Raw genomic sequence first — 570,308 nt, 5'->3', positions numbered from 1 at the left:
ATTAATTTCTATACCGGGGGTCTTTTTGACACATTCAAGAATAGTGTAACGTAGTTGTGGTATAGTGTGTCCCGCCGTGTCCCAATGTACTGCCAACGGAGACGTGGTGTTTTTGTTCCTAATACGGATTTTGTGCTCTATAATGCGTGTCTTGATTTTTCTGCTTGTTCTGCCTACATACACAAGGCCACAAGGGCATTTAATTGCATATATTACTTGTTCTGTATTGCAATTGGATGTGTGATTTAATTTAAATTTTTTGCCCGTTTGTGGGTGTGTGAAGATATCACCTTGAATTGCGTTGCTGCATTGACCGCAGTTATGACATTTCATCATTCAAGTAACAAGTAAGTGTCTGTGTCAGATATGTGTGTTTCTACATTCCTGTTGTAGAATATTGTATCCAATACCACTAAGGCTCCGCCTTTGTCAGCTGGTTGAAACGTGATCGATTTATCTCTTTGTAAGGACTTTAAGATTTTGCGTTCTTTGTCCGTTAAATTTGAATTCGCAGGTTTGGAATATTTGATCATCTCTAGATCTTTCTTGACCAATAGTTCGAAGGTGTCCAATGATTTGTGGATTGGGGGCCATAAACTTACTTTTGGGGCGAAATTTCCGAATTTCTTTGTTTTGTTCTTCTGGGTTAGGCAATGTTGAGAAAAACCACTTAAGGCGTAGTTTACGCATGAATTTGAATAAAGCTGTTTCTGTTTCCAATATGTTCGAGGAGTAAGTTGGAACAAAGGATATACCTTTGTTTAGTACTCTCAATTCAGCTTGATTGAGTGTTTTATGTGATATATTCATCACTATTGATTCGGTTTTTTGGGGTTTCTCTGTGGTCTGCCTGTCTCTGGAACCTTTTTTGTTACTTTTTCCCCTTCTGGTACGGGTTCTGATTGTGGTACTGTTTTGTCTGGAGGTCCCTTGGTCAGTGGACCTGCCTCTAAAAAAGGAGTTTGCTTGTTAGCTGTAGATGTTTCTCCTTCTGTTGTTGCCATACTCTGTGCTGTTACTGGAGTGGGTTTAGGGCGCTGTATGGTTAGATCCTGATCCGGTACTAGACTTTCTTCAGAGGAGTTGGTGTTGGGTTTTTTGAAGAAGCGTTTTTGGGCATAGGTTTCCGCCCAGGAGTAGACCTCGTCTAATTTATAGTCTATGGTGTCCCTGCAGAACTTTCTGATCTTCCGTTCATGAACCTCTTTTGCATGTTTATCCAGATTGTTGTTGATGTTTTCTAATACTTTGTCCCAATCTTCAGTTTCCATTTTCTAAGATATCTCATCTTTTAGTTTATTGATGTCATTCGTCAAATCAGTGAGTATAGTGGAAATCTCTTCAATAATAAGTAATATCAAGTCGAGCGAGCATTTATTTAGTATCGCGTACACACGTGACATAAAATCTTTGTTGAATTTAAAGAGCATGGGTTTTAAAGCAATGCGCATGCCTCGTGGGATTCTTTTCACTTTGTGATGCTCAATCAGAGTTGTGGCGTGGAGGCGCTGGTTTATTTCCTTCTTCAATAAATATTCCAACTCTCGTAATTGTTGTGAAGTATTTCCTGTGGATGCGCTGAAGTCGCGAACTTCTTTGATCAGTGAATATATTGATTCCGCTTCGTCCGAAGTGTATGCTTTTGTGGTGGCCTGGTTAGTGGTAAGATCAGCTATGTCTTTCCAAGACATTTTTATATTGTGTGGGTGCAATCCTGCTAGTGTGGGGGTCGGGTATGAAAACACAAATGGGTTGTGCAGGTGCACTCCTTAATAATGGAATGTTTATTTATCTGGGTTCCTGACAATGTGTAGGGTTTTTTGGGGGTTTGTAAGGAAGTTGCGTGCTATTCCCTGTGTTGGAAAACGACCCGAGTTTCCATGTTATAACTGCAAGAAGAGCTGTGGGAAAACCCACAGGTAAGGGAATGCACTGCTTGAGGACAAAATGTCTCACAACAAGTTTATCATAAGTCAACTGAAACAGTAATAAGGAATGCTCTAGGTGCCAAAGTTCATTTGAAATTATCAGATTTAGTTGCTGTTACACACAACAAATTTTATCAAATGCGTCATAGACATGAATTACAAAACATTTCTTATAAATGAAAACATAACAGTCTCTTGATAAGGTCTCTCAATAAACTCAAACATATAAGCAAAAAACATGTAACTCCATGTAGATGTTATTCTTTTTAAAAATCCCAATGCATTTTGGGTTTATTAAGAAAACCCTTTGTCAGGGGATCAGTTGCATGTGCATGTCGATCTTCAAAAGTAGAAGTGTATCCACAGTAATCTAGAACACAACAATATGCAGTGAATATACTGCTGTATTTTTAGGATTTGCACCCAAAGTTGTGGTGTTTAAATAAATAAAAAGGTGGTGGAAAAGAGTAGAAAGGTTGTTCAACCTTAAAGTGCCAAACAAGACCCTGAATTCTAATGCAAAAGCACGTAGTAGAAGATGTATAGAAATAAGTCCTAGATGTCCCAAGAGGTCTAAAGGAGCAGAGTTAGTGATAGGAAAATAAGCTTGCCTGAGCACTCTATGACTCGCTGTCTGTGACAAGAGAAAACTGCCAACTCTGGGATGGGTCATGAAGATAATCTGTCAAAGATAAACTGACCCTAGTGAGAAACATATTTTCAAAAAGTGGGATCGGGTAACATGAAAGGAAACGACTGTCAAAGACTGCTTACCAAATAGCCTTCAGGAGTTCAAGTCCGTCAATACTCGGGGCGAGAACTTCACGAGAGGTCAAAGAACGGAGTTCTAAGGTCTCCTCGTCCGTCGATGCTCAGGTGAGGAGTTTAGAAGGAATCTAAAACCGAAGCGCAACGTTAGTAAACTGTGCGCATGGGGATACAAAACAAAGGGTTTGGCATTGAAAAAGTATATAAACCTACCCGTAGTGTAGGAAGTAGAGAAGTTGGTGCACGCCAGTGTTTTCCCAAGCCGAGAGCGCATCGTCTGGATGTGCTATCCCAGAATGCTACGTGAATTTAAAGGGGACTAGCCCTGCAATACTCGGAACGGGAACATGACCGAGGAATAAGCCCAAAGGTTACAAACGATGAGGAAAACGTACTCGACTGCGAACGTAACTGACTGCGAACGTACTCGACTGCGATGTAGTGTTAGGAATGGCTGGGGGTGTCATGTGGTAAAAAGGAAACCACGCGTTAACATGAAGAAATACACAGACTGACAAAAATGTGTGTGATTAGAAAAATATAAAGCTGAGGAGGTAAAAGAGCAGAATATTATAATCGGAAGTGTGACTGAAATAATAACAAGGAAAGTGTATAAAAAGAGGTTAAATGGAGAGGAAAAGGAAAGAAAAAAGGGAAAGAATGTCCTTCAAGTGGTATACACTGAAAACTGGAAAAGGAGTGCAAATCCTGTACAGTTGGTGGAAGCTACTAGAATTACATACTGAATTCTTTACAAAAAACATAACATTTCATAATGGTCGTTAAGCCCATTCGGGGCCAACGTGCATAATGTTTTTATCCAGTGGGTCTCTCTGCGGGCTAGTGCAGTATTAATTTCTATACTGGGGGTCTTTTTGACACATTCAAGAATAGTGTAACGTAGTTGTGGTATAGTGTGTCCCGCCATGTCCCAATGTACTGCCAACAGAGACGTGGTGTTTTTGTTCCTATTACAGCTTTTGTGCTCTATAATGCGTGTCTTGATTTTCCTGCTTGTTCTGCCTACATACACAAGGCCACAAGGGCATTTAATTGCATATATTACTTGTTCTGTATTGCAATTGGATGTGTGATTTAATTTTAATTTTTTGCCCGTTTGTGGGTGTGTGAAGATATCATCTTGAATTGCGTTGCTGCATTGACCACAGTTATGACATTTCATCATTCCCTTGAAGCCTCCTATGGGTTTTTCTTCCTGAGGTTTTAGCATTTCCCGGAGATTTTTTGATCTTTGGTGGGCAAATAATGGTGGTTCCAAAAAGATGTTTTGGAAGTCTGGTTCATTTTCAATGATCTCCCATCGTTTTCTGATTATTGTTTTTATGAGAGAAGCCTGTGTAGAGTTTTTTAATACAAATACTTCTTTACGTGATGATGTTCTTACAGAGGCTTGTAATAAGTCCCGCCTTAGTTTTTTATCAACTTGTTCTTCTGCTTGGTTAAGTATCCTCAGTGGGTATCCTCTCGCTTGATATTTGCGTTTTTGATCTTGAATGTTGATTTTGCATAGTTGTGCATCCGAAGTAATCCTTTTGATGCGCATGAACTGGGAGATTGGTGGTGTTTTCTTAGTGAAAGCGGGTGAGCGCTTGTGAAATGCAATGCACTGTTCACATCTGTCGGTTTGGTATATACTGATGTGCTTAGGCCTTTTTCAGTCTTGCAAATTTCTATGTCTAGAAAATTTATTTTGTCTTCCTGAATATTGTAGGTGAATTGAATCCTCGGGTTGTGTGAATTCAAAGTCTTGATTGAGTCTTCAAGTAGATTTCTATGGCCATTCCATATAACAAGAATATCATCAATGTAGCGGAAAATTGACACTGCATTGTTTTGCCAGGTGGGGTTGGTGAGCATGTGCTGGTGTTCAAAATGAGCCATGAAGGTGTAAGCATAAGAAGGGGCTCCGGGAAAGCCCATGGATGTTCCCGTCTTCTGTAAATAAAATTGATTTTGCCAGAGAAAGTAACTGTGATATAGCGAAAAGTGTAGTAATTCCAGAAGAAAAATGGCTAATTCAGATGATATGGTGGAAGCCAGCAATCTCCACTCCACTGCCTCTAGACCTTCATTGTGTGCTATAGATGTATAAAGAGCCACGACATCTATTGTGCACAATAGAGTGTCGCGGTTCACCAGATGGTCAATTGCCTCCAATTTTAAGAGACAGTCTGTTGTATCTCGTATGTAAGTTTCCCAGGTTTGTACCAGTGGCTGTAAATAGTGGTCCACAAAATATCCAATTGCTTCGTGTATTGAGTTGCATCCGGCTACTATGGGTCTGAAAGGAGGTCTTAAATGATCCTTATGCATCTTGGGAAGCATGTAAATGTGTGGAACTTTAGGTGTTTGGTTCACCTAACAAAACACCAGAACAAAACAAAGAAATTCGGAAATTTCGCCCCAAAAGTAAGTTTATGGCTCCAATCACCCACAAATCATTGGACACCTTCGAACTATTGGTCAAGAAAGATCTAGAGATGATCAAATATTCCAAACCTGCGAATTCAAATTTAACGGACAAAGAACGCAAAATCTTAAGGTCCTTACAAAGAGATAAATCGATCACGTTTCAACCAGCTGACAAAGGCAGAGCCTTAGTGGTATTGGATACAATATTCTACAACAGGAATGTAGAAACACCGATATCTGACACAGACACCTACTTGTTACTTGAGAAAGATCCAACAGAGGAACTGATTATCCTGTTGACTTCCTTAGTCACAAAAGCCACAGATGACGGCATCATTGACACACAAACAGGAAAATTCCTGGTGAACCAAACACCTAAAGTTCCACACATTTACATGCTTCCCAAGATGCATAAGGATCATTTAAGACCTCCTTTCAGACCCATAGTAGCCGGATGCAACTCAATACACGAAGCAATTGGATATTTTGTGGACCACTATTTACAGCCACTGGTACAAACTTGGAAAACTTACATACGAGATACAACAGACTGTCTCTTAAAATTGGAGGCAATTTACCATCTGGTGAACCGCGACACTCTATTGTGCACAATAGATGTCGTGGCTCTTTATACATCTATAGCACACTATGAAGGTCTAGAGGCAGTGGAGTGGAGATTGCTGGCTTCCACCATATCATCTGAATTAGCCATTTTTCTTCTGGAATTACTACACTTTTCGCTATATCACAGTTACTTTCTCTGGCAAAATCAATTTTATTTACAGAAGACGGGAACATCCATGGGCTTTCCCGGAGCCCCTTCGTATGCTACCACCTTCATGGCTCATTTTGAACACCAGCACATGCTCACCAACCCCACCTGGCAAAACAATGCAGTGTCAATTTTCCGCTACATTGATGATATTCTTGTTATATGAATGGCCATAGAAATCTACTTGAAGACTCAATCAAGACTTTGAATTCACACAACCCGAGGATTCAATTCACCTAAAATATTCAGGGAGACAAAATAAATTTTCTAGACATAGAAATTTGCAAGACTGAAAAAGGCCTGAGCACATCAGTATATACCAAACCGACAGATGTGAACAGTGCATTGCATTTCACAAGCGCTCACCCGCTTTCACTAAGAAAACACCTACGAATCTCCCAGTTCATGCGCATCAAAAGGATTACTTCGGATGCACAACTATGCAAAATCAACATTCAAGATCAAAAACGCAAATATCAAGCGAGAGGATACCCACTGAGGATACTTAACCAAGCAGAAGAACAAGTTGACAAAAAACTAAGGAGGGACTTATTACAAGCCTCCGTAAGAACATCATCACGTAAAGAAGTATTTGTATTAAAAAACTCTACACAGGCTCCTCTCATAAAAACAATAATCAGAAAACGATGGGAGATCATTGAAAATGAACCAGACTTCCAAAACATCTTTTTGGAACCACCATTATTTGCCCACCAAATTTCAAAAAATCTCCGGGAAATGCTAAAACCTCAGGAAGAAAATCCCACAGGAGGCTTCAAGGGAATGATGAAATGTCATAACTGCGGTCAATGCAGCAACGCAATTCAAGGTGATATCTTCACACACCCACAAACGGGCAAAAAATTAAAATTAAATCACACATCCAATTGCAATACAGAACAAGTAATATATGCAATTAAATGCCCTTGTGGCCTTGTGTATGTAGGCAGAACAAGAAGAAAAATCAAGACACGCATTATAGAGCACAAAAGCCGTATTAGGAACAAAAACACCACGTCTCCGTTGGCAGTACATTGGGACACGGCGGGACACACTATACCACAACTACGTTACACTATTCTTGAATGTGTCAAAAAGACCCCCGGTATAGAAATTAATACTGCACTAGCCCGCAGAGAGACCCACTGGATAAAAACATTATGCACGTTGGCCCCGAATGGACTTAACGACCATTATGAAATGTTATGTTTTTTGTAATGAATTCAGTATGTAATTCTAGTAGCTTCCACCAACTGTACAGGATTTGCACTCCTTTTCCAGTTTTCAGTGTATACCACTTGAAGGACATTCTTTCCCTTTTTTCTTTCCTTTTCCTCTCCATTTAACCTCTTTTTATACACTTTCCTTGTTATTATTTCAGTCACACTTCCGATTATAATATTCTGCTCTTTTACTTCCTCAGCTTTATATTTTTCTAATCACACACATTTTTGTCAGTCTGTGTATTTCTTCATGTTAACGCGTGGTTTAATTTTTACCACATGACACCCCCAGCCATTCCTAACACTACATCGCAGTCGAGTACGTTTTCCTCATCGTTTGTAACCTTTGGGCTTATTTCTCCCGGCCCTCGGTCATGTTCCCGTTCCGAGTATTGCAGGGCTAGTCCCCTTTAAATTCACGAAGCATTCTGGGATAGCACATCCAGACGATGCGCTCTCGGCTTGGGAAAACACTGGCGTGCACCAACTTCTCTACTTCCTACACTATGGGTAGGTTTATATACTTTTTCAATGCCAAACCCTTTGTTTTGTATCCCCACGCGCACAGTTTACTAACGTTGCGCTTCGGTTTTAGATTCCTTCTAAACTCCTCGCCCCGAGCATCGACGGACGAGGAGACCTTAGAACTCCGTTCTTTGACCTCTCGTGAAGTTCTCGCCCCGAGTATTGACGGACGAGAACTCCTGAAGGCTATTTGGTAAGCAGTCTTTGACAGTCGTTTCCTTTCATGTTACCCGATCCCACTTTTTGAAAATATGTTTCTCACTAGGGTCAGTTTATCTTTGACAGATTATCTTCATGACCCATCCCTGAGTTGGCAGTTTTCTCTTGTCACAGACAGCGAGTCATAGAGTGCTCAGGCAAGCTTATTTTCCTATCACTAACTCTGCTCCTTTAGACCTCTTGGGACATCTAGGACTTATTTCTATACATCTTCTACTACGTGCTTTTGCATTAGAATTCAGGGTCTTGTTTGGCACTTTAAGGTTGAACAACCTTTCTACTCTTTTCCACCTCCTTTTTATTTATTTAAACACCACAACTTTGGGTGCAAATCCTAAAAATACAGCAGTATATTCACTGCATATTGTTGTGTTCTAGATTACTGTGGATACACTTCTACTTTTGAAGATCGACATGCACACGCAACTGATCCCCTGACGAAGGGTTTTCTTAATAAACCCGAAATGCATTGGGATTTTTAAAAAGAATAACATCTACATGGAGTTACATGTTTTTTGCTTATATGTTTGAGTTTATTGAGAGACATTATCTAGAGACTGTTATGTTATCCAGTATTTGGGTGTCTTTCATAGATTCACATGCGTGAATCATTCCCCGTTGTCGAGACGGGAGCCTCCGGTATATAAAAAAGTAATGTCCTAAGACATACATATAAAAGAATAGGCCTAAGGGTCTCACCTTAGTGTCCTATCTAGGTCCTTATGTAGGAAGGACCAAGCAGAGTAGGCCCAAGGGTCCCACCTTGGTAGCCTATCTGCGTCCTTTTGTAAAAAAGACCAAAGTAAAGGGAAACAACCAATCAGCTACTACCTCCCTCCAGAACCTTCCTGTCAGGAGCCTCAGTCTCTCAGATTTTCTACCGCACGTTGTGCTAGGGAGTCTCCACCTGAGTTCTCCTCAGGAAACTTACTTTTTCATCAAAATTCGATATTTTTCTCAACTTCCTTGCTATGGCTGATAGTCAGAAGAAAGGACTCTTTCGAGCCTGTGTTTCATGTGGTAAAAAAAGGCTTCACGTGGAGGATAAACATGAGACCTGTTTATACTGCCTCTACCCCCACCACCAGGCTAAGGACTGCAAAATATGTCATACTTTCTCCCATAAAACTCAGAAGGACCGGGAAGGACGTCTTCTGATATGGCTGAACAGACTTAAAAACAAACCAGAGAGTGACTTGGTTTCTGAAGGTGAGAGCATGTCTGGCGCCTCGCAGTTCTCCTTGAAGAGGCCTAGGGTTTCCTCTCCTGGCCCCTCAGACACCCCTCCTAAGAAGGCCAGAAAGTCTTCAGAGGGCAAGCCACCTGTGTCTGGCAAGGACCTTCCTGTCACCAGGAAGCAGTTGCTGATTACGACGACGACGACAACGTCGATGGCCTCCTCAGCGCTGAAAACCGTCTCTACGTCGACGACAACAGTGTCGACGACGACGGCCTCGTCGGCGTCTTCCTCGTCGACGAAAACGACACCTTCATCGTCGACGGGTAGACCTCTGTCATCTACTGTTCCCTCGACGACTAGGACTACGTCGTCGACGACGCGGCCGACGACGAAGACATCGACGACGACACCGTCGACAAAAGCCACAACGTCGACGAAGCCTCCCTCGTCGACGAGGAGCACGACGGCAACGAAGCCGTCGACGACGGAAAAGTTGTCGGCGGCGAGAACAACGTCGACGAGGGCATCGACGACGGATATACCGTCGACGAAGAGTAAAATTCCGCCGACGACGGAAAGCTCTTTGGTGGTTCCGTTGACACAGGAGTCGACGGCAACTAGTACCTGGAAGGAGTCTGAGCTGCTCTCACATGCTATGGATGCCCAGACGTCCCATGTCACGATCAGGATTACTAAAAAGCCAATCACACCGGACATGACATCTCCTAGTAAGGTGCAACAACTCACACCATCCTGCTTCTTACAAGACCAGGAACTGGATGAGGAACCGTTTACCCAGGCCACTAGTCCTTCAGAACTGGTGCTCAAGTGCCAGAGTACAGATGAGGAGCAAGATGTTGAGGAACCTGTGGATCAAGCTGTCCATACTCAGGTACACACACAAGTGACACCAATGGTGTGCCTGCCAGCATCCTTAGTTTCGGACCTACGATTCCTCATCCAAGACTATAAAGAGCGGTTTCCAGAAAAAACCACTCCTGCTGCTCCTCCAGCTCCGCAGGTACCTGCACCTGTTCCACGACATAAGCCCCCTCCGCTGGTAATTCCTAGAACTCAGGATCCAGCACAAGACACCATCTCGTCCGATGACGATGAGAGGGACCATGAAGAAGGGGAAGTCCGCGATGATGACACAGACCCTGACGCAGACCAGGACGCAGACCAGGACTACGTCACTCACTCTCCGGCCTCTCCAGAGCCACAGTCTTCGGAGTCTCCACCCGCAGACATTGGCGGCTTCCATAACCTCATTGAAAGGGCAGCCAAAAGGTTCTATATGGCCATGGAAACACAGGAAACTGAATGTTCCTCTATGATTTTAAGGAACCTGCGAAGAAAACAACAAGATCGATCCCGATTATTGACTACCTACTGAAACAGGGCAAACAACTCATGCAGACGCCAGCTTCTCTGCAAGTAATAGTGCCCAGGCTTGACAAAAAATACAAAGCTACATCTTCGGCACCAGCGTGCCTCACGGGCCACCCCAAGGCAGACTCCGTGGTTACTCAAGCAGCGCAGAAGAATTCGCGAAACCCTGCGTCTCCCTTATCAACACCACCAGATAAAGAAGGCAGGAAGCTGGATGCCATTGGAAAACGCTTTTCCACCACGTCTGCGACGACGGTGAAGATCGCAAATTCTATTGCACTCCTGGGCCGCTACAATCGTCAACTCTGGGCGGACATCGCGCCCTACCTCGCTAACCTTCCAGAGGATCTGAAAGAGGAGGCACACTCGCTACTCCTAGAGGGCCAAACATCGGCTTCTGAATTGATTGACTGTGCCATCGACGTAGCCATGACTGGCTTCAGACAGCTGGCGGGCGCCGCTGTTCTAAGACGTCAAGGTTGGCTTAAGGCCACCTCCTTCCGACAGGAGGTTCAAACTAAAATAATTGATATGCCGTATGATGGCGAACATCTTTTCGGCGAAAAGATCGATGAAGCCCTCACCACAATCAAAAAGGACACGGATACAGCCAGAGCTCTGGGAACTCTACAATCTAGAAATCAGTCCAGAGGGAGAGGACAATCTACGTACAGAGGTTCCTACCAAAATAGGTCCTCCTATTCGTACTCCCAGGGCAAGACACAGTTCCAACAGCGTCAAAACCAGTCGGGACGTCAAACTTCCTACAACAAATCGTCCTACAGAGGTAAAAGTCAGAAGAGACCCGCAGGCAATCGCCAATGACTCTTTCCATTGGCCAGCCCTTTCACCATCACATTCTTTACGACTTGGAGGAAAACTCTCCTTCTTCCTGCAGAATTGGCGACAAATAACGACGGACCGGTGGGTTTTACAACTTCTCCAATTCGGTCACTCACTGGAATTTCTTTCAAATCCCCCAACGACACCACCAGCCAAGCGCCCTCACAGACACCTACGGCTGCTTCAACAGGAAATAGCTTCCATGATTCAAAAGGGCGCAATAGAAAAAGTTCCACACGCCCAAAAGGGGGAAGGATTCTACTCCCACTTCTTCCTAATCCACAAAAAAGGCAAGAAATGGAGACCGATCCTCGACCTGAGAGCGCTCAATGTGTTCCTAAAGAAACAGTCGTTCCGTATGGTCACACTACAAGAGATCCTGGGACTCCTGGAAGAAGGCGACTACATGACGTCACTAGATCTTCAGGACGCCTACTATCACATCCCTATCCTCAAAGGACACAGGAAGTACCTCAGGTTCGCAGTAGCAGGAATCCACTACCAATTCCGTGTTCTCCCGTTCGGCCTCAAATGTGCCCCACGGATATTTACAAAATGCCTCTCTCCTGTCGCAGCCTTCCTTCGTCAACAGGGACACCAGGTTCCAGGTTTTCCCATACCTGGACGACTGGCTGGTAAAGGCCCCGACGGCAACAGCCGCAGCCGCGTCTTCCAGCGCCTGTCTGCATCTTTTCCGCCAACTAGGCATGACCCTCAACAGAGAAAAGTCATCATTGAAACCAAGCAAAGTCATCACTTTCCTTGGGGCGACCCTGGACACGGAACGCGCAAGAGCCTTCCCATCGCAGGAGAGAAAATCGAAACTTATCTCCTTAGCCAAGTTAGTGGCATCCAGAAAGACTCTGACTGTCCGTATCTTCAAGTCGCTCCTCGGCATGATGTCTTCATGCATCCTGCTCATTCCTCACTGCCGCCTAAAAATGCGCCCCCTTCAGGAAGAACTGACAAGACAGTGGACACAAGCTGCGGGATCATTCGAAGACAGCATACGAGTCACTCAACCTATAGTCAACCATTTACAATGGTGGAGGTCAACCAAACACCTGTCGCAGGGACTGCCGTTCCTACTTCCGACGCAACCACATGTAGTCACGACGGACGCATCCCTAGAGGGCTGGGGGGCGGGCCTGCAAGAACTACAGATCAACGGCAAATGGACGCCGCAGGAATCCAAACTCCATATCAACATCCTGGAGCTAAGGGCAGTCTTTCTGGCGCTCCAATCTTTCCTCCCACGCATCCGAAACTCCCCAGTGCTCGTCAGGACAGACAACACCACGACGATGCACTACCTGAACAAACAGGGAGGGACGCGTTCACTCTCACTCTCTCAAGAATCTCAGAGAGTCTGGAATTGGCTCCTCCAGCACGGAATAACACTCAAAGCCGAATACGTTCCGGGCAAAGACAACGTCCTAGCGGACGCCCTGAGCAGGGAACAGTCCCTTTCCCACGAATGGGAGCTGGATGCGGAGGCGCTAAACTACATCTTTGCGGAGTGGGGAACCCCGCAGATAGACCTCTTTGCCACCAGGGGGAACGCCAAATGCCCAAGCTTCGCAAGCAGGCTTCCCCAACCAGGAACACTAGGGAATGCATTTTCCATAGCTTGGCGGAACGTGTTTGCTTACGCCTTTCCGCCATTTCCACTGATACCCAGGGTCATCAGGAAGATGAAGTCGGAGCCCTGCACCCTGATCCTCATCGCCCCATCCTGGCCGAGGCAGCATTGGTACACGGAACTTCATCGCCTGTCTATCCAACCACCTCTTCGCCTACACAGTCATCCGACCCTGCTTACAATGTCCCGAGGACAGGTTCTCCACCCGAACCTGGGCCCTCTGAAGTTATCAGCCTGGCTCCTGAATACCGCGAATTCAGCCACCTGAACATTCCGCAGGAGTGTAGAGATGTCCTCGCTAAAGCTAGAGCTGACAGCACTAAAAAGACCTATTCTCTTAAATGGAAGCGCTTCTGTGTCTGGTGTGCGACAGAAAACCTACACCCTTTCCATGTCACCCCACAGCAACTGCTACCATATCTACTGCATCTGGCGCAGTCAGGACTTGCACATGCGTCCATCAAGGTACACCTAGCTGCAATATCCAGGTTCACAAGAACTTCTAAGGGTCCTTCCCTGTGGGCGGACAGGCTTATCAAACAATTCCTGAAAGGCCTATTCAGGTCCTTTCCAAGGCCAAAGCCTATCCCACCGTCATGGCACCTCAACGTGGTCCTTCACCAACTGATGAAGCATCCCTTCGAGCCTATCCACAAAATGGATATCAAATTCCTTTCGTGGTAAGACGGCCCTCCTCCTGGACCTAACCTCAGCCAGAAGGGTTGGTGAATTACAAGCCCTCTCCATCCAAGACCCTTTCTTACAATTCAGAGAGGACAGAGTCATCCTGCGTACTAACCCACGATTCATACCCAAAGTCCCATCGGACTTCCATCTTAATGAGCCAGTGATTCTCAAATCGTTCTTTCCAAACCCAACTACTTCGGCTGAAAGAACGCTGCATTCATTAGATCTGAAGAGATGCCTCAAATTCTACATCGACAGAACAAGACAATTTAGAAAATCATCCCAACTCTTTGTCGCATTCAGCAGATCAAGGAAGAGTATGCCTCTGACGAAGTAAAGTATATCAAGGTGGATCTCTTCAGCGATAACTTTCTGCCATGACAAGGCTGGGCGGCCTTTGGACTCGCGGGCCAGAGCCCATTCCACGCGAGCCATGTCCACGTCTGCGGCACTGTTTGCTGGAGTGCCACTCCTGGACATCTGTAGAGCGGCGACCTGGAAGTCCCCGCATACCTTCACCAGGCACTACTGCTTGGATGCTGAGCTGACGAAAGATGCAGCAGTGGGCAGAGCAGTGCTTCGCCACCTGTTCCAGTGAGGTGAGCCTTCTTGCTTCCCACCATCCTTGACTGGTATGCACATCTCTTTATTACTAGATACTACATGACATTATATGTTGTTGATTTACAGTCGCAGATATGTTCTATCTGCAGACTTATATATGCTGTACCAACACAGAATGTGCATATTGTATTGCTTGCTACTCTGATTCAGGCATGTGAATCTATGAAAGACACCCAAATACTGGATAAGAAATGCGTTACTTACCTGTAACTGCAGTTATCCAGTATTAGTGTCTTTCATAGATTCACATGCACCCTCCCGCCTCCCCTGGAAGGACTCACCTATCTCTCGAACAAGTTTACGCCTAACTAGCTTGGTGCGTACGAAAATCTGAGAGACTGAGGCTCCTGACAGGGAGGTTCTGGAGGGAGGTAGTAGCTGATTGGTTGTTTCTCTTTACTTTGGTCCTTTTTACAAAATGACGCAGATAGGCTACCAAGGTGGGACCCTTGGGCCTACTCTGTTTGGTCATTCCTACATAAGGACCTAGATAGGACACTAAGGTGAGACCCTTAGGCCATTTCTTTTATATGTATGTCTTAGGACATTACTTTTTTATATACCGGAGGCTCCCGTCTCGACGACGGGGAATGATTCAGGCATGTGAATCTATGAAAGACACTAATACTGGATAACTGCAGTTACAGGTAAGTAACGCATTTCTTTTCATTTATAAGAAATGTTTTGTAATTCATGTCTATGACGCATTTGATAAAATTTGTTGTGTGTAACAGCAACTAAATCTGATAATTTCAAATTAACTTTCGCGCCTAGAGCATTCCTTATTACTGTTTCAGTTGACTTATGATAAACTTGTTGTGAGACATTTTGTCCTCAAGCAGTGCATTCCCTTACCTGTGGGTTTTCTCACAGCTCTTCTTGCAGTTATAACATGGAAACTCGGGTCGTTTTCCAACACAGGGAATAGCACGCAACTTACTTACAAACCCCAAAAAAACCCTACACATTCTCAGGAACCCAGATAAATAAACATTCCATTATTAAGGTGTGCACCTGCACAACCCATTTGTGTGAAATTTTCTAGGAGCCACTTTGGACACAACACTGGCCAAGGCATTCATGTTCAAATAGCGTCAACTGAAGATTCTCCGCTTGGGGTCTCTTATTCATGCAAAACAGTCCGTTTCAGTCCGGATCTTAAAGTCATTTCTGGGGATGGCATCATCATGCATTTCGCTGATCCCAAACTGCAGGCTACAGACTAGCCCCATTCAAGAGGAATTGGACGGACAGTGGCGTCAGGTCACCGGTTCCTTCAACGACCTCGTCAGTGTAACCGCTCACATGAGGGCGGCTCTCAAGTGGTGGGTGCAGCCATCCAACCTTGCAGCAAGGACTTCTTTCCTTTCCACTACTCCAGAACTTACTCTGGCAACGGATGCCTCCTTAGAAGGATGGGGTGCACACCTTCAAGGGCTGTCTATAAAAGGCAAGTGGACTCTGCTTCAGCGCTCTTGGCACATCACCAGACTGGAGTTGATGGCCATCTTTCTGGTACTCAAGTCGTTCCATCCTCTGATCCAGGGGGAATCGGTGCTTATTCAAACGGACAATACAACCAGTATGCACTATGTCAACAAGCAGGGCGGAACCAAATCTCCACTCTTGTCTCGGCTGGCTCAGTCGATCTGGGATTGGGCACTCCGTCACCAGGTTACCCTGACCGCAGTTCATCTACCAGGCATCTCCAACATCCTAGCGGATTCCCTAAGCAGTTCTACGTCGTCGACCCACGAGTGGGAGTTACATCAACCAACTCTCGACTTAGTCTTTCGACGGTGGGCTCATCCGTCCTTGGATCTCTTTGCAACCCCGGAGAATCAGAAATGCCCATCTTACGCAAGTTGGCATCCCCACCACAGGTCATGCGGGAATGCCCTTTTGATGAACTGGTGCGGTCTATTCGCCTACGCTTTTCCTCCGATCCTGCTGGTGCCTCGCGTGTTGTGGAAGATGCGGAGACAGCCTTGCCACATTCTCCTGATCGCCCCCAGATGGCCCCGACAGGCGTGGTTCTCGGAGCTGCTTCTTCTATCCCAGTGCGAGCCCATCCTCCTTCATCCTCGAGCGGATCTCCTCACAATGGTTAAGGGTCAGATTTGCCATCTGGACCCCTCCTCTCTGAAATTATCTGCCTGTAACCTGAGCACCTTGAATTTGCCCATTTGAATATTTCGCCAGACTGCAGAGACATTCTCACTCAGGCCAGAGCTCCGTCTACAGTTAAAACCTACAAGCTCAAGTGGAAGAAATTCTGTCATTGGTGCGCAGATGCTAATATCCATCCTATTCATTCCACTCCGGCTCAGCTGCTCCCGTTCTTTTTGCAACTGGCTCAATCAGGGCTTTCCCCTTCCACTTTGAGAGTTTTCTTGGCAGCAATTTCTCGTTTCCGTCAGGATGGCTCCTCCTCACTCTGTTCTTCCAGAGTCATCCGCCAATTTTTCAAAGGACTGTTCCGGAAGTTCCCACCTATTTGGCGTCCTCCTCCTACCTGGCACCTCAATATCATATTGGCTCAACTAATGAAGGCACCATTCGAGCCTATCCACAAGGCGGACTTAAAGTTTCTAACATGGAAGGTGGCCCTTCTCCTTGCTCCGACCTCATCACGCCGCATGAGTGATATTCACACCTTCACCATCAAGCCTCCTTTTCTCCAATTCAAATCGGACTGTGTAGTGCTTCGCACCAATCCAACATTTTTGCCTAAGGTGCCCACGGATTTCCATATTAATGAACCTTTTTTCTTGAAAAACTTCTTTGCCGATCCTCAATCTCCGGCAGAGTAACGCTTACATTCCTTGTACATTAAAAGATGCCTTAAATTTTACATCAACAGGACGGCCCCCTTTCGCAGGCCCGATCAACTGTTCCTTGCCTATGAATGCATGCGCAAGGGAGTCCTGTTACCAAGCCAACTATTGCACGTTGGATTTCTTCAGCCATTGCTTTCTGCCATCAGAAAGCCGGCAAGCCTCTTCAGTGAGGGCTCATTCCACCAGGGCGATGTCATCCTCTACTGCCCTGTTTGCCGGTGTGCTGCTTCATCAGATCTGCAGAGCAGCCACGTGGTCCAGCAGGCACACTTTCACAAAACGCTACTGCCTGGATGCCATCAACGAAGCAGATCAGCAGTGGGTCAGGCAGTGCTTCGCAATCTTTTTAACTAAGGTGAGCCTCTGTCTTCCCTCCTCCATTATGGTTTTATATGATTACTGTTATTACTTGTATGACTATATTATTGTCTTATTGAGTTTTCTTCCATGCTTTTACATGGCTATTCAAGCCTTAGCGGCTACTACTGCTCACTATTCTATTCAAGCATGTGAATCTATGAAAGACACCCTAATACTGGAGAAGAACAAGTGTTACTTACCTGTAAACAGGTGGTTCTCCAGTATTGGTGTCTTTCATAGATTCACATGCGACCCATCCACCTCCCCTCAGAGGCTCTCTCTTCTCCTCTTAGACTCTTTTGTCACTTTTGTGCTACGAAAATCTGAGGGACTGAGCTCTGAGGAAATGTTCTGGTGGGGTGCTGGCGCCTGATTGGCTGTAGTTTGGACTAACATAATGACAGGAATATGTTACAAGTGTTTTTTTCTCTCTACCATGTATTCCTATGTAGGAATTATGTCTGGGTATTTACTACCTTTTCGAGTGTGTATTTTATGTGTTATGTTTTTACATACATTTGTTATTAGTATTTTATTGCTATTTTATTTACTGTGGGACTCCCACTTCGACGACGGGGAATATTCAAGCATGTGAATCTATGAAAGACACCAATACTGGAGAACCACCTGTTTACAGGTAAGTAACACTTGTTCTTCTACATGTCCTACTTTTAAATATGATGCATGCTGCCTTGTGGGCTACAAAGCCTGCATAGGGGTGACTTATTAATATTTGAAAGGGAGGTTTTTACCTGTCAAATGGCTTATTCTGACGATTCAAACCACTGTCTTATACTGCTAGAGTTAGATTACTGTGGCAGGCCTGTAACCATGTTTGCACTGTCACCGTTGTGGATGGCACAATAGGTACTGTAGCCCATTAGTGGAATTTAACTTTCAGGTCCTGGGTGCAATTTTTATCATATACTATGGACTTATAGGGAAGTTAAATATGGCAACTAGGACTTTACTACTTGTTAATTGGGATAAAGAGTACAGAGGTCTAAAGCCTGCAAAAAATATAGGGTCCAACAAAAAGAGAAAAATCCGGGGTGACCACACAGAAAAGACAAATTTCCTATAAAATGTATGTAATATCTGTTGTCTCTCCTTTCAGTTTTAATTGATTATAACTCAAGTCGGAGATCCTTAAACTGTCTTGAGTATCTTCTGCATACAAAAAGAAAGTATGACCAAATGGCTGAAGTAAGTTACCCAAAGAAAGGACATATTCATTGAAAAATAGATAGAGAGTAGATTCTTAAGGTGCTCCCTACGTAAGACCCAATTCTGTAGTTATGAGTGAGGAATGACCAACATTTTGGTTTTGGTTGTCTAGGATGTCCTAAAACTAGACTAGTGCTGTGCCATGTACATAAGACAATTTAGACAAAAGGATCTGATGACTTTTTACTGTATCAAACACTGCCAACAGGTCCAACAGGAAAATGGCAGCTGGTCTGGCCATATGAGCGGTACGTCTTCAGTTCAAATACAGCTAATGCCACAGTTTTCAGTGCTGCATCCAGCACAAAAATCCGCTTTAATAGTATGTAATATATTATTAGTCTGAACACAACTCAGAAGCTGGGTGTAAACAGCTTTTTCGAGGTTTGACAAATACGGAATTTGCACGATAGGATGGTAAACATGGATTTCTTCAATATAAGGGCAACAATTGGAGACTTCCATTCAGCTGTTATGAAGCCAATATTCAAGTAAGAGTTACTAATAATCATCACAGCACAACCTTTACCTAAAAAACATTCTTAAGAATATGGGTGAGAAGAATGTCTACATAGAGGAGGGACAGCGTGACACTAGATGGACAAACTTTTCTTTTGTTGAGCACTGGAAAGACAACAATACAGCAACCACTTAAGATGCACTACAGGGGTTCTCCTCTATAAAGAAATAGCTGATTCGCTGGTGTTTAATGATTTGGATGACATCATTCTTTATAGTAAAATAATGTGCAGGTTGTTCACATATTGCACGTGGTCTTGGTGCTCAGAGTGCCAGTGAGTCTCAATAATTTAATTCTTTAACAGCAGAAATCGTAGCAGATTTGCTAGTAGCTTTGAATATTTTCTGAGTGTAGTAAGTGTCGCTGCAGCTCTTAATGGCATGCTTATAAATTTGGCTATACTAGAGCCAATAGATTTTAAGATCGTGATCATAGAAATCATCACCACTACTAGTATGACCTGCAGTTATTCGAAGTTCAGTAGCAGCAAGGTTGATGATGTCTTTGTTTCTTCTTCCGAACCTGAACAAAAGGAGCTGCTGAATTTAAGATTTCAGTAATGGTGTGATTATAGTGGGACAGGAGCAAGGTTGCTTTCTCCAAATTAGAGAGGTAGTGGCAGACATTAGTGTATCCAATGGTACCTAGTGTCAGTTTCACCATTGGCAAACAAAACTTGCAAGCAAGTAATGTCTAGATTTTGGCCTATAGTGTTGGAAAGTACACTTTTATCTAAGGTCTGACTGAAAACTGTAAACAGCTCTAGGTACAATGAGGTTTGTAGATCAAAATGCACATTAAAGCTGCCAGCCAGAAGAGTGGGAGAATTCTCATCTATGATACTGAAAAGAACATTTCAAAGTAATTTAAATGAAGCGTTTAGAGTCAAAGGTGGGCAGTAGATGAGCAAGATATTTCACGTCTTGGCTTGGGAGAGCATCAGATTGAGTAGACTCAATAGAGTGACCACAAAGTGGATTGTTAAGAAGCAATGCTAAGCCTCTGCCCATTTCTTGGTACGACTGGACATGAAACATATAATTGTCAGAGAGTAAGTCACATGGAATTGGGGCACAGTTGTCTTTCAACCAGGTCTCACTGAGAAATACAATGTCAGTACTGTATTCAAGGATGGTGTCCCAAATACAAACACAGTTTACAACTGAACATACATTGATTAGCAAGCCCTTAGTAGGTGTATCTACGCAGATACTGGAGGTTAAGGGACAGAATATGTTTTCAACTGAATTTAAAAGTAAAGTCAGGAGCAAATTATTATATTTTAAAATACTACTATTGAGGGGAGCGGCTTCAAGCAAGCGGTCCACATAGAAGTGTTTAAACAGGACGTGGTTGCATGGTGACTGGGCCACAGGAGGCACGGAGGAACGGTCCACGACGACTAACGGATTGACCTAGTGAGCGAAAAGAGACAGTGGGTTGAGAGATCTGGGTCTGCGGTGGTGAGGGGGGGCCCCCGGCGGCGGAACTGTTTATGTGCGCCTGAGACAGGTGCGGATGGCCTGGAATATATACTGGGGTTAGACCAGACAGACTGGATTGGCGGAGGCCTGACCGTACTTGTTGTCTGGTGGACTGTTGGCGTGGCCGAAGTGGTAGTAGGCTCAGAGTTGTCCGAGTGAAGAATTACGATGGCGACTAAACCGGAGGGTGAGAAACAGCAGCCCAGGTCGACTAAGGGGTTATATTCAAGCTAACAAGTTGGACCGGTATACGCAGCACAGGGGCTCGCCTCCTGGATCTGGGAGAATACAGGACGGGAGTGGAGAGTCTGTGTGCCCTACACCGGAACCCACACTGCTAGATGTGATGGCCGCCATAGATGGGGTTAAGACTTCTCTCGGTCAGAAGATGGAGTCACTGGACCACAAGTTGGACACTGTGACCATAGAGGTCAACCTAATCCGCGCAGATCTCACCAAAACAAGTGAGAAAGTGAAGTTGTTAAGATATCAAAACTGCGAGCCTGACCGATGACGTATCATAGCTGCAGCAGGAGGTTCAGAATCTTAAAGCCTCTAGTGACTTAGCAAGCCGCAAACTGGATGAATACGAATGAGGGGCCCGAATGAACAATTTGCGCATAATTTGCATTCTGGAGAAAGCCGAGGGTTTAACCCCTGACCTTTTTGTGGAAGACATTATCCTCAATCATCTGAAGCAGAAAGGGTTGGGTATTTACTTCACGATAGAACGGGCGCACAGAGTCCCGGGAGGAAGACTGAGGTCAGGGGCCCTACCTCGTCCAACGATTGCAAGGGTGCTCAATTTTAGAGACAGAGACGCTATCCTGCAGACCTCCAGATCGGGGGCCCCCTGAAATATGAGAATTCCACCCTCACCTTTATTCCGGACTTTACTCAGACAGTCCAGAGGCAGCGACAAAGTTTCCTCAGCGTTATGAGACGGCTCGAAGACAGAGGCTTGAAATATGCCATGATGTTCCCGGCCACGTTACGAGTTGTGGTTGAGGGGAAGGTATGCTTCTTTGACAATCCTAAAATAGCTTCAGACTGGTTGGAGAGACTTCCCCCCCGGGGGAGCCCCGGGGACAGAGCAGCAAGGATGGAAATGGCTCACAGGAACAGGAATGATGAGTACTGCCGTAGCTTGTGATGTGTGGGTTGTGGGTAGGGGGTCCACGTACGAGACATTTCTATGGGTATGCCTTTTGAGATTGTGAGTTATATTAGGCGCAAGATACATCCTGTGGGCGGGGGCGGGGATGCGGGGTTCTGACATCCTCCTCATATCTACTTTTAGATAGTCGATTAGTTAGAATATGGGGCGACAGGCACACTGCAAGTTGGCGGTATGCGTAAGCCGCGAGCAGGGGTGCAGGGTGGGGGGAGGAGGGACGGGTAAGTTGTTGCACAGTTGTTTTCTTTTTCCTCTTTTTGTATTTGTTTCCTTTTTACGTCAGGTGAGCATGTCGCAGCTGGTTGCCAGAGGTGCGGGTCGAATGTCACAAACTAGTCAGGGATCGGGGATAAGGGTGCTTAGTTGGAACATTAATGGCCTAGGAGACAAGATTAAGAGGGGGATGGTGAATCAGCTTATTAGACGACACTCCTCGGATGTCTTACTATTGCAGGAGACACACCTTATCTGTAATAGATGCATGGCCCTTCATAAAGGGGGATATAAATTGGTGGCTCACGCTGGGTTTACATTGGGGTCCAGGGGGGTCGGTATTCTGACAAAGAATTCCTTCCCGTTGGCGATTCAGGCTACAAGGTCGGACCAAATAGGCAGATATGTCGGTGTCTCGGGGATGTTGGGGGGGGGGGGGGGGGGGGGGGGGAACAGTTACCTTTTTGTCAATTTATGTGCCACCTGGCCTTCAGTCGGACACTTTCAAAGACTTGAATGCCGTGTTCCTGTCATTGCCCTTGGGCCTCCTAGTGCTGGGAGGGGATTTCAATGCTGTACTGGATGGGGGAATAGATAGGTATCCGGCGCGAACGCACAAACCATCGCAGAGGTGGCTCCCTGATTTCCTTGAAACGTTGGGACTGGTTGATAGTTGGCGAGTACGTAATCCAACACAGAGGCACTTTACTCATGTGTCCACTGAACATAATAGTATGCCTAGGCTAGATTACATATTGATAACGGCGGCTATGGCCGCCACAATTAGGGAGGCACGATACCTAGGTAGGGGCATCTCAGATCATTCCCCAATGTGGTTACAGGTTGAGTGCGGACAACCAGCGGTTGTTAGGGTTGCTCAAATTAGCGCGTGGCATTTGAAGGATCCTGCTACAAAAAAGGAAATACTTTGGGTTTCGGAACACTATTTTCAGGAGAATGTAGGTACTGTCGATTCAGCGCAGTCATTGTGGGAGGCGTATAAAGTTGTGTTGAGGGGGGAGGTCCACTCCTTGGTGGCGGCCAAGAAGAAGACAAGTCAGGCGTAGATGTTCAGGGTAGAGTCTGATGTGATAAAGTTAGAGGAACGGGTGACTGAATCGGCTGCTCAGGGGGACCTTCTCCTACTGAAGTTAAAGCAGGATGAATACAAGGGCCTCGCCAGGAAGAGAGCGACTATCCAGAACGATGCAATACAGAGTCGAATATATGAACACGGGGATAAGGCCGGTAAGTTGATTGCTTGGTTGGAGCGTGGGGAGTGGGCATCTAGGCTGGTGCCAGAGTTGGAGCGGTCAGGATCCGACAGAATCACAGAACCGCATGCAGTGGCAGATAGATTTTCTGAGTATTTCAAAGCGGTGTACACTACGGTTGGCAGTTATACGGAGGCAGAGAATGGCGAATTGATCAAGGATATTTGCATGCCAAGTCTATCGGCAGATCATAGGGAATATTTGGACTCTGCTTTTAATGACGATGAAGTTGCGCAGGCGATTAGAGGTATAAAGTCCGGGAAGGCAACGGGTCCTAACCGGATACCAATAGAATTGTACAAATTGAATGCCCATAAGATCGCTCCGCATATCCGGGCTATGTTCCTGGAAAGTAAGGAAACGGGTCGGCTTCATTAAGACCAGCGGGTGGCAAATAATGTGGTCATTCACAAAGCTGGTAAGCCTAAGACGTCACCTTCCTCGTGTAGGCCTATCTTGCTCCTCAATGCCGAGCCTAAGATCTTGGCGAAATTGCTTGCCACCAGACTGGTCAAAGTCGTTTTGACCTTGATACACCCCGATCAATCCGGCTTCATGCCGTGTCGGAGCACAGCCCTGAATCTGCGGAGGTTACACAGGATTCTGGGCAGTTCCCAAAAGATACTGGAACCAGCAGTACTGGTCTCCTTGGATGCCACTATGGCATTTGACAGAGTTGAGTGGGCCTACTTGTTTGCGGTTTTGGTTAAGTTGGGTTTTGGTCCGGAGTATATCAGCTGGTTTCGATTGTTATATGCTACTCCCTTGGCCAGAGTATTTGTAAATAATTGCAAGTTGGCTGACTTTACCCTGGGGAGGGGCACGAGACAGGGATGCCCACTGTCTCCACTTCTTTTTGCTCTGGCACTGGAGTCTTTGGTGGCATGGGTCAGATGTGACCGGTCTATACGTGGCTTACGGTGGAAGCCAGAGTGGGAGGATAACATTTTGCTCAATGCGGATGATATCCTGCTGTACCTCACCAACCCTAAGGCGTCCTTGATTCATTTTCTGGATGTTCTCGCCATATTTGGTAGATACTCCGGATTTGCCATAAATTGGTCTAAATCAGTATTGTTCGTTATATTGGGAAAACCGCCGGAGATCCCGCAGTCATGCCCTATAAAGATTGAGCCGATGGGATTCAAATATTTAGGGATATACATAACCCTTGACCCGAAGTTGAGGTACGCTAACAATCTGAGACCTCCCTTGAGTCGGTTCAAGAATGATGTGGAGCGCTGGAAAGCTCTCCCGCTATTGTTGCTTGGGAGGGTGGAATTATTCAAGATGATGGCTTTGCCGAGATTCTTATACGTACTCCAAAACACAATGGACCCGGTGCCGATATCCTATTTTAAAGAGATTGAGACACTTCAACGGCAGCTCCTCTGGGAATGTAGACCCCGGATAGCTTTTGTTAAATTAACCCACCCGTGGTATGATGGAGGCATCGGGCTCCCGGATTTGAAGAAGTATTATCGGGCCGCACACCTCACGGTGGTGAACCATATTGTCTATGGTCCCCCTGGGGACCCAGGCTATGCTTTGGACCGTGGGCAGGCACCGGGTGGGGACATCATCAGAGCTTTGTATGCCAGACCCGGGAGGTTCTCGCTGGCGGGCCTGACAGCACACGCCGTGCAGGTTTGGCTACCAGAAGCTTGGGTTGGGAGGGCAGGTTGACGTTGGCCACCCCCCTGTTCTGTTCTGAGAAGCTCGGGAGCTTGTGGAAATCTAAAGGATTTGACAAGTGGGACCTATTGGGATTAGCCAGATTAAGGATGTGTAGGGAGGGGATGGAGTGCATACATTCGACTATCTCAAACAACAATACAGTTTGAATGATAATGAACATTTTCGGTATCGACAGATTAGACATGCGCTTCTCGCCCACATACCTGAAGACACATTGCTACCGAAGGCTTCTCCTCTCAAAGACCGAGTGTTGGATGGCCACATCCCAGAAAAGACCACCTCCCTAATATATAGAAAGCATGTTAATAATATGGAAGACCCGCTGGGACGTATTAGAACATTGTGGGTGGCAGATGGTTTGGAATTGGACGATGAAGACTTGGTGGAGGCAGTTTTCTTCCCTAAAGTGGTTGCAGTTCAGATGCGGCTCAGATTAGTGCAGTTTAAGATCTTACACAGGGCATACATCACTGGGCCTCTATTAGTACACATGGGAAGGGCGGCGAGTGGAGAATGTAGAAGAGGTTGTGGAGAACTTGGCACTTTCATGCATATTCTCTGGCACTGTGTGGAAGTGCAGAAATTCTGGATAAAGATACATGATGAGATGAAAGAAGTATTGGGGGAGGAGATAAGGCCGGAAGCCGGAGATGTACATTGAATGTGTGGGAGCCCACAGATTTGAACGTGTGTCTGAAACAATGGGTGACGTTGGCATGTATGGTGGCGAAACGAAATATTGTTCAGTTGTGGGGAGCTAGCCAGCCACCCCGACCTACCAAGTGGGTGGAAGATTTAGACTGGTGTATGTTCAGGGAGAGGGCAGTATATGTGGCTAGGGGCTGCCCGAAGAGATGGGGGAAGATTTGGGGGGCATGGAATAGCTATCGGGGTGAGATATGTACACCCCCGGTGTCGCAAGCGGAAGCAGAAGTGCAGGAATCCCTGTGATCCCAAATTTTATATATAGCGCTATGTGATTCTGTACAAAAGACAAAATGACCCTCGCGCAGATGACAGCTGTGATTTCACCTAATGTTATTGTTTTCTTTTGATTATTTTTCAACAAAAAGAAAGGAAAAAAATTACTACTGTTGAGAGGATTTACAATATAATTCGGTGAAAAAAGGTTCAGGAGGATTGTAATAGAAAACTGGAAGACAGGAAGCAAGGGGAACAAGGGATTCCCAGTGGACGGTAGATGATGGACAACATGGGTGAAGACAAGCTCTCCTAGAAGAAGAAAGATTGAAAAGGGAATCTGCATAAAAGAAAATAAGTGTAGTACACATATTTGGCTCTCTGTCTTTATCTGTTATTGTGTGAATAAGGACAGGACAGCGGGGTCCGCGCAGTCAACCCAGAAGATTCAACACAATGGAAAGGTCAGCCAAACAGAAAGGGAAGATCCCCTTTTTTAAAAAATTTCTGCCAGGACATATTCATGCACCATAGGGACCATTTCTTTCTCGCGGTGACCCACGACTGGTTCTAGTTTCACTGGGAAGGCTTCAAGGTGGCAGGTGGAACCCTTGAGGCCCCTGGAGCGGTTTCTTTTTGTTTACATCGCTGAGGGAGATTGCCTCCATGTCCTTCTGCCGCAACCACCTCGCCCTTCTGGGAGCTGCTGGGGACAGAGCCTCCTGCTCTGGGTGCACTGTCTACTAAGATGTACTTTGCCAAGACTGCATTACAATGTGAGGCTGAAAAGTCCACACAGTGTGCCAGGGGTCTGCTGTGATGTCAGTTATCCACCTGATCTATCTTGAAACACAAACTAACAAGTCTAATGTGCACAAGTTGAAGGGCTGAGGAAAATCATGTGGTGCATTGAAGGAGATGGCTGATGTGTGTTTTCTGCGGTCTCACGGGGAGGGGGGGGGGGGGGGGGGGGGTACCACCGGCACATTTTGCCCACTCTGTCAGATAAGTGGAGCATGAGTGTGTGTGATGCATCCAAAAGATGATGACCTATGCCAAAGCAGGGCAAAGCTAGAATCAGCTAGCTTGGGGAGAGGATGTGGCTTAACGGCTAGAGTAATTGACCTCGAAGCTGAGGAACCAGTTTCGAATCTCTGCAGGGACGCTCAACATTCTGTGATTCTGGGTAAATCAGTCATTATCTCCTTGTCCCTAACAACAAATGAACGTGTCCGACTGTAAGACAATTGGTGCTCAAAAGCGCTCTGATACCTTCGGCCTAGTTTGCCTATTTAAAACTTTAAAAAGAAAAGAAAGCTTTGAAAATGGATGGTACTGGAGCGTCAGTCCATACAAGGTTGTTACCAGAGCGTACAGCCGCAAGAGTTAAGTCACTGTGGTGCACAAATAAACCTGGAGAGAGGACAATGGAGGAACTTTCATATCAGACTCAAGTCACCACTAACCTGCAGGTCCATATGTTGGTGTGGGAACGATATGTAACTACCAGTCCTTATCCCCTTTGAGAGTGCTTAACATGTTTAAGACTCGCTAGATGCTGACAGAAGAAGAATAGGCATTTGTGTCTAAAATTTGAACTCAAGAGAGGGCACACATTGGGCCACAGATAAAACTGGACAGGAACTACCTACAAAGGTACATATATATATTAAAGAGAAGGGGAAACAGGAGGTCTATATGGAAGACTATCAGACCTCTGGAAACAAAATGTAGCGCTAACTCCCCAAGCACTATTTAAATGAAGTGCTTAAAAACAGGTGGTTTCGAGGTCTATTACTGAAGTATTTTAAAGACAAAAATACATTAGATTTCTATTCAACTGTTGATGTATTTTTATGTGTAGTTTGTTCCTTCTCCATGCATTCTTTTTTTTTGTTTGAAATCTGTTTTATTTTCAAAAACAAGAAAGGAGCAATGGGCCATGTGTACACAGCGTTAAGCCTACAACCCATTCAGGGCCGGCCGCGTTATTTGCGATCATCTCTCAGAAAAGAAACAAAAAAACTGTGAGAGGCCGATTTAGACACAGCATGTTGCCTAAAACCCTTGCTGGGCCGGTCGCGTGGTCAAGGATGGGTAGTGATAACCACTTATTGTAAGGGTCCCTGAGGCCTGTCTACCAAAAATACACAGCGATAAGCCTACAACCCACGTAGGGCCGGCCGCATCACTTGCAAATGTTTCTCAAGGTAGGCACAGGCCACAGAGAGTCTATGACGAAAGGGATATCGTCAACCAGTCGTGGTACGCCAACTGCTCGTACTGATAGCTGTGTCCATAATGGCAGGTTGCAGTACATTCCAGGACCCATTAAAAGAAGGATAATAACATTATAAACACAAAGTGGATAGTAAGAGACAGGCAGAAGCAAAGCAGGGACAGATGGGGAAAAGAAGAGTGGGAGACAGAAGCAGCTACCGGGATGGCGAGTGAACAGACCACAGGGAACATTCAACAATGGCCAACCGGAGACACTGTGTAGGCCGCAGCGTGCACGCTGAGGGATGGGAGTTATAATCAATATGGGCATGGCAGAAGCCTGTTAGAGTTTGGCGGAAGCAGGGCATCCTCAAGGAGGCGCATAGCTCTAAGCTTGACAAGCAGGTATCTTGCATGTTCTATTTTACAGAGGTATTGGACCAAGGGACGCCACACAGCATTAAAGCGAGTTTCTTGCTGTTGCAGACGAGCAGTGAAAAGTTCCATAGTTACAACGAGCCACAGTCACACAAACCAAGCAGCGATCGGAGGGGCCTCTGGCCTTTTCCAATAGAGTGCAATGAGTTGCTTGGCAGCCCCGAGCATGTTTAGAGCTATGGCCCAATCGCTGTTCGTGAGCGCTTTCAAAGTGGCAGGTTTGATGCCCAAGAGGATCGTGGTTGTGGATTCAGGCAGAGGGAACCCCAACACCCCCCTGATGTGACTAAGGACTTCCTTCCAGAGCAGGGTCAGGTGCAGACAGGCCCACCAGATGTGAATGAAGTCGCCAGATGCTTTGGAACATCTCGAACACAAGGGGGACGCTGCAGGGAACATACGGTGCAACCGGGCCGGCGTGTGATACCATTGCGTCATAATTTTATACGCATTTTCTCTCTGTGGGATGCTGCAATAGACCCTAGGAATGTCGCGCCAAAGACGGTTCCACTGCCCTGGTGCGATTTCCGTTCCCGACGCCAGGTGCCATTGCTGTTGGTACGGGTGAAGCGTCTGCGGATGCTGAAGGATCTGGTATGTCCGTGATTTGAGTCCCTTTGGGTCATTGAATGAGCGGACCAGCCGCAAATGGGGTGTAAGGCCGGGTAGCCGCTTGCCACATAGTGGGCGATGATACCCAATGCCGCAACTGTGCATATTGCAGACTCGCTTCTGGCGGGAGACGAAATTCATCTCTGCACTGGGCGAACGTCTTCAGGCATCCCCCCTCAAACATGTCTCCAATGACTCTGCACCCTCCCCGTAACCATTTGGCAAATGTTTGTGTGTGATAGGCCGGTGGGAAGAGCGGATTGTCTGCTATATGGGTATGAGGTGAGGGGAATGTCGTCAGTCCCTTATGTACAGCTAGTTTGTCCCATATATCCAGGACCGTTTTTGTGGGTACCGCCATATAGGCACTGCGGGAGTGCGCCGTCCTATGGAACCATGTAAGGTCCCAGATAGTGCGTCCCATTACCATCCAGTCCATATGGAACCACACCTTTTCGCTTTCGATGGTTGTCCATTCGAGACCATGCGAAGGTGTGAAGCCCAGTAATAGTCTAGGAGGTTAGGGCATGCCAGACCCCCTCTATCCTGGGGCATCATGAGGATCTTGTGAGAGAACCATGGTCGACGGCTACCCCAGATGAACTTGGTGATCCCCTTCTGGAGGGCCAGTATCTGTTGTTGTGGAATGGGGTGGGTAGACATTGGAACAAGTACAGAATTTTTGGGAGGATAGACATTTTGACAGCGTTAAGTCTGCCAAGCCAGGGGATAGTCAGAGGCTTCCATCTCCTCATGTCCTCCTGAACAGCTGACTTGCATTCACGCCAATTCACCTGAGACCACGTATCCAGGGAGGGGGTCAGCTTCAAGCCCAAATAACGAATATGGTCTGAGGTCCACCGATATGGAGCCAACGCTTCTAATGCTGGAATCTCCTCCTGCGGGATTGTGAGGTTTAGAGCCCAAGACTTGGCATGGTTAATTTTGAGGCTGGACGCCCTTTCAAAAGTTTGCAGAAGAGCATGGAGCGCCGGGAGGGAGGTGTGTGGGCCCTCCAAAGTGAGGAGAAGATCATCCGCAAATAGTGCCGTTTTGTTCTGGCGCCCTCCTAAGTTTAGACCGTTGATGTCCTCATTTTGCCTAATCATCTCTGCCAGGGGCTCCACTACCAGGGCAAATAGCAGAGGCGATAGAGGGCAGCCCTGCCGAGTGCCCATATGTATGTAGAAGGGGTCTGAGAGCCGCACGTTAACCCGGACCCGCACTTGAGGGGAGAGATAAGGCGCCATAATCCTTGCAATCATGTTGCGCCCCAGACCAACCCTGTGTAGGACCGAGCACAGAAAGCCCCACTCCACCCGGTCAAAGGCCTTCTCCGTGTCGAGTGAGAGAAGACAGGCCATGTATGTTCCAATGATGGGCTTTCCCCACCAAATGAGCATTTCTTCGCACGTTATCTACCCCCTGTCTGTTGCCGATGAAGCCAACCTGATCTGGCTCCACCAGTCCCGGCATGTGGGGTTCCAGGCGTTTGGCTAATATTTTGGTATATAGTTTGAGATCCGTGTTCAATAATGCTATAGGACGATAAGAGGCACAGAGGGTAGGATCCTTCCCCGGCTTCGGGATAAGAGCTATTTCCGCCATGCCCAAAGAAGGCGACGGCCCTTCCGTATCCGAGAAGGAATTATAAAGACGCAACAAGGGCTTGAGCTGTGAGACGAACATACAATAAAAGGCTACTGGCAGGCCATCTGGGCCTGGCGTCTTACCAAGGGGTAGGTCTTTCAGTGCTGTAGTCAGTTCCTCCGGCAGAAGAGGGCCCTCCAGCTGCGCAGCGTAATGCGGATGGATTGGGGTCCAAGGGCAGTGGTCCAGTACCTCATCGATATGGGCTTGAGAGGGTGCGTCCGCCGTGTAAAGGGCAGTGTAATAATCCCTATTAACATTGCACTTCGCCCGTTCCGCAGTGACCCGCTCTCCGTCGGGTACCTGGATGTTTGCAATGTGGGCCTTCGCCGATCGGGCCCGCAAACGCCAAGCTAGCAACCGTCCCACTTTGTCCCCCCCCCCCCTCAAAGTACCGCTGCTTCAAAGCCAGCAAAGAACATTCAGCTTTTTTAGTTCGTGGACAGCGGAGCTGGCCCCTAAGGTTCGCAAGTTTCCGCCGAATTGTGAGGGAGGAGTGTTCCTGATCCTGCACCTCTAACTTCTTTATATCCGCGGAGAGACTATCCTCTAGTTTGCGGGCTTCCCGAGAACGAGCAATCGCCAGAGACGTGATGTGGCCTTGGATCGTCGCCTTAAAGGTGTCCCACACCACGGGAAATGGGGTCTCGGGAAGGTCGTTGCTCGCGAAATAAGAGTCTATGGCGGTCTGTATTGACTACTCATCCTCCGGATCCCACAGAATATACGGCGGTAGGCGCCACTGCGCCTGACGTGCAGGGCCAGAGGCCTGGTCCTGCAGGAGAAACTCAACATGCGCGTGGTCGGAGATCGAAATGTCTGACATAGCCGCAGTTAGCAGATCCCCTATGAGGGCGTGCAAGATGAATAAATGGTTGATGCGTGAGTACGAGCGGTGCACATGCGAATAGTACGAATAATCGCGCACCTCGGGGGAATGATACCGCCAAGTATCTATAAGGCCGAGTTCCATTATCGGTGTCCGAAGCGCGGATGACATGGCACCTGATCCATTCGAGGAGGCGTCACTACGGTCCAACGCAGGGTCCCACACCAAGTTAAAATCCCCCCCTACAATCAAGGAGGCGTCGCCCTGTGACACCTGTTCCCTAAATTGCGCCCGGAGATAGGAGTCCTGCATCTGGTTTGGTGCATAATAAACATTACACAGTGTGAGCGGGTGTCTGCCCACCACCACCCTCGCCCTGATGAAACGCCCATCCACACTACGGAAGGTCTTTAGGGCCCCCTGCCTGATGCCCCTTTTGCAGAAAATAGCCACACCCGCCGTTTTGGTGTCTGCAGCTGCCCAGAATTGAAGGGGGTATTTAGGATGTGCCATGCGCAGGGTATCACCTTTAAGCAAATGGGTTTCCTGAAGTTAATGATGTCAGGGCAGTGCAGCAGAATGTAGTGCCACATTTGCCGCCATTATTGGGGGAGTTGAGTCCCTTAACATTGAGGGAAAGGATGTTTAAAGGGTCAGGGAAAACTATTACCACTATAGGTCACCGGTTAGCGCGCTGAACCTCCCACAGAACCATAACCAAACCCGGAGAAAGGGGAGGAAGGGGGGACCTCCCTATGCACCAATGCCCACTGCAGCCTCCCAAACTTCCACCCACCCCACCCCGAAAGCAGAGAGAAGGTAAAGTATGAGAGCAGAAAAACAGTAGAAAAGAAGGGAAGAGAAAAGAAAAAAAGCAAGCAACATCGGCCAACCGGGCCACTGCGTACTGTTCCTGAACAACCAATATTGGCCAACCGGGCCACAGTGTCCTGTTCCTGTCATGGGCCAGCCTACACCCTCGGTTTTGGAAAGCCCAGAGATGTCACTCTCTCAGGAACGGATAGGGGGGGTGTTTGTTGCCCTCAAGGTCAACCAGGTGGGGAGGCTCCGGCCCCCGCTACATTGCAGGGCAGGAGCTGGGGTGGCGCCCAGCGCGCGTCAATGAGCAATGAGCCATACCTCCCAAAGTCCACTTTAGGTTTCGATACAGGCTCTGCAGCTTCCTATCAAGGAGTGGGGGTGTCCGAGCGCACTTCAGAGTGATCCCCTTCCAAGGATTTGATGTGATCGATAATGTCTTGCTTAGCCTGTGAAGCTGTTTGGGCATCAGGGGCGGAGAGCGTCTGTGTGGGACGGGTGGGGCTGGCAGAGCGTGAGGTTGGAAGTCGGAGTAGCTGTGCCGCTTCGTGGTAGGATCTTACCACTCTTCGTTTTGACTCCCAGGCGAAGATAAGGGCGAAGGGGTGACCCCATTGATAGGAGATGTCCAGGCTCCGTAGCTTATCTGTCACAGGCTTGAAAGCACGGCGGCGCTGTAGGGTGTTAGGCGCGAGGTCCTGGAGGATCTGTATCTTATGCCCGTCGTATGTGAGATCCAGCTTGGCCCTCGCCGCCCGGAGAATAGCTTCTTTTTCTGTGAAGAAGTGGACTCTGGTTAAAATGTCTGGGAGGAGGCCTGGCCGACCCGCGGGCCCGGAGACACGGTGAGCTCGGTCCAAAGCTGGCGGGGAGGCGTCATCATCCCCCCAACCCTTGTAAAGCAACTGTGCCACATACGTCATGATGTCGCTCCCTTCGGCCCCAAGAGGAACCCCCCGGATGCAAAGGTTGTTCCAGCGGCTGCGGTTTTCCAAGTCTTCTTGCTTCACTTGCAACTCAATGTGCTGTTCTTCCAGGGTGGCCAGACGCTGCCACAGTTGCTCTTGATCTTCCGTGCGGGCGTCCACTGTCTTTTCCAGGCTGTCCACTCTCTCGCCCAGGTCTGTGACCTCTTTCCGGAGTTCTCGAACGCAAGAGTGTACTTAAGTACGCAAAGAGCCAATTTCGGTTTTCAATTCGGACAAGAAGGATGCCATGAAGGCCTGTGTCACCGGGGGTGGGTGTCCCCCAGCCTGCGGGGTCGCCCCGAGGAGGCAAATGACCCCGTTTTACCCCACAGCTCCGTCACTGTGGTATCCTTGGCTTCCTTGCCTCTGTTGGTGCTCGTCATTGTTGCGATGCAGGCAGCCTCCAGAACGCCACAGTCGACAGGCAGTTACGATCTGTGCGGTAGCCTGTAAGTCCGTCCAATCTCCCAACAGCCTTCCCATCACCTCCTCCGTACTTCTTCCTGGAAAAGAAAGCAGCCCCCGGAGCGGCGGACGCCCAGCCTCCTGTGGTAGCCTGTGTAGTCCAGCCTCAGTGTGGGTGTCACCAACCTCCCAAAGCGTCATGGTCCGCACTGGTCGAGGGAGCCTCAGGAGGTCACCCGACAAGGATCTATGCCAGCTGTCCCTCGGAGGCGGCCAGGCAGCAGGGTTAGGTCTGCGGTCGAAGATCAGCTTCCTAGGATGGCACTCCAAACTCGCTGCATGACTCCGTACAGCGTTCAGTGTGCCGTGGTGGATTCCCCACCCCGCTTTTAAAGGGGCCTACGGTCCGTGGCCCCGCTCCAGAGCTAGGCGGCGAATGTAGCGCAGTGTAGTTGTCCCCCCGCAGATCACGAACAGATAATGATACCAAGGTCCCAGGGGCACTCACCGGGTAGCAGTCCCAGCAGGGCCCCCCAAAAGAACATCAGCTGCAGATCCGCCTGCCGTCAGGGGCCCCTCGATGTCCCAGCACCTGCTTCACTACTGCATTAGCCCCGGGCTGCAGCAGAGGCAAAGCTTATAGGGCCCAAAGCGTGGCAAGGAGCAGTGGTTAAAGATGGGGGCACAGATGGGCTGAGCAGCCACCAGAGGACCTGCCCCTCAGGCTTACCCTACTCTATAGCCCCCGGGCCCACCGCGGCATTCTAGGGGGACGAGTTCCCCCACACAGTCCCTCCACCCCGGGCAGTTCCGCAAGTTCCAATAGGTCCCAAGCCAATGGCGTCAGTCTCACGGGGGTGCAGTGATGTTCAGGGCAGGCAGGCTGTCCGCTCTCCAGGGACCCCACCAGGCCCCCGGCGTCCCCTGGGTGCCATCTGCCTCACCCCACGCCGCCCACCAGCAAAGGTAACCACGTCCCTCCAAGATAGCGCGCTGCCCCCGCGTTGTCTACTCACGCTTCTGCACCTAAGAAGGTGGCGCCACCCCTGCATCGGGCTCTCGATGTCCTGCAAGCACTAATGGGGCCCTCTCCACCGGCAGTTACTTCCGTGCCCCCAGATGCGAGCAGAGCAGATGGGCGCCCTGCCAGGCCGTTAGGAACAGGCCGCGTCACCTTACACTTGCGGCTGGCCCCGGCGCGCTGATCAGAAGATGGCGCCGGGAATGCAGTGCCCAATCCAGACACCTGCACTGCCTCCGTCGGAGCCGATGTTCCCACTGCTCCGCCGTCTGCTCCGATATTGCGGGGGGGCACGTCAGCAATGCGACGGTTGGTCGGGGCCCTGGAGTGCTCAGACGCTGCCTCAGTCGCTCCCCCGAGAGTCTCCCATCCAGGCACTGGAAAATGGCGGCCCATTGGTGGCGGTTTTGTCCCTCTGCGCCTCCCAACAACAAGTCCCGGCTCTGCAAGGGTGGCACTCACCAGTCACCTCCCCTCCGCTGGCGTCTACCGATTCCGGGGTGACCTCTCCCCAAGCGAAAGAGTCAGCCTGAGGGGCCTTGGGCCTGTAGTCACCGCCGATGTTGTCCACAAAATGGCGCCCCTAGACTCCTTATCGGGACCGCCCGCCACTCAGCCACTCCAGCAGGTAGTTGCGGGCTTCTTTTTCCCATGGTATATACCCCCGCCGAGTTGCTGCCCACTCGGGGCCAATGCACGTCCCGAGGTCACCGACCGGAGCCGACAGCGCCCCTACCCCTCACCGGGAGGTCTGCTCTCTGGGCGCCATGTAATGGCGGACGCCCCGTCTGCAGGCCGCTGTGTTGTGCTGCACTCTCTGCTGCCATCACCACTGCAAGAGGGCTCCCCGGCGCTGCAAAACAAGCCCCTTGGCAGCCGGTCACCGGACACCCCCAGGAACAGCATCAGCAGGTCCCCCAGCTCCGCTAAAATAGCTTTAGTTTGCAGCGGCCGGCTGGAGCTCCACCAGCGTGCGTCCTACTGCATTGCCAGTTAGACCACTACCCCCATGCATTCTTTTTTAACACAAATGGTCAACACGTTTCGTTATATGAATACAGAAAAAGGTCTGGTAAGGGCCTTTTTGTTATTTGATCTAAATTGGTTCAGTAGTTTTTAAGTTGTAAGGGAAAAAACATAGTGATATATTGGACCGCGGTATACCATGGTCATTGCTTTGACTAAACTCAATATTATTTCTTAATCAAAGCCCTTGCAAGACAAAAAGGCAGTCAGCTTTTTTAGACCACACTTTCTATTAGTTCTGTGTTTTACGTAACATATAGCTTAGTACTGTTTATGTAATGCATAGAAAGAAATTAGGCAGTTTAGGAAAGTTTGTAAAGGTAGGAAAAAGTATTTCTATGGATCTATATATATATATTTTTTTGTTTAACGTTTACGGAGAACTGCTGTACTTTTGCAAAATTACATAGGAAGTACAGCGGTACTTTAGCTAATGTAAAAAAAAATTATATACGAGAAAAGAGGCTCCACAACATACCAGTCCACTGCACTCTACAATACATCACTCTAGGACATGCCTCTCCACTCTACGGCACTCCACTTCCAAGTCTCAACTCCATTCTATTCCACACCACGCCACGCCTCTCTTTCACACATCATTCCCTTCTCTAACACACCACTTCTCTCTAGGACACTCTACTCTATGCCATGCCACTCCAATCTACGCCCCTCCACTCTAAGACACTGTACGACACGTCAGTCCACTCTACTCTACGACACACCACTCCACTATACTCTATGACATACCACTCCACAACACTCTACTCCACTCTTTGCTCTGCAGCTTTATGCCACTCCACTTCACTGTACACACTCCAGTCAAAGAGGCTGTACAACACGCCACTCTGAGACACACCACTCTACGCCCCTTCACTCTATTCCACTGTATGACACTCCACTCCTCTCTATGACATGCCACTCCATGAGACACAATTCACTTTAAACCACTCCACTCCCCTCCCCTCCACAACATTCTGTGACATGCCACTCAGTGACAAGCCACTTCACTCTATTGTACGACATGCCCGTCCACTCAACGCCATTCTACAACTCTGTACAACACGCCACTCTACAAGACTTCCCTCCAATCTAAGCAACTCTATGACAAACTCTACAACATGCCATCCTGTCTACCCCCCTCCACTCTACGATACACCACTCCACAGCACTGTAATCCACTCTAGGCCACTCCACTCTACAACACTTTATGCCCTTCCACTTTACATCACTCTACAACACTGTATGACACGCCACTTCATTCCACTGTACTACAAGTCACTTCACTCTATAGCACTCCACGCCACAGCACGCCACTCTATTACATGCAACTCCCCTCTACCACACATCACTCCACCCCACTCTATACCACAACGGCATGCAAATCCACTCTATGCTACTCCCCTTTACCCCACGTCACTCCACACCACTCTATGCAACTCCACTCTACAACACTCTACTCGACTGTAGGACATTCTACTCCACTCTATTTGACTCTGCAAATCTCTACTCTACTGTTTGAAATTCTAGTGAACTCCCTTTAAAGTACTCAAAGCTGCTTTACTTCAATCTACTGCATGACACATTACTCCACTGTACTCCACTCAATGCCACTCAACTGTACCCCACTATATGACACTCCACTGTACAACACTTCACTCTACGACACTCTATTCCACTATACACCACTCCCCTCTATTGGACTGGAACTACCTACAAAGGTATATATATAATATATAAAGGTATATATATAATATATATATGAGAAGGGGAGGCAGGAGCTCTATATGGACGATTATCAGACCTCTAGAAACAGAATAAAGTGCTTAACTCCCCAAGTACTATTTAAATAAAGTGCTTAAAAACAGAGGTTTTGAGGTCCATTACAAAAGTATTTCAGAGACAAAAATACATGTAATATCCATTTAACTGCTGATGTATTTTTATATTTAGTTTATTCCTTCTCCATACATTCTTTTTAACACAAAGGGTCAACATGTTTCGTGATGTGAAATGTGGCGGAATATAGATTATGGTGTGGAAATGGCCCTTTTTGTTATTTGATCTAAATTGGTTCAGTAGTTTTTAAGTTATAAGGGAAAAACATAGTGATATATTGGGCTGCGGTATACCATGGTCATTGCAATGACGAAACACAATATTATTTCGTAATCAAAGCCCTTGCAAGATAAAAAGGCAGTCAGCTTGTTTAGACCACGCTTTCTATTAGTTCTGTGTTTTACGTAACATATTGCTTAGTACTGTTTGTGTAATGCATAGAAAGAAATGAGGCAGTTTAGGAAAGTCTTTAGAGGTAGGGAAAAGTATTTTTATGGATCTATATATTTTTTAAAACTGTTATGAAGAACTGCTGTACTTCTGCCAAATTACCTAGGAAGTACTGCAGTACTTTTGCAAATGTAAAAAAATGTAAATATGAGAAAAGACGCTCAACAACATACCAGTCCACTCCATTCTACAATACCTCACTCTATGACATGCCTCTCCACTCTACGGCACTCCACTTTACAACTCTCAACTCCATTCCACTCCACACCATGCCACTCTACAACACATCATTCCCTTCTCTAACATACCTCTTCTCTCCAGGACACTCTATTCCCCAGCACTTTAAGACACAGTATACGTGTCACTCCACTCTACTCCACGACATGCCACTCCACAACATTCAACTCCATTCTTTGCTCCTCCGCTTATGCCACTCCACTGTATGCCCTCCAGTCAAGGATGCTGTACGACACGCCACTCTGGGACACACAACTCCACCCTATGCCCCATCACTCCATTTCACTGTACGACACTCGACTTGACTCTGACACGTCACTCCACTCCGCAACACTCTGTGACATGCCACCTCTCTACTGCATGATACGTCCCGCCACTCTACAACTGTGTACAACACGCCACTCCACAAGACTCCAATCCAATCTAAGCCACTCTACCACACACCACTCCTCTCTTTGACACACAACTCCACTTTACGACATACCACTCTACTCTGCAACATGCCACTCCAGTCTACCCACTCCACTCTATAACACAACACTCCACTCCACAGCACTGTACACACACCACTCTATACCACTCCACTCTACGACACACCACACCACTCCACTCTACAACACCTAATGCCCTTCCACTCTAGATCACTCTACGACACTGTACAACACATCACTTCACTCTAAAGCACTCCACTTTACAACATGCAGCTCCACTCTACACCATTCTTCGCACCATCACTCTAAGACACTCTACGACATGCCACACTACTCTACTGTACAGCATGCCACTCCCCTCTACCACACATAACATCACTTCACAACACTCTACTCCACTCCATACGACTCCCCTCTACCACACACCACTTTACTCAACTCCACTCTACAACACTCTAATCCACTCTATACAACTGTACGACATTCTACTCCACTCTATGTGACTCTGCAAGTCTCTCCTCTACAGTATAAAATTCTAGGGAACTCCCTCTACAACACTCTAAGCCGCTTTACTTTAATCTACATGACACATTACTCCAATGTTCTCCACTCTACGCCACTTCACAACACTCTACTCCACTCTATGCCACTCCACTGTACCCCAATCTATGACACTCCACTCTACAATACTTCACTCTATGACACTCAATTCCACTATATGCCACTCCATGCTATGGCACTCCATGCCACTCCACTCTACCACATTCTATGACAGACTGTGCCACTCCACTTTACAACACTCTACAATACTCCACTGTGCGATATTTCACTCTATGATACTCTCCTCTACTGTACTCTAAGACACTCCACTCTATGCCACTCCATTCTGTCACACTCCACAACACTTTACGCAACACCACTCCACTGTATGAAATGCCACTCCACACTATGACATGACATGCCATCCACTCTACGCCACACTACGCCCTCCACTCTAAAACCCCGTATGACAAGCACCTAAATGAGACACCACTCCACTCTACAACATTCCTCTCTGTGCCACTATGCTCTATCCCATGACACTCTACTCAATTCCACTGCACTATACAACTCTCTACTGCATGTTTTCCCACTGTATGACACTGTACTTGATGACACTCCTCTTGACAACATTTCACTGGACGCACCCTCCTCGACAACATTCCACTGAATGACACACCACTGTACGAGACTCCACTGTATGAAACTCCACTCTACAACATCAACGCCACTTCAAATACAATAAGACAACAAGTGATTCAAGCCCCGATCATTTCACCTCTTGACTATGGGAACGGCCTTTACTTAGGCATGCTCAAGTACCTGATGAGTAGGCTTCAGCTGGTCCAGGATGCAGCGGCCCCAAATATTTTCGGGCTCCCCTGTGATGCTCACGTGTCAAGACTTTTTAGGAGTCTTCATTGGCTGTCAGTGAGGAAAAGGATTGTCTTTAAGACACTGCTTTTGACTCATAAAGCCTTATACAGAATGGGCCCTAGCTATTTAAAACACAGGATTTTGTTCTATGCCCCATAGAGAAATCTCTGCTCTGTGAATCTTTACCTGACCAGTATCTCACGTTTCAAAAAGGGCTAGGTCAGGGGGAAAAGCCCTCTCCTTTTTGGGCCCATCCCTTTGGAACAAACTGCCTCCGACCCTTAGAAGCATCCATTCAATGCCTGTGTTTCAGAAGAAGCTGAAAACATGTCTTTTTTCCATCCCATAACTCCTTCTTGCCCCTGCTGACACTTTTCGGCAACCAGCGCCAGGACACTCTTTGTAGTAGCAGTTGCGCTTTATAAATACCCCTACATAGAAATGGATATCACTGTAGTAGTCTATTATTAACTTGCCATTTACTATGAATCCACCAAAAGGCACAAGTTTAACTTACCTTACACTTACCATTTATCTCTATATTAATTACAGTGTTGTATTTCTGATACATGAAAAAATACAGTTAATATTGCTACAAGTGTCTCTTTATTCTGATCGAATGACAGTCTGATGATTGTAGTCCCAGCGTGAAGTGCATTCATAGAGTGCGTACGTGTCCGGTTGTTTTCTGGAAATCCAAAACCGATTCGGCAAATTTTAATGTTTAAATCACGTTTTTATGCTCAATATTTTAAATATATATATATATATATATATATATATATATATATATATATATATATATATATATATATATATTTTTTTTTTTTTTTTTTTCGAAAACAAAGGCAAAGACGCGGCACTCTTCTTCACACGGTGAAGAAGAGTGCCGCGTCTTTGCCTTTGTTTTCGAAATTACAAAGGAGACACGCTCCCGGTCTCCACACGCGGGCACCAACTAATGCAGTTCCCTCTGCTACGGGAACATTTGTGATGAGTAAGCCAATACAGAGGTGAACCCGGCATCCAAGGATAAAAGCACGAAGCGGAGAATATCGAGTGGATTTTTGTGGATTAAAAGCCAGCAAACCGGAACATCAACAACACACGGACACCCTGGTCGAGCGCCGACGTGCTCTGTCGGAGGACGCGAACACAGTCGGGAGTCTCCCGGGTGAGTAAACGTGAGTTGAATGTGAAGAAAGAAAGAAACATATGGATGCCGAGTGGGGTTTGAAAGTTTGAAAAGACTGACAAAGTTGCAAACGAGTGACAAGTAGAACGAATACAGTCACAGAACCCGTCTTTACACGCAAAGGTCTCGCAAAACGGGAAATAAAATCCCGAATCCCAAAGACTATTGAACCCAGTGTTTCAAACAGATCCTACCACAAATATACTTAACAGTATAATCACACAGAAGTACAAACAAAGTCAACAAGCCCTTGCAAAAACAAAACATTACCAGAATGGAAGAGAGAACAACGCGAAGGATAGCTAAAGCGGAAACCATGTTCCAACGCAGTGACAATTCCAACGTGGCAGGTGCTGAGGGAGGTGCAGAAAAAACACCACAACAGAGTAGCACAACTATTAAACAGCTATTCATAAAATTGGAAAAATTAATGAGAAAAGAAATATCGAGGGGATGGGAGATCCTGACTCTTGAAAAATACGTAGAGTGCAACATGGTACCCAGAGGTCTTCGGATATTCACTCTCCCTAACCACCCAGGCACAAAGCCCGAGATGTTGGAGGAATGGGGCAATAACAACATGGACTGTTCAAAAAGGATGATGCTGATAATTATAAAATATGCCAAAAAAGAAGTTGAAGAGCTAATGCTCAAGATAACTGATACTGAAAAAGAAATAACAGCATTAAAAGAGGAGAATGCCATAACAAAGAAATTGAGAACTGAGATGAACAAGAACTTGGATAAGCACGATGACGAGGTTCAAAAAAGAAAGGAACGCAAATTTCATCGTGATGAGGATGACTATAAGTTTGGCACAATTTAAACTTTTGCACGAAAGTTCGACTCTGCAAAAAAACAATGGGATGAAACAAAGAAGGGAACTACCCAACTAACCAGTGGATCGGAGTCAGAATTGAGTGATGGAGAACAAAGAGCAACAGGAATACGTAGGTTTTCTTTTTTAGAGGAACTAGAACTGTTGTACCACCAGCAACAAACGCCCCAATACAATCCAAGTGGACGCGGACGAGGATTCCAGCGACAAAGAGCAAGAGGAAGGGGTGCTTACTTCTCAGGAAGACAAAACACAAAACCAGAAGAAGCCAAAAACACAGGAAACAGATACAATCTGAGATCCAGGCAAGTGAGAAGTTAAGTCGGAAGATTAAACAGTCACCGAATTTAGTAATTAATTTATCCAGATACAACCTCTCAAAAGAAGAAATAAACCTACTAAACAAGGGCTTATCCTTCTGTCCCGAAACCCATCATGATGAAGTTGATACTAAAATTGACATATATAAATATGTGAGGAAACTTAAATTGAGGAAGTTTTTCAGCAAAATACCAAAAGCAAAAGAAACAATATCTGACCAATCTGCAGAAACCACAAATGCAAATCCAGAACAAACAATAATCAATAATGACTACAACATTGAGGATGTTCCCCATCTTCGAATTGCATATGAACTGGCAAACGAAGAAACTGGATCCCAAATACCTGAAACTCAAATACTAGAGGAGATGGAAATAGTGACAGACAAACATATAAAAACTCCCTATAAAGCGAAATCGAAATTTTATCCAGTTCTCCATCCAGGCAACAAAATTGATTTGTTCTATGACCTTGTAATAGGAGACATAGAAAAAATGACAAATAACCATCCTCGAAAAAAGGAAAACCTGTCCAAAAAAGAAAGAGCAGCAATACAAACTCTGAAAAACAACGCCACAATCGAAATCAAACCGGCGGACAAGGGGGGAAACATCATCATAATGGAGAAACAACACTATATAGAAGAAGCCCTCAGACAGTTGACGGAGAAGAAAAATTATGAGCCCTTAAAAACCAATCCAATCCCGGAATTTATAACAGAATTGGAGAAAAAGCTCGATATATGGAAACAAAAAGGCCTTCTAACGGATGATGAAAAGAAATACCTAATGGTGGAAAATCCAATCACACCCACAATGTACTTTTTACCCAAAGTGCATAAGACACTCAATAAACCCCCAGGAAGACCTATAATATCCAGCTGTGGTAGTTTGAATGAGAATGTTGCAAACTATGTGGATTATTTTATTGCTCCCTTGGTTCCTACCCTAACATCGTACATCAAAGACTCGGGAGATTTCCTCAAAACTCTCATGAACATAGACTGGCATCCATCCTACTCGTTGGTAACGATAGATGTGGTGTCGCTCTACACCTCCATCAGCCATGAGATTGGAATTAGAGCCATAGAATTTTTTCTGAAACAGAGGCCCATAACAGAACGAGAACATTCAAAAATGCTAACTGAGATGATCAGGATGTGTTTGTATAACAATGTCTTTTTATTCAATCAAAAAATGTACCAACAAAGGTGTGGAACGGCCATGGGAGTTTCCTTCTCTCCAAGCTATGCGAACCTCATGATGGGGTGGTGGGAGAGGAGCATAGCTTGGAGAGAAGAAAACGACCAACATATGGCTAAAGTAGCACTTTGGGTGCGGTTCATAGATGACCTGTTTTTACTGTGGAAAGGGAGTACATCTGAATTTGAAACCTTTTTTGACATCCTCAATACAAACGATGTCGGATTGAAATTCACTTACAACATCAGTCCAAAAGAAATTGAATTTCTGGATATTAAAGTATTCATACATGACAACAAAATTGAGACAACCACCCACAGAAAAAAGACCGCAACAAACAGCATCTTGCATGGTTTGAGTTTCCATCCCCAAAAACTGGTCAAAAGCATACCTTACGGTGAATTTCTCCGTATGAGAAGAAACGGTACAACAGAACAAGAAATGGAGAAAAATTTCAATGACAAAAGAAATCGATTTCTTGAAAGAGGTTATAAACACAGAGACATAACCATAGGGGAAGACAAAGCCAAAACAAAAACAAGATTGGAAACATTAAACCAGGACAAAACATCCACTGATTCGGAAAATAATGCACAGCCAACAACAAGCAATCAAACAAAAGAAAATGAGGAAAGACCAAGAATGATTGCAACTTACAACAGAGAAAGTTACAAAATTCAAAAAATTCTTGCAAGATATTGGCATGTCTTAATGAAAGACGCAGACATTGGCAGTGACATTGGAACTGGCCCTCTAGTTACATATCGGAGAGCGCCAAATCTCTCAGACCATTTGGTACATAGCCATTTCTCGCAGACAAAACAAAAAGATTGGCTCCAAAAAAGGAACAATGGCTTCACGAAATGCAAGACGTGCAAAGCATGTAAAATAGGACAAAACACAACTGTCCTATCAGACCCGTCGGGAAAAGACTTCATAATCAAAACAAAAATAACATGTGAATCTTCTTTTGTGGTTTACATGCTCAGATGCCAATGTGGAAAAGAGTACATAGGAAGTACCAAATGCCCCCTAAAGAAAAGAATCTTAGAACACATCCGGGCGATACAAAACAACGACAACACCTACGCCATGGCTAAACACCTGAAAACACACACTGGCAAAACGTGGAAAGACATCAAGTTTTTGGTATTAGCATCTATCCCCACCCAAGAGAGAGGAGGTGATAGACTCTTGAAACTGAGGCGATTGGAGTCGAAACTTATAATTAAGTTCAAAACAAAACAGCCGAGAGGATTAAATGCCGACGAGGAAATGCATGTACACCTATAAAGACTTGAATTTCAGACTTTGACATAATCTTTCTGTGTGATGTAACAGTAAACTAGGCCTTAACGTTTAAATTACTGGGTTACAGTGTGGGACATAGGGCACTCAGCCCGTCTAACGAACTATAACGAAAACGTTATATGCTGAAAAGTCCATGACAATAATGCTTATTGCCAAAGCACCATAAGGACTATAATTTGAATATTTGCACATACATTTTTTCAGGAAATTTATGTTAAAATGTTAAAATGTTTCTTAAATAGAAATGTTACCCACACAGTAACCTTTTTCAAATGCACTTTGTTTTTGAAAAAAACACACGTTTGATGATAAAACTACAAGGCCCATAATCCCTCATTTTGTATTAACAAATTAAAAAGTATAAATTGTGGAAAGAGAAAAGGGACTCTTGTAGAACACTGCCATGGAGTTTTTGCTAGAGACCTGAAATAAATCTACCGTGTGAAGAAGAGTGCCGCGTCTTTGCCTTTGTTTTCGAAATTACAAAGGAGACACGCTCCCGGTCTCCACACGCGGGCACCAACTAATGCAGTTCCCTCTGCTACGGGAACATTTGTGATGAATATATATATATATATATATATATAATTTTCTGTACTGTTGCTTTGCCCTATATGGGCTGGTTAATATATATGTTCTTGCTACATTACAGGAACAACAATCGTTCCAATATGGCTACCAAATTACGCTCTGCTGATTATATTTTTCCTGATAACAACCAGGGCCGGCTCTTATCAGTAAGGCTGAGCCAAATACAATGTAACAACAAGCATTAGGAATGCATTAGGGCTCGGGTTTGTTTTAAGTTAGAGATAATGGCATTGTAAATGGCAATGTGTTTTAGGCACTCTGCACTACCACTCTGCACTACCAATCTGCACTCTGCACTCTAAATCTGCACTCTGCACTCTCAATCTGCACTCTGCACTCTCAATCTGCACTCTGCACTCTCAATCTGCACTCTGCACTCTCAATCTGCGCTCTGCACTACCACTCTGCGCTCTGCACTACCAATCTGCACTCTGCACTACCACTCTGCACTCTCACTCTGCACTCTGCACTACCACTCTGCACTACCACTCTGCACTCTGCACTACCACTCTGCACTACCACTCTGCACTACCACTCTGCACTCTGCACTACCACTCTGCACTACCAATCTGCACTCTGCACTACCACTCTGCACTCTGCACTACCACTCTGCACTACCACTCTGCACTCTGCACTACCAATCTGCACTCTGCACTCTCAATCTGCACTCTCCACTCTCAATCTGCACTCTGCACTCTCAATCTGCACTCTGCACTACCACTCTGCGCTCTGCACTACCAATCTGCACTCTGCACTACCACTCTGCACTCTCCACTACCACTCTGCACTACCACTCTGCACTCTGCACTACCAATCTGCACTCTGCACTACCAATCTGCACTCTGCACTCTCAATCTGCACTCTGCACTACCAATCTGCACTCTGCACTCTCAATCTGCACTCTGCACTACCACTCGCACTCTCAAACTGCACTCTGCACTCTCGCTCTGCACTACCACTCTGCGATCTGCACTACCACTCTGCGCTCTGCACTACCACTCTGCGCTCTGCACTACCACTCTGCGCTCTGCACTACCACTCTGCACTCTGCACTACCACTCTGCACTACCACTCTGCACTACCACTCTGCACTACCAATCTGCACTCTGCACTACCAATCTGCACTCTGCACTCTCAATCTGCACTCTGCACTACCACTCGCACTCTCAATCTGCACTCTGCACTACCACTCGCACTCTCAATCTGCACTCTCAATCTGCACTCCCACTCTGCACTACCAATCTGCACTCTGCACTACCAATCTGCACTCTGCACTACCAATCTGCACTCTGCACTACCACTCGCACTCTCAATCTGCACTCTGCACTACCACTCTGCACTCTGCACTACCACTCTGCACTACCACTTTCCACTCTACACTACCAATCTGCACTCTGCACTACCAATCTGCACTCTGCACTACCAATCTGCACTCTGCACTCAATCTGCACTCTGCACTACCACTCTTCACTACCACTCTGCACTCTGCACTACCACTCTGCACTCTCAATCTGCACTCTGCACTCTCAATCTGCACTACCACTCTGCACTACCACTCTGCACTCTGCACTACCACTCTGCACTCTGCACTACCACTCTGCACTACCACTCTGCACTCTGCACTACCACTCTGCACTCTGCACTACCACTCTGCACTACCACTCTGCACTACCACTCTGCACTCTGCACTACCACTCTGCACTCTGCACTCTCAATCTGCACTCTGCACTCTCACTCTGCTCTCTCACTCTGCACTACCACTCTGCACTCTGCACTACCACTCTGCACTACCACTCTGCACTACCACTCTGCACTCTGCACTACCACTCTGCACTCTCAATCTGCACTACCACTCTGCACTCTCAATCTGCACTACCACTCTGCACTACCACTCTGCACTAGCACTCTGCACCCTGCACTAGCACTCTGCACTACCACTCTGCACTCTGCACTACCACTCTGCACTACCACTCTGCACTACCACTCTGCACTCTGCACTACCACTCTGCACTACCACTCTGCACTCTGCACTACCACTCTGCACTCTGCACTACCACTCTGCACTACCAATCTGCACTCTCAATCTGCACTACCACTCTGCACTACCACTCTGCACTCTGCACTACCACTCTGCACTACCACTCTGCGCTCTGCACTACCACTCTGCACTCTGCACTCTCAATCTGCACTCTGCACTCTCAATCTGCACTCTGCACTACCACTCTGCACTACCAATCTGCACTACCACTCTGCACTCTGCACTAGCACTCTGCACTACCACTCTGCACTACCACTCTGCACGCTGCACTACCACTCTGCACTCTCACTCTGCACTACCACTCTGCACTCTGCACTACCACTCTGCACTACCACTCTGCACTACCAATTTGCACTACCAATCTGAACTCTGCACTCTCAATCTGCACTCTGCGCTACCACTCTGCACTACCACTCTGCACTACCACTCTGCACTCTCAATCTGCACTCTGCACTACCACTCTGCACTATCACTCTGCACTACCACTCTGCACTCTGCACTACCACTCTGCACTACCACTCTGCACTTTGCACTACCACTCCGCACTACCACTCTGCACTCTGCACTACCAATCTGCACTCTGCACTACCACTCTGCACTACCACTCTGCACTACCAATCTGCACTCTGCACTACCAAACTGCATTCTGCACTCACACTTTGCACTACCACTCTGCACTCTGCACTACCACTCGCACTCTCACTCTGCACTACCACTCTGCACTCTGCACTACCACTCTGCACTACCACTCACACACTCACTCTGCACTACCACTCTGCACTACCACTCTGCACTAGCACTCTGCACTACCACTCTGCACTCTGCACTACCAATCTGCACTCTGCACTACCAATCGGCACTCTGCACTCTCAATCTGCACTCTGCACTCTCAATCTGCACTCTGCACTACCACTCTGCACTACCAATCTGCACTCTGCACTACCACTCTGCACTCTGCACTACCTCTCTGCACTCTGCACTACCACTCTGCACTCTGCACTACCACTCTGCACTCTCCACTACCACTCTGCACTCCCACTCTGCACTACCACTCTGCACTCTGCACTACCACTCTGCACTACCACTCTGCACTCTGCACTACCACTCTGCACTCTGCACTACCAATCTGCACTCTGCACTCTCAATCTGCTCTCTGCACTACCACTCTGCGCTACCACTCTGCACTACCACTCTGCACTCTGCACTACCACTCTGCACTACCACTCTGCACTCTTCACTACTACTCTGCACTACCACTCTGCACTCTGCACTACCACTCTGCACTCTGCACTACCAATCTGCACTCTGCACTACCAATCTGCACTCAGCACTCTCAATCTGCACTACCACTCGCACTCTCAATCCGCACTACCACTCTGCACTACCACTCTGCACTCTGCACTACCACTCTGCACTACCGCTCTGCACTACCACTCTGCACTCTGCACTACCACTCTGCACTCTGCACTACCAATCTGCACTCGCCACCAGACACAGCGGACTCGTGGAAAATTAATGAAGTGACCTAGAGGGTGAGGATGGGATACTCCGCTACCATCGAGTTCGTAGAAGAACAAGATTACATACGAAAAACAAGCAGCACAGAAAGCAATCACTTTCGCGATCGCAATTGTTTAAACAAGCAGCACAGAAAGTGATCACTTTCGCGATCGCAATTGTTTAAAAAAACCAGATCTGATGCATGTGATTCTCTACATTGCTGGCCGGCTGTTCATGCGCGCACACAGAGCTGAAGTGAAAAAAAACACAGCAGTGCACACGCTCCCAGCACCATCTGCCTTCAATTACCGGCACCTCGGACAGCTGGTAATTGAGGATTTATGTATTCTTCTGCGCGTGTCCGAACACTATATGCAGGAAGAGGACATTGACAAATTCCTAAGGCCTATGGCGTGCTCCCTTACTTAAACACAGCCTTGCCTGGACCAATTACCATGCACATGGCAAAATACCACACGCAAAAAACGCGCGCTTTCTGGAATGTATCCTACAGAAGTCTGGAAGCCCCAATAGAGAACTCCTCCCACTGTTGACGCAGTGGCGGAGGCCTCGCTCTAAAAAGGAATGCCAATACTGATACTTGATTTCAACAAAACAAATTGCAAAAATGTAAAGACCACAGTTCAATACATCTGAATGCTACTCAATAGCAATTTATTTTAGAAAAGTTGTTTTGAACAATTTTTGAATTAATACTGGGGTTCAAAAGACAACATCATATATCAAAAAACAATCAAAAAAAGGACACTGGAGTGGGATAAAAAACCTCATACAAACTATCATTCATAATATTCAGGCGTCTCACATTCATACCGCTCACATACAACCAATCAAAACATGTACTCGGCACCTACTGGACAAAGATTTTTTGAAACAAACCAGTGGGAAGAGTACTAAGTCTGCTGTGTTACTAGTAGTTTTTTACATATAATTCACAGCAATACACCTCAATACAAATTTTTGTGATAATAAAGTTCAAAATTTAGTCAATAAAGTTCGAGTGTAAAGCAAAAAAAGTCAAGATGCACAAAATCCAATAGACACTAAGACATAAACAGCAGGCCTTTGGTCTAAATGCCTAAATGCCTTCTGTGAATACCGAAAGTCTTAAAATTAGGATTTTTCTCAATTTAGTAGTAGTAAAGTTAGGAGTCCTAACTTTACTACTACTAAATTGAGAAAAATCCTAATTTTAAGACTTTTGGTATTCACAGAAGGTATTTAGGAGTCCTAAAGTTAGTAGTCCTAACTTTACTACTACTAAATTGAGAAAAATCCTAATTTTAAGACTTTTGGTATTCACAGAAGGTATTTAGGAGTCCTAAAGTTAGTAGTCCTAACTTTACTACTACTAAATTGAGAAAAATCATAATTTTAGGACTTTCGGTATTCACAGAAGACATTTAGGAGTCCTAAAGTTAGGAGTCCTAACTTTACTACTACTAAATTGAAAAAAATCCTAATTTTAAGACTTTCGGTATTCACAGAAGGCATTTAGGAGTCCTTAAGTTAGGAGTCCTAACTTCTGTGAATACCAAAATGAGTAAGTTCATTCTGTGAATACCAAAAGTAGTAAGTGCAATCTGTGAATACCAAAACAGTAGTAAGTTTAGGATTGAGTCTAAAGTTCATTCTGTGAATCGGGCCCACCGAGTCGATACAAGTATTATGTAACTCTCCCTAAATGTCACTAACCTGAGGTCTTGGAAGATAGTGATTGGAGAGGTCAAACAATTCCAAGGATGCATGGTAAGCCTCTGAGGTGATGCTACAGACTGAACTCAACTTACCTAACAGTCACATCTCCTTCCACCAAACTCCCCAACATCACTGAAGGACTCCTAATTGCACACATCCCCCACAAACACAGACTCATATTGGGAGGAAAGGTGTTCTCTTACATCCCTCCTAAAGCATGGAACTGTCTCCCGCTCAACATTAGAGCCCCTCTTCTCTCCTTGAAATCCACAAGAAGCTGAAGATCTGGCCTTTCAATTAATCAACCCACCATAGACAGGGCTAGGCACATACATCTGCTCGGCGCCAGGATACCCTTGCAGGTGATACTGCGCTTTATGAATATATATAAAATTGACATGCAGGTTTCCACTATCCCAGAGTACCTTTTGCTATTGAGAAACGCAGATACTCAACTATTCAAAGGTTTGCACCTGTGCTGAGAAGTGCTGGTATACCCCCTTTCAAATTAAATAAGTGCAGGTATTCAGTACCAGACAGTAGCTGCCCTTTTAAAGCATGCACGAGATCAACTTTAATCTCCAGATTGAGAGTCAGAGGAACAGCTTCTGTGAACAGTGAGTGTTTGGTTTCTTCTTCATTCGTGTATGCATCTTTGTTCATCGCCGGTCAGCTTTCGGTTCCCAAGAGCTTTCTTGATATACTTATTTTGCAGCATATGCAAAAAACATTGTAATTTCTCACCTACTTTCTGACCGACTTTCAGATATAGCTATTGTTCATTACATGGGTGAGTTGCCCCCTTTGCCCCTCTAACGTTAACACATTAAGAGCCAACCCCCTGGAGGAGGACCGCTCTTATGTAGTTTAAGGTATTCAAAATGAATATAAGATTCAGTGGGTTCGCAACCACCAACTAAATCAACACATGTTAAAGGAAGAGGCACTGCTAGAGCTATGTGTACCAATGTCGTTTCTAAGCCGTGCATCTCTGATGTCTATATTTCATTAACAAAGGAAGATACGTCACTCTATCTCGCTTGTCCCTTCTCAGGATGATTCGTTTAAAATGTGTATCTTACTATGAGAAATGTTGTGTTGATTAGGGGAGAACGTCCTTTACTATGCTATATGGTCCCACACTTTCAGGTTGATTAACATATTACCTTAGCCTTTCAATATGCAATATGACTCTAATAAAGTATTTTGTCCTTTACAGCTATTAGCTGTCGACATTTGTAGAGGTGGAGGAGCATTTACTCTTAAGAAGGCTATATCAAAGACCCCCCCCCCCCTCCAGTGTGCTTACCACTCAGTTCTATTTGTTTTATTACATGCAAAGGAAAGGTAATCGCTCCTGTTTTCAATACTAGCATTTTGGCAACACTTTCATTTTTCAATACTGAGGAGCTATTCCCTCTTTTCATACGCTGTATAAAAATCATTTCTTATTTCAGATTTTCCTGGAAACATGATAAGTATAATCTTGGGCCTCTATGACGTTAACCTAAAGGAACTTTGTAAGAGGTTTAACCCATATCCCTAACCTGCAACATCTACAGGTGTGGAAGATGCTTCCCAGTGATCAAGCCTTTCAACTCTGATTTTTACAGTGGGCATTAATTTCCAGACCTCTGCCAGGTATTTTGATTCCAATTGCAACTTGGCAGCTGATCCAACTCCAGTGCTAGGCACCTGGATTCTGACATATCTCCATTCGGATTGGTTCTGTTGCTTTAAAGCTCCTTCCAGTCTGTCAGGAGCTTAAGCCAGGATGCTCTCCACCACCCCCAAACTTGGCAGAGAAAAAATGGGTTGTTGGTGCTCAATTGACTCCCTTGGTTCTTTATCCGGATGCATCTGTCTCTTTGCTTTGCTTGAGTAAGGGGGGGAATGTTAATGGTTCCCAGCGGAGGCAGACCTTTTTCTTGCGCTCTGCATTAATTTCAGATTTCCCAGTGCAACTTTGTAGATCTCTCTCAGACTAAACAATACATGCACTGTCTGTTGTGAGATGTATTGTTAGCTTTCATTGGGCTCAGAACACACTAATGCTTACCAATGGTTGACGTCATTGTCACTCTCATTTGCTTGCTTATTATTCGTTATCATGTGTGGGCTTTGCTTTCTCTTGTTGTGTTTGTTCCCCCCCTTGAGCATGTACACATTCCTGTGCCCTTACTCTGCTCGTCTTTTCAGCTGCTACTTTTCTTGTTTGTTTAAGCCTCTCACAAGAGTGCATGTGTTTTCCAGATAACTCCTTAGTGTGCTCCCCTTCCCTTCTCTGCACTGCTATTACCCCTGTGGTTCTCCGTCGGCCCCTTGGGATGAGTTCGCTTTTGTGTGCTCCGTTCTCCTGTGTTGCTTTCTCATGTGTGCTTCTCACTCCTCCCAGCTTCACATTGCTCTTTTTCGCTCATTTGTTTTTCTCTCCTGCCCACACTGGATCCACAAGTAAAAAGAAAACCACAGCACAATAGTTTGTAGGTGTACATAAAGTGGGACGAGCCAACAAATTAACAGGGCGAGCAGAGCCACGGGGATGGCTTGGCTCTTAGAGCCTTGGATGAGCCAAGCCCTATAAATGTTTGTTGTGTAAATCATATTACTACTGTCATGTAAAATATGATGTCTTTTCAGAGTTCATAAAAGTGCATTTCTTTAACATGTGGAAGATTTGACATTGATACGCCACATTATTGCACTGTACTGAGAAGTAGTTATTAAAAGTGATAGTTTTTAAACAGGAACTTGAAACCATTCCTGTCCCCACCACCATACTGGCGACAGTGCCGTTGGTGAATTAAACGGCAAGACAGCTGTCACGTTAACTTTGTATGTGGCCTAGACTGTTATAGTCCATTAAGTCAAACACATTAGGTTTTTGTACAGCTTGTATTCTGAACTCGCATTTTTGAAGGCGCCTTCATATGCAATAGTGCAGAAAAAGGAGTATCGGTAAAATAAAATATTTATCTAAGAGCACACAATTTGGTGAAGGGGAAGTAGCAATTCATCCAGGTTTTCTGGTTTCACTTTGTACAAATCAGTCACTAAATGGGTATCTATTTCTAGCTCCTTTTTAATCTCAAATGTTAATGCTTTGTTTTTAGTTCTTTGTGTATGAGAGTACAGAGAGGACAGCTGGCAGAAGCCATATGAAAATTCAGCTAGTTATGGCCTCGAGATTTAAACAGGACCTTTAGCTAAGCCAGGATCCGATTTTCAGTCCCTCGCTCACACGAGTGGTGCATGCGCCTACAAAATGACACAATCGTTTTTTTCTTCATATTCACTGCACAGCATTGGGGATAATGTACTACTGCATGGCTAAAAGGTATCGGCCAGGCAAAGAGGTACAAAGGCGAGGCATATTGGCTTTACCAATGCTTCTTAATGATTTGTCACAATTTTTTTAGGCATGCTACAATAGGCAGATTGTTATATTCACAAAAATATATAGCATTCTCGTCAGTGTGCCCTAGTAAATTAAGGACTTATATCATAGTACTGATAAAAATTGTTATCACTGCATGTCTCTTAGAACATGGTCATTTGACTGTGATGGTTAGGGTTGAGAGGGCTCATAGGAATAGCAGTTACTTGGCTTACTGCATGGTCACATCTCGCAGGAGAGAAACACTTCATGTGTGTTTTATTTACTCATACCTCTTTTAGATTAGGCTCACAGCACTGTACCATTGTAGATCAATGTTGTTTCTCTACAAAACCACATATTAGGCCTAGGTGTACTAAGATCTTGCATCGGGGTTGCGCCACTTTTGTGGCGCAGCACTGACGCAAAATCTATCTTGGGACTTGCTAAGCTACTCAAATCAAGAGTTGAGTGGGATTTTATCCTGAAAGTAGAGGAAGCCTGTGCCTAGAGCCACATTGCTTTGCCTTGGGTGGGGGAGGCATTACATGAGTGCAGTATGGGTGTTTCAGTGCATTCACTTATGTATTTTGATGCAAATGGAGTAGTTTCTGTCCTGTAACTCCAGTTCTGTAGTAGGGGTATCTCTGTTATAGTCATAATCTAGTGAATAGTCCCGCCCATGTGCGTGGACCCCGGCAATCAAAAATAATCTCTTAAATTGTCAAAATAATGCAGAAACTGCAAAGACACTTAAGAGAAAATTTAAAGACAAATAATGCAGCCTATATCCACAGGCTACACTGTCCAGTACTTCAACTAGAAATTCCACCAAAATTCACCACACACAGTACAGCCTGCTAGTTTCTACCATAAAGAAACCTGCCTCCCCCAGTCAAAGACTCAGGAATGATAGAGAGGAAGGCAGGGACAGACAAGCCCCATAGGCTGCCATTATGTGGCTTAAATAGGATACTGTGCCTTTAAGAGAACTTTCCAGAACTTCTCCCAGTATCCCAGAATGCATAGCAGGTCCCTCTTACTTCAGTTCTTTTTGAAGGCGAAGCACGCCAGACCTGTCGCATTCTTGTATGATGAAAAAATCTCCACCGGGGAGGAGGGCGGGCGCTTATGACTATAACAGAGATACCCCTACTACAGAACTGGAGTTACAGGACAGAAACTACTCCTTCTGTAGTAGGGGATCTCTGTGTATAGTCATAATCTAGTGAATAGAATGGCAAGCCCATCCCCACACCAAAGCGGCGGTGGAGAATAAATACATAACGCCACTACTGTGCGAACAAATTCCGCAGCGAAGCCTGGCCAACCTGAGCGTCTGCCCTGGCGTCAGTGTCCAGGCAGTAATGCTTAGCAAAGGTATGAACCGACTTCCAAGTGGCTGCCTTGCAGATTTCAGCAATCGGCACGTTACGGAGCAGAGCCGTCGTGGCAGCTTTGCCCCTGGTGGAATGAGCCTTAGGCTTACCTCCTAAGGTCTTATTAGCCTTCTTGTAACACAATTGTATGCAGGACACAATCCACCTAGAGATGGACTGCTTCGAGGTCGCAAGACCCGTCCTGACCGACCCATAATTGATAAACAACTGGTCAGACCTACGAATATCCTTGGTTTTATCCAGATAAAATTTCAACACCCTCCTAACATCCAGGGAATGGAGAGACCTCTCCGCTGGGGATGAAGGGTTCTGAAAAATCGTAGGCAAAGTTATAGTCTGGTTGACATGAAAATCAGAAATAACCTTGGGAAGAAATTTAGGGTGAGTACGCATAACAACCTTAGCAGCATGAAATACAGTATAAGGTTCATTACAACACAACGCCTGAATTTCACTCACCCTGCGGGCCGATGTAATGGCCACGAGGAACGCCGCCTTCCAGGACAGGTGCTGCAACGAAGCCTTATGAATAGGTTCAAAAGGCTCCTTCATCAATCTGGACAGCACCACATTCAATTCCCATGAAGGCGAGGGAAGCCTGACAGGGGGGAATACTTTCTTCAAGCCTTCCAGAAAGTCTTTGATCACAGGGATCTGGAAAAAGGAAGTCTGTGAAGGGCATTTCCTGTAGGCAGTCAATGCAGCAAGATGAACCTTAATGGAATGGACATTAAGGCCAGACTGCGCCAAATGTAAAAGGTAAGGAAGGATGACATCTTCCTTGCAGGTCGTAGGATCATGGTTCTTAGACTGGCACCAGATACAAAACCTCTTCCACTTGTAAGCATATGAAGTCCGAGTGGAAGGTCTCTTAGACTCCTTCAGTATGTCCATGCAATCATCGGGCAGATTCAGATGGCCATATTGCACTATCTCAGGAGCCATGCCGCCAAACTCAAAGACGAGAGGTTGGGGTGTAACATCCGTCCCCCGAACTTCGTGAGAAGGTCCGGCCTGCACGGCAACCGAATGTGAGGAAGGAGAGACCGGTGAAGTAGGTCCGTGAACCACCACTGCCTGGGCCACTCCGGGGCGATGAGTATCATCCGAGCTCTGGACCGGGCCAGCTTGATGAGCACCGCCGGAATCAGGGGAATGGGAGGAAAGGCGTACAGAAAGTTGTTCGTCCAGTTGATCCATAACGCATTCCCCAGAGTCCCTTGTTGGAAGTATCTGGAGGCGAAGTCTCTGCACTTGCTGTTTTCGGCGGTGGCGAACAAATCTACGTCTGGAGTTCCCCAACTTGCGAAGACTTCTCCTAGTACTTCGTCGTTTATGACCCATTCGTGGTTTTCCTGCAGCTGTCTGCTCAGTGCGTCTGCCTGAACATTCTGCACACCTGGTAGATGGGTGGCCGTTATCGTCAGTCCTCTGGCCAGGAGCCAGTGCCAGATCGTCTGCGCCTCCTGCGACAGGGTGCGCGATCTCGAGCCCCCCTGCTTGTTGAGGTAATACATCGTGGTGGTATTGTCCGTCTGTACAAGCAGAGAGTTGGTCTGGAAGGACGGAAGAAAGGCCTTCAGCGCCAAGTGAACAGCCCTGAGTTCCAGGAAATTGATGTGATATGTGGTCTCCATCGGTGACCACGTGCCCTGAATCTGTAGAGTCCCGGAGTGCGCTCCCCATCCCAGAAGAGACGCATCCGTCACGACAGTCTGCGTGGGAATGTCCTTGTGAAAGGGAACCCCTCTGAGGAGATTCTCCGCCGAACACCACCACTTCAGAGACTGAAGAGCATGCAGCGACAGTCGAATCTTGTCGTCCCAAGATCCTTTCCTCTGATCCCACTGGTCCTCCAAGCACTCCTGCAACGGTCTCATATGCAGCCGTGCGTGTGGCGTCAGGAAGATACAAGAGGCCATCGATCCCAGTAGAGAAGACACCGTCCTCACTGTTGTAGATGGAGTCGTCATAAGAGCCTGAGCCTTCCGAAGGAGTGATAATCGTCGCTCTTCCGAAGGAGACACGCTTGCTGACAGCGTATTGATGGAGGCTCCCAAGTACTGTATGCATTGGACCGGAGTCGGGACAGACTTGGCCATGTTGATGTGCAGCCCCAGCTTGTTCAGGAGAACGCACGTCTTCTGGAAGTGCGCTCGCGCTTCCGAGAAGGAGGATGCCTTGATCAACCAATCGTCCAGGTAAGGGTAGACGAACACCTTGTTCTTCCTCAGGTGTGCTGCTACCACCGCCATGCACTTTGAGAATGTTCTCGGCGCAGACTTCAGTCCGAATGGGAGTACTGTGTATTGATAATGATTGGTGCAGACTTGGATCCGCAGGAACTTCCTGTGTTTGTGTGCAATGGGCACATGGAAGTAAGCATCCTGTAGGTCTATAGCGCAAAGCCAGTCTCCCTGTTGCAACTGAGGATAAATCTGATGCAACGACAGCATGCGGAACTTTTCTCTGCGAATCCATTTGTTTGCCTGTCGCAAATCCAGAATGGGCCTGAACTCGTTCTTGTCCTTCTTGCGAACCAGAAAGAACCGGGAGTACAGACCTCTTCCTCTCTGAGACAGAGGTACATCTTCTATCGCCCTTTTCCTTAACAGGACATCCGCTTCCGCCTGAAGCTCGCGCAGCTGAAACTGCGAGCCGACCGGGGGAATAGCCGGAGGAGGGCTGGTGAACCGAAGACTGTATCCATTGCAAACAATATTCAGCACCCACTTGTCCTGAGTAATTTTTCTCCACTCTGCCAGAAAAAGTTGTATGCTTCCCCCTACCGGAGTGGGTAACGGATCCGGGGGAAGTAAGTTCCTAGGGCCTAGACCCCGCCTGGCCCTTGGGCGCTGGAGCCGACTGCTGGCCTCCCCTGCCCTTCTGCCGCTTCTGGAACGGCTTACGGAACGGCTGCTGCTGTTGTGAGTGCCCCGAAGCCTGTCCTCGTCACGGCCTTGTCCGCCGAACCGCCGTTGGAAGGGGCGGTACTGCTTCTTGGTCTCTTTGGGCTTCTCCAGGCCCACAGCCGTCAGCGTTTCTGCCTCCGCCTTCATGCGGGCCATTTCATCATCCGCATGCTTCCCGAAGAGGGTCTCACCGGAGAACGGTAGATTGGCCACCCTCTGCTGTGCGTCCGGTTTCAGGGACGTAAGCCGGAGCCAAGCGTGGCGCCGCTGGTTGATCCCGTGGCAAAATCCGTGAGCCGCCAACAGGGAAGAGTCCGCAGCCGCGCTGATTATCTGGTTGGCCACCAGCATCCCCTCACTCAGGACTTCCATGAAGTCTTCACGCTGCTCCCGGGGCAAATGCTCCGCAAAGCGCTCAAGGGAGTCCCAGAGGGCGCGGTCGTAGCGTCCCAACAAAGCCGTGGCACTTGCCGCCTTCATGGAGGTAGCGGAAGTTCCACAGACTTTCCTCCCCGCCGAATCCATCCACCGAGAATCCTTGTCCGGGGGGACCGTGGAGGTCGGAGTGGTGGCATGCTGCTTCCGGGCCGCCGTGACGATGACGGAGTCAGGCGGGGGCTCAGCTCTCAAAAAGGCCGGATCCGAGTCGGGAGCCCGGTACTTCTTTAGTAATCTCGACGGAGCCGCCCTCGTCACCGCCGGGGTGAGAAACAGAGCCATAGCCGGTTCTTCCAGGCCCGGCACCAGGGGCACGAGAGGACGAGACAGATGCTTCTGATGTAGAGTCTCGAAAATGACCAATGTCTTTGGCGTAGGCACTGTCAGGGATATGCCTAGCTTCGCCGCGCCCCTCAACAGGACGTCCTGAAAGGCAACCAGGTCATCTATCGGGGACACTCTGGTGTCCGGTGACCCCGATAGGGTAGGTGAATAATCCCTGGTACCAGAGGACCTCGTGTGTGAGCGCGATTCGCGCCTCCTATGGCGGTGCCGCGATCGCGTGGATGATCTGTGCCGCGATCTCTCCTTCCGCCCAGAGCGAGAGCGTGACCTGCCAGCTCGTGGGCGCTCCTTTGGTTTACGAGGGGGGGTCTTCCGTGGTTCATCACGGGGTTTCTTCGGTTCCTCCCGGGGTTTTGGTTTCGGAGTCCCCTTAGGAGGAACAGGCATGGACGGCAGGGAAGTGGACCTCGGCGGAGGAACCTTCGGCTGCGGTGTGGGCCCATGCGGAGGGATCGGAGGTGGAGAGGGATCTCCCGAAGGCAGCGGTGGTTTGGGTGGAGGGTCCTCCTTAGGCACGGGGGGAGGAGTAGGAGTCCTGGGCCGAGACGGAGTGTACACTTCCTCGTACACCGAGCCCGGTGATCCCTTAGGCGAGGGGTGCGGAGAGCCATCCCCATCAGCAGGCGACCTCTTCCTCTTGCGACCTCCACTGGACGCAGCGTGACTCCTGGGACTAGAGTCCCTTTTCCGCCGTTTTGGAGTGGGTGACCTACTCCTCGACGCTGACCGCTGTCTGCTGGACACAGAACGACGCTTCTCCGGCGTCGAATGACGTCTCCTGGACTCCGGCGTCGAACGCCGTCTCCTCGGCGTCGACCCTCTTCTCCTCGGCGTCGAACGCCGACTCCTCGACGTCGACCTCCTCTTTCGCGACCTCTCCCGTCGTCCTCTCGACGTCGGGCGGCCCGCCCTCGACGACGAGCGCCGCCGTCTTGATGATCCCGACGTCGAGGAGCCCCTCGACGTCGATCGGCGGTGTCGCCTCGACGGCGATCGACGGTGTCGCCTCGACGACGACCGACGGTGTCGCCTCGACGGCGAGCGTCGGCGCCGCTTCGACGGCGAGCGTCGATACACGTCACTGTGCCTTCGTCGACGGTAGGAAGATCTCGACGTCGACGATGACGTCGACGGCGGCTTCGACGTCGGCTTCTCCTTCGCCGTCGAGCCATCCCGCCGTCTCGACCCGGAGCCCCGGGGAGAAGGGGAGCACGCCGTCGTCATCCCTCTCGACGCCGTCGTCGATGCCATCGACGTCGACGGAGAATGGGACCGATTGCTGGACTTTCCGTCCCCCGGGGAGCCCCCCGGGGGCCTCAGCAGAGGCAGAGGGAACCTTCCCAGGCTGCCTAGACCCACCTGCAGCCCGCAGACGCCTATCCTCCAGGCCACCCAGCCTGATCTTCAATCTGTCCCTCAAGGTCCGAGCAGAAAGCTGCTGGCAGATTACACACTCCTCAGGGACATGATCTTCCGGAAGGCACACGATGCAGACCTCATGGGGATCACTCTTGGCCTTCTTCCTCTCACATGCTGGGCACTTCACAAAAAGGCCAGGCATTTTGGAGCCCCAAAACACCTAAAAACAGCACAAAAGGGAGAGGAGAGCACCAAGAAATAAACTGTAACACTTTTAAAATTCAAAAGTGCAAAAACAAATCCAATAAACCCTTGAGAAAGGGAGAGCTCAATGCCAGGGTCCTGTAAGCAGGAGCCGGAAAAAAGAACTGAAGTAAGAGGGACCTGCTATGCATTCTGGGATACTGGGAGAAGTTCTGGAAAGTTCTCTTAAAGGCACAGTATCCTATTTAAGCCACATAATGGTAGCCTATGGGGCTTGTCTGTCCCTGCCTTCCTCTCTATCATTCCTGAGTCTTTGACTGGGGGAGGCAGGTTTCTCTATGGTAGAAACTAGCAGGCTGTACTGTGTGTGGTGAATTTTGGTGGAATTTCTAGTTGAAGTACTGGACAGTGTAGCCTGTGGATATAGGCTGCATTATTTGTCTTTAAATTCTCTCTTAAGTGTCTTTGCAGTTTCTGCATTATTTTGACAACTTAAGAGATTATTTTTGATTGCCGGGGTCCACGCACATGGGCGGGACTATTCACTAGATTATGACTATACACAGAGATCCCCTACTACAGAACCATATTTACTAAAGTCAGTGTTAGACTTGGCATCTTTTCGCGTGTTTCCCCAGTCTTTTTGATTTCTGACCTCCTGGTTTTGACTCTGTTTTTGCTGGATTAGTGTCTCTGCACACGTTCTCACGGTTGTTCAGTATTAAAGTGCAATTGCTCCTACTATACATTATGTTATGGATGGGTGTTTCCCTTATGAATTTTTGATTTACTGGTAAGCCCCTAGTAAAGTGCACTGAGTGCAGCACTGATTGTGCCACCCACAAGAGTAGCCTTGTAAAAGTATCTCAGACCTGCCACTGCACTTTCAGCACGCAGTTTGAACTGCCAAGTCGACCTGGCAAGTGCACACACTTGCCATGCCCTTACCTTCCGTTTTATTACCTATAGGGCATCCCTAAGGTAGGCCCAAGGAACCCCTATGGGCAGGGGGCAGTGTATTTGAAAGGTAGGACATGTACTGGTGTGTATGCCATGTCATGATAGTGAAATTCAGTATATTTCGTTTTTCGCTGTTGAAAGGCTATCTGTCCCATAGGATAGAATGGGGAATACTTGGTAACATTTTATGAGTATATCTTGCCACTGGGACAAGATGAAGAAATGGAGTTTAGTATGCCGGAACTCACAATGTAGAAATGCATCTTTTAGTAAAGATAATTTTTATGTTCAGTGTTTGAAAATATCACTTTTAGAAAGTAGGTATTTTGCAGCTTAGCCATCCTGTGTGCCTCTGCTGGGTTCTGGATTGACTGTCCGGCATTGGAGTGACACGGGCTGGGCGTGTGCATTATCTTTAGACAGCCACGGGGGGGCTCAAGGTGTGTCCTGCCTTTCCTGGATGAGTCAGGGCTGGGCTGAATAGACCTGGGCTACATTTAGAGTAGTGGGAGGAGATTTACTTGTACCAGAATGGGCCTGGTCTGCCTTGGACCATGCTGTCTCCACCGCCTGCCAGGAAGCTGGGACAGAGAGGACAGGTCTGGTTTGGACCGAGCAGAGACGCTCTCTGCCACAAGAGAACAAAGGGAAATGTGGTATAAATATTGGGGCCCAGACCCCATGATTTTAGAACTCTCTGGGGCCAAGAAGAAGAGAAGCTGGGAAGAGGAACTACCACTTTGCTGTGTACTTTGAAGTGTTGGCCTGCAGTGGCTGCTTCTGTCTTGGGCAGTGAAAGGACTGGACTGAACTTTCCGCAACTTCTTTGTGTCAGTTTCTTCAAGGGCTTGAGACAGAGCTTGCCCCCTGTTCAAGAAGTCTCAGGAACAGCAAAGACTTCCATTTCATCTGCTGTCAGCACAGGGAACTGTATGTTTTGTGCTTCAACAGAGTAAAAAGCAACCAGACGTCGTGAACGATGCTGCTATTGGCACCGTGTCCTGAGGGCACTGCCGCACTTCGCAATGCAACCCTGGTCTCACCGACGACAGCTTTTGAAGCCGCCACCGAGCCGCTACTTGAACCGTGACCTGTGGGCACCGCATTTAGCATCGCCTCTTGACGCCGCCCTCCTCTCGCTCCACTTCGACATCAAAGCCATTGTTTGCACCATGGTTCAAGGGCCCGCTCGTAAGTTACACAACGCACCGTCCTCATCTCGCAATGCAGCCTTGGCCTACCGACGCCATCGACTCCAGTTCGTTAGCTGACGACAGCGCTTCAGCAACGACGATGCCGCTGCTTGCACCGCGACCTGCCAGCACTGTGACGAGCACTGCATCACTTTGCACCGCGACCCTGATCTCATTGCCGCCGCTGGACTACTGTCACTGAGCCGCTGCCTGCACTGCGACCTGAGGCCACCGAACGTCGCACCGCAGCCCTGATGCCTGCCGGTGCACCCGGCATCAACCACTGTGAATTTGATCTGCTAAGCGTGCAAATTTCAGGGCCCAATGACTCCTGCACCAACCTTCAGAACTGATGCCTGCAGACACCAGCTCTTTAGAGCTCAATGAGAAGGTGCCGACTCCCCGTATTTCAAAAAGATACTGTTTTGCGGGTCTTCCCAAAACCGTAGCTGGCCTGCGATGCCGCAGTCAGCCATAACTGTTTGGATTTGTTGTTCACGCCACCATTATAGCCCCGGATGAAACTATCTACTTCAAGGAACTGTAATATAAGTCTAATTTTGCTTATTGATATTTCTAAGAACTATATGGTGGATTTTTATCGTTTTTGGTCTTGTTTGCACAGATAAAAAATGTGGTTATTTTTCTCAAATTGGTGTGGTGCCTTTTTGTAGTGTTTTTACTGTATTACTGTTGGTTATGTGAAAATGCTATAAACAATACCTCTGATATAAGCCTGACTGCTCGTGCCAAGCTACCAAAGGGGTGAGAAGGGGTTATTTTAGTAGTGTATCCCCTTATCCTGACTAGGAAGAAGGGTCCCTACTTGGACAGGGTAACAACCTGCAAACTAAAGACCCCGTTTCTAACAGTCAGGAAACAAGGGTTTGCACCAAAATGGTGCGCCTACTTGAGACTGGCATAACAAGGAGAAGGAAAATGCTACTTACCCAGTTTGCATCAGTTCTTTGCATGTAGAGCTGTAGATTCACATGCTGTGCATAGCCTGCCACCTAGTATTGGGTCCAGATGTTTGCACTTTGTTTTAGTTCGAAGAAGCCTTTTCCAGTCACGGGGTAGGTGACTCCTCCTTTCGGTGATAGTGTGTATGGGCATCGACTCCATTGTTAGATTGTTTGCCACAGAGAGTGATAATGGAGTTAGTAAGAGTATTAAGAGATATCCATGTATTTGTATCTAAGTAAGTTGTAAATGCAACAGGTATAGGTACCCGAGGAGGCGGGTGGGCGCATGTGACTCTACAGCTCTACATGCCAAGAACAGATGCATACTGGGTAAGTAGCATTTTCCTTTCAAAACATGTGAGCTGTAGATCACATGCTGTGCATAGACAATAAAGCAGTTATCTCCCAAAGCGGTGGTTAACTTGTAGCTGTTGCAGTTGTCTGAAATAGTGTACGTAACAAGGCTTGGCCCACATTAGCTTGCTGTCTTGCTAACACATCTACACAATAGTGTTTTGTGAATGTATGATGTGTAGACCATGTTGCAGCTTTGCAGATATCATCTATGGGTATATTTCCTAAGAATGCCATAGAAGCCCCTAGTTTGCATGTGGAGTGCGCTCTAAGGGGAATTGTTAGTGTTCTTTTTGCTTTTGCATAGCATATTTGAATGCACTTCACTATCCACCTTGTAATGCCAGATTTTGATAAAGGATTGCCTTCAGTGGTGGGGCACAAACGACAAATAGTTGTTTTGTCTTGCGGAAAGGTTTCACCCTTGCTATATAGTAAATAATTTCTCTTTTCACATCTTAAGTGTGTAAAGCATGTTCTGCCACAGAATCTGGTTGAGGGAAGAACATAGGCAACTCAACAGATTGGTTGATATAAAAGGCAGAAATTACCTTTGGTAGAAATTTAGGGTTGGTCCGAAGAACCACTTTGTTTTGGTGTATCTGTAAGAATGGTTCTTCTATGGTTAGTGCCTGAAGCTCACCCACTCTCCTCAGAGATGTGATAGCTATGAGGAAAGCAACCTTTCAAGTGAGAAAGTGTATTTCACATCTATGCAAAGGCTCAAAGGGTGGACCCATTAGCCTGGTGAGGACAATGTTGAGATTCCACACTGGAGCAGGTGGAAGTCTTGGAGGAATGATTCTTTTAAATCCCTCCATAAATGCTTTAATGACAGGCACTCCTAAAAGAGACAAATGTCTGTTCTGTAGATATGCAGCTATTTCAGCAAGATGTAAGTGTATGGAAGAGTACGCTAAATTGGAAAAAATGCAGATGTAGTATGTAGCAAATTATGTTTTGAACTAGAGCATCCAGTGGATCTATTTGATTGTTATGCAGTATATCACAAATCACTTCAACTTTGCTGCATTGCATGCTCTTGTGGTAGGACGTCTAGCCTCTTTGATAATGTTCATGCAGTCTGGCGGAAGATTAAGGTAGCCAAACTCTACGTTTTCAGATCGCAAGGTTGAGATGGCTGGGATCTGGATGTCTTATATCTCCATGGATCTAAGTGAGAAGATTGGGAGTGAGGTGTAGTTTTTGATGAGGAGTTACTGAGAGCCCCAACAGTGTTGTGAACCAGGGTTGTCGAGCCCATGTGGGAGCAATAGGATTAATGTCAGGGACGCCTGTCTGAGCTGCTGAACCACTGATGGAATGAATGGGAGAGGCGGAAAAGCTTAGGCAAATATCCCTGACCAATTCAGCTATAGTGCATTGCCCTTGGACAATGGGTGTGAATGTCTGGATGCGAAGCTGTGGCATTTTGCATTTAGGTTTGTGGCGAACAGATCTTTGTCCGGAAAAAACCCACATTTGGAAGAATGGGAGGAGAACTTGAGGGTGGCGTTCCCATTTGTTGAGCTGTTCTCTTTGACGACTGAGCAGATCTGTAATCTGATTGTTTACTCCTGGAAGGTGTTCTGCAAGGAGAAACGTTTTGTGATGTATGGCCCTCCTCCAGATGGTCTGTGCTAATTGTGACAGCTGGAGAGTGTGTGCCCCCCTCTGGTTTTGTATGTAGTACATTACTGTCATGTTGTCTGTACGGATCAGGACAGCTTTGCCTACTAGATGAACTTGAAATGCTTTGAGCGCTAGAAAAATCACTAGTAGCTCTGGATGATTTATGTGAAGCTGCATTTGCTGAAGTCTCCACTGCAGGCTCCACATGCACTGAATTGTATGCGTCTGGAGATGAGCTCCCCAACCAGTGAGTGATGTGTCTGTTGTTAGCACTATCTGTGGAACCGGGCGATGAAGGGACGCCCTTTTGAAAGGTTTTGAGTATTCCACCACTGCAGAGAGCGATGGGTGCGGCCATCCACCAACACTAGATCGGATAACAGACCCTGAGCCTGGTTCCACTGACGTGCTAAGCACTCTTGAAGGGGACGCATGTGAAGTCTTGCCTAATCATCCCTAGTAACTGCATGAAAACTCTAGCTGTTGAGGCTGAAACTGGCAGAGTAGAGTGTGCATGTTGCGGATTCTGGCCAGATTGGGGTAGGCCAAAACTTGTTGTGTATCTTTTTTTTTTTTTGGGGGTATATCTCCCCAGATTTGCATTTGATGCTTTTCTCACTAAATACAACGTTTTCTGAATATAATTAACTTTTTCCGTGTATTCTTTTCCCTTCCTTTGTCTTTCTGATTCACTCTAGTTAATTTTTAGTGTGATATCCTGTGGATACAATAGAGTTTGATACACTTGTACGACTCCTAACTGAGGCCCACCGTTCTTTGAATCAAATCCCTTGTAGCTTATCTTGACTTTAAATATCCAGTGCCCAAGCCAACAAGGGTTTATTGGGTTTCTCCTGCCTATATCACGTGTATCTATTGTGGCTCCTAGATACGCCTGTGTGTTGGATGGCTGTAGACGAGACTTGGACAGGTTTACTCTGAATCCAAGATCGCGGAGCAACTGCACTGTTTTGTGAGTGTGACAGTGATAGCTGTTTTACTTACCTTCGGTAACTGTGTATCTGGTAGAGACGATTCTAGCTGCAGATTCCTTAACATAGAATTATCCCCAGGCGTGAGACTGGGCCCGGAAAACTTTTTGCCACAGCATCTCCGAGCGCAGGGGGGTGGTACCAAGTGACTCCACCCTGATGCCGTCTGTGGACGTGACGTTAGCGAGGTCACAGAAGCCCCACCCTAGCGCACCAACGTAAGTTTTCTTCGGAGAACTTTTCCGCGCCACAATGCGGAGCCATCACAACCGAAACCGTGAGAATATGGGAACAATGTGCGAAAAAATCAGGGAAAATTAAATGGAAGAAACAAAGGTGAGGAACAGCACCATTTGGAAAAGTGCCAGGCACTGTGGTCCTGAAAGTCCTAGAAGGGAAAGAGCAGAGCACCGCTCTGAGAAGCAACCTAGCAAAGCGAAAGCGATATCCTCCCTGGAGGCAGAAAAAACATGTGAAAAATGTCATAGCAGACGAGAGAAGTCTGCAACCACAATCCATAACAATGAAGGGCAACAAGTCCGGAACAGATGAGTAACGACAATTTACCCCAAGACAACACCTTCAAATGGGGTTGTATCCCCTGTAAAGAGCTAGGGGCTGAGGCACAGCCAAGAGACCCCAACTCAGAGCACTGCAGAGGAGTCGAAACCCCAAGCAATGAAAAAGGGAGAAGATTATGAGGAGGCCCCACCCTGCAATAACCAGGGTGGAAGGATGCAGAAGTACACATGAACCTATCACCCCATACCAGAACGAAGCATCCCGCCAGGGAGAAAGTGAAAAAGGGCACTCCCAGAAGACGAAACCACCCGTAGGGAGGCGAGTGCAGAAGACCAAGCTGAAGGCCCTCGCAGAACGGGGAGGAAGGGCGGGCCGTGAAGGAATCTGCGGCTAGAATCGTCTCTACCAGATACACCGTTACCGAAGGTAAGTAACTTGTAGAGACTACGAGCCGCAGATTCCGTAACGTAGAATAGATGCCCTAGCCATACCCAAAGGGGAGGAGGGCTGCAAGAGAAAACCCACCAGCTTGGAAGAACACAGGGCCCGAACAGGGGATGTGTCATTAGGACAGGAAGGACGCCCAGTCCCCTCCAAGTAGAAGTAAACAAGGAAAAGGAAAAGCCAGGATACCACAAGCCTACCCGAGGAGCAAAGGGCATCCGCCAGAAAACCCGGAGGGACAGACGGCACCAAGAAAGTACCATAGGAAGAAAAGAACCACCCGCAGAATCCAGGAGAAGAGGTGGAAACGGCGGCAGAGCCAGCCTTAGGTGAACACCCCCGGCGAAGGGGCGGTGGGGTGGGCAGCTGAATGGGCAGCAGCCCTTAGGCAGGGGAGAAGGCAGAAACGGCCCAACGCCTGAGAAGCGCATTACAAGCCACACACAGCACACAAACGGGCCAAACGAAACACTGGGCCCAGATAGAAAGGTGGGATAAATGCCTCTCATAAGACACCTGAAGACCGACAAGCCAAGCTTATGGAGGGGAGGAGGACGGAGCCTCGCATGGATTCGTTGAATAGCGGAGTCCGCGTTAGTGTTAAATTCAATTCAATTCAAATGATCTTTATTTCGGTAAATTTTTTACCATAAAAGACGTTTAAAACATACATTTTTAAACTGTTGTTATATAAAAGTTGTTCAGTATAAAATCAGACACTAGCACAGTCCCATGTTACACTACCATGTCTTAGGTACAATAGGGTCAGTTGCCGGCCCTAAGGCATTTCCTTCTGAGACTCCAGATAGCACCCAAGTATTTGGCCACCGCAAACACAATATAATCAGTCAGATTGGTTTTCAGGACTCTGAGGGCAGCCAAACACTTCACAAATCCCAGATTTCTGCATAGAGGGACTATCCATTGTTTGCGAATCTCTCGGTAAGCAGGGCAAAAAAAAGAAAATATGGAGTTCAGATTCGTCGGAGGTTCTACATGTTGGACAGATACTGGTTGCGTCTTTGCTCCACTTACTTGTAAGTGATCTAATAGGGAGGGACCCATGTCTCCACTGCAGGTATAATTTCCTAAGCAAGGGAGGATGGACTTTGTCTAAGGTTGGTTCAAAGTTATAAGTGTCCTTGAAGGATGTAAAGGAATCTGTCAATGAACCAGGTTTTAATTGGTTAAAAAGTGCCAGTAATTTGCTGTCGTGGTATGCCTTGGCTAATTCCTTTTTGGGAATGAGTTGGCAGGTAGCCAAGGGATCAGACCACATTTTAGAAAGTCCCAAACGCTCCAGTTTGATAAATTTGAGCCATTTGATTTGTCCAGCATCTGGCATAGCAAGCACCTCCTGTAGTCCCAGTCTATAGCTGGCCAGTTCTGGGGTTGCCCACAGTCTACGCCAGTAAGCCAGCGGGCGGAAAGCCAATTCGTCGTCTAGCGGACGCAGCCCCAGGTCCAACCTAAGGGGGACTAGGAGCGTACTAGGAGGGAGTCCTACAAGCCTTCGGATGAATTTATTCTCCTCTTTCAGGAGGTCTGATGTGCCTACGTGACCCCAAAGTTCAGACCCATACATGGCAGCCCCCCTTGCCTGTGTTTTGTAAATCTGCATCGGGGGACCAATGGGCCTGATTGAAGATTTGTTGTTCGCCAAAAGGTTCAGGGTACCCCCCGAATATTGGTTCAGTTTGAGGAGAGCTTTCTCCAGGTGCGTGTTCCAGGATAATTTGTCGTTTAACATAACTCCCAAATATTCAAAGGTTCCAGGATAATTTGTCGTTTAACATAACTCCCAAATATTCAAAGGTTTTCACCCTCTCAAGCCTGTTTTGTCAAATTCTGGGGGTGAAGTGGAATTTTGGTGGGGGATTGAAGACCATGAATTTAGTCTTTAGAGTGTTGATTTCTAAACCATGGCCCTCACAAAAGTCCGCAAAGCCATCAAGGATACGCTGGATGCCCATTGCGGATTTTGATAGCAGCAGGGTGTCATCGGCGAACATAATGGCCGGCACCCTTTCAGCAGCCAATTTTGGAGCGTCAGAGTTGGTGACTCCCTCCAGATGAGAGATAACCCCGTTGACATAGAGGCAAAACAGGGTCGGTGCAAGCACACAACCCTGTCTTACCCCCCGGCCAACGGGGAACCTCTTGGACATTGCCCCCATCCTGCCACATCTCACCTGTGCAAAATTGGCGCTGTGGAGGCGAACTATCATTTTCAACAAACCCCCAGGAACGCCCAATTTGGCCAGCACCTCCCACAACTTGGTCCGGGGGACCAGGTCAAACGCCGCCCTCAGGTCCACGAATACAGTGTAGAGGCTGCCACCCTCCAGCTGCACCGTTTTCCAAAAAATGAGGACAAGCCGAAAGACCTGGTCTATGGTCGAGACCTTCTCCCTGAATCCTGCTTGGAGGGGACTCAGGATATTACATTCCCTTGTCCACTCCAGCAGGCGGTTTAGCAGCAGCTTGGCAAAGAGTTTTTGTGACACGTCAATCAGGCTTATTGGCCTGTAGTTAGCCGGTAGCAGAGGTGATCCCTTCTTAAAGATTGGGACTATCTCTGCCCCCGGCCATGTCGGAGGGATTGGCATGCCATTCAGGATTGAGTTGAACAACACCTGAGATAAGGAGCCCAGATCTTGGGTTCATGTTTGTAGAGGTCGCCTGGCAGCCTGTTAAGACCCGGCGCCTTTCCAGCAGCCAGGGCCGTGATTGCCATGGTGACCTCCTCCACGCTGAAACCGTCTATAGGGGCTACGCCTTCAGTGGGTAAGTGCAATGCATCTTCGGGTGAGGTCATCGAAGGGTCGCTACTATATGTTTTGTATAGATTTTTAAAATGTTCCTCCCAGACGAAGGGTGCTATGTTGGCCTCTACTGCTACGAGTGATTCAGCTGAGCCATGCTTAACGATTTGTCAGAAGGTCCGGGCATCTTGAGATGCAAGAGCAGCTGTCATTTTGGTCCAGTTTCCCTCATCCCAATCTCCTTTGGCAGCACGGAGGACTGATTTATAGGCTAATCTTTTTTCCTTGATTTTACTTGGAATATCTCGTGCTTTAAGTGATTCCAGTAATGCGGCTTTCGCTATCCTACAAGAAGCGTTGAACCAGGTGACTCTTTTCTGCTTGGGCTTCCTTAGCCTGGCCACCGGGTTCAGCACTTCTGCGAGGTTGGTGCATAGCTCAGAGTGAATGGTGCCGAGCTCATTCAGTTGTGCAGACTTACAAAGGGAAGGATTCGTTACCTCGGAGTTTCCTCGGGTAGGGGATTCTAAATCATTAGCTGGTTGATGGGTGCAACGCTCAACCTTTTCTAAGGCGGGGACAACTAGCGCATACTATCTTTCGATGTTAGTCGGGTTTTCCAGCAATTTTGCCCATTTTATTCTGCGTCTATTGCAGGAAAGTGCTACATCCACCTGATGTGCGGGATTTTCATCTACCGTGACTGTGTGTGACCCCTGTACCTCGAATCTTAATGAGAGTGGGTTATGGTCACTGTCGGATCTGGGATTTACTCTAAAATCCTTGACTGTGTCCCAGTCCCTGGCTGAGACCATGATGTAGTCAATGCGTGACTCATAACCAGGTCTGTTAAAAGTATGTTTTGGCGGGATATCCCCTTTTGTTCGGCCATTGCAGGCCCTCAGCGAATGACTGAGCGTGAAGGACGTTGTTTGAGTGGCAAGTGGGGTCCAGGCCTTTACCAGTGGGTCGGTCAAAGTGGGGATGTTCCAGAGTTCGTCCTCTTCACTGGATATGCCTGCCAGGTGGTCCGGGAGAGGTTCAAACTGATGGTTAAAATCACCACCTACGATTATTGGGGAACAGAGAGTGATCGAGTCAAGGAACAGAGCTAGATCCTCGACTGTTCCCGAGGTGGCTGCTACCCCCACCGGTCTTGAGTATATGTTGATCTGTGTTACTTTTCCTCCACATGGCCATTCCAGAGATACACACTGGAAATCCAGTGAGTTGGTTTCCAAGTGTGTAGCCCTGCAGCCCAAGTGGGAACCAACCCAGATCAGAAGGCCCCCTGATGGTCGGCCCTTTCCACCCCATTTTGCCTGAGTCTCAAAGGTGGCGTAACCTGGACGGGGGTGTTTTTCCCTGGCCCACGTCTCTTGAAATAGGCATATATTGTACCCTTCGATAAGTTCCCCCCATTCGAGTGAATCTATTTTATTAGCTAACCCGGCGACATTCCAGGAGAGTATGGAAATTACTCCTGGAGCCTCCGATGTGTCAATGGTAGCTAGTGGCAGAGAACATTCACCTGGGGTAGATACGCCTTGTTGGATAGGGGGGGGGGGTATGTCTGATGGCACTAACTTTAATTTTGGGCAGGCCAGAATAGAAGGGCTATCCTTGTCACTCGCCTCTAATTCGTGGGTTTTATTTATAGTTGACTTTGGTGTTGTGACGTTATGCCTACCTACCCCTTCGGTATGGTTATAATCCTCCAACTGATTTTGTGGTGGGGGAGAGACCTGTCGGCCCAAATGTAGTTTTAGTGTAGTGGGAGCTGGTCGTCCCATAGGGTGTAGCGGGCGACTTATTAAGGCGGGTGCTGAGGCTGCGATAGTGGGCTTATGTGGGCGTCAGTCCACTTCCTCAAGGCACCCGTATCTGTTAGAAGTCGGTACCCCGTTCCAACCACCATGTGTGTCCGACCAGTGGTTAGGTAACCCTCCCCAGCCGCCCTTCCTCTCCGGGATCCGTCTCCAGTTCCCTCCCAAGTTCGAATAAGAATGGGGTGGATAAAAGTAAGTGAGGGGTCTGGATGCTATTGGTGAGTTTATGCTGTTGTAATTCCAGGAGTGTATGGCGTGTGCAGTATTAGGGTCCTCAAAGGAGACGATCACACAGTCGCCACTGATGGACTTGTGTGTGGTGCCTACCCATGGAACCCTACGCACCATAAGGATTTTACTCCTTAGGTGGTTGGGTATTGGCCTATTGACATTGAGCCAGTGAATTACTTTGTTCTTTAATGAGCCAAAGTCTTCCTGCTGGTTATTAGTCAATTCCGTGACCCCTGTCAGCACTACTACATAGGGTCTTACCTCAGGTGGAAGGTCAACATAGCCCCTATGGCGAGCATTGTTGGTGTTAACTCTCTGGGTTATAGGGTAGTTATAATTATAACCAGTGTGCCTCGGGTTGGACTGATCGATCATGGGTGGTGCAAGTTGGCCTACCGTGAACGATGGAGTTGGTGGTAAGTTATCAGCGACCGATTGGTTGGTGGCCATCGTTGCCCTATTAGTGGAGACGTGTGTGTTGGCCTTATGCCGGGGTTTTGGGATCGGTTTAGCCTTTGGGGGTGAGGTTCTTGGCGTTCTGAACCTGTGTTTAAAATATCATGATTCTGTTATGAATTTGGTATCAGTGAACCGCAAATGATGAATGCGTTATTCATGAGTATTTTCGTCATGTTACACCAATGGATTCACTGTGCATTTGAAGGTTTTGCATTGAACACTTGGGTTTCATCTTGTAAATAGCAGCCATGTTATTTCGTTGCCCTTACAGTAGGCTCTCTCCCATGGCAGAGTAAGCATTTAAAGGACATAACCTTAGCATGGGTTTGTGCTGACTTCTACATGACCTGACGACAGCTGACCCTGTTGCTTGAGGCTAACCTCCCAAGCCAGTTCCTTGTTCAGCAGCTGGCGCAATAAAGTTCAAAGAGCAGGACATGTCCGACCTTTTATAGCACCATTCCCACGGCTTCTATCTCCGTCCCATCTGCTGCTGCCTTTCCTTTACAACATGCTCATCGATCTGGGTTGAAGGGTTTTATGGTGGGTTTGTCCGGCCTGATGGAACAGGAAACCAAGCCTGTGTGCAATCCTTTTTTAGCCTGGACTTATCTTGAAAGTGATGCTTTGTATGCACGTCCTGGGAATTTCTAACATAATGCACTTCAAAGCAGGAATGTGTGCTTAAGGCGAAATATTCTGTATAAAAGGCCTGTGCGAAGGCCATGCAGGCAGACTCTCTCATCCAGTTGCTTTAAGAGTGGCTGGGCGACGGAGCCTCACAATTAATGATAATAAAGATGTCTTTTCATATTTCAGATTCTGTGTTGATTTCTTTGCCACTCTTGAATGGACTACTTATTGGTAAGACCCCTGAGAAGGAGTATTGTAAATATTTGGTTCTTCAGTTGGCGCCCAACTCGGGGGCTCATCATGGAAGTGAAAACCTGGAGGAGAGATTTTTCAGAGAAAAGAACTATGCTGGGGAAGGCAAGACAGGAATCTACTAAAAGAGGTACTCTGTGCACGGAGGTTCTGGGGGATTCTCTGTCTTTGCGGCCTGGCATATTTTTGATTTTTCTGACTTAAAACTCTCCAAAAGATGTCACTCCTGACTGAGCAACCCTTTTTGGCGCAAGTTTTTTTAAAGAGACTGTTAGTGCAGTTAGAAATTGGCAGTTAGAATTTGGACATCTATTTCTTTGGTACAGCTGTGATAAGTATATGTGGGTCGCTCCCATAGTCCTTAGTTGTTGACGCTTTGCTAGTGTTTTTGTCGGTGACACTTTGCTAGCGTTTTTGTTGTTGCATGGTTCCATTGCATTTGTGGTTCTTAGTACTTGATTCTTTGTTGTATTATTTGACGCCTGCAGACGCCAAAAACCGAGGGTATTTGTTCTTTGCAGGGACTTGGTAAATCCCGTAACCCTTGAAGTTTGATGCTGGATTAGTGAGCTATAAGATGCCTGATCTTAGCGAATTTGAAGCTTTGTATTGGCCAACTTTGTATACGTTTGAATTAACCGGTTTATCTAAATAGGTTAGATTTACAAACATATTTCTTCCTTGGTGATTTTGTATCTGCAGGGAATTAAAATATGTAATAATACATAATAAGGATGCTTTACTCTGTATAATTTTATGAATGGATATGCAGAACGATTTTTGGTGTTCTGCCAGCTGCAGCTAGTAAATTGAGTGTATTTTTGGTTTTTACACTGTTGAGCAGTGTTTCTTGTAAATATGACTTACAGCTACGTATAGTCCGGACTGTCCTGTTTTCGTCCTGAGTGTTGATTTGTGGGTTTAAATGTGTGTTTGAATGCGTGGTTAAAATGTGTGTTTACATGTCTATTTTGTTTGTGAGTTTTGTTGTACATTGCGACGACGCGATTTACAAGAAATGGTTGGAGAGCGCTGTATTGTGTGTCCTAAATGTTTTCAACACTTTCTGTTTATGTCTGAAATGTGCTCAATGTGTGTGGTTCACATTTAATGGATTTAAATAAGGCCCCAGCCAAAAACGAAGTGACATGTTTTTGCAGAAATAAATGCATTTACAGCGTTTTCACTTAAATGCACTGTATTAAATGTTCACAGGCAAAACGTTTTTAGTTGTAGTATATTTGATAGGAATGTTTTTTCAGCCAGCAATTTTTTGTAGTTCAAAACGGGTGGATTTTTGCATGGCGGCCCTTTTACATGACAGAGGCCCTGAAAAGTGACGCAGAATTTGACGCTTTTTAAATTAGGCATATGCGCTCAGGTTTGTGAGTAGATGCATCTAAATAATAGACAAGGGATGTAGCGGACTCTTATATGTAAAAACAATCACAAAGAGAAATAATTGGGTTTTATTAGAAGACAAAAATTATTAATTATGGAAAAATAATTCATAAAAATTAGTGCTACCAAAATCGTTTTCTAATATTCATAAAGCTTGACACTCATGCTATGACCTCTTAGCATTAAAATGTGATTTGCGTTATGTTGCATCACTAAAATGACGAGAATCCATGTGTATAAATTCGCTTGCCATAGGCGCAGGCAAGCCCATTTTTATAACATATAAATTATTATTTTCAGATACCTGACTCTTGGATTATGTAATAGACTTTCTAGTAATCCATATTCTGCAAGAAAATTGTAAAATATTCATTTTGTAATGCCCAAAATCAGAAAGTCGATTTTGAGTAAAATCACTGTTTAAACTGCATTTTTGCTTTCCTTAAAGTGTCTCAGCCTTAAGCAAATGCATGCATTTAGGTTTTGACATAAGGTTGTGCTTTCTTGTGATTCAGTGGGTTAATATGCCAGTACACAGGCTTGTTTTAATATCAGGATTGGAGGTTCTACTTTCAAGCTAGGCCTACGGACAGTTTGCTTATTTAACACTGATGAAGTGTGTGCCATAGGATTGCAAAAGTAAATTACTCTAAAAAACTGGTCTGTGTGTCTTTAGCTTTTGAGACAAATTGACAGTAAATGTAGTCTAATAATATGGGAATAGTGATCATTTTAGCGCTTAAAAAGGGAAATTTTTTTTTTTTAAATAGCTTGGATTATTGTTGATTAGATCCAGCCTACTGGCTTTGTCAGCTCCACTGTGGCAGAAGCTGGGGGCTGGGAGAATTTGCAACAGCTGGCTCAGCGCGCTCGCTGAGAAGTTCTCTTTTAAATGTTTCCCCATAAATTATGGAGAAGGCCCCTCATGTGTTGCCATTTACAGCCTTTTAATTAGGCCTTTGTTTCCAAGGAATGCAGAATGACCTCTCTGCACGGGCTGCTAAAAGTGAGGTTTCTGGTTTCACGTGGTAACATGAAGGACCTTGATTTAAACAGGGAAATGAAAAGAGGTTTCTTTAAACATCATGATTAAATGCTACATTGTGTTTCCAGATTAAGGGAAATAATGTTTGCTAGCTGCGTTTATTTTACAGAAAACGAAATGATGCATCCAGTGTTGGATAAAAATAACATGCAGCCTTTTTCACACAATTTTGAAGGTTATAGGTTACAGGCCTACGTTCAATACGGATTTGCTCATTAACAGTCCTGCTAAGATCTTCCAGAGTTAAAGGAAGAGTGATTCCCTGCAGACCTGTGATCAACATTAAGCTCACACCCCATCAGTGACCGCTCTAAGATGAACAGATGTCCTGGCTTTACAACAAGAAAGTCACGAACGATCATCAGCGCGACATCGGTGATTCCTCCAAGGCAAGGCATTTGATTTGCGAAAGGCGTTGCAGAAGAAAGGAGGAGCTGATTCGTTTATTTGTTGTTTGGGCTCTGTACCTGTTATGTGCTGGAAACCTCTGTCAGTGTACATTCCCTTGAGCCATTGGCCCGAGTTTTGGCCACATTCACACCTCTTTTGCTTTGCACCAGTGGAAAGGCAGTGCACCCAAGGATCCACGTTTGGAAAAAGGCACTACATTCTGGTGCCCAGGAGAGAGCAGCTTGAAAGTGCTTGGATCTGCACGAGATGCTTTGTGCCCTTGATCAATAAACAGCACATCATTTGTAGTGTCTGCCACCAAGAAGAGACACTGGTGCATTGTTTTGAAACATTGAAACTTTCGAGTGAGCTGTGAGTGTTTTCCCCGGACGGCACTCCAACTAAACAGTATTGTCTCCTCATGAAAGGCCTGACTTGAAGAGGCCCAACGCGAAGAAAAAACTGGAAGCGGATCTGATGGACTTTGGGTATTTTCTGTGAGCTTATATAGACTTGAAGTTTGGAAAATAATTTTTGCTGCTTTGCTGGCATTGTTTTAAAGTATTTCTGTTTAGTAAAAGCAGAATAAATTCCACTCTCTGTGGAAAAGTATCCCTTTTTCATCTGAGAGCATTGATTCGGAACACCATTGTTTCACTTAAACATATAATGAATTACTGAAATGCGTAGGAAGCAATATAAAACGTTATTAGAAAATTCTATGATTTGCTGTCTGCTTAGGACTGTGCAAGTATTACGCATTTGATCTTTTGTTGTTCTTTTTCCCTTGCTGAATTGTATTATGGTTTTTTGTTAAATTTTTGATTGGTTACCATTTGCCAGTTGCAGGGTCACGTAGGAGTACAAATGGTTCAGTTTGTGACCTGAGTAGTGGCAGTAGGCCTGCAGGACCTGCAGTGTCCCTATGACCTGCTAATAATCACAGCTGATGTACTCTACCAAGATTGCGTGAGCGACATTAGAAAATGGAGATTGTATTGAGGAATGACGATTTAATACTTTTATGTATTTTATTGGCTACTATATTTTGGTATGTTTTCCCCTACACTATTGACGTCTGCACCAACTTCCCAACATACTCTTTCTTTTTCTTCACATGAGTTTCACATTTTACCTGAACATGAACTGGTTAGGTCAGAGTTTACTGATAATTTCCTTTTGTACAGTATTTACATCAACACCAGCTAGTGATGAAATATAGACATGGTCTCAGAATTAGCATGAGTATTGGTTATTGCCTATGTAAGGGCAAAAGGATGCTCTGAGGTTCTTGGCGTTCTGAACCTGTGTTTAAAATATCATGATTCTGTTATGAATTTGGTATCAGTGAACCGCAAATGATGAATGCGTTATTCATGAGTATTTTCGTCATGTTACACCAATGGATTCACTGTGCATTTGAAGGTTTTGCATTGAACACTTGGGTTTCATCTTGTAAATAGCAGCCATGTTATTTCGTTGCCCTTACAGTAGGCTCTCTCCCATGGCAGAGTAAGCATTTAAAGGACATAACCTTAGCATGGGTTTGTGCTGACTTCTACATGACCTGACGACAGCTGACCCTGTTGCTTGAGGCTAACCTCCCAAGCCAGTTCCTTGTTCAGCAGCTGGCGCAATAAAGTTCAAAGAGCAGGACATGTCCGACCTTTTATAGCACCATTCCCACGGCTTCTATCTCCGTCCCATCTGCTGCTGCCTTTCCTTTACAACATGCTCATCGATCTGGGTTGAAGGGTTTTATGGTGGGTTTGTCCGGCCTGATGGAACAGGAAACCAAGCCTGTGTGCAATCCTTTTTTAGCCTGGACTTATCTTGAAAGTGATGCTTTGTATGCACGTCCTGGGAATTTCTAACATAATGCACTTCAAAGCAGGAATGTGTGCTTAAGGCGAAATATTCTGTATAAAAGGCCTGTGCGAAGGCCATGCAGGCAGACTCTCTCATCCAGTTGCTTTAAGAGTGGCTGGGCGACGGAGCCTCACAATTAATGATAATAAAGATGTCTTTTCATATTTCAGATTCTGTGTTGATTTCTTTGCCACTCTTGAATGGACTACTTATTGGTAAGACCCCTGAGAAGGAGTATTGTAAATATTTGGTTCTTCAGGGGTAGCAGTGGTAGTAACAGCTGCGGTTGTAGTAGCAGCAGGAAGTGAGATGGCATTAGTAGTTCCCGAGGGCTTGACCTTCGGGGCAGCCAACGGGATAGCAGCAACTGGAATTATAGCATCAGGTAATGCTGTAGTGGTAGAGGTTCCCTGCGGACAAGTTGGTTTTTTGTTCTGCATACTAATGGTTGCTAAATTCAGGATGCTTTTTTCTGTTTCCAGGAGCTGGGTTTCAATATGTGAAAGTCTCACTTCAAGGGGGGTAAGCAGTTTTTTAAGTGTTTCCCACACAATTGTTAAAAACTCGACATCCTTCCCTTTTATGGTACAAAGTGGGACCCCGGTAGTGTCACTTTCTATTATAAGGTTATTTTTTACGTGTGTGACTACCGGTTGTAGGGGGGTGACTTCCGGTCTCATTTCAGGGGAATGTGTAGGAGTCGCTGGGAGGGGATCAAGGAGTGCCTGGAATGGTGCCTTAGTAAATAACTGGGCCTTCGCTAGCTTGGCTTTTTTCCTTGTGTATGCCGAGGTATTTTTGCGCTTCCTTTTATTATGTGGACCTTTTTGTGGAGTAGGAAGGTTCCCTCCCCCTGATGGCATAGATTTACGGATTTGCGCCGTTGGCAACGGGCCCTCCTCAGCCTCCTTCTCCTGCCCAACAGTTTCACCCAGTGACGATTTTGAGGAATTGAAGGGTGTTAATGGAGACCCCCCTGGGATGTAGGTGTAATAGCTGTTTGTGGCTGATGAATATCTACGTGTGTAACAATCAGGGTAGGGGCAGGTCCTAATGGGCGATCAGGTGTTTTAGCCCAAGCAATGGGCCCTAGGGAGGATTTTTTGGCTGCAGCTAACTTCTGTGACAGTCTTCTTGCTGCGTCTAGTTCAATAGACACTCTATGCTGCATTTTGGCGATCTCCGTGTCAATAGCTGTGTGGGTCCTGGTAATAAAGTCATCTAAAGTGCCGTTTTTCAGTTTGGTCTTAGCCGCCCTGTCTCTGAACTCACGGGTTGACATGGTGCTTAGACAGGGTAGTCAGCAAAGTGGTGCCAATGTAGGGGAGCGGAAGGACCAAATGATATGGCCCAGTCCAGTCTCTACCAGCCTCAAACGGCCTCAAACGGCCTCAAACGGCCAGGTCTTTGCCCGGTCTTCGCCCCGAGCTGCGTCCCGAGCTGCGGGAGTTCAGAGCTAAGATATTGGGGTCGTGATGGGTGGGGGGCGGGCCAGCAGGGAGAGCGGACCGGAAGGTGGGTGTCGGTCTCGCAGGGACTCCTGAATGTTGGAGTCCCCGCACACTCGCAGCCCCGCTGATGCCTCTCACCCGGTACCCCCTTGCTCGTCACTCCGCTGGAAATGCCCTTGAGCCCACACGACGATGCGGCACCCGCGGAGCGGGTGCCGTGAGGAGTGGGCGGGATTAGTGACGGGAACGCCGCTGCACTTCTGTGTCGGCTGAGAAAGCCTCCGTTGGAACAAACAGGTAGCCCACAAGGGAAAGGTGAAGAGTGCTTTTAAGATCCTCAGTTGGGCGGGGGGCGGGCCAGCAGGGAGAGCGGACCGGAAGGTGGGCGTCGGTCTCGCAGGGACTCCTGGATGTTGGAGTCCCCGCACACTCGCAGCCCCGCTGATGCCTCTCACCCGGTACCGCCTTGCTCGTCACTCCGCTGGAAATGCCCTTGAGCCCACACGACGATGCGGCACCCGTGGAGCGGGTGCGGCGAGGAGTGGGCGGGATTAGTGACGGGAACGCCGCTGCACTTCTGTGTCTGCTGAGAAAGCCTCCGTTGGAACAAACAGGTAGCCCACAAGGGAAAGGTGAAGAGCGCTTTTAAGATCCTCCGTTGGGCGGGGGGCAGGCCAGCAGGGAGAGCGGACCGGAAGGTGGGCGTCGGTCTCGCAGGGACTCCTGGATGTTGGAGTCCCCGCACACTCGCAGCCCCGCTGATGCCTCTCACCCGGTACCGCCTTGCTCGTCACTCTGCTGGAAATGCCCTTGAGCCCACACGACGATGCGGCACCCGCGGAGCGGGTGCGGTGAGGAGTGGGCGGGATTAGTGACGGGAACGCCGCTGCACTTCTGTGTCTGCTGAGAAAGCCTCCGTTGGAACAAACAGGTAGCCCACAAGGGAAAGGTGAAGAGCGCTTTTAAGATCCTCTGTTGGGCGGGGGCGGGCCAGCAGGGAGAGCGGACCGGAAGGTGGGCGTCGGTCTCGCAGGGACTCCTGGATGTTGGAGTCCCCGCACACTCGCAGCCCCGCTGATGCCTCTCACTCGGTACCGCCTTGCTCGTCACTCCGCTGGAAATGCCCTTGAGCCCACACGACGATGCGGCACCCGCGGAGCGGGTGCGGCGAGGAGTGGGCGGGATTAGTGACGGGAACGCCGCTGCACTTCTGTGTCTGCTGAGAAAGCCTCCGTTGGAACAAACAGGTAGCCCACAAGGGAAAGGTGAAGCGCGCTTTTAAGATCCTCCGTTGGGCGGGGGGCGGGCCAGCAGGGAGAGCGGACCGGAAGGTGGGCGTCGGTCTCGCAGGGACTCCTGGAATTTGGAGTCCCCGCACACTCGCAGCCCCGCTGATGCCTCTCACCCGGTACCGCCTTGCTCATCACTCCGCTGGAAATGCCCTTGAGCCCATACGACGATGCGGCACCCGCGGAGCGGGTGCGGCGAGGAGTGGGCGGGATTAGTGACGGGAACGCCGCTGCACTTCTGTGTCTGCTGAGAAAGCCTCCGTTGGAACAAACAGGTAGCCCAAGGAGTGTGCGTCCACGGTGTAGCTTCTACAACGATGTTTGCTCGATGCCAGTAGAATGCTGACAGTCCAGTGAACTCTCCATTACAAAATCCAGGGAGATGTGCCTGTGCTCCAGGTCGTTGTTGTCCTCACTCTCACAATGTGGGGAGGGGTATTTCAGCCTGATTTGTGTGCGCTTTCCGCGCTGTCCTGCACCAGCCCCAGGGGGGCGGGGCTAAACAACAAACTTATTCCGCGTCTCTCCCGGTCAGATCCTTGTGACGGGGCTCAGCCTGGCCTGCCAAAGTGCTCCCAGTGGATGCGGTCCCGCCCGTGTAAAAACATCAGTGTTAAATAAAAGAACTCCATCAAAAGGTAAGTCAACCAGACGCTCCCGAACATTCTCCGGAAAGACGCTATCCCGCAACCAAGCATGGCGGTAGAGGGCCTCAGAACTCGCCATAGCTCGGGCGAGAGAATCAGAGACATCCAAGGACGAACGGAGAAGAAAGACAGCTAACTCCCGACCATCCAGCACATGGTGCCGCAAATCAGCACGGACACCTTCGTGGGAGATGCAAGACAGAAGGGACTCAGTGGAATGCCAGAGGCCGGAGAAGAAAGACAGCTAACTCCCGACCATCCAGCACATGGTGCCGCAAATCAGACATCCAAGGCCGAACGGAGAAGAAAGACAGCTAACTCCCGACCATCCAGCACATGGTGCCGCAAATCAGCATGGACACCTTCGTGGGAGATGCAAGACAGAAGGGACTCCGTGGAATGCCAGAGGCCGGAGGTAGCCCTGGCCAACACATAAATGTTATGCCCCCAGGAGTCCACCGGGTCTCCCGTGACGGAGGAAGCAACACAGACGGCAAGGAAGGAAAAGCAACCTGCAGGGCAGGGCCCTGGGCAGATGGGTGGGAAAAAAGACAGACTGGATCATGCGGAGCAGGGCGGTGGAGGAGCAGCTGAGGCACCAGATCCCCTGTAGCAGGACGCCCCCAGAAGAGAATTGTGGAGCAAGACTTCAAATGGAAGAAGCTGCTCCCCTCCACCAGAGCCCTGGTGGAAAACCTCCAACAAGTGGTATGTTGGGATTGGAGCAACCGGGTTGCCCATTTGCAAAATGCCAGTGGCCATGGAAATGGCCCAGACTAAGGCCACACCCGCCTCCGTAGGGCGACGTGGGGGCGAGAGCAACTCTTCCGTGGGCGAAGGCTGCAAACTAAGCCGCCCATCCCCGTGCCCTGCCGGAGAAAGCCCCTGAAGGATGGAAGACCCATGGACGAGTGAGGGGCCTGAGGGGTCTCTGGAGAGGGCGGGGAAGCCCGCGGGGCAACCAACTCTGAGGTGCGGAAGAGTAAATCCGGGGCTGTGGACACGGAGACAGCGTAGAATCCGCCCTGGAAGCTGCCGGTGAGAAGGCAACGACGTGGCGTCCAGTCTCCGGTGAGGAGGAGACAAGGAGACGACAATCCTCCGGAGAGGAAGGAACATCCAGAGAAGAGTCGACGATCTGACGTCGGAACGGTGCCGGGGAGTTCACCACAGGCACCGGTGAGACCTCGATCGGCGCCAAAGTGTCCACCAGGAGGACCGAGTCAGCCTCCACCACCACGTGCCTCACAGGAGAAAGGGGCGGCGTCGGCGCTGGAGCGCCCAATGAACAGCGCTGAAAAGACGCTGGCTTGACCTCCGATGTGGCAGCCGCCTGCGCCGAGTAACGAGAGGGGCCCGGGAGGAAAGGCGTCGGCGCCGGAAAGGCGTCGGCGCCGGAAAGGCTTCGACTCGGCCTCCGGTAACACAGCCCTCTGCCCAGAGGACGGAGGGGGACTCGGGGATGAGCCGTGAGATCTGGCGACCTCCTGCAACACCACAGGTAACCCTGCTGGGTTTGGGGCGAGGCAGGCGCACCGTGGGTGGAAGAGGGGAGCCCCGTAGGGCCGCACCTCCACAACACCACTCCTCCAAAACCTGAAGCCGAACTCGTTGGCGCCGGGGGCGTAGCCGTCGGCAAGTCAGCGAAGGGCCCTGCGCAGGGCGAGGTATCCGCTGATGACTCAGAAGGAGGAGGGGGGCCTAAAGAAGCCTGCAGCGCCGTACCAAAGGCCTTCCTTTGGGCCCTTGCCACCCCAAGGCCAGGAAACGGCGGGTAGGGGGGCGACGGGCAAGGATGCACATCCAGAGCGGAACCTGCGCCATCTGCTGAGCCGGAACAAGGTCTCTGTGACAAGCGGCAGGACTTACCGGCGGGTGAGCAATGTCCATGGGTGAAGGACGATGCTGTAGCCGGAATTGGTGACTCCTGGACCCCTCCGAGGTGGAGGACGGACGCTATGACGAGACCAATCTGGACAAACGGGCCGTAAGCAATTTCATCTGGCACTCCCGCCGGGACTTCGGCTTGAGATGCTGACAAGCGTCGCAGTCTGTAGAATCATGGTGCTCGCCCAGAAACCACATACAAATAGGGTGGGGGTCCGTCGCTGACATCTGACGCGCACAAGAAGAACACGCCTTGAAACCCAAAGGCATTGCACATTGTTCCTAATGCAAAAGCAATAAAAGAGGCCTGAAAACAGATCAAGGGAACACAATCCGGATCCGTGTTGAACCCCGAAAAGAAGGAAACTGACGTCAGCGCGCTGGGGTGGGGCTTATGTGACCTCGCTGATGTCACGTCAGCGGACGGTGTCAGGGCGGAGTCATGTGGTACTGCCCCCGGTGCGCCGAGATGCTGTGGCGAAAGGTTTTCTGGGTACAGTCTCACGCCTGGGGCTAATACTACGTTAAGGAATCTGCGGCTAGTAGCCTCGATCAGATGTCCATATATGGGAAGACGTGAATGTGTTGTCTTTGAAAATGAGATGCGACTACTGATAAGCACTTGGTGAAAACTCTGGGTGCGGTAGTTACTCCGAATGGGAGCACCTTGAAGTGATAGTGCCAGCCTGCTACTACAAAATAGGTTGTCTGGGAGCTACCCTTTCTATCAGGAAAAGGATTGGGTCAACAATAGCAAAAATTCAGAGTTCCTTCTCCTGGATTCACTATTTATCAAATCTTTAATTAGTCAAGGGGTCTTCCCTAGAGGAGCAAGGGGGTTTGTAGTGTTACAGTAGTTACCAAATTTACACTTCAATGAAAATGGTGCCCACAAGTATCAGCAAAAACATGAAACAATAGTGTTGTTGTATAAAAATATTGATCAATTATTTATTTAAAAAACATAATGCAAACAATTTATAATAAGTCACAACATTTACAAAATTACAAATTTATTCTAGGTTTTTACAAACGCAAAAAACATTCATCATTTTAAAACAATTATTATTAAAACATCATACTGTCAATTATACAATGGTTTTTGTTAAAAATTACTGGGACATAGGAACGAAAAAGTGTCGACGCGGCGTTTCGGTGCCTCTTTATTTTGCACCTTCTTCAAGGACTCGTTCACGATTCAGTTATTCTACTCCAGGTGCGAACATCCTGGTGATCTTTCTTGTATTTCAGATTGAACACGTTTCTTCTTGTGCTCGCTGTCTTTCCTTATCACTTATTTCTTGTGCAAGTGTCTTTGGTTGAGCGTCACTTGTTTTGGTAAAGATTGGGGACACGCTTCAGTCCGGTCCGCTTTACTCTTGGTCTTTTAAGAGTGATGGAGCCTGCTACTACAAACCTGAGGTATTTGCGGTGAGCAGGATATATTGGGATATGGAAATAAGCGCCCTTTAAGTCCAGAGTGGACAGAAATTCGCTTTGTTGAAGGAGCGGGAGCACTTGCTGGAGAGTGACCATGTGAAAGTGGTCCGACTGAAAGTATAGATTTAGTTCTCTGAGGTCTAGTATAGGCCTGAGAGAGGAGTCATTTTGGGGGTTTAAGAAGTACAGGGAGTATACCTGGGTCCCTTGATGTTTTAATGGGACTGGTTCTATTTCTCCTTTCTCCAAAAGAAAGAGAACTTCTTTTTTTAGAAGGGTAAGATGGTCCTGTGACATTGCATGTGATCTTGGAAAATGTATGGGGAGTGTCTTTAAGTTCCAGGCAGTAACCATATTGGATAATTTGTAAAACCCATTTGTCTGAGGTGAGGGTGTTCCAGACAGGGAGAAATTTGAGAGACGTCTTGCGACAGGAGTGGAATGATCGGGGGTAGCAGAAGGAAGTCACTGTTTGGTATTTGTTTCCTCTAAAACCTCCTCTAAAATAGCCTCTTGATGAAGGCAGTTGGTTGTTGCCCTTGTAAGAGGAGGAGGGATTTTAGTGGTAACATTTTTGGAGCCGCCCCTGTAAAAGGAGCGCCAAAAGGAATCCCTACTCACAGGTAACTGTAAAGCCCCCATGGACTTTGCGACCTCAGTGTCCTTTTTCATTTTTTCCAGCGAGGTGTCAACTGCTGGACCAAAGAGGTGTTCCTTATCAAAAGGCTGATTGAGAATGGAGGCCTGTACCTTAGGTTTGAACTTCGAAATTCTCAACCATGCGTGTCTACGTAGCAGTACGCTGATGTTTACTGTGCGCACTGCTGTGTCTGCTGCATGTAATGCGCACTTGATGGAGGCATTGGTGATCAGTTTGTCCTCCTGGATAAGATAATTTGCCTTAGATTTGTGCTCATTAGGCAGAAATTGCACAAGTTTTTCTAGCTCATGGTAAGGAGCCCTATCAAATCTGGCTAGCAAAGCCTGAGAATTAGCAATGCGCCAGTGATTAGCTGCTTGTGAGGCTACCGTTTTGCCAGAGGCATCAATTAACCCGTTTTGCCAGAGGCATCAATTAACTTTGACTCCTTATCACGAGGAGGGGCCTCACCAGTGGTCTGAGAGTTAGCTCTCTTGCGAGCATTAGAAACTACAAGAGAGTCTAAGGGCAGCTGACCCTTGATGTTGGCAGGGTCAGTAAGTGCTGGCTTATATTTCTTCTCAACCCTGGGCGTGATGATTCTTGCCCTTACAGGATCTTTAAAAAATTCATCTGCATGCTTAAGCATCCCTTTAAGCATTGGTAGTGTATGTGTAGTTTTCTGAGCGGAGCTTAAGGTCTCAAACAAGAAGTCCTCCTCTTAAGCTTCCTTATGTAGTTCCACCCCATGGTAATGAGCAGCCCTATTAAGCTCAATGTAGCCTATATTGTCGTCAGGTGGTGATGGCCTGGACGGGTATAAGTCAGGGTCAGTATCTGTGAGTGGATCAGTATCATAATCCTCCCATGGGTCAACATGTTGTGGCCTATCCTCATCTCCATCCCCATCATCCTGTGGGTCAGATGACAGTGGTGGTGAATTAGTGGGTGTGATGAGTAATTGAGGATTAGTAGGTGAAAAAGGTGGCACATAAGTTTTTGTACCCACATTCCTTTTCTTCAGGGGCATGTGGTGCTCATCCTTTTGGCCCAATTTCCTTTTTCAGGCACTTTGGCATGAATATGTCCAACATCTGGGTTAATAACCAGTTCTTTTTGTTTCAGACCCGGAGGTGGAGCATCGGACAGAGGCTCTTTTTTCAGAGTCTTTTTATCTTTACTTGCAGTTTTCGGGTCTAAAGTTTCGGCTCCAAACTGTTCGGTACAGAAGATTTAGGCTTCGACATAGAAGGAACATGGACCAGTACGTGCTTGGACTTTGGCGCTGAGGATTTTGGCTCGGCGCCTACATGGGGCGACTCGATCCGAGCCAGAATGCTTTTCTTTGTGTTTCAGATAGAAATTGCACACTTCGTGCAGGTCTTGGCGCAGAAATTTGGCGCTACACCTGGAACAGAGTTGGAATGGAGTCCGTTCCCTCGACTGCTAGGGAGCCCGGCGCGGGTAGGCCCAACGGCCCTCCAAGAGTTTTCCGATTGAAGATGTTTGATTGTATACGAAACGCAGAGAATGGGAAACACGGTCAAGAAACAATACCGTCAAGGGTAGTGGATTGTGCGTCGAAGGGAACCCGAGAAATCATGCCGAACCGGAGTGCAGCAATTCACATCCGAACCCGATGGCGGAAAAAAACAATCTAACAATGGAGTTGATGTCCATGAGCACTATCACCAAACGGAGGAGTTACCTACCTCGTGACTGGAAAAGACTTCTTCGAACAAAAACAAAATGCAAACATCCGGAGCCAACACTAGATGGCAGGCTATGCACAGCATGTGATCTACAGCTAACACGCCTCGAACATATATTTATTTTTTCTTTGTTACTTTCTCTTTGCATGAGTGAGGCCTTCAGAAGCGCACATACGAAGAGGTATAAGCTCTATGGATAATTTTTGTGCAGAAAGGTATCCTTCCTGCACAAACACTAGCCTGCCCAAAAAGCAGACACCCTGGCAACATGGAGAAAGTGTGCCTGTGTTGGAACTAGGCAGCTAAAATTCTGCCAGCGCAGGGAGGGAGCTGAACAGGGCCATATGGCACAGTTCAGCTCTCTCCCATTCACGCAACGAAGCAGCTTGCCTTGCTGCACTGCACGAACTGTTAGCACATCTGGGCCCATGATAATATAATTGGATCATCAGAAGCAAAAAACGGAACACCACTGGTGGAGGCAGAGGAGGAAACAATCACCCAAATATCACGAAGCAATGATATCTTCAAAGTCTTCCTGGCCTTAGAATGGTGTTTTGAATGTATAAGAGAATCTGGCAGGGCACTCAGCCCTTTCACACTTAATTTTCTGCAGGCTACTAAGATTGGGTGTACGGCAACTGTGCATTAGATTAGTGATTCCTCTGGAAAAATATACAATATATGCTAGATTGCATTGTGAGTGATACAAAGTAATGTCTGCCAATACAGTGAACATAGACTTCTTAAAGTGGCAGGATGGTGGCACAAATTACTTTCCGTCAAGCTCATCAAGAGTGGAATCTCAACCTAAAGATTCGCCATAATCCATGCTGCCAGGGTGACTAGAACATCACACCCATCTTTATGAGCATTCTGCCTGGCATTGTGGACTCCTTGAGTAATTCAGCCAAGGCACTTATACCCTCGAGGAATGAGGCCATTGCGAGTTACAGCCAGAATCCGTTTTGTCCCAATTCAAATTCAACCATATGTGTTTCCCCAAGGCCTTCATTGTTAAGTGTTGGTAGGTTTCCTCACTTCCCTTTCCAATCCACCAACCACTCAAGGAAAATCTCAAACACTGGCCACAGGTAAAGCATTAACTAACGAGGAGCCTCAATAATACTGTGAGGCATTGGCTTTTACTTGCTTCCTGTCCCATCAGGAAGCATACCACCACGCCTGGGATTTTTGCGAGACGCCAGTCCACTTCATTAGTCTTCCAGCAATACCCCTGGGATGACTTTCGGCACACAATCTATGAAACTAGAACTGGTGGAGGACTTCACCCACCGCAAGGAGTCTGTGGTCCTCAATGAGAGACTGCCGTTATTTTGTAACCAAGCTTTTTAATGATTTTAATAATAAAAGGGAGGCTGTGACTTACATAAGCCTTCAACCATTAACTCACACCAAAACAACACAGATTCACCTATCACCAGGTTCAGACATCCTCATGTTTCAATTGGTATAAATGTAGCGTGCACTGGTTCGCTCATATTGGCTATCCAACCACTAAGTGCCGTAGTCAAAGCGACTTTCTGCCTATCAAGAAATCAAACAGTTTTTATGTCTCATTTTGTAAAGTTGTGCTCTTTATTCATACACTAATGGACTCACACCCTCAGTAAGAAATACAGTGCATTATCAAATAGAGTAAGCGTCACTTGAAATGGTTGTATATTTGCAGTGCACTCATGTGCAGCTATGAAGATATACAATATAAATTGGAAATCACAGTATGTATTCATTTTAGTAAAGTACCAACAACAACGCAAACCAAATCATTAAGTCTGTATGTTTGATGAGAAAAATCTATTAAAATCTGCCGTAATATCAGATACATAGAAATTTTTGGGGAAAATATGCAGAGCCTTCAGTTAGAGTGTGCTTCAACTTTGCATCATTGTGCATCCGAGGCTTGCCTGCTGGATGCTTCATAAATAAAATCCTTAGGAATGGTCTTTGGTTCATTTACAAGATATTACAATGTAGCAAATGGGTGTATTAATAAATCAAAACAGTAATTTGCACCTTGAAGGTTTGCACCGCAATCCCAATTATTGATGCGAACACTGTATTGTTCAAACAGCTAAGGGTGAAACCAATCAATGCAATGGTCCTCATTGTATCAGCCCATTTCTCCATCAACCGCGATCGATCAGCATTTATTTCTAGTTTTCCAAGACAGAGTAACAAAAAAGTAACATGCATACCTTTGTTGCTCAATCATGAAAAACAGAAAGAGATGCAAACCCATGAATTAAGGAAGTACTAGAGGGACATACTGCTTGAATTAGAAGTGACATTTCAGAACATTTATGAAATCTAGAATACGAAACCCATGGCAGAATCTTTACTTTTTCCCTCCTTGCTCACAGCAGCCGAGAACTAACCCAGCAAAATCAGAGGCCAAATCATATGAGCCAACACAAAACAAGACGATTTTACAAGAAATACGATGACTACATCCGAGTGCATATGTGTGATCCATTCGTGGTGTCAGCAATCCAAGATTATAACAAAATAATACTGATGTGGTCAGTGTGATTTAGAACTTAAGAACAAATCTGAAATGAAAGTACAAACGACTCACAGTTAACTCATACTGCATACCTCAGCCACCCTTCCTTGCTTGCGATTCATGATATGTTGTGTTTATGAGACAGAAATTCTTATTGCACAGCAAAGCAAAACGTTCTGAAGCATGTTTTAATCATATTCCATCTGTCTACACCTAAAAAGTATAAAAAGGAATTGTGTGTAGATCTAGAAGCAGCAGAGTCAGAACCTGGCAAACTGGTATACCCAGCAGTCCATATGCCAGCCCTCAAGAGGACTTGGTGCTAACCAGTTGCTTACTGAACAGGTAGCAGATATTACAAAAAGAGGTCTGGGTGGAGATCAAGAAACCACTGTTCCTTTTAATTAAGGCTACCCGCCCAATAATAGATATATGGAGATTATGCCACAGTGTAAATATATAGGATATATTAATTATTAGCACAAATAAATCATTCAGCCTCGAAGTTATGCAGATACCAAGAACCCTTATAGGTGTGGTCGCAGAATAGTGAGGCTGCATGGCTACTGGCAATACTTCTGAAGAGCAATTGAATAACATTATTTTAGAAAAGGAGCGCTCTATTAGCCTTATCGGCTGCTAGGTACAAAGCCATATTATCAGCAAATAATTTCAACGTTGATGCCCCTGCCACGGGTGGCTGAATAGTTTGGTCCTGTCTTATAGCGCTAGCTAATGGCTCCATAAATAGTGAAAATTATATGGGGGAAAGAGGGCAGCCTTAAGGTATCCACAGCTTATCGTAATCTTGCCTGCCAGCTTCCCACTTATAACTATAGCTAAACCTTTATGAATCTTGCTGGAAAAGGCAAACCTAATAAACACTGATAAGAACATTCCACTGAACTTGGTCAAATGCCTTCTCAATGTGTAGCATCATGAATGCAGCCATAATCTTTTGTGCAGAAAAATAATCTATTGCCTGGGTCAAATAATGGGTGCTAGTTGCCATGTTCCTTCCTATAAGGAACCAGTTTTGGATATTATGAATTACTGAGGGAACTGCGACTGTTAGGCAATTTGCTGAAATGTTCGTAAAACAATGTGTAGTCGCAATTAAGTAAGCTAATGAGATGGTAAGAGTTCATATATTTTTCTGCCTTGTCCTTCAGGAAACTAACAACCACGACTCCATAAATGAGTTGGGACATCAGCCTCTTGCAAGATTGTATTGAATAGCCTAAGAATTTATTTAGTTGTGGCAAAAAAAGGCTTGTATTCCTCAGCTGGAATTTCGTCAGTGCCACATGCTTTTACAGTGGGGGCAGAATTGACAGCCAGTACTACCTCAGTCAAAGTTATTGGACACATTTTAGCTCCCCCTGCTCGACAAATATTGAGGGAATGGTGGGTCTTTTCAGTCACCTCTCGACCCTCTTGGGCGACGTGTTCTGAGGGTCGGAATAAAGAATAGTGTAAGGTTTGAGAAAGGCATCAAGTATACTGTGAGGCTGAGTGAGAAGTCTTATCTACATCTCGAACCTGGATCTGTTTGATGGTGTTAGAGTTAGAACTTGGCTGACTAATCCAGGTACTGGCCAATATGTTCATTTTCTTCATATCTCTTTTGCATTACTGTGTTATAACTTAACATCTCTCTGGAGACAAACTGATCCTGAAGATTATGTTTAGCTTTAGCCACCTTGCATTTTCACTATCGCATAAGGGAAACTATATGGAGTCCCTATCGCCTGATTTAGAGATGATTGAAGTTGCTGGATTTTACACTTCTCCCACTTCCTTAATTCTGCCTGAAAAGCTATTACCTCTCCCCTAAAAAAAGCCTTCAGGGCACCCCAGACTACAGAGTTTGTGGCTGAATCGATATTACATTCTAGAATGGCCCCCAGGGCCTGATGCATTTGGATAACCCACTGATCATTTACTAGCAATGATTTGTCGAAAACTAAAATAGGGTTCTCGAACTGTTGACCAGTTAAAAGAAGGTTTACGGAAATTGCTGAGTGGACTGAAAATGGGTGAGTTAATATTTCTGACTGAGCCCTATGGAAGGAGTCAGAAATAAATAAAAACTCAATGCGTGAAAATGAAACAAATCTCTTTGAATCGCATGTATAGAATCTCTCTGGAGTGATTACTTTGCCTGGGATCCACCAAGGCAAAGTCCCTCACTAAAGTACACAGAAATGTAATTGATTTTGGCTAATCTGGGGTTTATTAAGCCGAGAAGAATCTAAGGCTGTATTTGGAAAAATATTAAAATCCTCCCCCCGATTACCAAAGGACCCAGCTTTCTTTTGCAAATTATATAAGGCTTCAAGGGTCTGATGGGAGTCTTCATATGAACCATAAAAACTTACAATGTTATACACCTGGCTTAAAATCCTCATTCCCACCTAGATCCATCTGGCGCTCGAATCTTTGTATAGCTTGAGAATCTCGCATTTCACCTCTTTATCCACCAGTATTGCTACCCTCCTAATTGCTGCATTACAGGAAGAATAGAAAGCGTGTTGGACGAAACCAGGGGCTTTCAGCAGGGGGCTCCATTCTTTAAGTGTGTCTCCTGAAGAAGAATCATACTTGTCTGTAGTGATTTAAACTATAGCCCATGATTTCGCCCTATTTTTAAAGCCATTGATAATACATGAAATTATTCTTAACTGCCTTAAATGAATAGTATACATTACATTTTTCAACCCCCTTCTTAATCTCCACTGCAATCTACTACTCGTGCCGTCATCTCTTTTTTTCTTTTGCACACACCCTACCACATCCCAAACAGCCTCTCCCTCCCCATTACACCCCTGAGCATTTCCCCTTATTGCTTTTTCTGTTTGCAAACGTCATCTTGATAAAAGTCCCTCAATCCTTTTTTGAATCAGTGAATTCTGAAATTAGAAGGTTTATATGGCAGGGTGAAAAACCCCGACTGAAGATGCAGGAGTTGCAGTTCGACTCCCAAGAGGGAGGTTTGCCACGCCTCAAAATAAATATCTATAATCAGGCGGCATTATTGGCATGGTTGACATGATCCTTTCCAGAAAACTTAAGAAAAGGGAATTTTTACATCAGTAATAGGGCTTTCCCCCTTTTAAAAAATTCCAAGGTTACCAAAAAAGTCTAGGTATAGAACACCTCAAATGATTATGGATTGGTTTAATAAGATCTGAAAGGAATACAAAATCCCCATGGTCTATTATCAACTGAAGCTGGCAGACTGTATTCCACTGTGGCTGCGTTTATCAATCCATATTTTCACTTCTGGTCGAGTTTGAGGTATAGGATGGTACAAGATTTTTATTATAATACAGAATTTTTCCAGTGGTATAGGTTTTGAGGATTTGAATCCCAATCTCAATAGATCTCTTTTCTCGGTTTCGTTCAAATTACATTTTGTTAGGGATATGAAATGCGGAGCGGGTGACATTAGCATTGACTGATTCATAGAACTCCTCCCTCTCCCGCTTGCAAACTTCAAAGTTCACTCTGGTGCACACAAGCCATCATAAGCAACAAAGTATTAAGCAAAGATCATGCTTCTGTGATGCACCCCAATAAAAATTGAATAAGCACAGACTGGTCCCTGTGTCCCTGAGCCTTTACCATATTACTAGAGCATACTGTTGAAAAGTACCTGAATATATACAGTGCTTTTCTGCTTTTATAGGCTGTGCGGACATGAACAACATGGTATGTAGGTAGTCACAAAATGGATAGGTGCAGCTAGGAACTAAGCGGAAAGCAGAAACACTGTGCAGAAGGATTCAATACTGTGGAAAAAAGAGATCAGATGAAAAAATGGACTGAAGTTATGGGACCTGTTGGGGTCAGAGGCAAAAGAAAGTGCAGGAAGGGAAATAAAATGAAACTTACGATCAAAGTTTTGCTGATTGCTGTGCAAGAGTTTGTCTGGTCTCCAAAACTGTGCCCAGGACATCCACATCCCATTTGAGTCTGAAATAACAGGCTGATGGGCAGACAGGTAGATAAAATAGAGCACAATCCAGTGTGAATGATTATCGAAAAAAACACTGTCAAGACTATGTGGAATAATATTGAGAAGCACACTTGCTAGCTATCATGAAGATCATATGGAATAAGACTAGGGAGTTCACTAGCAAAATACAGGATAATACTGAACAGTTTACTTTCAATTCCATTGTGAATATTATATAGCATAAATACAAGGGGGATCTATGTGATTCACCAAAGGACAAATCATTGTGCAATATCTATATCTATCTATCTATCTATCTATCTATCTATATATATATATATATATATATATATATATAGCTTTTGCGAATATTATGTACACTTATATTGAGGAATCTACTTAAGACTAAGGATTGGTGTAAGCAAGTAGTAGTGCATGTAATTCATTCAGAAGTACATAAATGAGAGCTATGAAGCTATAAAGTTGAGTCTGATCTAACTTTGTATCACTACAATTCTATTTATTTATTTATTTATGGTCTTGTAAAGCGCCTGATTCAATTCCCGAAGGGATATCTCTGCGCTTGTGCTTCCACTGGTTAGTGTTTATCAGAATTTTTGGCTGTAACACTAGGAAATTTTTATCTAGGGCAGGGTGAAGAGATATGTTTTAAGGTTTTTTCTAAAGGATTCAAGACTGGGGATTTGTTTCAGCATGGGGGGTAGGGAGTTCCAGAGAACAGGTCCTTTGTAGGAAAGGGCTCGGCCACCTTGTCTAGCTCTTCTGACCCTAGGGACCTGAAGCAGTTGGTGGCTGCTGGAGCGCAAAGTACGTCCAGGGGTATATGGAACAAATTTTTCCTTTAAGTATCTGGGACCAGTACCAAACAGGCATTTATGTATTGTGCAGCATATTTTAAATTTAATACACTGCTTTACTGGTAACCAGTGGAGTTGGTGTAGGAGGGGACGGGAGGGAGTTCTAGGAGGGACATTGAGGGCTAGCCTTGCTGCAGTGTTTTGGACTACTTGTAATGTTTCCAGTTGTTCCTCATTTGCCGATATATATAGGCCATTACAGTAGTCCATCCTACTTATTAAGGTCTGAATAAGCGTTTTCCTATGATTGTCTGGCAAAAATGGAAAGACGTGTTGAAGCAGCCCAACCACACGAAAACAAGCACCTGTGACTTGAATGGTGTGTTCCTTAAGTAGGAGTGCCTGATCCAGCTTAATACCAAGATTTTTAACTGTTTGTTTGGGGCTTGGGACAGGTCCCAACTCCAAGGGCCACCAATCTGGGGACCATGTTAGAGTTGCTCCTCCAAACAACATGACCTCAGTTTTGGTCACGTTGCATTGGAGGTAGTTCTGTGCCATCCAGTGTGCCACTGCTCTCATTCCATCTGCAAAAGATTTTTGGATTGCGGGTGTGAGAGTTTGGAAAGGAAATAAAAGCTGGGTGTCATCAGCGTATGACACCGGGGTGAACCCATATGATCTTATAATGTTTGCTAAGGGGGCCACGTACACGTCTATGCCCTCCAAGTCCCAGAATGTTCTGCTCCTACATAACTGTTTCAGTCTGAACATATAATTCTTTCATAAAGGACTGTATGCAAACTTGCTCCTGCTTGTTACAGGCATATTATTTAATTTTAGGAACCAGATCACTGCATTCAGATTTTTGAACTGTCATATAATCTTTCAAGTCTTCATTTTCACTTGGTTCTATCTTTTTTCCTTCATCTGATGTATATTGTCTGTTAGCCTGTTTTTTCTGTTTCGGTTATAGCACTTTGGCTTTATTTTACACACAATGTGCTTGCTACTTTAATAGCGTGTTTGTGACTTTAAATCCTACTTCTTAATACTGTTACCCTGTAGAAAGATGCTAGCATTTTCAGATTGACATTTGGGTTTTCGTACGAAAGACCATTGGAACTATACCATAAACGAGTCATAGCATATAGGGACTATACATGCATAACCGAAAAGAGAAGGAAGTCTGGCAAGTGTACCTTGGTCATTCGGAAGGATAACATAGTTCCTCCTTCAAAGAATTTAAAGGATGCTTGACCCGATGAGCAGGTGCCAAAGCTGGCCACAAACAGATATTGTCCCTTCAATACTGGGCATCATTGTGGTATTCGGATTTACACTGCCTTGCTCTTATTCCTCTTGACATATAGGGTTGGGAGTGACATTGACAATCTGATATTGGGATTTCGTAGGTCCAGTAAATTCTTCAATTGCTCATTTTGCCAGAACTTACTGATTTTAAGTAGATACCTCATTTTCACGGAACCTACAATTTATATGCTTAAAAAGCATTTCAAATATATGTAGAAAGTAAGCATTTCGGAATCCTCTTTAACTAGGGAGCAGTAGTCTAAAGGTTATGAATACGATGGAAACATTGTAATGAACTATTAATACAAGTAAGTTACTTTGTTGTTTATGGTAATTCATTAGTAGATCACCCTAGGGGGAAAACCTAAGCAGTAACAAAACGTAAGGCATTTATAATACCATCTAGGTTTCAATATAAAAACAGCAACATTTCAATGCATACAAGCAAGAACGCAATCAAAGAAATGAGTGCATTAGTAAATATTTAGCACAGCTATCCTAAAAGCAATAACCTCAGACTCCCTTTTCTTAGAGCTGTGACTCGCCCAAACAACTAAAAGCAGAAGCAATGACACACAATATAAACTTTATGCTTCACCCACCACACACAGAGCATTCATGTAGCAGCTTCCTCTAGACTCCCAAAAGTATCTCAGTTCCTTCTCATTCACACCCTACGTGTTAACCAATAGGGACCTTACTTGGTAAAAACCAACAATAATCAAGCACCTTCCCAAACAATGCTAGTTGATTGTCTTCCCTAGTGTGAAACCTTCCATACTAGTAATAACATTGAAACCTGCTATACACCATGACATTAGCATTGGCTTTTACAAAGATGGTGTCGTATAGGATACCCTTGCTTTTTAAAGACTCTCTGGTTTGGTCTTCCTGTCTTGGTGCATTCCTGCATTGATATTCTGTGTTTAATGCATTATAAATAGACTTGAAAGCTTCAGCCTAATGTGAAACAAGTCCACTGCATCACTGGTTTGTGAATCCATGCAGAAATGCCACTAAGAAATCTCCTTGAAGTGTATATCGCTCTCAGAGAGAGATGGATCAGTATATGTTTTATTTTACTCTAGACAGGTGTTTCTTTCTCATGGTTATGATTCCACCTAATACTTGCAATGAATTGTTTTGTTCAATTCGTTTTTATGTGAACATTTCTATAAATGGATTTGTTTGGCTTGTTTCTTTTTCTGAACACATCATTACGTCTTATGGTAAACCTCCTTGCATCCCATGTAGCGTAGTTAGTACAGCTCTGTTATACGCACATTCATTTATTAAGCCCTTCCACTCATTTCACTATTCCACAAAATTCAACCGCAACAGGTGTAGTTTGAGATCACTCCTGCTTACACCAGTATATATTCAGGTCTTCTCTATTCATATTTCGTGGCATTGAAGCCACTCACTGTGCTCAATTATCATATAACTGCAATCTCTCGCACAAACTATCCCCAAAACTCCCTGCCCGGATGTGCAGTTCCACACAGTGTTTAACTAAAGGACCTCAACTCTGTGTTGTACTATGTGTCACAAATAAAACGTACCCCAATCGTAAACAGTAGCATCCAAAGCTATCCTGCTCACGTGAATAGAGTATATCCATTTTGTAAACATCAGAGAGAAACACACACACTCACTATTTAGTGCTTGCATAAGCTTTCTGAGTCTACAGAAAGCATTGTACTAGAAGAGACATCACACTTAACAGTAGGATACACTACAGTAGCTTTTCTCAATGTCCTATTAACGTGTCAATCTAACTCCTTACTCTACAGTGTAAACAAAGAGAGTTCCTTTCTGTGCTACAAACAAGGCATCTCACACTATATGAAGCAGTGCACCTCAGCGGCCTAACTGAAAACGTTGTAAAAAGACAAACCCAAGTGTGGCATTACAGCACAGTCCTATATTCAAGCTTACCCTATGTGAGTTCCATTGACTGTGGTATCCACGAGTTGTATTGCACTTCAGATCGGGTGGGCTGTTACCCAGTTACACCGTCTCACAATCTTCCAGCATGGCAGCATTTGCAGAACTTACATACAACTGAACCAAATGTCATGTTCGAATGGCTAACAGTAATATCATGTCCCATCTACAAACAATGTCATCAATATTCAGGTTTTGCCAAGAATTATAATTCCTTCAATCCTGTTCCAGTATGCTTCGAGAAACCAGCATTGACAGACATCCAAGCGGAGTTGGTACTCTCCAACACTGCTGTCTGCAAATACATTTTTTGCTTTATGGTGCTGGCCCAGTTGTTTTCATTCACACTATGTTTAATCAATGTTGCATTTCAAGGTCTGGAGTGAAAGGTCAAAATATCAGAGTTCTGAAATGACTTGTGTAACATCTTTCTGCAGTATTGTGATAATCCCCAATGTCAAAAACAAGTAACAGCATTGAATTCTGAATAGTCTACCATTTGGGAAGGAAGCATTTAGGCAAGCTAGTAGTGTTTTGTACGGAGTGCATTTGAATTCTTTGGTTTTCTGCAGGGGCAGTGGAGGCATCTGTGATGCAGGGTACAGCTAGTCGATACAAGCACCTAAAAGAATGAAGAGTTTGAGGAGGAATATTTGCTTTCGGTCAGCTTAAGTTAAAAGTAAGAGCAGAGCCGCCAGGCCGTGCTGCATTTTGAAGCGGCAACACACAAGCTGGTTTGCACGACTAACCATCCTGGCTAAAGTGGGTGTAAACAACAGTCTACAAAACATTGACTCATGTGATCTTACAGAGGTAGAGACTGATAGTAATATGATGATCAAAGGCAGGATCATAGAAATATATGTTACAGTTAAAGCCATCCACATCACACTAACAACGATGGCTTTATGCAGTGTACTACCTCTGCTAGAACAAACCTACTGAAACTCCTAAGAGACCAGTTAGGCTCATCCCACAAAAGCTCTAATAAATATGACAGCAGCCTGCACTCATATCAGTAGTTCTAACTCAAAGTAACTTAGCTAGCTATAAATCATGTCAATCCTTTTTCAACAAGTGCCTAGCGTGACCCACATATGTTGTTTCTCTCATATACATTTTATCAGTCATGCACGGGCACACAAAAACATGGTATTCTATTGGTATTTATACAGTCCTTCCTATACCCACTGCGAGAGCTAAAGTGCCTTTTCATGTAGTTGAATAAGCAGCTCCTCTGTACGATATGTAGGGTTGGTAGAATGTTATTTTAAAATGCATACATAACGTTAAGCAAATGTGTTCTGCTCGCACACGCAGTGTTAATACCGGAGATGCATGAATAAAAAAGTCTTGAAGACATTGACATAGGATCACAGATGAAGGATGGCATTATTTCTTGACAGCTGGTTCCGCGAGCTTCTTCAGGCGTTTCTTCAACTCAAGAGGGAGTTTTTCATAGCATTTCTTGCAGAACGGCTTCATGTCAAACTCAACAAATTTATTCCTTAGAAAGAAAGTTATTAAACGTCAGCATATATTGCAATATTAATCAATACATATTCTCTTGGAAGCAGTTTACTCACATTATTAAATATTAGACCAGGACCATTAACAAGGCCCAGTAAGTACTTAGCACTGAATAGGCCACAATTAGCCTTCATGCAAATCTCTAAATAGAAGATGGTAACAGTAAGGTCCTTGTAATACTCGTCATTACCGAGCAGGGCTTGAAAAGATTCCTGGGTGAGGCTACAAGAGACAACTTTTATTTTTTATATCAATACTTAAAAACACGAAAGTAATAGATGTACTGCTGCCGAGGGCAGAAGTAAATACTTTACTTGAGTGGGAATGGAAAGGGTTAACTGCCTCAAATTGTAAAGCGCTCTGATATCATTCAGGATCAAGTTCGCGCTATATAAAACTTTATAAATAAATAAATAAACCATTCCCAAAACGTCTGGGGTGAGGGAAACACATATTCTGTAGGATTAAAATTTTACTTGAAGAGAATTCTCCATGCACATTTAAACAGCATGAATAATCACCAATGCAGAAATGCCTTCTGAAAACACTTGAGGCCTGAGGCACCAAAATAATTTGGAATAACATAGTACTTCTGTTGTACTACTCCAGGTACTACAAAAAGCAATTCACAAACCTGTCCAGAGATCTCAACCTCCCCTCTCTTTTCCCACATGGCAGGGGTCTCCACACATGTAGATATCCATTGTAGTAGTAAATGTGGGAGGGGCAAGAGGGTGGGAAATTAGGGAGTAATTACAACTACATGGGAGCTCTAGGGAGGGACTTGCTTATACAAAACATACACCCACATCAGAGAAGAGAATTGCAATGCACAAAATATGCTTTTAATTCTACTACAGTCCTAAGAGTGACAAAACAGGCTCAAATGTACTTCAGGCAAGCCTTGGAGTAAGGCGAACAATACACAACACCAGCCACTGGCACTGCAAAACACTCTGATGGCAAACAATGGAGGTAGTGTGTAACACTCAATCTACATGGCCAGCCATGGGTACTGCAAAATAGTCCGACAGAATTTCTTTAGATTAATGAATTTTACATTTCATACACATACATATATATGTATGTATACGTATATGTATGTATACGTGTATATATACACACACACACACACACACACACACACACACACACCCACACACACACCCACACACACACACACACACACACACAAACGCCCAGTAGAATGCAGCACGCCAAAACATTTCGTATTTTGCACTCTTTGTATGTTTTTGGTGAGCTTGTTTGAGACTCATTATAATAAAAATCCACTTTGCACAAAATACCTGTTGTGAACTCCTTCTGTGCTTGGGAGCTGCCGTCACACGGGTCAGTGAAGTGACCACATGCACTTTGCCCCCATCAAACGGCTCCTGTCCCTGTCGCTGCAGCGCCTGATAGCGTCGTTGCAGGAGTGCTCACGAGCACCGGAGCATACTCAGCGGCCAAGGCACGCCGCAAATACATCCAACAAGGTTGCCTTTTGAATGAGGAGCCTCACAACAGGATGTTCAATCGCCAACATTCTTTAATGGGGGTTTTCAAGAGTGAGGAAAAACAGCCATGACTGCGCATCAGAAGTAAACTTACCTGCTGTCCTGCATTTCTGAGAATAAAAGGCTTCAAACTCGCCATGCTGTGGCTCCATCACTAGAGGCAACTCGTTCTTTTTTTCATATATGCGGCCAGCCCCACCGCTAACAGACCGGGCCCGCAGCGGCAAGACAAGACACGCTGCTGGGATGGCGGGCCGACTTCAGGAAGCTGTATGGGCATGGCGGCAGGCCTGTGAACTTCGTGCAACCCACTTGGGACATTATTGGATTATTTGGGGTGATGGCAGCAACCCACTGGGGTCATATTTCAAATGCACTACAACTACCGGCATTCCTGTGCGCACACGCCCACTGGGGCGGGTTATTTAAATGCGCAGGTGGTGCATTTGCTGGTTTCCTCCCTTCCTGCCAGTGAACAAGGGCGGCAGACGCCCGAAACGTGTATGGCTTATGACTGCGCATCAGAAGTAAACTTACCTGCTGTCCTGCATTTCTGAGAATAAAAGGCTTCAAACTCGCCATGCTGTGGCTCCATCACTAGAGGCAACTCGTTCTTTTTTTCATATATATATATATATATATATATATATATATATATTATATATATATATATATTCACTTAAAAAACCATAGGTTTCAGGCCTTATATAGTTAGGAATTAGCATTTAAAAAACAATTGAAATTGCTCCTATATAGTTTGTTGTACTAACTATATTTCTGATGATGTCACATATTACATCATTCATGACATGGTCAGTGACATCACTGATGACATCACTGATGACATCTCAAATGACATCACTGATGACATCTCATTTGACATCACCCAGTGACTTGTGTTTCTGTAAAGTTTAAATATGTTTTACATATTGAAAAATGAGTGGATATATAAGTGTCTGGATGAAGGATTTTGTAGGTGCGTGACTGACTGTATGAGTGAGTGATTAAATGTGTCTTACTAAATGCATGGGTTAGTGACTAAACTGTCTGAATGTGTGCATCAGTATGTCTGTTGTTGTGTAAGCTGCTGCATGTGTTGATCAGTAGCTATATGAGTGGCTATATGGGTTATTGATTGGTTGCCCAAGTATTTGAATAGGAGACTGAGTGTGTGTGTGGGTGGCTGGGAGGTGTGTGACTCTGTGCATAGATGTGTGAGCAGTTGATTCACTAGGTGTATGAGTTCAAGAGTACATGTGGAAACAGCTATATGGGCGGTTGACTGTGTGCATGGGTGTGTTGGTGAGTGAATGGATATCTCAGTGCTACATGCGCAAGCAAGTACATATGTAAAACACAGTGCATGTGAGAGTTGGCATATATAAATGACTATACATGAGAGTCAGTGAATGTGCGAGTGGCTATATGGATCATTGTGTACTTGTATCAGTGATTGTATAAGAGAGTAAGTATGTGTTAGTATATGTTTGAATAAGTAAGGTGTTGTGTGTATTTCTGTATAGTTGAGGAAATGGAAGTGTGATTGATTCTTTGCATGACTGACTAGGTGTGTGAGTAACTCCATGGATGAGTGGCAGTGTGTGAGTGTCTGTATAGGTGTATGAGTGCATATGATAGTGTTGTATTGATGAGTGACTGTATGTATGAGTGATTCTATGGGTGAATGAGTGAATGTGTGTGTAGACCTAGGAATCAGTGAGTGCGTATGTAGTAACAGGTACTGGTGTGTCAATGAATTCAAGAATGGTAGTTTGTATTTAACACTGGGTGTATCAAAGGTTATATTAGAGTGTGAGGAGGTGCATCGTATTATCACATGAATGATATCATCAGTGATGTAATCAGTGATATCAAATGAGATGTCATCGGTGACGTCACTTGAGATGTCATCCTTGATGTCATCAGTGATGTCACTGACCATGTCATGAATGATGTAATATGTGACATCATCAGCAGTGGATTGCGGGGCGCGAAATATAGTTAGTACAACTAACTATATAGGAGCAATTTTAATGTTTTTTTTAAATGCTAATTCCTAACTATATAAGGCCTGAAACCTATGGTTTTTTAAGTGAATTTGCAAGGGTTTTAAAATGCTAATTCCTAACTATATAAGTCTTGAAACCTATGGTTTTTTAGGTGAATTTGCAAGGTTTTTTAAATGCTAATTCCTAAATATATAAGGCTTGAAACCTATGTTTTTTTCAGTGAATTGCAAGGCTTTTTAAATGCTAATATCTAACTATATCAGGCGTGAGACCTATATTTTTTTTCAATAAATTTCAAAGGTTTTGTAAATGCTAATTCTATTAGCCGATAACGTTTATATATGTTACTATCCTTCTGGGACCACCTGAGCAGCCATCTTGTTTATCAGGAGAAGTGAGGCACAAGAGAGCACAAAACAAGAGAGAAAAACGCGAAAAGGGGGCAGGGTTGAGACCCCGACCCCCTAGCCCTTCTCAGGGGGTCCCAGAAGGACCACCAAGTGCAAAAAAAAATTCATTTTTTTTAAAATCGCGGGGTACGCGCACAGTACGCGTACCCTATGTGTACGGTGCGCGTACCCCACAATTTTTCTTTTGTTATTTTTGTTTTTGCCCTTGGGGGTCCTTTTGGGACCTCTGAGAAGGGCTAGAGGGTTGGGGGGTCTCTACCCTGCCCCCTTTTCGTGTTTTCCACTCTTGTTTTGGGCTCTCTTGTGCCTCAGTTCTCCTGAAAAACAAGATGGTGGCCAACACTTCTTGGTTTGGACAGTTTGGAATGTTGACAGTCGACTGCCAGCCAATCAGAAACTCGCTCGCGCACGTAAGGGTACGCGCACGTACGCGTACGGTGCGCGTACGGTGAGCGCCTATAGATATATAATTTGATCAAATACAATTTTCTCAACAACTAGTGGAGGGATTTTCACCAAATATAAAAAAGGCACTACTGCATACCTGTCCCTACCATTTTGCCAAGTTTGGTGTAATTCCGTTCAGCCGTTCGGGCTGTAGCCGTGTCTAAAAGTCCCATAGAAAATGCCTTTTGAAAAATTTCAAATTCGATTTTCTCAAGAACTACTGGAGGGATTTTCACCAAACATAGCAAAGGCACATCTGCATACCTGGCCCTACCATTGTGCCAAGTTTGGTGTAATTCCATTCAGCCATTCGGGCTGTAGCCGTGTCTAAAGGTCCCTATGGAAATTAACATAGGGAAAACACGTTTTGGGACCCCCCTTTCGGCCGCCGCTTGACGAATCCCCCCGAAACTTTCAGGGAAGGAGCGGAGCGGAGCTGGCCAAAACTCTGGAGAATTACACACAGATTCCTGAATCGGCGCCAAAGTTATTCCCGATAGAATGTTGAGCGCATATAGATATATAATTTTCTCAAATTCATTTTCTCAACAACTACTGGGGGGATTTTCACCAAATATAGAAAAGGCACTACTGCATACCTGTCCCTACCATTTTGCCAAGTTTGGTGTATTTCTGTTCAGCCGTTTGGGCTGTAGCTGTGTCTAAAGGTCCCATAGAAAATGCCATTTGAAAAATTTCAAATTAAATTTTCTCAAGAACTACTGGAGGGATTTACACCAAACATACAAAAGGCACTGCTGCACACCAGTCCCTACCATTTTGCCAAATCTGGTATAATTCCGTTCAGCCGTTCGAGCTGTAGCCTTGTCAGAATGTTCCTATGGAAATTAACATGGGGAAAACACGTTTTGGGACCTCCCTTTTTTCTCGGCCCCCGCTTGACGACTCCCCCCAAAACTTTTAGGGAAGGAGCGGAGCGCAGCGAGGCAAATTTAAGGAAAATTACAGGCAGATCCCTCAATCGGCGCCAAAGTTATTCCCATTAGAATGTTCAGAATTTCCTATGGTAACTAGGTCCTAACTAGATATACCTACTGGCGACCGCCAGTAGGTAATATATATATATATATATATATATATATTGACTGAAAAAAACATAGGTTTCAGACATGTTATAGTTAGGAATTAGAATTTTAAAAAAAACCTTAGAAATTCACTGATGACAATACATGGTCAGCAGGCCCAGACTGGTCGTTGCGGGCACCGGGCAATCTCCCGGTGCGCCGCAAGGGTGGGGGGTTTTGAGCCGTGGGGTCCGTTTTTTGTTGCAGGGCCGTTTTTGCAGCATAGCTGCAAAATCGGCCCTGTAACATAATCGGCGGAAAACCGGCACCGGCAAAGAGCTCGGTTGCACCCCCAGGGGGCCGGCCGAGCACTTTGCCAGGGCCGGTTTTGGTTCTCAGTCCGGCCCTGATGGTCAGTGACATCACTGATGACATCATCCAATGAATGTGATTTGGTTCGTTGTTTAAATATGTATTATATATATATATAGCAATCTGCATTGAAGAATGAGTGGATATATAAATATCTGGATGGAGGATTTAGTAGCACTGTGATTGATTGTTTTACTTGACTAATTTATAGTGTCTCACTAAATATATTGGATAGTGACTAAACTGTGTGAATGTCTGTATCACTTTGTCAGTTGTTGTGTAAACTGCTGCACCAATTGGTTATTAGCTATGTGAAAGCCTATACTAGTTATTGATTAGTTAACTTAGTATTTGTATGGGAGAGTGAATGTGTGTGTGGTTCGGTGGGGGGATATATGAGGTTAAGACTACATATTATAACAGTTGTTTGGGTGAGTGAATATCTTTATGGGTGCGGTGATGAGCAAATATATGTCTGAATGGTACATGTCCAACAAACTAGAAAAATAAAAGGCAGTGTATGTGACACTTGTTGTATATACATAAGTATACATAAGAGTCAGTGATTGTATGAGTGACTGTATGAATAACTGTATACTTGTATTAGTGATTTTATAACACACTAATAATGAGTTACTATCTATATGAATAAATGAAGTGGTGTTTGTATAAGTGTGTAGCTGAGTAAATGTAAGTATGATCCACTGTTTGCATAAGTGAGTAGGATGACTGCATAAGTGAATAGGATGTATGCTGTGTGTAATGTCAATATAGGTGTATAAGTATATTTGATAGTGTTCTTTTAATCATTGACAAAATGTATGAATGAATGTATAGGTAATTGATTAGATGTGTGTGTAGATCTAGGAATCACTGAGTGTATTTTTAGATACTTGTATTGCTGTGTCAATGGATTCAAATATGCTACTCTTATATTAATTAATGTGTATGCGAGAGGGTTACCGGGTGGGAAAGCCTCACCAACTATTGCCCACCTAGACACATTCATGGACGGCTTGAATGGCTCAAGTGTTCTTGTTATTGTAGGCGACTGTAGGAAGGTGGATATCTGACTATAGTTGCCCCCAACTTTTTGCCTGGTGTTTAGCTGGTTTTTCGACTTAGTTGACCTGGGGGCCTGCTATTCAGGACCCCAGGCCCACTGCTCTCTCTGTAAAATGGATTCCATGTACTCTAGGTACATATCTAATTGGATACTGAGTCACCTTATCAGTCCCTGTACAGTGTACCTTAGGTACCCAGGGCATAGGTGCACCCAGGGCTTACCAGGGGCTGCAGCATGTATTACGCCACCCCTGGCTGGGCATCCAAATCTGACACAACTGGCTGATCAATCAGCTGGGGCAAGGTGGTGTAATCACTCTTTGCTTTAGATATAGTATCCCTATATCTAACCCTAAAATGGACACATATCCTCCTATCAATCACTCCTATGGCAGGCCTTATCAATCCTGAAGGCAGAGTGCTTGGAATTATGTGAGATGGTGCTTTGGCATGAGCTGAGCCTGTCTGCAGCTTTCGGAACCAAGTCCTTTAGCTGTTTCCATGATAACGCTATACCATATACTCTTAAGTGCATTATAATCCTCGCGGTTATTGCCAACTTTGGTATAACATTATCAAAACATGTCGAGTAAGGTGTCATACGAATTGGAATACTACCCCCTCGCCAATTCTGGCGACGGGGGTAGCATTCCACTCTTCTAGAGGGACATAACATGTACGTAACTGTGAACCCCGGTTAAAGTTAACTCGAGCCTCAGCATCACAAAATGGATGCTGCCACCACAGACACAAGTCTGACCTCCTGCTGCTGGGAGTCCTTCCAGCGAGGGAGGCTTGGACAAAGGGTTTCCTGCCTTGGGAGGTGCTAGCACCACCCCAGACAGGATTTTGTGTATTAGGTAGGACAGGGCTGAAAGGAATGAGACATGCCTGGGGCACAAAAGGTGTCCCTGTGCATACACCGGTCTAAACCAGTTCCTGGGGCACTCCAGCCCCAGAGCTGGCGCAAGACCGGACAAAGGATAGGGGGTGTAACCACCCCCCTTCCTGGTCCCACCCAGAGGAGGGACCTAGTCGTAGTACAGCCCCCTTTAGCCGGATAAAGGTAGGAGCTGGTCCCATTCCAAATTAGATTATCCTGAACAACTTTACAAGAAGAAACTCTGGACTTCGATGTTCTGCTCCACAGAAGACTGAAGAAATCTCCCTTGTGGGCAAGGAGTGTCCACCCTGCACAAGCAGGCACCATCAGCGTCCAGCGGCTTCCCTTTTTCGTCTTCCTTCCCGGATCCAGACTTCAGAGCCCGACGAGACCCGGATTCCCAGACCTCTCCGACCTCTACCTACATCTGCAGCACAGCTGAGATCCGTGGGTGCGACGAAACACGTGGGACCGGCCATCTTGACAGAAGCAGCACTTCGCTCCAACACAACTTCAGAGGTATCCTCGTCCAAGTGCTTTGGGGACTGAGAAGCCCCGACCCCGAGCAGCTCCTGCACCGAAGACCAGCCCTCCAGCATCCACGAGATCTGCGTGGGGCCCTTCTGCCTGTTTGCTGCTCGACGCGTTGTCTGGTCACTTGCCGGCTGGCTGGTGACCTCCTAGACGACGAAACCCGAAATCTTCACTGCTGGTCTAGTTGCTCCAGGCTGGCCCTTGGTCCCTTCCAAAAGAGGAGCACCCCGGACCCTCCTGGTCCACTCCAGACGCCGTTTCCACTCACCCCGTGGGTTGCCTTTGCCAAGGCCTGTTGACTCCGAATCCGAAGCCGACACCGCCGACAGCGAGAGCCTGCGTGGGACAGCTCGTGCCTCCATCCTAGTCGTCGAAGACACCACCTGGTCCACGTGGCTGCAGAGACAAGCGTCCACCTTCACCTGATCGCGACGACGACATCTGGTTCCACTCCTGGTTCCACTCCAGTCACTGGCTAGTGACTTTGAACATTGTCCCCTCTGCTTTCAGGTTCTTCTCTTCACTGATCCACCCTTGGATCACACCGGACATCTTCCTCCTGACCGCCTGCAGCATCTTTTCCTCCAGGCTCCATAGACTTCAACGCCGGAACCCGACACGACTTGGCACCTTTGCACCCGCAGCCTGTGGGTGAGGTAACACGAGCATTTCGGTGCTCAAGGGTAGCTTGACTCTTCTAGTTTCCAGTTCCACAGTCGTTTTAGTCCTATCTAATCAGGGACGTCCGTACTCACCTTTTTCTTAAACTGTACTGTCCATAGACGTTTGTACGCATCTCGCGTGTGAGTTCACACTCTGCACACGCGTTCCGTGGTCCTCCTATTACTTACCTCAAGTTAGTATAGCGTGGTGCCAACGATCCTACAGCCTCTGGACAGCTCCATTCCTATTATCGACTTTCTCATTCCACTTACTTAGTATATGGTTTGTCGTGCCCCTAGGACACCATTGTAAATCGTGCAACTTGAACGTATTTTTCCTAAGAGATTGTCATGTGCCTAGCCCTCTGACCTCATAAAGAGTTCAGAGGTGTATGTTAGTTAATAAATACTTGTTTATTTTCATAACAACCTGTTTGGTGTCCTTTCACTTGGTATTCAACGGGTTGGTTATATGTGGTAAAACAGCTGGCTTCACATGCCAAAAGAGTTTTAGCCTAAGACTGCTTTGTCCATGCTACCACTAGGATAGCTGGTCTATAAGGTTGACTTACAACCAATCACCATAAAGGTTGTTTGGACTGATTCAAGGTGATCACTAGAACTAGTGAGCATCATATATCAGGCCAACTTCTCACATTGGTGTGCAGCGGTTGGGATTTGAGCTTGCTGTTGTTTTTACCAAATATAATCTTGAGATATCATTTGAAAGATCACATAAGGTACCATAGGTACATATAACAAGCTTATAAATACTCTGAGTTCTACTGAACCAGCTGTTGTAGTAGAAAGGGAGTAGCACACCCTGACTACAACTCTTAGCAAGGGATCAGTAGGTAAACCCATAGTGTAGGTAAGTGCACCACTTACACCTCACTAGAAAAGCATGTCTACCACAGGAGAGAACACAGTAGCTCCCCTTGTGGCAGTTGACCCTCCACAGGTCATGTCAAGATATGCAGCCCTTAGCTTCCAGGAGATGAGACAATTGTGTACCTCCAGGAAACTAAAACAGGGTTCTAACCCTACAATTCCTTTTCTGATAGGTCTCCTAGAGACATTTTATGCCAGAAGGGCTTCTAATCCGGGCCCATCTGACCCTACAGAGGGAAACATACCCTCACTAGAGGAGGACTCCAATCTCCCTGAAACTGATGAAGTGGAGGAAGATGGAGACTCATCTGATGGTGAGGTAAACCATGGTCAGGGAGGAGTCAGCAGACTTACCAGGGCCAACTTAAGCATACATGAGAATGGAACTGGGGGAGCCCCAGGCCTATCCTCAAGCAGGCTTAACCTTGGGAATAGACGAGTTAGGTCTCACTCCAGAGGCTCTAACAGATCTATTCACACCCATGTCTCTCAGGCATCTTCCCAGAGAGGGATGACATCCCCTCAGTGAGGAGAGCATGAAGCTAAAATGAGGGAAGTCAATCTGAGGATTGAGAGGGAAGAACTTGCCCTTGCCAAAGAAAGACTTGCCTTTGCCAGAGAGCAGAAATTGAGTGGGGCAGACCCCACTGGTGGCAGCATTATCCCTTGAGATAAAGACAGGAGTTCTGATACTAGACACCTGATTAAAATAGTGCCCCCCTTTAAGCAAGGGGATGACATCCACAAATGGATGACTGCTCTGGAGAGGGCCTGCACTGTCCAGTGCATCCCCCAGAGTCAGTGGGCAGCTATATTGTGGCTCTCCTTTGAAGGTAAAGGTAGAGATAAACTCCTCACTACTAGAGCTGAGGATGCTAACAATTACCAAGTCCTGAAGAATACACTGGTTGATGGGTTTGGCTTACCAACTGAACAGTACAGGTTGATGTTCAGAGACACCCAGAAAACTCAGTCTCAGGATTGGACTGACTTTGTTGATTGTGCCACTAAGGCTCTAGAAGGCTGGCTACTGGGAAGTAAGGTTACTGACTTCACAGGATTGTATAATCTTATTATGAGAGAGCAAGTCTTAAATAATTGTCAGAACCAGTTATTACACCAGCACCCGGTAGACTCTGATCTGACCTCTCCACAAGAATTGGGTAAGAGGGCAGACAAATGGGTCAGAACCAGGATTAGGCCTAAGAACCAGGGTGGTGACCAAAAGAAATAATCAACAAAGCCTCAAGAGAAGGGTGGGAATAAATCTTCAGATCAAACCACATCAGGGCCCCAAAAATCCTCTGAAAAGGGTGGGTCCCAGAATCCTTCCAATACCCAAAAGAAACCTTATTGCCATACCTGCAAACAGGTAGGCCATTGGAAAACTGACAGCAGTTGCCCAAGGGCCAACAACAATAAGGAGAACATACCCCCAAGTAACACTTCCAAGCCTCCTGTTACTACTAGTAGTAATCCCCCAGGTGGTGGGAGTGCCCCCAAGAATTTGGGTGGATTTACTTTGGGAGTTCCTGGGGACTCTGGCCTAACCAGGTCCCCTGACTTAGATACTCTTGTCTGTGAGACTGGCATGGGGGTTGCCAACTTCACAGCTTGTCCCGACACTTTGGACAAGTACAGACAGGAGCCCCTCATCAATGGTCTAAAAGTTGAGGCCTTTAGAGACACAGGGGCTAGCATCACCATGGTGACTGAGAGCCTAGTCCCTCAAGGCAACTTATACATGGAGCCACATACCAGGTGACCAACATTGATGGAGTGCAGAGAGATCATCCCATGGCAGTGGTCAATCTCAGCTGGGGAGGTGTCACTGGTCCCAAGAGAGTGGCAGTGTCATCAAACTTGCCTGTAGATTGCCTACTGGGGAATGATTTAGAGATCTCAGCCTGGGCTGAGGTAGAGCAAGAAATCCATTCTAAAATGGTAAACCCTCATGGTAAGGTTAGTGGGGCAGTGATAGCCACAGCCCCAGTCCAAGATGTCCTCCCTGAACAGGTCAGGAGGGCTGTGCCAGTCACAGCCCAATCTCAGACAGATTCCTTCCCTGAACAGGTTGGCAAGGCTGTGATGGCAACAGCCCATACCCAAACTGAGTCCCTTCCTGAAAAGGTTGGTGGAGTTGTGATGGCCACAGCTCAAACTCAGACAGTTAATAGTGTTGTGAAGCCTGAAACTATGGATCACTCCACTCAGACAGAGAGCATTGAGGAGGAAGAGAAATCTCCCTCCCACCAGACTTTAGGAAAGGATCAGCCTCCTCAGGGAACTTATCTGACCCCTTGTGAAGAAACTGCCCCAGAGGTAGTCAGGCCCAGCCTGGCAGAACCCCTGATGTCAGTGGACCCTTCCAAGGTGGGACCCAGTCTGGAGCAGGTAACCTGCCCCTCTCTACCCTGCCTCAGTCAGCCCAGGGCTGTAGAGGTCAGGGAGGCCAGTGGTGGACCCCAAAGGGCCCCCTGTCCAAAAGAACTCCCCAATCAGCAGATTAAGGGCATTGAAGGTAGTAGCCCTAGCCAAGTGAAAATAAAACAAACTCCTGAGGGATCCCAATTAAACTTAGTTAGGGACCTCCCACAGATGGACACTGTTGGGCACAGCCAAACCTGGGACCTAAGGGCCCCAAACCTGACCTGTCCCTCCAGTAAGCCAAACAGAGGGACCCAGCCTCCAGCTTTAGGTAGCCAGAGGTTGACCCTGAGAGCTCACAGCAACTCAGTCCTGGAAAGAAAGGCACACATGGTGGATAGTGATTGGAGGAAGTTGAGCCCAACATTAGTGGAGTCTCACTTCAGTACTCCATCCCAGCACCAGCCTTTTACTTTGCCAAAACACACCACAGGTAGAGATTCCCTATGGTGGAGACCCTCAGATACCCTTAGGGTGAGGGATTGCTTAGTGGACCATGAGATAGGGGGTAACCATGCCAGTGCATATACCACCTCATATGGCCACTCAGCCAATATAGGCTTACCTGGACAAGGATAGCCTTATCTCCTTTCGTTGGGGGGGGGGGGGGGGGGGGGGGGGGAGGTTATGTAGGAAGGTGGATATCTGACTATGGTTGCCCCCACCTTTTTGCCTGGTGTTTTGCTGGTTTTTCGACTTAGATGACCTGGGGCCCTGCTATTCAGGACCCCAGGCCCACTGCTCTCTCTGTAAAATGGATTCCATGTACTCTAGGTACATATCTAATTGGATACTGAGTCACCTTATCAGTCCCTGTACAGTGTACCTTAGGTACCCAGGGCATAGGTGCACCCAGGGCCTACCAGGGGCTGCAGCATGTATTATGCCACCCCTGGCTGGCCACCCAAATCTGACACAACTGGCTGATCAATCAGCTGGGGCAAGGTGGTGTAATCACCCTTTGCTTTAGATATAGTATCCCTATATTTAACCCTAAAATGGACACATATCCTCCTATCAGTCACTCCTATGGCAGGCCTTATCAATCCTGAAGGCAGAGTGCTTGGAATTATGTGAGATGGTGCTCTAGCATGAGCTGAGCCTGTCTGCAGCTTTCGGAACCAAGTCCTTTAGCTGTTTCCATGATAACGCTATACCATATACTCTTAAGTGCATTATAATCCTCGCGGTTATTGCCAACTTTGGTATAACATTATCAAAACATGTCGAGTAAGGTGTCATACGAATTGGAATACTACACCCTCGCCAATTCTGGCGACGGGGGTAGCATTCCACCCTTCTAGAGGGACACAACATGTACGTAACTGTGAACCCCGGTTAAAGTTAACTCGAGCCTCAGCATTACAAAATGGATGCTGCCACCACAGACACAAGTCTGACCTCCTGCTGCTGGGAGTCCTTCCAGCGAGGGAGGCTTGAACAAAGGGTTTCCTGCCTTGGGAGGTGCTAGCACCACCCCAGACAGGATTTTGTGTATTAGGTAGGACAGGGCTGAAAGGAATGAGACATGCCTGGGGCACACAAGGTGTCCCTGTGCATACACCGGTCTAAACCAGTTCCTGGGGCACTCCAGCCCCAGAGCTGGCGCAAGACCGGACAAAGGATAGGGGGTGTAACCACCCCCCTTCCTGGTCCCACCCAGAGGAGGGACCTAGTCGTAGTACAGCCCCCTTTAGCCGGATAAAGGTAGGAGCTGGTCCCATTCCAAATTAGATTATCCTGAACAACTTTACAAGAAGAAACTCTGGACTTCGACGTTCTGTTCCACAGAAGACTGAAGAAATCTCCCTTGTGGGCAAGGAGTGTCCACCCTGCACAAGCAGGCACCATCAGCGTCCAGCGTCTTCCCTTTGTCGTCTTCCTTCCCGGATCCAGACTTCAGAGCCCGACGAGACCCGGATTCCCAGACCTCTCCAACCTCTACCTACATCTGCAGCACAGCTGAGATCCGTGGGTGCGACGAGACATGTGGGACCGGCCATCTTGAAAGAAGCAGCACTTCGCTCCAGCACGACTTCAGAGGTATCCTCGTCCAAGTGCTACGGGGACTGAGAAGCCCCGACCCCGAGCAGCTCCTGCACCAAAGACCAGCCCTCCAGCATCCACGAGATCTGCGTGGGGCTCTTCTGCCTGTTTGCTGCTCGACGCATTGTCTGGTCACTTGCCGGCTGGCTGGTGACCTCCTAGACGACGAAACACGAAATCTTCACTGCTGGTCTGGTTGCTCCAGACTGGCCCTTGCTCCCTTCCAAAAGAGGAGCACCCCGGACCCTCCTGGTCCACTCCAGACGCTGTTTGCACTCACTGCGTGGGTTGCCTTTGCCAAGGCCTGTTGACTCCGAATCTGAAGCCGACACCGCCAACAGCGAGAGCCTGCGTGGGACAGCTCGTGCCTCCATCCTGGTCGTCGAAGACACCACCTGGTCCACGTGGCTGCAGAGACAAGCGTCCACCTTCACCTGATCGCGACAACGACATCTGGTTCCACTCCTGGTTCCACTCCAGTCACTGGCTAGTGATTTTGAACATTGTCCCCTCTGCTTTCAGGTTCTTCTCTTCACTGATCCACCCTTGGATCACACCGGACATCTTCCTCCTGACCGCCTGCAGCATCTTTTCCTCCAGGCTCCATAGACTTCAACGCCGGAACCCAACACGACTTGGCACCTATGCACCCGCAACCTGTGGGTGAGGTAACACGAGCATTTTGGTGCTCAAGGGTAGCTTGACTCTCCTAGTGTCCAGTTCCACAGTCGTTTTAGTCCTATCTAATCAGGGACGTCCGTACTCACCTTTTTCTTAAACTGTACTGTCCATAGACGTTTGTACGCATCTCGCGTGTGAGTTCACACTCTGCACACGCGTTCCGTGGGCCTCCTATTACTTACCTCAAGTTAGTATAGCGTGGTCCCAACGATCCTACAGCCTCTGGACAGCTCCATTCCTATTATCGACTTTCTCATTCCACTTACTTAGTATATGGTTTGTCGTGCCCCTAGGGCACCATTGTAAATCGTGCAACTTGAACGTATTTTTCCTAAGAGATTGTCATGTGCTTAGCCCTCTGACCTCATAAAGAGTTCAGAGGTGTATGTTAGTTAATAAATACTTGTTTATTTTCATAACAACCTGTGTGGCGTCCTTTCACTTGGTATTCAAGGGATTATATGTGGTTAAACAGCTGGCTTCACATGCCAAAAGAGTTTTAGCCTAAGACTGCGTTGTCCATGCTACCACTAGGATAGCTGGTCTATAAGGTTGACTTACAACCAATCACCATAAGGGTTGTTTGGACTGATACAAGGCGATCACTAGAACTAGTGAGCATCATATATCAGGCCAACTTCTCACAGCGACTTTAACTGTACAATCGAGCCATTAGGCGTAGATGACTGTAGCCTTAGTATGGAGGAGGATGAGAATTGGGGGGTGCCTCTCCTTTCATTGACACCAATTAACAAATGGACTGAGGAGGCGCTCCAATTAAAAAGCCTATTCCTAGGGCGTGGGATTAGAACTACTAACGGGAGAACCTCTTCTGATGCGGAAGGTTGTGTCACATTTTCCAATGGGATCAGAATTAGTAGGATTGATTACATTTTTCACGGGTTCACACTCTGTGACTCTGGGCAATAGCTTGCTTAATCTCCAAAACGGCCCCTCGCGGCGGGATGCCTGGCTTTCACCCTGCGGATACCATGCCGGGGTTATCTCACAGGGAAATACCAGGACGGGTTCCCTAAGCAAGCGCTTAGAGACCTGTTGGTGATTTGCGCTATATAAATTCCTGTACATTTACATTTACATAAGTTTAGAACTCTGGGTTAGACTTGTGGATATGGTGGTTTACGACAGACCGGAGAGTGATCATGACCGATTACTACTTACCCTAACTAGGATTGGATCGGATCCCCCAATGGTTGATATTGTTTCCACGGTAGGTGAGGTGATCATGTCTCAAGATTGCCGCCGGCTAAATTGGGCAGTGGCTTCAGAGGATGAAGGTTAACAAAAGCAGATAAGGTCATCCACTGAAGTGACTCTTGCACTGTTGGGTTCCTTAGATACCAATGGTAAGTGTCCCGCAGACCTTATGAAGGCTCATGAGATCATTTTGTAAAATTGAAGACACTGCTTACAAAAATCAGAAAGCCGGTTAAGATTCCTTTTAAAAAATCGTTTAAGTGGTATAATGAGGCTTGTGGTGCTGCATTTCGGCGCTTCTCAAATGCAATAAAGATGGGAGTTCATCAACAGGTTAAGGTAGCAAGGGCAAACTATAAGGAAGTACAACTGAAGACAAAGAAACATTATGATGAGGGTAGATGGGTTAGTCTGACTTATGCCTCTAATGGTAAGAATTGGATCGCATTTTGGGAATTGGTCAAATGGGGCAGTCATACGACTGGAACCACACCAGTTAACAATGTTCCCCCTGAGCTCTGGGTCCAGTATTTCCAAGGCCAATTTGCTTCCCCACTTAGCATTGGCACTAAGTACCCTGAGGTCAATGCCGAGGCAGTCTTACTATTTAACAAAGGAGAGATAGATAGAGTTCTTAACAGGGTCCCTGCAGGGAGGGCTCCTGGCCCAGATTGTATTCCGGCCGACCTTTACAAACAGGATAGGAAGATTTGGACTGAATATATTTGTATCATCTTAAATGCTATTGCTAGAGGTGCGTCAATACCTGACACTTGGCGAGGGGTCGAAATTATTACCATATACAAAAAGGGAGACAGTGCCTACCCCAGCAACTATAGGCCAATCAGCCTAAATAATACCCTACCATACCTTAGGTAGAGTTAATGAATGGATTATAGATCAGAATGCTTTATCTACCTACCAAGCGGGTTTTCGACCCCACGTCAACACCATTGATCAAGTTTTTGGATTTACGATGATTTATTGGTCTACAGTGATTTTAGCAGGGGGAACCCTGTATGCAGCATTTGTTGACTTAAAATCAGCATTTGACTTAGTACCTCGATATAAGCTGTGGGATTCATTAAAGGAGGCCGGGATGCCCCTAGAAATCCTTAGTTTTATTAATAAACTGCATGAGGCAAATTATGCTCAAGTAAGGTGGGGGCAGCAGGGTGCATTATCTGATCGTTTCCCAGTCAATAAAGGTGTGCGGCAAGGGTGTATCCTCGTTCCTACTCTGTTCTCCCTATTTATAAATAAGGTTATCTCATATTATTCCAATTTTCCAACTAATAATCCATCACTTGCCGGATCAAGGATTCCATTATTAATGTTTGCAGACAATACGTTAATCTTATCTAAAACTCAGTGTGGTCTGCAACGTGCCCTTGATCAATTTATAGTTTTCTGCAATGACCATGAACTGGTAGTGAACGTTGATAAAACAAAGTTCATGGTACTGCATAAACATAAATTTATCAAAGGCAGAGTAGCAATGGATAATGTATCACTAGAACAAACCGATACCCTTACTTATTTAGGGGTAACAACGGGTAGGAAGATAAATTGGGCCCCTCAACTGGATGTCTTAGTTCTTAGGCACAACCAGCTAGCTGGAGCCCTACTAAAAGAACATCGACTGTCATATACTAAGTCTATAGGGCCAGCTGTTGCAATTTATAATGGGAAAATCAGAGCCTTCATTTTCTATGGCGTTGAACTTTGGGGGTTTGAAAATCTATTACCCATTGTTCAAGCACAAAACAAGTTTTTAAGAACCCAGACTGCCCTCCCCCAAACACCTACTAAGCCTCTGCTTTTAGACCTAGGTTGTACTTTCTTTGATGAGGTTGCAGACCCTTTGCCTACTGGAGGAGACTTTGGACCACCCCAGAACTGGCACCCTATGCTAATGCATTGATGCACGTCAGGAATGCCGACTTATCTTCTAAAATTAAATGGCTACAGAAGATAGAGTATAATTTGTATGAAATGGGCCTTAGCCACTTGTGGGATGACCCAGTTGGGAACTTATTTCCAAGTAAAATCGATTATAAAGAGTCTTACTGGGACATGATAACTAAGAAGACCCTGTCCAAGGTGAGCAGTACCTCGCTCACAGGTATTTTCTTTGACCATAAGGTTGTAACGAAAGCAGAACCATACTGGAATTTGATTACGAAAACTGGTGATAGGAATGAATATGCTACTTACTAGTATGCATCTGTTCTTGGCATGTAGGGCTGCTAACATTCATATCTTAGCATTAGATCGCCACCTAGTGTTGGGTCCGGATGATCGCACATTGTTGTCCTGGAAGAGTCTTCGAAGTATCCTGAGATGGGTGGCTCCTCCCCTGGACTACAGTGCGCATGGGCATCGGCTCCATCCCCAGATTGTTTTTCGCCATTGTGGCAGAGGATGGAGTGAAAAGTGTAAAGGATGTCCATGCTAATGATTGAATACAATAGTATATCTGCAGCTGCGACAGGCACCGGGGAGGAGGGTGGGCGATATGAATGTTAGCAGCCCTACATGCCAAGAACAGATGCATACTAGTAAGTAGCATATTCAGTTCGAGGCATGTGGGCTGCTAAATTCATATCTTAGCATAGAATACATAGCAGTCCCTCCATCAGCGGCGGTTGCCCGTGCCAGCTGCAGAAACCTGAAAAAGTGTCTTGAGAACAGCCTGCCCTACAGCCGCTTGCTGTTTGGAATGTACATCAACACAGTAGTGTTTTGTAAAGGTATGTGGTGTAATCCACGTGGCTGCTCTGCAAATGTCCTCTAGAGGAATGTTTCCTAGGAAAGCCATGGATGCCCCCAACTTGCGTGTGGAGTGTGCCTTTGGGGGTATTGTTAAAGTGCGCTTGGCTTTATGATAACAGATTTGAATGCACTTAACAATCCATCTGGCTATTCCTGCTTTGGAAATTGGGTTGCCTTTGTGTTGTGGTGAGAAGGCAACAAAGAGTTGTTTCGTTTTCCTAAAGTGTTGTGTCCTGTCTATGTAGTACATCAATGCCCTCCGTACGTCTAACGTATGGAGCATCCTTTCTGCCACCGTTTGTGGGTTCTGGAAGAATGCCGGCAAATCGATAGTTTGGTTGAGATGAAAATGTGACACCACCTTTGGAAGGAATTTGGGGTTAGTACGTAGCACTACCCTATTTGGATGAATCTGAATGAATGGCTCTTGTATTGTGAGCGCTTGCAACTCACTAACACGCCTTAGTGACGTAATGGCAATTAGGAAAGCAACTTTCCACGTTAGGAATTGCAGTTCACACGAGTGCATTGGCTCAAACGGTGGTCCCATCAGTCTGGTGAGGACCACATTGAGGTTCCACACCGGAGCTGGCGGTGTTCTTGGGGGAATGACTCGTTTCAGACCTTCAAGAAACGCTTTAATGGCTGGCACCCTGAAGACTGAGAGATGCTGCCTATTTTGAAGGTAAGCTGCGATGGCGGATAGATGTATCCGAATAGAAGTGAACGCTAGTTTGCACTTATAAAGGTGTAACAGATAGCAAATGATGTTAGGGATAGATGCATCTAGCGGGTTTATGTCATTGTCTGCACAGTAAATGACAAAACGCTTCCATTTTGCGGCATAGCATGCTCTGGTTGACGGCTTCCTCGCCTCCTTGATGATGTTCATGCATTCAGGAGGTAGGTTTAGGTATCCAAACTCTAAGACTTCAGGAGCCAGATCGCTAGGTTGAGCTGTTGCGGATCTGGATGCTGAATTTCTCCATGGTTCTGCGTCAGAAGTCTGGGCGTGAGGCGCAGTCTTTGATGCGGCACCACTGAGAGTTCGAGGAACGTGGTGTACCAGGCTTGGCGCGCCCACGTTGGAGCAACTAGGATGAGTGTCATCGAGTGTTGCCTTAGTTTCCTCGCCACCAGTGGTATCAGAGGTGTCGGGGGAAAAGCGTAAGCAAATTTGCCTGACCAGTTCATCCATATCGCATTGCCCTGCGATTGGGGGTGTGGGAACCTGGCGGCGAAGCTTTGGCATTTCGCGTTCTCCCTTGTGGCGAACAGGTCTATGTCTGGACGACCCCACCTTTGGAAGTACGGCTGGAGTACCGATGGATGTATCTCCCACTCGTGCATTTGATGACTGTATCTGCTGAGCAGATCCGCCATCTGATTGTCCTTCCCTGGGAGGTGTTCTGCCATGAGGAAGATGTTCCTCTGAATGGCCCACTTCCACATGCTCTGAGCCAGGTGAGACAGCTGTGGTGAGTGGGTGCCCCCCTGCTTTTGGATGTAGTACATCGCGGTCATGTTGTCCGTCCGGACTAACACCACTTTGTTGCACAGATGTACAATGAAGGACTTGAGTGCCATGAAGATCGCCATCAGTTCTAGATAGTTGATGTGCATCTTCTGTTGCTGCGTCGTCCATAGTCCCTGCACTGTGTAAGTGAGCAGATGAGCTCCCCATCCCTGGAGAGATGCGTCCGTTGTCAGGATAACCTGTGGTACTGGCTCCTGGAACAGTCGGCCCTTGCAAAGGTTGTGTGGAGTCCACCAATGCAGAGAGTTGTATGCCCGACTGGTAACCAACACTAGGTCTGTTAATTGTCCCTGAGCCTGTGTCCACTGATTTGCTAAGCACTCCTGGAGCGGGCGCATATGCAACCGTGCGTGAGGGACTATGAAGATGCAGGAGGCCATCATGCCTATCAACTGCATGAACACTCTTGCTGGAAGTGAGTGTCCCGGTCTGAACTTCTGGATTAAAGACTGTATGCCGTCTATCCTGACCTGGTTTGGTTGCGCCTTGGCCGTCAGGGTATTGATTGTCGCACCCAGAAACTGCCGGACGTGTGCCGGCTGAAGGTGTGACTTTGGGTAATTCAACGAGAAACCCAGGTCGTGAAGGAGGTGAATGGTAGTCGACATGTCCGCGGCGCACTGCTGTTCCGACCTGGCTTGAACGAGCCAGTCGTCGAGGTAGGGGTAGACATGGATGTTCTGCCTCCTGAGGTGCGCTGCTACTGTCGCCAGACACTTGGTAAACACCCTTGGGGCAGTTGTGACTCCGAAGGGTAGGACTTTGAACTGATAATGCGTGCCCTGGATAGTGAACCTGAGGTACTTTCTGTGGGACGGATGTAGCGGAATGTGGAAATAAGCATCCTTGAGATCTAAGGTTGCTAAGAAGTCTCCTTTGTTTAACATAGGAAGGATCTGTTGCAGTGTAAGCATGTGGAAATGCTCTGACAGTATGTACAGATTGAGGGGACGGAGATCCAGAATTGGTCTGAGAGATCCGTCCTTCTTTGGAATGAGGAAGTACAGGGAATAAACCCCTGTTCCTTCCTCCCCCACTGGCACGAGCTCGATTGCCCCTTTTTGCAGCATCACCAACACTTCCTGCTGCAATAAGTGCAAGTGCTCTGCGGACATAGGTCTTTGCCTTGGTGGAATGTTGGGTGGAGTGGACTTTAACTCTAGACAATAACCGTACTGGATAAGCTGTCGCACCCACCTGTCTGTGGTGATGTTGATCCAGACGGGCAGGAACTGCTGTATTCTCCCCCCGACAGGTGTTAAATGGTCGGGGGGCAGTGACAGAGAGTCACTGGTTGCTTGGGGCAGAGGAGCGTGAATTGTTGCCTCCTTTGCCACGTCCTTTGTTGCTGTTTCCCCTGTAGCCCCTCTTGTTTTGTTTGGGGTACGAGGACTGTGCTCCACCTCTAGGGAACTGTGACTGTTGACCCAACTGTCCTCTGGTGACTCCACGGGCACCTGAGCGACGAAAATTATTGCCACGAAACTGCTGTGATTGTAGGGCCCCCATATATTTAGCAGTTTCAGTGTCTTTTTTAATTTTTTCCAGGGTGGTGTCAACATCTGGACCAAACAGTCTATCCGGATTGACTGGTTGATTAAGTATGGTTGTTTGAATGTCAGGTTTGAACCCCGATATGCGGAGCCAAGCCTGTCTTCTGAGCATGACACTGGTGTTAATGGCCCTAGCGGCTGTGTCCGCGGCATCAAGTGCACACTTTATGGCCGCGTTGGAGATCAGTTGTCCTTCTTGTATAATCATTTTGGTGCCCTCTTGAAACTGCTGAGGCAGGTGTTCCACAATCTGCTCTAGTGTGTCGTAATGTGATCTATCATAACGTGCCAGTAGTGCCTGTGTATTTGCAATACGCCAGAAATTGGCAGCCTGTGCAGCCACTCTTTTGCCTCCTGCCTCTAGCACTTTGGACTCCTTATCCGGGGGAGGAGCTTCACCCGTTGTTTGGGAGTTGGCCCTCTTGCGTGCGTTTGCTACCACCAGGGAGTCAAGCGGCAACTGTCCTCGAATGTATGCAGGGTCTGCAGGCGCTGGTCTGTATTTTTTTTCAATACGTGGGTTGACCACCCTCGCCCTGGTAGGCTCTTTAAAGATGTCCGCAGCATGCTTGAGGACCCCTTTGAGCATAGGCAGGGTCTTTACAGTTCTTTCCGAAACTGAAAAGGTGTCGAATAGAAAGTCTTCCTCAACTGGGTCAGCATGCATGTCCACATCATGATTAGCAGCTGCCCTCTCAATGAGTGCATGAAAACCTGCAGAATCCTCTGTAGGGGATGCACGTGTACTGAAAGTCTGTGGGTCTTGTCCCACATCTTGGGTGCCTTGGTCCCCCATGACATAATAAGAATCTGGCTGTGCATCAGGTTCATTTACTGGGAACGTGTATTGTTCATCTTCACCATAGCCCTCACTTTCAGAGTGGTCTGGAGACGGTGTTGGGCTCCTTCCCAGAGGAGGCTGGATAGGTTCCATGAGGCCTGAGGCGTCCTGTGGAAACTTCTTCTTCTTTAGGGGGATGACATAGGATTCCACCGGCTGCGAAGTGATCTTCCTTTTGTAAAGGGTTAACTTCCCCGTGTCCGCGTCTATGAAACACTCCGAATCCTCTTCTGGGTCGAGCACTTGACCCGAAGATGCCCCTGCCGTAGAAGATTCCGACTTCTTTGGCGTCGATTTCGATGAAAAGGCCTTCGGCGCCACTTTTGGCGGTAGAAGGAAGAGGAGTTTACTTGCGGGCTTGACCGGGACGTCTGCCGCCTTCTGCGTCGATGGCGTTGGCGTCGACGAAGAGAAAGCCTTCTCCCTAATTCTTTGTAGTGAAGCAGCCACGAGAGATGCGTCGGTGACCGATGTCTTTGGCACCGACGAGGTGGCCTTGCCTTCGGATGCGACGCTCCGTTGGTCTTTTGGAGGGATGGACGGCGCCGACCCAGAGTCCTTGGAGCGATGCGCAGATGTCCCCGTTGGAGCCGGGGCTGTGTCTGTTGCCTTGGCTGGCTTTGCCTGCGCCGGCGCGCTTGTCTTGTGCGTGCCACCCTTCTTAGAGGATCTCTCCTCCGGCGCCGATTTCGACCCTGTGGAATCGCCGTGTTTCTTCGGCTTCTGCGGACCGGAGGTCGACGGAGTCGATGAGGCCGCCGGTTTATTTGATTTTGCCGTTGCGACCGCCATCTTAGGGACGATTGAGTCCTTTACTTTCGGTTTCGGTTTCGGGTCGGCCATTTTAGGTGCAGTCGAGACCGTTGCTTTCAGTTTCGGTTTCGAAACCCTCGGCGCAGCAAGTATGTCCGTGGCCGGGCCAGCAGGCGGGGCCGTGGCTTGCGCTACAGGGTCTTGGGTAAGGCCGACAGGCGATCCCGCGACCCTCTCCTGATGTCCGCCAACTTCGGGGCATAGCTCGTCCCCTGAGCTATCTTCCGCGGCCCCATAAACCATATCGTCGTCCCCTACCTCGTCGACGTATTCAAGGCCTTGACCCACGACTCCGTCGTCGTCATATTCCGGATCAGCCTCGACCTCCGTCTCAGGCGGGGAGATTTGAAGATGATGGCTCTGGTCCTCCTCTTCTTGGTCGTCGAAGATGTTTTCTGGATCCGGGGCCGCCTGTTTGGCCACAAGGCGCACCGCGCGCCGAATCGTGAGAGTTTTCTTCGACCTGAAACTCGCACAGGCCCTGCAACTTCCTTCGTCATGGTCTGGCGAAAGGCATTTATTACAGACCGGGTGCACGTCTATATGTGGGTATTTGGACCCACAGAGCGGACAGAGCTTAAACGGGCTCCGCTCCATGTTGGGAACTTAGTGTCGAGTCGCGATGAGAAGGCCTCGATGTCCGAAGAGTAGTAAAAACTCCGCTGATTCCGGCTCCGAGAGACGGAAGAACTCGAGACCGTACGCAAACAATACCGACGTAAAGAACCCAAAGCCTTTTGGCCGTTAAATTAGATGTTTATTCGGTTCCGACGGAGAGACGTCGAGACCGCATCCGAACCCAATGGCGGAAAAAAACAATCTGGGGATGGAGCCGATGCCCATGCGCACTGTAGTCCAGGGGAGGAGCCACCCATCTCAGGATACTTCGAAGACTCTTCCAGGACAACAATGTGCGATCATCCGGACCCAACACTAGGTGGCGATCTAATGCTAAGATATGAATTTAGCAGCCCACATGCCTCGAACATTATATCACCAATTCCATGTGAGTACTCTTCCGCAAAGACCTTTCGTTGCAAAATGGAACAAGGCCATGAACATTAATGCCCATTTTGTCATACTTGGGAAGAGTCAATAACTCATGTACTTTTTATATGCCCGGCTTATAAGGGCCCTCGCTGCAGGTGGCTCAAGCCATTGTGCGCCAATCTTGGCTCTAGATCTTGTATGGCAGTCATGTGCATCCTGTTAACGAACACTCGTGCAGATATTGTCATTGCCATGGTAACATTTCAGAGTTGGTCCTGGGCATTGAGGAGGAAAGAACTGGAGGTCGATGAGGAACTAGATTTAGTACTTGAGTGTGTTAACGCAAACAGGCCTCCCCTCAAAAAGTAACTGCAGGGAAATGCCATATATGATTTGATTTTATCACTTTTAACTTTATAGTATCTGTCAGGAATGCGATAATGCTTGGTATTAAATTTTGTATGAATTGTATGTTTTAATGGTGGTAACCTTTTTACTGACACTTTTATGTATGTACTGTGTCTTTTATGATTGTAAATCATTGAATAAAGACTATTGAACTGAACTGAACTGGTACTCTGTATTTTACAGTGAGTGTTGAAAGGTTATATATACTAGTGTATGATGAGGTGTTTCTCATTGTCACATGGATGATGTCATTTGAGATGCCATCAGTGATGTCACTGACCATGTCATGAATGATGTAATATGTGACATCATCAGCAGTGGATTGCGGGCGCGCGAGTTATAGTTAGTAACTATAACAGAGGAATTTTAATGGTTTTGTATGAGTAAAATGTCTAGCTAACTATAACACCCCTGAAACCTATGTTTTTTTCAGTAAATGTCTAAGGTTTTTTAAATGCTAATTCCTAACTATAACATGTCTGAAACCTATGTTTTTTCAGTGAATTTCAAAGGTTTTTAAAATGCTAATTCCTAACTATAACATGTCTGAAACCTATGGTTTTTTCCGTGAATTTCAAAGGTTTTTTCAATGACAATTTTTAAATGTATTAATTGTATTATTTATTTTTTTGATACTGATTTACTACATTTTTTAAAACTATTTATTTATAGATATTATATTTTTTAAATTACATTATAATTACATTATACATTACAAAACATACTTTCTCAGAATGAATTACTTTAGTTTGAATACTGTGCAAATAGGCAATAGACTTTTAACTACAGTAGTTAGAGTTGTTGCAATGGGCAACACAATTTCAAACAAAATGCAACATTGAGATCAATGTGAGTTTCTAGTTAAATGCAATTAGTTACTTTATGGATTACTTTTCTAACCACAGGACTGGACCCTAGATTCAGTCTTTGGACATCTTCTGTAAACAGTTGAGTAAAAGCGTTTTGGTTACAGTAGTGATTTTTAAGGAATATTATTATATTTTAAAAGTTGACACTTGAAAATGTTTTCACATAGAATCACCAATGTTATCCTATGGGAGGAAATTCACTTAGCAGCTAAGTAGTGTTATTGTTACTCTTTCTTGCTCAGTGGTGGATCTTGGATCTAGCACTGGTGCACCTCCTGTAAACAGCTGAAAAAATGCGTTTAAGTCATACAGGCGATTTTTAAGGAATATTTTTAGTTTGTGAAAATAGACAGAAAGTTTTCGGGTGAAAACCAGACAATGGATTCCTATGGAAGGAAATACAAGCCACTGGTAATTCTGGTTAGAATTACTTTTCAGGGTCAGTGCTGGGCTAAAAGATGCAGCACTGGGTTCTCTCCTGATAACAGGTGAGTAAATCAGAATTGGTTGTGCGGATGATTTGAGGTGCATATTTTAAAGTTCAAAACTCCACACTTGGAAGAATTTCCAAGTGAAACCAGTCAATGTTAGGCTATTGAAGGAAATTGAAGTTACTAGTAAGTATGGTTAGAATTACTTTTCAGGATCAGTACTGGGCTCAAAGATGCAGCACTGAGGTCTCTCCTGATAACAGGATAATTCGTAGTACATCTTGTAAGCGCCACAGAGCTGCGTTGCAGAGAGATGTAAAAAGGGGCACGGCCTGCACCACTTCTCTGCAACGCAGCGCAGTGACGCTTCCTGGAAGCACCTGGTGGGCTACTTGGCCCCCATGGTCCCTCAGGTTTGAAGTGGAATTTTTTCCCCAACTTAAAACACACCACAGGGCGTGTTTGCACACATCACGTCAGGCCCCATCCCTTCCCTTCACCACTATGTAAACGCGCCCTGTCACCGCTCTAAGTTGAGAGATTAAGTCCCCTTCAATCCTAAGGGTACCTAGGGTCAAACTAGCCCACTAGGTACCTCCAGTAAGTGCCACAGAGCTGCGTTGCAGAGAGGTGTTCAGAGGCCACGCCCCTTTTTACAACACTCTACCACGCAGCTCCGTGGCGCTTACTAGAGGTACCTTGTGGGCTAGTTGGCCCCCAGGGACCCTCAGGATTGACAAGGAATTAATACCCCAACTTAAACCCCGCCACAGGGTGTGTTTGCACACATGTGAACTCAGACCCCGCCCCTCCCTTCACCACTGTGCAAGCGCGCCCCTTGGTGCGTTTTAAGTTGGGGATTAACACCCCTTGAATACTGAGGGTCCCTGGGGTGCAACTAGCCCACCAGCTACCTTCAGTAAGCGCCACAGAGCTGCGTTGCAGAGAGGTGTAAAAAGGGCCGTGTCCTCAGAAAACCTCTCTGCAACGCAGCTCCCTGGCGCATACTGGAGGTTCCTGTGGGCTAGTTGGCCCCCAGGGACCATCAAGATTGAAGAGGAATTAATTCCTCAACTTAAAACGCACCACAGGGCACGCTTGCACAAAGGTAAAGGAAGGGGGTGGTGCCTGAGGTGACATGTGTGCAAACACGCCCTGTATCGCGTTTAAAAATTGGGAATTAATTCCTCTTCAATCCTGAGGTCCCCTGGGGGCCAACTAGCCCACAAGGTACCTCCAGTAAGCGCCACGGCGCTGCGTTGCAGAGAGGTGTAACAAACAAGTTACTTACCTTCGGTAACGCTTTTTGTGGTAGATACAGTATCTGCCTGTAGATTCCTCACCTTGTGAATATCCCCCTGCGTCAGCAACGTTCGGAAAATTCTTTTGTAGCACGCCGGCGTGGACGACGTCATAGGATCACGGCATCGCGCGCGACTCCGACTGACGTCACCGACTCCTTATTAGACCTTTGTCGGCGTGATGACATCAGTTCTGCCCTTTTTTCGTGCCTTCGAGGCACCCGGACGGACCAATGACAGTAGATTTACACATATACAGTGTACATAGTGCATACGATACAAAATTACACACTAAGGGGGTCATTATGATCGCGAACGGACTTGAGTCCGTCCGCTACCATAGAGGAGGAGGGTACCTCCACATGGCCTGTGGAGTTCCCTCCTGTGCAATTAGGATGTGACCGCCACCCTGGTGGTCACATCCTCTATTTTTAACATTGCGGCGGGTGCTGCTTCAAGCAGCACCCGCCGCAATGTTAAAAATGAAAGCTGTGCATTTGCATGCACAAAGCGGCAGGCACCGCTCGGTGCCTGCCGCTCTGTGCGCGCAAATGCAGGCGGGTATCATAGGTACCCCCCATGTGCACCCCCCACCCCACCTGCACCCCTGGGGGGCCCGTCAAGAATCCGTATGCCTTTGCACGGCGGACACGCCGCTGTGTAAAGGCATTGAAATTCAGACATTCTAATATGGCTGGCGGTGTCTGAGAGACATCGCCACCATATTAGGCCTTTTCCGCCGCGGTTGTAAGCCAACGCGGCGGAAAAGCAGCGGACCTAAACCAGGACCCACCGGCCATCCTAATGTGGCGGTGGGTCTTTGGTGGGTCCGCAGAGGATTTTCCGCATCCGCCGGGCCGGCGGTGGCTTCCGCCGGCTCGGAGGATGCGGAAAATCCTCCATCATAATGTGCCCCATAGTGCGTAGCCAAGGTATGAAAAACCCAATATATATACAAATATAAATATACATAAAATACATAAATACAGGTATAGGAGAGTGGACAACGGGGAGGAGGGTGAGTTAGTGGGGAATCCACAGGCAGATACTGTATCTACCAGAAAAAGCGTTACCGAAGGTAGGTAACTTGTTCTTCTGATAGATACATCTGCCAGTGGATTCCTCACCTTGTGAATAGAGTCCCACAGCAGTCCCCTCGCCTGGAGGAGGGTGTCCACTCTCCTATACCAGAAAATCCTGGAGGACAGAGCGCGCAAAGTAGCCGTCCCTCCTCACCTCGGCATCTAAGCAGTAATGCTTCGCGAAAGTGTGGAGGGAGGCCCAAGTCGCGGCTCTGCAAATATCCTCCACAGGTACACCTCTAGACAAAGCAGATGTGGAAGACATTGCTCTAATAGAATGAGCTCTTATACCCTCAGGAGGTTCCTTACGAGCCAGGGCGTAGCAGACCTTGATGCATAGAATTATCCACCTCGAAAGCGTGCGCTTGTGCACAGCTCTTCCTTTTCTGCAACCAGTGAATCCAACAAACAGCTGGTCATCAAGTCGATAGTCCTTAGTCCTATCAAGATAAAAGCTCATCACCCTCTTAGGGTCCAAACGGCGAAGACGCTCCTTCTCCTTGGAAGAGTGAGGGGGAGGATAGAAGGTAGGAAGGGTAATGGACTGTCCCAGATGGAAGCGAGTTACCACCTTAGGCAGAAAAGCAGCCCTGGTCCTAAGAACCATTCGTTCAGCATGAATGGTCAAGAATGGGGGCTTTGAACTAAGAGCTTGAAGCTCACTTACTCTCCTTGCCGAGGTAATTGCAACCAGGAAAACCATCTTAAAAGACAACAACCTCAAGGGACAATTGTGCAGAGGTTCGAAAGGAGAACCCATTAGATAAGTAAGCACCAGATTCAAGTCCCATTGAGGCACAATAAAGGGAGTAGGCAGAAACTTATTTGTAAGCCCCTTCATAAATCTCAAAACAATAGGAGATTTAAACAAGGACGGCTGATCCGGCAGGCAGAGAAAAGCCGACAACGCCGAAAGATAGCCCTTAACTGTTGCCAGAGCAAACCCTTGCTGCGCTGAAGAAAGTGCAAAAAGAAGTATATCTGACAAACTAGCTCTCAAAGGATCGATGGACTTCTCTTCGCACCAAACAACAAATTTGGACCATCTATAAGAATAAATGGATTTAGTGGAGTCACACCTGGCCGATAAAATGACATCCACCACATCGTGCGGGAGAGAAAAGGAATTCAGGTTGCCCCGTTCAATCTCCAGGCATGAAGGTGTAAGGTCTGGAGGTGGGCGTGTAGATCCTGCCCCTCCATCTGAGAGAGGAGATCTGCCCTGTGAGGAGACGGAGCGGCGGGCTCGGGGAGAGGTGGAGAAGGTCTGTGTACCAAACCCTTCTTGGCCAATCCGGGGCGATCAATATAACTTGGGCCCGGTCTTGGGGAATCTTCCTCAGAACCCGAGGAATCAACGGTATGGGAGGAAACGCGTAAAGGAGCCGTGAGTCCGAACTCAACTGAAACCCGTCCCCCAAAGCCCCCTGCATCGGAACTTGGAGGCTGCAGAATGACAGGCAGTGAGCATTCTTGTGAGTGGCGAACAGATCCACCTGAGGAGTTCCCCACATCCGGAAGATGTGACGGACCACCTCTGGGTGAAGCCCCCACTCGTGGTCGGCCGAGGACTGAGACTGTCTGCATGTACGTTCAGAACTCCAGCCGTGTGATTTGCCATCAGACAAATCTGGTGGTCCTGAACCCAGGACCAGAGACGCAGCGCCTCTCTGCAGAGACACTGCGACCCTACACCTCCCTGTTTGTTGATATACCACATTGCGGTGGTGTTGTCCGTCAGGACCTGAATGGACCGACCACGAAGGGAAGGGAGGAAAGCCTTGAGTGCTAGACGAATTGCCAGAAACTCTAGAAGGTTGATGTGAAGGAATATGCTACTTACCAGTATGCATCTGTTCTTGGCATGTAGGGCTGCTGATATTCATATCTGTGCATAGATCGACGCCTAGTGTTGGGTCCGGATGATTGCACCTTGTTGTCCTGGAAGAGTCTTCGAAGTATCACGAGATAGGTGACTCCTCCCCGTGGACTTCAGTGCGCATGGGCATCTTCTCCATCCTCAGATTGTTTTTCGCCAGTGTGGCAGAGATGGAGATAGTAAAGTAAGAGATGGCCATGCAAAAGATAATGCTGCATTTGCGACATGCACCGGGGAGGAGGGCGCACGATATGAATGTCAGCAGCCCTACATGCCAAGAACAGATGCATACTGGTAAGTAGCATATTCCGTTCGAGGCATGTGGGCTCCTGAATTCATATCTGTGCCTAGACTGAATAGCAGTATCTCCTCTAGCGGTGGTTACCTGTGCCAGCTGCAGCAGTTTGAAAAAGAGTTTTGAGGACAGACTGGCCTACAGCAACTTGCTGCTTTGCTTACACGTCTACACAGTAGTGTTTTGTGAAAGTGTGTATGGTAGTCCATGTGGCTGCTCTACATATGTCTTCAAGAGGAATATTTCCCAGGAAAGCCATGGATGCCCCCATTTTTCGCGTAGAGTGTGCTCTTGAGGGGACAGTTAAAGTGCGTTTGGCCTTTTGGTAATATATTTGAATGCATTTAACTATCCATCTGGCTATTCCTGACTTTAATATTGGATTTCTTTATGTTGTGGTGAAAAAGCAATAAATAATTGCTTTGTTTTCCTAATTGATTTCGTTCTGTCCACATAATAAAGCAGAGCTCTCTTTACATCCAGTGTGTGTAGGGCTCTTTCAGCTACTGATTGTGGATTTTGGAAGAACACTGGCAGTTCTATTGATTGATTAATATGGAAATTGGATATGACCTTTGGCATAAACTTAGGGTTTGTTCTGAGAACCACCCTGTTAGCATGTACTTGCATGAATGGTTCTTGAATTGTTAGTGCTTGTAACTCACTAACTCTCCTGAGTGAGGTAATGGCAATCAAGAATGCCACCTTCCACGTTAAGAATTGCAGTTTGCATGAGTGTAGAGGTTCGAAAGGAGGTCCCATAAGTCTGGAAAGTACTATATTTAGATTCCAGACTCGGGAAGGTGGGGATCACCCTTTTAAGACCCTCCATGAAAGCCTTTATTGCTGGTACTCTAAACAGTGAAAGGTGTTGCCTGTTTTGAAGGTATGCTGCTATAGCAGCGAGGTGTAGTCTTATGGAAGAGTATGCTAGGTTGCATCTTTGAAGATGCAGCAGGTAACATATAATGTTCTGTATGGAAGCATCTAAAGGGTTGATTTGGTTATTGTTGCAGTAATGCAAATGCTACTTACCAGTATGCATCTGTTCTTGGCATGTAGGGCTGCTGACATTCATATCTGTGCATAGATCGCCACCTAGTGTTGGGTCCGGATGATTGCACATTGTTGTCCTGGAAGAGTCTTCGAAGTATCACGAGATAGGTGGCTCCTCCCCTGGACTACAGTGCGCATGGGCATCGCCTCCATCCCCAGATTGTTTTTAGCCATTGGCAGAGATGGAGTGAAGAATGTGAGTGATGACCATGCTATGAGCATATGTATGTAAATGAATGAATTCTGCAGCTGCTACAGGCGCCGGGGAGGAGGGTGGGCGATATGAATGTCAGCAGCCCTACATGCCAAGAACAGATGCATACTGGTAAGTAGCATTTGCAGTTCGAGGCATGTGGGCTGCTGAATTCATATCTGTGCATAGAATACATAGCAGTCCCTCCATTAACGGCGGCCGCCCGTGCCAGCTGCAGCAGTCTGAAAAAGCGTTTTTAGAACAGCCTGACCAACAGCTGCCTGTTGTTTGGAATGCACGTCTACACAGTAGTGTTTAGTGAAAGTATGTGTGGTAGACCATGTGGCTGCTCTACAGATATCCTCTAAGGGAATGTTACCTAGGAAAGCCATAGAGGCCCCCAACTTCCTGGTGGAGTGGGCCCTCGGTGGGATAGTGAGAGTGCGCTTAGCTTTAGCGTAACAGATCTGAATACATAGCAGTCCCTCCATTAACGGCGGCCGCCCGTGCCAGCTGCAGCAGTCTGAAAAAGCGTTTTTAGAACAGCCTGACCAACAGCTGCCTGTTGTTTGGAATGGAGTGGGCCCTCGGTGGGATAGTGAGAGTGCGCTTAGCTTTAGCGTAACAGATCTGAATACATAGCAGTCCCTCCATTAACGGCGGCCGCCCGTGCCAGCTGCAGCAGTCTGAAAAAGCGTTTTTAGAACAGCCTGACCAACAGCTGCCTGTTGTTTGGAATGGAGTGGGCCCTCGGTGGGATAGTGAGAGTGCGCTTAGCTTTAGCGTAACAGATCTGAATACATAGCAGTCCCTCCATTAACGGCGGCCGCCCGTGCCAGCTGCAGCAGTCTGAAAAAGCGTTTTTAGAACAGCCTGACCAACAGCTGCCTGTTGTTTGGAATGGAGTGGGCCCTCGGTGGGATAGTGAGAGTGCGCTTAGCTTTAGCGTAACAGATCTGAATACATAGCAGTCCCTCCATTAACGGCGGCCGCCCGTGCCAGCTGCAGCAGTCTGAAAAAGCGTTTTTAGAACAGCCTGACCAACAGCTGCCTGTTGTTTGGAATGCACGTCTACACAGTAGTGTTTAGTGAAAGTATGTGTGGTAGACCATGTGGCTGCTCTACAGATATCCTCTAAGGGAATGCTACCTAGGAAAGCCATGGAGGCCCCCAACTTCCTGGTGGAGTGGGCCCTCGGTGGGATAGTGAGAGTGCGCTTAGCTTTAGCGTAACAGATCTGAATGCACTTCACTATCCACCTAGCAATCCCTGCTTTAGAGATAGCGTTTCCCTTGTGGTGAGTGGCAAAAGCAACAAAAAGCTGCTTGGTTTTGCGAAAATCTTTCGTCCTGTCTACATAATACATCAAGGCCCTCTTAACATCAAGGGTGTGGAGCATGCGCTCCGCCAGCGTCTCTGGGTTTCGGAAAAACACCGGCAATTCTATAGTCTGGTTTAACTGGAATTGGGATACCACTTTGGGTAAGAATTTAGGGTTAGTGCGGAGCACCACCCTGTTAGCATGTACCTGGAAGAAAGGTTCTTGGATGGTGAGCGCCTGCAGCTCGCTAACCCTCCGCAGCGAAGTAATTGCTACTAAGAACGCAACCTTCCAAGTCAGAAACTGAAGCTCACAAGAGTGCAGTGGCTCAAAGGGAGGACCCATCAGCCTTGTAAGAACCACATTGAGGTTCCATTCCGGAGCTGGTGGGGTCCTTGGTGGAATGACCCTTTTGAGTCGTTCCAGAAAGGCCTTGATAGCAGGGACCCTGAAGAGTGACAGGTGCTGTCTATTCTGGAGGTATGCTGCCATAGCAGACAGGTGAATGCGGATGGAAGAGTATGCCAGATTGCATTGATACAGGTAGAAAAGATAACAAATGATGTTTTGAATGGAAGCATCTAGCGGGTCAATATTGTGGTTAGTACAGTAGATGACAAACCTCTTCCATTTAGCCGCATAACAAGCTCTGGTAGTGGGCTTCCTTGCCTCCCGAATGATGTTCATACAATCGGGGGGAAGATTGAGGTAGCCAAACTCTAGGACTTCAGGAGCCAGATCGCCAGGTTGAGCTGTTGCGGATCTGGGTGCTGAATGTCGCCATGGCTCTGCGTCAGAAGGCTGGGAGTGAGATGGAGCCTTTGATGCGGTACCACGGACAGTTCTAGAAACGTGGTGTACCATGGTTGGCGAGCCCACGTCGGAGCAACCAGGATGAGAGTCATCGAGTGCTGCCTGAGCTTGCGTGCCACCAGCGGTATCAGAGGTGCTGGGGGAAAAGCGTACGCAAATCTGCCTGACCAGTTCATCCACATCGCATTGCCTTGTGATTGGGGGTGTGGGAATCTGGCGGCGAAGCTTCGGCATTTTGCGTTCTCCGTTGTGGCGAACAGGTCTATCTCTGGATGACCCCACCTTTGGAAGTACGGTTGGAGTACTGATGGATGTATCTCCCACTCGTGCATCTGATGGCTGTGCCTGCTGAGCAGATCCGCCATTTGATTGTCCTTGCCCGGGAGATGCTCTGCCATGAGGAAGATGTTCCTCTGAATGGCCCACTTCCACATGCTCTGAGCCAGATGAGACAGCTGTGGAGAGTGTGTGCCTCCCTGCTTCTGAATGTAGTACATGGCCGTCATGTTGTCCGTCCGGATCAACACGACTTTGTTGCACAGATGTACTTTGAACGCCTTCAAGGCCATGAAGATTGCCATCAGTTCCAACACATTGATGTGCATCTTCCTTTGCTGTAGTGTCCACAGTCCCTGCACAGTGTAATGGAGTACATGCGCTCCCCATCCCTGGAGAGAGGCGTCCGTCGTCAGGATAATCTGTGGGACAGGCTCTTGGAATGGTCGGCCCTTGCAAAGGTTTTGTGGATTCCACCAATGCAGAGAGTTGTATGCCCGACCGCTCACCAACACTAGGTCTGTCAGTTGCCCATGAGCCTGAGTCCACTGACGTGCAAGGCACTCCTGAAGCGGACGCATATGAAGTCTCGCGTGCGGGACAATGGAGATGCAGGAGGCCATCATGCCTATCAACTGCATGAACACCTTCGCTGGAAGCGGGTGCTGGGGTCTGAATCGTTGGATCAGTGCCTGGATACTGGCGATTCTCACTGAATTCGGCTGCGCAGTGGCTGCCAGAGTGTCTATTGTCGCGCCCAGATACTGTCGTACGTGGGCGGGCTGGAGATGGGACTTTGGGTAGTTCAGAGAGAATCCCAGATCGTGCAGGAGATGAATGGTGCGTGACACGTGGTCGACGCACTGCTGCTCTGTCCTTGCTTGAATGAGCCAGTCGTCCAAGTAGGGAAAGACGTGGACGTGCTGGCGACGGAGATGCGCTGCCACAGTCGCTAGGCACTTGGTAAACACTCTCGGTGCCGTGGTGACCCCGAACGGCAGAACCCTGAACTGGTAATGCTGGTCTAAGATCGTGAATCTGAGATACTTCCTGTGGGAAGGGTGCAGGGGGATATGAAAATAGGCATCTTTCAGATCCAACGTAGCCAGGAAGTCCCCCTGTTGGAGCAGGGGAAGCACCTGCTGCAACGTGAGCATATGGAAGTGCTCCGAGAGGATGTACCAGTTCAGGGGCCTGAGGTCCAGGATCGGCCTGAGGGATCCGTCCTTCTTGGGAATGAGAAAATACAGGGAGTAAACCCCTGTTCCCCGCTCTTGTAATGGAACGAGCTCTATCGCCCCTTTTTGCAGCATGACCAGAACTTCTTGCTGCAACAAGGTCAAGTGCTCGCCTGACATAGGACGGCTCCTTGGGGGTATGTCCGGTGGAATGGACGTAAGCTCTAGACAGTACCCGTACTGGATAATAGACCTCACCCACCTGTCCGTGGTGATGGACTTCCACGCCGGCAGGAACTGCTGGAGTCTCCCCCCGACCGGTGTTGTATGGTCGGGGGGCAGTGACAAGACGTCACTGTTTGTTGGTGGCGGCGGACCTGGAGCTATTGTTGCCACGTCCCCTGCCCTTGACATTATTGCCTCTGTAACCACCTCTATTCTTGTTGTTATACGAGGCTTGGGTGTTACTCTTGTAATATTGTGTGGACTGGGATGCCTGTCCCCTTGAGGTGCCTCTGGAGTTTGAGCGGCGAAAGGAACTACCCCGAAACTGCTGACTTTGTAAAGCCCCCATTGACTTGGCAGTTTCCGTATCTTTTTTCATTTTTTCCAGTGTGGCATCCACCTCAGGGCCAAACAGGTGGTCAGGATTCACTGTTTGATTCAGAATTGTAGTTTGGATGTCGGGTTTGAACCCCGAAATTCTAAGCCAGGCATGGCGTCTAAGCAACACGCTGGTATTGATAGCCCTGGAGGCTGTGTCTGCCACATCCAGTGCACATTTGATGGATGCATTCGTAATGAGTTTACCCTCCTGAATCAGCATCTCCCCTGCCTCCTTGTATTGGTCAGGCAAGTGTTGCAGTATGGCCTCTAAGGTGTCATAATGGGCCCTATCATAACGTGCAAGCAAGGCTTGGGTGTTAGATATTCTCCAGATATTAGCTGCCTGTGCAGCAATGCGTTTGCCTGAGGCCTCAAAGATCTTGGACTCTTTGTCTGGGGGAGGAGCGTCACCAGTAGTTTAAGAGTTCGCCCTCTTCCGAGCGTTGGAAACAACCAAGGAGTCCAATGGCAAGTGTCCCTTGATATATGTAGGATCCGTGGGCGCTGCCTTATATTTCCTGTCGATGCGCGGGTTGACCACCCGCGCTCGGGTCGGCTCCTTGAAAACCTCCGTTGCATTTTTAAGCACCCCCTTAAGCATCGGTAGCGTTTTGACTGACTTTTCGGCTACCGAGAAGGTGTCGAATAAGAAGTCCACATCCACGGGGTCCGAGTGCAGCTCGACGTCGTGGTTAGCAGCAGCTCTCTCTATCAGAGCATTGAAGGCCGTCGAGTCCTCAGTCGGGGACGTCTTGGCCGCAAAAAGTTGAGTGTCCTGACCCGACTGCGGGTCCTCCGTGTCGCCTCCGGCGGACCACGGAACGTGCTCCTCCTCCGGATCCGAGTACGCCGGATAGTCGTACTCGGCATCTTCCTCGTCCGCACCGGCTGCGGCGAAGTGCGTCGGCGAGTGTCCTAGGGTTTGTGGGGACACAGGTTCCACCAGAGCCGAAGAGTCCTCAGAGTCCCTTTTGTTTTTGAGAGGGACCTTAAAATGTTCCAACGCCGGCTCCGTCGTGATCTTCCTTTTGAGGAGCGACAGTTTTCCGGTGTTGGCGTCGATGGTTACCTCACGACGTTCCTCTTCAGCAAGCGGTTGGAGTCGAAGCTTCGACACCACCAAGGCAGCTTTCGGTGCCAAAACCTCCTTCGAGGGTCCACTCTGCTTCGGCGCGAAGGCCTTCGGCGCCGACTTGGGAGGAAAGGTGAAACGGATAGGCGTTTGCTCCTTCGCCGGCTTAGGCGTGAGCTTTGGCGCCACAGTGCCCGACGCGGGAACCACACTGTCCTTTCGAATCTGCTGGAGGGATTCCGCCACCTTCTTCGTCAAGGCCGGAGAGGGCTTGACCGGCTTGAGCGACTTCTCAGCATCGAGAGCCCGATCACCCGAATGCGCCTTCTTCGGGGCCGACGCCCCATGGCTATGCGCGTCGTTGCCCTGACGCTTCTTCGGAGCCGACTTCGGGTCCACAACCCCTTTCGGAGCCGACTTCGGGTCCACAACCCCTTTCGGAGCCGACTTCGGGTCCACAACCCCTTTCGGAGCCGACGCAGCCGCGTCGGACGCTTTCGCCTTCGGCACCGACCCCGATGGCTTCGGGTCGGCCATCTTGGCGTGGCTCTTCGAGTCGGCCATTTTGGTTTTCTTGGAAGTTGACGCCTCCAGAACCTTCTTCACCAGCGCAACTTTCACTTTCGGTTCCGCATCCGAGGGTGCGTGACCAGTTGGCTTCACTTTCGTTTTCTTCGACGTAAGTGATGGGTCATAAATGTCCGTGACCGGGCCCGGTGGCGGGGACGTAGGACTCATAGTTAGATCTTGGGTAAGGCCCGAAGGCGATCCCTCGACCTGGGCCGTATGAAGGGTAGTAACCCCTGAGTCTGGTTGGGGATGCTCCTCCTCCGAGCTATCACCCATCGTGGCAAAAGCCTGATCGTCGTCCCCTACCTCGTCGGCGACTTCGTCAAAGTTCTCCGCATCCTCGTCGTAGGGTTCCCCCTCGGATGCGGGATTAGAGTCCGAACCTTGCACGTCGTCTTCTCCCTCGACAGATTCCTGGAAAATGTCATCTGGTGGGGGCGCCGTAGCCGATAATTTAGCCTGGAGCCTATTGGCCCGACGAATCTTTAAAGTCTTCTTGCTCCGGAACTTCCAACACGCCATGCAGGTGTCTTCGCGGTGATCCGGTGACAAGCAGGTATTGCACACAGGGTGCACGTCGAGGTGTGAATATTTAGAGTTACACACCGGGCACTTCTTAAACGGAGTTCGCTCCATAGCAAGAGTGTAGTGTAGGCCCGACCGCGCCGAAAGCACGTGGAAGGGCAGCAAGAGATCGGAGCTGAGAGTCTGAAAGAAACCCGTACGTAACTATACCGACGCCCAGCCTAAAGACCTTTTGGTCTCGAGTCGAATTTGAACAACTATCGGTTCCGACAGAGGGAACCGAAACACATCCGAACCCAATGGCGGAAAAAAACAATCTGGGGATGGAGGCGATGCCCATGCGCACTGTAGTCCAGGGGAGGAGCCACCTATCTCGTGATACTTCGAAGACTCTTCCAGGACAACAATGTGCAATCATCCGGACCCAACACTAGGTGGCGATCTATGCACAGATATGAATTCAGCAGCCCACATGCCTCGAACATGACAAATCTCTTCCATTTAGCTGCATAGCAAGCTCTCGTAGTTGGTCGTCTTGCCTCTTTAATGATGTTCATGCAATCTGGAGGCAAGTTCAGGTATCCAAATTCAAAGACTTCAGGATCCAGATCGCTAGGTTCATCTGATTGGGATCTGGGTGTCTGATTTCTCCATGGTTCAGAGTTAGAAGATGGGGTGCGAGGTTCAGCCTTTGATGAGGAACTACTGAAAGTTCCAGGAACGTTGTGTACCATGGTTGTCTCGCCCATGTGGGAGCAACTAGGATTAGTGTGAGTGATTGTTGCCGCAGTTTGCGTGCCACCAGCGGAATCAGTGGTGCTGGGGGAAAAGCGTACGCAAATCTGCCTCACCATTCATCCATATTGCATTGCCTTGTGACAACGGATGTGGGAACCTGGCGGAAAAGTACTGGCATTTTGAGTTTTCGTTTGTGGCAAACAGGTCTATCTCTGGGTGCCCACACTGCCGGAAGAATGGTTGGAGAACTTGGGGGTGAATCTCCCATTCGTGTAGTTGTTGGCTGTGCCTGCTGAGCAGATCTGCTATTTGATTGTCTTTCCCTGGGAGGTGTTCTGCCAGGAGAAAGATATCTTTTGGAATTGCCCACTTCAATATGCTCTGTGCCAAGTGGGACAGTTGTGGAGAGTGTGTTCCTCCCTGTTTCTGGATATAGTACATTGCTGTCATGTTGTCCGTCCGGATCAACACAGTCTTGCTGTACAAGTATTTTTGGAATGCTTTCAGGGCTAGGAATATCGCTAGCAACTCTAATTGGTTGATATGCAGTTTCTTTTGTTTGATTGTCCAGAGCCCTTGTACTGTGTAGTGAAGGAGGTGGGCTCCCCAGCCTGTCAGTGATGCGTCCGCTGTTAGTACTAGTTGTGGAACCAGCTCTTGGAACAGTCGCCCCTTGGAAAGGTTTTGTGGATTCCACCACATCAGAGAGTTGTGAGCGCGACTGTCTACCAACACTAGGTCTTTTAGTTGTACTTGAGCTTGGTTCCACCGCCGTGCTAGGCATTCTTGCAATGGGCGCATTTGAAGTCTGGCATGGGGGACAATGAATATGTAGGAGGCCATCATACCTATGAGCTGCATGAAGACTCGAGCTGGAAGAGAGTGCTGTGGCAGAAATTTGCGAATGAGCATCTGCATGCTGGCTATCCTCGCTGAGTTTGGGTATGCTTTTGCCACTGAGGTATCTATAGTAGCTCCCAGATATTGTTGTGTGTGGGACGGTTGTAGATGCGATTTTGGGTAGTTTATTGAAAACCATAGACTGTGTAGCAGTTGAAGTGTTTGAGACGTGTCTCTTGCACACTGTTGGTACGATTTTGCTTGTATCAGCCAATCATCTAAGTACGGCAACACATGGATGTGTTGCCTCCTGAGATGTGCAGCTACTGCCGCTAAGCATTTTGTAAACACTCTTGGAGCTGTGGTCACCCCGACGGGGAGAACCTTGAATTGGTAGTGTTGACCTTCTATTGTGAACCTGAGATATTTTCTGTGAGCTGGATGGATGGGTATGTGAAAATACGCGTCCTGAGGTCTAATGTTGCTAGGAAGTCTTCTTGCTGTAGCAACGGGAGCACTTGCTGTAGTGTGATCATATGGAAGTGCTCCGACTGTATGTATTGATTCAGGGGTCTGAGGTCCAGTATTGGTCTGAGGGAGCCGTCCTTCTTGGGAATAAGGAAGTATAGGGAGTATACTCCTGTCCCTTGGTGTTGGAAAGGGACTGGCTCTATGGCCCCTTTTTCCAGCATGCATTTCACCTCTTGTTGTAGCAGGGTGATGTGTTCTTTGGACATAGGACGGTGTCTGGGTGGTATGTTTGGTGGGGTAGAAGTGAGTTCTAGGCAATAACCATACTGGATAATTTGTCTCACCCACCTGTCCGTGGTAATTGCGTTCCAGACAGGTAGGAATTGTTTGAGTCTGCCTCTGACCGGTGTTAGGTGGTCTGGAGGTAGTGTGATGAAGTCACTGTTTTGTGGCAGTGGAGGCTCTGGTGTTATTGCCTCCACGTCCTCTTCCCTTGTTATTGTTGCCCCTATAACCTCTTCTGTTGGAGTTCTTGTTAACCCCTTCCATGCTGGTGACGAACCCCAGCCGTCATGCACTACGGTGCTCGTGTGCTGATGACGGCTGGGGTTCGTCATGGCCCGCCCCTGTTCGTTTGTTTACCGCACGGGGGCGGAATCGGGCCAGCAGGGAAGGGGTTAAAGGAACCTTGGGTGTTGCCTTTGTATGTAGATGAGGTCTGTGAAGTATTGCCTCGTGTAGCTGCTCTGTATGAGGAGCGTCGAAAGGAACCTCTGTGTTGCTGAAACTGCAATGCACCCATTGATTTAGCAGTTTCTGTGTCTTTCTTCATTTTGTCTAAAATGGTGTCGACTGCAGGGCCAAAAAGGAAGTCTTGATTGACTGGCTGGTTAAGAATGGTGGACAGCACCTTGTTCTTAAAGCCCGAAATACGCAGCCATGCATGTCGTCGTAGTAAAACGCTAGTGTTAATAGACCTGGATGCGGTGTCGGCTGCGTCAAGCTCACATTTGATGGAGGTGTTTGTAATAAATTTTCCCTCCTGTATGAGGTCATTAGCTTGGGCTTTAAAAGGCCCAGGCAGGTGTTGCATTAAGCTTTCAAGCTGGACATAGTGTGCCCTGTCGTAACGAGCTAGCAGAGCTTGTGTATTCGCAATTCTCCATGAATTGGAGATCTGTGATGCAACCCTTTTACCTGAGGCCTCAAGTATTTTGGACTCTTTATCAGGAGGAGGAGCCTCCCCTATTGTCTGTGAGTTGGCCCTTTTGCGTGCATTAGCCACTACCAGTGAGTCTAATGGTAACTGACCTTTGATGTAGGTAGGGTCTGTAGGGGCTGCTCTATATTTCTTTTCAATCCTGGGATTGATTACGCGTGCCCTGGCTGTATCTTTAAATATATCAGGCGCGTGTTTTAACGCCCCCTTTAGCATAGGAAGTGTTCTGACGTTTTTCTCCGAAGTAGGAAAAGTGTCAAATAAGAAGTCTTCGTCTATAGGGTCATTGTGCATGTCTACGTTGAGGTACTGCGCTGCCCTGTCTATTAGTTGGTTGAAGACAATGGTGTCGTCAGTAGGTGACGGCTTTGTTGTTATTGTTATTGTCGTTTTGTATAGCGCCAATTCACCTGCAGGTCTCAGGGCGCTTTGACCGCAAAACACAACAACCGAGTTAACCGAAAGGGAGTGGAGGAACTGGGTAAGGCTATACTGGGCTAAGCGTTGCTCTGAAAAGAATTATTTTTAGGGCTTTCCTGAAACGGAGTAAATTGCCATCCTTACGGAGGGCCTCAGGCAAATCGTTCCAGAGCTTAGGTAATAGGACGGAGAAAGATCTCCCGCCCTTTGTGGCCAATCTGAACCGAGGGCATACCAGCAATTGGGCGTCGGAGGACCCGAGACTTCTTTCCGGTCTGTACATCTCTATCCGTTCCTTAATATACGCCGGGGCTTGTCCATAAATGGATTTTTTGGCTATACAGAGGCTTTTGAAGACAGACCTTTGCCCAACTGGCAGCCAATGAAGGTTACGTAGTAACGGGGAGGCATGTGCTCTTCTTGGGAGTTTAAAGACGAGCCTAGCCGCGTCATTTAAGACCACCTGCAGTCTATTGATTAAAGTTTTAGGTAGGCCCAGGTAGAGCGCATTTCCGTAATCAAGCCTCGATAGAATGGTGGCAGAGACTACCGTGCGAAGCATTGACTGGGAGAGAAGTGGAACTAATTTGCACAGCTGTCTTATGAGACCGGTGCAGGTTCCAACCACAGTAGAGATCTGGCTGACCATTGAAAGGGCACTGTCTATCTTAAAGCCTAGACTTTTGACCGCGTCAGCTGGCTTAGGGGTCGGGCCCAATTCCTGAGGCCAATACAGGTCACTCCAGGGCGAGCAATTTGCAGAAACTATCAGCACCTCAGTTTTTTCGGGGTTTATTTTTAGGAGGTTCGTAGACATCCAATGGACTGTGTATCTAAGCACCTCCTGTGCGTGTAGCTGAGCCTGTATAGTGTTGTCTATGCTCAACAACAGCTGAGTGTCGTCGGCATAGTTGAACACACGGCAGCCCATCTCAGCTAGTGTCTTTATCAGAGGTTGGAGATATAGGTTGAACAGGAGTGGGGACAATGCTGAGCCCTGGGGGACTCCACATGTCAGGTCTCCCACTCCTGATATCCTGTCTCCTAGCTGAATCCTCTGTGTTCTCCCGGTTAGAAAAGATTCCAACCATGGGTAAGCGGAGTCTCGAACCCCAAAACCGGACAACCTGTCCAAAAGTAGGGTATGGCTGACAGTATCGAACGCCGCTGAAAGATCTAATAATATCAGGGCGCTCGGTTTTTTCCTGTCAGCCATCCCTCGGAGCTCGTCCAGCACCGAGAGCATGACTAACTCGGTGCTGTGATGTGCACGGAAACCTGCCTGCATCTCATGGAGAAGATGATTAGATTCCAGGAATGATGCCAGGGATTTCAGCACATGTTGCTCAAGCACTTTTGACAGGAACGGGAGCTGGGAGATGGGCCTGTAGTTTTTCAGAACTTTGATGTCTGCCCTGGCTTTTTTTAGTAGTGGTTTCACTCGTGCTTCTTTGAAACTAGTGGGAAGCCGTCCGGTATCTAATGATTTATTTAATATTGTCAGTATATGATCCTCTAGACTGGGGCGGGCTAGGCAAAACACACTTGGCGGGCATGGATCTGCTGGGGAGCCAGACTTTATCTTTCTCATCAGGGATTCAAGAATTAATGGGTCAATCGGGGGGTAATTTGACATGAGAATTCCTGGCGAATTTATGACAACCTGTTGCTCAATGGGATCGACCGCCATACTTTTTATTTTTACTTTTATACTTTGTTGGGTATGAGGAGACGTCAGGGATGGGATGGGTGTCATATGGGTCAGTTGGCTCTCCCCATGGTTCATTTTGGGGGTTAGGATCCTCTGGATAATCATAATCATGCTGAGGATCTTCCCCTGTGTCCCCCTCATTGTCCCCATAGTGAGAAGGAGAGTAAGGAGCAAAAGGCGTAGCAGGCATAGTGGGATAGAAATGAATGAAGGGTCTAGAGGGAGTCCCAAAGTCCTTCTTCTTTTGAGGAATGGGGGAATGAGAGTCCGTGTCCAGTGGTCTCTTCTTCCTGTGTAGGATTGTGACTTTACCAGTCTCAGGATTAATGAATATTTTTGCCTGGTCGTCTGATGGATCTGGATGGAAGAGTTCTTCTTCCACTGTCCTTGGTTGTGTCTTTGACTTCTTTGGCTTAGTCTGTTTTGGATCGACTATTGCCTCTGGGTCGATAACCCCTTCTGTTTCGAGGACTTTCGGTGCCTTATTGCTCTTCTTCGGCTCGGACCCTTTCTTCGGGTCGTCAAGTGATTTCGGATCGACCGGGTTTTTCGATTCGACACGCTTCTTGTGCTCGACAGGTTTTTTCGGTTGACTGTCCTTTGACGAGTCGATGGCTTTTTTCGGATCGACTGGTGTTTTTGGAGCGCTTGTCTTTGGTTCGATAGCTTTCTCCGGCCGGATCACAGGCTTCGATACGGCACCCTTTAAGTCGACGGCCTTCTTCGGGTCAGCGCCCTTCGGTTCGGTGGCCTTCTTTGGCTCGACTGCCTTTTTAGGTTATGCGCCCTTTGGCTCAACGGCCTTCTTTGGTTCTGCGCCCTTTGGGTCGACGCCTTTAGGCTGTACAGCCTTTTTCGGTTCAAAGCCCTTCGGGTCGACGACCTTCTTGAGTTCTAGAACTTTCTCTGGGATCACGTTACTTGGCCCTGGGGTCTCTGAAGGCTTAGTTTTTGTTTTCTGAACTGAGCCAGACGGCGGGGCTGGCGAATGTTTCTTCGGATCTTGGCTAAGGCCTTTTGGCGATGCCTCGACTGGAGCCTTCGGTAACGGGGTAATCTGTGTCGGTGGCAGTGTACTCACAATTTGCCCCGGTGGGATCTCGTCGTCGGAGTCCAAGTAGTCCTCGACGGTGACGATCTCTAGGTCTGAATCTGCAGCTTCTGGAAGTTCTTGGTCATCATCGAAGATGTTGTCTGGTTCCGGTGCCTGTCTCTGCATCTCTTGCCTAGTAGCCCGTCAAATCCGTATGGTTTTCTTCTAACGGAATTGGGCACAGGCTGGGCAGGTTTCTTCCTTATGGTCTAGTGATAGGCACTTGTTGCATACTGAGTGTTTGTCAGTATGCGGGAACTTGGAGTGGCATTGTGGGCACCTTTTGAACGGGCTCCTTTCCATCGACAGCAGGCCCACGTGGCGTCGATAAGGCCCAAAGGCCCGCGTCGATGACCGGTTCGAGATGGAAAGTTCGATCGAGTCAGTAATTACCAAGCGAGAACAATACTGTCGAAGGACTTTTGGCCTTTAGAAAAGTTTTGTTTCGATTCCGAAGTTGGAGTATAGGAATAACATCCGAACCCAATGGCAGAAAAAAACAATCTGAGGATGGAGAAGATGCCCATGCGCACTGTAGTCCAGGGGAGGAGTCACCTATCTCGTGATACTTCTAAGACTCTTCCAGGACAACAAGGTGCAATCATCCGGACCTAACACTAGGCGGCGATCTATGCACAGATATGAATTCAGCAGCCCACATGCCTCGAACGCAACCTTTCCTCTGGAGACCAAAGAACCTTGACCTCCAGATCCCCCAGATGAGCACCCCACCCTAGAGTGGATGCATCCGATATCACTGTGGCCACCGATGGAGGAGTCTGAAAAGGCTTTCCTTGAGACAGATTGTCCTCCACACTCCACCAAGATAGATCCGCCGCAGCTTCTCTGGAGATCCTCACGGACTCCCTGAGATCTCCTTGGTGTTGATACCACTGCCTGAAGAGGCACCACTGGAGCGCCCTCATGTGCCAGCGTGCATGATTGACCAACAGAATGCAAGAAGCCATCAGACCGAGCAGACAAAGGACCTTCAGGACTGGAACAACCGCTCCATTGTAAAATAAAGGAATCCTTTCCTGTATGTCGTGAATCCTTTGAGGTGGAGGGAATGCATGACATACATACAGTTGTGTCCAGTACCGCACCTATGAACAGGTTGGGCTGGGAGGGCACCAGGTGAGATTTGGGTACATTTATCCAAAAACCTAACCTGTGTAACAACTGAGTTGTCTCTTGCAAATGATGGAGCACTATCTCTTGAGACTCTGCTTTGATCAGCCAGTCGTCCAGATAAGGGAATACCGGAATCCCTGACCTTCTGAGATGTGCAGCCACCACAGCCATCACCTTGGTGAAGACTTGAGGCGCAGTAGTAAGACCAAACGGAAGGACCGCAAACTGGTAGTGTTGCGACCCCACCGTAAAACTGAGATACTTCCTGTGCGACTTCAGGATTGGGATGTGAAAATACGCATCCTGCAAGTCGATCGACACCATCCAGTCCTCTTCCAGCAGCGCCTGAAGAACCTGTGCAAGGGTGAGCATCTTGAACTTCTCCTGCTTCAGGTAAAGGTTCAAGATCCTGAGATCCAGGATTGGACGAAGCCTGCCATCCTTCTTGGGGATCAGGAAATACCGGGAGTAGCACCCCTGACGCCTTTCCTGCTCTGGAACCACCTCTATCGCACCGTTTTTGAACAGTACTTGTACCTCTTCCTGAAGGAGCAACAGGTGGTCCTCCAAGCAAAAACCCTGGCAAGGAGGGTAATTGGGAGGGAATTCCCAAAAAGGAAGAGCATACCTATTCTCTACGAGATTGAGAACCCAAAGATCTGATGTAACCGATTCCCAATCCCGTAGAAAATAAGTAAGCCGACCCCCTACAGGACCCACATGATCCGGAATGGCGGATCTAGGGCTGCTTTGCTTTTGTAGGTGGGGGGTGGGTATTAGAGGAGGAAGTAGAGGAGGAGACTTGATGTTCACGAGGACGACCCTTTTGTCTACCCCTGTAGGACTTGTACAAAGGATTTTGTTACTGCTGCTGCTGTTGGTTCTGCTTAGAGGTACGAAAAGTAGACCTTCCAAAACCTTTGTACTTCTTGGTGAATGAGCCTCTAGTCTGCAGACCCAAAGATCTTGCTGTCGCTCTGCTATCTTTAAACCTTTCCAAGGCAGCATCAGCTTTCTTTCCGAAAAGGCCTGTGCATCAAAAGGCAAATCCATCAGAGCAGCCTGAACATCAGCTGAAAACTCGGAAGTCTTTAACCAAGCAGCTCTTCTAGTGGCAATCGAAGAGTCCATGATCCTAGCCACTGAATCCGCCGTGTCCATACCACTTTGTATGACCCGACGAGCTGCAGCCTGCGTGTCAGATACCACTCCACTAAAGTTCTTTCTATCCTCCTCAAGAAGCTTAGATGATAGCTGCTTCACTGTGTCCATCAAAGCATGAACATATCTGCCTAGCAGACAAGTAGCATTCGTCGATTTTAGGGCCATACTACTTGACGAAAACACCTTTTTCACATTTTGATCTTGCTTTTTAGAGTCTTTATCTTCAGGAACCTGGGGAAAAGCACCTGCCTATCTCTTTGAGCAAGCAGCCTGAACAACCAAATCCTCTGGTAAAGAATTAGTGGACAAGAATTCAGGATCTCCAGGTGCCACCCTATAGCGTCTTGCAACTGATTTTGACACCCCAGGAGCAGTAAGATGCCTATTCCAGACTTCCAATATAGGTTCAGTTAGAGCCTCAGTAAATGGAAGAGTTGGCTCAATCACAGAGGACGGAGAATGGAGAACCTCAGTAAGGATGTTAGACTTGTACTCCACAGATGGTAAAGTCAAATTTAAGAGTTCTGCAGCTTTCTTAATTACCACATGGTAAGGAGCCACATCCTTAGAAGGAGTATCAGATACAGTGGGCAACTCCCATTCCGGTGAAAGTTCCAGACCACTTGCATCCTTCAAAGTAATCCTCCTGATCCTGAAGTTCGCCTTCTTCAACCTCAGGTTCCTCATAATTTCTTTCCTCCATAAGGCGCTGCGCTCTACGCCTCGACCACTCCATCCGAATCGACGTCGCCGGATCCGGTAACCACTCCGACAGTCGAGGCCGGCGTCAAATGAGGAGCTGGAGCCGCCTTTGAATGAAAGCTGGAATCGGCGTCGAACCTCGATTTTGATCCCAAGGTCGCTCCGGAGCCGGCGACGCCGTGTACGGAGTCGATGACCTTGGTGGCGCCGAGCTATGCCATGGTGGAATCGGCGCCGGCATAAAGGGCAAGAAAGGCCCCGGAGCATTAGCTTGAGGCACGCCCAGATTATATGACAATGGACCCATGGGACCAGCCGGTGCACCAGAGGGGTACATTGCTCTCGCATATACGCCATACATGGCGTTTAGAAAATGCAAAGGGTCCTGACTTGGACCAGGAAACTGAGGGTACGAACCCACTGGCTGCCCCTGAAGAGGCTGTACCGGATTCGACTCCTCCTGTTCCTCTTGTTCCTCGGGTTGGTGTACCAGAGTCGCCGAAACCTGAGGAGCCTCAACTTCCTCTTCATCATGCACCAAAGACTAGTACGGATCCGGAGACGGATTCGATTCCGGATTCGGTGTTGGCTCCCGAGACTGTAAAGGCGAGGCCTCACCTTCAGGCTTACGAGCTGGAGAGGGAGATATCATGCCCTTATGATGTCTTCGAGAAGATGACTCCTGCCGGAATGGTGACTCGAACTGTGCTTCTTCCTCTTATGCTTCTTCTTCGAGGAACTGAAGCATGCCCTGAAGCTGACTCCGATAGAGACCTCGACCTCGTCTTCGACTTTGACCTCGAGCTTCTTGATCTTGACCTCGAAGTCCTCTTGGTATCCCTACCCTTAATTTTGAAGGAGTTTTGCCTCTCGTTCCTGAAGAGCCTTTGGGTTCATCTTCAAACAGGAACGACAACCCTTGACGTCGTGATCCGAGCCCAGACACCACAAACAGTCACCATGAGGATCAGTAATGGACATCATCCTGGCACACAAATTGCATGGCTTAAATCCTGTCTTCTTCAATGACATCTCGACGGAAGACAGCACTCCAAGCAGATACAGAACAAAAGTTCACAATAGTAACAAAGTTACTATCCGCACAACAGAAGATCACAAGAAACCGTTAGCGTCGACGACGCGGAAAAAGGGGGAACTGATGTCATCACGCCGACGTAGGCCTTATAAGAAGTCGGTGACCTCAGTCGGAGACGCGCGCGATACCGTGATCCTATGACGTCGTCCACGCCGGCGTGCTAAAAAAGAATTTTCCGAACGTTGCTGACGCAGGGGGATATTCACAAGGTGAGGAATCCACTGGCAGATGTATCTATCAGAAAAGGGGCGTAGCCTCAGAACACCTCTCTGCAAAGCAGCCTCCCTAGCGCATACTGGAGGTTCCTGGTGGGCTAGTTGGCCCCCAGGGACCCCAGTATTCAAGGGGAATTTGTTCCCCCTGGTACAATGAGGGGGCGTGGCCTCCAACCGCGATCCCGTTTCTTTAAAAAAAAAAACAATAATGAAGGGGGGCTGTGTAGTCCCCCTTCTTTTTCAAATTTTTTGGCCCTGGGGACCACATCCCCCAGGACCTGCCCCCAATTTTTCTTTTAAAAATAAAACAATTGGGAAGGGGGCTGCGTGGCTCCTCTACTGAGGCCATATTCTGCCCCGGGGGCCCCATCCCCCGGGGCATGGGCCTTTTCATAAAATATTTTTAATTTGGAAGGGGGCTGCTTTGTCCCCCTCCTGTGGCCCCTTATGGCCCCGGGGATCCCATCCCCTGGGGCCGGCCCTTTTACATTTTGGGGGTGAGGGCCGCATGGCCCCCCTCTCGGGCCAATAATAGCCCCTCGGACCCCATCCCCTAGGGCTGCCCACTCCGTTGGGGACCGTGGGGGGTCCTCAATCCCCCAGCGGGAGCCGGCATTGCTTTTCCACATGGGGAGCAGCTAACATGCTGGACCCTATGTGGAAAAGCAATCTGCTTTGCTATTTGGAAGAGAGCAGGTTTCCTGCTCTATCTTCCAAATAGCAAAGCAGTTTGCAATGTCAGGGTGGGAGCCGCACAGCAGCCCGGGACACTGCAGGAGCTGGGGTTGGCGGTCCCCAAGACCATCAAGGGCTCCAGGTGGGGGGCAGAGTGGCCCCCCTCTCACCATTTGAAAAGCCCTCGGGAAGGGGGTGGTCCCCAGGGCTTAGGGGTCCATAACGGACCCCCAAATGAAAAACTTAGTGCCCCGGGGAGGTGTCGGTCCCCGGGGCGTGTGGGGGGGGCTCAAGCCCTCCCACACAGGTTTTTTTATTTAAAAAAAAAAAACCCAGGGGCTGCGGGGGTGGCGGTCCCCGGGGCTGAGGGGGCTATGAGCCCCCCATACAATTTATAATAAAGCCCAGTGGGGTTGCAGTCCGCAAGGCTGGGGGGCCCCTTTGGGCCCCCCACCGAAACAAACTCTTTGCCCCTGGGATTTGGCCCCCCCTGGGGCTAATATCTAATATTTTTTCCATCGGCAAGATCTGCGCACCCTTCGCGAATTTTGCAGATTTGTAAAAAATACACATTTTTGGGGGGGCCCTATGGGTCCTTGTGGGACCCCCTGAGCAGGCCTAGGGGGTCAGGGTGTTTCTACCCTGCCCCCTTTTCGAGTTTTGCATTTTTTTTATAAGTTTCTTGTGCCTCAGTTCTACCGAGGCACAAGATGGCTGCCAACACTTCCTGATTTGGAGTTTTGACAGTCAATTAGAATACAGCTCGTGCACGGCAGGGTGCCACCGCAGCCATAGATATATATGTACTTTTAAATGTCATTTTATCAGGAACTACTGAACAGATTTACACCATTTGAGCAAAAGGCACGAGTCTGAACTAAGCACTACCTCTTTGCCAAATTTGGTGTAATACTGTTCAGCAGTTCCGGTTGTAGCTGCGGCTAAAGGTCCCCATGGAAAATTGCATGGGGAAAACATGTTTTGGGACCCCCCTTTTTTCTCGGCCCCCGCTACACGAATCATCCTGAGACTTTCAGGATAGGAGCGGACTGGCGCTGGCCATTAGTTCTAAAAATTTTGCGAAGATTCATCAACCGGCACCAAAGTTATTCTAAATAGAATGTTGCGGATTTCCTATGGAAAATAGGTCCTAACTATAACTATCTACTGGTGACCACCAGTAGGTAATATGGAAAATGCTACTTACCAGTATGCTTCTGTTCTTGGCATGTAGGGCTGCTGACATTCATATCTTAGCATAGATCGCCGCCTAGTGTTGGGTCCGGTTGTTTGCACCCTGTTGTCTTGGAAGAGTCTTCGAAGTATGACGAGATAGGCGACTCCTCCCCTGGACTACAGTGCGCATGGGCATCTTCTCCATCTTCAGATTGTTTTTCGCCATTGTGGCAAAGATGGAGTATAGGAAAGTAAGAGATGACCATGTAAATGTATGTACAGTATAACTCTGCAGCTGTGACAGGCACCGGGGAGGAGGATGGGCGATATGAATGTCATCAGCCCTACATGCCAAGAACAGATGCATACTGGTAAGTAGCATTTTCCGTTCAAGGCATGTGGGCAGCTCAATTCATATCTTAGGATAGACTGTATAGCAGTTTCTCCTCTAGCGGTGGTCACCTGTACCAGCTGCAGTGGTTTGAAAATTAGTTTTAAGGACAGCATGGCCTACAGCAGCTTGTTGCTTAGCTTGCACATCTACACAGTAGTGTTTAGTGAAAGTGTGTATGGTAGACCATGTAGCCGCCCTACATACTTCTAGGGGAATATTTCCTGGGAAAGCCATGGATGCCCCCATTTTGCGCATTGAGTGGGCTTTTGGGGGAACTGTTAAAGTGCGCTTTGCCTTTTGATAGCATATTTGAATGCATTTAACTATCCATCTGGCTATTCCTGTCTTTGAAATGGGATTACCCTTATGTTGTGGAGAAAAGGCAACAAAAAGTTGCTTTGTTTTCCTGAATGATTTAGTTCTGTCAACGTAATATAGCAGAGCTCTTTTGACATCTAGTGAGTGTAGGGCTCTTTCAGCCACCGACTGTGGGGTTTGAAAGAAAACTGGCAGTTCTATGGACTGATTGATGTGGAAAGTAAATATCACTTTTGGCATAAATTTAGGGTTAGTACGAAGCACTACCTTATTGTGGTGTATTTGCATGAAGGGTTCATGAATGGTTAGTGCCTTAGCTCACTCGCCTGAGGGAGGTAATGGCAATTAAAAATGCCACCTTCCATGTTAAGAATTGTAGTTAACATGAATGGAGTCGTTCGAAAGGTGGCCCCATGAGTCTGGTTAGTACTACGTTTAAGTTCCAGAATGGCGAAGGTGGGTGCTTTGGAGGGGTAATTATTTTAAGTCCTTCCATAAAAGCTTTGATAGGTGGTATTCTGAACAGGGACACATGTTGCCTGTTTTGAAGATATGCTGCTATAGCAGCAAGGTGTACCCTTATGGATTAGTATACTAGATTACATCTTTGAAGATGTAGCAAGTAACAGATTATGTTTTGGATGAAGGTATCTAATGGATTGATTTGGTTATTATTACAATAGATTGCAAATCTTTTCCATTTAGCTGCGTAGCATGCTCTGGTAGTGGGGTGCCTTGCTTCCTTGATAATGTTCTTGCAGTCTGGAGGCAAGTTAAGGTATCCGAACTTTAAGACTTCAGGAGCCAGATCGCTAGGTTCATCTGATTGGGATCTGGGTGCCTGATTTCGCCATGGTTCTGTGTTAGCAATTGGGGCGACAGGCATAGTCTTTGGTGCGGAACTACTGAGAGTTCTAGGAGGGTCGTGTACCATGGCTGTCTTGCCCAGGTGGGAGCGACCAGGATCATTGTGAGTGACTGTTGCCATAGTTTGCATGCCGCTAATGGAATCAGTGGGGTTGGCAGAAAAGCGTACGCAAATCTGCCTGACCAGTTCATCCATATCGCATTGCCTTGTGACAACGGGTGTGGGAACCAGGCAGCAAAGGACTGGCATTTTGAGTTTTCTTTTGTGGCAAACAGATCTATTTCTGGATGTCCCCATTTTTTGAAGAATTGTTAGAGAGCTTGAGGGTGAATCTCCGATTTGTGTATTTGTTGGTTGTGTCGGCTTAGTATATCTGCGATCAGATTGTCTATTCCTGGGAGGTGTTCTGCCAGGAGAAAGATGTTTTTTAGAATTGCCCACCTCCATACGCTCTGTGCTACGTAAGAGAGCTGCGGAGAGTGTGTTCCTCCCTGTTTTAGGATGTAGTACATGCCTGTCATGTTGTCCGTCCGGATTAACACAACCTTGTTGTACAAGTTTTTCTGGAAGGCTTTCACTGCTAGAAATACTGGTAGTAACTCTAAGTGGTTTATATGCAGTGTCTTTTGTTTGACTGTCCAGAGACCTTGGACTGTGTATTGAAGGAGGTGGGCTCCCCAACCTGTCAGTGACGCGTCCGCTGTTAATACTACTTGTGGAACGGGCTCTTGGAACAGTCGCCCCTTGGAAAGGTTTTGTGGGTTCCACCACTGCAGAGAGTTGTAAGTGCACCTGTCTACCAACACTAGGTCTTTTAGTTGTCCTTGAGCTTGGTTCCACTGTTGTGCTAGGCATTCCTGCAATGAACGCATTTGAAATCGCGTATGAGGGACAATGAATATGCAGGAGGCCATCATGCCTATAAGCTGCATGAACACTCGAGCTGGCAGGGAGTGTTGTGGCTGAAATCTTTGAATGAGAGACTGTATGTTGGATATCCTGGTTGCATTTGGATATGCCTTCGCCACTGAGGTATTTACTGTTGCTCCCAGATATTGTTGTATGTGGGAGGGCTGCAGATGTGATTTTGGGTAATTTATGGAAAATCCGAGACTGTGCAGTAGCTGGATAGTTTGAGACGTATGGTTTGCACACTGTACGTATGAGTTGGCTTTTATGAGCCAATCGTCCATGTAGGGGAACACATGGATGTGTTGCCTTCTGAGGTGTGCTGCTACTACTGCTAGGCATTTTGTAAAAACCCTTGGTGCTGTAGTTACCCCGAAGGGAAGAACTTTGAATTGATAGTGGCGACTCTCTATTGTAAACCTGAGGTATTTCCTGTGAGGTGGATGTATAGGCATGTGAAAATATGCATCCTTGAGGTCTAATGTAGCGAGAAAGTCACCTTGCTGGAGTAGCGGTAGTACTTGTTGTAGAGTGATCATATGGAAAAGCTCTGAAAGTATATATTGGTTCAGAAGTCTGAGGTCCAATATTGGTCTGAGGGACCCGTCTTTTTTGGGAATAAGGAAGTATAGAGACCAGGGCACACCAGGGCAACACCAGGGCATGGATAGCACCTCTTGTTGTAACAGCGTGATGTGTTCTTTGGACATTGGATGGTGTTTGGGTGATATGTTGGGTGGAGTAGAGGTGAGTTCCAGGCAGTAACCATACTGGATAATTTGTCTCACCTACCTGTCTGTGGTAATGGCATTCCAGACTGGTAGGAATTGTGTAAGTCTGCCTACGACTGGTGTTAAGTGGTGTGGAGGGATTGTGAACAAGTCATTGTTTGGTGGTGGTGGAGGCTCTGGTGTTATTACCACCACGTCCTCTGCCTTTGTTATTATTTCCTCTATAACCTCCTCTGTTGGAGCCTTTATTAAAGGTGCATTGGATATTAGTTTTACATGATGAAGAGGTTCGTGATGTGTTGCCTCTTTCTGAGCCTCGAAAGGAGGAGTGGCGAAAGGACCCCCTGGACTGTTGAAATTGAAGTGCACCCATGGACTTTGCGGTGTCAGTATCTTTTTTCATCTTTTCTAAGATGGTATCAACAGCTGGGCCAAACAAGAAATCTTGATTAATGGGTTGATTAAGTATGGTAGACTGTACTTCATTTTTAAAACCTGAGATGCGTAGCCAGGCATGCCGGCGTAGCAACACACTAGTGTTGACAGACCTAGCGGCTGTATTGGCTGCATCAAGGGCGCATGTTATAGATGCGTTAGTGATGAATTTCCCTTCTTGAATTAGGTCATTAGCCTTTGCCTTATAGGGTTCTGGTAGGTGTTGCAGTAATCCCTCCAGTTCATTATAGTGTGCCCTGTCATAGCGTGCTAGGAGAGCTTGTGTATTGGCAATTCTCCAGGTATTTGCTGCCTGAGAGGCCACTCTCTTTCCTGAGGCTTCTAAGATCTTTGACTACTTGTCAGGAGGGGGGTCATCACCTGTTGTTTGAGAGTTTGCTCTTTTCAGGCATTAGAAACAACCAGAGGGACTAGTGGTAACTGAGATTTTATATAAGAGGGGTCTGTAGGGGCTGGTTTATATATTTTTTCAATTCTTGGATTGAGGACACTCGCTCTGGCTGGGTCTTTAAAGATGTCTGGTGCGTGCTTAAGTACTCCCTTTAGCATAGGGAGTGTACGTATACTCTTCCCTGATGCTGGGAAGTTATTAAATAGGAAATCTTCCTCTACAGGGTCAGTGTGCATGCTTATACCATGATACTGAGCTGCTCTGTCAACTAGCTGGTTAAAAGCAACCGTGTCGTCAGTAGGGGATGGTTTTGTGGGATATGTAGTGGGATCTGGTATGGGTTGTGTATCATATGGGGCATTAGGGTCATTCTGATTGTCCCATGTGTGATCTTGGTTTCCCAGATCATCAGCGTCTATAAAGTCCTGATGAGGGTCTTCACCCATGTCTTCTCCCTCATCATAATGTGGAGGTGTAGGTGAATATGGAACGTAAGGCATGTCAGGAGTGAAAGGAGGAGGTGTAAAAGGTCTAGAAGGGGATGTCCCAAAGTCCTTTTTCCTAGGAGGAACAGGAGAAGGAGCCTCAGTGTCCAGTCTTCTCTTGTTCTTATTGTAAACTGTTATATGTCCTGTATCAGGTTCAATATACAGTCTATTTTGGTCTGGGCTCAGTGGATCAGGATGAAAGTGTTCTTCTTCCACTGTCCGTGGCTTCGGCGCCGAAGTTTTTGGATCAGTCACTTGCTTGCCTGTTTTTCTTTTTGTCTTGAGCTTTTTTCGGCTCGAAGTCTTTTGTCGGCTCGACGGCTGTTTTCGACTCAACGGCCTTGTTCGACTCGACGACCTTCTTATGTTCGACGGTCTTTTTCGGGTCGACAGCCTTTTTCGTCTCAATGTGTTTTTTCGGGTCGATGGCTTTTTTCGGCTCAACTGCCTTTTTCGGGTAAAAGGCCTTTTTCGTCTCACAGGCAGTGTTCGGATCAATGACTTTGTTCGGGTCGACTTTTTTTCGGGTCGATTACCTTTTTTGGGTCGACGGTCTTTTTTGGATCGACGCCCTTCTTCCGGTCGATAGTTTTCTTTGGATCGATGCCCTTTTTCTGGTCGACAGTCTTTTTTGGATCGACAACCTTTTTTGGTTGGCTAGTGTTTTTCGTGTCGACGACTTATTTAGTGACGGGCCCGTTTTCGGTTGTGCGGCCGCCTTTGAGTCTATGCTCTTTTTGGGAAGAGTCTTGCTCGGTCTCGGGGTACCGGAAGGCTTGGTAATGGTCTTTGGAGCCGAGCCGGAAGGCGGGGCTTCTGAAGCGGTGTTTCGGTCGCGGCTAAGGCCTCTTGGCGATGCTTTGACCGGAGCCTTGTCTGGAGGTGGAGGCAGGGTAGGGGCTTTAGTACACACGGTTTGCCCCGGTGGGATGTCGTCATCGGAGTCCGATTGGTCTTCTACTGTGACGAGCTCTAGGTCGGAGTCCGCTGCCTCTGGAAGTTCATGTTCGTCGTCGAAAATGTTTTCCGGTTCAGGTGCCTGTCGCTGCATCTCTTGCCGAGCAGCTCTTCGGTTCCGGATAGTTTTCTTTGACCGGAACTGAGCACAAGTTGGACAGTCTTCCTCATTGTGCTCCGGAGACAGGCACTTGTTGCATACTGTATGCTTATCGCTATGTGGAAATTTGGATCGACATTGTGGGCAGCTTTTGAACGGGGTCCTTTCCATCAGGGGGAGGCCCACGTGGCGTCGAAAAGGCCCAACGGCCCGAGTCGACTACTAGAGATGGATGGAAAGAGTTGTCGAATCGAGGGATACAGAGCGGAAACAATACCGTCGAAATTATGAGGTTTTTGGCCGATCGAAGGAACCCCTCTTGGAGAGAGCTGAGCCACTGGGGGTATCTCTAAGCACCCGGTGGCATATTCCGAGCGGATACAAACACTTTTATGTACCTACCCAACGACAGCCGCTCCAGGGTAAAATTATATAGTTATGCGCATTGTAAATTAAAATGTTGAAAAAAAATTCAGATCCACCGTCCTCATGCACACTCCTCATCGACGACGTCTCCTTAGTCACACAATATCACCAACCTTCCAAGGTGCACACCTACCTCATCGACGCTACCTTTTCAGAGACCTCCTAAAATAGTGACTGCCTCTCCAGGTACACATCACCTCAACAACAACGCCTCATGGATACACAGTATCTCCCTGCCTCCTCAGGTACACACAACTGACACAAGCCTCCTCGGGAACGCACCCAATTAACACCACCGCCACCCTCCGGGAGTTTCCCGGGCACACACCATCCATCGCCCGTCTCGTCGGCGCCCACCTGCAGCACAGAAATGTGCTCGGATGCTTAGAGCGCCAACTTTAGGACTGAAGTCTTAAGTTCACACTCACTTTGTAAAATGTTCACCAACAAGGCTCTGGTGAAAAGTGTGAGTAAAGGGGGCTGCACTGTCTTCGTCTCCCAGGCCGCCTGGAGGGGGTCTGCTTTTTGTCAGGAGTCTGAGCACACGACATCTACGCTGAGACTAATTGGTCTGTATGTAGTCCCTTCCCTCCCCCAAACTATTTCAGTGTCACACATGTTACATAAGTAACCAGCATCGCGACCTGAACCTAACTTCTTGTCTCCTTGCAACTGTTTGGCCAAAGCATTGTTTTGCCCTGAATTCTCTGGACATTTTGTGATGAGAAGCCCAGATAACTGAGCTACCATCACTACTACTACCGACCACATTCCGCATATGAATACCGCATGGTACTCCGGATGGTTTCTAAGCGCTGTAAAAGTCCATCTCCTGAAAGCATTTCAAAGAGGAAAGCCTTGAGTGATTTCTTGGAGTTATCGGGGGCCGTTGATGAGGGCGGCGGAGAAGCTTTGAAGTGTCTGAGGATGGGAATGCAGAGTCTTGCCCGCCTTGAAGGAGAAAGGCCAGCGGACAGAGTGCTGTGGGATGGCTGAAGTGCGACTGTTAACTGGTCAAGAAGACAGTAGATTGAGCTGTAGTAGTCAAGGCAAGAGGTATTTGTGGGGAGGATGGTGCGGGAGGGAGTGACAGAACAGCGAGGAGACACCTGAAGTCTAGAGCGATTCACAGACGGGGCAGCAAAAGTGAAAGCTACTAATTAAAACAAGCGTGCAAGAGTTATTTGTGGCATCTGGGAATAAGCACTGATGTGGGGAGGGGGGTGGAGGTGAGAGGAGACACCTAAATTTCAGAGCGCTTCACAGGAGGGGCATCAAAAGTTAAAGCTACTAATTAAAACAAGCAGGGCCACGAAAGTGGAATCGTTGCAGCGTCCTCTGGACTTCCGGTCTAAGTCTTGCGCTTACCAGCAACACGAGTGAGGAATGCAGCTGCAGTGGTGTGCGCGCGCTCATGTTGCACGTAACCGCAAGCCTTAGGCCGGAAGTCCAGAGCGATTTCAAGAGGTTGTTTTCCTAGAGCAGCCCATGCGGGCTGCGCTAGGCTCGACCTAAGAAGGACAGATGTACCAAAGTAGAGGCACAATTGAAGGGAATCCTCCTTATTCGAACTAGAGTCCTCACACACCCAGCAAGCTAGGTGTCATGCTTCATCATATGGGCACGCTCCTTGTCGGTGCAATACCCGACGGGCAACCATAAAGAGGCTCTTTAGCAGGGATCTTTTGTTCCTGCTATATGGAGCTGTGGGTGTGAGGGCCCCAGGGGAAGGGGTGTGTAGATGTGTGTGGGTGGTTAAAAAAGGTTGGGTTGTCCACAGAGGAACTGTAATACCTTACTAAAAACAAACAGAGTGGGTGCTCTCTGGCTTCAGGGTCCGGGGGCGCAAGTCTCTACTCAATATCAGTGGTCAACATGTTTCACGCGATTTGTTCTAAGCGATACAGTGCATTTCATCAGGACCAAATTACTATCTACACTAGGTGGTATGGGCAGAGCGTGCCTACCCACCACTAAATCAGTGTGCGAGCACAAAGTCCAGCAAAGGTTAGTGGAACCCGCGGGGTAGTTTACCAGAGCTCGTTCCAACGAGGACAGGACAACCAAATTGAGGTGTCTTATGCCGGGAAGTCAACTGAAGCAAGCCCTTCTAGCAAGTTTGGTTCCACTAACCTTGGCGGGACTTCGTGCTCGCACACTGATTTAGTGGTCCTCCTGGATTTGGAGGGAAAATGTTTTGCAAACTTCTTACTATCTTGTCTGCAAGACAGGCCATTTGACAATAAACTCATTTCTATCAACCACACAGGATTTAGATGAGGTTGCTGTACACGTGACAATATGACTGTATTCAAGCATGATGAACATGAGGTTTAACCACATGCGTGCGGGGGTTATTTTTGCGCTACGCGTCTTTTTTGCAAAAGCGTTACATGACGAGCTCAGCTCGTCATCAGCACACGACCACCGTGGCTGATGACGAGCTGAGCTCGTCATCAGCATTGAAGGGGTTAAAAGATATTTAGCACTGTATTTATATTGCATTGATTACTCAGAGGCCTGTGATAAAGTGAACTGGAACAAACTATGGGGCAAACTAACAGACTGAGGCATTAACCAAATGCTACTGCATTTCTTTAAGGATCTGAATTACAACACATGGCTGCAAGTTTCCCTAGGAAGTCTTATTATTCGGAATGCATACTGCTAATGGCTTTAAGAAGGGGGGGGTGTTTTGGCACCCCTGCTATGCTCTTTATATATTTTTGATCTATTCATGTTCTTGGATGACCGGAATGGCCTTGCACCCAAATTGGGCATTAAGCTTATAAGCTTTTTTGCTTAAGCTGATGATTTTTTTACTTTTTACGTAACTACTGAAGCACTACAATCTCGATTGATGAGGCTTTGTGAGTTCAACAAACTGAACAACTTACAGGTCAACTGTGACAAGACCAAAGTTATTTGTTTTGAGAGTGGTAGAATATCTTTAAGACGGATGCTCAGCAATAAACCCCTAGAAGAAGTTGCCTCCTACAACTATCTGGGCATAGCATTGGGAAAAAATCTCAACTGGAGAGACCACCTAATCAAAAAGTGGATAAAAGCACAATTATTTACTCAGTCACTGAAGCAATAATTTCAAACATATGGAAGTCAGGCCATCTCGCCATCTGTCATTGCGCTTAACAACATGTTAACTCCAACTATGTTGCACTCCTTCATTATCTTTAATGATAAAACTGTTGGCTGAGCTGGATAAACTTTATATCAATAAGGTTAAGGAATTATTTGGTCTTTGTGCTTTAACTCCTCATTGTGAAATTTGGTTGGAGTTTACCTTAACTTCAGAGATTCATTTTAAAATCTGCGTGCGACTGCACCAACGCCAGTAAAGATTCGCTAAAATATTTCATATACAATGAGCTATCAGGCCACTCTTCTTCAAGATTGAAAATTGTAGAGATTACTTAGGTTATAAGTCAGAGCAATCTAGCCTCTCTACCTCAGTTATCAAGATTGCCACAGTTGGCCCGGAAAGATCTCATATGGAAAGGTTTGAAGGTCAACTCATAGCAGAATGGTTTGACCTGTATACAGTTACAGATGTTCGCAGACCTTACCTTAGACACTTATTCGGATACATCTCAGAGTTATTTATTGGCAACTCTAAATCCAGGTTGCAAACTTAAGTATCTGAGATTTCGACTCATGTACATACCAATAGCTCAATTTGAATGTAGTTGGAATAAGAAATCTCATCCACTAAGACAGTGCTGCTTTTGTGGCTACGAAGACGATTCTCTGGCACATGTAATATGCTTATGTCCAACGCTTCTGTCCTTCAGGAAAAAATAATACTTAAGGTTTGATCTCATTGAAGCAAACTAGAGAAGACTGAAAGATTCAATTAAATATTACTTCTCCTCGAAAGACTATCCATTCATTGGGAAGCTAGTAAAATTTCTGGACTTAGTCTAGCACTATTTAGGATAGTTAATTAATTGTGTTTGTTAACTGTGCTATCACAGTTGATGCAGCTAAAATGCTGTTGTTCTTTTACATGATACAATAACATATAATGAGAAGAAAATTGAATAAGCAGTTTGCACTTGTTTTAGAAAAAGACAATGATTATAGCAACGGCCTAGAACCCACCCTGATAGCATTACAGGCTGACACACCCAGGATAGGCTGGAGACCAGTGCCTATCCTTTTGTATGTGGATGACACAGTATTGATAGCGCGCACACCTAAGTCCCTGAAGGTCCTAAAAGATGTGTTTGTCTCTTTTATGAATGGGCTGGACCTCTCTCCTAATTTCCCCAAAATCATATGTTATGGAATTAGGTAATTGAGTGAAGAGACCTTAGACCTACAAGGCAGGAACACACAGTTTAGCCAAGATCCCCACTTTCTCATACCTTGGAATACTATTCAATGCCAAAATGAATTTAAAACACATACAGGAGGGGAAACTATTGGACATGAAGAAATCGATGGGAGCTATTGAAATTTATGCCCACAGATTAGGCACATGGTCACTGGGGGTGATTTTAAAGTTACACCAGTCTTTGTGCATTTCTAAGGCTCTGTATGGGAGTGCGGTTTGGGGGTACATGGTGGTTTACAAACTACAGACTGCGCAAAATAAATAATTAAGATGGATTTTGAAAGTCCCCCAGGGCACCCCCTTGTATTCTGTACACAAAAAATTGGATATTAAGTACATAACTGTTCTGGTGGCTGTCAAGCCTTTGTTGTGCTGGGTGAAGATTTGGTCAAGTGAGGAGGCAGCTTTTAACCGGTCAGTAATCTTGGACTGCCTCTCACTTGACCAAGCATTCAAAATCCCATTGTTAAGGTGTATCAAGTAGACACACGCGGCCCTAGGAGGAGCAGATATTTTCTTAAGGCACGATTGAGTGAAGCCTCAGCACAAGAAATTGGTCGAAGAATTGTTTTTTAAAAATGCTACGGTCTGCCGTGAGGGCAAGGAGCTCAGAAAACCTATTGTAAGAGGGCAGGTTTTAGTTAAATCTGTCTGAGGGCATGGATATTTATTTATTTATCACCTAGTACCTATGACAGATTTTTAATTACCCGTTTGAATAAATCTGCTCCACCGCCTATTGGCATCCCTGGCTGGCTTTGCTGTACATGCAGCAGAAAGATTCTCCTTCTGCTGCCATTAACTACGGAGGTGTAGCTGACTCGATAATCACAGCCCAAGGACCCGACTGCTGCTTGCCCGACCCGCTTCGCGGCTCCCGCTTCGCGGCTCCCGCTTCGCTCCTGAGGATAATAACAACCAACTGCTCTGGAGCTAGCGCTGAAGCGCTGTGAAGAGGGAAGGTGAGGGCTGGAATGGCGACAGGGCTGCGAGCGTGAAAACAGGGACTCCGTTTCCCAGGAGTCCCTGTATGACCACTCACCATCACCTGGTCCGCTCTCTCTGCCTGGCCGCCCCCCCCCCCTGATCACGAAAGAACTAAAACTGGGCTCCGCCTGTGACTCTGCGGGATTCTCCTTCTGCTGCCATTAACTACGGAGGTGTAGCTTACTCGATAATCACAGCCCAAGGACACAACTGCTGCTTGCCGGACCCGCTTCGCGGGTCCCGCTTCGCTCCTGAGGATAGTAACAACCAACTGCTCTGGACCTAGCGCTGAAGCGCTGTGAAGAGGGAAGGTGAGGGCTGGAACGGCGACAGGGCTGCGAGCGTGAAAACAGGGACTCCGTTTCCCAGGAGTCCCTGTATGACCACTCACCATCACCTGGTCCGCTCTCCCTGCCTGGCCGCCCCGCCCCTCAACACTCTCCCTCCCTATATAATAGGTTGAACACACCGCTGCGCGGGAGCGTCCCGGGAGAAGCCCGGGACAAGGGCGGGGCCGTCTACGGCCGTCAAAGGACGATTAAGGATGGGACGGGCTACCCCCCGAACATTTGCTATCACATACCTTATGGTAAGATTGATGCTCGTCATCGCAACGTGCCCTTTACTCATGCTACATAAAATCAGTATTGTGCTTACCCCACTGTGACCGTCATACTTCTCACCCTTTTGTAGCATAATTAACCCTCTAAATTGCTGACTATGGCCACTCTAACGGGGACAAGTAACAACATTACGGTGCAAACCTCTAAAGGGGCTGTTACTGGCACGATTGATCATTTCTTTAAGCGTATCTCTATTGTTTTGGAGAAAGAAATTGCTGATACAGAGAAGCGCCTTTCGCTGGATTTACTAATGGGAAAGCGCTCCTCTTTAGGTCAAATAGGCCAAGCACATTCCCCGGGTACGGCAATGTTAGAAGGAGGTGGCCCCTCACAGCTGGCCATAAGGGAGGAGGATGACAAACTGATTTGCCTTAGCGGAAACGTTTTCCTTCAAAATTCCTCGGTGGGGACAGACACCACGGGCCTATCAAGCTCCCCAAAATTATCCATTGCCTCCCCCCCAACGATAACTCAGAGTGGGGAATCGAGCATTAAAGGAAAGAAAAGGAAAAGAAGGGGTTCTTCTCAAAAGAAAGGTCGGGTTAAGAGTATAAACAATCCAATTCCTGTAGTCCAAGTACCCTCGCAGCCAATAGAGATTGGTAATTCTGTTTCTCCTATTAACTCCCTAGCGATGCCACGAGGCCCCAATCAATATAGAGGGTGAACTCTTATCTAAATTAGAGATCATGGTTAGGTCTTTCTACTCCCTTTATTTGAGAGAACGAGGTTGATCAGTGCAAAGCTAGACAAACTAGGTGACCAATTAGAAGGAAATAAAGCGATTCTGGCGGAACTAGTAAAAACACAGGTCACAACGAGTACTGGAGGTCTCGCTGTGACTTCTATCCAGACTACAGAACAACCCTCAACTAGTACCTCCAGTGCAAATACTGGGACCAAAACGGGGAAAAAAAAGTGGTGGGTAAATCCTCAAAAACTTTGCCCACTAAAGAACTATTCACCCAACCACCAAAAGGTCATCCGAAACAAAGGGAGTCCGCAACCACTGAAGAGAAAAGGGTATCTGAGAACAACATCACATCTAATGAAAATAGACTAGAGAACGAGAATGGGCAACAGCCCACACAGCGATCCTATACGCACACGCTCAGAAAAGTAGACCTACCACCCGATTCTGCCCCTTTTACTATTATGATGACAGGAGTACCCGAATTAGCAGAAGGGGTGAGGGAAAACCATTACGCCCTAAAAAACAAAACAATCCATTGGCTAGAACAAAATAGACCACTCCCTGCCCATGTAGATGGAGAAATCCTAACTGTGAGGCGTGCAAACTGGGTGGGATCAAGACCAAAGGACAGGAAAGGGGACGTAGTAATTGTAAATTTTAAGGACCACAGAACCATGAGATGCATTGGAGATTGGTATGAGGCAAGAGGGGGGGACTCCATCTCCACCCACTATGTTAGCTATTTTTATCCAAGAGACCCATCATCCTATCAACAAAAAGCTAACCCTGTAAGAAGGAACCCCTTTCAATGGAATGAAGTGGGCCACCAACCTCTTTTCCAAAACCCTCACAATCACCCAAGCTGGCCATTGTCGTATAGGGGGTTTAATAACAACAACTTCCCAGCACAACAGGGATTTAACCTCCCCACCTTTAATCACTCCTCAATGCTTTATGGGTTAGATGAAGTGGACTGACTCATCCCAACCACAAATGGGAGTGAGGGCCCTTTATCAAAACGTATTCCTCCAGAGATTACTAATATAAGAGGTGCTGATATAATGGAGGATGAGACAAATGAGGAAATGATAGCATACGATCACCAGCATGCAGCTCCTAATCTGGCACCCCTGGAACTGGGAGAAACCCTGAATCTAGAGAACACACTAGGCACAAAAATAGGCTTCCCAAGGGAGAAGAGGCAACTGATAGTAGATAGTTCTCCCCTAGAGGAGGCTTTCCCAAGTGAGGTACTGCATGCACATAAAGGTGGAACGGTATCACTCTTGTTTTGGAATATAGCAGGACTTTGCGCAAAGATTGAGGATGATAGTGCCCTAAATTTTGTTAAAGAACATGGGGTTATCTGCTTACAGGAGACTTGGGCTACCTCGGAACAACATCTGATGGGTTATAAAACCTATTTTTCCCCAGCAATAGCAGCTACTCATGGAAGGGCAAAGGGTGGTCTGATCACTTATATAGCAAATACCATATCTGGGCTGAAAGTTACGGTTCTCCAAATAGAACCTAATTATCAACTACTAAGCCTCTCTTTTGGGAAGAAGGAGACTGTTCTCCTGGTAAATTTCTACGATAATTTAATTGGCACTGAGGCGGTAAAAATAATTGGTGAGCTCCGTCAAAAACTCGGCAAACTGATAAATCAAATGAAACTTACGGGCATACCGAGTATTATCTGGGGGGGGGGGGGATTTTAATCAGCACCCTTGCCCTAAAATTAACACCAATATGTGTGGTTTAGCGGAAAATCAAGATGAGCAAATTGTTCACTTTAACCACTCTATGTTAGGAGACTATTTAAACGAAACTCTATCCGAACTAGGCCTAGTGATAATAAATGAGGTAAAAAATTCACAGGGAGGATTGGATCCAACTTACCTAGGGAGAGGATGTGAGTCGACCATAGATTACATCCTAGCCACCGTTACATCGGTAAGCAAAATTAATGAATTTAGAATATTAGTAAACTCCCTAAGTGATCACGCGGCTCTGGGTGTGAATTTATCTCTAGAACAGGGCCAGCTCTCACCCCAGCTCATAATGACTGCTCTTGCCCAGAATAATTTACATCTTTCCAAAATGAATGGTTACGCTCTGGCCTGGGAAAAGATAGATCCAGCAGAATTAACAGCCAAGGTGGTATGTGCGGCTTACCCGGCTATATCGAAATGCCTAGATACTGACATAGGGGAAGAGGAGGTTCTCCAAAACTTCGATTTAATTCTGCAAAATGTGAAAAAAACGCTAACTGTAAATAAGAAAGGGAACAGGGACACAAAAAAAGGATGGTTTAACCATAAATGTACATTGGCCCACAAAAACCGAAAAAGAGCACTTTCTAATAGACTTAGAAATCAGGAAGAAATAAAAAAGCTTAGAAGGTCCTATAGATTAGCCTGTAAGGAAAGAAAATTAGAACTGAAACAAGCCTTGTGGAACCAACTACACGAAAGTTCCCTAAATAAAAACAGCGAGACATTTTGGAAAGTGATAAGAGCCCCGTTTCTAGCAGACACAAAAAAACCAACCATCAATAGAGGTGGCTATAGATGGATCTGCATGGGTAAGGAATATGCTACTTACCAGTATGCATCTGTTCTTGGCATGAAGGGCTGCTGACTTTCATATCTGTGCATAGATCGCCGCCTAGTGTTGGGTCCGGATGATTGCACATTGTTGTCCTGGAAGAGTCTTCGAAGTATCATGAGATAGGTGGCTCCTCCTGAATGTCGCTATGGCTCTGAGTGAGGAGGCTGGGAGTGAGGCGCAGCCATTGGTGAGGCACCACTGAAAGTTCCATGAACGTGGTGTACCAAGCTTGCCGTGCCCACGTTGGAGCAACCAGGATGAGTGTCATGGAGTGCTGTCGCAGTTTGCGTGCCACCAGAGGTATGAGGGGGGCTGGCGGAAAAGCGTACGCAAATCTGCCTGACCAGTTCATCCATATCGCATTGCCCTGAGATTGCGGGTGTGGGAACCTGCCGGCGAAGTTTGGGCATTTTGCGTTCTCGCTTGTGGCGAAGAGGTCGATGTCTGGATGACCCCACTGTTGGAAGTACGGATGGAGAACTGACGGGTGGATCTCCCACTCGTGCATCTGATGACTGTGCCTGCTGAGCAGGTCCGCCATTTGGTTGTCGACACCCGGGAGATGCTCCGCCATGAGGAAGATGTTCCTCTGAATGGCCCACTTCCGCATGCTCTGGGCTAGGTGAGACAGCTGCGGGGAGTGCGTGCCTCCCTGCTTCTGGATGTAATACATGGCGGTCATGTTGTCCGTCCGGACTAACACGACTTTGTTGCACAGGTGCAACTTGAATGCCTTTAGTGCCATGAAGATCGCCATCAGTTCCAACACATTGATATGCATCCTTTGCTGTTGTGCTGTCCATAGTCCCTGCACTGTGTAGTGGAGGACATGCGCTCCCCAACCCTGGAGAGATGCGTCCGTCGTTAGCACTATCTGTGGGACAGGCTCTTGGAATGGTCGTCCCCTGCAAAGGTTTTGTGGGTTCTACCAATGTAGAGAGTTGTAAGCACGACCGGTCACCAACACTAGGTCTTTTAGATGGCCATGAGCCTGGTTCCACTGACGGGCTAAGCATTCTTGAAGGGGACGCATGTGCAGCCTCGCGTGCGGGACTATGAATATGCAGGATGCCATCATGCCGATCAGTTGCATGAACACGTGCGCTGGGAGGGATCGCTGTGGTTGGAACCTCCGGATGAGCGTTTGCATGCTGTTGACCCTGGCCGGGTTCGGCTGCGCTGTGGCCGACTGGGTGTTTAGTGTTGCCCCCAGGTACTGTTGCACATGGGCTGGCTGCAGGTGAGACTTTGCGTAGTTGAGAGAGAACCAGAGACTGTGAAGGAGGTGAATGGTCCGCGACATGTCGCGCTCGCACTCCACGGCAGATTGGGCCGCACAAGCCAGTCGTCCAGGTAGGGATATACGTGCACACCTTGCCTGCGAAGGTGCGCCGCCACAGTCGCCAAGCATTTGGTGAAAACCCTGGGAGCAGTAGTGACCCCGAACGGCAGAACTTTGAGTTGGTAATGCTGACTGTTGATTGTGAACCTGAGATATTTTTTGTGACTTGGGTGAATGGGAATGTGGAAATACGCATCCTTGAGGTCCAGGGTGGCTAGGAAGTCGCCCTGACGGAGCAGCGGCAGGACTTGTTGTAAGGTTAGCATGTGAAAGTGCTCCGAAAGGATGTATTGGTTGAGGGGTCTGAGGTCTAGAATGGGCCGCAGGGACCCGTCCTTTTTTGGAATCAAGAAGTACAGGGAGTACACCCCTGCACCCCTTTCTTCGACAGGCACAAGTTATATGGCTCCTTTTTGCAGCATGGAGAGTACTTCTTGCTGCAATAAGTGCGAGTGCTCTGCGGACATAGGACGGTTTCTTGGGGGTATGTTGGGGGGGGGGTGGAGGTTAGTTCTAGACAATAGCCGTACCGGATAAGTTGTCTCACCTACCTGTCTGTTGTGATGTTTTCCCAGAGTGGCAGGAAATGCTGGAGTCTCCCCCCGACAGGTGTAAGATGGTCGGGGGGCAGTGACAAGAAGTCACTGTTTGTTGGGAGTGGAGGACCTGGCGTTGTTATTGCCACAGCCTCTCCCTTTGGCGCTGTTCCCACGGTATCCACCTCTGGTGTTTTTAGTGTAGGCAGATTGCGTGGTGCCCTTGGCGTACTGGGAATGCTGTAGAGCCTGTCCTCTTGTTTCTCCCCTGTTACCGGAGCGACGAAAGGAACTGCCCCGAAACTGCTGTGACTGGAGAGCCCCCATGGATTTCGCTGTCTCAGTGTCCTTCTTCATTTTCTCAAGTGTTGTGTCAACTTCCGGTCCAAACAGGAAGTCCGGATTAACCGGCTGATTGAGAAGAGTAGTTTGGATCTCGGATTTAAACCCTGAGATGCGCAGCCATGCATGGCGTCGCAGCATCACGCTAGTATTTACTGCCCTTGCCGCAGTGTCTGCTGCGTCCAGTGCACATTTTATTGACGCATTGGAGATCAGTTTTCCCTCTTGTATAACCATTTCTGCTGCCTCCCTGTACATATCAGGCATGTGCTGCATTAATTGTTCTAGGGTGTTGTAGTGCGCCCTGTCGTACCTAGCCAACAGGGCCTGTGTATTGGCTATTCTCCAAATGTTAGCGGCTTGCGCTGCCACACGCTTCCCAGACGCTTCAAAGATCTTTGACTCTTTGTCCGGAGGGGGAGCGTCACCGGTCGATTGAGAGTTAGCCCTTTTGCGTGCATTAGCCACCACTAGGGAGTCCAAGGGGAGCTGGCCTTTGATATAGGTGGGGTCCACTGGGGCAAGCCTGTATTTCTTGTCGATCCGGGGATTGATAACCCTGGCTTTGGTTGGCTCCTTGAAAATGGCTGTGGCATGCTTGAGGACCCCCTTAAGCATGGGAAGAGTCTTGGTGGAGCGTTCAGATGTGGAGAAGGTGTCAAATAAGAAATCTTCATCCACTGGCTCAGCATGCATTTCAACGTCATGGTTAAGGGCTGCCCGCTCTATTAAGGCATTGAATGCTGCAGTGTCCTCAGTTGGAGATTGTTTCACATTGTAGGACTGAGAGTCTGGAGCGGTATAGGGGTCATCAGGGTCATCGCCTTGATCTCCTGCTCCTGTCCATTGATTTGAGACATCCTGATCAGTGTCAGTGTTGTAAGAGAAGGCCATTTGGCCATAGTCCACATTCAAGTCCTCCTCACTTTGTGTTGGGGAATGAACAGTATGGTGCGAATAGTCCTGAAGAGGTTCAACAAGAACCGGAGAGGTCGTGGAGACCATCTTCTTTTTGAGTGGAATCCTGTAACCTTCCAAGGGATGTTTAGGCGCGATCTTCCGCTTGTGGACGGTAAGCCTGCCCGACTCCGAGTCAATGAACAGTTTTGCCTGGTTGTCGTAAAAAGGCTCGTGATAGACTACCTGTGCATGTGAGGATACTTTCGGCATCTTGGAAGCCTCGAGATGCTTTGGACGGGCCGTGGACGGAAGGCCAAACTTAAGAGGCGTCGATTCCGCATGCTTCGAACCTGAAGCGGCTGTTTCGGGTTTCTTCGACGCCTGTGTAGGCCGCTCGCTTGACCGCGTCGAATCGAGCTCCCGGCGCGGTGCGCCTCGATCCTTGGACGTCGACGACAATTTCGGGGTGTCCTTGGCCGTGGCTTCGACCCTCTTTGCCAGCCCAGCCTTGAGTCCTGAGAGGGGTGGCTGGAGACTTTTACCCAACGGAAGCCCTTTACCCTTCTCGCCATGTTTGGTCGTGGACGCTGGCGCCGACGCCGAGCCCTTCGAGGCGACGTGCTTCGTGGCCGAGCCCTGCTTCGAAGTCCCAGTCTTGGTGCCGACGGGTATCTTCGGCGTCGAAGGATCGTCGACAACCTTCGAGATGTTCGTCGACGTCGAACCGACCACCATCTTGAGTAGTTTCGGTTTCGATTTTGGCTCCGTCTGTTTCGGTTTCGATTTCGCAGAATCGACCGATGGCTCCTTCGAAAGGGTCTTAGCCTGGCCTTGTCGCGGGCTGTAGACCGAGAGGATGGATCTTGGCTAAGGCCTTTCGGCGATGCCTCGACCGGAGCCGGAGAGGGCTGAATGTTAATGATAGGCCCCGTAACTGCGGGCGGACTCGGTTCTCCACCGGAGTCGCCATCAACGGCCGCAAGGGCCTCATCGTCGTCCCCTACCTCGACGACGTCTTGGTCGTGGACGAAGTCCTCGTCTGGCTCGTCCACCTCGAAATTGGAGTCCTGCTCCGACGCCGGTTCCGACATTTCTTCGGGAACATCCTCTTCTGCCTCTTCCTCATCCTGGAAGAGTTCCTCGTCCCCGGCATCGAAGATGTTCGCAGGTGCTGGAGCCGACTGCTGGGCCGACTGCCTCGCCGCGCGTCGAAGTTTGATAGTCTTCTTTGAGCGGAACCTTGAGCAGGCGAAACATTTTGACTCGTCGTGGTCGGGGGACAAACATGTATTGCACACTGGGTGCACATCTAAGTTCGAATATTTCGAATTACAAACGGGGCACTGCTTAAACGGGGTCCGTTCCATCGTCAATGTAGTCTGGGCCTGTGTTGTCGAGAGAAGAACTTTTTTCGACGCCGATCGAAGAACCGAAAGGGCCAGGCACCAAACAATACAATACCGACGCTATGAAGGCCTTTTGGCCTTAGGAATAGAAAGAGTACAAGTTTTTTAACTGGAGTTGAGATTAGACATCCAAACCCAATGGCGGAAAAAAACAATCTGGGGATGGAGAGGATGCCCATGCGCACTGTAGTCCAGGGGAGGAGCCACCTATCTCGGGATACTTCGAAGACTCTTCCAGGACAACAATGTGCAATCATCCGGACCCAACACTAGGCGGCGATCTATGCACAGATATGAATTCAGCAGCCCTCATGCCTCGAACATCACTTTTCAAAAATCTTTGGCAAAAAACCAGAATCAGATCTTGTAGGGGGGACAAATAGCAATAGTAACCCCCAACAGCTAAACTCTCTTCCAATTCCATTAGTATTTACACTAACTGAAGTTATTGATGCAGAAACGGCTAGTAAAAGTGGGAAAGCCCCTGGCCCAGATGGGGTACCAGTGGACTTTTTTAAATACAAATTAGATTTGTGGGCCCCTATCTTAAAAAGGGTATTTGATTCCACTATGATGTGTGGGCTACCTAAATCCTGGACCCAATCTACTATGGTCCCCATCTTTAAGAAGGGTGAAAGACAGGACGTCACTTGTTACCGTCCAATCTCACTCCTGGATTCGCTGGGGAAAGTCCTGGGCAGAGTGGTTCTCCAGCGTTTACAGGAGTGGGTTGAGGACAGGTAGATTCTTTGGGACATCCAGTTTGGCTTCCGAGAGGGTTTCGGAACAACGGAGCAAGCCCTAAATCTGTCATTAATGATGGGGAAATATGTCTCAGCCAAGCGGGGCAGGCTATATAGGGTCTATGTCGACCTCTCCGCAGCGTTTGACTGCGTTTCCCATTCGAAATTATGGTCTATCCTCACTGAGATGGGGATGGAGCAGGCCCTCGTAACCTTCCTGAGAGAACTTTACTCAAACGCCTCTGCTAGAGTACGTTTTGGAGTAAACGGCGAACTATCTGATTCATTCGAGGTAGAGCGTGGGGTTAGGCAGGGTTGTGTCCTGGCCCCCTTTCTCTTCTCCCTCTACACAAATGGCCTTGAGGTTGAGATGTTGAGGGGGGTCAGGATCTTCCTCGAGTAAGAAACCGCCTAATTCCCGCTCTATTATATGCGGATGATGCAGTGATTCTCGCAAGAACACCGTGCGAATTACAGAAGGCACTAGATAGGTACGCAATGTTTATGGGCAGTTTGAATCTGCGCATAAACATAAAAAAGACCTACGTCATGGTGGCAGGAACTAAGAAAAAAGGGGGGAAAGGTATCTTCCTGGATAACGAAAGGATTGAAACAACTGCCCAATATCCATATCTTGGCATTATGATGGATGAAAAGATAAAATGGAAACCAGCCATAGAAGCCCGAAAGCACCAGTTCCTACGAGCAATTGCTGCTCTCAAAAAATTCTCACAAAAACTAGGAAAGAGACCACCAGTAGAACTGCTCCATATCTATAAAGCAAAATGTCAATCTACCGCACTTTATGGGGCAGGACTTTGGGGACACAAAAACACTAAATCCCTACAGGTTGCACAGAATACCTTTCTAAGATTCCTGTTGGCAGTCCCCAGATGTGCATCTACCTATGCCTCTCCCATGGAGCTAGGCATTTCGCATATAGCGGACCTGGCAAAAATACAACCGCTCTTGCTCTGGCGACGTATCTGGACCACGACGACAAATACCCTATCTAAACAGATAGTAACAGATTGGAAGTCACTGGACTACGTGGGAAAAATTGAGTGGCTCATGTACGTAAAGAACTTCCTCACAGATTTGGGACTTAGTAAATATTATTCTGCCCCGGAACTAATTGGTGAAATATCCAGAAAAGATTTTTAAAAAGGGCACTGAGCCATGTGGAAGAGTTACGAATTTGCACTGAGGCAAGAAAATCTTCGGTCCAACACTCCATGGCAGTTATGACCACCCTGGAGATTGAGCCGCACCTGACATATGTCCAGTCACAATTTGAGCGCTTCCTTTTGACAAGGTTTAGAATGAATATCTTTCATAGACTGGTGGCATTTCCGATAAAAAACAGTTGGGAAGAGTGTTTAATAGTGTGCCCATGTGATGACACATCAGAACAATCCACCATGCACACCTTTTTGTTTTGTAAATTTTACTCCGCACACCGTAAACTTTGGCTAATCCCACTCTTAAGAAAATGGGTTTAAGAAGATGTCGCCCTGCCATGTTGCGTTTGCAATTTATTGAGTCAGAAACAGTCTGTAAATATATAGAGACTTTTTAAAAATGTATTTTTAAACACAGAGTAAATCTTTGACCAAACCATATCGCAAACTGCAGGAAAAACAAGAGAAATTGGAAAAATTGCTTGATAGGTCTAAATTTCTTTTAAAAACTGTTTATATTAAAATTGACTTAGGATAAAGCTGATAGTTTTATGCTGTAAAGACTAATAACGTGTTGATTGTATATGTTATGATATATTTGCTGAAATTCTTTTATGGTTGTTTATGTACCTTGAAAACCGAATAAAGATTTACTTACTATGTAGCAGAAAGAGGTCCCTGTGGCTGCGACAATACGTCTCCACAGGATACCCTACATTTTGTACTTTTATGAAAATATTTTTCTTACAGCAGACATTTGTTTCTTAAACCTTTTCTATCAGAAATTAGATTTAAGCATGGTTGTGTAGCTCTATTGTATTTGCAACTCCAGCCTAATGTCCGCACGCTTTTTGTTGTAACAAACTTTCTTAGAGTTGCCCTAAGATCAAGGAATTCTAGAGGTGACTGATGGATATAAGGTCATTTGCGATTTTGCACATACTGTGACATGTTGTTTTAAATGAATTTGTTACTGTTTTTTATTCCTGTTTCTTTCATGGCTGTGATTACTGCGGAATAAAGATTATTATTATTATTATAAGAGAAAATATAGTAAAAAGCACCATAAAAGCATGCTTAGAGTGTAGAAGTAGATGAAAAGCCATATAAAATGTGTCCAATAAAACTAACAAATGAATATTTCTAAATGATTAATGAGAATGTATATGTGCTATAACTAAAATGCACTATTAGCTTTGTCTGAAATAAATATCAGTTATATGCTGCATTATTATGGCAAAAGAAAAGAATATGTATTTTTAGAAACTCTTCTTTTTCCTTACCATTGTAATGTATTAAGTGGCTAAAGAGTATATGGTGCAAAATAAATTTCATAATAGCTGGAAAACTGAAACTTTCCATATGTGATCCTTATATGTACAGTCTCAAAATTCCAAAAATGATATTAGAAATGCATTTTAAAAACATATATTCCAAGTATATGCTTTCTAATTGCAGTAATTGACTACAATTACTATTGAACATTTGTTAGACATGATATATATCGACTGCCTGACAAAAGAATACGTGAAGTTTCATGTGCTCATTTTTAGAGATCATTTGCATATTAATACTGTCATATTACTTTAAATTGCATTTAATTTCATGTTAAATTCTACGACTATGCCTTCTCAAGATGTCTACCAGAAAGTGTTTTACAAAATGTTAAAAGCTTAATACTCTTGTGTGAACTGCACTCTAGGGACTAGCACACCTGGAACTTCCGACAATGAATATCCTGTTGTGATTCAAGCCGTGTGCTCATGACGGATGCCCATTTCTCATATTCTATGTGGGAAAATCTCTGAATGTTGCCAGTTTTGCACCTTGTGAATGAAAGATAACTTCAGGTATGTCAGACTATGATAGTGTGACACAGTGGGTGTCATCACCGGACTGATGAACTATGTTATCACTTCCTGCTCAAGGGAGAGAAGAGCTTCTGTTTTGCCAGTCCAGGGTGCAGTCCTGTCCTGTTCTGTTCTGTCCCGCCCTGTCCATTGGTCTGCTTTTCCGCCTTGTAGAGAGGTGTCGGAGGAGAAGCGTGTGGACTCTGACCCCAAGCTTAAGCTGAGAGAACTTTGCAGGCCTTTTCTCCTGCCGCTAAATAGACAGGAACCACTTGCCTTACGGACTTTCCTTGGACTACTTTGCCAAACAAGAGCTTTGCAAATGCCTTGCAGAGCTTTCCTTTAACTTGTCCTTCTAGCTTCCCATGAAAGCTGTCTTTAATTAATGTTAAGAACTTTTGTAGTTGACGCTACACCTGTAACTGACAATTGAGAATTTAATTGATTAATGGCTTACTTATTGCTATTATCCATTATAAACTTTGATTTGAAGCTCTTTAAATGTCTGAGTCTTTTAATTCTTTTTCCCTACCAGGACTGTGCTTGGGTATAGATATTACTAATGCATATTACAGACAACTATAGATTTTTCACCAAACACTAGGTTCTGGTGCTGCTTTTCTGTATGGCAACAGCAAAGTTATTAGTCTCTGTGACTCTAATCTGTTGGAACGTATTCAGGAAATTAGGACTTCCAGTTGCTATCCTGAATCTTTTACAGTATGGTCCTATAAATTGTATATTTAAATATTATCACTAACTCGTCAATTTGGCTACCAATTCCTGGTCCTCACTGGGTAGCCAAATGAGACCACCCTAAATTCCATCGTCCTTAAATGTGATGAACAAGATTAAAAGGAGGACCAAGTGAAGAGAAATAAAGAAAAACTGAAGCAGAGCGTGAAAAGGAGAAAAAAAGGGCCCAGAAAATGCTGGATCATACTCTACTGGTATACAATATTGTAGTGGGTTATAGAATTTACAAGGGATTTTAGTTACTGTACTAGGTTTTAGAATGGATACTGGATTTTATCTATTCTCATGACTGGTCGATATTGTATTATTTCTATACAATAGATATTTCAATTCCAATTTTACTGCAAGAGTTTCCAGATCCAGTCTGATACCATGGACGATTCCTAGGGTGAGGAATCTGCAATTAGAGGCATCCATTATCACTCAACATTCTACACAAATGTGATCTATGTTGTTCTTCATTGTTGGGGAGTTCCAAACAGGGCCTTTCATTTTGAATGGTTGAATGTCCATATTTCCTGTATGAAGTAGAGGCAACATGCATCTTATATTAGACTGGGAAACTCTTGGATTTGCTCTACTGAGAAGGATGTAGAGGATTCATTAACCTGCATCACCATGGCTGTCAAATATTGTATTGCATATTCCCTAAGAGAATCTGCTGCCTGCACCTTGGAAAGCAGCCTCACATATATGTGTGTGTCTGGAATCATCACAACACTTTGAAGAACGTATTTTCTTACAAAAAAATAAAAATAAAAGCAAAGAACAAATAGGTTTAGGACATACACTGAAGTCCACTACAGGGAAAATATATATTTTTAAATATTAGAAAAAGTAAACCGTGGTCATATACAATGAAAGCTGTAACACTCTTGGTCACAACCCTTCACGTATTGTATAATTTACTTGGTCTACAATAAGAGCCTAGTGTCCAAGAATTCTGCTTTGATGACAGACATAGCTAACCTACTACCTTACACAATACTAAGCCAGGAGAGGGAGTAGAAGTAAAGAAAAAGGGTTTGGCCTGCTACTGATATTTAATATTGGTGTGGCCTATAGAATGGCTAAGCTAAAGATGACGACTACGTTGGGAAAAGGCTGCTAGAGTCAGGTCCATGTATTAAAACAACACATTTGTTTTTTAAGAAACTTTGTGCAAGTGTTGTGTATGGAGGTTTACTTGTTTCAGCTTTGTTTCCTTGCAACACCCTGTCATTTTATCTTCACAAAATTGCGTGTTGGTTTGTGGGCTGCATTTACCTGAATTGTCAGTGTATGTTTACGATTTATTTCTAGCTTATGTTGTTACTATTTTTAAATATTTGGTGAATTGGCCACTTAGTGGCAGTGATATTAATGTCCCCTTTGGTTTTACATCATTGTCTCTTCTTTTACCATTGGTTGCCTGGAGGTTCATCTCTTCTCATTTAAATGTGTGCAATATGGCTGAAGAATGAAAAATCTGATCAACTAAATATTATATTCACAATACCTAGTGGTCCAGTAATCTTACATTACCTGTATGTATTTTTGATAGTGCTGGGGACTTTGGGGTGCAAAATACCTAGAGCTGAGAAGGAGAGAACTGATTTATATATTATTTTCTATGACGGTGGACCTTCTGACATACTTTTCAGTCCTTCCTCACTAGGAATTACAGGTAGTGATGACTTTGGTTTTGTGTGCATAAATGCAGGGTGTTATGGCAATTTGTGGCAATGTGAGTGGCTGAATGACAGAGCTGGCACGGCTACACCAAATTAATTTGTTAGCCCTATTATAAAGTTTCACAGAGACAGAAAAACTAATTTCCCTCAGCCTCTGCTTATTCCAGAGTTGCCTTTATCATTTGGTCCCTGCAGAATGGGAATTGAATATTTGAATTTCGCAATGAAAGGGCTTCTGAGCTAGATGTTACACAGAGTACGAGCAACAGTCGGTGCATCATAATGTACATAGTAAAAGTGAGGTTGACAGGATTACTATAATGCATATCTAATGCACCATCTACTTTAGCGGCAGCAGAATACTGAATATTAAAGGTCTCATCATCTGGACTGTCGCCGTCAAGACACCAGCCTCATTCCTGGAACTCAGAAAGTGGCAGTCTCCTTCAATGCTAAACATAAAGAGAACAAATGTGCATGTGGATATTGGGAGAGGGACAAGGAATACCCTGTGGCACAAATTTATGAAAGCAAAGGACACACATTTCTTTGTAGGAGGGAAATGTGCTGAGAACACTTACTTTAAAGTCAGCTTGGCATTACAGCCGGAGCAGGAGAAGCAGTTGACACACCAGGCTTTATTCAGAGCAGAGACCACTATGAAAAAAACAAAACTTCATTCAGAACTACTCAACTTGAAGGGGCTAAGGAGCATTGAAATAAACTAGGTCAATGAAAGAGGACCAACTAGAAACAAATACAGAGAACCTTTATCAGCCAGTGTAAAAAGTTATTCACTTTCAGTTTAAAAGAGAATAACAGGAAAGAGTAATTCAATCTGGCAACGAGTCATTGACTCGAGTAAAGACACCCGGCAAGCAACTTAAGATAAAGCACCAATGACTCATGAAAAGGCGATATCACATTCCAAACTCTTGAGAAAATGCAGCGCCAACAGTTTAACAAAGGTTGTTTTAGTGATTCACAGGTTAACAAATAAGCTGTGTAGATGATGCTAAAATGAGCGCAACCGGTATCGGAGGTTGTTATGGTACTAGCAGCAAATTATAATCAAGCTTAAATTGTGCTCATGTGTCTGTACTTGCATTTATCACCGGAATTTAGCTGATGCATTTGTGGGTCAGATTCTCAAAATTACTGGACATGTAAGTTGAACTTGCATAGACAAATAGCCTTTAAACGACTGTAAAGACGTTTACCATCTACAAAACATGTTTTTACACTCGAAAAAAATTTACTCACCTAATTTTCCTGAGAGTAAAACTCTACCAGACATGGGGCGGGAATTTACTTTCCAAAGTAGGAATGACCTAAAAATTTGGTAATAGCCACCCATTTTCCTGCCCTAGGTGCGGACTGGTTGATGGTGATCTTCTGCACATGCTGTGGACCTGCACAACACTTGCCACGTACTGGGAGACTATCACAACACACCTGGCGCAATGCACCGACCATAAGTTAGAGTGGTCATGGGAGGTGTGCATTTTGGGATTATACCGGAGAACCAAGAAACTTAGAGTGACCACCCGCTATATAGATCTGGGTCTTATTGCGGCGAGTGGTTTCTCACCAAGCGCAGAAGAGCGTTGCCAAACCAGGCGCCAATGCCATAAATTAAGACCTTTTGCCATGTCCAAGGACTACTGGGCTCCATAGGTGAAGCCTGCGGGGGCAAGGCATAAGGCGGGGATAGCCAATGGGAGATTGTCAGTGAATTACATCAGTTGATGTCAAGCGTGCATGTAGGGTTGGAGAGATCTCAGGCTGTGTCCAATCAGACGTGTGTACTTCAGACTTAAAACCCAGCGCTCTGTTTGGGAGCAGGGGGGAACACAGCAGTGCCCCTCCTTTGGAGCGTTGTGTACACCTGCTTCAACCAACTGCTGATTTGCTCTCATGCAGCTTTAAGTGTAAAGCTGCATGAGAGCGAATACTGGATTGGTTTGTTTGTGATTAATAACCTGCCCTTGCGGACCAGCCTTTCAAGGAAGCGCATGCGGCAGGCAGCCGGCAGGTCGGAAACCCTCCACGATCTCACTTAAGGATTTGTGCTAATGGGATTGCCTGACTGGGCCAAATGACAGGCGTCTGACTGCCCCCTCTAGGAGCTTGCATGATTCCAACAGCACGCGCATTCATGCTAGATCTTATGCTTGCAAAGAAAGGGTGTCGGAACTGACCCTGCATTTGTACATTGTGCTAGAGGCCCTCATCCTACGTCCCGGATTGAATTTCCTGTTTCTCTTACTTTATCGGTCTGTTCAGGGCTTTTCTGGCTGTTTCATTGTTCAGGTAGAAGAAAAACTGCTAGCCCTCAAGAATAGCAAGGGCTCCACCACATCACGCACAGCATAAACTCCACAGACTGTGGCACACTTTTTAGAAAAATATGGTCTCCGTCCTCATTTTTTAATTCCACCGCTGCAAGAGCGTTGACTGCAGTGCACAAGGTAAGTGGGCTCCCAACTTTATTTTAAAACTCTAATTTCAAATTTCTTATTATTTGCAGAGTGTTTTAAATGTTTCAATTGAGCATTTTACTTTCCAATGTATAAATAAGTTAATAAGGCGTTGCAAACCTCTAGGGCACAGCTTTCCAAACTTTTTATGTTGATGACACACCTTTTTGTCAATATTTTTTTAAGGACACTGTAACGCGAGCTCAGCGAGCGAGCCCGAACCACCTTAGGGTGGTATGGGGGTGAAAAAGTAGTGGGCAAATGGTGCATTTCCAAGCAAATTTGAGAAAGCAGAAAGGTTAATGAAGCAATTGTGAATCTGTTCTAACAAAGACAGTGACTGGCAAAACTGAGTGTAAGCAAGTTTAGGTTTGTGCATGTAGCCAGCGGCAATCGAGGGAATCTGCAAGGCACTCAGCTGATTATAATTATACACGTATTCCATACCGTTTTATCTATTTGCTGCAATTTTGGTTAGTCAGATACATGAAAGCTGTATAACAATTATTCTTAAGCTTTGCAGAAGTTCTTAGAGTTTGTCCTTGCTCAAAGGGGTGTAATTTCTTACATTTGTTTTACCCTCATCTTCGTTGCTTGATTTTTGCTCACTAGAAAGTGTCACGCATAGTCATTGAAATGGCATTCAAATTTACACTGAAATTATGAGCAACAGCCCAGCTATTCGACCCTCTTCAGGTCCTTTTCAGTTTTCAAGTGGGACACAGTGGTGGTGACATGTTCACTTTCAAGCTATGTTAGCTCCCCTTCCAGGGCAGCCATCCTACTACTGCCCATCTCTCCTGTAATAGTCACTCCCTGGATTGTAGCTTTATAAGCTGCCCACAGAGTGATCGGACTCTGCACTGTCCCCCTGTTTTCCTTGAGTTACAGCTTGCTGGCCTTGTCTAGTCGCTTGACCTCCTGCCTGTTAAAGAGACGTCAGGTCATAGTTACACACAGAGGCGAGTGATCACTAATTCCCCAGGCCAAGTACTCAACCTCTACGATCCTAGTTAAAGAGCAACGGGGGGAAAAAATCAAGGGGCAGATTTATAAAGGCCTTGCGTCGCCGGTGCGTCATTTTTAACATGGAAAAAGTGACGCACCGGCGGCGCAAGGCCTTCATAAATCTGCCCCCAAGTCTCAAGTGCATAACATGTGCACTCCTGTAGTAGGAATAATCTCTCTCGCTCCTGTGAAGAGCTATGCAAATATCCGAAACCCCCATTGCCTGTGTAAAACCCTCCAATTTCCTTCAGGTTTCGCTCTCTTCGTTCCGCTGCTCATTCTATCGGTGTATCCAGTGCAAGGTTGCCTGTAATAATTAATTACAAGAGTAGCAGGTGATGTGTGCATGTAGGTGTGTCTTCGGAGCAAATCACAGTGCTCGTGTACATGTCTGCCTTCTTCCACAGGACAGACTCACAATGGAGAGGTAGGAGCACGCTAATCCATTCTTTTGTGGGAGCTGACAACAGCTCTTATATCTGCACAGCTCATCCAGAATCGCCCTTGCACCAGTGGTCCAAAGGGGGGAGGGCAGGGGCGAGGGAGTAGGTGGGGGCAAATGAGTCAAAGACATATGAACAGGAAAGTGAAAAGAGATGGGTTAGAAATAAAAAAAGAGGGTCCGAACAAGAAAAGAAAGACAGGTTCAGTGGAAAGGTGGCGAAAACAAAAAACACACCAACATGCAGAAAATACAAAACAGGAGAATAAACGGTGGGAAAAAAATTGGAAACAGGCAGACTTGCAATATCCTCGCAATCTACAGTTGGGGACACCCTATCTAATATTTTGTGCATGTAGATAGCATCTCTTGTTACATTGGTATACTAAACATGAAAAAGTAAGAAATATGGTATAAATAATGTAAATAGTACAGCACATGTTCGTTAATATATCACAGTGTCGTGACAGAACACTGCTCTGAAGAGTGGTTTTCACCACCAAGAAAGCATCAATTTTTGTGATCTATGACTGAGTGTTGATAAAGCCACATTAACTCCAGAGAATACCGAGGTCACTGTGTCACTGAGAAGAGGGAGGTGACAATACATCATCCAGGAATTGGCGGATGTCCTGTCCGTGTCTCAGTTTCTCCATCTTTCTTTTAGTGAGTATGTGAAGGTTGTTTTCCTGGCAGTAGAGTTGCTTCTGGGTCTGCGGCCAGGAAACACTTTGCTGAAGACAGGAATAGTGTAATAGGTGCTACCCTACATATAGTTGTTCTAACTTGCACTATTACCGCCAGAAATGCCCCCAGCAAATCTGAACCTAGTATTCCCACACCTGATGATTTCAGGTCCTCTGTATTGGCCAGAGCGCTACCCCCAGGAGATACTGCTGTGGCCAACTGGCACAGGGGGGCCTATGCGGAGACTGTCGTTGCTTTTCATTTGCAAGGCATAAAAGCAGTGCCGCCCCTCCGATTGTGAGAGCCAAGGAAGCCTCCATCAAGAAGGCCCCATCCGACGGAGTATTTCAGACTACAGGCCCGGTCGAGCATATACATAAATCAACAGTATTTCCTCGCCCTCATTTCCCCCTGCCAGTGCGTGCCACTTAGCATCCGTTTTGTCTCGTAAACCGCCGGGCAGAAAACAACAAACTGTGGCAATTACAATGCCCCCAACGGAAAAAAAAAGTTACAGGACAACCTTACCGAGTGCCTGGGATGGGGCTCTTTGTGGTCACTGCTTCTGAAAGAGAACACGGTGCGTTTTCTCGCTTGCGGCTCGTCTAATGCTGCTCCTTCCACCGCGTACTGAACGTAAAGGCAATGTCCAAGAGAGCATTTACCTAATTGGCCACGCAGACTGAATCATCGCGCGACACACCCACACATGGGACCCGACACAGTACTGTTTGGAAAGCTGTGCTCTAGGGGTAAGCGGATCCTGGGTTATGAACTGCTGCTCTGGCACCGGAGCCCAGATGTGGGAAGGGCTCAGTTTGCACTCCAGGAAAAGACACAGAGGATGTGATGGTTTGTGGAGTAATCGTTAAGATGGTTGGTGGAGGTGGGGGGTATTCGCGTTTAACATCCTGAGACCTTTTTTTAGAAGCAAAACGTTTTGCCTTCCAATGTTAAACCAACATTTTGATTATTGCATTTCGATGTTGTTGATAGCTGAACAAGGAATCCGCTATATACACTAGACTAATGAATTGGCAGACTTGCAGCAGGCTGGGTTAGATCTCCTAATGCTGAGCTCACACTGTATGATTTTACCCTGACTGGGTCTGACTCCCGCTGTCCAAGCTCAGACAGACAGAGGAGGCCGAGATGTACTAGGGAGCCGAGTGCGACCTTCACGGCCAGAGAGCCGGAGACTTCACTGACCACTGTCACTGAGGCTAGAGGCTGCCCACCTCCCCTCACCGCCACTACTCCACACCCTCTCTTAGCCCCCTGGTCTCATAAACTAGAAGGTTCTTTGAGTTGAGCTCTTGTCAACCCTCTCAGCCATGTCACTTGAATCACAGACCAAGGAAGGCTTAGCCAAAGCCATGTCAGGAATTACCAGGCCATATCAAGGGAAACTGGGATTGAACTCAGAACAGCTGTAAGAGGGGGAAAGGAGGCTCATTACGTAGCGTGCACAAGACCAGCAAACAAAAGGTGAAGTAAAAAACAATTACATAAACGTAAGAAATATAAATGCCCATCTTGAGTAGATGTATGATTGAGTCCAGCATATCTCGAGTCATTATCCTTGTCAGTCTCCAGGGCCAGCAGGAAAGGGGACAGGTAGTACTCATGTTTTTGTTTACATCCCATAGTATACCTATTATAATCCGAGGAATGTAGGTCTTCTCTTTAGAATCTGCATCCCTTGCTGCACATTGAAAGCCTGCTGTCTCAACTATAATACATTTTCGGAATACATTCATACTGCTATGTTCATTTTTCTTGGCCCCAACACCCAACTTAATTTTACAGTTTGTGTGTCCTGAAACAGAACTGCGGCAATCCATACCTAAACTACACATTTTGCTTTGTTAGTGATATTAAACGCCCCTAAACAAATTATTTTCTTTGCCAAATTAGAGTTGTATCTCTTTTTGGTTTACAGTTAGATGGTATGTGACAGGAATCCGCGTTTGACCCTTAAGCGTGCTGGCTTTGCTTATTGCATAAAAGTCATACCTAACTTTTAAGACTCACCACTTTAAAATGTCACTAACTGCCACTGCATAGGCTGGGTCCAAAAACCCCTCAAGCCACCAGTCATTCAGTATTAAGAGATGAGCCGCTCTATAATATGCAGCAGGTCAGGACTGGCAAGGCCTCCCTCGAAAGAGGGCCTGCAGCATTTTGCGAGGACTATGCAGTGTATTCCCCACTCCACAGAGGCTCGCGCAATAGAGCATTCACCCTGGTGTAGAACATTTTCTTTCCAGGAAACACTGGATATTTTCCCCAAAACTCAAAATTTAGCTATATTTTGGCTATTTTCTCTGTTCCATCCAGAGGAATCTCCAAACCCTGGGTGTCTTTCAGAATCCACAGGATGTTTGAAAAAAATTACGTAGATACCTTATGTGAACATAAAGTTATGGAGGCTTAAGCACAATGTAACCCAATTAGCTAAAGAAGGTTTCTGCACAGGGGGTGGTGGTGGTCAGGGTGGGTGGGAGCATGCAGTAGTTAAGGGGTTAGGATGGCACCTGAATTCAACACTTAAGCGCAAGCCCTTTGGCATATGACATGAAGTAAAGTGACTTTCTGTTTCTATTTTTGTGTAAGTACTATTAAGCTAGCTCCCGAGTAGAACGCCGGCACACACGATTTGCAAATGTGGTGACTGGAAGTGTATTAGTCTCAGGTGAGTCCTAGTATAAATGTCATATTTTTTACTATGCACAGATTGATGAAAATAAGTCCTTGTTAAGTAGAGCCTAGCATTGCATCTCATGCGCTGCTCGCTCTGAGAGGCATGCTGTAGTAGGGTATGTTAAGGAAGTGCTGTGAGAGCCCCGCCCATATTTTTCATTGGCTGGTGTCATTGTCCTTGGTAAATGCAGGCTTCCCATTGACAATGAGGCTTCTTAGTCTCTCCTTATTACCGCCCTGTCTCCTTTTGTGACCGCCCATCAGGACTGGAATTTTTGCTTGTGGTGTTACACTGTCTCTATACACGTTGCGATAATCACGGAAGAGACCCCGCTATGACCTGTCTTCAATGGACTCCCAGTGAGAGCCCAGGCCACTAGGGGAGGCTATGTCAATTGCACGTACTTTAATAATATTTTAGCAATCACTTTGCTTTCATTTACTTATAAGTGATTTCCTCCTGTGTTTTTTTTTTTTTTTAGGTTTGTATTTCAGCGGGGAAAAATACCAGCTAACACAGACTGTTTTATTGTTTAATGTTTTTCTTTTAATTTGCAGAGGCTGTTTTCACTTTAGTGGCTAGCCTTTTTTATTTAATAATGTGCATCGCAGTTCGCTTTTACTTTAGCCGCGATGGTACAGAAACTTGTTACATTTTTGTTTAATTTGCATACTTGCTGCCAGGCTAAGTGAAGGGAGGCGGAAGAAGGCTTGTTGTTTTAATTGAAATCATAGCAGGCTATGATGCTTTCCTTTCTCGCTTCCAGCTCGGGATGGTTGACAGAGTGAGGTTGCAGAAGCAGTCATGTGAGACCTCTCTGGTAAAAGCAGTCACCTACCCTCTCTGCGGTACACAACACCGTCTTCTGATTGGTGAAGAGCGATTTGCTTATGTACTGCACTTTAGTTGTTCGCGCTGATGCTCAGAAAGAGGACTCAGGGAAGGTAACCTGCTCCGGGGCAGTATAATCATTGTAAACCAGAGCCCGTGCTTTATATAGGCACAACACTATCTTGGTCCCTTTCTAAGCACTTTTATAGGTCTGATTTTGTGAACCTACACCACCAGGGAAGCTGCCAGCTAGGGTCTTAATTTTCATGTGTAGGCTGTGTTTCAGGGTCTATGCTCATGCAATACTTGGCCTCAGTGCCGATGCTTTCAAGAGCAGGACAGACGCATTATCACTCAACCAAGCAGCACTAGTTTTATTGAACTTTTTATTGACAACAACCCTTATTTGACATCACATATTTGTTGAAAGATGTGAACCCGCAGCCTCCAACTTGACTGCACGGATGTTTGCAGCAGGCTACACCCTCTTAGCTGTCTTATTATTATTGAATCCGCGGCGTAATGCAAAACTAATCCCCCTTCCACCGCAGAATGTGATGAGGGGCCCGAGTCTTCAGTGTCTCACAGACGTTAATTGACATTGGGCTGAATGGGGGGCTCTTGAAGAGTTGGGGACCTGTGTAATGCTCCTGCATTAGATCATGTAACCAACACGTTACATAGAAAGCTCCACTACTGTAGCTTAAACCGACTGAAGGGTTGTGGGTTTGGCCAATGTAACTTGCAAAGTGTACTCCAGGGGCGTCCAGGAGGACCGCATTATGGCTAGAATTGAGGTGTGAGTAGCTCTATAACTGACTAATATGTATATATATATATATATATATATATATATATATATATATATATATATATATATATATATATATATATATATAGTCACGTGTGCAGCTTCCAGCTGCGCACTTACCTGGTGAAATGGATTCTGGGACTTGCTGTTCCCAAGAGCGGCAAGTAGTGGCAAAAACACACGATTGGGGAGGGAGCAGATTCCCACCAATGGGGAAGAGGCAGGACATTTGAAAACGCGAGTGGGGGAGTATCCGGGACACAGAGGCATCCGAAGAAGGCCAGGAGGCCGAAATGCATCATGCCTGTCCAAGTTGAATAAAGCGTTTCCTTCCAGTTCCCCTGTGTGGCTTCTGCTTCTTTTCAAAAGGGAGGAGGATGTTGGTGATATTATTGTGCGTCAGCCAGCGACGCACTTCAGAAGCTCCGTTCTGCAAAGTTTGGCCTGAGGCATTACTGGTTCCTGCTCTCGTAGCCTCTCTACATTCCAAGGTATTGGATTTACTTCAGGCCCGCCTCACGTTTCCAGCTAAGCAAGGGTGGCTGCTGTGCGGTCGTGACTTCACGACGAGCTGGAATACATGGCTATTCCTATCTCCTGCCCAGCGGATGCGAGAAAATTGGAGGTTAGAACGTAAAGGGGACCCAAGGAAGCGCTGGCGACCACATTACAACCTGGACTCATTACATCTGGCCACATCGTGTATTGCCCTGTACTCTGCAAGCCATTTAGGTCTAAAACATCAGAGACTTCCAGCTGCACACTTACCCGGTGAAATGGATTCTGGGACTTGCTGTTCCCAAGAGCGGCAAGTAGTGGCAAAAACACACGATTGGGGAGGGAGCAGATTCCCACCAATGGGGAAGAGGCAGGACATTTGAAAACGCGAGTGGGGGAGTATCCGGGACACAGAGGCATCCGAAGAAGGCCAGGAGGCCGAAATGCATCATGCCTGTCCAAGTTGAATAAAGCGTTTCTTTCCAGTTCCCCTGTGTGGCTTCTGCTTCTTTTCAAAAGGGAGGAGGATGTTGGTGATATTATTGTGCGTCAGCCAGAGACGCACTTCAGAAGCTCCGTTCTGCAAAGTTTGGCCTGAGGCATTACTGGTTCCTGCTCTCGTAGCCTCTCTACATTCCAAGGTATTGGATGTACTTCAGGCCCGCCTCACGTTTCCAGCTAAGCAAGGGTGGCTGCTGTGCGGTCGTGACTTCACGACGAGCTGGAATACATTATCTCCTGCCCAGCGGATGCGAGAAAATTGGAGGTTAGAACGTATAGGGGACCCAAGGAAGCGCTGGCGACCACATTACAACCTGGACTCATTACATCTGGCCACATCGTGTATTGCCCTGTACTCTGCAAGCCATTTAGGTCTAAAACATCAGAGACTTCCAGCTGCACACTTACCCGGTGAAATGGATTCTGGGACTTGCTGTTCCCAAGAGCGGCAAGTAGTGGCAAAACCACACGATTGGGGAGGGAGCAGATTCCCACCAATGGGGAAGAGGCAGGACATTTGAAAACGCGAGTGGGGGAGTATCCGGGACACAGAGGCATCCGAAGAAGGCCAGGAGGCCGAAATGCATCATGCCTGTCCAAGTTGAATAAAGCGTTTCCTTCCAGTTCCCCTGTGTGGCTTCTGCTTCTTTTCAAAAGGGAGGAGGATGTTGGTGATATTATTGTGCGTCAGCCAGAGACGCACTTCAGAAGCTCCGTTCTGCAAAGTTTGGCCTGAGGCATTACTGGTTCCTGCTCTCGTAGCCTCTCTACAATCCAAGGTATTGGATTTACTTCAGGCCCGCCTCACGTTTCCAGCTAAGCAAGGGTGGCTGCTGTGCGGTCGTGACTTCACGACGAGCTGGAATACATTATCTCCTGCCCAGCGGATGCGAGAAAATTGGAGGTTAGAACGTAAAGGGGACCCAAGGAAGCGCTGGCGACCACATTACAACCTGGACTCATTACATCTGGCCACATCGTGTATTGCCCTGTACTCTGCAAGCCATTTAGGTCTAAAACATCAGAGACTTCCAGCTGCACACTTACCCGGTGAAATGGATTCTGGGACTTGCTGTTCCCAAGAGCGGCAAGTAGTGGCAAAAACACACGATTGGGGAGGGAGCAGATTCCCACCAATGGGGAAGAGGCAGGACATTTGAAAACGCGAGTGGGGGAGTATCCGGGACACAGAGGCATCCGAAGAAGGCCAGGAGGCCGAAATGCATCATGCCTGTCCAAGTTGAATAAAGTGTTTCCTTCCAGTTCCCCTGTGTGGCTTTTGCTTCTTTTCAAAAGGGAGGAGGATGTTGGTGATTATATATATATATATATATATATATATATATATATATATATATATATATATATATATATATATATATATATATATATATATATATATATATATATTATATATATATATATATTCACAGAAAAAACCATAGGTTTCACACCAGTTATAGTTAGCTGGAAATTTTACTGACATAAAACCATTGAAATTCCCACGTTATAGTTAGTTGGACTCACTATAACTTGCGCGTGTAATGCACTGCTGATGACATCACATATTACATCACTCATGACATGGTCAGTGACATCACTCATGACATCACTGATGACACCATCCAGTGAATGTGTGTCTTTCTGAAAAATAAATATGTTTTATATATGTATATGTAAAGCTCGATGGAAGAATAAATGTTTCAATAAGTGTCTTAATTGATGTTTTTTTAAAAAAAAATTGATTGGTTAACTGGCTTATTAAGTGTATCATAGTGAATACATATATTAGCGAGTATTGTTTAAATATTTAAATGTTTGTATCAGTGTTTCACTTTGTGTATAAGTGGCTGCATGGGTTGGTGAGTAGCTACAGGTGTGTGTATATGGGTTATTAGATGTTTTTTTTAGTATCAGTATAAGTGTCTGTATGATTTGGTGGGGTGTTACTTAGCACATAGATGCATCAATGAATGACTCACTGTTTGTATGTGTTTTGAAGACAGCATATGTGCCGGACTGTATGTGTGAATGAGTGTGTATATGTATGTGTTAGTAATTGAATGACTGTCTTACTAGTGTCTTTATCAGTAACTACATATGTTTTAATCTAGTATATGTGAGTATTGGTGTATATAAGTGAGTATATGTGAGAGTCAGACATTGAAAGAGTTCTTGTTTAAATAAGTATGTGTTTCTATAAGTGATTGTTTAAGAGAGTAAGTATGTGTAAGTTTCCTTAGAAGTAAGGTGGTAGTGTGTGTATAGCTGTAAATGCAAAAAAATGGATGTTCAATAGTTTATTTGCATGTGTGAGTATGTGTGTGAGCAACTTTTGGAAGACTGTCGGTGTGTTAACGGATGTATAGGTGTCTCACTACATATGATGAGTGAGTATATGTATGAATGACTATATATAACTGTTGGTGAATGAGTGGATGTGTATATAAATGGTGGAATTACTGAATTGGTTGTTGTAACTGGTATAGGTATCTCCACTTTTTTGAAAATGTTAATTTCTATTTTTGAATATGTGTTTCAAGGGTTACTTTACAGTGAAAGGAGGTCAGTCACTGTCACAAGGATGGTGTCATGAGTGATGTCATGAGTGATGTCACTGACCATGTCATGAGTGATGTAATATGTGATGTCATCAGCAGTGCATTACACGCGCAATTTATAGTAAGTCCAACTAACTATAACGTGGGAATTTCAATGGTTTTATGTCAGTAAAATTTCCAGCTAACTATAACTGGTGTGAAACCTATGGTTTTTTCTGTAAATTTAATAGGTTTTTTAAATGCTAATTCCTAACTATAACTGGTGTGAAACCTATGTTTTTTTCAGTGAACTTCAAAGGTTTTTTAAATGCTAATTCCTAACTATAAGTCTCAGTTTATATGTACAACTGTTAGCGCTCTAGTTGTTCTTTAGAACACTCTGGGATATTCTGTCATTGGGCTATATTTGGGCTACATCTGGCTGATATTTGGGCTACATTTGTTTTTTTTGTCGCTGGAGGCCATCTTTGGGCTACATTGGGCTACAATGGGCTACATTGGGCTACATTTGTAAAAACCACGTGTGCATATATCTTGAGACATAGCAAAGGCAGATCAAGCTACCAGTCCCTACAAATTTGCCCAAATTTGTTTTTTTTCATTTTTTCATATTTTTTTTGCCTTGGAGCGCTCCCGGTGCGCGCCCCGGTGAGCGCCCCCGGAAAGCGTAGTTCTATGAAGCGCCCCGAGGCGCGCACCGGAGAGCGTCCCGTAAGCGCCAATCTCATGATCGTGACGTATCGCATAGCCGCGTCCGCGTGATACGCGCGGCGTAAGCGCGTCGGGTCATGTGACCTGAAAATAACACTTTTCATTGGTTAATAACAGTTTTTTTCACAAGTAGGGACACACCCCACCCATTTCCCCTCACAACCTGTTTGCTTTTGCTGAGACAACACCTCTTGTCTGTTCCTTCCAAAAAAACAAATTTAACCATGTCCGGTTCCCAGAACCCTTCCCAGGACCAGTCCTCAGACTCTTCAGATGGATTCCTGCCTGAGGTCCCCCCACAGAGAAAAGTAAAGGACCACTTCATTTGGAAGTTTTTCTCTTTTCCGGAGGGGGAGAACAAATGCAATGCAGCAAAAGTCACGTGTAAAATTTGTGACACTGTTCTCTCACGTGGATATCCCACCCGGAAATATAGTTTTGGCAATGCAACATTACTCAGGCATGTTGAGAAGAAGCACCCGATTAATTTTGCACGGGAGAGTACCAGGGCCCTGGCTCGCAATCCACCACCCGATTGCCCCTCCACTTCCACCGGAACATCAACATCATCGGTGAGAGGAAGACCAGCAGTGATGACCCAAAATATTCAGCCTGTTTTTGCTGATATTACATTTCGTTGTAAGCAGTGTGATCAACTGCTATGTTATGGAGAGCAGAGCGTTGACCTGATTGTTCGAAAGAGGGAGGAACACCGCTGCGCCCCTCAGCCCAACTTTTCCCCCTTTTTTTTTGCTCCTGTTGAGCAGTTTTGCATTCCCTAGTTTTGTTTTTTTTGTGAAAAAAATACCCAAAAATTTAAAAACGTTCGGAAAAAGAAAAAAAAATTAAAAACTAAAAAAGAAGCAGTTCTTTAAGTAAGACTGTTAGCGCTCTAGTTGTTCTTTAGAACACTCTGGTACATACTATCATTGGGCTATAGTTGTGCTACATCTGGCTGATATTTGGGCTACATTTGTATTTTTTTGTCTCTGGTGGCCATCTTTGGGCTACATTGGGCTACATTGGGCTACAATTGTGCTACATTTGGGCTCTAACATATATATAGCCCAATGTAGCCCAATATATATTTTTTAAAAGTAAATTTTCTTAAAAACAACTGGAGCATATATCTTGAGACATAGCAAACGCACATCGGGCTACCAGTCCTTACAATTTTTCATATTTTTTTTTTGTATTTTTTGTTGTTGTTGTATTTGTTTTCCCAGGAGCGCTCCCGGTGCGCGCCCCGGTGAGCGCCCCGGAAAGCGTAGTATTTTGAAGCGCCCGGTGCGCGAACCGGGAAGCGTCCCGTTAGCGCCAATGTCGCGATCGAAAACAACATCGTAACGCGTCGCGCAAGCGTGACGTATCGCGTAGCCGCGCAATGTGTCTTATGACGCGCTGCGTAAACGCACCCGGAAGCGCTCAGCGACGCGGCTTAGAGCGCGTGAGGTAAGCGCGCCGGAGCGCGTAACGTAAGCGCATGGGGTCATGTGACTTGAAAATAACACTTTTCATTGGTTCCTAATTTTTTTTTTCCAAATGAGGAAAGCCCCCACCTTTTTCCTCATTCTTACTTTCTTCTTTGAGAGAGCAAGAGCTATTTCTTTGTGCGAGACCAATAATGGCTACTCTACTTGCTGCTGCTGGTGCTCCAACACCACCACCACCACCACCAAAAGGACCACCACCACCTCTGCTTTTTACTGGTGAGCAGGACGAAGAGGAGGAAGAGGAGCAGGAGGAGCAGGAGAGACAGTTTCTACAAGAGCAACCCCACTCATCTCATGTAAAGGAGCACTACATTTGGCAATTCTTTACGTTTCCTGCAGGACTGAAGAAAGTTAATGCCCCTAAAGTAAAATGTCTAATTTGCAAGAACATCCTTTCACGTGGCAATCCTGCTAAAAAATATAGTTTTGGCAACCACACCATGATTCGCCACATGGAAAGGTGGCACTCAAATAATTTGGCCCAAGCACAGGTGAGAGCTATGGCTGAAAACCCACAGACCCCTCAGCCTAGCACCTCAAGTGTGGAATCATCTTTTGCAGCACCTGAAGGCCGTCAAATGGTGCCCAACATCCAAAGTAAATTCTCAAACTACAAAATAGTTTGTATTTATTGTGGGGCTTCTATTGCTTATGGTGAAAAAAGTATCACCTTAATTAACAGAGCAGATGAAAACAACAAGTGCTCTCATAAACGAAAGCAATGATTCTTTATTGGTTTTTTTTTGCTCCTGTTGAGCCATTTTCAAATCCTTCTGTTTTTTTTCGAAGTACTAAAAAAACAAAAAAATATATAAAATTGTTTTGAAAAAACCAAAAAAAGGAAAAAATGTTCACAAAAAAAAAAGATATATAAAACAACAAAAACAATAAAAAAAAAGTTATTTTCAGAACTACCTCCCATTTATATGAAATGACTTAAATTTTAAAAACTCTGCCATTCTCTTTTCTCCCCGGTGCACGTACCGGGCGCTCCCCCCGCGAAAATCGAAAAAAAAAAAATTTCCCCCGCAGGGCCCTTTTAAAGCCATGCATATATAATGGAGAGATGCACACCTTTCTTTTTTCTTCTTGATTCTACCTCTGAATTGTCTATCATTGGGTTAACTGTCCATATTACACATTGTCGGCGTGCTAGCCCTTTGTGCTTCGCCCATTCGCACTGCCAATGAAGAGAAAACCAAAAGAGAGACACATTTAGGTCTCTGTATAGCTGCACAACCTATGAATCTAATGAATTAAATTCGTAATCAACTTTTTTTATTCTTCAAATTTATCCATAAATCTTTTATCCTTTCTTCACACTGTTCACATCAAACCTAGGGGGTCAGGGGTGGTATACCCTGCCCCCTTATGGTCAATTCCCCCCTTTATTTTTGCCACCTCTTGTGTCTCGATTTTACCGAGAGACAAGATGGCGGCCGCTCCGGACTGTTTAGAATGTTTACAGACACCCGAGAGCCAATCAGCTTTCCGCGCGCAAGTCGCGTGACGCGCCCAGTACGCGCCCCGGTGCGCGTACCGGAGCGCTGCCATAGATATACATATTTTTTTTAACCTAAATTACTCAAAATCCACTGGAGGACATATCTTGAGACATAGCAAAGGCACATCGGGCTACCAGTCCCTACAATTTTGCCAAGTTTGGTGTAAATCCATTCAGGCGTTCGGGCTAAAAGTGAGGTCGACCGCCCTATGGAAATTAACATGGGGAAAACGCGTTTTGGGAACCCCCTTTTATCTCGGCCCCCTCTTGACGCATCCCGCCCAAACTTTTAGGGAAGGACCGGAGCTCGACGAGGCCATTTGAGGAAATTTTCAGGCAGATTCCTCAACCGACGCCAAAGTTATTCCAAATAGAATTTTGAGATTTAACATTGAAAAAAATCCTAACTATAACTACCTACTGGCGACCGCCAGTAGGTAATATATATATATATTTATATATATATATATATTACCATTTGGGTTCATTAGTTTTCACATATATATTATTTTAAACAGTGAAAATCTGCCATGTATTTGACTTATTTTGGGCGGCTTCGTTTAACACAGACCTCTGCAGTGTGTGTTTACCCCGATTGAGCTATTGGAGTTCGACTGAATCCTTTACATTGAATTAGTTCGCTCAGACCAGGTACTTTGAGCTGTCAGTCACCATAACCTTGTGAGCAGGGGTATGACATCGGGTATGTTTCAAAACCGACATGCTTAATCTGGGGAAACCTGATTTTATTTTGAAAAGTGTTAGTAGCTGCTTCCAGCTTTAGGGGACAGCCCAGCTCTGGACTTTATCTTTAAGTGTTTCTTTGTAGATATATGCGCCTGCGGGGGGAAGAAAAGTATTTTCAATGCAATAGGTCTTGCATTTATGTGAGTTTAAGCGATTGGCATTGTAAATGACAATGCCTTTTATTTATTTCTTAAAAACCAAAACGTAAATAAAAGTCATTGTCATTTACAATGCCAATAGCTTCAACTTGCATAAATGCGAAACCTATTGCATTGCAAATGCTTGTTTTTCAGTTAACATTGTTACATGTCCCAATGAACTGCCCTTTCTTGAATACATTGAGTGATATGATTTATTGATTATGTTGAGTTTGTAGGTTTTAGTATTCTTAAGCATTTAGGGGTGCATAGTATAATGGTGCTTATGATTTTTAGACACTGGACTTACTGTCATAGGTGCATTTTTGGTGCTAACACATTCCTATCAAATCATTATGAGTGATCAAGATATGTTTTAATAATTGGTCTAGCATGATGAGGATTTAGTACTTTATGGTCTGTTATGCTGACTGTTTCTTACTAAACACCAATGTATGTTGAAGTATGGATTCATAACGATGTGGACTTGAGCGAATTTGGCTCTTTTAGAGTAAAGAACTATACATAGTGGATGATTATGTTTTTGGAGAAAATATATTTCTTACTTTCTCACTATGTGATTTTGGTGATGGCAAGAATTATGTGACTGGGTTACTCATTATGCATTTTTGATATGTTACTTTAGTGCTGAAGAAGTATAGGAGGCAGATTGGCCTCTAAGAAAGACATGTTGGCTTGTGACGTCAAGAAATATGAACTGAAGAGATAAAGAACGTTTGTTTACACTTCATCAGAAGAAATACAAATATTTGTCTTTTGTGCTCACAGTGGAAGACTGATCACTTATTGGTACTCTGTTCCATAATTTTGAAAGAGTATTAGGTGGCCACGCTTGTTGCAATAATTTGAGCACATTGAGTACTGTTGTGGGACACTCAAACTTTGGGTGACTTGCTCCGACATATTAGCTCCAGCCACCTTTTGTTGTATGTGCTCTACCCAGACAGTTGGTAGTATCCAGACCTGAACGTGTGGCGTGCTTCACTGTGTCCTGGAAGTCTTGGATGAGTTGTTGCAGGATGTGTCGAATGTCATCAGGGGCAGCTGGCAAGGTGTCCACCACTCTGTCTCACAATGCATGCGAGTAGCTCTGCAGGACGTAGGAGGGGTTCAGTGACTTTGGAGGAAGGTAGGCAGAGAAAAAGATGTCCTTGGCAAATATCCCCTTACATTCTGACTCCCAGACTAGCGATAGTGGGAGACACATTGGGACTGAGACCACTTTTAGATGCCTGCACCACCGGGCTTTCTGGTTAGGGTTTTGCATAAGGAAGTCTGCATCCTCTGAGGCAGGTTTGTGCCAGCTTGCAATATGTCTATTGACTTGGGGACACAAGATACCCAGCAGTGTATTCAACAGGGCGTCATTCATAGGGAGGAGAGGTGAAGGACCTTAGTGAGCATATTAGTCTTTGCCTCTCTGGATGGTAGGTTTAGGTCCATCACTTCTGATGTCCTCTGAATCATTGGAGCGAAGGAGGCAGATTCCTGTGTAACTGTGGCAGGATTAGGGGAAGAAAGGACAATGTTTGGTGATATGTCCGGACCATGGGCATCCTGCAGATCCAAGAATATGTTTTTATCATCTTAAGGGCTTTCATCTTCAGCATTACCATCCTCGTAATGGTGTCCAGGATCTGAACGGGGTTAACAGAGGGTTACTTGTGATCTTTCTAGAAGTTATGGTAGAGCTTCTGAATATGATAAACCTATCGGCTCTCTTTCCGGCATAAGTGAAGGTGTTAAGACTCAGGCTGGTAGTGTTGGTGGTGGCGAGAGCCTCCACAGAAAAAGACAAGAGGGGATGCAGAGTGTATCAATAACAGAAAAACGAGGGAATTGTAACATGCAGAAGTGTAACAATGTATCTCGTAAGGAAGAGAGAAGATGATACCATCTCAATAAGAGTTGGTGAACAATACTATCAGGACATAAGACGGAGAATCTAAAAGAAACAGAAATACCATCACCTCCAGATGAACAGGTGGAATATCATCTATGGACACAATCTCCCATTCTCATCATAAAGGGAACATACTAATACTAAGAAATGCATATCTACCTCAAAAGGAGGTGCCTTGACACATGGTCTTCTCAGAAATAAGTGATGCATTATTTGAGGAGAAAGGGGTAGTACATCATCTTTACAGGAGACACACAACTGTCTCACTAAGTGGAAGTACCAATGTTTTGAGATCGGGAGAAACCAATATTTAAAGGAAGGTGAAAAATGAATCATTCCAGGATCAAGCAATGTGCCATTTTCTTAGGAACTGGCATTCCTAGTCACATGACAACCACTGCAGGTGAGGTGCATCAATGTTTCCATCCCTGCTATCATGATAACTAATATCAACAGAAAGGAGAGCCACACTGGATGTGCAATTTGGTGCACAAGATGCTCTCTCTTCTTCCCTCCCTCTTGTACGCTCATTTTGCCATCTCCTAATCCTCAATTCTCGCACCCCACAGGAGTCTATGATAATCTGCTTGGGAAGTGAGTCTGAATAATTGCACTTTTCAGCCTCAAGTGGTGGGTTCTCCTCATCTTTGTTAAGACAGCCAGAAAGGCATTAGTAGAGCCATCTGCAGGGTCCAGAGTTTGACACCCGAGCACTTATCCTAGGTAGTAAGAAGTGAAAAATGAGGCCCAACTTGGGAAAGGTTACACCAGACAAAGGTCTCTTTTCCCTTCTGTATTCCTAAGAGGTAGAGAAAAAAGGCTCACAGGCAGCACCACAAATTGTCTAGGCGTGGATTATTATTTCTGTCAGTGCTCAAGTAATTCTTTGTTATGGATACATAAATCTGTGATAGATAAATATTCTTGCTGAGTGTTTTATGTGCCAATCAGGTACGGTAAGCATTGTATCGACCTACCAGCGAATGTTCTGGGTTATTAAGAGGCCGCTGTGTGCAATTCAATCCTCCTCACAAGAAGCCCTCCTACTGAAAGCTGAAAAGTGAGTAAACCATTCAATCTCAAAGAAAGGTCATCACTGACTTGCATGCCTATTAAATGATTACCAAGAAGAACCTCTTGAGCCGCTTCCTCAGCCCACACTTAAATGCTGATATGAAAAAACATACTTATCATTTGCATCAAGGCTCAGAACTCCAGAGTCTCAGTAAGAACTACCTACATTCCTGAGATTAAAGCTGATCCCAGTCCGCGGACCTCCTTCAGGAAAAGGAGTAGATGACAGATAAATACCTATATCAGGGAGTTTAGAGAGCAATTCCAAATCCCCTTTAAAAAATACAAATCAGAGTTAATATTTGGAATTAAAATATTTAGTACAAAATTAGTCTAGTGGAGGGAGTCACAACCCCAACCACAGACCACCACTGGTTTAAATACTCTAGTATTAAAATACTATTTTCCATCTGTTTACATTGCAATGTCTGCCTACTGAGTTGTTCCATTGTAGGTCCAGACTTTGTTACTACACCTCAAAGAAATCCCATGTGCTTAACATAGTTTGCCAGTATACATTTATTGAGGCAGAGAGAGACTCGCTAGGGCTATGGAAAGCATCGGGGGCACCGGATGAAGAACTACGTTTTGATACACTTATATCCCGAGTGACTGACCCTAACATGGCCGCCGCTCCCTCTTTACTACGGTCTTCACTCTCTAGCCCGCCTGAGGCCCAAGAGGAAGGTCCTCGTCATCTCGTGCAGAAATCTTCAGACCCTCGGGGGGACAACGCCGAACATACCCCCCGGGAACGCCTCACACACCGCGCCAACCAACCCAAAACCGGCTACGCCCCAGACACCGAAATAAGCCCTCCCGCATCCCCTCTGACACCGAACCTACCCCCCACCCCCATGGGCTAACGCCCGAAACACCGAACCGGCCCAAGGTGGAGGGGAGCCTGGAAGTGTCTGCACTGGACCCCGCTCAGCGGAACTGCACGGAGAACTCCCTTGTGGCGCCTGTGAAGAAACGGACCTGCTTTTTGAATGCCTCGCAGCTGATCCATGGGAACTTTTACCAAACTACCTACCCCCTACCCCTCCCTGCTCTTCTCCTCTCCTCTTTCTTGCTACTAACCTTTGCCCTCATCTGTTTTCCTGAGAATTAGTCACCCTGATTCCCTGCGAATTAGCCCGCGTCATTTGAGAGCTAGCTATTTTGCCTGATGCCCGATGGAGCTACCTGGTTTAGCTATAGGGGAGACAAGTCGGGGATTTACTCCTTGGACGTCACCTACCCAGTCGGTCTTTAGCCAGACTTCCTTTCATCTCTCCTGTCGTCTCTTACCGCTTCCTCCCTCTATTTATATCTCTACTTTTCTCCTCTCTCAATATACTGAGATTGAACTATTTTGTCTGATGCCAGATGGAGCTACCTGGTTTAGCTATAGGGGAGATGGGCCATGGATTCCCTCCTTGGTCGTCACCTACCCAGTCGGCCTTTAGACAGATTTCATTTAGTCTCTCCTTGTTGTCTCTTCCCCTATCCTCCCTTTCCCTGTTCCCTCCCCTCTACGCTCCATTTATTTTGCACTCCATGTTATTTGAATGTTTCCCATTGAGACCTAGCTATTTGGCCAAAGCCCGGTGCAGCTACCTGATAGCTATAGAGGAGATGGGTTTTGGGACTTCCCCCTCGACCGCCTCCTACCCAGCCGGTCTTTGGGCAGACTTTCCTTCATCTTTCTGCCGCTTCTCCCTCCCATCCTGTTTTTCTGCGAACCTATTCCCTTCGACATTTGAGACCGATCTACTCTGTCTGATGCCCGATGGAGCTACCTGGTTTAGCTATAGGGGAGATGGACCGTGGATTCCCTCCTTGGTCGTCACCTACCCAGTCGGTCTTTAGACAGACTTCCTCTCGTCTCTACAGTTGTCTCTTCCCTTATTCTCACGTTCTCACCTCACCTACCCCCCACTTCTCTTCTCTCTCCTTTCTCTCCTCTCTTAATGTATTGCTGATTGTTTGATGTAATGTGTAATTGTTTTTTTTTTCTGTTACACTGTTAAACCACATTGTTGCACTTCCTTTCGTCCCTCCTGTCGTCTCCTCCTGCATCCCCCCTCTATTTATGTCTCTCCTTCTCCCCTCTCTTAATGTATTGAGACTGAACTTTTTTGTCTGATGCCCGATGGAACTACCTGGTTTAGCTATAGGTGAGATTGGCCGTGGTTTCCGTCCTTGGTCTTCACCTACCCAGTCGGTCTTCTGACAGACTTCTTTTCGTCTCTCCGTACTGTCTCTTCCCTTATCCTCCCTTTCTCTCCTCCCCGGCCCCCTTCACTACTTTTCTCCCTCCTTTTTCTCCTCTTCTAATTGTATTTCCTATTTTTTGGGATTTATTGTGTCATTGTTGAACTTTTTTTGTTACATTGTTGATTCTCACGTAAAGCGCTCTGATACCTCCGGGTCTAGCCAGCGCTATATAGGTCTGGCTATCCTCCTTCCTGAGGGACCGCACCCAGGCTGTCCGCCTGGGTGACTTTACTGCGGACTTCCGTAATGTTCAGTGCGGGGTTCCCCAAGGCTCCTCCCTTTCCCCCCTCCTATTCAACCTATACATCTCCCCTCTTATTTTTTCTCTGCAACAAATGGAGGTCGCCGTATTTAATTATGCGGACGACCTCCAGCTTGTCTTTAACCTCTCTTCTTCCCCTGACTCTGCTCTCAACCTCCAAACCATTATGATCCATATCCGGGACTGGATGAACCACAATCATCTCAAACTCAACCCAGACAAAACAGAGCTGGTGTTGACGGGTGGTTCATCCAGCCCCTGGTCTCCCATCTTTTGGCCCCCTTCCCTTGGTCCTCCGCCTGTCCCTTCTACCTCAGTAAAAACCCTTGGCATCAAGCTCAACTCCCAACTCACCCTCCACTCCCAGGTGAGCTCTGTGGTTTCCTCTTCCTTTCTGGCACTGCGAACCATACGCAAGGTGTCCCGCTTTTTTTCATTTGATGCACTTAAACTAATTACCCTTGCCATGGTCGTGTCTCGCCTGGACTACGGCAACTCCCTATATGCAGGTATTCCTGCATATAGTCTTCGGCGGCTGCAGCAAGTCCAAAACCAGGCGGCGCGCCTGGTGTTTAAACTCCCTAAATCCCACCATGTCACTCCCCTTTTGAAATCCCTACATTGGCTCCCGGTCTGTGCCCGTGTCCAGTTCAAGCTTGCTTCTATCACTTTTCAGGCTCGACTGGGCACGGCCCCGGCTTTCATTTCATCTGAAATTATCCCCTATGTTCCCGCCAGGGAACTGCGGTCTTCTACCCTATCTCTCCTTACGGTCCCACGGTTCCGGAGGAAGAAATGGGGAGGCTCTAAGTTCGCGACCCTCGCCCCGATTTTCTGGAACTCACTGCCTCTTGAGCTCAGAGCCTCCACCTCGTACCTACTGTTCCGGAAACAGCTCAAGGCACATCTTTTCGCAAAATTTCTCAACTAACTCCCCCTGCTTCTCCCCTCATGTTTAGCTCTCTGTCAGTCTAGCGCCATGAAACCGCTGGTGTACGTGCGCTGTATAAATATTTTTAAATAGAAATAGAAATATATAAAACTCTTTAAATAAATAAATAAATAAATATATCGATTCCTGATTCATGTCATCTCCCACCTCAAATTTCCTTCATTGGCTGATTAATGCAAGTACCCACTGAAATCACTTCAGGCAATTTCATGCTTCAATGAGCCCAAAAACTGAGAGGACTTGTAAGAAGCGTATATGCAGATCAAAGATATTCTGGTGTTTCACATTAGCTGTTGCTACAAAGTTTTTTGGGGAGCGTTTATGATGGTGGGACTTCTTTTGGGAAACCACTGAGTGCCTGCCAGGACACAAGACTAAGTATGGGCGCAAAATCCGTTCCGCTCGCGGAATTTGCAAATTTTTGGCAATTTTGCGAATCTCGCGAAATTGCCGAAAAATTCGCAAATTCGCTCATGGGCGGATATTTTTGCACATGCCAGAGTTGAAGCTCAAATAATCAGCATAAACAACTAGTGAGCATGGTCTAGGCTAGGCAGGTGTGCTTCCTCCCTATATCTACCGCCTACAATTAAAAGTAATCCTTGATGGAGGTCTTTGCATCCACGAGTTTCTCGAGCGCAATCCCCGTGTACTTCCTGTGACCAGGAGGCTGCTTTCTTCTCATCTGCTGCTCTGATCGGTCTCTGACCCTTTATAAACAAGAGGCATGTGAACTAGCATAGAAGCCCCGCCCGTTTGGCCCCGCCACACACATACTAGGGCATGCAACGTCTTCCCACCCTTTCCTCACTATGATGGACAGCTCACTCGAGGGACCTCGGCGCCTTTCGGCGTGGTGGCAAAGTTACAGACACACGTGGTCACTGGAAACAACTCTTCTGGCCCTTTACGCAGCTGTAGTGTAGCAAAAGCACTATACATTTACCCAACGAGGTAGCAATTACTGATTAGCCAGTAGAAAGTACTCCAGTTGAGTAGAGGTATGGCACAACACGGTGGCATCTTCGTGGATAAATATGCAGGCAGGATTCATTCTGGCACGATGCTCCTGTCACAAAAATTAAACCTCAACAGGAAGCACTTACAGATATAAGCAGGTGCCCGAGTTGAAGCTCAAATTTAGACGCGCATTATAATCAGCCCAAACAACTAGTGAGCACGGTCCAGGTGTGCTTCCTCCCCATATCTACCGCCTACAATTAGATGTAATCCTTGATGGAGGTCTTTGCATCCACGAGTTTCTCTAGGGCAATCCCCGTGTACTTCCTGTGACCAGGAGGCGGCTTTCTTCTCATCTGCTGCTCTGATCGATCTCTGACCCATTATAAACAAGAGTCGTGTGAACTCGCATAGAAGCCCCGCCCGTTTGGCCCCGCCACACACACACACACTAAAGTATGCAACGTCTTCCCGTCCTTTCCTCACTATGATGGACAGCTCACTCGAGGGACCTTGGCACCTTTCGGCGCGGTGGCAAAGTTACAGACACACGTGGTCACTGGAGACAACTCTTCTGGCCCTTTACGCAGCTGTAGTGTAGCAAAAGCACTATACATTTACCCAATGAGGTAGCACTTACTGATTAGCCAGTAGAAAGTACTCCAGTTGAGTAGAAGTATGGCACAACACGGTGGCATCTTCGTGGATAAATATGCAGGCAGGATTCATTCTGGCACGATGCTCCTGTCACAAAAATTAAACCTCAAAAGGAAGCACTTACAGATATAAACAGGTGCCCGAGTTGAAGCTCAAATTCAGTCACGCATTATAATCAGCCCAACCAACTAGTGAGCACGGTCCAGGTGTGCTTCCTCCCCATATCTACCGCCTTCAATTAGATGTAATCCTTGATGGAGGTCTTTGCATCCACGTGTTTCTCAAGCGCAATCCCTGTGTACTTCCTGTGACCAGGAGGCTGCTTTCTTCTCATCTGCTGCTCTGATCGGTCTCTGACCCTTTATTAACAAGAAGCATGTGAACTCGCACAGAAGCCCCACCCGTTTGGCCCCGCCACACACACACACACTAGGGTATGCAACGTCTTCCTGCCCTTTCCTCACAATGATGGACAGCTCACTCGAGGGACCTCGGCGCCTTTCGGTGCGGTGGCAAAGTTACAGATACACATGGTCACATTATTTGTGCAAATCCGCGAGTTTGCGGATTTTCCAGCGAACTCGAGGATTTTTTGCCATTTTGCGCGAATTCGTGGAGCGCGAATCCGCAAAATATGCCCACACTTACACAAGACACAGACTCTGGTGAGTTGAACTACTGCTTTTTATTTGTTTGATCCTGGACATTTTGCATTATACTATTTGACTAGGAATGTTGAGTAGACACCACACTTTTACATATTTCTTGCCCTTCTCCCAGATTCTCTTTGGTTGATAAACTATTGGGTTCGTTTGGGATAGATTTTTCTCCTTCACTTTTCGAATAATTGTGGCTGAAGTTCTTGATTGCTATGATGTAGGCATCAAATGTTCAGTAAAATTAGAATTTTGGTTCCAACATAGGTCCAAGGAAATGTTAAGAATTGTAGCACATATATGGGGGCACAGATGATGTATACTTTTAAAATCAAGACTGACCTATATCTATTTTGTATTTTACTTATTGGGTGTCCACATGTGAGAATTGTGGTGGGGAATACCACTTACCCAATATACTTATTCATCCTGTGAAACAGAGAAAACTGAAATATAGAAAGATGGATGTGACTGTGTTTGACATTAGATGCATCCCTCTCTTTCGATAGAGACAAGATAAACATTGTATTTGAAATGACCCGGTATGTTATTTTGATCTTATGAATATTTTAGCAATCATGTTGACTTCTGGGTAATTACAATTCTCTTCTCGGTGTGCTTTTTGTAAATTGATTGAAATAAAATAAGCGTCTTCCTCTCCATTTAACATGTGGGGATTGCTATCGAAAATGGCACGACACTATTGGGAACTGGACTGTCAAATTGTAATATATTTGTAAACATTTATAATGTTGTTTATGTTGCTTGGTTGTGGTTGTATATGCACAGCCTTGTAATTTACGATTGGCTGAGGCTGTGATTGATTTTACATGGAAGAAGGAAATTACTTTTTGGGAATGAAATAAAGAAGTTACAGGAATGTTAATACTATTAGTGAGCTCTGTACAACTGTGGTCAAAATAGTAGTAGCTGTGGCCGTTTCGATTTCCAGATTCTAGTTTACATTTATAAGAATGGTTTGATGAAAATCATTTTCTTATCTCCTGAGGATGGGGCTGTTTGGTAGGAGCCATGAAAGTCGATAAATGAAAGATATGAGTTGGAGAAAGAGAACTGATAGGGATTTAGATTGACTGACAGAATTAATGATGATACTTTAAATCAGGGGTCTCCAAACCGGCCCTGGAGGGCCGGATCCATGCCAGATTTTTGGGATATCCCCATTGAGATACATGTAGTTATTTTAAAAATCTGGCATGGATCCGGCCCTCCAGGACCGGTTTGGAGACCCCTGCGAAATGGATTTGCTCATATAGAGAAACATTTAAATTTCTTTGAGATCAGATAAAATGTAAAAGAAGAGGTTAATGTTTTCAAAACTAAATAAAGATGAAATATTAAGTTATAATTGTTTAAAGGTGTTCTTGCACTGATTGACTGCACTTGGCACTCATTAAAGGTAATAAGGGAATGTTGCTTGTGGGCATACGTCTTGGTAGGAGAACCTTTGAAGTGATGTTCCAAATTAGTAAGTAAGTTAATAAAACACAAAGTGAAATACAAAGAATAAACATCACAATTGCAATATTAGGGCAATAGCATGAGGTAAGCATTCACTGCTAGGTTCAGATTTCGTTAACTCCTTCACCACTTCAATTCCTTCCTACTTCTAGAGTGGCTATGAAGGATTATCCAGTTTACACCTATCAGCAGAAAATGTGCTACACAAGAAACATTGAAAACACGGTCATGCAAAGCAGTGGCTATAGGACAATGTCTAAAAAAAACAGCATTAACAAATGTCTTAAGAAAAGTTGACTCAGCAAAAATAGCTTACCGTCTCCCTCAATCACATGATTGCAGTTGTAGCAGACATCGCCGAAGAGCTGGGAGGAAAAAAATAACGTTTCTTAAGTATGTTTAAATAATTATGTGGTATTTTTCAGAAAGGCACAGCCAAATGTTTTTTGTCTCTATTTTCGTTTTTTACTGTGGTTTCAGTTACAGATTTTCTAGTCTTTCATAGTGCCTTCATGCAATAGTGAATCTATTTAGATTAGCTTGAAATATTTCAAAAATACTCTGACGTTTTTTACAGAAGGAATATCTAGGCATTATTTGTACCGGCAGGAACCATGGAGTCATCCCATGTTCACTTTGAGATCAGCTGTTTTTCGCAAACCAGTGCTAACCTATATGCATTTGGATTCAACCAGTGGTCAATCCAATGTTACAGGTAGGAAATTTAGGGAATTATTCAGAGTTTGGCAAGTGGCTGTTGAAGTAAGAGCAAAGGGTTTTCATACACGGGTATGGAGCTACTCAGGTAGGAAGTTATTTATTTTATGTTAGGCCCATAGGTTACAGCAACAGTAGGTAGATCCTGTCAGAGCTCCATCCTTCCTCCAACTGTCTCTACCTCCTAGCTTCCACTCCAGGCCACAAATCAACATTTTATTACATCATTCACTCTCAGCATTCCAGATACTCGCTCAGACATACAGGGAATGAGGACACACAGGATACTACACACCTCCCTTTCTTAGTTCACTTGCATAAACAGTGCAGAGACAATCATTCATGTAGACAAAGACAACAAACAGCAGTCACGGAAACTCTGTGACAGGTCAACACATAAGGCTCCCCACACTGCATGTAAAACAAAGAAACAAGACAACTAAGTTAAGACTTCTACTCTACATCAGTCCATAGGACAGATGTACAACCGGTTTTTGGCGCATTTGCGACCGCAGAAAGGGTGGTGGTATGTACGAACACTATTTTGAGTCCGTGACTCGCAAAATAGTGTTTGCGAGTCGTTATTAGTAAGGGCTGTGCCAAGAGCGTCATAATAGCAAATCAGAAGGGTATGTACCATTGTTTTGTGACCGCATTTGCAGTCACAAAACACTTGCAGTGCTACTTAAAGTCGGTGGTAAGCCACTTGTATGTAATCTCTTCTAGTCAGGAGGTTCTTACTTACCTTATGTGCGCTCCCTTTGAGCTACTGCATAACTGTCCTCTCAGATTTCTTACTTTAAAGATTGTCTTTCTAATTTCCATCACCTGTGCTCGTAGGGTTAGTGAGCTCCAAGCTCTTTCTTCAAAGCCTCCTTTTCTGGCAGGTAATCCGGACAAGATCGTCCTCCGAACCAGACTTTCCTTTCTTCCCAAGGTGGTTACTTATTTCCACATTGGTCAAACCATTGCCCCCCTTCTTTCTGCCTCCGCATCCTTCTAAAGAGGAAGAGAGGCTCCACTGTCGGGATCCAAATGTGTGCTTTCATTTTATTTGGATCGCACCAAGCAATTCCGGGTGGATGACCAGCTCTTTGTTGGCTACAAGGGTACCAAAAAAAGTTGGGCCGTGCACAAACGGACCATCTCTAGGTGGGTTGTCTTGTGTATCAAAGATTGTTACTCTTTGGCAAAGAAGGAGCCTCCAGTGGGATTGCGCGCCCCTTCCACCAGGGCGACGTGGCTACCACTGCTTTGGGATGGGGATTCCCCCTCAATGACATCTGTTAGGCAGCTACATGGGCATCTCTGCACACGTTCACAAAACACTACTGCCAGGACACCCAAATTCGGAGATACAGCTTCTTTGGCCGTTCCGTTCTCCAGGACTTTCTGGTGTGAACTTGGCTCGCAGACCCACCTCAGGGGTTGGTATTGCTGGGGTATCTAATCACAATGAAAGGAATCTATAACTTATTGTCTCTTTCAGATGAACAAGTTACTTACCTTCGGGAACGATATTTCTGTAAGAGACATAGATTAGTTATATATTCCTTATCACTCCACCCATCCTCCCCGTTCTGCGAACTGACTTCTAGGGTCAGGTAATCCCTTTCAGGGCCCTAGTTTTGTGCACCAGTGGTCAGTGTCTTGCATGGCTCTGCTCTTCTGACGTGGAATGCCATGTAAAAGAATGAATATGCTACTTACCAGTATGCATCTGTTCTTGGCATGTAGGGCTGCTAACATTCATATCTTTGCATTAGATCGCCACCTAGTGTTGGGTCCGGATGATCGCACATTGTTGTCCTGGAAGAGTCTTCGAAGTATCCTGAGATGGGTGGCTCCTCCCCTGGACTACAGTGCGCATGGGCATCGGCTCCATCCCCAGATTGTTTTTCGCCATTGTGGCAGAGGATGGAGTGAAAAGTGTAAAGGATGTCCATGCTAATGATTGAATACAATAGTATATCTGCAGCTGCGACAGGCACCGGGGAGGAGGGTGGGCGATATGAATGTTAGCAGCCCTACATGCCAAGAACAGATGCATACTGGTAAGTAGCATATTCAGTTCGAGGCATGTGGGCTGCTAAATTCATATCTTTGCATAGAATACATAGCAGTCCCTCCATCAGCGGCGGTTGCCCGTGCCAGCTGCAGAAACCTGAAAAAGTGTCTTGAGAACAGCCTGCCCTACAGCCGCTTGCTGTTTGGAATGTACATCAACACAGTAGTGTTTTGTAAAGGTATGTGGTGTAACCCACGTGGCTGCTCTGCAAATGTCCTCTAGAGGAATGTTTCCAAGGAAAGCCATGGATGCCCCCAACTTGCGTGTGGAGTGTGCCTTTGGGGGTATTGTTAAAGTGCGCTTGGCTTTATGATAACAGATTTGAATGCACTTAACAATCCATCTGGCTATTCCTGCTTTGGAAATTGGGTTGCCTTTGTGTTGTGGTGAGAAGGCAACGAAGAGTTGTTTTGTTTTCCTAAAGTGTTGTGTCCTGTCTATGTAGTACATCAATGCCCTCCGTACGTCTAACGTATGGAGCATCCTTTCCGCCACTGTTTGTGGGTTCTGGAAGAATGCTGGCAAATCGATAGTTTGGTTGAGATGAAAATGTGACACCACCTTTGGAAGGAATTTGGGGTTAGTACGTAGTACTACCCTATTTGGATGAATCTGGATGAATGGCTCTTGTATTGTGAGTGCTTGCAACTCACTTACGCGTCTTAGTGACGTAATGGCAATTAGGAAAGCAACTTTCCACGTTAGGAATTGCAGTTCACACGAGTGCATTGGCTCAAACGGTGGTCCCATCAGTCTGGTGAGGACCACATTGAGGTTCCACACGGGAGCTGGCGGTGTTCTTGGGGGAATGACTCGTTTCAGGCCTTCAAGAAACGCTTTAATGGCAGGCACCCTGAAGACTGAGAGATGCTGCCTATTTTGAAGGTAAGCTGCGATGGCGGATAGATGTATCCGAATAGAAGTGAACGCTAGTTTGCACTTATAAAGGTGTAACAGATAGCAAATGATGTTAGGGATAGATGCATCTAGCGGGTTTATGTCATTGTCTGCACAGTAAATGACAAAACGCTTCCATTTTGCGGCATAGCATGCTCTGGTTGACGGCTTCCTCGCCTCCTTGATGATGTTCATGCATTCAGGAGGTAGGTTTAGGTATCCAAACTCTAAGACTTCAGGAGCCAGATCGCTAGGTTGAGCTGTTGCGGATCTGGATGCTGAATTTCTCCATGGTTCTGCGTCAGAAGTCTGGGCGTGAGGCGCAGTCTTTGATGCGGGACCACTGAGAGTTCGAGGAACGTGGTGTACCATGCTTGGCGCGCCCACGTTGGAGCAACTAGGATGAGTGTCATGGAGTGTTGCCGTAGTTTCCTCGCCACCAGTGGTATCAGGGGTGTCGGGGGGAAAAGCGTAAGCAAATTTGCCTGACCAGTTCATCCATATCGCATTGCCCTGCGATTGGGGGTGTGGGAACCTGGCGGCGAAGCTTTGGCATTTTGCGTTCTCCCTTGTGGCGAACAGGTCTATGTCTGGACGCCCCCACCTTTGGAAGTACGGCTGGAGTACCGATGGATGTATCTCCCACTCGTCCATTTGATGACTGTATCTGCTGAGCAGATCCGCCATCTGATTGTCCTTCCCTGGGAGGTGTTCTGCCATGAGGAAGATGTTCCTCTGAATGGCCCACTTCCACATGCTCTGAGCCAGGTGAGACAGCTGTGGTGAGTGGGTGCCCCCCTGTTTTTGGATGTAGTACATCGCGGTCATGTTGTCCGTCCGGACTAACACCACTTTGTTGCACAGATGTACAATGAAAGACTTGAGTGCCATGAAGATCGCCATCAGTTCGAGATAGTTGATGTGCATCTTCTGTTGCTGCGTCGTCCATAGTCCCTGCACTGTGTAAGTGAGCAGGTGTGCTCCCCATCCCTGGAGAGATGCGTCCGTTGTCAGGATAACCTGTGGCACTGGCTCCTGGAACAGTCGGCCCTTGCAAAGGTTGTGTGGAGTCCACCAATGCAGAGAGTTGTATGCCCGACTGGTAACCAACACTAGGTCTGTTAATTGTCCCTGAGCCTGTGTCCACTGATTTGCTAAGCACTCCTGGAGCGGGCGCATATGCAACCGTGCGTGAGGGACTATGAAGATGCAGGAGGCCATCATGCCTATCAACTGCATGAACACTCTTGCTGGAAGTGAGTGTCCCGGTCTGAACTTCTGGATTAAAGACTGTATGCCGTCTATCCTGACCTGGTTTGGTTGTGCCTTGGCCGTCAGGGTATTGATTGTCGCACCCAGAAACTGCCGGACGTGTGCCGGCTGAAGGTGTGACTTTGGGTAATTCAACGAGAAACCCAGGTCGTGAAGGAGGTGAATGGTAGTCGACATGTCCGCGGCGCACTGCTGTTCCGACCTGGCTTGAACGAGCCAGTCGTCGAGGTAGGGGTAGACATGGATGTTCTGCCTCCTGAGGTGCGCTGCTACAGTCGCCAGACACTTGGTAAAGACCCTTGGGGCAGTTGTGACTCCGAAGGGTAGGACTTTGAACTGATAATGCGTGCCCTGGATAGTGAACCTGAGGTACTTTCTGTGGGACGGATGTAGCGGAATGTGGAAATAAGCATCCTTGAGATCCAAGGTTGCTAAGAAGTCTCCTTTGTTTAACATAGGAAGAATCTGTTGCAGTGTAAGCATGTGGAAATGCTCTGACAGTATGTACAGATTGAGGGGACGGAGATCCAGAATTGGTCTGAGAGATCCGTCCTTCTTTGGAATGAGGAAGTACAGGGAATAAACCCCTGTGCCTTCCTCCCCCACTGGCACGAGCTCGATTGCCCCTTTTTGCAGCATCACCAACACTTCCTGCTGCAATAAGTGCAAGTGCTCTGCGGACATAGGTCTTTGCCTTGGTGGAATGTTGGGTGGAGTGGACTTTAACTCTAGACAATAACCGTACTGGATAAGCTGTCGCACCCACCTGTCTGTGGTGATGTTGATCCAGACGGGCAGGAACTGCTGTATTCTCCCCCCGACAGGTGTTAAATGGTCGGGGGGCAGTGACAGAGAGTCACTGGTTGCTTGGGGCAGAGGAGCGTGAATTGTTGCCTCCTTTGCCACGTCCTTTGTTGCTGTTTCCCCTGTAGCCCCTCTTGTTTTGTTTGGGGTACGAGGACTGTGCTCCACCTCTAGGGAACTGTGACTGTTGACCCATCTGTCCTCTGGTGACTCCACGGGCACCTGAGCGACGAAAATTATTGCCACGAAACTGCTGAGATTGTAGGGCCCCCATCGATTTAGCGGTTTCAGTGTCCTTTTTAATTTTTTCCAGGGTGGTGTCAACATCTGGACCAAACAGTCTATCCGGATTGACTGGTTGATTAAGTATGGTTGTTTGAATGTCAGGTTTGAACCCCGATATGCGGAGCCAAGCCTGTCTTCTGAGCATGACACTGGTGTTAATGGCCCTAGCGGCTGTGTCCGCGACATCAAGTGCGCACTTTATGGCCGCGTTGGAGATCAGTTGTCCTTCTTGTATAATCATTTTGGTGCCCTCTTGAAACTGCGGAGGCAGGTGTTCCACAATCTGCTCTAGTGTGTCGTAATGTGATCTATCATAACGTGCCAGTAGTGCCTGTGTATTTGCAATACGCCAGAAATTGGCAGCCTGTGCAGCCACTCTTTTGCCTCCTGCCTCTAGCACTTTGGACTCCTTATCCGGGGGAGGAGCTTCACCCGTTGTTTGGGAGTTGGCCCTCTTGCGTGCGTTTGCTACCACCAAGGAGTCAAGCGGCAACTGTCCTCGAATGTATGCAGGGTCTGCAGGCGCTGGTCTGTACTTTTTTTCAATACGTGGGTTGATCACCCTCGCCCTGGTAGGCTCTTTAAAGATGTCCGCAGCATGCTTGAGGACCCCTTTGAGCATAGGCAGGGTCTTTACAGTTCTTTCCGAAACTGAAAAGGTGTCGAATAGAAAGTCTTCCTCAACTGGGTCAGCATGCATGTCCACATCATGATTAGCAGCTGCCCTCTCAATGAGTGCATGAAAACCTGCAGAATCCTCTGTAGGGGATGCACGTGTACTGAAAGTCTGTGGGTCTTGCCCCACATCTTGGGTGCCTTGGTCCCCAATGCCATAATAAGAATCTGGCTGTGCATCAGGTTCATTTACTGGGAACGTGTATTGTTCATCTTCACCATAGCCCTCACTTTCAGAGTGGTCTGGAGACGGTGTTGGGCTCCTTCCCAGAGGAGGCTGGATAGGTTCCATGAGGCCTGAGGCGTCCTGTGGAAACTTTTTCTTCTTTAGGGGAATGACGTAGGATTCCACCGGCTGCGAAGTGATCTTCCTTTTATAAAGGGTTAACTTCCCCGTGTCCGCGTCTATGAAACACTCCGAATCCTCTTCAGGGTCGAGCACTTGACCCGAAGATGCCCCTGCCGTAGAAGATTCCGACTTCTTTGGCGTCGATTTCGAGGAAAAGGCCTTTGGCGCCACTTTTGGCGGTAGAAGGAAGAGGAGCTTACTTGCCGGCTTGACCGGGACGTCTGCCGCCTTCTGCGTCGATGGCGTTGGCGTCGACGAAGAAAAAGCCTTGTCTTTAATTCTTTGTAGTGAAGCAGCAACGAGAGATGCGTCGGTGACCGATGTCTTTGGCACCGACGAGGTGGCCTTGCCTTCGGATGCGACGTTCCGTTGGTCTTTTGGAGGGATGGACGGCGCCGACCCCGAGTCCCTGGAGCGATGCGCAGATGTCCCCGTTGGAGCCGGGGCTGTGTCGGTTGCCTTGGCAGGCTTTGCCGGCGCCGGCGCGCTTGTCTTGTGCGTGCCACCCTTTTTAGAGGATCTCTCCTCCGGCGCCGATTTCGACCCTTTGGAATCGCCGTGTTTCTTCGACTTCTGCGGACCGGAGGTCGACGGAGTCGATGAGGCCGTCGGTTTATTTGTTTTTGCTGTTGCGACCGCCATCTTAGGGACGATTGAGTCCTTAACTTTCGGTTTCGGTTTCGGGTCGGCCATTTTAGGTGCAGTCGAGACCGTTGCTTTCAGTTTCGGTTTCGAAACCCTCGGCGCAGCAAGTATGTCCGTGGCCGGGCCAGCAGGCGGGGCCGTGGCTTGCGCTACAGGGTCTTGGGTAAGGCCGACAGGCGATCCCGCGACCCTCTCCTGATGTTCGTCAACTTCGGGGCATAGCTCGTCCCCTGAGCTATCTTCCTCGGCCCCATAAACCATAACGTCGTCCCCTACCTCGTCGACGTATTCAAGGCCTTGACCCACGACTCCGTCGTCGTCATATTCCGGATCAGCCTCGACCTCCGTCTCAGGCGGGGAGATTTGAAGATGATGGCTCTGGTCCTCCTCTTCTTGGTCGTCGAAGATGTTATCTGGATCCGGGGCCGCCTGTTTGGCCACAAGGCGCACTGCGCGCCGAATCGTGAGAGTTTTCTTCGACCTGAAACTCGCACAGGCCCGGCAACTTCCTTCGTCATTGTCTGGCGAAAGGCACTTATTACAGACCGGGTGTACGTCTATATGTGGGTATTTGGACCCACAGAGCGGACAGAGTTTAAACGGACTCCGCTCCATGTTGGGAACTTAGTGTCGAGTCGCGATGAGAAGGCCTCGATGTCCGAAGAGTAGTAAAAACTCCGGTGATTCCGGCTCCGAGAGACGGAAGAACTCGAGACCGTACGCAAACAATACCGACGTAAAGAACCCAAAGCCTTTTGGCCGTAAAAAGTGATGTTTATTCGGTTCCGACGGAGAGACGTCGAGACCGCATCCGAACCCAATGGCGGAAAAAAACAATCTGGGGATGGAGCCGATGCCCATGCGCACTGTAGTCCAGGGGAGGAGCCACCCATCTCAGGATACTTCGAAGACTCTTCCAGGACAACAATGTGCGATCATCCGGACCCAACACTAGGTGGCGATCTAATGCAAAGATATGAATTTAGCAGCCCACATGCCTCGAACCTGATGCCAGCGCACGAGGGCAGTGTCTAAGTAGCTACTGCAGCGTCATCCCGCCAACGACAAATGCAGAGCTGACCGACGCCACCTTTCGACGCGCACGGGTACTGCTGACGAAAAATTCTCCGGATCAAGTCTGACGACTGGGGGTAATTCACAAGGTAAGGAATCTATAACTAATTGTCTCTCTCAGATATTATACTTATGGAAAGCCCCCCAACAAAATTACATTGAGCCACAAACATTACAGGAGAAACTCCACTTTGGGTTGGAATATAATTCCCTACGGTCAACACACTAAAGATGATAACAAAATGGGATTAGCTCAGTATATCGATGCTAGGCAACATAGCAAAGTCCAACACAATAAATTCCTTAGGTGAAATAATCAACAAATTTGGGTTGCTACATATCAAGTTGTTCTGTTACCTACATATCAGACACACCATGACACCATACCGAAAGAACCTGGAAAATGGTCCTGTATTCAACCTTCTTAAATGTAAAGTCCCTAGGCTCAACTGCCACAAAGAGGCAATGTCTCTCTACTTTAATCTATAAAACTCCAGCTACCTTCACAAACTGAGGGAGTCCTGGGATTCAGATGTGGTCCCCTTTGTAGGATGGTAGAATCTTACTGCATGGTTACCCCCACTTTTTGCCTGTTGTTTTGCTGGTTTTCGACTTAGTTGGACTGGGACCCTGCTATTCAGGGCCCCAGTCCATCTGCTTTCTCACTAAAATGTATTCCATGTACTTTAGGTACATACCAGATGGGTTACTGAGCTACCTTGTGAGCCCCTAGTATATGGTACCCTAGGTACACAGGGCATAGGTACCCCAGAGGCCTACCAGGGGCTGAAGCATGTATTATGCCACCCCTGGTTAGCCTTCCAAAATGGCACAACAGGTTTGCACTTGTAGCCTGGGTAAGGTGGTGTGAGCACCCCTTACTTAGATATAGTATACCTATATCTACCTTTAAAAATAGACACATATTAACCTCCTATGGCAGGCCTTGACAATCCTGAAGGCAGAGTGCTTGGTTTTGTGTGGGAGGGTGCCCTAGCATGAGCTGAGCCCCTCTGCAGCTTTCAGAAATCCCTCATTATAGCTGTTCTATGATATAGCCATACCATATTTTCTTAAGTGCATTATAATCCTCGCGGTTAATGCTAACTTTGGTTTGGCTTTATCAAAACATGTCCTGTTTGGTATCAAACGCTTTGGATCCTATCCCCCCCCCCCCCCCGTCCAATTCTGGCGGCGGGTGTAGAATTCCACCCTTCTAGAGGGAGAAGACATGTACACACTGGTATACCCGGTTAAAGTTTAAAAGAGCCCCAGCATCACAAAATGGATGCTGCTGCCACAGACACGAGTCTGACCTCCTGCTGCTGGATGAAACTCCGGCAGGGGAGGCCTGGACAATAGGTTTCCTGTCCTCCCCAGACAGGCTTTAGTGTATTGGGGCAGTGTGGGTTGCATTCAGTGAATGCTTTTCAGACACTGCCCGGGGCACACAAGGTGCTCCATACATTTCCCAGTTCAAATCGGTTGCTGGGGCACTCAGACCCAGCTCTGGCGCGAAACTGGACAAAGGGGAAGGGGTCCTCCCATTGGTGGGACCCTATAGTTAGTCCAACCCCTAAACTTAGTATAAGTATAGGAACCTAGTCCCTATGACTTTAGATTACCCTGGACGAAACTCTGAAGAAGAAATCCTGGACCTTCGACATTTCATTTCGACTGAAAGACTGAAGAATCTCCCTTGGGGTCAAGGAGTGACCCCCCTGTTCAAACAGGCACCAAAGAAGCATCTTTGCCGGCCTGCATTTTCGAGGCTTCCGCCGGATCCCGAAGAATCTGTGACACAGGACACGGACATCCAGATATCTGTGAAGCTGACACTAGTTCCCAGCAGAGCTGAGACCGGTAGCTGACACGAGAGACGTGGGACCAGAACTCCTGGACATCCTGCATTTTGGCGACTGCACCTACTTCCCGGAGTTTCCCGAAGTTGTGCTTTGGGGGTATTTGAAGCCCCTGCCCCGAGCACCTTTTGCACCAAAGTACAGAGGCCAGCACTCCACGAGTGACCCGTGAGTCCCCTTTCTTCACTGCAGTTCGAGGCTCCTTCGTGTTTCCTAGTCCGTTGGCTAGTGGGCCCACACGGAGGACTATCATTTGTTTCTTGAGCTTTCCTGGTTGCTCCAGACGTGCTCTGACTCCCCTCCAAAGGGTGAATCCCTCAGACCTTGCTGGTCTGCACTTAAGCCAATCTTGTCATCTTGCGTGGGTTGCTGTTGCCAAGGCTTGTTGGGTCCAATCCGGATTCTGACGCTGCAGCACTCGACATCCTAAGTGGGATAACTCGAATCCAGCTCCTGCTCGTTGTCGATGCCTCCTGGTCCTCGTGGCTGAAGAGTCAAGCTGCACCTACTTCGCTTGAAAGCACCCGACATCAGCTGGCATCTTCCTGTCGCCATCCTGGTCACTGGCTAGTGACCCAGACTCTGTCCCCTCTGCTTTCAGGTTCTTCACAGCTCCGATTCACCCGGACACTTTTTCTCTGGTCGCCTGCAGCACTTCTTCGCAGCTCTCCATTAGAATCGACGACGAAACCAGACACCTATGCACCAGTAACACGAGTACTCCGGTGCTCCCGTGGATCTTGACTCTCGAAGTGTCCTGGTCTAAAAGGGTTCCATCGTAGTTCGCTCCCAAGTGTCCTTATTCTTTAAATTTGTAACTTGTTTGTTCTCCATAGAAAGTAAATGGTGATTCGTGGCTGTGTTTAGACACTGCACGCGTCCCCCGTGGGTCTCCTGTGTCCCTACCGTGGGTGGTTCTTGGTTGCCCCAGCGGTTCTACAGGCCCTAGGCCTGACTTCTATCCCTCACGTGGTTCTTATACCACTATTTTAGTATATGGTTTGTGAGGCCCCTAGGGCATAACGTATACTGTGCAACTTATCATATGCTAACTAAGTTCCTTGTATTGTACTTTTACCTCTAGCCTCCTAAGCAACTCAGTAGAAGACTATAAACCATCCAGAACTCAAGAGACAGACTCATCGGCAATCTCCCACACAGAAACCACAACAAAGGGAGCTCCACTGGCTCCAGACACACAAAGCACTCATTTCAAACTCTACACACATACCTTCAAGGCACTACACAACTTGGGCCCCATCTATCTGAACAGTCGCATCTTCTCCTATCAACTACCCAGACACATCTGCTCTGCAGGACTCCTACTTACACACATCCCATGTAAAAACAGTACTGGAGCGGGAAGACGGGCATTCTCTTACATCACTCCTAAAGCGTGGAATGGCCTCCCACTCCACATCAGAACCTCCTCCTCTCTTCTTGAATCTGCAAGAAGCTGAAGTCCTGGCTTTTCAATTAACCAATCTATCTTAGGCTGTGCAAGGCGCACACACCTGCTCAGTGCTAGCATACCCTCGTGGATGAAAGAGTGTTAAACAAATACACATACCATGAGTGGGCTAACAGCCTGCCCACTGCTTATCATTGCTTGTCTTTACTGTCACTCTTATTTGCTTGCTTCTTGTTCGATGTCTTGACTTCTTCTTGTGTTTGTGCCTGACCTACAGCATAGACCCTTTATGATCCTTTTGCCATTCGAACTTGCATCCTTCCACTGCTCACATTTAGGAAACTACTTTATTTCTTTTTTATTGAGCACTCCATGAGAATTCAAGTACTTTCTAGCTCTCTCCCTCTGTGCTGCTTATCCTCCTAAAATACTTGCCAGAGTGCTGTTGCTTACCACCTCTCTCAGCGTGTCCCTAAAAGCACAGCAACAGGGATATTTTTAGCTTGTTATGGCTAAAGAGAATACTTTAAGGGCAGAAGAGAAGCAACAAGAGGGAGAGAACACGGGCGAAAGAGAGCAAAGTGGAGTGCTGGAGTAGAAGCACACGGGTGAAACCAACATGAGGGCAGGTGGGGGAGGAAAGCACATAAGCAGAGAAAGTGGGGTTGAGAAAACCACACAAGCGAGACAGCTGGAAAACACATGAACTCTCATGGAGTGCTTAACCAAAAACAAAAAGTAGTTCGCTAAATGTGAGTAAAGGAAGTATAGAAGCCTCACAAGAAATAACCAAAGTAGCTTCTTCACCAGGAGCAGGAGACAAGCAGTCATTAAAGACCACATGTGTGATGTCAAAAGCTTCTTACTTGCAGGAAAATACAAGGTACGTGACATATATTTATACATCTATCAAACATGCACATGCTATAGCCTCTTACCTGATTGTAGTGAGTCTCACAATAAGCCAAGCCTCTCTTCTCGTAGTGACGATGTCCTAGGAAGGCCTTCTCACACTTTGCACAGACAAAATGCTATGAAGAAAAGGGCGTTCCATTAAAATCAAATGTGTACCACAAAAGAACGTTCAAATGCTTGACCCCCGGCCCGCGGCCCCCTATGTCATTGCTAGAACACGCCACTCCCCTTTCCATGACGGTCCGCTGTATCACTCACCACCTATGGACATCCCAACAAACCCTAAAGTCCATCATTTCACAAGATCCAGGCACTTCCTGCTCAGCCCTCTTTTTCTTTGTCCCCTTCTCCCCATTAACAGGGGCCGGACAGATTTCACTGTACAATAGTCCTCCTTCTACCTTTGCATTATGTGGCCCCTCTAAATACAAAAAAATCTCCCTCAAACCACGGAACTGCTCCTAGTTTGTAACATTCAAAATGTAAAATATCATATGCTTTGTGCAAGAAAAGCACGCAAATTCAACATGTCCATAGGGACTGAGGTACCACGATATGAAATGTAGACATAATTAATGTGAACACAGTGACCTTTAAGTGAGATGCTTTAATAAATGTTGAAATGCTGAATTCCTTGTGCAATAGCGGAGGCAGCCTTTAGGAGTCGTACAGACCTCGGCGAGCGGCCTACCACATCTCCAGTTCAGCGGAGGACAGGGTCTCCGCTCCTCTGGCGGAGGACTGTGATCTCTTCAGGAATCTGCCAGGGCAACAGGTGCACATAAAGGCAGGTGTTTGTCAAGTGGGTGCCATACTGTTTTGGAGTTGCTCTGCAACCGGTCTCGTTTTTAGGCTACAAGCCCCTGAAATATTGGTCTTTTTATTGCGCTGTATCCAGCACTCACTTGGGCACATCTCTCACCCTGCATGCATACGGACAACCCTCTTACCCTTCAGTCATACAGGCATATCCCTTAACTAGCACTCCCACAGGCACATGATGTAGTCACATCGGCACACTCGGGTCTTTAAGTGGGATGAGTTCTGCACACCGCCAGTAACTGAACACAGACATTGATAAGGGCGCCTACTGGACCCTATATTTGTATCTTTCACTTTACCAGCAAAACCACTGATCTCTTTCTCAGTAATAAATGTAATAACCCTGCAAATAATCCAAGTCAGTGATTTACACTTCAGATGTTTTACGTAGTACACGTAACATAGAATATGATTAGCTATTCCTTTGGAGTATGTATTTTTTCATAAATGATGTATTTATGTAGCTTTGGTTTTCAAGCAACATGAGTCTTGCACAGGACATACTGAAAACGTAGTTGTGTCACATGTATGGGTTAGTTTAGGGTGTGGATGAGTGTTCATGATGGGGCAAAATTGAGAGCACCCTGGAGGTGAGGATGGAGGCAGTTCCTGTTTTCACAGTGTTTCTTACATGGTCATAATAGTGATTAGACTGCGTGTTCATTCAATCCTTGGACTCCTTGCAGAGAGTGCAAAAGATGGTCACATATGTGCCATTTACAATTCACTCTCTATGCGGAAGTGCATGAAGGAGAAACAAAGCTGTTTAAATACGGACAGTACCAAAAGAAAAGCAAATGCAGTATTTGAATGGGCAGTGGTTGGGGAGGGGGGGGGGGTGTCTGGAGTGTGTGTATGTAAAGAGATAGAGAGGGACACCCTAAATAAACAACAAGCATTTACAATGCAATAGGTCTTGCATTATTAAAGTTTGAGCTATTGGCGTTGCTAATAATAATGCAACACCATTAGCTCAAACTTTAATAATGCGAGGCTATTGCATTGCAAATGCTTGTTGGTATGGTCTACAAGAGGTTTTGGCCTTCAGACAGCGAATAGCTGTATGCGAAGTCTAAAAACAGAGATAGAAGTATCAGCTGCGAAATTTTTGCAGCATGAAGACACAAATAACCAGGCCGAGACTCGTCCGACCCGGGGTCTTACCGTCCCCTATCGATGCTGACGGTGGACTATAAAATACTGAGCAGCATCTTGGCCTCGAGGCTGCTGGGACACATGAGTTCCCTGGTGCATGAAGACCAAGCTGGTTTCATCCCACGGCGGAACACGACTATGAATATTCGCAGGTTGTTCCGTTTGCTAGGGGAACCATTCGTGGATGCCCCGTCCCCGGTCGTCCTGTCGGTGGACCTAGAGAAGGCTTTTGATAGCCTGGAGTGGGACTACCTCTGCACGGTGCTGCGGAGATTCGGCCTCGGGGAGGGCTTTATCAGGTGGACCGCGGTTCTATATGCCTCTGCATCGGCCAGGGTCCGGGCGGGACCACTGATTTCCTCGCGGTATCCGGTAGAACGAGGCACGCGGCAAGGGTGTTCATTGTCCCCACTTCTCTTTGCGCTGGCGGTGGAGCCACTCGCGCTGCACCTTCGATCGGGAGCCCACTATACGGGCTTGTGGACGCCTGCGGGCCCGCATTATGTTTCGCTGTATGCGGACGACCTGTTGCTCTTCCTGGAGGACCCGCTCGACGCTTTACGTGGAGCGGCGGTGGCGCTCACAGAGTTCGGGGAGGTCTCGGGCCTCCGAGTGAATTGGCCCAAGACCTGTCTTTTTCCGATACGCAGGGGCACCCCCGCCCCTGCCCTAAGTAGGGAGATTAGGTGGGAACCCGACTGCTTTAAGTACCTCGGGGTATTTGTTTATCACGACCAGCCCGACCTCCTAGATGGGAACATTGCCCGCAGCATTCGAGCACTCCGAGGCTGCATGGCCTTTTGGGCCACGCTGCCGCTTTCGGTGGCGGGACGGATCGCCCTGCTTAAAATGGTGGCGCTTCCCCGGCTATTATATTACTTCCGGACTCTACCGATCTGGGTCCCACCGGCCACGTTTCGACTGTTACGCTCCATGGTGGTCGGATTCCTCTGGGGATCGGGCCGCCGGCGGGTGGCCCTCAAAACCCTGATGAGGCCGAAAGACGAGGGGGGCTCGCGGTGCCGGACTTTGAAAAGTATTATCTGGCGGCGCAGCTCCAGACCTTCACCCAGGAGATCGCCAGGGAATTCCGGGGCCCGGAAGAAGGGAGGGGGACGGGCATGGCCAGGCATGTTCTATCCTTTATAGCGCTGCGACAACGTTTGGCCCTGCGGGACTTGTCGACGGAGGAGCGGACTATCCGCCTGTGTTGGAACCGGGCCCACGCCCGAGGCCAACTGAGGATACCATATGCGCCTGAAATACCGTTGGGGATGTTGACGGCCCTCCCCCATGGAGGGGATTGGTCACGCTTGGCGGCCTGGGAGGATGCCGGCTTACAGCTGGTTGGAGATCTGTACGAGGACGGAGCGCTCTTGTCCTTCCAGGATCTTATTGACCGCTTCAAGATCCCCCGTGGTGACTTTCTGCTACACTCGGCCACTATGCGAGCGATCCAGGCACACTGGAAGAACGGGCAGGAGGAACCCCCCTTATCTCAGGTGTGCCAGTACGTGATGATGTCGGCGGGCACGGTGAAGGCGGTCACTTGCCACCACGGCAGGTTGATTAACGAAGGGTTGGCTCCTCTCACCACTCTAAGAAACCGCTGGGAGGAGGACATTGGTAGGGAGATCCCGGAGACGACTTGGTCCCAGTTGGTGAGACGAGCCTGGAAAGGCACACGCAACGCCCGTTTTCAGCTGGTCCACTATTACGTTCTCCATAGAGCGTACCTGACCCCGGTGAAAATCAGGCGATATTTTGTCACGAATTCGGCGGTGTGCCCTAGATGTCCGGCTCAGGAAGCGGACCTCCTACATATGTTATGGGCCTGTCCAGGTCTGTCATCTTACTGGCAGGAAGTAGAGACGACCCTGGAGGTGACGGGGAGATCCTTATCATTCGATGCGGCGGTGGGGCTCCTGCACTGGTTCCCCCATACCCCCAGGAATAAAATTTCTAGTAAATTTGTCGACCTAGGGCTCCTCCTTGCTAAACGAGAGGTGACCAGGAACTGGAAGGCACGAGTTGGTCCGACAGGCAGCAGGTGGCACAGTGAGCTTTTGAAATGGGCGGCGGGGGAGAGCGCGCTGAGACATCAACTAGCTTGGAGGCAGCGTAATGAGAAGGCGCAGGAGGCCGCGTTGGAGTGGGAAATGTTGGTGCAGGCCCTCAGGGATTATTGTGCCCCCAGCGACTCTGAAGGTGAAGAAGCGACTCGCCCCGAGTCCCGGTAAACGTTTGTACTGATAGTCCTATTGCTTTCCCCGTGGGTCCCATGGCAGATCCTGTGTAGGCGGCTCCCTGGCGCAGGTGGTGGGGTTGGGTGGGTTTTCTTTTGATTAGTAGTCCTTTGAGGGTTGGGGTTTTCTTTTGGGTTTATAGGCTTGTTTAGAAAAGCAGATGACGGACAGTGAATCATCCGGACCAGCTCAAGCATCCTACTGATCCCCCATTGCATTTCGCCGCCCGACCCCAGGGTTGTGGGCCGGATGGCTGTGTTCGGGACTTACGGTGGGGGGCCAGAGGGTCTTATTCTGTTGATATTGCTTATGATACAAAGCTGGTCGATATTGTAACGATTTACTAATTCCTGCAATAAAAATATATTTAAAAAAAAAAAAAAAAAATGAAGACACCAATAAGGTACCATTGGGTAACGTGGCAGCTGCAGAAATCTATGTCCTACCTGCAAGTCACCGGCTAGTTACCCAGAGACTGACTTCGTTTTTCATCCTCCCAGGATTTATAAATTATGTACTAGTCAACGGGATAATAGCAGCAACTAATATTTAAAGAACCATGCAAGCACGAATCATCGGACAATGGCAGCCAACATAATATAAACTAGATACAAAGATAAACAAGGTGATGAATGAATGGCCGAGAGATGGATGGATGGAATAAAGTGAGAGATGGATGGATGCAGTAGGGTGATGGGTGGATGAATGTAAGAAGGCAATGGATGAATGGGTGCCTGGCGGATAGATGAAACAAGTGGACGAATGGAATAAGATGGGTGGATGAGTGGGGATGGAATAAAGTGATATATGAATTGATACGATATGGTGATGGATAGATGAATGGAGCTGGCTATGAATAAAATGGGTGTCTGATTGATAGATGAAATGTGATGCGTGGACGAATGGAATAAGATGGATGTGTGGGTGGGTGTTTGGGTTGGAGGAAGGAAGGGTGGGTGGATGGGGATGGATGGGTGGGTGGACAGGGAGATGGATGGATGGATGGATGGGGGTGGGTGGATGGATGGGTGGATGTGCGGAAGGGTGGGTGGATGAATGAATGGTGGGTGGATAGATGGACAGGTAGACGGGTTCGTGGGAGAGTGTATGGATGGGTGAATGGATGGATGGTGGGTGGATGGATGGATGGACAGGTGGGCGGATAGTTGGGTGGATGGATGGGTGGATAGTTGGATGGATGGACAGGTGGGCGGATGGATGATGGGTGGGTGGATAGATAGATGGATGGATGAATGGAGCAAGTGTCTGTCGCACACCGTGAGCTGGGTGAATGTTCTCTTACCTTGTACTCCATGGCTGCCTCCTCCAGGGGAACAACCTTGTGGGACCGGTGCTCCATGGCCTCTCTGTACACCATATACTTCAGAAAGCGGCACAACGCACACCTGGTCTCATAGTTTTTCATTTCTTAGAATCCGGTTATTCCATCGTAAACTTTGCGTGTTACCCGGGAAGGGGGTCAGCCCAAAACCTCGCCATTGGAATTATGCGACACCCCAGGCGGATGCACAGCTTATGGTCCTTTGCATATAACTATGCCACACAGTTCATATGTTTACTCATATTCTTTATTTGTATTTTCTTCCAAGTAATCCAAACTTTGTCAATACTTCATGTCTCCCTTTTTGTAAGCGTCTCCCTTGTGACATGATGAGACAACATGAAGTATTGACAAAGTTTGGATTACTTGGAAGAAAATACAAATAAAGAATATGAGTAAACATGTGAACTGTGTGGCATAGTTATATGCAAAGGACAATAAGCTGTGCATCCGCCTGGGGTGTCGCTTCACCCCAGCCCTTAGAGCTCTCTGTACACCACACAGATGGGCGTCACCTCCTTCCTACAGAAGAGCCGCAGCTTCTCGCGGTGCCTGCCGCACTCCCCCTCCACCCGCAGCTAAGCCGACTGCTGGAAGAAGTCCTTGGCGATCTGCACAACGTTGGCCAGCTACCATTTGGAGCTCAGGGCACCCTTGGGCACATTAATGTCCTTAGAAGATAAGTCTCGCCGTAAAATCCTGCTGAAATCTTGAAATACGGACCGAATCACCAGCCCAGAACACTGTATTAATACTAATCTATGGTGACCCTGAAATTTTGCCCGCCTGCTCGAGAAATGCAAAACTGACAGAGATGGGCACAGGGCCTAGTTAGGCCGGAAATGAGGCTGAGCTCTGTGTCGCAGTGGTGAATCAAAGGGGAGCACAGGGGAGGCTCGAAGACCACCTCCAATGCAACTGGGACCTAGATCGTTGAGGTATGAGGGCGAGTCCCGGAGAGTTGTCCCCCCCCCGCTTCTCCAGAGTGGCGTGGAAAGTGTCGCCCGGCATCAGGAAAGCTCCTGGCCGATGGGAGGCCCTGCTGAGGAGGATCGGCTGAGGCGGAGTGGCTGCGGCCTGGCTGAGGCTTTCGATGTCACCGGTTGATCAGCATCGGCCCTGCAGTCACGGCGTTGGTCGGGCCCGGTGCAGCTATCCAGACCCCCACTAGTGACTGAGACTTGGGGGCCGGGCATGGAGGCAGCGCAAGTATAAAGGCGGAGAGGTGGCTTCCACTGACAACGCCATGAGCGAACCCCCGTAAGGCTTGGAGAGTGACCTTGTCGGCCGTGGGACTGCCTCTGCCAAGCTGGTAAGCCTTTTTTGCTGAGTCCTGCCCGCCAGCAAATTGAAACACACATGCCTGCAGCGGGGCCGGGCATTGCAAGGAACGCTACAGTTGAGTACCTTGCAATCTGTGTCTGTGGTGCACCAGCTGGGCTTCCGTGGATTGGAGTCAGATTGTCCGCCTGAATGTGCTGCAAAATTGATATCCTCCCTCCTCCTCCAGTCGATGTGCAGAAGAGGGAAAGAGGCAGCAGAGAACACTGTGTGACCCGGGCAGCTCGTCGTGGTCCCTCCGCGGGTGCCGACGCTCGGCCCCAACTCCCCGCAGCCCTGCTCCTCTTCACCCCGGGTCTCCGAGTGGGGGATCTCCGCCGCTCCTTCTTCCTCTCCACCGGCCTCCTCCTCCCCCAGGGGCGCCTCACCGCTACACGCACGAGTAAAACGAGACCTAAAAACAAAACCGAAACCTAAAGGCTGATACAACGTCACGTGAACTGTTCACAAGGCGCGCGTCGTGATCTGATTCTACCATGCTGTGTACGGTAGAAGATCACGCGCGCGACCAAATACCATTGTACAATGCTGCGCGTGGGCATCTCTTGTCTCCACTCACTATATTCTCGCGGCGAGAACGTGCTTCGTGCGCTTTCGCCAGGGCGAGACCTAAAAAAGGAAGTATCCATAGACGATTAGAGTGAAAAACCAGCAATAACAGAGTGAGACAAGAAAGCTAGAGGTGGGATCTCAGGAACAGTTATGGAGAGAAAAAGAGAAGTGACTAAAGCCGAGAGGGAATGCAGAGGAAAGTGATACGAGGGGATATATGTTCACAGGCTTTAATAATGTTAAATTCGCAATCTCATATTTTCAGAATTTTTTCAAAGCTGAAACAATTTCAGTTCTAATTATTGAGAAAACAGTCACTGCTCATTTATCTGATATTAAATACAAATCAGTACTAACAAACACTTCCTACGCCTACAAATCTAGCTTGGTTTATGGGGAATATATTTGATGTTTCTTGGTGTTTTTGGGTGCACAAAAAGAAAGCACATAGAGGTAATAGTGCCACCCAAATCCAAGACAGGTGCAGGAGAGCAGCTTAGGGGGCTATGGGGGGTTTACATTCTTGACTTGAGAGTTGGGTCTGGGGACCCCAAGTAGGGTCTTCTATGCCTTTGTTTAGGTCGCATTGCTCCGGCGAGATTATAGTAAGCGGAAAAGAAAATTCTACCAAAATGGCTGGGGAACACATACAGTTTATGTGATCTATGTGCGTACACGCTACCGCCAGCCACATAACACACCACCATTTGTCTGTGCCTCGGCATCAGACTTCAAAGGCTGTCGCTCCCCCGCCTCACCCCCTACTCCCCCCGCCACAGCAATGCCGAGAGCTTGTTTCTGGACGAAAGTGAAAGCCTACTGTGCTTGATTACAGTAGCCTTGCTCCTCAAATGCTGTTGCTGTGTTGCCATCTCTCTAGGGACACTCAGCTTGAAAACACTCGACTTGCTAGCTGCAATGCTACATCCGCTATGCTTTGACTCTAGACATGTTGATCCCTCGCAGACTGTGCTGACTCTGCCCCTCCTGATTCTGAAACTGACCAACGCAGTCACCACGCAGTCTCTTCTCTATGTCTTATGTCTGCCCTGCCACCATTTACTTCGGACCCTCACCCTCACACCCCCTCACCCTCACCTTCACACACCCTCACCCTCACCCACCCTCACCCTCACACACCCTCAAGCTCACCCCCATCACCCTCACCACCGTCATCCTCACCCTCCCTCACACCCTCAGCCACCCTCACTCACCCTCACAACCTCACACCCCTCTGGGACACCACCACATCACTCAAGAACACCACCACATCACTCAGGGGCACCGCCACATCACTCAGGGTCACCACCACATCACTCAGGGTCACCACCACATCACTCAGAGTCACCACCACATCACTGCATTCTTTATGTAAAGGGCCTTTATTGCCTGGAATACGTAGCATTACCTGATTGTTTAATTCATTTTGTGCCCCATTCCTTAAGCGCCTCTCTGCCCTCAGCGTTATTTAATTATTTATTTCCCCCAACCGGTTTGCGGTTTCGTTTCCGGCGCCATTGTTGTTGTTGTGCCCGGAGCCTGCCTTCTCCACCACGCACCCGCCTCCCAGTTGCTCCTCCCTCCCACTGAGTGGCAAGGCTCTCCCTGCCGATCGAAGCGCTGTGACCGTCCTGACTTCGTCAGAAGCGGTCGCTCCCTACAGCCCCTGGTCTCCTGTGCCTACTCTGCCTGGGTATCGTAGCGCTGCTCTGCTGCATTTAATAGCGCCTGACTGTGCCTGCATTAGTCATTTAAAGTGCCTCTATTGCCTGCTCGCATTCTTTATGTAAAGGGCCTTTATTGCTTGGAATACGTAGCATTACCTGATCGTTTAATTCATTTTGTGCCCCATTCCTTAAGTGCCTCTCTGCCCTTAGCGTTATTTAATTATTTATTTCCCCCAACCGGTTTGCGGTTTCGTTTCCGCCGCCATTGTTGTTGTTGTTGTGCCCGGAGCCCGCCCTCTCCACCACGCACCCGCCTCCCAGCTGCTCCTCCCTCGCCCCTCCCCCCTCCACTACCCTCTTATGACAGATGCTTATGCGCGCAGCGTTCACGCGCAGCGGTCGCGCCCCATGCGCGCCGAAGGTGCGCCAAAGGTAAGCCCGTCTACGCCCGTCCACGCCTGGATCGCGCCCAGCGCCAGACCCCCTGGTCCTCGCAATACCCACTCCACCCGCATAACGTATGACCCCGGCACCCTCCTAGCCCTTAACCCTGGACGCACACCACAATGCTACGAAGCTGCCCCGGGACGTACCCACGGTCCCTTCGCCTGCCACTCCTGCAAGTTTACCAGCATCAAGACCCATACCACTTCCACTAACCCCAAAAACAGCTCCGACTCTAACCACCTGAAGTGCATCCTGCTTAAGACCCGCTCGGTCCACAGACACGCCACTGAACTCTGGGATCTACTGGACACTACATCACCGGACGTCGCCTTCCTTACTGAAACATGGATGAACGCATCATCAACACCCAACATCGCCATAGCCATCCCGGACAACTACAAGACCATCCGAAAAGACCGCACCGTCCAAACAGGAGGAGGCATCGCCATCGTCCATAAGAACACCATCAAAATCACGACCAACTCCGACGATAACCTAACAACCGCCGAACACCTCCACTTCCAGATCCACACCGACCCTAGGACCACACTCAGAGGCACCCTCATCTACAGGCCTCCAGGAACACATACACAATTCAGCGAAGACATCACTGACTTCATCAGTCCACATGCCCTCGCCTCCGAGAACTACATTCTACTAGGAGACCTCAACTTCCACCTGGAAAAGAAAAACGACAGCAACACCACCACCCTTCTTGACAACCTGGCCAATCTAGGCCTCAAACAACTTGTTGACACCCCCACCCATGTAGCCGGACATACGCTCGACCCAATCTTCACCTCCAGCAAACACATCTCCTTTGATCGCACCACAGCTCCCCATTGGACGGACCACAGTTGCGTTCACTTCAGCTACAAAACCACCTCGACCCACAACCCCCCACAACCTATTCCCAGAAGAAAATGGAACAAAATCACCACCGACCAACTCCTCACATCGCTCAACCAAAACCCACCCGCCCTCTGATTTGGACCCAAACCAAGCGGCCATCAAATTCAAACAATGGATCACTCACAGCGCTGACGAATTAGCACCCTTGAAAAACCATCACACCAAACAAGACAGCAAAAAGGCCCCCTGGTTCAACGATGACCTTAAGAAATCCAAGAAGCTATGCCGCATTCTCGAGAAAACATGGAGAAAAAACCCAACCACCGACAACATGACCACCTTCAAGGCAGCCACCCGCAAACACCACCAGCTGATTCGATCCACCAATAAATCAGCATTCAAGAATCGACTCGACAACAACGCCCATAACAGCAAGGAACTATTCGACATCGTCAAAGAATTCACCAACCCCACCGCAGCCTCAAACGACATCACTCCCTCCCAAGATCTCTGCGATTCGTTATCCTCCTTCTTCTACAACAAAATTGCAGACATACATAACAGTTTCGAAAACAGTTCCAACGAACAATCCTCTCCACCCCCCTCAGAACCTAAACCGCCCTCTAACAACCTCAGCGCCTGGAACCCAATCACCACTGAAGACACCATCCGCCTAATGAACTCCATCCATTCTGGCTCGCCAAACGACCCATGCCCCCACCACATCTTCAACAAAGCAGACTCCATCATCGCACCCCATCTCCGTGATGTCATCAACTGCTCCTTCAACTCTGCTACCTTCCCCGAAAGCTGGAAACATGCCGAAGTCAGCGCCCTCCTGAAGAAACCCACGGCAGACCCCTCTGAACTCAAAAACTACCGCCCCATATCCCTCCTCCCATTCCCGGCCAAAGTCATTGATAAAGTCATCAATAGCCAACTCGCCGCCTTCCTCGAATCCAACAACTCCCTCGATCCCTCACAGTCCGGCTTTCGAGCCAAACACAGCACCGAAACTGCCCTCATCGCAGCAACAGACGACATCCGAACACTACTGGACAACGGAGAATGCAAATGCTACTTACCAGTATGCATCTGTTCTTGGCATGTAGGGCTGCTGACATTCATATCTGTGCATAGTCCGCCACCTAGTGTTGGGTCCGGATGATTGCACATTGTTGTCCTGGAAGAGTCTTCGAAGTATCACGAGATAGGTGGCTCCTCCCCTGGACTACAGTGCGCATGGGCATCGCCTCCATCCCCAGATTGTTTTTAGCCATAGGCAGAGATGGAGTGAAGAAGTGAGTGATGACCATGCTATGAGCATATGTTTGTATATGAATACATACTGCAGCTGCTACAGGCGCCGGGGAGGAGGGCGGGCGATATGAATGTCAGCAGCCCTACATGCCAAGAACAGATGCATACTGGTAAGTAGCATTTGCAGTTCGAGGCATGTGGGCTGCTGAATTCATATCTGTGCATAGAATACATAGCAGTCCCTCCATTAGCGGCGGCCGCCCGTGCCAGCTGCAGCAGTCTGAAAAAGCGTTTTTAGAACAGCCTGACCAACAGCTGCCTGTTGTTTTGAATGCACGTCTACACAGTAGTGCTTGGTGAAAGTATGAGTGGTAGACCATGTGGCTGCTCTACAGATGTCTTCTAAGGGAATGTTACCTAAGAACGCCATAGAGGCCCCCAACTTCCTAGTGGAGTGGGCCCTCGGTGGTATAGTGAGAGTACGCTTTGCTTTAGCGTAGCAGATCTGAATGCACTTTACTATCCATCTAGCTATTCCTGCTTTGGAGATTGCGTTTCCCTTGTGTTGAGTGGCAAAAGCAACAAAAAGTTGTTTGGTTTTGCGGAAATCTTTTGTCCTGTCCACATAATACATCAAGGCCCTCTTCACATCAAGAGTGTGGAGCATCCGCTCCGCCAGCGTCTCTGGGTTTTGGAAGAACACCGGCAATTCAATAGTTTGGTTCATGTGAAACTGTGAGACCACTTTGGGCAAGAATTTAGGGTTAGTGCGGAGCACCACCCTGTTGGCATGTACCTGGAAGAAAGGTTCTTGGATGGTGAGCGCCTGCAGTTCGCTAACCCTCCGTAGCGATGTGATTGCTACTAAGAAAGCCACCTTCCAGGTCAGAAACTGCAGTTCGCAAGAGTGTAGTGGCTCAAAGGGGGGACCCATCAGCCTTGTAAGAACCACATTGAGGTTCCATTCCGGAGCTGGTGGAGTCCTTGGTGGAATGACTCTCTTGAGTCCTTCCAGAAAAGCCTTGATAGCAGGGACCTTAAAGAGTGACAGGTGTCGCCTATTTTGGAGGTATGCTGCCATAGCCGACAGGTGAATGCGGATGGAAGAGTAGGCAAGATTACACCGATACAGGTGAAAGAGGTAGCATATGATGTTTTGAATGGAAGCGTCTAGCGGGTCAATGCTGTGCTCCACGCAGTAGACGACAAACCTCTTCCATTTAGCCGCATAACAAGCTCTAGTAGTGGGCTTTCTCGCTTCCCGAATGATGTCCATGCAGTCGGGAGGAAGATTGAGGTAGCCAAACTCTAGGACCTCAGGAGCCAGATCGCCAGGTTGAGTTGTTGCGGATCTGGGTGCTGAATGTCGCCATGGCTCTGCGTCAAAAGGCTGGGAGTGAGATGAGGCCGTTGATGCGGTACCACGGAGAGTTCCAGAAACGTGGTGTACCATGGTTGGCGAGCCCACGTTGGAGCAACCAGGATGAGCGTCATCGAGTGTTGCCTGAGCTTGCGTGCCACCAGCGGTATCAGAGGTGCTGGGGGAAAAGCGTACGCAAATCTGCCTGACCAGTTCATCCACATCGCATTGCCCTGTGATTGGGGGTGTGGGAACCTGGCGGCGAAGCTTCGGCATTTTGCGTTCTCCTTTGTGGCGAACAGGTCTATCTCTGGATGACCCCACCTTTGGAAGTACGGTTGGAGTACTGATGGATGTAACTCCCACTCGTGCATCTGATGGCTGTGTCTGCTGAGCAGATCCGCCATCTGGTTGTCCTTGCCTGGGAGATGTTCTGCCATGAGGAAGATGTTCCTCTGAATGGCCCACTTCCACATGCTCTGAGCCAGATGAGACAGCTGTGGAGAGTGTGTTCCCCCTTGCTTCTGGATGTAGTACATGGCCGTCATGTTGTCCGTCCGGATCAACACGACCTTGTTGCACAGATGTACTTTGAACGCCTTTAAGGCCATGAAGATTGCCATCAGTTCCAACACATTGATGTGCATCTTCCTTTGCTGAAGTGTCCAAAGCCCCTGCACTGTGTAATGGAGTACATGCGCTCCCCATCCCTGGAGAGAGGCGTCCGTTGTCAGGATGATCTGTGGGACAGGCTCTTGGAATGGTCGGCCCTTGCAAAGGTTTTGTGGATTCCACCAATGCAGAGAGTTGTACGCCCGACCGCTCACCAACACTAGGTCTGTCAGTTGCCCATGAGCCTGAGTCCACTGACGTGCCAGGCACTCCTGAAGCGGACGCATATGTAGTCTCGCGTGCGGGACAATGGAGATGCAGGAGGCCATCATGCCTATCAGCTGCATGAACACCCTCGCTGGAAGCGAGGTCTGGGGTCTGAATCGTTGGATCAGCGCCTGGATACCGGCGATTCTCACTGAACTCGGCTGCGCAGTGGCCGCCAGAGTGTTGATTGTCGCGCCCAGATACTGTCGCACGTGGGCGGGCTGGAGATGGGACTTTGGGTAGTTCAGAGAGAATCCCAGATCGTGCAGGAGGTGAATGGTGCGTGACACGTGGTCTACGCACTGCTGTTCCGTCTTTGCCTGAATAAGCCAGTCGTCTAGGTATGGAAAGACATGGACGTGCTGGCGACGGAGATGCGCTGCTACAGTCGCTAGGCATTTGGTGAAAACTCTTGGTGCCGTGGTGACCCCGAACGGCAGGACTCTGAACTGGTAATGCTGGTCTAAGATCTTGAATCTGAGATACTTCCTGTGTGAAGGATGCAGGGGAATATGGAAATAGGCATCCTTCAGATCCAGCGTTGCTAGGAAGTCCCCCCGTTGAAGCAGGGGAAGCACCTGCTGCAATGTGAGCATATGGAAGTGCTCTGAGTTGATGTACCAGTTCAGGGGCCTGAGGTCCAGGATCGGCCTGAGTGAACCGTCCTTTTTGGGAATTAGAAAATACAGGGAGTAAACCCCTGTTCCCCGTTCTTGCAATGGAACGAGCTCTATCGCCCCTTTTTGCAGCATGATTAGTACTTCTTGCTGCAACAAGGTCAAGTGCTCGTCGGACATAGCACGGCCTCTTGGCGGTATGTCTGGTGGAATGGACGTAAGTTCTAGACAGTACCCGTACTGGATAAGAGACCTCACCCACCTGTCCGTGGTGATGGACCTCCACGCCGGCAGGAACTGCTGTAGTCTCCCCCCGACAGGTGTTGTGTGATCGGGGGGAAGTGACAAGACGTCACTGCTTGTTGGAGGCGGTGGACCTGGAGGCATTGTTTCCACGTCCTCTGCCCTTGATATTATTGCCTCTGTAGCCACCCCTGCCCTTGTTGTTGTTATACGAGGACTGGGTGTTACCCTTGTAGTATTGCGTGGTCTGGGGTGCCTGGCCTCTTGAGGTGCCTCTTGAATTGGAGCGGCGAAAAGAACCGCCCCGAAACTGCTGACTTTGTAAAGCCCCCATAGACTTGGCAGTTTCGGTATCTTTCTTCATTTTTTCTAGGGAGGCATCCACCTCAGGGCCGAACAGATGGTCAGGATTCACCGTCTGACCCAGTAATGTGGTTTGTATGTCGGGCTTGAACCCAGAAATTCGAAGCCAGGCATGGCGTCTGAGTAACACGCTTGTATTGATAGCCCTGGAGGCAGTGTCTGCTACATCTAGGGCACATTTGATGGATGCATTAGTAATGAGTTTACCCTCCTGAATGAGCATCTCCCCCGCCTCCTTGTATTGGTCAGGCAAGTGTTGTAGGATGCCTCTAATGTGTCATAATGGGCCCTATCATAACGTGCAAGCAGGGCTTGGGTGTTAGAGATCCTCCAGATGTTTGCTGCCTGTGCAGCAATGCGTTTGCCTGATGCCTCAAAGATCTTTGACTCTTTGTCTGGGGGAGGAGCATCACCAGTAGTCTGCGAATTCGCCCTCTTTCGAGCGTTGGACACCACCAGGGAGTCCAATGGCAAATGTCCCTTAATATACGTGGGATCCGTGGGCGCCGCCTTATACTTCCTGTCGATGCGAGGATTGACCACCCGCGCCCGGGTGGGCTCCTTGAATACCTCCTGTGCATGCTTCAGCACCCCTTTGAGCATAGGTAGCGTCTTGACTTGCTTTTCGGCTACCGAGAAGGTGTCGACCAAGAAGTCCGCATCCACAGGGTCTGAGTGCAGCTCGACGTCATGGTTCGCTGCAGCCCTCTCTATTAATGCATTAAACGCCGCCGAGTCCTCCGTCGGGGACGTCTTCGTGGCGAAAAGTTGAGTGTCCTGACCTGACTGCAGGTCGTCCGTGTCGCCTCCTGCCGTCCAGGGCACCTGCTCCTCGTCCGGATCCGAGTACGCAGGATAGTTGTACTCGTCGTCCTCCTCGTCCACCTCAGGCACTGGGGAATGGGCCGGCGAGCGTTCCATGGCTTGTGGAGACAGAGGTTCCATCAGAGCCGAAGAGTCCGCAGAGTACTTTTTGCTCTTAAGTGGAATCCTAAAGGGTTCCAATGGCGGCTCCGACGTAATCTTTCGTTTGAGGAGCGACAATTTTCCGGTGTTGGCGTCGATTGTCACCTCTCGACGTTCCTCCACCGCGAGCGGTTGGAGCCGAAGCTTCGATACCACCAAGGCAGCTTTCGGCGTCAATACTTCCTGAGAATGTCCGCTCTGCTTAGGCGCGAAGGCCTTCGGCGCCGACTTGGGAGGAAGGGTAAAACGGATGGGCGTTTGTTCCTTGGCAGGCTTCGGCGTGGGCCTAGGCACGACAGTGTCCTGGCTGGGAACCACAGTGGACTGTTGGATCCGCTTCAAGGATTCTCCCACCTTCTTAGTAAGGGATGCCGAGGGCTGAACCGTCTCGAGCGACTCTTCGTCTCCGAGAGCCCGGTCGCCGGCAGGCCTCTTCTTCGGTGCCGACGCCCCCTGGCCTGTCGCACCGTCGGCGTGACGCTTCTTCGAAGCCGTCTTCGGGTCCGCGACCCCTCTCGGTGCCGACGCCGCCGCGTCGGAAGTCTTCACCTTCGGTGCCGACCCAGAGGACTTCGGGTCGGCCATTTTGGCGCGGCTTTTGTGGTCGGCCATCTTGGCGTGGCTCTTCGAGGCGGCCATTTTGGGTTTCGTGGAAGTTGACGCCTCCAGAACCTTCTTTACCAACGCCAGTTTCGGTTTCGGTTTCGCATCCGAGGGTGCGGGACCGGTTGGCTTCACTTTCGGTTTCTTGCCAGAAATGTCCGTGACCGGGCCCGGAGGCGGGGACGTAGGACTTATAGTAAGATCTCGGGTAAGGCCCGAAGGCGATCCCTCGACCTGGGCCGTATGACGGGGGGAAACCCCGGAGTCCGTTTGGGGATGCTCTTCCTCTGAGCTATCTCCCATCGCGGCACAAATCAGTTCGTCGTCCCCTACCTCACCGGAGACTTCGTCGCAGGCCTCCTCGTCCGCGTCGTAGGCCTCTTCCTCGGACGCGGGGCCAGAGTCCGACTCTTGTACGCCGGCCTCCTCCTCGATCGATTCCTGAAAGATGTCATCAGGTGGGGGCGCCGAAGCCGACAACTGTGCCTGGAGTCGATTAGCCCGGCGAATCTTCAAAGTTTTCTTACTCCTAAACTTTGAACACGCCATGCAGGTGTCTTCACGGTGATCCGGTGACAAGCATGTGTTGCACACAGGGTGCACGTCGAGGTGCGAATATTTCGAGTGACATAGCGGACACTTCTTGAATGGAGTCCGCTCCATCGCAAATGCGGTAGTGTAGGCCCGTCCGCGTCGAAGCACGTGGAAGGGCAGTAGGAAATTGGAGCTGAGAGTCAGTAATAGAACCCGAACGCAACTATACCGACGCCCAGCCTAAAGACCTTTTGGTCTCAAGTAAAATCGAGCAACTATCGGTTCCGAAGGAGGGAACCGAAAACACATCCGAACCCTATGGCGGAAAAAAACAATCTGGGGATGGAGGCGATGCCCATGCGCACTGTAGTCCAGGGGAGGAGCCACCTATCTCGTGATACTTCGAAGACTCTTCCAGGACAACAATGTGCAATCATCCGGACCCAACACTAGGTGGCGGACTATGCACAGATATGAATTCAGCAGCCCACATGCCTCGAACACAGTGGCCCTCATTCTACTCGACCTCTCCGCCGCCTTCGACACTGTCTGTCACAGCACCCTCATACAACGCCTCAGCAACATCGGCTTAAAAGGAAAAGCCTTGGACTGGATCATCTCGTTCCTAGCTGGGAGAACTCAGAGAGTTCGACTTCCCCCGTTCAAATCAGAGGCCACCGAGGTCATCTGCGGTGTACCACAATGATCATCACTCAGTCCCACCCTCTTCAACGTTTACATGAGTCCACTCGCTTCCATCGCACGTCAACACAACCTTAACATTATCTCCTACGCGGACGACACCCAGCTGATCCTTTCCCTCACCAAAGACCCCAACACCGCCAAAACCAATCTTCACGAAGGCATGAAAGAAGTAGCCGTATGGATGAAAAACAGCCGCCTAAAACTTAACTCAGACAAAAAGGAAGTGCTCATCCTAGGATCATCCCCCTCTGCCCGGGACGACTCATGGTGGCTTTCGGATCTGGGATCAGCACAAATACCCACAGACCTCGCACGTAACCTTGGCTTCATCCTAGACTCCTCACTCTCGATGACCAAACAAGTCAACGCCGTCTCATCCTCCTGCTTCAACGTACTTCGTATGCTCAAAAAAGTCTTCCATTAGATCCCCGCCGAAACAAGAAAGACTGTCGCCCACGCACTGGTTACGAGCCGACTAGACTACGGAAACACCCTCTACGCAGGAATTACAGCCAAATTACAGAAAAAACTCCAACGCATCCAAAACGCATCAGCGAGACTCATTTTGGACATCCCTCGCCAAGATCACATTACCGGCCACCTGAAAGACCTCCACTGGCTTCCCGTCAACAAGAGAATACCATTCCGCCTCCTCACCCATGCACACAAGGCCCTCTACAAACTAGGACCCGAATACCTCAACACCCGACTATCCTTCTACACACCCACCCGTCAACTAAGCTCCTCCAATCAAGGCCTCGCCGCAGTTCCGCGTATCCAAAGACCCACCATGGGAGGTAGATCCTTCTCCTACTTAGCGGCCAAGACCTGGAACTCACTCCCCACTCACCTCCGCCTTACACAGAACCACATCTCCTTCAGAAAAGAACTTAAAACCTGGCTTTTCGACAAATAATAATCCCCCCTCCCCAAGCGCCTTGAGACCCTCTGGGTGAGTAGTGCGCTATATACATTTTTTGAACTTGAACTTTTTGAACTTGAACCACCACATCACTCAGGGACACCATCACATCATTCGGGAACACCACCACATCACTCGCGAACACCACCACATCACTCGGGGACACCACCACATCACTCGGGGACTCCACCACATCACTCGGGGACACCACCACATCACTCTGGAACACCACCACATCACTCTGGAACACCACCACATCACTCTGGAACACCACCACATCACTCAGGGACACCACCACATCACTCGGGGACACCACCACATCACTCGGGGACACCACCACATCACTCGGGGACACCACCACATCACTCAGGGGCACCACCACATCACTCAGGGACACCACCACATCAGTCCTACGCTAGTGAGCATACAGCATTAATTTATAGCAATGTTAACTTGTGAGGCCCACAAAGTTCAGTTTTGTCCCTTGTTTATGAATTACAGAGAGGTGCGAATTGAATTTAGCCTCGTATTTGTATTGTCATGCAATACATAAGTTGACACTGATGTCATTTTTAGAGTTAGGGCACAAAGGGCATTAGCAAAAGTATATTTGCGTTGCCCCAGGAAGACCTTATGATATCTAAAAATAAACACATCTACGCACTGACCAGCACACTGTAAAGCAGTCAGACAATATTTAACACACAACTTAATGTATGAAGAGATTGCCATTAAGAGAGGCACTCTTTAAACCAAGGAAGATTGAAAAGAAGAAAGAGAAATAAAACGAGGAAGAATGGAAGAGAAAAGAAAGGAAGGAGAGGAAGAAATCAAAAGGAAGTATAGAGAGAAAGTAAAGGAAAAATGGAGGAAGGAAAAGACAATGAAAGAAATAGAGGAAGAAGAGGAAGAAAGAAATGAGAGGAAGGCGGAAAGGAAGGAAGAGAGAAAAAGCCAGTGAAAGAGAAGGAAAGGATGGAAAGATGGAAAAAGTGAAAAGCAGTAAGTAAGGGGAGCGAGTGAAAGAAAAGAGAGAAAGGTGTGGTGAGACCATGAGCGAGGGAAGGAGCAAGTCCAGAGAATTAAAGAACAAGCATTTGCAATGCAATAGGTCTCGCCTTAGGAACGTTTGAGCTATTGGTATTGACACATTTTTTATGTATGTGTTAGTTTTGAAAATAGCGAAATTAATAGCTTTGTCATTTACAATGCCAATAGTTATACCTTTCGCAAATGTGACACCTATAGCATTTGTAATGCAATATGTGTTGTATTTACGTGACTTAGGTGTAATGATATTACAGATAACAGTGGGCCATATGTAGGTGGCCAAATACCGGTCGGTAACGGCCGATTTCGGCCGTTACCGACCGGTATTTGTAGGTTCAGATGTAGGGGGACAGAAAATTACCGATTCTGTATATTTACCGAATCGGTAAATTTACCGAATCTGTAAATTACCGAATCGGTAAATGTACAGAATAGGTAATATGGGATGTAGGTGGCACTGGAAACAGTGCCACAGGCCCTTAGGAATTCGTTATTTACCATGAAATACTATTGCATGGTAAATAACGAATTTCTGTGTACATGCACATCTGTGCATGTACACCTGTGCCATGTGGCCCACATACATGCCCTAAATGTACAGGAATTTATATATCGCAAATCACTGAGCGGTTTCTAAGCGCTTGCTTAGGGAACCCGTCCTGGTATTCCCCTGTGAGATAACCCCGGCAGGGTATCCGCAAGGTGAAAGCCAGGCATCCCGCTGCGAGGGGCCATTGTGGAGATTAAGCAAGCTATTGCCCAGAGTCGCAGAGTGTGAACCCGTGAATCGAGTAGGCACCGGAGCAAGAATTGTCGAGTCCATGGACATTTTAGGACTCAAGACCCCGCCGAGTCGGGAATTGAACCCTGGTCCCGGGCTGACCTCTGCTTCCAGGTCTGCCTCCTCTAACCAGTGAGCCACACTTCTCCACTGCCTAAGGGCATGTATGTGTGTCACATGGCACACAAGCCAGAATCAGGGGTGCAACAGAGTGTCAAAGTGACACCCTGTCCCCCTTGACAAATCAGTAAATTTACCGAATCGGTATTTACCGATTCGGTAATTGCAATTGATTCCTAAGGGCCTCAAGGCCCATAGGAATCAATGGCAATTACCGAATCGGTAAATACCGAATCGGTAATTACCGAATCATAACGATTCGGTAATTGATTCCGAATTATTACCTACATGGCATTTACCGATTTGTAAATACCGAATCGGTAAAATTCGGTATTTACGATTCGGTAAATGCCATTTACCTACATATGACCCAGTGGCTTTTAATTTTTTTAAATAATTAATACTTAAATAAAAGGTATTGTAGTTTATAAAGGCAATAGCTTAAACTTTTGTAAATAACTTTTGTGAATATTATGTTCAGTGTATTTTATTGTGACGAAAATCCAAGAACAGAAGTGAAATATTAACATCTTTTTGTGACATTTGTAATAAAGCTTGAAACATTGAGAGAACATATTTGAACCAGTTGTTGTTGAATGGTTGCACAGATTGATGCTGTGATAGCGTAGAGTGATGTTGTGGTGGCGACGAGTGATAAAGATTGTTGAAAATATGTAGGTTAATCTTGCCAAGGCAATGGAAAAAAGGCTGCTGTATTTTTCAGAGTGCTCAGAAACTGAACATCCTGCATGGCATGCTGAATGATTTTGCGTGATCTGGAAGAGTGCTGTGAATGGTATGAGTTGTTCTGCTGTGTGTGTTGCTGCAGAACTTCTCTCGTGCAGGCAGAGGAATTAACAGCACACAGCCATCTCAAAGGTACTTCTCCTCATCATCACACTTTACCTTAATATAATCACGTAAGGCACCTGACGCTGCACTTAGTATAGGCAAATGAAAGTGCGCGCTAAGTATGTAGAAGTTAAAGCGCAAGTTGCATGCAGCTATGAAAGGATCTAATGATCGTAATGGCTGCATAATGTTACACTGCCCTAAAACAAAATATAGTGTAATAAGAAAGGAACAAGTTCTAAAGTGACATGAAAGCAGGCGCCCATGTAGATAGAAACTGTGAAACTTCACAATGAGAATTGTGACACGCCCGGGCAAAAGCAGATTCTGTTATCTTCCGGTGTTGGAGGAAAATGCATTAATCAGAAGAACATGGAAAAAGACTGATAACAGACCCCAGACCAACTTCTCACCATCCGGGGGGGGGGGAGAATTTTGCTAGTGAGGACTGCCATGAAAGAGCCTTATAAAACATGTGCAAAACACGACAGGCAGCACAGGCTCGAAAACTCTTATTTTTAAGGGGAAAACAGGCAGTGTCCAGAAACCCTCACAAAGCGAGGCACATCACCATGCATGCCGATATTTAAAAAATAATCTTCCAAAACACATGCAATTGCGCAAAAGACTAAGATGAATATTGATGCTCCCCCTTAACTTTACATAAACGCTCATGCTCTTAAAATGCATGAAATGAACATTCCCACCACCAAACGGAACCAGCATTGTTAGTATCGTGAAACCGGTGCCTTGGAAAGCAAAACAAGAGCACTCTAATCTGTGAATCCAGACGAAACGAGCGCAGACATATTTGTAACACTTCAAAAGCTTAGCAGTCAATTAGGTGAAGGTTTGCAAACGGCGCTTCAGTGTGACCTCATGTTTATTGACTTATGAAAGCGCTTTGGCAGCTCGCGCTGGAGGTTTCCACCACTCAGACCAGAGCCGGAGTTATTTATTATAGCGCCTCGATTAAATGAACAGCCATTAGAGACCGAACAGCAATTATTTTTAAAAAAATGCACATGAGAAATTTAAAAATAAGGACACTGGATACATGAATATTACCTTAATAACCATAGAATGTTACCTTAAAAGGGCTTTTGAACAATTTTAAGTTAGGATTCATGACCTGGGATGCATTCTTCAGCCACGATACAGTGGCTCACTTTCTAACAAGCTCTTGGCATTGCTGTGATTAGGGGGGGAGGAGAAATGCGGCTCGGGAGCAAATGGTAAGGAGCACGTGAATGGGAAGAGCGGCCGTGGGAGGTGGGAGGGGAAGTCGGAGAGTGCGAACGGCATGCGGGGGGTGGGGCGCGGAGCCTTTGAAGTGTGTGAGGCACCGAGAGACAGATGGTGGTTTGTGACGTAGCTGGTTTGTGAACACGCACGGAGCACATGCACTGTGGCAAATCCGCAGATGGTTTCAAAGCTTATTTGGCCCTCAATACTCTCGTCCATTGATCACTTAAGTGATAAATAGTCGAGACCTAAAAAAGTGGAAGGGAGACAAGAGAAACAAACAAAAGTGAGAGAAAAAAATGAAAAATGGCAGAATAACTGAAAGAACGAGCAAAAAAAGAAAGAAGAAGAGAAAAGTAACGGAACTCATAAGAAAGAGAAGCTAAACTAATAAGAAAGAAGGAATGAAGGAAAAAGGAGTAAAATATATAATTAGAGGAAAAAGTGAAAGGAGAGGAAGAAAGAAATAGGTACCACATGATAATACTGAACAAGCTGACAGCAAGTCAGAAAGAAAGCAGAGCGAAGGAAAGGGAAAAGAGAGCAAATTCAGTACAAGTCAAGAAGAAAGGGAGGTAGAAAAAAGGTTGAGCCACAGAAGAAAAAGTGAAAGAAACAGGAAAGGAGCGTAAGGAGAATGAAGAAAGGAATAAAAGCGGGGAAGAAAGAAGAAAGTAACAAAGAGAAAGGAGAGAAAAGGGGAAAATAGAAGCAAGGAGAAAAGGAAAGAAAAATATGAAAGAAAAACAACATGAAATTGAAATAAAAAAACAGAACAAACAATCATTTGCAACGCAATAGGTCTCGCATTTACTCGAGTTTGAGCTATTTTTATTGCAAATGATAATGCCTTTTATTTTTGTTTTAGTTTTTAAACATAAATAAAAGGCATAGTCATTTACAATACCAATAGCTTAAAGTTGCGTAAATGCGAGACCTATTGATTGCAAATGCTGGTGTCAGTAAAGGTCAGAGCGTGAACGATCTTGTGGGATAGATAGTTCTTCTGTCTGAGATCGGAGCCAGATGTGTTCATCAGGCAGGGCTGTTCCAGCTGAATTCGAGCCCGAGAGAATTGGTAATGCACAGAGGTTAACGCTACTCTTTGTGGCCTTATCTCATAATATCTTTGCAACCTGCGGCCGAGGAGGATAGGCTAAGGTGAATTCGACTGCGTGTGAAGAGCCGAGTTTATAAGATCAGCATCTGTGTGACATGAGAGAGTTTCTGCTGTTGTATCTGTCCATTAGAGGAATGCGTACATGTGCTGTCAGATCTGTGTGATCAGAGGGACAGCACTGCTGTTAAGAGCCTGACTCAAGTCTCAACATCTATGTACACTGAGGGACAGACAGCTCAGCTTTCCAACTTGTGCATGTGTAAGACCACTAAACATGTTAAATCTGCAGAATGCAATTTGATGAAAGTATATTTAAATAAAACACAAATAATTGTGTTTGATACAATTTCCAGAAAGTTTATCTGCCACTGATATGAAAGTGTTCTTGAATAGGTGAAGTGTTATAAATACTTAGGAACCAAAGGTGATGAAAACTAAATTGGTTATACTAGCATCAGATCAAGAGGGGAAAAAGTAGTACAGCTGTAGCAAGAACCCTGAGTAATTCAAGTTGCAGTGTGGTGACTATACTGCAATGCCCTAAACGAAAGCTCATAAAATGAAGGGTGCCACTCAGTAGTTTGAGAAGGAAACTATTTTGCTCCTATATAAAATATTTTTTTAGACTTTACTGCAAGCATGTACCACGAACTTAAAAAGGAAAAATGAAGGCACGCACCTACCAACTATGGCTTCCATGAGCTTGCAATAAAAATGTTGGATAAAAAAAACACAGATGCCCCTATTTTACTAGGCATGTTTTCAAATATTAAGTCTCTCAATTGCGCCAAGAATTGTATTATTAATTGTAAAGGGGACAAGAATAAAGCACCATATAACCAAGGATTAGACTTGGATAAAAACGATATAATACATTTTTTTTTAAAGGAGACGAAAAATAAATGGCCAGCTAACTGGGCACTTGCATTGCAGGCAACATACATTGTTGGCATTTAACGTTAATAGACAAATAAAATTAAAAGCACACTTTGAACCACCTTGAGAAAATACCTAATTTTAGGAGTTGTGAACAATGCTCATTAGCCTCGTGCAGTCCCTCAAAATGAATGGATCAATGGGAAAATTGGGTTAACCCACTGACTGTCCAATGATAAAGCTGAACTTGGAACAAAATGTGAATGCCGATTTAACGGTTCAATGGATAAAGCACACTGACCAAAATGACCTCTGTATATTTATACTAGCAGCCCGTCCCGACGTTGTCCGGGCATGCTGTAGCGGACGCCACTGTACCTTAACACGCTCCAGCCGGGAACGTGTTTGTCCGGTGTTCCCTTCATCCCCGAACGTGTTTGGTCGCTCCAGCCTACGCCACTGCAATATGCGAACGTGTGTGTTCGCTCCATCCCCGAACGTGTTTGGCCGCTCCAGCCTAAGCCACTTAGACACACAACATCGCATCAACGTCCACAACAATGCTAAAGGACACGCCCACCCTTATTGGAACGCTAGTCCCACACAGAACGCTTCTCTTTTGCCGAATCCCGCAACGCACACGCCCACAACGGACTACTTTTCACAAAACATTCTTTTCCCCTTCTAATGTATATGTTGGGCTGCTGTATAGCCTATGACCATCTGCTGATACTGTAGTTTGCAATGCTGTATTGGGTGTTCCGATTGGTGCTGTAGTTCTTGAGCTTACCCGCCTCAAGGTTTGGGCTCTCTCTTTATAGTACAGGCGTGCCTCAAGTGTAAGACCTTCCGCCAGCCTTACCTACTTTACTGAGGGAAACTTATTCCTGCATTCCAGTGACAGGCTCCGCAGGTCACTCTGCGTGTTCACCAGCAGCTTCTTGATGGCCTCTGGACTGCTGGTGCTGCTTGACATCTTGTCGCCGCCCGGGCTTTCACTCTTCGGTATTGCCCCACACGAAGCCCTCCTGGCTTAGTACGGCACGGTTCTATCCTTCTAAATACTCCCAGCGAAGGCAAGTGTTCTACTCTTGCCCCAAGTACTCAACCTGAGGGGTAGCTGTCAGTATTCTCCAGGGTTGACATGGGGCACTGCAGCGTAGCTCTTCCCACTCCCGCACAGCGTCTGCTGTCAGCCCCTCCTCGCCCCCAACTCCCACAGTCCTGAGCTCCTTGAACACGTCACAGGCACTTCCGTAAACACACAAATGGGACCAAATCTTCACTAGGAACAGTAAAGAGTGACTTGGCGTTTGATGGAAATAGGAGTTGGATGTGTCTAACAGGGAAAGAAAATTAACGAGAGGGCCTACAATGACAAGCTGTCGCTGTGAAAGCGCAGGGCAGGAGGGTTGTGCTGCACATCGGCTGTCTCAAAGAGACGCAGTGAGCGTGCACATGGCGTGTCCGGGAGCCGTCATATGTGCACGCGTATGGTGCGAGCAGGCGTTGTGATAACGCCGCGAGCCAAGCCGTACACATGCAAAGCTGATATCTCCAAGAGCGCGTTCACCGAAGCTGATGTCTTCAGTCTTCAAGAGCCTGTGCACCCATCCTGTCCGACTTCGCTAAGCTAGGCGGCGACAATAGATCTCGCATACGTGAGCAGCGCATTGCGCTGCATCGCTAGGCGAGACCTAAAAATGGAGACAAAGAAGAGAATTTGAAGGACTGAGAATTAAAGAAGAAATAAAGAAAAAGGAGAGAAATTGGGGAGAAACAAGAACAAAAAAATGGAGAATTAATAGAAACGGAAGCACAAGAAAAAAACAGTTATAGAAGAAAAGGAGAAGAAGAAAAAGCAGCGAAAGAAGAAAACAACAAAATATTAAAAGACAGAAATGTAAAGGAAAAGAGAAAGAAACGAAACACATCAAGAAATTTTCATAAGAGTGTGAACTACATGGTCCTGCAATTTTAGCTTCTCATGAACCACAGAAAGTGGTGCATTGTGTTTTAAAGTGTTGCCTTAGCACTTGGGCAGCTGCATATTGTCAAACCAGTTGACAGATAGTTATCATGTGCAAGCTTCTCAGAAGTAGCCTGAGAGCTACTGGTAGCTTCTAATCGACTTGATGGAGGCTCCTGATCTAAGGTATGAAGGGCTCTCTCCAATACTGATTCTGGCGGAGGGAAATAGATTGGCAGCTTTATCATTTGTTTGAGGTGAAAAGAGGTGGTCAGTTTAGGGAGGAACTTTGGGTTGGTTTTAAGAATTTGAATGAAGGGTTTATTGGAATGTGAGGGCCTACAACTCACGAACGCATCTGAGGGAGGTCATGACTATGAGGAAACCTATTTTCCAGAATAGGAATTTCAAGGGCCAAAAATGTAACAGACTAAAAGGGTGGCGCATGAGCCTGGTAAAGACCATGTTGAGGTCTATGCAGAAGCAGGGCGGACTCTGGGAGGAATTACTTTCTTGAGGTGTGACATAAAAGCTATGATGACTGGGATTCGAAAGAGGGAGGAGTGCTCCCAGTTTTGCATGTGAGGACCCGTGCAGCTAGATGTAGCCATGTAGAAGTGTAGGCAAGGACTGCATTTTATGGATGGAGAAGATAATAAATGATAGCATGGACACTGGGTATAAGAGGATCCAGGTGACTGGAGATACAATAGTGGACAAACCTCTTCTATTTTGCAGCACAGCAGGCCCATGTGGTACGTATGCAATATTCGCACAGGATCCCATCCATTGCTGAGGGAGACTCAGGAAACCAAATTCCAACACCTCAGGCACAGAACTGTTAGATTGAGCTGCTTGGGTTCTGGATGTCTGATCTGTTCTTGGTTCCTTGTGAGAAGGTCGGGCCTATTGGGGAGCTTCTCATTGGAGCTGTGGACATCTCGACGAGTGTTGATTGACAGGGCTATCTGGCCCAAGGGGGGGCCATCAGGATAAGTGTTGAGAGATGTTTACTGCATCATTTGGACCATATACAAAAGAAATAGGAGAGGTGTAAAAGCATTGGTAAAGATCCCTGACCAGTTCATCCATAGTGTATTATCCGTAGACTTCTGGTGTGGGTTCCTGGCAGCTACGTTTGGGCATTTTGTGTTTTCAGGAGTGGCAACCATACCCCCAGTGTTGTCATATGATAGAGAAAAGCCCCCAGCAGTGATAGGCTTTGCCTGTGACTGGTTTGGATATAGACCCCAAGAGGGGTTGTACTTGCAGGTGTTGTAGATAGGACTTGGTGGCATTTATAGTGAATACCAGGCAGTGAAGCACAGAGATTGTAGCTTGGCTGTGATCTAGGCATTGTCACTTGCCTGTGCTCTTGGTAAGTCAATCATTGAGGCAGTAGAAAATGTGGATGTCGCCCCTCTTCTGAAGAGCGGCTACCACCGCTAGGCATCACTTGAAGACCCTCAGAGCTGTGGTAACCCTAAAGAGAATTACTTAAAATTGGTAATGATGGCCACTTACCACAAGCTGATGTAGTGCCCATGGGTTGGATTGATGAGCATATATAAAAATAAATGTTCATCAGGTCTACAGCCATCATGCAAGCGCCTTGTCAGAGTAAAGGGATGACATCTTGCAGGGCTGACATGTGGATATTTTGTGAAAGGATGCATTGATTGAGGGGCCTGAGAAACAAGACTAGCCTGAGGGTGCCATCCATCTTCATGATGAGGAAGAAAAGGGAACAGATGCCCTTGCTCAGAGCTAGCACTCTCTCTATGGCTTATTTGTGGAGGAGCTTCTGGACTTCTAACTCTAGCAGGCTGAGATCTTCTCTGCTAATAATATGTGTACGGATGGGATGCTGTGAAGGGTTGCTAGAAGTTCGAGGCAGTAGGCATGCCAAAGCAATGTAGGTGCCCACTAATCTGATGCGTGATTAGGTAGGGCAAGTCAGTGCTTAGAGGTGGAGGCTCTTTTACCGGAACGGCCCTACCTCTGCCTTTGTTTTTACCCCTGGAGGCACCCCTCGTGCAGCCCCTGCTCGCCTGTTGGTAGAAAAGCTGTCGCTGCTCCGATATGAATGGTTGGACTCAAGCTAGGTGGATTTTCTGCCTCCTAAAGGATGCTGCCACTGAAAGGATTCTCTTCACGCCGAGTTTGAATGGCACCCATTGTTTTTACCATATCTGTGCCCTTCTTTATCTTCTCCTCAACCTGAGGCCCAATTAGGTGTTTGTCTCAAGAATCTTACGTCGAGTAAGAATAACCCTGGGCACTCTTGGGCACAACTAGTGCTTTATATCAGTAAACACAAGTAGTCCGAAGTAGAATTAATTCTTTACTCAGATCAATTCTGTGAGTTCTTCAACAATTTTCAAGTATTCCATCACATTACTTTCATATGGTGAGATCATGAAGGTATATCCATCATTAATTATCCATAGTAGATATATGAATCAACATCCACAGTATGTTAAATCCCCAATGCATTTCGCGCAGGAGCGCGCTTCTTCAGGGGGTCTGCAAGTAAGACAGGGAATATATGTAATGATACTGATACTCAGGAGCGGGACAATGTAAAAGGTATTCGTAAAGGAAGTGATTAACATGCATAAGGTGATAATGTGGCTAGCCGGAAATAATTAGGAGCTGAATACAAAGTGACCGTCAAAAGTACAGTGTCTGTGATTATTCGTCTCGAGTAGAAAATAAACCGAAAGTGCAAGGGATAGTATAAGTGCCAAGGTGATGAAGGATTGAAGAACTCACAGAATTGATCTGAGTAAAGAATTAATTCTACTTCGGACTAGTTGTGTTTACTGATATAAAGCACTAGTTGTGCCCAAGAGTGCCCCGGGTTATTCTTACTCGACGTGAGATTCTTGAGACAATTGGTTAAAAGCACCTCAGGATCCAGGAGGTGAACACCCGGCGCACCTACAAGATTCATACTTTTGGTTTTACTATAGAGAACATTTAAACTACATTTGGAGTGCAGCTGTTCATTTTCCTTACCAATTAGGTGTTTCCCATCAAAGGGCAGGTTGAGGTGATCCTCTTGAACATCCGGCTTAATCCCAGAGATACAGGGCCAGGCATAGAGTCTGGGAAAGACGCTGGTGTTAACCCCCCAGGAGGTTGTGTCCATAGCATGGAGGGGGCAACAAATGGTACCATTGGAGATGATCTTGCCTTTGGACACTAACTCCTCCACCCTCTTCTTGAACTCCTTGGAGAGATACTTTAACAGCTCCTACATATCCTCTCACTTGACTATATCAGGAGAGGAGTCCAACAGAGTTGGCTTTAAGCCAGTGGGAAACTGACCCTATGGCCAACCTCTTGCTGGCTGCGACCAGCATACTGCTCTCTATATCAGACGGGGAGGCGTTGCCTATGACTTGAGTAGAGGCCTGCTTGCGTGTGGAGTGCACAACCAAGGAGTCAGGTGTGACATGAAGCCTGATGTAGGCAGGGCTACTGGGGGAGGGTTTGCACTTCTTCACCCTGGCCTTCACAGGTTGCTTGAATGTCTCCGGGGTAGACCGGAGCATGCTCTTGAGCATGGGCAGAAACTGCATCGTCGGCTTTAACTTGAGCAGAGCCTCCACAAGAAAATAGTTTTCTTCACGGATGACTGCATATCCATTTTGTGAAGGGTGGCAGCCCACTGAATGACCTTGTGAAAGGCCATGGTGTCATCAGGGAACGACGCCCTGATGGGGTAATTGTCAAGGTCTGGGTCACCTGGAGGGTCAATGTCATAGTTTTCCCGTGAGCCATGGCTCAAAGAGAGTGTCACAGGGGTAGGTGGGTCCAAGGGACTGCCTGGGTCATAAGAGGAGTGGAAATACGGCTGGTGACTCTGGTGGAGGCAGTGGAGGTGGTGTATGTGGTGGAGGAGGAGGAGGAGGAGGAGGAGGAGGAGGTGCATAAGGGGAGGGCTGGTGCCCCTGTCTTTATGAGTGTTGGGCGTGGGACTTAGATAGATCTCCCAATGCGAGTTCCTCCTCCAAAGCCAGTCTTCTCTTTCAAGGCAGTGTCAGGAGGTTTCAGCAGGAGTGCCTTTGTCAAAATATTCCCTGTAAGGGGATGGGAAAAAAGGTGCTTCTGCCTAGCATAGAGCTCCTCCTGCAGCTTTTGGAGAGCAGGCTGCTCTGAACCTTCGGAGTTGGTTGTCTAGGGTGTTCTCGGGGTAGACAATTGTATTAAAGTTACCAAGGGCTGGGCTCTGGCATCAAAGGAGCCTTCACCTTTCAATGGAGTCTGGTCGATGGCCTTGGGGCTCAATAGCTGAGAGGGATAGACGTCTTTGGGTGGGGGCTCTTCTTTAGATCCAAAGGGTTTACTAACGGATTTGGTTCTATCAATCTATTACATGAGTGTCCCCTTAATATATAATACTTGTAATGCTCTTAGAGCTGGAGATTCAACTACATGCAAGAAGAAGCTAGGCAACTCAATAATTTGGTTAGGGAGAAGGTCTATTAACTAAAGGGTCACTCTAAATAATACTCAGTAGTTGTGGGTAATTAATCCGATCTAGGGAAATGCCCTTAAACCTAGTTAGAAATAGTATTAGGAATATGAGGGATGCATATGCCACAGGTTTAATTGGTACTCAGTGTGTTATCAATTTATACAAGCTTACTGTTATTCATTATTTATTTATCTGAATCCGATCCTTATGAATGTCTTCTTTAACACACAATGAATATCAGTCTCTAATATATAGGAACAACTGGATTCAGTCAACACGTGTTTTGCCTTATCAGGTGATTCGCTGGCCTAAGGCTTTCTTAAGGGTACAATTGCATCACTTGTGCCATATGAAGTTACATCGATAAATCAATACATTCAAAATATTTGAAAAAAACAATTAAACAAAAGAAACATTTAAAAATCAAAAAGGGGGTGACAGAGAGAAAGACAAAAGGTGTGTCACAGCAGAAAAGAGACACACAAAACTAAATTAATGTCAAATTAACAGTAATCTGTTCTTAGTAATCAAAGTGATCACACTGCAAAACAACACTCATGAGATAAAAGAAAATTCAACTCACAGTGTTCCACACGTGGTGAAAACTCTTGAAGGAATGGGGATGGAGTGGGATAACTCCAAAGAGTGTGGAAATGTGTTTATTTGCCTATTGGTTGTTAGTTGGTAAGTCATTATCAATACCAGAGATAGAAGCGAGGAGACAGACAAACAGGAAAATGTAAGTTAATCTTGAAACGAGGGGGGCAATTCAGTTTAGGTGGTGCCCACAGGAAAACTGGTGAATTATGTTGGTCCATTTCTTTAGGAAGGTCCAAAGTAATTTGTTTAACAGAGAGTTTGAATTAATGCTCAACTGTGTAGAGCGCTAATGGGAAGGGTAAATAAAATAGAGATAATAGAGTAAGCACTTTCTGCCATCTTGGTCCCATAATGGGGTCATGCATCTGAGAGAAAAAAGGGAGGTCAATCTGTCAAACTTTGTCTCACAAGGGGGTACTCAGAAGTAAGTCATGAAAGAATATGTGAGAAAAAAAGGATATAAATGAAGTTGTAGTTACCTGGTCCTGTTCAAGTTCAGCACTGATGGGAAATTGTAAAAGATCAATGGATGATTAGTCCATTTGGGATTCCTAGAAGTGAACTGAGAAGCAATTAGGCAAGGTGTGAGAAAGTCTGTAACGGCCGCGGATGTAAGTCCGTGTTGAGGTTTAAGATAAGGGGTTATGCAATTATCACATCATGAAACAAGTGGACGATTGCAAGGGAGGGAACACAAACTGAGGTTAAGCTAAAGTGAAGCAGAACTTCAATCACAGGCATTTGTCCAATCACATTTAAAGAGCTGTGAGAGTGGGCAAGTACTCAATTTACAGTCAGGTGGTTGTTGTGCTATAGGGTCTAGCTGTGATGACAGAAAGTCTGAGTCACTGTTTGTTGTGGCTTAGGAAAGGGAAGATGGGCCTGTGTCCTCCCTAGGTTACCATACCAAATAAAAATATGACATGGACACAGATAGTCTCTGGAATGACAGCTTAATGGACATGATGTGTAGGAGCCGCCATCATGGTTTGCTAAAGAAGTGAACGGGGAACAAGGTTTAAGATATAAAGAAGGAGGATGGCCAGGAATTGAGTTTGTTGTGAAGTGGTGGCCATCCTAACCTGTTTTTTGAGGTTCTGTAGTTTATTGGGGGTGGACAAAGGCAATTGGTATGCTGTACGGATTATATGGATTTCTGTTAGAGGTGAACTATTTTACTGCTACCAGTTATTTGATTACCTTATTAATCATGTACATTTCAAACAAGTGGATAAAGTATTATAAATACAGATAACATGTTGAGTAGATCGCTTCAAAGACACAGTACATCAAATGTCATAAATAAACATTTAATATACTGAGTAAACAGCCTCTGAGGTATGACGTACGAGTTATGTAGTTCGTAAGAAATAAGGTTTTAGAAGTGATAGCAATAGCAGTTAGCTTGATAGAAATCACAATTTGTACATTTATAGAATTTAACAGTGGACAGAGGTATAGTATTGCTAGGGAGAGACACTTTATGTGGAAGAGCATTTAAGGAGAGGGTTTGTAGCTTTGAGGCTTAAAACATTCAGATTTTATTTTTACAGTAGTACACAGATTTAACCTCAAATCATGAGAACCACTTCTTGAGGAAATCTAAGTCGGGAGCATCGATACCAGGTAGATATGATTATGGATATTATAGGAAAACAATGTGGGAAAGACCGGTACATGGATAATTGGATGTGTAGTCTGTAGGCACCTACTCAGAATGATAGAAAATCTAAAATTAAGGTGGGTTTCATAGGCCTCACTTTAGAGTAGCCAACAGTATATTTCTGCATTTTGGTTCAGACCCGAGTTGGCAGCATCCATTCGGAGAATCCATTCACTTTCTTTTATTCTTATATTAGTTCTCTGTTGCCCCATCATGGTTTGGGGTAATACTTGGTAAGCCCAGCACATTGGAATGTCCTGGTGTCTTTTTGATTTACAAGAAAGTGCTTGACTAAGAGCTTTTTTCTTATCAGATTTGTGGATGTTTCGAAAATGTTCCTGTATTTATGTTTTCAGGGCCTTTGTGGTGCTGCCAATGTAGCATTTGCATCATGGGCATTTCATGCAACTCAATAGTTTGTTTCACAAGGAATGGGAAAATCACCTTTGGTAGTGGTTTTAGGTTACTTATTAAGAATACTCTGTCTTTAGAAACCTGAACAAAAGGTTGTTGTATAGTTAAGGCCTGCAACTCACTGGTCCGTCTTAGAGGTAATGGCCACTAACACACCTACAGTCCATGACAGAAACTGCATGCTACAGGAGTGTATTGGTTTAAAAGGAAGCCCCTTAAGCGTAGTTCCAAACAGGAACTGGAGGCATTCTCAGCAGGAGGACTCTTTTGAGGCATTCCATGAAGGCCTTTCTTTATGAATGGGATTTTAAAGAGTGACAAATGTTCCCTGTTTTGCAGGTATACTGAAACTGCAGCTAGATATAAATGGATAGATGTGTATGCTAATCCTGCCTTCTCCAATTGTAATAAGTAGCAGGTGATGTTCTCCATGGAAACTTTAAGGAGGGGGGGGGGGTCTAAGTGCCTGCTTGTGCAGCAGTGGACAATCTTTTCCAAATGTCAGCAAAGCATGTGTGCTTAGTGGGTTTACCTGATTCACACAGAATTTGCATACACTTTTCCGGAATATGAAATAACCGAGCTATAAGACCTCAACTGCCAGATCATTAGATTGAGTTGTCAGGGGTCTGGATGAGTGAGCTGGCCCCGAGGCTGAGGCTGAGATAGAAGATCTGGCCTCAGGGGCAGGTTCTTGTGCAGATGCACGGACATCTCTAGGAGCATGGGGTACCATGGTTATCTCACCCACAGTGGTGACTGTAATTGACACTTGTCTAATTCAAGGGAAGAGGAGTAAAAACGTATGCAAATATCTGTAACCAGTTCATCCAGTGCATTACACTTGAACTGTGGGTACCTGAAAGCAAAGCTGTGGCATTTTCTGTGTTTTGCAATGGTAGGAGTGCCTTGCTTGCAATTGGAAATTAATTTCCCCCTTGGGGACTTGTGATGCGTTCTGCTTAAAAAGTCTGCGAAGTTGTTGTTCTTGCCTGGCTGATGTTCTGCCAAAAGCAGAATATGGTTGTGAATGGCCCAATGCCATATTTCTTGAGCCAATGCAGACCTCCCCACCCGTTTCCGGATGTAGCACATGGCTGTTATGCTGTCTGTCTTTATGATGACTGTTTTTCCTCAAATGAGTTTGTAATGAGCTCTGTGCACCTGCCTCATTGCAATGAGTTCTAGGTAATGGCTGTGGTCGCTCTGGTGTTGTGCGGCCCTCATAACCTGGCAGTCATGTGGTCTAGATTTGCTCCCCAACTTACGAGTGAAGCATCTGTAGTAATGGTCCTCTGACAAATCGGGCTGGGAAAAGGCTGCCCAGTATCAACCTGTTCTGTTCCACCAGATGGGACTGTGTGGCATTTCTGGCCTTTTTTAACACCAGATCTTCCCAATAAGCGTCTGCTTCAAGACACTGCCTTTGTTAGACACTCTTGCAAAGGGTGTATGTGCAGTCTGGTGTGTGGTACTATTATGAAACAGGACACCATCATCAACATTAATCTCATTACTGCTTGTACAGAGAGAGGATGTATTATCTGAAAAAGAGGGAGCAGCTTTTGGAATACTCCCCCCACCTTGATTGGGATAGGCTTTTCCCATGACAGCATTTAAGATTGATTCTAAAAAGGGCTGGAAATGCTGGGGATGAATGTGGGAGTTTTGGGCACTGATGGCAAAGAATCACTACTTGTGGAGTAAAGACACTGCCGTCTTGGAGTGTGCTAGGCATTGTCTGCTGCTGATCTTATCAGCCAGTTGCCCTCATATGTTAAGCCATGAATGGCATTTCTGTGCAGATGCTCTGCCACTACCGCTAGACGCTTTGTAGCACCCTTGGTGCCATAGTGACCCTCGAAAGGTAGGACTTTGATTTGGTAGTTCTGTTAATTTACCACAAAGTGGTGATATTGGTGGTTGGTTAGATGTATGGGGATGTGGTAGTATTCATCTTCAAGTTCAGGGCTGCCGCAAAGACCACTCTTTGGAGCAACAGGATGAAGTTCTGTAGGGTTGTCTTGTGGAAGAACTTTGTAGTGACTGAAGGGCCAGAGGTCTAGGATTGGCCGTAATGTGCTGTTCTTTTAGGGGATTAAAAAGTGCTTGAAGTAAAATCCTTCTCCAAACTCATGTGTGCGCATCAGCTCAATAGTTCATTTGGAGAAGAGATTTTGCACTTCTTCCTTTAGCAGACGCATACAGTTGCAGCTGAGGATGGCACTGACAGGGAATACTTGGTGGTATTGACCACTAGGCATCAATCCTGCTGTACTACAGAGAGCACCCATTTGTCAAGGGTTATCTCCTGCCACTGGGAAAGGAAAAACATCAGTCCTCTGACAACAGGTGTAGAGTGATCACGGAAATCACAGGGAAGTCACTGTTTATGAGGCAGAGGTTCCTATGTTGGAGCCACATATACCCCTCCCTCTTCCATGTCCCCATTATCCAACTTTGCTAATGGACTTTTCTGGCTTTTGTCTCCTGGAAGAACTGCTTCTGCTGGTAGCCTTGGAGAGAGGGCATATGTGATTTTGTGCCTCGTCTTGTTTGAAATGTATGATAGTCAGTCCTAGGAGAAGAGGATTGCAGGGCACCCATCACTTTGCCTGTTTCGGTATCAGCATGTCTCCCGGCCTCACCAACAGAATCACTGCTAGACCTTTGGTCCCCTCTCTACTAGCTCCCCAAGTAGACTATGTCACTGTTACACCCCCTAAGACTTACGATACAAGTCCCGCTTGCCCTTCCTGCCCTCAATCCAACCCGTAAAGGGGCTCCAACATAGATCCTATGGCTTACAACACAGATCATACTAGTCCTTCCCGCCTTTCACCTATTCACGCTGTCAGAACTGCCCCAGAACCATTGCCCCCTTGCCCTCTAGCACCTCCTTCTTATAGGGACATCGATTCTCTGCACGCCAAACTTACCTAGAGCATTCATATTTCCATCCTGGAGCCAATGAACCTCCTCCACCTCGCTGAACTCTCCCTCGCCAATCTCATGCCCCTGCCAAACGCCACCTCCCCACATTTGACAGAGCTCACTCAACAACCTCTTCCGCTACCCTTGAGACATCTTTGCCCCGCAACCACCCATGCCACCTCTCAGAGGAAGAAACCCGTACTCTTGACCTATCCTACAACTCCACCTTTGCCACTCCAAGTCAACTACATCTCACTGAAATGGAAATCCTTGCCACCCTCCGAGACTACGACTCTACCCTAGCTATCCCTCATCCTTTAGACGCAAGTGCCGAACACGCCATCTGCATGGTCACAATCAACCCCAACAGACCAGTGATGGAGAAATGTGTGCAGCAGCAGCTAAGTCAACACATCAACAACTTCCACCTGCTCGATAACTTCCAATCTGGATTTAGACCAGGGCAGAGCACCAAAACCACTATGCTCCACATTGTTGATGATGCTCTCCAAGCCCTTGACCAAGGCAAAACTTGTCTCCTAATCCTCTTGGACCTATCCTCGGCCTTCGACACCGTCAACCATTAAAAACAACAGACCAGCCTCAAATTCAGGATGGGTTTGGCTGGCACTGGTTCTAGAGTCGTTCAGGTCCTTCCCCCAAAACAGGTCTCAGAGATTCCTTGTCAATGGCAACCTATCGGCACCATCCCCGGTAACGGTAGGAGTCCCTCAAGGATCAGCACTTTCCCCCACCCTCTTCAATCTTTACCTGGAACCGCTTACCGAAGTACTGTGCACTGCTAATATCTACTATCATATGTACGCTGATGACACTCAGATCTACATCAAACCTCCTCTCACTGAGAGATCCTCTCCCAGACCGAAGCCTTGAAACTCACTGTCCAATGGCTCACATCCAATACCCTCCGCAACAGAATTGTGGTCAAGAGTAATCTAGCGCCTGTTCACCTGTCTGCCCAGACTCTCGAACCTCCTTCCAATTCCTCTCTTTCTGGTCTTTTAATTAATTGCCGGTCAGCAGCTAAGCACACCGCGGATATTGCTGATCTCATCCTCTTCAAAAATCTCGACTTAGCAATCCTTACCGAATCATGGCTCAACGAATCCTCATCTCCATACCTCGACCTCCTAGTCCCACCTAACTACAACATTGCAAGGCTAGACAGATAATCTGACAAGAAAGGAGGAGGCATTGCCTGCATCTACCGCTCTAACCTTCTGGTCACGGAACTTCTGGCGGACACCACTGAATCCTGCGAATACCTCACCCTCGCTATTCACAGCAACTCCCCCCTGCTGTACAACCTGCACATCTTTTACCACCCCCTAGGCATGAATGACTCCTTCACCGACCACCTCATGGAAATCATCACAGCTAAGAGTCCTAATATTGCCAATGATATTATCCTTTGTGACTTTAACTTGCACTGGAAGGATCCAAAGGATTCACATGTCAACGCCATCAAGGACCTCCTGACCGATCAAGCCCTGACCCAAGCCTGCTCACTACCAACTCATTCAAAAGGGGCCACCCTTGAGGGATTATCTCCAAAGAATCAACAGTCAAGCTCATCTCTATAGACCCATGCGACTGGTCTGACCACCACGCCATCAACTCTCTCCTACCTGGCACCCACAAGACAAGGGCAACCGGTGATTCCTAAACGCTGGATCAGATACACTAAGAACCTGGACCGCAGGGAACTCGAGGCTCGCTGCAAATCCGATCTCTCCCACAACCCCGCATATCACAACAGTCAGCGGCCTCAATGATCACTATTCTGAATCTATCTCAAACATCCTGGAGGATCTAGCCCCACTAAAGCTGAAAAGAACCCAAATCAAAGACAGAAACCCCTGGTTCACGGGATCCCTTAACAACGAGCGGAGTGTCCTCCGACAAGCTGAAAGACCCTGGAGGCAGCAACCCTCTGCCGCTCATCTAAAACTCCTCCGTCAGGCCAGAAATGCCTACAGCAGTAACATACTCAAGTCCAAAAAAAGACTTCTTCAGAACAGCACTAGAGAAAGCCAAGAGCAGACCCCACAAGCTCTTCGAACTGGTCAAACACCAATCCAACAAATTGGCCAAAACTTCAAAAGAAACCCCCAAGTCTCTTATATCCTCAGAGGAATTCTCCTCCTTCTTCGCTGAGAAAATCTCAGCCCTTTGGAAATTAACTCAACTCCATCACATACCCCCAAAAACTTCTCGACACACCTCCTCCAGCCACGTCGCCCCCACAGGCTTCACCCAAAAACCATGCTCACTGGACTGACTTCATACTCTATGACGACGACTCAGTGTCCAAAATCCCATCTTCCCTAAACCCTAATAACCATTTTAATGACCCGCTTCCATCCAACTGCCTAGCTGCCATTGCCCAATCCATTATTCCTAGCTGGACTACAATAATTACCGCCTCTCTCAGACAGGGAATGATTCCCGACTCTCTAAAGCCGGCCAAGTCCTCCCCATTCTGAAAAAGCTGTCACAGGATCCAGCCTCCCCTGCAACTTCAGACCCATCTCCAACATCCGCCTCTTAGCCAAAGTGATGGAGAAATGTGTGCAGCAGCAGCTAAGTCAACACATCAACAACTTCCACCTGCTTGATGACTTCCAATCTGGATTTAGACCAGGGCAGAGCACCAAAACCACTATGCTCTACATCGTTGCTGATGCTCTCCAAGCCCTTGACCAAGGCAAAACCTGTCTCCTAATCCTCCTGGACCTATCCTCTGCCTTCGACACGGTCAACCATGAAAAACTACTCGAAAGCCTCAAATTCAGGATGGGTTTGGCTGGCACTGGTTCTAGAGTGGTTCAGGTTCTTCCTCCAAAACAGGTCTCAGAGATTCCTTGTCAATGGCAACCTATCGGCACCATCCCCGGTCACGGTAGGAGTTCCTCAAGGATCAGCACTTTCCCCCACCCTCTTCAAACTTTACCTGGAACCGCTTACCGAAGTACTATGCACTGCTAATATCTACTATCATATGTACGCTGATGACACTCAGATCTACATCAAACCTCATCTCTCGGAGAGATCCTCTCCTAGAACGAAGCCTTTAAAACTCACTGTCCAATGGCTACCATCCAATCAACTCAAACTCATAGCAAAGAAAACTGAATTTCTCCTGATCGCCCCGCCCAACACCAACCTTGAGATTCAATCATGGATTAAGGCTATCACAGCCTTGAATTGCCCAATGACCATCCCTGGGAATCACCCTCAACAGCAATCTGAACGTGCGGGACTACATCAATTCAAAGGCCAAATCAGCCAGATTCCACCTGAGCTACCTTAAAAAATTGAAACCCTTCCTCGATGCTCCCGACCTAAAAATGGCAGTCCAAGCACTTGTCATCTCTAGACTGGAATATGGCTGTCCTACCCGCTCGGGTTTACCCAAGATCTCCCTGGCACCTCTAAAAGCCTGCCTCAACGCGGCCGCCAGACTACTCACCGGCATAAGGAAATACAACCATATTTCCCGCACCTGAAAGCTCTCAACTGGCTTCCCCTGGAGGAAAGAATACAGCTCAAAGTGGCATGCATCACGCACAAGGCCTTATATTTTAACTACCCTGCATATCTGAGGCAGAAACTTGTGATTTCCGGAGGAATCAGAAACTCCCGATCTGCCAGAGACCTCCTGCTCCAACCTGCACGCTTTAAGAAAAAAAAAGGTACAACCGGGCTTTTTCCGGGGCTGCTTCAAGAATATGGAACTCTCTCCCACCTGAGACGAGAAGAGTACCCTCTCTGACTCGCTTCAAAAAGGATGCCAAAAAATTCCTCATGGGTAAATTTCTCATTTAAACTTTGCCTCTACCACCACTACGGCCCTGATCTATAGCCATCTATTGCCTCCCTTCGGATTATCTAGCTCACCCCATCAGAAACCTGGGGCCTTGTCGTGAACATTGGTTAACGTAATCTGTAAATATGTTATCTCGTCTTGAGTATTTGGATATTTAATCTGTAAATACGTGCCCAATCTCCCTCATGTATCCTGCACCCTGCCCTCCCTCATTCGATCCGTAACTGGAGGATGCTATGCCTATTCTGTACATAACTATGTTTTCCTGTAAAGCGCTCTGTTACCCTAACGGGTTAAGTTTGCGCTCTATAAAACACATAAATAAATTAAATCCTTTATATTTTCTTGCATGCTATCGCTATTTGGGCAGAAAAGATGTTCTTGATGTCTCTGGCAAGAAGCCAGAAATTCATAGCCATGTGTGGCACTGCAAGAGGATGCTTGAATTGAGCTACCTCAACGCAATATCTACAGCATCCAACACTCACCTACTGTTAGCATGGGAAATTACCTTTCCTTCAACAAGCAGTTCTGTGCCCCTTTCTCGATGGTCCTCAAGGAGGTATTCGATCAACTCTTCCATTTCCTCCAAATGGTAGCAGTTGTATCAGGAGAACAAATAGTTTGCAGTTTTCCACTGTGTGATGGCCACCACCACCACACTTTCCTACTGCAACTATTCACTTGCTCTCCTTTTCTAGAGGACAAGTGTATCTGTTGGCCAGAGCTGATTTTTTTTCACGCTTTGTGAACCACCAGCGAGTCAGGCAGGACACAGCCACTAATATATACATGGGTGTCTGTCTTTTATACCCATGGGGTCACAACCCTGATCTTCACCAGGTCCTTAACGTTCTCGGAGGAAGATCTCAGCATACCCTGAACCATTGGAAGTTACAGCATGGACTTTGAGGTTTTAAAAGTGATCCTGGTAGATCAACTTGAAGTTGCTGTTGTTTCATTTGCTAGATCTCCTGTATCATTGTTTCTTTATCTCACCAGCTTGGGATCCAAGTCCGAGGTGTTGACTCATTTACAGCCTTTTACATGCCGCTGTTTCGTTATGTGCAAAAATTAATTATAAACAGATTCTGTGTCCTGAAGCTGAAGTCATCCTCATCCTGCAACACGTGCATTTTAATAGTGTTGTGCTCCAGGGATATGGGTCTAGGTCTGAGTCATATGGGGTCATGCCCCTCTACAGGTGCTAACGGCTCATAATAAGGGCGCTCAAGGCGGTATGGCCCTTTCTGGTGGGAGTCAGTCCCTTCCTGGGGAAGTCAGTGTGAACTGACTGAGGCAGGGATTGTGGGAGCTTGGGCTGTGGAGGTGTGCTAGGGCATGGCGGTGAAAGGGTGAAGTAGGAATGCTTGGTGCATGAGATACTGCTGTTGGACCTGTAGCTTTGCCCCTAACCCTCTTTGGAAAAGGAAGAGGGGAGAAATAAAAGTTACTCACCTGTTTTAATGGATCTAGAAGGGACTATTTCTGTACTCCTGTGAAGGGGGTTCACTAGAAACTTTCCTGTGGAATGGTGAATGTTAATCTTTCTTCTTCTTGTGTTCATGATCTTTTGCGGCTGGAGCAAATATTGAGGCAAAACTTGCATCCAACCTTAGAAGTGGCTCGGCATCCTTTGCGATGACTTACTTGGAGAAGAGGGTGAACTTCCTTGTCAAGTGATTTCAGCCACCAGACACGAAGGTTGAAGCCCCTTGAGGCTCAGGTTAGGGTTTGATTCCAGAATCCCTTAGCAGCGGAGCTCTGTGTCATTTTGCATGCACTTTCAAGTTCGAACCATCAGGGCTTGACTCTCACACTTTTGTGGAGAAATGGGCCCATAGGCCTGATCTTTGGATCTGTGGGCTTTTGAGGCACGGCACTCCTCCTGCTCGTGCTCTGACTCTATAGTCTTTGCTCAGCAGATAAGCACATAACACACCCCGTGTTGATATGACCAAGGGAATTTCACGTTGCAACTAGAACAGAACTGTAAGGATGTTTTCTCCATAACAACCCTCCACAGTCTTTTTCTAGATACAACCTGAATCCCCGATAGTGGTATTGATACTGATCGTCAGTAAAGGTCCCCATTCTTGGCCCGATGAAAAGTTTGCAGTCAGGGTGCGTCAAATATGGTTGGCAGGGGAAAGGAAAGTCTCTGCGGCTCACACCAAAGAAGTTCACTATTGCTTCTTGAGGTTGAAGTCCCAGCAGCTGGCACTGAAGCCCTGGCAAAGAAGTGTTATCAGTTTCAGAGCTGAAACTCAAATGTCCAACAACGATGGGGATGAAACCCTGAGTTGGAGTCCTTCTCCTGGTGCTTGGTGTACTAACGGTGGAGATGCAACAGGTTTCGTGACTCGAACAACGACTTTGAACAGAAAAGGTTGCAAATGTCCACACCGAGCACTAGATAGTAGGAGTATACTGAGTATGTGTATCTAGAGTTGCATATGAAATAAACAGTTTGGCTTTGTTCCTAGATATAGGAAGAGGATGTGTGCTCTATAGCAGGAATCTACTCATTAATATATATGGACGTGGCCTCCCAAAGACTCCTGTTTAGTAGGGGGATCAGGAAGGGGTTCCACATGTCACCCCTACTATATATATACACCATACTTCAAACCCCTTTTAGTACAATTTGAGCGAAACCAGAATATCACATCTATAAAACACGGTGCTCACACCAATCACTCTACCCTCAAACAGGCAGACTGCTCATTTTGTACTCACATGCAATACTGCTTGCCCGCCCTGCACTCAAAAAGACACACAGCTCAGGCACCATGCACTCACCCAGAAACATCTCATCCTATAGTTATACAGATACTGCCCCTACACTTACATAGACACAGAATTCACCCTGCACTCCCACAGCCCACTGTGGCTTCATACAGACAGATCCTTCACTTGTACAAACCCAAGTATACGGCTCACCCTCAACACAACACATGTTCACCCTGCACTCACTGACAGAGTCACTCAGGGAAAGCAGGGGACAGCTACAAAAGCCAGGATTAATGGGGGTCAGAAAGAGGAGAGTATGCTGGGTGCCCTATTGTGGAGAATGGAAGCCCAGCGGAGGGGCAGGGGACAGTAGAAGAGGATGGGGATGATAGGGCAGAATGATAGGGGTCCGCCAGGCACCCTGAGGGGTAGAAGGATGTTTCGGCAGAGGAGCAGTGAACAGTGGAGGCAGAAAGGTGGATGAGGACAATGGGGTCAGGTTGACATGGGTCTGTCAGATACCTGTAGACAGAGAAGGACAGTACCTTCCAGGTGCAAGGAACAGTGGGGGAGGTCAGCCACAACATAGGCAACACTCATCCACAATGGCTGACGTTGCTCTCCAGCAACTCTAGCGTCATATTCTACATTTGATTCTGCAGCACCAGAGGAAACAAGCTGACAGAGAACCACATAACCTTCAGCCTGCAGAAAACACTTTCATTATCTCCTCCTATGAAACTAGGAGGGTATAGATTATAAAGGAAAGAGTATCTAAACAGTGACAGGCAGACATAGACATTAAGGAAAGCTGGTCTCTGACCCTTCTTATGTGTTGCTACATTATTGAGGGTTCCCCTAGTGCACGCCGTCCCATCATAACCTTTGAAAGTAATGAACATCATGTGTGAGGAAAACCATTCAAGAATCAACAAGCGTGCAACAAACACTTGTACGCAGCAGGACCACATCTCTGCCCAAATAAATGCTGACTTTAACGTAATCAACATAACAAGTGGGCCGAACCAAACCCTTCTCTTTTGTCACCATGTCATTACGTTTTAATGCTGCAGCCATCTTCGTGATGAAATAACCTTCATGAGCCATGAGGAGTGCAAATAACATTATATGTGGCAGCACAGAACTTCTACCCAAGCAAATGAAATCAAGATAATCAACAGGTGTCAAGAGCCAAAGTTCCTATCACAGTAGTAGTGCTGGAAGTTTTCTTCTGTTGATCGCATAAAGGTTGACAACAGCTGCGCTGCCAGGTCAGAAAGAACAAATGGACCTGAAGCAATGTGATTTTTCTCTCTGTCTGTGTGATCATTTGGATTGTTTCCTGTTTGGGAGCACTGGACATTTGCTGGTATTCCAAACAAGAAAAATGTGCAACAGAAGGACAGTGCTAATTAAGAAGGGCCTTAAGACTGACTGACTGATGGCTCTGAAGGTCAAACGTTTACGAAGGCGGAGGTGCCGAGTTTCCACCACTGGAAAACTAGTGCTTCATTGACCCTTATATGAGACAAGCAAATCCCTAGGTTGGCGGGCAAAAACATGTCAAACTCGAAGAAAGGCCTATAGTCCTTCTCCCAGACAGAGGTTTGGGCTCCCTCTGCAGTCATTCAGTGCCAAAAGAACAATTAAACAGCTTGCAGGGTAGGCAAATAGGCGACCCTTATCTGAACATCCCACAATGTCACCTTTAATGAAACAGTGTTTCAGGTTGAACAACTGCTCATTGATTTTCTAGGTAGATATATCTTTAGAAAGATGTCTGAATGGCATCTCATAAGTTATTGTTATTTGTTGGGTTTAGTTGACTGTTGATATGGGATAGTTGACACTGGCATTCAAGGATGGACAATTGCTTCTTATTCTACTGCTTGTGAATTTATTCAAGGGGTGTTACGGAGTGCTCAGTGAATACCAATATAGCCGGGTGCTGCATTTCCCGGTGTGAATCTACTGCACCATTCAAAGTTTCAGACCCAAGGATGGTGTTACCTCGGTATTACAGTGTCTTTTACCCTGTTCAGGTGTACGCAAACTCAGACTATGTGGATTCAGACTATGTGCGGAGTTTGTACACTCTATTTGTACTAGATTGTACCTGGTGTAAAACAGGAAAGCAACCACCTACGTGTGAGCTAACCTAATCTCTCTCTATTCAAGGGAAAACTCTTGTTTGCCCCAAATCAAGATTTGCACTTGACCTGATAAGAGTACAGATGGTGAAATTATGCTGGAACATTCATCAGTGCCGGTCTGACGAGGAGCAGTGAGCCGATGATGAAGCTGGATATCCTACAGTCAGGGTATTTTGCACCTAGCGCTCTGGGTGTGTGAGGCTCTCTAGTTCCGACAAGGGAACCTCTCTAGTTCCCTGACTCTGCACTTCTTCTCCTTCTCCACATTGTTGTACTCTCCCCGGGGAACTTTGTATCCTTCTGTGTGCTCTATACTTGGACATGTACACTGGACCCCATTAAATATCGTCCTATCCCCGTTCCTCTAGTTGTTTCAAAAGGAACATTCATTAAGTCATTTGCAAACATTCTCTAATGGTCTACTTCTCAGACTTTGTTTTAAACACACCAACTAGAACTAGTCAGTGTTTCCAAAGTAAGAGAATGCAAGTAGGACTATTTTAACCAAACCATACATGTTATGTTTTAGGTTCCGGCCTCATTCTATGCAGTGGCTTCATGAATGTAGTCTATTATTTTGTCTGAAACCATTTGGGAAAGTAGGATGATGTGATATTTCTGGCAAACCATGGATTTAATTTAGTTTTCAAGAATTACAAATGACCCAAACGAAACCATGTTTTATAAATATGCAACATCATTTAGAGTACCGTTTGTAAGGAACCCTAGCAAGACAAACATGAGGTGCATAACATGAATTCCCTGAGATGTCTAAATGTTTAGAAATCCATGAGAGGTTTTCTGTATTCAGGACTTTCACTAGTGAGGAACTGCACCATGCCAGCATTTGTTTTGCAATAGGTGCAGGCAATATTGTGTGTTAAAGTATTTCAGGTCTGGTCCAGTCACACAAGATGGATTGTAAGGGCCGCCAATCCCATGTCCTCCGGCACCCTGGGATCTCTTAACACCTTGACTGCTACAGCAATTCCCCTCCTGTGCTGGAAATTGTTAAATTCCATGGATCATGACGAGCTCAGCTCGTCATGAGCACACAAGCAGTGTACTGCATGATGAGCTCAGCTCGTCATGAGCATGGAAGGGGTTAAGGACCTTTGCTCCAGCTGGATCTTCAAAACTATGCACTGAGCTTTCCTTCCATCAACAGATTTGACTCACAGTATTAATGTGTTCATGTGTTACTTGTGAAGCATATTAATAAATATTAATGGCAGAAAATGTCACTGATGTACTTTGTTGGAAATGTGCCCTTTCTGCACGGTCACCCCAAATATTTGGCCTTTTTTCGCTAAACACTATTTTTTGTTGGCTAAAGAACTCTGTGCACTTTACCCTTGCTAGCCACTGGTCAAGTGCCTGTGCTCCTCTATTCAACAAGATGAACTTGGTGTACACCTAAATGGCTGATTTAACTTACCTATAGGTCCCTAGTATTTGTGGCCGAATGTCCTGCCAGCTAGTCGGGCCCCAATAACATTGGGACCCTCTTTTACATTACAGTGGAACAGCCTGTTTGACAAGTCTACTGGGTTTACATATAACATTTGGGGCCACTTCAAAGGAGGGAAACAGAATAACACAAAACGTTGAGTGTATCCACTGTCTGGTTGATGAAAGCTCAACTCTGAATGTTAATGTGACAAGGACTGCCTAAAACGGGATTTTAGTGTTAGCAGGACACAAGGATTACCATAGTGCTAGTCCCCTTTCCACACACACCCCCAGCCATCAGAGACCAGGTTTAGTGTACTTAAAGACTTCGGCCATTTTGGAAAAGTCAAAAGTGGGTATGGTCAGCCCCGCAAAACTTTACAACGTTGGGTAGGGCGTCCCAGGAGTCATTCCCACCCATTACCATATGCCAGGTATAAATGTGAGCCGGAGCTCACTGCGGTTCGGCCCACTGTGTGCGTGGCTGCGAGAGCGCTTTTCTCCAGGGAGCCACAGGAGCCGTAGAGCCTCCCAAAACAACCCCCAGGAGCCGCAGCAGGAGCGGAGTCGCAACCAGAATTGTTGGTCGCAGTAGAGAGCCGCGAGATCCTCAACGCTGTAGGAGCTGCGAGCAGAAACTGTTGGACAGGGCGGTAAGCCGCGAGATTCTCAACACGGCGGGAGCCGCAATCCCCATTGTAGAACGCGGTGGTTGACTGCGATATCCTCTGAGCGGCAGAAGGCGTAAGAACCATTGCTAAACGCGGTTGAAAGCTGCGAAACTCTTTTAGTAAGGTAGGGGCTGCAATTTACTTGTTTAATGTGGCAGCGGGAGCCACACAAAAAAAATTATTGTTGAACACTACTGAACACTGTTGAGCCCCCGCAAGACTCTCTCAGCACACGGGCCACTAATAATTATTTGCCAGGCAACGCGAAAATCTTTCTAACAAGGCAAAACATCTCTAATGTGGCAGCGAGTAACAGCTTTTGCCGTCTTTCTATTTGTCATACTACGATTTGCCATTTTTCATGCCACCGAGGGAAATAAAGCGTTGAACTATCTTCGTTCATTCTCCACCCCTTCCCCCGACGGAAGCAGCTCGGTGGTCCCTCATCTTTGAGTCTGGGACGCTCTTACCTGTGGGATTCTGCTTTGTGCTCCAGCCTCTGGTTCTTTGCTGCCCTGTGCTCCCTGTGAGCGAAGTTTCCTGGCCATCCCCAGACTCCCGCCTTCGTGATCGGCTGTCAACGTGGACCGGTGCTGCCGGACTACACTACCCAGGAGGCAGCGCCGTCTCGCGAGTGGAGGAGGAGGGGAAGTTTTAGGCCCATAAAACTCTCGGCGGGCCAGGAAGAGGCAGGGCTGGGCCCCCTCTCTAACATTATCTCTAACATTATCACGGGACTCTGAGCAAGCTACTACTAAATTTTGTCTGGGGATTGAGGGGGGGTGTTAACTCGTGTAACCTGTGAAAGAAAACTGATACCTGGCATAAATAGCCCCCTATATTGATATACCTTTTGTTTGGGCATGAGCAAAAATACACACAAAGGGGAAAGGGGGGGGGGGGGGTTATGACCCTAGATGCTTTTCTCAACCGAGCCGAATCCGTGCTTATGCACGAAATAAAGTTAACGGAAAAGCAACTTTCCTTGGATCCCCTTAATCCACTCATAGGACTAACCGCCCCTTTAAACAACAATACTAGCCCCATTATACCTTTAGATTCATATCAAATCACTATAGATAGCCCCCAATCAGATGCCTCAAACGTGGATACTGAGCTAGTAAACCCAGTGAACCTTCCAACCCAGTTGTTAACATTACAAATGTTTGTACTAGACAGAAAAAATCAACAGTTGCTTCTGGAAATAATGGTCAGACAAAAAGGAAAGCACGGGGTGCCCCAAAATCCAGCTTACAGGCCGCAAAAGTAGCTAAGAACAAGTGCGTGCTCGCTGAGAGGGGAGGGACTCCAGTCACGCCTATTAAGAAGAAACGAGATAGGGTGGGTTTAGAGGGATCTGACAGTGATCAGACTGGTGTGCGAAACTCCGGGAGCTCGGAGGTCAATGATGTGGTCCTTAACCAGATGGAAGTAAAACTCATGGCTTTTTTGATCCCCTTATGTCAAGACTAAAGGTGATAGATCAGAGACTAGCCAAGATAGAGGACCTTTTGGCGATTGATCCAGCAATTCGCATCAGGACATGTCCAACCAAATCAAGGGAGCCCAATCGGGAAGAAAATACTCCCAGGCTACAACATCAAGCAGAAATACACACGCACCCATTATCCCCCACCCTAGTGCGCCCATTGATTCAGCCGGTGCCAGTAATATCAGCGCCCAGTGCTATGCATACATGTAAGCAGGCACCAAATGGCCCGGTGAGAAGAAGGGAAGGGGACAGACTGAACGGGGTTTTTCTTGATCTCCCACCAGATGCTACACAGCATACTGTAATATTGGCCAATGTTCCAAGACTGAAAGCACAAGAGGAGGAACATTGGTCGTCACTAAAGAACAAGGCCCTTCATTATTTAAACCTAAAAACTGGACTTGGAAACCATTTATCTAACAACTTCATGATGGTCAGAAGGGTCGCCTGGGTGGGAAACTCCGAAAAAGGTTTGGCGGAGGATAATGTGGTTTTAAGTTTTAGATCACCAAACTTGATTAGGTATATTGGAAAGGGCAACTCCCTTTACAATACGGAATGATTCATCAATGTCCTCCCCTTGGGATTCTTTTACTAAGCTAATGTATTACCTAAAGAAGGAATACAAAGGAACAAGGGTTGGCCGTTGTGCCCTAATATTAGCAATGTTCCCATGTGCAATAGATATAAGGCACTGAGCACACTAGCGCAAAATGACTGACTGGGCTCGGACCTCAGACATCTTACTCCCGTATACTTAGTCACAGGGGACAAGGGGGAGCTGATCCCAAATTATAACAGCCAAAGATTGGGGGTCTTTATTCTCCCAAATATCATAACACAAAGTGATTTAAATGCCAGATCCATAGCTTCTAAGCAAGGTGCAAGCCGTATAAAGATACATCCAGAAGTAAATAATCCAGAGTCTGCTAAATCTGATATTAGTAATATAGATGGGGGCAGTGGGGCGCCGAACTTTGGCAATAATCACTGCAGCAGAAATGCCAATGAGGGAAACGGCAACCCCAAATCAAAAGTGAGAAAGGCCGATACCATAGATGCCTGCGAAAGAGAGACAGAGGAAGTACCCAAGTTTAATTAAAGCGGGAGAGAGAAAGATGACGCACCTGAGCAAGATTATAGCGCCTGACCAGTTAACCCCACGACAGCAGAACACGAACCATGTTTGAGTAATACTCTAAAAATCACGACATGGAATATACCTGGAATTTAAAATAAGATAAATGACGCAAATTGGCAAAATACATTGGAGGGACTGGGGGTAGTATTATTACAGGAAACTTGGTGCACCGAAACATTTTTCATAAATGGGTATCAAAGTATTTGTACAAGTGCAATACCATCTAGAAAGGGAAGGGCGAAGGGAGGCTTGGCGAATTTAATTCCAGTCGCCTCCTCCCTGACTGTGGGGAATAATTTTACTGATTCACATTATTATCAGTTTTTAATGTTAACTTCCAATGGAAAAAATATTTTTGTTACTATAAACTTCTATAACAATGTCTTTGACCACTCGAAGAGCACTGTAATTGATTCATTAGAAAGGGACCTAGATTGTTTTACGAAGGAAATTGTAGGGTTTTATGTTTTAATTTGGGCAGGGGATTTTAATCATGTCACATGCGACATAGAAGCTGGTGAGGTATGTGGATATCGTGACAACTCTGGTGAAAGGATTGTACATTTCAAACATGATAGATACGGGAAAGCCAATAATAATGTAATACATAAATATGATCTATCAATTTTAGAGTCAACTAACTCAGAGGGTGAAGAAAACCTGCATACCTTTGTGGGAACAAGGCCATCCTCAAATATAGATCATATTATAATATCGTCAAATGGCAAAAAACTGGTCAAGGAAGTTGTGTTAAAAACTAGTTTGTTTAGTGATCATCATCCCTTAAGTTTGATTTTAAAAATAAATTCGCCATTTAAACAAAGGGGTAAGGATGGAAACATTGACATTGACACCCGGGGTAATAATGGTGTCTCCATTAAATGGGCAGGTGTTAACCCCTCCATATTTATGGAAACCCTTAAAGGAAAAATGCAAAAAGAATTACAAATTTCTTTGGACGGCTCATCTATAAACACTGCAGTTATTAATGCTTTTTCTAACATCACTGGAGTAATAGGAGGTGATTTAAGGATTAAAAGAAAGAATAAACCATGTAGTCCAATACAAAGATGGTTTAACCACGAGTGTACCAGAACAAATGGGGAATTGAAATTGGCGCTTAAACAAAAACCTAGAGATTTACAAAAAATAAGTGCCGCCAGGAGAAATTATAAAAAGACGTTGGAAATAAGAAAAAGGGAAATTCGCAATGAGGCATGGGAAAACTTAAACCGGGCAGCAGAGCTGAAAGACCCAACTCTCTTTTGGAAGATAGTTAATCACCCGTATTTTAGAGACAATAATGCAGTTAAGATTGATACCGTGGTACCACCAGACGATTGGGTGTCACATTGTAAGAGTATTTTTAATCCAGATGATCTAAACCTCCTAGACCGAAATAATACAAAATGCATTAAGGTCAACCCAGTTAATACCCCGTTAGTCACATCAGAGGAACTGAAACTCGCTCTCCTGAAAAGTGCAAGTGGGAAAGCAGCAGGTCCTGACGGTGTGCCAATAGACATTTTTAAGAATGACCTGGACTTTTGGACACCAATACTAGTGATAGTTTTTAATGCCGCCCTGGGGGGAGCTTTGCAAACTACATGGGTTGAAAGCATAATCGTACCCATATTCAAAAAAAGGGGACAGGGAAAAGGCAAATTGCTACCGCCCAATATCCCTCCCCAATTCCTCCTCTAAGATTATGGGTCGAATCATGTTAGAAAGGCTAGAAGACTGGGCCAGTGAAAACGACATCTTAACAGTGGCAGAGTATGGCTTCAGAAGGGGAATTGGGACGGTGGAGCAATGTTTAAATTTAGATTTGTTAATAGGAAAGTATACGTTAGCCAAGGAAGGTACTCTCCATCTATGTTTTGTAGATTTAACAAGTGCCTTCGATTTAGTTAATCACCAAAAGCTATGGCAAACTTTAAGAGGGCTTGGTGCCCCCCTAGAAATAATTATTTTCTTATCTCAAATCTACACCTATTTAACTACAAGGGTATGGTATGGAAAATCCGGGGAATGCACCCCGACTTTGAAGTAAAGTGTGGCATTAGACAGGGATGTGTATTAGCCCCCCTTTTTTACAAGTATTGGTTGCAGATGCCCCAAAAGTTGGAACACATCCCACCCCTGTGCTATTATATGCGGATGACGCTGTCTTAATGTCCAGAACTGCAAACGGCTTACAATGTCTAATAGAACACTTCTCCCAATACATGACTAACTTAGACCTACAGTTGAATTTTAAAAAAACATTCGTAATGTCATGTGGGGGAAAGAGACAAAAGTGTAGACAGCACCACGTGGGTGGGATTCCGATATGTAGAGCTCCGACATTTTCATATTTGGGGTTATTATTTTGTAATAACGGTACTTGGAATTCGCACATTGAATTATGTCAAATGAAGTTTTTAAAAACGACTGAGGGAATTCTCAGGTTCGCAGCAAAACTTGGGAACAGACCCCTACGACAAATTTTAAGTCTGTACGAAAGCAAGTGCGTTACAGCAGTTAATTATGGAGCTGCCATATGGGGGAGAGCAAATACGTCAATCCTCCAAACTAATGAAAATAAGTTCCTAAAAAGACTGTTGGCAGTCCCCAGTGCGTCCGCAAACATGATCGTTCACAAAGAATTGTCCGTCCCATATTTAAGTGATATTCTCAATATAGCTGCACTCAGGCTTATGGACAAAGGAAGAAACAAAATGTTCAAAGGACTTAATTGTTGATTGTCTAGCACTAGATCAGTGTATGAAAATACCATGGCTGTGGCACATTTCTAAACTTCTGATCAAATGTGAGATATGCATAGACGATCCCATAAGCATACAAGAACACAGCAAAAATGACTTGAAATTGAGATATCTTAAAGCTATAGAACTTGGTAGGGAAAGGGTGGCTGAGAAAAAAAGAACAGCTGGGGCAGCTGTGCGCTCAAAAATTCAATTAACATAACATAACAGTAGTAGCTTATTGTGAACGCCCATGCATGAGCGGTACCCAGTTATATCTCATCTTGGTACAGAATGTCCAGCTTCGTTTTTATTTGACCAGGCTAAGGCTGAGTTCCCTACATTATTTATTTGCCTTTCCAAGTACAGAGAAACGGCAAAGAACCCTGCCCCCTTGCCCATGCGATGGCAAAACCGCCCAGTCTACCTTGCACTTTATTCTTTTTTGCCTGTTCTATATGGATATTCGAAAAACTGTATTGAAACCGCTATTTTTAAAAAATATGCTTTTTAATTATAAGGATGCGTTTAATTTTTTATGCAGCTTGGATACAATGAAAATCATAAGTTCTGTAACCTGTTAGATAAAAAAATAGATCAGGAAAAGAAAAGAATATGCCTTTCTGGATGCTCTGTTGTATGAAAAATATGATGAGTAACACCGTTCTTCTCTTGACCGCATCCCTTTGCACTGAATGCATTTGCACTTTATTGGGAAAATTAGTGGTACATTGTATTTTAAGGAGTTTTTGAATAATGGATTTTATATTTCCTCCGTGATATTCCATTGTACTCTAAATTTGCACATATAGTATCAATTAATTTCTATACGTGAGATATATTCAGAATGTATTTTTATTTTTCACTTAGATAAATGTGCGTTAGTATGCTTTTATGGTGTTTGCCTCGTTGTCACCGAATAAAGCTGTTTGACTTGACTTGAAATGTGAGCCCTCCAGACACCCACTTCTGAACATTTCTGGACCTGCTGAAGAAGAGAAGAGGATTGAATCTGAAGACTGGACCTGTTCTCCCAGGAAAAAGAAGTGGATTCCAAGGGTCATAATAGTGACATCATGTTAAAGCTACAGGGACACAGCAAGCTGCAAGAAGTCTTTTCCTGCAACTGTCAAGCTGACCAGCAGTAATTGGACCTGGACTGTAGCCTGCTGTAGGCTCTGCCATACACACGGTGAGCCTCTAAGAGTCTCCCGTGGTGGCCTGGGAGCCTTTAAAGTGTACTACTGTGGTGGATTAAAACTTAAAGAACTAAATTCAGAATGTACAATCTTCTGCCCAGGACAAACCTGGTTGGTATATCTCCACTCAGGGCACTGTCAAATTGTGTCTGGGTCATGTTCTACTGCGACCATTGACTATTATAGCCACTCTGTACTTAATGGCTCTATTTATACGTACAATTAAAACAAGCATAGCTCTGGTTCCTCTGGCTGTATTTTTGTAATTATTTTGTACTTTTGTTTAGGTTTTACTCTATATTTCTAATTGGAACTTTTTTATTGTTTGCATTTTGACTTTATTACTGTTTTAGTACTGCCTAAATATTTTAAACAATGCCTTTAAGTTAAGCCGGTCTTGTATGTGCCAAAACTACCAGGGAGTTGAGTTCAGTTTAATTTAGTGACTTTGAGGGTTCATACTGACAAGGATTGTGGTTGTTACCTGCAGTAGGTACTTACTTCCCCACCCCTCAACCCATCCCCAACTAATAACCCGATTTCTTACAAACTTGTCTGGAAACCAACTGAGTACTGTAAAGGGGTTGCTGTCAAATTCTTTGTTGTTCAAGGTTTCCGTTACACAGCAAATTAGTCTAAAGGCGTCAGTACACCAGGAGTTAGCACCACAATATGATGAATAAGCCTCACCTCTACATGCCATTGCTTCCCCAGTGCATTCACCACACGGCCCTCAATCGGTCTCCGGCATGCCCCACAGATTGGGATTCCCATCTTGTCATGGCATGGTAGGCAATATAGCTCTCCTTTCAGTTCCCGGGCCTCCACCGTCAGTTCTTTCCTGCAGACACAACAAAATCATGAAATGAGACACAAATACAAAAAAAAAAGGGAGAAGACAACGCCTAGTGTAACCTTCAAATTATACCCAGAGAGCCACTGTAAAGTAGTGGAGGTAAAGCTGCTTCGTTTCAATCCGAAACAAATGTTGTACTTGGACATGTGCCAGAAAAACCCAGTTTTGATGCTTCATTTTAGGAACACCATGCTGACTTTGCTTAATAAATGTGCTGCATTCTTTACAGCATTTTCTAGAAAAATCTGCGGTATGATATGTTGATGTCAGCTTATAAAGCCTTATCAAAATCAAGCCAATTATATAAAGGTTTCCTAGTGAAGAGCAGGGTAGGCTTGAAATAGACCAGAACCAAAAGATAAAGTTCGAATTGTGCAAATGACTTGCTCTTCATCACATGTTAAGGATTTCAGAAGGTGGGCTATTTGTCCCTCATTTAGAGCTTAACAATATGAAATAAGGAAGATTTGGCTTAAAAAATATTTTTTTGCAGGCTCTTGTGAAGGCTCGTACACTCTGCCAAAGCTGAGCTGTGGAATTGAAGGAATATGTTACTTACCAGTATGCATCTGTTCTTGGCATGTAGAGCTGCAGATCTGTACACTATGCATTAGATCGCCACCTGGTGTTGGGCTCGGATGATTGCGGGTTGTTGTCTTCTTGGAGAAGTCTTTGTAGTCACGATATAGGTGATTCCTCCCTTGGACAATACTGCGCATGGGCATCGGCTCCATCCTTAGATTGTTTTTCGCCATGATGGGAAATGATGGAGTTAGTAGAGATACAGTAAGAGAAAAAGGATGTCAATGCGTGTGCATCTAAGTAAGATGTGAACTGGAATGGATACAAGTCCGGGGAGGCGGGAGGGCGTGTACGGATCTGCAATTCTACATGCCAAGAACAGATGCATACAGGTAAGTAGCATTTTCAGTTCGAGGCATATGAGCTGCAGATCGTACACTATGCATCGATTGTGCAGCAGTGTCTCCCCTAGCGGTGGTCGCTTGTATCCATTGCAGTAGTCTGAAATAATGTTCTAAGGACAGCCTGGCCTACTGCAGCTTGCTGTTTGGCTTGCACATCAACACAATAGTGTTTAGTGGAGGTGTGTGTTGTAGACCATGTTTCTGCCTTGCAAATGTCCTTTAATGGTATATTTCCTAAGAAAGCCATAGAGGCTCCTAGCTTGCGAGTGGAGTGTGCTCTAGGAGGAACTGTTAGTGTGCGTTTAGCTTTTTGATAGCATATCTGTATGCACTTAACAATCCACCTGGCAATCCCACCCTTAGAGATAGGGTTGCCTTTATGTGGAGGAGAGAAAGATACAAACAATTGTTTTGTCTTCCTAAAGGATTTAGTTATATCTATGTAGTATAGCAGAGCTCTTTTAACATCTAACGTGTGTAAGGCCCTTTCTGCTACAGAGTCTGGGTTTTGGAAAAACGCAGGTAACTCTACAGGTTGGTTTCGGTGAAAAGGTGTGATAACCTTTGGAAGAAATTTTGGAATAGACCTGAGAACCACTTTATTAGTATGTATTTGAAAGATTGGTTCTTGTATAGTGAATGATTGAATTTCACTTACTCTTCTGAGAGAGGTGATGGCAACAAGTAAAGCAGTTTTCCATGTGAGAAACTGCAGTTCACATTTATGTAGAGGCTCAATAGGGGGTCCCATGAGTCTCGTAAGGACAAGATTTAGGTACTGGGGAAGGTGGCAGCCTGGGAGGGATTATTCTTTTTAATCCTTCCATAAATGCTTTGATTGCAGGTACCCTAAAAAGAGACAGGTGTTGTCTGTTTTTTAAATAGGCTGCAATTGCTGCAAGATGTAGGCGTATGGAAGAGTATGCCAAATTAGACCTTTGTAGATGTAAAAGGTAACAAATTATATTTTGGATGGAAGCATCCAGTGGATCAATGTAATTATGTTTGCAATATATTGCAAATCTTTTCCATTTGGTGGCAAAACACGCTCTAGTAGTGGGTTTCCTAGCCTCTTTAATGATATTCATGCAGTCTGGTGGTAGGTTAAGATAACCAAACTCTAAGACTTTAGGAGCCAGATCGCCAAATTCAGTTGGTTCGGGTCTGGGTGTCTTATTTCTCCATGGTTCTGTGTTAACAGCGAGGGTGTGAGCTGTAACTTTTGATGTGGAACCAGAGAGAGATCTAGTAATGTGGTGAACCACGGCTGTCGTGCCCATGTGCGAGCTACTAGAATGAGCCTGAGAGACTGTTGTCTGAGCTTGCGTACCACTAGTGGAATGAGGAGGAGAGGCGGAAAAGCGTACGCAAATCTGCCTGACCAGTTCATCCATATTGCATTGCCCTCCGACCGTGGGTGTGGGAACCTGGCGGCGAAGGTTGGGCATTTTGCATTTTCGTGGGTGGCAACTAAGTCTATGTGTGGGTGCCCCCACCGTTGAAAGAATGGTTTTAATAGGGAGCACTTGGTCTCGACCGGGCCCCTTGGGCGGAGTGCTGACCTTCGCCTTTGGCTTGGGCAGTGTATGCGGTGCAGGGGCAGAGGTACTCACGGGTTAACGTGATGGAATTGAGTCGTCCGAGTCCTCTGCCTGATACGATCTGGAGATCATGCGAATCTTCTTCGGAAAGAGCGGAACCTCGTCGTTGCTGGGGCTGGTCTCCTCATCCTGTGTCGACGGGCCCTCCGATCCCGGATGGTCTTCTTCGATCGGAAGGACGCACAGGCTGTGCAGGTTGACTCGTGATCCGGCGATAGACAGAGGTTGCAAACCTCGTGATGATCGCTATGCGGGAATTTTGCCTGGCATTTCGGGCATTTCTTGAACGGAGTTCTTTCCATGTGGTGTAGGCCACACGGCGTCGATAGGCCTAACGGCTCACTTCGATGAAAGGAATGGGAGTTATGCCGTCGAAAAGCTTTGCTTCGTTATCGGAGGTAGTTTCTTGAAGTTTGAGGACGTTTTGCGCTTCGCAGTTGCTGGAAAAGTTTTTCTAGCCGGAGCGGAGAAACTTTCATCCGAACCCAGTGGCGGAAAAAAAAAATCTAAGGATGGAGCCGATGCCCATGCGCAGTATTGTCCAAGGGAGGAGTCACCTATATCATGACTACAAAGACTTCTCCAAGAAGACAACAACCTGCAATCATCCAAGCCCTACACCAGGTGGAGATCTAATGCATAGTGTATGATCTGCAAGTGGAAGGCTGTCCTACTTGGAAATGATAAGAGCCTGGATGAAGTATTGCTATGAGTGGGCTTAGTACAGCATTTGACCTGGTCACTGTCCAACAAGCACTGCAAGATTATTAGTAATGATACTTTCTATTACATGCTAATTAAATAAAACAAAGTTCTCTATTTAGCACAAAATCCCCATCACAGGATACTGTGCCTACTTAAGTTCAGAAATAATAATAATACTTAACGGTGCCTTGTGGGTAGTGAGTAATAGCAGGAATTCTCAATTTCCATCTGGTTTGTAAGACTTAGGGATGATACAGCTCCAGGGGGAGTTAGCAACACTAGCAATGATACTGCTCGTGTGGAGTTGTTAATAAAGAAGAAAATACTAGTATTAGCAGCAGGGATCCCAAATCTCATGGGTTCTTAACAGCAAGGCTGATATGGATGTTCAGTAACAGTACAGATGAAATATACAGTAACAATAGAGATAGAAAAGTGTATTTGGATTTCTTTTATTTTTTGCAGTTTTATATAGGTGAATTCGACCCAAAGGTATCAGAGCGCTTTACATGAGCACCAGTTGCATTTCAGACGGACACATTCCTATTTAAGCACAGGGAAATTAAGTGAATTGTCCAGAATCACAGGCTGTTTGAGCCTTCAGCCAAACTTGAACCTGGTTCCCCAGCTTCAAAGTCAGCCGCCCTAGCCTTTAAGCTACACACTCTCCCCGCGAAAGAGCAGTGTACACTCAAACGTTATCCTTGTGCTAGGACAGGGGCACTGGGAGAACAGAAAAAAAAGAAAGAACAATACCAACATCATAACACTACAGGCTTAACAGAAACATTTTTGCTTTATTCAAAGTAAGATAGAATTTAGGATTCTGCTGCAGTTTGAGAAGTTTTTTCTGAAGTTTAGGACCCAGGAACAAAAGGCTCTACCTCCACTGAATTTATTCTAGCATTGAGTCATTGTGACCAGCGAGAGGGAACCTGATAGAAGAGGCATGCATTCAGGAGTTGAGACAGAATATCGAGTCCCTTCTGATAAAAGGCACAGTGAACCAAGCAGAGGACCTTAAAATGAATGAGCGGTTAGACCAGAAGCCACGATTACTGTGCAACAGTTTGGGGATACATGATCAGATTTGTGCAGGACAGTTAACAGCCTGTCATATTATATATGTTCTGCAGCTTGTAGATCTGGCTATCTGGAAGACTGAGACAGAAAGCACTGGCATAATAAGGGTCGAGGGATCAGGGAGCGATCTTCAGTGGCATGAGACTTGAGTGGAAGAATGGGCAAGATCTTTTTACGGAGGCAGAGGAAGCTGAAAGCATGTTGTCCAGAACTTGTGAATTTGTAAACTGAATGACTGCTCCTAATCAAACCAGTTTCCAAGACTCATTACTCTTTGCTGGAATGGGTAAACTCTCACTGAATGCGGACCACATGCTACTAGACCATACAAAAGGATGACTGCCAATGATAAGGATTTCCCTTTTGTTACAGTCAAGTCTCAGAAAACTAGTAGCTGCCCATCCTTGAATCCCAAGAAGGCAGCCCTAAGTGGCAGGGTCTCAATGATTTTAGGGAATTCAAGGCTCAGCAGGTATTCTGAATCATCTGTATAGAAGAATGATTGAAATCCAAACTTTCTTAATACTTAAACTGAAGGTTGAACCTGCATTTCAAATACAATGGGGGCCAGGGCTGAACATGAGAAACCCTGCACCCTACCAACATTCCTTCAAAATGAAAAGGGAGTAGAGAGACCCCTTTGAAATAGCCCTTATGAAAAGATCTAAACCACCTCAGAGTTGGGCTGGTTGGACCAAGACCCACCAGATCGACCATGAGAATGGTACGAGTTGTTATTTGTAGAGTACGAACCCAGCTCAAGAGCAACAGAACAGTAGAGTGCATGGTCCACAGGAAGATACAATCACTCGGGTCAAGGGTTGACTGTCAGGCCAGGGGTTGTACTCCTTGAAGAGAGCTTACTTCAGCGTTTTTTCTGTATTCCAGGAGAGTTGGTGCTAATCTGATGTTGATAGGGAAGTTGTTCCAGATCCTATGAGCATGAACAGGAAAGGTGTGCCGTCTATGTTTTTCCTCTTGCGATGTTCTGTTTCCAGTCTGGCATTGTCTAGGCACCTAGCCTGGAACTTTCATCCAAATATGGCAAACTTGGTTGCCAGGTAAGGTGGTTTCTTGGTGTTTAGGGTTTTATAAATGATGCAGCTAGTCTTGGAGATGACCCAGGCAGTGAAGCGGAGTAATCTCACCTGCCTTAAGGGCATCTGGGAATGCACATTCGCTTAGGATGGCATTGAAGATCTATGATACCAACAGCTGTGTTCAACTCCACGTGTAGAAGTCCAGGAATCTGAATGTGGTCACTCACAGACTGAGGGTTGTCAATGGCACAAGCTATCAGTACTGTGTTGTGTGCAGAGGTCCAGCAAATCTGTTTGTTTCTGTGTATTAGGTTACCATTTCGCTAAATGTAGCTCGATAATTTTGGCCATTGCAGGAATGTGAGGCCTTCAGCTTGTCAGGTCATCCAGGTCCAGGTCTGTTTTTTTCAGAAGTGGAGAAATAGCTCCCTATTTTCACACAAGTTGTGAACTGAAGCCCCTTGGACAGATATGTTAATGGCTTCCAAGTCAAGACGGGAAAATTTAAGCACAAACAATTTCAGAAATGGCCACCGGTCAAGAGGCAAGCCTGATTTGAGGCAACAGCTTCAGTCACCTAGTTGGAGACTATAAATCATGCTAAATTATTGCTTGCACTGATCTGGATATGTTTCCAGGAGGTTAGATATGGCTCAGCTAATATCCTCGTGGATGTTTATGTTCTTGTTAGAAAAGAAGGTAGATCGTCACAAAGCTCCTGCAAAGGTTTACCAGTCAGACTGCAATTTCCAGGGGAGGTGAAAGCATGAACTACTTCATAAATATCTTGAAGTTGTTGCTATGAGTTCAGGAGACATGAGGAAAAGACAACCTAAGCAGCTGGTACGGACAAGTTACTTACCTTCTGTCATAATCTTTCTGGTGAACACTCTAGCTGCCTGCAGGTTCATCATCTCTAAATATCCCAGGCATCAGTATAGATCCACAAACTAATGGCATAGCTCTCAGGCACCAGTAAGGGGCGCTGGTTCTATCTGGACGCCAGAAGCTGAGTTGTAGAGACATCACTAGAGCCAAATATTGCCCATCCCGATGCCATTATGTCAGTACTCATCTGTTTTTTGTTTTACTGTTTTTCAAGGTGGAGACAAAAAAACATCCCAAACAATGAGCAGATGCAATGCAACAAAATAACCTGCCATCTTACTATAAGGTCTATGAACTTTCTTCAGACCGGCTAGGAGGGTGAAATTGAGGAGAAATCTGCAGATAGAGTAATCATCAGAAATTCTTAACAACGGTCAATAACATTCCCTTCTGATGGATACTTCTACCTGCAGATTCCACACCTCAGGATAGATTCTCAAGCAGTACTCCCTCATGTTGTGAGTCTGAAGGAAAGGTCAAATGAGAAAATCCTGAAGAACAGAGAGTGAAATGGCCTCCCGTTTCACCTCAGAAGTGAAACAACGATTGTCAAAGGTGTGGCGGGAAGCCCAGGTCACTGCTTTATATATCTACCGCCGGCATGCATCTTGCCAAGGCTGCAGTGGAGGACTTTGTCCGTGTGAAATGGGGCTTGTTTCCCCAAAACTGTTCTCTTTCAGCCAGTACATTGCAGATCTTGATGCTCAACCGTATCCAATTAGACAGAGTTTTATTCCACACCACCTTGCCTCTCTTGATGCCCATGTACCCAGTACAGTGCTGGTCATCAGACCTGATGTCTCTGATGTGGTCAGTATGGTAAGTATAACACTCCTGGTGTTCCAACGATGTAACTGCTGTGCCTCCTTGGTCTGGTGAGGCAGGGATAAATGTTGGGCAATGTGACACAGTGCCCCAAATGGAGTGGGAACACCAAATTAGGGAGGAAAGCCACTTTAGTTCAAAGAACACGCCTATACAGGAAAAAGCGTGTGAAATGCAGATGGGCACTCAATCATTATAGTTCGTTATTGAGAAGAGCTGTGGTCACAGGAACCATAATTATATTTTTGAAGGTAAGCTATTTTAACTAGTAACTATGAATGGGCTCTAACAAAGCACCTATCAAAAACACCAAAAGCAAGTTTAAGCCTCTTTGTGTCATAACAAATGTAACAGGCAGAAACATGTTCAGCAGGCCTTTTAAAAAAATCAAACAAGCACTAGTGATTTAAATAAAGATAGTTCGTCTGGAAGACACAGAATGGCTCACAACCATGGAACAATGATAATGCGAACTGTAGAATATTAGCCAAGGTCGTCTTCACAGTGTCTACCTGTTGCTTGGAACACAATGCCATAAATGTGTTCAGTTTCCCAGAATAGACTGACTTGTCAAGGGGTGATGGACTGAAAGAATCATGTAGATCACCTCTGGTGAAATCCAAAATAAGCTCAGATGGCTCTGCTCAATCTACACGCATGAAGATGTGAGCCCTGGAGACAGAGATGTAGAACTTCTTGATTGGGAGAGAAGGTTCACTCTGAGTGGGAGGTGAAGTAGAGCACCCAGGGACAGGTGCAAAAGGCCTGTATATAACATTTTGCTTGACCTGTCCAGGAAGACGAGGATGATTTGTGCTAACTCCTGGTTAACCTTCCTCAAAACCCAAGGAAGTAAGTGTATGTGAGAAACATATAGTGAAGCTGAAACTTTCACTTCAACTGAAACTTGTCCCCCATGGCTCCCTGCAACTGATGCAAAAAGGTACTGAACCTCGAGCAATGGGCATTCTCCGGATTAGCAAAAAGATTCACCTAAGGGACAGAGGTCTTGGTAGGGCTCCAGGTGAGATTTGGGCACACTGATGGAAAACCCCAAGTCGAAGATTAGGGATGCTGTTGTTTGCAGGGGAAGTGCCACCAACTGCCGCAAACTGGCTTGGAGCACCCACTTGTCCAAGAACACAGCAATTCATGACCTCCTGAGTTAGACCGCAACCACCGGCATTTCCTCAGAGAAGATTTGAGGTGCAAATGTCAATCCGAAAAACTGCAAGGTGGTAGTGAATGGATCCCACCATCCCAGGTAATTCCTGTGTGATCGCATGATCAGCATATTGAAAGCAACCTGTCCTGCAAGTCAAGGAACAGCAGCCAATCTTCCACATCCAGCACCAGCCGAACCTGGGCCAGAGAGAGCAACCTTAACTTTTCCATGCGCATGTAAAGGCTCAGGAGATTGCGGTGCAGGGTCATTAGAAGACCACTGTTCTACTTGGGGACTAGAAAGAACCAAGAATAGCGCTCCTGCCCCTTCTCCGTCTCTGCCACCACCTCCTTCTGCTCAGACCTTCTAACTATTGCTACAGTATCCTTAGATGGTTCTTGGATAGAAGGAGATGCTGGGTGGGGACATGGGTGGTTGATGTTGTACGGGTAGTGTATATCCATTTTCAACAATTTGAAAGCCTCATTTGTCTGAAATGATGGCCTTCTAGGTCTGTAGAAAAGAGGATACTCCTCTGGGAGCTATTGCCACTAACTCTGGCTCTAGAGAGAAAGGGGGTTGGGTGAAGCATGAGGAGAGGACATACATCTAGATGTCATCCTTGTTAGAGAAGAGGAGTACTTGTTCTTTTTGTGGCATCTGTTTTTTACCCTTGATGATCTGGCAGAGGATGAGGAACTTTGAGCGGTGGGAGAGAGACCTGGATCTTGTCCTGGACCACATCTCTAAGTGGCAATTTCCCCCATGGTCATCTCGGTCACGGGCCATGAATAACTTTGCTTCCCATTCCTTGATGGCATTTGGATTATTTTGAAGGCGGAGTTTGCAAGCTGACAAGTTGTGTTTAGGACCAAGACATGAGAGACAATAATTGTGCAGGTCGGTAATGGATATTTATCCATCGCAGCGGTGGCCTAGTATAAACACAGATTGTTTAGGTGGGGACATGGTCCCTAGCACTGCATCAAAGAGAGTGAAAATCTTCACCTGAGAATTGAAGAGAGAAGCTCCAGACCGGTGTAAAAAGATGCGAAAAACACAAAAGTGATGTCAATCAGGGAGTTGGGAATTATGTTATATGGATCCAGTGACATCACCATGACTTGCCTTCTGGCATCGAGATGGTACCAGCACCCCCTAGCAGCAAAGGAGATGTAGATCTGAAGTTTCCTCATGCATACTTGCACCTAGGATACTCAGAGGTGAGGAATCTATAAGTATAAAGATCAATCAGAAGCATGAGTAAATTACAATAACTATCCACAAGCAACCTCACAAAATAGACCTATCTTTACCCATAACAAGCCACTATAGACTGCACTATTTGTAAAGCCTGCAACCATTCCTTTTTTCATCAGTATGTGATCACTGACTATAGCAATAATAAAGGAGAGAGATAAGGAAATAAAAAAATAAGAATAAGTTATCATGTCTTAATTAATCTTCGTCAATGGCCCGCCAACCAGTGGTAGAAGTGGGTAGGGACGGAAGGGCATGGCGTGCCCCTACTTTAAAAAAATATTTCAGTCCGTTCCCCTACTTCTTTCTTTCAAAGAAGCATCCCGGGACGGCAAGAATAGTTGTACTTTATTATAACGATAACTTTTTCATCCAGCTTCCTGCTGCGGCTCGCACTTCTCTTTTAAGCTCCAGAGGCAACAGCAGTCCTTCCCTGAGCTCTCACAGACTTGTCATTCCGATTGAGTCTGATTATCCCCTTTGGAATGACAATGCGCCCACCCGCGGCCTGCCTTTTTGCATATCATGTGCCAGACAAAGCCGTTAGGTCTCGGCTGTGTGAGCAATTATAAATGGCAATGGTTTTCAGCAACGCTTCACAGCATCAGTGATTCAATGCAGGGTGGCTAAAGTAATAAAATAATAATACGAAAGCCTTCGACATGGCCACCTGTGTATATTTATAGGCGCACGCACCATACATGTGAGCCCCTACAAAATTACGTGTTGCTTTAAAAACCTTTTTATTACTGATCCAAGTTGTACCAGGTAACTAAAAAAATGAATGTGCATAGGTGTGGTTTTTTTGTAAGTGAACGGGAGGGCGGGGGGCACCGCAGCAAGACAGTAGGGACGAAGGAGCAACAGATGGAGAGAGCTGAAGGGGATACAAATGCAAGAGTGGAAAGGAAGGAGAAAAATTAATTCAAGGATTGGTGGAAAGCAACACGGAGGCCGCTTGTGGGGAAGAAATGGGGAGAAGCACATGGGCGAGCTCAAGAAAGAGGAGGGCATAACAGAGGAGCTTTCCACAAACGGAGTACTGTGGGGAACTTGCCCCCTTGTGTAATTTGTCAATGTTCTACACAGAATGAATTGGGCAGGAGCAGTGACGGGACAGAAGAGGCGACAGGAAAGGAGAGGTGATGGGGCAAGAGAGGTGACCGGGCAGGAGAAGTAATGGGCGGAGAAGTGACATGGCAGGAGAAGTGACAGGGCAGGAGAAGTGACAAGGCAGGAGAAGTGACGGGGCAGGAGCAGTGACGGGGCAGGAGCAGTGATGGGGCAGGAGCAGTGACGGGGCAGGACAAGTGATGGGTCAGGAGAAGTGATGGGGCAGGAGTAGTAAAGGGGCAGGAGAATTGACTGGGCAGGAGCGGTGACTGGGCAAGAGCAGTGACGGGACAGGAGAGGCGACAGGAAAGGAGAGGTTACGGGGCAGGAGAAGCGACGGGGCAGGAGAAGTGACAGGGCAGAAGCGGAGATTAGTCATGAGCTGGAGCGGTAACCGGGCAGGAGCAGTGAACGGATAGGGGCAGTGAACGGATAGGAGCAGTGAACGGGGCAGGAGAAGTGATGAGACAGGAGAAGTGGTGGGGCAGGAGTGGTGATCGGGCAGGAGCGGTGATGGGGCAGGAGTGCTGAATGGGCAGGGGCGGTGATGGGGCAGGAAAAGTGATGGGCAGGAAAAGTGATGGGCAGTGACGGGCAAGAGCAGTGACGGGCCAGGAGCAGTGACGGGCCAGGAGAGGCAATGGGAAAGGAGAGGCGATGGGAAAGGAGAGGTGATGGGGCAGGAGAGGTGACTAGGCAGGAGAAGTGACTAGGCAGGAGAAGTGACTAGGCAGGAGAGGTGACTAGGCAGGAGAGGTGACTGGGCAGGAGAAGGGACGGGGCAGGAGAAGGGACGGGGCAGGAGAAGTGATGGGGCAGAAGAGGAAACTGGAATGGCATGGTGAGCAAAAAAATAATGGATTTAGGCCCAGATCTCTGTACTGGGGTGAATGTATGACATTATTCTACATTCTGCCCATCAGTTGTTCTTTTTGCTTTTGTCACCCCGAGGGGGACGGGTATGCCCAGACGCGTGTCCTGTGCTCTCCATGTCACTGGAATCAAGCTACCATGGCTAATGAGGGCTGAAAGCCCAAAACGAGTCCTAGGATGCTAGTTTCCAGTCCAGGGAGGACCTGGCCTGGCAGTTCGGCCTGGACTGTTCCCATTGGGCGCAGCATCAAGACTGATTTGCATATGGCTGGGTCCAAACTGGAATGGCATGGTGAGCAAAAAAGTATGGATTTAGGCCCAGATCTCTGTACTGGGGTAAATGTATGACATTATTCTGCGTTCTATCCACCAGTTGTTCTTTTTGCTATATTATGATTGAGCAGCTGTCTGGCTGACATGAATATGAAGGAGCCTTTAAGGGTTTCCGTGAGTCTAGATTCTCCTGAATAGTCCCTTTCTCTTCTGAGCCCTGCTTAACACATGTGTACAGGAGGAGCCCTGTATTCATGTCCTCAATGTTTGAAACAAAAAATACTCATGGATTTCTGAATAATGAGAGTAAAGGCATTAAGGTAACATGTTGTTCCTGCTTATATTTTGCACGCTTTACATAAACCTGTATTCCCTATGAGTGTTTGCTTTTTCCTTAATTAAACCTCTAATACACATGTTTATCCATTGTTTGAATTAAATAAAGTTATAAGCTGTAACTGGTCAGTGAAATGCTAAACGTACAAAAAATTGGTATGTTTTGCTACTTCTAGCCACACCCCTGACTCCGCCCACTGATCCAATCTTCGGTTATTCCCGCCCCCTGATTCTCCAACCACAGTTCCCCTACTTTTTTTTCCCCACTTCGACCACTGCCGCCAACACTGGCCTTTCTCTATATCAATGCACGCATCTCATGCTGATTAGTAGTGCCTAAGTGAGCATAGACATCCTAGCTGGTACTTATGCCTCTCTATTCAGTTCTTTACTAGGAGGAGAACCTGCTCCCTACTGTGAAGGAAGAGCACAGAAGGGAAATGTTCACTGGTGTTACTGAAGTGAGTATCTTGTTCTACGCCAATAAATCAACAGAAGGTGAAAAATGCCTCTTTCAAACAAAAACCCCAGGAGCTCTACCATCGCTACCAACCTGAAAGCTGCACAATGATTCTTTGGAAGGACTGGTTGCTCTAGTGCAATGGTCTTCAAACTTCTTAATGCTGTGCTTCCATATAAAAAAAAATCCTCAGGCCCCCCTTAATTCTTTCACACTTATGATGCTAAATTGTCAATGTTTAAATGTCAAAACATATTTAAGCATTGCAGTTTAGCTCTGTTACCCCTTTTTACACATACTCCCAGTCAAGATATACATGACAAAAGTTATAAGTGGTGGTCCATTACAAAGTGACTTACTGCCGCTCATGTTTGTAACACTCAAAACAAAGCATGATGCTTCTCTTGGCCAGACACTGGCCCCTGGGATCACTTAAGGCCCCCTAGTCTGAAGACCTCTGCTCTAGTGTGTCAAACTTCATTGTCTAGCTGGCTGAAACATATGGTGGACACTTACCTACAGTGGGTGCAGTTGAAATGGTCAGGGTGGTAGGCATCGTTTCGGAACATCAAAGGCTGTTCGTCGATAATCAGGTGGCATTTTTGGCAGATATACTTGCCAAGCCTCTTTGCCCTCTCGCGGTTATGGCAGGGACGACAAAGATGCCTGTAAAACAGGAGCAGAGAGACAAGGAGAGTCAGAGGAGGTCCTTCCTGCTACCATGCTCACTTTTCTGAACACAATCCTACAAGACATAGCTAGATTAACAACCAGAGCTAAAAAGAAGTGCCAGTCCGGCCTGTAACGCAATGTCCCGCTCAGTCTCACCCCAGTTTTCTGGACCAAGATTTGAAATACCAGCTTGAGATTTAAAAACAAAAGCAGGGTCTTTGTTCTTTTCTGCATCAGCCACCTCCATACGGAACTCCCTTCCAAGCATAAGCTCCTCCAGCAGGTTATGTCTGACAGAACAGTTCAAAACTTATGTTTTTTCAGTAACATGCTACTATGACGTCCCCCTTACTCCTCCATTTTTCCTCTTTACTCTGCTTGCACCCTTTTCCTGCTCCGCCCTTTCCACAGTTTGCTGTGTTTGAACGTTGTATCTTGCTAATTTAAATGTTCTATGTAACGATCTATTAGTCCTCATTAGCAGAGATGATGTATACATTACTGTGATGTTGGGTGGTGCTTTCTGAGGGGGACCAGCTAGCCCTGGTCGTCGCAAGGACTAACTACTCACAGGCAGACGCAATGAAACCTTCACAGTCACAGACTTACGAATTCTACAACATGCTTGTGGTTAGGCCCTATTATGTTTAGAGTGGCTAAACTGCTAACCAAGATAACTGTATTTTACTCTTGGCTTTCCCATCTGAACACAACGGTGTGCTCTTGACGAAAACACGTATTTGCATATGCACCAATTCCCTAATTGGCAAACTGGGAACACTTAAAAATTGAATTAAGTTGGTATTAAAAAAATATTATTTACATTTTGGGTTACAACAATATCTTTCCAGGCTCCCGTGGTCCTTCCACATTAGCTCACAGTTCAGACTGTGCCCTGTTTCCTTTGAGGGAAGCATCGGATTTTAAAAGAGGGGGTGGTCGCAGCTCCACTCAGAGCTAAAAGGGTCGTTTCTCTGGCATTAGTCATGCCCTTATTCGGGGTAGGGTTCGGGGACCTCCACCTGCTCCATTCAGAGGGCCACGAATAAGGAGAAACAGCCACTGGCTGACTGGTGCTTAAAGCCCCTTATCTTGCACGACACAATCGCCCCCAAACAAGGGTTGACTGCCGGGGCCAACTCTGGCGCAGGCCCGGGGCGGCGAGCGAGAGCAGCCGAGTTGCCATGGCACCCGGCCGCAGCCCCCTCCTCGGCGCCCCCACCCAGGAGCCATTTATGAATTGTACCATTCTGAGGCCGAGGTCCCGGCGTGGATCCGGTCCAGCGCCCCAGAAATAGTCACTGCGGAGTACAAAGAGGGGACGGGAGGCACAACAGGCCTCCCCTCAAGAATGCGATGCTTCATTAATGGGATGAGGGCGACATATTCCTAGCCGGGGCTCTCTGGCTGAGGGGTCTCTTAGAGGAGCCATTGTTGGATCTGGAATTGTGAGGGACGTGTGCCCCAAATCTAACAATGACTCTTACATAAGCGCTCGCGCAGCTGGAATGGCCACTCCGCCGCAATATTGGGAGATGATAAACCTTCATGCCCCGAGCGGATCCGTCCCCTTTATATATAGGGGGGACCAGACCAGCCCAGACTGTGCACCCTGCAGTATCCGGAAGAACATCTCGGCAGAGAGCTGCGCTGAGGTTCGGCTACTGCACGAAGCACCCGCCCCGAGCAGAGACTGCTGCACCTGTCAGCTACAGGAAGTTGCATTTACACAGCGCTACCTACCCCCGTCGAGGCGCTAGAGTTCCCCTAAGAAGACAACAAATTAATAGACGTGGACGACTACCCAAAGAACAAGTCAGTCCAGCGAAAACTTCGGAGAGAAGACATATCACTGTGGAAAGAAGGCGTGCTCTCAACACCTGCACCCGACAAACACCCGCAATGACTGCAGAAACTAGGATGATCTAGTGAACAGCGAGGAGACACCGTCCAACCCCACTGAGACACAACACAGTGCTGAGGCCCCACATACGGGGCTCTATAGCGAGGAGACACAGTCCGACAGGCTGCAGTGAGCAGACACAGCTCTTCACCCCGCACCATCTTTCAGTGCACAGCGAGGGGCCCGTCCTCGTCACACTGAACAGACAGCACCCCAAGGGGCCAGTGACAGCGAGAAGACACCGTCCAACCCCACTGAGGCTTGCTCCCTGACACAGTGCTGAGGCCCCACATACGGGTGGTGAAGAGACACAACCCTTCACCCCGCACTGAGAGTAGACACCATCTTTAAGTGCACAGCGAGGGGGCCCGTCAACAGACAACAGTGAAGAGACAGCACCCCAGGGGGCAGTGACAGCGAGAAGACACATACAGTTAGGAGACCCACTCTCCAGAGAGCGGCAGAGACACTGCCATTCACTGCCAGGTGAGAAGGGGGTGGGGGCGCTATAATTCTAGAAGGAGAGAGCGTGCGTTTGTGTGTGTGAAAGACAGAGCGAAGGAGAGACGGGGGGAGGGGGGTTGCAGAAGAGAGACAGAGTCACCTACACACAGTACCATCTACGCTGAGCTAAAAGCACACATTTGAGCTGTCAGTAAAAAGAGAGACTCACAGAGGAGACTGGCTCCTTCAACCCAGGCTTAAAATGTATGGGGCATTAATTAGGTCTAGTGGAAGAGATTTTAGAAGTTAAGCGCCGAGAGCTGATTGGGACACGGATGGGAGGAGGATTTAATAAGGAGATGCGCCACTGTCGATCATTAATGGGCCGTTCAGTCAGGAGTGTCTGGACACCCTTCCGCTTAACCCTCCGTGCGTGAGTCGCATCAGTGAATGCACGTTTGGCAACAGGTGTGTCGGGGAGGGAAGAGGGAAAAGTACATTTTAAAAATGTCGGGACGGGATAGGGGAAAATAAAATGAAAACAATGTGAAAACAGTCAAGGGAGCAAAGTAGCCTCATTTATGAACAGTTTCCACTGCAGCTACCACCGTGCAAAATCTACAACAGGCTTTGTGGACATGCTTGTGAGAAGTCCTTGCGAGGCCAGGAGCGAAAAAGTAATGTAGAGCCCCTCTGGTGGCTTCTTCCGTATTTACCAGGTGCTGTTCTGTTAGCACGTGTTTCCAAGTATGAAAAAGAAAATGCACTCCAGAGAAAGAGAAACACATGGCATCCTTCTGACGCCATCTACTGGCATCTGCACGTAACATGCCCCTTAATTAATGAATACGGCAGTCATGCTTCAATAAAAAAATATATACTAATAAATGTTTGCAAAAAGGTGTGTGGGTGTCTGGATAGGGAGCGGCGTGGAGGATACTACACCTACTGTCATGGCCCTGACCATGAATAAAACTGACCGTATTTAACAACTCAATGCCCCCTCCAATGAAACTCCTCATCTCCCACAATCTCCCTCCCAACCGACACCCACTCCCCAACTCCCTCCCAGGTGTCTGCTCCCAGTGGTGACATTTCAATGTTGCACTTCTCAAGGGACAAACATGAAAAATGTAAAAACACTTCCTTGTCAGCTGAGCGAGCTTGGCATCGCCACCAAGAGTTTGAAAAGCAGTACCTAAAGCAATGCATTTAACAGCAGTTTCCCCACGCGATTGGCTAAACAATGTTAGGTTTTACAAGCAGTTTAATAATCTGGACATTTCACATGATACCTCCCCACCTCTTTCAATAAAGTGTAGAGCATCCCATTTTACATCTTCCTCACACTTTTTTTTAACTTCCCATTCTAATCGTTCCAAATGTAATAATCGGTTCTATAATATGAATGGCCATCATCTACTTTTGCAAGGGGAACGAGAACGGAGAGTTACATCAGGCCTTAGAAACCACAACTGACCTTGTGAGCTCCTGGGGCAGCAACCCCCCCCCCCCCCCCTCCCCCGAGGGTGTTCCCTGGTACCCTCAAACTGCTGGGTCAGCGCCATGCTTTTGTACTTCTGTATTTTGCAGAGGTGGGTGAGCCAACAAATTAAGAGGGAGAGGAGAGCCAAGCCGAGCCGAGGGTCTGGCTTGACTCGAAGAGCCTGCGCTTGACGCGGGCCCTCAAAATATTTGGTTCGTAAATCGAGCAAGAAAAGTAATGTTCACATAGGATAACAACTTTAACATTTCAAAGGAGTACATTTCTTTGGGAGTCGGGAGTGTTTCACTTTTATAAATGTGATGACAGCAACTGAGTGGAGCGCTATTTATTAGCAGTATTCATTCCTAAATATGAATTTAGAAGCATTCGTACACCCCTCTCCCCACGGTGATGCTATCAGCGAGCCGTGTCTCAGGCTGTAACAGATGGAGCAGTGTCCTGGTCTCTTCCGAGGGGCTTCTGTGCCGCGCCCATGTTAAACGGGTGTATTTCATGCTGCTCTCGAACAAGGAGCCCCCCACCCAAAGCTATGAGAATGGCTTGGTCGGCAGGTAATAGTCATGTTTAATGTATATAGACAGCGTCACCTTGTGGTAGACTGTCACAAGCACCGGTACTGACATTTAAGTACCGGCCAGCCCGAGAAACATCCCCGGCCCAAATTAAGCACCTGGCTAAAGGGCTCCTCGCTGGCAATCGCTCCATTTGCAGAAAGTTTATGATAGTGCAGTAGGAGGCAACATCCCACGGCCTCTCCAGTGACTCCAGTCTAAACATTCAAATGAAGTCGGGTTGTGGGGGAACGGGGAGGATGTCCAGCAGTGCGGAATCACCTCACTGGGCACTGGCCCGCATGTCTCCTGGTGTCTCCGGGCACTGTCTCAGCAAAGGAGGTGGGGAGGGCGGAACGGGAGTACCTACGAAAAGACGTAGTCAGAGGTTCCTTAATCAGAGTGCTTGCGGTGGTGCTATGGGTGGCTGGAGGGGACACGAGGGCCTGTGACCTGCAGGGCCACGCACCCCAGCTCAAACGTTTTGTTTCGTAATATCGGTCTATAATAACCGGCGCCCCAGCGGGCTGCGGCGTATTTATGTTCTTCCCGCGCGTCCCTCTGCCCCGTGTACGCCAGGATGTGCCAACCACGAGAGAACTGCTCGTCCAACGGAGACAGGGAGAAGAGTTGCTGCGAGATTATTAAAAACAAAAAAACCTGCACTCCTCAAAACTGCGTTTCTTCCGCACGAAAGGTAAACTAGAATGCACCTCCTTTTCCATAAAGCTGCGCAACACCAGGCCCAGTGAAACCTCGCTCTCTTCAGAGCAGCCGTACGAAGGAGGCGAGGGGCTGTGCTGTGCCATGCTATGTTACGCGGATTTATACAGCGCCAACTAATCACCCGAGAGAGTATCTAGGTGCTACAAAAGTGGTAAGCGCCTGTCTGTTGGAGCTACTGGAAATAGAGTTTTAAAGAGAAACTCGCTTCCCCCTACTCTCTGATGTCTTTGCCTGTCCTCCTAAGTGGGCGCCCAGGCTTCAAGGTGGTCAGGAGGCGGGCAGGACGTCACACTCAGGATGGTGGGCAACACGCAGAAGCTACAGGCGGCTCGGCTCGTTTTGGGCTCGAAGGCCCAAGAGGACCTCTTGCTGAGTCAGAGCCAGGCACTAGGCTCTAGCCACGTTAGCGCTTAAGGGACTTGCCCAACTCTATTATTCTAATTCATATTATATTATTTTTACAATTAAGTAGATCTATTAAGTCATCACAAATTATACATTTTCTTTAATGTTTTGTTAAAATGGATTCTTTTTATTTATCCTCCATCAAAAAATGCTGGTGATTTGTTCTATATTAAAAAGTAATAATTCATGATCTGCCCATCTAAACGGGCCTCATATCATTTACATATCTGTGCGGCGTACGACTTTATGTACTGCAGAAGTTGCCCCAGGCGCTTGGAATCTGCCATATTGTTCCCAAGTCTAGTCTTCATGCGCCCTCCGTTGCACTGTGTTGATACCCCGCCATACTGCAGACAAGGTGATCGCATGCATTAATGTCTACTAAATATGCCAGTCAATGCCAGTCCCTTGTACACCTGTCATACAAGAGTCAATGGCATTCTGTGGCCAAGTGCCCTCCATATGCCAGCCAATGCCAATCCATCGTACACCCCTTCACAGAAGAGTCAAAGACATTCTGGGGCCATATGCCAGTCTATGACCTGCATACCAGTACTTGTGTCATCATGTGACAGGCAATGCACCTTATGCGTGTATCCCCCACATGCGTGTGCCAATCATGGCCCATCAAATGCTATTCAAAGCCACGTGTGAGTGCCTTCCAAATTGAACCAATTCTGCTAAAGTCTCTACAGGGTGGCATTTTTGTCAAAAGGGTCATTGCTATATGCAGTTTCTTTTGTCCTGAAGATGGTCTGAGGGATTCACATCATAGAAGACCGAAACGTCGACTGTACTGTTAATTTCCCCATTAATTGATGTATTTTAAGTGGTTGTTTCATTTATTAGGATATATGTCCCTTTTTAGATTAAACTAGGAATGGGTGTTTTTCACTCATGAATTACAAGTGAAAGTGTATTGTACCTTTTTCATTTGTATGCATTGAATTAATTTAAGTTTTGATTGTGCCCAGCCAAATATATTTATATATTGACTATAAGATATTCCCATGTCTATTGTGTTGTTTTGATCTTCTGCACATTTATTGCACAAGCTATCCAATTCATTTTACTGTTGGTTCAAGATTTGCTAACATTGATTTATTAATAATTGTTTTCAATATAACTTATAAGAAATTATATTTCCTGAACAAAATCCCTTGTTGGCACACTTTACCTGATACAACTGCCCTTAAGCATTTTCCAAACAACTTAAGTAATGACTTAATGGTGAAAGACAGTTCTTGAACTGGTACAGTACCCACCAATGATAAGTCTTGAGATATTTTTTGAAAAGGCATTGGAATGTTGAAGTAATCATATCTGAAATATTGTGATGCCATGAAACCTCTTACTTGCAACCAAAAAATTGCTTTTGTTATGGAAGCATACTAAACATAACTTTGAAAACAGGAAGCTAGAGAAACACGACAAAGTGAAAACGTCTATCTTTTTTAGGGATAACATAGTGCATGGACAATGCCCTCGGATTTAAGTTGCACATAAAAAGAGGTTTTATGAAACTAATGAGAGAAGCTTCTCTTTCTGTTGAAAAGAGCCAGTAATTGCCCAATCCCCCTCGGCCCATCCCCCCAGCAGACTGCTTGGCTGTCTGGAGGGGGAAGAGATAAACTGCATGTATGGCTCCCACAAGTATCCCTAGTATGTTAACTAGAACTTACTTTTCAATGTAAAGGTATTCCCACTGCTCTAGGTGAAACATTTTAGTATCCTTGTAACGGGCCTTCCAAGGATCTGGACAATAAATTCCTGATCAAGTACATTTAGAATGGAGGCTGTTCATGGCTACAGTGCCTCTGCTGCAGCTTCTTGCTTGAGCAGCAAACAGGCTGACATGCTTCTGTCGGGTCCAAGACAATGGTGACCACTGGGAATTGAACTGCGGACAACCATGGTACGATGATTAGGGCTTCAGGTTGTCCTTCGCCACTGTTGTACTTGTGGTACATGAAAGTTCTTATGCATGTATCTTCTGTGTGAATTATCGAAATAAAAGCCGGGACTACAGCCTAAGCATAATAACGTAATAACGGAGGGTCAATATTTATTGCCAGGTTCTCCAGCATTTAACACTGAAGTGTGCATTGATTAGTGACACTCAAGTGTTCTACTAGTAAAGCCGCAGCTTTCGGCTTGCTCCATGGAAGAATTACTATTAGCTCTGTGAGCCTACCAAGGATTTATTTCAGAACAATCCATTAATTAGGTCAATCTTCTTCTTCCTCATGCGGACAGCAAATGCATCCCGGAGGACTGCTTTTCTGGAAGCCACGTGGCAATGGGGCTGAGGCATAATGACTGCCTTTTGGAGGTGGACGCTATGCGATGTAGGATGGCCTCAGCTATGGAGGTATTCTCCTGGTACCACCAGTATTTCATTTTTGAGCTCGGAGTGCCAATTTTCACTGAAGCTGTTCAATTAAACACTTGCCTAACCCACAGAGCTGTCTAATAAAAGGCAAGGCTGTGTTTACCAGCATATAATTTAATTATAATTAGAATTGAGAATCAATTCCTACTCAAAGTGGAATAAAGCCATGTAATCTTCCCAAGAACAATTGTGGCAATGCCTCTAAAACCCTTTAAAGAAGATCTTGAAATTCTTGCTCTTCCTACTTCATCACACGGTTCCATGCACTGAAAGTAGATAAGGGAGCTCTTGAATGTGAAACATCTGTTACTGCCCGAATGTGCCCCTAAGAACCCATCATGCAGTCTCAATCGGACCATTGGTAAGCCTTGCAGCAGTTGGGGTCTTGGGCAATGACCTCTGGTCACAACATAGGCAAATGCAGCTCTGCTGGGCAGGCAGATACAGCCACACTAAGGCCAATCACTAACGCAGTCGCAGCCATGGAAAGGCCAATAACTCAGCACAATTGTGGAAAACAAGAAATCAGGACAGTCCCTCTTAGTCAATAAAAGAAAGAGGATAGTGCTTATTCACATTGTGCCACCATAACTCAAGAGATCTTTACAATTAGAACCACTCCTAACAGTTGTAACAAAATATAAAAAGCAATTCGGGTAAAATTTATAAACAATTTATTATAAAAGTATACAATATAGAATCTCAATAACTGTGCCACAGTGAAAAATATAAAAAAAAAAAGAGTGTCAGCATCATACAGAAATGATGTACATCTCTACAACGTCCACAATACAAAATTAAAAACAGCAAGAGGGTTAAAAACAAGTTGTTGACGCAGCGTTTCGGTTTCTAAGTTGACACCTTCATCAGGACAGGGTTCTATACAATAAAGAAACAACGTATTAACACAACATTTTCTTTGTTATCACATAATAGATAAATCAACTACCCATTGCTCTTTTTTACAGTTTATCCAGTTTTTATCAAACATCTTCTATTGTTAGAGCAAAGGGGCACATTTCTCACAAATATAATTTATTCTAATGAGAGGTAGTGATTTTTAAGGCGCATTTACAACAGCAATCTATCACATTATGGCACAAAAAACAGTGGTAACTAGATCTCCTGAGCTGCGTGGAGAGTTCACAGAGTGGGCACTTCAAAGTGCATTGCGTATATCGTGGCAATGCAAATGGGAGAATAGTCTTAATCTATTCCTACTGACATTGAAAATGTGCAGCTGTGGGTTTCTTTAGGCTGACTTACTTATAAAAATGGACTCGTGTTGTCTTTGAGCCGTATTTTCCGCTGTTCAATTTGAGGAAAACAATCCTTAATTCATCACAGGACATCAAATGGATTATGACATTAGAAAGGAATCTCCTTATGTCTGGAATTACACAAAACTTTACATTAAAAATTCAATTGATCATTTGCTATGATGTCGCTATATGTACACATCCCATTTTTTAAAAATTACCTTAGTAATGTAATGGAGTTTTCTTTCTTAAGGGAAAGAGTGCCCACTCTGTGAACTCTCCACGCAGCTCAGGAGATCTAGTTACCACTGTTTTTTGTGCCATAATGTGATAGATTGCTGTTGTAAATGCGCCTTAAAAATCACTACCTCTCATTAGAATAAATTATATTTGTGAGAAATGTGCCCCTTTGCTCTAACAATAGAAGATGTTTGATAAAAACTGGATAAACTGTAAAAAAGAGCAATGGGTAGTTGATTTATCTATTATGTGATAACAAAGAAAATGTTGTGTTAATATGTTGTTTCTTTATTGTATAGAAACCTGTCCTGATGAAGGTGTCAACTTAGAAACCGAAACGCTGCGTCGACAACTTGTTTTTAACCCTCTTGCTGTTTTTAATTTTGTATTGTGGACGTTGTAGAGATGTACATCATTTCTGTATGATGCTGACACTCTTTTTTTTAAAAATATTTTTCACTGTGGCACAGTTATTGAGATTCTATATTGTATACTTTTATAATAAATTGTTTATAAATTTTACCCGAATTGCTTTTTATATTTTGTTACAACTGTTAGGAGTGGTTCTAATTGTAAAGATCTCTTGAGTTATGGTGGCACAATGTGAATAAGCACTATCCTCTTTCTTTTATTGACTAAGAGGGACTGTCCTGATTTCTTGTTTTCCCTTCACTCCTCGTCCCTGGATTGGATTCTGTGAGGAGACCTACCTTTCTGTTTTTTATCAGCACAATTGTGGCCACACACAAGCTGATCCCTCTGGGCAGTTGCTACCATTAATAGGTCAATCAATCCGGCACACAAACACAGCCTTCGACCCCGCCTCAGCAATTGCGGTTACACATAATGGTTCCTGCTCGGAAGCAGCACAGAGAGACTGCAGGTCAATAGACACTAAGTGTTCAGATCTCTCTCTCTCTCTCTCTCCCCCCCACCCAGTTTGATGCTACCAGCATGTGCTAAACCTATGACAGGTAAAACAGTCCTCAGTCAGCCAATGAAAGCATCGTTGGTGCACACCTACAGGTCACAGGGCCTTACTCAAGTAGGAAGAGGCTTGGGCCTCCACACACATGCTATATAACTGTGATGGCAGGGCCAACATAACAGATATTGGATACCAGATACATACAGTCATGCATTTACGGTAGGGAACACAACTGTACACCATGCTAGGGACATTCCAGTCCCTACAGATGGCCAAGACAACTCCCTTTCATACTTCTACTGCATAGTAAATACTTTGACATTGGCATCGTCCTCTCAACAGAGACCAAAACACTTCACTCTCTCTGAGGCTTAACAATTCCCAGACTAGAGGTTTATGCTTTCATGACAGTCGGTAGGCTCGAGTTGGGATGACAGGCAGTGGATATCAGTGTATTATTCAGAAGTGATATGGTCAATCAAGCAATCAGTACAATGCCTAAACAGCATTTGTATCATGCCATAAGCCCTCTTGAACACCGGACAGACAAATATACAAAAGCTCAATATGTGCACACTATTGTGGCACTGAAAATGGTGATGAACCTTAGGTACATTTTTAGCAGCAATGTCCAAGTGCTGAACCCGGAGGTTGAAAAATGAAACACAGCAAACTTTCAAACAGGAAAAGAAATCTCAAAATGGAGAAGAATGTACATTTAATATGGGGGCTCAATTACTTAGTAAAGTTATGGCTACATTCTACATCCAGACTCTGATACTTACAACCTTTTAAAACGTATAGGGCTTCAACCACTAGATGCAAACCATGCAGCCACGGCCAGCACAGGTGAGCGTGGTGGGGCAGGGTGGGGGGAAAGTCGACAGGCGGAATAGTTATTATTTATTAATTTAATTATACCTATTCTCTCGTCTGTTCACTCGACCCTCCCACCCTGCCTCGCCTCACCACGCTTACCTGTGTCAGCCGCCGCTCAAACCATTGTACAGCATGGTGCATAAAAAGACGCCGCTACAGAGCACTGACACTCAAGAATATATAGTCTGTGCGCAAGGTTTATGGTGTAATGATGCACGCTCTGAGCTGGGGATGGACAGGGCTTGTTAGGTTTGTATGATGTAAGAGAGCTTGTGTGGGGTTAGCAAACACGAAGCACTCCTCATGGTTGTCTGGTAAATAGTGCATCTTGCATTAAGTAGAGATGGCAATCTGCAAAATGGTACAGGGAAGGAAAGAAGAACACATACGGGTGAGCTTGCAAGGAAAATATGTGGAGTCAACACGATCCACAAAAGAACAGGTTTGTCACTGAGAGCCGGTAAGATTAACTTTCAGGAAAGGAGTTAGTAAGAGATGTTGGCTGGCCGCTGCTGTGGTGGAGAGGGGAGTTTAGTAATACTTGAGAGGAAATGAGGGGGGATTAAATCTAATAAGACACACTGTATGCCAAATAAGAATTTAGGCTTGACGTGATCAGTGACAGTGGGATCTGCACGAGTTACAAATGCAATTGCTGAAGTCTATAAACATTAAAATATGTGCATCTTTTATAGAGCTGTATATTCATTTATTTTCTAGGTCATGGTCACAGTAAATAAAATGAATGACCTGGTGGATTTAACAGCCCAGATTCTCAACTCATCCCTGCAGACATCCGAGAGATGTGGCAAAGAGACAGACGTGGAAAACATCGTTCTGGCTACCTTCTATCTACTGACCTTTGTTGTGGCTGTAGTGGGCAACGTCCTAGCACTTGGGATCTTCCTCCGAGACAGAAAATCAGGAACTCCAGCGAACATCTTCCTTATGCACCTGGCATTAGCAGACCTCACATTTGTGCTAATTCTGCCTACACGGCTAGTCTATCACTTTTCAAGCAATCATTGGCCATTTGGTGAAGTGCCCTGCCGCGTTACTGGATTCCTGTTCTACCTGAACATGTATGCAAGCATCTACTTCTTAACATGCATAAGCGTGGACCGCTTTCTTGCCATTGTTCACCCTGTGAGGTCAATTCGACTGCGCCAACCACTTTATGCCCATTTGGCCTGCACCTTCCTGTGGGTCATTGTTGCTGTGGCAATGGCTCCCCTCCTGCTCAGCCCACAGACGGTCCAGGTGAATGACACTATCGTTTGTCTACAGTTGTATCGAGAGAAGGCCTCACGATACGCACTGGTGTCTGTGGCCGTGGCCTTCACTCTCCCTTTTGTGACTACGGTCACCTGCTACCTGCTCATAATCCACCGTCTGCGTAATGGCAATCGTGTGGATAAACACCTCAAGGACAAAGCCATCAAGATGATCATTCTAGTTTTGACCATCTTCCTTGTCTGCTTTGTGCCTTATCATGTGAATCGCGGAATATATATTCTTCTACACCAAGGTGCCCAGACATCCTGTGTCCTGCAGCGCGGGCTGGCTCTCAGCAATCGAATTACATCTTGCTTGACCTGCTTGAATGGCGCCCTTGACCCAGTAATGTATTTTTTTGTCGCAGAGAAGTTCCGTGGAGCCTTGTGTCGCTTAATTTCTGGCAAAAGCTCCAACTTGTCACCTGTAAGTAATGACAGAAAAACCAGCGAGAGCTCCCTCAGCGCCAAGTCAGAGCTGTGATGGCTTAAGGAATGCAGAAGAAAAGGAGTTTTCTCTTAGCTTAAAACTATCTAACTGGCCACCAGTAAATGGCTGCACTCTTTGGGCCAAAGAGTACGTTAAGCCCGAGTGCAAGTGCCACACTGGACAATTGTGGGATGTAGGTCACCAGAGTCATACTGGGCGATTCTCTTCATGTCGCCTGCTCCAACAGGCCAATGAACACACAGATTCCTATTCGCTCTCCAATAATCAGACATGAGACTAGTTTCTAAAGCTGCCTGTAGACACTAGGCACCAGTATACAAATGGTAAAGCCTAAATATACAGACTCTGATTCGAATATAACACACCCACTTTTGGAAAGGAAACTATTAAAACACAATTATTATGATGGAGGGGAGCGTTCCAATTGCTGGGGTCTTCAAGTTGTGTTTTGTGTGTTGGACGTGAACAGAGAGTCGACTGTCAGCTAGCTGAAAACACTACAAACGACGAAAAGGGATCAGCTCCAAGAAAGATGTAAGAAAGAACTCTGCCCTGTGCATCCCAGACTGTCACTGTTCAAATGTGCACTGGCCAGGCCTTTCAAGGCAGGGCCTCGCTTTGTGCTGCCCATCTCGCACCCCCTACCATCCATTCAAGGTACTTAGGAGCATCAGTGAGTGTGAGGTGTGACCATCTGCATTATCCTGTCAGCCTAAAACCCCCAATACTTCCAACCCCAATGATGCCTGAGAATACACAGTGTGTTTCCCAGGTGGTTTCATTAGATACCACCTATGTATCCCCTGGCACAACCCTATTCTCTCTTGTGTATTAATCATGTGGGAATGTTCTCAAATGGAAATAAGGGAAACAGAGAGAGTCATTAGAGCTTTTATGTCTTCTTTGTTCGTACACTGTCTAGAACTCCTACCTCTAAAATAATCCTGCTTCATCTTATGTGCCTAATATAACTTATTTTGCACAATTTAAAAAAATAAATATTTTTGTTGATTAGTTTCCAACTAAGACCCACAAAACATGGTTCCTCTTAGCAAAATTGGAACAGTGCACACCCTTTCAAGTTTAAACAGGTTCTCTAAATGTCTTCATTTTTTATTATTAAAAGGTGTACACTTTCAAAGGTAATAAACATAAAGACCAGCGGTGCACCACCTTTGTAATGTTTGTACAAATTAAAAATATACCCACTAAAATTTCCAACGTCCGTAAGAAATCTTCTCTTTACTTATGCTTGTTATATGCCCAGCAAAAAAACAGCCAATGTGTTTATGTCCAAATGAAAATGGACTTCTTCTGGGCACAAAAGTAGTGGGAAATTCTACTGGAAAGTCTAACTTGATGGAATTATATTTAATTCATCAGTATTAGCCATGAACAGTAAGTGTGGGAATTCCTGAAATGATCCACCCAAAAGGAAAAAGGGATCATGTGATAAATGACTTTTCATCCACCTAGTAATTCTGTACACAGATGTGTCCTATGTTTCAAGTATGTATAAAGGAAAGGACATGTCCGACCCACATGGAGCACTTCAATTCGTGCCAGTGAGTGGGAGCCAAAGTACTCCTACTGGTCCCAGGAAAACGGTAAGCACTTATGTCTTGTCTAAGGCCATAATGGGACCTAGGCTGTGTGCATTATCCCTTATGTATACATAGTGGTAACTGTATGTTGTACGTATGATTCAGACATACATCAGAGGCCTATTGTATTGGATTATTAAATGTATAAATAAATAGTGCATATTTCTTAATGTTACTTCTCTATTTAATAAATGTTCGTGGTACAAAATGAGTTGTGTTGTATAAGTTTCTTTCCTTCCTAAAGTCAAAACTGGGGGCACTGTGCATATATTTTACACCAGAATAGGGAGGAACGATGATACACGCACAGATAGGTTTCTTTCTCTGTAACTCTCAAGTGCCTGTCCTAGTTATGTATTCTGGAAGCACTCGTTTACTATAGAGGCTAAGTCACTCTTTGTTATGCTTACATGGGAAAGGGTAGACACATTCTTCTAGTAAGAATCTTCACATAGGGGGACAGAGAAAACCAAGGATGGGTGTAAATCCATTCCTGCATAATGCGGGCATCTTTGCCATAATGGTTGGCATTCAAGGCACAACGGCCCAGACATGGGTTATAAATGTGCCACAAGACTTATGCCTCGCCACACTGATTAGGGACAAAAAGACCGAAACTGGCCAAAGTTGCTTTTTTTCCTTATGAGAGCTAACATAGTCTAGCAGTGTGGGCCTATAGTAATAGAAGAAGACTGATTTGCAAAAGATTGGTCCCCTCTCAAGTCGCACAGTGAGCAAAAAAGAATGGACTGAAATAAGGTCCACAGTAATAAACAATGCATTAGATTAATACAAGCATGCTATCCTTTTTTATTTTTAGGTCGAGGACCGTCGCACTACGTAGCAGTGGGCGGAGCCCGAGATTTAATGTTCCTTAGAGGGGGCTTGGAACCCGCCCCTCTTCTCCATTGGCTGGCTTCCTAAACGGAGGCCAGCCATTGGAGGAGAGGGGCATCACTCCCTTTAAGCCCTGTCTTTTTCGGATTCGGGGCGTGTTTTTTAGGTTCTGTCTATCTGTGACGTCATCAGTCACTCAAACCTAAAAAAAAAAGCCCGAATCGCAAAATGACCGTATGTTGCTCCGAGGCATTTCTGCCTCGCCTCGGAGAAACGTGGTCGTGTTCATGGCGTGGTCGTGTTAGGTTTGTTTCTGCTCTCCCAGTTAATTTGGTGTGTTGTTAGTTGTAGTTAATTAGCGCTTGTTCACAATATGCCATCCTGAGAGGCCCTTTTGTGGAGGTGCATAGCCCCCCCAGCTCCCACCACTCTTTTGCTTAACCGAGACACAAACTGTGCCGCCTGTTTTTAGACTTTTTAGAAAAGTTAAGGCGCCTCGAACAGCAACAATCCAGCCGGAAGTGAAGGGATCAATCGCTCGGTAATGATTGGCAAGCCTCAATGAAAGTCCGCCAGTGAGACAGAGCAGCAGGTTTGGCACATGCTGCGGAGTTCTGCGTCCCCCCTGCATGCTATCAGCCCAGCCCCGGTGCGATCGGTGTGAGGGGGGCTGTTGGACAGGCCACATGAAGGGCCCGCTCCCCCTCTGCCCGACCAGGCCCGAGCCCGGTCCCTCAAGTGTTACACGCCACCACTTCACGTCTCCCGTCCCCTCCGGGACCCCTGCCTCTGAACATCTCGACCCCTTGGGCCCGATCCACCACCGGCCCACGCGCCCGACCCAGGCGCCATCTTGGACACTGCACCACGAGGCCGCGTGGCCTCCGATCGACCCTAACCCTGGGCCTGGCCAGGCCTCAGACATCCCGGCACCACCATCCACCCAGGAGGTGAGCGGACTACTTGGCAGGTCAATGGGAGAACGAGGTGTCGATGGCTCTCCCCCGCCAGGTACCGCTCGCCCCCAGCCTCCCCGGGCGCTGGCTCCACCCCCCTGCTGGGTGTCTGGACTCCCTCATCCCGGACCTCCCGACCTCCAAGTGCGAGGGTCCGGACATCAAAGGGCACCAGCCCTATAACTGAGGCAGCTCCAGAGCAGGAAGGCAGTTGTATCCTGGAGTCGAGAGACGCAGAGAAGAACTCATCCTTGACGGACTACTGGCGCTGCCGTAGCCCTGCCTTGCGAACTATCGTCCTGCCTGCTGGCGCTGCCGCAACCTTCGTATTCATCGTCGTCGGGACCTGCTGGCGTGGCCGCGGACCGTTTGTAACCACCATCTTCATCGGGACCTGCTGGCTCCGCCGCGGACCGTCGCTTCCTTCATCCATCTCGGGACCTGCTGGCTCCGCCGCGGTCCGTCCATCTAGAACGCCGAGCTCGAGGATTGAGAGCTATTTCATCTATTGGTAACAAGACTGTCCCGCTACCCTTTTCCCAATCCAGAGACCAGAATCGAGGGGACCCCTGAGTCCAGACCTCCTTGTATCATTTTACCGTACTTGAAGAATTGCTTATAAAGTATCGTTGAACCTTACCCTGGTGTGGCGTACGTCTGTGGGGGGGAAGTTACTTGTCTGTACGATCGCTGGAGACGGCTCTCCCCGGAGACCTCTCCCCTTATCCTCGGCCGACCCTCCCGGTCCGTCTAACATTGGTGGCCAGCGGCGCGATCCGAATCACCGCATAATCGTACAGAGAGTAGCTCACCCCACGACGAAATCACGATGACAACCAAAGAAAGCGGATCCACCGAGAAATTTCAGATGGAGAAATTGGAAGAATACAGCCATCGGGAATTAAAACAATTCTGCATCGAACTAGGTATCGCTACCACCGGTCTAAGCACCAAAGACGATTTCAAGCATGCCCTGGAGTCCTGGGCAGAAACCGGGGCCGTCAGACCCCCGGACCAAAATGTCGCAGCAGCAGAAAAAGACACCACGGCTCCCGAGGAGCGAAGAACGGGTCTCTCGCAAGACGAGATCCAGGAACGAGAAAGAACACGACTACATGAACTAGAAATGGCCCGGCTCAAAATGGATGGTGAACTCAAGTTGGCCGAACAGAAACTGAGCTTAGAACATCTGCGGCTCCGAGAGGAAAGAGAGGAAAAGCAGAGACAAAGAGAGCTCGAGGAAAAAAGACTGGCATATGAACACGAGCGCAAATTAGCTGAGATAGACTTACGCAAGCAGAACAAAGAATTAGGGGTGCCCGAGCAACCCCGCACCCCAGGAGCAACAGATAAAAAGGTACACATCCCCAAGGATGTCGTTCGAGAATACTTCCGAGAGGACGACATCCAGCAATGGTTCAAGGCCTACGAAATCGCTATGACCGCCCACCGGATCGATCGAAGCGACTGGGGAGCCGGTCTATGGGGGAGATTCCTCAATGAGGGCCGCGATGCCCTGCTACAGCTCCCGGACCATCAGATGACCTCCTATGACCACATGAAAGCTGCCCTCCTCACCCGCTATGGACTCACACCCGAGATGTACCGTCAGAGGTTCCGAGACTGCACCCGCATCCCGGGTACAACTTGGGTGGACTACGTGAACTATTTCAGCCGAGCCTTTGAGGGTTGGATCAAGGGGAGCAATGTCACCACTTACGAACAGCTCTTCAATCTCATGGTGTGGGAGCATCTATCAAACAATTGCTTCATCGAACTCCGGCAGCACCTCCTCGACAGCAAATTGACTGATCCACGGCAGCTCGCAGCCGAGGCTGACCGGTGGGAAATCACCAGAGTAGGCCGAAATGGGTCCTATGAACCGAACCGAAACCACCACGGTCAGCACCGTCCCCGAGGAGGAGGAGGGGGCCAAGGACGAGGAAGAGACAACGCTCCGGCCACCCCCACTACCAGCACCACCCCCCCGGCCAACCGGGGCAGCGCCCCGGCACGACCGGGATATAGAGCCAATGTCACGTGCCACCGATGCCAGCGAGTCGGCCACTACGCCAACGACCCAAATTGTCCACAGAACCAGAGCCCGAGACCTCGCCAGGTGGCTGCCGCTGCCTTGGGGGAAGAGCAGATCTCCGAGGAGCAGGAAGAATATGAGCAAGAACACCAAGAATGGGAGCCAGCCGCCATGGCTTTAGCATGTTTAGGGGGGAGAGACATGGTCCCGCGGGTCCCCCTACCCGCTAACACCCGGAAGTACAGCCAATGGGTGAGCATCAATGGACGCCGGGCCGAAGCCCTACGTGACACCGGGGCCAGTGTAACAGCCGTCCGCTGTCACCTGGTGACCCCAGAACAGATCCTACCAAACATTCTCTGCCCTGTCCGTTCAGCCGATAACTCGGAGAGTCTGTGTCGGATGGCCTGCGTCCCCTTCGAGTGGGGAGGAGTCTCCGGCATGTTGAAGGTGACGGTCCGAGATGACGCCCCCGTAGACTGTCTCCTGGGGAATGACCTTGAAAGCTCTCCGTGGGCCGCCGTAGAACGAAGAGAACACCTGGGGATGTTGGGCATCCCGGACTGGGCGTGCGTCACCACCCGGTCCATGGCCGCCCGTGCCAAGCCCCAAACCGAAGAACCTGAATGGCCGGCACCTCCTCCCCCGGTCGCTCCAGTAGAAGACACCGACCGTGCCGTCCCCCCAGAACCAGCTCCCGAGGGATTCGCTCAACCTCCGGACCTTTCCGGACTGGATCAGTGGCATCAAGAGGGGGGACCCACCCAAGAGCAGTTTCGCCAAGAACAGAGGACCTGTCCCTCCCTCGAGGGACTCCGCCAACAAGCCCTCGCTCAGAGCGCAGGGGATACTTCCGGAACACATTGGGTCTATTGGGACAATGATTTGCTATACAGCGAACAAAAAATCGCGGAGTTAGGGGCCAGTCGAGTGCTAGTGGTGCCCCTCTGTTTTAGAGACTTCTTGCTGAACCTGGCCCACGATGTCCCCCTGGCTGGCCACCTGGGCCAAGATAAAACCTACAGCCGCCTGGTGACCCACTTCTTCTGGCCGAAAATGAGGAATGACGTACTCCAGCATTGCCGATCTTGCCCCACGTGCCAAGCCAGTGGGAAGAGCGGCCGCAAACTGAAGGCCCCCTTGCAACCATTTCCAGTGGTCACCACCCCGTTCGAGAGGGTGGGGATAGACATTGTGGGGCCCCTTGACCCCCGTACAGCACAAGGACATCGGTTCATCCTGGTACTGGTGGACCACGCCACCCGCTACCCTGAGGCTGTTCCCTTGCGAACTGTGACAGCTCCGGTAGTCGGCCGGGCTCTGATGGGGATCTTCTCCCGTGTGGGTTTCCCCCGAGAAGTCGTCAGTGACCGAGGCACGAACTTTATTTCAAAATACATGAAGTCCCTCTGGCAACAGTGTGGGGTCACCTACCGATTCACGACCCCCTATCACCCTCAAGGAAACGGACTCGTTGAGCAGTTCAACCGCACGCTCAAAGGGATGATTGGGGGGTTGGAAGAGCCCCTCCGTCGCCAGTGGGATGTGCTACTACCGTGCCTTCTCTTCGCCTACCGAGAAGTCCCCCAGAAGTCCCTCGGCTTCAGCCCGTTCGAACTCTTGTATGGACATCCAGTGCGAGGGCCGCTCAGCCTAATCAAGGCTGGGAAATGCCCCCTCTAAAGAACCCCCCAGATGTCTTCAAATACCTCCTAACCCTCCGCAACCAGACTCGACGATTCAGGGAAATGGCAAAAGCAAACTTGGAGGCCAGTCAAGAAGACATGAAAAAGTGGTATGACCAAAATGCCTCCTCCATCGAATTTGAACCCGGCCAACAAGTATGGGTGATGTCCCCCACCGAACCATGCGCCCTGCAAGACAAGTGGACGGGGCCCTTCAAAGTAGTCGAGCGCAAGGGCCCTGTCACCTATCTCATCGACATGGAATCTTCACGGAACCCCCTCCGGGTCCTCCACGCTAATAGACTGAAACCCCATTTCGTGCGGTCAGAACTCAGCCTCCTGATGGCCACAGACAATGGAGCCGAAGAAGACTCTGAACCTCTCCCTGACCTCCTACGGACTCGGGAGAAAGACGGCTCCGTGGATGGGGTCCGACTCTCGGAGGCCCTCACCCTGGAACAACGCCAAGAATGTCGAGACCTTCTGCTGCAGTTCGCCAGCCTGTTCTCCCTCACCCCAGGTGTCACCTCCTGGTGTATGCACGACGTGGACACGGGGGACAGCCCCCCTATCCGCCACCGGGCCTACCGCGTACCAGATCGGGTACGGGCCTGCATCCAGGAAGAGGTGACCAAGATGCTCACGCTCGGGGTCATTGAGCCCTCAGACAGCCCCTGGGCCAGCCCAGTAGTACTGGTCCCCAAAGCAGCCACCCCCGGCACCACACCGGAACTCCGGTTCTGCGTCGACTACCGGGGCCTGAATGCGGTCACCAGAACAGATGCACATCCCATGGGCAGATGAACTAATCGACCGCATGGGAGCTGCCCGCTTCCTCAGCATTTTCGACCTGACGGCGGGTTACTGGCAGATCGGCCTCACACCCCGGGCCCAAGAACGATCTGCATTTTCCACTCCTGACGGCCATTATCAATTCAAGGTCATGCCCTTCGGCATGAAGAATGCCCCAGCAACATTTCAGCGACTCGTTAACCAGGTCTTGGCCGGACTCGAAGGATTCAGTGCCGCCTACCTAGACGACATCGCTGTATACAGCCACCACTGGTCCGACCACCTCCGTCACCTTCAAGAGGTGCTACAGGCCCTTCAGCGAGCTGGCCTCACGATCAAGGCCAGCAAATGCCAGATTGGTCAGGGGTCCGTGACCTACCTCGGACACCAGGTGGGAAGCGGCCTGGTGGCCCCTCTGCAGCTCAAGATCGCCGCCATCCAGTCCTGGCAGCCCCCCATCACCCAGACCGAGGTGCGCGCCTTTCTGGGACTCACAGGCTATTACCGACGGTTCGTGAAGGACTATGGCAGCATAGTGGGGCCCCTCACAGAACTGACGTCCAAAAATCAACCAAAGAAGGTCAACTGGACCCCAGATTGTCAAACAGCCTTCGAACAACTGAAGGCCGCCATGTGCTCCGCCCCCGTGCTCCAGGCCCCCGACTACAGCCGGGAATTCGTCGTCCAGACGGATGCCTCCGACCACGGCATTGGGGCGGTCCTGTCTCAATTGAACCCCGAAGGCCTTGATCAGCCAGTGGCCTTCATCAGCAGGCGACTCCTGCCTCGAGAACAACGCTGGAGCACCATCGAGAGGGAGGCCTTCGCCGTGGTATGGGCCCTCAAAAAGCTCCGGCCCTATCTCTTTGGCACACACTTTCGGGTTCAGACCGACCATCGACCCCTGCAGTGGCTGATGCAGATGCGGGGGGAGAACCCAAAACTACTACGTTGGTCCATCTCCCTACAGGGGATGGACTTCACTGTGGAACACCGACCTGGGCAAGACCACGCCAACGCGGATGGCCTGTCACGCTTTTTCCGCCTCGACGAGGAGAGTCCCCAAGAGGATGGGTGACTCTCCCCGCCTTCAGCTGGGGGGGACGCATGTTGGACAGGCCACATGAAGGGCCCGCTCCCCCTCTGCCCGACCAGGCCCGAGCCCGGTCCCTCAAGTGTTACACGCCACCACTTCACGTCTCCCGTCCCCTCCGGGACCCCTGCCTCTGAACATCTCGACCCCTTGGGCCCGATCCACCACCGGCCCACGCGCCCGACCCAGGCGCCATCTTGGACACTGCACCACGAGGCCGCGTGGCCTCCGATCGACCCTAACCCTGGGCCTGGCCAGGCCTCAGACATCCCGGCACCACCATCCACCCAGGAGGTGAGCGGACTACTTGGCAGGTCAATGGGAGAACGAGGTGTCGATGGCTCTCCCCCGCCAGGTACCGCTCGCCCCCAGCCTCCCCGGGCGCTGGCTCCACCCCCCTGCTGGGTGTCTGGACTCCCTCATCCCGGACCTCCCGACCTCCAAGTGCGAGGGTCCGGACATCAAAGGGCACCAGCCCTATAACTGAGGCAGCTCCAGAGCAGGAAGGCAGTTGTATCCTGGAGTCGAGAGACGCAGAGAAGAACTCATCCTTGACGGACTACTGGCGCTGCCGTAGCCCTGCCTTGCGAACTATCGTCCTGCCTGCTGGCGCTGCCGCAACCTTCGTAACCTTCATCGTCGTCGGGACCTGCTGGCGTGGCCGCGGACCGTTTGTAACCACCATCTTCATCGGGACCTGCTGGCTCCGCCGCGGACCGTCGCTTCCTTCATCCATCTCGGGACCTGCTGGCTCCGCCGCGGCCCGTCCATCTAGAACGCCGAGCTCGAGGATTGAGAGCTATTTCATCTATTGGTAACAAGACTGTCCCGCTACCCTTTTCCCAATCCAGAGACCAGAATCGAGGGGACCCCTGAGTCCAGACCTCCTTGTATCATTTTACCGTACTTGAAGAATTGCTTATAAAGTATCGTTGAACCTTACCCTGGTGTGGCGTACGTCTGTGGGGGGGAAGTTACTTGTCTGTACGATCGCTGGAGACGGCTCTCCCCGGAGACCTCTCCCCTTATCCTCGGCCGACCCTCCCGGTCCGTCTAACAGGGGCCAGGAGGAGCCATGACTTGTAATATGTACTTCTATAGCGCGCATCTTACCCGGGAGGGCTAAATAGCTCTTAGAGCGGGCTAGCCCCGGGGGGCGGGGGGAGGGCCGGGGCACCCTTGTTGTACTATGGATATCGACAGGTATTATGCCATCCTGAGAGGCCCTTTTGTGGAGGTGCATAGCCCCCCCAGCCCCCACCATTCTTGTGTTTAACCGAGACACAAACTGCGCCACCTGTTTTTAGACTTTTTAGAAAAGTTCAGGCGCCTCGAACAGCAACAATCCAGCCGGAAGTGTAGGGATCAATCGCTCGGTAATGATTGGCCAGCCTCAATGAAAGTCCGCCAGTGAGACTGCTCAGCAGGTTTGGCACATGCTGCGGAGTTCTGCGTCCCCCCCTGCATGCTATCAGCCCCAGCCCTGGTGCGATGGGTGTGAGGGGGGCCACGAGGAGCCATGACTTGTAATGTCTACTTCTATAGCGCGCATCTTACCCGGGAGGGCTTCATGGCGCTTAGAGCGGGCTAGCCCCGGGGGGCGGGGGGAGGGCTGGGGGCGCCCTTGTTATACCATGGATATTGACGGGTATTAAATCGGCAGAATATGAGGAACTGTTCGTGCTCTGCATCTTGTTACATGGGCAATACAGCAACAACAGGCCGATGCCTCTGAGGCTGTAAGGGCTGGAGAGGAGTCACCCCTACTGCTGCTTGTGCATAGGCCCCATACTTCTCACCATACCTCTCCTCCTAGTACTGGTCACGCGCATGTACCACCTCGTGAACGATTACATGAAAAGTAGAAGTTTTATGCTGAAGGAAACTTTTTTTTAATGGCATGGGGATATTTAAGTGATTTGCCCAGAATCACAGGATGTTGAGCGGAAGCTGGCATTTCACCTCCCTCTGCCATTAAATTAAACAAGTATGCTTTCATGTAGCACTTGTGCGTGGCAGTGTGGCCAGCCTCAATGAAAGTCCGCCAGTGAGACAGCTCAGCGGGTTTGGCACATGCTGCAGAGTTCTGCGTCCCCCCTGCATGCTATCAGCCCCAGCGCCGGTGCGATGGGTGTGAGGGGGGCCAGGAGGAGCCATGACTTGTAATGTGTACTTCTATAGCGCGCATCTTACCCGGGAGGGCTTCATGGCGCTTAGAGCGGGCTAGCGCAGGAGGGCTGGGGGCGCCCTTGTTATACTATATATATCAACGGGTATTATGCCATCCTGAGGGGTCCTTTTGTGGAGGTGCATAGCCCCCCGCCCAGCCCCCACCACTCGTGTTTAACCGAGACACAAACTGCGCCGCCTGTTTTTAGACTTTTAAGAAAAGTTAAGGTGCCTCGAACAGCAACAATCCAGCCAGAAGTGAAGGGACCAATCACTCTGTAATGATTGGCCAGCCTCAATGAAAGTCCGCCAGTGAGACAGCTCAGCGGGTTTGGCACATGCTGCGGAGTTCTGCGTCCCCCCTGCATGCTATCAGCCCCAGCCCCGGTGCGATGGGTGTGAGGGGGCCAGGAGGAGCCATGACTTGTAAGGAATATGCTACTTACCAGTATGCATCTGTTCTTGGCATAGAGGGCTGCAGAGTGGTACATTATGAATAGATCGCCATCTGGTGTTGGGCTCGGATGATTGCTTTTGTTTTTCTCTTGGAGAAGTCTTTTGTAGTCACAAGGCTGGTGACTCCTCCCTTGGGGGATAGTGCGCATGGGCATTGGCTCCAACCTTAGATTGTTTTGCCATAGTAGGGTGAGATGGAGTAGTATGATAGAATACAGAAAAAGATGCCCATGTAAGTGTATCTAAATAAGATAATGTTGGAACAGACACAGGTTTCCGGGGAGGCAGGGAGGGCATGTACCGCTCTGCAGCCCTCTATGCCAAGAACAGATGCATACTGGTAAGTAGCATATTCCGTTCGAGGCATATAGGCTGCAGATGGTACATTATGAATAGATTACACAGCAGTTACCTCCCTAGCGGTGGTCACCGGTGTCTGTTGCAACAGTTTGAAATAAAGTTTTTAATACAGCCTGGCCCAAATTTGCTTGTTGTCTTCCCTGCACGTCAACACAGTAGTGTTTTGTGAAGGTATGCGGTGTAGACCAAGTTGCTGCCTTGCATATGTCATCTAGGGGAATGTTCCCTAGGAATGCCATAGATGCCCCTAGTTTGCATGTAGAATGAGCTCTAGGGGGAACAGTTAGTGTTCTTTTTGCCTTTATGTAACATATCTGTATACATTTAACAATCCACCTGGCAATACCTGCTATAGATATAGGTTTGCCTTTATGTGTTGCGGAAAAGTTTGTGTTCTTTCTATGTAATATAATATTGCCCTTTTGACATTCAGTGTATGTAGGGCCCTTTCTGCTACCGTCTGTGGCTTTGGAAAAAGACTGGTAGTTCCACTGGCTGATTGATGTGGAATGCTGAAATTACTTTAGGCAAGAACATTGGGTTTGTTCTAAGAACCACTTTATTCTGGTGTAACTGTAGAAATGGTTCTTGTATTGTTAATGCCTGTAACTCACTCACTCTCCTGAGGGAGGTAATGGCTATAAGGAAAGCCACCTTCCATGTAAGAAATTGCATTTCACACCTATGCATAGGTTCAAAAGGTGGTCCCATTAGTCTGGTGAGTACTATGTTGAGGTTCCAGACTGGAGAAGGTGGTAGTCTTTGTGGAATAACTCTTTTGAGGCCTTCCATGAAAGCCTTGATTGCGGGTACCCTAAACAGGGATAAATGTTGCCTGTTCTGTAGGTATGCTGCTATAGCTGCAAGATGTACTCTAATGGAGGTATAAGCAAGGTTACATTGCTGTAAGTGTAGTAAGTAGCAAATAATATTTTGTGTAGATGCGTCCAGAGGGTTGATGTTGTTACTGTTACAGTATACAGCAAACCTTTTCCACTTTGCTGCATAGCAGGCTCTGGTGGTGGGACGTCTTGCTTGTTTAATAATTTCCATACAGTTTGGAGGTAAATTTAAGTATCCAAATTCTAAGACCTCCGGAGCCAGATCGCTAGGTTCAGTTGTTTGGGATCTGGGTGCATTATTTCTCCATGGTTCTGTGTAAGGTGCATGGGTGAGTTTCTTAATTTTTGGTGTGGCACCTGTAAGAGTTGTAGGAGCGTGGTGAACCACGGCTGCCGTGCCCACGTGGGTGCTACCAATATCGTGGTCATTGAATGTTGTTGTAGTTTTCGAACCACCAATGGAATTAGTGGGAGAGGGGGAAAAGAGTATGCAAATTTGTTGGACCAATTAATCTATAATGCATTGCCCTGCGACAGGTGGCGTGGGTACCTGGATGCAAAGCTTTGGCATTTTGCGTTCTGATGAGTGGCAAAGAGATCTATCTCCGGTTGTCCCCATCTTTGGAAGAATGGTTGCAGTATTTAGTTGTGCAGTTCCCATTTGTGTATTTGTTCTGACTCTCTGCTTAGGATGTCTGCTATCTGATTTTGAACTCCTGGAAGGTGTTCGGCTAACAGATAGATGTTTTGAGGAATGGCCCATCTCCAAATTTCCTGCGCTAGTCAGGATAGTTGGAGAGAGTGTGTCCCCCTCCTGTTTTTGACTATAATACATTGCTGTCATGTTGCCTGTTCTGACCAGGACTGCTTTGTTGAGAACATGCATTTGAAAAGCTTTTAATGGTAGAAACACTGCTAGTAGTTCTAGATGATTTATGTGCAGTCGTTTGTGCTGTACACTCCATCTCCCTTGTACTGTGTATCTCTCCATATGAGCTCCCCATCCGGTGAGCGATGCATCCGCTGTTAGTATCACTTGTGGAATTGGCTCTAGGAATGACCGCCCTTTGGAAATGTTTGTTGTATTCCACCACTTCAGAAAGCGATGCGTGCGGTTGTCTACCAACACCAGATCTGTAATCTGACCTTGAGCTGGATTCCACTGTGTTGCTAGACATTCTTGAAGCGGACGCATTTGTAGTCTGGCATATGGGATTAACAGTATGCAAGAGGACATCATCCCTAATAACTGCATGAACACTCGAGCTGGTAATGAGTGTTGCGGTTGAAATCTTTGAATTAGGGTAATCATTGTTTGAATCCTGACTGGATTGGGGTATACTATAGCCTTTTCTGTATTTATAGTAGCCCCTAGATATTGTTGAACTTTGTTTGGTTGCAGGTGGGATTTTGTGTAGTTCACCATAAACCTTAGCTGGTGCAGCAGTTGAATTGTCTTTTGTGTGTTTTGAAGACATTCTTGAAGCGGACGCATTTGTAGTCTGGCATATGGGATTAACAGTATGCAAGAGGACATCATCCCTAATAACTGCATGAACACTCGAGCTGGTAATGAGTGTTGCGGTTGAAATCTTTGAATTAGGGTAATCATTGTTTGAATCCTGACTGGATTGGGGTATACTATAGCCTTTTCTGTATTTATAGTAGCCCCTAGATATTGTTGAACTTTGTTTGGTTGCAGGTGGGATTTTGTGTAGTTCACCATAAACCCTAGCTGGTGCAGCAGTTGAATTGTCTTTTGTGTGTTTTGAAGACATTCTTTTTGTGACGTGGCCTTTATTAGCCAGTCGTCCAAGTAAGGGAAGACATGTATTTGTTGTCTTTTTAGGTTTGCTGCAACCACTGCTAGGCATTTTGTGAACACCCTTGGTGCTGTTGTGACTCCAAACGGAAGGACTTAGAATTGATATTGTCGTCCTTCTATTACAAATCTGAGGTATTTTCTGTGAGCTTTGTGAATTGGGATATGAAAGTAGGCGTCTTTTAGATACAGTGTAGAAAGAAAGTCCCCTTTCTTCAGTAAAGTAAGTACTTGTTGAAGGGTGACCATATGGAAATGTTCCGAATTTATGTATGCATTGAGAGGTCTGAGGTCTAGTATAGGCCTTAGAGATCCGTCTTTTTTGGGAATTAGGAAGTATAGAGAGTATACTCCTGTTCCTTGTTGATGTTGTGGAACCTGCTCTATCGCGTTCTTTTGTAGCAGCGATAGTATCTCCTGTTTTTATAATGTCAGATGATCTTGACTCATTGGACGCTGTCTGGGGGGGATGTTTGGTGGGGTAGCAGTGAGTTCTAGGCAATAACCATGTTGGATAATTTGTCTCACCCACCTGTCTGATTTGATGTTTTCCCAGACAGGCAGGAACTGTGATAGGCGTCCCCCGACCCGTGTTACATGGTCTGGGGGGAGCTGTATGAAGTCACTGTTTTGGGCTAGGAGAGTTGCGGTTGTTGTTGTTTCCGCGACCTCTACCCTTGTTGTTGTTACCTCTGTAACTGCCTCTTGAATTACCTTTAGGTGATGTTGGTGTAAAAGAGGTTGATTGTTGGGTTGTGCCTGTATTTTTTGATCCGCCTCTATAGGTGGATCTACGAAAGGAACCTCTCTGAGATGACTGTTGCAATGCTCCCATTGACTTAGCCGTTTCAGTGTCCTTCTTCATTTTCTCTAACGCCTCATCGTGCTTGAACCGAAGAGTGCTTTCCCATCAAAAGGCTGGTTCAATAAAGAAGTTTGTACCTCCTGTTTGAACCCTGAGACCCTAAGTCATGCATGTCTTCTTAACATGATACTGGTGTTTATAGATCTTGCCGCAGTGTCTGCTGCGTCTAAGGAGCACTTAATGGAAGTGTTGGTTATTATCTTCCCTTCTTGTATCAGCTGCTCTGCCCCTTTTTGATGTTCATTAGGGAGATGTGTAATGAGTTTCTCTAACTCATCATAATGAGCTCTATCATAGCGTGCAAGTAGCGCTTGAGTATTTGCTATGCGCCAGCTGTTTGCTGCTTGAGCTGCAACTCTCTTGCCAGAGGCATCTATTAACTTAGACTCTTTGTCAGGAGGAGGAGCTTCTACTGTTGTTAATGAGTTCGCCCTCTTACGAGCATTTAAGACTACTAACAAGTCTAGAGGTATTTGGCCCTTAATATATACTGGGTCTTTTGGGGCTGCCTTATACTTCTTGTCAATTCTTGGGTTTAACACCCTAGCCCTCACAGGATCTTTAAATATATCTGATGTGTGAGTGAGGAGACCTTTAAGCATTGGTAGGGTCCCTGAAGATTTGTGTGCAGCTGGTAGTGTTTCTAAAAGAAAATCTTCTACCTGAGGTTCAGTATGTAAATCCACCTTGTGATATTTTGCTGCCCTATTAATGAATTGTGCAAAACCCGAAATATCATCAGGTGGGGAGGGTTTTGAGGGATACAGATCAGGGTCATTATCATTATCTGTTACTGCACCATAATCTTCCCATGGGTCTGTGTCCTCTGGGATAGTATTGTTATCATCCCCGGGAAGGTCCCCATCCCCTGTGTCACTTTCTACATCTGTTTGAGGTGTAGATGGGCGTGGTTTAAAAGGTCGAGTGATAGCTAGTAGAGTATGAGGAAGAGGAGAAGAGGGTGTGTCCATAGGCTGTGGAGAAAGGGGAGGAGTTGTATTTGTCCCCATTGTTCTCTTCTTAGGAGGAGGAGCTTTCCCCTCCAACGTTTGAGTCTTCGTCCTTTTAGGTGGTTTTGCCACCACCGTGCCAGTTTGTGGATCAATCGAACAAAGTCTTTTGTTTTGGATCTATCTCCTGCTCCTGTGTTGGTACCGAAGCCTTTGGGTCCGATAGGTGCTTTAGCTTCTGTGTCTCGGTTATGTGTTTTGGGCACCGAGAGTTTGCTCGAGTCCGATTTTTTCGGTGTCGAGGTAGTCTTCGACGTCGAAGCATGTTTCGGTTTCGACATGGAATGTCTCGACTTTGAGCTCTCTTTGGTGTGGAGCTTCGGTGTCGATGTCGATGTCGACCGTTTCTAGGATCTGACATAGTGAGGGACCGAGTGTTTCGGTTTCGTTGCCGAGCCAGAAGGCGGGGCGTCAGAATCTTTTTTCGGTTGTCTGACCAGGCTCGAAGGCGGAGTCGACACCAAATCGGGGTCGGTTTTTTGGCAAAGGGACGTTGTCACTCACGGTTTGATGAACTTCGACTTCTTCGACATCAGACTCGTCCGCTTCTGACCCCGACCCGTCCTCATCTTCTTCCTCCTCGGAGTGTTCGACCTTGAACAGTTCTGGGATTGCATTTGACTCCATCCTCGATATCTCGTGTCTTTCTGCTCGCCGGTTTAGAAACCGTCGACTTGAAGGAGAAAGCTGCACAGACTTCACAATCCCTGGATTTGTGGTCAGGTGAAAAACAGAGGTTGCACACCTCGTGTAGGTCCTTGGTGGGAATTTAGCACCACACATTGGACATTTCTTGAATGGAGTCCTTTCCATGGACTCCGGGCTGGACTACGTCGAAATAGGCCTCACGGTCCCGTCGACGTAGAGTTAGAAATCTTCGGTGTTGACGTCGAAGCGCGTCGAAATGGGAATGAACTCGCACTCGATAAACAATACCGTTGAATTGGAAAGGGAATACGCTCCGAACTATAACTTTTTCTCAAAGTCGATCGGGAGCGCTTCGATCCTCATCCGAACCCGATGGCGGAAAAAAACAATCTAAGGATGGAGCCGATGCCCATGCGCACTATCACCCAAGCGAGGAGTCACCAGCCTTGTGACTACAAAACACTTCTCCAAGAGAAAAACAAGTGCAATCATCCGAGCCCAACACCAGATGGCGATCTATTCATAATGTACCATCTGCAGCCCATATGCCTCGAACTGTGTATTTCTATAGCGCACATCTTACCCGGGAGGGCTTCATGGCGCTTAGAGCGGGCACGCACCGGGTGGCGGGGGAGGGCTGGGGGCGCCCTTGTTATACTATGGATATCGACGGGTATTATGCCATCCTGAGAGGCCCTTTTGTGGAGGTGCATAGCCCCACCCTAGCCCCCAGCACTCTTGCGTTTAACCAAGACACAAACTGCGCTGCCTGTTTTTAGACTTTTTAGAAAAGTTAAGGCGCCTCGAACAGCAACAATCCAGCCGGAAGTGAAGGGATCAATCGCTCGGTAATGATTGGCCAGCCTCAATGAAAGTCCGCCAGTGAGACAGCTCAGCGGGTTTGGCACATGCTGCAGAGTTCTGCGTCCCCCCTGCATGCTATCAGACCCAGCCCCGGTGCGAAGGGTGTGAGGGGGGCCAGGAGGAGCCATGACTTGAAATGTGTACTTCTATAGCGCGCATCTTACCCGAGAGGGCTTCATGGCTCTTAGAGCGGGCTAGCCCCTGGGGGCGGGGGGCCCCCTTGTTATACTTTGGATATCGACGGGTATTATGCCATCCTGAGAGGCCCTTTTGTGGAGGTGCATAGCATCCCCCCAGCCCCCACCACTCTTGTGTTTAACCGAGACACAAACTGCGCCGCCTGTTTTTAGACTTTTTTGAAAAGTTAAGGCGCCTCGAACAGCAACAATCCAGCTGGAAGTGAAGGGATCAATCGCTCTGTAATGATTGACCAGCCTCAATGAAAGTCCGCCAGTGAGACAGCTCGGCGGGTTTGGCAGATGCTGCGGAGTTCTGCGTCCCCCCTGCATGCTATCAGCCCCAGCCCCACTGCGATGGGTGTGAGGGGGCCAGGAGGAGCCATGACTTGTAATGTGTACTTCTATAGCACGCATCTTACTTGGGAGGGCTTCATGGCGCTTAGAGCGGGCTAGCCCCGGGGGCAGGGGGAGGGCTGGGGTCACCCTTGTCATACTATGGATATCGACGGAGGCCAGCCATTGGAGGAGAGGGGCGTCACTCCGATCAAGCCTCGTCTTTTTGTGATTCGGGGAGCATGTTTTTTATGTTCTTTCTATCTGTGAAGTCTTCAGTCACTCAAACCTAAAAAACACACCCCCAAATCCCAAAATGACCGTGTGTTTCTCCGTGGCATTTCTGCCTCGCCTTGGAGAGATGTGGTCGTGTTCATGGCGTGGTCATATTGTAATGAATGAATTTCTGCAGACTGTGAAAGCCTCAGGGCTCAGTTCAGTAAATGTGATGGCCTTGTAGTGGAATGTGTGTGGCTCTGTCTGTGTGTGTGTGGCTCTGTCGGTGTATGTGTGGCTCTGTCTGTGTGTGTGTGGCTCTGTGTGTGTGTGGCTCTGTCTGTGTGTGTGTGTGTGACTGTGTGTGTGTGGCTGTGTGTGTGGCTGTGTGTGTGTGGCTGTGTGTGTGTGGCTCTATGTGTGTGTGGCTCTGTGTGTGTGTGGCTCTGTGTGTGTGTGGCTCTGTGTGTGTGTGGCATTGTGTGTGTGTGTGGCTCTGTATGTGTGGCTCTGTGTGTGTGGCTCGGTGTGTGTGTGTGGCTCTGTGTGAGTGTGTGGGGCTCTGTGTGTGGGGGGGAGCTCTGTGTGTGTGTGTGTGTGTGGGGCTGTGTGTGTGTGTGGGGGCTCTGTGTGTGTGGGGTGGCTCTGTGTGTGTGTGTGTGTGTGTGTGTGTGTGTGTGTGTGTGTAGCTCTGTGTGTGGCTCTGTGTGGACAGCTCTTTTTGTAGGTGGCTCTACGAGTGGGTGGCTCTGTCTGTGTGAGGGTGGCTCTTTGTAGGTGGCTCTGTGTCTGTGAGGGTTGCTCTGTGTAGGTGGCTGTGTGTGTGGGTGGCTCTCTGTGGGTGGGTGGCTCTATGTGAATGACTCTGTGTGGGTGGCTGTGTGTGTGGCTCTGTGTGGGTGTAAATTCAAGAGGCCATGCATATGCGAGCGATTAAGCTATTGGCATTGTAAATGACAATGCCATTTATTTAACGATTAAGCTATTGGCAATGTAAATGACAATGCTATTTATTTATGATTTAAAAAAAAATGTCATGAGCAATGCCCATAGCTCTACCTTTAATAATGCAGAGACCATTGCATTGTAAATGCTTGATTCACAGTTGTGGTTATCCTAGGTGCAACAGTAGCCATCACTGACATAACAGTGATCCTGGAAAATTATGGGTGCCCCTCAAGTGGTGGAAAATCGTGGGTCAGGTGATAATGACACATGAGCAGGACAGCAAAATCAGTACATGTGGCAATAGCAATAGCAAGATAGTAAGACTTGATGGAAAAGATAGGCTGATGCTGTGAGGTTTTCTAAAAACAAAAGCTCATACTTCGGGTAAAAATAATTATTTACAAGCAATGACACACTTTTCTTTGGGAGAATTAAACTGTTCTCTCAGAATGAAAAGTTGGTTTTTTAGAAGCAAAATAGGTGTAGTTTCAGAAATATTAAGCTGTTTTTTGAGGAAAAAATTGTTACCATAGCAGCATCAAGAGGCTAGTGTCCGAGGCCAATCAATCAATCAATCAATAAAGACATTTATAAAGCGCACTACATACATGTGAGGGTCTGAAGGTGCTGGGGGGGAGGGGTGCTGCTACTGATCGCAGAGCCAGGTCTTGAGGAGTCTTCTGAAGGCCAGTAGGTCTTGGGTCTGCCGTAGGTTGGTGGGGAGGGTGTTCCAGGTCTTGGCGGCGCGGTAGGAGAAGGATCTGCCGCTGCCAGTCGTTCTTCTGGTGTGAGGTCCTGTGGCAAGGGCAAGGCCGGCGGAGCAGAGCTGGTGGGTGGGGGTGTAGACCTGAGTCGTCTGTTGAGGTATGCTGAGCCGGTGTTGTGGAGAGCCTTGTGTGCGTGGAGGAGGAGCTTGAAGGTTACCTCTTGTTGACGGGGAGCCAGTGCAGGTCTCTTAGGTGAAGTGTGATGTGGCCGTGGCGGAGGATGTCAAGGATCAGACATGCCAACGCGTTCTGGATGTGTTGCACCCGTCTCAGAAGCTTGGCCGACGTTCCTGCATAGAGGGCATTTCCGTAGTCCAGCCTGCTGGTGACGAGGGCCTGGGTGACTGTTTTTCTTGTTTCGGTGGGGAGCCACTAGAAAATCCAGCAGAGCATTCGGAGGGTGTTGAAGCAGGATGAGGTGACGGCGTTGACCTGCTTAGTCATGGAGAGGGTGGCGTCAAGGATGACCCCTAGGGTGCGTGCGTGGTCGGTGGGTGTTGGTGCCGTTTCCAGTGTTGTCAGCCACCAGGAGTCTTCGCAGGCTGAAGGGGTGGAGTCGAGGATGAAGACCTCCGTCTTGTCGGAGTTCAGCTTCAGTCGGCTATTTTTCATCCATTTGCAATGCCCTTCATTCCTTCGTGGAGGTTGGTTTTGGCGGTGTGTGGATCTTTGGTGAGGGAGATGACCAGCTGGGTGTCGTCAGCGTAGGAGAGGATGTTGAGGTAGTGCTGTCGGGCGACGTGGGCGAGGGGTGCCCTTGTAGAAGGCGAACAGCGTTGGGCTGAGGGATGAGCCCGGGGGTACGCCGCAGATGATCTCGGTGGCCTTGGAGCAGAAGGGGGGAGGCGGACGCTCTGAGTTCTGCCGGAGAGGTAGGATGTGGTCCAGTCCAGGGCTTTTCTTGGATTCCGGCGTCGTGTAAGCGTGTTCGTAGTGTGCTGTGGCATTCTGTGTTGAAGGCAGCTAACAGGTTCAGGAGTATGAGGGCTGCTGTTTCTCCTTTGTCAAGCAGGGTCCTGATGTAATCGGTGGCGGCGATGAGGGTTGTTTCGCTGCTGTGGTTGCTGCGGAAACCAGACTGACATGGGTCCAGGATGTTCCTTTCGAAGTAGCAGGTTAGTTGTTTGTTGACGATTTTCTCTATGACCTTCGCTGGGAACGGAAGCAGGGAGATGGCTTGGTAGTTCTTAAGGTGCTTGGGGTCCGCCTTGGGTTTCTTGAGTAAGGCGTTGATCTCGGCGTTCTTCCAGCTCTCCGGGAAGGTTGCTGTCTCGAAGGAGATGTTGATTACTTTTCGGAGATGGGGTGCGATGGCTGTGCTGGCTTTGCTGAAGATGTGGTAGGGGCACAGGCCTAACGGTGATCCGGAGTGGATGGTGTTCATGATCTTGCTGGTTTCCTCGTCGTTAACGCTAGTCCAGGAGAGCAGGCGGTTGTTGCGGGTGGTGGTCGTGGGTGTGGAGGTTGTCGGGGTGGTCGTGGCGCTAAAGCCGTTGTAGGTGTCAGCGATCTTGCGGTGGGAGAAGGTGGCCAGTGAGTCGCACAGGTCTTGAGAAGGTGGGATGTCGTTGGTGTTGGAGATGGGGTTGGAGAGTTCTTTTACGATGTTGAAGAGCTCTTTGCTGTTGTGTGCGTTGTTATCTAGGCGGTCCTTGAAGGAGGCCCTCTTGGTGGCTCTGATGAGTTGGTGGTGTTTGCGGGTGGTGTTCTTGTTGGCTGTGTAGCTGTCCGGTCACGTTCCCGGAGCCACAACGTATGCAATGTAAGAAAACGGCAAGCAAGTGATTAGGAAAAAAATCAATGTGCTGACAAAGCATATCTAAAATTGAAATTCAAACTATAATTCATACCGACTTGTGGACTCTTAATGCTCAGAGTATTTTCTACATGTCAGCTAATGACCAGCTCCAGGGCTCACATAACTAAAGTCCACCGTGCTGGGAGTTGTTTCCCAGTGTGTGGGAGAATTGAAAGTGTTTTTCTCACCCTGGCCACCAAGGTTTCAGTGGCTGTCCCAGACACAAGGTACGTAGGAAGGAACAACGCCCGAGAGGCCCCCCTTAAACGAGCAGTCCCTCTGACACAAGGACTGCCTAGAAAGTGTCCTCAGACTCAGAGTCAGAGGCAGCACCTTCATTGGGAACAGAGTCTTCCATCCGCTATAAATGATGCAGAGGGTCCCATTGGAAGGCTGAAAGGACATCTACCAATTTTGGCATGTCACACTTCCACCCAACAATCAGGACCCACCCATTTGTATGATCACAACTTGGAAATCTTAAGCTACGTTTATGGGATTTACCTCATCATGAGTCATAGAAAAATATAAATACTTGCTAAAATACCTTTTCACCCTTAAAGTACCAACTTGCCCATGCCTTCCTAACTTTTCCTTCACCACACCAGCTTCTCTGGCACTAGTGCTATATAAAGTAACAATAAAAAAAAAAAAAATCAAAAGAAACTCATTGACGCTATTCACAACCTAATCAAATGCCACCCTCACTCATTCACCTAAGGGTCAGACCATATGAACACTACAAAAGCCATGCTCTGATAAACTGTCCCATGCTTACAATATTCTGTGCCCATTCAACCTCTCGCCATGACGAATGCCACTAAAAGTGGACATTACAGTTTGTGAAGTTACCAACCATATGATCTGCTGCACTATGCAAAGTGCTGTAAAACAAAATAAGATGACCAGTGCTTGAAATTGCATAGGGCAGATGGTGTCCATCAAAGACCAATGTTCAAGGCCTTCAGATCAATTATATAGATAGATGACAGAGTAGGGGTGAGTGAACTTAACAGACCTGAGAACATAGGAAGAAGCATGCTCAGTGAGACGGGCTGGTTGGACAGTAATCAGTAGGGGAAACGTGCAGATGAAAATCAGTTTTGACATACAGAGGTGTATTGATTCTGCATCTTCTCACAATTCTGAGCCAGAGAACCTTTCAACAAAATGCTTGCTGTGAAAAGTTTACAGATTTGAGTGAGAATGAGAGAGAGAAAGAAGGGTAGAGAGAAAAGAGAGAAAGAATAAAGAGAGGGAAAAAGAGAGAGTGTGTCTGCCAACATGGTTACTCAAGCAAACACTGCAGGCCCTAAATGAAGACTGAAGTTTTAAAAGCGAGAGGACTGATGTCTGGAAAGACACTTTTGTTGCTTGCCCTGGGTTCCAGACCCCAGGTCTGCAGGTGTTGAGTTACTAACCTCACAACCCACTACGCATCGTGTTTTCTGGGTCACTAACAGCCCCATAAAGATTTCAGGGACACAGTGGTAATTCAAACCCAATTTCGTTCTTAGACTAGCACACTCAAGCAAATAGCACTAAGAATGACGCTCTATATTTGAAATAATTATTTCAACAGTCTTATGGCCTGATTTATTATTTGGCTGATGGCACGTCGTTTTGCCAGGGTGACAGAGTAAATAATTCCATCCCCATGGCAGAAGGAACGCTTGACAAATTTATAAATGGCTGCCAAGCAAGCAGTCACTCGTAATGCGTTGGCAGGAACCGCCGTCACAACAGCTCCTGCCAATGCATTTTGCGGTTAGGTGCAAGACTGCTTCAGCATGACGCAGCCCTGCACCTAACAGTTTTCTTTTTCTTTTTAAAAGTAAAATCTCAAAACGTGATTTTTTTTTTAAATAGAACATGTAATGCTCTCCTCTGCATGGGAGTCATTTAACATGGTGGGGGAGCATCATTAGCATTTTACTGTTCCTCACTACCGGGGTTTGCCTGACGGTGACCGTCGGTAACAAAAAAATTCTATATCCACCCATCCTGATTGGGTGAGCAGACACATAGCCATCTCTCTGATGGCCCTTACTCCATCTGGCCGTCAGAGAGGTTTGGCTATGGTCACCACTGCAGCCAAACCTATGGTCCGCCCCCATTTCAATCGGGCAGGAGGACCATTATGTTGGCGGTAAGGATACTCCATCGGAGCTGCGACTGAGCATCCTTTCCACCTGCATATAAATCAGGCACTTAGACTGTCGCTAAAAAAATTGAAACAGAACTTGCGCATGTTGCTAGCAGTAAGAATAAACGCTTTGTAGAAAATTTTCCTAACTTGAGCTAAGATAGTAACATCCGAACCCAATGGCGGAAAAAAACAATCTGAGGATGGAGGGGATGCCCATGCGCACTGTAGTCCAGGGGAGGAGCCACCTATCTCGTGATACTTCGAAGACTCTTCCAGGACAACAATGTGCAATCATCCGGACCCAACACTAGGCGGCGATCTATGCACAGATATGAATTCAGCAGCCCACATGCCTCGAACATGAACAGTTCTCACATGTTATTACAACATTCCTAGCATCCTATCACCCCAATGCTACTTTTAGGCACTACACTATGAGAGCATGAAATAGATAGGTCTCCAACCTTTTCTGAAGTGAGAGCGAATTCTGCTCAAGGAAAGTCCTGCCGCGCTACTAGCATATTTTAATAACTGCCAAATGCTGATGATAATTATTAACATTACACTATGACCACCCTAAGCACAATTATCAGTAGTAACCACCCAAAAATTCCACATGAAGTTATCAGCAGAATGCTAGAAAAACGTTTATCAATATTAAATGCTTGTAATCAAGTAAAATTCAAATCATCACATGCAGTGCGCCACAAACGGTATTACCACAGTAGTAAGTCTCCCCAACTTAGATTTAAAGTGGATAAACATGTTTCATGTGGCAGACCCATAGGCAAGCGCTGCAGCTTCCACATGCTTCAACACCCTCCACATACTCAGCAAGACCTTCAAACGGACCCACCCCCCGAATCAAGGAAGACCGTCACCCATGCACTCATCACCAGCAGGCTGGACTAAGGGAACGCCCTCAATGCCGGAATCAACAAATCTCTACTCCACAAACTTCAGACTGTCCAGAACGTCGCAGCCAGACTCATCCTCAGTATCCCACGACAAGACCACATTACCCAGCATAAACAAGCACTCCACTTGCTCCCCGTCGAAAAAAGAGTGACCTTTAAGCCGCTCATACACACCTATAGACCTCCACAACACCGGACTCCAATACCTCAATCTCCTTCTACACCCCCAAAAGAAACCTCCACTCCGCTGACCAGGCCTTGGCCAAAATCCCCTGCATCCACAGAACCAGACAGAAGGCATACCCTTCTCCTACATCATGGGCAAGACCTGAGTGGGGGTAGTTATGGCCCCGGCACCAACACCGGACACACACGCACTATAGAAACACAAAGCTCCGAAGGCCCACAGTATAAGCACGTATCCTAGCGCCAGGCATAGATCTAGACACTGGGGAGGGAGGAGGGGGGGGGGAAGGGAAGCATCCTGGGATCCTGTAGCGAAACATGTACGAACTCTGGCGAATAATAGCGGGAGCGGGGCGAAAATACAAAAGCAGAGGGCGGAGGGCCCCATATGTGGACTGCAGCAGAAAACCCAGACAAGAGTGCAAACTGTAAGAGAGTAGCGCCGCCCGACCTCCGGGATGTGGGCTGAATGGCTGTGTAAGTGGCAACTGGGATGTGATGGGAGAACGACTCTGCACTCAGGGATCCTGAATTCAGCAAGTACACTGTAATTGACTCTGCAATAAAAATAGTTTAACAAAAAAAAAAAAATCATGGCCAAGACCTGGAATAAACTCCCCCTCAGCATCAGATGAAGCCCCACACTGAAAGCATTCAGGAAGAGCGATAACACCTGGCTTTTCGAATGACCAAAGCTGCACAAATCCCCCCACACACTCCCCAGCGCCTGGAGACCCTCACAGGTGAGTAGTGCGCTCTATACATCCCCGTTTGATTGATTGATTGATAGGCCACCACAGTGTGTGTTTGAGTGTTATCAACAGGCCCTGCCATTTGTTTGGCTGTCTGCAACTCTTAAGGGTAGTGAAATGAGCAGTGCTGTCTTCTTAAATATACCTATACAGAATCTCTGAGATTGGCTTGGTTTGGCTTCACCTCTGAGAGCTACTTTGAAAGTGCTGGTGAGCTACCAGTAGCTCCCAAGCTACTGGTTGGAGACCCCTGCTCTAGAGTTTCTTGGGGTCCTGTGCACTGCATATCTGTTTACAGCATATCAGCTGTGTTTATCAGACTTAAACCAGAAAGAGGGAATGCCCTCAGAGGGAAAGCACAAAACAGTTGGGCTCAGCTCCTCTCATCACTAGATCAACTCCATGCTGACAGTGGTCCAAGGGCAGACAGGCTATCTTAACGTTTTAAAATTGAATCTGACGTGGGGATTCACGAAACATTATTCCACGATAGCACAGAATATATATTCTGTGTAATTCCAACTATTCAAATGGATGCAAAAAAATAGTAATAAGAAAATATTATGATTAGGCTCTTCGGTGCTCTAAAATTACACACTAGTTAGAGAGTGGAAAACTATATTTCTCGAAAAAGTGGATTGATAAGAGAATAAGTATTATTAGCAGTTTGTCTTAAGAACAGGGAGTGCTCTTGGTGAAGTCTTTAAACATGTGTTTGCCTTGGAGAACTTTAAATATTGCAATGGTCAGCAGTTGAAAGCCCGTAATCAAAAATATACTACTAATCATGAAATAATTCAGAATTATCACTAGTGGATATAGATTTTGCAATGACTTCCCAAGGCATTTGTGTACTTTTACTGCATTGAAAAGTAAATGATTAGGACGTCCTACCAGGAGAGGGACGGCACCTCCCTCAAAACCGAATCAAGGAATGTACATTACCTTGTAAAAAACATGATACAGGGGTGGTGATGAAATACCTGATGCATTCATCCCTAGACCTGATTTATTTTGTTGCATGAAACGCACCTGACCGGTACCAACTGAGGGTTCCTGGGCAAAGGTCATTACAAGAACTTAGTTCATGTAGGCTACTCTACAGGATCGAGGGGGAGTAGGATCCTTGCCTACAGGTCCCTGCCGTTTAAGGTGACAAAAGCATGGGCGGACCCATCAGGGTGCTGGATGGAAGTAGGGCGCACATGGAATGGGAAAAGTCTAATTGTGGATTCCTGATATTTTCGGCCTGGCATACAGAGAGCCGGGTTGGGGAGGATGGGCGCTGGATTGTCGAGATCCCCAACACACAGCTAATTATAGATGGAGACCTCAACCTGACACTGCAGCGGGACATGAACAGGATACTCCGGTTGGTTGGGTGACCCAGGCCTCCAGATGTCCACGAGGCTTTCGGTTTGGTGGTTCTCTGGCAGGCCTCGCATCAGTGGATTACGCAGTTCTCAGAGGCATCCTATGCAGCTCATTACTTGTCGAAAATGGACTATTTCTTAGTACTGGTGACCCAACAGCACAGATATCTGAACACAACATATTTGCAGAGGGATATTTCGGACCACTCCCATCCATCTACTGCGTTGTGGCGCCCGGATAACAATGCAAGCCCTGGCTGGCACCTGGACACCTGGAATTTGACCGATTGGGCCATCCAGAGATGCACAAAAATTGTGAGGACCAACTCTCTGGAAAATAAAGGGTCGGTATCGTTTGGGGTGGCACTCTGGGAGGCATACAAAAGGGTGGTGAGAGGTCATCTAATTTCTCTTGTAACAGGGAAGAGACAAGATAGGGTGGAGAAAGTGATGGAACTAGAGAACGAGGTACAGAACAGGGAGAAGAGATATGTGGAGAAGCCAAACCAGGAACTGGCGGGGAGCCTGCCTCAACTCAGAGAGAGGTACAAGCATCTTCTACAACAGTAAGCAAGGATGCTCTAGGGCAGAGTAGGATGCGGAATAAGACAGGAAACATGTTAGCCTGGCTGGCAAAGAAAGAGGAGGGCTAGATATGGATCCCCGTGAGCCGTACCAACCAAGGAATGTTGACAGGCTCGTCGGGGAAATTGTGCAAACCTTTACGTGGAACTTAAGCGACTTGTTTGCCTAGAGGCTATCTCCAAGGAAAAGGGGGGGCATGCATAAATTCATGAACAAAATTACGGCCCCGCAGTTGGGAGAGGAAGCCAGGAAATCCCTAGATGCCGAACTAATGCTGAAGGAGATTGAGGAGTCCCTTTCCAAATCAAGAGTGGGAATTCCCTGGGACCCAACGGCCTACACCCGGAATTCTTTAAATGTGTCGATAGTAAGATGGTGCAGCCACTCCAAGACATGTTTTATTAATCCAGGGAGAGGGGCGAGCTTCCTGGAGACCCCCAACAGGCAATTATTGTCCTAATACACATGCTAGGGAAGGCGCCAGATGAATGCGCATCATATAGGAGATATCTCTTCTGAACATTGAAACCAAAATACTTCCCAAACTTTTGGTGAAACACCTAATGCAGGTGATCGATAGTATTGTGGCAACGGACCAATCTCGCTTTATGCTCTACCGGTCCACTAGACACAACCTCCGGCATTTATCTGGGTGACTGGTCTGTAGACAAGAGGGTGAAGAAGCTGGTGGTACTGTTGGCGCTAGGTGGCGAGAAAAAGATTGACTCCCCAGAATGGCTCCACCTCATGGTGCTGCTAGAGATAAAGTGTTTTGGCCCATCCTTCCTGACGTGGGTACACTATAAATACCAAAGACATACGGAGAAGGAGCTAGTGAATGGAGCTCGCTTGGAGGATTTTAAGGCGATTCTGAAGGGATGGTGACTGGGAGTATGTTATTTCTCTGCATGCTGATGATGTCTTATTGTAATCTGTGGACCGGAATCACTCTCTTCTGAGAATTCTCAAAAGCCTTCAAGTTTTCTGACTCTTCCTGTGTATCACTATTAGTAGAAGAAAGTCCGTTGTGTACCCACTCTCGACTTGGAAACCCCAAAATATGTGGTCAAGTCCTCTGATCTGGGATGAGACCAGATTCACCTACCTGGGTATATATGGGCCGTATTCTGGCGGGCTTTCACAGAGATGTGGGCCATTGGCCTCAACTTTCCCTATAGCTGCTGGGGAGATTCGCCCTTTATAAGATGATATATCAGCCCAAAATCCTTTACACTCTCAAAACAAGTTATTCAACGACCCAGATCATTTCCTTAAAGCGGCGGAGGCAGAGATGAGAGCCTTGCTATAGTACAGTGGCATTGTAAGGAGAGCACTTCACACCCTGATCAGGCGATCGATAGACGAGGGAATTGCGCTTCCAGATCTACGCCTATACTATTGAGCAACTCAACTGCTGGCGGTAAACGACTGGTCCTTCATGGACTAAAGGGAGCCTCCCTACTGGCAGACTAGACGGTACAAGACCCACAGGGTTATGCTAGACAGCTCTATAGAACAGAAAGGTCCTTGGCTCTCCTGGAGCAACAGCCAAAGTAATTAATTCCGATCTGGAAATGGGCACTGCACAAGATAAGTTGGGCAGACACTGGAAACTCCAATATGGGATTTAAGTGCGCTGGGTGACAGGCCACAGACAAAGGGATATGTTGGCAATGTCGAAGTTAGGGGACCTACAAGATGAAACGGGGTAGCGGCCCTCTGGGGAATTGCAGGGACAATTTGACATACCCAGGGACCAGTGCTTACACTATCTGCAAGTTTGGTCGATCTTTACAGGTAAGATGGACCAGTCTTAGATCTAGTGGAGCAGACCTCGCTGGGACCCTCATACATAGACACGCCACATTACTGATATACTCCACACTCCTCGTCAACAGTCAATCCTCCCTACAGACTCTGAGAGACAAATGGGAGTATGACCTGCGTAGGCTTAAGGATGCTAAATGAAGGACGGCATGTAGGTAACCTGGGGAAGTTTGCTATACAGGCCAGATTACAGCTGGTTCAGCTGAAATGACTTCACTGGGTCTATTTCACCCATACAAGGGTACACACAATGAGCACAACAGACACTGACCAATGCCAGAGAGAGTGTGGCCAACGGGGTACTCTGCTACACCTGATCTGGGAGTGTCAAAGAATGAAGGGGTTCTGGTAGGGCATTCAGACAGGATTTCCTTACAAGTGGAAGACTCTCTAGTGCTTAACCCCGGGTGGTTCTCCCAGGGTATCTGGGGGGAAGGGACCCTCGACAGATGCACACTCCTCCTTTGTAGCACAGCTCAGGTGCTCGCAAGACATGACATCATACAATACTGGGCGAGAGTGGAGGTCCAGTCAGTGGAGGAATGGAGGTCTAATATGGAGTGTTGCAGACAGGTTGGTGAACCTCATGTACTGGGAAGGGAATGCTTCCACAAGTTTACGACGATCAGGGGCCAATGACAGGAACACAAAGTGATATGACACTGTAGACCTGACCCCAGAACCCGGACCTTGTGGCTGGCTCTGTACTCGTGTAAGCAAATGGAGGTGTGCGGAAGGCTCATGAGGAGAGGTGCCACAGGGATTTGCTGTGGAGAATTGACTTCCTGTTGAAATGAGATCAGTGTACTCCATGTCCACAGTCCTTGTTATGACTATTAGTAATGCTCACTCGCACATCAGGTGTTGGTACGATTGGTGCCTTCATTATGTTACTGTTGGGTAAAATAAATCTCAATAAAAAAATATGGAAAAAAAAAGACTACCTTCTACAACAAAAACTGCAAACCCCAGAAGCAGACTATTCAAAGAGTGATCCCATGAGGTGAAACAACCTTTACATCGCGGACATTAGACCGTGATGCCTTTACAATAATTATGTTGTTACAATGCAATGCCATTACTAAGCAAGTCATTACATCGACTTGCAGTAGATGGCGCTCTAACATAAGGATAGTATAATTTACTATTCCAACACCTTCACTACTGTTGCGTAGGCTGGAGCTGGAATAGTAAATTATACATTCCTAATGTTGCGGCGCCATCTACTGCAAGTCGATGTAATGACTTCCGTAGTAATGGCATCGCGTTGTAATAACGTGGTCGTTGTAACAACCGCGTTGTGAAATGCCGCAAAGTAAAAGCACCCGTTGAAATGAGCTATATTCGCCCATGAGCAGTGTGAGATCTACATTCAAGTTCCACATGAGGGCTGGATGAGTTTTCGGAGATATGACCCCCTTAAGACCCTCCATGAAAGCTTTAAGAATAGTTAAATGGAGAAGGGATTTGTGTTCCCTGTTATGCATGTATGCTGCAACTGCAGCCAAACGAATACAGATGAAGAATATGCTAACTCAGCATTTTGGAGAATTAGTAGCAGATAATATCCTCTATAGAGACCTTGAGAGGGTCTATGTGTTTAATAATGGAGTAGTGGAGGCGGTTTCTATAAACATTGAGGAAATCAGAAAATAGGAGTTTTTATACATTGGGACCAACAGCCATACTATGACATTTATCAGTGGCAGGCAGCAAATCCTCTTATCAATACAACCATATGTTAGAAAGTGGCTGAGTCGATCACCAGTGCACAAGTGGGGATCTCTAAAGAATTGCTGAGAAACACAGTACTCCTCAAGTAACATGAAGGCCTATATTTGGATTTGTTGGATCTCATTATTTGATATTGTACTCTTTTAATATTTTGGGAGAATTACATTTATCTATACTGTCCTGAAGAAGGTGGTTAGAGACTCTCAACTCCACTGAAACGCGTTGAAATCATTTGTATGCAAAATCTGCTTTACATTGGGATGCTACAGATGAAAACGTGTCTATTTCATCAGGATTCTAATTGATGTTGATAGCGGATCTGTAACAGTTCTATAGACATATCTGTACTGGCTAATGCTTCTTCCTCGGATTCTGTTTTTAACAATAATTTTTGTCCGATTTGTGGGTTTTAATTTGGGCCATATTGTTTTTTCATGAATTGTTTTATATTGTGTAATAATAACATCTTTGTGATATGAACGGCACTGCATATTGAAACGTGCACAAATATTGTGTAAGAGACACGTCATAAAAGCTTTGTGCATTTTGATATCTCTGTGGTACTCGTTTTGTTGAGAAGATAACACATTGAATACAGTATGGGCGTTGATTGACTGGTTGTGGTTCGAAGTGTTTATTTATCTATACATAGCGTGGCACATAGTGTGATATATAGGTTTTCCAAGGAGAGATCTTCTCATTAGTGTCTCTGCACAATACTTCAATTATCATCATCAAATAACTTTATTTCGGTCAAAACGGACCATAAAAGTGCAGATAAAATACATACATTTCACGAAGTAGGGATAAAACAATAAATAACATATCCGAGTAAAATTCAAGCATCTAAAATCAAATGAAACATTAAAGTTATCAAGATGTACATTGAATGCAGTGTTCTAATTACAGGAGATTTTTTTACAGAAATTTTCTTCGTCTGTGCCACATACCAATTAGGAACCGCGAAACAGCAAAGACAACTGGGGGATGGGTATCATACTTTAAAACCCTGCATGCTTGGGCACATTGGCTGAAGCCTAAATTTCTACACAGTGGTATTAGCCAGCATTTCCTAGTGGCCTGATAGGCAGGGCGAAAAAACAAAACATGGATTTCATCCTCTAGATTGTATTTACATGCCGGACACATGGGGTTCTCTGTATTGACCCATTTGCTTGTGAATGCCCTGAGGGGGAGACAGCCAATCCTAAATTGCGTGTACAGTTTCCTCGCCAGTGGAGGATAGATTAAATCCAAGATGTCCTCTTTTTTGGGTTCTAATTTAACTTGGAGGAACTCTGCGGTTACTCTTCCCACTGTAGTGCATCTATGAAGAGATAATAGATTATACCTCTCTTCCCCAAACCCAACCACGGAGAATGCATTTTGTGCATGTTGTTAAAAACAAAATTTACAGATGACATGTAAAAGAATATTTGTATATTGGACAGGTCTTACTGACTGTATTTGATTATTAGTCTTCTTGAAAAATTCCAATTGTTTTATTGCCTAAAATCTTTGATCCACATCGTTATCACTTACCACCACCACTACCCTCCCCTTCTTCTTTTTCTACTACGCGCAACCTGTTTTATGAATTATTTTTCCCAAATGTTAAAATAAATGACATATGAAAAATTAGAAATCCATTTGGCGCATATACTTTTGTGGTCACTGTAATATGTGCACTCTTGAAACCCTTGTCGAGTGCGTGTATTTTGTTTTTGGTTATGGATTATCAGTATTGGAGTATATTCACTCAATACAGATTGACGATTGTAATTAATTAATATATTGTTTGAAGAATTGGTCACGGACCACTTTTATATTCCCCTATTGGAGCAGGGTCAAGACTGATTTGCATATGGTGGAGTCGAGCCTGAGGTTGTATACTGGGCAAAAGAATGATGTGTTGGAATCCTACCCCAGCGATTGCCAATGGTTAGACTTATGGCAAGCATCCTCCAATCACCTTCTGTGTGTTTGATGCAATGCATTAAGTGGCCAATGGTATGCCCAGATGTGGGTCACTTGATCACTGTGCCACTGGAACCAAACTACACCTGTTTGAAGAGTTGCATACAAGGGGAAACTGGTTTTAAGTTGCTTGTGTTCCGGTTCAGAGAGGACTTGGCAGTTCGGACTGGACTGTTCTTATTGCAGCAGGGTAAAGACTGATATGTATATGACTAAGTCTAATCTGAGGTGGTATTCTAGGCAAAAAAATGGTAAGTTGGAGTCCCACCCCTAGCGATTTCCAGTGGTTAGACGGTTACCATGAGCAGCAGGGTCAGAAGAGATTTCCATAAAGAGGGCATCTGTCTAGAGTACAGAGTGGGAGAAAAAAGGTGTGTTGGAATGCTACCCAGAGAGATAGGCAACCAGAGGTTTAAACTATTTGCAAGCAAAACCCCTGTGGGTCCCTTGCTCTCTGTATCATAAGGATCAAAGTTATACCTCTCTGACAAAGCCTAACAAGGCTGAAACCAGTCTGGTATGGCTTATGTTCCGTTCCAGAGGGGGGCGTGCCTGGCAGTTCAGGGTGGACTGTTTCCATGAAGAGCAGGGTAACTGCTGATTTGCATAAGACGAGCTTCTGTCTGGGGTGGCACAGTGGGCGAAAAACAATTGGTTGAAATGCTAACCAGAGCGATTGCCAGTGGTTTAGGCTATTTGTACTTAAGTATACAAAAATAGTGATGGATGGAATGCTCGATTTAATCTAAGACACTGCCGCAACCCAGTCCATCATTATTTTTCACACTGGGGCCCCTCAGTTTGGACCCAGCCATATTCAATCAGTCTTGACCATGCTCCAAAGGGATCATTCCAGCCTGAATTGCCAGGCCAGGTCCAACCTGAACCAGAGTACAAGTAACCCAGGACTGGTTTCACCATAGTTAGAGCTTATCAGCCTGGTGCAGCCAGATTCTAGTGATACAGTGTGCACAATACCAAAGTCTGAGCATACCCGTCCCACTTAGGGTGACACACTAAAGTATACAAAAAGTCATGGAAGGAATGCTTGAATTAATTTAAGCCACTGGCAATTACTCGGGCCACATCCCAGTACATTGCTATTTTGCACACCATGCCACTTCCGTTTGGACCCAGCCATATGCAAATCAGTCTTGACCCTGCTCCAATGAGAGCAGTCCAGCCTGACTTGTCCGCCAGGTCCTCCCTGTACCGAAATACAAGCAGCCCAGGACCGATTTTGCCCTTGTTAGGGCTCATCTACCAGGTATAGCTTGAGTCCAGTGACAGTGTGCACACGACTCACATTTTGGCATACTCGTCCCAATTAAGGAGACACACTATACACTATACAAAAAAAGTGATGGATGGAATGTTTGAATTCATTTAAGCCACTGGTAATTACTCGGGCCGCATCCCAGTTCATCGTTATTTTACACACCTCAATTTGGACCCATCCATTTGCAAATCAGTTTGACCCTGCTCCAGTGGGAGCAGTCCAGCCATTTGCATGTTTGATGTAAAACTTTAAGAGGAAAAGGGTATACCCGGACATGGGTCCCTTGCTCATTGTGCAACTGGAACCAAACTACATCGGACTGAAACGCCTCACTCAAGGCGAAACTGGTCTTGGGTTGCTTGTGTTCCTGTTCAGAGTACCTAGCTTGTCAGTCGGACTGGACTGTTCTTATTGGAGCAGGGTCAAGACTGATTTGCATATGGCTGGCCAGGGTCTAATCTGAGGTGGTATGCTGTGCAAAAGAATGATGGGTTGGAAGGCTACCCCGAACAATCGTCAGTGGTTAGACCTAATGCAACCATCCTGCCATCACCTTATGTGTGTAGGATAGAATGCCTTAAGTGGCCGTGGGTATGCCTAGACATTGGTCTCTTGCTCAGTGTGCCACAGGAACAAAGCTACACCCGACTAAAAAGCCCTAATGAGGGCGAAACTGGTCTTTGGTTGCTTGTGTTCCAAGTCAAAGATGACCTGGAAGTTCAGATAGGACTGTTCTTACTGCACCCGGGTCAAGACTGATTTGCATATGGCTGGGTCTAATCTGAGGTGGTACACTGGGCAAAAGAATGATGAGTTGGAATGCTACCCTGGGCGATTGCCAGTGGTTAGACTTATTGCAAGCCTCCTCCCATCACCTTTTGTGTGATTGATGAAACGCCTTATGTAGACAAAGGTATGTCCAGACGTGGGTTTCTTGCTCAATGTGCTACTGGAACTAAGCAACAACCGAATTAAAAGCCTCAATCAGGGTGAAATCAACCCTGGGTTGCTTGTATTCTGGTTCAGAGAGGACCTGGCTTGGCAGTTTTGGCTGGTCTGTTCCTCTTGGAGTAGGGCCAAGACTGACTTGCATTTGGCTGGGTCTAATCTAAGGTGGTATGCTGAGCAAAAGAACAATGGGTTGGAATGCTACTGCCAAGCAACTGCCATTGCTTAGATGTCTTGCAAGCATCCTCCCATCACCTTTTGTGTACTAGACTATTTGCAAGCATTTCTCAAATCACCTTTTTGTGTTTGATCTATCAAGAATTACAGGCTTGCGCTATGTCCTCAGAAGCCATAAACAGAGTCAGAAATACCACGTTTCCATATGACACAACCTCAATACCAGTGTGAAGGAACACACCAACTGCAAGGAATACAGCAAGGGAGCCTACGCTGTAGAAATTCGGAGAATGGAATAGAAGACAAATATAAGGAGCAAAGAAGTCCACATAGAAAAAGGAAAAATCCCAGCAAGAGGGAGAAAGGAAATTAAGGCACCAGGCCCAAGGAATAAATGTGTGGCGTGCTACAGCAGTCATGAAGGTGAAAGTACCCATACCCTCCTCCAACACCACCATAACCGCAAAGCAGCTGTGGTGTGGGGAATAACAGTGGATAGCCACTAAGGCAAAGCCCAGGTCCAGGCCAGCCTAATACCATTACCTGCCCCGGAGAATTCCGATCACCCAAGGAGCAGCTGCCAACATCCCCTATTTCCAAGCTCAAAGAGCGCCCGCAAAAGGGAAAAGAAAGGACGGAGCCTGTGCTCAGTGAAAAAGCGGCACATAGGTTAGGCAACCACCGGAACGCCATCAGTCCCAGACGTCTACACTCAAGGTACGATCTCCACAGGATGAAGCAGTATGACAAAATGAAGTGCGAACTACAAGCTGAGAAACAGTGCTGCCAACAGGCGAGGAAGAAGCAACTGTGAATAGAGGCGAACTGAAAGGGATGTGAGCCCCCTTATGTAGCAAAAAGGTAATGTTCTAAAATCATTGGGCAATAGTAAAGTAATTCAGTCTCCATAGTAAGAGTCACACTCAGAATAAGGACTGGAACGAAGAAGCCCGAGGAAAAGGTAATGGATAATTGAGATAAGATAAAGAAACTCATATAATTTTTGGACACTGAAGTGATGTACGCAGTTTAAATCCAAACGGGTACCACCAAAGACCACCATCTTCCTCTTCAAATCTCTTTAGCACCCTGGTCACATCGGCTATCCATCCGTTATCTAAACCTTCTCACCTGCCAGCATTTTTCACAAATCCCAGGTCAGCAAGGGCTACATTGCAGATCTCACAAAGGAAACAGTCTGGATGCCAATTATTATTCATTGCTTTGATCACGCGGCCGATGATAAACTCACCTATAAAATAAAGAACAGAGTGCAAAGTTATACAGAAAGTAGTGGGAGAATCAAATATGGATTCACCTGTGGATGAAGAAAATGAGCCATGAGATGTAAAACATTATTATGACAGGAAAACATCTCTGGAACTACCTAATTGTGACAAATAAAACATAATTTGACAGGTGGAATCGACGAGAAACGTAGCGCCCTCCCCCTACAGTTCGTAGGGAAACAATTATAGGCATGCGGGAATTCATGAACAAGTAATTTTGACACAGAACCAACTATAGGTGTATGGGAGTCAAAGTCAAAATTTTGTTTATTCAGATTAAAATCCATTAAAACATAGCAGCGTTACCATTACTATATGTAAATCATACAACATAGCGAATATTAAAAATATTTTTTTAGCAATTACAAATACAATAATTTAAAAAATATAAATAAATTTAGATTACAACATGTGGAGAGAATACAAAGATGCATTCATAACATCCATATTTCATGAATTATTTCATACCAGTCTGTCAGGCAGAAGTACTTAGCGACCGAAACAGATCAAAAAGAGATATCCGTTGAATAAGAAAAAGCAAGGGCATTAGTAACCCATTCTTTGTTAAAAAAATTTACAGAAGGACAAGAACACATATTTTCCTGGCATCTTCAAATACAGGACAAAATAAGAAAAAAATGCATAACCTATTTTATGGGATAGTTGAAACACACTCAAGCACCTGACGAGGATATAGTATGATTACATTTTCTTGTCACATCACCATTGTTAAACCCCCCAATATAAATTCAACATAAAGTGGTCTATGGCTGGACCACATATCAAGTCAAGTCAAGTCAAAACAAGCTTTATTCGATTGTTAAAATCATAAAAGCACAATCAAACATATAAAAATACAATGTCACATTTCATCAATTTAAAAAGACATTAAACTTTTATGCTAATATCAATACATACACAAATTATTAAAAATGGGCATGCTAAAACAACAGTTTTAAAAAACACTAAAAGGAACACCAAGTATACAAGCACCCTACAAGGTTATTTGGGGATAGCTTCCTGGTCGTAATTTTAATTGTATTGTTGATTGCCAGATCGAGTGAAACCATGAACTCTCCAAATGCATCAAGGAGTTTCTGCAGACCTACCCCTGTGCGGGCTAAAAGCACTGCGTCGTCTGCGTATAGTAATACGGGCACCAGGGTGTCCCCCACTCGTGGAATATCCGGTGTTGATACCGCCAGTTCTTTACCCAGTGAATTAATGTAAAGGATAAATAGAAGGGGGGCCAGGATACAACCCTGCCTGACAACCCTTCTAGACTGGAAAGGCCGGGTACAGTTGCCCTCCCGGTCGGTTCTTATAGAAACTGACAGGTCAGTGTGGAGTGACGCTAGGAAGTTAACCAGCGGGGGGTCAATACCCAGGCTGGCCAATATGGCCCATAGCTTAGATCGATTAACCAGGTCGAAGGCCGAGGAGAGGTCCATAAAAGCCATATATAGATTTCCCTCCTTGGCCTTGGTGTATTTGCCTACTAGCATGAGGAGGTTTAGGCATTGATCCATGGTTCCTCTCCTGGCCCTAAACCCATACTGCAGGTCTGAAAGAACCCCCTTCTCCTTTATGTGATCCCCCAGTCTATGTAATATAACCCTGCCCAGGATCTTGACGGCAGAGTCAATCAGTGATATCGGCCTATAACAGGCCGGGTCTGTTCGAGAACCTTTCTTATAAATAGGAATGATGGTGTAAGATGACCATGATTTGGGGAACCCTGCTGTACAGGAGGAGTTAAAGACGTTGGTCAGTATTTTAGCCCACATATTCAGGGGTAACCTGTAAAGATCTGCAGGAACGCCATCTGGGCCCGGGGCCTTACATTTTGTCATTTCCAAGATGGCCCTAGTAACCTCATGCTCGCTAAATTGCAGGGGGACAACAGGGGCCGTGAGCCAATGGTGACTGTCTGGTACTATTAACTCTTCGCTGTTATATATTTGACTAAAATGGGCAACCCAGTCTTCCTCGGGGATCACACAGTCCATGATAGAGTTTTCCTCCCTGGAGAAGTAGGAGTGGTTGATCACTGCCCAAAATTTGGAACTGACTTTCAGAATATTGATTGATGTAAGATTGTCCCAAGCCTCATTTTTTATTGACTTTTTTCGATTATTAATAGTTAGTCTATAGAGTTTCCTGCACTCAGTCACCCGCTCACGATTTCTTGGCTGCTGTTTGAGGGCCACCATAAGCCCCTTGTGAGCCTTAGAGCATTCCCTATCGAACCACCTTGGGCGGTTATTTTCAGCTTCTTCCTGAGTGTTAGATCACAGTTCACTTGTGTGCAAATGTTAGAGAAAGAATTAATAATGTCAATGTCAGCTGCCGAGCTGTCTGTGCATGTTAACAAATCTGCATGAACGTTTGCTTTAAGATGCTGAATAAATGTGTCCGGGACCACCTTGGACCAATTTAAGCTTCTTCCCCGGTCTTTGGGTACGATAGGATCACAACAACCACCCAGACGCTCAACCTGAGTTGTGTTGTTGTTCCCAATATTTAAGGTCAGAATCAGGGGATTATGGTCACTAAAGGCGGAGACCTTGACTTCCAGGGAGGATACCGCATCAACTAGTCCCGCTGAAATAAAGATGTAGTCTAGAACAGTGTTTGCATCTCTTCCTGTGAACGTCGCTGCCCTGTTCCCCCCCTCGGGCCCAGCGACTTCAAACAGATTTACGTCAGCAAGTAGCTCTTCCAGCTCCATTCCCTGCGGTGTATGTTCAAAATGGGGACTTATGGCACCAGGGGGTGCCAATTCTTGTTTAGAAAGACAATCCCAGCCACAGGGGTGAATGTTAAAATCTCCCATGAGCAGAATTTCGAATAAAGCTGTTTGGTGAGACTTGTAATGAGAAAGAAAAATGGATAAGGACCTTAAATGTGTGTTACATGAAGCCTTATCCGGTGCATTGTAAAAATGTACAATTAAAATTATTGGGAGGTTTGGCCTAGCCCATTCTACACATAAGATATTGTCTGTTGATGAATCTACTTGCTTCATGGAGCCTGCCAGTTTGATGGAGATGAGTGTATATAAGCCTCCTTTGGGTCTCATATCATTTCAAGGTAAGGCTTGCACCCCCATCTTCAAATACAGGACAAAATAAGAAAAAAATGCATAACCTATTTAATGGGATAGTTTAAACACACTCAAGCACCTGATGAGGATATAGTATGATTACATTTTCTTGTCACATCACCATTGTTAAACCCCCCAATATAAATTCAACATAAAGTGGTCTATGGCTGGACCACATATCATTTCAAGGTAAGGCTTGCACCCCCTTTCACTTTTCTAAGCAGGGTAATGTTGTCCTCCTGTACTTTTATATAAGATTTTATATATTTAAACTAACAAAGAGATAACACCTTCCCTCAATATAAGATTTCACATGGAGTCTGTAAAACACGCCTCATCTGGGTTATTCCAAAGCAGCATCCAAGAAAATATGTTGGGCACGATGAAAGTCACTATATACACACACACACTCCGCTAACTGTGCATACAGAAGTAGAGTTGAAGCATCTTGGGAAGGATAGACAATGATGATTTTAAAAATAATTTTTCAATTGAGGTTATACAATCTACTTTAGGATGATCCCAAGTTCTATCCACAAAGAGAGAACTCCTCAGACACCTAGCATTACAGTCACTGCTGCAGATCAAGCCACTGCGAGCTGCTTGGGCTATGCAGACCACGTGGTCTAAGTTTAAACAACAACAGTGACTGCCCTCCTGGCAGCAGCACATGGATCAGGCAGCACTGGCCATGCCTCGTTGTTTTACAACATCACAAGTCATTAGGCCAAGTCATGCAACGGGCAGCAGCTTTTTTTAGGTCAAGCTTAGGCAGTGCATGCACGGCCTCTCGACCTGCTGCATTCAGTCAGGGGCTTACGACCCACCTCCAGCTTCTAATTGGTATTTTTAAGTGACCTTAAAACGTTGCTTCTAATTGAATAATGCTTCCTGCTTGTCCCACCTTTTTTCTCAAATGTTGACTCCCATAGATCGCCCCCGGGACTTCTCCTCTTTTACATGTGCTATTGTAAATCCTGTCTTTGGAACTTTTTTTTTTTTTTACAGTGAATACCAAGCACTTCCAGCGGGGCACGCCAAGCTTTATCTTTAAGTATGGTGGCTGTGCCTTTCTTCTTTTTTTCTGCTGTCACTTCCGACTCTTGTTTTCAACAGAGTTTACTGTTATACGGAGAGAAACTCTAATCAAAGTTGGGCATAACTAAAATACTTTCTCCACAGGTCAGGTGGGTATTTCAAAAGTGACCTGGTATACAGCTTTGCAGCAGCAAACATGCTCAAAGTCCCATGACTTCCAGCCTACGGCTTTCTTATGCTCTTAAAGCTTCTAAGTAGGCAACTTTTACATTGTAAGCACGTAAATGCAAGAATCGAGGGGATTGCTGTAAACAACAATTCTTCGTAGACTCGGTTCCCTAAAGGCAATTTTAATCGATTGTAAAGTAGTATGACTGACAGCATATTTGGCTTCTATTTTTTCAAGAGCTCGGTGATGCCTTCTTAAACTAAACAAACATTTAACATCTCTGAAAATCAAATGAAATCAGGCATACAGTGCTAAATCTCTTTATGCTCCGAGAAAGCAAATCATTTGAGTTTCTCTAGTCTAGTCCCTCGGTGACTTCACGCTATTCTGGGTTGTTTTACCTCTTGATCTCTTATGTTGCTGGAACCTTGTACGTAATTACATTGGACCACCTGGGAGAACAGGGCGGCAGAAGAGCAATGAGAGTATATGGCATAATGGCCAGATATGCCGAGTTTGAAACAGAGAAACAAGATTCAAGTGTCAATGTTGGCTCACCTTCACATGATCCAGGGCACAATGAAGGTGTCTTTGTTTGCTATAACTGGCACTTATATAAAGCACGACCAAACTTTTGGGTCCAGTTCGCGCTATATAAAACTGCATAAACATTTGATGGAAATTACAACTTAGTCATTAAAAAGCTCACATTCCTTCAGGATAAATTCGCTCTAGATAAATGTGCCCAAAATGTAGAAAATTTTAAAATTGTGAACAAGCTAGACTATAGTCATTTTGATTCTACCATGGCCCCAAGCTATAGGTGGCCTACCTTCAACCGCACCACTAGTGTTTTTGTTCTGTAATGTCTCCAGAAATGACCATACTAAATGGCAGTATACAATATATATTGGAAACATTAAACAGCCAGTTCGCAGTTACTGAATTTTCATTCTGCAGATGTGCAAAGATTATTTGATGGAACTCTGCTACTTGTTTTTGTTTGGGAATATTCACACCATTCGAGACACAAGGGATTATATAACAATTAACCAATTTCCAACAGATTGTCAAATTAGCTAAAGGGGCTGTTTCAAAACACTAAATTTAAGGACAACAAATGCAAAATGATTGTTAGCTAGGACTCTATTACTTATGGTTTCTTTTCAAATGTTCACTTCACTCAAGGCCCAATGGGTCAGTAAACAATTTTCCAATTTACGACACTTTGTCCAAAATGCTACCCTTCCTTTTTCCCACTGTGCACAATCAAACTATACCTCCAGAGTGCAAGCATTCAGCCACTCAAGCCTCTCATATAAAATAGTACATCTCTAGCACCATTTGGACATCACTGACAAATACTTACTTTAGAGATTTAGGACCTGACAAATGTTTTAGCTGGTACGGATGACCCACTGTCCACCTGCACCACTAATCAACTAGTTGAGTCATCGATACAAAACAGATCTGGAGCTTAGCTCCTACCTATTTGTCATTTTTGTCACCAAAAAGGCAAAGTTATCCACACAGTTCCAAGGCACACAATTCAACACCACATATTTCCAATCCACACCACATAATTGAACACTAAACCACATAATTCAACTTAACAACACAATTACACAATTACACAATGCAACACATACATCCAATCCACACCATAGATTTCCACATCATGCCACATGCCACAAAGTTCAACACCACACCACATAATTAATCCCTACTACATACTAGGCCTGGCCGGTAAATTGCGCTCCACTTGCGGAATTTGCGGAATTTTGGCAATTCCGCGTTGAACGCAGAATTGCCGAAAATTCCGCGATCCGTAGCTGAATTTTTTCCTTGTTCGTGCACGCGGCAGCGACTTACCGGGATCCCTGCGTTTGCCGGCGAGTTTTCCTATCCGTTTGCGTGCGCCACAAGATTTAGGTAGCCGGCCGCGCGATCCTGCAAGAGTGTGCTATCGCGAACACGTCATTCGGGCGCGCCATCGGACATCTGCGGTCGCGAATAGAATACAGGCATCGCGAGCGGGCAGGACAAGTGAAACAAGATGACCGCCCCAACTGGCGACTGCATGGGCAAGTTTGCGAGATATTTCTCCCTAGCATTGTCCCCGAACAGGGAAAACGCATCGCGAACAGGAGGAACAAGCAATTCCGCGTGCTCGTGGGATTCTGCGTAGCTTGCGGAGATTTTTAACAGTTTTGCAGAACTTTGCGAAACGCTACCACGCAAATACCGCCCACCCCTACTACATACCACTCGACAACACAAAATATCATTCCACATAATTACGCTTCATAGCACAATACCACTCCACATAATTCCAGTGCAGTCAATACCACATAATTACTATCCACATATTTCCACTGCACACCAAGCCACATAATTCCACTACACAAATCCACTTGACACCAAACAATTCCACAACACAGTTCCAATCCAACCCACATAATTCCACTACATACCACATGCATACACTCCATAACACATGGGTAAAAGATATTGTCATTTACAATGCCAATAGCTCTAACTCAAGCAAATGTGAGACCCATTACATTTCCAAAGCTTGCTTTTCTTTGCCGCTCATACTGCCCTCTCTCTCACAGTGATCACTGTGGGGAGGGCCATAGGGTCTTGTGCTGCAGGGTAATTTTTTTTTGTGCCAGGCTCTGCCTCCAGTGTCTGGAGTCTGCGGGCCACCCCTGCCTCCCTCCCCTGCCGGCCCTTGATGATGAGGAGTTAACAACTTCTCACACCTCACCACTACATGTGTTTAGTGGGGGTCGGGTAGGGATGCACACAGTGTCTAGTCCTGGGTTGCACAAGTATTTAATTTATTTATTTATTTATTTAAGAGTTTTCTATAGCGCGAACAAGACCCTTAGGTATCAGAGCGCATCAGATTACATGAGGTAGTTATAGATAAGAATTTGTAGATTTTCTCAATGTTAAGAGGTAGATACATACAGCAGCAATAGATAGACATTATACATTAGACGTTATACAGTAAAATGTATACAGGGTATGACATAGTCTGAGATTTTACATTAATAATTATACAGGATCGCCAGTTCAGCTAGCCGCAGCAGTCAGAAGAGCTGTCTACAGCGCATTCCTCACCTCTGCAGAAGATGGGAGTCCTGACTCACAACAGACTGAGGAACAGGACTGAGAGTCCGGTTTTGATCCTGCTCAACACAAGTAGCACACAAAAGCTGCACTCTAAAGCTCAGTAATAATTTAAGGCAGCGAGCGTTAATCAGTATAAAACATGAGAAGAATCCCCCACTCAGTATTCATATAGAGAGGCAATAACTCCAAATATATATGTCACTCATAGAGTATATCATTTCTCAATATTTTTATTCTAAAAAATATAATTTTTTTATATATATATATGTTTTCATTAATTTAAACAAGCTATGATTAAAAAAGACACACTTCAACATATAATAGATAATCACATTATAGTGTGTACAGAAAGAGCCCTGGGTCAGTGGTAAACAAACAACAACTGTATATATATATATGTGTATATATATATATATATATATATATATATATATATATATATATATAGCTTCTAATAAAAAAGAGACAGTTACCAACAGACAAAATCAATGCTATCACAACCTGGTCAAGAAATTGAAAGCTGAGGATAAAATCATTGTTAAGCCAGCCGATAAAGGGGGCAATGTTGTTCTCTGGAAACGTGAGGAATACATCAAAGAGGCTGAGCAACAACTGGGGGATGTGGACTGCTACAAGAAGAGCAATCTGTCCACCATCAGAACAGCATGGAACGACCAGAGTTCTAAACTAATGGCATGGCGGAGCAGTGGATTAATCTCGTTTGATGAATATAGATACTTGAAAAAAGACCATCCAGTCATCCCCAGCTTCTATCTGCTGCCCAAGGTGCATAAGGATGCTCTAATGCCCCCTGGGAGGCCAATAATATCGGCCATAGATAGCTCCACGGAAAATATTTCCCGCTATATTGACTACTTCCTACAAGAATGGGTAAAGAACTTGGGCTCTTACGTCAGAGACACCACTGACTTTTTGTGCAAATTGGCCTCAATTACTTGGGATGACGAACTGCTGCTCATCACCATGGATGTTACCTCGCTATACACATCAATTCGACACTGTGATGGTATAAAAGCAGTTGAACATTACCTCAACAAACACCCCATAGAGTGTGTACAACACAATAAGATGATTATTGGTATGTTAAAATTATGCTTGGAACAGAACTTTTTCATTTTCAATAATCAAATATACCAACAAATGAGAGGGGTGGCTATGGGGGCCTGCTTCTCCCCCAGCTTCGCTTGTCTGCATATGGGGCTGTGGGAGGAGCGGGTCCTCATGGACCAACATAAAGAGACTATAATACAATAAGGTAATGCTTTACTTAAGGTATATTGATGATCGGTTCATGATCTGGAAGGGGTCGCCTGAAGAGGCAACGGAATTTGTGAAAGAACTCAACACAAACAATCTAAACCTTCAATTTGCATTTCACATCGACAGAGAGAGAGTCACCTTCTTAGATGTAGAGGTTTATGTCAGGGATAACACTCTGCAAATAAAATTGCACAGAAAACTTACTGCTGGTAATACAGTTCTTCATGCCAGCAGCCAGCACCCCCAACATCTAATCCGTAGCATCCCCTATGGGGAGATGTTAAGGTTACGGAGAATCTGTAGCTCTGATTCAGAATGTGATCTGGCTCAACAAGCCAGCAAAGCCAGGTTTCTGAAGAGGGGATACAACAGTACTCTAATAGATGGAGCGATTAGACGTACTAAAAAAACGACAAGGGAGGAATCTCTGGTGCCTAAAATCAGACCGAATGCAGAGAATGCTAACAATGAGCTAATTCAATCTAGAGCCATTGTTACCTACAGTAACCAACATTCCCAAATTAGGAAAATCCTGAGTAAAAACTGGAATCTAGTTAAAGGTGACCCAATCATAGGGAGCCTGGTACCGGATAAACCCAGTCTCACTTTCCGTAGATCCCCCAGTTTGGCCAGTGCATTAGTCAGCAATACACTAGAACCCACTAAATCCTGGATGGATCACATTACAGGTTTCAAGAAGTGCCTAAAGTGCAAAGCCTGTCGCCACGGGATTAACAAGACACAGGTTTCACGCCCTTTTTCAGAAAAGCCCTTTGTGATTAACAAGAGACTCACTTGCAAGACAGAATACGTTGTATATGTCTTACAATGCCCTTGTGGACTACAATATGTGGGCAGTACCCGCCCACCTGCACACAAGCGCATTTTACAGCACCTTAGCGCAATTTCTGGAAAGGACCAAGCCTACCCAGTGGCTAGGCACTTCGAAACAGTACATAACAGTGACCCCAGTGGCCTACAGTACTTTCTTGTTGACTCAGTTCTGCCTCTGAAAAGAGGGGGAAATCGGGACGCTAAACTGCGCCTGTTGGAAACCAGATTTATTCTTGAGTTCAACACGAAGAATCCTGGAGGGTTGAATGCTAGCGAGGATTTATACACCTGCCTCTAGTCTTTGTTAACCTGTTAATAGACACATTACATCTTATGACATCAATTTCGAATTTGATTAATTATGGGTTTCTGAATAGTTCCCCCAGAAAGGATCTCGATCTGCTTATATTTGACTCTGCAGCCTGCTGTGAACTGTAGTATGTTATTAATACTAGTATTGGCACTTTTCACTTTATTACAATTTTTGATCTGCAGTAACCTTAAAAGAGTAATTTATCAGTGCGTCATTATATTGGATTTATGAGCTTGTGCAGTGGTGGGTTATGCCCACTTGGGCGTGATTTTCTTAACAGTGTAACCTACACATCAATCGAGCATTGTATGGAAGTGACAACTCTGGGTTCTTACAGCACTTATGAAAACAATATGTTGTACATGAAATGTATTAACCAAAATACACATGGTGAAAGAAATTCTCTTTATAAACAATGTGTATATAAATGAAAGTACATATCTTTGAAATAGGAATGGGAATTTTAAACTTTGTATATATATGAATTTATTTATTTATATGCATGTTTTTAAAGTTAATACATTCTTCGTTCCAGCATCTATGTGCTTTAGAACCCGTAGGGCACTATGCCCTTTATCCTTCGCTAACTCAGTGTAGTATGTTTTTACTGTTTACTAAAGGTAACCAGCACAGCTGTATCCAGTTAAGCACTAGCACTTTAAATTCCCTTGTTTGTGTCCATGGCACGCTATGTGATCAAGCCTCTTTTGAGGTGAAACGCGTCATGGTGGATTGCAGGCTGTAACTCTACGCACAAATAAATGCACTGAAGAAACTGCACCTACTTTGTGGTCTCGCTCCTTTCGTTGTTCTGTGGGGGAAGCAGAAGCAAAAACGACGACCTTTGGAGATATATATATATATATATATATATATATATCACCAGAAACATCTCCATTTTACCGGGGGCACCGGATCCTGCAGGGCGAGATCCTGGTATTAATATATATATATATTGCAGGCGCTGACGAAGGCCACACCGGCCGAAATGCATTCGCCTTTGAATTGTTATTAAAATGGAGCTGCCTTTCACCCCCGCTTAGGTTTCTGCTTCTTTTCATTTGAAAGGAGATTGCTGTTTATATATATATATATATATATATATATATATATATATATATATATATATATATATAAATATATATATATAAAGGTCCACAATGCGTAGCAGCGCTACGCTTCTGCACTCCCCTCGAGAATCAAAGATCACAAATTCAGTCCAAAGTGCGCTTTTCCAACTTCATTTATTCAATCATTTGCAGCATCGTGATGGAACACGGAAAGCAACCCAACGCGTTTCGGCGAGGAAACTCGCCTTGGCCACGGGTAGTTTCAAAAACAAAGTGCAAACAATAAATAAAGTCTCACGTGATTAAGTGACAAAATAAACAACAGACTCAATGCTTAGCTTTCGCGGCCATCTTGGAGTGGAGTATGCTTACATTAAACACATAGCCATAAGTATTCACATATGCATTTCAATGCATTTTTTGCATAATTAAACTTATACTTTCATTGCTTTATACTGGTCATACGTTGTCTCAAAAGAAATTTTAACCAAAATTGACGCTAAACTAGCGTTTCCAATTTAAATATCATTTATAATTCGATCCGATGCTTGGAACACAATTCATTTTGCCCCCTCAAAAGAGTTGTCATTTCTTATAGTCAGAAATTACCATTGATATAACATTTGAATTAGCATAAGTGGTTCAATCAAATTTTGGAGCGCTCAGCATTTAGCCCCCTCAATTGAGTCGTCATTGATTGTAGTCAAAATTGACATTCGTATATAACCTCAGTGAGTCATCATTGTGCTATTCCCAAGTGAGTGTGGTTGCCTCAAACTGAAACAACTGAGTAAATAAGGTCTTTCAATAAATCAAAGTATAAGTTATAAGGTTATAAGGTTATGAGGTGTAGAGTCCCAAGTGAGATTATGGAAGAGTGCGTATTCTCGAACCATTCCAAATATCAATGCCTCAGTAGGATACATCTTCCAGTGCACCTTTACAATACCTATGGTTGAAACACAAAGAATAGGCCCATCATAATCACAGAAAATTAGAGCAAGCCAAGAGTTTTTTTTAGCAAAGAGATATAGCACTGAATCAATAACTAGTGAATTAAATAGTGAAACAAAATTAAACAATTCATACGAATTACTTTAAAAACAGCAGTAGGCACAGTATAGACACAGACCTCAATACATGATAATTTACTGAATTAACAAGATCATACCTTGAACAGAATTCTAGAGCTATACGAGGAGTACACCTGTATATTAGTCCCCTAGATGCCATTTAATTTCTTCCTCAGAGTTCAGGCCTCTGGGAATCAGGGTATCTAGCTCTAGAATATACCTGTTCTCCATCTGTCTTAGCTTACGGATTTTGTCACCACCTCTTTTCATGGCAGGGAGTTTGTCAATTACGAAAAACTTCAACAGATTTCTGTTGCTTTTGTGAAGCTCTTCGAAATGACGTGCAATTGGTGAATTCTGGTCTTTGTTATCAATGGATCTCATGTGTTCCAGGACTCGTTTTTTTGCCGGGAACATGGTGCTCCCTACGTACTTCCTAGCACACGGACATGTCAAGACATACACACAATACTCTGAAAGGCATGTCAAATGTTTATTAATTGTTTTTTCGACTGCCTCGACAGGGAAGAAGACTTTTTTGATATTCTGCCTGAACCTGCAGGCCTTGCATTTCATGCAGGTATAGAAGCCTTTGATATCATTTGTTCTAGACAAATTCATGCTCACTTCATTCTTACTAAGCTTGTCCTTCAAGGACTGAGCTTTCCTGTAGGTCATCAAGGGGTTTTCACTCAAAACATCATTCAAAGTAGATTCCGTCCTAAGGACGTTCCAATGGCGTTTGAAAGTATTAAACACCTGCCATGATCTGGAGTGATAAATGGAGATAAATCTGATTACCTCTTTAGTTGTCACAGATTTAACATCTTTCTCAGGGACTAAGAGAGACTGGTGACTGATATCACTAGCTTTTTTCAGTGCAGCATTTATGATAGAAGGTTGATACCCTCTTTCAACAAAGCGCTCTCTCATACACACACTTTCACTTAGGAAGTCTTCTTCGGTGCTACAATTTCTCCGGGCCCGGAGAAATTCACCAAAAGGGATACTTTTGATCAAGGCTTTCGGGTGACCACTCTCTGCATGTAATAGCGTATTCCCCGCGGTTTCTTTGCGGTATAAACTCGTTACAAGTTTATTCTCAGTCACTTTCACATGCAGGTCCAGGAACACCATACTGCGTGTGTTCATGTGGCCTTCCAGTTTGATGTTTTGGTCATTATTGTTAAGGTCCACAATGAAACTCTCAGCTTCACTCTGTGTGCCCTCCCATATGATGAACAAATCATCGATGTAGCGCAGCCATAGTTTCACATGGCTGCGGTACATCTGGTGAGTCTTCTCCACTTGTTGCTCCCAGCTTGCCATGAAAAGATTAGCAAAGCTGGGAGCAAAACAAGTTCCCATCGCCGTCCCTTGTCGTTGTCTATAATAGACATCATTGAAAACAAATAAATTGTGTTCTAGTATTGAGGTCTGTGTCTATACTGTGCCTACTGCTGTTTTTAAAGTAATTCGTATGAATTGTTTAATTTTGTTTCACTATTTAATTCACTAGTTATTGATTCAGTGCTATATCTCTTTGCTAAAAAAACTCTTGGCTTGCTCTAATTTTCTGTGATTATGATGGGCCTATTCTTTGTGTTTCAACCATAGGTATTGTAAAGGTGCACTGGAAGATGTATCCTACTGAGGCATTGATATTTGGAATGGTTCGAGAATACGCACTCTTCCATAATCTCACTTGGGACTCTACACCTCATAACCTTATAACCTTATAACTTATACTTTGATTTATTGAAAGACCTTATTTACTCAGTTGTTTCAGTTTGAGGCAACCACACTCACTTGGGAATAGCACAATGATGACTCACTGAGGTTATATACGAATGTCAATTTTGACTACAATCAATGACGACTCAATTGAGGGGGCTAAATGCTGAGCGCTCCAAAATTTGATTGAACCACTTATGCTAATTCAAATGTTATATCAATGGTAATTTCTGACTATAAGAAATGACAACTCTTTTGAGGGGGCAAAATGAATTGTGTTCCAAGCATCGGATCGAATTATAAATGCTATTTAAATTGGAAACGCTAGTTTAGCGTCAATTTTGGTTAAAATTTCTTTTGAGACAACGTATGACCAGTATAAAGCAATGAAAGTATAAGTTTAATTATGCAAAAAATGCATTGAAATGCATATGTGAATACTTATGGCTATGTGTTTAATGTAAGCATACTCCACTCCAAGATGGCCGCGAAAGCTAAGCATTGAGTCTGTTGTTTATTTTGTCACTTAATCACGTGAGACTTTATTTATTGTTTGCACTTTGTTTTTGAAACTACCCGTGACCAAGGCAAGTTTCCTCGCTGAAACGCGTTGGGTTGCTTTCCGTGTTCCATCACGATGCTGCAAATGATTGAATAAATGAAGTTGGAAAAGCGCACTTTGGACTGAATTTGTGATCTTTGATTCTCGAGGGGAGTGCAGAAGCGTAGCGCTGCTACGCATTGTGGACCTTAATATTTACACAGGGTTACCTTTGCCCCTGAACTGCACCGCGGTCTTGGTGTCCTGGCGTTGCGAAGGATGTGGACCTGTATGTTTAATTAATCGCCGGTTGACCGCGTTCCACGTTTTGCCACAGACTATGGAGCTCATGAATCTTACTTGAAAAACTCCACGACGAACTAACACTGGAAGTGTAACTCGGCTCGCTGGGAGCCTGGAAAGTGCGAGGTGAGCACGCCGGCGGCCTCCTGGAAGCCCCGCGGAGGGTGAGTCTTGTTAAGTTCACTTTCCGGTGTTGATGTCAAAGAGTGTTGTTAACGTGTAATAGTGGATTCACTCGCCTGCAGAGTACCACTGATACAGGCGACCTTGCTCTGGTGTCTGGTTGGAACTTTCCGAACTGGCGACATAATTTGTGAACGCGACCGTCCCACGCCCGATTTTCAGTAGAGTCACATTCTGGAATCAGGGTGCGCGGGTCCTCGAGATAAGATCTTTGACATTTCCAAAGCTGTGCGCATTTTCCGAAAAAACTGTAAATATCCCATGCAGGCAGGAGGGGGGATCCCCACGTGATTAGAAACTATGGAAGAGGATGCAGAGGCACGTAGAAGACTGAGGGCACAATCCATGTTTGTGCAAACCACAAATGGCTCTACTAGTAAGGAGCCGCTGCCATCTGGGAAAGTGACTATGAACAAATACCAAAAATTGGAAAAACTAATACATAAAGAGATATCTCGGTGGTGGGAGGCCATCACCCTTGAGAAGTATCAAGAAGAAAAAAGAATTCCCAGAGGATTACGAATTTTAATTGCTCCTTCACATGAAGAACCCGACATGGAATTGGCGGAAGAATGGGCCGACAACCTAATGGATTGCTCAAATCATATGCTTTCTATCTTAATCAAACACGCATGGAAAGATAGAATGTCATTATTGAACCTGATTGCGGATTTAAAAGATGAATTAAGGAAGGAGGACACAACTGAGAGTTTCACTAAGAAAATGGAGGAAATAAACATGAAAATGACCAAACATGAGGATGATATTGTGGCCAAAAAAGAAAGAAAATTCTTGAGAGACAAGATTGATTACCAAGAAGGTCGCATTTTCACCTTCAGTCGCAAGTACGACAACCTACAAAGAAAGGGGGTGCAAGCAAATATAGACGCAGCAAGCGCTGCGGCAGCCATATCGGAGGAGGAAGTAGTGGAGAGCAATGTATCAGAGGATGGTCAACTACAAGCTCCTAAAATTGCACCAAAAAATACCAACAAGGCCTCAAATTTTTGGGCGGAATTCAAAATAATGAATCAGACTATGCAACAACAAAATTGGCAAATAGACAGAGGTCGAGGGCAGGGAAGGGGATACAGAGGAAGAGGAAGAGGCAATCCTGGAGGAAACACTCCAAAAAACAACAACCAGTCAGGAGAGGCAGCTGGAACAAGCGGAATCACAACAACCCCGATGGGAGTGGAAACACGGGGTCAAAAGAAAATACGAGGAAAATGAATCGTCGCAATGTGGTAAATCTCTCCTCTCATATACTATTTAAAGTAGAATATGACGTTTTACAATTTGGCCTCTCGTTCTGTCCCTCGGCTAATTTTAATTACTCACAAGAACGTGTAGATCTGTTTAAATTTACTAGAAAGCTTAGGTTGCATAAATGGAACAAGCTCAAGGTAAAAAATACAGCAATGACTGTTTCCAAAGTTGAACCAGTAAATGAGACGATTGAAGAAGTGGAAACCTTAATTGCGATGAAAGATTTGGAGTTTGGTACACCTGACAACACTCCTAATTATGCAACCTCTTTGGGTTACAGAACAGATTTGAATTGTCCAAATCATTTTAAACCTAAGTCTACATTTAACCCAACGTTGCCTGCGTGCAGCATTGACACTTTCGAAACTTTGGTTATAAATGACTTCAAAGAGCTTGCTAAAAAGAAGTGTTGGTCCAATGATAACCTTACCAAAGCAGAAAGAATAGCCATTAAGTCATTAGAAGATGACCCCTCTATTGTCATTCGTCAATCTGACAAAGGGGGGAATGTGGTTGTTATGAATGTTGAAAACTACATCAATGAGGGTATGAGACAATTGAATGATAAAGATTGTTATGAAGTCTCTTCCTTACAGGTGATTGAACAGAGCAACCATACCTACTATGAGATGCTAAAAAATTGGCGCTCGAGTGGGATCATCGAATGGGATGAATATTCTTTTTTGCTTAACCGGAACCCCAAAATAGCAGTGTTATACCTACTGCCTAAGTTACATAAAGACCCAAACACTCCTCCTGGCAGGCCAATAGTGTCGTCGATTGGCTCTCTGTTAGAGAGCACGTCAAGATACATTGACTTCTTTTTGAGACCCTTTGTTGAATATGTCCCCTCGTATCTCAAAGACAGCAGAGATTTTATTAACAAACTCACTAAGTTTGAGTGGCAGGAAGGCTATTTACTCATCACCCTAGACGTATGTAGTCTTTACACGTCCATAAGACATGAGGACGGCATTAGAGCTTGTTGGAAATTTCTGAGTGCCAGATCGATTTCATATCTGAATCACTCTGAGATGATTATTCAGATGATGAGGTTTTGTCTAGAACACAATTTCTTTGTTTTCAATGATGTCTATTATAGACAACGACAAGGGACGGCGATGGGAACTTGTTTTGCTCCCAGCTTTGCTAATCTTTTCATGGCAAGCTGGGAGCAACAAGTGGAGAAGACTCACCAGATGTACCGCAGCCATGTGAAACTATGGCTGCGCTACATCGATGATTTGTTCATCATATGGGAGGGCACACAGAGTGAAGCCGAGAGTTTCATTGTGGACCTTAACAATAATGACCAAAACATCAAACTGGAAGGCCACATGAACACACGCAGTATGGTGTTCCTGGACCTGCATGTGAAAGTGACTGAGAATAAACTTGTAACGAGTTTATACCGCAAAGAAACCGCGGGGAATACGCTATTACATGCAGAGAGTGGTCACCCGAAAGACTTGATCAAAAGTATCCCTTTTGGTGAATTTCTCCAGGCCCGGAGAAATTGTAGCACCGAAGAAGACTTCCTAAGTGAAAGTGTGTGTATGAGAGAGCGCTTTGTTGAAAGAGGGTATCAACCTTCTATCATAAATGCTGCACTGAAAAAAGCTAGTGATATCAGTCACCAGTCTCTCTTAGTCCCTGAGAAAGATGTTAAATCTGTGACAACTAAAGAGGTAATCAGATTTATCTCCACTTATCACTCCAGATCATGGCAGGTGTTTAATACTTTCAAACGCCATTGGAACGTCCTTAGGACGGAATCTACTTTGAATGATGTTTTGAGTGAAAACCCCTTGATGACCTACAGGAAAGCTCAGTCCTTGAAGGACAAGCTTAGTAAGAATGAAGTGAGCATGAATTTGTCTAGAACAAACGATATCAAAGGCTTCTATACCTGCATGAAATGCAAGGCCTGCAGGTTCAGTCAGAATATCAAAAAAGTCTTCTTCCCATTTGTTCTGAAAAAAAAAAAAAAAGTCTTCTTCCCTGTCGAGGCAGTCCAAAAAACAATTAATAAACATCTGACATGCCTTTCAGAGTATTGTGTGTATGTCTTGACATGTCCGTGTGCTAGGAAGTACGTAGGAAGCACCATGTTCCCGGCAAAAAAACGTGTCCTGGAACACATGAGATCCATTGATAACAAAGACCAGAATTCACCAATTGCACGTCATTTCGAAGAGCTTCACAAAAGCAACAGAAATCTGTTGAAGTTTTTCGTAATTGACAAACTCCCTGCCATGAAAAGAGGTGGTGACAAAATCCGTAAGCTAAGACAGATGGAGAACAGGTATATTCTAGAGCTAGATACCCTGATTCCCAGAGGCCTGAACTCTGAGGAAGAAATGAAATGGCATCTAGGGGACTAATATACAGGTGTACTCCTCGTATAGCTCTAGAATTCTGTTCAAGGTATGATCTTGTTAATTCAGTAAATTATCATGTATTGAGGTCTGTGTCTATACTGTGCCTACTGCTGTTTTTAAAGTAATTCGTATGAATTGTTTAATTTTGTTTCACTATTTAATTCACTAGTTATTGATTCAGTGCTATATCTCTTTGCTAAAAAAACTCTTGGCTTGCTCTAATTTTCTGTGATTATGATGGGCCTATTCTTTGTGTTTCAACCATAGGTATTGTAAAGGTGCACTGGAAGATGTATCCTACTGAGGCATTGATATTTGGAATGGTTCGAGAATACGCACTCTTCCATAATCTCACTTGGGACTCTACACCTCATAACCTTATAACCTTATAACTTATACTTTGATTTATTGAAAGACCTTATTTACTCAGTTGTTTCAGTTTGAGGCAACCACACTCACTTGGGAATAGCACAATGATGACTCACTGAGGTTATATACGAATGTCAATTTTGACTACAATCAATGACGACTCAATTGAGGGGGCTAAATGCAGAGCGCTCCAAAATTTGATTGAACCACTTATGCTAATTCAAATGTTATATCAATGGTAATTTCTGACTATAAGAAATGACAACTCTTTTGAGGGGGCAAAATGAATTGTGTTCCAAGCATCGGATCGAATTATAAATGCTATTTAAATTGGAAACGCTAGTTTAGCGTCAATTTTGGTTAAAATTTCTTTTGAGACAACGTATGACCAGTATAAAGCAATGAAAGTATAAGTTTAATTATGCAAAAAATGCATTGAAATGCATATGTGAATACTTATGGCTATGTGTTTAATGTAAGCATACTCCACTCCAAGATGGCCGCGAAAGCTAAGCATTGAGTCTGTTGTTTATTTTGTCACTTAATCACGTGAGACTTTATTTATTGTTTGCACTTTGTTTTTGAAACTACCCGTGGCCAAGGCGAGTTTCCTCGCCGAAACGCGTTGGGTTGCTTTCCGTGTTCCATCACAATGCTGCAAATGATTGAATAAATGAAGTTGGAAAAGCGCACTTTGGACTGAATTTGTGATCTTTGATTCTCGAGGGGAGTGCAGAAGCGTAGCGCTGCTACGCATTGTGGACCTTAATATTTACACAGGGTTACCTTTGCCCCTGAACTGCACCGCGGTCTTGGTGTCCTGGCGTTGCGAAGGATGTGGACCTGTATATATATATATATATATATTCACTGAAAAAACCATTGGTTATAGACCATATATAGTTAGGGATTAGCATTTACAAAACCTTATTTTACTCGCATAAAACCATTGAAATTCGCATATATAGTTAGTTGCGCTAACTATATATCGCGCACCCGCAATCCACTGCTGATGATGTCACATATTACATCATTCATGACATGGTCAGTGACATCACTGATGACATCACTGATGACATCTCAAATGACATCACTGATGACATCACTGATGACATCTCAAATGATATCACTGATGACATCTCATTTGACATTACTGATCACATCACTGATGATATCATTTATGTGATAATACAATGAACATCTTCAGACTTTAATATAACCTTAGATACAATCAGTGTAAACAGACACTCACAGACTGTCACTTATCCATGGAGTTACTCACACACCTAGTCAGTCATGCAAAGAATCAATCACACCTCCATTTTCTCAACTATACAGTTATACACACCTTACTTATTCAAACATATACTAACACATATTTACTCTCTTATACAATCCCTGATACATGTTCACAATGATCCATACAGCCACTCACACATTCACTGGCTCTAATGCACAGTTATTTATATATATCAACTCTCACACGTACTGTGTTTTACATATGTACTTACTTTGACATGTAGCACTGAGATATCCATTCACTCACCAATACACTCATGCACAGTCAACCGCCCATACAGCTGTTTCCACATGCACTTTTGAACCCATACATATAGTGAATCAACTACTCACACATCTATGCAGAGTCACACACCTCCCAGCCACCCACACACACACTCAGTCTCCCATACAAATACTTGGGCAACCAATCAATAACCCATATAGTTACTCATATAGCTACTGATCAACACATGCAGCAGTTTACAGAACAACAGACATAATGATACACAAATTAAGACAGGTTTAGTCACTAACCCATGCACTCAGTGAGACACATTAAATCACTCACTCATACAGTCAGTCATGCACCTACTAAATCCTTCATCCAGACACTTATACATCCACTCATTCTTCAATATGTAAGACATATTTTAATTTTACAGAAACATAAAGTCACTGGGTGATGTCATCAGTGATGTCATTTGAGATGTCATCAGTGATGTCATCAGTGATGTCACTGACCATGTCATGAGTGATGTAATATGTGACATCATCAGCAGTGGATTGCGGGTGCGCGATATATAGTTAGCACAACTAATTATATATGCGAATTTCAATGGTTTTATGCGAGTAAAATAAGGTTTTGTAAATGCTAATCCCTAACTATATATGGTCTATAACCAATGGTTTTTTCAGTGAATTTTCAAGGTTTTGTAAATGCAAATTCCTAACTATATATGGTCTATAACCTATGGTTTTTTCAGTGAATTTCATTGGTTTTTTAAAAGCTAATATCTATAGCTGTAAAATATATTCTGTATTACGTGACGTATCACGTAGCCACGTGAGACGCCTCATGACGCGTCACATAAACGTGACGTATCGTCTCTGCAGCGCAAACAAAACCCGTAACATAAGCGCGCCAGAGCACGCTTACAGATATATATATATTGGTTTTAACCTTAATTAGACAAAATCCACACATGCACATATCTTGAGGCCTTGCAAAGGCACATCAAACAAACAGTCCCTACAATTTTGCCAAGTTTGGTGGAAATCTATTCCTTTAAATTTTATTTTAATTTTTTACTGTTTCTTTTGGTTATCCCCTTGTTCTGCTTACCGGAACGCTACCCGATACGCAAACCGGACGCTCCAAAACACAAGATGTCGGACTCCCGTTACGCTACCGTTTAGCTGCCCGGTTGGCGTACCGGGAAGCGCCTCTACCTCGAAAAATCTCAATTTTTTTTCTTTTTTCCTTTTGCCCTGCGGGGCACTTTAATATTCCCCTCATCAATCCTAGGGGGTCAGGAGGGGTCTACCTTGCCCCCTTTCCTTCATTTCCCCCTTCGTTTTTCACCACATCTTGTCTCTCGATCCTACCGAGAGACAAGATGGCGGCCGCTCCGGACTGTTTACAAAGTTGACAGCCAATCAGCTTCTCCTCAGACTCCCGTTACGCTGCCGGTTAGCTGCCCAGTTAGCTGCCCGATTCGCGTACCGGGACGCGCCTCTACGGGGAAAAATCGCAATTTCTTTTTTTTGCCCCGCGGGGCACTTTAATATCCCCCTCATCAATCCTAGGGGGTCAGGAGGGGTCTACCTTGCCCCCTTTCCTTCATTTCCCCCTTCGTTTTTCTCCACCTCTTGTCTCTCGATCCTACAGAGAGACAAGATGGCGGCTGCTCGGGACTGTTTACAATGCCTCTACGACGAAAAATCGCAATTTTTCTTTTTTTTTGTTGACCCTGCAGGACATTTTAATATCCCCCTCATCAATCCTAGGGGGTCAGAAGGGGTCTACCTTGCCCCCTTTCCTTTATTTCCCCCTTCGTTTTGGCCTCCTCTTGTCTCTCGATCCTACCGAGAGACAAAATGGCGGCCGCTACGGACTGTTTAGAATGTTGACAGACACCAGAGAGCCAATCAGCTTCGCTTCGCAAAGCTCCGTTACGCAAAAAGTACGCGAACTGGTGCGCTATCCAGGAGGCTGTCACAGATATATAAATTTTTTAAAACGTTAATTTCTCAAAATCCACTTGAGCACATATATTGAGACCCAGCAAAGGCACATCGGGCTAACAGTCCCTACAATTTTGCCAAGTTTCGTGCAAATCCATTCAGTTGTTCGAGCTAAAAGTGAGGCCAAACGCCCTATGGAAATTAACATGGGAAAAACGCGTTTTGGGACCCCCCTTTTTTCTCGGCCCCCCCTTGACGAAACCCCCCCAAATTTTCAAGGGCTGCTCAGAAACAAGATGTGCCATTTTCCTGAAAATTTCAGCCGATTCCGTCCACAAACGCCAAAGTTATTAGACATAGAATTTTCAAAAGTCCCATAGGAAAAAAATCCTAACTATATATACCTACTGGCTATCGCCAGTAGGTTATATATATATATATATATATATATATATATATATATATATATATATATATATATATATATATATATATATATATTCCCACCGCCAGAGCTCAACTTGGGCAACTTCTGGAGTGGCCACTACTTACTACCACTCTCAACGGTCTTTCAAAGTCTGTAGCACCGCTAGCCACTGCCACCCTACGTAATGCACCTCGAGGTTGATGAACTATGTCACTTACAAAATATTTGTTCCATTTTTCTCAGACCGCCGAACCTCATTTTATTTTCACCCTGCTCATTGCTTCAGTAGGATGTCGAGAAGGACCTCACTCCCGTAATTTATGTATGTATATTTATGTAAATTTTTTGCAATACCCCACATTTCCATACTTTCTTTTGCTCAGGCCAACACTTTTTTCATCTATTTCTTCAGACTGCCGGCCCATACTCTTCGGTGAGCCACAACGGCATTTTGGCGTTCGAACCCTTTCGTAATCCACCAGATAAAACATGGATAGGATCGTGATTTTAATTGTAGAGTTAGGATGAGCTCTCCTGCAGTATTTGCTACTACTGACTACCATAGTCAGTTGGGAAGTGGTCAGCTGGATGAGGCCTTACTAATCATGAGGTGATTTGTAATAAAGGATGGCTGGGCATAAGGAATGTGCAATGGTTTTGGATGATTTTTCTTATTTTAATAAAGGCGGGGAGGGGGGGGGGGGGACATAAAATATCAGTCATGCCAGTAAAAAATCGGCCAGGTGGTAACCATACCAATTGCTTAATTGCTTTATGCCATTTTAACACTCTGTGAGCTTCGTTTCATCCCTAAAAACTCTGCATTCTGGAACTTGCAGGTTTCTCGTTTCCTATTATACGGAATGGGCATGATACAAATCCCAGCATGTAAAGTACAACGGGGTTGAAAAAAAAATTAAAAGCTTTGTGATCAGGTGAACTACTTCCTCACAGTGCTACAGGAGTTTGAGGAGCTTCGGGGCATGCGTTACCTTCCATTTCAGGTGCTTTGAGGCAACTGGAACATTATTTTAAAGGTTCTCGTTGCTCAAAAGGAGTAGTTCTGATATTTATCACTTTCCATTGACTTGATTCCTCGTTTTTACTCACGAAAAAGTGCCGCTCTAAGTGTCACACATTTGGTCATTGAATGCCACTCATAAGTACACGGAAACAATGGAAATGTCACACATAAGCAATCTGAAAACTTGGCAGCTATGGCAATGTCCCTTTTGCCGAAGTGTAAGGAAGGCATGCAAATATAACTATATTTGCTTTCTTCCAAGTCAGACCTATACAAGACAAGACGGCCTTGTGGGTATATTCAGAACACACAGCTCGACAGCTTTCAGTAAGCGGAACGTTTCCAGTTCTGTTTGTAACTGTAAGCCCACCTAATGTCTAAATGCAGTTCTGAATAAAATATGGCAATCTAGCACACATATGTTAGCATTACACTTCAAACACTCAGCTTTCTAGGTCCGAAGTCTGTCCCACGCACACTGTAAGGAATTAGTGTTTGCATGCTGGCATACAATTAGGCATGACTTGCATGTAACATCTATATTTACCGGAAAAGGCCAGCCACACAGGACAACCTTTTGCTTGCATTAGGCCCAAGTCCTTCTTGCTACACTACTGAGGAAAACCCCTGAGCACTAATAACCTTGAAGCAGCAGCAGCTCCTCCACAATAGCGGAGAAGTGTCGCCCCACTGCCTGGCTCAGAGACAGCAAATGAAAAACAAGCATTGGAAATGCAATAGGTCTCGCATTAGGAAAGTTTGAGCTATTGGTATTGTAAATGACACTTTTTTTATTTATGTGTTGGTTTTGAAAGTAGCAAAATTAATAGCTTTGTCAGTTACAATGTCAATAGTTTTAACTTTTGCAAATGTGACACCTATAGCATTTGTAATGCAATGTGTGTTGTATTTACGTGACTTAGATGTCTTGATATTGCAAATAACAATGGCTTTTAATTTTGTAAATAATTAATACTTAAATAAAAGTAATTGTAATTTATAATAGCTTAAACGTTTGTAAATAACTTTTGTGAAGATTATGTTCAGTGTATTTTATTGTGACAAAAATCCAAGAACATTGCATTTGCACCTACACACACACACAGAGCCACACACATATAGATGTGGTGGTGGTGGTGGAGGATGTGGTGGTGGTGGATGTGGTGGTGATGGTGGTGGATGTGGGGGTGGATGTGGTGGTGGATGTGGTGGTGGATGTGGTGGTGGATGTGGTGGAGGTGGTGGATGTGGTGGTGATGTGGTGGATGTGGTGGTGGTGGTGGATGTGGTGGTGGTGGATGTGATGAAAGTGGTGGTGGATGCGGTGGTGGATGTGGTGGTGGTAGTGATGGTGGTGGATGCGGTGGTGGATGAGGTGGCGGATGAGGTGGTGGATGTGCTGGTGGATGTGGTGGTGGTGGATGCGGTGTTGGATGTGGTGGTGGTGGTGGTGGATGTGGTGGTGGATGTGGTGGTGGTGGATGCGGTGGAAGTGGTGGTGGATGTGGTGGTGGATGTGGTGGTGGTGTATGTAGTGGTGGTGGTGGATGTGGTGGTGGATGTGGCGGTGGATTTCATGGTGGATATGGAGGTGATGGTGGATGTGGTGGTGGATGTGGTGGTGGTGAATGTGATGGTGGATGTGATGGTGGATGTGGTTGTGATGGTGGATGCGGTGGTGGTGGTGGAAGTGATGGTGGTGGGTGTGGTGGATGTAGTGGTGGTGGATGCGGTGGTGGATGAGGTGGTGTTGGATGTGGTGGTGGATGTGGTGGTGGTGGATGCGGTGGTGGATGTGGTGGTGGATGTGGTGGTGGTGGATACGGTGGAAGTGGTGGATGTGGTAGTGGATGTGGTGGTGGATGTGGTGGTGGTGGTGGATGTGATGGTGGATGTGGTTGTGGTGGTGGATGTGGTGGTGGATGCGGTGGTGGTGGTGGAAGTGATGGTGGTGGGTGTGGTGGATGTAGTGGTGGTGGATGCGGTGGTGGATGCGGTGGTGGATGAGGTGGTGGATGAGGTGGTGGAGGATGTGGTGGTGGTGGATGTGGTGGTGGATGTGGCGGTGGTGGATGTGGTGGTGGTGGTGTGTTACATACCCTCTAGACCTCTTCGTTCTGCCTCGCTTACAAACTCGTAGTTCTGAAATTCAAAAAGTCCTGCTGAGGCGAAAGAAGCTTTGTCTTGGGCACAACCAGACTCAGGAAATCTTTCACCTTTTTACGGAAAAGAAAAACAGATCTGTTGGGAGTGACTTCGTACGCCGACGACACTCAGTTGGTGTTGGCAGTGCATAAAAACGGGATCGAAGTGGCAGCCAACTTTCAGACGGGCATGAGAGCCATCAGTCACTGGATGGACAGTAATTGTCTAAAACTAAACACCGATAAGACCGAGGTAATGGTGTTTGGAGACCTAAAACCATCTTGGTCTCCGATCTGGTGGCCACCGGAAATGGGCAATCCACCCACCCCAGTTTCAAAGGTCAGAAACCTAGGAGTGTTGTTTGACAACAAACTAAGTTTCACCAATCATGCCAATGCAGTAGTCTCCTCTTCCTTTTTCACGCTACGAAAAGTAAAAAAGCTACTACCTTACCTTCCCCTGTCTGCAGGGAAAACCCTTATGTCCTCCTTGGTGTTATCAAAGGTGGACTACTGTAATGGGCTTCTGCTGAATGTTCAGGAGCAGGTCTTCAAAAAGTTACAAATGGTGCAGAATGCCGCTGCACGAATTTTGACCAAAACTCCCAAGTTCGCGCCTATCTCATCCGTCGTTTACCAACTACAATGGCTCCCAGTAAAAAAGAGAACCAAATTCAAGGCTTTGTGTATTATATACAAGGCACTGAATAGCCAAGGACCTGACTTTTTTAGGGAATCACTGCAGCTGTATGTTCCCAAGAGAGCGTTAAGATCTGCCTCATCCGCATCCCTATGCATTCAACGGGTGAGAACAGTTACTTGGGGAGACAGACGCTTCTTGGTGGCCGCCTCGAAGCTCTGGAATTCCTTGCCCCATCATATAAAAAGCAGCTCTTCACTGCTGCTTTTCAGAAAGCAAGTGAAGACCTGGTTATTCATTCAATAATGCACAGGAAGTGCCTCTCTGTCTGCCCAGCGCCGAGACACCATTCGTGGTATTTGTTCGCGCTTTATAAGTTTAGAAATAAATAAATAAATAAACTGGCTTTCAGAAAAACCCTCAAATCAATGCTTTTCACCCAGTAACTATCCTTTTTTCCTGTCAGCAGTTTACCTTCTCTGAGATTAGTGCCTACACACCTCCAGGTATGAGTGCTCTCTAAAAATTCAATTTTCCTTACATTTCATTTCATTATGCTATATTAGAACAACAGAGTATTAAGTTGTTTACGAAAGATCATTAATGTTGGACATTTTCTTAAGGCCTCAGGAAGTTCTTTCCATCGTTTTCAACCCTGAAATGCGAACGACTGACCTTCCATTTGTGTGCCTTTAAGCACAGGGACAGTATACAATGACAGTTCACTGGATCACAATGTCCCAACAAGTTGATAGCCGTTGACCAATTCTTGAAGGTAACTAAGACAACCCCATTTCTAGTCTTATCAACAAACTACACTGGATTCTTTTTTTTATTGGTAACCAGTGTAGTTCTTGTAGGAGCCCTGACACTGATGCATATTGGCAGCATGAATAGCATCCTTGCTGCTGAATTCTGAGCAACTTGCAATCGTTTAATGGCAGTTTTATCTGCCCCTTGATATAATATGTTGGCATAATCCAGCCTGAATTACCATCCTCTGAGCAGAGAAAGGAATCTGCCATATGATTTTTTGTAGCTATTTTAAGACGGCAAAACATAGGGCAGCTGTTTTTATTACTTGTGGTTTCATTGACAACTTGTAGTCAATCACAAAGCCCAGATTTTCTGTCGTTGATACTGGTTCCAGCAGGGATCCAGACTCTCTGGCCAGTGTTGTGGTCTCCACAAGGCTGGGTTCTTTCCCAAAACAATGACCACTGTTATTTATGCATTAAGCTTGAGCGACTAAGTGCCCATCCAGTCTGTGACCATCCTCAGTCCGGAATTTAGGGGCTATAGGTTGTGTCTCTGTGCTGAGGACAATGAAAAGATGATCTGGGTGTCATTTGCATATGAAAATAACGAAAGGCCACAACTATCCACTAAATCCTCTAATGGACGCACATAGAGATTGAATAGTACCGGACTTGGGGATGATCTTTGTGGAACTCCTGAAGTTGCTCAGGACAGGCTGTTGCCGAAAACACCTGAATTTACCAATCTTTTAAAAAGGTAGTCATCCAGGCATTTAGCTGGTTCCTCCACTCACTCCTATTTCAGTCAGTCTTTCAAGAAGCCTGGTGTGAGACACAGTATCAAAGGTGCCACTGTGATCAAGTAGGATCACTGTTGCCGTCTCTCCCCTGTCTAGGAATCGTCTGACATGTTCTGTGACTCCCAACAGGGTTGACTCGGTACTGTGTCCTTTCCTGAATCCTGGCTAAGATGGATGCAGGCCATCGTGGGCTTCCAAAAAACTGTAAAGTGATCCAGTTACATGCTTCTCCATTATTTTAGCCCTAATGGGAAGAAACAAGACAGATCTATAGGTGGCCCAATTTTCAGGATCAAGATTTGGCTTCTTAAGGAGGGGGTCGTACCATGGCATAATTCCATGCCTTTAGAATCGTTCCCTGTACTAAACAAGACGTTCCGAAGCCCCACCATAAACTGTAGATTGTCCTTGTCTAGAACGCACATCTTCAACACCAGAAAGGGGTTCTTCAGGAAAACACGATCTGATTGATGTCAATATTGACAGAAATGCGGTCATATCTAGCGTGTTCCATGACCTCAGTTTATGTCCTCCTTTTATAAGGTTGTACGTCCTTGGTTCTAACCTTTCCGAATTATACAACATACTCTGTAATGGAAGGTGCTCTATTCTTCATTTATTTAATGACATCTGAGTGTCTGTAATCTTTCTTAGAAAAAATTAAGCCAATTCCTCACTCTGTGACTGCAACAGTGCTGGTGTTGGGAGGGTTTTATTAGGAAAGGAAAGTTTGCTAACCACCTTAAAAAGAGTTTTAGAGAATTGTTTGGCGTATTAATTTGATATACATAATCAGAGGGGCGGGCTACTCTGCAAAGCTTGTAGTACTTTTTAAGGGCAAGTTTATGTTTGCCTTTCCTCTCCTCATCATACTTCCTCGCCAGACTCTAATTTTTTAAATCTTGATTTCTCTTCCCTCAACGTCTCTGTGAACCAAGGTGCTGGAGGATGATAAATAATTTGACGGCTCGTTTTCACTGGCAGCACTTCATTTAATGCTTCCCGCAACCAGATATCCAGTATAGTTTGATCCGCCTCCACCCCTTGCTCTACTCTGGACCATGACTTCCTCAGTTGGTTATTCCAACTAGCAGTATCTAGCCTTGGGCCCTGTCCCCTATTTTGGACAGTTAATTACCAGCGCAAATTGAGAAAGGGACTGCATAATGGTGTGCCCATACTAGTGGCATAGCAGGCCTAGACTTCAGTGATTGAATATTTGCAAAAATAGGGTCTAGCAGGTCCTCAGCTTCACAAGTAGGACCCTCATTCATTAACTCCAAGCTCATCCCTCTGAGATCCTCAATCATAGTTTGTCCTATATCACATGTATTGTCCCACAGGTATATGTTCAATTCACCCAGTAACATAAAATGTGTCACTCTAAGAATTTCTGGGACCAGTAAAGCTGGGAGTAGCGTACACCAATTTCTGGTGTAGCCTGGCGGACAGTATACTAGTAGGCTTGCTACTGTGAAGTTATGATATAGTTTAAGTGAAAACACCATTCCTTCATTTGCTGATATTTTTAAGTCTTTAATATTGCATTTATAAATATTTTTATACACAGTGGCCACCCCACCTCTGGGCTTTCCTACTCACTGGGCTCACAGATTAGGCTATTGTAGGCTGTGCAACACATAACAGCAAAGGAACCAATCAAACCCTACACTGTTATTCACACTATATGTATGATATAGGGCATGGATACTCACAAGCATTATCTCAGGGGCCAAAAACTAAGGTCTGTGGTGTGCCCGTGGGCCACACTGATGCCAGCAAGGTGGCAGTGGGGCTTTTTGTTTTTCTGTATCTGAGTTGCAATCCCTCTACTACACCTTGGGGTAAGCTTTCTCTCTGCTTGCTATCACTACCTTGCAAGAGTCAAGTGCAAAAAGGAAGTAACTTAATTATTGAATTGGAATGAAATAGAATTGTACAATGTGAAACCATAAAACTTGAGATTAATCATGGCTTCCCCACTTGACCAAACTGTGTGATCTTACGCAATTGTCTAATTTCACGTTGCCTCCTTTTTCTTCATTTTGACATATAGGAGCACCTTGAAATGCATGTGGGCAAGATAAACGCTGTGTAAAAGTTTCTCTTGTGTTTGATTTATTAAACTATAACGTTTCCCATCTATAATAATAACCCAGACAACCATGAGGGTTTCTCATGATAACTGACTTACCTCTTAGTTCAGTATTGGCTTGTTGCCAGGTTGGTAGGAGGGATGACTGTTTCTAGGTTCATTTTGAAAACTGTCATTTTTAAAAAATACATCTAAAAGCACTGATATAATCTGATGTATTAAGATGAAACACATGTTAATGAAATACACTTTTTAAAAATTTGAAAGTATTTAATTTTTTAAGATTTGTTGAAAAGTGTCTTAGAAATGACTGTGCTCTTAAGGTTAAGTGGTGTAGGACGCCTAATGTGCTTCTGTCTTATTTCAGTTAGGTGTGTAAATAAACGCTTGACTGTTAAGTGCTCTCAGCAGCCCAGTGCGGTCTTTCAGCAGGGGGCCGCATTTGAAGGTCAGGATGGCTGCATGGAGCCCTCCGGTCATACTTTGGTAACACTGATATAGGGTGTGCTTCCTTTGATGTCAATTGACAAGCAGCCTATTCTCATACTTGATGTTAGGTTACAGAAAGCAAGTGTGTTCTTGTGCTGAATACTGTGTACATGCGTGAGTGCATCTGCCTGTGTCTGAGTGCCACTGGGGGAGGAGATGAGTATGAATGTGCGAGAGAGTTGTGTTTAGTTTCCACCACTGATAAAATGATGACAAAGGCTCAGATGTGCAGCCCTGTCTCAAATATAAAAGCACACCATTCCAAGGAACACACACACACATCAGGTTCTGCTGGTAGCGTATGGCCTTCATATGGAGGATCCAGCTATTGATAGTGTCAGAAAAACTTTCAGAGAGCCTTGGGGCACACAGGGGCTACTGGGACCAACTGTGGTGGATGCAGCATTTTACTCATGATGTCCCAGAGCCTGATCTACTATGGATCCTGAGCAACTGGGCCAAGTACCCCTTCTGCACTTGACTCTCAGTGGTAGCTGTGGATGAGAAGTCAAAGGCTCCCATGGGGAGGGGGTAGCTACAGGTGAGTGAACACGAATCGTAACTCATATTTCACATGGTTCTGTCACTAAATCAATGCTCAGTCAAATACTTGTTTATAAGGAAAATACGTCTTTTTTTCCTAACTTGTTAAACATTGTGATTCCAGAGACACCAGACGTGAACTGAAGGCTTCATCTCTTCCCAATTTGACACTTATTAATTGTAATAAGGTAATCCCAATGCTATCCTATGGGAGAGATAGCCTTGCAGCAGTCAAAAACAAAATTGAGTGTTTTTCACTACCAGGATAAATAAAATATAAGTGTCCTGCCTATTAAAAATATTACACCCTGCCCTTTGAGTTGTCCAGGGCCTCCCTTAGGGGTGACAGAAGGTTTTTTTGGCCAGGTCGAAATTGCAGGGTAAACTGCACACACATGCTCTCCAATGGAAAGCCTGGGCCATGGTTAGAGGCCTACTTAAGTGGGTGGAACAATAAGTGCTGCAGGCTCACTAGTAGCATTTAATTTACAGACCCTGGGCACATGTAGGGCACCTTATTAGGGATTTGTAAGTAAATTAAATATGCCAATTGGGGATGATCCCGCTCATGCTACAAGGAAGCATTCAGTGTTGCAGCAGGTGCTCGGACCGTGGTCACTCACAAGTTCTGATCCTGCTCAGGGAGGTTTGGCTGCTCGTGGTACATGCAACAGCACCTGGCAGATTCACTCACCTAAGCGGCGCTGCCAGCCTTCCCCAGTGATTGATCTGAGCAGCTCCAAGCTCTCAAATATAATGTAAGTTAATCTTCCCTCTGCCAAGGGGTGGGAGGGAGGGGCCGGTAGTCTGTGGAATGGAGGGGGGAGGTGTTTGATCCTCTAGCTCCTGGACAGAGCCCAGTGATGGTCCGAAATCTTCTTCGGTGTCCTCCGCAGTCCGCTGGGATCAGTCAGGGCAGATCTCGCTGTGCAGGCTTGACCCGCTGGTTAAGGCTTTACTTTAGTCCCGGGTCGACTGCCCTAATTTTTTGCAATCAAGTGCCGGCAGCCTCTACTGGCATACAGGGTTGTAGCGGTACCTCGGGACACTATTTAGCCTCCTCCGGCGCAATCGCCCACATCACAGCGGGCTCTCTTGACACACAGGGTCACCACTAAAGAGCTCACGTGTCCTGGAATGCTAGTCACACAAATACTTCAAAGGAGGCCCCCTCTGGCATATGGGGTAACTGCAACATGGCAGAATGGGCTTGGTGCTCCCACACAGTGCTTTATGCACGGGTCAGTCCATGGCAGCCCTCTCCTGGAATACAGGGGGTCGCCGAAAAGTATCTGCACTCTTGTAACAACATGGTTGGTGCACAGCCAAAATCTCACACCTCGTACAGGGTGTCCTCATGGTAGGGCTCCACACTGGACCTCGATCCCTCCAACGCTCTCCTCTTCTTCACAAGGCATATGGGTCTAGGCAAACAGGCAGGCACTGGTGCTCCAGGCTCCAGGGAAGGTGGACTGTGTGATGTCACTTCACCCGCAGGAAAACTTGCAGGCCTTGGGCCCCAGTCCTGGTCACAGGCAGAAGTCTTGCAGAGCTTCACCTTCTCACACAACTGTCTAGCTGCTTGGCCGATGACAATGTTTGGGGTCTCAAACTCGCCTTCATTAAGTCCTTTTCCAGACACCAAATGTGATTTAGGGTCCAAGTCTTTGAAGTTTTAGGTTGGGGTTCTGCTTCCTTTGAAGTGTATATTTTTCCTCTTGAAAGCAGCAGAAAAAGATTCCAAAGTTGAAAGACCCACAACATAATTCATGGGTGTGACGAGTGTTTACACCTGGATGTCAGTTACAGTGATATGTGCACCAAAAGGTTAATCCTTGGTACCCAGCTCTACCTTTTATCAGCCCCCTCTCCTTCCTGAAATGTGTCCAGGTCCCTTCCTTGTGATCTATTATTGAATCAAAGCGCAACCTTTTAAAGTGCAACAGTGAAATCTCATTCTCCCTTCCTACAGTGTGTGTCCCACCCAGCTCACAGGAATGCAGCAATTACACAAATCTGTCTGTGGAGATTCCTCTACTCATGTTTTCACCCGGCAGGAGTGGCCTTTCCAAAATGAAACCTAGTGTTCTTCATGGAATGTACCTTTGCTGGCACTTACATTTCAGTGTACTTGCACAGCACACATACTCTCTAGTACGGTTACCTCCTTGCATCATGCCATAACAGACGCACATACATGCTGCACACACATTTAGTCTACAGGCACTGCTCAGACTGTAGCTTTTCTGTTTTGCACCAGCGTGTGCGGTGTACAAACACACACTGCCGCACACACACACAAAACATTGTACAATACTTTATCTTTCATGTATTGTAGTAGTTCCCACAAGCATACTATACCCAGCCCATGCTTTTATTGTGCACGCACAGCACAGCTCTACATCTCTCTATAATCAAGTGCCTTAACCGCACATGCACTGCATAGTACTGCTCTATCCCTGTGTTGTACCGCTCCCACGCATGCATACATCCAGCGCAGAGCCACTACTTCTGCGTTACACAGCACTCTTCGTCTACCTGATGTGGGCCAATGTGGAGTTAAGCACACAGCAGCGTAACTTTATAAAAAGGTGAGTAAGCCGATAGGCCTCACTCCAGCAACACAGAGTAACAAGCATTAGAAATGCAATAGGTCTCGCAGCATTAGAGTTAGTGCTTTTAGAATTGTTAATGGGTTTTTTTGTAAATCTTTAGCATGAGGTTGAGGGTGAGTGAGGGTGAGTGAGGGTGAGGGTGAGTGAGGGTGAGTGAGGGTGAGTGAGGGTGAGTGAGGGTGAGTGAGGGTGAGTGAGGGTGAGTGAGGGTGGGTGAGGGTGGGTGAGTGTGAGTGTGAGTGAGGGTGAGTGGGGGTGAGTGTGAGTGGGGGTGAGTGTGGGTGAGTGTGGGTGAGTGTGGGTGAGGGTGGGTGAGGGATTGAGGGTGAGGGGTTGAGGGTGAGTGAGGGTGAGGGGTTGAGGGTGAGTGAGGGTGAGGGGTTGAGGGTGAATGAGGGTGAGGGAGGGTGAGGGGTTGAGGGGTTGAGGGTGAGTGGGGGTGAGTGAGGGTGAGGGGTTGAAGGTGAGTGAGGGTGAAGGTGAGTGAGGGTGAGTGTGGGTGAGTGTGGGTGAGTGTGGGTGAGTGTGGGTGAGTGTGGGTGAGTGAGGGTGAGGGATTGAGGGTGAGGGGTTGAGGGTGAGGGGTTGAGGGTGAGGGGTTGAGGGTGGGTGAGGGGTTGAGGGTGAGTGAGGGTGAGGGTGAGTGAGGGTGAGGGGTTGAGGGTGAGTGGGGGTGAGTGAGGGTGAGGGGTTGAGGGTGAGTGAGGGTGAGGGGTTGAGGGTGAGTGAGGATGAGGGGTTGAGGGTGGGTGAGGGTGGGTGAGTGTGAGTGAGGGTGAGTGAGGGTGAGTGAGGGTGAGGGTGAGTGAAGGTGGGTGAGGGTGAGGGGTTGAGGGTGATTGAGGGTGAGGCGTTGAGGGTGAGTGAGGGTGAGGGGTTGAGGGTGAGTGAAGGTGAGGGTGAGGGTGAGTGAGGGTGAGGGGTTGAGGGTGAGTGAGGGTGAGTGAGGGTGAGGGGTTGAGGGTGAGTGAGGATGAGTGAGAGTGAGGGTGAGTGAGGGGTTGAGGGTGAGGGGTTGAGGGTGAGTGAGGGTGAGGGGTTGAGGGTGAGTGAGGGTGAGGTGTTGAGGGTGAGTGAGGGTGAGGTGTTGAGGGTGAGTGAGGGTGAGGGTGAGTGAGGGTGAGGATGAGGGGTTGAGGGTGAGTGAGGGTGAGGGTAGGTGAGGGGTTGAGGGTGAGTGAGGGTGAGTGAGGGGTTGAGGGTGAGTGAGGGTGAGGGTGAGTGTGGGTGAGGGTGAGTGTGGGTGAGGGTGAGTGAGGGTGAGGGGTTGAGGGTGAGTGAGGGTGAGTGAGGGTGAGGGATTGAGGGTGAGGGGTTGAGGGTGGGTGAGGGGTTGAGGGTGAGTGAGGGTGAGGGTGAGTGAGGGTGAGGGGTTGAGGGTGAGGGGGTAGGTATTTTGGGATGCGAGGTGACACCGCCACGAGACCTTGTCATAAATGCATAAAAACATATCCCTATAAAAAGAAAACAAAACACGAGATAAACAACATCCCTTAAGGAAAGTTACGTGCTGTGAGCCGCGGGGAGGGCTGTCGGAAACACCTACGGAACTGACATTTTAGAAACGCGTGGGCTGCAGGAAGGTCCCCCGGCACCTTGCAGAACAGAGCCTGCTTGTGATTGTGAACAGTGTGTGGTCGAATCTGCCCTCCAGCGGAAGGAACGCATCACATTGTAAATGCACGCAGCAGGGGGCGTCATGATTACCAGAGTGGGCACAATAGCACCGGAATACCGCCTATGGAGGGGTGTGGGCAGTCTGATTCTATCAGGCAGCCCCCTGCAGGTGCTGCGTGGGGTGGGGCTTGAACTACAGGCCGAGAGCTTTGTGTACTGTGCTTGTGTGACTACTTTCAGTAAAAAAAAAGGTTATTCTACTGTTTGTCCTTTAGACGATCCGGGGAGGGTAGAGGGGAGCTATTTATTAACCAAGGCGTGGGCGGGGGGTCTGGCCCTGAACCCCAGGGCCGTCCCAGTGCAGTTTGCGCATCACCTCGAATGCTGTTCATGCAGCTTCAGACCCGGAACTGGCCTGCCCCGTCTGGTCTGAGATATTGGCTCAGTCCGCTTTCTCTTTACAAGTGGTAACAAGAAAGGGTGGAGGGGGCAGGGGAGGAGGGGTCCGGGGAGGAGGGAAGGGCCAGAGGGACTTGATGGGAGTGGTGGGGGGGAGGGGGAGGGTATAGAGAGGGAGAGGAGGAGAGACAGGACAGGGGCAAGCAGCAGAGACACGTGTCGGCTCGAGTCCGCCAACCAGCTGTGACGGAGGCTGCTGCTGGATCCAGCCCACGTAGGGCTATGGCACTGGGCCTGTCGTGCACAACAGTCGCGTACGGGGATACACTGTCATCACTGAGGCCAAAGTATGGGATGCAGGGAAAACAGCACACTGCGGTGCTCGTGCTATGATGCAATTGCAAGTTGAACGCGTCCTGGAACTGCGGTCAGTGGTAAACCCTACCTGGTGAGACCTGTGGAGACCCCTGCGACACACCAACCGCTTGCCGCCAGGATTAAACAGATTGGGTGGATCTGGTCGACCCCAAAGTGCAGCCTGTGCCTGCACGCCATACTGTGAATGGGCCCACAGGACTAAATAGGGGAGCTCAGTCCGCTTTCTCTTTACAAGTGGTAACAAGAAAGGGTGGAGGGGGCAGGGGAGGAGGGGTCCGGGGAGGAGGGAAGGGCCAGAGGGACTTGATGGGAGTGGTGGGGGGGAGGGGGAGGGTATAGAGAGGGAGAGGAGGAGAGACAGGACAGGGGCAAGCAGCAGAGACACGGCGGGTAAAATAAACAAACAAGCCTTTCACCGTAACACGGCGGGCAGGGGAGGGGGCGGAGAGGGGAGAGGTGCGACACGGCAGGCAGGCAGGGGAGGAGAGTAGGAGGAGGAGGGGGGAGAAGAGTAGGGGAGGCACGGCCTAGCGGCAGGCAGGCAGGGGAGGAGAGGAGGAGGGGGGAGGAGAGTAGGGGAGGCACGGCCTAGCGGCCGTGCAATCAAGTAGTGAGGGGGCGGAGCTGGGGGAGGCTGTGAGAGAGAGTAGGCAAGGCAGGCGGCTGGGGGCATGTGCACGCGCATTTAAGCTCAATGCGCATGCGCATTGAGCTTAAATTTCTCGTGCACTGCAAGGAATCGCCACGATTCCTTGCAAGTTGGATAAAGAGTAGATGAGCCCCCATAGTCTCGCTTGCTCGATGCGCATGCGCATCGACAGGCGAGACCTAAAAAGGACCAGTTCACTTCTGCTGATCACTACATGGTATGAAGCCACTACTGTACTCATGCTGCTTAACTCTTGGTGAAGGTAGTAGCCTTCCACTATTAGAAGGGTAGTGATTTGGACGTCCCTCTCTGTCCAACAAGACCACAATCTGGGAGACAGGCCCATGTCATAGCGCACATGCATGATCACTGTTTGCCTATGACAAAATAATCAGTATTCGGTATCCAGACAACAGTATAGTTGGACGTTCAGGGATGGGGTAGGAGTCTCTTACCATTCAGAGGACTTTTCCATCCCAACAGATAGCAACTCCCTTCTGGACTAATGTAAAAATACCAGGAGTCCCGGTCTTTAAAATAATGAGGAGTGAGATGTAGGAAGCCAAGGAATTCTGAGAGGATTAGAAGGAGAAGCAGAAGAGTTACTCCTAATCCTTCGACAGTGCATTCCCAAGTCCACAGCCCTTTCTACCACTAGACTCATTACCAGGAGCCACACGTCAGCATGACGCGAGACCAGAGCTCACGTACAACTCTGCATGTCTCGCTTCCAAGCCAGCCACTAACACTCGATGTTACCTGAGGAAGGCCATTCACTAGCTTATAATCCGCCTCTGACGATAGCCCACTGATAACCTATTTGTGCCTGACTGAGCATCTCACTCTGTGAATAATGTAAACAGTGTCCACTCACTACCCTACATGTGTCCTTACTGAGCCATTGACTCTGTATGACCAAAAACTCCAACGATTAAAACCCACCACTTTCAAACATCCGCAGGCCCCCTAATTCACTCCTTGAAAATTGTATCCTATTTAATGCCTCTATTATTGCCCTGCTTTAAGCCTCACCCAAGTCCTGCTCCATAGCCCCACTACAAACCCTGCCCTTATCACCACGCCCACTCAATTGGGAATCTGCACTTCTTAATTGAAGCAATGGAGAGTATATCATCCTATCGCCACTCCCCTCCCTGCACTGACTCCTTCTGTCCCACAGTCACAAATCTATGTTACTCTTACCCCTCTTTCACACTCTGAGGACGTTTCACATTTCCAAGGAGTCCAACTGCTCTAGGTCACATTTTTACCTTCTCAAACCCTGTATTTCAGCATAGTTTCTCATGAATTAGAGTCAATGGTTAGTCCTTGCTATAAGTCACCAAATTGTCAGAAAGTAAATTGTGGTGCTGAACACACACAATGCTGGTTTCTATCTCTTATACAATTTTATAAATTATATGAAGATTAAGTTGCTAAATACAAACCACATGCATTCCATGATTTCATTAGTGGAACAGCGGGCAAGTTATTCGCACCAAACTGGTGCTCAATTTCAAGACTGAAAGGCATCAGCTCATTATCCCAATTATAATATTGAAATGAAATCGCTTTTGAATTGAAACTGTCCAAATAGATGACCACCACAATAACTGGCCTCAAATCCTCCATTACTACTTGCAGCATTTTGACCACCACCTCCTCAGTACAAATGATGACCAGGAATGTTTATGTGGCACCATTCTGTGATATGGAATTAAAACCAGAGCATCGCTCAGTAGTTAGAAGGGCACACCATGTGAAACTCCCATTAACACAGAGTGAGACTTTTAGCTCCCTGTAATGTATAGGAATGACAGTGGTGGTAGCAAAGTGATTACAATTGCAAGCCCGAATTTTAACTTTTTGCCTACTAGGGAGAGTAGACTACCAACCTCCACAATATTTTTTTAATGGTCTGTCAGTTCCTTACAACATGGTACTTCGCTTATCCATGTGGATGTCATATAAGTGAAGATATCTGTGTGGGTGAAAGAAGTGAGTGGAATGTGTGTGGTGCATGTACATATGGTCACACTGGCTTCCAGTTTATATGGCCAAAATCCAGGAAGTAACTACGATAGAGGGTCCGGGGAAGAGCTCATACAGCCAATGTGAATTGGAGGACTTTTGCAGACATTTTAAGTGGGACACACTGAATATATCTTTTGTTCCGTTCTTTTGAGATTCTTCTGTCAGGAGACTCCTAGCGCAACCCACCTTACTACTCACACTCTGGAAAATGAGCATTAATGGATCCGTCTGAGTGGAAATAGGATAAGTGCACACTGCCCAGAAGAAGTCACAGAAATGAAATGCTGAAATACACAAATTTAGTATGTAATTTGATAATAAAAGTGGTCAGAGACTTCCAGTCACTATGCCGAGATACTTACAGTAACTAGGGTTGCCACACCAGTGAGTTCAAGAAACTCTTTGTGCTACAGGGCTGTGGTGTCCATCGCCAACTCCACATGTTAGGTTTGAGACAGTAACATGGGAAACTCTGCTTTGAACGGTAAGGAGGAGTTGTCTGGACTCTACTTAAAAAGAGAGATATCCAACTGTTTAGGAAGGACATTAGCAGGGTGTTTGAATGAGGAGGATGCTGCTCCAAGCAAGTGAATACGAGAAGGAGCAGGGGCGGAACAAGCCAGATGTTAGAAATGGGATCTCTAGTTGGCAGTCGGTAAGCACCCTGTACAAGTAGGGACCCTCACTCTAGTCAGGGTAAGTAAGTTACAAAGCAAAGATAACCCCTGTTTATATCCTTAGTAGCTTGGCATGAGCAGTCAGGCTTATCTCAGAGGCAATATGTAAAGTATGTGTACACATACACACAGTGAAAACAATACAAAAGGACTCCACATCAGTTTAGAAAAATAGCCAATATTTACCTGAGCAAAACAAGACCAAAATTATAAAAAGCGAACATGCACAAGTAAAGATATGAATTTTGCAAGAATAAACTATAAGATACAGTTCCTTAAAGTCGATAGCGCCAAATGGGGCTATTGCGGCGTCATGAACAACACAAATCCAATCGTTCAGTGATACGGTGTTGGACAGACTGAACCACTGGAAGTGAAGAGGCCTCTGGGACATGGTGATGAACTCCGAAGATGAGGCGTTGCCGGTGGGCGTCAGTTCCGAAAGACGGGCAGAAGTCGTTGAGGCCTTGAAATCACACGAGCGGGAGATCGAACTCCACGATATCGAGGTCAAGAGCACTATCGTCAGCGGGGCCGGGGCTGCGATGTCGTTGTGGTCGATGCATCGTGCTATTCCCTTGTGGTGACCAAGGCTTTGGTGCAGGCAGAGAAGCGGTGACGATGCTAGGCGCAGTCGTCGGCAGACCTGGGGCTGCGATTTGAGATGGGGAGATGCGTTATGCTCTTCACAAGCGTGCCCTCAGCCACGTTGCAGGCAGCAGTGTCGATTGACGAAGACAGAGTCAATAGCGCTGTCGTCGGCAAACCAGAGGTTGCGATGTCGTCATGGTCGATGTGTCGTGCTCTTCACAAGTAGTGACCACGGCTTCGGTGCAAGCAGCGGCATAGAAGATGGAGCTGAGATGGCTTTTCTTGGGATTACAGAATAGCCACTCAGTTCTAAGGGCCCAGGACTGGTTTTGGCACCACTTAGCAATGCAGGACTCACAGCAGAAGAGCTCAAGTGCTGGTCACAAGCTGTGGAGAAAGTCTATGATGTCCATGGGGCTTCTGCAACAGGAGGTCTGCTCAACTCAAGCCCTTGTAGAACCTTGGAAGGCAGGATACAGAGAGCAAAGTCCAGTCCTTTCACTGCCCAAGACAGAAGCAGCAGGCCAACACAGCAAAGTAAACAGCAAAGTGGTCCTTACTGACAGTGACACAGCTCTTCTTCTTGGTAGAATGTCCTCAATCTATAAGTGCTCTAAAGGTATGGTGTCACAACTCCTGTACTTATACCAGTTTCTGCCTTTGAAGGAGACAAACTTCAAAAAAAAGTCTTCGTAGTGCCCCAAAACCTGCCTCTCCCTGCCCTGGCCCCAGACACACTACGGGGGATTGGAGACAGTTTTGTGTGAGGAAAGGCACAGCTCTATTCAGGTGTCAATGAAAACTCCTCCCACCACTCTAGCTCAGGAAGTCTCATCAGCCTGGTGATGGCTAGGCAGGTTAAGCAAGGCACACCTCAGTCCCCTCAGTGTGACTGTCTAGAGTGAATGCACCAGAGCCCAGCTGGTTCCAACCCAGATGTGGATTCCACAGACAGGCAAAGGCACAGAATGGTTGAGTAAGGAAATGCTCACTTTCTAGAAGTGCCATTTTCAAACACGCAATTTAAAAACCAACCACACAAAATTATGTATTTTTAAAATGTAAATTTAGAGGCCTCAAACTGCAAATCTATCAGTTCCCAATGAGAAATTACACTTAAATGATATTTCGAGGCAACACCCATTTTATCATATGGGAGAGATAGTCCGGTCTTTAAAATACGAAATCAGCAGGATTTTACTATTAGGACATGTAAAACACACAGCACATGTCCTGCCTTTTAAATACACTGCACCCTGCCCAGGAGGTTACCTTGGTCCGAAATTAAGAGTGACTGACATATAGTAATGCAAATGCTACTTACCAGTATGCATCTGTTCTTGGCATGTAGGGCTGCTGACATTCATATCTGTGCATAGATCGCCGCCTAGTGTTGCGTCCGGATGATTGCACATTGTTGTCCTGGAAGAGTCTTCGAAGTATCACGAGATAGGTGGCTCCTCCCCTGGACTACAGTGCGCATGGGCATCGCCTCCATCCCCAGATTGTTTTTAGCCATTGGCAGAGATGGAGTGAAGTATGTGAGTGATGACCATGCTATGAGCATATATATATATGAATACTGCAGCTGCTACAGGCGCCGGGGAGGAGGGTGGGCGATATGAATGTCAGCAGCCCTACATGCCAAGAACAGATGCATACTGGTAAGTAGCATTTGCAGTTCGAGGCATGTGGGCTGCTGAATTCATATCTGTGCATAGAATACATAGCAGTCCCTCCATTAGCGGCGGCCGCCCGTGCCAGCTGCAGCAGTCTGAAAAAGTGTTTTAAGAACAGCCTGACCAACAGCTGCCTGCTGTTTCGAGTGCACATCTACACAGTAATGTTTAGTAAAAGTATGTGTGGTAGACAATGTGGCTGCTCTACAAATATCTTCTAAGGGAATGTTACCTAGGAAAGCCATAGAGGCCCCCAACTTTCTGGTGGAGTGGGCTCTTGGTGGGATAGTGAGAGTGCGTTTAGCCTTAGCGTAACAGATCTGAATGCATTTCACGATCCACCTAGCGATCCCAGCTTTGGAGATAGCGTTTCCCTTGTGGTGTGAGGCAAAAGCAACGAAAAGCTGCTTGGTTTTGCGAAAATCTTTTGTCCTGTCAACGTAGTACATCAAGGCTCTTTTAACGTCAAGGGTGTGGAGCATCCGCTCCGCCAGCGACTCTGGGTTTTGGAAAAACACTGGCAACTCAATTGTCTGGTTCATATGGAATTGAGATACAACCTTGGGTAAGAATTTAGGGTTAGTGCGGAGTACAACCCTGTTAGCATGTACTTGGAAGAAAGGTTCTTGGATGGTGAGCGCCTGCAACTCGCTAACCCTCCGTAGCGATGTAATTGCTACTAAGAAAGCAACCTTCCAAGTCAGAAACTGAAGCTCACAAGAGTGCAGTGGCTCAAAGGGAGGACCCATCAGTCTTGTAAGAACCACATTGAGGTTCCATTCTGGGGCTGGTGGGGCCCTTGGTGGAATGACTCTCTTGAGTCCTTCCAGAAAAGCCTTGATAGCAGGAACCTTAAAAAGTGACAGGTGTTGCCTATTCTGGAGGTATGCTGCCATAGCAGACAGGTGAATGCGGATGGAAGAGTACGCCAAATTGCATTGATACAGGTGGAACAGGTAACAAATGATGTTTTGAATGGAAGCATCTAGCGGGTCAATATCGTGGTTTACACAGTAAATGACAAACCTCTTCCATTTAGCTCCATAACAAGCTCTAGTAGTGGGCTTCCTTGCCTCCCGAATGATGTCCATGCAATCGGGTGGAAGATTGAGGTAGCCAAACTCTAGGACTTCAGGAGCCAGATCGCCAGGTTGAGCTGTTGCGGATCTGGGTGCTGAATGTCGCCATGGCTCTGCGTCAGAAGGCTGGGAGTGAGATGAAGCCTCTGATGCGGCACCACGGAGAGTTCCAGAAACGTGGTGTACCATGGTTGGCGAGCCCACGTTGGAGCAACCAGGATGAGAGTCATCGAGTGCTGCCTGAGTTTGCGTGCCACCAGCGGTATCAGAGGTGCTGGGGGAAAAGCGTACGCAAATCTGCCTGACCAGTTCATCCACATCGCATTGCCCTGCGATTGCGGGTGTGGGAACCTAGCGGCGAAGCTTCGGCATTTTGCGTTCTCCTTTGTGGCGAACAGGTCTATCTCTGGATGACCCCACCTTTGGAAGTACGGTTGGAGTACTGATGGATGTATCTCCCACTCGTGCATTTGGTGGCTGTGCCTGCTGAGCAGGTCCGCCATCTGATTGTCCTTGCCCGGGAGATGCTCTGCCATGAGGAAGATGTTCCTCTGAATGGCTCACTTCCACATGCTCTGAGCCAGATGAGACAGCTGCGGAGAGTGGGTGCCCCCCTGCTTCTGAATGTAGTACATGGCCGTCATGTTGTACGTCCGGATCAACACGACCTTGTTGCACAGATGTACTTTGAATGCCTTCAAGGCCATGAAGATTGCCATCAGTTCCAAAACGTTGATGTGCATCTTCCTTTGCTGTAGTGTCCATAGTCCCTGTACTGTGTAGTGGAGTACGTGCGCTCCCCAACCCTGGAGAGAAGCGTCCGTTGTCAGGATAATCTGTGGCACAGGCTCCTGGAACGGTCGGCCCTTGCAAAGGTTTTGTGGATTCCACCAATGCAGAGAGTTGTACGCCCGACCGCTCACCAACACTAGGTCTGTCAGTTGCCCATGAGCCTGAGTCCACTGACGTGCCAGGCACTCCTGAAGCGGACGCACATGTAGTCTCGCGTGCGGGACGATGGAGATGCAGGAGGCCATCATGCCTATCAACTGCATGAACACTTTCGCTGGAAGCGAGTGCTGAGGTCTGAATCGTTGGATCAGCGTTTGGATACTGGCGATTCTCACTGAATTTGGCTGCGCAGTGGCTGCCAGAGTGTCTACTGTCGCGCCCAGGTACTGCCGTATATGGGCGGGTTGGAGATGGGATTTCGGATAGTTCAGCGAGAATCCCAGATCGTGCAGGAGGCGAATTGTGCGGGACACATGGTCCGCGCACTGCTGTTCTGTCTTTGCCTGAATGAGCCAGTCGTCGAGATAGGGATAGACGTGGACGTTCTGGCGTCGCAGATGCGCCGCCACAGTCGCCAGGCACTTTGTAAAGACTCTTGGCGCTGTGGTGACCCCGAAAGGCAGGACCCTGAACTGGCAGTGCTCGCCTTGAATTGTGAATCTGAGGTACTTCCTGTGGGAAGGATGCAGGGGGATATGAAAATATGCATCCTTCAGATCTAGCGTAGCCAGGAAGTCCCCCTGTTGAAGCAGGGGAAGGACCTGCTGCAACGTGAGCATATGGAAGTGCTCCGATAGAATGTACCAGTTGAGGGGCCTGAGGTCCAGGATGGGCCGTAGGGATCCGTCCTTTATGGGGATTAGAAAGTACAGAGAGTAAACCCCTGTCCCCCTTTCTTGCAGTGGGACGAGCTCTATTGCCCCTTTTTGCAGCATGACTTGAACCTCCTGCTGCAACAAGTGCAAGTGCTCGCCGGACATAGGACGGCTTTTTGGAGGTATGTTTGGTGGAGTGGAAGTAAGTTCCAGACAGTAACCGTACTGGATAAGAGACTTGACCCACCTGTCCGTGGTGATGGATTTCCACGCGGGCAGGAACTGCTGGAGTCTCCCCCCGACCGGTGTTGTGTGGTCGGGGGGCAGTGACAAGGCGTCACTGTTTGTTGGCGGTAGAGGACCTGGAGCTGTTGTTTTCACGTCCCCTGCCCTTGACGTTGTTGCCTCTGTAGCCCCCTCTACCCTTGTTGGTATATGAGGTCTGGGTGTTGCTTTTGTAATACTGTGTGGATTGCGATGCCTGACCCCTTGAGGTGCCTCTGTTATTGGAGCGTCGAAAGGAACCACCCCGAAACTGCTGAGACTGGAGGGCCCCCATAGACTTGGCAGTGTCCGTGTCTTTTTTCATCTTTTCAAGTGTCGCATCCACCTCGGGGCCAAACAGGTGGTCAGGATTAACCGTTTGGTTCAGGATTGTTGTCTGTATATCTGGTTTGAATCCTGATATCCTAAGCCATGCATGTCTCCTCAGCAATACGCTAGTGTTGATTGCCCTGGAGGCGGTATCAGCCACGTCCAGCGCACATTTAATGGAAGCGTTGGTAATCAACTTCCCCTCCTGAATCAACATTTCACCTGCCTCCTTGTACTGATCAGGCAAGTGCTGCAGAAGTGTTTCTAGGGTGTCAATGCGCCCTATCGTAGCGTGCAAGTAGGGCCTGTGTGTTCGAAATGCGCCAAATATTAGCTGCCTGCGCAGCAATTCTTTTCCCAGAGGCTTCAAATATTTTTGACTCTTTGTCTGGGGGAGGAGCGTCACCCGTTGTCTGCGAGTTCGCCCGCTTACGTGCGTTGGATACCACTAAAGAATCCAGTGGCAAATGTCCCCTGATGTACGTTGGATCCGAGGGCGCTGCCTTGTATTTTTTATCAATTCGAGGATTGATGACTCGCGCCCGAGTGGGCTCCTTGAATACCTCTGGCGCATGCTTCAGCACTCCCTTTAGCATAGGCAGTGTCTTGACCGACTTTTCAGCCACTGAGAAAGTGTCAAACAAAAAATCGACATCCACAGGATCTGAATGTAGGTCTACATCATGATTAGCTGCAGCCCTCTCAATCAGAGCGTTGAAGGCTGCAGAGTCCTCTGTGGGAGAAGTCTTTGCAGCAAAAGAGCTGCGGTTCATGACCGGAGTGCGGGTCCTCAGGGTCGCCTCCGGCGGACCAAGGTTCATGTACCTCCTCTGGATCAGAGTATGCTGGATAATTGTACTCGTCCCCTTCATCTCCGTCACCTTCTCCAGCGTTGGAATGCGTTGGTGAAAGTTCCAAATTATGTGGAGATGCAGGCTCTATAGGGGCAGAAGTACCCGCAGAGTCCTTCTTGTTTTTGAGTGGAATACGATAATGCTCCAACACCGGCTCCGTGGTGATCTTCCGTTTGAGGAGGGAGAGCTTCCCGGTGTTGGCGTCGATGATAACCTCCCGACGCTCCTCATCAGCGAGCGGCTGGAGTCGATGCTTCGGCACCACCCAGGACGCCTTGGGAGTAGAAACCACCTTCAAAGGCACCCCGGCCCCATGCTTCGGAGCGAAAGCCTTCGGCGTCGGCTTCGGCGGCAGCGTGTAGCGGATAGGCGTTTGCACCTTTGCCGGCTTTGGTGTAGGCTTCGGCGCCACATCCTTCGGTTCGGGAGCCTCAGCGTCCTTCCGAATCCTCTGCAGGGACTCGACGACCTTTTTGGCTAAGGCCGGAGAGGGCTGGACCGGCTCGATCGATTTTCCCGAGTCCGGAGTCGGGTCGGCGAAAGGCACGGTCTTCGGAGCCGACACATCACCATCTTTGGCCTTGACGACCGGAGTCGGCGCAGCCAGATCTTCGGCGTCGTCCCGACGCTTCTTCGGAGCCTTTTTCGGGTCATCGACCTCGACCCCCTTCGGCGCCGACGCGGCCGCGTCGGTCGTCTTCGCCTTCGGCTTCGACACCGGGATCTTCGGGTCGGCCATCTTGGCGTGGCTCTTGCCGTTGGCCATTTTGAATTTCTTGGACTTCGAGGCCTCTGGAGCCTTTTGTCCCACCAGAGCGACTTTCACTTTCGGTTTCGAAACCGTTGGTGTAGACCCCGATGGCTTCACTTTCGTTTTCTTCAACGGGAGTGGCACATCAGAAATGTCCGTGGCCGGGCCCGGAGGCGAGGCCATGGGACGGTTAACAGGGTCTTGGGTAAGGCCCGAAGGCGATCCCTCGACCTGGGCCGTGTAATGGGGGTTGACCCCTGAGTCAGTCTGAGGATGCTCCTCCTCTGAGCTATCCTCCACGGTGGCAATGGCCCCATCGTCGTCCCCTACCTCACCGACGACTTCATCAAACTCCTCGTCTCCCGCGTCGTAGTTTTCTTCCTCCGACGCTGGGCTAGAGTCCGAAACTTGAAAGACACTGTCGTCTCCAACGTCTTCTTCGAAGATGTTGTCTGGCGGGGGCGCTGATAACTGGGCCTTGAGTCTAGCGGCCCGACGAAGCTTGAGAGTCTTCTTACACCGGAACTTTGAACAGGCCATACACCTGGCCTCGTCATGGTCCGGCGACAGACATTTGTTGCACACTGGGTGCACGTCGAGGTGTGAATACTTGGAGGTGCACACCGGGCACCTCTTGAACGGAGTTCGTTCCATGTCTGGAGCGTCAAGTAGGCCCGTCCGCGCCGACAGCACGCGGAAGGGCAGCAAGAGTTCGGAGCTGAAGAATAGTCAAACCCGAACGAAAAACGATACCGACGCCAAGCCTAAAGACCTTTTGGTCTCAAGTTAGGAAAGTTAAACTTTTATCGATTCCGACAGACGGAACCGAAACACATCCGAACCCAATGGCGGAAAAAAACAATCTGGGGATGGAGGCGATGCCCATGCGCACTGTAGTCCAGGGGAGGAGCCACCTATCTCGTGATACTTCGAAGACTCTTCCAGGACAACAATGTGCAATCATCCGGACCCAACACTAGGCGGCGATCTATGCACAGATATGAATTCAGCAGCCCACATGCCTCGAACAAGGGAAGATTTGGGCCTGGTGCATGGGTGCACGTGCCAGGTCGAAATGGCAGTTTAAAACTGCACACACAGACATGGCAGTAGCAAGCCTGAGGCATAATGGCAGGGCTACTCATGTATTTGGCAAAATCAGTGCTGCCGGCCCACTAGCAGCATTTGATTTACATGCCCTGTGCACACCTGGGACACTTTACAAGGGACTTACTAGTAAATCAAATATGCCAATCATGAATAACCCAATAGAGTCCTAAAACCAGTAAAAATAAAGTCCGAGAAAAACAGGAGGAATGCAATAAGTCTGGGGATTGCCTCAAGTCTTTTGAGAGAATTGGAAAAAATGGTTACTTGGGAAAGCATCATTCCACTTAACAAAACTGTTTTTCAAATGGGCCAATCTATCACTACCAACCTGTTGGCACTTACTTATCTTGCAGAGCAGGCGGTCTTAAAAAACTAAATCTATATATTGCTTTTATAGATTTAAAGGCAGCTTTTGATTCTGTACCTCGAAATTTGTTATGGAAAAAATTGGTTGGCTGGGGTATTCCAAGGAAACTGCTAAAGACTATTACCCTTTTGTAAACAGATATCTGGGTTCAAGTCAGGCTGGGTGATGGTAGCTCTTTATCAAGGAAAATCAGTACATATAATGGCATAAAGCAAGGTTGTGTTCTTGTCCCTTGCCTTTTTAACTTATTTTTTTTAACAGATCTTCTTCAGCATTTGGACTCTGTTAATGCACACGCCCCAAGGTTGAGAGAGGTGCAAATTAGCTACCTCCAATATGAGGATGACACTATCCTTTTGAGCCACGCCCCTATTTGCCTACAAAGACTCATAAATGCTTTCGATGATTATACACAAATAAATGGCCTTGTACTGAATGTTAAAAAAAACCTAAACTATATAAATTGGGCCTGCAAAACAGAAGTTTAATATATAGAGGGCCAGAGCAGGGCCAATTGAAGTTGTTAGAACATATAGCTATTTAGGGGTGGTGTTCGATAACAAAGTCTCCTTTAAATACCGTTTTAAAGACCTAAGGGCAAAAACTTCGATTTTAATTCAAGCTTTTAAATGTTTGAAAAAAATCGTTGAATTGTCAATCTTATGATCATATTCATAAAGTCATAAAAGCCAAGTTACAGCCAACCCTTTCATATGGCTCACCCATTACCAAAGGCAAAGATGAGAAGCTCCTAGATTTACTGGTAGTCAATGCCTTCAAATCAACTTTTGGGATCCCCAGGTCAGTAGGCCAAGCTGAAATAAGATTAGAGTGTGGACTCCAAAGACGGTGTTTGGTGTCAAAAGGAGCTTCTTTTAAATGTATGTATTCTAGGTTTTCTTCTGCTCCTGCTTCCCTTGGGAACAATTGCTGGCTAGAAATAAATAGGTCTACTTATTGGTCTGCAAATAGCGCTTCAAAAATTGAAAATGACCAATAATAAACTAAACCTAAAAAAAAAAAATCAAAACTGAATCCCTTAAGATGGATAAAAACGCATTATCAGGAAAAAATCATGCATGGTATGTGATTAAATCATACCAGTCCACGTGCACTTAGCCATATCTGACTACTCATTTTTCAGCAAAAATAAAAAATAAAAGGAAAATGCTACTTATCAGTATGCATCTGTTGTTGGCATGTAGTGCTGTAGATTCTTACACTGTGCATTAGATCGCCACCTGGTGTTGGGCTCGGATGATTGCATGTAGTTGTCATCTTTCAAGAAGTCTTTGTAGTCACGAGATAGGTGACTCCTCCCTTGGACAATAGAGTTTTTGAGGACAACTTGGCCTACTGCAGCTTGCTGCTTAGCTTGCACATCAACACAATAGCGTTTAGCGAAGGAGTGTGTTGTAGACCATGTTGCTGCTTTGCAGATGTCTTCTAGGGGAACGTTCCCTAAGAAAGCCATGGAGGCTCCTAGTTTGCGTGTGGAATGCCCTCTAGGAGGAACTGTTAATGTACGCTTTGCTTTGTGATAGCATATTTGTATACATTTTACAATTTACCTTGCAATTCCTGCATTAGAGATGGGGTTGCCTTTATGTGGTGGAGAGAAAGCTACAAACAGCTGCTTTGTTTTACAAAAGGATTTGGTCCTATCAATGTAATAGAGAACAGCTCTTTTCACATCTAGTGTGCATAGAGCTCTTTCTGCTACAGAGTCTGGGTTTTGAAAAAATGCTGGCAACTCTGATTGATTTAGATGAAAAGGAGTAATTACTTTAGGAAGGAATTTAAGATTAGTATGTAGAACCACTTTGTTGTGGTGTAATTGTAAAAATGGTTCTTCTATAGTGAAAGCTTGAATCTCACTAACTCTCCTAAGAGAGGTAATAGCAATAAGGAAAGCTGTTTTCCATGTGAGAAATTGCAGTTCACACTTTTGTAAAGGTTCAAAAGGGGGCCCCATGAGCCTTGTAAGGATAATGTTTAGGTTCCACACTGGAGAGGGTGGTAACCTAGGAAGAATGATTCTCTTTAATCCTTCCATAAAAAGCTTTGATTGCAGGTACTCTAAATAACGACATATGTTGTCTGTTTTGTAGATATGCTGCAATGGCTGCAAGATGTAAACGTATAGATGAATATGCTAGATTACATCTTTGTAGATGGAGAAGGTAGTAGATGATAGTCTGGATGGAAGCATCTAGAGGATCAATTTGATTTTTTTCCATGTTGCAGCATAGCAAGCTCCATTAGTAGGCCCACTGGCCTCTTTAACAATATTCATACAGTCTGGTGGCAGGTTAAGGTAACCAAACGCTAAGACTTAAGGAGCCAAATTGCCAGATTCAGTTGACTTGGATCTGGATGTCTGATAGTTCTGCGTTAGCATGGATGGTGTCAGACACAGGCTTTGGTGAGGAACTAGAGAGAGTTCCAGCAGTGTGGTGAACCACGGTTGGCGTGCCCATGTGGGAGCTGCAAGGATGACTTTGAGAGACTGTTGTCTGAGCTTGCGTACGCAAATCTGCCTGACCAGTTCATCCATATCGCATTGCCCTTGGAAAGCCGGTGTGGAAACCTGGCGGCGAAGGTTGGGCATTTTGCGTTTTCGGTGTGGAAAACAGATCTATGTCTGGATGACCCCACTTGTGAAAGAATTGTAGAAGAATTTGCAGATGTAGTTCCCATTCGTGAATCTGTTGTGTCTGTCGACTTAACAGATCTGCTATCTGATTGTGAACTACTCTAAGGTGTTCTGCAAGCAGATATAGGTTTTGTGGAATGGCCCATCTCCAAATGTTCTGAGCGAGCTGGGACAGTTGTAAGGAATGTGTGCCTCCTTGTTTTTGAATGAAGTACATTACTGTCATGTTGTCAGTGCGGATCAAGACAGCTTTGTTCATGTGTACTTGGGAAGATTTCAGTGCTAGGAATATTGCTAGCAGCTCCAGGTGATTGATGTGAACCACTTTTTGTTGAGCAGTCCATTTTCCTTGAGTTGTATGGTGGAGCAGATGGGCTCCCCATCCTGTGAGGGATGCGTCTGTTGTCAGTACGATTTGTGGAAGAGGTTCGTGGAACGGCCGCCCTCTGGATAAGTTTTTGGTGTTCCACCACTGCAGAGAGTGATGTGTGCGGCTGTCCACCAACACCAGGTCTGTAAGTTGTCCTTGAGCCTGATTCCAATGATATGCTTGGCATTCCTGCAATGGGCGCATTTGCAGTCTTGCATATGGTACAATAAAAATGCAAGATGCCATCATGCCTATTAGGTGCTTGAACACTCTGGCTGGGAGAGAGTGTTGGTTTTGAAACTTTGTGACTAAGGCTTGAATGCTCTGTATCCTGGCTGGACTGGGATAACCTAGAGCTGTATTGGTGTTTATGGTAGCCCCTAGGTATTGATGTGCATGAGAAGCCTGAAGAAGTGACTTGGTGTAGTTGATTGTAAACCCCTAGTTGTGCAGTGTTTGAATTGTTTGAGATGTGTGTAGGACACACTGCTTGGCTGACTTGGCTTTTATGAGCCAATTGTCTAAGTATGGCAACACTGGATATGTTGTCTTCTGAGATGTGCTGCTACTACTGCTAGGCACTTTGTAAACACTTATGGTGCAGTTGTGACCCCGAATGGAAGGACTTTGAACTGATAGTGTTGTCCTTGTAGTACAGGTCTGAGATACTTCCTGTGAGAAGGACGCATGGGAATGTGGAAGTAGGCGTCTTTGAGATCTAGTGTGGTGAGGAAATCGCCTTGTTGCAGCAGTGGGAGGACTTGTTGTAAGGTGATCATGTGAAAATGATCTGAGTGTATATACACATTGAGAGGCCTTAGGTATAGAATTGGTCTTAGTGTTCCGTCCTTCTAGGGTATTAGGAAATAGAATGAGTAAATCCCTGTTCCTTTATGTTGCAATGGAACTAACTCTATTGCGTCTTTTTGTAGCAATGAGAGTACCTCTTGTTGGAGCAGTGTTAGATGTTCTGTGGACATTGGACGCGGTCTGGGTGGTATATGTGGAGGGGTAGCTGTAAGGTCTAGGCAGTAACCATACTGGATAATTTGTCTTACCCACTTTTCTGTTGTAATGGAATTCCAGACAGGTAGGAACTGTGTTAATCTCCCCCCTACAGGAGTAGAATGCTAATGGGGAGCTGAAGGAAGTCACTGTTTAGTGGTGGAGGAGGTTCGATTGTTGTTATTACCTCAACCTCTTCCCTTGTTGTTGCCTCTATAGCCTCCTCTAAAGTATCCTCTATTGGAGGATGTTTGTGTATTTGTCTTAAAGGAAGCTGAATTGTCTGCTCCAACTTGTTTGGAGCCTCCTCTGTAGAAGGAGCGACGAAAGGAGCCTCGTGCTTGGGTGGACTGCAGAGCTCCCATTGACTTTGCTGTGTCAGTGTCTTTCTTCTTTTTTTCAAGTGCTGTGTCTACCTCTGGACCAAACAATTGTTATTGGTTGAATGGTTGATTTAAGATAGTAGTTTGCACTTCTTGCTTAAATCCTGAAATGCGTAGCCACGCGTGATGTCTAAGGAGGACACTGGTGTTTATTGCTCTGTATGCAGTGTCTGCTACATCAAGTGCACATTTAATAGAGGCATTTGATATAAGCTTGCCCTCTTGTATGAGGTCCTTTGCTTGTGACTTGTAAGAGCTTCTCTAACTGATCACAGTGAGCCCTGTCGTATCTTGCGAGGAGGGCCTGTGTGTTAGCGATGCGCCATGTATTCCTAGCTAGGGCAGCTATTCTTTTCCCTGAAGCGTCTATGATCTTTGATTCTTTATCAGGAGGTGGTGCTTCACCTGATATTTGGGAATTTGCTCTTTTCCTAGCGTTTGAAACTACTAAGGAGTCTAAGGGTAGCTGTCCTTTAATGTAGGCAGGGTCCCCAGGAGCTGGTCTGTACTTTTTCCTCATCCTTGGGTTTATGATTGTAGCTCGTAAATGATCTTTAAACAATTCTGGTGCATGCTTAATGACTCCTTTAATCATCGCCAGTATTTGCACAGATTTTTGGGAGTGTTCAAAAGTGTCTAATAAAAAAACTTCCTCTGCCTCATCTGAATGCATAGTGACATTGTGATAGATGGCAGCCCAATTAATTAAGTGTCTGAATCCAATATTGTCTTCTGGGGGAGAAGGTTTAGATGGACATGTATGTGGGTCAGGAATATCTGGTACATTCTGTGGGTTTGGATACTCCCAGTCTGGTGAACCTGTTGGGTAGGGAAAAGGGTCATCTGGGTCTCTCCCTCCCCCATGCTATACTCATCATCATCAACATCCTGAGCAGGTGTATGTGGCGAGGAGGAGAATTTTGAGGTGAAATGTTTAAACAAAGAGGAGGAGAAGGAGATACAGGAGAAGAAGGGTGCATAGGAGATGTGGCAGAATCCTTCTTCTTGACAGGCACTGGAGGTGCAGGTGCTGTATCTGGCTTCCTCTTCCTGTGTGGTGTAGTGGAAACATGTCCTGTTTCAGGATCAATGTAGATCCTTTTTTTCTAAAGGACCTGGTTGGAAAAGCTCCTCTTCATGAGGCACAGCCTTCGGCGCCGGTTTTTTCGGTTCCGAACCTGTTTGTTGCTTGTCTTTCGTCTTAGGAGCTGAGATTGGGTCCTTTGGCATAGATTTCGGCACTGAAGATATTGTCTTTGGAGCCGAAGCCTGTTTCGTGGACTTAGAAGCATCGGAAGCAGGCTTTGTCTGTGTCGGCATCGAGGGTATCGGCTTCGGAGTGGAAGCTGTTTTCGGGGCATCAGAAACAGGCTTCGTTGTTTTCAGAACCGCTTTGTCTCTCGAAGTCGACGGTTTCGGAGTGTCTTTCGGAACAGGGACTTCTTTTTGTTTCGGTGCCGAGGGAGCAGGTGGTATTGGCACATGCGGTCTGCTCGGCATGGAGCTACCGGAAGGCTTCATTATTTTCTTCGGAGCCGGGCTTGATGGCGGGGCTTTCAAAGTGTTTTTTCGTTCTCGACTGGGCCCCGCAGGCGGAGTGTTGAACTTTGCCTTCGATTTTGGTGTTTGGGCTTAGGTAGGGGCAGTGGTACTCATGCGTTGACCTGAAGTTATGGAGTCATCGGACTCATCTGCCTTGGACACGATCTGGAGATCATCGGAATCTTCTTCTGTGACGCATGGACCTTCGTCGAAGATATCCACCGGTTAAGGAGCTGATCTCTGCATATCGCGTTGACGGGCCCTCCCATCTCGAATAGTCTTTTTTGAACGAAAAGATGCATAGGCTGTGCAGCTGGATTCGTTGTGTTCTGGTGATAAGCACAGGTTACAGACCTTGTGATGGTCACTGTGTGGACATTTTGATCCACACTCAGGCATCTTTTGAATGGCGTCCTTTCCATGAAGTGTAGGCCTCACGGAGTAGGTAGACCCAACGTCGATGTTTATCGATACTGAAAGTTGTTTGTTGAAGTTTAAAGATTTTTTTTTCGCATCAAAGTACTTGAAAAGTAGATTTCGAACCGGAGAGGCAAAGTTTCATCCGAACACAGTGGCGGAAAAAACAATCTAAGGATGGAGCTGGTGCCCATGCACACTATTGTCCAAGGGAGGAGTCACCTATCTCGTGACTACAAAGACTTTTTCCAAGACGACAACAACATGCAATCATCCGAGCCCAACACCAGGTGGCGATCTAATGCACAGTGCAAGATCTGCAGCTCATATGCCTCGAACATGTAATTTACGAATGGGAATTAATCTAACAAAAGAGAGCACACTGTCTTGGATTCAGCAGTGGCCGGATACTAGCTGCAGATTTGCGGATGGCCACAACATTCGTGTGTCCTAAATAGCTTAAAATTCGGAGTATCTTCTTGAAACTCCTATTTTTGAAGATCGGGGTTAGATTAGCTCGCCAGGCACTTATTAGGTCCCCGTCGGGCGAGACGATCCCATTGTATTGATAAAATCTCTAAATGTAGCCAAAAAATGTTTGGTATAGTCAGTTTGTGATGTATTATATCAATATCTCTTGAACTTAAGAGAATTTTGCACTGTTTAATATTTTGTAGAATTTAGTGTTCTCGCCGCCAGTGTAATAAGTAGAAATATAATAACTGAAGGTATTCTGTTATAGTAATTATTTATGTATTTTATAATATATTCTCACAAAGGAATCTCTCATTATTGTGTGACCTAGCCCATGTTTGATAGATTTTGCCATTTCTGTGGCACAGTTTCTTTAAATATTGTGTGATTGTGAAGATGTTTTAATTGCAACGATTTTTTATTATTCAAGCAATAAAGTTCTTATTATTACAAAAAACAAGTCTGGGCATTACCCTGCAAAAAGGGGCAGGTCCAACACCAGCGAAGGTAGCTGTGTTCCAATGTGGCTGTCCCTAAGGAGTCAAATCAGTGCGACTGAACAGTATACCTACAAAGTCAGAGGGGATCAGCAATGCTGCACAGCTAAGGGCTACAGAAAAGCACCTGAATGCCAAATGGCCATTACCCCTTAAAGGGGTCGAAATATTGTTCACGGTTGACATCAGCAAGAGCAACCAAGAACTTGTCTAGGGTGGGCATCTACAGGTTTTTTTTTGTCTGGGCGCAAAGGAAGGATTTTCAACTGTTGGCTCCATTAAGGAGCACCCAGCGATTGCTGCATCACCTGCCTGAAAAGTTCCAACACTGCCTTCGCTCACCCATGACCTGCATGGTAACCCAGATTAAGCCACACACTAGTGGATCAGACTGGAGAAAGGACCGCAGTTTCATCGAAAGTACGTGAAACTACAGTGTAATATGTAGTAGGTCGGGGAAGGAAGAACTTCAGTCCTGACCCGCCTGATAATAGAGACTAGTGGGCGTGGGTCCAGCCAATCCAGAATAGCTGCTTCTACTCCCTCACTGGACCCAAGGTAACCCCAGAGTGCAAGAACACCTGGAAAAGTTATCCCCAGCAAGTGTGGTACATACCACTCTCAAAGAAAACGGCTTCTTTTCAGAGTAATGACAATGCCCTTAGTGATCCGTTGCTTCCGAAATCCGTTTTGGATAGTATTGTTTTGTGTGATTCGCAGTAAAGTGCTTCTTAAAAAAAAAAAGACTAAACACTGACTGGACATTCTGTAACTAACCTCTGTTTGTAGCATGTTGAGGCCAGAAATTGTAACCTAACACCATCTCCCTGAGTTAGTCTAGGAATACCCAATACTATTACCTTAAGTGTCAAGTGCTAAAGGGGTGTTACTTGGCGATCAGTTTTGGGTCCACTACTAGGGTTAAGCCCTTGGACACCTATGTTACCTTCTCTAGTTGCAGGGCTCAAAAAATCCCAAAAATTGTACTAGTCCTGCAGGACTAGTACCTTAAAAAATGTCCTCGACCTAACTGCAACCTACTTGACCTCAGTCTCTGAAAGCGGAGCAAATGTGACAAGATAACAAGATTTAAAGGCATCTTTATTGCTCATTAACTTTGTGAGCAATAACAAGGCCTTTAAATCTTGTTATCTTGTCACATTTGTTCTGTTTTCACAGACAGAGGACAAAAGTTGGTTTGTTTTCCTACTCGCCAGAAAGGGCGAGTAGGACCTAAAAACAGCTCGACCTTGTTAAATTTAGCTCGACTATGCGAACGGTCGAGTGGAATTTGAGCCCTGCTTATACGGTCAGAAACCTGTAAACCGTGAAAGCCCAGTGACGACTAAGAAGGTTCACACAAGAGTCCAATAGCATAACCTCCCAAAGTGAAATAAATGCAGCAGTAAACCATAGGAGCTGTTCGACAGGGGAAAACAAGTACAAATCTGCATGTAAATATCGTAGCAGACCTTCAAGAATTTGATAAAACATCATCCAACAGACAGAACCAATAATTGACTCACAAGAGCCCAACAAGAATCCAATAATTGACTCACAAGAGCCCAACAAGAACACCATACCAGAAAAGGAATCAAGCATGGGGATGCTGAAATGCCTTAGTACATCACCATGAGCAGGAAATCAAGCAGACATACAGGAATTAAAAAAAAGAATTCTAGATGAGAGTAAGCAAGTTCTGCAGGAAACAACAGTAAAAATCAAATTCAGCAAACCCCACTAGGATTCCAACAATATGATGTCCTAGAATGGGACCAAAACAAAATGAAGAATATTGTAACAGACTACCCTCATGAAAAGGAAGCCAAAAAGCACCAAATGCTTCAAACTCCCAAACTGAAATCAATAATAGACAGAAGTGCCAAAATAGCATTATTTGAGAGTGATACAGGCACAGATCATCAGGAGAGTAACTGCTCATTACCACCACAGAGAACAAAGCATTTGTCTACTTAAAACATTTTACAGTTGTTTGACGACTAAAAGAACACCCCACAAAGACAAGTATTGTAAATAAGAATATTACCGCATGATCCGCAGCAGGGTGCAAACAGCATCTGGAAGTCATGCTCGCAGTACTTTCGACCTTCAAACTAGAAAACAAAAATTACAAATATTTTGTGTGGGTCACATTTATACTTACAACTCACAGTCCAACTTGCATCATTGAATCTACATAGACAGTAACCTGTTTGAGCAAGAATACCTAAAATGGAGATATATCAACCTGCAATGTCAGGGTGCAACTTAAAATAGCATCATCCTATATCCAAAATAAGCTGCCTGATTGAGATACTTTCCACTAGTATTGTGTAAAGTTAGCCCAAAGGCCAGGACAAATGCCAGATTGTTTTCAAATATCCATATCAATACAATTTCTATGCAATTAATATAAACCGAGCTCATGTGTGGTCTTGGACATCCCATGTTTTGTATTTTGCACTAGTATCATGGGCAAAGTTTTTCAGGCACAAATATATCTATGGAGGATTTTGTAAAGAACTCCAGTTAAACACACCAAATAACACTAAGCCATCACAACACACACACAGCCAAAACATATATGACAACACCACTCTACTTCAACTCAAGACTAAAGGAACCACAACCCAGAAAGGGCTTTGAGGCTTTACTAATAGCAAAAGAGAGCTATACACGTATTGGTAACACAATATGCCAATTTCCCCTTCCCCCAAAAATGTTCAACTGTTTACACCATTGTTCTAGAACCAAACCACAAATGGAATACACTATTTTTGCTCATATAATTATCGTGCTGTGGTATTTAAAAGCCACCAGTTCCACCCACTGCTTCTCTTATAGAAGTTACATACTTCTCCACCAATAACTTGATCGTGCCAGTAAGAACGGGATTTGGTACCCTGGTTGGTGAGGCATGAGGGGAATTGGTGATGTGTAAAGAGGGGGATTCAGAGATGAGAGACATGCGAGCATGACTCCAATACATTTTGGACACTGGATTTGGGAATGCAACTGCAGATGGCAGTCAAAACACTGTTAGCAGGTTCGTTTGTATACACAATTGTTGGCCAGGTAGGTGGATGGATGGGTTTTGCCTGATGTCTGTAAAGTCTACAATTCTCTGATGTAGAGTAATCATTTGGAAAATGGTGTCCTGAGTGGTCTTTCCCCTGGGAGAGGTCATGGCTTCCAGACAACCAGACAGGGTTAGGTCAAGACCACAGAGTAGCCCAATAGCGGAGCAGGGTGATGCCAGGTTCATTCAGATCCACTGGCAGCTGTTTCCAAAGAGTAGCTTGATCCCTCACAACCCTGATGGACGGCGTGGCATTGATCTTTGTGGCAACACAGTTGAACAATGTCTAGATGCAGAACTGTAGATGGGTAGGCCAGATTGGCCACAAAATAGGATTTTCAACTTTCTGAATAGTTTTGGTGATCTTGCAGTTTAGCGCCCTGTACAGAGTTGCTGCTGACCCTAGTACAAGTGGAAGGCAGATTAAGACTAGTCAGGATCCTAGCACATGAATCATGACAGCAAAATTCTTAGCGGTTTCCCTAGTAGAGAGGGAAGGATAGTTACATTCACTGTACATCAGCACACCATGAATCATCTAGCATTCACAGCTATATGGATGTAGTGGGCCTGGTTGGTCATGCAGGGAGTGCAGTGACAAAGCAGCCCGGACAGCCTACTGTGAGACCAAATTAAAGACAAAGACATGAAGACATCATTCCTCTGTCTGAATCCTCATAGGTGCAGAAACCCATAAGCCTATGAGCCTCATAAGAGCAGAGATCAATCGTGAATTTTACTAATTGAATGAGGGAATATATGTGTGAGTACAAAAGGTTTACATCAAGGGAGTCCTTCCTTTAATTCCTCCACTCCCCGAGCTTGAAGAGCAACATTTAGCTCTTGCGTAAACCCTGTCAAAAGATCTTGCACACATAAAGTCAGTCTGTGATTATTTGAAGGTTAAAGGATTTCCTGTACTTTTTAAATGCAGGTGAAAGCCCCAAGTATATATGATGTGTCAAACATTAGGGACCACATGTCCCATGTACTAACCTATCATCCACTGACTAAGGTAAAGGATAGCCACTCCAGTTGCAGTTTACAGTTTGTGCCTCTTAACGCTCCTCGACTGGGTAGGAAATACCCTTCCCTGTGAGAATCACTGCACTTCGGAAGCGACTAAGAGCTACTCTATTTTTGCAAAAGACATAGATTTTTTTGATCATCGCTATGAGAATTAGAATACAAGGCATTGTGGCCAGTGAATCTGTTAAAGAGGCCCTGAATATAATGTGAGAACTTGGTATGGGTGTGTCTGCTGGTGTTGGAGGTGAAGTGGGTGTCACATTTAAGAACAAGCATTTGTAATGCAAGAGGTCTTGCATTCACACGAGTTTGAGCTATTGGTATTGTGAATTACAATGCTTTTTATTTATGTTTTGGGTTTTAAAACATAAATAAAAAGCATTGTCTTTTACAATACTAATAGCTTAAACTCTCGCAAATGCGAGACCTATAGGATTGCAATAAATGGCCTTCTCGACCGCTTGTTAGATTGTAAATATCAGAGGAAGAGACCAGCCTGCGACGTCTTCAAAGTAGTGATAAATAAGGCAGTGAAGATGTGTAAGTGTTGTAAATTCCACAGACACAAAATGTGAAGTGAGAGTTACATATGATCTGAGTTATTAACACTAACAAAGCGCTAGACACCTTTCGCTCTGTGATTACACTGTCACGGCTCAGGAGGAAGAGCGGGGGGATTAGTTCCTGCCCTCTCCGTGAGTTGAGTGAGCATAGTGGCATTGTGTAATGTCATTGCAATCTTTGGCCGAATAAAAAAAACTCCAGCAGTTGTAAGGGTCTGGCTTTACATCCTGGTGCAGGGCGGCTGTGCTTTATTGCAGGCATAGAGGGAGGGATGGTCTTGGCTGCAGCTCGGGCCTCGTACAGTGCCCCAGCTATTACAAATGAGCGAGAGGCGCTGAGGTGGTAGTACTGGTATTGGTGAAGGTGGTATTGGTATTGATGGTGGTGGTATTGGTTGTGGTGGTATTGGTGGTGCAGGTATTGGTGGTGCAGGTATTGGTGGTGCAGGTATTGGTGGTGGTTTTGATAGTGGTGGTGGTATTGGTGGTGGTGGCATTGGTATTGGTGGTGGTATTAGTGGTGGTGAAACTGGTATTGGTGGTGGTGGTACTGGTATTGGTGGTGGTGGTTGTATTGGTGGTGGTGGTACTGGTAATGGTTGTGGTATTGGTGGTGGTGGAGGTATTGGTGGTGGTAGTGGTGGTGGCGGTATTGGTAGTGGTGGTAGTGGTGATGGTGGTATTTGTGGTTGTACTGGTGGGGTGTATTAGTGGTGGCGGTATTAGTGGTGGAGATATTGGTGGTATTCAGGGCAGAATTGGTATTGCTGGTGGTATTGGTGGTGGTGGTAGTGTCGTATTGGTGGTATTTGTGGCGGTATTGGTTTTGGTGGTGGTGGTGGTATTGGATTGGTGGTATTGGTGGTGGTAGTTGTATTGGTGGTGGTAGTGGTACTGTTAGAGGTGGTATTGGCGGAAGTATTGGTGATGGTGGTGGAACAGGCACAAGATATTGCTTGGTAAAAGTAATTGAAAGCAGGCACCCCTGTTACGGGGGCAGCGGTGCTGCTTAAAAAAACACAAACTGTTTCAGCTGAAGCAGCGCATGTCCGGCCTGCAATAAGAGAAACTCAATAATGGAAATAGTGCTAACAGACTACATAACAGGACCCGTGTAACAACGGAAGTAAAAGGGCCAGTCGCCACGGGAAGGTACAAATGAAGACAAGGCCATACTAAGGAGGGACTAACAAACCTATTAACGAATCCAAAGGCAGTATTTACGAAAGACAATGACACAGACCAATTAAAAATATGGCAGGACAGTGGGCACAGCTTCTCTACCAAACTCTACTACAGCAGTCTCGCAGAGCGAGCAGTACATGCGCGTTGCCGCTAGGCTCGACTTAAAAAGGAATGGATACAATGTTTGTAAAAGTCTCAGCTACATTTAATCGATTGGGAAGCCTTTCAGGCCATATTTTTTGCCTACTGCGCTACTCCTGACAGGCCATCCCAATCGGTCAGGCCATGTCCCCTCCGAAGAGAACCACAAAACACCCTAATCCAGTTTTAGTCTTATTGAGCTTCATCAGTGATGTTTAGCTTGGAACTTGGTGCAGCAAGCACAGGACGAATGAAGGTCTAGAAGAGGGGGCCTGGAGCTAGAGAAGGTCCAGATGAAGTAGTGTGGCTCACTGGTTAGAGGCGGCAGACCCGAGAGCAGAGGACGGCCCGGGACCAGGGTTCGATTCCCGGCGCGGCAGGTTTCTGGACCAGGGTCAGCGGACTCGATAATTCTCTCACCTTGGTGCCCACTCTGATCAGCGATCACACTCGGCAACTCTGGGCATTAGCTTGCCTCATCTTCACTAACGGCCCTACCAGACCGCCGGGGATGCCTGGTCTCACCCTGGAGATACCCATTAAGGGACCATCTCTCAGGGAAGCCAGGAAGGGTTTCGCAGCGGTCGAAGCGCCTTGGGACCCTACGGGTAAGTAGTGCGCTATATAAATGCCTATACATTTACATTTACATTTACAGATCCATTTGAGCTTCAGCTTTGTTATGGCTTTAACATTCTGCGCAGAGATCCTTAATAAACAGTGATAGTGGGAAAGGGTTTGAAAGTTCATTCAGAACCTCTGCCCTAGCACTTTGCAGGCTGCACTGTATCGGTCAGGTGCTTCCAGAATCATAAGCAGGAGCAGATGTTTAGGTCTTGGATATGCCTTTCACCCACTGGTCTTAGCAGGGGTTTACTAGCCAGCTGTAGTCCCTTCTTATTTTCCGCTGGATCTTTCTTTGACCGTGTCCACTAAAAAACAGAGGGAACTAGCCTCAAAACACTGCACGCACAAATGGGGTGGGAGGTCATTAGGATCATAAACAGGGGCTTAACATTTACAGACATCAGTTTAGAAAACATAAATGTATGTGTTTCATATCATGTACATGAATGACTAGAAATTAATAGAAAAATTAGAATATGAAGACATTCTGTCAGGAAATGTTTAGAGAGAGTTTCTAAGACTAGCCAAGTTAGAAGGAAGACAGAAAGAATAGCCTGCAGTTTGAGACATAAGAAAACAACACAGACCTGAGTTCTGTTGGAGAAGGTGGCAGACAGCCTTTGAAGGCTGGGACTGCATAAGAGAATGTCACTACAACCAGAGTAAAAAAACAAACAGAGACAATCTCCACATAAACAAGATAGCGACAGTGGGAAACTATCAGTGCCTGGCAACTTGCTGTGTTGTAAGGTTCCCGTTTTATTCAGTTCACCAATCATTAGTATTTTCTGCACCCTTGTTATTACCACCTTTCCGCCTAGTGTTTTTTCTCATTAGGACATTATGGTTTTATTTATTTTCTGAAAGAAACCTGGAATGAACATCCTGCCATTGACGTTGCGGTTTCCTGTGTTCCCAAACCTGCAGAGGGTCCTGTGGTACTTTTTGTGTTTTGTTATACACCTGAAGCATGGTGTAAGTTTGATCACTGTCTGATGCAAACAATCGATGAATATTATCCACCCCGTGTATTTCATTGTTCCTTTTCTCTTCAAAGATTCCACACCAACAGTGTGAGCCATTCCATCGATAAATAGCAATTAATTGGAAGTGACTGAACTCCACTCTGAATCCAGTAGACAAGGTACCCCAGCAGAGTTGTGTCTTTTCTCTCTCTTTCTCTTTCTCTCCCTCTCTCCCTCTAGTACCTTAGCTCCACTTTTCACTGGAAAGGTCATGGGGGTGAGACCCTATATCAGTGTTCAAAAACCTGCAATCCCTGAGAAGATTGGAGGGATACAGACCGACCCGGTCTCGAGTTTACCTTGTTAACAGAATTTTGACACCTTCTTCATTTACTAATACTGCATGAAGTGTAACATTAGAATTTGCCACAATTACTCTTATTCAACTATAGTGCCAAAAATTATTAAATTTACTTTCTCCAAAAAATCTCCTATCATGTGACAAATGCTTTTTCCCACTGTATACATGCTAACATCCTTCAAGTGTCTCCTTACTGATTATCTCATTTAAGACATGAACCCTTCAATAGTCAGTCCCCAGAATGTCCCAGGTTTGGCTATGATTTTCTAGATATATGTCCACCAAATTTATGCACAACACATCAGATTTTTGCTGATTCCAAGCCAGCATTCCTCTTATGCTGTCCACATGTCCAGACACCACACAAAGTACAGTCACATTTAGAGTTCAAGACTCCAGGACTACTCTTCTGGTTGGAGATGTTTAAAAACTAATTTCACATCCTGTGTGCTTCCTTACCTTTTCAGCTACCTACATGCAATTTTAGCGCTGTGGCATCCTCCCTCGCACTTTCCTATCAATTGTAGTCACTCCCCTTTGCATTCAATGCCTCAGAGGTATTCACGCTATAGTATACCTCCTGTCTATATAACGGGGTCGCTCACACCACCTACTATATTTGGTTATGCTCTGCAGTTTTTGTATAGCAAATCGTTTACCATTTTCATGGACTCTTGGCCCTGCATAGCAATTTTGTACTAATAAAGAGCACTGGACCAAGGAATGATCTCGGGGCATCCCCACTAGTTACCACCTTTCACACCACAACATATAATGTCTCATGCTAGTCTCATCCACAGCATGGAGAAATTTGACCCATCGCCCCCATCCTGATGGAACTCCGCTGGCTCCCTTGCCGGTCCATACTGTCTTGAAAATCATCTCCATTATTTACCAAGCAGACATGGCCAGGCCCCCGCCTATCTGGCTGGCAAATTCATGACCTCCTTTGGCTCTCAGAATATCCAAAGCCAGGGCACCATCAGACTGGAGGCAAAGAAGTGTGGAAAAAGAAAAGTCAAGGCAATCGAGGAGATGAAACAACATTACTGTATCCTTCAGAGGAGGGTTGTATTGGTATACAAACCTTCTCCAATTTATGAAAGCGCTAAAAATTCACATTTTCATTCCATTTACATTTCATTTTTTACATTTGTATAGCGCATAAATCACCCGAAGGTCTCAGAGCGCTTGCAGAGAAACCTCCTAGCAGATACCCAGGCAGGGCAAAGACAGGTCTAGAAGAGCCATTTTTTTAGCTGTCTGCGGAATCTCAGGTAGTCGGGTTCAGTCCTAATCTGGAGGGGCAGGGAGTTCCAGGCTTCAGGAGCTGTTTTGCTGAAAGCCCTGTCACCGTTTCCGGCCGTACGTACCCTGGGGTCACTTAGAAGAGACTTGCTGGATGATCTAAGCGTTCTCACCGGGTGGTAGACCTTAAGCTTTTGTTCTAGGTATGTCGGGCCATGCCCGTTGATGGATTTATGGACGAGGCAACATAGTTTGAATTTAATGAGTTTTTGTATTGGGAGCCAATGAAAGGTTTTTAAGCATGGTAGTGAAGGGGTGCGGGAAGGAAGGTCGAGCACCAGCCTTGCAGCGGTATTCTGTAAAACCTGTAGGCGGGCCAGCAGGGTGGTATTTATTGAGGACAAAAGTGCGTTCCCATAATCAATCCTACTGACAATGAGTCCCTGTACTAATGGCATACGAGCTGAGAGGGGAAGCCACTTAAAGATTAAATCAGCTCAAGAACATTATACTGCAATGCTGTAATAGTCCACTTCTGCTCCCACAACCCAGGTACCTCTTAGGTCATTTCTATTTTTGGTATTGGGCTAGAATCACGCTTTACAAATACCAAATACATATTTATATATTTTTCTCTAAGACTGTACACTATGTACACAAACTCTTTACAGTATATCACTCAATAAATGTCTTAATAGGTATAGCTCACTGGCTCCCGTCCCAAGGATGTTCAATTACTGGTGAATTTAACTGTGTGGAACAGCGTCAAACTTTTTTCCTGATATTCAATGAAGATCTTATCCACTACTCTACATTATTCTATTTGTATGGTCATTCAGGCAATGAAAGCTTTTGGATTTCTGTGGCATGACCGTCCCAAATTAAAACCACAATGTAGAGTTTCCCACACATACGTTTTAAAATATTTAGCTATTCTTTCCAAGTATTTCAAATATTTGCCTAATGATTGATGTTTGGCTGACTTACTTATTGCAGTTAGCTTCCTTCTAGTGTCCTTTCATAGAGTTTGGACTGGTTTACGCCTTTTATAGTACACTATAACCTATTCTGAACTGGTGAGTGGTGTCAATGATAGAGAGCATCTGCAGTCCACCAGATGTCCATTACCTTCTTAAAATCCATGGATTTAAAGCAGGAAATGGACTTCATGACAACAAAGCATTTGACTGTGAGACATCACAAAGCTGGAGGATGAAAATGACAGAGGTTCGGGTGGTACATGCTAGTAAGCATTAGATCAATAGCTACTGTTTTTAAGGCTCGGGCTCTGCGTACACTGCGCAGCAGTGTCGCGCAGCGAGAGTCCTATTCCGGGCAAATTGAAAATGGACCTTGAAATTCCACATAGCTCGTGCTTGTGGATTTCCAAGGTCCATTTCCATTGGCCTTTGTGTGCGTGCTGTTTTTAAACAAAACACGCAATAGGCTATGGGCGGTCTAGTAGCTCCGCCTATGGCCTATTAGTGTCTGTTACACGCACCAGAGGCAATATGTTTTGAATATAATTCAAAACATGTGCTCGCAGTGACGCGCGCGCGCACCACTCGCTGGCTTTTTTTTTTTTTTTTAGATCGCTTTCGGGATCAGTTGAAGTGCCGCTTGTTTTATATGCCCCGAGTTTGAATCCAACCTGAACGTATGTATGTGCCCAAGTGCCTCACGCTGTATGCCCTTGCATTACTTGATCTATGTGCTTTGTCGTAAGCACCTGACAGTGTATGTTACTGCCCCAACATTTTAATATTTTCACATACCTTAAATTAGACTACAGTGTGCATGTATGTGCCAAGCAATGTCTGTCCACTATGTCCTTGTGCCATAGGCTCGTCAAATAGGTCTTATGTCCCACCCTCCTCACTTTATAACCGAAAAAAGAAATGTAAGAAAATAAGTGGAGGTACTCTGTATCAGAGTGCCTGCCAGTTTCTGTGAAGTGCCAGTACTCTACTCTCAAATACAAAAGGGCCGGTACTCCATACCGGACAGTACCGGCCCATTTAAAGCACTGCTCGCTCCATAGACTGGCTGCTATCGTTTCATGTCGGTTGTTAAGTAGATTTGGGGTGCTGAAGTATTGAGCGCGAGTTGATTACCTCTTCTTGGTTCTTCGGAGAAGGTTAAAGTTCCTGGGAAATCTTAGGGTCGCGTTTGAGCCCCAGCGAGTTCCGTACAGCGTCTGAGGGGGCCTGCACCTCACCACCACTCCTCGTTGGAAGGTAAGAGGTGATTGCGTTAAAGAAGGAATGGAGGGAGGGGATAGCTCAGTGAGAACGATCAAATGAGGCACCTCCTGCGCTTCTGTGAGGTCACACACAAACTCGCTGAGTGATACTGCCCCCTCCTCTCCCCCAAAGTAGGCACCAATCCGAGGTCTACGGAATCCGGTTCAACGCGTTTGGAGAACCTTCTTGAAGTGAAGAGTGTGTCTGACACGTACCACCTACGCAGGAATTCGGCCTTAAATCTTCTATATAACCTGCACTGCTGTCTGCTATAGTTAATTATACTCTGTTTTATGTATGACGTATGTGTGTCATTGAGTGACAGTGAAGCGCTGTCCCCCCAGATCGCGGTATACAAATACGTAAATCCAATCGGCGGCGTCTCGGGGCATTCGTTCAGCGCTGGATACAAAAACGTGGTCAGCAGAAACCAACTCCCCTTTCGCCGATAATTCCTGGCTGTTAGGAATATAGCCTCTGCCCAGTCAGTATGGCGTCTGCAGGGATTTGCGGTGAACAATGTCCTGAATAGTGATGCGGCGCAGTCGTCTCTCCCTTGCTGATACTTGCACATCTCATGGGTCCTGCACATAGAGGCCGGGTGGTGCAGGGCGCCCAGACCAGCACGCAGACTAGTACTATGGTGCGTCATCGCTTTCAGCAGCAAGGTCTCTTTTAATGCGCTTAGAAGCGCGTACATGCATTCAAATGTTCGCTCTCTGCACAGGTCTGCCCCTACTGTTCACGTTTTCCGGTCTAATGAGGTCGCTGCAGCACTGTTTATGGCTCTGACTTGCATTGAGAAATCTTTCTAATACCAGGCCTTGCTGTACCCCGTCCAGGTCGTGCATGGGGCGGGCACATCCATTTTGAGATGCCATGGATTGTTCTTGAGGCCTAGTGCTGCCCTGTGTCAAAGGCAACTCGGTTACTTATGTAACACGAATGTATTTGTTTAGCCTAAGCACGCCATTCCCCAAGAAGCATCAGAGAGACTTCTAGATAACTCTTCATAGCAACAGAAGCGTGTTAGACCTAAAGTAAATGAAGCTGGTGTTCGCATCCAAGTCTCTGCGGTCGTTTTTTTCAGCTAAGCCACTGGACCACTCTTTATGCGCATCCCCAGTAAAGTAGGTCAGTAGGTTCCGCACCAGCGGCAGACAACTGGAAACTCCGTTGCTGATGCCAGAAGAACGAAATCAACCTTTTGTTCTTAGAATGTCTATACGATTGCATTGGGTGACCGCAGCATCTGCTATCTTACAATGCTACTAAAGGACAACACTGATATGAAAACACCTGTAATACCTTTAATGATTGCAACGCCTTCAGGATTCATGTGGCGGCTGTCTATTAAACTTCTATCACTCATCCATATACAAAGTTCTCTGTTTACCACCCTGATAGGTGTGCTCACTTCTCAACATTCCCACCATTGTAATCAGCGTGTTAGGGCCTCGTCCTTTCTCATCTCTTTAGAAGAGGTCGAGCTTGGAAGCCGCTCTTTGAGCCCCAGAACTATGCTCGATCATTGCCCTGTCTTGTTGTAAAGGTCATGTATATGTCCACTGGGTTAAGTTCCTTTCTCTGGACGCTAGGACAATAGTCTGTGGTCACTCATTGGTATCTGTAGTGAGTAGTCTTTTATGACTGATAGCTGTCAGGCCATTGTAGCCTTCAGCAAGTGGTGGTAATAGGTCTGGAATAAATCCATGCCCTACTGTCGTAGGTACAGTCTGTGCTCCTCCAGCTGAGTTACTGACCGCTATGAGGTGTCGGTAATGGAGAATAGAATGTGGGTCATTCTCCAGCCTAGCTACACCTATCCAGAATGAACGGCAAACAGAGCTCCGATTGGTGATCAATCATGTTATCTTCTATGCACATTTAAATGTGTTTTTGTTCTCAGCACAGAAACGAAGTAGCCATTATATAAAGCTGGGTTAAGTATGATATAACTGATACAATTTGACACAGCATGAGTGAGAGTGACAGCATGAGTGACAGCAGAGTGAGAGTGACAGCATGAGTGACAGCAGAATGAGTAACAGCACGAGTGACAGAAGAGTGAGAGTGACTGCAGAGTGAGAGTGACTGCATGAGTGAGAGTGACTGCATGAGTGAGTGCCTGCATGAGTGAGTGACTGCATGAGTGAGTGACTGCATGAGTGAGTGACCGCATGAGTGAGAGTGACTGCAGAGTGAGGTTGACTGCAGAGTGAGGTTGACAGCATGAGTGACTGCAGAGTGAGAGTGACTGCAGTGTGAGAGTGACTGCAGAGTGAGATTGACTGCAGAGTGAGAGTGACTGTAGAGTGGGAGTGACCGTAGAGTGCGAGTGACTGTAGAGTGTAAGTGACAGCAGAGTGAGAGTGACAGCAGAGTGAGAGTCCTCAGAGTGACAGCATGAGTGACAGCAGAGTGAGTGACTGCAGAGTGAGAATGACAGCATGAGTGAATGCAGAGTGAGAGTGACAGCATGAGCGACAGCAGAGTGATAGTGACAGCAGAGTGAGAGTGACAACATGAGTGACAGAGTAAGAGTGACAGCATGAGTGACAGAGTGAGAGTGACAGCATGAGTGACATCAGAGTGAGTGACTGCAGAGTGAGAGTGACTGCAGAGTGAGCGACTGCAGAGCGAGAGTGACTGCAGAGTGAGATTGACAGCATGAGTGACTGCAGAGTGAGAGTGACAGCATGAGTGACTGCAGAGTGAGAGTGACTGCATGAGTGACAGCAGAGTGATAGTGACTGCAAGAGGGACAGCATGAGTGACAGCAGAGTGAGAGTGACAGCATGAGTGACAGCAGAGTGAGTGACAGCATGAGTGACAGCAGAGTGAGTGACTGCATGAGTGACTGCAGAGTGAGAGTGACAGCAGACTGAGAGTGACTGCATGAGTGACTGCAGAGTGAGAGTGACTGCATGAGTGACAGCAGAGTGAGAGTGGCAGCAGAGTGAGAGTGACTGCATGAGTGACAGCAGAGTGAGAGTGACTGCATGAGTGACAGCAGAGTGAGAGTGACTGCAAAGTGAGAGTGACTGTAGAGTGAGAGTAACTGCAGAGTGAGAGTGACTCGAGAGTGAGAGTGAGAGTAATTGCAAAGTGAGAGTGACTCCAGAGTGAGAGTAACTGCAGAGTGAGAGTGACTGCAGAGTGAGAGTGACAGCAGAGTGAGAGTGACAGCATGAGTGACAGCAGAGTGAGTGACAGCAGAGTGAGTGACAGCAGAGTGAGTGACAGCAGAGTGAGTGACAGCAGAGTGAGAGGGACAGCATGAGTGACTGCAGAGTGAGAGTGATGAGTGACTGCAGAGTGAGAGGGACTGCAGAGTGAGAGTGACTGCAGAGTGAGAGAGACTCAGCAGTATGAGTGTTCCAGAGAGAGCAGGGTATGCTTACATGGTGCACTGACACACAGGAGCTAAAACAAAGAACAGCTGAACACGTGTCTTGGGAGCTTCATCGAGGCAGCCAGCCCCCTGTGAGGGGTGCAAAAACCACAGTTGATAGACAGAATGCAGAACAATGTCATACATTCACCCCAGTACAGAGATCTTGGCCTAAATCCATCGTTTTTTTACACTCCACACCACCCTAGTTCAGACATGGCCATATGCAAATCAGTCTGACCCTGTGCCTCATGGGAACAGTCCAGCCCGAACTGCCAAGCCATGCCTTCCCTGGACCGGAAACAAGCTTCCGAGGACCGGTTTCTGGCATTTCAGCCGTCTTCAGCCTGGCTTGATTGAATCCAGTGGTGTGGAGAGCATCTGACTCACGTCTGAGCATATTTATTTATTTATTTATTTAAGAAGCTTATAGAGCGCACGGCTACCTCCAGCGGGGTGTCCCGGCGCTAAGACTACTTGTTCATCACAGAGAGGGTTGCCTAGTTCATGACTATCTGTCAGAAGAGCAGGTCTGCAAGAGATTTGCTGGCTAGTGCTTAGAAAACAGCCATGTTTTCAGTTTGCGACGGAAGACTTGTTCAGATTCGGCGAACCTGAGATCTATGGGTAGGCTATTCCAAAGCTTGGCGGCCGTAACGGTAAAAGTTCTTCCACCAGTACGCGTGAGTCGAAATCGAGGGACGATCAGCAGGCGTAGACTATTGGATCTCAAGTGCCTTACTGAAGAGGATATCTTAAGCCTTTTGCTCAGGTAGCCAGGGCCAGTGCCATTAATTGCCCTGAAGGCAAGGATCAGAACCTTGAAGTCGATGCGACGGGCTATGGGAAGCCAATGTAGCTCCTCTCGGTATGCTCTGACCGAGTTGCGGGGGGGGATGTTACCAATGAGCCTTGCTGCCGCGTTTTGTATAGTTTGAAGTCGGTCAATGAGATATTGGGGGGCACCGGCATAAAGGCTGTTGGCATAATCAAGGTGTGCAGTGATGAGTGCCTGGACCACTGTTTTACGGGAAGACTGGGGGAGATAGGGAAAGATCTTCCTGATCATACGCAGTTTATTGAAACAAGCCGCCGCTACTTTATTGACCTGGGTTTTCCCGGACAAGGTGTTATCAAATATGAAGCCCAGGTTGCGGGCTGATTGCACTGGTATAGGAGGTGGGTTAAGAACGGTGGGCCACCATAAAGTTGCAGGGGGAGTAGATTTCTGGCTGAAAAAGAGAACCTCAGTTTTTTCAGTGTTGAGGGCGAGATGGTTAGCAGCCATCCAGGAGCAAATGTTGCCAAGGCAGTTTCGAAAGTTGGAGAAGAGGGAGTCAGAATGGTCTCTAAATGAAAAAACAAGCTGAGTATCATCAGCATAAGAGACCACCCTGACTCCCCAAGACTCAACTACCCTGGCAAGAGGGGCCAGATAAACATTGAACAATAAAGGGCTCAAGGCTGAGCCCTGGGGCACACCACACAAGAGGGGTTTGTCTTCGGATTGAAATGGATGTAACAATACCCTTTGGGTCCGTCCGGACAGAAAGGATTTGATCCATGCTAGGGCAGTGCCATCAATCCCCAGCTGTTGTAGTCGAGATATAAGAATGACATGGGAAACCGTGTCAAATGCAGCGGATAGGTCGAGGAGGACCAACATGGCCTCCTCACCCCTATCCACTGATTCCCTGATTGTCTCGGAAACTTCCAGCAACGCTGTCTCGGTGCTGTAACCGGTTCGAAAGCCGGATTGAGAATCGTGTAACAATTTATTTGTTTCCAAAAACTGGGCCAGTTGTTTCTGAACTACTTTCTCCAGCACCTTAGCTGGCTTAAGCAAGAGCGAGATGGGTCGGTAACTGCAGAATAGAGAGGGATCGGCGTTGGGTTTCTTAAGGATGGGAAGTAGCCTAGCCTGTTTCCAAACCGAAGGAAAATGACCCTGGGTCAGGGAGGAGTTCCAGATGGAGAGGAGGGGATTAATTAAGACAGGGGCAAGATTGCCCATCACTTTAGCAGGTACTGGGTCTAAGGGTGAGCCAGACTTGACTTGATGAAGTAGTGATAGGGCAGAGTCAAAGGGTAATTCGCTAAAGGAATTAAAAGAACAGTGTGTGAGGTGAGAAGGATCTGGAGGTGGGTTGGGCGAGACAGAGACAAAAGAGGAGGCGAGTTTAGTAATTTTGTCCTGAAAAAAATCAGAGAGTCCGTTGCATAGATCTTGGGTAGGAATGCATTGGGTTTTGATGGCCAAAGGGGTAACAAAATCCTTCACAATCGTGAAGAGGGTTTTGGACGAGTTCTGCGCCTGTTGAATGAGGTTTGAGAAATATGTTCTCATGGAGGAGCGTTTGAGCGTTTGAAATTTATTTAAAGCAGATTTATATGCCAGTTTAGCCACTGGATCATAATTCTGGCGCCATTTGCGTTCCATCCTTTTGCATTTACTTTTTTCCTCACGTAACAAAGGGGAGAACCAAGGGGCCGAAGGACGAGATCTGGCAGACGCCATGGGAGCGAGAGGAGCAATGGAATCAAGTGCTGAGGTGAGGGCAGAATTGTATCTTGCCGTTTCCTTGTCCAGATCTTCCGTCTGATTAAAGTGGTACTGAAATCGGGAATCAATAGCCTCGCAGGTAACCTTGGTCCATTTACGACCACTGTCTCTGTTAAGGGAAGAGGGAGGGGGAAGGGGAGGCCTGGCGATATGAAAGGGGATAAGGAAATGGTCAGACCATGTAAGGGGAAGTGAAGGAAGGACAGTAATGCCAGGGTGATTTGAAAAAATCAGATCAAGTGTATGACCAGCTTTATGCGTGGGGCCTTTAACTAATTGGGACAAGGTAAGTCCTTGTAGGGTTTCCAAAATTGAAGAGGCTTGAGCACAGGAAGGGTTATCAATATGAAGGTTAAAATCTCCCAACACTGTAAAGTGCGAGTGTTTGAGGGAAAAGTCCGCAATGGAGTGCATCAGGGCATTGAGAGAGAATGCAGTAACGGGAGGGGGGTTATATACCAGGATACCGGCAAAAATAGTGCATGCGGCGTCCTTGATTGTAAAATACATGGCCTCGATAAGACCGAGGTTAGCAATTTTGTAGTGATCAGTGTACGGTGGGATTTTGCAATTATCGCGAGACCCCCTCCAGGTTTGGTGTTATCTCGATTAATGCCTAATAATCGGAAACCAGGGGGAATGGCCAAGTTGATGTCTGGCATGGACGAGTCTTTACGCCACGTTTCTGTGAGAAATAATATGTCCCACTTGTGCGTATCTAGCAGCAGCCAAATGTCGGAAGCGTGTGCAGGAAGAGACCGGCAGTTAATTAAGGCAGCATGTAAGGTAGATAGTGAGGAGCAATGAGCGCCAGTATTGGGTGGTGGAAACCGTTTAATAAAGGCGGGAATGTGATGGTTACAGCAAAGACACGAATAAGAGAAGGTGTCCAAGCTGTGGGGATTACAACATTTAGGCGGATTGCATATGTTGCGCCGTAGGAGTACAAGTTGCTCCGAGGACCAGGTGATCAAAGGGGAACGAGAGGCAGGGGGACTGGCGCTGGACGCGGGTCCGGCGCGGACGGGCGGACGGGCTTGCCTTAGGCGCGCCTTTGGCGCGCCCGCTGCGCGGACGGGAGAGCCCCTTCCTTTTATCCATGTCTTGTTGGGGGTGGGAGGAGGGTGGGAGGCGTCCAGGAGCTGGAGCGCTACCCTGCCTCCCCGCAAGATGGCGGTTCCGCTTTTCCCAGCCGGCAAGAGCGCTGTGCTCGGCTGCACCGGTGGAAGGATGAAGATCGGGACCCCTGTGACGAAGAAATCTCGTCAAAACAGGCAGGCGGTCAGTGTCCGATTTTTAAGAAGCATACCCATCCCACTCAGGGTGACAAATGCAAAAACCACAGTTGATGGACAGAATGAAGAACAAAGGCATACATTCACCCCAGTACAGAGATCTGGGCCTAAATCCATCGTTTTTTGCACTCCACACCACCCCAGTTCAGACATGGCTATATGCAAATCAGTCTGACCCTGTGCCTCATGGGAACAGTCCAGCCCGAACTGCCAAGCCATGCCTTCCCTGGACCGGAAACAAGCTTCCGAGGACCGGTTTCTGGCATTTCAGCCGTCTTCAGCCCGGCTTGCTTGAATCCAGTGGTGTGGAGAGCATGGGACTCACGTCTGAGCATACCCATCCCACTCGGGGTGACAAATGCAAAAAGGACAGTTGATGGACAGAATGCAGAATAATGTCATACATTCACCCCAGTACAGAGATCTGGGCCTAAACCCATCGTTGTTTTGCACTCCACACAGCCCAGTTCAGACATGGCCATATGCAAATCAGTCTAACCCTGTGCCTCATGGGAACAGTCCAGCCCGAACTGCCAAGCCATGCCTTCCCTGGAGCGGAAACAAGCTTCCGAGGACCGGTTTCCGGCATTTCAGCCGTCTTCGGCGATGGATTTATGCCCAGATCTCTGTACTGGGGTGAATGTATGACATTGTTCTGCATTCTGTCCATCAACTGTGGTTTTTGCATTTGTCACCCCGAGTGGGATGGGTATGCTCAGACGTGAGTCCCATGCTCTCCACACCACTGGATTCAAGCAAGCCGGGCTGAAGAAGGCTGGAATGCAAGAAACCGGTCCTCGGAAGCTTGTTTCCAGTCCAGGGAAGGCATGGCTTGGCAGTTCGGGCTGGACTGTTCCCACGAGGCACAGTGTCAGACAGATTTGCATATGGCCATGTCTGAACTGGGGTGGTGTGGAGTGCAAAAAAAAGATGGATTTAGGCCCAGATCTCTGTACTGGGGTGAATGTATGACATTGTCTGCATTCTGTCCATCAACTGTGGTTTTTGCATTTGTCACCCCGAGTGGGATGGGTATGCTCAGACATGAGTCCCATGCTCTCCACACCATTGGATTCAAGCAAGCCGGGCTGAAGACGGCTGGAATGCCAGAAACCGCTCCTCGGAAGCTTGTTTCCAGTTCAGGGAAGGCATGGCTTGGCAGTTCGGGCTGGACTGTTCCCATGAGGCACAGGGTCAGACTGATTTGCATATGGCCATGTCTGAACTGGGGTGGTGTGGAGTGCAAAAAAACGATGGATTTAGGCCCAGATCTCTGTACTGGGGTGAATGTATGACATTGTTCTGCATTCTGTCCATCAACTGTGGTTTTTGCATTTGTCACCCCGAGTGGGATGGGTATGCTCAGACGTGAGTCCCATGCTCTCCACACCACTGGATTCAAGCAAGCCGGGCTGAAGACGGCTGGAATGCCAGAAACCGGTCCTCGGAAGCTTGTTTCCAGTCCAGCGAAGGCATGGCTTGGCAGTTCGAACTGGTCTGTTCCCATGAGGCACAGGGTCAGACTGATTTGCATATGGCCATGTCTGAACTGGGGTGGTGTGGAGTGCAAAAAAACGATGGATTTAGGCAGAGATCTCTGTACTGGGGTGAATGTATGACATTGTCTGCATTCTGTCCATCAACTGTGGTTTTTGCATTTGTCACCGCGAGTGGGATGGGTATGCTCAGATGTGAGTCCCATGCTCGCCCCACCACTGGATTCAAGCAAGCCGGGCTGAAGACGGCTGGAATGCAAGAAACCGGTCCTCGGAAGCTTGTTTCCAGTCCAGGGAAGGCATGGCTTGGCAGTTCGGGCTGGACTGTTCCCATGAGGCACAGGGTCAGACTGATTTGCATATGGCCATGTCTGAACTGGGGTGGTGTGGAGTGCCAAAAAACGATGGATTTAGGCCAATGGCGTAGCTAGGGGGGAGGCGAGGGGGGCGGTCCGCCCCAGGCGGCACTATTTTGGGGGCGGCAGCTGCCTTATACTAGTGGCCAGCCCAGGATTCACTTAGGCACATTGTCGAGAAGCACAGTGCACTGCACACCATACGTGTATCTAAGTGCACGCGCACCTGGTCCCAGGGGCCAGGCCGTCAATATTGTAGCGCGCAAAAGTGCTACCATTGAAGGCCCTGGGCATTTTGGGCCAGCCCCCGCACTGTGCTTTTAAAATGCAGAAGTGATGCGCAGGCGCACGCTCGCGCGCCACCACCACGCACTCTTGGAGTGCCGGGTATTTTCTGCAGACAGTCCAGCTACATTAAGAACACCAGTCTCACTTAGTTTGAGACCGACCACCACCGCTCCAAGCCGCCTACATAAGGAGATCCTCCTAGGTAAGCTTTAGTTAAGATAGGACTGCACTTGTTCATTCGGATTCTCTCAGGCGTTCCGATGCCCGACATTGAATCCAGTGCTCCCAAAAAGTCAAATATCCTCCTATGTTCGCCGCCCCGCCTCGTCTCCGTCCTCGTGTGCTCTGTTATGCGTGGCTCACTCCCAGCGCCACAATAAGCACAAATTCAGTTAATTACATTTTGTGAACCAGCAAGGACACCAAACGTGTCTCAGTGGAAACCGGAAGCACTCCCACAGCCACAGACGAAAACCGACAGCTGTAAAAATAGAACAGGGAAAGAAAGAAGGAATGTTGGAAGAAAAGGGTGGAAAAAAAGGAAGTAGGGATGATGGAGTAGGAGGATGAATGGATATGTGGATGAATGAGTGGGTGAAAGAAATGAATGATGATGGATGGACACATGCAAGTATAGTAAAGTAAAGGGATGGGTGAGTGCATGAATGGATAGGTGGATGGGCAAGTGAAAGGATGGCAGAACAAATGGATGAATCTTTGAGTGAATGAATAGGTGGAGGGACAGCTGAAAGGAGGATAGAGTAAAGGGATGGATGAGTGGGCGAAAGATCTGTGAATGGAAGTCGTAGTGGATGGATGATGAATAGATGGCAGGGTGAATAGAAGGGTGGCAAAGTGAATGAATGTATGAATGGATGGCAGATTGGATGGATGGCAAAGTAAATGGATGGATGCGTGGCAGCGTGAATGGATTACAGGCAAAGTGACTGTATCCATGATTGGATAGCAGAGTGGATGGATTGATGAATGAATGGCAGGAAGAATGGCAGAGTCGATAAATGGATAAATGGATGAGCGGATGGATGGCAGAATGGATGGCAGAGGGAATTGATGGATGGCAGAGTGGATGAATGGGTGGTTGAATAGCAGAGTGGGTGGATTGATGGATAAATGAATGAATGGCAGAGAGAATGGGTGGTTGAATGGATAGATATAAGAGTTGATGAATGGATGGGTGACAGAGTGAATGGCTGGTGAATGGGTGGCAGAGTGGACGGCAGAGAGGGTGAATGACAGAGTGGATTGATGGATGGATGGTAGAGAGGATAGGAGGATGGATGGATGGCAGAGTAGGCTGATGGATGGCTGAGTGGATGAATGGAAGAGTTAACGAATTTGAAGAAAGGATGTCAGTTGATCGCTGAATGGCAGAGGTGATGGTAAGATAACAGAGCGGAGGATGGATGGCAGAGTGAATAGATCAATGGGTGGCAGAGTGGATGATTGGTTTTTAGACTATGGATGGGCAGATGGATGACATAATAGATGGATGGCAAATTGGATAGATGGCTAGATAGATAAATGGATAGAATGGGGAAATAATGCTGGATGAAAGAATGAATGGATGACAGAATCTAAAGGTGAAATAGTGGATGCCAGTAGGTAGATGGAAGGGTAAAAGAATGAATAGATAGATGCATGGATGGAAGAGAAAATGAAGCTGTTCTATTGCTATAGCTTTGCCCATGTTTCTAAGTACTGTCGTTGTTTGGTAGAGTGTGGGTGTACAGTGTGACCTATGTGGGAGTTGTTTTGGTGGTGTGCTTGATGTCTAGCGGGTGGTTTTACTCCTGTGGTCTTGTAGCAGCAGTTCAGTATGGAGAGGTGTAAGAGGAGGAAGGGATACATTTACTTATGCGTTTATCTGCCATTTTAGTGCTGGTGGGCCTTCATCAACTGAGACTTGACCTTCGAGGTTTGCTCTATGCTCACGCTGCAGTTTCACACCCTTCCTTATGCATTGGAGTAGAGAGTGGCGTCATAACTTAAACCCTGCCAATCCACCCCTGCTGCTCGCCGAAATTTTTCCCCAGATCCACCCTCCCCGCCGCTACCTGCCATGGGCGGCAATCTGGGGGATAGCCCCGGGCGCCAGAAGCTCTAGCTACGCCAGAGATTTAGGCCCAGATCTCTGTACTGGGGTGAATGTATGACATTGTTCTGCATTCTGTCCATCAACTGTGGTTTTTGCATTTGTCACCCCGAGTGGGATGGGTATGCTCAGACGTGAGTCCCATTCTCTCCACACCACTGGATTCAAGCAAGCCGGGCTGAAGACGGCTGGAATGCCAGAAACCGGTCCTCGGAAGCTTGTTTCCAGTCCAGGGAAGGCATGGCTTGGCAGTTCGGGCTGGACTGTTCGCATGAGGCACAGGGTCAGACTGGTTTGCATATGGCCATGTCTGAACTGGGATGGTGTGGAGTGCAAAAAAACGATGGATTTAGGCCCAGATCTCTGTACTGGGGTGAATGAATGACATTGTTCTGCATTCTGTCCATCAACTGTGGTTTTTGCATTTGTCACCCCGAGTGGGATGGGTATGCTCAGACGTCAGTCCCATGCTCTCCACACCACTGGATTCAAGCAAGCCGGGCTGAAGACGGCTGGAATGCCAGAAACCGGTCCTCGGAAGCTTGTTTCCAGTCCAGCGAAGGCATGGCTTGGCAGTTCGAACTGGACTGTTCCCATGAGGCACAGGGTCAGACTGATTTGCATATGGCCATGTCTGAACTGGGGTGGTGTGGAGTGCAAAAAAACGATGGATTTAGACCGAGATCTCTGTACTGGGGTGAATGTATGACATTGTCTGCATTCTGTCCATCAACTGTGGTTTTTGCATTTGTCACCGCAAGTGGGATGGGTATGCTCAGACGTGAGTCCCATTCTCTCCACACCACTGGATTCAAGCAAGCCGGGCTGAAGACGGCTGGAATGCCAGAAACCGGTCCTCGGAAGCTTGTTTCCAGTCCAGGGAAGGCATGGCTTGGCAGTTCGGGCTGGACTGTTCGCATGAGGCACAGGGTCAGACTGGTTTGCATATGGCCATGTCTGAACTGGGATGGTGTGGAGTGCAAAAAAACGATGGATTTAGGCCCAGATCTCTGTACTGGGGTGAATGAATGACATTGTTCTGCATTCTGTCCATCAACTGTGGTTTTTGCATTTGTCACCCCGAGTGGGATGGGTATGCTCAGACGTCAGTCCCATGCTCTCCACACCACTGGATTCAAGCAAGCCGGGCTGAAGACGGCTGGAATGCCAGAAACCGGTCCTCGGAAGCTTGTTTCCAGTCCAGCGAAGGCATGGCTTGGCAGTTCGAACTGGACTGTTCCCATGAGGCACAGGGTCAGACTGATTTGCATATGGCCATGTCTGAACTGGGGTGGTGTGGAGTGCAAAAAAACGATGGATTTAGACCGAGATCTCTGTACTGGGGTGAATGTATGACATTGTCTGCATTCTGTCCATCAACTGTTGTTTTTGCATTTGTCACCGCAAGTGGGATGGGTATGCTCAGACGTGAGTCCCATGCTCTCCCCACCACTGGATTCAAGCAAGCCGGGCTGAAGACGGCTGGAATGCAAGAAACCGGTCCTCGGAAGCTTGTTTCCAGTCCAGGGAAGGCATGGCTTGGCAGTTCGGGCTGGACTGTTCCCATGAGGCACAGCGTCAGACTGATTTGCATATGGCCATGTCTGAACTGGGGTGGTGTGGAGTGCAAAAAAACGATGGATTTAGGCCAAGATCTCTGTACTGGGGTGAATGTATGACATTGTTCTGCATTCTGTCCATCAACTGTGGTTTTTGCATTTGTCACCCCGAGTGGGATGGGTATGCTCAGACGTGAGTCCCATGCTCTCCCCACCACTGGATTCAAGCAAGCCGGGCTGAAGACGGCTGGAATGCAAGAAACTGGTCCTCGGAAGCTTGTTTCCAGTCCAGGGAAGGCATGGCTTGGCAGTTCGGGCAGGACTGTTCCCATGAGGCACACCGTCAGACTGATTTGCATATGGCCATGTCTGAACTGGGGTGGTGTGGAGTGCAAAAAAACGATGGATTTAGGCCCAGGTCTCTGTACTGGGGTGAATGTATGACATTGTTCTGCATTCTGTCCATCAACTGTCGTTTTTGCATTTGTCACCCCGAGTGGATGGGTATGCTCAGACGTGAGTCCCATGCTCTCCACACCACTGGATTCAAGCAAGCCAAGCTGAAGACGGCTGGAATGCCAGAAACCGGTCCTCGGAAGCTTGTTTCCAGTCCAGGGAAGGCATGGCTTGGCAGTTCGGCCTGACTGTTCCCATGAGGCACAGGGTCAGACTGATTTGCATATGGCCATGTCTGAACTGGGGTGGTGTGGAGTGCAAAAAAACGATGGATTTAGGCCCAGATCTCTGTACTGGGGTGAATGTATGACATTGTTCTTGCTTCTGTCCATCAACTGCGATTTTTGCATTTGTCACCCCGAGTGGGATGGGTATGCTCAGACGTAAGTCCCATGCTCTCCCCACCACTGGATTCAAGCAAGCCGGGCTGAAGACGGCTGGAATGCAAGAAACCGGTCCTCGGAAGCTTGTTTCCAGTCCAGGGAAGGCATGGCTTGGCAGTTCGGGCTGGACTGTTCCCATGAGGCACAGCGTCAGACTGATTTGCATATGGCCATGTTTGAACTGGGGTGGTGTGGAGTGCAAAAAACGATGGATTCAGGCCCAGATCTCTGTACTGGGGTGAATGTATGACATTGTTCTGCATTCTGTCTATCAACTGTGGTTTTTGCCTCTGTGAGGGGAGCAGCAAGGAGGGGACGCCCCAACCAATCAAGCGCAACTACTCACAACCTACTGTACGATTACAACACAGGCCAAAGGGCAGAGCTAGGTCTTTTCGCATTATGTAGGGTGAGCAGTGTGTGATTGTGTAGGGTGAGCAGTGTGTGAGTGTGCAGGGTGAGCAGTGTGTGAGTGTGCAGGGTGAGCAGTGTGTGAGCGTGCAGGGTGAGCAGTGTGCGAGTATGCAGGGTGAGCAGTGTGTGAGTATGCAGGGTTAACAGAGCGTGCAGAGTGAACTTGTGTGAGTGTGTAGGGTGAACAGTGTGTGAGTGTGCAGGGTGAAGATTGTGTGTAGGGTGAGCAGTGTGTGAGTGTGTAGGGTAAGCAGTTTGTGTGTGTGCAGCGTGAGAGTGTGTAGGGTGAGCAATGTGTGTGTGTAGGGCGAGCAGTGTGTGAGTGTGCAGGGTGAACAGTGTGTGAGTGTGCAGGGTGAATAGTGTGTGAGTGTGCAGGGTGAACAGTGTGTGAGTGTGCAGAGTGAGCAGTGTGTGAGTGTGCAGAGTGAGCAGTGTGTGTGCGTGCAGGGTTAACATTGTGTGAGTGTGTAGGGTGAGCAGTGTGAGAGTGTGTAGGGGCAATGTGTGAGTGTGCAGGGTATGAAAACTCGAACTAAGTCCACCACACACACATAAGACCACACACATAAGACCACACACACACCACTCTCACCACCACACACTCACCACCACACACACCACCATACACTCACCACCACACACGCAACCACATACACAACCACACACACACACCACCAGCCGTCAGTGCACGCTTTCACCAGGCACACAACACCAGACGTCAGTGCACGCTTTCACCAAACACACACACACCACCCGCCATCAGTGCACACTTTCACCAGGCACACACAACACCAGCCGTCAGTGCATGCTTTCACCAGATACGCACACCACCAGCCGTCTGTGCACGCTTTTACCAGGCACACACACCACCAGCCGTCAGTGCAAGCTTCCACCAGGCACACACACCTCCAGCCGGCAGTGCACGCTTCCACCAAACACACACACCACCAGCCATCAGTGCACAATTTCTACAGGCACAAACACCACTAGCCATCAGTGCACACATCAATTGTTAACGCGTCCACAATTAACTATTGTAGCAATCGCAGTATGGTGCACTTTACTTTTAAACATATTCATCTAAAGCGCAGCATGCCACCATTGCTACAATTTCAACCCAACCCACATAATTCCACTACACACCACATGCATACACTCCATAACACATGGCTACAAGACATTGCCATTTACAATGCCATTAGCTCTAACTCAAATAAATCGAGACCTATTGCATTTCCAATGCTTGTTCTTTACTTGTCATTTCTAACATTCTCAGGTAGTCAAACATGACCACTTGAAAGCGCACTGACCTTCTTTAAATAAATTCCCTTTGTTGGAAAAAATTATAAAATCGAAAAAACACCCTCCTCACCTCATAGAACAGCCCTTCCGGGAACTGGCGGAAGCACTGGGCACACACGAAGCAATCCTCATGGTACAGCTCTCCGTTGCTGTTCACAATTCTTTCTGAAGGGTCAAATCGTGCACGGCAGCGCTCACAGACTGCATTGGCCAAAGCATTGGCCATGTTACTGTAAAAAAACCAAATCCCTTATTAGTTATGGCACATTGCAAACAACAAAAATAAGTTGTTTTTTTTCCATTCGCTTGGTGCACGTCTACAGTGCTGCACACCACAGAGCGGCACAGAGCGCATTGAAAAAGTGTTTCTGAAACAGCCCAAAAAAAGGTTAAGGCTGAAGGCAATTAAAATGACAGAGAACATGCAGGTTGCAGACAGCAAAAGGGATGTAGCATCTTTTGGAAATCATGTTTTGTTCTTTGAGTAACTGTAGCAGTACCTTCTGTACATCTCATGCTGCTTAAATCATTGTTGGGCATACCTTGAAGGATGAATCTCTGCTGTAAGTTAAATATTATACACAATACCTTGGTACCTTGTCATTAGAAGTAGCAACGTCAAATCTGCAATGAGGGGTAACATTCAATTCAAATTGTCTATTAAATAAACATAATACTTCCTTGGCCTTTACGCCGCTGAGGCACTTGCTTACATAACACGATTGTTTAATGTAATGCATTGCAATATTAACAAGCATTGGTAATGCATCGGTTTCACCTATGTAATGAATGAAGAGCAGTTTTCATCAATTATCATCCTGGAGGAGAAAAGAGCTCCCAGACAGATAACACAGGAGAGAAGAAAATGTGGCGCAGTGGCCAGAGCTGCTGTCTCGAGCTGAGGATCCCGGTTCGAGTTTCTGCAGCGCCGTGCAATGTCCTGTGATTCTATGCAAATCACTTAATCTCTCCGGGTGATAAATTGTTATATAAATATGCTGCAATAGTAAAAGGCAAACCTTTATGAAAATGTAGTTCCACCAAAGCAAATGTTAACAGTATTTCGGTGGCGGGACACTAAGAGAAGCAGACGAGGAACAAGCATTGGTAAATGCAGGGAAATATGCTACAGCCAACACAAATGGAGGTAAGATAAGTGGCACGTGCAGGAACCAATGAGAAGCCAAGACAAAAAAAGGCAGCAGGATGTAAGTCCCTTTTAAGTTTATATTAAAAACAGTAGATTTCTCAAGCACAGCGTAAGCACTGTGCAGGCAAAACCTAAAAAGTCAGAAAAACCTGGAAAAGACAATACAAAACGTTTACAGAAGAAGTGAAATAAAAATGTAACATTGCATCCTGAATACTCTGAAAATATACATTTCTCTAATAACATAGTTTGACCCTACCGACTCAAATTAATATACTGATTGCAGTTATATACTTTAGCTAATACCTCTAAGAAAAGTGCGCTCTCTGGAGCCAAATGAAACACACAATAGATTAATAAACAATAAAATTGGAGCAATGGAATGGTTAAACCTGCAGTGAGTAGGTCAGCTATGGCCCCTGCCCTCTTAGAATTAGGTTTTCACATCAACTCTAAAGTGCCCAGTAGGCTCACATCAAAAACATGTAAAAAGTATCAGTACGTCACCTAATTACCTCCACCCATAGAGAGGGCTTCCTCCTTTCTAAACACGGATTCCAGAAATGCAGTAAGTGGCAGACCTCCCACCATTCACTCGACTCCATATCAAATTAACCTCAACAGAGTCCTTTGTCACTCACCATCAGCACTCTCCAGAACAACACCAGCCACTGTATGGGGTTCTCTCTGAAACAGATGTTCCTTTCAAAATAGCCCAACTCTGAAAGCAAACGTGCGACATCACCGAAAATCTTCACCACGAAGCAAGTAAGTATTCCTACTCTGGACCCAGGCAATAAATAAGATCTTCTAGGAATTATTTATGGCCTGGGGATGACATTTCCTTCCATGGTATCATGTAGATCTGGAAACTTTGTAAGTGCCATTCCTTTTATCTCAAGCATCTTAAAATCTAGGACTGCCTCGCAGCATTATCCTGATTCTGTGGAGCGATGGAAGACTTTTGAATTGCTGACAGGACTAGAGCACCGACTCCTTGATGCTTAGTTCCCAAGAAAACACCTCAACATTGAATGACTGCGTAAACTGGTGTCTTCCACTAGACAGACCCTTAATTAGCTTGTCCATAGTTCAGGGGATGCGCAAGGACCTGATTACGATCTTGGCGGACGGGAAACTCTGTCACTCACATACGTGACAGCCTTCCGCTGGCATACAAGTTCCATTGGATATAATGGAATTGTAATGTGGCGGACGAGATATCCGTCACGTGTGTGAAGGAGTAACACTGACCACCAATATCGTAATCCGGCCCTAAATCTTTAGTGTTGACAAATGGAAGGAGTGATCCTTTCAACTGCCCATTCTTCCAAGCAGAGTGTTTCTAATAAAAAATAAATAATATATTCATGCCTTGATCAGTAGGCAGGCAGGTCAGGCGCATATTATGGGCTACAGAGGGTGTGTGGGAGACAGCAGAAATAAACTATACATCATCCAGTCACCCCTTCTCTCACTAAATGGCTTGTCACTGAATTTTGTATCGGCTGAGAATTGTACATAGCATGAACCGATTGCCAGGGGTAACTGAAGCTTCTATTACAATTAGAGAAGAACTTGTAACTGAAATCTAAAAATCTTTTTCAACACCAACAGGAGAGTGCAAAAGCATAATTAGGATCTGAAAATTTTGAAGATTGCCATGACGTGAAGGCCGCGAGACATATGGGAAGAGTGTGGTAAAGTTGATAGAAGGAAAATGTAGTTTTTGGAGGACTGCCTGGCACCTGGGAACTAAGGGAAGGCAGCAAGGAAATGCAGAGAGAGAGGCGGTGGTGTTGGTGGGAGAGAGTTCCACATACATGAATGCCTGCTTGAGACGGCACCTGGCAGGCTCCTGCCTGCTTGGTTTCCTGCGTTTGTCCCCTGCTTGGCATATACACTATCCCTTCCAAAGAACCACACGAACAGGAAATCACACCCAACTATCCTTTCCACTCCAGACCTACCCTGGCATCTCCACTGCGAGCAGGTCTGCCTCCACGAGGGAGCGCGTGGCGCTCAGGCGGTCCTGCCTCCTTCGGTAGAGCTCGGAGAAGGTCAGCGCCCGCAGCCTGGTACTTGCCATGGCTCTAAGGGTCGGGCTGACAGAGTTTACTGCAGAGGACAGCGGTGGCTACAATGCAGCACCATTAATGAACCATTTCCGGCCGGCGGTATCCGCTTCTTGGTGTCCTCGTATGAAGGCAGGCCTGGTGAGGAGGGGAGAGCCAACTATCTAAGCTTCAAGCTAAAAAGACCCTCCCTCGTGGACCTCCCTGGAGAGCGACGAGAAGCATCTGTGGTCCTAGGATAACCCTCTTCTCTTCCGCCTCTCTATCCCGTTCCCAGGAGCCTGCGTTGCAGCCACTGGCCTCCTTAACATACATGGAGCGCGCGCCCCTCCACTCACCCACTCAAACACACAAGCATGGCTCTGGGAGCCCGCGAGCCTGGCATCCCTGGCTCTGAATGCGAACAAAAGTCACATAGCTGGCATTCCAGCCGGGCATTCCGACGCCCAGGGCTGGCTGCCGCCGGGACCGAACACAGCCGCAGTCATGAGCGGCCCGGCATGCTTGTGCTCGGCCCCCCTCCCGCCTTGTTTCACTTGGTCCAGAGGGGATTGGACAGGAAGGGCGGCGATGCAGCCGCACTTGGCAAAATGGTCGTCTAATGAGATGAACACTTCATGGAAAAACAAAACATACACAAGTTCGAGCAATCAAAAGCTGAAGGAGTCGAGTAAGAAAACACATCGCACATACTCCTCTAGCTCTCAGCATTGCGAGAGTTGCTTTACTTGCTTAGGGTAGTCCAAAAAGATAGGAATCATCTAATTAGACGCCTATTTTACGCATGCTTCTAATCCCTACCACCAACACTACGGCACCAATCGCACAAAAGTACACATAATGACCTGCGCCATGGCATGTCATGCTGGTGCGTGACTACAGCTTGACACTGTCACCTCTTCAATCCCAGAATGCCTGCATTCGACAGATAGAATAAATGGGTTGGGTGAAAAGCGGTATTAACAAGTGGGTGGGTGTCAATCTGTGGGTCCTCAGAATGGACAAACCCTGCTGAATCGCTGTGCCTTCTTGTTCAATGGCCACGAAACCATAAGAATGAGGTTGGAGGCGTTGTGAAGATTGGGCCCATCTATGGTGCGGTGATGCAAAATTGCACCAGCAATATTTATCAGAACTAGTATTGAAAAAGCCAGTAGGTTCGCCTTTTTAAGTCTGGCTTATCAAAAACATGTTGGTTATACTAAAATGATATGAATAATATACTTAGTAACAGGCTTTCATGTAGCCCTCTTCATTCGTCGTCATTTGTCTTCATTTATTGGTCTGCTGTTGCAATTGTAATCGCAAATTGCGTTTACAGAACGCTCACTACCCCTGACGAGGCGTTGAAGTGCTTTGCAGTGATAAGTATGCTTCTCCAGAACCCAAGGTTAGCGGTTAATAGTAAGTAGACTAGTAATACGTGTTTTTTTCCTTCTTGTGCATTAGTTGTGCGAAGTTTGTGCTCTTGATTTCTAGCATGTTTAGGAGAGTTTGGAGTAGGGATCGAATTATGGGAATGAATTTGAAAGAGGAAGTAGTTGTTGTTTTTAGTTCTAGGCTAGATAGCACATGCCCTGCCTCTTCAGAACATGTTGTTTTTAATCAGAGGGCTTACAGACTGGACATTAGAAGTAAACAGTTATTTTCCATTGGGATTCGTGCTTAATTTCGCAATAGTAAACTAGAGATGTGGCAGGCTGTAAATCAACCATTTCATGTCCGTGTGCAGTGGCACAGAGTGTCAGAGTGGAGTGACAGAGTGGCATGGAGTGGCATAGAGCACAGTGGCGAAGAGTAGAGTGGTGTAGAGTGGAGTAGAGTGGCACAGTGTACAGTGGAGTGGCGTAGGAGCAGTGGCACAGAATGCAGTGGCGTAAAGTAGATTGTTTCAGATTAGAGGGAAGTGGCTTAGAGAGGAGTGGCCTAGACTGGAGTGGTGTAGAGTGCAGTGGTGCAAAGTACAGTAGAGTAAGAACAGTAGAGTAGAGTGGCCAGAGCAGAGTTGAAAGGTGCAGAGTGGATTGGCATAGACTGCAGTGTTGTGGAGTGCATTGACATACAGTGGTGCAGTGGCATAGAGTCCAGTGGCGCAGAGTATAGTGTTGTAGAGTGTATTGGCGTAGAGTACAGGGGTGCAGAGTGCAGTGGCAGAGTAGAGTGCCATAGAGTGCAATGGTGCAGAGTAAATTAGATTGGCTTAAAGTGGATTGGCGTAGATTGCAGTGATGTAGATTGGAGAAATACACAGAAGATTGGTGTAAAGTGCAGAAGCATACAGTTCATTGGCATAGCATGCAGTATGGTGGTGCACCTAAGGGTGCAGTGGCACAGAGAGCAGTGGTGCAGAGTAAAGTGACGTATAATTAAGAGGCGAAGAGTGCAGTGTTACAGAGCAGCGTGGCGTAGAGTGCAGTAGTGCAGAGTGGAGTGGTGCGGTAGGGCACGGTTACTCCGCATCTTTTTTTCAGCGGACTTTCAGTCCGCATACCATTACTCCGGAAGGTCATTGACCTCGCATACCATCACTCCGCATTTTTTCACAACGCATGTGCATTTACCACACAGGCCTTTACAACGAATTACGTTGTAAAGGCATGTATGGTAAATGCACATGCGCTGTGAAAAAAATAATAGACTTTAAGAAGATGGAACCAGGAGGAGTGTGGAACCACGATGACGAGAGAGGTAAGGGGGTTTAGGGGTGGGGGGGGGGTGTGCTGGGGTAGTGATTGGGTAGTGTAGTGTAGTGTTAGTGTCTTGTAGAGTTGTGGTGGTTGTGTAATGTAGGGTCATGCTGGGGGTAGTGTTTTAGGGTTTAGGGTAGTGTTGTAGTGTTTGTGTAGTGTAGGGTCATGCTGGGGGTAGTGTTATAGGGTTTAGGGTAGTGTTGTAGTGTTTGTGTAGTGTAGGGTCATGCTGGGGGTAGTGTTTAGGGTAGTGTTGTAGTGTTTGTGTAGTGTAGGGTCACGCAGGGGTAGTGTTTAAGGGTTTAGGGTAGTGTTGTGTAGTGTAGTATCATGCTGGGGGTAGTGTTTTAGGGTTTAGGGTAGTGCTGTAGTGTTTGTGTAGTGTAGGGTCATGCAGGGGTAGTGTTTTAGGGTTTAGGGTAGTGGTGTAGTGTTTGTGTAGTGTAGTGTCATGCTGGGGGTAGTGTTTTAGGGTTTAGGGTAGTGTTGTAGTGTTTGTGTAGTGTAGGGTCATGCAGGGGGTAGTGTTTTAGGTTCTAGGGTCGTGTTTGTGTAGTGTAGGGTAGTGTATGTGTAGTGTATGTGTAGTGTAGGGTAGTTTTTTAGGGTTGTGGTGTAGGGTAGTCTTTGTAGTATAGGGTAGTTTTTTAGGGTTTATGGTAGTGTTTGTGTAGGGTAGTGTATGTGTAATGTAGGGTAGTGTTTTAGGGATTAGGGTAGTGTTGGTGTAGGGGAGGGTAGTGTTTGTGTAGGTAGTGTTTTAGGGTTTAGGGTAGTGTTAGTGTAGTGTAAGGTAGTGTAGGGTAGTGGGTAGTGTTTTGGTGTTGGTGTAGTGTAGGGTAGTGTAGGTTAGTGATTTGTGCAGGGTACTCATTTACCTTTAAAACTTTTACAATGAGTATACCTTTAACATGCATGCCTTTGCGTTTTAAAGACATGCGCGGTAAAGGCATATTCGTTGTAAAAGTTTGTGTTGTCTTAATTTGCGGAGTGATAGTATTTGCGGAATCATTTTTGCGGAGTGATGGTATGCGGGGTATTTGTATGCGGAAAAACATCACATATTCGAGTGGTGCAGTGTAGAGTGCAGTGGCGTAGAGTGGTGTGATGCAGAGTAGAGTGGCATAGAGTGTATTGGTGTAGAGTACATTGCCACAGAGAGAGTGCAGTGGTGTAGAGTAGACTGTCGTTGAGTGCAGTGGTGTATAGTACATTGGCATACAGTGCAGTGGTGTAAAGTAGAGTGGCATAGAGAGCAGAGGCATAGAGTACAGTGGTGCAGACAGGAACAATGTGGAGTAGAGTACAGTGGAGTAGAGTACACTGGCTAAGGGTGTTGCAGCGTGGTGTAGAGTGCAGTGGTGTAGAGTGCAATGACAAAGAGGGCAGTGGTGTATAGCAGGCTAGAGTGGGGCAGAGTGCAGGGGCATAGAGTAGATTGGTGCAAAGTAGAGTAGAGCGGCGTACAGTAAAGTGCTATAGAGTGGAGTGGAGTAGAGCGGGGGAACATCCTTTACAACGCAACTTTTACCACGCAGTGCCTTTACGACGCAACTTTTACAACGCAAACCGTTACAACGCATTGTGCTGGGGGGCGCTCTAGGATAGGGAATAGGTTTAATGTACTATCCAACACCTTCCCTACTATCCACGGGGACTGGAGTTGGAATAGTAAATTAAACTATTCACTATCCAGCGCCCCAAAGCACTATGCGTTGTAAAGACATGCGTTGTAAAAACCGAGTTGTAAAGGCATGCGTGGTAAAAGCATGCGTTGTAACGTCATACATCCAGTAGAGCGGAGTGTGGTAGTGTGGAGAGGTCCAGAGTAGAGAGGAGTGGGGTAAAGTGGAGTATACTTGGTGTGGTAGCGCACTGCCATTACAGACAATACATCTTCAATTGAAATGATCACTATATTAGCACAGAGATACAGCTTTACTGATAAAAGTATACAACAAACTAGCAATATGGAAATCACCTAGTGTACTGAAGTGTTTTGATCATATTAAAATATTTATTTTCACCACACTTCAGAATTACAAAAAAATTAACTTGATTTTTATTTTCCTAATACGAATATATTTTGAAATGTGAGCACAGTTCCTTTTTGTTGTGTGGTAGAAAAAAGCCTTCCGATTCCAGCAGGATTGTCACATAAATTCTGTCACATTGAAGTCACAGAAAGAAGAGTAAACACCAAGCTCCCTCGCATACAGAATCTGACATTTGAGCTCTGTCTTTGAATGCACAGCAAATGTGACAAAATAAGAACAAGATTTAAAGGCCTGTTTACAGAAAGGGGGCACTCAGAAGGAAACAGTAAATAAGGTATGGACAACAGAAGGGACAAACTCAAGCTGGACAGCCTAAAACAATTAAAGCAAGCAAACAGAAAGCCAGTAAATGTGAGTTACAAACCACAAAACCAATGGTAAGCAATGGGTGGATTGCATTCCCAGGGAAGCTTTCAGAATGCCCATAAGAAGCAGTAAGCAACCCAGACAGCTGTGCTGTCTGGTACACTTCGACCTAGAAAAGGTGAAATTTAGGTTACGCCCAACTAGCAGTCTGAGTCTTTGGAATCCGCCTCCACAGTCAAAAGTGTTCCAGCGCCTACAGCGCTATAAAGGCAGAACAAGTTCCTCAGGGCCCTTTGGCCCTGGGATCAGTGTTGCTCTACCGAAGTCTCCAGCAGCAGCATTCGACACATGGACATCATGGAGGTCTGCAGCAACTGCACTCTGGCTTTGCAGGGGCTGCAGATGGTTGTCCTCGGCACTCCCTCCGGTGTCATGGAAAGTTCCTCTGATTGCTCTCGCAGGTAAGGGGCGATTGTACAAGTTCAGATGCTTCAGGCAAGGTGCGGGCAGTCGCAGGTCACCACGGCAGCTTGCTTCCCGGCACAAGCAAAAACAGCTCATGATTGGTGAAACCATGGCTAACTTGATGGCAGCCCCCTCTGACCTGTAGGACTCACTCCATTGACACAGGTAACAAGCATTTGTAATTCAAAAGGTCTCGCATTTGCGAGATTTAAGCTATTGGCAATGTAAATGACAACGCCTTTTATTTATCAGTTTTGACAATTAACACATAAATAAAAGGCATTGTCATTTACAATGCCAATAGCTCAAACACTGGTAAATACGAGACCTATTTCATCTCAAATAAGTGGCTGCCAGTTTCCAGGATGCTTGGAAAGTGAATGTTGCAGGAAAGCATGACGAGCCTGATGTAGGCGCAACTCATTAAAGAAAATAGTGCTTACAGACTAAATAAGACATACAGTGTAACAACAGAAGTAAAAGGACCAATCCTCATGGGAGGTTACAAACGAAGACAAGGCGCTACTAAGAAGGGACTAAGAAGCCTATTAACGAATCAGAAGCCAGCATTTACGAATGACAATGACACACATGGTCGGAGAGTGAGCAGAGCTTCAAGTCCATACTCGAATACAGCATGCCTCGCAGAGCAGCACTTGCGCTGCCCAGGCTCGACCAAAAAACACCTTTTCAGTCATTCTGATCACCACCGGGTATGCCAAGACACTGCACACAAGTTACTTAACTACTGACAAAGGCAGTAGCCTTGCATCTCTGAGGGTATCGCTTTAGGTGTCCCTCCCAGTCCAACAACGCCACAATCCATGAGACTGGCCTATGTCATGGCCACACACAATGATCCATGTTCGCACATGACTTCTAACATCAGCGCCAGGGATCCAGATACAGTTGTAAATGGGTCATTCATGGCAGGGGCGCATGACCATGCGAGGGATTTTTCTGTCCCAACAGCACGCAATACAAATCAGACAGAAAAAAAGGAAAAAATTATCCAACTGTCCTTCAGCTAACCTAAAGTGTCCCCAATTTCACCATTAGCCCTCACAGTTATCAAAGTGCAGAAACGTGAAATTATTTATTTAAAAATTTTTTGCTTGCCAATCCTTTATGTCCAAATGAATCATAAAGGGTAGAATAAATGATGAAACTCTCTCAAACACTAATTCACGTGATTAGTCAAATGTACCAAAACACTAAAGTATTGTTTAGTTTTAAGAATTTCTAAATCAAGATCAGGACTGCTGATAACGATTGAACCTATTGAACTTTCATATTTTCAGACGCTATTAATGCAATCTTCTCAAATCAATTCAATTCAATTCAAACAATTTGTATAGCGCACTACATACCCAGAGGGTCTCAAGGCGCTTGGAGAAGGGTGGGGAATTATTTGTCGAATATCCAGGTTTTAAGTTGCTTTCTGAAAGCTAGGTGGTTCTGAGTGAGGCGAAGGTGAGTGGGAAGAGAGTTCCAGGTTTTAGCCGCCAAGTAAGAGAAGGATCTTCCTCCCATGGTGGTTTTGTTGATGCGAGGTACAGCAGCGAGGGCTTGGTTGGAGGAGCGTAGCTGGCGGGAGGGGGTGTAGAAGGAGAGTCGTGTGTTGAGGCATTCGGGTCCAAGTTCGTAAAGTGATTTGTGTGCGTGGGTTAGGAGGCGGAATGTTATTCTCTCACTGACGGGGAGCCAGTGGAGGTTTTTCAGGTGACCTGAAATGTGGTCACTACGCGGGATGTCTAATATGAGTCTAGCTGAAGCGTTCTGGATGCGTTGGAGTTTTTTCTGAAGTTTTGCGGTGGTGCCGGCGTATAGAGTGTTTCCGTAGTCCAGTCGGCTTGTGACCAGTGCGTGGGTGACCGTTTTTCTAGTTTCGGTAGGGATCCAGCGAAATGTTTTTTTGAGCATGCGAAGAATGTTGAAGCAAGAACATGAAACGGCGTTGACTTGTCTGGTCATTGAGAGTGAGGAGTCCAGGATGACGCCCAAGTTCCGTGCGTGGTCTGTCGGGATGGGTGCTTTTCCAAGGGATTCTGGCCACCAAGAGTTGTCCCAGGCGGAGGGGGAGGAACCTAAGATAAGGACTTCTGTTTTGTCGGAATTCAGTTTCAGACGGCTGTGCTTCATCCACTCGTCTACTTCTTTCATTCCTTCATGCAGGTTGGTTTTGGCGGTGTTAGGGTCTTTGGTGAGTGATAGGATCAGTTGAGTGTCATTCGCGTAGGAGATGATGTTGAGGTTGTGTTGGCGTGCGATGGTAGCGAGGAGGCTCATGTATACGTTGAAGAGGGTGGGACTGAGTGAAGATCCTTGTGGCACGCTGCAAATGACTTCAGTAGCCTCTGATTTGAATGGTGGAAGGCGGACTCTTTGAGTTCTTCCGGTAAGGAACGAGGTGATCCATTCCAGTGCTTTTCCTTGGATTCCAATGTTTTTGAGGCGTTGTATAAGGGTGCTGTGACAGACTGTGTCGAAGGCTGCGGAGAGGTCAAGGAGGATGAGGGCGACTGTGTCTCCATTGTCCAGTAGAGTTCGAATGTCGTCTGTTGCAGCGATAAGTGCGGTCTCAGTGCTGTGTTTGGCTCGGAAGCCGGATTGTGAGAAGTCGAGGGATTTGTTGGTTTCGAGGAAGGCGGCGAGCTGGTTGTTGACAGCTTTCTCGATGACTGTGGCCGGGAATGGGAGGAGCGAGATGGGGGGGGGGGGGGGGGGGGGGTTAGTTTTTGAGTTCGGTGGGGTCCGCTGTGGGTTTTTTCAGAAGGGCGCTGAGTTCGGCGTGTTTCCAGCTTTCCGGGAAGGTGGCCGAGTTGAGGGAGCAGTTGATGACGTCTCGGAGATGTGGTGCTATGATGTAGTCTGCTTTGTTGAAGATGTGGTGAGGGCATGGGTCTGTGGGGGATCCTGAGTGGATGGAGTTCATCAGGCGGATGGTGTCCTCGGTGGAAATTAGGTTCCAATCGTTAAGGATGTTCAATGGGGGTGAAGGTACGGTAGAGGGTTGTGTGGGTTGGTCTCCGGGTTGGTTATCGAAGCTGTTGTGGATGTCTGCGATTTTGTCGTGGAAGAACGAAGCTAGGGAGTCGCAGAGGGCTTGAGAGGGAGAGATGTCGTTGGAGTTGGCAGTAGGGTTGGTAAACTCTTTGACGATGTTGAATAATTCCTTGCTGTTTTGGGCGTTGTTGTCTAGTCGGTCTTTGAACGCGGCTTTCTTGGCAGTCCGGATCAGTTGGTGGTGTATGCGGGTGGCGTTTTTGAAGGCATCTCTGGTGCTGGGGTTTTTTTTCCAGGTCTTCTCAAGGGAGCGACAGAGTTTCTTGGATTTCTTAAGATCATCGTTGAACCAGGGGGCGTTTTTGTTGCCTGGTTTGATTTGACGTTTTTTCAGGGGTGCTAGGTTGTCGGCGCAGTTGGTTAGCCATTGAGTGAGGTTAATGGCTGCTTGGTTGGGGTTCGAAGAGTGGGTAGGGGGGTTATGAAGAAGCGATGAGGAGATCTGGTCGATGGTGATTTTGTTCCAGTTTCTTCGCAGAGTAGGTTGAGGGTGGTTGTGGGTTGTGGTCTTTTTGTAGATAAAGTGAACGCAGCTGTGGTCTGTCCACTGGAGAGATGTGGTGTGACTGAAGGAGATATGTTTGCTGGAGGTGAAGATAGGGTCGAGTGTGTGACCTGCATTGTGGGTGGGGGTGTTAACAAGTTGTTTGAGTCCAAGGTTGGCGAGATTGTCCAGAAGGGCGGTGGTGTTGCTGTCGTTGCTCTTTTCCAGGTGGAAGTTGAGGTCTCCCAGTAGAATGTAGTCCTCGGAGGGGAGGGCGTGTGGGGTGATGAAGTCCGTGATGCCTTCACTGAATTGCGCACGGGGTCCTGGTGGCCTGTAGAGGAGGGTGCCTCTGAGTGTGGTCTTGGGGTCGGTGTGGATCTGGAAGTGAAGGTGTTCGGCGCTAGCGAGGTTGACGTCTGAGCTGGTTGAGATGCGGATGGAATTCTTATGGACGATAGCGATGCCTCCTCCTGTTTGCTTGGTGCGGTCTTTTCGGATGATCTTGTAGCCTTCCGGGATGGCGATGGTGATGTCTGGGGCTGAGGAGGCGTGCATCCATGTTTCTGTGAGGAAGGCGACGTCCGGAGAGATGGTGTCTAGTAGATTCCAGATGTCGATGGCGTGTCTGTGGACCGAGCGGGTGTTGAGCAGGATGCATTTTAGGTGGTTGGAGTCAGGTTTCTGTTTGGTGTTAATTGATGAGGAGTTGGTCTTGGTGCTGTCGAACTTGCAGGAGTTGCATGTGAAGGGTCCATGGGTGTGTCCAGGGGCGGCTTGGGCGCAGGTGGGGAGTCGACCAGGGTTGAGGGCTAAGAGGGTGGAGGCGGCGTAAGTGATGAGGGTGGGGTGGGTGAAGCGGGGACCAGGGGGTATGGCGCTGGGCGCGGTCCAGGCGCGGACGGGCGTAGACGGGCTTACCTTTGGCGCACCTTCGGCGCGGCCGTAGCGCGTGGATGCTGCGCGTTGGGGCATCTGCCATAAATGGATAGTGGAGGGGGCGGAGCGTAGGAGGGGCAGCAGCTGGGAGGCGGTAGCGGGGAGGAGGGGCGGGCCAGGGAACACCAAGTCACAAAATGGAGGGTCAAAGGCAAAGCGAGGCAGGGGCAGCAAATGTATCAAAGCCCCGGGAGCCCAATCAAAGTTCCAGCAAGCGGAGAAAGCCTAAATCAATGTCGCGCTGCAATGTACAGCAGAGCGAGCGGCGCTAAATGAGAAATAAAGGTGAGGTAATGGCTTTTAAAAATCGCGCTAAAATGCCACGCAAATACGCTATAATATTCAATCATGCACAGCACAGATCACGATACCAGAAGTTGCCAGCAGCAGCTCAATACAAAGTGGGATCGGGGAGCGTGGTGGAGCGACCGTACTGGAGCAGGTCCGGGCGGTCACAGTTAGTCTGAGGAGGTGAATTGAATTATAGCAGTCTATCCCAGATCAATCAGGTGGTTGGATCATGTTTTGGGACCCTTAAAAGTCTCAGGAAGACTTTGAAGTTTTTACCTGTGAGAGCCCGACAAACCCTGGTGCATGCACTAGTCACATCAAAGATGGACTATGGCAATCTTCTCTATTTAGGGACTTTGGAGAAGAACCTCAACCGCCTACAGGTCCTACAGAATGCCGCTGCCCGCTTAGTGCTTAAACTACCCAGAAGAGCCGCATCGGCCGCGGCCCTCCGATCTCTGCATTGGCTTCCGGTCAGAAGCAGGGTAGAATTTAAAGCTCTTTGTACGTGCCATCGGATCATCAATGGGAGATCCCCTCTTCCCCTGCAGGGACTTCTGACTACTTATGAGCCGTCCCGCTCGTTGAGATCCTCTGGCTCTGGACTCCCGGTCGTTCCCAAGGTGTCTAGAGCTCGAATGGGCGGAAGATCTTTCAGGTACCTCGCAGCCTCAAGATGGAACAAACTACCCATGGCACTGAGATTAGAGCCATCAGAATCAATTTTCAGAGCCAAACTTAAAACTGCACTATTTGCCCAGTAAGGTATGCCGCTTCTATAGGTTCCAGTAGGAGTTGCTCCTTAGCGCGGGGACACGCCGTTGTGCGTCACCAAGCGCTTTACAAAACTCCCTAAATAGAAATAGAAATAGTACTCAATTTGTCAAAATACAATGGAATCAATGTGAGGCAGAGGTCCTGGGTGTTTATTAGAGCCATTAACAGTCAAAGGTTTAGTGAGATGTATTCAAAAGCTTAAGAGGAAAGATAAATATTTTCCAATATGTCAATTTCTACTATTCTTCATGGTGCCACAGTTTTTTCGCGCAAACTGATGTCTGAATATCAATGACAAAATGCCCTTTTGAAAGTAAAAGTGGGGAACGGACATTGTTGCATAATGCAACCCACTAGCAATTGGCTCACAATAGGCAGGGCTCCTTCATGCTAAGATTTGTTTACACATTACTTGCAGGGCTGATTATCCACTCACATTGCCTTCTAAGCCGCAGATGAGCGTTCTCTGGCAGTTTGCTGGCAGACAAGTGATGCCCGGTGTTAAACACAAGAGTGTAAGTGATTGGTCAAATGTCTGTCTTAAGCACGGAGCGCTATTTCCTACTCAGAGGTTGTTCCAGCGTGTTTTTTTGCCACACACACAAACTGCTGGTGCTTCGACCTTAGGGCGTGCTGTCAAAATTCGTTTTGAAAACAGGAGTTTTATTCAATTATGCAAATGAGTCTTCGAATCTCCGCATACAGTGATTTTTTGATAGACTGCATATTTACCTAATCACATAAATCCTTACGAATGGGCTAAAGGCAAGTACTAAGAAGTCTCTCTACCTACAAGGCTCTTTCCTCTGGCTTGAAACTGATTCTACAAGGGGTAGGCATATCAGGGAACTAGAACTTGTCACTTGCTTCAAATGTAATAAACCTTGCTTATATTAAAGTACTATGAAAATATTCCCAAATAGTTGTCGTCATATGATCTATAGTTATCCAGTATCCCAAATGGATTTGATCGTAGGAAATATATTTGTTTCAATTATTTTCACCTAATCAGGAGGGAATGATATAATTCTTGCTATAAAAGTCCGCAATATGCCAAAATCAGTTAAAAAAATGTACTGAATTTCAGAAACAGCAACACGACTTTTCAATTTAGATGCTACGTTTGGAGTCAATGGTACAGGCAAAAGATCAGCCTGAACTATGCATTACTACATGGTGCAAATCATAAAAACAAATGAAACTGTAAATCTGATGCCCAAGATAAAAAATCTTCCACTGCTGTTCTAGTACATGGAATTGGTGATTAAGATGATCAAAGTCCAATTCCTCCTTCTCTGAGCTAACGGTATTAGATCAAGCAAAAGAGACAGAACTGTCTATTGCCAGTCGTAAAAACCTAAAAACTCACTACATTGGAAATCCCACCCCACTTGATGATTTTGCCCCATGTTGCCCAATTAGTACCAAACTCTTGAGTGTCTGTATTTAAAATTCACCAGTTGAACATGCCAAAATTGTGGCAGACTGGTTGAAAAGTTCACGTTGTAAAGAGGACCTAAAACCTGAGAGCTTTCAAAATTACAAGGATTCGGGATAGGCAACTTTTTCAACAAATACGTCCAAAACCTCTGAAAGAAGTCGGCCAAATTTTTGTGGGTAGGAAAACTGATGAAAAGTTCAATCTATGGCAAAAGACTTTGTCCTTTTCTATCTCGGCATGGATGGCACTGTGCTAATCCTATGCTTAACAACTTTGATAGAAAAACATACATTTGAGGTGAGCAGATCTAGAGTGTCGCTGGTGTTGAGAGTGCTCTAACAGAAGCTGCTTTCCACCTAAACTTGAAAAATACCCAGAGTTCTCTCCTTTTTTGCATAATTTACGCCTCACTCTATGCCTGAAAGGGTTTTGTTTTGACTAATACTGGGTGTCCCTTGTGTCTAGACAAAGCTATACCTCTCTGACGAGCTCTAATTAGAGCAAAACACTGTGTTAGGGGTTGCATTTACTCATTTCAGGTTGGCTTGAGTTGGTATTTTACCAATTCAAAGCTGTAATACTGTGTCTGGAGTGGTAAATGGCTTTGGTCATTTTACAGCTCGGCAAAGACAGCACTGTGCTAGTCCTATGCTTAAAGACTTTGCTGTAGAAATGGCAAAAGACTTTGTCCTTTTCTATCTCGGCGTGCATAGCACTGTGCTAATCCTATGCTTAAAGACTTTGATAGAAAAACAGACATTTGAGGTGAGCAGATCTAGAGGGTAGCTGGTGTTGAGTGCTCTAACAGGGGCTGCTTCCCACCTAAACTTGAGAACTACCCAGAGTTCTCTCCTTTTTTGTATATATATATATATATATATATATATATATATATATATATATATATATTTATATCTCACTTGGAGGATTCATTTGAATAGTTTTATTTATATGTATTGAGATACTTGTAATTTACTTTCTTTTTTAGCCTATTATAATGAAATAGACAGTAGAGAGAAATTCCAATAATCCACTACAAGGTGTTCCTTATATCGGACACAGAACCTCACCCAACAATGATGGTATGTTTCATTATTGGGTTCCCTCCCCTTCTGCAGCCAGCATCAGATCTGTTTGAATGGGCTCCAGATAATGGGAGCTCTTAGTGAGCTCTGTAAGAAGGATTTCAGTATCAGTTAGATCCTATAACGTATGAATATAAGGTAAAATTCCATGATCAAACAGGAGTATGCAGCCCCTATTAAAGAGTGCGCATAGGTTCGGTTTATTAGAGTGGGAATAAGCTGCATAAGAAGCAGAAGCCCTCATACACCCAAATGGGTTTCATGCTTCATCACTGGTCAGGCTCGTCGGGCCGGCACTGCAATGCCCAACGGGTACCCGCAAAGGGGCTCAATGCCGGAGATCTTTTACCAAACTGCTGTTTGATTAAGTGAGGGTGTGTGGCTAGTGGTGCAGATTGGTGAAACTTAGATGTGAAAAAAGGTGTATTAAAATAGAGCAAATGAGACTCAGAGACAGGAGATTTTAATGAATGAACTCAATTTTCTAGTTAAAATGGTAGTTTACTATCGAAGGATATGATGATCCTAGATAGTTAAGTGGATTTTTAAATGGTCAACATGTTTCTCGCTGAGTCAGCCAAAAAGATCTGGACCTGGAAAATAGATTTCAGGTCCTAAAATTAATGTAATCTATAAAGTGACAGGAATCTCTGGTGTGTATTCTCAAGAGGAGATTAACAATCACTTAACCAAATTATGGTAAATCTTCTACCTTTTTTTCTGTAAAAAACGTCCTAATTAGGGTTACGGTAGTGCCCCCGCAAGAGAAGGTAGAAGAAACGCTAATTAGCGTAACGCACACGGAACGGCGTCCACCGCGAGACCTACCTAATTGCTTGGGGCAGGGGAAAGTGTTAAAGGGGTGGGGTTGGAGGTGAAAAATATGTTTTTTCCCATAGGAAATTTCGATCATGCCTATAGCCAAAAACTCTGAATGGATTTAATACAAACTAGGCATCAAAGTAGAACTTGACTCACAAGGGACCTGATTCACAAAGGACCCCGCTGTCGTGGGGGAGTCTCTGCACTCAGGGGGAGGGGACTCAGCAATGAGAACTCTCATTGCATAGATTCTGCCCCCAGTGTGGCGACTTCCCCGTCTTATTGCAGAGATTCTGCACCAAGTGCAGACTCCCACGACTGCAGGGCCTCTGCCACAAGTGCAGAGAGAGGCCCTTCGTGACTCAGGCCAAAAGTGTGCTTTCATGGATTAATGGTAAATCTGTTCAGTAGTTCTTGAGATACAATCGTTTTGAAAAGTAGTTGAGCAGGCTCAAAGAGTTAGGACGTTTATATATCTGTGCTGTTTGAAATTGCAATTCTGAAAATCAGGAATCCTGTAATCACAATAGATTTTTTTTTTAATGTGACGGGCTGGTAAAGAAAATGTATTCTTGTTTTTCTCGCCATCTTCAAATCCATTCAGTGGAAAACAAATTCACACTACTGAGGTGGCACAATAAGAAATGCCTCACGCCAGAGCTGCCAAAAAAAAATAGGAAAGGAGTCCTCATTGAATAGCACCAAAGGACTGTATAGTGGGGGTATGCTGCCAGCAGAGGGTTAGGCAAAACCCTGTAGACAACCCCTTTGTCTTTCCCAATAGGAGCCGAGTACAGCAAGGGTTTGGTGCCCATATCAAAATGGGAGTTGTGTCTGCAGCACGGTTGGGAAAAAGTGTATTGTAAAAAGTACAAAGAAATTCACTAATAAAACACTAAAAACTGAGCTATGATTCTGGTCAACCATGCAAAACTTCTGAAATGTGCCCGATTTGTTAAGCAACGCACGCTATAACTCAAATGAGTCACCATGCAGAAAACAAAAAAACAAAATGGCCATTTTAAAATTGTGAATAAAAAAAAGATCGAATACCAAGACAAAACATGGTTGACAAAACAAATTCTTGTGTCCACTGAATAGTATAAATTGTGAATTTCAGGGATTTTGCGTGTTTGCGCCAGAACCGTAACTTTTAACTTTAGTCCTAAGTGACAAATTCAAAACGGTTGCTTTACTTTCTTGTTTTATAAAGGCCACAGCGTCTCTAAATCGTTTTTTTGGGAAACTTTGCACTTTCTCTTATACACTTTGAACCTCATGAATGTTTTGAAACCACGCATAGATGGAAATCTTGTAACAATAAAGCGGTTTGTTTTAACAAACTTTACCTGTGAAGGGACCTGCCTAATCAAAACTCTGAACTTTTGCCATGACTAAATACTTTTGAATAACCCTTTTTATTAAAGGCACTACTGCTGTTTATGAATGTGTGTTTTCAGTATTCAGAAACACATACATATTTAGAGCTGCTAATGAGGACTGTGAACGCCTACAGTGAAGCATCCGTGAACCATCAGTGGAAGAGGCCCTACCTCACAAGGAGTGGCCATAAAACTCCTAAAATGAACAATTTGAGTTAGTGGTCCCCCAGGGTACTCGTGACAAAAACAATTAGAGCAATTTTATAGCCTTAAAAAATTAACATGCAACTTTGCAACTCTTGGAAAGAACCTAAGAGACATGCTGGAAGCTTCTACACAGTGTTATATTACTTATTTATTAAGCGCGTAGACAGAATTGGAGATTAACTATCCCCCATTTAGCTATGAAAATATGACTAAATCTAGCAATATTTGTATTTTATAAATCTGTGTCTAAGGGGTTCATTTTCTGTATGGAGTCCCTTTCTCAATTTTCACAATCTGTCAGATCAGGGTTCCAGCCTTGGGAAGAATACAATCAAGCAATGTGAATTTGTTGCAAAAGAGGATCAAACAATTTGGTCCTGAGCTGAGGTACTAAGAGTGCAGGGCATGACAGCTGTTGTCAAACCCCATAACCTTCTCTCTAGACTACATTTGAGGAGTAGATTAAGATACTGGGTCCTGTCCATCATGTGGGTAACATCCAATGTGTGTTGGGTACCAGTCCTGCTCACTTCTCACACAATTACTATCAGTTTATAGTTAGATACGGCACTGTGGTGACATGTGGTTGTGCGCAGCAGGGGTTGGCCTCACCTATAACTAGGCTTTCCACTCAAACCCTTTACGTCGAAACCACAATGTACAATGCCTTCTGCCTCCAGACCATGGATGTTAGCCACAGCGTCTGACCATAGCCCAGGCTCTGCTCCCAGCCCAGCCCTGCCTATCTAGAAGACCTGGTCCCTCTAGGTATTTTATTAGGGTTTTGTAAACCCTTAATGTGTGTGGTTACATGAATCTTGGAGTCAGGTTCCCAATCCCTAAAGGCACTTGGGAAGACCGGGAATCTAGGACCTGCATTAAGTTAGCAGACCTAGTTCTAGGGTGTGCTATGACTGTAACAAAATCCGATTTGTTTCTCATTTTTTTCACACAGCCTCTAAACCACCCCGTCCTTTATAAGGCTGAAGGTCAGGGGATGCTCTCCCTGCAGCTTATGGCTCCTTTTTATTCTCCACATGGTGACTAAGCTCTGTGTCCTAAAATGGGAGCTGCAACAGATTTTGTTTCTGTTGTGCTCAGTCAATCTGAATATTCTGGCTTGCATACATACTAGTAATCAGCTCTTCAATCAAAAATGGAAAAGGGGAGAAAAGGGTCCTGTATTCAATAGTATTTTTTTTTTTTTATTTGTGTCCCTAGATAGTTTGTCAACCCTAGTTAGCGAATGATGCACACATTTAAGGGTCAAGAAATCTCTTTAATTTAAATCTTCAAACATTAAATTCTCATAAATCGACTGACCAAGCTGCTAGATAGTGCTTAACTCAAAGGGATTGAGCCAGATAAGACCCATCTTCAAAATAAATAGTGCCTCTAACTAAATCTAAATGTGATTATCGTTTTAAAGTCCTTTTTCATACATTAACAATGCTTACTGGGACAAAGGTCCAAAATACAGAAATTAACACACGAATGTATGCTCAACAAGCTCCATTATTTGACAACAGCACACTAATGCCCTTATTAACTGGGGATCGTTTTCAATTCGAAGTACATGTTTATGCTGAAATGGTATTACAAGTAGGACTGGGTTTTCTAAGGTGCTTACTTGTACATGTGCCATTTCACTTGTGCAAATAAGGAACCCCATAATATTTGCACACAGGTTTGACCAAGTAAAGCCTGCTGAGAATCGCATTGGCAAATATTGCGAAATTCCTATCTACACAACTTGGAATGGTATCCAGGGTGAGAGGATCTGAATGTTGCACCCCGGAATTCGTTTCTGGTGGGTCTCATTTCTTTCAGTTATTGCTAACAGACCTGTAATGTATCTTTCAGTTAATTGTCAAGCAGCTCCTCCTGGCATTTGTGATAGATAGGAGTCTTCTGATAGTTCTGCCATGGCTTCGTTAGGAATAGTTCAATGCAGGAGATTGTTAAGGAGTGAATCTGGAAGAATTAACAGGAGGATATTTTTGTCACAGGACAGTCAAGTTTTTTAGGAAGAGTTGCTAACGGGCTGCTTGGCTGGGATGCGGAGTGGTTCTTTCAGAAAATACTTGGTCAGCAGCTTTTTCCAGCAAATTGGTTGGGGATGTTATTGAAGAGATTAGTCAGGGTCTGGTATCTTGCATGGTTTAGTCGGCTTAGTTTCTGAAGGTTCATTTCACTAGCATTGGCACAGCCAATTGGTCTCGCCTATGCAAGAGCTATTGGTTTTGGCAAGGTGTTTTAGCCATGTTGTACACCACTGTGGCTGAGGTTCATCATGGCTAAAAGTTAGTGGCGTGGGGTAGATTGGGGTAGAGTGGAATAGGGTAGACTGGGTGAATTAGAGTAGGATAGATTGGAGTGGGGTATATTAGAGGGGGATGTTTGGAGTGGGGTGAGGTAGAATGGAGTGGATGGAGTAGGATGGGCCGGAGTGGAGTAGAGTGGGATGGACTGTAGTTGAGGGAGTAGAGGGGTTTTGGGAAGACTGGAGTGGCGTAGATTCATTTGTACTAATTCTGATTTATTCTGAAACATCAGCACATCAGAGGTGCAATTTCATACATAACCCTTCAACGGAGACCATGTGATGGTCCCCATATGGGACTTCGGCACTCACAAAGAGACAGGTGTACGACCATTCCATTATCGAGTCGCAAATTTTGTTGTTTGCGACTCGCAAAATGGAACGTGCAACAGTGTCTCAGACACCGTTTGCGATTCCCAATGGGGTTGCAAACGACCTGCTTCATTAATATTCATGAGGCAGGTCACAATTTGCGAACCCATTGGGAATGGCCAGCACTCACAGGGATAGTGGCCTGCTGGGGTCAGCAGACCACCATGTCTGTGACTGCTTATACAATAAGGCTTTTTTTTTTGTTAATGCTGCCCATTTTCCTTAAAGGAAAACGGGATGCATTTAAAAGAGAAAAATTAAACGTTTGTGTCATTTTTTAAGAGTAGATAGTAGTCCGTGAGACCACTGACTGGTCTTAAAAAATATTTTTGTTGCCCGTCACAAAGGGGAAGGAGTCCCCAGGGTACCCCTTCCCCTTTGCGAGTGGCTTACCACCTTTTTGAAATAGGTGGTAAACTGCAAGTGTTTTGCACACGCAATTGAGATCGCAAAACAATCGTACACAGAAGTGCGGCTCGCTATTAGGAAGGGATGTCCTTGTATATTCCTTCATAATAGCGAGTGGCAAACCCTATTTTGCGAGTCGGTAATGTTACCGATTCGCAAAACAGGGTTTGTACATTGCAGAGGCCTATTTTGCAGTCACAAGCGGCCCGATTTCCCATTGGCGACCGCAAAAAAAAGGTCGTGCATCTGGCCCAAAGTAATTAAACTACAATCTATCCTCACACTCGTAATCTCCAAGCTCAACTATGTAAACAGCCCATCCTCGGCTCCCCAGCTACATCATACGTAAATGCAACTAATTCAAAATGGTGTTGCAAGACTCCGTCTCCCCCTCCACCCTTGAGAATATATGACATCAGTCCTGGAAGCTCTCCACTGGCTATTCACAACTAGAGATAAGCAATGTTCATGACGCCAAGCTCTAGAGCTCACTATCAGCCAAGATTCGGAGCCTTAACATTTTGGAGGGAGGTGCTTGCAACATAACTCCACTATAGAATGGCTCTGAGCTAGAACCTGGAACAGTAATCTACAGTTCATACATATAGAACAGCCTTACCAAGCAAACAACTTTCTATGTCCAGATAAGTTATGAAGGGCTGACTTGTGTCTAACTGGGGTATTATACAGGAATATAAAGTCACAAACAACTCTTCTGGCTCTCACCCAGCAGGCACGCAGCCAAACGCAGCTCAAACAGGCTTCATAGTAATTCACTGGTACTGCTCGATCCTCTCACGCTTTCGGAAGACAGTACAGCTACAGGTCATGTTTGGCACCCAATAATGTGCAGGTCCACAGCAACATATAAATAAACAACCAATCATCAACTTAACAGGAAAAACTAATGAGATATGCCACCGGACGACTAATTTAGTCTACTGCAGCATGTCCCAAATAAAAAAATACTGTGAGGGCTGCTTGACATCTCACAACAACTATATGCAGTAACCACTATAGGAAGTACCACCCTAATGAAACTTGCAGCACTGACCAAAGCTGGCAGCTTACTGGAAACGATAAACTGCATGCCTACCTAAACTGCTTCCCCCATTCACAGTAGCAAGTGCTGCATCCCATAACATGATAGCCACATGTTGGTGGTCATCGTATGCTACATAAAAACACTACAAACATAGAATCAAACCTAAGACAACACCCTTCCAGCCCCACACCTTAGACGGTGTAGCATACTGCCCATATAGGCAAGAGCTTCAGTGTCACACACAGGGCTAGTAATTGCGAAATACAAATGATAATGCATAGTGAAAGTCTTAGAGTGCAAAGGGTGTTTGGCTACAACGTCAAGACTCACTGGAGTTGTCATAATCCACTTCCACTTCATCATTCATTTATAATGCGGTCATTCAGATATCATTCGACCTGTATCCAGAAGGTCCCTATCATGATGTTGATAGTGATTGGAATTTGTTTCCGGTAAAGGTTGAATGGGGGGACTCTTTCTGAGCGCTGTTACTGGCACAAGTGGCCGTAAGTATAGCTCTAGAAGTATGATAGTGTCTGTTATTGGGGGGGGGGGGGGTGTTTCCGAAGAGATGGGGGTGGTCTGGCAGCTGAGGTTTTTGCCTTTAGTACTCGTGGGCCTTGGAGTTGGGAGGATGGGAGTCATTGCAGGGGCTGCTCAATGTAATGTTTCTGCCAGGGCTATTTAAGATATTGTTTCTCATAGTCATGCAGGTTGGTCTGGGACTATTTCTTGTAAGGTGTTCTTAGATCAGAAGTTGGTGAGGTGTTTGTTTAAAAGATCTGGCCGCAGGATTGTGTTTTAAGGCAATTTACGGGAATTTATGTCTGCTGGTGTTTGCATGGACCCTGTTTCTACAGGATCTGGTGGGCGGGTTTTGTCTGGAGGTACGAGGCAGAGGAGGGGGCTAGTTCTTATAAAATAGTTAGTCATTGTCCTAGCGATGCCGGGTGATGATCTGCGGGGTGTGGCGGGCAAGCACGGTTTCCAATAAATCCTCAGTCGATGCTTACGGTGCATGAGGAGATGGTCGTGTTGTGGGCTATGTGTCTGCTAGAGAAGTAGGGGATAAGTCGTAAGTTATATTAGGGCTGGGGGTTGAGGATTCCCACCTTCCAGTCATGTTGGCTGCTCCGGTCCTCCGCTCGGGATCCCACTTGCCAGCCGCTTCTCTGCTCCTTCTCGGGGTCGATGCAGCTCCTGTCAGATACCAAAATTCCGTACCTAAAAAGGACAACAGCTGCAGGCGGGGCGCCCCGCCCCGTAAAGACCTAGCCGCGCCTCGACACTGTTGTAGCACGCCTCCTGGGGAGCCAGCGTGCCCCTCTAAGGTGTGGCCGCGACTTCCTTAACCTTATTCCTTCCCCAGAAACAGTCATCTCACGAGTCACGTTGTGTTTCTGCATCCTCCGCCCAGCAATACTACTGCAGGGCGTCACGCCTTCCTTTCGACGTAGCCACGCCCCTCTCGTGCTTTCTCGAGTCTGCTCTCGAGCTAGACACGCCCCTCCTTCCACGTGCTCCCACTCTGCGGCCACGCCTATTACCGTTGAGTCTATGCACAGGCAATTCGTTCTGGGTTTACCGTTAGCTGCATTCCTTACCCTCCACCCAGGGCCAGTGGTCGAAGCTGGCGCGATTGCAACCATGTTCCCAGTCTCATTTAATCTCTCAAAATGGCAGTTCCACTTTTTTAAATTTAAAATAACCATTCCTGAACAGTTAATGCTGGCTTTGGTGCCTCTGACAGAAAGTGCAGGGAGGGAATCTCCTGTACAGTTTGTGAAGATAAGGGAAAACCATACAGGGTAAGAAGAAACAAACCTTCTGCCCAGAGTGCCCCCTCCTACATGAAAACAAGCATTTGCAATGCAATAGGTCTCGCATTAGGAAAGTTTGAGCTATTGGTATTGTAAATGACACATTTTTTATTTATGTTTTGTTTTTGAAAATAGCCAAATTAATAGCTTTGTCATTTACAATGCCAATAGTAATAACTTTCGCAAATGTGACACCTATAGCATTTGTAATGCAATATGTGTTGTATTTACGTGACTTACATGTATTGATATTACAAATAACAATGGCTTTTAATTTTTATTAAATAATTAATACTTAAATAAACGTTATAGTAATTTATAATGGCAATAGCTTAAAGTTTTGTAAATAACTTTTGTGAAGATTATGTTTAGTGTATTTTATTGTGACGAAAATCCAAGAACAGAAGTGAAATATTAACATATTTTTTTTACATTTGTAATAAAGCTTGAAACATTGAGAGAACATATTTGAACTAGGTGTTGTTGAATGGTTGCACAAATTGATGCTGTGGTGGCGCTGAGTGATGTGATGGCCAACGAGTGATGCTGTGGCGTTCAGTGATGCTATGGTAGCGCATAGTGATGTTGTGGTGCCCCTGAGCGATGCTATGGTGGTACGGAGACATGCTGTATTCTATGCTATGTTTTGTTTTGCTATGCTATTTTAGAGGGTGAGGGTGTGTGAGGGTGAGGGTGTGTGAGGGTGAGGGTGAGGGTGTGTGGGTGAGGGTGTGGGTGAGTGTATGGGGTTGTCAGGGTGTGGAGTTGTGACTGGGTGTGAGGGTGGGGGTGAGGAGGTGTGATGGTGAGCAGGTGTGTGAGGGGGATGTGTGTGGGTGAGGGTGAGACGGTGTGAGGGTGAGGGACTGCGTGTCTGCGTGTGCGAGAGCGCGTTGTCAGAGCGGTGTGTGTATCTGCGTGTGCAAGAGTGAGTGGGCGTTGTCAGAGCTGTGTGTGTGTCTGCGTGTGTGAGTGTGTTGTTAGAGCTGTGTGTCTGTCTCAGTAGAGCGGAAGCTCGTGGCCTGGCAGAGCAGTGTCTCCTAGTCCTGGAAGGTCATGTTTGCTGAGTGTCATTGAGATACTTTGGCAAAGCAGCGTTTGTGTGCCCTGGTGCCCAAGTTACTGAGTGCTCTGAGCGACATGGGGGTGCACTGGCAAAGCTGTGTGTGCATGACCTTGTTCCTATAGCCGTGGCATGAAGCAAATTTCCCCATTACTCCCATGGCCCCTCACCTCATCCCACCTCCATCACTACTGATAACATAAATGGAGGGACTTCCTATGAGGGAGAAAGATGGGAGAAAGATGAATGCTTGGCTCTGCCAAGCCTAGTAAAATGTATTGAATATTGCAGTTAGCATGATAATGAGTGAGATTTATATAGTGCAACGAATACCCCAAGGTACATCGATCGGCTGAGGAATTAAGCTGCAGAGTCCTACATATGAGCTTTGAACTAGCCACATTTGTAGGTTTTTATAGCAAGTTTGAGACCATCAGATATTGCTTATAGATAGAGGAAGACAATTCCACGCCATGGCTTCCAATGACAAACAAGAAGCATTTCTTATAAAGGTCTGTTTGGGAAAGTGTGGTGTCCGAGAAAGAGAAAAATTGTGTGAGAGGTGAAATTGATAGTAGTGCAGCGAAAAATGAGGCAAAAGAAGGAGAGAGGAATGCAACAACATGGGAGAGCTGGGCAATCCGAAACGTGACAGCTAGTGCCGATTGTGCAACTTTGGAGAGAGCGCGCTACAGCCGAGCATTGTTTGTTGAGCAGACAGCATAGCCTGGCAGCCTTACTCATGTATCTGCTAGCAACGGGAGCAGAAAAGTGGGCTATGGCCCCTGGGACCAACACTGGCATCTGTGCTGCAGTGGGGGCCCACCAGGGAGGCATAACGTGACAGAATTGCCTCAGCAAAGCTGTGCACGATACTCCGAGCCCTACGCCGATACTCTCCAATAGGGAACATAAATAGGCGCTAACTCTCTTGATATCCAGACCTACATGTTCACAGGTGCACATCTGCTCAAAGTGTGACAGAGCTAGTGGGTAATAGTTCTAATCTCTGAAGCAGTGCACACATGCAAGAAGGAGGTTCCGGGCTGCTCTTTTAATGGCGCCAAATGGGCGGCAGCCTACTCCTGATTACCTCTACAGTGCAGACAAAAGTCTGCTTGCTGCCTGACTGATGTGGCTTGCACTCAGATTTCGAAGATGGCACATTAGCAACAGCTCTAGAAAGGATTCTTAGTTATACTAAGCAACACCAGTGTAGCACCTGGCATAGGACCTTGAACCACTGGACATTTGTGCATAAACTGTGGCTGACATAGATTCCACATGGAGCAGCACTACACATGAGGTCGGAGATTGACAGAGGGGTAAAGGTGCCTGCCTCAACACTGAAGGTGAGAATTCAAAAGTGCTTCTAGCTAGGTCAGCCATCTGAGCAGTGCAGACAATGAAAAGGCTGAAAGCTGTACCCTCTTATTCCCGCTACATTCCCTTTCATCAGAGCACGAACAGACAAGCTTAACAGACACAGTAAAGCGTGTCCCAAAATGATAAGTTTGAACTTTACCTCGGGGGACTCCCAATTAATGCCACCATTACAGTTATGCCCAATTTCATCACTATATTACCACAAGTAAAGCGGGCCTCACGGGTTGACCGGAGAAAGCCTCGGAACCCGGACTTGCCTACGTGTTCATAGCATCATCTGGAAAGTTTTAAAAATAAAAACAGCAACGGCGGGAACTAATTATTAAAAAACATTGAGGGGGGAAACCAATTATTAAACAAGAGTTGCATTTAAAATGCTGCGTATTTACGTTATTATGAAATCTCGAAACGCAAAACCGGCCACCAGCAATGGACAATTCTGGCAAAGTGCCCTGCTGCCATCCCTTGACCCATCACCTGGCGCTGCCCACACAGGCTGCCGGTCACTGACCCAGTGTCCCAAGGGAGGCTACAAGTGTAGAAATATTGAAACCCTCCAAGTAAAGTACACAATATCGCGGCACTGAGCGGACGCGACTATGGCTCTCCGCAATGAGAACTATTTCAACTCTAATTAGCCAATACCTCCATTTCACTCCTTGAACGAGCCCGTTTGAGGAATTCACCCCTAGAACACGACCCGGAAGCTCTTGGCCGGCCGGCCAATCCACTCGCGGCCGACCGGATCTCCAGCCTCCTGAGGTCCGTGAGACGCCGGCGCATGGAGCGCCCTGCCGGTCCTAGGAGAAGGAGGAGTGTGGCGCCTGTTGCGGGGCTCCTCTGACCTGAGGGAGCCCCGATTAAGAAGAGGAGACGAGACGAGACGCGCCGCGCCGTGAGGAGCGGAGCGCGAGAGGAGCCCCGCCGGAAGAGCGCAGTCGGTGAGTGGGGCCCAGGGCTAATGTGAAGTCTGTGCGTGCCTGTGGGGTGGGAGTGTGTGCGCGCGTGTGTGCGTGCGTGTGTGTGCATGTGTGTGCGCATGCGTGACTGTGTGTGATTGAGAGAATGCGAGGCAGGGGATAGTGTGCCTTCGTGTGCATGGGCGCGCCTGTGTGTGTGTGCGTGCGTGCATGCAGAGGGGTGGGGGCTGCCTGTGTCTGTGTGTGAGCGAGGGCTTGCGCCTGTGTGTGTGCGTGCGTGCATGCAGAGGGGTGGGGGCTGCCTGTGTCTGTGTGAGAGCCAGGGCTTGCACCGCGCATGCGCAGCTATCAGACGCGCGCTCCCGAGGTGAAATCTGACAATGGGAAAGCGCGCGTCTGATTAATGTCCACTCTCCTAAATACGGGCAGCATAAGTTGTCGAGCTGATGCATTCATGCTTCGCATGAATGCCACATCAGCTCGACCTAAAAATGTAAATGTGTGCAGTTGTTAAGTCAGCAAATCTGTGGAAGTCAGTATGAGACATGGATGGAGTCATTTAATGCCATGGATTGAGTCATTGAATGCCTCATGTGGAAAATATGTATTCTTTTAAAAAGGTTTTACTAGCTTAGTTGCGGAGTGTGTACTTATGGAAATTTATAAAAAAAACCTATATTAAAAAAAGGTTTCTATTAGGTAGAATCTAATTGTAGGCTACTGAAAATATCTTATTTTTAAAAGCACTTGTTTTATCTATCTAATTCTGGGCATCATTGGTAATGAGTGGGTCGGATGAGTAGGTATTATTTATTTCACGTGATAAAATCAGACTCCCAGAGTACGGAATTAATCAGATGCAATACCACCTATTCCAAGTTTTTTGGGAATAACATACAGATTTTGGTGTTTATCTTGCCAAAATCTACATTTTACAGTAAGTACCACATTGTTTTCACAAAGGGTGAGGTATTTAAAGTACCCGTTAATTACCAGGCATTGATAAGTACCACATGTTGGCCACCCCTTATTTTTCGCCTTTTGCTGGGCCCTACGTTTTTGCTTTAGAACTCTGTGCATTTTATTAATAATAAAAATAATAATGCGTTTTTTAAAGTGCCTGGTTACACCATACGGTCTGTCCCTGCACTAGGGTCTGACCTACCGAAGTTGCAGCAGAATTCTATATAGAGCATAGGTTCACCCCAATAATCTAAAGTGAACTAAACAGCCATGTTTTAAGTCTGTTCCAGACCATCAATTCAGATGATTCCGCTCTCAAATGGACCTACTAACCAGCGGTAAAGTGCTTGTGCTCCCCCTTTAAATATGGTCGAGTTGGCATATTCTTAAATGGTACATTTAACTTACCTATAAGACCCTAGTACATGGTACAAAATGTAACCAAGTGCAGTAAGTAAAATGTCACTAGTGGACTGGAGCACCTATTGTGCCATTTTCTACAGTCAGTATAAAACATGGCTTTCAAGCCTACTATTGTGGCCTGACTGCGGCAGCTACACACTGCAATTCGACCTGTTAAAATGAACCCCTTTTACAGGTCAAACCTCCCTTTTAAATATTAATAAGTCACCTCTACGTAGGCCTTGTGACCCACAAGGCACGGTGCATGGTATTTAAAAGTAGGGCAAGTAAAAATGTAATGTTAAAATGTCCTTTTAACATTACTAGCACCAACAAGCTATTTTTCACTGTGGTAGGCTTAGATGACCTATGTAGAAAAGCAGGATAGAGATTAAAATCCCAATAAAATATATATAAAATAAAATAAATGTTAAGAAAAAGTTCATTTTAAAAACGTACTTTTCCCTGCCTGAAATTCCTGAAGGATAATTTTCATTTGCTCTCCAAATTAATCCACCCAGGGAGTAACACTTGAATTGGTGTAAAAAAGGTATGAGATGCCTCTTGTGAGAGTGCAATTTAGGCTCCACTCTCATATCGTCACAAAAATGACATTATACACCATCTTCTTCCTCCTAATCAAAAAAAGGACACGCCAAATAAGATGCCTCCAATTGAAAGGGCTAAATCAAGTGGAGCCACTATTTCTTGTGCTTTATTCCCCACAAATTCTATCTCCCAAACTCTGAAATCAAATAACTATATAAATACTACTGCATTAAAAGGCTCCAATATCTCAAAGTATCATAAGAAAGAGGGAGTGGCCCTACTATCCAAGGGATAGGGTGCCAGAAAAATGACTTAAATATAAGAGAAATTCTCCCTTGGAATGAACTCACTTGCAACCCACACTCATATATCCACGATATACATAATACTCCCAAAAACATATATATCAACAGGAGAGACGCCTAATACATGAGAAAAGTATCATAACACATTATTTAATCATTATTATAGCAATTACCATGTTTTTACGTGTACATATTGCTTCTTATCACTCTGAAGGTGCCTTTACACTGTTGCTCCATCACATTATACGTGGAAATTACACAGATGGTAATTTTGAGTGCTACCTAGAACAACGCTATAAAAGTTACTTTACTTTAATCATAGCACGAACAATCTCCACCTAATGCAAAAACTACAATACTTGGCCAAAGTTTGGATAATCACATACCTGCAAAAACCCTTTGGGAATTAGTAGCACATTATTAACATTATTAACAGCACCACGAAATCAGAAAACACCAGTAGCAAGCGCCTGGCTCCGCACTCCTGATCCACTAGTATAATCTTCTTGGCGCACTGAATTACTGAAGCCGCGCAGCTCCAGGGTGGCGCAGAGCTCTTTCACCCCCGTCCGTCCTGAGCCTGATGTATGGCACCTCTCCCGGCCACCGACCCACTTTTGCGGCCAGATTTATGATACATTTGTTTCCGGCGCCTTTTAATAATGAATGCGAATAACTGAGACAAAAGAGGGACTCCGGGCTGAGCGTGTGCATGAGGAGCATGACCGGAAGAAGACCTCTGCCAAGCATTTTGCCGCCCTGGCCAGTTTGAGGGTCCCTGCGCTCTGATAGTGGCATAATTGGTGAGCCCCTTACTGCACCTCACATGTACACTCCCTTGTCAGTGCTGGGGATCCCTGCACCTTGAGAGAGGGGCTTAACGACGGCGACCCCTGCCCTCTTCTGCACCTCACGCAGGGCCGTTTCTAGGTTATTTTGTCGCCCTCCCCCTTTTGCCGCCCTAGGCAGCCGCCTAGTCCTGCCTAATGGTAGAAACGGCCCTGGGTTCTTGCTGATCTGTCTCTATGCTCTGAGGAAAGGAGTGGAATGATCGTAAAGAAACAATCCATTCCCAGTGAATATCTTTTTTGTCTTTCTAGGGTATAACAATATGTATCATGGTGGGCCACCCGGCTATAACAATGACTATGTCAAGAGATTAGTCAAACCCTTGAGAGGCTTGGTGCGGGCATCTGTTACACTACTGCTTTGCTTTGGCATGGCTGAGTCCAAAGGGGTAGGGACAACCCAGAGATAGCATTAGATGACTCCATTGCACAATCCCTTCTAAGTATGGTACCACAATATTGTGGATTTAATACAGTCCTGCCAAAATGCTGTAGCCTAAATGTCAACTATCAAAATATTGTCAATGTAAGTATGTGCAGGTAAGTTTAGGTGTACTATACTTATTTCCACATATATGTACCTTGACAATATATAGGGCTTAAAAGTAAGGTGACGTGGAGTTAAGAATAGTAAATCTGTGGTTGCTTATACACACCTATCTTCATTATATATTGGTAGTCGGTATTTTTGGTATGATATTTTTGTAGCATGATATGTCTTTGCTCAATATTCTGGCATAATAACTCTTTGAATGCTCCAGGTATGCAGGTGACCGCAATAGTATTTTTCAAATATATTTAATGTCTGCAAATGCACACAAATGTACTTTAGGTGACCACAAAATACGTGGAAGATACCATGAATGTGGCACTTTCGTTAGCATGTACAATATATGGCATATTTGTGCAAAATGTGCTATGAAAAATGCCCAGGAATGTACCACAGAATGATACCTTCTACCCTGTAAAAAATTAAAAAATAATAAAGCTACTGTGCAATTTCATAACTTGCACCATTAAAAGTAGGCTTGGCTGGCAAAAGAGTCCCCCAGTGTAAGAAAATTGTCAGGAACAATTTTGAGCCAAAGTTAAACATTTATATGTACATACTGCAGCACTTTGCAGAGATGCATAACCTTGAGAAAGTTTGGAACCTCAGTAGGCAGGCCTAATTAAAATGATGTATTTGCTCCTTAGCTACACAACATATCTATCAAAGAGACCAGGTTAGCCTAGTTTGAAATCCAGGCGGATATTCCCACAGTGGATTTTGTAATTTCATTTATTTTGCTCTGTATTCATGACAAGAGTATTGCCGGACAACTTAAAGAATATTTGGTGTGTCTTCTATCTGTGTTCCAAGTTTTCAGTGATTATAGAACATGGTTGATAATGCTTTAAAATCAGGGGGCATGGCCATGGCAGCGACCAAGATGGCCGACTGTCTGTAAGCTCTTGTGGCCCTGCATGCTAAATGCTTGATTCACATGCTATCTGATCCCATCTGCACCGTGGGAATAAGTCGATGAAAGCGTAATGCTGGGAAATGAGGTCTACCTCACTTAGGGGGGGCATATTTACAAGGGCTTTATCTCCGCTTTTTTGGCTTTAAAAGCCAAAAAAGCAAAAATAAAACTAGCGCCCTATCAGCAACAGGGTGCTAACACGCAAATTTGCATGTTAGCACCCCTTTACTCTACAGTTCCCCTTGCATCTCTAATGAGATGCAAAGGGGGCGTTCCAGAGAAAAATAATAGGAGAAATGTCTCTAAGCGATATTTCTCCTATTACCAAGAATATCGCTAACCCTGTTAGAGACAAAACAAGCATTTACATTGCAATGGTCTTGGCATTATTAAAGGTAGAGCTATTGGCATTGCTCATGATATTTTTTATCTTTTTTTAAAAAAAACATAAATAAAATGGTATTGCCATTTACAACGGCAATAGGTGAGCATTAGAGAGTAGTAGACAGTATTTGCGGACACAGAGCAACACACACAGAAAGCCACACACACACACAGAGCCACACACACACACAGAGAGAGCCACACAAACACACAGAGAGAGCCACACACACACACAGAGCCCCCCACACATACACAGAGCCCCCCCCACACACAGAGCCCTACACACACACACAGAGCCCCCCCACACACACAGAGCCCCACACACGCACACAGAGCCCCCCACACACGCACACAGAGCCCCCTACACACACACACAGAGCCCCACACACACAGAGCCCCCCCACACACACACAGCGAGCCACACACACACAAACAGCGAGCCACACTCACACAGCGAGCCGCACACACACACACACAGAGCCACACACACACACAGAGCCACACACACACTCACACACAGAGCCACACACACACTCACGCACAGAGCCCCCCCACACACACAGAGCCACCCACACACAGCCCCCCACATAGACAGCCCCACACACACACAGCCCCACACACAGAGCCCCCCACACACACATACACAGAGCCCCACACCCACACAGAGCCCCACACACACAGAGCTCCACACACACAGAGCCCCACACCCACACAGAGCCCCCCCCACACACACACACACAGAGCCCCCCACACACACACAATAAAGCATTTCTGTGAGAAAGAATCATTCGTCCAACTTCTAGAATTACATTTAAATATAGGCCATGACTTTGTTCTTGTTGGAAAAGGCCTTCTGTATATCACTTGGTGACAATAGATTTCACCACTATTCTACCAGTTTCAAATATGAATACTCTTGAAGGGGTTCCCCACTTCATCCCCCGAGCTGGCACCCATACACACACATAGCCCCAGGCCTCATGAAGCACTCAGACCCCTTGCACTCACCATCCCCTGGCACCTCTCCTCGGCTCTGTTGCTGCTCCTCTGAGGTAGTATGAGCTCCATGATCATTCATTGTCTGGCCTCTCCTTTGGCCCAATAATATAGGTGCCAAGGTGTGGCAACTAAATGTGGAGAATAGATTTGATCACTGAGCTGTATTCATGACATAAGACACAAAAAAAATCAGAAGATAGCATTAAACTGATCGAGTCTGACCTGCATCAAATACTTTTCTTGAAGTTACAAGCACCATGGTACATAGCCAAACCGTTTAATATGATTAATTACTTATTTTAGGTTCACAACAAGAACAATTTTTGTCGGACTGGTCGTTTTTACAGCTCGGATGCAAATAGACCGCATAAGAACGTAAAGCACACTGATGAAAAAGATTTGTGCATAACACACGGTGCAGGTATCTGGCATGTACACAACCCTTTCCCGTTGATGATAGAGAGCCGCCCATGTCCAAGTACTCCTCTCACAGCATCCAAACATGACCTCAGCCCGCCACCGAGCACAGACTCCCACCACCCCGCCCTCAAATACATGTGCGGGATGGGGGCAAAGATAGAGAAGAATACACATCCCGATGCAGTTCATCCCAAAGAAAACACCCCTGCCCTTCGAAACTCACAAACTGTATGGATTAAAGGGGCTGAGTACAGATATACACAAATACGAGTTCTCGGGGTGGGGGCGTTCACGTCTCACGCACAGGAACCGCAGCACCATGGGTTAAAGAACGGCGAACATTGATAGTGCAAAGCCAGCAGCACCACCACCCACCCACTCGAAGTCTGGAACCCTAAATCACGTGTATGCGAACCCTTGAATCCCAAGGTCACAGCATCCCTCGATCAGAAGGGCTGCAGACAGAGTGCAGCCCACTGCAGAGCCCCTCCTCCCGCGATCATGCGCTGCACGGCAGCAGCATTAGCAGAGTGCTGCAGAGAAAGCACACGAGCAGCACAGCGCAGCACTCCTCATGACTGTGATCCCGTCCCTCCACAAGCCCTGCCCAGGACAGAGGCATGCACACAGACTGCAGATACCGCACACATGCACTCTGCACCACACCGTGGCTTTAGCGCACAGTCCTCGCAGAGGCGTAGTTCCCTCCCGCCCCCTCATATACCCGCCCCTCGTATCCTCGCCGCTACCCCGGTATACTGCCCGAGCAGTGACCAGAGAGCACGGGTACCTTGCAGACACCATGGGAGGTCCTCGCGCCCCCAGCCCGCTCCGTTCCCCCGTTCCGGCCATGCAGCAGCTCCCTCTCTCTACCAAGCTGCTCCTCCTCTACGTGTTGTTCTCCTGGTCTCTGTCCAGGCGCTGAGGAGGGTGTCACTAACAGCTGAGGCAAGCGGCGACGTAGTCCACCTCTTAGCCCTGTAGGAACGAGGGGGAGAGGAGCTGATGGGGATTGTAGTTTTTTACCGACGCCATACCACATGCAGTTTTTGAAGGCATGCCCGAAAACACTACAATTCCCAGCAGACCTTTTCTGCGTGAGGAGTTTGGATGGGTGATTTGAGAGTCAGGCGCGAAGAGGGTGTTTGGCGGGCGGTTGTTAAAGCAGGGTCTTTTAGACTATTTAAGAAATAGTCAGTTTGGGATGGGTAGCGTTGTGTATTTTTCTCAGTTATATACATACCAAGTATTCCTAAAACACTCGTGAGTTGAACAAACAGCAAGATTACCTCCTTTAGTGGGTCATGGGGATTCAGTGTTCTGCCTGATTGAATGGTGCAGGCTCAGTCTTTCAAATGTGAGTTTGTGAGGGATTTGCTTACACTTCATAGCAAGCATCGTCTTTTTCAGATTCGGGGGCGTGGTTTTCGTTCTCTCCTCTTCCCATTGGCTGGAAGGTAAAATTCCATCCAATGGGAAGAGGAGAGAAAGAAAACAAGAAAGAAGGTAAAAAAGACGCCCCGAATCCGAAAAAGACGGGGCTTGAATGGAGTGATGCCCCTCTCCTCCAATTGCCGGCTTCCGTTTAGGAAGCCAGCCAATGGAGAAGAGGGGCGGGTTCAAGCCCCCTAACTAAAAAACATTAAATCTTCGGACCAAACTGCGCAAGCACAGCCTACTGTCCTCGACCTAAAAAGCATCGCTAACCGTGGTTAACACTGCTTTTTTACGTCTGGTATTTTTCTGACTTAGCCATGATATCCTATGTAGGGTGGATATCATGGCTAAGTATGTCTATCTCTATCAGCAAGCTATCGCCAAACCTTGTGGGATTATCGCTGTATTTCCAGCGATAATCTCACAATTGGCAGCTTGCGCTCTGAATTTGATCACTTTGGAGATAAGCGTTTCTGATCGCACGCTATCTCTGTGATAAAATTCAGAGTTGGCCGGCGATAATTATCCTAGCTCTAAGTGCGCTTAGTGATATTTATCACCTGGCCTTGCTAATATGTCCCTTACTGGCTGGCCTGACAGCCCCGTTACTTTGAGGGAAGCGCTTACTGCTCTGCACTGCTCGGAGGGCTAATGGCGACAGGGGTCGCAAGTGAGCCTGAGGCAGAGACTATTTAGTCTCACCGCAGCCCAGAACTCCCCCCTTTACATTGCAGTGGAGCAGACAGTGCCTTTGTAGCTGTACTGAAACCCTCGGCTGCTACTCTCATCGTGCCTGCCTTCAGCTGGCTGCAGCAAGCACCACTCACCACACTATCGGGTTACGCTTCCAGTCATTGCCTCCTGCCGCCAATCCTGATAGACAGCTGGCGAGTGCACCCCACCCCCCTCTTATACCACGTAGGACTCACTGACCTGGGGGCGAATTGCATTGCTGCCTGTGAATGCTTCGTGGAGCATCTGCCCCAATGCAATGCGACCGGTGCAGATCGGCCCACAGCTGAGGCCTGACCGCGGCCAACTTTCCATCGGCTCCCTGAAGCACAGCGAAGGCAACACTGTGCCTCTCTCCTGCCATTATTGCCCACCGGAGACCCCCCCCCCACTACTCCTTCTTTTATCTCCTGATACTGTATCTGCTCAGCTAGGCGGCCATTGCCCAGGACTCCCTTTCTTTGTTACCTTATGTTCGCTCCCACCCATGAGAGGTGTGGTACCTCGCTGGATATTCGCCCGCCTTGAGCTAGCCATCGGACACTGGCCCTGGGGGGCTGTGGGAGGGTTTTAGGTAATGCCTCAACTCCATGGTTGCGGATCCCTGCCACTGTGAAGCATTATTGAATCACTGGTGCACTTGGAGGACTGCGCCACACTAGATGCCATTTCTTTGAACCTTGCAACTGGGCCCATATCTCAGGGTTTAGCCCGGTGACCTCCTGCTAGTGCACCGGTCCCCCTCCCCGGTGGTGACTACTGTTGTTGACTTCCCTCATCACAATCAACAAACTCTTTTGCCTCTCTCTTGCTTACTCATTGCATAGTACTCATAGTACTCATAGTACTCATGATGGGTCATGAGGCCAGATGTAGGTAATCCTAACTTACCGATTCTAAAATACCGAATTTTACCGATTCGGTATTTTAGAATCGGTATTCAATTCAATTCAATAGAGACTTTATTTCGGTTTGTTTCACACCATAAAAGTACACATACAAACAATACATTGAAAAACTCATTCTTTAAAAGTCATAATCACATAAATAATAACATATTATACGTGTCTCATTAATGAGTAAGTAGACAAACTCACCAATAAAGTGCAAATAATACTGAGTTTACAACATGATAAAAGGTCTTTCAATAGATAAGCTCATCGTTCCTTAAAAGATAGGCAATCACTGGTCCAAGCAATTTCTCAGTTTGACATTTAATTTTAAAAATTCTATTACATGAAGAACACTGACACTATGCAAAAGCAGTAAATACATAAGTGCTGGTCTTATTTGATTAAAATGTAGTTTTTTTAAAAGAGCAACAAGGTAACGTCTGCGCGGGTATTCGTAAAGCCTACATAAAAATATAAAATGCAGCATATCCTGTGGAGACTTCCCTTCGCAGCCACAGGGAGCAGCAGTCTTATTAAAAATATCCGACTTTGGTCTAATTAAAAGATGATGAAAAATATTATACCTGAACCTTGTCAGCAGAAATTTTTCATAAGAGGTAAAAGTGCATGTCAAATATGGCTCCATAGTGTCACAAGTTTTTAGCATAACATATTTCCTACTGTTAGGTTTCTTAAGCTCCTCCTCTTCTCTTTGGGCCATCCTGTCCATATAAAAAGCCCGCTTGATTGCTGCCACATCCGCCTTTACAATCCCGCAGGGGTCTTCAAACAAATTCAAACAACCAATCCTTGAAAAGCAGGATTTCAGGTATTTTAGCCAGGGCATGCTCATTGAGTTATCCTGAGACACAAGGTCTTTCACAGTCAGGTGGTTAAGCGGTATATCTTGGTTTAACCACAGTTTTAGCCAGCATGTCAGCGGCCTTAGGGCAAATATATCACATAAGTACTGTGTCCCCAGTTCTTCGGGTACCGCCAGATTAGGTGTACTGGCCGGAACACAGAGAAGACGTTTTAGGAAATTGTTTTCAGTGACCTGTAACTGTCCTCCATCTACGTAGCCCCATAATTCGCCGCCATATACAGCGGTAGTTATCGATTTAGCATTATAAAGTTTAATCATAGCATTATTTGGCTTCTTCCCCAATTTCGTTGCAAAGTTAAAGATAGAGGCATTTACCCTTGACAATTCCCCTTTCTTCCCAGCCAGGTGAGGACCCCAGCTAAGCTTTGTGTCAAATACGACACCAAGATATGAGAACTTTTGAGTAGTGGGGATCAAAACATCATCTAATTTAAAGATAAAATTCTTTTTCGGTTTTCAGCCAATATGCATGATATATGATTTGGAATTGTTGACCAATAGGTCTCTATTAGTCATAAAAATATTAAAAGCATTCAAGAGCGCCTGGAGGCCCTTTTCCGTTCTAGAGATTAAAACCGCATCATCTGCATATAAAAGAACTGGATTACCCCGCCTGCCAACTCTGGGGCAGTCTGATTGTACCTCCTGTAAAGCAGCATCTAAGTCATTAATATAAAAATTAAAAAGAAATGGGGCCAGAATGCAACCTTGACGCACTCCCTTTTTAATGTTAAAATTGCCAGTGGTGTCTCCATTCGCTGAATACCTAGCATTTGCACTGGTATTACTGTGCATGTCCACCAGGCAATCAACAATCGCTATATCCACACCTTTCTCCCTCATGATCTGCCACAGCCTTCCCCTGTTAACACAATCGAAGGCTGATGACAGATCCATGAAGGCAAGGTGGACAGTTCCCTTCTGCACAACAATGTATTTGCTCAGTACAAGAAACAAATTAAGGCACTGGGTTATGGTGGAACGGCCTCTACAGAAGCCATACTGGGAGATGGACATAATATTATTCTCAGCCGTCCAGCATGACATTCGCTGCAGCAGGATTCTCCCCATGATTTTAACCATGGAATCTATTAATGAGATTGGACGGTAACACAGAGGGCTGCCCTTGTCCCCTTTCTTAAACACAGGGACGATTGTTGATAATCCCCAAGACAAGGGACAGCCCGCTATAGCAGCTGCATTAAATACAGCTACCAGAATAGGTGCCCAGAAACTTGGATCAAATTTATACAGATACGGAGGGATCCCGTCAGGTCCTGGGGCCTTCCTAGCTGTAAGTCCTTCTATGGCCTCCATAACCTCACTTCTGTCAAACTTAATGATGCCTCCTCAACATAAGGTGATAAATCAGCTGTTACAGAGTCCACTGAATGGTACAGTTGTTTAAAATGAAGTTCCCACTCCTCCTTAGTTATGCAGCAGTCTAGACCGTCACCCGGGTCTTCAACCAAAAATGGTCTTTTAACTAACGCCCAGAATTTAGAGCTACATTTTAAGGTGGAGGGGTCAAGTATCTCGTCCCAAGCCTCTTTTCTTAAAAATTCCTTATGAGATGCGATGACAGACTTATATTCTTTCCGGCGCAATTTTACATCCTCCTGATTTCTCGGGTTAACTGACAGAGCTAGCCTAAGGTTGCGTGCTGCTTTGGAACAATCGTGATTAAACCACCTAGGCCCCCCTTTCACCAAGTTCTTTACGGGGACCATCATCATCTCTGACACCTTTTCCGACAGGTTTTGATATGCAATAAGGACCTGCCTGGGATCTCCCCCCTCATGTGTACAGTTCTTAATATCCTCAGTGCATTTATCCACAATATTTTTATATAGTAGATCTGGAGTAACCATTGACCATTTAAGTCGCCGCCTCCCATCTGTTGTTCACAGCCTACCTGAGCTACAGTTCTGTTTTTCCTTGTTAATCCACAGTCCCTTCAAGCAAATTATTAGAGAGTTATGGTCACTGAATTCACTATGAACAATGTTGAACAAGTCCAAAAATGTCTGCATTGTCAATGAGAATAACATATGATCAATAAAAATGCCCCTTCCATGCCCTTTAAAAGTAGGAGTATCAAATCATTTTAAGGTGTCCCTGAGTGTCATGGCCAGTGAGAGGTCCAACTTGTTCATTAAGTCATTTCAAAGTTCCCCATCCACTGTATATTCCATATGTAAACCACCCAAGCGCTCACACCGTAAGTCTGTTAAACATTTCTTCAAAGGATCACCATACAGATGCACATTAAAATCACCCATGATCATGAGATTATGACTAAAATCCTTCACAGAAGTGGTAATAAAAGCATTCAATACAGATATTTGACTAGACGCTGCACTAACATTAATGGCATTATAAAAATTCACCAAGCCAGCCAGCTAGTTTTCTCCATTTAAAACTAAGCCCATCACTCCAGAATGCTGTGATGCAATTATACAAATTTTGCATGGACCTAAAATAGAAACAAAAATCACAAGTCCCCCCTTTGGTCTGCCTCTTGTTGATGGTATAGCTGGTACATAAAAGGCCTTATACCATTCCAAGAAGAGATCACACTCTACCAGCCAAGTTTCTTGTAGGCAGATGACCTTGAATTGCTTTATATAGTTAACCCAATTTTCATCAGCCAAACCTGCAATATTCCACGAGACAATAAGACATCCAGGTGCTATGTCCTGTGAGTTCTCGGCGGATGCTAGTTCACCTATTGCCGCAGTGCCCTGACCCACAGGTACCTCACGTCAATCACACATCTCAAGGCCAGATAGAGCATCATACCTATTCTGTGTGTTGACATTAAACCCTTGGCGGAAGCATCCAGCACTAGTAACCCTATTCTGGATTTCGGTCACATTTCCAGGCCCACAAGGATTAACAATGTTATATAAAAATTGTGAGTCCATGACCGGGGTCTGGGGTTCTAACACCCGCCTAGTTATCCTCTGTTGGGGGGGTTTGCACAAATGGGCGTAGAAGTACCCCAATGGGCGCACACATATACTGTTCTCATTATATATTAGTGAAGATGCTCTTAGGAGGACAGTTGCCACATTTTGGGGGTGTTTAAAATTTACAACAATGCAATCCCCACTTCCCAGTTTTTTGGACGGGCCTACCCAGTTCACCCTCCTTACTACCATTATCTGATCTGAATATGAAATGGGAAAACCACAGTTTTTATTGAGCCAGGCGACTGTCTTGTTTTTCAATGAAGCGTGCGATTCATCATGCGGTGAGGCAGGATGGGTACCGCAAGGTGGAACATTAGTCAATACCGCCACAAACGGTGCACAGTCAGGTGGTAAGTTCAAATAGCGATTGCTCCTTCGGGGCCTTGAGTCTAGTCCGCTCCTCGGGGCTGAGTTGGATTGTGTCAACAGAGCAGGTATTACTGGAGTGGCTGGTGTACTTAGTACCTCATTCACAGTAGTGGCTACTGCAAAAGTATTACGAGTGTTCTGATGAACTTTAGTACTCGTCACCTCCTGCCCTCCTCCCCCAGCCGTAGTCCTTACACTGGTGGCTGCCGCCAAGTGTGTAGACACCAGACCGCCAAGCCTAGCCACCTCTGTAGCCAGGGTGTCTATCTGAATAGTCAGCGGTTTAATCATCTCCTCTATTTTTGCTTCTAATTTTACCTCTAAATTTTTAATAAGGGATGCAAACTGCTCAACATTTATATTAAGGCCACTTTCATTATTTCCGGTAAACACAAAGGGGTTTATGACTGGGCCATTAGTTTCTTTTCCATCCAGATTCCTTCTTTTTGTACTATGTTTCCCCCCCCCGTTTTTGCTGTACTTTCCTACAGGTCTGCACTGGCCTTGAAACAGGCGGAGCTTCTCCTGATTCCTCACTTGACAGGGCATGTTGGTCTAAGTGTACCTCAACACTCACCGTAGTGGGCGTCAACAGATCTTCTCTAACTGCACCACTCTTATTTACCTCAGCCTCTGTGTCTACCCCTTGCGGAGACAACTCAGGCAGACCCGGTAGCGGAGTACCCTTCCCTAGAGATGCATGCAGTTCATTATTAATCTGGCTTACTTTCTTCACCATATAATTCTCAATGATGCCGGGGCCTGAGGCAGGTTTAGCATTTTTGGGTTTAGACATCTTATATAGCTATGAAACAATATGTAAAGTCGTCTAAGAGACACTACTCACTCACAAGAAAAACACAGATGTAAAAAATAAAGTCTCACGTAGGTAGTAAACAGTTAATATCCAGATTAAAGGATATAAGGTCCCTGGCCCAGTCCAGTCTCCTCAGGCCTCTGAGGGCCACAGAGGGCCCGCCATTTGCCCGGGCTTCGCTCGGGCGCTCCCGCGCGTGACTCGCGGGCGAGAGGCGTTCCTCTCTTTTCTGGCGCCTCTGGGAGCAAAGGTGGCGTCAGAGATGCGATTCGGCCGCCGGGGCACCTGGGAGGTGTAGTTTTGGCCCCCCGGTGGCTGCAGGCGATGTTGCGGCGTGGAGGGACAGCCGTTCCCCTCATGGCGTTTCCCTGGCGTTCTGTGGAGCTACAAGCAGCAGCCGTTGCCCTCACGGCAGGTAATCGATGAAATCAGGCGACCCACTGAGCCCTCGGTGCTCCTCTCTTTTCTGGAGCCTCCGGGCGCAAAGGTGGCGTCAGTGACATGACTCGGCCGCCGGGGCACCTGGGAGGTGTAGTTTTGGCCCCCCGGTGGCTGCAGGCGATGTTGCGGCGTGGAGGGACAGCCGTTCCCCTCATGGCGTTTCCCTGGCGTTCTGTGGAGCTACAAGCAGCAGCCGTTGCCCTCACGGCAGGTAATCGATGAAATCAGGCGACCCACTGAGCCCTCGGTGCTCCTCTCTTTTCTGGAGCCTCCGGGCGCAAAGGTGGCGTCAGTGACATGACTCGGCCGCCGGGGCACCTGGGAGGTGTAGTTTTGGCCCCCCGGTGGCTGCAGGCAATGTTGCGGCGTGGAGGGACAGCCGTTCCCCTCACGGCGTTTCCCTGGCGTTCTGTGGAGCTACAAGCAGCAGTCGTTGCCCTCACGGCAGGTAATCGATGAAATCAGGCGACCCACTAAGCGCTCGGCGCACCTCTCTTTTCTGGCGCCTCCGGGCGCAAAGGTGGCGTCAGGGACGCGACTCGGCCGCCGGGGCACCTGGGAGGTGTAGTTTTGGCCCCCCGGTGGCTGCAGGCGATGTTGCGGCATGGAGGGACAGCCGTTCCCCTCACGGCATTTCCCTGGCGTTCTGTGTAGCTACAAGCAGCAGCCGTTGCCCTCACGGCAGGTAATCGATGAAATCAGGCGACCCACTGAGCGCTCGGCGCTCCTCTCTTTTCTGGCGCCTCCGGGCGCAAAGGTGGCGTCAGGGACGCCACTCGGCTGCCGGGGCACCTGGGAGGTGTAGTTTTGGCCCCGCGGTGGCTGCAGGCGATGTTGCGGCGTGGATGGACAGCCGTTCCCTTCACGGCGTTTCCCTGGCGTTCTGTGGAGCTACAAGCAGCAGCCGTTGCCCTCACGGCAGGTAAATAGTATGTAGATAAAAAATTGGTAAATAATACCGATTCGGTAAAATTCGGAATCGGACATTTGGTATTTACCGAATTGTTATTTACCGAATCGGTATTCCCCATTCATTCCTATGGGCCTTTTGGCCCATAGGAATGAATAGGAAATACCGATTTGGTAAATACCGAATCGGTAAGCAAACAAAAGTGAAACTTAAGTAGGCAGCCAATCAGGTGCTACCACCCTCCTCCTCCCTACCAGGAAGTGGCTACACAGGCAGGTGCAACTAATTAGAAGCTTCTGGAGAGGCAGTTGGAGCAGAGAGTCCCTGAGCAGCAGAAAGAGTTTTGTGCACTTTTAAATCTGAAAAATGTCAAGCAGCAAAGACAAAGAGCAGCCAGAGAGGAGGAGGAAACTGAAATTCAGCAGCATGGAGCTGCAGGTCCTTGTTGAGGAGGTGCTGATGGTGCACCAAAAACTGTTTGGCAGGCAGTCCCTCACTGTGGCAGAATCTGCCAAAAGGAAACTCTGGCTGGACATACTTGACAAAGTGAATGCAGTTGTAGTGACTACCAGAGACACAGAGGACCTGAAAAAGAGGTACTATGACCTCAGGAGCCAAACCAAAAAATAATTGGCTGAACACCGCAAGCAGGCAACCAAAACTGGTGGAGGGAAGAACCCAACACCCTCCCTTACTGACCTGGAGAAGATGGTGGCCTCAACCATAGAACCTGACAGCGTCTGCGGACTGGGAGAAGTAGACAGCTCAGCCAGAGCTGCAAGCAGAAAAGGTAAGACGCATGCACAGCAATCCCCCCCACACCATCATCCTTACCTTTACCCTTTGTGGCTAAGTAAACCCCAGTCCAGTACTGCTAGCACTATACAGGAGCAATGCATCATGGGACATGTAGTCAGGAAATTAAAGACCATGTCATAAAGCACAGCAACCAGCAAGTTAGGGAAATGATTGCAGACAGAATAAAGCGATAGTGAAAAAGATTTAATTGTAGTGACTGTGAGACAGTAGCGCTTAGCTAATATACGCTCATAAGTCCACAGGTGACACATCTTGCAGGCGGTCCCAGGAGACTGAAGGCACGGCACCAGAGAGGGATGAGAGTCAGGAGCCAGGTCCAAGTGCACAGAATGTATCACAGGACACAGGTGCACCAAGTAGCCATCCTCCTTCACAAGACACAGAAATTGCTCCAGAGCTGCAGGCATCCCCAGAATGTTCCCAATCCCCTCTGTTGCTGTCATCGCCAGAAATGCCAGCATCACAGCATGAGACAACACCTACATCACAACCAAGCAGGAGGCATGTTGTGGCCCCACTATTGGAAATGAAGTCATCAGCAGGTGACATGGAGGGGGAAGACACACACACCTTGCCTGTGGATGGTAGCTCTGCCACACTGCAGTCCAGTGCAGAGGTGGGACGTACTGGCGCAAGACACAGCAGAGTCCAAGAAAGCAGTGCAGCTGCACGTGTGGAGGGTCCAAGTGGGTTCCATGGCCTGGAGGGGAGCATGGTAAAAATCGAGAGGATGCAGGGAAAGGCCATCATGTCTTGCCAACGCCAAATGAGGAACCTGAACAACAACATGGGAGACATAGGAAAGGGCATCAGAGAACTAGTAGATGTCAACAAAGAGATGGCTGCAGGGATGCGTGAAATGTCACAATTGGTGCAGCTTCTGTGCACCAAACTAGACAATGAATTTGCATCAAGGCGCAAGGAAAGGCAGCGTGCGCATCAACAAAATAAAGCCATCAACCGCCTGGCCACAGCCACATCCCTGCTATACAGGAGAAGCATAAACATGCAGGAGGGACTAACCCAAAACAGTAATGAGGTCACTAGGCGCATGGCCAGAATGACCAGTGCTCTTGAGGCGCTGATAAATGCACAAACAGCACAAACTGCTGCTCTGGATGTGCCAGAGAGTGAAGGGAACACAAGTAGAATCAGCATGGCAAGCTCCCTTGTCGTAGAGACAAGGAGGAGCAGCAGGCGCCACGCTGAGGCTACAGCCCAAACGCAAAGTGAGCACAGCGAGCACCAAACAACTGGCACTGGCAAGCGTGGACGCAAATGAGTATTTTAGTTCATGGGGAAGTGACCCAGGACTCACATCATCGAATGTAAATAATTTGTGTTGCACATTTGGGCTAAGAAACCTACGTGGTGACACAATTAAACTACGTTGGGTGCATATTCCACCTGTGTCTCTTTACTTACTTAAAAATGTGTATGATCTCTTCCCGTCTGTGTCTGCCATCAGTTGGTGTCGCAACTCCAGCTGTGTGTGGTTCAGGCACTGCTTGCTCGTCATCATGGTCCTCATAATCAGAGAAATCCACTTCAGTGCCCTTCTTAACCGCAAGGTTATGCAACATTGCACAGGCTGCAATCATCTTGCAGCAGATGACTGGTGTGTACTGGCGGGCCCCTCCACTTTTATGTAGGCAGCCAAACCTGCTCTTCCACAAACCAAAGGTGCGCTCCACAATGTTTCTGGTAGATTTGTGTGCCCTGTTATATCTCCTCTGGCTGGGTGTTGAAGGGTTGAGGTAGGGTGTGAGGATGAAGGACCGGGGGGCATATGCACTGTCCCCTATTTGTTACAAGAAAAAAACATTACTCACATGCACACAAACACATCCATCTGCAATATGTATCAAGGGAGTTTCACACAGTGTGTTACCTAGCAAGTATCTTTCGCCAAATTCCCCCGCTGTCAGGCGTGCGTAGATCCCACTGTTTTGGAAGATGTAAGCGTCGTGGGTACTCCCGGGAAATTTGGCTACTATGTCCGTGATGAGGTACTTGGAATCACAGATCACCTGTACATTTATGGTGTGGGTGAACTTCCTGTTCCTATAAATGTACTCTGTGGCAGCAGGTGGACATATTGGTATATGGTACCATCAATACAGCCAATGATGTTGGGGAAATGCGCCATCTGATAAAAGTCTGTCTTGGTCCTGAGCAGTTCTGCATGCGTTGCAGGGAAGCTGATGTAGCAATGCATTCTCTGCAACATGGCGTCTAGGAATTTCTTAAAGAAACGGGACAGGCAGCTCTGGGACACCCCACCTACTGCAGTAACCACACTCTGGTAACTCCCAGATGCAAGCAGGTGTAGGCTGCACAGCACCTGCACATGGGATGGGATTGCGTGCGCCCTTGGGGTTGGGTGGTCCAACAGTGGGTGGAGGTCCCTGATAAGGTCCAGGATGGTTTGGGGGTCTAGCCTGTACCTTTGTAGGATGTCTGGCTCAGTTAGCTGGAATAGGGTGATCCTCTGCCTGTGCACCTGCTCCTCCCTTCTCCAGACCCTCTCTCCTTCTGCCTGTAGACGTAGCCGCCTCGCAATCACGTAGAATGCCGCCATTCTGGTGAAACTGTTGCATTTTGGGCCCTTTTTTATGCCTGGACCTGGTTACCACCTGATTTCAATCCATGGTAAATACAGACTCTTAAATACCGAATTTCATGCAAATTCGGTATTTAAGAGGTTACCTACATCTCAATAGTCATTTTTACCATTTCTTAATTTCCGAATCGGTAAATTTACCGATTCGGTAAATTTACCGATTCGGAAACTTTACCGATTCGGTAAATTTACCGATTCGTGAGGTTTCCGATTCGGTAAATTTACCAAATCAGTAAATTTACCGATTCGGATGTTTTATGTCCCCTACATCTCAAAAGCCAAATACAGGTCGGTAAAGGCCGAAATTCGGTATTTTCGATCTTTACCGACCGGTATTTGGTTACCTACATCTGGCCTTTGATGTTGCTGAGGAGCAAATCTCTGGGCTGGAATATGGCGTGGTGACAGAGGTGAAACGCCTGGAAAAATTGCAGTGACTCCTCAAGACAGTGGCACTTTCACAACCTATACACACATGTGGGCCATTTAGAAGACCTTATTATCATGGGTGGTGATTTCAACATGGTGCAAAACCCCTTGGTAGACTCAACCAGTACACAAACCAGTGGTAAGCCACGCACCCTGGAGGTTTTCCAAAACACTGTAAACTCCTGGACCTGACCGATGCTTGGCACATGTGTTACTCCTTCTCCTCCGATTATACCTGAGACTTGACTATTGGTTTTTATCTGCAAATGCTTCCTAACAGACAACAGAGGTGAGCCACTTGCCCTGCACTTTTATGGACCATTGTCCAGTTCGGCTGGTGCTTCAGATCCCTATGATGATCGACTGGAGCACAGCTGGAGATGCCCTGGCAATTCCCTCCATGACCCTGTGTTCCGCTCTGAACTACATGACTCTATCACCGAGTATTTTGCCCATAATGGTGACATGGTCTCCTCTCAGGCCATTCTCTGGGAGGCCTTCAAAGCCTGCATTCATGGTATCTGCTTTTCAAAACACACCGGAAACCTCCGAGATATATGCTCCAAATTGACTAGAGTCGAGTCTGAGCTCTGTGGTATAGATCGGCTGGATTACCACCCTGGTAGCTACCTCCAGTTACATTGATCTTGCTATTTTAGTTTTGAGACTTGGCTGATAGATAGATAGTATATATGGGGAACATTCTACTGCTAGACAATATGGCGAGGGGGAATACCCTAGCCACACCCTGGCATGAATGCTTCGCCCCAACCTTCTTAGTGGCTACATCACTAGGATAGACTGCGCAACAGGGAACAGTATCTCTGATAACGAGGGTTTAATGGCTGAATTTATGTGATATTAGGACCATTTGTACACTTCCCGCTCTACAAACACAGAGTCAGAGATTGAGAACTATGTTGCCAAGGTTGTGATGGTGTGGGTGACGGAGCATCACAGACAGTTTCTGAGTGAGCCTATTACCTATGAAGAATTTATACAGGGGATTGATGCCCTTGATGGGTCCAAATCTCCGGGGCTGGATGGTCTCACTGGAGCATTCTATAAAGCTTATAAACATCAACTAGCCCTGCACCTCCTTGCTATGTATTTGTAGTCACTTGACGCAGGAACCTTTCCACCTACACTGCACAAAGTGGTGCTCGCATTACTCCTGAAACCCGTCAAGGACCCCACCTATGCGCCTCCTACCACCACCTCTATCTCCTTAAGCTTGACAACAAGATTTTAGCCAAAATTCCAGTTACAAAACTGGCTCTACTGATGGAACAGATTATTTCTCCCTTCTAATCAAGTTTTGTCCCCCCCATCCACCTCATCGAATCTGTGGAAAATATTGGCAGTATTAAATGGGATCTCCCCAACGACCCCTGCAACAATGGTTTTATTGGCAGCCAAGGAGGTGGTTAATATCTTGGAGTGGCCCTTCTTGAGAGAGACATTATCCAAGCTAGGCCTCCCTCGTGGCTTAATTTCCCAGTGATGCTCCTCTATGCTGACCAAGTGGTACAGTTGACAGTGAATGACTCACTTCCTGCTCTATTTCTGAAGCTAGGGGAACACGACATGGTTGCCCCCTCTAATTTTCATCATTGCAATGCACACACTAGTCCGTCACCTCCAAGAAAAGCACATACATTGTGGCCTAAAACCTAGGCATTGTCCTCTATTACTCTCACAGTGCGCTGATGACATACTGCGCCACCCCTCTGATAGCCTGTCACCTTTAATCCATGAAATTCTATGCTTTGGGGGCTTCTAGGGCCTGCACATTAACTCGGCTATCTCAATTAATACAATACTTTATTACATTATTCACTATTAGTTTAATAAAAAATGGAGTACACACAGCTGGAAATGACTTTCCCTGGCAACTGAGGTAAGTAAAAATAATTATTTAAAATGTATGTATGTTGTGTGTGTGCTTGCAGTTTTGAGTGTGGTTATGTAAGAGAGAGGGTGTGTATGTTTGAAATTGTGTGCATGTGTAGGAAGAGCATGTCAAGTCAAGTCAATAATACTTTTATTTGATTTTGTTAAAAATCATAAAAGAGTGGGAAAACCACCATTATCCATACTAATATAATAAAGAGAGAGCCCATACCTTTGAGGTGGGTAATCTCAGGAACCACAGCACCAATCACAACACCCAATACAGCGTTGGAAAGGGCAGTTGCAGCAGAAGGACATAGGCTATGCAGACGCCCACCATATACATTTAAAAGGTAAAAGAACCATGCCAGCAAAGTAGTCCTTTGTGGGCTTGTCTGCTTTGTGCTGTGGGCGTGTGCTGGGGCGTGACAAACACGGGGGCGTGTGGTACGTCTTGCCCTTCATGCCATGTCTCATGTCGTGTGATAATCCCACTCTGCTCCCTTTAAATACCCCTGAAACCCATAATCATAACCCACCCTTACTCCTTAAAATACCCCAACACCCTTAAACACTAACCCATCTTAACCCTATAAATATACCCTGTACCCCAAAACTCAAACCTATCCCTAAACCCTAAAAATACCCCTGTACCACAAAACCCAAACCAAGCTATGAACCCTATAAATACCCTTGTACCTCAAAACCCAAACCTACCCCAGAACCTTAAAAATACCCCTGTACCCCAAAACCCAAACCTACCCCTGAACCCTAAAATACCCCTGTACCCCAAAACCCAAACCTAGCCCCGAACCCTTAAAATACCCCTGTACCCCAAAACCCAAACCTACCCCTGAACCCTAAAAATCCCCCTGTTCCCCAAAACCCAAACCTACCCCTGAACCCTAAAAATACCCCAAAACAAAAAACCGAGCCCTGAACCCTAAAAATACCCCTGTACCCCAAAACCCATACCTATCCCTAAACCCTAAAACTACCCCTGTACCCCATAACCCAAAACTATATCTGAACCCTTAAAATACCCAAACACCCCAAAACATATACCTCCGTACCCCAAAACATATACCCCTATACCCATACTTACCTTATCGAAACATTAAAAAAAACATCCTTTTACCATTCATGCATTTACAACGAATTTCATTGTAAATGTATGCGTGGTAAAAGTATATAAAATGTAATGCCATGCGTTATAATGGCATTGCGGAGTCATGGTACTTTCGTAATGAAAGTATGCGGAGTGATGGTATGCGGAAAGAAAGTTGCGGAATAATGGGTGTTTACCCTCCCCCAGTAAGTACATTGGTGGCACGGCGGCCCACATCTCCAGCAACATACTCATATTTTTCACCACCCATTTGAAAAATGCACAGGTCTCTCTCATTGATGGCCAGCACCGACATACACTTTTAGAAACACATCCTGCCACAAGTTCTAGAATTGCGAACTTTAGAGGTGGGGAGCTACGTTCGAATCTGGACATCAGCTCAACATCCTGTGATTCCAGGCAAATCGCTTTGTCTTCCCGTGCCTACCACAAATGAATGTGTTCTTCTGTAATGTAAATTGTGCTCATGCCATGTTGTCGAGTTCGCGCTACATAATATTGCAAGGAAAAATAAAGTAGGGAAACTAGAGTTCACACACCACTGAACGCGCACTCTTAAGTGCATCAGCAGTGCACTGTGAATCGGAGCATTTTACAGGCCTGTCACAGATAAGAAATGCTATCAAAAAGAAATCCTACAAAACAATATACTACTGGCCGGCAGCAATTCATACCCGGACAACGTCGGAACGGGCTGCTAGTACATAATACATTGGAAAGCCGTTTATTAAACGAGGTCCCATCCTCAGACAATGATCTGCTAATTAGACTGGGAGACAATCTTAAAAAGTATCAGTGCAATTGAAAAATGTGCAAACCATTCAGTAGGAAATGTTACAAAAAATATAGACAGTGCAAGTAGCAAGTGTGCAAATAGTTCAATTCAGGGATACTCATGTTAGATTGCTTTTTTTGACCAGTTCTTGTGCCTCAATTTTCCAGACTTTTATAGCTCTGTGGGACAATTGGATTGACGAACTTCCAAGGCCTTTTATGACGCCTGTTGGACCCGGCCTCGTGGCGTGGCCCTCGCTGACCCCCCATAACCCAGAACGACAGACAGAACTAATTCCCGTCCACCCATAACTATACACGAGACTCCTACATCGGACCTGAAACGACCTCCAGACCGCGTGCCTGCACCCATGCACGTGACCGGCAGACTCCATGTTTAGCCACCCCGGCCAGCCGGCCGCCTTCTTCCCTTTCGGCAGCCTCTGGCCGCTCCCGGCTGCAGCTAGGTGTGCGCGTCTGGCGCGCCCAACTCCCCCAGGGGGGTGAACGACTCCCCAAATACCCGAAACCAAGGTGTCCATCACACCTCCGGCCCCCTCCAGAGGAGCTGGATGTCCTCACACCTCCGAACCATCCCTGGGGGCTGGTTTCGATCGCACCTTTGGCTTCCTAGTGAGCTGGCTCCAGGCCTTGATGGGCGTCTGGGATTCCCTGGACGCATGGTCCAAAAACATCAAAGACACCACCGCCCAGACAATCAGGCGCCTGGCCCTCGGACCTCCGGCCTCCTGCCTCTGAGGGTCCGGACATCAAAGAGCTCCTGAACTATAAGACAGCCTGCCTTCCATCTAGTCGGCAGTTGTATCTTGGACAAGAAAGCCCTGCTGATCTGATCGCGGCTGACCTTGAGGAGAACAGACTCTAACCCACGAGCCCTGCTGACGTCGTCGCGGCTCATCCTCGAATCTACGGAACGGAACCATCGGAGCCCTGCTGACGCTGTTGCGGCTCACTCTCGAAGAGCAAGACCTGAACCATCGGAGCCCTGCTGACCTTGTCGCGGCCCACTCTTTGGAACGAGAGACACTTGCTACCATCCAGAGCCCTGCTGACGCTGTCGCGGCTCACTCTCGAAGAGCAAGACCTGAACCATCGAAGCCCTGCTGACCTTGTCGCGGCCCACTCTTTAGAACGAGAGACACTTGCTACCATCCAGAGCCCTGCGGACGCTGTCGCGGCTCCACCTGCCTCCGAGTACGACAAAGTCCTCCTGACCAAGCCCTGCTGACCTCGTCGCGGCTTGAAGAACTCTCCGGTCCGGCTGGACCATCAACGCTACCCTCACGACCATCTGAAACCGAAGTGAGTAGGACAGCAAGTCCCATCGCCAGCCCCCGTGCCCCCCAGTTCGAGGATTGAGAACTGTGCGCAGGGTGGGTGGCGTGCCAGCTGGCCCTCTAAGACTGTCCCGCTTCCCCGTTCCCTTGCTACAAGACTTTTGCGATCCCTCGCTCGCCCTGTATTGATCCTCATTTTTATCTTGATAAAAGTTCATACTTGATAAAGATTCACAGTGTGGTGTCCGTTCGTAAGTGTGGTGTGTCGACAGTGTTTACGATCAGTCCTCCCCGGCGGGGACTCCCCCTCGATAAGACTCAGCAGTATTTGTGGGAGAGGAGGTCCCGGGTGGTTAGGAGAGTCATCTTGACCCCTGGGGTCACCGCCTTCCAACAACGCCGCTCTGCATTTCCTTATTTGTTCTTTCCTTGGTGACTCTCTGTTAGACCTGGCACCTTGGCGTGAGTCTCCCTTCCACTTTTTGCTGATGTGCCTCCGATGTTTTGCTGGTTTTCCGATACTCAGGGCACTGCGCCACGGCTGATCCGTGCCGCAGTGCAAGTGCTCCCTACTGTAAATTATACATGTGATTGGTATCCCTGATTGGTTCCTTGGATTTACTATTAGTCCCTAGTAAAGTGCACAAGAGAGTGCCGGGGCCTGTAGATGCCAATACTGCTGGTGGGCCTGCAGCGCTGGTTGCGCCACCCACCGAAGCAGCCGTAAAGATGTGTCTGGGAACTGCGACCGCAGAACCTGCGTGCGGTCTCGTACTGTCACGCTAGCTGGGCAAGTGTCCCCACTTGCCAGCACCGACCCTTCCCTTGACTACATATTAGTCACCCCTATGGTAGGCCTGCGGGCAGGGTGCGTTGTAGGTGCAAGGTAGGACAAGCCCTGAGATGCATGGCATGTCCTAGTAGTGACTTACCACAAAGACCGTATTTCACTATTGAAGGCTACCTGCTCCATTAGGCCAGACTGAGCTGCGAGGATTATTACACCCTATAATCCCCGCAGGCTCAAGGAGCATGGTAGCGAGTCATGTTTAGTATGCCTGAACTCAGGATGATAAGATATGTCTTGTAGTCAAGTTTATTTTAGTATCCTGGGTTTGCAAATGCTACTTTTAGAAAGTTAGCCTTTGCTTGCTTAACCATTTCAGCCGCCTCTGCTGGTATGTGTATCTGACTGTCTGGGATGTGTGAGTGACAGGGCTGGAGAGATGACAGGTGGTGAATGCGCAGATTACACCTTAGTGGGAGGTAGGAGTGCCTCTTGACTCGAACTGTCACTGTGCTCGGCCACCACAATGCTGGCTCCACCCTCCTGGGGAGCGGCGGATGACTCTGCCGGCACCTGGCCCAGGAAGGGCGAAGCCCCCATCAACAAGGTACTCTGGCCACCCCTGTCCAGACAATGCTGGCTCCACCCCCTGTGGGGCGTCTGATGCGCCTGCCCCTCACACTGAAAGCAGAAGCCGGAGTCCACCCGCCGGGGTACTCCAGAACTGAGAGTGGCTATGCAAAGGCCCCCCTGGCCTGCGAGAACAAAAGAATTGGCCTATAAAAGAAGGAGCCCTGCTCCTTGAAAATTAGATCCGGTTTGGGCCACAGAAGGACTCTGCCCTACGAGAAGGACCGTGAGAGACAAGGAAGTGTGCTGACTCTTGCCTGTGTCTGGTGCCTTGCTGCTGAAGGAGAGGAAGAAGAAAAGACTACGAAAAGACTTTTGCTTTACTTGTGCCAAACTCTGCTGAAGAGATCTCCAAGGGCTTGCAACTGAACTTGCCCCCTGACCAGCGTCCCAGGACCAGTGGACGCTAAACCCTTGGAAGAAAGCGACTGCGGGTGCTGACCATCGCCGCAGTACCGACGGAGGAAGCTCCTCTAAGGCATCGTCATCCTCCTGACCACCGTGACCGGGGCCCAAAGCAACAACGAGAGCAAAGTAAGGACCAGCCGCCGCTGGCCCGAACACCGCAACCGCAACTGCACCGGGAGCCCGAGAGCAAAGGGAAGGAGGACCCGTCCGGTCCGAGCTCTCGAGGTGACTGCATAGCGAGCAGTCACTCACCTGCAAGGACGGACAGTTGCCCTACGAGAATCCGCAAGGTCGGTAGCCTGCCCGACAGCCCAGCTGTGAGCCCACAGCTGCACCGGCACTTGGCTGGGTACGTCCTGCACTTGGGGACCGTATTGCCACTTGCCACCGCCGCACAGCCGCCGCCTCCAGGGTCGGAGCGGACGACGAGGAGAGGACCCTGCCGCCACAGAACACCGCTGCCCCGGATGACCAGTGACCTGCTCGGCTGAAGAGCCGCAACGATCAGCGACCCCGGGAAGGCAACGCGACGTGGGACAGATCCCCTGGAAGCCGCCGGCTCCACAAGAACTTTGGTTAACACCGGCCTACGGGCCCCAAGAGAACTGAATAAGAACTGTGGTAACCTGAACTGAGTAAACTTGCAACCGTTATCCTAAAGTACGATTGACCGTATTCACAAGCCTGCTTAAAATCTATATAAAGATATATATTTTTACAGAATACAGTCTGGTCTCGTTGTGTGGTGGGGTGGTTGTAAAGGTGTAGTATTGCAAGTGTTTAACCCTATGTGCCCCAAAGATTAGCCTACGACTGCTTAAGCCACACTACCTAGAGGGTAAGCAGAGGTTGTCTGGAAGGTAACCCTCAGCCCTGACGAGGAAGAGAGAGTCCCTGCTTGTCGCTAGTGTTGCACTGCGCCAACTAGAGCCTCCCCCTTCCTACATTGGACGCAGCGGTGAGGATTTCGAATTTACACTTGCGATACCTATACCTGAGCTTCTGACCACTACACAAGGATCACGGTCCAGTTACTTAGCCACAGACTTTGCTTTTTGAATTTTGCCGAAAGAAGATTCCGAGTGCAGAAACCATGCCGGGCACAAAGAGCCTGGATGGAGCAGAGTCCACGACCTCCGAGGTGTTGGAGGTGGAGTGGGACCCCACCAAAGTGGATAAATATTCCAGGGACGAGCTGAAGTTCTTTTGCAAGAAACTCAAAGTCCCGCACGCTGGCTGCAAAAACAAGACCCAGCTCTCCAAGGCCCTGAAAGCCTGGATCGAGTCCCGGAAAACCCCGGAGGAGCAAGATGTCCTCGCCGAGCAGAATGCGACGGAGGAGCAGAATGCACTTGGGGATCTGATCGATCTCGAGAGGCAAGACAGCGAGCACAGCTTTGGTAAAGGCCTGTCGCCAGAGGAGCTGGCGGACAGGAAAGAAACCCGGAATCACGAGAGAAAGTTGGCAGAAATGAAAATCCAGCTAGAGCTTGAAACCAAAAGAATGGCGCTGGAAGAGCGAAAGCACCAGATGGATTACGAAATAAAAATGAGGGAGATAAGTCTCAAGGAGAGAGACTTGGATCGTCCTCCCTCTGGTGGCAGCACATCGCCAGTGCAGGTAGAGTCAAGAGTGCACATCCCAAAGGACGTAGTTAAGGAGTTCTTTAAGGGGGATGACATAGGACAGTGGTTTAGGGCATACGAGGTAGCCATGTCCTCCCACCGGGTCCCTGACAAGGATTGGGGAGCGGGGTTGTGGGGAAGGTTCCTTAGCGGAGGGAGAGATACCTTGCTAGATTTGCCCGTTGAGAATCAGAGATCCTATGCCCACATGAAAGAAGCTTTATTGAACAGGTACGGGCTTACCCCTGAAATGTATAGACAGAAGTTTAGGGGATGTACTAAGCGGCCTGGGAATACGTATGTGGAGTATGTGACTTACTTTTGCAGAGCACTGGATGGTTGGGTGAAAGGTAACAAAGTTAATGATTTTCAAGGTCTCTTTGATTTAATTGCATGGGAGCACTTGTCTGATCACTGTTTTCCTGAGTTACGCCAACACCTGATCGACAGCAAGCTGTCCAACCCGAGGAAACTTGCTGAGGAGGCGGACCGCTGGCTCAGCACCAGGGTCCACAAGGGTCCCGTGGGAGATTCCGCCAAGAGTGGGCAGGGTCCCCAGCAGAAGAGTGGGGGGGACAAGGGGGGAAAACAGAAAGGGTTCCAAAAAGGCCCCCAAAGTAGTTCCCAAGGGAATCCGCAGCAGGGTTCTCAGCCTCCCCCACCCCCGAAGCAGAATGGGGCCCGACGGGTAAACCTGTTCCAAAGGGGCCCCTCAATTGTTTCAAATGTGGCGAGCCTGGGCACATATCCAGTGACCCCAAGTGTCGCCTATTTGGAAAACCCGCACCCACTGGTGCTCCGCCCCGACAAGTGACTAGCGTTCACCTGGGAGAAGAAATGATGGTCCCGGGGGGTGGAGATCCCGTTCACATGACCCTGGTCTCATTAGGAGACAGCGAGATGATCCCTACGAACTACCTGCCCTCTAACACTAAAAAATATGGGCAGGTGGTGATCATCAATGGTAAGGAAGCCGAGGCTCTTAGAGACACAGGAGCCAGTGTGACTGCAGTGAGGCAGCACCTGGTGTCTCAGGAGCAGGTTGTACCCCATGCCTACTGTAGGGTTATCAACGCTGATAATTCTGAGAGTCAGTGTCCGATGGCTCAAGTTCCCTTCGAGTGGGGGGGGGGTCTCTGGTACTCTGCAGGTCTGTGTGAGAAAAACCATGCCTGTTGACTGTTTGCTAGGGAACGACTTGGAGCACTCCCCTTGGGAAAAGGTGGAGAAAACGACTCACCTGCGGATGGTGGGCCTGCCTGACTGGGCGTGCGTGACCACCCGGTCGATGGCAGCCAGTAGGGGTGATCGAGAGGTCCTGGGGCCTGAAGGAGAGGCCCAGGAACCGGCCTTAGGGAGGAGGCGCAGGGGGCGCGGGAAACCGGCCCCTGAAGTTCCTACGGTCCAGGAGGAGGCAGACCTTGAGGGGGATGCCCTGGAGCCTACAGGGGAACAGATCGCCGAACTGGGGGACCTGCCTGAGCTGACCCATTGGCAGCAAGAAGGAGGACCCTCCAGGGAGGAATTCTGCAGGGAGCAGAAAGAATGCCCTTCTCTCATGGGTATGCGGCAGCAGGCTGCAGACCAGGCCAATGGTGTTCAGGCCAAAACACATTACGTGTACTGGGAGAACGACCTCCTGTATTCGGAGCCTAAGGCTGCTGAACCTGGGTCAGCCCGTGTGCTGGTGGTACCCCAGAAATTCAGAGCCTTCCTACTGGGTCTGGCTCATGATGTGCCTTTAGCAGGACATTTGGGGATGGACAAGACCTATGACAGGCTTGTCACCCACTTTTACTGGCCCCAAATGCATAAGAGCTCAGACGCCTATTGCAGAACCTGTCCGACTTGCCAGGCAAGTGGGAAGACGGGAGGGAAGAACAAGGCTCCCCTCCAACCCTTCCCTGTGGTCGGTACGCCATTCCAGCGAGTGGGTATTGACATCGTTGGGCCTCTGGACCCCAAGACAGCCATGGGCAACAGGTTCATCCTGGTCTTGGTGGACCATGCCACCCGGTACCCTGAAGCCATCCCTCTGAGGACAGTGACGGCTCCCGTGGTGGGGCGTGCACTGATGGGAATTTTCTCATGAGTAGGATTCCCTCTAGAGGTGGTGAGCGACAGGGGGACCAATTTCATATCGAAATATATGAAGTCCCTTTGGCAGGAGTGTGGCGTAACGTACAAGTTCACCACACCCTACCATCCCCAAGGTAACGGGTTGGTTGAAAGATTCAACCGAACCCTCAAAGGCATGATCATGGGCCTAGAAGGTCCGATGAGGCGTAAGTGGGACGTCCTCTTGCCATGCCTGCTTTTTGCATATCGCGAGGTACCACAGAAGTCCCTAGGGTTCAGCCCCTTTGAACTACTGTACGGCCACCCCGTGAGAGGACCCCTGAGTTTGGTAAAGGAAGGCTGGGAGCAATCTCCCAGGAAACCTCCCCAGAATGTATATAGCTACATGCTGGCCTTCAGAAACCAAACCAGACGCTTCAGACAACTTGCCGAGGCAAATCTGGAAGCGAGCCAGGAGGAAATGAAGCGGTGGTACGATCAGAATGCCACTCTGGTCGAGCTTCAGCCTGGACAGGAGGTGTATGTCTTGGCCCCAGTGGAGCCCTGTGCCCTTCAGGATAAGTGGACAGGACCATTTGAGGTTGTGGAGCGCAAGAGCCCCGTGACATACTTGGTGGACATGAAGACGCCCAGGAACCCCTTGCGGGTCCTACATGTCAACCGCCTCAAGCCCCACTTACGAAGGTCCGAAGTGGGCATGTTGTTGGCAACCGATGACAGAATGGAGGAGGAGTCGGAGCCTCTTCCTGACCTCTTGGTGGCCTGTGAGAAGGATGGGTCAGTGGATGGAGTTAACCTCTCACCCTCCCTGACAACAGGAGGACTGCCGCCAGTTGCTGGGGCAGTTTCCAGACCTGTTCTCCCTGGTTCCGAGTGTCACAGATTGGTGCGTCCATGATGTGGACACTGGAGACAGCTTACCGGTGAAGCATAAGGCTTACAGGGTAACTGACAGGGTACGGGCCTGCATCAAGGAGGAGGTCTCCAAGATGCTTGCCCTCGGGGTGGTTGAGTCTTCCAGCAGTCCTTGGTCCAGCCCCGTGGTCTTGGTGCCGAAGGCTGCTGCGCCGGGAGCCACACCCGAACTCCGGTTCTGTGTGGACTACAGAGGACTCAATTCAGTCACGAAGACTGACGCGCACCCCATCCCCAGAGCTGATGAGCTCATTGATCAGCTAGGGGCTGCCCGGTTTCTCAGCACGTTTGATTTAACGTCTGGGTACTGGCAGATCGCCTTGACCGATGGGGCAAAGGAGAGGTCGGCATTCTCTACACCAGATGGGCATTTCCAGTTCCGGGTTATGCCATTTGGAATGAAGAATGCCCCTGCCACCTTTCAGAGATTGGTCAACCAGGTGCTGGCTGGACTGGACGAGTTCAGTGCCGCCTACCTGGATGACATCGCGGTGTTCAGTGGCACCTGGCCCGAACACCTGCGACACCTCTGGGAAGTGTTGATGGCCCTGCGCAGAGCAGGCCTCACAATCAAGGCAAGCAAGTGCCAGATTGGGCAGGGTTCAGTGGTGTACTTAGGACACCAAGTTGGGAGTGGCAAGGTAGCCCCCTTGCAGCCCAAGATCGAAACCATCCTGGCTTGGGAACCCCCCAAGACCCAGACTGCAGTGAGAGCCTTCCTGGGGCTCACTGGGTATTACAGGAGGTTTGTCAAGGGCTATGGCACGATCGTGACCCCCTTGACAGAGCTGACTTCGAAAAAGCAGCCCAGGAATGTGATTTGGACTGACACCTGTCAGAAGGCTTTCGACACCCTGAAGACTGCCATGTGCACGGCGCCCGTGCTCCTGGCCCCCGATTTCTCCAAGGAGTTCATTGTGCAAACAGACGCTTCAGAGCATGGTGTAGGGGATGTTCTTTCACAGATGACTGAGGAGGGCTTTGACCAACCCGTAGCCTTCATAAGTCGGAGGTTACTTCCACGGGAAAGTAGGTGGAGTGCAATAGAGCGTGAGGCATTTGCTGTGGTCTGGGCGCTGAAGAAGCTAAGACCCTACTTGTTTGGGTCTCACTTCCGAGTTCAGACGGACCACAGGCCCCTCAGATGGTTGATGCAAATGAGGGGTGAGAACCCGAAACTGTTGAGGTGGTCCATTTCTCTACAGAGTATGGACTTTACGGTGGAACACCGCCCTGGCACCGATCACGCCAACGCTGACGGTCTGTCCAGTTTTTTCCGCCTTAGTGATGTGGAACTCCCTGGGGAAGGGTAGTTCCCCCCACATTTCAGCTGGAGGGGACACATGTTAGACCTGGCACCTTGGCGTGAGTCTCCCTTCCACTTTTTGCTGATGTGCCTCCGATGTTTTGCTGGTTTTCCGATACTCAGGGCACTGCGCCACGGCTGATCCGTGCCGCAGTGCAAGTGCTCCCTACTGTAAATTATACATGTGATTGGTATCCCTGATTGGTTCCTTGGATTTACTGTTAGTCCCCAGTAAAGTGCACAAGAGAGTGCCGGGGCCTGTAGATGCCAATACTGCTGGTGGGCCTGCAGCGCTGGCCCACCGAAGCAGCCGTAAAGATGTGTCTGGGAACTGCGACCGCAGAACCCGCGTGCGGTCTCGTACTGTCACGCTAGCTGGGCAAGTGTCCCCACTTGCCAGCACCGACCCTTCCCTTGACTACATATTAGTCACCCCTATGGTAGGCCTGCGGGCAGGGTGCGTTGTAGGTGCAAGGTAGGACAAGCCCTGAGATGCGTGTCCTAGTAGTGACTTACCACAAAGACCGTATTTCACTATTGAAGGCTACCTGCTCCATTAGGCCAGACTGAGCTGCGAGGATTATTACACCCTATAATCCCCGCAGGCTCAAGGAGCATGGTAGCGAGTCATGTTTAGTATGCCTGAACTCAGGATGATAAGATATGTCTTGTAGTCAAGTTTATTTTAGTATCCTGGGTTTGCAAATGCTACTTTTAGAAAGTTAGCCTTTGCTTGCTTAACCATTTCAGCCGCCTCTGCTGGTATGTGTATCTGACTGTCTGGGATGTGTGAGTGACAGGGCTGGAGAGATGACAGGTGGTGAATGCGCAGATTACACCTTAGTGGGAGGTAGGAGTGCCTCTTGACTCGAACTGTCACTGTGCTCGGCCACCACAATGCTGGCTCCACCCTCCTGGGGAGCGGCGGATGACTCTGCCGGCACCTGGCCCAGGAAGGGCGAAGCCCCCATCAACAAGGTACTCTGGCCACCCCTGTCCAGACAATGCTGGCTCCACCCCCTGTGGGGCGTCTGATGCGCCTGCCCCTCACACTGAAAGCAGAAGCCGGAGTCCACCCGCCGGGGTACTCCAGAACTGAGAGTGGCTATGCAAAGGCCCCCCTGGCCTGCGAGAACAAAAGAATTGGCCTATAAAAGAAGGAGCCCTGCTCCTTGAAAATTAGATCCGGTTTGGGCCACAGAAGGACTCTGCCCTACGAGAAGGACCGTGAGAGACAAGGAAGTGTGCTGACTCTTGCCTGTGTCTGGTGCCTTGCTGCTGAAGGAGAGGAAGAAGAAAAGACTACGAAAAGACTTTTGCTTTACTTGTGCCAAACTCTGCTGAAGAGATCTCCAAGGGCTTGCAACTGAACTTGCCCCCTGACCAGCGTCCCAGGACCAGTGGACGCTAAACCCTTGGAAGAAAGCGACTGCGGGTGCTGACCATCGCCGCAGTACCGACGGAGGAAGCTCCTCTAAGGCATCGTCATCCTCCTGACCACCGTGACCGGGGCCCAAAGCAACAACGAGAGCAAAGTAAGGACCAGCCGCCGCTGGCCCGAACACCGCAACCGCAACTGCACCGGGAGCCCGAGAGCAAAGGGAAGGAGGACCCGTCCGGTCCGAGCTCTCGAGGTGACTGCATAGCGAGCAGTCACTCACCTGCAAGGACGGACAGTTGCCCTACGAGAATCCGCAAGGTCGGTAGCCTGCCCGACAGCCCAGCTGTGAGCCCACAGCTGCACCGGCACTTGGCTGGGTACGTCCTGCACTTGGGGACCGTATTGCCACTTGCCACCGCCGCACAGCCGCCGCCTCCAGGGTCGGAGCGGACGACGAGGAGAGGACCCTGCCGCCACAGAACACCGCTGCCCCGGATGACCAGTGACCTGCTCGGCTGAAGAGCCGCAACGATCAGCGACCCCGGGAAGGCAACGCGACGTGGGACAGATCCCCTGGAAGCCGCCGGCTCCACAAGAACTTTGGTTAACACCGGCCTACGGGCCCCAAGAGAACTGAATAAGAACTGTGGTAACCTGAACTGAGTAAACTTGCAACCGTTATCCTAAAGTACGATTGACCGTATTCACAAGCCTGCTTAAAATCTATATAAAGATATATATTTTTACAGAATACAGTCTGGTCTCGTTGTGTGGTGGGGTGGTTGTAAAGGTGTAGTATTGCAAGTGTTTAACCCTATGTGCCCCAAAGATTAGCCTACGACTGCTTAAGCCACACTACCTAGAGGGTAAGCAGAGGTTGTCTGGAAGGTAACCCTCAGCCCTGACGAGGAAGAGAGAGTCCCTGCTTGTCGCTAGTGTTGCACTGCGCCAACTAGAGCCTCCCCCTTCCTACACTCTCTATGGACAATTTTTCAAATTTCCAGTATTGAGGGGCAAGAGCATAGGAGATATAATAATGTCCCTTCACCCTGACCCCAGAGGCAGCATTCTTTTGTCGGTCAGGTATGCTTCAATTTCGGGGTCTAATCCTTCAAGGGGAAAGACTCCAGCCGCAGCAGCTTCTAGTAATGCTGTTTTTTATATGAGAGGTGTTCAGACAGGTACGGTTGAGGTTTCAGCATCTGGTAAGATTGGATCACTGCCCATGCATGGTGTTTTTTTGAAAAGACTGTTTTATCCAATAATAACAACATCTGTTTGATTGCTTTATTGACAACAGTTTTAAAATGGAATATGTGCGAATGGTGAGCCAAGCCTCCTTTAGCTGTAATGCAGTGAGAGATTCTTTTAATACTAAAAAGATGGAATTGTTTAGCCTGGCTTGGTTTTTAATCTCTTCCCAATAATAGTGTGCAAGGGTATTATCCTCTGCTGCCTTCAACCTCTAGTAGTATTTGGCCATTGCCCCTTATCTCACTGGTTTCTGGTGTTTTAGCCCATATTCTAAATGAATTTGAGCCTGGGAAATATGTTGTGGAATTAAAAACAAGCTCTTAACCCCTTCGCTGCTGATGACGAGCTCAGCTCGTCATCAGCCACGGTGGTCGTGACCGGATGACGAGCTGAGCTCGTCATGTAACGCGGCTTTTAGAAAAAAGCCGCACAGCGGAAAAATAACCGCCGCAGCGATGCGGTTAAAAAAGCTAGATTGCTAGTTGAGGGCTGTGGCATCTTTTATGTTCAGCATTTCTTACCCGTATGATATTGAAGGTAGGAATTTTGCTGCGATTACCTTAAGCAAGTGACCTGTTGAGCAGTCTCTGAGCTTCTTCTGTAAGATTTTAAATGCGAAGAGCATTTCTTTTGCTTTTGTTTTTCCTTGGTCCAAATGTTGTCTCAAGTTGAGGTTGCTGTCTAGTTGAAACCCTAAATATTTATACGAATCCACCCGGGATAGTGTTCTCTTGTCTAATTTCCACAAGAATTTGCATTTTTTCCTTGTTTTGTGATGATTGGAAAAACACATCACCTTGGTTTTTTGGTGATTAATTGTTAGTTGGGCAGAGATGGTGTAAGCACCTAGTTGGGTGATCAATCGCTGCAGGCCTATAGGAGTTTGGGCTAGGAGGACAATGTCATCCGAATATTAGAGGCTGGGTATTGGTGCTTTGCCCCGTTTTGGGGGGTCGGCTTGAATTAAACGAAGATGCTTCTTGAGGTCTGTGGTGTAGATGTTAAATAGACAGGGGGCCAACACGCACCCCTGTTTTAGCCTGTTGACTGTTGATATCTTGTTAGTTATGCTGCGCCCATCTCCTTTCCCTATTTGAACCCACGTATGTGAGTAAAGGTTGATTATAGTCTCCAAAAGTTTAGTTGGTGCTCCTCAACCTTGCTTTTTGGCCCATAGCTTCGCTCTCAGTACTTTGTCGAAGGCCGCTTTAAGGTCAATGAGTGCTGGATTTTTTGTAGGCTTGATTAACTAAACGAGTGACCGCGGAAATATTTGTAAGGGTACTTATTCCAGCCTGAAATCCAGTCTGCGTGTTTGGTATCAGATTTTTTCTAAGTCTACCAACAAATTTGATGTGTACATTTTCGCCTCAACATCATTTAATGCTATCATTCTGTAGTTGGAAGGATCAGAACATACGCCCGATTTATATATTGGTTTTATAATGCTTCCTCGCCAGGAGTCGGGGATAGTATCAGACACTAAAGCGTGAGAAAACAGCAGAGGGAGGAGGCCTGACCAAAATTATGGATCATGCCGGAATAGGGCATTTGGCAGGCCGTTGGGCCCTGGGGCTCCCTCGGAACTTAATTTTTGTATAATTTTAAGGACCTGCTCTTGTGAAGTCCGCGGGGAGGCTTCCGGTAATTTTGACTTGGGTATATCATGGACTATTCCTACACTGGGGTCCCCCTTCCCGTTGGTGTATCAAGTTTTGTGGTACCTGAGGATGAAATTACATTGTATGTGAGTTCAATATGGGCTCTCCGGGTGTCCTCCATTACGTCCAAGTTGTAGTGTTGGTTCTTGCCATTTGATAACTGGGTAATATTTCCCCAGAAGAGTTTAGAGTCTCTATGTTTACTGGCGTAGAGGAGTTTTGCCCAGGAGTGTTCACTGAACTCTTTCTTAGCCACCTTAATATCCCTTTTTAAATCTTTTCTTGATCTTGATATTAGGAAAAGGATTTCCTGGGGGGTTCTAAGCCCCAGGTTCGTAGTTGTCTTAGGTATTTGTTCAGTTGTTTTTGTTTTTGTTTCCTTAAGCTACTTGTGAACCAAACAGCCCCTGTTGGTCTTCCTGCTTTTGGCCGTTGCCCTTTCTTTGAAATTCATTATTTAGTTTGTGAATAAAGGATTCCCAGGCCTCTATACATGATGGCTCATGTTTGAGTCTCTCCAAGAGGCTAGTGTGTGTGCCCGTGATATCACCTATGGTTTCCTTTTTCCAGATAAGGTGTTTTAGGTTGTAGCATTGAGATGGTAGGGACATTGCATTGTCTTTTACTGGTATTGCAGGACATATGAGCAGTGTGAAAGTTTTAAGTTGATGATCACTTTCAGCCTTTTCTTTTATTTGATAGTTCAAAATGTGAGGGAGAAGGTTGTAGTCCGTGAATGTGCAATCAATGGTTGATCCTGTGTTTTGTGTAACCCTTGTGAGTGCTGGATGGCTATCTGTCAGTCCTCGTCCTTTGAGCGTGCTCATTGATAGGTCTACCACAAGGGCCGCTCATCTGTTACTTTGTGTGTCTCCTTGTATGGAGGCTTGGATATGACCAAATGTACTTATATTCCTGCCAGGTAATACATTCATGTTAAAATCTCCAGTTAGTATGGAGTTGGCGTGTGAATGAGCAAGTTTTATTGTGACTAATGTTGCTATTAGTTTTCCGATTCTTCCCCTCTTTTGTTTTGACGCAGGGTGGACGTAGACGTTCAATATTAGCAAGGTGTTAGAGGGCGGGATTTCCAATTTGATGCATAGCATCCAGGTCAAGTCAAGATCTATAGCAGAAACGTCCCATGAGATATTAGTCGAGATAAAAATAGAAAGGCCGCCTTCTGCTCTTCCGTGTTTAGTGTCTCTCTTGGCCAGGTTCAGGTATTCTTTGAAACCTACTATAGGAAGGGCATGTGTGTATGTTTGAGTGTGTCTGAATGTGTGTGTGTATGTATAAGCATATGCATGTAGGTCAAGAGGCATGTGAAGTCACTTCTGCTATCCCTGGCATTTTGGTGAATTGACGTCAATTGTCCCTCTCCTTAAACTGGTGAGCCAACAGCTCAGGGACCTGTTGTTCTTGGCTATTTTACCGAAGGGCACCTCCATGGACCCTACCGATGTCCAAACACCAGTGCTTAGTTTGTGAAAAAAATAAATAGTAGTTGTGTTGTTACTATCATTGACAGCATAGAAGGGCAATGTGTGGTGGAAATTGAGTCTCCTTCTTCATTGCTAGTAATGCTTTTGGCATACATACTTAACTGTCTGTCCATTAATAGCTTGTGGGATGTTGTTTGTTCATTGTATGCTTTTGCATTGGCTCACTAGTCAAGCTGGCTCTATCCTGGCCCAGCTGATGCAGCTGTTGACTCCAGCCCTGCACCTTGTGTGCAGGCATGTGCTACAATTGAGGAGGTGGGCCAATAAATGCTTAGATGAGGAGGTGACTGTGCTCTGCCAATGACGTTCGGGTCAGGTGGATTTTTACTAGTGGTTCTTCCTTGAGGCGCACAAATGCTCCGCCATAAACAAAGGGAAGAGCCTAACTCACATCACAACGGTGATCCAAAGGACTTCGGTCTAACCACCAATTGTGGAATGTGATCTCAGTAGGTGATTTGTTTTCTGTTGGTACAGCTCTCAAAATGCAATTACAATTCTTTAAGCACCACTCAGTCATAGGCGCTTTGTTTCTTTATGGGGAGCCTGTGGGATGAAATTGTGATCTCTGTAAGTGCCAAGCTGTTACAGGGCCCTAAGGTTCAGGGGGCTGGGTTCTGCTCCTATTGCCCCAGCTACTCGCAGTCCTCCATTCTAGGCAGTGTCTTCTTCATGTAAGGGTACCTCTACAACCCAACTAAGCGGTCAGCCAGCTCCTTCCCTCAAGGGAGGGAGGAAAGTCAGCGCTGCTTGGCAGATGCAGGACTTTAAGGTTCCTGTTTCCAAACCTGATGAAGAGGGGTTAAAAATGTAATAACCTTCAGCTTGGGGCTGGGAAGAGTTTCTCTGTTTACAATGGTATGAGATCTGGTTTCTGGTAAAGATACCTTTGCCTCTCTGGCTGGTAGTTTCTGGCCTTTAATTATACCAAGCTTAAAAACAGAATTTGTTTATTTAACATGCCTATCACTAGGATTAGTTTCAGGCAGTTCTTGTCTTCTATATATTCCTCCTGGGCTGGTTCAGGCAGTTCTTGTCTTTTTTATAGTCCCCCTGGGCTGGCAAAATCCAAAAAGTATTTGTCTCACTGTCAGTAAGACAATGGGATGGAGGGGCTGGGGAGAGGGGAGGAGGTGGGAGTCTCCTTTCAGGAGAGACACAAAACTAAGGCTTGAAAGAGATGCAGACTTCCCCACTTTACCACCTCCCAACCTGCTATGGGTAATGCTCTGGGGAAGAGTGGACCTCTACAAGGACCCTCTAGAATGCTTTGGTGAAGCCTTGCATGATTGTTGTGTGTGAAGAGGCAAAAACTGAAAATCAACAGTAACTCGCTTTGGGAAAGTGGAAGTGGAGCAAGTTCTCCAGAGCCATGCAAGGGGCCATTTACCATCCTAACAATCTGATTTATCTATAAAAAACGTACCTTTTGGTTGTGAGTGGATATGGTTAATATGGGAGAGGCTTCCATGAAAAGTAGCTTTCCAAATTGTAAGTCAATCCATGGTTTTCTCTACCCTTTTGTAGGTGTCATTGAAAAATCACCTTCAGTAGAAGCTGTGACTCCTGGATTCTTATTTGCAACCCTATAGGTTGAGGTCACAAGGAGGCACCAAGAATGAAAAATACTGCTTAGAGATCCATGCTTACCTTTTGTACCTCCTACATGCTATCTTATCCCTACCTCCTCAGCAACAAGTTGGAGGCAGATGAGGGGCTACGGGTTAGGCAAGAGATGGGAGCTTCACCTGCGTCCATCCGTTATAGCCTCACCAGCCTACTATTCAGTGGCATAGTAAGGATGCCATGAGCCCTCATGCAAACAGGGAACATGGGACGCATTTCCCGGGTTTCTATTAGGTGAGGACAGGTCGACACTGTGTATGGAAAGCCAGATGATTTTTTAGTTGGATTTGACAGACTCCGAGCAGTGGCAGAGTCGGCCTGAAGGCATTCTGAGTCCCAATAAATGCTCCATGCCAGCTTGGGTTTTCTGGAAGTCATTTGTTGCACCCTTAGGCATGTCTGAAGATCAGCTGAGGGTGTGCCAGGACTGGCATACAATCCATCAGGGTGGTCTTAGGATTAGCATTTGGTTGGCTAAGGGCTAGCCTGGGATTGCTTAGGTTTGTCTGAGGGTCTTAATGTGCTGGCAGAGAGATTATGAGGACCATGGAAGAGTGTGTGAGAGCTGGCTGAGGTAACGCAAGGGCAGCTTAGGCTCATTGAGAGGCATCAGATACTCTTTTGTGGCAAGATAAGAATCTTCTTAATAGTTGTAGACAGTGACTGTGTGTAGACTGTGGGGCTGCCAGAGACTTGTATAACATGTGTAACTGACTGCATTGTCTACAAATGGACTCTGATTGATGGCAGATATTTTCTGGAAAATGACAGAGATTCCTGAAGCAAACCTGGACCTACAATCTCTGAGCATGCTCCGGTCCCACCATGAAAGCATGCAGCATCCGAAAGAAGGTCTGGTGCAGGGAGGAGCCTTAACCAGTTTCTAGTTTAGTTTAAGACCTAAACACAGCCGGCGTCTGTCCAACCACTGGAAACGACCAGGAAAGCTTTGAGTGGCTCGCTCAGCAGGATGCTCTTTCAGCCAGGAGATCTGAGCTCTCAAGTAAGCATAAACTGAGTTGGTTTTTCATACCATCATGATGCAATTTTTTGCCACATGACACACACAGTTTAAACATTAAAACCATGATTTACAGGGTCATTTAGACCCGTGACTGCCTACTATAATGGGTGCAAATAGCAGATGCATCAGATTTAGCATTTGCTTCAATGAGAAGTGCCCATTGCAGTTTCTGCAAGTGTTGCACAGCCAGTTACCACCAGCACGTATCTGGTGGAAAATACCAATATAAAATGGCATGCAGGTAGTAATAGCATGGGTAAAATAAATGCAGAAAGTTTGCTCAAGCTATTCCGTATTACTTACCACCAAGATCGCGATCTGCTGCGAAACAGACCCCTGACTCCTAAGTGGAGTGTTTTTGCAACTTTGATTTCAACTTTTAGTACCTAAAGGGTCTAAATTTCCCCAATAGTGGTTATATTCTGCTTTTGTATCCAGCTCAAAAAAAAGGTACTTTGACTTTTTCTGGGGAGAAGTGAGAACACGTTATATGTAAATGTTAATTGTTAGAGCACTTACTTATTGGGAAGTATTGAACATCAGTCATTCTGAAATTGTATTTTTCACAGATCTATATAAATAAAAAAGTAACTGTTCGTTTGTTCAAAATCTCAAATCTCCGAAAGTTCTTCACAGATTGCTTTGAAATTTTGACACAACGTTGCAATCAAATACGCGAGTGTTTATATATACATGTTGGATTCGAAAACGCACGTGTCGAATACACGCATGTTTTAATCAAAAGCACAAACAGACACATAAAAATGTCAATGTGCGTTTGATAAAATACGCGCGTGTCAATACGTGTGTCAAATACACGTGTGTTTTTAATCTAAAGGACAAACAGACCCTATCGATTGGGTTGCTGCGCAAAAACTACAATAGACACATAGAGACAATAGTCTACATATATTAGGATGGACAGTTGGGGTCAGGATGGCAGACCGGGAAGTGGATGGAGGGAGGGGGGAGGAGTTGGTTCACTTGGCAACATTAAGAAAGGATGCATTGAGACAATAGTCTACATATATTAAGATGGACAGTTGGTGTCAGGATGGCAGACCGGGAAGTGGGTGGAGGGAGGGGGAGGAGTTGGTTCACTTTGCAACATTAGCGTGTGTTTATATATACATAACCTTGGTTTCGAATACGTGCGTGTCCAATATGCGCATGTTTTTAATCGAAAGGCCGAACAGACCCTATCGATTTGGTTGCTGCGCAACAAATACAAGGGACGCATATTGACAATAGTCTACATATATTAGGATAGACAGTTGGTGTCAGAATGGCAGACCGGGAAGTGGGTGGAGGGAGGGGGGAGGAGTTGGTTCACTTTGCAACATTAAGAAAGGACGTATAGAGACAATAGTCTAAATAGATTAGGATGGACAGTTGGTGTCAGGATGGCAGAACGGGAAGTGGGTGGAGGGAAGGGGGAGGAGTTGGTTTACTTTGCAACATTAGCGCGTGTTTATATATACACACAACGTTGGATTTGAATGTGCGCATGTCCAATACCCGCATGTTTTTAATCGAAAGGCCGAACAGACCCTATCGATTTGGTTGCTGCGCAACAAATACAAGGGATGCATATAGACAATAGTCTACATATATTAGGATGGACAAAAACATATTGTATACCCACAAGCATTGTGAAATTAAACATATTAGAAACGTGTGCTTACTCTTTTCTTTCTCTTCCATTTAACCAGACTGAGCCAAAGCAACGCGTGGCCGGGTACAGCTACTATCAAAATATAATGGGATAACACGTGCATGTAATCAAATAACAAGTTCAGTTCCTTCAGCCTTGGATAGTTGAATTTTCAGAAGAGCAAAAACTACAGAGTTCATTCACATTTGGCAACTGGTGTTCTAAATAAAGGTACGACCAGGAGAGTTATAGTACCACAGATCACCCTCCTATGGTTTTCCTAAGTGTATCAGTGTTCCTCCAGTGGCTAGAGCCTACCCTAGAGACTACCCGGAGAGAGGCCCAGTACAGGGCAGTTATTACCATGAAAACATGCCATATTTGTTTATACCGTCTGTCCTAGCTCATAATTTTATTCTGTTTTTCCTTGAGGTTCCCTTGTATTTGGCTTTGCGTAAATAAACCATAATCTAATTAACTACCCTGTAAGTCTAATGCTTCCAGGTACACCTTTGTGGGCTTATTTACGAGGCCCCTAGCGGGACGTTTGCTCCGCCGGAGTATCACTTTTTAGATGCTCCAGTGGAGCAATGTGCCGCAGCATATTTACAAGGCCACGCAAAGTGGCTTTTCATGGCCTTGTAAAGATGTTCCCCTTTCACGCAGAGCACTGCGTGAAAGGGGCGTTCCATGGGGGTTGCTGTGGGTGTTCCCAAGCAACACCCATGGAATCTGAAGCATTCCCAGATTTACGAGGAATCGTAAACCTGGGAATGCATCAGATTCTAACACATCCCCATGGGTGGTGTTACGGAGGCGCAACACGGAGAAATACCCCTATTTCGCCTCGTTTTTTCCTCTCTCTCATCTCTCATGGTTGTTTTTGTGCAGAAAGGTGCCCCTTCCTGCACAAAAATAATCACCCCAAAAAAGCAGACATTCTAGTACCATGGTGCAAAGGTGCCTGCGTTGGCCCATGGCAGCCCATTGTCCACCATCCTTGCGACGTTGCCCTACCCCAAAACCTCATAAATGAGGCCCTTAGTGTCCCATTCGTCTCGTTATCCATAAGTTAATCATGGTGTCCGCCCCAAGACCAGACACCAAGACCTCATAGGTGGCACCCTATTCATAGTTTTGGTTTAGTAGACTAACCATGTTGTAGTAGATGCACCTTTGTAAAAGAATGCTGGTGGTAAACATTGGAGTTAAGCGCAAGGAGGGAAAAATGATAACGACTGCCTCTGGTGCACTCGTTTTTAGGGTTGCCCTAAGATGGTAAGGCACACCAATTTGTTCACAAGCTGAATGCAAAACTGGTGATCAATTCTGAAAACAACTTGGGGGCTGATTCCGATGTCGTTAGGAAGGGCTCCAGATGGGAATTGGTATTGTCGATTCTGATTCGGAACCCTTGCATCCTAACAAATTCTACAGTTTTCCCAACGACCGATTACGATGCTCGGAAACCGTTGGAGCAGACTGAATTGGTTCTGAAAGGTAACCGGACAGCCTGAGTCTTTCAGAGCCGATTCGTACAGCTCTATGGGCACAGTTTCTGGACGAACGATTACGATGACCGATTCGGACTGCCATTCTGATTTGGTTTGCCCGAGACGAAACTGCTGCCGGAATCTGTTTTTGGGGGCGTGTTGCGGGCCCCCTTCACCCATAAGTGTCCGAATGTGGCCCGTGGGGGTACCCAAGGGACCCCTCATCCCAACCATGCACAATGTGGTAGGCAACATGGGGTGCTCGCCACAGGGTGCAAGGTTTTCCCCAACCACCCCTTTCTTCAATGGGAGCCTGTGTTCGCTTTCAGGACACAGGCCAATGCGAGTCCAACTGAACAATGCTGGTTTGGAAACTAGTCCGGAACAGATTAATTCGGGATAGTTTGCTAACGGTATTGGAAGCTGTCCCTTGGTTGGCGCATTCCCAATAGGTATTTGGACAAAATATTGAGTTGTAAATATCGGGTTACAGAAATATCAGGAACAAAATATCGTGATACAAAAATAGTGTGATGCAGAAATGTTGTTGTCAACAATATCATTTTTTTTTCAGGTAAGCAATATCATTGTTAAAAATATTGTTTTTGTTAATATTGTTTTCAAAAATATAGTTGTAAAATATTGTTTTTAATCATCTTAATGTCTTATAATTCATATATTAATTTTATGTGTAATTATTGTTTATATAATTGTTAATGATATTTTTAAATACAGTTTGTAATTTAAAGTGATTTATCGTAAGTAATTATTTTATTGTATAGTTAATAAAAACCGTAACAATGTGAAATACAATCTAGTTCTAAAAATGTTTAGAAAAATACATTAGTGTACAAATGTTAAAAACAGAAGTTGATTAAAATTGTAAAAAACAGTGATACTATTAGTATAGAAAATTAATACACTAATAGGAGAATCAGTTTTTGAGAATCCTAAAAATTCAAGGTGGTATTAACTCATTACAAACATTTTTGTTTGTTTTTTTCAAAATGAATGACATTTAATCATTCGGCAAATAAATTGTGGGTCTACTGAGTCCATCACTTGTAGAATCGCTGAGCGACATGTACGGATTCCTTTTTCTTTAACTTTTGCCTTTAGTAAGCTCCGGCGTTCACTGTTCAGTGCAGGGCAAATGCAAATCAAGTGAATAAAGTCTAGTATAGCAGCGCCACATAGATCACACTCCTTGGGGCCTGGTTGCTTCCAGCCGGGTTGGTCGGCGTTTGTTGGTAGTTTACCCAATACGTAAGTTTAAATATTTTTGTTTAAGGTGTGCTGAAAAGGCAAGACCTGGATAGGTTGCAGGTGCCGGATTTTTTATAAGATTGCAGTATCATCCAAGCGTGTGAGCGTTGTCTCAGAGTTAATTTATCGTCCATCAGCGAATGCATGTTGGCTGCCTTCTTTACGGCCTGCTTGAATAGGGGTGCAGGTAGCTTCTTTTGCCATAGTGGTGCCAATTCTGTAATTTCCAAAGAGGAATTTAGATACTTTGCATACTGGGAACTATGATTCCTTTGTATGGCTTCCCAGATTGCAAGGTTGATTTCTATCTCACGGTTCAACCAGATGCTGTACCAAAATTTTACTGCCTCGTATTTTTGGTGCAATATTTGAGTCTGCAGGCCGAATTCCAACCGAACTTGTGCCAGTGAAGCGTCACATGGTAAGCCAAATACCCGTTTATACACTCTAATTTGAACTTTATCCAAAAGCAGAGCGCTTCGTCCGCAGTGTACCACACTGCCATAAGCTATTGTTGGGAGTAGCTTGGCTTTGATGACTGTTAGGAGAGGAGTGAACAATGGGCCGTTCAGCTGCTTAGATAAGCTACTGAATGCGTGTAATAGGGCTACTCCTTTCTCCTCAATAGCATCAAAGTGCGTGGAAAAGGAGAGCCGTCTGTCCAGGTATATTCCCAGGTATTTATAGCTTTCCACTGATTCCAAATTCTTATTATTGAGTGTGAAATTCGTTGGTTTTATACGACGATGGGTTATTGTCATGACCTTTGTTTTTTTTATGTTTATTTCCATGAGATTCTGTTTGGTGTATTCGGCTAGCTCTTGAATAAGGCGTTGCAGTCCTATTTTAGTCTGACTAAGGAGAACAACGTCGTCGGCATAGGAGAGGTGCATGACTGGCAGCAGTCCTAGCCGTGGAGGGTGTGGGTTGATCCTGTCTAGCCTTGGTGTTAGATCAGCCATGAATAAATTAAACAGGTATGGGGCCAAGACGCAACCTTGCTTTAGTCCTTCGTACGTACTAATCTTCCGCGTTAGCAGATTGCCGTTAGCAATCTTGACCTGCATCCAGGTGTTGCTGTATAATTCCATTATTGGATTCAAGATTCCATCCGGCAGGCCCTGTTCCTTTAGTGTAGACCAAAGTAGTTGTCGGCTAACACGGTCGAAGGCCGCCTTGAAATCCACGAAACATAGGTACAACGCTTGTTGATTTTGCAGGCTTTTTTCAGCTAACAGGCTTATAGCTAATGCATTTGCCATGGTACCTATGCCACGGCGGAACCCTGACTGGTTTACTGGGATTTTGTTGTTATCATCAGACCATTTAGTAAGGTCAGTTAGCACCAGGGAGGCATAGTACTTAGCTTCTGCGTCGATGAGCGCTATCAGGCGGTAGTTTGCTGGATTTTTTCGATCACCGCCTTTATATATCGGGCTGATGATCGCCCCTCTCCAGCTTTCCGGAATCCGACTGGAAATATTTATAGTCAAGAACAGTTTGTTAAGGGCACTAGCCCAGAAATGGGGGTCTTCCTTATAGATTGCCTGGGGGACGCCATTTGGACCTGGTGCACTATCTTGCCTGCTTTTCTTTATTATTTGCAGTATTTCTACTTCCTCGTATATTCGTGGCGTGTGGTCTGATCCCTTCTGCTTATTATCCGAGATGTTTAGCAGATCAAAAACTGTTGTCGACTGAGGCTCTGCGTTTGGGGATTTGTGCACTGGGATTACCGTTAGTAGCAGGGATGTCCTGGGGTTTATAGAGAAAGTGTCAATTAGATAGTGTACTAAATGTAATGATTTATGGACCTATTAATATGTAAATGCTTTACTCTGAAAAACTGTACCAATTTAATACTCTTTTAATGGTGCTTTCTTTTTAATGATTGGTTGTCACTTATTTATTATGAAATGTGTGTATATTTGTGTCGCTTTTATGATTTTATTTATTGTTAAAATCGAATAAAGCATTTTCTGATTCTGATTCTGATTCTGATAGTGTACCCATACCATTTCACTGATACAGGTCCTACTTATGGTGTTTGCAGTTCTATTCAAGGAATTTACTTGCAGCCAGAAGGCTCTCGGATCAGGTTTCTTTGCATTATGTAATATTTTTGTCCAGAAGTTGGTAGCCTCAGTTTTTTTCTCATTCCAGATTTGTTTCTTACATAGTTTCTTAATAAGACATACATCCTGCCATATCTTAGATTGTGGGCTATGTCCTTGTGCTCTCCGCAGGGACTGTCGCAAACGCTTTCTCAGGGAAAGTGTTGTCTGGCTAAAATGGCTCTTGTTCTTTGGGTTGTGCTTCATTTTGTGGTTGGCAGTAGTCTGGTAATTTGTTAACAAAGGCAGTCCATGTTTCAATGGTCAGTTCATTTTCGAGGGTGAGGTTTTGCATTAGGTTCTTTGCTTTCAAGGCTATTTGAGGTAGGGGAAGCTCGTCCACCTAAGGAGTTTCAAATGTATTGTTGAGGTTTCCCCTGGTAGTAGTGGGGCTTCAGGGTGTTTAGGGGGATTTAATTTCAAGTCAATATGCTGAGCCGAGTGGTCACTGTCTGGGGAGCATATGATTTGAAACTTTGTGATTAATCCAAGTAGTGGCAGGGAGACTATGGTGTAATCCAGGATTGAGCTGTTACTAGGACCGATGTAGGTGCTACTAGGAGGTCTGTCCTGTTTTATTCTACCATTTAGCACTCGCATCCCTTGTTGCTCGAGCTCCCACAACAGCTGTCGGCCCACTTTGTCCATTTTCTTCGCATATGGGATATCCTGTGATTCGACGGTCCAAAGTTCGTTGGCAGCAATGATGTTGTCTTCGTCCTCATGAGGATGTAATAGGTTGGTATTGAAATCGCCTGTGGGAATTATCTCCCAACTAGGCTGTTCGAGACGGAATCCTGATATTACACTTTTAATTTTTTTTTTTAAACTCTTGTTTTGCTTTGATGTTTGGGTGGGCGTATACGTTAATCAAGATGATGGTTCCGGCGCCAACCTGTGGACCCATTTCGAGTTTAACTACTTGCATGTCTAAGGTAGATATGGATAACTGGGTAGACTTGATATTTAGTGCTGTGGAGATGTAGACCGACAGGCCACCCTGTCAACTGGAGTTGTTAGCCATGTTTCCTGTAAAGCGATGATTTCATAGATATCCCAGGAATCCGTATTTCTCTTATCATTTAAGATGTCTTTTGCTCCCGCGAGCACTTTGCCAGGGCCGGTTTTGGTTCCCAGTACGGCCCTGATCGTGCTCTTCCTCATTAGTGCTGAAGTTCTTAGAGTTTCTTAGACTCTTGGTTGCCGTGGTTAGCTGATGTTCTCTTTGTTCTGTTCGAAATTCAGCTTTCGTTGAGGTTTTGGGAAAATTAAAGATTAGGTAGTTATCCAAAGCCTGATTATTTGCAGGTCTACCGTTTGATTGTTGATTTCTGATTTGCATGTTTTTTCTGACGTTTTGTTAAAACTTGTTGTTGATTATTGGTAAGTTTTGTCTGCTCCTGCTTGGGTTGTTCATTTACCGTCTGCCCATGGTTGTGAGTGGTATGGTCCGGGGTTTGGCCCCTGGTGGAGTATGATCTTCTGTGGGCTCACAGGTTTTTATTTTTGTTGGCTGTTTATTTTGTTTGGCTATGTCTTCATCAAACATGACTTTGTGGTGATCGGAGGGTATGGGGTCTCTTTCATCAGTTGTGCCGTTAGTGCCATGATTTACCCGTTTGCATTCGTGTAAGATGTCTTTCAATATGGTTGGTAGATTCCTTAGCTTTTCAAGTATGGGGCTACATGTGCAATTTGAGGGCTGTGCCCAAGGGTTATTCTGGTCCCATAGGGTTGCAAATGTGTGTGTCATGGCATCCAGTTTTTTGTTTATGTCAGAAATATGCTCAGCGAATATGCTCATGAGGTTAATTTAGACCTCAAGTTTATCGAACTGCATGTTCAATGTTGTGATTGATGATTCTAATATTTTCCCTAATGCACCATGTAGTTTAATTATAGCATCCAAATTGTGGCTGGAATCATACTTGTGTGTTGACTGGCACAGATCGACCTTGTCATTAAATGTATTTGCTGTGAGGTTTGAATGTTTCCCGGTCTTTTCCCCTGCTGTGTCAACACCAACATCCACATTTAGATTAGACAGATGACGTGTTTTTTCAATCACTTTTGTAGGTACCAAGTTGGATGATTCCAACACACTTGATATTTCTATTATTGTTGTTTCCTGACGACCTTCGTAGCTTTTTGTTTTGACTGTATTCATAGGTGCGTGTACTTCCTGTTCTGACACACTTGTTGTTTCAATTGGGTTTTCGTTTGTTAGCTCGTCATTATATATGGTTAAAGGCTTAATGAATAGTTTTGTTTGCTTGAGGTCGTGTTCAATTTCTCTGGTGTTCGTGATATGTTTGATGTCAATGGATGAAGCTGTACTTTGGATTTGTTCAATGTCCTTGTTTTCAATAGAAATTAGGGAATCCAGCCAGATACTGCACTCCTTGCCCTTTTTTTTAGGTTAAACTTTACTTGAGTTGGTTGTTGTGGCTCTTGTCTGGGTGTCGAGTGCTTATTTGGTTGTTCTTGGTAGGCTGCATGTAGATTGCTGGTATTAGTGCATCCCTGCATATTGCCTATGCCTGTGCCAGGAGGGCTCCCGGCTCCTTGTTGTTCCTGGTTTGTTTCACTTATTGTGCATACTAGGGGTGTGATTGACCTTGTAGCTTTAGTTAGGCTTATGTGCCCTGTGTTATTGTCTAATAGGTTTTCCGTGAAACTGACCATGATCCTATCAATAGAGCACTCCAATGTATTGTTTATTGCTTGATCGTGCACCTGGTCAAGGCCGCCAGTTTCCATGTGGACTTGGGCTTGTGTCTGGAGCATGTACTTATTGATCCCCTGGCTCGTTGGCATGTAAACCCCTTTGGCTGTTGTCGTACACCCTCCTAGTTCTTCTGTTCTGATGTTGATGCTTGGATGAGGGGTGAGACTGATGCCACTACCGAATGCGTGGATGCTTTACTCGGTGTCAGTGGTTTTTGGAGTCCATTTGGGGTTGCTGGCATTGTATAAATTGCTGCAACAGGGTCTTTCAAAAAGGAAAACTTGCCAGTAGGATTCATGGTACCAAATATCGAGTAGATTGGTGGTATTAGCGGAGTTATGGGCAAGTTCGCTGCGTTACTCCTGGAGTTACTGATAAGTGATTTATTTTTAAGTTTCCGTTTTGGAGGTTGTGGGGGGTTCCTTCGTGTCCTTCCAGACCTCATTATTCCTAAGAGGATTAATATCAGCGCCGCCTTGATGCTGGGGTAGGCTAATGGAGGTGCTAGCCAGACTACCTTCCCCCCTATAAGCAATAAGTCAAGTGGTTCCAGTCGGGTCAAGTTGAATTGGATTGCGACTGCTAAGTCTTTTGAGCTGCAGGCGGGGGCGTTTTTTTTCTCTGCGCTTTTGATTTTCTGAATATCTGATTTTTAAATTATTGATGCGCAGATAGTGCGACTGGGGAGAGAACTGGGGGGCTGGTGTGGTGTGGTGGGATGGTGGAGTAGCTCACCTCGTTTGCATGCTCACCCGCGGCTCTCTGTTCTCTGATCACACGGAATGCTGCTCCCCCTCCGCTCTCCGCTGTGCTCCTGCCTCCCAGCATTCCAAGGGCTCGTCCAAAAGCTGCTTCTCTCAACGCCGGACCGGCCCCGTGCTCCTCCTGCTGTGCGTCGCCTGTGGCCTGTTGCCTGTTGCCTGAGCCGGTACGATCAGTGCCTTCTCCCGCTGGATTGACGGCTGACCCGGCTTTCTCAGATCAGCTCCGGCCAGCTCGACACACTCCGCCGCTATGGTTCTGCTTTGGCCGCGCCTCTGATGCGCCCACTCACTCGCTCCTCCTCTGATCCCTCGTCCCGAGCCTGGGCGATTCAACAGCAAGCTGCACGCCGACCCCCGTCTGGCAACCGGGTCTGAGGCAGCAGTAGATGGAGCGGTAATCTGGCAAAAAGTGGCAGGGGCAGCAAACTCTCTTCTGCTCCGTCTGCACAACGCACAATGCAGGCGAACAACAGGCTCTCCTGTGAACTAGGACCGGAATCCCGGCACCGGGACCAGGCTGGAGCACAGCAGTGCTCTCGTGGCAACCCGCCGAGTCTCCCGCCCCCTGCTCCTCTATCTGCCGGTGCTCTCTGCTCTCTGCTCAGCTCCCCAGTTCTCAATGCCTCGTGTCGCACCGCTGTGTGTAATAGCTGGCGGTGGGGGCGGCAGACAGACACGACTCAAGAGGGCTTTACAGGCTCAAGGGGCGGCTGGCAGCGGGCTCGAAAATCCAAATCCGGTTGGGGATTTTCTCTGCGGTTTCTCAGCTTCCCCTTCCCGAGATTCAGCCAAAGCTCCGCTGCGCTGCCTCAGCTGCTACTGCTACTACTGCTCGACTCTCTCAAATCTCGATTCTTTAAAAGAACGTTTTATTTTTTTTATTTTGCCTCCAGGCCGTGTTTTGGAGGCAACCCAGAACTCAGGGCTTTTCTGTAGCTTTTCTGCCACATTCAGGAAATATTTGTGGTTCCTGTCTCTTGCCCGACAGAGAGGCTCTCTGCATCCACCTCTGCCACGCCAGGGAAAACAATCTGCAGCTCTCCACACTCCGGTGCACACAGGTAATCCGACCTGCAGCAGCACCACCTCCTCCTCCTCCCTGCCTGTTAGCTCGCTGCACGCCGCAGGAGCTCCCCAAGCCAGAGACCGGGCAACCCCCAACGCCAACCACAGACCAGCAGAGGCGGTGCGGCGGCGGTGCGATGGTGGCAACAACCAGACTGGGAGCGGCAGCAGGGGCGAGGGTGGAAACGGCAACCGCCAAGAAACGGCGGCAGCGGAGCAGAGAATGGTGGAAGCGGCAGCTCGCTGTGGTACGTGGCTCCTCCTCCTCCTCTCAGGTGCCCGGTTTGGCGTATCTGCAACTCAATGCACAGTGCTATCCATGCCGAGATAGAAAAGGACAAAGTCTTTTGCCATTTCTACAGCAAAGTCTTTAAGCAGTGTTTTGTTTTGACTTATACTGGGTGCTCCCTTGTGTCTGGACCATTTCAGGATGGCTTGAGTTGGTATTTTACCAATTCAAAGCTGAAATATTGTGCCTGGAGTGATAATGGCTTTTGTCATTTTACAGCTCGACAAAGACAACACTGTACTAGTCCTGTGCTGAAAGACTGTGCTGTAGAAATGGCAAAAGACTTTGTCCTTTTCCATCTCGGAATGGATAGCACTGTGCTAATCCTATGCTTAAAGACTTTGATAGAAAAACAGACATTTGAGGTGAGCAGATCTAGAGTGTCGCTGGTGTTGCGAGTGCTCTAACAGGAGCTGCTTTCCACCTAAACTGGAGAACTACCCAGAGTTCTCCCACCAAACCTACTTCATGCAAATCAAGAAGAGGGCACGCACTCGAGGTAGGTAAAATCTGCAGCACATCTTTATTGCCATGGGCTTCTACGACTCTGCACAGAAGATATATATAGATTGAAGAGGGTACCACGAATGAAGAGTAGCCACTTACTTTAAAGTTAAGAGCACATGAGAACCAACAAGTTCCACTGAACTGTCGTTTCTTCAACACCTAATTATTTGAGTTCAGTCATCTCAAAGTTTCCTCACATGCGACTACTAGAGTCCTCCAACCGGGTCCCCCAACTGGGTATAATCGAGATATACATCACTTCACCTTGAAACTGATCCCCTAACACAATCACATCACATCCATATCTGGAAGGTGACAACATAGTGGTACTATACCTTTGTCTCCTGATGTTCTGCTCCCTTTGTCACTGGGCTCCCACAAGCACGAATTACAGTGCCTAACAAACTCTGGAATCAACAGCCAATGTACTATACATTCACTTATGTACTAGAAATACAGCAATCAACTAGATGTTTGATGATTTAAAATTATTCTTTGAATATTTAATTTTGTACAAAAACGTTATTTATATAGTCAACTGAACACAAGATGACTGCAAATTACCACAGTGTTTCTTTTATGTTTATGCACGCTGCGTTGTGCAAAAGTACTGCACCTTTAAATAATGTGTGGATTCCACAGAAGGTCATGTGACCAAGATCTCGCTAGAGATCGAAACGCGTCGTCCTTTGCTGGCCGAATAAACCCGCATATTTTCAAAACTGCAGCCTGATGTTACTTACTGTGGGCACCAGTAGGTAGTTTTAGTTGGGACCATGTTTCCATAGGAAAAGCGTTTTTTGTTTTACCAATGACTTTGGAGCTGACGAATCTTCCTGAAAATTTCCAAAAGTAGTGCAATGCTCAGTTCAGCGGCTGTGTTGAAAGCTTCGTGGTGATCAGTCAAGCAAGGGCCGAGAAAAAGGGGCGCTCCCTAAACACGTTTTCCCCATGTTAATTCCCTTAGAGATTTTAGACACAGACGGAATTACACCAAATTTGGAAGAAAGGTAGCTCTTGGTCCAGAAAGCAACCTTTTTGTAAATTGGTGTAAATCTGTTCAGAAGTTTTTGAAATATAAAGGGAAAACCAAATTTGTATATATATGGATGTGGATCCTCTGAGAATCCGACAGTCCCTGTGCTGAAATTTGAATGGCTACCAATACTTCAAACAGGAAGTGTTGCCAGCAATCTTGGGTTCGGCTTCAGCCGAACCCCACGAAAAAGGTAAAAAAATAAGAAAAGGGGGCATGGTAGTAATACCCTGTTCCCCTAACTTTGGTCCTGGTGTCTCCCTGTGAGCCCAACAGGGCCAAGAAGCACTTTAAAAAATGTTTTGCTGCGCGACAGGCCAGCGAATCCAGGGCAAAAATTAGAAAGCAAAACAAGCGCGAGCTCCTGCGCTTGGATTGAATAGAACCCCTGTATGGACCAGGTCTCAGCCATTGTTTAAAAAAAGGAGGGGACACACAGGGCCCCCCTCCTGAAACTCTTGGAGCCCCGGGGAACACCACCTCCCCGGAAATGCATTTATAAAAAAGGAAAAAAGGAGGGGGGCGCATCCCAGGGGCTAATGAAACAGTAATGGGGGGGGGGGGGCGCAGAGACCAACACGAACTCCGGGGTCCACTACCTACCCGAGGCTAAATAACAGAAATGGGGGGGCCGTGGAACCACTGGGCCCAGGGACCACCACCTTCCCAGGACCAAATACTTTTAAAAGAATAGCCCCCTTTCCGGGTCAGTTATGGGCTAGGGACCACCACCTTTTTCGGGGCAGACCTTTAAAAATAAAAGGTGGGGGCAGCGCGGTCTGCTTCCTTGAGCCAATAATGGCCCTGGGGACCACCACTGTCCAGGGCCAGCTCCTGCTATGTCCCTGGGGGCCTAGCCCCGGGACATAGCTGTTTCCTTTTGCTTGGCAGGAGATGTGGCAGCTCCGGCCAAGCCAAAGCAAACAATCCGGTTCTAGCAGGTGGGAGTAGTCAAAGTGAAAGACAGAAGTCCGAAATTCCCCCTTGCTGCGGGCCTAGGCACATATAATTATAATTGTTAGCATGATGTATCTATATATTCAGTTTATTTAGATGAGAAATATATTGATTGGTTAGTTTTGTATAATAGCACACATATCTTCATTTATGTTTCATGTTAGAATAGTTAGCAGAGCAGAACTGACGCCATTTTGTGGCCTTAGCTCGACTCTCGGTTAGGAAAACGTAACTTTCTGTTTAGAAGTCAAGATCCCTGCATTTGATTATAGACAGGCAGCTGAGGAAGGGTTGCTTCTTCCCTCGTTAGGATCGTCAAGGTTGCAAGTGGGTGCAAGCCTGATAAGCACATTCTTGGAGGCGCCATGCGAGCCCTCCCAGACGGTAGACAGAAGGGAGTCAACCTCTTTGATCTTGCTATAATGAACAGAGCTACTCTGATGCTGCTTTGTGTGCCAAATATTGGTCTTTCCTATGAAACCACCTGTACCAACTAGTATTTTTCCTTTCTTGGGTAACGGTTTGAGAATGTAACTGTATATATGCAAGCTATTGAGTATGTGCCAGCAGTCTTCTCTGCGAGACTCGAGGGGTGAGGTCGGGAGAGGCTCCTCTGTCAGAGTCTTTGTTAATAAATGATTGAACCTTCTTCACTGCCAACTGACTGATTATTAGTAATTGGTATTGGGAGCTATTGGTAGGTATAGCTCCATAGATTTTTAGTTTTTTCGGTACATCAGTTGTCGACTCCGTCGGGACTCCGCATTGGGGTCGTCCACCCGTAATCGGGAAAGAAAGGGACATTAAGAGGGAGATCTTTGGTCGAGGGGGTGGACTGACCGGAGGTTTGGAGTTGCTCCGCTCTCGCGATCAGAGAGCCTCAGCTGCTAGTGGCCCCACGCCGGAGTCCTACGGGCGTAACCCAGGAGCTGACTGTATTGGTCGTCAGGAGTTGGCAGTGGAGAATTTGCAATCAAACCTGAGTGCACCAGGTGAGTGATTTGTTTTGTCTTGTGTTGGATACACCTCGAAAGGGGGTGTTCTTTTGATGTTTTTGATTTTGGATCTTTGGAATTGGTGGTTGGTAAGCCACGGAGAACTTGTGTGGAGGTCTAACGGGGCAGTATTGAGACTGCACGGGTGGATGCTCCTTTCCGGATTTGTTTGGTGAACAATAGAGATATAGACCAGACGCCTTGGTGTGACTTGTGATAGTATACACCTGGCCGGACTGCTCTCGGAAACGCCGGCAGTTGTACTTGGGTAACCCTTGGACAAATCTGGAGCAACGCTAAGATAGCGGGCTGAGCCAGAATAGTTCAGGAGGCGAACCAGGAAGGCTGTCGGATGGTCCGTAGGTCGGTCTGTGGTTGAAAACCTGTGTGGCTATCTCTAGGTAGTCGATGAATGTGACTATCTGATCTTGGTTCTTGTCAGTAAGAATTGGAATTAATTAAGTTCTCCAGGAGCAGGAGTCGACGGGCTCTGCTCTTTGTTTGGAACATCATGTCATTTTGAATCTGGTTTTTTATTTTTATTTTCGTTTTCTTGTTTATGTTTTTATGTCGTTTGTGAATGTGTTCCTTGTGAGCAAATGAAGAATTCTGTATGAACATGGCCATGGATGAGAGAGAGTTGTTGTGAATGGTTCAGAAATTGTGAGTAGGAATTAAGAACAATGCCGTGCTTTAGTAAATTATGTTTTGGATGTGTTTGCCGAAAAGGCACACGATTGGATGAAAGTCAGCCAGCTCCTCCTGAGGGAAGCCCTAGTCATGATATGTATTGTAAGCACGGAATTACTCCGCTTCTGTTTAACACATTGTGTCACAAATACACAAAGGACAATGTGGAATTACAATGGCCATTGATGGGGTCTTTTGATGAGAAAAAAATCCAGTATTTACAAGATCGATTGTTCTCTAAACGAAGTAGACAGGCAATGTTTGATACACTAAATATGTGGCAGAAAGAAGCAAAACGTAGACGCATTAGATCGGAGAAAACCTTTAAAAAAATGCTGGAAAATTGGTCTACATAGTGTTTAAGAGTGCAAGCATATATGAGCTTTATTCACATGTACCCTGGAATATATGTTTGATTGGAAGACATTCAGCAATTCAACTGGTCTGCGACTCAACATCCTGACCATGAATGTCCAAGAAAGAAATTTGGTTGGGATCGATGACTAAGAATTAGCCCATTTTCTGAGGTGGAGAGAGGGGCAGAACCACAAGCCCCAGCATCCCTAGTGGCCATCGCTGCCACCACACACCTGCTGATTGCACCCAGAGGCACGTATTTCTGCTGGTTGGGACGCGCACATGGCGCTCACGGGCCAGTGCTCGGGCAAAGACGAGGCCAAGAGCGGGCCCGTCAGAGACCGGAGGAGGCTGGGCTGGGCCTACACTCTTGGTCCATCCTCTTTACATCATTTGCTCAACCACCTGGATTTCAGGAAAAGACAGCATCATTGGAGGATCGCGACGAACGCTGGGAGACTTGCACGCAGTTGAGCACAATACCCGAGGTTCAGGTAGGGAAGGGCAGGGTTCCCTCATTCTACTTCCTTTATATCTACTTAGGGGTTGCTCTGTGACCTGGTGTTGCTGTTTTTGATTGACTATTTGCCGCTTCGGCTTTAGCAGAAGTGTGTAGAGTGGACTTCGCTCCCATCTTGGACTATCATGGGGAAACGCAAGGTGGCGATGAAGCCTGAGAAGGCCACAACTAGTACAGTAGTTACCATGGACTCCTTTCTATTAAGGGTGGATGGAGATCTTGACAAGGAGATAGAGATGGCTATACAGCTCCTTTTCTGCTCCCCTATCAGCCATCTTCTTACCAATATGGCAAGACTAAGGCGATTCCTGAACCTGTTTCAGGATCATCTAACGTATCTCCTACGCCAGAACCAGGGGCATAGATAGCTGTGTGGTTGGTCAATCTATACCCCTCTCTCCCACTAAACAGGTCTCCAACGTAATAGGGGCTAATCCACCCCCACACAGGAGCTAGCTATTAGTAGCCCAAATAAGCAATTAGCTGCCAACATGTCACCCCGCAACGGAGGGCGAGAGGAGTAATAGCAGCTGGACCAGGCTTGGGGATGAAAAGAAAGGGCCCTGCAATTGTACGGAAAGCAAATAGACTGAGGGATGAGGGGACATATCAAAAAGCACCTATTGAGCAAGCACTCACCAAGGAAGATTTGGGGGCTGCTTTGGAGTCACTTCAGGGATCTGTAAGGGTTATACTGGACACAAAATGTGACCTCCTTCTTCAACGTCTCACCGCTATAGAGAGGGAACTTTCTGACCTTAAACATTGCATTTCATCAAGAAGGGGAGGTATTCAACATGGGATCAATGCCAATGATGGCTCATACTCTAACCGAGGGACTTATTCTAGCTGATCCACAAACAAAACATAGGGAGCAGCTACTGCCACCTCCAAAGACTACACCAGGGACTATAAACCCCCCGCCCCGTCCCCAGTATCTTCAGCCTTTGACCCCTGCACAGAGCCAGATGGGCCTATGCACAGAACAATTGAACCCCAGGCACTTTAACATGGGAATAACACCAAATGGTGGAGAGGAGAGCTTCAACCAGAACTTAGTTAACTCACGCCTCCTCCCGAAATCAACGGCGTATGTTGTGGTTTGGGTGAATGTGCTTACCCTTTCTCCAGGTGTTAAGGAAGACTTTTTCCAATTAAGGAACAAAGTCATGCACTGGTTGTCCCATAATAATACTTTGGGTCTAAGGGTGGGAAAATACAAAAATATGGTGCGCAGGGTGAACTGGGTAGAGGGTATAGAAAGTCCTACAAAGGTGACTGCGTTATCATCAACTTTAACAAATTACATGTTGCTGAATGGATCTTGGCTTCATCATCTTCTCAAATTGATACCACCTCTGGCCCTCTGTCAACCATTATATGTATGTATGTATGTATAGGCATTTATATAGTGCACTACTTACCCGGAGGGTCCCAAGGCGCTTCGACTGCTGCAAAACCCTTCCTGGCTTCCCTGAGAGATGGTCCCTTAATGGGTATCTCCAGGGTGAGACCAGGCATCCCCGGCGGTCTGGTGGGGCCGTTAGTGAAGATGAGGCAAGCTAATGCCCAGAGTTGCCGAGTGTGATCGCTGATCAGAGTGGGCACCGAGGCGAGAGAATTATCGAGTCCGCTGACCCTGGTCCAGAAACCTGCCGCGCCGGGAATCGAACCCTGGTCCCGGGCCGTCCTCTGCTCTCGGGTCTGCCGCCTCTAACCAGTGAGCCACACTACTTGGCCCTCCCCCTTGGGTTTTTCTACAAACCTGAGCACTTAGGCTGGAATACTATGATCCCCAATAGAGAGGCTCAATTTGGAAGACAGATGCAGTTCCCCCTTGCCTCGAGGCATTTTAACGTCACAGGGTCCCGTAATAACGTGACTTATGCTTATCGGGACTCACACGGAGGGCAGATGACTGCACCGCCCCCCCCCCCCCCCCACTGGAATTATCAAATAGTTTTGAACTGAACATTTGAGCACCTTGGATGTCTTTGATTGACTGAGTGGGGCAGTTCCATGGGAACTATGGACACCAAATCGCCAATAGTACAGTTCCCGCCAAAGTTACAGCATTATGGGTGTAAAGGGTTATAATATTATTTCATGGACCATCCCTGGCCTGGCACACATGTTTCTCGACTTTTCTTGGCTTCTTTTTATAAAACGTTTAACATGATTTGCTTACAGGAAACGTGGGCAACTACAAATGATTTCTACTTGGAGGGTTTTAAGTTCTTTTTTTGTCCAGGCTATCCACTTGAGTTCAGGAAGATCAAAGGGTGGCCTTTTCATCTATGTTTCCTTAGCATTAGATTGTAAATTATCAGTGTTGCCTACAGATAATCCTTGCATAGAATCACTGTTGTTATGTAAAGGGTCCAGTAAATTTGGACTTTTGAACTTTTATAACTCAGCCTCTTGTCCCCTAGAAGCTTGTAATATATCTTTGCTGGGCTCCTTTTTAAGAAATCAGCTCAAGGTAGTCCACAGTAATTTTCTAATAGTCGGGACCTTAACGTCCACTTATGCAGGGATCCAAGCGAAGTTTGCGGAGATTTGCCTACCATGCGCTCCGTTGCGAAAGCGGAGGTAGGCAAAACTCTTCTCAAGTTAGCCAGACCCTCCACCCTCCCAAATTCTTTAAAAATTAAGAAAGAAGGCACTTACCTGCGTGTCTGCCGACTCCCCTGCCTGGCTGCTCTTCTTCCTGCTCCTCGCGTCCCTCAATAAAAAACCTAATTTGTACGTCTTGTACGTGCGCATGCACAAGAGGTACAACATAGGACTTTATTCATTGAAGAAAGATGCGAGGGGCAGGTGCCTTCTTTTTAAATGTTTAAATAATTTGGGAGTGGGCAGGGAGCGGAGCGAAGCGAAACAGAGCTCCACAGAGTTTTTCTCAAACTCTGCAGAGCTCCGCTTAGAGGCACTACGCTAGCTCTGCCCACCCTTAGTATTCATTTTGAGCATACTGCACAAGGTGATTCCCTCAATTAATTATTACACTCATTTGATTTATCCTTCTCCCTGTGCATATTAGATCCATGTAGTAAGGTTTCCAACCCATCATTTGTAGGGTGAGGGAGTGGTTCAGTTATTGATTTTATTCTTGTATCAATGCCCTTCCTCAATTCAATTTTGAGTTTTTCTATTGAGGCCAGCGTACATAGCGGCCACATCCATATGTGTGCATGCTAGCTGGCCTTCACTGGCGCCCACTCAAGGGGTAGTGAAGAGCGAGGTATTGAAAATAACGGATGGAGGTAGAAGGTTAAAATGGGCCCAGATGCACTTTGTAGTAATTTTATGACTCTTTGTCCTCCCGCTGTGATAGGGAGCGAGTCCCATTGACGGACCTGGGTGAAATCATAGAAGCCTTTAAATTAATTTCCCCCACAATAAGAGAGCTTCTTAGTGCCCTTGTACGGCGACCAGCCATTTTGGTTCCTAGATGGTTTGATTCTGAATGTTCCCCTGGTGCCAGGAATTTGAAAGAAGTGTTAGGCAAGAATCCAAGGAATATGTCCTTAGTTAAAACCTGTAGAAGGGAGTATAAAGTAGAACTAGCCAGAAGTAAGGCAGCAATGAAGGAGGAAATACGGAGGGACTTAATTGAACTTAATTGAGGCAAGTACGTTGAAGATTAGTGCCAAGTTTTGGGGCATTATTAACAGCCCCTTTTTAATCAAGAACGTAGGAAATGTGGTGGAGGCCCATGTAACAGAGGATAAATGGGTGCACCATTTTGAGGTCATGTTTCAATGCCCCTAGACAGGAATAGATCCTCCTGAGTAATGGAGGGGAAATCATCCTTGGTTGTCTTGGTTGAAGAGGTCAGGAAAGGTATTATTGGGTTGTCCAACAACAAAGCATCAGGCCCGACGATATCCTGCCAGATTTATAAAAATCTGATGTGAACCTCTGGGCACCTGTTCTCATAGTCATTATTAATGCAGCAGTTAGAACCGGTCCTCCTGGCTCTTGAGCCACCTCCACCATTGTTCCAGTTTTTAAAAAGGGTAACAGGGATAGTACCCATTGTTATAGACCCATATCCTTGTTGGGCTCGGTGGTAAAGGTGGCTGGCCATGTTCTCTTAGACAGGTTAACCGGCTGGACAGATGACAATAATATTTTAACCGACATCCAGTATGGTTTTCGTGCTGGTCGGTCAACTGTGGCCCAATGCCTTAACCTATACATGATCCTCAATAAGTATACGGTCGCCTGCCCTGGGACCATCTACCTGGCATTCATGGATCTGTCTTCTACGTTTGATCGCGTGAATAGAATTAAGGTTTGGCGGACAATACTGTCCATGGGGGTGGACAGCGATACTGTTTATTTTCTTTAGAATCTCCATAGTGACACCAAGTCCAAGGTTCTTTACTCACAAGACCTTAAGGTATACAGCCAGTTCTCCATAAATAGAGAAGTACATCAAGGGTGTTTCCTTGCCCCTTTTCATTTAAATTGTAGATCAATAACCTGGAGAAGGTTTTTTTCAGACTAAGGTAGACTATCCCCAGGTGGGACGGTGAGGCCTGCATGTTTTATTGTACGCGGATGACTGGTCCTTATGGCCTGGACTGCTACAGGGTTAAAATCTCTGTTCAATTCTTTTTCATCTTTCATCCTACGTCATGCAGGTGAGAGCTCGCACAACAAAGCGGTACCAATTTAGGTTTGTTGCCTCTCTGGTTCCCCGTACAGATGTTTTTTCTTATCTTGGGGTCCTGATAGACGACATGATGAAATGGGGACCTTTAATACAGAGTAAGAAGGGAGATTTAGTGTGTGCCAACGCTGCTATTTTTAACTATGTTTCAAGATTAGGTAGGAGACTGATCGCTGCACTCCTGCAGATATACCAGGCAAAATGCATTGGTAAAGTCTCGAATGGCAGTGAAATTTGGGGTGAGATTACCATGGATGAATTACAAGTGCAAGTATGTAGAATTCCTATAGCCCAGCACCCAGGACATATTGTTTGGGGTCAAGGGCAACAGGTTTTCATGTGTATTTTGTCCTTGGGACAAGTAGACCCAACCCCCTACTGCACAAACCTTTTGGCTGCCAGTTTACATTACCACATTATGAATCAAGGAAGGGCATTGTCTGCAGTTAAGGTAATATTTGTGTCCATGTATTAATGCTGTTCAAACTTTTATTTATGGTGATGTGTTTTATCTAGGAACCCGATTCAATATTGTGACCTTATGCCCCTATACGGCTATAATCAATAAATATCCCTATAATGGCATAATAATCAGAGCCATATTTCAGTAACTCGCCTCTGCAGTCCATGACATAGCAGAAGCTACTTCCTTAGATTCCTAGAAAGCACACCGAGTTCTTTCGACACACCAAACCCCCAGCAACCTGGGAAAGCCCCGCTTGCTTTGTTTTGATTTGTAATAGAACTCCTGCGAGCACTGTAAGAACGACCAGTTCTTAGTGACATCTTTATTGACGTCTGTGCTGACATGGTTTTTGGCTCTATTTCTGAGTGATGGTGACTTTAAGCTTGCTACCATCTTGAATTTCTATTCTTGCCTTGTGTTGGTCCTTTTAAGGCCTTTTTCCAGACCTAGAAGCATAAACTAGAGGATAGCTGCTTAATATGATGATAGATCCCTTATCCTTGACTCTAATCCATCTATTGCCTATTGGCTTTGACATAATTATGTGTCCTTTCATCATCCTACCTATAGTAGAGGCTGGATCCTGTAGTCCTGACTTTATATTACATATTGGTATGGTTTGTGTATGTACTCTGATAGAGCTAAGTGTTATTTCATCCTTCTCAGGCCTACAAGGCCCAGAACTAGAGAGACTCCATTTTGCTTTCTGTCTCTGCAGACTGAGATGCTTGCAGGGTAAAGGTGATGTTTTAGTTATAAGGTGTTGTTCGCCCTATGCGAACTGGAGAGAACCGGCCAGAGCTGAATCTAATCAGGAAGTGTCTCTGGGCTCAGGTCTCTAGACGAAACAAGCAGCTGGTCACTGTGGGAGCGTCTAGCGCAAGGAGCCTGGTACATGGAATCGGTGGGAGGAGGCTGCTGGCTGGAACTTTCCATGAGGGGAGAGTATTCCATATTAGTGAAGAGCAGAGGCGGAGTCAGTTAGTGTTGTTGAGTTGGAGCAGAGGAGAAGAAGACGGTCGATGCTTGGAACAGAGAGAAGTCAGTTTGTCAGTTTGTCAGTTAGACAGTTGGAGCCAGAGAGAGAAGAAGATGCTTGGAACAGAGAGAAGACAGACAGACAGTCAGTGAGCTGGAACCAGAGAGAGAAACCAGAAGCAGCTGTGAGCAGATGGTGTTTTGAACAGAGAGAAGTGAGATAATGTTTGGAACTGAAGGAAGCAGTCAGAAGCAGTTACTTATCAGAAGGAGTTGTGATCAGCTGGAGTCTGAAGTGATGCCTTTTGGAAGAGACTGAAGTTATATCGTGGATTAATCTGTGGGAGCAGCTGGAGTGAATTGGACATTGGAACTGAGATAATCAGACAGAGTGAAGAAGCTAGTGGAGCGAACGGTTATCAGAGCGGCAGAAACTATTAGGCTGAAGTTGGAAGGTGGAGAGAGTTCGTGGGGGAGAGGAATCCAGTGCAGAGTGATCAGCGAAGATGCGTGTCCAAGAGTGCAGGGGAGGATCTAAGACGAGCTAAGGCACAGATGAGAGAGGAGCCCAGATGACAGCTAGAGCAAGACTTCATACTAATCAGGTGATATTTGTCCTTTATCTTTAAACAATAATCTTGTCCCTATTGTGTTGCTAATCCTTTTCCTTTCAGCGGTGTGCAGTCTATTTACAGTCCCTGTTAGTTACATGTGGATGTGGTATAGTAATAAAGCTTTACAGAGACCCCACAGATCTGTGTATGTGTCTATTCCCATTTTACTTTTCAGGCTATGTGTTATAGTGCAGTATTATATTGTTGTTGTTAATAAAGATACCCCAGTTCTTAGTGAACCAGTGTATGCCTTATTCTTATACAGTAAAGGTAACCTGTTCTTCTAGTCAGGTGTTACTGTTTGAACAGATGCTGCCCCTGATCAGGTAAGTAATAACTGAATAATTAGGGAGAGAGGAGCCCTTGAACTAGAGGATAAGTTGTACACCATGTATTTCGGCCATTCCATAATATTATTGTACCTCTAGTGAATAGTGAGAGAAACTTCCCAACATAGAGAGAGAGAGAGCTGAAGGTATTCATAGGAAAGTGATCGTCGTAGTGTAGTGGCGTTAGTGAGAACACTGATTGTAGTCAGTGTGTATACCCACAGGATTGTGCCTTGTGTATGTATGAAATAGTGAGAGCACAGGGAGGACACTGGTGTGGATACCCACAGGATTGTGGCTTGTGTATGTATGAAATAGTGAGAGCACCAGGGGGAACACTGGTGTGGATACCCACAAGATTGTGGCTTGAGGGAGCACTGGTTGTGGCCAGTGTGTAATGGTATATAATCAGAACTGCCCCAGGGTAGATTAGTCTGGGCCCATGTGGTCGCGAGACTATATTGTGTGAGTGTGGTGTAGGGCATGGACGTCCTTAGTAATCAGTGAGTATTCCTAGTAACCCCTATAGATTTAGTGGTGTTTCTGATGATATGAGCTTGTATATTGCGAGTTCCCCATCCTCAGGTAGGTAGCCAGGTGCCTGGATAGATGGGTCCTGAGGAGGGAGGTGATTACGTTTCGGCTGGGTTGGTGGTGCTCTGGTGAGCTGATCCTATCTGGTCTGAGAATCCGGTCGTCACAACGTCTTATGTCCAAACCTTACGTCAAACTCGGCACCTTTCAGGTATAAATATACCAACGTTGCCTTAAGCAAATACACGGTGGTGATTCTGGAGCAGAGCAGCTAATCTACTTTCCGAGAGCCCAGCAGAAGCGAGAAGCCCACGGACGTTGCCCCTCCTCTTTGACACGCTGAGAAAGACGTAGGCATGGGCGGAAAATCCGTTCCGCTCGCGGATTTTGCGGATTTTCGGGAAATCCGCAATCCGCGAGATTTGCGAATTTCCTGAAAAATCCGCAAATCCGCGAGCAGCGGATTTTGCTCGCACTGCTCGCACTGTTCGCGTGAGTTCGCGCCCCGCGAATAAGTGCGAAATTGCAGAAATACGATTTTAGCAAAACTGAAAGTAACTACTTACCAGGTTCAAAAGTTCAGGCTCATCATTAGTAGCCATTTCCTGTAGTGCTTCCTGAGGGGCCCCTCCAGAGTTCAGTTGCCAGTTGCAACTATTATGTGACCCTGCTCTGAACCTCAGAATAGTTACACATATGCCACAAAGGTCCTGAATTACAGCTAAGGGAGACAAGCAGGAGCCAGGCTGGAAGTTAAAATCCATTAATCAGCCCCTAATTCATTATTGTCAGTTGGGGCAGGGCAGGTGTTGTAACTAATTTTGCAACAATGAAAGCACTTAGCAAGTGCAAAAGATCACTAATCAGGGCGCACTAAGGAAGCAGGTGCCAGCTAAAAAAATATTCTGTGACACATTAATCAGCCCCAAATTAATTCAGGTCACTTGAGGCAGGGAAGGTGTGCTTTGCTTTGCCAAAAATAATGTACACTGGACAACCAGAGGGTGTGGTGATGAAACAGAGGGTGGCATGGGTGGGCCAGAGGGTGGCATGAGTAGTCAGAGAGTGGCAGTGGTGACAGAGAGTGGCAGTGATGAAGAAGAGTGTCCCAAACAGGTTGGACACGTAGAAACAACAAGTTCGCAAAACTTGCGACCCGACAGGTAAGTTCGCAAATTGCGAAATTGTAAAAACCCTCGCGAACTGGCAGAAACACGGGCGAACACAAAAAAAAAAAAAAATCCGCAAATTCGCGGGAATTCGCGGATTTTGCGGATTGCGAGTTTGCAAATCCGCAAATTCGCGGATTGCCAATCCGCAAAATCCGCTCATGCTTAGAAAGACGCTGTCTTTTCTCCTGCCGAGAAAATCCAGCTCCGGCGTTTCCAGCCTACCCATGCGGGTGACTGGAATATCGAGTCCTGAGAGTGAGATATAAGACCTCCTACATTCTATTCCCAAGGTACAGTGCTGACTAAACCCTTAGAGAGAATTCTTGAACAGATCCTTGGCAACAAACCTACTTAACTTAAATTGCTACTTACTTACTCCTTCCCACGTATTAGGCTTAGGTCAGGTACACCGGGGTAGGCGTATTTTAGAAGCACCCGTTGAGCACATTAGCCTATGTATATATGTATATATATTTTATCCCTTTTAAAGTATCTTATGGCTAAGAAACCATATCAATGCTTTTACAGTATTATTTCATAATACTCCTTTTACTGTACGTACTTTACTTTATAACAAGTCTTGCAATTGTGGCAATTCATTTCTCTTGCATGAGAAGGAAGACTGCTCTCTCTATTCTCTGCACCCTGGTGAAACTAAGTATGCACATCTAACTGAGTGAAATAGCTGTCTATTGTTTCACACGACTCTAGAGATTGACTCTTATTCTGAGGGAGCAAAGTTGTCATGTTTATGCGGTTGTCGGAAGCTGAATCCCTTCTTGTCTGAGCCAGGGAAGCTGATCACTTCCTATTCAGTCAAGAAAGTTTCCAGTGACCTCTGAGCTAGCTGGCGCAAACCTACATTAAGTCTAACATAGTCAGTAGAGACCTAGAAGACCTCAGTCCTACGTCTACACTGCTGTTTATGTTATTCCAATGTGCAGGGCCTATAGGGAAAATAGGAACTACACTACATGGCGCCCAACGTTTGGTAAGGCGATAAAACTAACGCAAGACGTTAGAGTAACTCAGTCGTGCTTTTTCACACAGACCCTTTCTCCCGTAAATACTCCAATAGACGTCTGGAGTGGGTGAAAGGTTAAAATCCGCCGGAACTTAGTAGGAAGAGATTCCTATGTAGAGTTTTTGGTTTAGTCAACGTTGAAGGATACAGTGTTCCAAAATATTGTGCACCTAATCTTTGTCTCCTTGGAGACCTGATCTGCAACAAAAAACCTTTCTGACAGTAAAAATGCCAGACAGTGATGATGATAGGGATGCTGCTATATTAGCAGCCCAACTAATGGAGAATGACACAAGTCTCCTACAGAATGACCGGAATGCTATCCTCATTCCGGTCTACATAAGAAAAACTATAACTTTAAAACTTATAGAAAATGGACTGACATCACGAGGTGGTACAGTCATTTTCGTGATAGAGGCACACGAATATCAGCAGACAGAGGTATTCTATTCATGGATATACTTTCCAGCGGCAAACGTTACAACACACGAGTTCCACTATTACAAAATAGAGGAACCACCAGAAGAATATACTCCTTTCGAGGATATTGAAATACCACTAAATTACCAAGAGCACCTGCTCTGGTTTAAAGGCGCCCTAAAACATAATGATCACATCACCAGGCTCGGTCCACTAGGTAGACCAGGAGCAACGTGGCCGGTTCTAGCCAGCTACACACCACATCCAGACATTGATAAAATGTCACGCAAAAAACTTTTAGCACAGCTAAAATTATTAATTAAAATACACAGACAGCTAGTCCGATATGTAATGCGGACAGCAACAGTCAAACCAGCTGTTAATATTCCAGAGCTGACCCCTCATCAGGGGAACACAAATAAAATAACACCACAGAACATACATTCATGTCTGGGAAAAACACCCGCAAAACGGGAACAAATTCCATTCTGGCTAGCACAGAAAATAACTCAAATAGAGGCAGTATTCCCGAATACTACCCCTATTGAGAAACACAGAATTCTGACTATCTGCCTTCCAATGGGGGTCGCACCACATGTGGAGGACTGTGACACTTGGGGCACAGTCTTTGTTTCCATTTACACAAAAACACATGGTGTTCCGTCCATGGCGGTAATACCAGATGTGCTAAAACAAATTCAGAATGAATACAGTCCAGAACCTGCTTTAACTCTTGGTATGAAATTACTGAAAGACTTCAAGCAGGTCTCGGCTATATTACTAGCCAACATAAAAGGAGAAGCAGCATCTGTGGCGATCGGCTAAAAATGGAAAGAAACAGATATAACAGATCAACCAATTGAGCTTGCCAGAATCATAGAAAAATGCTATGAAGAACTAGGTAGAGATAGTTTGGGTGGGAAACCGGTAAAACCCCAACTACTTGAAAATCCTGAAAAATGATTTATTAAAAATAATCTAAACACTCCTAAAAAGAGCTGGGATGGAAATAAACAATCAACTCCCCCAAAAAAGTTTTCCAGTCCAGAGGAAGGTCTCCTCGGCGAAGAGAAAGAACTCCGAATCGAGAACACCAGTCTCCCCAAAGGGAGCCCTCTGAAAAAAGATACAACCTTAGAAATAGGGATAATACACGTCCCTCTCGATCTTTTCGCAGAAATCGGAAAGAAGAGACGGTCAGAACACAGGGAAGAGCACGCCAAGTCCAAAGACAAGGAACCTGCTCAAAGTAGAAAATTACAATTTCCAAGAAAGAAGGTAGCCAGTATTGAAGTAATCAAACATGCCGAGGATACTTAGGACACAGCTGAAAAACGGAGAGTGGGCACAGACAATGCTAGACAGTGCAGCAGAAATCAGCATAGCTCGCAAGATCCTGATGAATCATCTGGAGACAGTGGACACAAATGAATACATTGAAGTGGAAACTGCAGATACCAGAGTTAGCGAACCTCATAAAATATACGAAATAACATTGCGTATAGAGGGAGATAAGACTAGGAAAATAAGTGGTCTGTTTTGGGATAACCTCTCAAAAGGCTATGACATCCTGTTAGCTGAGAAAGATTGGCCCCCAGAGTTTGTCAGGGAGTGCCCTCATGGCGAAGAAATGATTATGCCTGCCTTCTCAAATCATATTCCAATTCAGACTAAATATATATATGCAAGGAAATGGGCAGTAGCTCAAGCACCTGCATTATATAAAAATCATGTAGGATGGGATGAGGACTCTCCTCCTCCTCACAAAATCCAGTTAAAATGTCAACCTACTGCCCAAAGGCAGTACCCGATTAAGCAAGAAGCTAAAAAACAAGTCAGGGATATTTTAGATCAACTTGAATACCAAGGGGTGATTAAAACATGCACCTCTCAAATGAACAATCCTTTGTTTCTTGTCTCCAAACCAGACGATTCATATTGTCTAGTCTTGGACTACAGACACCTTAACTCATGTTGTAAAACATTTGCTGTACAAAATTCGCACAGTGCGGCACTAATGAATAACATAGTTTGCAAAAAATACAAAACAACATTAGACATTTCTAATGGGTTCTTTTGTCAAAATATTGCACCAGAAAGCAGGTACTTGACCGCTTTCTCAATAATGGGGTCACAGAAAAATGTCTGTAGGCTCCCACAGGGATTCAATAACAGCCCAGGATTATTCTCAGCCAGAGTAACAGAGTTACTACAAATGTATGATGATGAGGCATTATCTTATGTCGATGACATTTATCTCACAGACGACGACTTGGATACTCACTTGAAAAGAGTGAACACCTTAATACTTGGGTTCGCAGCAGAGGGTTACAAATTCAACTTTAAAAAGTCACGAATTGCCCATCTAACTGTCTTATTTTTAGGATACGAATTATCAAGTGAAGGAAAAAGCCTAGCAGACAACTTCTTAGAGAAGTGCGCTGTACTCCAAGCACCGAAAACGCTGAAGAACTTACAATCGATTCTAGGCTTCCTGAATTTCGGAAGAACTTACATTCTAAAGTATGCAGAGAGGGTTAAACCTCTCTACGAATTAATAAAACCTGATTTTAAACCAATCAACTGGACTCAAAAACACACAGAAATTTTGAGATCACTGCAAACAGACATGTTAGCTAAAACAAAATTAGAAACACGTGATAATACACGCAACCTTGTAATCCGGGTCATCCCAGGAAGATGCGGATTCACGTACCTGACCTCTAATGAGGGAGAAACGGTAACAATAGCTTATAAATCACATTTGTACACACAAGCAGAAAAAACATTCAGTCTCACAGAAAATACTGTAAAGGCAGTTCAGACTGCTGTAGCTAGAGAACGAGCCCTAGCCCAAGGCAAAAGAATAACTGTTTTCACAGCAGAATCAGCCTTCGAGGCGCTATTCTGCCCAGTAAACCTAAAAACAGTGGCACTAGATCTGAAATGGATACAGTGGGAAAATTCTCTGGCGGCAGAAGACGTGACATACTATTTTGTCCCGAACATGAAAAAACTGAATGATTTAAAATATGAAGAAGAATATACTCTGCCAATCGAAATTCTGCCTCTCCAACAGTACTCTTGTATAATCTATACAGACAGATTTGTACAGCATTACAATGTAAATGATAAACCCTACAATGCAGCCTGCGCGATTGTTAAAGGTCGCTGGCTCTGCGGTAAATTCAGACCAAAAATAACAAAAACTGAATCACTGAGAAAATGTTCGGCTCAGCGAGCTGAAATCAGATCTTTAAAGATGGTGCTTGAAAATGCCGAACGTGAATTCCCGACACTAATCGTGTGCGATTCGCATTTTTGCGTCAATTCTTACAATAATGATTTGCAGAACTGGGTTCAAAATGATTACAAAGATGACACAGGTGCCACAATCAAGCATAAAATGCTTTGGAAACAAGTAGTTCTTTTACAGAAGCAACTACAAAAGACTCACGTGATACACACTCCGAGTCATCAACGTGATGGCGTTCACGTTGCAGGGAATTCATTGGCTAATACAGCCACAGCAGAAGCAACTAAACCGGCTTCCGTAGCCACAAAAAAGCGTTCAGAAAAATACATAGACGGGGAAACTATGCTGGCGGTAAAAACGTCTTCAAAAGGCAACTGTGCAGCACTACCTGTGAACTATCCACTCAATTATACATACGTAATTGATGCAAACTTCGTTCCTTTTGCTCGAATCCCTGGAGTGGGGGATAGGGTAATTCCAAACACGAACCGGAGAATCTTATTAATAGCAGACGCACACACGGGTGAAGGTCCAAGACACAAACAGATGAAGAGATCTCTGACAGAATTACAATCAGAAGACTGGTGGCCGGGGATGAGCCTGCAACATTATAAATTTGCAAAGAGCTGTCCAGACTGCAACAGAGACCGCAGTAACGAGCCAACCGGAGTAATGCCATGGACATTTCTGTAGGTAGCATAGGGCTATCTACACTTGAAACCCAGCGTCCTATTAATTTCTTTTAAGACTATATTCACTTAAAAATGTGGCCCCAGCACTCGGCTGACGCCAGAACTGTTCTAAATGATTTGCGAGTCTTTATCGGCACATACGCAATTGCCATGCTTCATTCTGACCAGGGTCCTGCTTTTAGCTCTCGAGCTTATAAGGAGGCCATGACCAGCATGGGCATTGGGTTGCGGTTCTCTTGTCCCTTCCATCCTGAGGGAAACGGGGTTGTGGAAAGAAAAAACCGAGACATAAAGCAATCTATAACGGCAAAGGTATTAGGTTTGGGTGATGGGTGGGTCCAGCATTTAACAAGTGTCCAACGTAGTCTTAATAACTTGCCAAGAAATTCTCTAAAAGGTTTCAGCCCGTACGAACTATTGTTCGGAACTAGAATGTATGTTCAGGACTTAGATAGTCATGCTTCAGTGGTAGAAGATAAGAAAAAATGCTTTGACATCAAAGATCGTTTGGCTGTTTTACAGGACTTAAATGAAACAAGAAAAACCCTGAGCAACATAAAGTTAAAACAACAGCCAACAACCACTTAAGACACACCACCTGTCCCAGCAAGACCTATCTGGATTCCAAAGATTGGGGATCTGGTCAGAGAGAAAATAGCGGTTAAGAAGGAATTTGGGCCTTCTTACAGAAAAGTAGTACCTGTCTTAGCAATCAACGGAACAAGATCAGTGGTACTACCGCCCCTTGCTGGTAAAAAGGAGAACCGAGTTGTATCAATCGACCTGGTAAAACCACATTCATGTGGCCAATAATAAGTAGTAGGCCCAGTGGACTCCCAAGGAATAGCAGAATACCAAAATTTGCTACAATCCAAGAGGTTCAAACTGAGAGACTAATCACATTTGATAAACCTGCAGTGAATAAAAAAGGTCTATGCAACAACAATGTCATGGAACTTGTGCCTTTTGTAACCCAAATTGAAACAGTTCGTCATGAAACACCAGTCTACAATGATGTAGCATCAGAATGTGCTAATGAAAGGCAAATTGAAAAAACAATTCCAACAATTGACAGAACTGCATCTGGCTACTTCATCAATTTCGATAACTTTTCTGAAGATCAAAGCGACCCTGAAGTAACGCCAGCAACAAAGACTTTTAAAGACAAGGCAACAGAACTCTTTTATCAACTCAAAGAAACCTATCTTATTTCTCCATGGTTAGAATTTTGGATTGTGCTAGGGGTATTTTTCCTCCTGCTTTGGCTCATCATGGTACTTTGTTTGGGAAAATTCATTGAGGGAAAATACAGTACAATGGACACAGAAAGTCAGAACATCAACTTAGTTCTGAAGCCAAACAAGTCATCTCACACCGAGAAAAGAGAACTATCATCAGTGAATGTCACAGCCATTCCAATACCCGGCGGGGTAGTTTGGGACAAAACAGATTACGAAATATATGGACTGGTCGAACTCTTGAAATATCCTCATCAGTTTAAGGTTTCATTAAGTGACTTTGTAAAACTAAGTACATTCTCTGATGATTGGGTCTTTGAAAGCATAAATAATATGATGTCGGATTTAGTTTTGTCAGCAAAATGTACAGAACATGATTATTTGCAAGGTTCATCGAATTATGAACAGATGTATTGTTTTACCCGTTATGCAGACCACTATTTGCATAAATCTGCTCAACCTAGAAATGTTTTTAAATATAACCGATGGGAACATTGTGCTACTCCACCTAAAAGCAGTTCAAAAACATTCTATGAGAAATTCCAATACGTCTCAGGGTTTAACACAAGTGATGCAGAAACATTTTATTATAAACTGTTAGATAAAACAGGGACAAAAACCATGCTGACAAATACTAAATTGATATATTCAGAAGCATTTTATGAAAAAATGATTACATTTGGTTTTGATTTCTGGAAAAACAACATTGAAACAAAAACCATAAGGGGTACAAAAGATTGGCAGGTACAAGGCCTAGAAGCATTATTTCGAGCCTGCATGATCCCAGAACAAATAATGTTCTTGAATGACACCATTCAACAAACGACCTGTCTTGGCCTAGCCAAAATCAAAGATTGAAACAAACCGTCTATTCCAAAGCCAATACCTGATAACACTACCACAGATATTGAGATAGACATATCCAAAATTTTACATCAAAATAGAACACATCCTGATTTGAAAAAGAGGTTAATCTGGCCAACAGACACAAATAAATGTCAAGATAGATTCCTGAACAAAATACAGGGGTTAAAAATGACCAGACCAGACCCTAGATATTCCCAGAGACAACATCCAGGGATAGTAACAACATGCAGTGTAGGGAAACTATGCCTTGAATGGTTACAAACATCCACACTGTCACAAATGAAGCAACACTTGTCTTTACTTAAAGATGGTGCTGACTTGCGCGATTTCATAATGGGACCACGCAAACAGCGTCAAAAACGTTTCATAGCGGCCAGTATATACGCTGCTTACAACGAGGCATGGAAAGTGACTCAAATTGAGACAGCAGAGAAATCAATTAATTTGGAGAAATCACATTCTGTTGTGGACAACGGGTTAATGACTCTGTCCTCCAGAATATATTCACTGGACAGTATTGTATCATCTGCTATAGATATAATAGATCAGGACTTGCTAATGCTACAACATGGTCAGTCCCAATTACGTTCTATTGTACAGCTAGGCTGGACGTTGCAAAACCTCCGTTCAGGCTATGTGCCCCGGCGTTTAATCAACACAACGTCATTGTTCTCTATCTTTAACCTTACTGATAAACAAATCAGTTTGGCACAGAAAGGAGCAGACTATACGATTCTGAGCATTGAAAAACTTGAGAGATTGCCATTGACAATGTCAGAAAGACCTCTCATTGAATGGATAATACACGGGATTATCATAATTCCGACAACAACTTTCCAATTTAAACAATGCCAAGAGTATATACCAGCAGGCCAGTATGAAAGGTTGGGTAAAGGGTACATTAAAACAACATGGAAATCACCATATACACACACGTGTTATAGTGACAAAAACCAGAATGTATTTCTTAGTGGTCATAATACTCCTTTTACTGTACGTACTTTACTTTATAACAAGTCTTGCAATTGTGGCAATTCATTTCTCTTGCATGAGAAGGAAGACTGCTCTCTCTATTCTCTGCACCCTGGTGAAACTAAGTATGCACATCTAACTGAGTGAAATAGCTGTCTATTGTTTCACACGACTCTAGAGATTGACTCTTATTCTGAGGGAGCAAAGTTGTCATGTTTATGCGGTTGTCGGAAGCTGAATCCCTTCTTGTCTGAGCCAGGGAAGCTGATCACTTCCTATTCAGTCAAGAAAGTTTCCAGTGACCTCTGAGCTAGCTGGCGCAAACCTACATTAAGTCTAACATAGTCAGTAGAGACCTAGAAGACCTCAGTCCTACGTCTACACTGCTGTTTATGTTATTCCAATGTGCAGGGCCTATAGGGAAAATAGGAACTACACTACATGGCGCCCAACGTTTGGTAAGGCGATAAAACTAACGCAAGACGTTAGAGTAACTCAGTCGTGCTTTTTCACACAGACCCTTTCTCCCGTAAATACTCCAATAGACGTCTGGAGTGGGTGAAAGGTTAAAATCCGCCGGAACTTAGTAGGAAGAGATTCCTATGTAGAGTTTTTGGTTTAGTCAACGTTGAAGGATACAGTGTTCCAAAATATTGTGCACCTAATCTTTGTCTCCTTGGAGACCTGATCTGCAACAAAAAACCTTTCTGACAGTAAAAATGCCAGACAGTGATGATGATAGGGATGCTGCTATATTAGCAGCCCAACTAATGGAGAATGACACAAGTCTCCTACAGAATGACCGGAATGCTATCCTCATTCCGGTCTACATAAGAAAAACTATAACTTTAAAACTTATAGAAAATGGACTGACATCACGAGGTGGTACAGTCATTTTCGTGATAGAGGCACACGAATATCAGCAGACAGAGGTATTCTATTCATGGATATACTTTCCAGCGGCAAACGTTACAACACACGAGTTCCACTATTACAAAATAGAGGAACCACCAGAAGAATATACTCCTTTCGAGGATATTGAAATACCACTAAATTACCAAGAGCACCTGCTCTGGTTTAAAGGCGCCCTAAAACATAATGATCACATCACCAGGCTCGGTCCACTAGGTAGACCAGGAGCAACGTGGCCGGTTCTAGCCAGCTACACACCACATCCAGACATTGATAAAATGTCACGCAAAAAACTTTTAGCACAGCTAAAATTATTAATTAAAATACACAGACAGCTAGTCCGATATGTAATGCGGACAGCAACAGTCAAACCAGCTGTTAATATTCCAGAGCTGACCCCTCATCAGGGGAACACAAATAAAATAACACCACAGAACATACATTCATGTCTGGGAAAAACACCCGCAAAACGGGAACAAATTCCATTCTGGCTAGCACAGAAAATAACTCAAATAGAGGCAGTATTCCCGAATACTACCCCTATTGAGAAACACAGAATTCTGACTATCTGCCTTCCAATGGGGGTCGCACCACATGTGGAGGACTGTGACACTTGGGGCACAGTCTTTGTTTCCATTTACACAAAAACACATGGTGTTCCGTCCATGGCGGTAATACCAGATGTGCTAAAACAAATTCAGAATGAATACAGTCCAGAACCTGCTTTAACTCTTGGTATGAAATTACTGAAAGACTTCAAGCAGGTCTCGGCTATATTACTAGCCAACATAAAAGGAGAAGCAGCATCTGTGGCGATCGGCTAAAAATGGAAAGAAACAGATATAACAGATCAACCAATTGAGCTTGCCAGAATCATAGAAAAATGCTATGAAGAACTAGGTAGAGATAGTTTGGGTGGGAAACCGGTAAAACCCCAACTACTTGAAAATCCTGAAAAATTATTTATTAAAAATAATCTAAACACTCCTAAAAAGAGCTGGGATGGAAATAAACAATCAACTCCCCCAAAAAAGTTTTCCAGTCCAGAGGAAGGTCTCCTCGGCGAAGAGAAAGAACTCAGAATCGAGAACACCAGTCTCCCCAAAGGGAGCCCTCTGAAAAAAGATACAACCTTAGAAATAGGGATAATACACGTCCCTCTCGATCTTTTCGCAGAAATCGGAAAGAAGAGACGGTCAGAACACAGGGAAGAGCACGCCAAGTCCAAAGACAAGGAACCTGCTCAAAGTAGAAAATTACAATTTCCAAGAAAGAAGGTAGCCAGTATTGAAGTAATCAAACATGCCGAGGATACTTAGGACACAGCTGAAAAACGGAGAGTGGGCACAGACAATGCTAGACAGTGCAGCAGAAATCAGCATAGCTCGCAAGATCCTGATGAATCATCTGGAGACAGTGGACACGAATGAATACATTCAAGTGGAAACTGCAGATACCAGAGTTAGCGAACCTCATAAAATATACGAAATAACATTGCGTATAGAGGGAGATAAGACTAGGAAAATAAGGGGTCTGTTTTGGGATAACCTCTCAAAAGGCTATGACATCCTGTTAGCTGAGAAAGATTGGCCCCCAGAGTTTGTCAGGGAGTGCCCTCATGGCGAAGAAATGATTATGCCTGCCTTCTCAAATCATATTCCAATTCAGACTAAATATATATATGCAAGGAAATGGGCAGTAGCTCAAGCACCTGCATTATATAAAAATCATGTAGGATGGGATGAGGACTCTCCTCCTCCTCACAAAATCCAGTTAAAATGTCAACCTACTGCCCAAAGGCAGTACCCGATTAAGCAAGAAGCTAAAAAACAAGTCAGGGATATTTTAGATCAACTTGAATACCAAGGGGTGATTAAAACATGCACCTCTCAAATGAACAATCCTTTGTTTCTTGTCTCCAAACCAGACGATTCATATTGCCTAGTCTTGGACTACAGACACCTTAACTCATGTTGTAAAACATTTGCTGTACAAAATTCGCACAGTGCGGCACTAATGAATAACATAGTTTGCAAAAAATACAAACCAACATTAGACATTTCTAATGGGTTCTTTTGTCAAAATATTGCACCAGAAAGCAGGTACTTGACCGCTTTCTCAATAATGGGGTCACAGAAAAATGTCTGTAGGCTCCCACAGGGATTCAAGAACAGCCCAGGATTATTCTCAGCCAGAGTAACAGAGTTACTACAAATGTATGATGATGAGGCATTATCTTATGTCGATGACATTTATCTCACAGACGACGACTTGGATACTCACTTGAAAAGAGTGAACACCATAATACTTGGGTTCGCAGCAGAGGGTTACAAATTCAACTTTAAAAAGTCACGAATTGCCCATCTAACTGTCTTATTTTTAGGATACGAATTATCAAGTGAAGGAAAAAGCCTAGCAGACAACTTCTTAGAGAAGTGCGCTGTACTCCAAGCACCGAAAACGCTGAAGAACTTACAATCGATTCTAGGCTTCCTGAATTTCGGAAGAACTTACATTCTAAAGTATGCAGAGAGGGTTAAACCTCTCTACGAATTAATAAAACCTGATTTTAAACCAATCAACTGGACTCAAAAACACACAGAAATTTTGAGATCACTGCAAACAGACATGTTAGCTAAAACAAAATTAGAAACACGTGATAATACAAGCAACCTTGTAATCCGGGTCATCCCAGGAAGATGCGGATTCACGTACCTGACCTCTAATGAGGGAGAAACGGTAACAATAGCTTATAAATCACATTTGTACACACAAGCAGAAAAAACATTCAGTCTCACAGAAAATACTGTAAAGGCAGTTCAGACTGCTGTAGCTAGAGAACGAGCCCTAGCCCAAGGCAAAAGAATAACTGTTTTCACAGCAGAATCAGCCTTCGAGGCGCTATTCTGCCCAGTAAACCTAAAAACAGTGGCACTAGATCTGAAATGGATACAGTGGGAAAATTCTCTGGCGGCAGAAGACGTGACATACTATTTTGTCCCGAACATGAAAAAACTGAATGATTTAAAATATGAAGAAGAATATACTCTGCCAATCGAAATTCTGCCTCTCCAACAGTACTCTTGTATAATCTATACAGACAGATTTGTACAGCATTACAATGTAAATGATAAACCCTACAATGCAGCCTGCGCGATTGTTAAAGGTCGCTGGCTCTGCGGTAAATTCAGACCAAAAATAACAAAAACTGAATCACTGAGAAAATGTTCGGCTCAGCGAGCTGAAATCAGATCTTTAAAGATGGCGCTTGAAAATGCCGAACGTGAATTCCCGACACTAATCGTGTGCGATTCGCATTTTTGCGTCAATTCTTACAATAATGATTTGCAGAACTGGGTTCAAAATGATTACAAAGATGACACAGGTGCCACAATCAAGCATAAAATGCTTTGGAAACAAGTAGTTCTTTTACAGAAGCAACTACAAAAGACTCACGTGATACACACTCCGAGTCATCAACGTGATGGCGTTCACGTTGCAGGGAATTCATTGGCTAATACAGCCACAGCAGAAGCAACTAAATCGGCTTCCGTAGCCACAAAAAAGCGTTCAGAAAAATACATAGACGGGGAAACTATGCTGGCGGTAAAAACGTCTTCAAAAGGCAACTGTGCAGCACTACCTGTGAACTATCCACTCAATTATACATACGTAATTGATGCAAACTTCGTTCCTTTTGCTCGAATCCCTGGAGTGGGGGATAGGGTAATTCCAAACACGAACCGGAGAATCTTATTAATAGCAGACGCACACACGGGTGAAGGTCCAAGACACAAACAGATGAAGAAATCTCTGACAGAATTACAATCAGAAGACTGGTGGCCGGGGATGAGCCTGCAACATTATAAATTTGCAAAGAGCTGTCCAGACTGCAACAGAGACCGCAGTAACGAGCCAACCGGAGTAATGCCATGGACATTTCTGTAGGTAGCATAGGGCTATCTACACTTGAAACCCAGCGTCCTATTAATTTCTTTTAAGACTATATTCACTTAAAAATGTGGCCCCAGCGCTCGGCTGACGCCAGAACTGTTATAAATGATTTGCGAGTCTTTATCGGCACATACGCAATTGCCATGCTTCATTCTGACCAGGGTCCTGCTTTTAGCTCTCGAGCTTATAAGGAGGCCATGACCAGCATGGGCATTGGGTTGCGGTTCTCTTGTCCCTTCCATCCTGAGGGAAACGGGGTTGTGGAAAGAAAAAACCGAGACATAAAGCAATCTATAACGGCAAAGGTATTAGGTTTGGGTGATGGGTGGGTCCAGCATTTAACAAGTGTCCAACGTAGTCTTAATAACTTGCCAAGAAATTCTCTAAAAGGTTTCAGCCCGTACGAACTATTGTTCGGAACTAGAATGTATGTTCAGGACTTAGATAGTCATGCTTCAGTGGTAGAAGATAAGAAAAAATGCTTTGACATCAAAGATCGTTTGGCTGTTTTACAGGACTTAAATGAAACAAGAAAAACCCTGAGCAACATAAAGTTAAAACAACAGCCAACAACCACTTAAGACACACCACCTGTCCCAGCAAGACCTATCTGGATTCCAAAGATTGGGGATCTGGTCAGAGAGAAAATAGCGGTTAAGAAGGAATTTGGGCCTTCTTACAGAAAAGTAGTACCTGTCTTAGCAATCAACGGAACAAGATCAGTGGTACTACCGCCCCTTGCTGGTAAAAAGGAGAACCGAGTTGTATCAATCGACCTGGTAAAACCACATTCATGTGGCCAATAATAAGTAGTAGGCCCAGTGGACTCCCAAGGAATAGCAGAATACCAAAATTTGCTACAATCCAAGAGGTTCAAACTGAGAGACTAATCACATTTGATAAACCTGCAGTGAATAAAAAAGGTCTATGCAACAACAATGTCATGGAACTTGTGCCTTTTGTAACCCAAATTGAAACAGTTCGTCATGAAACACCAGTCTACAATGATGTAGCATCAGAATGTGCTAATGAAAGGCAAATTGAAAAAACAATTCCAACAATTGACAGAACTGCATCTGGCTACTTCATCAATTTCGATAACTTTTCTGAAGATCAAAGCGACCCTGAAGTAACGCCAGCAACAAAGACTTTTAAAGACAAGGCAACAGAACTCTTTTATCAACTCAAAGAAACCTATCTTATTTCTCCATGGTTAGAATTTTGGATTGTGCTAGGGGTATTTTTCCTCCTGCTTTGGCTCATCATGGTACTTTGTTTGGGAAAATTCATTGAGGGAAAATACAGTACAATGGACACAGAAAGTCAGAACATCAACTTAGTTCTGAAGCCAAACAAGTCATCTCACACCGAGAAAAGAGAACTATCATCAGTGAATGTCACAGCCATTCCAATACCCGGCGGGGTAGTTTGGGACAAAACAGATTACGAAATATATGGACTGGTCGAACTCTTGAAATATCCTCATCAGTTTAAGGTTTCATTAAGTGACTTTGTAAAACTAAGTACATTCTCTGATGATTGGGTCTTTGAAAGCATAAATAATATGATGTCGGATTTAGTTTTGTCAGCAAAATTTACAGAACATGATTATTTGCAAGGTTCATCGAATTATGAACAGATGTATTGTTTTACCCGTTATGCAGACCACTATTTGCATAAATCTGCTCAACCTAGAAATGTTTTTAAATATAACCGATGGGAACATTGTGCTACTCCACCTAAAAGCAGTTCAAAAACATTCTATGAGAAATTCCAATACGTCTCAGGGTTTAACACAAGTGATGCAGAAACATTTTATTATAAACTGTTAGATAAAACAGGGACAAAAACCATGCTGACAAATACTAAATTGATATATTCAGAAGCATTTTATGAAAAAATGATTACATTTGGTTTTGATTTCTGGAAAAACAACATTGAAACAAAAACCATAAGGGGTACAAAAGATTGGCAGGTACAAGGCCTAGAAGCATTATTTCGAGCCTGCATGATCCCAGAACAAATAATGTTCTTGAATGACACCATTCAACAAACGACCTGTCTTGGCCTAGCCAAAATCAAAGATTGAAACAAACCGTCTATTCCAAAGCCAATACCTGATAACACTACCACAGATATTGAGATAGACATATCCAAAATTTTACATCAAAATAGAACACATCCTTATTTGAAAAAGAGGTTAATCTGGCCAACAGACACAAATAAATGTCAAGATAGATTCCTGAACAAAATACAGGGGTTAAAAATGACCAGACCAGACCCTAGATATTCCCAGAGACAACATCCAGGGATAGTAACAACATGCAGTGTAGGGAAACTATGCCTTGAATGGTTACAAACATCCACACTGTCACAAATGAAGCAACACTTGTCTTTACTTAAAGATGGTGCTGACTTGCGCGATTTCATAATGGGACCACGCAAACAGCGTCAAAAACGTTTCATAGCGGCCAGTATATACGCTGCTTACAACGAGGCATGGAAAGTGACTCAAATTGAGACAGCAGAGAAATCAATTAATTTGGAGAAATCACATTCTGTTGTGGACAACGGGTTAATGACTCTGTCCTCCAGAATATATTCACTGGACAGTATTGTATCATCTGCTATAGATATAATAGATCAGGACTTGCTAATGCTACAACATGGTCAGTCCCAATTACGTTCTATTGTACAGCTAGGCTGGACGTTGCAAAACCTCCGTTCAGGCTATGTGCCCTGGCGTTTAATCAACACAACGTCATTGTTCTCTATCTTTAACCTTACTGATAAACAAATCAGTTTGGCACAGAAAGGAGCAGACTATACGATTCTGAGCATTGAAAAACTTGAGAGATTGCCATTGACAATGTCAGAAAGACCTCTCATTGAATGGATAATACACAGGATTATCATAATTCCGACAACAACTTTCCAATTTAAACAATGCCAAGAGTATATACCAGCAGGCCAGTATGAAAGGTTGGGTAAAGGGTACATTAAAACAACATGGAAATCACCATATACACACACGTGTTATAGTGACAAAAACCAGAATGTATTTCTTAGTGGTAATAATTGTAAACAATCACTGAGCGGTATACTTCTGTGTCAGGGTATTAATTTACATGGGGCCTGTGAGGGGACTTCAAATAACCTTTCATGCCACCAGCACGGCACACCTGCAACACAGATAGAGCCATTCTTTAGACAACTTTCTAACAGGAGTTACGTTCTAATAAGGACCACAGCTGTTGTGGCTTGGTGCCAGGGAAAGCATATCTCTTAAGCGTCAGTTCCATTGTCTCTTGCTGTATGCAAGCATTGTATCCTACCGGCCCTGGAGACTCAGAGGCGACGATTTGGCCTCAGTTGAATATCTCTTCTATACAAATTGATACTTTAAGCAGAATGAAGTCTGTGCTTTTACAACAAAAGTGCCCATCACGTCATCAAAAGAAACGTATGATCTTCAAGTTGCAAGATACATACACTTTTATCAACTAATTGCCACATGCATTTCACAGAAATGCTCAGCCAAATCCTAAATATGTCGAATGCCAGTGGTATCTCGAATGTATTTAAGACAATTTTTTCGGGACTGTTAACACCCTTCGAAGCAGTCCTGGGCATCTTTCCCAATTTTGTCCATTTTGTTTTTGGTGGCCTACCACTCCTTTTGGGACTCGTAGCAGGAATCCTATTTTTGACTCTTCTGCTCCGATATGGCAAGCCAAAACGCAGACATGACTCCACAACGATGGAAGAAACGATCCTAGCAATACGCTACCGGGAACGCATAACTAAAGTCCTTGGATTAGCCCGGCTAAGAGATTTGAATATGACCTGGTTTCTTTCATTCAGACCTATATGGCAGAACTGCATCTTACCTGTGCTTCGATGTATGCTATGCGGAGAAGAAGGCGTGTTAGACACCTGTCTTACACTACAATCAGCAGTACCAATGGATGTTGATACTTTGCTAAGTCCAGTAACGGCTCATGCATCGTGTTGTCCCCAGCGGTTACCAATCCTGATAACGGCATTCGTTGAGACTTCTGCACTACGATTAGGTGGTGGCAGTGAAGCAAGGAATGAGAGCAACATCACCCAGGTACGACCTTCTGTGAGCATTGCTGATCCTGAAATCGATGATAGCAATCATTCTCACGACTGCCCGGTAACAGCCTTTTCAACCATGGTTGAACTTTCGCCTGAAGCTGTATACTGTTTTTTTGCACATCTATCTGAAGTCATGTTCTCCCCTGAACCAAAAGAATAACTTTTGAGCCAACCGGCACACAGCGTTCCCCTGAACTCTGAATTCGGCCTTCAGCTTTAAATAACAAAAGCTACTGAACACATTTGGAACTATATTTTTCCCTGAAACGAAATTATTTTTTTCAAAAATTCCAAAATATTTACTTTTTTTGGCACGTGTACTCTGCTTACAGTAGAACTATTCATAAAGAACAGAGCTTCTATTTTTAGATAATCTAGAGACAATATGTTACCACAGCCTCTAGCATACTCACAAGCAATTTCGTTTATATGTGATGAAATAGTCTCGACCTTCCTTTCTGTAAATTAAGAGACTTTTCATGTGTAATTTTCGCAAATTGTTCAACTGAATATATATGCAAAATCTTTTGAATGATTACACTGCTTGAAAAAGTACAGTACCTTAACGTTCCGTGTATTTCGAATACACCATTTCAAATGCAAAATGTATTTTGGGGTGGGTTGGAATACACATGCATCTTTATTGCTTAAGTTTTTAGTAATTGATGGACATAAAACCGTGGAGTGGGTGATGTGTTTTATCTAGGAACCCGATTCAATATTGTGACCTTATGCCCCTATACGGCTATAATCAATAAATATCCCTATAATGGCATAATAATCAGAGCCATATTTCAGTAACTCGCCTCTGCAGTCCATGACACAGCAGAAGCTACTTCCTTAGATTCCTAGAGAGCACACCGAGTTCTTTCGACACACCAAACCCCCAGCAACCTGGGAAAACCCGCTTGCTTTGTTTTGATTTGTAATAGAACTCCTGCGAGCACTGTAAGAATGACCAGTTCTTAGTGACATCTTTATTGACGTCTTATGTCCAAACCTTACGCCAAACTCGGCACCTTTCAGGTATAAATATACCAACGTTGCCTTAAGCAAATACACAGTGGTGATTCTGGAGCAGAGCAGCTAATCTACTTTCCGAGAGCCCAGCAGAAGCGAGAAGCCCACAGATGCTGCCCCTCCTCTTTGACGCGCTGAGAAAGACGCTGTCTTTTCTCCTGCCGAGAAAATCCAGCTCCGGCGTTTCCAGCCTACCCTTGCGGGTGACTGGAATATCGAGTCCTGAGAGTAAGATATAAGACCTCCTACATTCTATTTCCAAGGTACAGTGCTGACTAAACCCTTAGAGAGAATTCTTGAACAGATCCTTGGCAACAAACCTACTTAACTTAAATTGCTACTTACTTACTCCTTCCCACGTATTAGGCTTAGGTCAGGTACACCGGGGTAGGCGTATTTTAGAAGCACCAGTTGAGCACATTAGCCTATGTATATATGTATATATATTTTATCCATTTTAAAGTATCTTATGGCTAAGAAACCATATAAATGCTTTTACAGTATTATTTCATAATACTCCTTTTACTGTACGTACTTTACTTTATAACAAGTCTTGCAATTGTGGCAATTCATTTCTCTTGCATGAGAAGGAAGACTGCTCAATAAATAATATCTTTTATTGAAAACGCCCCTCTCTCTATTCTCTGCACCCTGGTGAAACTAAGTATGCACATCTGACTGAGTGAAACAGCTGTCTATTGTTTCACACGACTCTAGAGATTGACTCTTATTCTGAGGGAGCAAAGTTGTCATGTTTATGCGGTTGTCGAAGCTTAATCCCTTCTTGTCTGAGCCAGGGAAGCTGATCACTTCCTATTCAGTCAAGAAAGTTTCCAGTGACCTCTGAGCTAGCTGGCGCAAACCTAAATTAAGTCTAACATAGTCAGTAGAGACCTAGAAGACCTCAGTCCTACGTTTACACTGCTGTTTATGTTATTCCAATGCGCAGGGCCTATAGGGAAAATAGGAACTACACTACAATGGTTCATTAATGCAAAGCCTTTATTATTAGCGTTAGCGCTCTAAGGAAATGTTGCAAGCTCTGACTGCATTACTGACAGTTGTTCCAGTATGAAAATATACACACACGTTTTCCAAATGTAGCAATATGAGGCTATGCATAATGCTCCCACAATGCTCTGATTAGATGCAAATATTTGCAGGAGTTTGAAAGCAAGATTGACGATTCTTTGCTTTCAAAATAAAATGTTCACAAAAAATGAAAATAGGAAAAAACTGTTTGCTAAACTACTGTAAAATGTTAGGTACCATTTCTTTGCAGCATCATTTAGTGAAATGTGTTGATGCATGCTAGCATTTCCCAAAACTATTCATAATGGAAAATCAGTGTAACCAGTTCAATATGATTATGGGAAATATAAAAAATAAACAAGCATTGACAAATCCATTGGGACTGAAATTGGTGGTTAGCCTTTTGGTTTTGTCAGTGTGTGTCTTGTTTTGACATGGTTTTTTAAAACCTTATTGGTGTGGGAGCTGCCAGGCCCTGACCATTATAACAAACATTGTCAAAAACAAAACTGGTTTTTGGTCTCAAAAAGCACATATTGCCACAGTACTTCCTGGTATTGAACAAAACTACTTTGTGTGCCGATATAATCCTTATGAAAGAGCAGCATACTGTCACTCACAGTGAAGCCAGCCAATAGACAGAGAGAGAGAGAGAGAGAGAGAGAGGGAGAGAGACAGAATTTTAATAAACACAAAAGGTCATGGTTAACGCCAGACCTAATTTAGGGGCCCAATTCTTAATGAAAGTCTAAAAAAAGTGCACCCATAGTATATGTCCTTACATTAAGTGAAGCTTTACGGCTTTGGAGAATTCCCAAGAATTTACAGAAGTAGGCCAAGAACTAGCAGTTCTAGAAAATATTTGTCAACTACATTTAAGCATGAATAAATATGCAAGTGTAGATTTCCTCATGCAAAAATCTATTGAGTGTTTGCAAGTATAAATTTCCCTCCAACCACTTTTTTCTCAGCCCTAGAAGAAGTTTTATGTCTGTCATTGTCAGGACTGAATTTCCAACTTTTCTCAGTATGGAAATAAATTAGAGAAGAGTTGGTGAAAACCCTTAAAACATGTAAGTTAGTAGGTGTAGGTTTGGAGAGGCTCAAAAGAGGATTCATACCCTGTAACTATTGCAAAATAAGGGAATTGCTAGAATTTAAACCCTACCATGGTATTAGCCCTGGCATAATCAGAGAGGCTATATCAGAGCTCTTATATAATGAGATTGCTGCCATTATTTGTTTTTGCATTACATGGCACATTAGGGACAAGTGGATTTTGTTGCAGGACATGTAGATTTATGAAGCAACTTACCCTATGGACAAGTAGATATTTTAATCTGAAAGAAACATGTAGTGATAGATCCCCTACCTTAAAATTACCTCCAGGCGTCAGACTGGATCCGTAAAGTTTTCGTCAGCAGTACCCCTGCGCGTCAGTAGGCATCGTCGTGCGGCTCCGCGTGCGTCGTTGGCGTCGTTGTGTCCGAGATGACATCGCTGGAGCTACTTAGACGTGCCCACGCACGCTGACGTCAGTTCTTTCTTTTTCCGCACCAGCAAGCACAGATCCGGGAAGAGCAAGTACCCCCAGTCACTTTTAAGTGAGTTTTTCATGGCCTTTGTCTAACTTCTTCGAGTCGATCGACTTCAGGTGTTGTAGGGATGCCCGGCTTTAGGAACTGTGGGGACTGTCAACACATGATGTCGGTGGCGGACCCACACCCTATGTGTCTCTACTGCCTGGGGCACGACCACGACTCCAAGTTGAGGCCCGGCTGCTGGGCCATGGCTCTGAAGACTTTGCGGGAGCGGTCCGGAAAGTTGCTGGAAGTCGGCTCCGTGCCGCTCAAGGTTCCGGCCCCAATGGGAGGTCGAGGGACTGGTCGCGGAGTCGTCACCATGGATCTTAGTCTTCGCACTCGGGTCAGGTAAGTCGAAGCATTCCAAGAAGAAGTCGAAGAAGCATTGTCGCTCTTCGACTTCCCCACGGCTGAGGGTGCAGGTGGTGCCACCCTGCGGCTCCGGCAGAGCCTGTGATGTCGCCACCAGCCTACCAGCCCTTTCCGGGTCTGTCGGTGACGCCTTCTCAGGTGCAAGAATTTCTTGCTGAAATGGCTCGACCCTTTGGGCCGTCTGGCCCCACCAATGCACCTGCGGGCCCTACTGCGGGTCCTGTCCATCCATCGCCGGGGGCTCCGGCCCGGCACTGCCATCGGCTTCGGCCCCGGTGCCGCAGGACCCCCCTGGATCCAGGCTCGGATCCCGGGTGACACCGGTTGACCTCATAACACCTCCACCAGTGTTGACCTCTCCTCCGGCACCACCTTCAACGTCGTCCTGTGCTACCGCCGACGTCAATCCCGGTTTCAACCCTGAACTGGACGCGGCGCCGGATCGGTGTCGCTCGACGCTGATTCCGGTGCCGATCGGGCCTTTCTACCCCTACATCCGTCCTCCTTATTTTCAGCCTGTTTCAAAGACTTCGGAGGAGAGGGAGGACTGTGATGGCCCTCTCACACAACAGTGTGATTATGATCCAGTCTGGGCAGAGGATTTGGGTAATGCCAGTGGTCCTGACACCTCACCTGACCTTGGCATGCTGTCTCCTCCTACCGTGGCTACGGAGGAAGGGGCCAGTTATGCAGTGGTGTTGCGTAGGGCGGACGAAACCCTCCACCTCGAACTCCCCACAGGGGCCATCAGAACTAACCTCCTGACAGAAGTGCTTCAGCCGGGGGCAACCTCTTCGGAGCCCTTGCTGCCTTTTAATAATGCACTTTCGGATGTTCTTTTGGGCACTTGGTCCAGGCCCAACACAGGGGCTCCTGTGGACAGGAACGTGGCCCAATGCCATTGCCCGGCTCCGGGTGACCCCCTTTTTCCCTCTCAACACCCCACTCCCTAGAGCTTGGTTGTCTGCTTTCCAGAGCGCTTTCCCTTCTGCACCTCTAGATAGGGAATCCAAGAAGCTGGAGCAGCTTGGCAAGAAGCTGTTTTCATCTGCCAGCTTAGGGCTGCAGTTGGTGAACACTGCATGCCTCTTGGGCGGTTATTCCCACTCTGTGTGTGACACAGTTGCGCAGGTGCTGCCTAACTGTCCGGTGGAGGCACGGAGAGTACTCTCTCAAGCTATAGCAGCTGGGAGAGATGCAGCTAAGTTTACCATTTGTTGTGGGCTTGATACCGCCGACTTGCTGGGCAGGGCGATTTCCACGACGGTGGCGCTTCGGCGCCACGCCTGGCTGAGGACAACTGACTTCTCAGGGGATGTCCAGAACACTCTGATGGAGCCTGGTGGCCACTCGCCCTCCTCCACCTTTTGCTTTTTTGCTCCTGTCCTGGCCACAGAAGGGGTGCCCCAAAACGTATGTTCCAGAGCCACAGGCATGCACAGCAACATCCTCAGCGTGGACGTGGGAACCGCCGAGGCGGTTCTGGGGGCCAGCTGTCGGGTCAGTCAACCTCCACCCCACATCATCCACTGCAAAGCCTTCCTAGTCTGAACTTTCAGACCCATCAAACGCCAGTGGGCGGCAAAATTCGCCATCATCTCCCCCCTGGTGCAACATCACCTCGGACAAGTGGGTGCTGCAAATTGTCCGAAGGGGCTACTCCCTCCCCTTCAAGGACCTGGCTGGAACATCAGGGCATTTCCCTGGTGGGTCAACACCTGGCAGGTTCTCTGAACGCCAGGGCGGACGAACGCAACGCTGGTGCATGATGGATCACAAATGGCATATGAACTCGGACGTGGTGCAAGGTCTCTTTCAGCCATGGGGAGAGCTTTGATTAGATCTATTCAACACCGAAGAGAACGTGCAATGTCATCAGTTCTGCACGTTGGAATTTCCAAGGCGGCACTCGCTAGGCGACACTTTTCATCGGGAGTGGAGTTGCGGTCTACTATATGCCTTTCTGCCTATACCACTTCTACCCAGAGTGCTGAAGAAGATCAAGCACGACCAGGCCCTAGTAATTCTTGTGGCTCCGGACTGGGCTCGAAGAGTATGGTATCCCGAGCTACTCAGCATGGCTATCGATCCCCCAATCCGACTGCCTCTTCGGAAGAATCCTACACCCGAACCTGTCCAGCCTTCACCTCCTTGCATGGAGATTAAGCAGCGGCAGTTGATGTCTTTTGACCTGCCTCCCGAAGTTTGTAATGTAATCTTGGCAGCTAGGCGTCCCTCCACTAAGACAGTATACGCCTGCAAATGGAATACATTTGTGGCATGGTGCACAGCAAAGGCTGTGGATCCCCTTTCTGCCCGACTTTCAGAGGTCCTTCTATTTCTCCTTTTTTTGGCCCAGCAGGGCTCTGCTCTGGGCACTATCAAGGGCTATCTCTCGGCCATTTCAGCATTTTTACAGCTCCCAGATCAGCCTTCCCTGTCCAAGTCCCCTGTTGTAAATAGATTTTTAAAAGGCATTACTCATCTTTTCCCTCCTGTTCCTTTCATAATGCCTCAGTGGGACTTGAACCTGGTTCTGACAAATCTGATGTGTGCTCCCTTTGAGCCACTTCACAACTGTCCTCTTCATCTTCATACTTTGAAGACAGCTTTCCTGGTGGCTATCACCTCAGCCAGAAGAATGAGTGAGCTCCAGGCTCTTTCTTCTAAACCTCCTTTTCTCTCTGTCCATCTGGACAAAGTTGTTCTAAGGACTCGTCCATCTTTTCTGCCAAAGGTTGTCACTGCCTTTCACATCGTTCAGACCATCACTTTGCCCACCTTCTTTCCGCCTCCGCATCCCTCAAAAGAGGAGGAGAGGCTCCACCGTCTGGACACAAAACGTGTGCTCTCATTCTACCTCAACCGCACACAACAGTTCTGGGTGGATAACCCGCTCTTTGTTGGCTACTTGGGCGCCAAGAAAGGTCGGGCCGTGCACAAGCGAACCATCTCTCTATGGGTCATTCTGTGTATTAAGGCTTGTTACTCTTTGGCTAAAAAAAAAAAGCCTCCAGTGGGGCTATGAGCCCATTCTACCAGGGCAATGGCAGCCACTACTGCTTTGAGACGGGGAGTTCCCTTGCATGACATCTGTCAGGCAGCTACGTGGACCTCACTGCACATGTTTACCAAGCATTACTGCCTGACCAGCCAAGTCCGGAGAGATGGCTTCTTTGGCCGTTCTGTTCTCCAGGACTTCCTGGTGTGATCTTGGTTCGCAGACCCACCACCAGGGCTGGTATTGCTGTGGTATCTATTCTAAGGTAAGAAATCTATCACTATGTGTTTCTTTCAGATGCACATTACTTACCTTCGGTAACGATATATCTGTAAGAAACATTAGTAGTGATAGATTCCTTATCGCCCCACCCATCCTCCCCGTTCTGCAAACTGATTTCTAGGGTTAAGGTCATCCCTTTCAGGGCCCTAGTTTCATGGCAACAGTGGTCAATTTCTTGCATGGCTCTGCATTCCTGGCGCGGAAAGTCGTTTACAGAACTGACGTAGGCGCGTGGGCGCATCTAAGTATTTTAGCTGGGCTATTTCTGATTGAATACCCGAGCCAAAAGCCACTTACCTGCACAATAAAAAAACTCTACTCTTTTCAACCGCTTCTCGAGCGGGGTCAAAACACTCGATCATTCTAGCTGCGCCATCTTGGGTGAGGGAGGAACAGGCACATTGTCATTTTTTCAGCGCCATCTTGGGAGGCGCTCTAGGGGCTGGGCAGGCTCACAGGTTCAGCATATATAAACTGGGAAGTGCGAGCGCCCGGCCCTAGACTGCAGAACAATACTGAGACCTCGCCGAGTTAGAAGGAAGAGAAAGATCTACAGGGGTTATACATTTTTAAATCGTTGCAAGCTGTTAGTTCTCTATTTTACATTTTAGCTGGGCTATTTCTGATTGAATACCCAAACCAAAAGCCACTTACCCGCACAATAAAAAACTCTACTCTTTTCACCCGCTGCTCGAGCGGGGTCAAAACACTCGAAATACTCGATCATTCTAGCTGCGCCATCTTGGGTGAGGGAGGAACGGGCACATTGCCATTTTTTCGTCGCCATCTTGGGAGGCGCTCTTGAGGGTTGGGCAGGGCTCACAGGTTCAGCATATATAAACTGGGAAGTGCGAGCACGCGGCCCTAGACTGCAGAACAATACCGTGACCTCGCCGAATTAGAAGGAAGAGAAAGATCTACAGGGGTTATACATTTTTAAATCATCGCGAGCTGTTAGCTCTCTATTTTAAATTTTAGCTGGGTATTTCTGATTGAATACCCGAACCAAAAGCCACAATAAAAAACTCTACTCTTTTCACCCGCTGCTCGAGCGGGGTCAAAACACTCGAAATACTCGCTCATTCTAGCTGCGCCGTCTTGGGTGAGCGAGGAATAGGCACATTGCCATTTTTTCGGCGCCATCTTGGGAGGTGCTCTAGGGGCCGGGCAGGGCTCACAGGTTCAGTATATACAAACTGGGAAATGCAAGCGCGCAGCGGGCGTGCCAGAGGCAAGCCCGTCTGCGCCCGTCCGCGCTCCAGATGCGCCCAGCGCCAGCCACGCTGCCCGTTCGGATGGTGATCAAGGACGTTTGATCTACTGCAGGGAACAACTCATGAGTCTTGGTAATATAAATTGCAAAGATATTCAACCTACGGCTTCTGAGCCAACTGCGGAAAAGACTCTTATTTGTGGACTGATTAATAGCTGTTCACTTGTCAAGCACTATGCGGAATCCTCAAGCCTGATTGAAGACATGAGACTGGACGCATTGTTCCTGACAGAGACATGGACCACTGTTGAGTCGATGGTGGAAATAGGGCTTGCCTGTCCTAACGGATATAAGATCCTTCACAAGCCTAGAACCACAGGCAGAGGTGGAGGAGGGGGAGTGATTTTTAAGGAGGAGTTGTATTTTACGTCCTTATTGATAGACGAAGTGGAGGGGATAGAACTTATGGGCCATTCGCTACAGGCACCTAGTGGTAGCTTACTCACAGGATTGCTATGCTATAGGCCTCCAAGTGGCACCACGCAATACCAAAATCTTTTGGATACCATCACCAACCTTACTCTGACACACACTAGAATGATTATACTAGGAGATTTCAATCTTTGGGAGGAAGGGAATCTTAGTAGTCATCTGAGAGATTTGAGACATACTTGCGCAAACTCTAATCTCTCACAGTTGGTGGAACAGTCCACTCATCTAGAGGGGCACATTCTTGACCTACTATTCTCTAACCAACATACCACCAAGGTATTAAACATACTACCCCAGACCTGGACTGACCATTATTTAATTCATTTTGATGTCAGGCTGCCTTGCTCAAAGACCGGAACTAGTCAGCAAAATACCTATAGGAGAGGCAGGGAATGGGCAAAATTAGATAAGGTCGAAACCCATATGCCTGTCCCGGAGGACAATTACTTCACATTTATGGTGACGGTTGAGGAACATTATAATATCTATACCAGCTATATAACAGACAATCTGGACCAGGCAATCCCAATAAAGAAGTTAGAAAATAGGAAGAAAATCATGGCACTCTGGTTTAATGAAGATCTGAAACAGCTGTGCATGCTACGCAAGAAGGCGGAAAGGAAATGGAGAAAGGGGTATATTGAGGATGACAAAAAAGATCTGAGATTAGTACAATTGAAATATAAAGAGCTCATTCTCAAAGCTAAGGCAGACTTCCATGCCACCTCTATCATACAAGTGCTGAATGGGTCAAAGGCCCTCTTTAAAATCGTTAAGGACTTATCTTCCCCCACTTGCTTGAATAATAAGGTTGCAGTATCACAAAAACTATGTGATGAAATTGCTTTCCATTTTGTAGAAACAATCGCAATGGACCGCACACTGCTAGCCCCTCCTCCGGATCGCCCCTAAGGACTCTGGTACATGGAGTTCTTGAGTGGTTCACCCCAGTGGGTGCAAGTAGGTACTTGTTGGACAGGTGATCTCTAGACCCGATACATGTCCCGGGTTTTAGGATATCGCCCGAGACATGGCTCGGCTTTTGGGATAACTTCCCTAATCAGTAGAGAAAATAGTTAGGGGTGGAAGAGAAGGCCGCCAAGCAACCGTCAAAGGCCTCGATGCCCGAACCGGCACGCAGGTGCGTCGTCCAGGAGCTCGTCAGCTCAAAGCTCAAGGGAGCCAATTTGTAGAAACAATCGCAATGGACCGCACACCGCTAGCCCCTCCTCCGGATCGCCCCTCGGGACTCTGGTACATGGAGTTCTTGAGTGGTTCACCCCAGTGGGTGCAAGTAGGTACTTGTTGGACTGATGATTTTCAGGACAAAATTGACAAATTTGTGGATACTTTCCATCTCAATAATGATAGTCAAAACGATTTAGAACAATTAGTGGATGAAGATCCTCCTCAGCCAATGATCTTGGATAATTTTACGACCCTTGCTGATGATGCTTTTAGCAGTTTGGCACACAGTGTGACCTCGGGCTCTCCTCTTGACCCCCTCCCTCATAAAATCTGGAAGTCTTTTGGTAGAGAAACCTTCCCCTGGTTGAGGCAGATCTGTAACCAATCTCTAGAAGAAGGAATCATTCTGGAGAGCTGGAAACAGGCGGTGGTGACCCCACTGATTAAGAAGCCCACCCTGGACCCGTCAACCCTGGCAAGTTTTAGGCTTATTGTACTCCAGCCATATCCGGTCAAAATCCTGGAGAAAGCAGTTAGCAGGACATTGTTGTGCTTTCTGGAGGATAATCACCTGCTTGATAGAGACCAATTTGGGTTTCGACCAGGCCATGGGACTGAGTCGGCGTTAGTCACCATGATGGATAACATCAACGGGAATGCTACTGTTCTAGTGCTTTTCAATATGTCAGCAGCATTTGACACGGTGAACCACTCCATCCTAGTGGAGAGACTTAAGAAGCTAGGCGTGAAGGGACGGGCACTGCAATGGCTCCAGTCCTATCTTGAAGGAAGACAGCAGGTGGTGACTCTAGCACCATTATTTTCCAGTAAATCTCCGGTAGCACATGGGGTGCCACAGGGCTCCGCGATTAGCCCTATTCTTTTCAATGTATATCTACAGCCCCGATTCCTATTATTAAGTCATTTGCAAGTTAATTAAGCCGACGACACACAGCTGGCATTCTCTTTAGAAGGTGAATATGCAATTTCCCTGGACATATTCCAGCAGTGTATGCATCGTACGGCTGACTGGCTCAGAAGAAACTCCCTACAATTTAACAGCGCAAAAGACTGAGGTGTTGTATTGTTCCTCTGCCAGGATGCCCAAACCCCTACCATTTCAGTTTAAACTTACTCCGGAGGAGGAACCATTAGCGCCGGTCACTAAGGTATGCAATCTGGGTGTTCTGATTGATGACAACCTTCAGATGGAGTCTGAAGCAAATAAGACCGCCAACATATGTTTCTCCTTAATGCGTATGCTACGTAAAATACTCCAGCTCCTACCAACAGAGTCACGTCCACTGGTGGTAAGAAGCACAGTGTTAAGCAGACTGGACTATTGCAATTCTCTGTATTTGGGGGCTCCACAATACATCATTCAGGGATTGCAGAGTCCAGTCTGCAGCACCAAAACTAGCACTTAATAGGCTGCGGCGCTCATCCACCACCTTGGCTCAGAGATCTACACCAGCTGCCCATTAAGGAAAGGGTTCACTTCAAATCCCGCTGTCTGGTATTCAGATCAGTGCATGCGCTGGGCCCAGTCTCACTGCAGAAAAGGTTTATGCTGTACCAGCCCAAGAGGCAACTTCGTTCCTCTAGTGCTGGCTTACTGGGGGTCCCTAGGATTAAATGTGCCAGGTCGGGAGAGAGGGCATTCAATGTGGCGGGTGCCCGCCTCTGGAATGAACTATCCCTGAATCTCAGACAAACTTACTCCTTGATAGAGTTTCGTAAGAGTTTAAAAACCTGGCTTTTCCCTAAACCTCCTGCCTCTCATCTGTTTGGCCAACTTATTCCAACTTATTCCACTCTGGTAATTTCTTCCCAGTCTGAAGCGCCAGGATACCCGTAGGGTGACAGCATGCGCTATATAAATCATAAAATAAAATAAAAAATCAAGTAGCTCCAGCCCCGTCATCTCGGCGACAACGACGACAAGCGAGCCGCACGACGACGCCTACTGACATGCAGGGGTACTGCTGACAAAAACTTTCCGGATCCAGTCTGACGCCTGGGGGTAATTCTAAGGTAAGGAATATATCACTACTAATGTTTCTTACAGATATATTGTTACTGAAGGTAAGTAACTTGTGCTTTAATTCCACACCGCTGAAGTGGGTGAAAATAATTTCCTAAAACGCCTTTTATGTGTGCCCCAGGGGAGCTCAAGCTTAGTGGTTCACGAAGAGCTGGGGATATCTTATCTCGACCTGTTAGATCTTCGCCCTCTAACACTGTGGTTGAAGCTCTGGTTGCACCAGGGAGCAACCTTAAGTAAATTATTTTTAAAGGAATGTATGGGCCTTGACCACACCCATTATATCCTGTAGCTCAATTACATTAGGAAATGCTTTGGGAGGTTGGGAAGAGCTGAACTAATTACCAACCCGGAATCTGTGCACAAGAAATATTTAGGCTGGGTAAAGGAGACCTTTTTTAAGCAGAGCACCCTTGAAAAGGGAGGAGTGTAAGCGGAGGAAACCTAGTGTTCATAGGTTTGTTATTCTGAAAACTGTACAATTTACTGAGCCGTAAATTTTAGGGCCCTTAGTGCTTACACTAGTTTTTTTTTTATTAACTAGTTTTCGTTTTGATCCCTTCCACCTCCTGTTGGCACAGCCACGTGGATATAGCAGAGGTGAGAGCTTAGAATCCTGTGGCTCTGTCGGTAAGTCTCCACAGGATGTTTCATTTTTTTATGTTTTGTAATTTTTACAAGATCCCTCAGAATGTTTGTATTATTCCCATCTTGAAACAATTCGATTTTAAGGAGGTGCAACCAGCTTTTATCTTTTCACAAATGTTATCTGGTAACACCATTTTTTACATTCTTAACTGTTTAAAATCATCAGTGAGGCTTAGAGCCTGCTGTGACTAACTGATAATGGCTCTTAAGTGAGTGCAACGTGTTTCAATATGTAGGGCTGGGGACCATCTTGTACAGCTTGTGTTCCCGTGCTTTCTTTTTTTCCCTTTTAAAGACTTGGCATCCACTCACGTTTTCATAAATTGTTGTTGAATATGTACTGGATACGTTACTTTTAAAGTAAAACCGGCAAATTATGTTATTCTTTTTTTTATATAATTAACTTTTTTAGAATACTTTTATGGTTTTATGCAAAAAAACGATTAAAGTGAATTTGATTGATTGACTAAGAACAACAAGTTCCTGCTTACAATCTAAAAATCAGTACGCATCTCAGATGGATAACACAACAAGTATAGCTGCATGATTTCCCACTGTGAGATGTTAACTGAAGAAAGGAAATGATTCTACCATTGAGCTCTTTCTTACCTCGTCTCCTATCTGCCCCATTTATCTTGAAGGAAGTCAGGTAGAGTTCAGAGCTATCACAATTTTCCTGCAAAATCTATAAGGAAAAGACAAAGAGGAAAACATAAACTAAAGAGAATCCGCAGCGTGTGCCCCAACTGTTGCCCACACTATTTGGACATCTCACCATTTTCAATCAATCAATGGTTTATCTTGGGACAAGTGGAATAATGATAAGTGATAAGTAATATGTACTTTGGAACACTATTACATTGTATAAATAAATAGAAAAAAAGCCTTTTAAAATATGTTTATGACAGTTTAGGGTGGACAGTCATATGCTTTAAAACCTGAAGTCCAGCCCGGTACATATGCATGCATTATAAAGACTAAAGAGGGTTCCTTATTTTGTTGACAGTAAGAGGAGAAAGAGGCCATGGGGGTGGATCTTCTGGCTGTGTTTTACAAAGCAGGCTCCTTGCTCTTTGAAAAGGTGCATGTGCATGGAAACCGTGTTAGATTATATTATGATAATGATATTATGATATATTTTAGGAATTATGATTAGCGCCTCAGATATGCACCTCCTTTAAACACCAAAAAATACGACTTTTGGTACAGGTGTCGTTCCCAGTGCGGGTTTAAGGAGCCTCTAATGAAGGTTTGGTTGGAAATCAAACTACATAAAATTCAATAGAATGTTTTAATAATATTTTTTCGATCATAGAATCATATTTGCCATTTTTATGGAATGACTGTCAGCAATGACAGGCATGAAAAGGACAGACATAGCCTGCTTTCTGATATGTTTGCGGAGGTCTTCTCAGAATTATGTAATCTATTCACTATTTGGGGCACGTGAGGTGTCATGTTAGAGTCAGGGTGCAAGGTCAGAATGATTCTCACCAGTCTACTAGAGGATCTTGGACTTTCATGGTAGCAGTCGTTCACTGGCCTTACAACAACAACAGACCAAGGGCCAGATGTAGGTAATCTCGATTTACCTACTCTTAAATACCGAAACATACCAATTCGGTATTTAAGAGTAGGTAAATGGGATGTAGGTAATTTCACTTTTGAAATTACCGAATCGGGATGATTTGGTAATTACAGAATCAGTAAATACCGATTCAGTAAAATTACCGAATTTGCAAGGGGGACAGGGTGTCACTTTGACACCCTGTTGCATCCCTCAATTGTGCATGGGTGCACATGTTGCTGACATACATGCCCTTAGGGCATGTATGTCTGCAACATGGCACGTTTTTTAAAGCAAAAAAAATGCCTTTTGAAGGGTTTTCATTATTTACCACCAACTTCTAGTTGGTGGTAAATAACGAATTCTTAAACCCTTGTAGCACTGATTATTGTGCTACCTACATGTTGAATTACAGAATCGGTAATTTTACCAATTCGGTATTTTACCGAATCGGAAAAATGACAAATTCGGTAAAATTACCGATTCTGTAATTTAACATGCCCCTACATCTCAATATCCAAATACCGGTCGGAAACGGTCGAAAATAGGTATTTTCGGCCGTTTCCGACCGGTATTTGGATACCTACATCTGCCCCAAGTGCTTAATTTATAACAGAATAAGGGCCCGATGTAGGTAAATCCCATTTACCGATTTTGAAATACCGAATCCTACCGATTCGGTATTTCAAAATCGGTAAATGGTATGTAGGTCCCAACATCTGGATTCGTTACCGAATCCTTAACAATTCTTTAATTACCGATTCGGTAAATACCGAATCGGTAATGCCCATTCATTCCTATGGGCTTTGAAGCCCATAGGAATGATTAGGCATTACCGATTCGGTATTTACCGAATCGGTAATTAAAGAATTCACAAGGGTGCAGGGGGTGTCACTTTGACACCCTCTGGCACCCCCAAAACAGGCACAGGTGCCATGTGGCAAGCATACCTGCCCTAAGGGCAGGTCTGCCTGTCACATGACATAGGTGTGCATGCACACATGTGCATGCACACCGGAATCGGTATTTTACCATGGATTTGTATTCCATGGTAAAATACCGATTCTGTAAGCCATGTGCAGAAGGTACATTGCCTACCTACATTGCATTTTCGGTAATTTTACCGAATCGGTAAATATTACCGAATCGGTAATTATTTTACCGATTCGGTACATATTACCGAATCGGTAAATTTACCGATTCGGTAATGATACCGATTCGGTAAAATTACCGAAAATGTGCCCCTACATCTCAATAGCCCTTTACCGATCGGAAACGGCCGAAAATCGGTATTTTCGGCCGATTCGGATCGGTAAAGGGCTACCTACATCGGGCCCTAAGTGTTGGGGCCCAAAGTTTTGGTCAGAAGACTGTCGAATGTTAGGGATGCAAAATAGCAAGGCTGTGTAGCCTTGATTCCACATCATGGCTCTTTCATCCACTACCAGTCACTCCTCGACACTTTATTTCACTCTTCCGGGTTCTTTTTTATCCCTCCTTTGTTTCTCACTGTTTTTCCATCTTTCTCCACCTCTTCCCCCTTTTGTGTTTTGTCTCTGTCTTGCTCTGGGTCCAAGGCCGTTGAGGAAAAATAAGTGCTGGTTCCCAAAAATAAGTGCCGGTGGACCTCACCTACATCCACCTGCATCAGTTAGCACTGAACAGACCAATTAGGATGGACAAGGAACAAAGAAAATAAATTACTTAGCCACTGCACAAACTACAACATGTAGATCTTACCTTCCTCACAAACTGCCTCAAACGCCGTAGAGGACACCGCCTAAAGTTCACAGATGTCCACATTTTGCTGACCTTCTGTAAGGGAAACATTATCAGAAAACGATCAATATGATGGAAATGATCGGGTAATCGTTATGCAACTATACTGCATCCCTCCTGTGGTGTTGTCTCGCAAACAACATTAGTTTTGCAATATGGAAAAAAAACAGAGGCAAAGGTAGTCCTGGAACTTCACAAATGTTGCCAATGGTGAAAATAAGCGTCTTTACACTCTTTTCCATCAAAAATCACGTTGAAAACACCTATGATAAAAAGGTGTTCTACTTTTGCAAGGAAGTGAGCATTTGGAAAAATAAAAATAAAGTGTGTGTGTATGTGTGTGGGTGTGTGTGTGTGTCCCGCAAGATGTCGAAGACTGCAACACAAAAGTTGGAATATGCCTCTAAAATGGTCACAGTGCCGAATCTCTCAGAAGAAATAATCCTTCAAAGCCTATACTAGTCTTGAGTGTAGGTCATTGACAGTGGGAAAGACTACTTTTCTCCTTGGGAATGTACATTTAAGACAAAATATTTAGGAATAGGTCTACCATTGCACTTCAGTTAAGTATTGCGACCCTTAAGCCGCAGTGAATTGTTGCCTTTGTTCCTTCCGGTTTCCCTAACTTGAAATACTGACCATAGAGTGATAGAGAAGGAAGGAGGGACAGTTCACAAACCAGTCGAATCTTATGCAAACTGACTGGTTGCCCTATATTTTGCAAAACTTCCTGCCTACGTCATATTAGTGGCTGCAACCACTGTGATGATGGCCGGCGAGGGACAGTGGACTTTCACTGCTTCGTTTGCATTACCTAAATGTCAACTTGTTTTTTTAAAACCTTCGAAAGGGATGTCCAGGAAAGGCATTAGGAGAACCTGCTCCTTCAAAGGCCACTTCCACTGTTCCTAAAGGGAAAGCTACATTCACTACATTAATTAACTAAGGTATGTAATTCGTTAATTAACCAATTTACGCGTTTATGGCGCTAGACACCTGCCAAGGGCTAGAATGACACACCGTCTCAAAGAGGCCAGGCCACGGTAGGTGCATACCGCCACTTCCGGATGCCGACAGCCATCAACAAACATGACTTTTGTAATGTTATGGCCTGCACCTTTCGAGGGACATTCACAAAGAGTGTGATGCAGCATAATTACATGCTGTACGGTTGGGAGCCTTCACTACCACCAAAAGTCTATACCGTTTTGAATTAGTCATATCCCCTGCTATGCCGAAGCGCTCACAATTACCTGTTGCCTGTAAGCAGAAGTCTACTGGATGACCGTCTCCTCAGTGACAGGGTTTGACACGTCACCAATAGTCTGATGGGAGACGGGTTTTTCGACCTCCATCTTGCCGCCTCGAGCCCCGGTGCACCTCTTTTCCTTCCCTCGTCATACTGCACACTGATTTGATCTAGGTTGCTAGGGGCACGCGATATGAGGTGTGACATCAGCAGCTGATGACATTACAATGGTTCTCATCACAAAGCACTGGGCTCCGCCTGTGACGCTAGTGGCAGCTCGTGAAGGCATTTAGATGGACTGATGAGCCCAACATGACATTGAACAGCAGAATATAAACAGAGAGTTTGAAATGTTATGCTTCATTTAAAGATATGTTTTCAGAGATACCGTTTCAAACTCATCTGGTAGCATTGTGTGATTTTATTTTCCCACTACCTGTATTTCATGTTTTGTTTGTGTGATCTGCCGTTTTTTTGAGGAAATGCCGTTTCCAACTCTTTTACAATTGTAAAATTATAAAAAATGTGGCAAAACGGAAATGATAATGTCCCCCGCCGCCTCCCAGAAAAAAAGCTTACATTACGTATTTAGTAGTTTTCACATACTTTACTGAGTAAAGTACCTACTATATATCACAGTTGCAATTCAATTAATTCTATTAAAAATATGTGATTTGGAAACGCGAAGAAAAGTAATTACTTTTTATAATACAATAAAAAACAGCAATCATTTGTACAGATCACAAGTATCACTTGGGGCTTTCTACCAAGACAAACATTTACAATGCAATGGTCTCGTCTTTGTTAAAGTTTGAGCTATTGGTATTGCAAATGTTATTGTTTTCATTTTAAAAAAAAATGTAAACCGATAAATATATGGTATTGTCATTTACAATTGCAATTGTTAAGCATTATAGAGTAGTAGAGAGTATTAGCAGTGAGCACACAGAGCCACACACACACACAGAGCCACACACACACGCACACACACACACACACACCCACACACAGAGTCACCCACACACAGAGCCAGCCACACACACAGAGCCACACACACACAGAGCCACACACACACACAGAGCCACACACACAGAGCCACACACACACAGAGCCACACACAGACCCACACACACACACAGAGCCACACACACACACACACAGAGCCACACACACACAGAGCCACACACACACACACACAGAGCCACACACACACACACAGAGCCCCACACACAGAGCCCCAAACACACAGCCACACACAGAGAGAGCCACACACACAGAGCCCCACACACGCACACACATACACACACACAGAGCCACACACACCCAGAGCCACACACACAGAGAGCCACACACACACACAGAGCCACGCCCACACAGTAAGCGGTAACAGACAAAAGACACACAACTTGCCCTATTTGGTGTGAAATTCTAGAGAATTGTTTATTGTTGTCCTCACAATAGAGCTCAGCCTTCTACTGGGGATGTGAAGGAGAAGCATGATTTATTTACAGAAAATGTGTATAGCTCCTGGTATTCTTATTTGTGCAACATACTGTGTGCTTGCACCCACTGTCCCTCCAGTGTACTTGCAGGAGACATGCCTTAGAGACGCAGGGTGATAGAGGGAGATGCACCCAAGTTCCCCTGCCATGGAACACCTTCACCTACTTGACCTGGTAAAACTGCCGCATTCAGGATCGTGTGTATTGACACCTCTGAGATACAAAGGGACTCAATATCTGTACCTACATTGGCAGACGCCACATGCCCCACCCGGCAACTCCAGGAAAATAACTGGCAGCAATGGGACTCGAACCCATGCCTACGGAGTGACTGGAACCGTACCCCTACTGCTTAGACCGGTAGGCCACGCTCCTTCCCAAAGAGCAGAATTACCTGTGGGCCGCCTCAGGCCCGCTTCGCAAAGTTTGCAGGCCCTAGACATCGGAGGGGGGGGTCCTCAGTTGCCAGAGTTGGGGGAGGAGGGGCGTGATGACTGCTTTTATGTGCAGCTCCAGAGGTGCAGCGCTCGGCACAGCCCCGGCCCTCTGGTGCTGAGCGCCGAGTTTGATTCAGTCGGCGGGACTTAAACAGGCAAATGATGGCTGTGTTGAGGTCACAGCACTGCTGAAGAAATTACGTACCGGGGTCAACGTGAATGAAACTGCAATTCCTGAGTCGGAAATTGTGACAGAGGGCCCTGGCGTGTCTGTCACGAAACAGGAGTGTTTGAGTGTCCATGCGGAGACTCGAACACCGTTCCCCAGCTTCAATGAGGACCCTAAGCCGTTAAGCCACACCCTCTACCTTCAGGGAGCAATTGAGAGGATACCGCAGTGTTCGCTGTATTTCCCTCTTGCGCCATCCGGCCCGCAAACGGTGTTCGACCCTTACTCTGCTGTGCCTTGGCAGCTGAGGGTGCGATGCGCCTCACTGAACCCACCCACCCCCAGCATCAGCAGACCCCATACAGGTAAAGGGGGGGGTGGAATATCTGGCTCCCACATGCAACGAAGTCCCACGCGGGCCGAGGCCCCGGGATAGTTCACCGCTGCCATGTGCCCCCCAGGAGCTGTGCTACCCCTCCCCCCTGGTGGACCGCAGCATCGGCACTGGCCCGCCTAAGGAGACTTTTGCCTTCGCCGCAAAGGGACCTGAAATAGAGGGGAGGGGAGGAGGGGGGGGTGTTGATGGACTCACCACATAGAACAAATAAGGGCCAATGCAACATATATTCTGGGTATGAGAAAGTACATGCGTAGCTAAATTTCTCCAAAACCCATGTCAATTGTTGCCATTGTCTGGGTTTGGAGAAATGATACAAGTCGAAAACTGCTGCATTTGTAAATGTTTTCATTTCGGAAGGAAGAGTACACTAGCCTCTCTTTTGTTGTGGTAGTCAGACTCCCAAGAGCTTTGGGCTTTATTTCACAAAGGCTAAACACGTTAAAGCTTCCTTCTGATGACATGTGTGATATTCTGATGGCGGTAGGTGCACAGATCTGTAACATTAACTTCTCGGGTTTACTTACAGAACGGTCTGAATTGGCATTGTTGTGTTGGCAGATTCTGTTGCGATCTGTGCTGCATTGTATGCTCTCGATTCTTTGATTGAGTTGTGTATGTGCTGCCTAGTCCATTTCAGTATCTGTTGTGGTTCTACTTTGTACACGGAAAAACTGCTACTTTTAAAGAAATTCGGTCAGCGCAGGGAGTCCTTGTATTCCTTTATGCGTGCACCAGGATTGGAGGTTGTTGTTCGAGTCCCATGCAATGGATGGTGCATGTGAAATGATCTGCTCGGTGCCGTGACATCAGGTGGTGTCGGGTTTCCCAGGCTCTGAGGAGCAGCTTCAAAGGGCCTGAGCACGCTGCGTGCCGGACCTCCTGGGAGCATGCACCGGCCCCGCCGTTAGCGCGTGCTCCGCAGCGCAGAGCGCCTCCTCCGAACAGCGGCAGGGCGGTGAATATGGCTCCCCCCCCCCTAACCGTGGTGTTTGTCTGTGCTCCAGGGTGTCTAGAGCGGGACCTGAATGTCACTGAATATCGAGTGGGGTGATGGAAGCAGGAAGGTAGTTGTGTCTGGATTTTCAAAGCTGCCCCCAGCTCATAGCACTGTTCTTCCAGCCACGCCACTCTGTTTTGATGGAAGAGGCAGGCTTTGCTCCACACACTCGCCATTTGCTCTAAGCCCCGTCCTTTTCAGACTGGGGGGGCTTGTTTTTCTTTCTCCCCTCTTCTCCATTGGCTGGAATGTAAACAACAGACGTGTTTTTGACTTGTTGTTTACATTCCAGCCAATGGAGAAGAGGGTAGAACAAACTGAAAAAACACACCCCCAATCCGAAATAGACGGGGCTTACAGCGAGAGAATGACGTCACTGAGACCTCTTCTCCAACGGCTGGCCGCCGTTCAGGAGGCCAGCCAATGGAGAAGAGGGGCTGGGTTAACCCTCGCTACTCAGAATCATTCATTCTCGCCAGCGAGACTGCACATGTACGCAGCCTACGCTAGCCGAGACCTAATAAAGGGACTCATTTAGAGTTTGGCAGACGGGTAAGGCTGTCACAAGCTTGACAGATATTGTGTAAGCCTAATTACAAGTGCCATGGAATATAATGCACATGTAATACAGTATATGGGATATCTGTCATGTTTGTGATGATGTACATTTCTGCCAAACTCTAAAACAGCCCAAAAAATATTTAAAGGTTAGCATTAAATCTTTATTTTTAATGCTTCTAATAATTTGTTTCAGGTCTGTCTCTAGCCAAGAACTTTTGATTTTGATAAAACTATATGTATTTATTGTATTTTTTATAGGGGCTTTCAGCCAGCCCTCCTTATCCGTTGGTCTGTTGTTGTTTCATTTACAATTTTCCTCGGCCCCTGAGAGAGACAGTGAGGGCTCATTCCACTTCAATTGATGGCAAACTACACTGTGCATGACAGCATTCTGTTCTTTCACAAACACCACATTGAAAAGAAGTTCCTAGACAGGCGGTAAGAGTAACTTCTTTCAACATCAACACCCCAGCAGCAACTGCTATCAGGACTCTGACGCAGAACCCACCCTGAATTCTGAATCCGAACCCAAAAAGCGTTCCACGCAGGGAATGTTAAGAACAGTTCCTAACCCTATCACAAGTATCCAAGCACACATCCACCACAAAGTAGTTCCCTTCATTGTTGAGGACTACTAGGACAATGTGTGCTTTTTGAAACCAAAATAATATTTCCGCTTTTTGCAATGTTTGTTTTATATTGGCAAGGGACCGGTAGCTTCCCCAAAAATAAAGTTTTGCATGAACCATGATAGAACAAAGCAAGCATTGTCAAAGCCAAAAGGCTATAGCCAATTCCAGACCTATTGGTTTTGCTAATGCCTGTTTAAACATTTCCAATGGCTTCCCTGAGCTCGAGGTGATCTCTCAACCTACTGTGAGATTATCCTATTTGGGGGAACAATTAACTAACCAATGAAGTAGCCAACATTCAGCTTACAAATACACAAAACAATTCATCTGACCAGCTTTGTTACATTCTGTGACACGAGATAAATGTTTTTCTTCTAACTTTTTCACCGTTTTGTAGCTGGTCTGTCACAAGACTCTTTCAATGCATGTCTTAGAGTTATCTGATTTGAGGATGAAAGCATATAGCAGCAACAACATGGCTTAGATCTTTTCAAACCTTTTGAACACTTTAAAACAGTCAACTATGGAATACTGCTGTTTTGGCATCAGGATATAGGAATTGATTACCCAGTTTTAAAATTATTGTGTTCCTTCTTGACCATTACACAACACAGTGTCTCTTCCTTGTGTGTTATTCTTCAGAATTTGAGAGAGTTGATTGTGGGATGTATAAAGGGATCATCTCTTCGGACTCATTTAAGATATATCCTGCATTACATGCATGTCTTATTTGGTGCTTTGCTTCTAGTCTGATTTGGAAACCGATGACACCCAAATCATCCTGAATTTCAAGGGGGGGGGGGCTGATGTCATGGAGCAAAAATTGAACAGTACAAGATGGTGGCCTAAAAAATAGATGGTTGTCAACTGGTCGAACTCAATGCATAAAAAACTAGAATGATAGTCCTAGGTGGTGATGGGTACAGCCCACTGAATTGTCTCCTCTACATCCTCACCACACTTCTTTCTGACCACCTGATTTGAAGATCATGAATTATGGACTTGAAAATAATAAGGATTTGTTGCTTTAGGCAGAGATCAGACCTGTACTACCAACTTATTTCTTTCATTTTCAAGTACTCTGATGTATTCACTTTTCAGTTCTCTGGAAAACATAAAACTGTACTACCCCTGATTACCTAAGGCGAGTCACAATACTATCTCAGAAAGCCCCAGACTGTTCAGAATGCAGCAGGTTGCCTCATTTTTAGTGCCTAAAGTACTACCAAACAACTCCCTGATTACAATTCTGCATTGATTTCAAGCCTTGGCTCATTTTCTCTTTAAGGTTCTTGGTCAGACCCAAAGGACCATCCACAGTGTCAGTTCTACATTTCTGAAAATTTAAACAGCAGATTGACTGCCTTTGAAACTTAGGGGGTCATTACAATGATGCCATCATATCGGGATTGCGGACCCCCTCTGCAAGTAGTCGGTGGTTTTGATGCGATTGCCGTGTAGGAGGTCGGAGACATCCCTTGTTCAATTGCGGCTTGTACTGCTGCCTGGAAATGGGCTGCAGCACAAGCCACAGTTGAACATTTTTTGTTTTTAAACTTCCATTCACAGTGTGTCAGGCACCATGTGGTGCCTGGCACACGGTGCATGGATGTTTGAGGGGCACTACCAGGGGTGTAACTCAGGCCCCCGCGGTGCAGGGGGGGGGGCGAGCTTCCACAGGGCCCCATCAGCACAGCACTCTGGCTGCAGAGCTCCTGATTGAGCCCAGATGGGGGCCCCTCCACGTGCCTTGCAGGGAGGCCCCCTCAAGTTTTGTTACACCAGTGGGCACCACATGTGACCCCTGGCCCCATAGCGGAGGCCCACAGGACACGGGGGTTCTGCTAGGGGCCCACAAAGTCCCTTTCTGCCTACCTTTAAATGGCGGTGGGACCTCTATGTAAAGGCTGAGGGAAAGGGACATCTAAAACGCTATGGCAGTGCCTCCGCCGGCACTGCCCCATTGTACAGATTAGGAATCCGACCGCCAACGGGATCTTTGTTTGAGGCAGCGGTCCTACCCTCCACCTCTACGGTCTGAGCAGCAGCATTGTAATGTAGCAGTCGGATCGATGCTCTAGATTGTGGGCAGACTGCCACCAACTACCTGTCGGTGGCGGTCCGCCCGCCATCGTAATGAGGACCATAGTTGTTCTAAATCCACACTTCTCCTGTGCAGTAATTGGTACTTCGGGAGAGATTAGGATAAAGAGTTTTCCAGTGCAAAATGTTTGTTACAATTATGTAATCTAACAATACTATTTTGCATGAGTTTGCCAGAGGAAGGCTGGGTACATTTGAAAAAATCTCTCACTGAGTGAAAATTTCTTCTCAAACAAGATATCTTCACCTCTCCAGATGGTATCTAACTTGACTTCTTTGTGTAACGCATACCCTTATCAAAGAAGAGTTAGTTGTGATACCAGTGAAATATATTTTACATAATATGCATAATGTCTTGAAAATGACACACATTTAAAGAAAAACTGACCACATTTCATGCACACCGAAGTTCTCCGTGCCTGTTTGGCTCCGGAATTATGTAACAGCCTACACCCATCTCTACATTCTGTGGTCAATTTGCTATCTTTCCAGAAGAAACTAAAATACTACTATTTACCAAGTACTTAGCATTCTTTCTCCCATCGGCTTAGCAATTTTGCATTCATTTGCAGGAAACTGTTTAACATCATAGCGCTGTACAAAAACTAAACATAACATGCTATATTTTCACTCACTTGGCTGGTTGAAATGACAAGCTTCAACTTTAGCAACATTATAGTTACATTTTTGAAATTTTTTTCAGTACCCACAGTTGAGTTCCCAACAGCAAACTACTTACATTTCGAGAATATAAGTGTCATTTGGGGAAGAATCCTGTCACTTTTTGAAATTCAGCAGTATAAGTTCCCCTCTTTGTAACTGGTGTGTGATTTTAAAAATAATGTAGTCAAAATGCTCCTGGAATTTTTTATTTTTCCCAAGAAGCACAGCAGGGAAAATCCTCTGCCGAGGATTGGACCGGGAAGGGGATATTGGGTGGGAAGGGGTCAGACTCGTGATTAAGAGTAAGACCTAGCCTTGGAACAACTTGATAGTTCTCCCTTCTGCCACTAAAAGAGTAACTTTGTCTCAAGCTGTATGCTGTGCTGAGCTCAAGCTGTCAGAGCAATTTGTGGGATCAAGGGGAAAAATTACTACTTGGTTTTCATACAAGAATTCTGGATGGAATTAGTAGGAAAATATGCATTTTAAAGCATAATAGACGGCTCTGTATGTAAGCAATGCTTGTAACATGCACTCACACACGCACGCACATGCAACAAGAGCGGTATAGCAGTGCCTGCTTCAAAGATATCCAATCTTTTTTCTTAGGAAAACACACTCAATCTCTCTTCTTGACCTCCACTGTACCATAGTCACTCACCAGTACTATTGAGGAGACTAGTAGAGGGGCAGATGAAAGGCAAGAACATCACAGTGTATGGAATGCACAGGATCAGGGTGTAATACAGCGCAGGGTAATGCCCTGCGCTGCTATGCATACACGCGTGCACGCCCTGACCCCATGTTGAAGGTTAAGGCGAGTTAATAAAGAAAGGCGAGTCCAGCTTTTTCACTAGTTCGCGTGGAGAACTGCACAACTGTGTGTGTGTCATCATCCACCTTGCCGGGTCTGCTTCCAGCGGGCGCTACAGTGGCGACGAAGACAGAGCGACCCTGCCACTACATCTCCCCCATCCTGTGCCACCTGCCAATGTTCACTTGAGATGGGGATGGAGAGGAGGCGAAGGGTTAGGTGACTATACTGACCACAGGGGCAATATCCTTGAACAAGGAGGGTTGGATATATTATTTTTAGGTGATTGACCGCCAAGTTTGTTCCTTCACCGAATTTACCTCTCACACTTTAACAAGTGTACAGATTGGTAATCTATAGATACCTACACCCTGACTTTCCCATTCCTTAATCAGGGTAGTGACAGATATACATTTTTATTGCACTACCACTCAGTCCTGATGAAACGCTATGAATCCCTCCTGGACCAATAGGGGGTGAAACATGTTGACCCGACCCACATCACTTGGATTCATGACTAAACTGTATTTCCTCATTGCTCAGAAGTAACAGTTTAGCTTTTGCTGTTAATCTTACCAGGGGGACCCAGAAATACATTTTACCCTTTGGGTGCTTCAGAGGAATTTTTAATCCACAGTTTCACCCGCTTCACACACTTGCACTCACCATCACAGCCTTTTTCTTTAACAGGTCTCTGCCAAAGAGCCCTCTTGCGGGGCCCAGGGGTATTGCAACACCGACTCCACGAGGAGCAAAAATGCCCAATGATGAAGCAGGACACCTTCGCAGGTGTGTGAGGGCAACACTTCCTAATAAGGAGCTTCCCACTTCCCCTTTGCCCCCCTAGCATCCTTCTTCTATTCTCCTGCCTGTATTTCGCTATCTCCTTAACTCCATCGGTGCAGCGCATTTTTCCGCTGTGCTCTGAAGGTTTGAAAATTCCACGGTTCATGACGAGCTCAGCTCCTCATGAGCGTACGAGAGGTGTACTTCATGACGAGCTGAGCTCGTCATGAGCGTCGAAGGGGTTAAGAACAGCTACCCCCTTGTGTACTATATACTGCCTGCCCCTGTTCCTGCACCCTTAACTGACTCCAACATGCATTTCCCACTCCATCATACATCAGGTGAGCATGATGTTCCTGCACCCAGCCAGGCCCCTATCAGTGCCACTTACGTTAGCCGACGCAGGCCTCCTAAGGCACGAACGCAGGCCTCAGTCATTACCTTTTCATACAGCGGCTCCCCATGGCCATTGCAAGTCTGCCACTTTCCATTAGCAAGTACTGGGTGCTGGTAGCCTTTGCAGCACTCAGCAAGTCGGCCCAGCTGTCCGCTCCCAGCTTCCATTATTGTCTCTCTCGCATCTACGCCAGGATCACACCCTCCTGCCTGGCTTATTCTGCCTGGTTTATTACAACCTGCCTATCTGAGCACCAAACTAAACCATGAGTGAAGATTGCCAAGGAAATGCACAGGCCACACCACCACAGTGCCTCATACCAGTTCATGTCATCAGGGGTACGTTCAACTCACTTCCCCCTTCAGTGAGCTCAGTGACCCTCCTACTGCTATGCCCCACTGGTGCACATAGACAGACAGACAGTGAGATGAAACATTCCCTCCTCTTGCACTACGCAAGGGAGGAGCTCTTCAAACTATTTTGCAATCTCCCTAATGCTAGCACTGATGACGACTACGACAGAGCCATCACTGCACTTAATGCACACATTGACCCTCAAATGAATCCTGATTTCAAACTATTCAAATTGAGGTAGGCTCTCCAGTGCGAAGGCAAATCCCTTAACCTGCTTTTTTCCTGCCTGCCTGCATAAACTGACAAGCGCATGAACTGAAGATGACTCCCAGAAAGAAGTGCTTGCCCAGATCATACAACGCTGCTGGTCTACTGTGCTCAAATGTCACATCCTCCGCCAACCTAACAAGTCCCTTGATGAAATCCTCACACTTGCCCTCTCCCATGAACTTTCAAATGGCCACACAGAGCAAATAGAACTCATCTTCCTTATACTCTCAGCTACTTCAGAACCTGTCTCTCGTCAAAGCAAAGTGTAAACGGCCATGACCACCACGAGAGCCTCCCTCCTCATGTAATCCCAGGCTCGTCCCAGCCACGGACACCTCGAAAGACCACTGTGGATAACTCGGACTGTCCCCTCACCCACTCCATGAATGCCTAGCCAAGGGCAAGGCCTGCCTGGTATGCCTTCGTTCCAACCATTTTTTCAAAGTCTGTTGGCACGGACGGCACTCACCCGCCGCCCAAGGCCATGGCACGCCTTGCCACAAAGAGATAAGAATGATCAAACAAGATCTTACGCCTGCACCAGAAAATGCTCCACCATTGCCTAACCCATGGCAAGAAGATGCAGAGGATGGTGACGATTACATCTTCTTCATATCATCAATCCCATCGCCAGGGCAATAAATATGCACCACCTGCCAAGTTGGCCTCGACAACACCCTGACCACATACTCATTGATACAGGTGCCTCAGTAAACATCATCAGCCTTAAAAACTTCAGCACCCTGGTCCCACGACCTAACCTGCGACCCAAGGCTGCTCGCATTTTTTTCATATGGGAGTACAACGCCCATCCTGCTAGTTGGTGTCTTCCTTTGCATTGCATCACATGGCACCCAATCATGCCAAGCAAAGCTATTCGTCACTTCCGTGGACTTAGAGACACTAGTCTGCGGCGACAAGGCTGAACAACTTCAACTCATCCACTTTGTCACAGCTCTAAGTGACCACTTGGAAGACGTGTAAAGACTGCTATGTGGTTTGCCCAGCCTCTTCACTGTTCTGACGATACGGACAAAGGGGTCCCGGACTTATACAGTAATTGATATATAGTAAAGAGCATAGAATGAAAAAGAAAAAGAATCAAAGAGGAACAAACAAATGAGGTTACAATGTTTTAATTCACAAAGTACCTATATCAACCACTTCATGGTTACGCTATTTTCTGTAAAGTTATTTACGCTTTATAAAACAATTGTGCCCACATGGGGTAGGGGGGAAGGGCAAGTGCTGTGAGGGAGTTGAGTGAACAGAAGCATTTGGACAAACACTGTTAAAAGGACTACATGATCGCTGAAATTACCTTGGGACCGGAGGACCGATAGAGTTGCCATCAGATCGGGTCAGTTACGCCTTATGGAATTTCTGAATGTGAAAAAGACCTTAGTCGAATAAACTATATGGTACACAGTGGGTATAACGCGTGACAGGTTACGCATTCAAGATTTACCTTTGGTTCCCCTTTGGGCGTCTTGATCGATGTTTAACAGATCGTATCTATGGAAACAAGTGAAAAGGGGGGCCTCATGAGTATCTGGTCATAAGGGTTAGGGAACATGTCCTACTGCTTCTTTCCTACACAGTATTCCAGTGGGCTTACCTTGTTAACACAAAGTCGCATCAGCGAGGTCTCGAGGCAGTCAATGGACGCAGCTCTCGTAACAAGGAAGTGAGAGTCAGGGGCGTGGCTACGTTTATATAGCGGGTTACTGAAAGTGAGAAGGGACTAACCTCGGTGTTGCCAGGAAACCAAAGGACGCTGCGTGGTCATGGCTAGCGTGAAAACGTAATCTATTTGCATAGGATTTTTCAAGGGGGAATGTACAACTAGTCGGCAAACATTTCTGATAATCGTCTTGGTGTACCTAACCCACATGTCGGTAAAACCAATACACTCCACTTTGCGTACATACGTGAACATCATCTTGCATGTACCTGCCATTCAAGGTGGTATAAATGCATTTTCCCACAGGATCATTAAAGTTATGTTAAAAATGCACGTGACAGGTTTCAGAAAATGAAAGAGGAAAGTCAAGGTGGTATTATTTAGAGGGTATCTAATTGTGCAAAACTACTCTCAGACTCATTCAATCCAGTTTGCACTGAATCAAAAAATTGCATCCATTTAAGTTCTCTGACGTTTAAGACGGGGCCAATGTTGCCTCCCCTGGGACCAAGTCTTACTTGTTCAAGTACAACCTGACTGTTTTCACGGAGGCTTTACCAGCAAGCACAGAAGTGCAGCGGCGTTTTTTTCACCAATCCCGCCCACACCTCGCCGCACCCGCTCTGCGGGTGCCGCATCGTCTTGTGGGTTCAAGGGCAGCATCTCCAACGGAGTGACGAGCAAGGCGGCACCCAGCTTCAGGTCCGCTCTCCCTGCTGGCCCGCCCCCCCGCTCATCACGCCCCCTATTGCTCAGCTCTGGACTCCCGCAGCGCGGGACGCAGCTCGGGACGCAGCTCGGGGCGAAGACCGGGCAAAGAGCGGGCCGTTTGAGGCCGTTAGAGGCTGGGAGAGACTGGACTGGGCCACTCTCTTTGGCCCTAACCTTCGGTACCAACTGTACCGCCAGCTCGTTTTTTGCATCCATTTAAGTTCTCTGACGTTTAAGACGGGGCCAATGTTGCCTCCCCTGGGACCAAGTCTTACTTGTTCAAGTACAACCTGACTGTTTTCACGGAGGCTTTACCAGCAAGCACAGAAGTGCAGCGGCGTTTTTTTCACCAATCCCGCCCACACCTCGCCGCACCCGCTCTGCGGGTGCCGCATCGTCTTGTGGGTTCAAGGGCAGCATCTCCAACGGAGTGACGAGCAAGGCGGCACCCAGCTTCAGGTCCGCTCTCCCTGCTGGCCCGCCCCCCCGCTCATCACGCCCCCTATTGCTCAGCTCTGGACTCCCGCAGCGCGGGACGCAGCTCGGGGCGAAGACCGGGCAAAGAGCGGGCCGTTTGAGGCCGTTAGAGGCTGGGAGAGACTGGACTGGGCCACTCTCTTTGGCCCTAACCTTCGGTACCAACTGTACCGCCAGCTCGTTTTTTCTGACTAGCCAATATGTCATCCCGTGAGTACAAAGAGAGGGCAGCCAAGTCCAAACTGAAAAATGGTACCCTAGATGACTTTATTACCAGGACCCACACAGCTATTGACACAGAGATTGCCAAAATGCAGCACCGAGTTTCTATTGAACTAGATGCCGCAAGGAGATTGTCACAGGAGTTAGCAGCGGCCAAAAAATCTTCACTAGGGCCCATAGCCTTCGCTAAAACCCCTGATCGTTTAATTGGCCCACCTCTTACCTTGATTGAAACTAAGGCAGATATTCACCAGCCATTAGTACCCACTACATCCATACCAAAGGGGGGCTCACCATTAGTATCCTCTAATTCCCTAAAATCTTCTATGGTCTGGATAGACGGGGAAGAGAAGGAGGGCGAGGGCGGTCCCCCGGAAATGGCGCCAAGATCCAAATCCATAGAACCGGGCGAGGGAAATTCTTGTATTAAACAACGAGGGTCACATAACAAAAGGAAGCGTAACAACTTAACAGCATATGCAAGGAAAAAGGCTAAGATTGCGAAGGCACAGTTATCCACCAAGGCACCATCTCCGCTACCCCCAGATCCACCCCCAATGAGCAACACACAGCCTTCTGATCTAACACCAGAAATTGACACAGATTCGCCGGTGGTAACTCATGGAAATAATAATCTCGTAATAGAGAATGAAACTAGTGGGGTGCCATTCTGCGTCATAAAAGGGAAAGACGTAGATTCTTGACTGTGGTATGGGAAACACTCAAAAAGCTCCTAAATCCCTTTGAAGAGAGACTTTCACAGAGAGGATCCCAGCTCTTGGACATGGAAAAAAGTATTTTGAACTTAGATAAAAAACCAACCCACAGACAAGATAAGAACCTTATGGCCAGTCTTTAGAAGCTGATAAAAAGCCTGCTGAATCCCCTGATGGAAAAAACCCAAATCATTAATCTAAAACTAGACCAACTAGAGTTTCTAACATCTAAAAACACCGCTTTACTGGAGAGTCTTGTAGGTAATAGCAAACAACCCGTTGCTACTGGTGGTAATAATACTAGCTTAGCAAAAAAGGGTGCTAAGAATAACCAGACACAACCTCAGCAACCTAAAACTGCAGTGTCTGCAGATCTTAACGGTATTACCCCTTGTATAGCACCAGCTACTTTATCCAAAACTAAGCTGGCGACTACTGCAGGCTCTAAGTTAAACAATTCTATGGTGGTGGCTACACCAGTAAACACAGCTGCCCCAACCCGGCCAAATACTGAAGGGAAAGAAACTCCAGTTAGCAAACCTCTAGTCCCTAGCAAAACCCCCCTGCCTGGTAAACAGATCTATGTAAACATACCCCCTGAGGCTGCCCCGTATATGGCAATTTTGACAGGTGTTCCATTAATTGCAGAGAACAAATATGAGAAAATGGAGGACCTTTTAAATAAAACAAAATTTTGGCTAAATAATAACAGGCCCCTATCCGAAGACACTGCTACAAAAATCCTAAGTGTGCGGAGGGTCCCCTGGGTTGGGCCAAGCAAAAAAGATCTGGAGGGAGATTGCATCCTGATTAACTTTAGAGACATCTGGGTTAAGGATATTATCTGCAGTAAAGCGAGGTTCGGTAGGATGGGGGACATCCAGTGTGTGGGACTTGAATATTTCTACCCCAACCTTTATCATACTGCCCCAAACCCCAACCACCGTGGGTATAGAACAAACGGTAAAAATCACTTGGGTTGGGCACATAACCTGAACATGAATCAAAACCCACAAAATTATTGTGCCCCTTGGCATGAGACAAATGGCCCCTTTATGGGACCACCAAGTATGGGCCCTTTTACACAAGTCCCGTTTAACCCACGAAGACCAAGGTTTCAGGGCGTAGAATACCCAGGATGGATCTCAAATAATAATAATATCCCATTGAGAAACCGCTTTGACCCATTAATGGGTATGGACGGGGTAGACTGACCACCAACCGGGTTTGAGGGCAACGCGCCTACCGTTCTAGATTTGGGAAAGAGGGAAAACTTAGGGATACCTCGCAATGATGACTCAGCGTTGGTGACTGATGATTGTGATACTGGGAGTATTGGCCCCCCACACGTAGAGAATGTTGTCACTTTTGGGGGAAATATCTCTTTGGGTTGTGAGAAACACACATTACTGCCTGAACAAGACCCCTCAAGTACAAGAGATGCTTTGGGAAGCAACTATGGGATACAGGGGCCGTCTTTAATATCCTTAATATCTTGGAACATTGCCGGACTAACAGGCAGATTGGAAGATGAGGCATGGCTGGACTTTGTGGGAGCCCAGGGAATCCTGTGTTTACAGGAGACTTGGACTAGGACTACCTGCGACATTGAGGATTTTCAATCATTCACTGTTTTGGCTGTTCCATCAACATCTGGGAGGGCAAAGGGTGGCATAATGACAGCGTTGTCTATAAAACTACAGAAGTTGAAAACTTCGAAACTGGTGGACACAAACTGGTACCAACTGCTGTTATTAGAACATCTTTTCCCAGAACCTGTGTTGTTAATCAACTGGTATCCTAACATCTTTAATGGACATGACATATCGATAATTCAAAGTTTGGAGGACGCAGTGGGTAAAGCACGCAGCAGGCACCCTTCATCGTCTGTCATTTGGGTTGGCGATTTCAACTGTACGTTGTGCAGTTTTGGAGGCTTGAACGTGTGTGGACTGGAGGACTCAAACGCTCAGCCCTTGACCCACTTTAAACACACACCCCAGGGGGATGCTCTGAACAATATTATCATCATGAATGACTTGTGTGTGGTAGATCCTCGGTCTGCCCCCGACACACCGCATATACCAACTTTTCAGGGTACAAGGGGGGAGATGAGCACAATTGATTTTGTCCTGGTATCCAGCAGCTTTTTCAAATACGTTGATAAGTTGGAGGTGGTGGCCAATCCCGCAAGTGACCATAATCCACTAATGTTGTCATTGTGCGTGCCAGCACAAGAATCACCAAAGATCTGGGAACAGTCAATTAAGTACAGCAAGAATCAGGGCGTTACCTTGAAATGGGGGAAGGTAAACGCGATAAAATTGGAGGAAGATATTGTTGTTAATTGTAAAATGGAAATGGAATCACGTCTAGTCCCAGTATCTGAGCCCCATCAGGTTATTGAGAACTTTGAGAAATTGTGTGGTCATGTAGCAAAGCACCTTAGGAAACCCAAGGGGAAGGGTGGCCAAAAGGCCTTTAGATGGTTTGATTCGGTGTGTTCTGCCACACACCGATCGCTAAAACTAGCCCTGCGCCAAAAACCAAGAAACAAAGAGCTTGTAAGAACTAGCAGAAAGGCCTATAGGGAGGCTATTGTAAAAAGAAAGCAGGACCTAAAAAACATTGCCTGGGAAGACCTTGAAAAGGCTGCAGAACTAAAAGATAGTAGACTCTTTTGGGAGGTCCTAAATCGCCCCCTTTTTAAGAGCGACAATAAAGAATCTATAGCTATGCAGGTCACCGCTGAACAATGGGTTCAACACTTTACTAAGATTTTTAATCCTAATTCCATTTCAATAATGGCAAGTACGGATAGGACAGGGGAACTGGTGGCACCTCCCTCGGCTTTGACCCTCAGCTCTTCACTTACACTGATAGAGATTGAGGAAGCCTTAGGGAAGGGATCATCACTAAAAGCTCCAGGCCCAGATGCTGTCCCCTTGGACCTTTTTAAATCTAATGTTAGTTTGTGGGCACCCATATTACTGAATGTCTTCAAGGCTGTTGTGGTCGGGCGCATCCCTGGTACATGGGAGGAGGCAATCGTAGTGCCGATCTTTAAGAAGGGCGATAGGTGAGATCCACGTTGCTATCGCCCGATTTCCTTAATAGATGCCTCATGCAAAATCCTGGGTAGGGTAATCCTAGCAAGATTAGAAAGTTGGGCAGATTCTACAGGACTTAGTTGACTCCCAATACGGATTTAGGCGTGGAAAGGGGACCGTCGAGCAGTGCCTGAACCTGGCACTAATTCTAGGCAAGTACATGAAGGCAAAAAAGTCCTCAATACATCTTGCCTTCATGGACTTGACAAGTGCATTCGACACTGTTTGTAGACTTAAGTTGTGGCGGATGATGGATGACATGGGCTTTGAGGAACCTTTGGTCACATTGCTTCGCAGGTTACATGCAGCAAAAACTGTATCAATTAGATTTGGCTCTGGAGGTGAAATGACAAAACTAATTCCTTCTACTGAGGGTGTGCGTCAAGGATGCATTTTGGCGCCTTTTCTTTTTCTGGTTTATACAAATGGGCTAGAAAAGTATCTATTAAACCAGGGTTGTGACTTTCCAAAAATTAAAGGCAAAAGTATTCCCATGCTTTCTTATGCAGACGATACTGTCTTAATGACATTAACTGGAAATAGCATGCAAGTATGTCTAGATGCCTTCAATACTTTCATGCTTGACCTTGACTTAAAGGTGAACTTTGATAAATCCTTTGTAATGTCTTGTGGCCCTAAAGGGTCAAACATCAGGAAGTTTGTGGTAAATAATCACATAATTGGAAAAGTGGAAAATTTTAACTACCTTGGTAACTTGTTTAATAGTAAATTAAGCTGGACGCCAGTCATGAAGGTTCGAGCCCAGAACGCGACACGGGCTATAGAGGGCATCTTCCGTTTCTGTAGCAAACTGGGGCAAAAACATGTTACGCACCTCAAAACCCTCTACACATCAAAATGTTTATCGGTGGCCACCTACGGGGCAGGGGTGTGGGGGACTGAAACACCGTCTGTGATACAGGTGGTGGAAAATAATTTTATAAAAAGGGTTTTATCAGTTCCCAAAGGCTGCTCAAACCTCTTTTGCCACAAAGAAATTGGAATGGTCAGTGTTTCTGATACGATTCGTTTGTCCCCTTTATTGTTATGGGGCAAAGTATGGCAATCTGAAGACCTGCAACTCACTAAAGACATTATCACTGATTGCATGGCTTTAGAAAATTCAAAACAGATCCCCTGGTTGTCCTATGTTTGTAACATGTTAAACAAGATTGGATTGGGTTCCTATTATGACAATCCTGAAAAAATAGAGGGAAACCATAAGGCGGACATAAAGGCAATGTATTGGAAATCATTGAATCCACCATCTTTGGACAATGCTAATGTTTATGCTCGTAAGCCCCAACCTCAGTTTTACCTAACATTTACCGTTAATGTGCAATGGCGATTCCTACTAACAAGGTTTAGACTGGACATTTTGCATTTTTTGCTTGCCTTCCCGAAACAAGGGGGTTGGTGTGAGAGGCTGCCCCCTTGTCCATGTAATAATAGGGATAGCCAAAGCACTATACATGTGGTCCTTTTTTGCTCCTTATACCAAGAGCCAAGACTCCGGTTTATTAAACCAATCTTGAAGGGGAGGCAACCTTGCACCTATAAGGAAGGGTATGATTATCTGTCAGCACTATCCTCTGTAGAAACCTGCTGTGCCATGCTAAATGTTATTAGAGTTTCGCTAAAGATCATGAAGGCCTATGGTTAGCATCACATTGTATAGAATATCCTCTGGTGAAAATCATGTATTATATATTTTTATAACAGTCATTATTATGTCTTTTATAAATTTCAGAAAACTGTGTATTTAAAAACTTTTTTTGCTCTATGAGGTACGATGAATTGTATGTTCAGTACTTTTATGATCCATTTTATGAATCGAATAAAGTTTTTGAAAAAAAAAAAAGTACAACCCATTTCAGGGTTTCCGGGAGATGGTTCTCTTTCATGCAATGTTCAACTAACGGTGCACCTGTTACTTTGCATCTCACTCGGCTACAATGTTGTAGGAAGCGCATTTTGATGCGTTGTTGTGTCTGACCGACATAGATTAGGTCACAAAGGCAGATTATGCAATAGATAACATTGTCCGTGTTACAATTGGTGTGTGATTTCAATTTGACTCGGACATGTTCCCTAACCCTTATGACCAGATACTCATGAGGCCCCCCCTTTTCACTTGTTTCAATAGATATGATCTGTTAAACACCGATCAAGACGCCCAAACGGGAACCAAAGGTAAATCTTGAATGCGTAACCTGTCACGCGTTATACCCACTGTGTACCATATAGTTTATTCGACTAAGGTCTTTTTCACATTCAGAAATTCCATAAGGCGTAACTGACCCAATCTGATGGCAACTCTATCGGTCCTCCGGTCCCAAGGTAATTTCAGCGATCATGTAGTCCTTTTAACAGTTTTTGTCCAAATGCTATGACCAAGCGTTCACAACGCTTAGGTAATTGGGTAATCTGTACCCCTCTGAGTTCCTCTCCATTTTTTCCCCAGGAGGCCTGCCCACTGCTCCCCAGTCCTGATGAAGACCCGTCTGTATTGGCCAACTACCCTACATCTTGCTAGGGTCGAAACGTAGACTGCTCTCTATAATCTTACTCCCAAGGTTAATCGGGATTCGAACAGCCTGAAAGAGGAGATATTGTTTGTTTTTTCTAAAAAAAGTGTGATTTAATTCCGTTTTTTGGCTCCGACTTTGGGAGACCATTTCAGAATGTATTGAAACTATTAATCAATGATGTACAATTGACGATTGTTTATACATTTCACTTCTGTTCACTCAACTCCCTCACAGCACTTTCCCTTCCCCCCTACCCCATGTGGGCACAATTGTTTTATAAAGCGTAAATAACTTTACAGAAAATAGCGTAACCATGAAGTGGTTGATATAGGTACTTTGTGAATTAAAACATCGTAACCTCATTTGTTTGTTCCTCTTTGATTCTTTTTCTTTTTCATTGTATGCTCCTTACTATATATCAATTACTGTATAAGTCCGGGACCCCTTTGTCCGTATCAACAATTAATCAAAAAGGGGGGAGGGGAGATCACTTGTCCTGTGTAACCTGGGCACAGTTCTAACTAGAATGACCCTTGTTTTAAAAGACCCTCATACACGTGCAATCATGGTGGTATGGGCGGTGTATCTTGATTCTCCGCCTTCGTTCACACGTCTGTGCAGAATCACGGGGTCAGTTGGTATGCACCCTCCACCCGGAGGAGAACACCCTAGGTTAAAACAGTAGTGATCAGTGATTTTGGTGAGGTGACTGTGCTCTACTTAAAAGCAATCCAATCTTGCCGAAAAAGAGATAATTTTATTAGTCGGGATTGAATTGGCAGTGGAGGATACAATTGAATACGTGTAAAAAGAATTATTAGGATTCATACATATTCAATCCTCCTGTGTACAAAGATGGTCGACATGTTTCAGCCTTTGTCGCCCAAGGGGTCGGTACGGCTTTCTTCAGGACCAGGTGAGTTCGGTGAAAGAGGTGGCTAAGGCCTACTCTCTATTGTCGGTCGAAAATGGACCTATAAGTAAAAAAGAAGTAGTGTTGCTAGGGTGTGGGTCATAACAATTAATGAATGAAAGAAAAAATGTCGTTTATTTAATCAGATTAAAACTACGCTGTCAGACTCCCTGACTGTAGGGGACGAAAACCACCTACTCAGTACTGGAAAAACTAGGTAAGAATGGGGAATTTTAAATGGTATTTCATTGAAAGGTAGGTGCCGGTTTTTAGATGCTTCTACCCTTCGATACATTTAGCCATGAGTAAATTGGTGAAAAATGCAAAGATTTCTGTTGAAGGCAGCTACTAGGATTTCCCTGCATAGGTTCCAGGCATGCGAAGTAATGTTAAAAAACGCTTGTGTTAAAAAACGCTACTTTACACTACCTCCAAAAACCAGAACACTCCCCTTAAAACACATACCTTCCATTGGTTTTTTGTAACTTTCCTCGGGTACCCAGAGGCTTGGAAGAGGGGCTCCTACAAAGATAACAAGGTTACAGTTATGGTGCCTAGCGAGTACTTAACTCTGTCAGGTGGTTCGAGCCTCCGTCCCGAAACGCGCCATACCTTGTAGCTCCACTCGAAAAACCCGCAGCTTGTGCTGTCTCTGCCTCTCGCGGTCCCGGATACTGCTGTAGCCTGCAGTGCCGGTTTAAATGACCGAGTTCCGCGTAGAGGTGGAAAAAAGACTGACGAAAGTCATTTAGTCAGTCATTGATAAAGCGAAATGGGTTTAAACATAAATACGAAGTTATATCACAAGAGTGTGATAGTTTCTTGGAATATGAATTACGTGTATAATTTACATATAGAAATGGGTGGTGATTTCAAGCAGGAGAATCACGCTGACAGAAAACAGACTTCCGTTTTGGGGT

At 46.4% G+C, this 570,308-nt stretch overlaps 3 protein-coding genes across 4 annotated transcripts; 2 read left to right on the top strand and 1 right to left on the bottom strand.

Moving 5' to 3' along the window:
• Positions 1 to 89,626: 89,626 nt before the first annotated feature.
• On the bottom strand, positions 89,627 to 443,878 carry LIMS2 (LIM zinc finger domain containing 2). 2 transcript variants are annotated; one of them, XM_086943811.1, is made up of 11 exons: positions 443,764 to 443,878; positions 419,337 to 419,496; positions 394,251 to 394,317; positions 336,511 to 336,631; positions 286,082 to 286,231; positions 272,852 to 273,002; positions 217,761 to 217,853; positions 205,080 to 205,128; positions 178,001 to 178,076; positions 96,080 to 100,133; positions 89,627 to 95,063 (listed from the first exon to the last, which is right to left on the bottom strand). In XM_086943811.1, the coding sequence occupies exons 1-10, from the start codon at positions 443,772 to 443,774 to the stop codon at positions 100,019 to 100,021; spliced, it is 993 nt and encodes a 330-aa protein (XP_086799937.1). In that variant the 5' UTR covers positions 443,775 to 443,878; the 3' UTR covers positions 89,627 to 95,063; positions 96,080 to 100,018. The 2 variants fall into 2 exon arrangements, with proteins under 2 accessions (XP_086799937.1, XP_086799938.1); XM_086943812.1 differs by lacking the exon at positions 443,764 to 443,878 and adding an exon at positions 422,387 to 422,615 and having other exon boundaries at positions 89,639 to 95,063.
• GPR17 (G protein-coupled receptor 17) lies at positions 287,858 to 300,998 on the top strand. The gene is made up of 2 exons (XM_086943810.1): positions 287,858 to 288,626; positions 298,192 to 300,998. The coding sequence occupies exon 2, from the start codon at positions 298,195 to 298,197 to the stop codon at positions 299,227 to 299,229; it is 1,035 nt and encodes a 344-aa protein (XP_086799936.1). The 5' UTR covers positions 287,858 to 288,626; positions 298,192 to 298,194; the 3' UTR covers positions 299,230 to 300,998.
• Positions 443,879 to 462,879: 19,001 nt separating the features above from the next.
• On the top strand, positions 462,880 to 465,737 carry LOC147683392 (uncharacterized). Its single transcript, XM_086942528.1, has 2 exons — positions 462,880 to 462,937; positions 464,698 to 465,737. The coding sequence occupies exons 1-2, from the start codon at positions 462,880 to 462,882 to the stop codon at positions 465,735 to 465,737; spliced, it is 1,098 nt and encodes a 365-aa protein (XP_086798654.1).
• The last annotated feature ends 104,571 nt before the right edge of the window (positions 465,738 to 570,308 follow it).

Source organism: Lissotriton vulgaris, chromosome 11 (genome assembly GCF_964263255.1).
Source record: "Lissotriton vulgaris chromosome 11, aLisVul1.2, whole genome shotgun sequence".
NCBI lineage: Eukaryota > Metazoa > Chordata > Amphibia > Caudata > Salamandridae > Lissotriton > Lissotriton vulgaris.
Note: the sequence above shows the minus strand (reverse complement) of the source record. Positions and strands in the feature narration are given on the sequence as shown.

Bases quoted from the DNA above. Each gene is read 5' to 3' on its own strand.
- GPR17 (XM_086943810.1), top strand. From the start codon at position 298,195: ATGGTCACAGTAAATAAAATGAATGACCTGGTGGATTTAACAGCCCAG.
- LIMS2 (XM_086943812.1), bottom strand. From the start codon at position 422,505: ATGGCAAGTACCAGGCTGCGGGCGCTGACCTTCTCCGAGCTCTACCGA. The intron at 178,077-205,079 runs GTAAGCTATTTT...TTTTTTTCATAG, and splicing joins TCATGTGATTGAGGGAGACG to TGGTCTCTGCTCTGAATAAA. The intron at 100,134-178,000 runs GTAAGTGTTCTC...TTTCTTTCTAAG, and splicing joins AATGCCAAGCTGACTTTAAA to GAATAAATTTGTTGAGTTTG.
- LOC147683392 (XM_086942528.1), top strand. From the start codon at position 462,880: ATGGCGTTTCCCTGGCGTTCTGTGGAGCTACAAGCAGCAGCCGTTGCC. The intron at 462,938-464,697 runs GTAATCGATGAA...ATAAGTCCACAG, and splicing joins AGCCGTTGCCCTCACGGCAG to GTGACACATCTTGCAGGCGG.